At 38.1% G+C, this 576,716-nt stretch overlaps 1 protein-coding gene and 1 long non-coding RNA gene across 2 annotated transcripts; one reads left to right on the top strand and one right to left on the bottom strand.

Moving 5' to 3' along the window:
* Positions 1-94,692: 94,692 nt before the first annotated feature.
* Positions 94,693-96,674, bottom strand: LOC133767632 (uncharacterized). The gene is made up of 3 exons (XR_009866902.1): positions 96,618-96,674; positions 95,161-95,540; positions 94,693-94,865 (listed from the first exon to the last, which is right to left on the bottom strand). It is a non-coding gene; the product is annotated as an uncharacterized LOC133767632 (long non-coding RNA).
* Positions 96,025-525,154, top strand: TRHDE (thyrotropin releasing hormone degrading enzyme). The gene is made up of 19 exons (XM_062202069.1): positions 96,025-96,932; positions 109,253-109,526; positions 215,101-215,227; positions 317,835-317,989; positions 321,095-321,208; positions 350,199-350,336; positions 391,457-391,522; positions 415,175-415,240; positions 415,860-416,047; positions 422,237-422,325; positions 431,293-431,426; positions 431,526-431,581; positions 483,091-483,238; positions 486,078-486,175; positions 486,625-486,732; positions 512,853-513,020; positions 513,373-513,513; positions 517,895-517,976; positions 522,746-525,154. The coding sequence occupies exons 1-19, from the start codon at positions 96,025-96,027 to the stop codon at positions 522,887-522,889; spliced, it is 3,204 nt and encodes a 1,067-aa protein (XP_062058053.1). The 3' UTR covers positions 522,890-525,154.
* The last annotated feature ends 51,562 nt before the right edge of the window (positions 525,155-576,716 follow it).

Below are 576,716 nucleotides of genomic sequence, written 5' to 3'. Positions count from 1 at the left end.
TCCAGATTGGCTTCTAGCTATTTCTCATCATAGAGTCTCTTTGACACATCTACTTAGCTGAGGTTGTGGACTTGGCTTCTGTGAGTCAATGCTGTGGTGTTGAAGTCATATCCTGCCATGAGGGGATTCGATATCTGGGGTCTAGATACAAATGAATTGTGATGAATATGATATGCAGTATGTTGCCTTTGCTCATCTCTGTAACAGGTGGCTGCTCAGCCAGCTGGGGTCTTCTTGAGGACACTCTTCCAGGCCTCGCTGTGACCATATGCACTCCAGTCCAGATGGCGACATGGCTCCCCAGAGTCCTGAATCAACTTAACAGGAGATGACAGGGCTATGCTGATTTTTGCCTAGGGTCTAATATAAGCATAGAGTTTATTTTATTTTCTAATTCAGAAGAAATGAGCAAACCTTATATGAAAAGCATGTTCACAATGTGGTTTCAAATTTGCTCATAGGAAGTCTAACTTTGTGTGATTAAATTAGTATTCATAAATGCCATGGCAAGAAGGTAAATGAATTTGTTTTTACCATTGGAAGAAAATGAAAATGACTTTGGATCATCTAGTGTATTTGTCTATTTACTTCACCTCTGTGATATCCCTTTGTAAAGATTCCTGCTACATTAAAATAGGGGCAAACATTTATTCTGTTAATATGTATTGGCTACAGGTTCTGCTTGGTAAGAAGTGGAGGCAAGTTGCTTTCACCTAAGGTTAAAATGACTTTACATTCTGGAACTAACCTACTTTCAAGCAAATTATGGCTTACAAGGACAGTACATATTTGCTTAAAGTTATCTCTGTGTATACTGTGTGTTTTCTGGTGCATTTATGCAAGTGTTGATTGAATCCTTCATGTTGCTCAAATGCTTATTATCACTGAATTGTTGGTGAAGGAAATCAGGGGAAAATGTTCAAAGACTAAGGCATAGCACTTTTTAGGCTTGAAAAGAATAAAAATAGCTTGGCCTTAAGAATGGTTAAGAAATTCTATGACTGCAAAGGGAAGAATTTATGGACTTTTTCAGTTAATTTTAAAATCTTAACTATTAAATTTTCAATATTACTATTTTAAAATGAGCTTAGAATCACAATGATACTAACTTCTTGAAAATAAATTTAAAACTTATATGAATCTGGTACCAGCATTGTGGTGTAGAGTGTTAAGCTATAGCCTGCAGCACTGGTAAACAATATGGGCACTGGTTCAAGTCCCAACTGTTCCACTTCTGATCCAACTCCTTGCTTATGTGGCTGAAAAAGCAGTGGAGGATGACCCAAGTCCCTGGTGCCCTACACCCACATGGGAGAAGTTCCTGGCTCCTGGCCTTGGCCTGGCATATTCCCAATTGATGTGGCCATTTGGGGAGTGAACCAGCAGATAGAAAATCTCTCTCTCTCTCTCTCTCTCTCTCTCTCTCTCTCTCTCTCTTTCTCTCTCTCTCCTTCTCTCTGTAACTGTCTTTAAAATACATAAATAAATCTTTTAAGAAAATTATATAACATATGTTATATGAATTTTACATATTAATATGGCATGCATTCCTGTGTGTACCTTTGGTCTATAACATTAAAAGCTTCTATAACATTCTTTCTGATGAGATGGCTTCCTACTGACTTGACATAATTCTGAGAGTGCTCTCTGTTATTTCCCTTGTATTTCATCTGTGTTCAGTGTGTTTGCCATTGCCCATTTCTCACTTTAGAGATTAAGTTGAGTAAAGAAGAAAGAAAGACTGGGAAAAGCGGAAGGGAGGAAAAGAAATAAAGACAGAAAAATCATGGCAGCAGCAATATTATTGCCCAAATAATGTTCAACATTTGTGTTGAAGGGTAATATTTTCAAAAAGATAAAATCATGAATTGAATACAAATATAAAATGAACATGTATTAAATAATTTATTTAGTCCCTTTGGGACTGGCTTAATTCACTCAGCATGATGTTTTCCAGATTCCTCCATCTTGTTGCAAATAACTGGGTTTCATTGTTTTTGACTGCTGTATAGTATTCTTTAGAGTACATGTCCCATAATTTCTTTATCTAGTCTACTATTGATGGGCATTGGGTTGATTCCAGGTCTTAGCTATTGTGAACTGAGCTGCAATAAACATTAAGGTACAGACAGCTCTTTTATTTGCAAATTTAATTTCCTTTGGGTAAATTCCAAGGAGTGGGATGGCTGGGTTGTATGGTAGAGTTATATTCAGGTTTCTGAGGAATCTCCAGACTGACTTCCATAGTGGCTTTACCAGTTTGCATTCCCACCAATGGGGGGTTAGTGTCCCTTTTTCCCCACATCCTCTCCAGCATCTATTGTTGGTAGATTTCTGAATGTGAGCCATTCTCACCGGGGTGAGGTGAAACCTCATTGTGGTTTTGATTTGCATTTCCCTGATTGCTAGTGATCTTGAACATTTTTTCATGTGTCTGTTGGCCATTTGGATTTCCTCTTTCGAAAAATGTCTATTGAGGTCCTTGGCCCATCTCGTAAGTGGGTTGTTTGTTTTGATGTTGTGGAGTTTCTTGATCTCTTTGGAGATTCTGGTTATTAACCCTTTATCTGTTGCATAGTTTGCAAATATTTTTTCCCATTCTGTTGGTTGCCTCTTCACTTTCCTGACTGTTTCTTTTGAAGTACAGAAACTTCTCAATTTGATGAAATACCAATAGTTAATTTTGGCTTTGACTGCCTGTGCTTCTGGGGTCTTTTCCAAGAAGTCTTTGCCTGTGCCTATATCTTGCAGGGTTTCTCCGATGTTCTCTAATAATTTGATGGTGTCGGGTCATAGATTTAGGTCTTTAATCCATGTTGAGTGGATTTTTGTGTAAGGTGAAAGGTAGGGGTCTTGCATCATGCTTCTGCACGTGGAAATCCAATTTTCCCAGCACTATTTATTGAATAGACTGTCCTTAGTCCAGGGATTGGTTTTGGATCCTTGATAAAATATAAGTTGGCTGTACATGTTTGGATTGATTTCTGGCATTTCTATTCCGTTTCATTGGTGTATCCATCTTTTTCTGTACCAGTACCATGCTGTTTTGATTACAACTGCCATGTAGTATGTCCTGAAATCTGGTATTGTGATGCCACCAGCTTTGTTTTTGTAATACAAGATTGCTTTAGCTATTCGAGGTCTCCTGTGTCTCCATATGAATTTCAGCATCATTTATTTCCAGGTCTGAGAAGAATGTCTTTGGTATCTTGATTGGTATTGCATTGAATGTATAAATTGCTTTTGGGAGAATAGACATTTTGATGATATTGATTCTTCCAATCCATGAGCATGGAAAATTTCTCCATTTTTTGGTATCCTCATCTATTTCTTTCTTTAAGGTTTTGTAGTTTTCATCATAGAGATATTTAACGTCCTTGTTAAGTTTATTCCAAGGTATTTGATTGTTTTTGTAGCTATTGTGAATGGGATTGATCTTAGAAGTTCTTCCTCAGCCGTGGCATTGCCTGTGTATACAAAGGCTGTTGATTTTTGTGTATTGATTCTATATCCTGCTACTTTTCCAAACTCTTCTATGAGTTCCAATAGTCTCTTAGTAGAGTTCTTTGAGTCCCCTAAATAATCATATCATCTGCAAAGGGGATAGTTTGAGTTCTTCCTTCCCAATTTGTATCCCTTTAATTTCTTTTTCTTGCCTAATGGCTCTGGCTAACACTTTCAGAACTATATTGAATAGCAGTGGTGAGAGTGAGCATCCCTGTCTGGTACCAGATCTCAGTGGAAATGCTTCCAACATTTCCCCATTCAATAGGATGTTGGCCGTGGGTTTTTCATATATTGCTTTGATTGTATTGAGGAATGTTCCTTCTATACCCAGTTTGCTTAGAATTTTCATTATGAAAGGGTGTTGTATTTATCAAATGCTTTCTCTGCATCTATTGAGATAATCATATGGTTTTTCTTCTGCAGTCTGTTAATGTGGTGCATCACATTGATTGATTTATGAACATTGAACCATCCCTGCATACCAGGGATAAATCCCACTTGGTCTGGGTGGATGATCTTTCTGATGTGTTGTTGCATTCTATTGGCCAGAATTTTATTGAGGATTTTTGCGTGTATGTTCATCAGGGATATTGGTCTGTAATTCTCTTTCAATGCTGCATCTTTCTCCGGCTTAGGAATTAAGGTGATGGTGGCCTCATAGAAAGAATTTGGGAGGATCTCCTCTTTTTCATTTGTTCTGAATAGTTTGAGGAGAATTGGAGTTAGTTCTTCTTTAAATGTCTGGTAGAATTCAGCAGTGAATCCATCTGCTCCTGGGCTTTTCTTTGTTGGGAGGGCCTTAATTACTGTTTCAATTTCTGTCTCAGTTATGGGTCTGTTTAGGTTTTCTATGTCTTCCTGGTTCAATTTAGGTAGTTGCTTGTGTCTAGGAATCTATCCATTTCTGATAGATTTCCCTGTGAGCTGGCATACAAATCCTTGTAGTAATTTCTGATGATTCTTTCCATTTCTGTGGTGTCTGTTGTTACGTTTCCTATTTAATCTCTGAATTTATTGATTTGGGTCTTTTCTCTTCTTTTTTTAGTTAGTTGGGCCAATGGGGTGTCAATTTTGTTTATTTTTTCAAAAAAAACAGCTCCTTGTTTGGCTGATTTTTTGTAATTTTTGTTTTTGGATTCAATCATGTTGATTTCTTCTCTGATTTTAGTTATTTCTCTTCTCCTACTAGATTTGGGTCTGGTTTGCTGCAGATTTTCTAGATCCTTGAGATGAATTAAAATCTCATTTATTTGGTGCCTTTCCAATTTCTTGATGCAGGCACCTATTGATATAAACTTTCCTCTTAACACTGCTTTTGCTGTATCCAATAAGTTTTGATATGTTATGTTGTTATTCTCATTTACTTCCAGAAAGTTTTTGATTTCTCTTTTGATTTCTTCTATGACCCATTGTTCATTCAGGAGCATGTTGTTCAATCTCCATGTATTTGCATATGCTCTAGGGATTCCTGAGTTGTTAATTTCCAACTTCATTCCCCTATGGTCTGAGAAGCTGCATCCTATGATCCTAATTCTTTTGAATTTGCTGAGACTTGCTTTATGGCCTAGTGTGTGGTCAATCCTTGAGAAGGTTCCATGTACTGCTGAGAAGAATGTAAATTCTTTAAGTGTAGGATGAAAAGTTCTGTAGATATCTGTTAGGTCCATTTGGGCTATAGTGTCGTTTAAATCTGCTGTTTCCTTGTTGATCTTCTGTCTGGTGATCTGTCTATTTCTGAGAGTGGAGTATTGAAGTCCCCCAGTACTATTGTATTGGAGTTTAAGTCTCCCTTTAAGTCCCTTAACATATCTTTTAAATAAACCGGTGCCATGTAATTAGGTGCATATACACTGATAATCGTTATATCTTCCTGTTGAATTGATCCCTTAGTCATTATATGGTGCCCCTCTTTGTCTCTCTTAACAATTTTTGTGTTAAAGTTTATTTTGTCTGATATTAAGATGGCTACGCCCACTCTTTTTTCATTTCTATTGGCATGGTATATCTTTTTTCCAGCCTTTCACTTTCAGTCTGCATGCATCTTTGTTGGAAAGATGTGTTTCTTGTAAACTGCAAATAGATCGGTTTTGTTCCTTAATCCATTCAGTCAGTCTGTGTCTTTTAACTGGAGAGTTGAGGCCATTAATGTTCAATGTGACTATTGATAAGTAGTAACTTTGCCCTGCCATTTTCCCAAAAATATTTTCTAATATATGCTTTGAACTTCTTGTGATCTTTTGCTATGAGGTTTCCTTCCTATACCTTCTTTCATATTGATGACCATGTTTCTGTGTTTCTCTGTGTAACACATCTTTAAGCATCTTTTGTAGGGCTGGACGAGTGGTGACAAATTCTCTCAATTTCTGTTTGCTATGAAAGTTCTTTATTTCACCTTCATTCACAAATGAGAGCTTTGCAGGATATAATATTCTGGGCTGGCAGTTTTTCTCTTTTAGTACCTGGGCTATATCTCACCATTCTCTCCTAGCTTGTAGGGTTTCTGATGAGAAGTCTGCTGTGAGTCTAATTGGAGATCCTCTGAGAGTAATCTGGCATTTCTCTCTTGCACATTTTAGGATCTTTTCTTTATGTTTCACTGTGGTGAGTTTAATTACGACGTGTCGTGGTGAGGATCTCTTTTGGTCATGTTTATTAGGGGTTCTATGAGCTTCCTGTACTAGGATGTCTCTGTCCTTCTCCAGACCCAGGAAGTTCTCTGCTAGTATCTCACTAAAAAGGCCTTCTAATCCTTTCTCTCTCTCCATGCCTTCAGGAACTCCTAGAACCCAAATGTTGGGGTTTTAATAGTATCCTGTAGATTCCCAACAATATTTTTTAGATTTCTAATCTCCTCTTCTTTTCTTTGGTTTGACTGTATACTTTCCTGTGCTCTGTCTTCTAAGTCCTATATTCTCTCTTCTGCTTCACTGACTCTGTTTTTAAGGCTAATGTGTTTGTCATTTGATCTATTGAGTTCTTCATTTCATTTTGATTTCTCTTCACTATCACCGTTTCTTGTTCTACTAGTTGTTTCATTTCATTTTGATTCCTCCTTAAGAATTCTTTTTCATGAGAGAGATTTTCTATCCTGTCCAATAAGGATTTCTGTAGTTCAAGAATTTGGTTTTGAAAACATCTAAATGTTCTTATCATAAGTTTTTGAAATCCATATCTTGCATTTCTTCTATTTCATCATCTTCATAATCTTAGCTTGGGGTGTCTTGTTCATTTGTGGGTGTCATAATCTCTTCCTTGTTCTTGTTTCCTCGGTTTCTGCGTTTGTTGCTTGGCATTGTGGAGATATTCTTTGGATTCTTCCCTCGCTGTGGTGTTTTTTCTTGTTATACTCTGACTGTATTAAGTGGATTGTCTGCTTTTGATGGAGTCTTAGAGTCCTGAGATGGGTGTGGCCAGAGAGCTCTGTTTGGTTCCTCCGAGTTAAGGGTGTGCCAAAGGTGACACCAGGTTAGGCATGGTAAATCTCTCTCTCTCTTTTGTTTTTGATTCAGAAGGGGCATAGTTCTGCACAGCTGAGTGGAATTGAAGGTAGTCAGCTTCCGATCTCTGGCTCCTGTGGGCATAACATTTGTCTGCTCTTTCCCAAGGATCACACAAAGAATCTGTGTTGCCCTCAGTGTGGGCTCAAATTCCCCTGCAGTCTCCCACCAGGTTACCAAGGTTACTGAGTTGAATTGTAGCATCTCTGGAGAGTACTCACATAACTCGTGAGTTGTGTCACCCACCATCTCTTTTTTCACAGTCTCAGTTCATTAGCTCTACACATTCACTAGGTCCTAACCTCCTGTTATTTCATGCCCCCAGAGTCAGGTTTTTCTGCTTAGCTGATGGCGGGCACCACTTTACGTATGTCCAAAATGGCGCCTGATCTTTATCTTTGCTTGCCTTTGAGAGGTGAGCGTAGAGAGAGAGACTCGTGTCTGTACCGGTCTCTCTCTCTCTTTTTTTTTTTCCACTCTCATCTAGTTAGCCTGGTGAACTTTCCCCCATGGGGATTCAAGCCTCATTCCCTCTAGGCTCCTCCTTCCGCTTTCCTGCCAGTGTCTTGGGCTACTGAGGTTTCGGCTCACCTCCTATTCCAGCGCTGGTGCATAGATTCCTCGGCTGGCGTCCCGAGCTGTGGGCGCCCGTGCCGTCCACGCAGGTCCACCATGAATCACTAGTTCTAGAAGAGTTTCCTCTGCTGTTTCTTCCCCAACTCTTCCTTGAACCTGCAGTATTTCCACTTTTATTAAACTGTCTTTTCCCGGACTATCAGTGTGCTCCCTTTCTATTCCACCGTCTTGCCGGACCTCTCATTCTTTCTTTAAAGTTATTTTAAAGCCATTCATAATCTTCACAGATGCTTAGAAGCATAATCCCTAATATCCAAAAACAGTATTGTTTTCATCCAAAATGAATGAAATTGTGGAAACATAGCAGCTAGCTGACCAAGTCACGGGAGCTGACAAATTGATGTCAGCCTTCCCCGGCCCCCATTTCTGTAGCATTTATCTCCTCCTGTGGAAAGCGGGGGCTGTGGATCAGGTTAGCACCATGAAAACAAGCCTCCTCCCTGCTGCCCACTTCTGGAGACAGCTGTGCCTGTTGGATTTGTTCAGCATCTTCTTTTCTTGTCCTCGTCCACATTCCCCTCTTCATTTCCCAACTCCTCTACCCTCTAACAACTTTTCCTCTCCTCAGCATCTAAGCAGAAGAGAGTTTCTAAGTTATATCATAATAGTGAGCTTTCCTGACTTTTAAATTCATTTGAGAAGGGGGCCAGAGTTGTGGCACAGCAGGTTCAGTAATTTTCTGCAACACCAGCATCCTGTATGAATTTGGTTGTAAAAACCAGTGGAAGATGACCCAAGTGCTTAGGGCCCTATACCCACGTGGGAGACCTGGATGGAGTCCCAGGCTCCTGGCTTGGGCCTGGCCCAGCCCTGGTCATTGTGGCCATTTGGGGAGTAAACCAGCAGATGGAAGATCTCTATCTCTGTGATGTAGCCTCTTAAATACATAACTAATTCCTTAAAAAATTTATTTGAGAAGCAAAGTGACACAGAGAGAGAGTCAAAAGAGATAGGTTGAGAGTTCCCATCTGATGCAAATGCCTGCAACGGTGGATGCTGGGCCAGGCTGAAGCCAGGAGCTGAGAACACCATCCAGGTCTCCCATGTGAGTGGTAGGAGCACAATTACTTGAGCCACCACTGTTGCCTCCCAAAGTTTATATCAGCAAGAAGCTGGAATCGAGCTTATAGCCTTGAATAGAGCCCAAGCATTTAAAAGTGAGATACCAGTGTCCTAACCTCTAGGGTAAATACCTGCTCTTTCACTTGCCTTGTAATCTGGTTGCTGTGAAAAAAGAGAAATAAAGGAAATCCAAGATTAATTGCTTCGTTTACTTCTTACTGAAGTTTGAGGGTCCACCCCCAAACAGATCTGAGAGTAGCACTGTCCTAGGCAAATGTCAGTCATAGTGGTTCTGACCCTATCTCGAGTACAAACTAAAGCTATTATTATTGTTCTTTTTTAGAAAAAAGATTGGTTTATTTATTTTGAAAATCAGGGTTACACAGAGAGAGGTAGAGGCAGAGAGAGAGAAATCTTCGACCCACTGGTTCACTCCCTAGATGGCTGCACAGCCAGCACTGGGCTAGGATGCGACCAGGAGCCAGGACCTTCATCCAGGTCTCCCCTATGGGTAGCAGAGCCCCAAACACTTGGCCGCCTTCTTCTGCTTTTCCCATGCCATTAACAGGGAACTGTATTGGAAGTGGAGTGGCTGGGATGGGAACCAGCCCATGTGTGATGCTGGCATTTCAGGTTGCCACTTTTCCTGCTGTGCCACAGTGTTGGCCTCTTATTTCTGTTTTTAAACATTTCATATTTCTTTTGGTACTTGCCTGAAGAAAACAGATCTTGAGACTTTTGTCTCTAGACTTTTTTTTTTTTTAAAGTCTCTTTAGCTCTTTCCTTACAAGAGGATTTTGGAATCTTATAACGTGCTCTTCCCTGAAAATCTTGACTAATAGAAATTCTTGTAATACTTACAAAACAAAACAAAACAATCAAAAAACCCATCCTAATGGGAGTGGCAGACTAAGGGGATCAGTGGACTGTAAATAGTAATTTAACTGGTGAAAATGATTTTTTTAAAAAGCAGCAATCGGGGGCCAGCGCCATGGCTCAGTTGGTTAATCCTCTGCCTGAGGCGCCTGGCATCCCATATGGGTGCCGGGTTCTAGCCCTGGTTGCTCCTTTTCCAGTCCAGCTCTCTGCTGTGGCCTGGGAAGGCATTGGAGGATGGCCCAAGTGATTGGGCCCTGCACCCACAGGGGAGACCAGGAGGAATCACCTGGCTCCTGGCTTCGGATTGGCATAGTTCTGGCTGCAGTGGCCATTTTGGGGGTGAACCAACGGAAGGAAGACCTTTCTCTCTCTCACCATCTAACTCTATCTGTCAAATAAAAAAAAATTAAAGTCTCTGGAAATTATCCTGAGGGTATACAGCAAGTTGAGACATATACATTCAGGAACATCTACTAAACCTTAGTAAGAATAGCTAGTGGTGTTTCAGCCATAAACTATTTTATTACAATCCTCACACTGAGATGCTCTACCTGGTGAGTTCCAATTTGACTAGGTATGGCCAAGGAAATGGGAACGACTTTTTCTCCCAGACCCCAGAAGGTGAAGGTTTTCAGTGGTCCTTAACCTGGGTGCAGCTCTATCCCAGGTAGGCAAGTCCAAGACGACCAGGCTTCCCCTGTAACTTCCAGCCCCTATTTGTACAGTGGAAACTCTCTTAGGCATGTCTGGTTGTAAATCCTGAGGCCCTCTCCATCTTCTTCTCAGCTCTTTGAGATAATACAGTTTTGACAAAAAGAGTGCCAGCACAGAAGACAAGAGACTGCCATTCCCAGTTGGGGTTCTGCCCAGGAAGAAAGGGAGCCCATGATGAAATATGTAGAAAAATACATATCACACCGATAGCAAACATGAAAGAGCTGCAGCCTTTAAAACAAAGAAGTTAGGAAAGATAAAATGTCATTTTATAAAGATAAAAGACTCTACAGTTATAAGGATACATTAAAAACATTTGATTATTTAATCAAAGAACAGCAATATGTCACTTCTAAAGGTTCAGGGTGTTGATAATATGTATTCATTCCAACAATTACAGAATACTCTGAAAGGCCAAAAATTGTTACAGGATGTAGATAACTACTCTTAAAGAGACATAAACATTTTTTTTTAATTTGTAAATATTTATTTTATTTATTTGAAAGAACTACAGAGAGAGAGGTCTTCCATCTGCTGGTTCACTCCCCAAATGGCCCTAACAGCCAGAGCTGAGTGATCTGAAATCAGGAGCCAGGAGCTTCTTCCAGGTCTCCCATGTGCGTGAAGGGGCCCAAGGACTTGGGCCATCCTCCTCTGCTTTCCCAGGCACATTAGCAGGGAGCTAGATTGGAAGTCAAGCAGCCGGAACTAGAACCAGTGCCCGTAGAGTATACTGGCACTGCAGGCTGAGTCTTTAACCTGCTGTGCCACAACGCTGGCCCTAACATAAGTTTTAAAAAATACTAACTTACCAGTTTAATATAATAGAATTGTAAGAAAATTATTTACATAAGGTGAACAAAGTTCATGTATTTCTTATATACAGATTTAGGAGCATAGTAAAACTTCCTACCCTATAGTCACTCCCGCCCACACTCCCACCCTTCCTCCTCCTTCCTCTCTTATTTTTTCTCTTAATGTTTACAATGGCATATGTTCAGTTAATTTTATAATCACAACCTTAACCCTCCACTTAAAAAATTATTCAACAAGTAAGTATAAAAACCACTATTCATCACAAGTAGAAATGAGGGCTGTAAATATTAATCAAAACTCATATACATTCCATTTTTTTAGTACTCTGCATGTTAATTACCACAAATCAGGGAAAACATGATATTTGTCTTTTTGGGATTGACTTATTTCACTAGCATCAGTTCCCAGTTGCATAATGTGATAGAACTTTTTAATTTAATTTTATTATTTAAAAAAAAATTTTGGAGGTAAAATAGCAAGGTTTATTAGGGAAGGGACATATTTTTAAATATTTTTAAGATAAGCAGATTTCATATGTGCAGATTTAGAGGCATATGGTATTTCTCACCCTATCCTCCCTCTTGCCCATGCTCCTACCATCCTTCCTCTCTCCTTTCTTACTCTTTTTAAAAATTTTGACAATGTCATACTTTCAATTTATTTTATACTCATAAGATTAACCTTGAACTAAGTAGATAAGTAACAAAGAGTAAAGAAAAAAAACATTGTTCCTCAACAATAGAGACAAGGGCTATAAACAATTATGAATTCTCAAAATGTCAATTTCACTTATATACATTACTTTTTTTTACTCTATTAGTTACTATAGATCAGGAAAAATATATGGAATTTGCCTTTTGGGACTGGCTTATTTCACTAAGTGTAATGGTTTCCAGTCACATTTATTTTATTCCGAATGATAGGTTTTCATTAAAATTTTTATGGCTGAGTAGTGTTTCATAGTGTATATATACCACACTTACTTTATCCAGTCATTGGTTGATGGACATCTGGGTTGATTCCATATTTTAGCTGTTGTGAATTGAGCTGCAATAAACATTAAGGTACTGATATCTCTTTCATATGCTGATCTCCTCTGTCTCCCTTTGCTAGTCCCATTCTCCATTAAGATTCATTTAAAAAAAAAAAGATTTATTTATTTATTTATTTGAAAGTCAGAGTTACACAGAGAGAGAAGGAGAGGCAGAGAGAGAAAGGCAGAGGGTCTTAAAGTTCACTCCTCAGTTGACCACAATAGCTGGAGCTGCACTGATCCAAAGACAGGAGCCAGGAGCTTCTTCCCATTCCTGCACTTGGGTGCAGGGGCCCAATGGCTTGGGCCATCTTCTAATGCTTTCTCAGGCCATAGCAGAGAGCTGGATCAGAAGTGGAACAACCAGGACTTTAACCGGCACCCATATGGGATGCCAGCACTGCAGGCGGCAACTTAACCCACTATGCCACAGCGCTGGTCCCAAGATTCATTTTCAATTAACTTTGTACACAAAAGACCAACTCTATACTAAGTAAAGATTTCAAATTTCTTAGAAATCTCCATACTGTCTTCCACAATGGCTGTACTAGTATACATTCCCACCAACAATGGATTAGGGTATCTTTTTCCCTAATCCTTGCCAGCATTTATTGTTTGTTGATTTCTATATGAAAGCCATTCTAACTGGGGTGAGGTGAAACCACAGTGTGGTTTTAATTTTCATTTCCATGATGGCTAGTGATCCTGAGTGTTTTTTCTTGTGTCTGTTGGCCATTTGAATTTTCTATTTTGAAAAATGCCTGTTCAGGTCCTTTGCCCATTTTAACTGGATTGTTTGGTTGGTTATTGTTGAGTTTCTTGACCTCTTTATATATTCTGGATATTAATTCATTATCAGTTTCATAGTTTGCAAATATTTCTCCCATTCTGTCAGTTGCCTCTTCATTTTTCTGAGTATTTCCTTTGCATTGCAGAAGCTTCTGAGCTGGATGCAATCCCATTTGTCTATTTTGCTTTGATTTCCTATGCTTCTGAAGTCTTTACCAAGAAGTCTGCCTGTGCTGATTTCTTATAGTTTCCCCACTATTCTCTTCCAGTAATTTGATGGTGTCAGGTCATACATTTAGATCCTTTATCCATTTTGAGTTGATTCTTTTATAAGTTGCATGGTAGGGGTCTTGTTTTATACTTCTGTATGTAGTGATCCAATTTTTCCAACACCATTTGTTGAAGAGACTGGCTTTGCTTTAGGAATTGATTTTAGCTCCTTTGTCAAATATTATTTGGTTATAGATGTGTGGACTCATTTCTGGGGTTTCTATGTCTGATCTACGTGTCTATTTTTGTGCCAGTACCAGACTGTTTTGATTATAGCTGCCTAGTAGTATGTCTTGAAATCATGTATTGTGGTGCATCTGTCTTGTTTTCATTGTATAAGATTGCTCTAGCTATCTGGTGTCTCTGTGTTTCTTTTCTTTTTTTAAAGATTTATTTATTTATTTGAAAGGCAGAGTTACAGAGGGGCAGAGGCAGAGGCATAGTAAGAGAGGTCTTCCATCTAGACTGAGCTGAAGTCAGGAGCCTGGAGCTTCTTCTGCATCTCCCACATGGGTGCAACAGCCCAAGTACTCAGGCCATCTTCTATTGCTTTCCCAGGCATATTAGCAAGGAACTGGACTGGAAGTGGAGTATCCAGGACTCAAAGCAGCACCCATATGTGATGGGGGCACTGCAGGAGGTGGCTTTATATGCTATGTCACAGTGCTGGCCCCTCTCTTGTGTTTCTATATAAATTTTAGCATTATTTTTTCTAGATCTGTGAAGAATGCCATTGGTATTTTAACTGGGATCATATTGAATCTATAAATTGCTTTCTGTAATGTGAACATTTTGATGTTAATTCTTCTAATTCACCTGCTCAGTTTAGCTTTCCATTAGCATGGAATATCTTTTTCCATCCATTTTGATATTAGAGATTATTATTGATAATTACACTTTGGCCCTCCCTGCAATCTGTCTGTAAATATTCCTATTCTTTGCTTTGGATTTTCATTGTACTTTTACCAGGATATTTTCTGCCTTCAGATTCTTTCATAATGATGACCATGTTTCTGTGTGTAGCACATCCTTAAGCATCATTTGTGGGGCTGGATGAGTGGTGACAAATTGTTTCAATTTCTGTTTGTTATGAAAGTTCTTTATTTCACCTTCATTCATAAATGAAAGCTTTACAGGGTGCAGTATGCTGGGTTGATGGTTTTCTTTTTCTTTTAAGACTTGAACAATGTCTCTCCATTCTATCCTAGCTGGTATCGTTTCTGATGAGAAATCTTTGTCAGTCCAATTGGAGATCATCTGAAAGTAATCTGGCATATCTCTCATGCACATTTTAGAATCTTTTCTTTGTTTTACTTTTGAAAGTTTGATTACATTGTGTCAATTTTAAATATCTTTTCTGGTCACATCTATTAGGAGTACTATATTATACTTCCTGTATTTGGATGTCCCTGTCTTATCTAAATTAGGAAAGCTCTCTCTTATTATCTCAATGAATAGGTCTTCTAATCCATTCTCTCTTTCTATATGTTTAGGAACTCCTGAGACCCATATGTTGGGTCATTTGATAGTATTTCATAAATCTTCAACACTGTTTTTAATATATCTAAATTCTTCTCCTTTTCTTTTGGTCTTACTGATATTTCCAAAGGTTTGTTTTCTAGGTTGGATGTTCTTTCTTTTGCCTCACCAAATATGTTAAGGATTTCCACTGTATTTTTTTGACATATTGAATTCTTCATTTCTAATATTTTGGTTTAATTTCTTTTTGAAATCTATCTCACAGGAAAATTTTCCATCCATGTCATGCATGGATTTCTTTAACTCATGAATTTGCTCCTCATTGCTTCTGAGTTATCCTATGATCATTCTTTTGAATTCCTTCTGAGATATTTCATCAATCTCTTCTTCTTTACATTTCATCAACCTCCTCTTCTTTACATTCTAATGTTGAAGAGTTGTATTCCTTTGCAAGAGTCATGCTGTCTTCCTTATTCTTGTTTCTCATGTTTCTGCATCTATTTTTAGGCTTTTGTGGAAATACTTGTTGTTTTTCTTCTCTGATAGGTTTTATCTTCAAACTATATATCTGTGGCTTTGAAGAGTAACTGCTCCTTCAGTAAATACATGGAGGTATGTGCTAGGTGGGACCAAGGAACTCTGATCAGTCCTCAAGGGTGGGGTGAGAATCTAGGGTGACACCTAGGTTGGGCATGATGGATCTCCTCTATTGTCAGCAGTGGGGACAGTATGATCATGCCTTTTGGCTTAATCACAACCTCAGCTCCTCTCTTCCAAAGTGATCAATGACCAGGGGTATAGCCCCCATCCACGCTGGCACATGAACTACACATTGGATCTGTGTGGTCCTCAGTGTGATCAAGGAACCCTCTGCAAAGAATCACTTCAGGCCATCAGTGAGTGATCTGTGAGCCTCTATGCCAGACACAGAAATTGCCCAGATACCCAGCTAGACCCTGTACCCTATTTTGCAGTCACAGAATTTCCACAGTCACAGCATACAAGGCTCCTATATCATGGGGTACAGATGCTCAGCCACGAGCCTGCTCCATCCAGAGAGAGGGAGCCACGAGCCTGCTCCATCCATAGAGAGAGCATAGATGTTCCCAGAGCCAGCTGCCTATTGCTGCAATGCCTTGGCAGCTTGAGCACTGTGGCCTGTGATGTGTAGAGAGGATGGAGCCACCTCACAGTTATACCTGGATGCTCAGCCACCTGTCAACCCTCCCAGTAAGACTCAAAGTCAGTGGGGGACATAGATTTTTCCCTCTGATAAAATTCCCTAGTTTCATGGGTGCATGAGAGCTGCTGCAGCCTCTACTGGCATCAGGATGGCGCCTTCTCCCTGCTAGTTGCCAGGCACCCTTGTGGGCAAATGGGAGAAAGTTCTTTTCTTTCTCTGCCCTCATCTAGGGCTGCAGGCTGAACTCAAAGTCAGTGTGTTCTGCAAGGTTCTCCCTTAGGCAATATCACTAGTGGCACAGGCTACTGCAGTGTTTTCTCACCTGTGTCTCAGTAACTGTCATCCCCTCCATCTCCCGACTACAAGAATCATGTGTGGTGTTCCCGCTCACTGCTGTACATCCTCACCTTCCACACTGCTCCACCATGTCCCTCTTTCTTCTGTAGAATTTCCAATGCAACTACAACTCCCCCTTGGGAATGTACCTCCTCCACTTTTCTACTGCTATTTTCCCCTTGTCAAAAACAGCACGTGTTTTTTCCTATTTGAGCCATCCTGGAATCCTTGATAGAACTTTTGCAGAGTATTTGAAGAAAGCATCTTAACAAAATGACTGATTAATTCAACAATAATACAATGTTAATTCACTCTATCAATAATATAAATATTTTATTTTGTTATTTCTTTTTTCTTTTCTTTTCTTTTTTTTTTTTTTTTTTTTTTGACAGGCAGAGTGGATAGTGAGAAAGAGAGACAGAGAGAAAGGTCTTCCTTTTGCCGTTAGTTCACCCTCCAATGGCCGCCGCGGCTGGCGCTGCGACCTGCGCATCGCGCTGATCCGATGGCAGGAGCCAGGTGCTTATCCTGGTCTCCCATGGGGTGCAGGGCCCAAGGACTTGGGCCATCCTCCACTGCACTCCCTGGCCACGCAGAGAGCTGGCCTATTTGGTTTTATTCCGTTGGAAAACTTAAGGTGTTGAAAAGCCAAGAGTGTGGCCAGCGCTGCGGCTCACTAGGCTAATCCTCTGCCTGCGGCACTGGTACTCTGGGTTTCTAGTCCCGGTTGGGGTGCCAGTTCTGTCCTGGTTGTTCCTCTTCCAGGCCAGCTCTCTGCTGTGGCCTGGGAAGGCAGTGGAGGATGGCCCAAGTCCTTGGGGCCTGCACCCGTATGGGAGACCAGGATGAAGCTCCTGGCTCCTGGCTTCGGATCAGCTCAGTGTGCCGGCCATAGTGGCCACTGGAGGAGTGAACCAAAGAGAGAAGACCTTTTTCTCTGTCTCTCTCTCTCTCACTGTCCACTCTGCCTGTCAAAAAAAAAAAAAGGAAAAAAAAAAAAAGAAAAAAAAAAAAGAAAAGAAAAGCCAAGAGTGAAAATCTGACATGCAAATCTGTTCATAGTCTATAAAAGGTAAAAATCATCCTACAAAAGTATGTGCACTATGTGATCCTACCAAAGTATATGCATGTATACACAAAATATAAAACACACATGAGGAGAATAGGGCTTGGAAGCACATAAACCAGGTTGCTAAAAGTAGTTATTTGGGAATAAATAAAATTGTGGGTATTTTTTCATTCCTTTTTGCATACTATTTTCTGAGTTTTCTCTAATGAACATGTATTGCCTTGGACATATTAAATTGACAAAACAATTGGACTCCTACAGTGCAACATAAATGGATTAACTCAAAATGGATCATAGACCTAAATGTAAGAGATAATTCCCTTAGAAGACAAGAGTCAATATTTATGACCTTGAGATAGGCAAACTTTTTTTTTAGCTACACTATCAAAAGCACAAACAACAAAAGAGGAACAAAATACATAAACCAAACTTCATTAAAATGAAAACACTGTATTATAAATGGTAATATCAACAAAAAGAAAACTCACACAATGGAAGAGAATATTAGTAAACCATATGTCTGGTAAGGAACCTCTGTTCAGAACATGTAGCAGTCTTTTACAACTTGGGATGAGTGTTTGGTACAAGATCCCACTTGGAATGCCTGCGTCTAATATCAAAATACCTGGGTTCAAATCCCACCTTCTCTCCTGACTCCAGCTTCTTCCAACTGATTCTAACTTCTCCAGCAGGAAGGCAGCCAGTGATGACTCAACTAATTGGATCCCTGCTGCCCATGTAGAAAACCTGGATGGAATTCTAGGCTCCTGGTGTAAGCCTGGCTCAGCCCTGGCTGTTGTGGATATTAGGAGAGTAAAGAACTGCATAGAAGGTTCTGTTTCTCTCTCTCTCTTTCTCCCTCTCTCTCTCTTTCGTCTTACAAATAAATAAATAAATAAAACATTTAAGATCTCTTACAACTCAATAATACAATGACAAATCACCCAATTTAAAAATGGGGAAAGTGTTAAGCATTTCTCCCAAGAAGTTATAGAAGTGACTATTAAGCACATGAAAAACGTTCAACATCATCAGTCATTTGGGAAATGTAAATTAAACCATGAGGAGATATCATTGACATCCACTAAATTGACTACAATAAATAAGGCAGACAGTAACAAGTGTTGGTAAAGATGTGAAGAAACTAATGTCTTTATAAATTTCTGCGAACTGAAAAAAATGCCCCTTTGTAAAACAGTTGCCAGTTAGTGTTGAAGGGAGTTATTGTAGAATGCAGCAGTCACACTCCTAGGTGTATACTCAAGAGAAATAAAAAACATAGCTCCACAAAGAAACTTGCACGTGAGTGCTCTTAGCAACATGATTCATAATAACAAAAACATTTTAAAAACTCAAGTGTCTATTACCTGGTAAGTAAACTGTAGTATATCCATACAATGGGATACAAGGGTACTTCAAAGATTCATGGAAAAATTGAGTCCAAAGATGTTTGTTCTGGTACAAAAAAATTTTGAAATCCATGCATAGTTTTTCAAAAAAAGATATTTTCTATGAATATTTTGAAGATGCCTCATATTATTTGACAATAAAAGGAATGAAGTAGTGATACATGCTACAATATGGATAAGTCTCATAAACATTCTACTAAGTAAAAGAAGATAGTTATGAAAGATTGTATATTATGTAATTTGGTTTATATAAATGTCCAGAATAGAAAATCTATAGAGATAGCAAGTATACTAGTGGTTGCGTAGAGATGGGGATAGGAGAAAGAGGGTGAATTGAGAATGACTTTTTGGGAGGAGGTCTAATATGCTCTAAATGTAGATGGTAATGATTATTGCACAATCCTGTGAATATACTAAAAACATTTAATTGCTACTTTAAATGGATAAATTATATGGTGTGTGAACTACATCTTGGGAAAGCTGTCAAACGTATCATATTACTTTCAGAATGCTTTACAGTTTCCTAAATATTTCTCTTAAGTATCTTAATAACCTTTGTTGCTGTTTCTTAATAATAGGTATCTCTTTTTACCAGATTTTGAAGAGAGAGTACAGAGGTTCAAAGAGATGTAGTGACTTGTCCAAAGCCACATTAGCAAAGCTATCTTTCTGAGACAGAGATACTGGCCTTTCTGAATTGAAATTTCCAACTCTTTCCACTGTACCATGTCCCTGGTTAAATTACATAAACAATCATCAAATTCTAATATTTTTCACTGTATTTATCTAACGTATGCACCCGAATGGGTACCACAATGCCATAAAAACCAGAAATAAATTGTTTGGTGTTATTTACATATCACAATACAGAATTGAATTTGTTTAAATTTCTATGCAGTTGGGAGAATTACATTTGAGTTGAATAAAATAATGAATTTTATTGTGATAGAATTCATGTCACATGGACCATCTAACTGGGAACTGACGGAGCAAAAATGTCTCATATAGCTGATATTCTTGCTCTTCTTTACATCTGTGTGCATATTTAATATGCTAAAATTCTAGCTGTAAAAACTGTCACCAACTGGAAAGTGAATGAAATCAATAACAGTTCTTTGTTTTTGTTTTTTTATTTTAATGCTATCACAAAATCCTAATCTCTGCTATTCAGACAGATATTTTGTAAAATGCTTATATATTTGAAATTATTACTATTTGAGATTTATTATTTATTCAGAAGTAAGAGTAGTAGAGAGGTGTCTTCCAACCATTAGTTTATTTCCAAAATGACAGCAACATCTGAGGCTGGGCCAGGCTGAAGTCAAGAGCCAGGAACTCCACTGGGCTCTCCCATGTAGGTGGGGGGACCCATGTATTGAGCCATCCCAGGGTGCACATCAGCAGGAAGCTGGATGGGAAGTGGAGATGCGAGGACTCCAAAGCTGCCACTCCAATACAGGATGCAGAAGTTCCAAGCAGTACAAGTGGTGTCTTAACCTGCTGTGCCACAATGCCATCCTGTTTTTAAAAATTTATTTGAAGGCAGGAGAGTGAGAATGAGACAGGGAGAACACACAAGAGAAAGCAAGCTCTGCCATCCACTGATTCACTCCCCATTGCCTAGAACCGCTGGGGCTGGGTCAGGCCCAGTCAGAAGCCAGAATATGATGCAGATATCCCACTTGGGTTGCAGATATCTAACTACTTGAGCCGTTACTGCTGCATCTCAGAGTCTGTGTTGGTGAGAAGCCGCAGGCAGGAGGCAGAGCCAGGAAGCTAACACAAGCACTCTGATGTGGGACATGTACATCTCAATTTTAGACTACACACTCGCTTCATGATCACCCTTTTAATCCTTGGTTATGGATATATAGCCAGATTATGTATTTTTAGGTAGATAAAAATGTGGTACATTTCACTCAATACAAATAAACAACAAATAAACTGCCCTGCTCATTTTATTGTCAGAAAGTGCCTGACTGACAGTGAGGGGTTAATGCACTGAATAATCTGTCTCATATTTTGTGCAGAGGGCGCACAACCTTCCTGATTTTTTGCTGCAATTCTCTTTATAGAATACTGCATCATGAATACTGAAGCACAACACTTTCTGGAATGTAAAATGAAACCATTAGTTCTCTTTGACCCTATTCCAGGATAATTTGACTAGAAATTAATAACTGTCAACAGAAAATATTTTGCTGGCACTAAGGCAAAATGATGCGTGATTCCTCCTCCAGGTTACTCACATTGCACTCCACATTTTCAACTGAAGATTAAGTTACTGGCTGGAGTGAGGAAATGGATTTTAATTTGCAAAACAATTATTGCTTTTTCTGAGGTCATGAATTTGGTTTTCTAGATGTTTTAAACTGCTGCTTCACTCAATTGCTGAGTAACAAGCAAAGCTAATGATATGGTTTCAATGACTTTGTAATAAAGTAGTTGGAGTTTTACATTTGAACTGGGTCTTTACAAAGCATTGGAAACAAAATTATCCCATGACTATGATCTAAAATAATAAAAACAAATGAAAAATCAATGACACATAATGTTTACCTAATGGTGAATACACTGGCATTTTGAAAAAGCACTTATCCTGTAAGACAAAATTTAAATTGTGAAGTTCATAATTAACTATACTTTTTCTCCTCTCAGATAATTTGTTTTCAACTTATCTGGCCAAAGAAATGAAATACTTTCTCTTCTTTATATACATTCTTCTGAGCTGTAGCAGCAAGAGTCAGGAATCTCTGAGAGGTCTAGAGACATTGTTAGAGAGGAAGAGTTGTCTTTCACTTTTTGGTCCCACTTCAAATGATTTTGTGAGTGCCTTCTTTGTGTCAGGTGCTTCCTGTATGTGACCTAATTACTAGTATTGAGAAATACAAAAGTTAATGCCAGCTCTGATTCCTAATTCTTGCGTACTTTCCTACCATCCCATTCTACAAATATTCGCTCATCTAACCGTCATGGCGATAGGATAGTTTGGTATTCCACAGCTAGATTAAAAGGGCCCATGACGATTCAGATTAATTCGGGCTCCTAAGGTAGCTTTGTTTTGCATCTTCACTGGGTGGTAGCAGTGACAGCTGTCAGTCTGGAAGCTAAGCAACTGCCTTTGAATATGGACGTGAATTGTAGTTGTGTTTATATTTCATTTCTGAATCTTCTACTCCAGTTGCATATTAGCCAGGATGAGAATTTGGATGGGCTATAGATTTATCTGGAAAAATGTTTGGGTATTGTGCCAAGGCATACCTTGGTTTGTATCTCATTTATGCTATTATTGCTGAATGATAGTAGGCAGGTTAGTCAATGTGACACTTTAAGTTCATTTGTAAAATTTGGATAATCTATTTCTTTGGAATTATTCCGGAGATTACATTAGATTATATTAAAGCCTAGATAATTGTATATTCATTCAGAGGATGTTGACAAGCTTCACAATTTTAAAAAACCAGTAAGAAAAGTAAAAAACCAGTAAGAAAAGACTGCCTGATTGGTATATTTTGCATTTTATTCCGTAAGAATTCCAGATTTGCAGTCTGGAACACACATGTAGCTACCAAAGCATGCCAGTCAGTCCATAGTGTTTTATTATTATTATTATTATTATTATTATTATTTGACAGGTAGAGTTATAGACAGAGAGAGAGACAGAAAGGTCTTCCTTCCGTTGGTTCACCCCCCAAATGGCTGCTATGGCCGTGCACTGCGCTGATCCGAAGCCAGGATTTCCCGGTGGGTGCAGGGGCCCAAGCACTTGGGCCATCCTCCACTGCCCTCCTGGGCCACAGCAGAGAGCAGGACTGGAAGAGGAGCAACCAGGTCTAGAACTCGGCGCCCAGATGGGATGCCGATGCCACAGGCGGAGGATTAACCAAGTGAGCTATCGCGCCAGCCCAGTGTTTTGTAAGTTATCAAGCATATTCAACACATCATTTTGATTTATTCTTATGAAACCCTTTTGGTTTGTGCAGGGCCAACACTTTAGCTGTACACTATTTAAACTCCATTTATTTTTCCCAATCTTTTTTACTTATACAAGGTAAACAAATTTCATATATACAGATTTAAGAGTATAGTGATACTAAAGCTTCCCAGACTACATTGAATAGCAATGGTGAAAGTGGGCATCCTTGTCTGGTTCTGGATTTTAGTGGGAATGCTTCCAACATTTCCCCATTAACTAGCATGCTGGCCATGTGTTTGTCATAAATTGCCTTGATTGTGTTGAGGAATGTTCCTTCTGTACCCAATATGCTTAAGGTTTATGTCATGAAAGGATACTGTATTTTATCAAATGTTTTCTCTGCCTCTAATGAGATAATCATGTGATTTTTATTCTTCAATTTGTTAATGCAATGTATCACATTTATTGATTTGCATATGACTCACTACCTCTGCATAATGGGGATAAATTCCACTTGGTGCAGGTGAATGATCTTTCTGATGTGTTCTTGGATTTGATTAGTTAGTATTTTTCTGAGGATTTTGGGATCTGTGTTCATCAGGAATATTGGCCTATAGTTTTATTTTCTTGCTGTATCTTTTTCTGGTTTTGGAATTAAAGTGATTCTGACCTCATAGAAGAAATTTGGTGACATTCACTCCCTTTCAATTATTTTGAATAGCTTAAGAATTAGAATTAGTTCTTTAAAAGTCTAGTAGAATTCATCAGTGAAGCCATCCGGTACTGGGCTTATCTTTGTTGGGAGGGTCTTTATTACTGATTCAGTCTCCATCTTGGTTATTGGTTTGTTTAGATTTTCTGTGTCTTCATGTCTCAATTTTGGTAGATGGAGCGTGTTCAGCAATCTATCTCATTCTTCTAGATTTTCCAATTTGTTGGCATAAAGCTGTTTTTAGTAATTCATGGTGATTCTTTTTATTTCTGTGCTATCCATTGTTACATATACTTTTTCGTCTGTGATTTCCTTAATTTGGGTCTTCTCCCTTTTTTTTTGGTTATTGAGCCAGTGGTGTATCAAATTGTTTTATTTCTTTTAAAAACAGCTCTTAATTTCACTGATCTTTTGTGTTGTTGTTTTGGTTTCAATTTTCATTATTTCTTCCCTCCTACTACTTTTGGATTTGGTTTGTTATTTTTCTTTTTCTTTTTTTTTTTTTTAATTTTTTGACAGGTAGAGTTAGACAGAGAGAGAGAGATAGTGAGTTATAGACAGAGAGAGAGAGAGAGAGAGAGAGAGAGAGAGAGAGAGAGAGAGAGAGAGAAAGGCCTTCTTTATGTTGGTTCACTCTGAACCCAAATGGCCACCACAGCCGGCGCTGCGCTGATCTGAAGCCAGGAGTTGGGTGCCTCCTCCCAGGGTGCCGGCGCCGCAGGTGGAGGATTAGCCAAGTGAGCTACAGCACCAGCCTGGTTTGTTGTTTTTCTAAGTCCTTGAGATACATTGACATCTCATTTATTTGATGCCTTTCCAATTCCTTGATTTTGGCACTAATTGCTATAAACTTCTCTCTTTAACACTGATTTTGCTGTATTCCATAAATCTTGATATGTTTCATTGTCATCTTAATTCATTTTGAGAAATTTTTTGATTTCTTTTTTGATTTTTTCTGTGACCCACTGTTCTATATATTCTAGAGATTCTTAACTTTTTTATTTCAGCTTCATTCCATTGTTGTCAGAAAAGATACATGGTATGATTGCAGTTATTTTGAATTTTCTGAGACTTGTTTTATGACCTAGCATATGATCTATCCTATAGAAACTTCCATGTATTGATGAAAAAAAACATGTATTCTGAAGCTGTAGGATGAAAGGTTCTGTAGATATCAGTTAGGTCCATTTGGCCCATACTGTAGATTAGCTTTGTTGTTTCTTTGTTTATTTTCTATCTAGTTGATTTGTTCATTGGTGAAAGTAGGGTGTTGAAGTCCCCCATCACTAGTGTATTGGAGTCTATGTCTCCCTTTAGATCCATTAACATTGGTTTCAAATAGCCAGGTGCCCTGGCATTGGGTGAATATGATATGATACAATATAATATAATATAATATAATATATAATAGTATAGTTTAGTATAGTATATATAATATATTTATATATAATATATAGTATAATGTAATAGTACATCTTCTTATTGAATTGATCCTTTAATCATTACATAGTGCCATTCTTTGTCTCTTTTAACAGTTGTTGTGTTAAATTCTATTTTTGTTTAATGTTAAGATGGCAAAACCTGCTCATTTTTACTACCTGTTAGCATGGAGTTTTTTTTTTCATCCTTTTACTCTCAGGATGTGTGTAACTTTCTTGGAAGCATTAATAGATAGGTCTTATTTTTTAATACATTAAGCCAGTCTTATCTTTTAATTGGAGAATTTAGGCCATTTACACTCAGTGTGACTATTGAATAGTATCAATTTGGCTCTGCAAGTTTTTTTGTAAATTTTCCTATTATTTCTTTTGAATGTCCACTGTACTTTTACTAGGAGATTTTATGCCTTCCCCTTCTTTCATAATGATGACTATGTTTATATATTTCTTTGTGTAGCACATCTTTAAGCATCATTTGTAAGCCTAGATGAATGTTGAAAAATCTCACAATGTCTGTTTGCTGTGGAAGGTCTTCATTTCACCTTAATTCATAAATGAGAGCTTTTCAGGGTAAAGTGTTCTGGGTTGACATTTTTTTTCTTTTTAATACTTGGACTATATCTTTCCATTTTCTGCTAGCCTGTAGATTTTCTGATGAGAAATCATCTGTCAGTCTAATTGCAGAACCTCTGAAGGTAATCTGCTGTTTCTCTCATGTACATCTCAGCACCTTTTCTTTATGTTTAGGGTTGACTATAATGTGTTGTTGTTGAGATCTTTTCTGGTCATGTCTATTTGGGAACTTATGTGCTTCCTGTACTTGGTTGACCCTTTCTTTCTACAGATTAGGGAAGTTTTCTGTTACTATTTCACCGAATATGCCTTTAAATCCATTCTTTTTTCCCCACACCTTCAGGAACTCCTAAGACCCATACGTTGGATCATTTGATAGTAACCCATCAATCTAGAAGACCGTTTTTAATTTTCCTAATTTCTTATTTTCTTGGTCTGATTGAGATATTTCCAAAGATTTGTCTTCTAGCTCAGATAGTCTTTTTTCTGATTCACTAAGTCTCTTGTTAAGGTTTTCCACTGTATTTTTTATTTGACATATTAAATTCTTCATTTCTAATATTTCAATTTGATTTCTCTTCAAAAGAGTCATGCTGTCAGGGCCAGTGCTGTGGCACAGCAAGTTAAAGCCCTAGCCTGAAGTGCGGGCATCCCACTTGGATGCTGGTTCTAGTCCCGACTGCTCCTCTTCTGAACTAGCTCTCTGCTATAGCCTGGGAAAGCAGTAGAAGATGACTCAAGTCCTTGGGCCCCTGCACCCTTGTGGGAGACCTTGAGGAAGCTCCTGGCTCCTATCTTCAGATTGACACAGCTCCTGCCTTCAGATTGGTACAGCTCTGGCCATTGTGGCCATCTGGGGTGTGAACCAGCAGATGGAAGACCTCTCTCTCTGTCTCTACCTCTCTCTGTAACTCTGTATTTCAAATAAATAAAATAAATCTTTTTAAAAAAGAGTCGTGTTATTTTCCTCAACATTCTAAAAGAATCATGTTGTCTTCCTCATTCTTATTTTTTGTATTTCTGCATTTAATTTTGGCATTTGTGAAAATACTTGTTAGTTGTTTCCAGTGATATGTTTTATCTTTGAACTATTCCTTTCTAGCTTATGGAGTGTCTGTTTCTTCAGTGAATACCCAGAGGTTTGATCTGGGTGTGGCTAAAGAGCTGTGGTCAGTGCTCAAGTTTGAGTTGAGAATCCTGGGGGACACCCTTGTTAGGAGTGGGAGGTCTCTATTGTGAGCAGGGGAGTGTCTGTTTACACCTGTTGGCACAATCAGAATCTCACCTCATGTCTTCCAAGGTGATCAACGCCTGGGATTAGCCCACGGTGGGTACAACCCATGCCCATGCTGGCATATGAACTGCACATAGGAGCTGTCCAGTCCTCAGTGTGAGTTTGGAGTCCTTTGTATTGACACACCCCAGGCAGTCAGGGAACACTGAGTCTCTGGTGTCAGACAGTAATTTCCCCCAGACAAAGCCACATCCCATGCTCTATCTTGGAGTCACAGAATTCCCACAGTCACTGTGTGCAAGGCTCCCACAGTCACAGGGTGCAGAGGATCCTGCTCTCAGCCCTGTAAACCTGTCCTGGCCACAGAAAGAGAGGGCCATTTACAGGGCCATCTGCTAGTAGGTGCTCCACTTGGCAGTTTGTGCCCCAGAGCCTGTGAAAGGCTGAGAGGATGTAAGCACCACACAATCCTAAGTGGGTGCCCAGCCCCCTGTCAAATTAACCCTCCCAGCAGACTGAAAGTTGGTGAGAAACTAGAATTTTCCCCTCTGGTATAATGCTCTGGTCATATGCTTGAGAGAGCCACCACAGCCTCTACTGATGTCAAGATGGCCTCTTCTCCCTGCTGGTTGCTAGACACCCTTGTGGGGGGTGGGGAGAGACAAATATGCTTTTCCCTTGCTGGATTATTGTGGGTACCCTGCCACCCTCTACGGTTCCAGGCTGGACTCAAAGTTACTGTGACCCTCAAGGTGCTCCCTCATACAACATGGCCAGAGGCATGGGCTGCCACAGTCTGCCCTCATTTCATCTGTTCTTTCCATTTGCTCCATGGCATCCCTCTTCTTTCTGAAGAATTCCACTGCAGATGTCTCTCCAACTCTCCCCTGAGTATACACTTCCTCCACTTTTCTTCTGCTATCTTCCCCTGGTCAAAATCAGCATGACTTTTTGCCTATTCAGCCATCTGAGAGTCTCCTGAACTCCATTTAATACAGATGAGGAGACTGGTGCTCAGAGAGGTCACATGACTTATCCAAAGTCACAGAGTTGTCAGGAAGGAAAGCCTGGATAATTGCTAGGTCTTCTGCTCTGCCTTTAGCAGCATCTTCATTAGGATCCTCTCCTGAGATGAGGGAACATGGTGTTGCTTCAGGATCATGACCTTCAGATTGCCTTGAGTCCATGATTACCACTTCTCTTAATCTCCTGTGAAATATAAGCCTTAAATAGAAAAGTGTATCTTTTAATGGGCAATTCAGAACATATTTTAGTTCTATTTTTGTATGCCAGACAATGTATGCTGATTGCTTATTGTGTCAGCAAGACATATATAATTTTTTTTCTTTTAAAAGTTGTTTGTTTATTTGAAAGGCAGAGAGAGAAAGAGATCTCCCATCCACTGGTTTACTCCACAAGTGGCTGCAATGGCTGGTGCTGGGCAAGGCTGAAGTCAGGAGCCAGGAACTCCACCTCAATTTCCTACATGGATGGTAGGGACCCAAGCTCTTGGACCATCTTCCATTGCTTTCCCAGGTACATTAGCAGGGAGTTGGAAGAGAAGTGGAGCAGCTGGCACTTGAACTAGTGCTCTGTTATGGGATGCCTTTGTCACAGGAGGCAGTTTAATCTGCTGTGCCACAACATTGACCCCAATAAATACATTTTCTATATTTTCAATTATCATTTCAATTTCCACTAAGATTTTAAATCAGTCTAGTTATCTAATGGATTAAACTTGCATTTATTTTACTTCAGACAGGTTGAAAGAATTTCCTATTATAAATAATTTAACAAAAAATTTACATAAGTTGAATCCAGGCATATTATTCTAATGGTATTGGCCATAAAAATTGAAGCGCAACTTAACTTGATGGCTTTTTTCTTGGCATTTGTCAGTAATAGAATATTAAGGTAATGTTATTTTTTAAGAAATAAGATTATAGTGGCCAGAGTTGTGGCTTAGTGAATTAAGGCATTGCCTATGATACCATCATCCCATATGGTCCCCAGTTCAAGCCCCCACTGCTCCACTTCTGATCCAGCTCCTGCCTAATATGCCTGGGGAGGCAGTGGAAGATGGCTCAAGCACTTGTGTCCCTGCACCTGCATAGGAGATCCAGATGTAACTACTGGCTGCTGGTTTCAGCATGGCCCAGCCCTGGATGTTGCAGCCATTTGGGGAGTGAAAGAGCAGGTGAAAGATCTCTTTCCCTGGCTCACTCTGTAACTCTATCTTTCTAATAAAAAATACCTTTAAAAAGAGAAATATTATAATACAGTTCTATTTCATTTTGCATATCATAAATGGTTTCCTTGGAGTGTCTGTTAGTCTATATTGCTGCTTTAAGAAAAGAAAATAGGAAAGGATAATGTTTTTTGATAAGAAATGTTAAAAGTAAAGAGCAGAAAAAAAGATGTAAGGAAGATATTCATATACACAGTATCTCTACTATTTTCCACTCATGAAATCAGGCCTTGTAATGAACTTTGATTGTTCCATTCAATTTCAGCTAGTGGCCATAATGAATCAAGTTACTCTATAACCTCATTAATACTAAATCGTTCTTTCTAGCCTTTTGGTTTCCTAAATAACTCTCCATCCACATCTTGGTTAAGGACTTTCCCTAGTGCCCTTAGTTATTAATGGATGGTGGCATTTCTCAACAGCTTCTTAAAAAGCCAAAGATCATTTACTCTATTTGGAAAATTTTAATGGATATCTGACAGGATACGAGAGTTCTTTGCATCTGTCAATCTCTCTTTGGTCATCAATGTGCAGCGTGTCAGTTAGCTAGTCTCAGTAGGAGGAAGTAAGTCTTACTAATCTCTATAAGCCCCAGAAATTGCTGCTCCATCATTCCAACTTAATGGCTGATTTTTATGCTGGAAGAGGAGTGCATATACATTTAAAGTAGCAAGATCTCTGCAGATTCAACAGAATGCTAAGTGAAACAGAGTTGCTTTCGTTGCACAATATAATGAAAAAGAAACATGAGAAACATTAAAATTTTAAAACATAAGCCTAAATGTCAGATTCCAGAACAATAACAACTCAACTATTTTTACTATGTTTGATGGGAAACCATTAGAATAAAATATGGGACTTACCTTGCAGAATTCCAGAGTCATATATGTACATTGTTTCCAGGTATTATTAAAATAAATTTTAAAATAAGTTTTAAGATTTCCTTTATCTTCAACAGGGAATGTGTGTTAGATCATCTAATATACACTTTAATTGCAAAAAGTAGCCTGCATGTGTAACCCTGAATTTCCCTTTCATTTCTCGATCATGCATTTATTTTAATATCTACGTAGCTCTTTATTCACGGGTCATTCATTTATTTTAATAGATATATTACTATTTACTATATAACTATTAAAATAAAGATACTAATGTGAGATACAGATAACTATAGGCACAGGAAAAATGTGAAGTTACTTTTTATATGATCATGATTTTTTATCAATGAGAATTTTAAAGCAAGTAATAGAAATTTTACCATTGTGGTTTCTGGATTTTTGTCATTATGGTATAAATTTAGTCAAATAAGTTTTAATAAAATATAATTTATGGCTATAGATGATGTCCAACTCTTAACTAAAGGGAATGTAGTGTTGTGAATATTACCACTTTGATAACTCCTCTAGCATGAAATACCAAAGGCAATGGCCTGTCTCAAACTACAAATTTGTGTAATACATTTTCATGATGCTGTTTTTTGTTAATCTCCAAAATAAAAACATCCAGTATTAGTTTATATCTTAACAAAGTAGAACTAATTAGATGGGCAGAACAACAAAGGTCTATTCTTTCACACTTCTAGAAGCTGGACGTTTGTGATCAAGAAGGTTTTCTTCTAGAGTCTTTAAGGGGAATATATTCCAAGTCTCTATAAGTAACTTCTGGTGAATTCAGAATATCACTGGTGATCCTTAGCTTATAGCTGCATAACTCCAAACGTTTCTTTCTCTTCCCACCTGTGACTCTATCTCAAATCTCCCTCTGTCTTTTTCTGTTATTGGATTTAGGGGCCATACCAAATTCAGGATCTCATTTTGATATCTAATGTAATTTTATCTGCGAAGACACTTTTTTTTTTTGACAATTCACAAGTATGGTTTTTTTTTTTTTTTGACAGGCAGAGTGGACAGTGAGAGAGAGACAGAGAGAAAGGTCTTCCTTTTGCCATTGGTTCACCCTCCAATGGCCGCCGCGGTAGGCGCGCTGCGGCCGGTGCACTGTGCTGATCCGATGGCAGGAGCCAGGTGCTTCTCCTGGTCTCCCATGGGGTGCAGGGCCCAAGCACTTGGGCCATCCTCCACTGCACTCCCTGGCCACAGCAGAGAGCTGGCCTGGAAGAGGGGCAACCGGGACAGGATCGGTGCCCCGACCGGGACTAGAACCCGGTGTGCCTGTGCCGCAAGGCGGAGGATTAGCCTAGTGAGCCGCGGCGCCGGCCAAGTATGTTTTTTTTTAACTTTTTTAAAATAAATATAAATTTCCAAAGTACAGCTTATGGATTACAGTGGCTCCCCCCCCCCATAACTTCCCTCCCATCCGCAACCCCCCCATCTCCCACTCCCTCTCCCATTTCATTCACATCAAGATTCATTTTCAATTCTCTTTATATACAGAAGATCAAAAAAATCACAGTCATGGATACTGAGGGCTAAGACTTGGACATATGTTATTGGAGGCCACTATTCAACCCACTGTATCACCTTAAGCTCTAGTTCCAATTTGTTCAAGTACAACCATTTACCCAGATAACAGAGGAATAAGAGAATCAGTGACAACAAAGTGAATTTTCATGAAGTCAAATGAATTAAATATAGAGAACGATACCTTATTCTGAAATTTGTCATTCCTAGTTTCTTATTAAAATGTGATGGCAGTAGTAGATAGCAATTTTATTTATTTTTTTAATGACAGGCAGAGTAGAAAGTGTGAGAGAGAGAGACAGAGAGAAAGGTCTTCTTTCCATTGGTTCACCCCCTAAATGGCCGCTATGGCCGGCACGCTGCACCAGTCCGAAGCCAGGAGCCCGGTGCTTCCTCCTGGTCTCCCATGCGGGTGCAGGGCCCAAGCACTTGGGCCATCCTCCACTGCCTTCCCGGACCACAGCAGAGAGTGGGACTGGAAGAGGAGCAACCCGGACAGAATCTGATGCCCCAACTGGGTCTAGAACCCGGGGTGCCAGCGCCGCAAGCAGAGGATTAGCCAAGTGAGCCACGGCCGTAGATAACAACTTTTAAAAAGCATTTGTTGATTTTTTTTCTTGGGTGCATTTTGGTAAGGACTATAAATGCAATGAAGCTCCTAAACTGATTTTTGTATCTATCGATTAGGAATTTTATTTACTAGGTAGCAAAACCCCAATGGTGTCTGACAATATAGCTGCTGCAAGCTCTGGATTCATTCATCTGACATGTACGATTTTTAGTGTTGCATGCCTGTCACTATGCTGCTATAAATAATACTGAACATGCCTTGTTCTGACAAAGCCCACATTGTTATGACTCCCATTTTTGAAACTGATCACCAAAAGGTAAGGAATCTTCTCCGTAACTATAGTGAAAGTCATTTTCAGGAAAAGATTCCAATGGATGAAGCCTGGATTAAGTACTTTCCCACCCTTGAACCAATCACTATCCCAACTTGGGTCCAGACACAGCCCTGAGAGCCACATGGTAGGCCTATTGCTGGAGGGAGGCAAGAGAAACTGCTCAGATAAAACCAGAAGATGCTGATGATCCTTTGCTACTGAGCATTGTTAGAGGTCGTTCTAAAATTGCTGTGTTTTTGTGTTCTCTAAATGTGTATTATTCAGTCTTAGGCCTCTCTGTTACTCCATCGTCCTTTTGTCCGTCTTGGCATTGATTTCATGATTTCATTCATGTGGACAGCCAGCCTGAGATGTTATTCTTGAGGTTGGAAATATAAATAAGACACAGGCCCTTCCCACAAATAATTCATGACTTGCTGACAAAAGCAATTTTTATAATTTAAGTAAATTGTAACATGGTAACTACCCTTATGAACCCTCAGAGAAGTGCTGTTTGCAGAGGTGAAAAAAGTATTAACTGTGCCTGTGATAAATTAAGATTCATAAATGAAAGGTAAAATGTGGAGTGGACCATTTAGGCAGAGATCTAAAATAGGGTATGAAAAGTTGTGAGTGGGGCTGGCCTTGCGGTGTAGTGGGTCAGCTGCCTCCTGTGATGCCAGCATCTCATATGAGCACTGGCTTGTGTTTGAGCTGCTCTGCTTCCAAACCAGCTCCCTGCTAGGGGTCTGAGAGGGGCGGCAGTGGATGGCCCAGGTGCTTTGGTGCCTGCTTACCTACATGTGAGACCTGGAAGAAGCTCCTGGCTCCTGCCTCCCTAATGACCATCTGAGGAATGAACCAATGGATGCAAGATTCTCTCACTCTCGCTCTTTCTTTCCTTTCTTTTCTTTCTTTTCCCTTCCTTCCTTCCTTCCTTCCTTCCTTCCTTCCTTCCTTCCTTCCTTCCTTCCTCTCTCTCTCTCTCTCTCTCCCCCTTCCCTCCCTCCCTCCCTCCCTCCCTCCCTTGTAGCTCTGATTTTCAGATAAAAAATTAAATCTTTAAAAAGAGAAAAGGCAAGGGTGTTTGAAAGGATTGGCACACATGCGTGCTATTAGTTTGGGGCAGTTAGATCAGTTCAGGATGTATGGTGATGGCAGAGAGCCATATGGCTGGCAACTACAGAGCAGAAGCCGCATATGATGTGTACTGCATCTTCTGAAAACCTCCTACATGCCTCTGTGGTCTGCAGGTTCTCCATTCTTCAATCCTGAGAATTATCACAATTTTCTTAAAATTTGCTTTTGTCAGATCATCTTTCTGTTGACAACTTGATATAAGCATCTGTGACTTCCATGTAGCCTAAGCTTGTGGCTGTGTTTTAAAGGTACTACAAGTAAAGCATTTGGGAAAATGTGTGGCACACAGCAAATTCCCCTTCAGTATTAAGTAAGTTTGCTTTTTGTGTGATTATCCTGACATTCTTGTACTCTCTCTGTCTTCTAAGTTTTTCTATCATTGCTTTTCACTCCACCCAAATCAGATGACTCACTATTCCCCAAATTATGTTTTGTTTCTTTTCGATCTTATTGACCTTTATTGTCTTCTTGGTCTGAAATCTTACCCATCCTTCAAATTCCACCTCAAAATTCTTCTACCACAGTTATTTATGCAATTATTTATGGGCTCTAACTTTCTACATCATCAATGTGACTCTAATTTGGGACATTTTTGGCATGCTTTCTCTTCCATCAACTACATCTACTACTATATATTTTTGAGGTGGATCTTCTTGTTGCTTTTACTTATTGTGAAAGCTAGTTATGGATGGAGTTATCTCAAACAGGATTTTAAAGAAATATATGTCTATTTTTATTTTTAAAACTGTACAGCTGTTAATTAGTTTTTTTCTGAAATCTTCAGGCAATCAACAAGATAGATAATGAGGTGAAGTATACGTGCTGCAAAGGGGCACTGGCCTTATGGCGCAGCAGGTAAAGCTGCTACCTGCAGTGCCAGCGTCCCATATAGGCACTGCTTTGTCTCCTGGCTGCTCCACTTCCCATCTAGCTGCCTGCTAATGCAGCTGGGAAAGCAGAGGAAGATGGTCTAGGTACTTGGGGCCTTGTACCCATGTGGAAGACCCAGATGAAGCTCCCGGCTCCTGTCTTCGGCCTGACCCAGCTCTGGCCTTTGCAGCCATTTGGGGAGTGAACCAGCAGATGGAAGATCTCTTTGTTTCTGCCTCTTCCTCTGTCTCTCTGTAACTCTGTCTTTCAAATAAATAAAGAAATTCTTAAAAATATTGGAAAGAAGGCAATGTAATTGTTATTAGTTGCAGAAGCTATGAATATCTACTTGGAAACAAACTTTCTCTAGTTAATTTATGATAATAAACTGAAAAGATATTAAAATTATTTAGAGAGTTTAGCAAGGTAGACATCAATAGACAATACCTTTGCAGTTTGCCTGTTAAAAGATATGTATGCACGTGTTTACAGAAAGGATAATGGAATCTAATAGCTCTAGCTACAGAAATAGAAAATACATGAGAATAAATTTACTGAGAAATGCTCAAGTATGTGTTGTGGAATAACATGAAAGAAGGCTTAACTGTGTGGAGAAATATATGAAATTCTTTAGGGCATCTTAATATTAAAGCAAGCTAATCAATTTAAAACAAACTCAAATGAAATTCCAAAGGTTTTTTGTTATTTATTTACCTTTAGTCATTGAAAATGTTTCTAAAATTAATCCAGAAGTCCAAAAACAACATTTTAAAAAAAGCAATTCAGGATAGGAAATGTGATACTCAGCATTAAACTGTACTACACCGCCATATCCCAAATAGCATAGAAAAGGTGCGGAACCAGGAAGAAAGATCTGGTGTTTGGAGAACAAGTCTGTAAGTAGACTTAAGAGTATAAAACCATTTAATATATTGTTGTGTTTAACAAACAAAGAAAAGGGGGGTTATTTCATAAATGGCACGAGGATGACTGACCACCTTTGGAAAAATGCATGATTGTACTACTAGAACACCACACACTGAACTGCCCTCTATTAGTGGCTGGAAACAATAATACCAATTTTATTATCACACACAGTGACTGTGGGTTGGAAATTTGTGAAGGCCCTAGATTGCTGGGTTGTTGGGTGTGGTGCATATTTTCTCAGGTGGTTGCAATCAAATGGTGATGACTGGAGCTGGAAGCAGCTGAGTTCTGGACCAGCTTCTTTCTCGATGTGAAGTCCCAGGTCTTCTTCATATGGTTTCTTCTTATGGGCTAGTTTGAGCTTCCTCACAGCATGGATGCCTCAGGGATGTGGATTTCTTCACTGGTGGTTGAAGGGTTTAAGAGCAAGCATTTCAGCAAGCAAGGCAGGAACTAAATAACCCTTTGCAGTTTAGCTAAGGAACTAATGCTGCATCATTTCTGCTACATTCTATTGGTCAACACAGGAAGACAACTCTGTTCAGAATGAAGGGTAAGGAACACTCTTTTCCTGATGAAAGGCTTGTCAATATCGTGGTAAGAAGAGCAGGTGGAATGATTCATGTTGTTCTAGCCCTCTTCAGAAAATAGAATCTGCTGCTCCGTGTCGTTTGCTTCTGCCTGGTACCTCTTGGTAACGCTGAAGGCAAGTTTCTGCATCTCTTTATCCTGATTGTCAACATCATTTATCAATGATTTTCAAACTTTAGCTTGTGTTAGGATCACCTGAAGGGCTTCTTAAAGAAAGATTTCTGACCCTACCCCAGGATTTCTGATTTATTACATTGGAGGTAGGAGGGTGAGAATTTGCACTTCTAGTACGCTCCACTGTGATGCTGGTGCTACTGCACTGAGGACATTTTTGAAAGTCATGATTCTGGACCACAACATTGGTTATTTTTTGCTTACTACTATCCTTCAGGTGGGTGTGATGGGCCAAGGAGAAAGTGAGCCTTTTCCATGTGTGTTAAACCTTTTTCAGACTTGTTCCAGACTCCCATCTGCATTGATGGGTTGCACAGGGAAATCAGCAGGCTGAAGAGAACAGAAAAGATTTTCAGGTTTTGTAAGTCTTGATATGTTGGGCTGTTCCCAAGTGTCTTGGAGTGGCAAGAATACTTGAATTTTGGGAAAGGAATGCTACAAAAGTCACTTGTTGCTTTTTAACCACTTTGAACGAACTCAACCTCCAGTTCCAGTGGTGAAGCTTCTTTTACTTTCCACCAAGGAGCTGCTAGGGAGCTATGACAAATTCTATCTGTATAGTGTCGTAGTGATGGAAAACTCACCCTCTTATTCCTAAATGAAACAGCTGCTACTCTACTAAAAGCTCCCCACCAAGGCAGTTTAGTGACCAGAGAATCAAATTAGAAGAGGCAATATAAGAGCTCAGTAAATTTGTATATTTTTAAATCCCTTTTCATGGCTTAAAAATTTCACAGAGAACTAAACCATGTGGGAGGACTTCAGTTTAGCTATAAAATCAGGAAATAATGAGAGACTGTACGATTTAGTATCCTGGGATTTGAATTAATTTGGTGAGGGCATCATGGAACTCAATTTCCAGAGAACATTCTGGAATATAAGATTAGCAACTTTGAGCTAATAATATCCTGGTAGAAACCAGGATATTCTGATAGGTAAAACTTCTTCATAATTCACTTAAAAGTTTCAGCCGAGCAAAGCAAACATAGAGGAACATGTTTTACCATTATTGCTCAAGGACTACTTTAAATATAGGATTTTGATCCTTATTCATATTATATTATGAAAATGTCTAACTGGACAAAAAATGTTGCTTGTTTTTTTTTAAATGAATAAAATTTTAAAAAATTTTATTTGAAAGGCAGCACAAGAGAAGAAGGGATAGAGAGAGATCTTCCATGGGCTGGTTCACTTCCAAAATGCCTGCAATAGCCAATGGTGGGCCAGGCTGAAGCCAGGAGCAGGAAATTCAATTCCAGTCTCCCACATGGGTTGCAGGAAACCCAAGTACTTAAGCCATCACCTGATGCCTCCCAGGGTGTGCATTAGCAAGAAACTGAATCGGTAGTGAATTAGCCAGGACTGGAATCAGGAACCTGTATTTGGGATCTGGATGTCCCATGCAGAAACTGAACCACTGATCCAAACAGACACTGTAGGATGAATGATTTTTAACTTCAAATCATAGACATATTAATTTAGTAGACTTTATTTCTGCCTTCCTCCTATATATATATATATATATATATATATATAGCTAAAATATATAAACAGTGAGATATAGATTAAAAGATCTTCATTTTTCTACAATAATTGACTTCAAATGTATTCAGCAAAATTGCCTTTTTCACCCTTTACCTGTAATTTGATGAATCTCATTGATTCGTAGTCCCTTATAGGTATGCAAAAGTCAGCTTAAAATTCTGTCTGATAACTAATTCAAAGTACTGCCTATGTACTAAGTAGCCCTTACCAGGCATAGATTCTTGTTAGAGAAGGGGATAACACCTATCCTTTTCCCTCTCCTCTTTTCTGGGCTATTGGATCACTGGGGTATTGAGGTAAACAAGAGAGAGCGGTTAGAGGAAATGTTTCCTACTTAAATCACTCTGCCATAGTCCTCCCTTTATATTAATGATTTCTGCACAAGAGGTGCCCAAAGCCTGCCCCTCTTATAAGATGGGGATGTATGTTCTTTAGGAGCCCCACGACAGAATCATTCTTGTGTCATCCCTGAAACGTTACTTCAAGACCTCTTCCTAGTGCTATCAAACATGGACCTCAGTTCCACACCTCATACCGCTCACTGCCAGTGCCTCCTTGCCTGTCAGGCAGCTACTGTGGTTATCTTCTGTGGTACATGCTCCTACGAAACGCCAGGATCCCTAAGTACTTCAAATGGTAGAGTACAGCCTAGCTCACAGTCCCCTCTCCCACCATCCCACCATTGCACTGTACTTTCTTTCTCCCTGTCCCCTGGACACAGGGCATAGATCAACTAATAACCTGCCTAATGGATATCCAGTCATGAAATGAACTGCTAGTCTATTTCCCCTGTAAACACTCCCCATCTGTACAAGTGTCCTTCAACTCTCTTCGGATAATAAATACTTTGTATTGCTTCCTTTTTTATCATGAAATAAGATTCAGAGATAATAAAAATACCACAAAAGGACACATTTTAATTTTAAAAGAACATCATTTTAGAAAGGACAATATATTGCTCCTACTATAAAATAAAGGAAAAAGAAAACAACGCAGTTTAAAATAAAAACATGCAGTGCATATTAATAGGTAAGTGCTCAGAAATGATTACATTAGAGAAACATAATGAAATAGTCAAATGCTTGAGGCTACTTATGATGAATACTTGGATTTAAAATAACAACAATAACAAAAAAGCTGGAAGCCATTCTTTACATAGGAAGAAAAATTAAAGAGAGAGGAGTGGGTGGGCACTAATTAAAACTAGTGGAATGATAAGTAATAATAACCTGACCTATATGTAAATGATAAGAGAAAAAGGAAAGACCCTTCATCAAAGTAGGGATCACATGCCATGACAAATTGCAAACTGCCAAATGGGGAAAATTAAGAATTAGCAGCAAGTTCATCTTATTTGTAAATATGAAAATAATTTCTATTAGATGATATAGGGCAGCCTATGTCATGGATGATATAACAGAAAATATGTTTCCCTTTGTAAAAACCTACTACATATCAAAGCATGTTTTTAGTATATGAATGTATGGTAGAAAATTCTGAAGTTATGGAACTATGAAACAGCTCTTCGTTGGGTAAGATTCACACAAAGCAGGATGTCTCATACTCCTGGCTCCTCCTCAACAAATGATGATAATGCCTTCCACACGTGACAAGAGCAACAAAACCTCAGAATTTCCAAAATGGGGCTGGAGTTGTGGTGCAATGGGTTAAGGCGCCGCCTGTGACGCCAACATCCCATATGGGTGCCGGTTCAAGTCCCAGCTACTCCACTTCGGATTCAGCTCACTACTAATGTGTCTGAGAAAGCAGCAGAGGGTGACACAAGTACTTGGGCTCCTGCACCCACACGGGAGACCTGATGAAGCTCCAGGCTTCTGGCTTCAGCCTGGCCCAGCTTGGGCTATTGCAGCCATCTGGGGGAGTGAACCAATGGATTCTCTCTCTCTAACTCTCTCCCTCTCTCTCTCTCTCCCTCTTTCTCTCTTCTTCCCTCCCTCCCTCCCTCCCTCCCTCCATTCTCTCTCTCTCTCTCTGTAACTCTGCCTTTCAAATAAGTAAAATAAGTCTTTAAATTTTTTTTTTAAAAAAGAAGAATGTCCAAAACACCCTGGAGTGGTTCCTCCCTTTTTGGAAAGAATGTATCTTATTATTTACTTAAGTCAGATCATTTCATTGGTACAGTTCAGTGAGTTAAATTTTAGTATAATATCATTAGTTTTTCCTAAAACTTCACACTATATTTTCTACAAATGTAATATTTAAGAACATTTGTGCATCACATAGGTCCTTTCTATGTAATTAATGGGATATATTTATTTCTGACTGAATAAAGGATAACCCAGTGTCTTCTAAGCCTTGCTTACTTTGAGTCACATGTTTAATCATGGTGGCTTCTTTGCATTGGGTACCTGAAAGCTTAGAGTCTAATTTCTGACCTGTGTTCAGCAGTAGAAATAAATTGTATGTATTAACCTCATTCTTGTTTTAATCGTTATCTCTGCTCTCCTTTCCTACTTGCTTCCATCACTTCATGTACAGGCACAAAACTGACACAATATATTTAATTGTTTTCCCCTCTCAGGATAAAATAATGCCATGCTTTTAGTTTTAAGACTGTAGACGGGACCCATGCTTGTAATCTCCCCACCTGACTGGGCCAAAATCTGTGAGGATGGAAAGCCACTAAAAAAATCTTTTTTTTTTTCCTTAATTTGAAATAAGAGTTATAGAGAGGAGGGAAGACAGAGAGAGAGAGGAAGATCTTCTATCTGTTGGATCACTCTGCAAATGGCCACAATGGCCAGGGCTGAGCCAAGCTGAAGCCAAGAGCCAGGAGCTTCATCAGGGTCTCCTGTGTTGGTAATAGGGGCCGAAGCACTTGCACTATCTTCTGCTTCTTTTCCCATGCCTACCTGGGATGCCAGAATCACAGGCAATAACTTTACCTGCTAGGGCACAATGCTGGCCCCATGAACCTTGGATCTTTTGTAGGTGATGTCTACCCAAAAAATGTCCTTGGGATATGGGGCTGGGGTTCATGGGCATGTAGGATGAGAAAAGCAGCTTGTCAAATTGGTCAATGTCATATCATGTTCATATTCCCTTGCCCCATATCACCAACTATACTTTGGTAACTGCAAAATGCAAATTTTTACCTGGAATATGATTATGAGAACATCAGACCACATGGTTTCCCAGTGGAGAGTAGTGCCAAAAGATGACTTTTTAGCTGTGGTAGTAAGTTCTGTGTCCTTAGGAAAGAGTTGGGTTCTCTCCAGGTGTTCACCATATAGATGCTTCCCCTAGATCGCCATCATGAGCTATTTAGACAAAAATAGCAATCAACAAATTATCCTTCAACAACAAAATTAATGGCTAGGATTCAGCTTCATGCTAAAGAATATTTTGGATTGTATGTTTTTTATAAGCTGCATTACAATATTAAAATAAGTTATTAACATTATAAGTAGTGTGATTATTAGTCATGCCTTTAAATATGTTAAGTCATCTCCTGTGGTACCTCCCGCCCACCCTGCCACCACTTCTCTTTTTAGGATCCTTGTTATCTTACTGTACATTTCACATTTTAATTCTGTTTGCTCTATTTTATTTAGTTATACTAGGTGCAAGTAATTTTAGGTTTATTTTGATGGTACAGCACAAACTCCATTTACATCAAAGTGAAGTCAACATTCCTGTACTTGAAGTATTGTTGCCTCCTGATTCTGTGAGAAGTTCTTCAGGGAAATCCACCACTTACTAGCATGTAATAATACATGCTATAGTATGCTGTCTGTTATATACTAAAATGATGCAATTGACCGGCTGTCAGGAAATGTTCTCTGAAAAGTTCTTTCAGGGATCATGCTGAATTACTCTGCTGGCTATAGTTAGAGATGCAGCCTTATAGAAAGATTTTTTTTCTATATGAACTTAATTGGCTCAGAAAAAGAATGAATGCAGAATATCAATCTCATACACAGCCTATCTTCTAACCAACTGAATTGTTTGAATAATATTTATTGCTATTACATATAAGAATATATTGTTTATTAAAAGCCTGATACTATGTACTTTCTACATAGCATTATTTCGTCTTCAGCTAACTTCAAATTTAGGGAAAAGACAATGGAGAGAGCAAAGAGATCTAGGAAACAGGAATAGGTGATGGATAACAGGATGAAATGTCAGTTTTAAAGGCAGGCACTGAAATTGATTCAAAAGTTTTTCATCCTGAATTAGAAATGACAGTCATATTGGTTTCCTTTTACAAAAGGTGAGTTATGAAGCAGTTAATGAAGTGGTATAAGAAAAGTCTCTTGTATTATTTCTTTTCCTCTGTTTATGAGAATATATAATAATAAATAAGAAGCACACAATTCTCCTAGATCACTTACTGTATACCGAAGGAAACCAGGAAAATGAAGTTTCATTAATGATGCTGAGGTTTGAAACTTGGCTGTTTGATTGTCTGATATGATGTGCTTTGAAAAAAAGCAGCAGGGAAATGAAGGCTGAGTTTTCCCACTACTATCACCACTGGAGGTTGAAGAAATGAAGGTTTGACATTTTAGGGAATAGTATAATTACTCAGAGAAGATAGTACCATGGGCTGATTCTTCCTTTGGATGGTGGAGACCAGGGGGTCACCAGGAAGTAGGCTCTCAGACATGTCACAACCCCCAAATGATATTTGTGGGAGTGTCAGGGAGGGGTGTGCACTCAGAGTGATCACATGTGGGCCACAGATGAGCTGAGCTGTGATGTTATGGGTGCTACCTGCTGAGCAGTCTACCTTTGCATGATGAGCACCTGTGCTGTGACAAGACTCTTTCTTTCATTTCTTCAAGATTTTGTAAACTCAGGGGTCTTCCTGAACCAGTTAGAGGGAAGCGAGCCTTTTAGAATGGCAGGCATTGCTGACCATGGCAAGTTGGTGTCCAGAAGTAAATTTGATTTGATATAATGAGGAGAAGCACTGTTCTTAGCACTTTCTGTATGAGGAGAAAATGATTACATTACATGCACAACTTCCTGTTTCACTCCTGGGAATTTCTGAAGGAATTAGTGTTATTCCTTGTTGTTCAAAGCCTCATTTCTTTTAAACTTCCATTATACAAAAGTGTGGGAAATATCTTTTTATTTTGTGGGATATTTACAAAGGACCAATTGATTTTAACTGCAGTGTATTTGAATTGAAATAAGTATATTGTCTTAGGATAAAAATTGCTTCAGATTAATTCAAGTTATAATCTTTAACTTATCATGTAAAATAAACAGACTGCAAGCCTCATTGCTGATTTGTGAATTTCTAAAGGCCAAGTAGTAATTATTTGACTTACTGTTATGAAGAATGAACGAAAGTGACAAAAAGAATCATAATCTAAATATGCTGAGGCTGGCGTAATTGAATATGTCATGGAGTTGGTATAAATTATTTAAAAGTACTCTAAAATGAGCAACAGACAAACTTAACATCTGATTGGATTAGCACAGTATTCAGAAATTGCAGATTTTTCTTATGGTTCTACCAGGGAATAATTAGTTAAAAAGATGAGAATGGTACCTAAGATTGATGATAACATCAATAAGCTATTTGAACTCAATAGGCTAAAAATGAATACACGGAACATAGCAATTAAGCACATTTGGTTTAAATAAAGCACCCTTAGCTGCCAGGAAAATTACCCACTGTGTTTATGTTTTCATTGGGAAATATTTCTTGGGATTGGAGCAACCAAGGCATTTCAAAAACAGTGGGAAAATAAACAAGTTAAAAATACTTTAGAAAGAAAGAAAGAAAAAAAGCCCCTCTGGCCATTATTATCTTAAATTCTTAGTAAAATAACAGAGTAGATATTAAGACAAAAAGTATTATATATGCATCAGGAGGATAGTGAAGGCTTGCATGATAAACAACATGGGCTTACACAGAACAGATCGTGCCAGGCATATACAATTGTATTCCTTTGATCGAACTGCAAGGGGATGAAGGAAATTCAGTAGATGTAATATATCTGGACTTTACTAAATCATTTGCTTTATGCTTTATGAAAGCTTGCTCAATATTTTAATTAAAGCTAGCTTAGCTATTTACACTGACACATATCCTGAAATAAACTCATAAATAAAAAAGAGGGTTGAGATTTAGCAGCAATATATGAGCTAGGAACCAGGGGTTAGAAAGCTCCCAAATGGGCACTGAAGGAACCATTGGTCTCTAAAGACAGTGAGAACTGCTGAAAGAGAAGTCAGGTGGGATGCAATACAGTATTCCAGAATAGAATAGACTTCTCAAATATAATAACTCAGTATTCATTTTAAGGGATGCGGAACAGATGGATATTTTTGCAATATCAGAAACGACACCAATGTCGTCAGCTTGCAGAGGTGCTTGCAAGGTCTTTGGTCTGCCACTGGAGATTGCTTTTGCTGATTACAAAAACTCTGAGAGTTTTGTTCCTAGAAAACCTTGAGATCAAATGTTATATAATAAAAACTATTGTGTCTGTGAGAGAAAAAAATAGGGTCTTGGGTCCTACAGAGTGTAGAAAAATGTCAGGAATAAAATTGTATTCCCATCTAGGTTTCAGGTCATTAATACAGGTCCTTGTTTTCTTATCACCATTAACCATACCATTAGCATGGTACCATACATTCTTTTCAGCTTTATTATCTCTACTGTGATAAAGAAAGCAGTTGTTGTAACAGTTGCTTCAATTTTATTTCTTTTTTTTTTAAAAAAATGGTTTTATTTATTGAGGTTTAAAAAGATTTCTTAGTGTCAAAGACCTCCATTTAGAGTGGCATGGAGAGGGTCTTCCAAGAGAGGAAAAACCCAAAGGACCCCATGGCAATGGGGATTTTAAGTACAATTTTGAGGAAGAAACTGTCAATTAATAAGGTCAGTCAACAGAAGACCTGATTTACAATCCTTTATCCTATCTGACTTGTTCACAATAAAACAAAAACCATCTAGAAGGGTGGGATAGGTAACTTGTTTTCACAATCTACTCAGCTCAGGATGAAATCACTCCCTTGCTATTTTCATAGTAAATTTGGAGATTCCTAAGGATGGAGGGTGGGCATTTTGTTCTTGCTAAGGATAACCTTGTGGGAGGAAGCAAGCATTCTATACCTCAATTCCACTGGGACCATCCTGACTGCCTATTAACTCATCTCACTCCTCACATTCCTCCCTCAACAAGAGTGGACTCTAACATCTGTTAGGAGGACTGGGCGATGATCGCTCTGGCTGCTTCATGTTGAAAAGGGGCGTCACTGGGACGGGCAGTCAAGGCAGGGTTCCAGCATGAGGTAGCTTCTCAGAAGGGGTGGCTTCACCTATTTACCTATTTATTTATTTATCTGAAAGACCCAGTGACGGGGGCAGAGGGAGGCTGAGAGATTGAGAGGTCTTCCATTGACTGGTTCACTCTCCAAATGGCTGCAATGGCCCAGGCTGGGCCAGACCAACCTAGGAGCCTGGAACTCCATCTGAGTCTCTTCATGGGTAGTAGGGGACCACATACTTAGGCCACCTTCTGCTGCCTTCCCAGGCACATTAGCAAGGAGTTAGATGGGAAGCGAGCAGCTAGGTTTTGAACCAGGTATCCCATATGGGACGCCAGCATCACAAGCAGCTGTATAACCCATTGCACCACACCAGCCTCTCAATTTTATTTTTTACATGAATGCATTGGCAATCCAACTTGATCTCAATATAACCAATAATATGTGTTTTGCAAAGCATGGTTTTAAATTTATTAATCATGTAATATCCAAAGCTGCATACAGAGATAAGTTTTCAACCTGATGATATATTTCATTCAAGGCAACTTGCTAAAACTTGCAGCAACTTCCATTATCTGATGAAATCCTATGATGGTATAGTGTACCAGTATTTTAACAAATTCTGGAGCTTCCCACTCAGAGCCCTAAGCTGACTTAAGTGTTCCTGACTGATTGCAAAATCTCTAGGGCACCCTACCAGAAAGACCCATTGACCTGTTGGGACAGGGAGAGGCATTTTCCCTCAACTCTCCTAACCATAAAATTCTACACTCCTCCCCCCAAATATGCTTATAAACATTGTTAGTACCTTATAAGTTACAAACTCATAAACCAGAAAATAATGTCTATGTAGTCTTTTCTCTCCAATAGCACAAACCTCTTCTTTTTTTAAAAAAAAAAAAGATTTATTTTATTTATCTGCAAGTCAGAGTTACACAGAGAAGAGAGAGAGAGAGAGAGCTTGCGAGCGCGAGAGCGAGCTAGAAAGGTCTTCCATCCACTGGTTCACTCCCCAATTGGCCACAACGGCCAGAGCTGCACTGATTGGAAGCCAAGAGCCAGGAGCTTCTTCCAGGTCTCCCACGTGGGTGCAGGGGCCCTGGGACTTGGGCCATCTTCTACTGTTTTCCCAGGCCATAGCAGAGAGCTGGATCTGAAGTAGAGCAACCGGGACTTGAACTGGTGCCCATATGGGATGCCAGCACTTCAGGCCAGGGTGTTAACCCGCTGCGCCACAGCGCCAGCCCCTCCAACCTCTTCTTAAAGCAAGAAGTTACCATGAATCATGATTCTGCTTTCATCACTCTATAGAAATATAATTGAAAAAATAATACATCAGGATTATTTTAATATAAAGGAGGAACATAAACTTTAATGAAAAGGAAATGAGTAACAGAAATGATATTGTCATTTTTGGAATTCTGACATTTATCAACACTTGAAAATCAGAACTATGTGATTCTCATAGAATTAATTCACATTCTAAGTAGAAATATAGCTACTTAAGAGTTATACCTGTCACTTGAGAAAAGTACATAATACTATATCATATGGCAACTTGGAACAAGCATTAAAACTTAAAAGAAACACACACACACACACATACACACACCACATATACAGATAAAATATTTTCATTTCCTTGGTCATTGAGGTGGTTTCAGTAACCAAGACAAGATTTTCTTGTGTTTTAAGCATGTATTTAAGTTTTACTGAAATCCTGCAACCAAATGTGTGCAAGGTTGTAAAATATATTATGCAGTATTTACAAATTTTACTTGTCTAAGAAATTCCCATATCCCACCCACTTTTGGAGGGACTTTCAATTAGAAGAGAATTCTGTCGTACACAATTTAGGAAGCTCAACTCATTAAGTTCCCAGCCAGAGTTTAGTGTGGCCCATGAGGCCATTCCTGCCTTTGCTACTTTTGTCTTATGTAAGATGAAAATAATATAAAAGTGAGAAACAAGGCTATTATTTCGTGTTATTCTCAGTACTTCCTTGATGATGTTCTCAGTGCATTTCACTGATAAATAAGAAACACAAAGCCTCAGCATAAAATTTCATAGTTTGTAAGTCAATAGGGCAAGAACATGTACAATAATGCAGCAGCATTTAGATAAATAAAAACACTGCTATTGTTCCTAACTGCTTGGCAAAGTTATTCTCCTTTACACATTTTCAAGATTCCACTTTGGAGATATTTTTTCTAGTCAATGTAATAGTAGTTTTGTCACCTAATTTTTCAATCACCTACTTCTAGCTGATAATAAAAGAAGTGAATAATATCCTGAATGTATGCTGAGTTCTGTATGTGTATTACCAATGGTAGAAAGTACTTGTATATGATAATAGCAGACTATTTATCTAAACTGAGGATAATTTATTTTTTCACTTCTGACATGACACGTCTATTGTAGACCTATGAATCAAGAAAGCACTGAATTTTATTGTAAAGTTTTCTGAAGAGATACAGCATACTTCAAACATATTTTAGTATAAGTGAACAAATATTTCTCCATATGATACAGAGAAAATATTTAAATTTTGAATAAAGCCTTGTAATTTTTATGTTCACAGCTTTGTCAAAAATATGTTATCTTCCCAGTACCATCATGTTATCAAAGATGCAAACCTTAAATCAACAGCTGTTATACCTCCAGCAAACTATGCATTTTTCCTGATTTATAGCAATCATGCTTTTTATTTCTTTTCTCAGTCAAGCAGGGAAATTAAGGTTATTTTCATGTAAGAGAAATACACATTGTGGCTTAGTATTTCACATAATCCACATCTCTTAGCTTTTGAATTAAATTGATATTTAAATGAATGTGATCTGAGAGCTACTCTTGATTAATAGAAATGTTGTTAGTAAATAGAGGATGGAGAACAAATTATTTACATAAAAATAGAAGAGAAGAAAATATAGACAAAATAACATTTTTATGATTTGCATGACTTGAATTATACTGATACAACAGACCAAAATTAAAATAAAAGATCAAAGTGGTATATGATCGCAGAGGGAAGAAATTCTATATTATTTTTGTTGTTATAGGTGCTCTTTAAGATATCTAACAACTAAATCAATGAAGGCTATCTTTTGATGAATTCAGGTTAGCAATACTTTGAAATTAAAACTACCTCTAATGTAAAAGTGATCTGGTAGTTAAATCTTTTGCCCAAAGTAAAGATACCATGTGCTAGTTGTAATGGGTTATGTATTGCAGTGAAATGCTTTCTGGAGAGCACCAGCCATCATGTGGGTAACTGCAGAGCTAACTGCTGTTGGAGTTCCTGTTTTACAGAGGAGGATATTGAAGCCCAGTGACTAATGCAGTGAAACAGGAATTCACACACAGTCAAGTCTTTTGAGTCATCAGTAGAAAATCAACATGTGGCATTCTCACACTGTATGAAGTTGATTCCTAATTGTAGGGAAGTCTGTCTTCTGGAGAATCAGGCACCCTGGGGCAGAAGCAACCAAAACAAAAATCTTATGTGCTGAGGCTGGTGCTGTGGTACAGTAGGTTAATCTTCCGCTTGTGGCATTGCCATCCTGTATGGACACTGGTTCTAGTCCCGGCTGCTCCTCTTCCAATCCAGCTCTCTGCTGTGGCCTGGAAAAGCAGTAAAAGATGGCCCAAGTGCTTGGACCCCTGTACCCATGTAGGAGACCCAGAAGAAGCTCCTGGCTCCTGGCTTCAGATCAGCTCAGCTCTGGATGTTGAGTCCATTTGGGGAGTGAACAAGTGGATGGAAGGCCTTTCTCTCTGTCTCTCTCTCCCATTGTCTGTAACTCTACCTCTGAAAAAATAAATAAATAAATCTTTAAAAAAGAAGAAATCATAATAGGGTTAATAGGGCTTATTTTATTTATGTAATACATACTATTATGGAGGCTATTCTATGTCAGACCCTGTCCAAAGCACTGTATTGATACTAGCTGAGATAGGTACTAATACCATTGTATAAATGAGAAAACTGAGACATGGTTTATAAATTGTGCAAGGAAACACAGCTAACAAAGTGTAGAGATTTGATGTACAAGTCTTAATCCCACTGTATACTAAGTCTTCCTGGCTGTATCATCCAGTTAGGGCTTTAACACATCATTTCCAAACTCAGTGACTTACAGTAGGCATGCAGTTTTCTTACACGGAGGTTTTCATGTTAATGGTTTGGTCTAGAAAGGACTCAGCTGGATGTGCCCACTCCCACCTGTGGGTCAGCTGGCTTTCATGCACAATGAAGATTAAAGTCAAATAAGCAAGGCTTGGGCTTTTTTGAGGGACTTAGGCTTGGGGAGAGCACCACACACAAGTCCCAACTGCACACAAGTTTGAGGTTTCCACTCACAAGACATTTGCTCACATATCATGAGCCAATGAACATCATCAGTGATACAGGAAGTATATATTTCCTGGGAGGCAAGACAGGAGTGAATATTTCCTGAACAGTTATACAAATCACACTCTCTCCTGGGCTACCACTGTGTAATAATATAAAATGAAGCCTGGATCTGAGAATTGGCCAAGTAGACAAAGCAGTTAGGTCACATAAGTGAAACTTAACCTAACTTGACTTTTGAATCCAAGTGAAACCTTAATTAGATTATTTATTGCTACTGCCTTTGATAATCATAACAAATGAATCACAAACTGATGAAATTTAAGCCACTTTTCAAAACTGATTTCAGATGATAAATTTTAACCAATCCCTTGCCATGTGGAAATCCCCTCTGCAAAAAGCATTCATTGTAAAGGTTGAACAACTTCTTCACTTTTACTGTATAAACTATGCTGTAACCAGCTTTCTACCATTTTGGTGTGAGTTCTTCTGTATTTTCTGCATGACAATAAACTTTAGTCTCACTTTATTTTTGACACTATTGAGTCAGACTTAGAAGGAGGGGTTACATATTAATTAAGGTTTTTTTAGCTACTGAATTAGGTAATTTCTAAACTTTCAAGTGCTTAACCTAATAGTACTTTATATCTCATATTAATGGCATTTGGGCAGCGTTCCACTTGTTCATTCATAGACGCAGTCAGATCCTGATGTATGCCACTCTGCCTTCTTCTAGCTCCTTGGAGACCTCTCATTCAGCCAGCAGACACAGAACAATGGTGGAGTAGACACAAAAGCTTCTTTTGGACCAAGTCTGGAAGTGGTTTCTGTTACTTCTCCGCATTCCATCAATTAGAACAGAGACACATGGTCACTCCTAACTCCAAGAGATGCTAGGAAGTGAAGTGGGTTTCTGAGCTCAGAGACTTGGGTTAGAACATCTAGTCTGTCTTTTCATGTATGGCCAAGGACTTTTGAAAAAGTAAAGGCATTCAGATGAGTATACGACAAAGTAGGACAAGTTGACCTTGGGTCTTGTGTTACTGCAGTGTAACCCGAAGCAGAAAGACAGCTATATTCAGTCTGTTCTAAAATGAAGATAAAAACCTTAGTGTGGAATCACTGCTTTGTGATAATGGAAGTAATAAGATGTTGGCTTTTGGTGACTTTTGGTCATAGAAGAGTGGAAAGCCAGATATACTGCTTCCTACATATGTCTCCTTTTGCAAAAGCAAACTTGGAACACAGAGTCCAAAATTTCCACAAGAGTAAGGGAGTCAATATGCACATTATGAATCTTTTGAGAAAATATTTTGTGATGGCATGATTTTCTCAGAACTATTTGGAATACATATTTCTCTCTTTAGTTTTATGAAAGCATACTGACTTTTCTCAGTACACTTTTCTTTCAGAAAATTCACGTCTTCCAAGATGAATTTTTACTGCTTTTGTTGGCCATGAACAGTCAGGATTCTGCATCATTACTTATCCTTATCATTTTCCTTTTTTTATGTATTTCAAATATACAATTATTCATAAATGACATAGGGAAGATATACAATTAAATCTATTTTTCTATAATGCCAAATCGAACCTAAATTTGAAGCAGAGTTGGAGTGAGAGTATGAAAACAAGTATTGAATTAAAGATGTTATTCATGGTATGACTCACCAATTACTAATACAATTATTATTATGCATGCTGAAATGAGTAGAAATTCAAATACATTACAGCAGCATTACTGTGAAATACAAAAGTGGTCTTTTTTACCTTTTTATTTGTAGAAGCCAGAAGCATGTAAATAGCCACTTGAAGCTGTCAGTTCTCAATCATTATTTATGTCAGATGCATTATTGACTGATGAAAGCTAGGAATTCCTTGTACTACTTAAAAGACGTAGATTAGTTGCTTCCATATCTCACATTTTTGACAGGTACTTTCTGTGTCAAAAACATATTATGTCATAGCATAAATTACTGGCATGCATGATTTTCTAAATGGAGATAAAATCTATCAGGTTCTTTAAAGTGAAAATCTTGTAAAACAAGACAAATGCATCCCACCACTGCTGCATACTTTCATACTATTTTAGTTCAATTTATACATTTGCTTTCTTTTTTTTATTAAACTTTTATTTAATGAATATAAATTTCCAAAGTATAGCTTATGGGTTACAATGGCTTCCCCCCTCCCATAACTTCCCTCCCGCCCGCAACCCTCCCCTTTCCCGCTCCCTTTCCCCTTCCATTCATGTAAAGATTCATTTTCAATTCTCTTTGTATACAGAAGATCAGTTTAGTATATATTAGGTAAAGATTTCAACATTTTGCCCATATAGCAACATAAAGTGAAAAAACTACTATTGGATTACTAATTATAGCATTAAATAGCAATGTACAGCACATTAAAGACAGAGATCCTACATAATTTTTTTTAAAATTAATTAATTTTCTATGCCATTTCCATTTTAACACCAGGTTGTTTTTTTTTTTTTCATTTCCAATTCTCTTTATATACAGAAGATCACTTCAGTATATAATTAGTAAAGACCTCATCAGTTTGTGCCCACACAGAAACGCAAAGTATAAAAATACTGTTTCAGTACTAGTTATAGCATCACTTGGCTTTAGACGACACATTAGGGACAGATCCCACATGGGGTGTAAGTACACAGTGACTCCTGTTGCTGATTTAACAATTTGACACTCCTGTTCATGGCGTCAGTAATCTCCCTAGGCTCTAGTCATGAGTTGCCAGGGCTATGGAAGCCTTTAGAGTTCGCTGACTTAGATCCAACATGGGAAGTGGGATACACAGCAGACTCATAGGATGGCAGATGTCCTAAACAACACTCTGGCCTCAGAATCAGCCCTCAAAGCATTCAGATCTGGCTGAAGAGCCCATGAGAGTATAGCAGGCATGGAAAGCCAAGATATCATGGGAAAAAAAAAAAAGACCTAAATGAATGATCTCTGTGAGTGAGATCCCAGTGGAAAGAACGGGGCCATCAAAGAAGGAGGTACCCTTCTCCGAAGGGAGGAGAGAACTTCCACTTTGACTATGACCCTATCGGAATATACATTTGCTTTCTACTAGTTATGAAGCAAATTTAATTGAAGATGAAGATGAAGCATTTTTGTGCCAAAAAATATAATAATGACAACTCTAATTATAAGAATTTGTGTTTTCATTTATTTTATTATTTTCACAGTATTTTTTAAGACTTTATTTATTTATTTGAGAGGCAGAGTTACACAGAGAGAGGGAGAGACAGAGAGAAAGGTTTTCCACCCACTGGTTCACTCCCCAAGTGTCCTCAATGGCCGGAGGCTGGGCTGATTCAGAGCCAGGAGCCAGGAGCTTCTGCTGAGTCTCCCGCATGGGTACAGGGGCCCAGGCACTTGTGACATCTTCCACTGTTTTCCCAGACCATCAGCAGGGAGTTGGATCAGAAGCCGGGACATGAACCAGGGTCCATATGGGATGCCAGGGCTGCAGGTAGAGGCTTAGAATACTAATCCACAGCGCTGGGCCCCACACAGTATTTTCTGTTTCTTGTACCTTAACCAAAAATAAGATCTTTTTTTGGGGGGGGGGGGGGTTATTGTTTGTTTATTTAGTTTTGGTGGCCCTGAGAAATTCTTATTTTCTGATTCTCTCCTCTTTTAAGTAAAATTGTTGGCTTATGGAAAGAACTATTCCCTAGAGTTAAAGCAGCTGGTGTCTCAGTATCCATATTTTTAAGCATAGTAAGATCATTGTGGGCAGAAAAGAAGGAAATAAATCAGCTTGTGAGATATTATCATTCACTTTATGTCCTGAGAAACAAATACAGCTGTCGTATCCTAACATTCACTACAGATAAACTGAAAAATGTATGTCATTATTTAACACAGTGGAAAAAAGAGGAAGAGAGTATCTCTAACTAAGGAATTGCAGTATTTTGGTCATATGTCTTATTAAAGCAAAGCAAATTGGCTCCTGGTAGTAAAATTGTGAAAAGCTTATTAAAGCTTTTCTTTTCTTTTTTTTTTTTTTGACAGGCAGAGTGGATAGTGAGAGAGAGAGAGAGACAGAGAGAAAGGTTTTCCTTTTGCCGTTGGTTCACCATTCAATGGCCGCTGCGGCCAGCACATCTCGCTGATTCGAAGCCAGGAGCCAGGTGCTTCTCCTGGTCTCCCATGCGGGTGCAGGGCCCAAGGACTTGGGCCATCCTCCACTGCCTTCCCGGGCCATAGCAGAGAGCTGGCCTGGAAGAGGGGCAACCAGGACAGGATCGGTGCCCCGACTGGGACTAGAACCCGGTGTGCTGGCGCCGCAAGGCGGAGGATTAGCCTGTTAAGCCACGGCGCCGGCCAAACGTAAGCCCAAAATCTTTTCTAATGTATAGAAAACAACCATACACATTTCAGACTGAACAACATATCAGAGTTTATTAATCTCTAGAATTAGGTATAACTGGGTGGAGCATGTTAAAAATCTAAAGAGGCTTTGAAGTAAACTTTTTTTTTTTTTTTTTAATTCTCTCAGCTCTTCTCATTTCTTTTAGGGAAAGGACTCAGTTCCTCTCAAGAACTTCTCTCTCCTTCTCTCCTATTGATGGGGGGATAATTGTTGATATTTTGTGACAGGGATTTTGTACTTCCACCCATAGCAGCTGTTTTGGAAAAGATAGGAGACTCTCTTTCCCAAACTGAGCCAATCACGGTGTCTTTTCTCTTCCCTTTCTATAGTAGATGCACTTCAAGCAGGGGCCATAAGAGTCAGGCCTTTTCTTTCTCTCTCTCTCTCTCTCTCTTTTTTTTTTTTTTTTTTAGATTATTTCCAAAAGCTGGGAAGAAAAACTTCTTGAAATAGGAAACAATGAAAATGTAAAAAGCAGAAAAGATGGCAGAAAGAATCAAGATTTGTACCTGAATTCTCATGGTCTAGGCCCTGAAATCCCAGAGCTTCTGTACAAAGGTTTAGTCCTTTGACATTTCCTTTGGGTCTGTGAGACTCCTTGGTGTCCATGGTATCCTTCTGATAAACAGTGCTCATTTTCTTCCTTTTACAATTTTTTTTGACTACAGAAGTTAATTTTCTATCACTTGAAACCAAAGTAATCCTTGTGTATCTACACAGAGCACTTAAAGAGCTCATAGAAATGGAATTAAAAGATGTTTATGTAATTTTTAAAATATAAGTGCAGATACATGTATTTTATTTTGTGTATAGATTTGCTTATAAATATATATATATTTTTATCCAAAATATATATAGTTTAAATATATATATATATATATATATCCGTGTACATATTTGAGAGGAGACAGATAAACAGAGTGAGCTCCCAATTACTGGTTTACCACCCAAATGCCTGCAACAGCTAGGGTTTGGGCCAGGCCAAATTTGGGAGACTGTAACCTGATACAAGACCCAACTACTTTATTACCTGCCAACTACCAGGGTCTGCATTAGCAGGAAGCTAAAATCCAGAGCTACAGTCAGTACTTAAATCCAGGAACTCTAATGTAGAACATGGGTATTTTTACTATATCTTAGCAGCTAGGCCAAACTACAGTCCCAGAAGATGATTATTTTGATGCAAAAAAATTTGAAATCCATACATAGCTTTTTCATAATATGTGTTTTCCATGAACCTTTTGAAGATCCCTCTATACATGTTTTTTTTTTGTTTTTTTTTTTTGTTTTTTTTTTTTTGACAGGCAGAGTGGACACTGAGAGAGAGAGACAGAGAGAAAGGTCTTCCTTTGCCATTGGTTCACCCTCCAATGGCCGCTGCGACCAGCGCACCGCGCTGATCAGAAAGCAGGAGCCAGGTGCTTCTCCTGGTCTCCCATGGAGTGCAGGGCCCAAGCACTTAGGCCATCCTCCACTGCACTCCTGGGCCACAGCAGAGAGCTGGCCTGGAAGAGGGGCAACCGGGACAGAATCCAGAGCCCTGACCAGGACTAGAACCCGGGGTGCCGGCGCCGCAAGGTGGAGGATTAGCCTAGTGAGCCACGGCGCCGGCCTATACATGGTTTTTTTAAAAAAAAATTTTGCACCCAAAATAAATTTATCTTTTATTTTCCATTGATTTTTTGAAGCCTCCTCAAATACTTATTATTGTGTATGTTTATGAAAATGCTTATTTGAGTCAAGAAAGTATTTAAAACTCCAACATCTTTTAACAATAGATTGAATAATTTTAATTAGATAATAAGGCATTTTAGATTATATGGCTTTCAAATAGCACTTCATGAAATATCTATCTTCAAAATCTCCAAAGATAAATGTTTTATGTTGCTTCATCTTGATAGCCAGTGAGAAAATACATTTCTAGGCCCTTCCTCATGCATTAATTCAACAATGAACACTTACTGAGAACTGCTTTGTGCTAGATACTGTTCCAGGTGCTGGGGACATGGTCTTGAAAACGAAACAGGCAAGAGGTCTGCCTTCACGGCACTTACACTGTAGTGGCAGAATATACGCAATAAGGTGTCATAAGAAAGTGTTTAATGAAGTGTATAAGGAGATGAAAAGAGCCATTGGGTCACAGAAAGCAAAACTGGGAAGGAAAGCAGAGCTATGCGACAAATCAGTTGGTCAGTGAGTTCTCAGTGAGTTGGTGAGACTGAGCAGACTTGAAAGAGCTGAGGCCGAGTTATGAGCAGATGGCCATAGACTTTATCACTGCAACTGGGACACCTGAAAGATTTTGCATATGATGCTAGGACAGCAGGCACAAAGGAGGACTCTCAGGCAAATAGGGATGTGTGGTCACCCTGTTTTGTAGGAGTCTGAAAGAATTTTGAGAAAAAAGCTAGTGCAAAGCTCTCTGGGGCAGGAGTGAGCCTGCTTGAGACAAGGTCCCGCGATACCACTGTGGTTGGAGCCGGTGGTGAGGGAGAGAGCAGGAGGAAGACAAGAAGGCTGGGCATGTCTTAGGGACCCTGAAGGCCATGGGAGTGCCATTAACATTTACTCTGAACAAAATGGATAGTCCTGGGAGGATGTTATCAGAAGTGACATGACTTGACCTCTGTTTTAACAGGATAGTAGACTGCAGGTGGCCTAAAATAGAAATAGGGCTGTCCCTAAAGGATTTTTAAGAAAGCAGATAAGAAAAAAAAAAAAAAAAGGTGAATGACATTGGGTATGTGTGGAAACAGCAGCAGTGGTGAAAAATGGTCAGATTCTTGATATATTTAAAGAGAAAAATCAACCGTATTTGCTGATGGATTTTAATATGGAGTGTGGGAGGGCCAGCACCGTGGCTCACTTGGCTAATCCTCCTCCTGCGGTGCTGGCACCTGGGTTCTAGTCCTGTTTGGGGTGCCGGTACTAGTTCCAGTTGCTCCTCTTCCAGTCCAGCTCTCTGCTGTGCCCTGGGAGGGCAGAGGAGGATGGCCCAAGTGCTTGGGCCCTGCACCTGCATGGGAGACCAGGAGGAAGCACCTGGCTCCTGGCTTTGGATCAGCGCAGCGCCGGCCGTAGTGGCCACTGGGGGAGTAAACCAATGGAGGGAAGACCTTTCTCTCTGTCTCTCTCTCACTGTCTATAACTTTCTCTCTGTCTCTCTCTTAAAAAAAAAATATGGAGTGTGGGAAAGAGAGTGCGGAGACAAGAATAACTCTAAGATGTTTGCCCTGAAAAATGGAAAGATGCAATTGCTGTTTTATATGATAATAAAGATACTAGATCAAATAAGTTTTATCAGAAAAGACGAATTAATTACTGGATATGTTAAGGCATGTTTATGAACATAAGAAATCTACTAAATAGCCAAAATAGTCCCTCAAAATAAAATCAATGTACTAGCATGAGAAAGAGAAAAAAAAAATGTTTCATAGGTCGAGCCTGAGAACATTGCAACTATTACCTATAGGAACTCTGTCTAGAAAAAGAAATGAGTTTGTCATGACATATTTTTAGTGAGCTGAGATCCTAATAGTACTTCTTCCATTCTCTAAGTCAATGTTTGCAATAATTAGGCATAGAGTTTTGCCATAGTTTTCAGAATATGACTGTTTTTTTGGAAGATTAGAAATACTTTTGTATGCCTTTGATTCTCTGAAAGTTTTTGCAGTGTTCTTGGGTGTATTTAATTGTAAATCAATACATTCTTTGAAAAAAAATCATCTAATTCAGTTTCTATTACCTTAGTTTCTTTCACTTAAAAATTTTTAAATCTTTTATTTTTTCTTTTAAAAGTAATATTGTGAAAGGTAAACTATTTAGAAATACATATGAACAAACCTGGTAAATGCCACTCTTAGGATCATTGGTTACTATCTTCTGTCTTTTATGACCTTGTCTAAATATGAGCAGAGTCGGCAAACTTGGAAGGCTTCCATAGCCTTGGCAACTCATGACGACAGCCTAGGGTGGTTACTGGCACCATAAACTAGAGTGTCAATTTGTTGGGTCAACAACAGGAGCCACTGTGTACTTGCTCCTCATGTGGGATCTCTGTCCTTAATGTGCTGTACATTTTGATTTAATGCTATAACTAGTACTCAAACAGTATGTTTCACTTTGTGTTTCTATGTGGGTGCAAACTCTTGCAATCTTTATATTAAATTGATCTTCTGTATATAAAGAGAATTGAAAATGAATCTTGATGTGAATGGAAGGAGAGAGGGAGCGGGAGAGGGGAGGGTTGCGGGTGTGAGGGAAGTTATGGGAGGGGGAAGCCATTGTAATCCATAAGCTGTACACTGGAAATTTATATTCATTAAATAAAAGTTAAAAATAAAAAAAATAAAAAAAGACCTTAAAAAATACGTAGGAACAGTAAGATTAAAATCTTCAAAAAATAAAAACTACTCACATTTCAGAGTATCCCTCTTTTCTCTTTTCCTCTTTAAATGTGTGTGGATGCATGTACATATTTATATGAAATATTTAAGTCAAATGGAATTATGTAAGTATTATACATTTTGTTTTTGTAACTTACCAATTTCATTTATATAAGGTCATTGGGACACATACAATGAAGGAATGACAATTAGAGTTCCTTGTTCTTTCTGTCATCTGTTAACCTTATACCATCTGCCCTCAGCAGAGGGCTTATTGCTTCCTTTTTTTTTTTTTTTCTCCAAATAACAAAACAAAAAAATCAAATTTATTTGGTTATTATTTTTCATATATCTCAATTCAATCTGGAATTTAGCCATTGCTGCTATTTCAAACAGATCTAAGCCACTTTCTTACATGCATTAGTACTTGGTTCTATGATCTTGGTTATATATGAACTTGGTTATATTAATCAGTGCTGATTGTGAATTGAACACCCATTCCCTATTTCATTCTAAAAGGACTTCTATTTGACTTAATTATCTCTATCCCCACCTTCAGCTTACCTCTATACATGTAGCCATGTGCCTAAAAAATTGATTTTTAAAATTGACATACAATTGAATTGATGTTTGGTGTACAGTGCCACACATTTTTTTTAAAAGGATGATTTATTTAAAAGACAAGAGAATGAGAGCAAGAGAGAGAGGGAGAATCTCCCATCTGCCTATTTACTCCCAAATTACTGCAATGGCCAGGGCTGGGCCAGGCTGAAGCCAGGAGCCTGGAACTCTGTCCAGGTCTCCCACATGGGTGACAGGGACCCAAGTATTTGGGCAGTCTTCTCCTGCTTTCCTAGGCACATTAGCAGGGACCTGGGTCAGAAACAGAGCAGCTGGGAATAGAACTGGTACCCATATGCGATGCCAGCATCACAGGCGACAGGTAGCTTAACCTGTTGTGCCACAATGCTGGCCCCCAGTACCACACATTGTAACACACATGTAGATTCACTCCACTTCACTCAGGATGAGTAACAGTCCTGTTACCTTGGAATACTTCATTTTGCTCACTCGAACTCCTAACTTCTGGCAACCACTGATCCTGTCTCTATTACTGTAATTTTCTCTTTTTTGAGGCTATCTTATAAATGGAATCATACAGTGTGCTACCATTTGAAACTAGCTTCTTTTACTAAGCCTTATGCCTCTGAAACTCATCCAAGCTGTTGTGTGTATCAATACTTTTTTATTCTTGCTAAGTAGTATTTTATTATGACTATTATCATAGTTTGCTTATTCATATATTATTTGTTCACCTGTTGAAGGATATCTGGCTTATTTTTCATTTTGAGCAATTATGAGTAGAGTTGGAGTAACCACTTGTGTGTTCATTTTGTGTATACATTTCTCTAGGGTAAATAGTAGTGGGATTGTGAGTCATATAGCAAATAAGTATTTAGCTTTATAGGAAATAGTCAGTTTCCCAAAGTGGCTGAATTATTTTGCACTGCTATCAGCAATTTCTGAGAGCATATGTCATTTACATCTTTACCTATTCATGGTGAGATCTGTCATTTTTATTTTACCCATTCATATAGGTATGTTCTAGTATCTTATTGTGGTTTTCATTTGAATTTCCTCAGTGTCTGCTGATGCTGAACCTATTTCATGTGCTTATTTGCTTTTCATAGATCCTCTTTGGTGGAGAGGCTACTTAAGTCTCTTGCCAGTTTTTAATTGAATTATTGTACTGTTGAGTTATGATGATTCTTCATATATAATGGATATAATACCTTTGTCAGATATATAATTTAAAAACACTTTCCTTCAGGAGTTGGTGTAGACAGACAGATCTCGAAAATTCCTGCAGTTCGAGCTCAAAGAGCAGGAGACTTGCTGGCAACTGGCACAGCAGCAGGAGCCCACGGGCTCGGAAAACTCCGAGGAAGAGCAGCTTTCCTCTCTGATCAGAGAAGGTGTGGGCCCAAAAAGGCAGCAAGAACCTCCGCTGATTTTTTTCTCTCTGTGACCTCCTAACACTTGGCCATGGGCTTGGCGATGTGGCTAAGTAGGGAACCATAAAGTCATAGGGAGATGCTGGAAAGTAAGGAGCTCAAGATGCCAACTTTGAACTGAAAGACATTTTTTATGGCCTGACGTCAGGCAACGGGGTATTAGATGAAAACCAAAGCTATGAGGGCACTTCAAAAAGTCTGTGGAAAAAATGGAATGAGAGGATAAATACACTTGGTGCAAAAAGAATTTCAAATCCTATATACTGAGTATCTTCAAAAATTCATGGAAAATGTATATTATGAAAAGCTATGCATGGATTTTGATACTTTTTCCACATCAAAATCTTTTAATTTTATATTTCTATGAACTTTTAGACATATCTCCATATAATTCAGATAAAGGAAAAAGGATCAATTGACTTTATTAATTGTATTTTCAAATTTTCTCTATGAAAGACAAGCTACAGACTTGAAACTGAAGGGAAAAAGAGAAGATAAACTCACAACTGGCTCAGGGGTCATTTAAATTCTAGCCTCCTCCCCAAATCTGCCTGCTAATATTCACTTTTAAGCAGATACTTGCACTTTGTTTCATGTATTTTGTTCAGGTTTTATTACTGTATCCCATGGGAGAAACAGATTTTCGAGTGCCTAGGTCATCTTACTCAGAATTGTAACTCTCCAGATCCACTCCACCATAGCAGTTGGTAATGGAATGGCAATGGGATATAGTCAATACAATAGGAAAGGAATTCTGCCATGGGCAGTCTCAGCAGAGTTTTCTCACTGCTGATAGAGACATACACAAAGTGATGCTTGCTTTCTTTCTTTCTTTCTTTTTTTTTTTTTAAGATTTTATTAATTAGTGTTGATGCTGTAGTGCAATGGGTTAAAGCACTGGCCTGCAGTGCTGGCATCCCTTATGGTTGCCAGTTCGAGTCCCAGCTGCTCCACTTCTTCTTCTTCTTCTTCTTTTTTTTTTTTTTGTTATTAAACTTTTATTTAATGAATATAAATTTCCAAAGTATAGCTTATGGGTTACAATGGCTTCCCCCCTCCCAAAACTTCCCTCCCACCCACAACCCTCCCCTTTCCCGCTCCCTCTCCCTTTCCAATCACATCAAGATTCATTTTCAATTCTCTTTATATACAGAAGATCAGTTTAGTATATATTAGGTAAAGATTTCAACAGTTTGCCCCCATATAGCAACACACAGTGAAAAAAAATACTGTTGGGGTACTAGTTATAGCATTAAATAACAGTGTACAGCACATTAAAGACAGAGATCCTACATAATATTTTTTTAAAAAAAATAATTAATTTTCTATGCCATTTCCAATTTAACACCAGGTTGTTTTTTTTCATTTCCAGTTATCTTTATATACAGAAGATCGATTCAGTATATAATTAGTAAAGATCTCATCAGTTTGTACCCATGCAGAAACACAAAGTGTAAAAATACTGTTTCAGTACCAGTTTTAGCATCACTGCACATTAGACAACACATTAAGGACAGATCCCACATGGGATGTAAGTACACAGTGACTTCTGTTGCTGACTTAACAATTTGACACTCTTGTTCATGGCGTCAGTAATCTCCCTAGGCTCTAGTCATGAGTTGCCAGGGCTATGGAAGCCTTTAGAGTTCGCTGACTTTGGTCTTATTCCGATAGGGTCATAGTGAAAGTGGAAGTTCTCTCCTCCCTTCAGAGAAAGGTACCTCCTTCTTTGATGGCCCCATTCTTTCCACTGGGATCTCACTCGCAGAGATCTTTCATTTAGGTCTTCTTCTTCTTTTTTTTTTTTTTTTTTTCTTTTCCATGGTATCTTGGCTTTCCATGCCTACAATACTCTCATGGGCTCTTCAGCTAGATCCAGCTGCTCCACTTCTAATAAAGTTCCCTGCTAATGTGTCTGGGAAAGCAGCAGAAGATGGCCCAAGTCCTTGGGCCCCTGAACCCACTTGGGAGATCAGGAAGAAGCCCCTGGCTCCTGGCTTCAGATAGTTCAGCTATGGCTGTTGCAGCCATCTGGAGAGTGAACCAGTGAATAGAAGACTTCTTTATTTCTGTCTCAAGATTTCACTTATTTGAGAGGCAGAGTTACAGAGAAAGAGAGAGAGACAGAGAGAAAGGTCTACCCACTGGTTCACTTCCTGAATGGCCTAATGGCTGGAGTTGGGCTGATCCAAAGCCAGGAGCTAGGAGGTTCTTCCGGGTCTCCCACATGGGCATGGGGGCCCAAGCAATTGGGCCATCTTTTGCTGCTTTCCCAGGCCACAAGCAGAGAGTTGGATTGGAAGAGGAGCAGCCGGGACATGAACTGGTACCCATATGGGATCCTGGTGCCACAGGAAGAGTCTTAACCTACTACTCACAGTGCTGGCCCTGGTGCTCTCTTCTGTCTACATTGGAAGCTGTTGTATCAAGATGCAACATATGCGACTAGCGTTGCCGAGGTACCATCCTCAGGATAAAGGGGACACAGATGGCAGCATAAAAACAGCTGAGTCCTTGAAGCCATAGTTGAGTGTGCCCCCTTTCAGGACTTCTTGCAATGGTCATTACTTGATTTCCCCTATACGCTTCTTTGCAGCTTGGGGTTTGAGGCTTTTACTTGTTGCCTGATGTCTTAAAGTACAGAAGCTTTTTTTTTTCTTTTTTTAAATTTCAAACTTCAGAGAATTCCCTTAATTGCCATCTATTTTCCTTAAATCTGTGCTGTCTAAGAAGATTGCCACCTGTCATATATGGCTATTGAATACTTATGATTTGGCTGTCCTGAATTGAAATGTGCTATGAAGTGCAAAATATATACCAGATTTTGAAGAACTTAAAAATTACTTGTTAATAATTTTTATATTTATTGCATGTTGAAATGATAATGTTTTAGACATGTTGGTTTAATAATAGTTATTAAAATAAAGTCACGCTTGTCTTTTACCTTTTAAAGGTGTAGCTGCAAGAAAATTAAAAATTACATATGGGCTTGCATTATATTTCTGTTGAACAGCACTGCTTTAGATAATTCATTCTTCATGGGAATAGTTATATCATCAGATTTAAGAGCTTACCAACCATCTGTAAAATTTTCATTTACTTATTTGTACTTGAAGGGGGAGAGAGTGAGTGAATGAAAGAGAGAGAGAGAGAGAGAGAGACTAATTAATTCCATCTTCGAGTTCACTTCCCAAATGCCTGTGGTTGCTGTGCTGGGCTATGCTGAAACTTAAAGCCAGGAACTCAATCCAGGTTTCCCATATGGGTGGCAGGAACCTAGGTACTTGAACCATGACCTCCTTTCTCTGCTCAGAGGAAGCTGGAATCAGGAATAGAACCCAACATCAAATCCAAGAAATCTAACCAAATAGTGTCTTAACTGCTATGCTTAACTCCTTTGCCTCAACCATCTGATCTATCTTTAATTTTAAATACTTCATTACTATCATTTTTTCTTTGAAACTTTTGCATCCTCTTTTCTAAGCACTGTTCTCAAACATGATAGGCCTTATATCTGGAATTACTGTATAAAAAGTTTTTAGCCCCATCTACAGAATAATTAGGTCATAGGCAGAGCCCAGGCTTCTCCTATTTTTACCTGTTCATTCACTTAACAGGCGTATAAGGTATGTGTGACACGTAATCCTAGGCCATGTTCCTTCTAATATTCTGTTAGTTTGGACTGCATCGTTTTCTGGCACCTCACTTAATTTACTTAACCATGGTGTTCAGTATGAGGCTCTATTTATTGTCCTGTGTTATTAGATTTTTGTTTTATCCATGTTTGCACATTGGCTTATAGATATCTGAGACTATGATATTGCTAATCCTCTCCCTAGTCACTTTCTCATGTGGCCTATTGTATTGTCCCCATCATTTTATGTCATCCTGACATAGCCTTTGGCAGTGATCTTAGAACCAGGACACATGTAACACTGGGGGTAAATGAGATTTTTCCAAAGGATATTGTATTAGAGTTGGGTGATTTAATGGAAATGGACTGTGAGTTCTATTAGAAATAATGCATTAAACAATACCATTTCCAAGTGTAGCTCCTAATGATGGCCTAATATCTCTTCTTTGGATTGTAAGAACACTATTATTTCAATGAGATAAATTCCCAATAACCTTTTACTTTTATGTTTTCTAATTTAAATACTTTACGTATTTAATTATATTTTGATTGATTGGTAACTTTAATGATAATTCAATCCAAAAGAAGTATTACCATACGTAATGGTTTCATAAAATTTTTAAATTAAATTTATATACATATGGTATTGTTGGCAATTTGATGAGTTGATCAACAAAGTCTTGGAAACACAATAATATATTGCGCTTAGCTTATGATTCTTGAGAATTGGGCCATGAAAGTATGAGTTTAGAGAGAAAAAAAGCAACCATGTAAACTTATGATTGCCAAAGAAATTGTTCATATGCTCTTTAAATTACTCTTCTGTTTAGATTCATTTCACTCATATTAAGTATTATAAAATTCTATTTTAGAATGTCATTATTTAAAGTATACAAAATTTTTCTTCTTTGCAACTATATATTACTTATATTCAGTTTTTTAGATGTTAATCCAAGAATGTGAAAGGGATGTCAATAATTTCAAAAATTCTTTTATTAGGTACAATTAAAATTACTGCTCTAGAGTAAAATTGTTGAATTTTTTTCTGGCTACTTTTTTTCCATCCACATATTCTAGTCAACATATTGGGCTTGCAAAGTTAGAAAATATGTGCCAATAATTGTACAAATTATGTGACATGAACACAAATTGAGTCCATGCCATCCATTTGGGAGACCTGGAAGGAGTTCCTATGCCCATGGTTTGGAAATCCAAATGCCAATCTTTGATTATATATCTTTGATTATATATCTATATATGCAGATAGATGGAGAGATAGAGAAACCTATATGAAGATACCTGTGGTCCCTCTCCTCTCCACCCTCACCTCTCCTGCTATTCATTTCACTCATGCTACTTTTCCTTTCAAAATCTCTACCTTGCAATGAATGACTCCATTCTCCCACAGTCCTATAAGGCTTCAAATCCTTTGGTTTTCATCTTCAATGATTTCATAGTCCCTCTAGAAGTTTCTCAAGTCTCATCTGTGTGAGTTTCTTATTCTCTGATTCCTCTCAAGTATAGTAGCTTTGTTTTCAGAAGGTCCACCATTGCTCATATGAGTATTTTTATTCCTATGGAATGGATAATTTAATTTTAAGTTGTAACATTTCAAAATATACAGGTATCTAGTTGAAGAGAATTAAGTAGTATATGCGTATATATACAAAGGTACCTCCAAAAGTTCATGAAAAATGAAAATAAAATGTAAGTTTATTTTGGTGTGAAAAAGCTTTGAAACTATATAAACAAGGAGTCTAAAAAGTTTGTTGAAGATGTGTATTATGAAAAACTATGCACTGATTTCAAATTTTTTGTATGTATGTTATGAGTATATATTATTATATTCAATACTTTTGACCACTTTAGATTACCTTACCCAGGAAATTATTCAAAAAAATTTTGAGCACATATACCTATTTAGTTAATATATTTGTATGATATAGGATAGCATATATTCTATTGATTCATCTCATTCTTTTTAAAATATTTATTTTTGTTTATTTGGAAGGCAGAGTAGTGGAGAGAAATAGAGATGACAGAACAAGAGAAGAGACATCTTCCATCCACTGATTCACTCCACAAATGCCCTCAACAGTTATGGCGTGGCCAGGCAGAAGCCAAGAGGCCAGAACTCCCATGTATTGTATTACTTGAGCCATCATCTGCTGCCTCTCAGGACGTGCATTAGAAGGAAGCTGGGTTGCAAGTAGAGTAGCCAGTACTTGAACCAGGCACTCTGTTATGGGAGGTGGGCATCCCATCTGTGCCCTGTCTTCTTTTTTTTTTGACAGGCAGAGTTCCTTTTCTGTTGGTTCACCCCCCAGGGGGCCGCTATGGCCTGTGCACTGTGGCTGGCGCGCTGCGCCAATCTGAAGCCAGGAGCCAGGTGCTTCCTCCTGGTCTACCATGTGGGTGCAGGGCCCAAGCACTTGGGCCATCCTCCACTGCACTCCCGGGCCACAGCAGAGAGCTGGACTGGAAGAAGAGCAACCGGGACAGAATCCGGTGCCCCAACTGGGACTAGAACCTGGGGTGCTGGTGCCGCAGGCAGAGGATTAGCCTAGTAAGCCGCGGCGCTGTCCAGTCTTATTATTCTTAACTACAACAAAGTGAATGTTACCATGTCCAGGTGGATGGCCAGGCAGGTGGCTTTCAACCTTAGTCTCAACAACAAACAATGCTGTGAAGAAAACACTTGTGTATATAAATCAGCACATGTTTGATTATTCTTCCAGGATCAGTTTCTTTAAGCATGATGATTTTGTCAGTGACTACATATTTTCACTTTTGACATTGTCTTCCAAAAAACGTGTGCCATTTTACATTCAGATACAATAGAAGAAATATATGTATCCTCATACCTTCATCAAAATGCATACAGTCAACTTTTATAACAATTGCCTATCGGATAGGCTGATAATGAGTTATTGTGGATGGTCTGATTTGCTAGCTCACTTCTGGTGCATTAACTCTGTGAGAAGTGACAGACACTTAATTTGAGTTTCAGTAATGCTGAGTAACTTTTTTTCTCCTCTAGGCCATATTTATCTGTTCAGTATTATTTGGATATGCTTTTGATTCCTCTCTGACCCCTAAAAACATACTTTCAGTTTTCTTTTTGGATCATTTCCTCTTTGCTGTTTTTGTTTTAATCTTTGTCCATAGGGAGGTCTTCCCCAGGCCTGGTCGCTGTCACCTCAAGCTGCTGATTCATTTAACCTAATTAGCAGGATATTGCTTCTGGCAGGAACACACACTGAGCACACTCCCTGAAGGGCTGAAGAAATTATCACCCCACCCTCCCTTCTTCTTGCTTTTTGTTATATGGTGTTGGAAAAGATATTTTTTTATATTAAGATGTTGTTTTTGAAACTTTTCCACCAAATTGGTCCTATAAGCACAGAAGAGTGAACTTGCAAATAATGATTTGTCTTTCTTATTCCAAACTGCTGAGTAAAATGAAAGGTACAGAAATGCATATTGTTTTCTTCTGTCAGTTTTTTAATCTGTGACACAGACTATATGGTGGTTAACAAACATTGCATTAAATTAGATAAAGATCAAAATCATGATCAATTCAGTTCAATTTAACAAAATGTATATATTCCATGTTTAGTGATTACATGGAAAATTGATAGAAAGTTTTGACTTTTTGACATCATAGAGCCCCTAAAAGGAAAATAGGCACCACTGTTTGTCTCCATCTATCTGTCTCTGTATGTATGCATACATACATGTGCTAACCAATGGAATCGAATATTTAAAACAAATATTGAAATGCTTTTTCATGTTTTCACATACTTATGTAAAAAATGAATGTGTATTACAAGATGCTTTTCTTTTCTTTTTTCTTTTTTTGACAGGCAGAGTGGACAGTGAGAGAGAGAGAGAGAGAGAGAGAGACAGAGAGAAAGGTCTTCTTTCCAGTGGTTCACCCCCGAAATGGCCGTCACTGCCAGTGCATTGTGCCAATCTGAAGCCAGGAGCCAGGTGCTTCCTCCTGGTCTCCCATGCAGGTGCAGGGCCCAAGCACTTGGGTCATCCTCCACTGCCTTCCCGGGCCACAGCAGAGAGCTGGCCTGGAAGAGGAGCAATCGGGACAGAATCCAGTGCCCCAACCGGGACTAAAACCCGGTGTGCTGGCACTGCAGGTGGAGGATTAGTCTAGTGAGCCGTGGTGCCGGCCACAAGATGTCCTATTTCAGAAGCCAAATTACTGGAAATACATTAAGGTGATGGGAAAGAGAAATGAGAGTAAGACGTTCCTAAATGTGTAATAGTTTTCCTAATTCTTTTTTTTAAAGATTTATTATTTATTTTAAAAGCCAAGTTACAGAGAGAGGAAGAGAGACAGAGAGTGATCTTCCATCCACTGATTTACTCCCCAAATGGCCACAATGGCTAGGGCTGGGCCAGACCAAAGTCAGAAGCCAGGAGCTTCTTCTGGGTCTCACATGGGTGCGGGAGCCCAAACACTTTGCCTATCTTCAGCTGCTTTCCCAGGCATGGAGCTGGATTGGAAGTGGAACTGCTGGGACTCGAATTGGTGCCTACGTCAAAGGCAGCAGCTTTACTCAGTATGCCACAATGCTTATCCCAAATGGATATTCTTGTTAATGCTTTTGCTGTGGTACACATGAAATTTTGCTAAAAACCTAAGCAGTTTAATGTTAATTTTTATTTATTTATTTCATTGTTGTTGATTCCTTGGATATTATAATAAAATGCAGAATTGCTAATTAATTCAATATAATTAAGTTTAATATTAACGAAGACAGAAAGAGGGAGTTGAGTTCTGGCTTTTATTTTGTTTAAATCAAAAGAAAATTAATGCATCATAGACTTAAAAAGATGAAACTATAATATCTAAGACAAAAACAGGTGAAAATATTCATAATTTTGTGGTAGACAAAAATTTCATAGACAAGACACAAAGTACTAACCATGGAATTTTGTTAAATGATAAATTGGGTCTTATTAAAAAATAAAACTTCTGATCTTCAAAGACATTCTTAAGTAAAACAAAAAGTATGCCAGAGATTGGGAGACAGTATTCACAATATGTGTACCTGATGAAGGATTTTTGCTATAATACACAAACTCAATAATAAGAAGAAACACCCAATTAAAACGTGAATAAAAGATTTGAAAAGACACTTCAAAAAAGAAGATCTATGAAGGCTAATAAGCACATACAAACATTTGCAGTATTATTAGTCATTAGGGAAATGCAATTTAGAACCATGATACAGCACTAAACACAGCTGTTAGAATGACTAAAATGAAAAAGAATAAGCAAGTGTTATCAAGAATGCAACTGGAGCTCTCATATGTTGCTGTGGGAATATTAAATATGAAAGTAGTTCAAAAAATTTATGGAAAATGGAATTAAAAGTTGAGTCTGTTTTGGTGCAAAACTTTTTTGAAATCCAAGAACAGGAACTGGTATTGTGGTACAGCAGGTCAAGCTGTTAGCAACATCAGCATTCCATATTGAAGTGCTGGTTTGGGTTCTGACTGCTCTGCTTCCAATCCAGCTTCCTACAAATTTGCCTGGGAAAACAGCAGAAGATGGTCCAAGTACTTGGGACCCTACCACCTACGTGGGAGACAAGGATGGAATTCCTGGCTCCAGCCTGGCCCTGCCCCAATGTTTGTGGCCATTTGGGGAGTGACCAAAGCAGATGGAACATCGCTTTTTCTCTGTCTTCCTTTGTTTGTCACTCTGTCTTTCAAATAAATAAATAAATCTTTAAAAAAAAAAGAAAACCAGAAATAGTTTTCTCATAATGGACATTTTCATGTACTTTTTAGTCCTTTTGTATACATAGGTTTCAAAAATTTGTTTTGAAAATTTATCGATTTATTGGAAATTCACAACTAAAATAAACTTAAATCTTTCCCATGAACTTTTTGAAGTCCCCTTATGGTTTGACAGTACCTTATAAATTTGAATAAATACATGCCTGCCAATAGATATAGCCATTCCAACCCTAAGTATTTACCCTAGAGATATGAAAACATAGGACCCCACACAAAGACCTCTAAAGGAATATTCACAGCAGCTTTATTTATAACAGCCCCAAACTACAATGACACAAATGTCCATGAATAGGTTAATGGATAGGAGCCTGAGTTGTGGTGTAGGGTGTAAAGCTGCTGCCTCTAATGCCACATCCCATTTGGGTGCTCCACTTCCCATCCAGCTCCCTGCTAATGGCCTGGGAAAAGTGGCAGAAGATGGCCCAAGTGTTTGGGTCCCTGCGACCTATGTGATAGACCCAGATGAAGCTCCTGGCTCCTGGCTTTGGCCTGGCCCTGTGGAGTGAGTCAGTGGATAGAAGATATCCCTCTATGTCTCTCCCTCTCTCTGTAACTCTGCCTCTCATATAAATAAGAAATAAAAAATAGGTGAGTGGATAAGGAAACCATAATGTTACTTATATAACTTACACAACAAAATGGAATACTACTGAGAAAAAATTGTATAAATATAAAAACATTATTCTGAGTTATAGAAGCCAAAGGAAAAAGAATACATACTCATACCTCTATTTAAGTACATTCTAGAACAGCTGAAACTACTCTATAGAGATGCAAAGCGAAATACTGGTTGTCTGAGGCTGGGGACTGAAGAAGGTGGCAAAGGGTAATGGAAATGTTCTATGATATAAGATGATGGTCACAAGGGGTGAATTATTTGTCAACATTCATTAAACTTCACTAAAATTAGTGCTTTTATTGCATATACATTTGCTTCCATTTTAAAATAAACACATTAGTATAGGTTACAATTGTTATAGAATTCTAGAGATGAGGAAATCATTATGGGCTGGCAGTTTCAAATGTAGAAATGCCAGTTCTGTCTAACTGCTATGAAAAGCAGCTGAAGACACAGGAAGATCATGGTGGTCAGGAGTCAGATAATCCAGCTTTGAGGATGCTTCTCATCCAGATTTTATTACAGATTGCAAGGGACTAAAACATGTTACTCTGCTATGTTAAAGGTCAAAGAGTAACGGGTAATGAGATAAAAAAGTAACTCATGTTTAGGTCAGAAGTCAACTTAAACATTCTATTAAACTGAAAGCAGACTCCTGATGGATGCTCAAAGAATATTTGACACTAAACTGCTTTACAAAGCTCTTAGAAGCTTCTCACTCTAAGGAAAGCTTCAAAGTGAATTTGAAGATTTCTTTCCTTTTGACCAGAGGAAAGACCTGAGGTAGTCTAAAAGGCTAGCATTAAAGCTAAAAGGATATGCTGCTGTTTTTAGTTTTTTGAGAGGCAGAGAGACAAATATAGATAAAGGAAGCTCCCAAGCATTGGTTCACTCTCTGAAATGGCCAGGAGCTGGCCAGGTATCCACTTAGGTAGTAGAGATGCAACTACATGAGCCATCACTTGCCAGCTCCCAGGGTGCACATTAGCAGGAAGCTGGAATTGGGAGCAGAGCTGGTACACAAACCAGTTACTCTGATATGGATGTGAATGTTCCAGCCAGTGGCTTCATCACTGTGCCAAAAGCCCACCTGAAGTGTCTTTTTAAATATAATTTTCAAATGTATAATTTTATTTTATTACACTTTCCCTGTTTAAAGTGTGAGATTACTCAAATTATCTCAGGTCTTCACAGAAAAGCTGCTCACGTCTCTTTCACTTATTTATTTATCTATTTATCTATCTCACTTGTTATTTAGAAACAATTAGTATCCACTTGCAATTATAAGAAATAATACAGGAGATCCTATATGTCTATTACTCAGTTTCTCCCAGTGTGAACATCTTGGGTAACATAATATTGCATATTGAACAGAACAATATTACAATGGCAAAATTGAAATTGATTATAATCCATTAATCTTATTCAGCTTTCTCCATTTTACATGTTTTGAGTGTATTCATGTGTGTGTGTATTTAGTTTCATGTATTTTTTTTTTTGGACAGGCAGAGTGGACAGTGAGAGAGAGAGAGAGAAAGGTCTTCCTTTTCCGTTGGTTCATCCCCCAATGACCGCTGCCGCTGGCACACCGTGCTGATCAGAAGCCAGGAGCCAGGTGCTTCTCCTGGTCTCCCATGTTGGTTTAGGGCCCAAGCACTTGGGCCATCCTCCACTGCACTTCCGGGCCACAGCAGAGAGCTGGCCTGGAAAAGGGGCAACTGGGACAGAATCCGGTGCCCCAACTGGGACTAGAACCTGGGGTGCTGGCGCCGCAGGCAGAGGATTAGCCTATTGAGCTGCGGCGCCAGCCTAGTTTCATGTATTTTTACCATATATATAGATTCACATGCCCAGCAACAATCAAGATACAGAGCAGCCCCATCACAACAACACTCCTTTCTGTTGCCCTTATGTAACATTATTCCCTTCTGTTTCCCTTTACCGCTGTATACATCCTTGGAAACTGCTAATGAGTTCCTCTTTTCTATAATTTTATTATTTCATGATCTTGTAGAAATAGAATCACTTGGTATGCAATCTCTTGGGATTGGCTCTTTTTTACTCAACTTAATTCTTTAGAGATTCATTCAAGTTGTTATGTGTATCAATAGTTCATTTATTTTATTGCTGACCTAATTCTATTTCATTGTGTGTGTGTGTTTAACCTTTCACCCAGTGTAAGACATGTAGATTATTTCCATTTTTTTGGCTATTGTGTATAACACTATTATGAACATTCATATGTAGCTTTTTATGTAAACATAAATTTCCATCTCTCTGGAGAATAGTGTTGCTGACTAGTATAGTAATGTATTAGTTTTTAAAGAAAATTTCTAACCTATTTTCCAGTATGGCTGTACCACTTTTTATTCCCACCAGCACTGCATGTGTGATTCAATGTCTATATATCTTTGCTAATATTCAACGTCTACAAGGTTTCTTAGTCTTGGCTATTCTGTTAGGAATGTAGTGATAGGTAATCTTGGTTTAATTCGTATTTCCCTAATGGCTAATGCAACCAAAAATCTTTTAACATGTTTGTCATCTGTCTATCCTCTTCAGTTACATGTATGTTCATATATATTATTGAATTCAATTATTGTTTTGCTGTTTCATATTCAAAATTTTATATATTCTAGATATTAGACCTTTGTCAGGTATGTGGCTTGCAAATATTTCCTTTCAGCCTATAGCTTGAATTTTTATCCTCTTTACAAGTATTTTGCATAAAAATGTTTTTAATTTTGATTAGCTCCAACCCATCAACTTTCTCTTTTATGAGTTATGCTTTTGATAGCAAGTCTAAGAATTGTCTGCTCAGCCCTAGATTCTATTTTCTCTTTCTGAAATATTACAGCACTTCAAAACACTCATGAAAAATTAAAGTTAGGTTTATTTTGATTAAAAAATTGAAATTCATGCATAGTTTTTTCATAATATGCATTTCCATGAGCTTTCTGAAGACATTTTGTATACACATTGTTGTATATTTTATATTTACATTCATTACTCATTTTGAGCTAATTTTTGTGTAAGATATGCGGTTAAGGTTGATGTTGTCTTTCTTTTGCCTATATATGCTCACTGCTCCGGAATCATTTATTGAAAAGGCAGTTCTCCCTCCATTGAATTACTTTCACACCTTTGTCAAAAACCAGTTGGAAAACAATCAGTTGAAAACTGGGTTGATTAGTCATTTTTCTCTTTTGTTCTATAAATCTCTGAATCTATCTCTCTTCTGATGGTACACAGTCTTGATTACTGCTGTTCTATAGTAAAACCTTAATATCAAGTAGAGTGGTTCCTCCCACTTTCTTCTTCTCTTTTGGATGTCTTAATTATTCTAGGGTTTGTCATGTTCATATGCATTTTATAATAAGCTTACTTATTCCTCTAAAAATAGTTGTTTGAATTTTAATAGGAATTGCATTAAGCCTATTGATCATTTTGGTGCAGACTGACGTCTTTGGTATATTGAATCTTTTAATATATGATTCTGGCATGTCTGTTTATTTAGGCCATTTTTTACTTCTCTCATCAGCTTTTGCACTTTCAGTATATAGATAATGTACATGTATTGTTAAGTTTACATAAGTACTTAATTTTCTTTGTATGGGTTGTAAATGTCTTAATTTTTGTTTTCATTTGCTCATTGTTATTGTATAGAAATAACATTGATTTTGTGTTAATCTTGTATTCTGAAACCTTGCTGAAGCCACTTTTTTACTTTCTCCGAGTTTTATTTTTGTCAAATCTATGGAATTTAGGTAATCATATCATCAGCAAGTAGGGGAAGTTCTATTTCTTCCTTTTAAATTTATCTTTTATTTGTTTTTCTTGACTTACTGCAGTGGCTAGAACTTCCAGTACTATGTTGACTAGAAATGGTGAGAACTTAGTCCTCGCATTGTCCTCTATTTGAGGTGAAAATACCCACTATTAAGGATGACGACTGTATATTTATTAAAGTACTGCATTTTTAGAGCAGTTTTAAACTCACAGAAAAAATGAGTGCACAGAAAATTCACACATAGCCCTTTTCTTTTTTTTTAGAAAAAGATTTATTTACTTACTTGAAAGTCAGAGTTACAGAGAGAGAGAAGGAGAAGCAGAAAGAGAGAGGTCTTCAATCCACTGGTTCACTCCCTAATTGGCCCCAATGGCTGGAGCTGTGTTGAGCTGAGCTGAATCCGGAGCCAGGAGCCAGGAGCTTCTTCCTGGCCTCTCACATGGGTGTAGGGACCCAAGGACTTGGACCATCTTCCACTGCTTTCCCAGGCCATAACAGAGAGCTGAATTGAAAGTGGAACAGGCTGGCGCCACAGCTCAACAGGCTAATCCTCTGCCTGCGGCGCCAGCACACCGGGTTCTAGTCCCAGTCGGAGCGCCGGATTCTGTCCCAGTTGCCCCTCTTTCAGGCCAGCTCTCTGTTGTGGCCCGGGAGTGCAGTGGAGGATGGCCCAAGTGCTTGGGCCCTGCACCAGCATGGAAGACCAGGAGAAGCACCTGGCTGCTGGCTGTGGATCAGCGTGGTGCGCAGGCCGCATTGTGCCGGCTGCAGTGGCCATTGGAGGGTGAGCCAACGGAAAAAGGAAGACCTCTCTCTCTCTCTCTCACTGTCTACTCTGCCTGTGGAAAAAAAAAAGTGGAACAGCTGGGACTTGAACTGTTGCCCATATGAGATGCCGGTACTGCAGGCAGCAGCTTTACCCACTATACCACAGCACTGGCCCCACATAGCCCTTTTCTGTACATGTATATCACCTTCCCCATTACCATGATCACATTAATATGGTACATTTGTTACAATTGATGGAAACACTTTGATTTTTCAAAAAAATATATTCTTTATCAAGTCGGGGTAGTTCCTGTCCATTTCTAACTTGCTGAAAGTTTTTTTTTTAATATTTTTTTATTTATTTACTTGACAGGTAGAGTTACTGTGAGAGGGAGAGACAGAGAGAAAGGTCTTCCTTCCATTGGTTCACCCCCCAAATGGCTGCTATGGCTGCTGCGCTGTGCCGATCCGAAGCCAGGAGCCAGGTGCCTCTTCCTGGTCTCCCACTTAGGTGCAGGGCCCAAGCAGTTGGGCCATCTTCCACTGCCCTCCTGGGCCACAGCAGAGAACTGGACTGGAAGAGGAGCAACCGGGACTAGAACCCAAGCCCATATGGGATTCTGGTGCCGCAGGCGGAGGATTAGCCAAGTGAGCCACACGCCAGCCCCTTGCTGAAAGTTTTTAATTACGAATGAGCCTTGGATTTTGTCAAATGCATTGGTATAATCATACCTTCCAATTCTTCCTCATCTTATAAATGTGTGCTTATGATGATTATTTTTCTATGAAAATGGAATCTTGGTAGAAATCCAGATGTACTGTCTTGGAGTACTAGAAGAAAATAAAGTTCAAAGAAATCAAGTCGTAAGAGTGCAGGAATTCCCTGCTGTCCCTAAAGTCAAGTGGCAGTGAAATTATGGATGATTCTTAATAAATCATAGTAAAAGGAGGCTACATTTGGGTTTTGCAGCACAGAGGACTGTATTATCTGTTGATATAGAAAAGCCATTGCTTTTTCTGATTCACTGTATCTTAAGGCAGTGATCTCATTTCAATGACTGGCATTCAGCAGTAATTCTTCTTCGCAAGGACCCATGACCTATGCATTCTACCTCATTTTCACTGTCTTACACTCCACCTCCTCATGGCCTTGCTTTCCTTCCTTTCCAGTTTTGATTCCATGATACAGCTTTACAATTGCTTTCTTGACAATAGCTTTTATCTCTGTGTCCCATTCTCTCTCTTTTGTAGCTTCTTGACTGTCAAGCCTATTAAATCCAACTTGTTTTCAACTAGGATAGCCAGAGGGTTACTCTAGAATCACTTAAAATGCGTTAGTACTAAAATCATGCGGACATTGAGGATCAATGATTCTAAGACCTAACATTTTAATTTTCTGCTTTTTACTTACTCATCCTCTAATTACTGTATCATTTTCATTTTTTCCTCAAACCTCTAAGACCTTCTTCCCTACCTTCACTCTGGTGATGGTCTTACTTCCTATTCCATTGAGAAAATAGCAACAATTGGGACAGAATATTCATGAGCATCCACTATCACAGGTACCCACACAACCATCAACCTACTAGTTCCTAGAGATGAACTGTCTATACTCAAACCACTCATCCCTTCTAGAACCCATCCCCCTCACACTTATTCTAGGACAAGATTCCAAAAATATTCCCTTACTTTCCTGCATCATCAAGATTTTCTTCCTGACCAGATCATTCCCATTAGCAAATGGCATACTATAATTAACTACCCCCAAGCCCCCTTTTAAATCCTACATCCTCCTATAGGTGATGCCTCATTGAAAGCCGGTGAAGAGATTTGTATGTACTCAGTACCTACTACTGCTCTTTTCCCATCCATTCTTGAACTCTCCAGTTAGCATTTTTTTCCTCCACTGAGCTTGTTTATGTGAAGGTTATTAATGGCTTCCACGTGCCAAATATCATGGTCAATTCTTGGAACACATAGTCTTGACTGTCCACAATATGCATATGGAAATCTTGATATTTTTTCCACTCAAAACTGCCCCTCACCATTGGTGTTACAGCACAGCTGCTTAAGCTGCTACCTGTGATGCCAGTATCTTATATCAGAGTGCTGGTTCAAATCCTGGATGCTTTGCTTTCCATCCAGTTCCCTGCTACTGCACTCTGCCAACCTCACGGGAGACTTGGATGCAGTACCAGTCACCAGCTCTGACCTTCACAGTCACTTGGGGAGTGAACCAGTGCATAGAAGATTTCTTTGTCTCTATTTCTCCCTCTCTCTGTCCCTTTGCTTTTCACATAAATGCAATAAATCTTTTTTAAAAAAAGACTGCCCTTCCACAAGCTTTTGCCATGTTAATAAATCGTGAAGCATGTTCACTATGAAACAATCCCGAGTGAAGCATCCCACTGTGGGACAGAAGAGATCATCACTATGCCAACCAGCAGGAATAGCGTTGCATGCTTCCACACACTACATCCTGGGCTACAAGATTACCAATGCCCAAGTCTCATGAGAGAGAGAACACATTCACACAAAGTTATATGAAACTGGCTTATTACTTACACATAGGCAGCAGGGAACAGAAGTCCAGGATCCATTGTGAGCTGGTTCTCCAAGGCTCAAGAAAGCTGCCTGGGAATAGTCTGCATGTGCCTGACTTGCATTGCAGCTGAGGGGCCCTGAAAGTGGGCCTGACCTCATTTGTATGCCTCAGGGTCTGGGTGACTCACTGGATAATGTTTGGAAGGACATCCTTCTTCCAGAGGACAGAGTAATGAAGCCCAGGTGGTTTGAGCAGTTCCTACCTAAATGAAGATGCTACATTCTTAGCAGAGCCAAAAAACAAGACCTGGGATATTTCAGGCAGTTCCTCTCTATCCTAGGACATTGCATTCCCAATGTATTCTATAGTTATTTTTGAGAACCACAAGTCATACAGGGAGAACTGGGTCGGCCCAAAGCCATTTGGAGAATTGTCCTACAACAAATGTCAACTCCCTCCTTCTAGACGCTCTGAGTGAACATCCTGGCAACCAATTTTGAGGTCTCTAACATGTACCCCATGTCTAATCCTTCAGCAAAACCCAATAAATTCTAACTATTCCTTGTGCTACCACTTCAGTCCAACCTTGCATAGATTATTTCAGTTGCCTCAAAACTTTTTTATCTTTCAGTGAATTCTCATCAAACCCGCCAAAAAGACTTTTCTAAAACTCATGACAGATCATGTCATTGTTCAGCTCAAAAGCCTCTTGTGGTTTTCATCACTCTTAATAATAGCCAGTCTTTGTAATAGCCTACAAAACCTAATCTTGACTCTCATTATTTTCTGACCCCACCTCCCTTTCCTTTCTCCTTGATTTGTTCTACTTTGGCCATATAATTTTTTCAAATTTCAGAAATTTCATAACAGGTATATTTAATATTATAATCCAGGGTGTTGTGGTACAGTGGGTTAAGGTGCTGCTTGGGACACCTGTATCCCATAATCGAGTGCCTTGGTTTAAGTTCTGACACTTTTCCTCCTCTAGCTTCCTAGGAATATGAATATGCATCCTAGGAAATAGTAGGTGATGGCTCAAGTACTTGGGTCCTTGCCACCTATGTGGGAGACAAAGATGGAGTTCTGAGCTCCTGGCTTTGGCCTGGCCCAGCCTCAGCTGCTGTAGGCACTCACGGAGTCAACAGTGGATGGAATATATTCTCTCCCCCCCCCTCTTGCTTTGCCTTTCAAATAAAAATAAAACTTCAAACAAAAATTTAAAAATAAAATGTTATAAAAATGATAATATTGTAATCTTTTTCTGGAGCTAGCACTCCCTATCTTTTATTTTACCATTTATTTTACCTTTTTTTATATAAAATGTGTACCTTAGGGGCTGGTGTTCTGGCACAGTGGGTTAATGCCCTGGCCTGAAGTGCTGGCATTCCATAGAGGCGCTGGTTCAAGACCCGGCTGCTCCACTTCCTGTCCATCTCTCTGCTATGGCCCGGGAAAGCTGTAGAGGATGGCCCAAGTCCTTGGGCCTCTGCACCCACGTGGGAGGCGCAGAAGAACCTCCTGGCTTCGAATTGGCACAGCTCTGGCCATTGCGGACAACTGGGGAGTGAACCAGTGGATGGAAGACCTCTCTCTCTCTCTCTCTCTGCCTCTCCTCTTTCTGTGTAACTCTGACTTTCAAACAAGTAAATAAATCTTTTTTAAAAAAAGTGCACCTTAATTGGAGTGCATGTTCCATAAGTTCAGGAACAGTATCTTGTTGCTTAAAAAACATTTGTTGAATAAATGGGTGAATGAATGAGAGAATGGATAATAAACTCCAGGATGATAATCTTGGGGCAGGTTTCATAAGAGAGGCCTTGTGATCTCACTACTGGCCATGCTGAAAAGAGAATGATGTAAGTTGGGGAACATAGTCCAGGCTCCTCATTATAGTAACAAGAAAACCTCAGTCCTTTGAGAAGTGTGGGGTAGATGCTAGTCCACAAGAACAGTAGTGGGGTCCTTATCAGCCCAGAGACGCAGCTTACTGAGACCAGCACCACTGGATGAAGTCAAACACCACACCTACCAGCTATGCCTAAATACTGACGCGTGGGAAATGGCCAGTAACCATGGAATGCAGTTCAGGTTGCAATGGTTCTTGATTATGGAGAACTTAAAGGGAATGAAATATTGCTGATAGTTTTACTAAGATGACAGATATTCATTAGAGTGAGCACTGCCTCTACAAATAAAACAAGGTTGAAAGGGAAGGAGAAAAGGGAAAGATAAAAGTAATTATGGAAGGTATTCTCAAGATATCTTTTGTTATGGTTAAAATGGGCACATGGGCTACTTGAAATGAAAAATGTGAATAGGAAAAAAAAAGATTCCAGGAGAGCAGATAAAATCCAGAAAGTACAATGTGTTTTGAAACAAAGGTTGGTTGATAACACATCATTATTTCATTGTCTTTTCCACTTTATTAATGCTTTGTTACTAGTTTCCAACTCATGTTCTTTTCCTGGCTTGTGTAACATTAGAACTGCACAATTGAGGGCTTTTTAAAACTACTAAAGAGCATGGAATTTTTTTTTCCTTTTAATGTTTTATTTTTAAAATAATTTCAAAACTACAGAAAAGTTGCATAAAAGGTATAGTGAATTCTTGCATGCACTTCTCCCAAAGCCATGATTCAAGTTTTGCCAGCTGTTCTAATAAAGTCCTTATAGCAAAACGTTCCATTTCAGGATCGTACATTACACTCATTTGTCATGTCTTCCGATCCTCCATTAATCTGGAAGAGTTCCTCAACCTCTGCTTGATTTTCATGACCTTGACATTTTAAAGGCCAGTTATTTCATGAAAGTCTCTAAATTTCTATCAACTGATGTTTCCTATTGAATATAGTTAGGTCATGATTTTTTTGGCTGAATATTAGAGAAGTGATGTTGTATTCTCTTCACCTTCCATTATGTTGCAAATGATATCCATTTGTTCCATTACTGAAAGTGTTAACTTTGATCACATGGTATCTGTTAAGTTTATCCAATATAAAATTAAATTTTCTTTCCTTTGCAATTAATAAACATTTTGTAGAAAGATCCTTGAGACTATGTAAAATTTTGTTCCTTGTCTCACTATTGCCCGCTAATTTTAGTGCAGATTGATGTCTTGCCTGAATTCCTTTTGTATTTTCCAGTCACCATTCTAACCTAAGAAAGCATTTTCTCTTCTTCCCATTTATCAGTTTATCTGTTTTTATAAGTGTGGATTCATGAGACCCCGTTTCATTCAGTGGGCTAAACTCAATACTCTCAGTCCTTAATTTTTGCTCAAATTGTTCTAGATTTGGTCAGTGGGCACTCCTGATAAGGTGGTTACAATGTTCTCTGGACATGTTCTTATTATTCTGCTTTGAATTATTTTCTTACTTTTCAGCCCGTCAATATGTTCAAGGCTCATTTTATTCTTTCCCTGCCCCATCTTCATAATCTCCAGAGAGCTCTGGTGAAGGGATGTATTTAGAAACAAGTGGTGTTGCTCCCATACCCTCCTAATGGAGACATATACTTAAAATAGTATTTATATACAGATAATCTTTGATTTGCCATGAGGTTACATCCTAATAAATCCATTATAAATTGAAAATATCTTAAGGAGAAAAAGCATTTAATACACCAGCCTACCAAGCATGGCAATGACTCACGGTATACTGTCGAGTACAGTCCTTTACCCTTAGGACCATGTGGGCCCTGGGAGTTGTGACTCACGGGTGCTGCCCAGCATCTCGATAAAGCATCCAACCACATACATATTTACAGACTGGGAAAAGATCAAAATTCAAAAAAGTACAGTTTTTGATGAATACATATTGCCTTCTCACTATTGGAATGAAAAAAACCATAAGCTGAACCATTGTAAGTGGGGCATGGTCTCTTTCTATGTAAGCGTGTGTTTACAACTACTCTTGTAATTCTAATCCAACATCACAGGGTTCATCTGAACCTTTTTCTTTTCCAGATCTGTGCTTTTTTTTTTTTAGCACAGAGAAGCTAGACTGCCTATGTGTGGCCAATCATCTGATCCTGCCAGGCCTCTGTACTGTTCTAAATCCCTCTCTTCTTGAGTCCTGACTACTGCCAAACTGCCTTCAATCTACTTTAATGCCAACTTTGTGTGTCCCTGACACCAATTAGGCTACAGATTTGCTGGAAAGAAAGGAAGCTAGACAATGCCATCATTTTTTTTAACTGAACATTCTGCATTGGCTGGCTATTTAAGCAGAAGATACACATGTAGTAAATTGGTGACAGTGTTTTTACAACATCAATCATAGCATATGAGTATTTTATTTACTCAAATTCAATTTAAAATATTAAAAATATTATAAGTCCTGTACATACATTGTATTTGAATCTATGGCCACTTATTTCTATATAGGTACTGATGCACAAAGCCATGGTTTACTGCTTTTTCTAAGAGCATTAGAGAATTTTTCCCTAGGGCAAATGTGACCATAGGTAGTTGTTACCTTATATGCTAACTCAGAATCTAATTCTCTGCAAAGTTTGACTCTAATGTATGGCCTAGATTGTGTCAGCATCCCATTAAATTCTCCCTCCAGGAAAACCATATCATTTTGGTTTCCAAACTTTAAGCAGAGAGGATCAGATACAGAACTAACTACTGGCCTACTCAGGGAAGTGATGTAGTTTTGTTTTATTAGATAAAAATATTTCCTGTTAATACTCCAGTGCCAAGTTTCTAGGCCAGAGCCTAGAGTAGGGTCTTGGCTAGAGGACCAACTCCTAGAGTGGATCACTGTAGCAATTCACAGGAGGCCAACCTAATGAGCATCCTAGAGGAACATTTATTCTAGTAGGGGAGAGTCATGCCAACAATTAAGAAACTATGTCTTGAAAGTTGAGACATTTTTTAGATGATGACTTTTGATAGCTGATGCTAAATTAATTTCCATAGGGTTAAACCAATTTATAGAGTTGTAAAGCTATTTCTAAATACTACTTTTAAACCCCTTTCACACATTCTTATGTGTTTGAAGGATATGGGGTTTTTTGTTTATTTGTTTAAGATTTATTTTATTTATTTGAAAAAGTTACAGAGAGATGTAGAGACAGAGGCAGAGAGAGAGAGGGAGGGAGAGAGGGAGGGAGGGAGGGAGATAGATCTTTCATCCATTGGTTCATTCCCCAAATGGCCACGACAGCTGGAGCTGAGCCCATCTTAAGCCAGGAGCTTCTTTTGGATCTTGCATGTGGGTGCAGGGCTCTGAGCACATAGATCATCTTCTACTGCCTTCCCAGGCCATAGAAGAGAGCTGTATAAGAAAAGGAACAGCCAGCTCTTGAACTGGCACCCAATGGGATGCTGGCACTGCAGGCCAGGGCTTTAACCTGCTGTGCCACAGTGCTGGCCCCAAAAGACATGGTTTTAAAAAAAGATTTAGACAAAAATTTTAATACTATGTAGTTTTATTTTTCCCCAGTTTTTCCTTCCCTATTTTTGAGTCATTAAATAATTATCAAGAAAGTAAGTAGATTACAGTTTTCTGAGAAAGTCATAAGTGCCTACTGGCAGTATTTCTCTAGATCTTGATGGTACTGGACTGAACACCAAAGGGTATGGAAATTGTCTTTCAGTTAAAGCACTTTTGTTATTTTACTTAGTGTTCATGAACTGTAGAGTTTGGGGAAGGCTATCAGGTAAATGATTGTTATTCTTAGTAAACTGTCTGGGCTTTCCAGAATCAGGGGTCATTTCTTAATAAACTTCTCTGCCAGAGCTTACCTTGTTGGCAAGCAAAAACCTATTTGAAAATTTGGAGGAAATTAGGTTATTTTTAGGTGATTATAAATAAATAATAACATCTATGATATCTGCCTTCTGCAGAATTTTGGCTTTTAAATATGGGATTGAGCTGCTTTCCCTTTATTTTTAGGTACTTTATTTTTAGGTGAGACTCTTGTGGGCCCTCTTCTGTTGGTGACATGCTTTCAATTCTGGAGTCTGTGGACAAAAAGGTGTTAGAAAAGCAAGTACACCATGATTGTATTCTGTATGCTCCTTTTGCAAATAATTCCTTGGGCAAGAACTCAAGTCTAATAAATGAGAGCACATGGATAATTTACAGTGGTTTTCTTTTCTTAGATCTAACTGCCTGGGAATTGAGGGATTTGAAGTGCTTTTTTTGTCATTTTATTTTTGAATAAGTTTTCTGAAAGATTTTATTTCTCTACTTGAGGGCAGAGAGAGAGAGAGAGAGAGAGAGAGAGAGAGAGAGAGAGGTCTTCCATCCACTGGTTCACTCCCTAAATGGCTGGAGCTGGATTGATCCAAAGCCAGGGGCCAGGAGCATCTTCCGGTTCTCCCACGCAGATGCAGGGGCCCAAGCTCTTGGACCATCTTCCATTGCTTTCCCAGGCCATAGCAGAGAGCTGCATCGAAAGTGGAGCAGCAGGGACTAGAACCAGTGCCCATATGGGATGCCGGTGCTGCAGGTGGAGGCTTAGCCCACTACACCACAGCACTGGCCCGTGAATCAATTTTTTTCAAAAATTACTCACTTCATTTAGGCTTGGTACTATGTCTCTTCATTGCACACTTGGGAAAGAATTAGAAAATCCTGAACTTTGGGAAAAATTTAATAAAGCCAGTTGACAATGGAACAGTAGGAGTTAAGGTTCCTCGGGGCTGATTGTTTTCAGAAGTGTAGGAATAAACAGGAGAGGAAAATTGGCCACTGGTGTCCCTGTGCAGAGCAGAAGCTCCCCTCTCAGGCACGCAGCAGCACCCAGCAAAGACTGGTACGTCACGACTGAGATCCAGGCCACAATTCAGTCTTGTTTTAACGCAATTTCCACTAGCTAATACCTACAAGGTGTTTCAGTAGCATTAACATTGTGAGCCTTAGGCAATCAGATCTGAGGGCTCATTCTGTTCGATTCATAATGCAGATTATATTTTATAACATTGCAAAGATTTGATTATTTGCACATCCTAGAAGATATAACTCCTGCTCTGAACATTTAAGAGAACTGCTATATGGAAGGTAGTACATTAAACAGAGAGCTCCTGTAAGTAAATCTCAAAGAAATAAAGAAATGATCCCATAACCATGGTGATAGAATTATATATTTGGATGATTATCACATCAGCTGTTTGACTACCTTGGCAAGCACTGAAAATGAAGGAGTGACACAAGGAACTATTTGTGCATTTTATAACACTTGAAGCTTAGTGTAGTAGCAAGTAGTACACTTTGATTCAGACCATAAAAATGTATGTCTCATCTATTTGTATATTTTTTAGATAGATACAGATAAAGACACACAGGACACAATGATCACAGCATGAGTTTGTAAACATTAATGTTAACTTGTGGACATTCATTGATTTTAAACACATCCTTTACTATTAATAGCTTTGATTTCCTGTCTAGAAGACAAAAGGGAACATTAATAGCTGTCACTTATGAAGTTTACCTAGTTGAATATTAGTGCTTCTAAAAATGAATTAATATTCATTACTTTTCCACATTGGAAGATTAAAGAAAATAAACGATAATTTGAAACCAAAAACAAAATTCTCAGAAAATATTTTGTGCAGTATCACTGTAAGAGGAACAGAAAAGAGATCATAAAAGTCTTTTGACATTAAAGGAAAAGACTTGGAATATCATGTAGCCCAATTAATTAGGATCTGCTTAATTTTGAATCTGTAACAGGGTAAAGATAAAATATGTCTTATTACTTGAATTTATTTTTAAAACCCCATATATTTAATAAGAAGATAATACAAACAAGAGAGTAAAACTCGTTCCTGGTGTTGTGTATTGTATGGTGGTATCACTTATCTGTGTACAGTCCAGTACCTCATCCCCAACAGGTACACACATGTTCAAGGCATTTTCAGGAGGTCACTATGCAGTTTATTCAGCTTAAACTGAAAGAAATCACATATTTACTATTAAAGCTGAAGTTGAAGTATTAGGGGAAAATGATTAAAACATTTTATTGTCCTCAGGTGAGAAAGCCCTTTCCCTAGTTTTTAGTTATTTACGTAAATGTTAAACTCTAAGAATAAGAATTTGTTCAATGATAGCCATTCAAAGGTTAAACGGAGGACTATAGATTTAACATTGTCTTTCTGGGAATCTTTTTATTTGCTCCTGAACCAAGTCTGTGGGAAACTGGATCTGTGTCAGAATGTCAGGGAAAGACTCAAATATCAAAGGTTTAAGAAATCTAACAATTAAAATGCATCCCCTAAATTGGAAAACATGATACATTATGTTTAGAGACTGAACATAAGGCTTGTTCAAGTTAAAAGTGACCAGGGGAATTAAATTCTAAGGTCTTTGCAGCATTACTGGTGGTATTTGACTGCCTTGGTTCTATAATCAGATTTTAGCAAGCTTATAAAACTGCTTAAGTTTTTTTTTTTCATTGTTGGTGGTGTGCTTCCAGCATAGATAACAGATAGCTTGTGACATTCAGGTTACAGGTCAAATCTGAGGCCTTATTGCACATCTAGGGAAAATTACTTTTTGAATAACACATGGTACAACCTTCAACTCTTAATATTGCAGGAGTGGTTCACATAAGAACACTTACACATTCATAGTGACCAGATTTCATATGGGTTCCACTTGTTTTGAAACGACTCCACAAATTTATTTCTCCACCCTAACACAAAAATATTGCAATAAATTCTAACATGTTCAAGAAAAGCTATGACTTTTTGTCTGGTGATTCAAAACATTATAATAGCACCTCTCTCTCTCTCTTTCTCTCTCTCTCTTTTTTTTTTTTTTTTTTTTTTTTTGGACAGGCAGAGTTAGACAGTGAGAGAGAGACAGAGAGAAAGGTCTTCCTTTTTCCGTTGGTTCACCCCCCAAGTGGCCGCTATGGCCAGCGTGATGTGGCCGGTGCGCTGTGCTGATCCGAAGCCAGGAGCCAGGTGCTTCCTCCTGGTCTCTGGTGCAGTTGCAGGGCCCAAGGACCTGGGCCATCCTCAACTGTACTCCAGGGCCATAGCAGAGAGCTGGCCTGGAAGAGGAGCAACTGGGACAGAATCCAGTGCCCCAACCAGGACCCAACCCGGGGTGCTGGCGCCGCACGTGGAGGATTAGCCTAGTGAGCTGCGGCACCGGCCAATAGCATTTCTAATACAGGGAAAATGGTAAGGGAACATCTTACACATGTGCTGTGTGTCTCAATTAAAAAAGACATTTAAATACACTGTACTGACAATCTCCTTATAACAGTAGCATCATTTAAAAATAAACTAAGGTAACTCAATGCAAATTCTATCTGATGTACAGAATTAAACTTCATATAAGACTACATCAGATATGGGAGCTTTTCTTTAAACAGGATTAAGCAGAATTTCAAATCACCTGGAGTCAATTCTCAAGGGACGCTGTTGTAGAAATGATACCGAGTGAAGAAAACATTTTTCTTGTGGAAAAAAAAATCACAAGTCAGAGCTTGCCACTTACATTATCCAAGATAAGTTTGGTGATTATCCTGTAAATGAACATCGATTTTTGTGTAGACTCCAATATTTCCAATCTCTGAAAAATTGTCCTGGTGTCTGGAATGGCCAGTTGCAGAATTACGGCAAATATCTTCTGGTGAAGTGGTTGCTTCTCTGAGAAAACAAAGAAATTACCTCATATCTGAGCTTTACCACACTACTTTCTAAGACTAGTTTTAACATAGCAGAGGAAAAGAAAACCAAAATACTCAAAACTATATAGTACATTTATTGTTGCTGGCTAACCCACAAGGTGGCACTAAAGAGAAAAGTGACAAAAGTGAAGTTCACAGGCAAGTTCCATAGTAAATCAAGTCTATGATGATCATTAAACCTATTTCATGAAATGATCATCCAAATTTTAATAATGCTAATAACTCAAAACACTTATCTTCAGGCTCATTGCTTTTTTTTACCCCCACAGACTGCTGGAAAGCAAAGTTTCATTCAACCAAACTATTGGCTATTTTCAAGTTAGTCATTTTTCATTTTATTTGAAAGCTAGAGAGATGGGTGAGGAGGGGAGAGAGAAAGAGAAAGCGATAGAGAGAGAGAAAGAAATCTTTCAGTCACTGATTTACTCCCCAAATGCCTGCATAAGCAGGGTTGGGCCAAGTTGAAGCCAGGAGCCAGGAACTCCTTCCAGGTCACCCATGAGGGTGGCAGGGAACCAAGTACTTGAGCCGTCACCTGCTGCCTCCTGAGGTATGCATTTGCAGAAATTTGATTTTGTGTGTGTGTGTGTGTACATGTAGTAATTTTATAGGGAAGCCCTCTCCCTCCCCACCAGGGACAAACTTCATGACCATTTTTTGGTTATAAATCACGACCATGTCTCTTTTATACATTGCATAGTGTCTAGCATTTAATGTTCTTAATATAGATACAAAGAAAGACTCATTATGATTAATTTTATAATTATAGTACAGTAGTGTATTTACATTTTAATATATTTAGTAGTAGCATTTAAATAACTTTTTTAAATGGTTAAGAAAATGGCATTTTGGCCAACATGTTTGAAATTAAATGATTCCTGGAACTGTGGACACATATTTCACTATTTCACCTAACTTTCAAGGCACCTGGAGAATATCTTCAGAATCTGTGTAAGGATGTAAAAGAGGAAATCCTTTTTTTAAATTTTTTAAATTTATTTGAAAGAGTTACAGAGAGAGGCCTTCTATCTGCTGGTTTACCCCCCAGATGGCTGCGACAGCCAGAGCAGCGCCAATCCAAAGCCAGGAGCCAGGAGCTTCTTCCAGGTCTCCCACGTGGGTGTAGGAGCCCAAGGACTTGGGCCATCTTCTACTGCTTTCCCAGGCCATAGCAGAGAGCTGGACGGGAAGTGGAGCAGCCAGGTCTCGAACCAGCGCCCATATTGAATGCCGGCGCTTCAGGCCAGGGCTTTAACCTGCTGTGCCACAATGCTGGCCCAAGAGGAAACACTTAGAAAAACTTGTGCAAAGGAAGAAGAAATGGTATGATATTGGCACAGCCTTGACACCAAACCTTGAAATTAGGGAGGTGTGGCCCCTGCACCCCTGTGGGAGACCCGGAAGAAGCTCCTGGCTCCTGGCTTCGGATTAGCACAGCTCTGGCTTTGTGGCCAATTGGGGAGTGAACATGCAGATGAGGACCTCTCTCTCTGCCTCCCCTTTTCTCTCTGTGTAACTTTGACTTTCAAATAAAATAAACATTTTATTTTTATTTATTTTTATTTTATTATTATTATTATTTTTTTATTTTTTGACAGGCAGAGTGGACAGTGAGAGAGAGAGACAGAGAGAAAGGTCTTCCTTTTGCCGTTGGTTCACCCTCCAATGGCCACCGCGGTAGGCGCGCTGTGGCCGGCGCACCACCCTGATCCGATGGCAGGAGCCAGGTGCTTATCCTGGTCTCCCATGGGGTGCAGGGCCCAAGCACTTGGGCCATCCTCCACTGCACTCCCTGGCCACAGCAGAGAGCTGGCCTGGAAGAGGGGCATCCGGGACAGGACAGGTGCCCCGACCGGGACTAGAACCTGGTGTGCCGGCGCCGCAAGGTGGAGGATTAGCCTAGTGAGCCGTGGCGCCGGCAAAATAAACCTTTTTAAAAAATATTATGTCTTGTTGCTGTTTCAAAGTAAGGATTCAGTGAGGTATAAAATCAATGCTATTTTGCTTATTGTGTATTAAATACATATGGGTTGTGTACATGTATCTTATGAAATATCATCTGTGTATATATATCTGCATATATCCTATGAAATATTTTCTACCAGAAGGCTTGTTTTTCATTTGGAAATGACTGCAACTTTGACAAGAATACTGAGTCAGCAAACATGTATGTTACACTTTCTTAAAAGAAACCATTGAAATTTAAAAGCAGCTTTGAAAAACGCACATACAGGTAGATGGCCTAATATTAGCGAGATTTAATCATCTAAGGGGAAGAAATTTCCCATATTTCTCTTTATTGATATACTTAGTGATTATTTGCTACTCAAATTTTTAAAAAATTTAAAGACCTAAATTGATAGATACTTATATAGCAAGCATTTCTCTGCAGTAAGTGAAGGTTTTAACAGATAAATATATTTTGCTAATAAATAAAAGATGAGGGGAAAATGATTTGAAAGCAGGGCAGATGAGAAGGGTGGATTAGAAGACACATGTGGAAGAATTAAAACAATTCTTATGTCTTTATGTGACTTTACGTTAATATCTAAGCATGCCTTTGAAGCAGATATTTTTCCTGGTTTGAAAGAGGTGAGGCACCATTCAAATCATGTAATTTTCAGCTGTCAAATAAGCCTAGGTTAAATATGTATTTTTTTATGCATTCAAGAGGTAGGCTTTCTAAGGCATGTAAACTGCTTGTTCTGCAGTATGAAAATAAGCTATAGTCAACTCTTTCAACTTAGTTCTCAATCCAGGGTGAATAATGTCCTTTTTTCTTTATCATTACCTTACAAAATTACTACTCTGCTCAGGGTCATATTACATTATTATTAATTATTCATTTTGTTTAATAAACACTCAGAGCTGATCACGTCCCAGGCACTGTCCCCTCCTCTCCAGTAAGGATAGAGACCAGGATTGTTTGGTTCAGTATCATACTCCTAGCACAGTCCCTGGCACTCACTTCATCATTTATGTAGCAAATATCTCTTATGCAATTGGATAGTTTACACTTGGCTTACCTTTCAGGAAGTATTGAGATAATGGTTAAGAGCAGATGATGGAGTAACACTGCTTGGTTTTGAATTCCAGCTGTGCTACCTACTAATTAAATGACTGTGGGTAAGATATTTAATTCTCTCTGAGCCTCCTTTTCTTACTTGTCAGATAGGAGGAATAATAGCATTGACCTCACGGTTATTTTCACGATTAAATAAGATAACATAAAATGTTTAGACAAATATCTAGTGGAAGTTAAGCTCTTGAAAAACCTTAGCTGTTATCATTAGTTCTTCCTGCATATTTACCTAGAAACATGGATCTGAGCAACTTAAGTGGTAACTACTACATCAGTATATTTACTATTTTCATTTCTTTAGCTTCTATACAACTTGACTAGTTCAATAGAAACATCTCTGGAAAGTCATCCAATTTCTATTCTGTTGGTAGACGCTGGTGTATATTATGCTTGCAGGTTTCATGAATAAACTATAAACATTTCCATGATACATACTTTGCCTTTTATAGGGCTTTCTTACATAGATCATAAACTAGAGAGCCCTGAGTGAACATTGAAGTTTTAACCTAGCATATAATCCCCCAAATAAAAATATAACATTCTCAGGATCTTAGTTTTTTCTTTTCTGGATGCAACATTTAATGCTGGAGTTGAGAATGACACTTCGAATTACTTGGCCATGCTTTTTTCTTATGTCTGCCATTTAGAGAGGCCCTTTTTAAATTATGAGACTTGTATGGTTTTGGTGTAAGTGTAATTATAAGATTTTCCTAGGATTGATAACATGTAACATATTAGTAGGTTAGGGAACTAAATAAGTTAAAAGTGTCACAGATTTTTATGTAAGATAAAAGACAATCAAATGTGTATGTATACTCCAATCAATTTTTTAGATAAACAAGTTAGACAACTGACAGTTAATCAAGGTGTTAATTGTAGTTGGAAAAAGACACATGAAATTTCACTATTGGTTATGGCTAATTTTAGTTTTTAAAGAAATTATTTTCATTTTATTTGAAATGCAGAGAGACAGAGAGCAATCTTCAATTTACTGGTTCACTCCCCAAAATCTGAAAGCCAGGGCTCTATCAGACAGAATCCAGGAGCCAAGAACTCAATTCAGGTCTCCCTCTTGGGTGGCAGGGACTCAAGTACTTGAATCATCCTTTCCGGCCTCTCAGGGTGTGCATCAGCAGGAAGCTGAGTAGTTAGGACTCAGCCAGGCACTGTATTATGGGATGCTGGGGTCCCAAGGGTGAACTTAGGCTGTTGCAATTGATAGCGAGTTTTAAACAATCCTTTTTCTATTTTCCAAGCCTTGAGTACTGTTCTGTCAGGAAGGATGTTTTTTCTATGAAACCTTTCTTTTTCTTTTTTTTTTTTTTTTCTGACAGGCAGAGTGGACAGTGAGAGAGAGAGGCAGAGAGAAAGGTCTTCCTTTTGCCGTTGGTTCACCCTCCAATGGCTGCCGTGGCCAGTGCACCGTGCTGATCGGAAGGCAGGAGCCAGGTGCTTCTCCTGGTCTCCCATGGGGTGCAGGGCCCAAGCACTTGGGCCATCCTCCACTGCACTCCCGGGTCACAGCAGAGAGCTGGCCTGGAAGAGGGGCAACCGGGACAGAATCCGGTGCCCCGACCAGGACTAGAACCCTGTGTGCGGGCACCGCTAGGCGGAGGATTAGCCTATTGAGCCACAGCGCTGGCCTGTCTATGAAACCTTTCATTGTCAAATGACAGATACAGTGAGGTCATATGTTATGAGATTTTGAAATTTACATGTAAAATATTAATAAAGTTTGCAGGAATGTGAATTTTCCTAAATATTTAGTGAAAATATCACTATCTCAAATTGTAAACTGCTTTTTGGCTGTTGCCATCTGGTGGTACCACTTTAGCTGGTCAACAGGCAGTCCTGCCATTCACTGTTAGCCTTGGTTGTGTGAAGTCTTCAGAAATAGATTCCTCCCATAAAATTCATCAGCTCTGTTTTGACTGCCAGGGAAATAAGGCTCTTTTGTTTTCCTCTTGCTTTTGTTGGTATGGTGTGTTTTATAAAGTCTCCTTATCCATTAAAATTTTAATTTTTAATTGAATATTTTGTTTCTCATGGGGAAGATTAAGATTTCTTGGAAGCATGCAGAGGACAGTGGACTAGCTTCTGAATCGCTTATAGAACCTACGAGATGGAAGAGACTTGGTGCAGGTGGAACAGGAGCTAGCTCTTAATCTTGAGCCAAGTTGTCACTGGGTGTGAAGTGCTGATCACATTTGAAGGCACCAGGAACACAAGGATGCTTTAAGTTGTGCTTGCACCTACAAACCAGTGTGTGTGGGGGGGGAGCACTTCGAGAATGTTTTTTTAAACACAGTGAAGACTCTGAAACTACCATACTTAAGATAGTCCATTTGATTATTTACAGGACCAAGATGTAGACTGAAGAAAAAACAGCTGTTTGGGTTCAAGACAACTTTTACTCTGTTTGGATGGGTGAGGGTGGAGTAGGTCAAGTCCCTGAATTAAACATGAGCATGAATGACTTTAAAGGCTTTTAACTAAGGAAAATAATCTTAGTATTCTCTCCAAAAATAAAAATTTCTGAGAAGCATTAAGCATTTGGATAATTCTTACTTCCATGTGCAGAGTGTGTGATTCTGGCACCTGCAAAGCCAAATCTCTTTGTTGTAGCCATTACTATAACACTGAAAGCAAATTTTTTTTAAAAGATTTTATTTATTTGAAAGTTAGAGTTACAGACAGTGAGGAGGAGAGACAGAGAAAGGTTTTCCGTCCACTGGTTCACTCCCCAAATGGCTGCAACGGCCAGAGCTGTGCCAATCCGAAGCCAGGAGCCAGGAGCTTCCTCTGGGTCTCCCACACTGGTGCAGGGGCCCAAGCACTTGGTCCATCTTCTACTGCTATCCCAGGCCACAGCAGAGAGCTGGATTGGAAGAGGAGCAGCCGGGACTACAACCGGTGTCCATATGAGACGCTGGCATTGGCATCACAGGTGGAGGATTAACTTAGTGCGCCACAGTGTCGATCCCCTAAAGCAACTTTTAAGGGGGGTACTAGCGAATCATGTCTTCAGTATTTTCTTAGATACTCAATCTGAAATTTTGCTCTCCCTCCTCCTTTTTCTGGTTTGAAGAATGAACATTCTCCAGAAAAATAATGCTGTTGTTGCATCTCAAGGCAACAGTGCCACATAGTTTCAGAATTATAAAACACTCCCTGGGATCCTATAAAGGGATATTGTAAAGATATAGGTAGGAGAGGAAGAAATATTCACTCCATTGACCTTGATACTGGGTTTATTGGGTAGTTACATGTAAGGAATCAATGAAGTAAAAAAAAAGTGCCACCCTATGCTAATAAACTTGTATCCACAACACCTGGGCCTCCAAAACAGTCCATTCACCAATTTAATCAGCCAGTAGAGACTTTATTGTTAGATGTATTATTTAATTCTGAGGTATTTGAGAATTTCATTGTGGTAGTTTTCAGAAGTACATAAATGGATTGAGGCAATACAAAGATGAATAGAAGAAAAAATCTTTGAATCTTGAGTAGCATCATTTTAGAGAGAAAAAGTTCTTAAAATCCCCTAGTAGGTAACCTCTTCACTAATGCAGTGGTTCTCAAATTCCTGGGAGTGGTTTCAGAAGTCTGTGATAACCAAATACACTGACTCCATGGTCATTATTTTACTAATCCTGAATTACCAGATGAGGACCCTGGAGTGAAAGAAATCTGGTGACTTGCTGAGGGACACAGGGCTCTTTTGCTTGCCTGCATTGCACTTCCTGATTCTGTGACACACAGCTCTTCAACTCTTAGAATGAATACAGCCAGATACATATGGACAGCAAGAGTATAGGCATTGAAAACAGAGCAGAAAAAGTAACTTGAACAGAATGTGGCATTTCCCGTGGTCTGTTGCTAACGGCCCACATGCAACATGCTTTTAAAAAAAAAAACACTCTAGCACGTATTTCACCATGGTTTAAAAATGATTCAAAGGGACATTTAGATTACATGGTACTGAGCCTGTGAGCATGCAACCCATCTGGGGACAAATGCAAAAGAGCTTCCTAGAGAGGGCTGTGTTTTCAAGCTAAAACTGGTGTGCATTTGGTCTTTTCTTTGGTCATGCTTTTAAAGCCAAACACAGTATTTTAATTATATTTTTTTCAGTACTCTAAAGCCAGTAGTAAAAAAAATTCCTTTCTGCAAGGAAAATAATTATGGGCATGGCTTCTAAATGCCCAAGGATTTGAAAATGTGAAAGAAACAGCTGAAATGGAATCACCTCATTTTCTTTATATTATGCACTTTATTTTTTATCAACTCTGATGTCAATCACACTGTTTATTAAATGCTAGAAACTTCTGCCTCTTAGCTGTTACCTTTTGAGTGGCTCTTTTCTTAAGAGTTCTTTGCACAGACTCCGAGGGCTGGGTACCCCCTATACCCATACACTCTTCACTCTAATTTGAAACTCCAATAAACTCAGCAGGGTCCACAACGAGCCAATAGGCTATGAATTTGGTTTGATGCTTACTGCTGTCAGCAAACGCTTCGCAGTGATAAGTATTCTAAGAAAGTTTACGCAATTTTCGTGATAGCACTGGAAGGCTACCAAAAAAAAACAACAAAAACAAACAAACAAACAAAAAAAAAACAACAACATTGTGGCTAGGTGAAGCAAGAAGTGACCAATCCTGGGATGTGTCTGTTGGCTCTCCTAGTAAATCTAAAGCCACAGGCTCCTATGCCCAGCTTCTGTCAGTCTTAGGTACTTTTTTGGTCCTGTGGGCATTATATTTTAATCATTTCCCCAGTCTAAAAATAGAAATGATCCTACAAGGGAACAGCCTCCTTTCTTTAGCCATTATTTCCTGAGAATTCTAAGTCCTCGTGGCTAACCTTTTTAAATCCCCCCAGTACTGCACACCTGGTCGCACCTCCCAGTATAATATAATAAACGTAGTCAGGCTTCGGAGAATTTATTTCAATTTACATACAATCCTGCGAACCCATCCGGCGAGCTGGATGGGAAATCTGACCCAGCACGATCTTCCTCGGCTCTCCACGTTAACAACCCCAGGCTCCAGCAGTCCCTCCGGGGAGCCGCAGCGGGGTTCAGGAGTCGGCAAGAGGGGTGACTGCGGGGCTCGTTGCGCGGAAGATTTACAATGTACTTCTGGCAGGCGGCTCAGCAACCCCCTCTGTGGCTGTGGGTGTCTGGTGTGACAGAGCGGAGAAAAGCTCTCTAATCTCCCCGCGCCGGCCTCCGCCGCTCACCCGCTCCCCTCCCTCCCGCCGGGCTGGCCTGCCTCCCCGCGCGCGCTCTCGCTCGCTCCTTCGCCTTTCTCGGGGAGTTCCAGTCCCCGAATGCAGCTGGAGTAGCCTTGGCACTCTGGCCCCGGAGCCTGTGTACACACACGCGCGCGCACACACACACACACGCACACGCGCGCACACGCGTACTCCGGCTCCCCCCCCCCCCCGGGGGGAGACGGAGCAGCCCTTCATCTACCTGAAGTGGATGGCCGGGCCGGACACTTCTTCCTCACTTGTCATCTCTGGAGGGCAGAGCAACACCGGAACGAGGGAGGCCCGCTGCCGCCGCCGCCGTCCGGGCTCGCCACCTCACGCCGCCGCCGCCGCTGCTGAAAGTGTCCGGGGTGGAGGAGAAGGCTCCTCCAGGCTCCAGGACAGCTCCCCGGCGTAGCTCCGCGGCCCTGGGACCGGCCGCCGGCTGATTCCCTCCAGTCTCTCCCTCCAGCACTCCCGGCCAGCCTCTCCTCTCCTCTCCTCTCCGGCTGCGGGGTGCATGGCTCGGGCGCCTCCCGTGCTGCCGCCGCTGCTACCGCCGCCGCCGCCGCGAGCACATCCCACCCGGAGGACTGCGCGCCGCTGGAGTGGGGGGAGAAAGCGGAAGCCCTAACTTCCCTCCCCACCGCGCCCGGTCCTTCTCCTCAGCCCCAGGGCCCGCGGGAAGCCGGGCGAGCGCGCGGCGGCGGGGGCAGAGCCGCGAGCCGCGGGCGCGCCGCCGGGGCGGGGGCAGCACGTGCCCGGGCGCCCGGGGCTCGGCCGCCGGAGAAGTAGCGCGCGCTGAGGCGAGCGAGCCGCTTCCCAAGTTGGGCGCGCCCCGGAGCCCCGCGCGTCGGCCGCCGCGGTCCGGAGAGGGCGGGGCTGATGGGGGGCGCCCCGGCTGCCGTCGCCTGCGGCCGGAGCCCGTCTTAAACAGCACCCCGGTCAGACTCCTCAGGGTCCCGGGCGGCGTGGCACCCTCGGCCCGCGCGCGCTCTCTCATGCCCGCTCTGGCGGCGGCCCGGGTGGCCCGCCCGCGGGGGGTGCTGGAGGGGGCGGGGGAGGAGGAGGAGGAGGAGGCGGTGTGATGGCCCTGGACGGCGAGCGGGGGGAGCAGGAGGAGGAGAAGAAAAAGAAGAAGAAGAAAAAGAAGAGGAAGAAGAAGAAGGAGGAGGAGGAGGAGGAGGGGGCCGGGAAGAGCAGCTCAGCCTTCGCGGCCGCGATGGGCGACGACGACGCCGCGCTCCGGGCAGGCGGCAGGGGGCTCTCGGACCCGTGGGCGGACTCGGTGGGAGTGCGACCCCGCACCACCGAGCGCCACATCGCGGTGCACAAGCGGCTCGTGCTGGCCTTCGCTGTGTCCATCGTGGCCCTGCTCGCGGTCACCATGCTCGCCGTGCTGCTCAGCCTGCGCTTCGACGAGTGCGGGGCGAGCGCCGACGGCGGCCTCGCGGGCTTCCCCGAGCGCGGCGGCAACGCGAGCCTCCCGGGACCGGCCCGGCGCAACCACCACGCGGGCGGGGACTCCTCCTCGCAGCCCGAGGCGGGCCGGGTGGCCACCCCGGGGACCCCTTCCGCCCAGCCGCCGTCGGAGGAAGAGCGCGAGCAGCAGCAGCAGCCGTGGACGCAGCTGCGCCTGTCGGGCCGCCTCAAGCCGCTGCACTACAATCTGATGCTCACCGCCTTCATGGAGAACTTCACCTTCGCCGGGGAGGTCAACGTGGAGATCGCGTGCCGGAACGCCACCCGCTACGTCGTGCTGCACGCCTCCCGGGTGGCGGTGGAGAAGGTGCAGGTGGCCGAGGACCGCGCGGCCGGCGCTGTTCCGGTGGCTGGCTTTTTCCTCTACCCGCAAACCCAGGTCTTGGTGGTGGTGCTGAACAGAACCCTGGAGGCGCAGAGGAATTACAACCTGAAGATCATCTACAACGCCCTGATCGAGAACGAACTCCTGGGCTTCTTCCGCAGCTCCTACGTGCTCCACGGGGAGAGAAGGTACGGAGGGGAGGGAGGCGGTGCCCCGCGCCGCCCCACCCCGCCAGGCGGCTCGAATCGCGGGGCGGCCGGCGACCCCAGGGACCCGGCTGGTTTCCCACGCCCGGGAAGCCGGGGCGGTGGCGGGAGGGAGCCAAGCAGGGCAGGACGCTCACCCCGCACTCACTCGCGCCGGGGCTCGCCCTGCGGCCAGCTCCGAAAACTCACTCACCTGTGCCAAAAGCCGAATGCTGCTCCCTCCTCTAGTGCGGAGCTCCCCCCTTCCCGGGTCGAAGTTCCTAAGCCCTCGGCTTTCTCTGATGGAGCGCGGAAGCTGAGCGAAGCCCGAGTGACCTCCAGAGCTCGCCAAGTTCCCGTCGAGGGAAAACGCGGCGAACCCCAAAGGCCAGGGCAGCGGCGCACCCCGCGTAGGGTGGTGGAACGGGCCAGACACCCCGCATCCCTAAACACGCTCACTTCCTCTGCCTAGGAGGAGCCCCTCCCGGCAAGTGCAGCGGTAGAGGGTGGGCTTCGGCTGCGTAAAGTTTTCCCAAACTGTAAGTTGGGATTCGGAGCGGAAAGAGCGGTCCCCAGTGGGGTGGGGAGTGCCCGTGTGACCTAGCCCGAGCTGCCAGCTCTCTGCGGACGCTGGGTTACCTCAGTTGTTGGTGCGTGCGGTGCTGCCTCTGGGAATGACTGCAGTGGCTAAGGGTGGGAGAGGCAGCGTTCAATCTCAAATGCCCAGTGAGTGAGTGCCTTTGAAGTGCTTTAGGTCTGAGCGGTGCTCCACTTTGTAGTTTTTGAGAGGCTGCGGTTTTTTTTTTTTTTTTTTTTCCTTCCCATGACTTGTTTAAAGCCCAGACTTTGGAATCCAACTGCCCCGGGTTCGAATCACCGCTGAGGTGGTTTGAGAAAGGTACTATACCCACCTCTAGTGTTCATTATGTTCAGGAACCCGATCCCACAGGAAGCCTCTGGGTAGATAACTATTATCAGCATTCTCTGTTTTACAGCTGAGGCAATGGAGGAGGCACAGACAAATCTCGTAACTTGACCCAGATCACAGTGAGCTGACAAAGCAGGGATTTAGAAACAGGTAGTTTGGCTCCAGAGCCCAAACTTTGAATTCTAACCTGGGGATAATACTGCCTGTTAGAGGATTTGTGCAGATGTTGGTGATCAAAGCATTTAACCCTGTGCCCGGCTGGGGTTGGTGAGTTTTCTATAACAGTAGGTTCTGAAATACATTGTGCATTGAGTGACACTTTCTCTTTCCTCTTGCCCATTGCATTTAAAATAACTTCGATTAATTAAATGCTGACAACCAAAGTGGGCTTAAAAATGAAACCACCAACTTTAGCAGAGGAGACAACGTGGAGGTTACTAAGGAGGCAAGAACTCTTCTTTTCTCAGGTGCTTCTCATAATAGCAAAAAAAAAAAAAAAAAAAAAAAAAAATCAGGGCTCAGAGCAGCCAGGGGCACTTAAGGTCTTCAGGGTTGTCATTAGAGAGCTAGGTTTTCACCTTTGGTTCTCTAATCCCTGGACGAGGGCTCAGGATGTTGTGCAAGAGGCTAGGAAATTTTAAATTTTCCTACAAAAAGTTATTTATAAATGCTGTGAAGTAACCTCATATAAATAAACAACTCAGTGCGTTAGTAGTTGCTTGAGAGTTAAGGCCTCCTATAAATGAGTGTGTAGATTATTCAATTTCTACCTCTTCTGATCAGGTACACATAATTTAAACCTCTTTCCATCACTTTCAACATGCTGTAAAGAATACAGATTAAAAGTACTTTTTAAACCCACAATCATGTCAAACATGGGAGAAAGGCATAAAAGGCACATTTGCATGTTATGTTTAGAAACAAGTTTGTTACCTCTGAATGTCAGTGGTGGGAGTTGCATATCATTACTGATAAATTTTGCTGTGATGAAATAAATAGGTCCAGCAAATCCTGTTTTTGAGCTATGCCAAAATACATTTGGCAGAGCTGAGCTTGTTTTGGTCAGTGCTTTCAAATTAACAGAACCCTTAAAACGACCAGCTGTTTCTGCTTGACCCATAACTGATTTCTTGTACCCTAGTGCCTATTTGTATTCAAACTTTATCCTTCAGTTTTCTCCAAAGATGTAAATAAATTGGTTGAAAGTTTAACCTAGTGTACATGTATGGTTAAAACGTGCATCCCAATAGGACACCCCAGAATGGCTTTGTTTCTAAGAGAAAGTCCTTATTCTGCCTTCTACCCTTCCCCCCCTTCTTCGACACCACAGTGAATCTGATCATTTCTTGGATGTTTCTACTAGGATTGATAAAGCAAAATAAATCTAACAAACCATTTCACAGTATGTCAGCATTCCATTTTTAAACTTCTTCCTTGTTGTTTCTGAGGCTACTTGAAGCTTTTCTAAGCAGACCGATTTCAGGAACTGAGCCAGAGTTGAACTTTATTGGTATTGATTTTGTCCTCAAAATGCAATGTAAATTGGCATTTTAAAACCCACTTTCCAAAAGGACACAGATGCAAACTCTGAATTTTCATTTGATTAATGATTAAATATCTTGGTGTTCAGTTAGTCATAATTTTTGCCAATTAAATTATAGAATTAGTTCCATAATGAAAATATTTAATGTGCCAAAGGGCAACAATGAATTACTTGAAATACTTAAAAAAAAAGTAATCCTACAATTCAGTTCACTTTATTTAGCCTACATAAAAACAATAATTCATTGATATCCTAACAGTATGATTCTTCAACTCACTCCTCAGAGATATGAGAGGGAGAATTTTGGTAAGGGCAGGAGATTAGGTTCTACCATGTGCCGCATGCCTTTGGCCTCTGAAGGGTCTGATCTGCCACTCATTGTTTTTGTGCTACAGGAAGACTTACTTTTTCTGGTTCCCATACTATGGTGAATAAGGGTTAGAAGACAGATGCCCCTTGGAAGCCCAAAATTCCCCAACGTGAGGCCAGTCAGTCTCCTAGTCTTAGGTCATCGTTCGTCACAGAGAGAACATTCGTCACTTGTTGAGTACAGAAAGTATGTACTCTTAAAATTGGAATGTTTATATACAAGTAGTAAATTATCTCCACTAGGCAGAACACATACACTCACCTTTTCCTCAAGTAGGTGTGCAGCATGCAGATAAAAGGGGTGTACATCTATGCCATCTTTTCTTAGAATTTGTTTGCCTAGAATTAGGTAAAATGTTCATTTACCTGAAATAATCATTGCTTTTCGGTAGCCAGATGGTGAGCACACCTATGTTCAAAGTAGGCTACCTTAATTTAGATCCAGATGGTCCGCTTGAAAGAGGAAATTTACCCTAAGTAAGTGAACATTTTAGATATTTTCAAAGGGGAGACTGTCTCTTTTTGACAGAATTTGATTGGGCCTAGAAAATGCCAAAGTGACAGGAGACAGCATAAAAATAGAAGGTCTTATTCTGTAAAGGATTGTTTAGAGAGAAACTGTGATCTTCAAGTAAAATGAGAAAATAATAATTGTAATTTTCAAAGAAAATTGGAACCATGCTTTTGCAAAAATCTTGAAAGTATGGAAGATTTTGTCTTTTAGTAGACATGTGTTCTTTTGTAGTTTAGTGTGCATAGTTTGATGCTGTGTTTTTCTGGAATGAACTAATAATGATATTTAATAAAAACAAGAAAACTACCTCATTGTTTTTATGCTGAAAGCATCTCCATTTGTCCTACTCAATTTGGAAAGCAGATTTCCATGAACAAGGAGGAGCTCCCAGATTTTTGCCCCTGGATAGAAGTCTATGAACTGAAACAATTTTGAGAACCATTTGTTTCTGTGAAAACTTTTTAAATGGTTCCTTAATGGACATACTTCATTGTTTTCCTATCAGGTGCACATAACCTCATGGCTAAACTGAGTCTAGTGTACACTTTGATCATAATTCAAAATGCCACCAATAAGTCTAACAAATGTATATATATGAATATGTATGTAAATATCTATATACACACACACACAGAAACTCTGGCCATCTAAACTTATGCAGGAAAACTCATAAAATTTGTGTTTGTCTTCCATGTTTTTCTATGGTGCCATCTGATTTGCTCACCCTGGACTATAGTAATAAAACATAGTTTCTCTGACAGAGTTAAATTAGTTTGCCTGTCTGCTCTGAATATTTTTTTCAAACAAAAATGGATCTGCTACTAGCTTTCCCAGTATTTATTTGGTATGTACAACATGTTTTCCCCTCATTTTTGTCACCGTGTTTGGTTATGGGCTTGGGACAAGAGGATAGGGCAGTAGTTTAATTTGCTTGGGAATAATGACATTAGGTCAATATGATTTTAAGACTCACATCTTTATGCATGACTTCAAAGAATAATACAAAAACAGTGAGGAAGAGTTATTTTACCTTTAAAAAGATAAGTATGTTACAGTCTGTAAGGACGAGCATCCCTCTTTTACTCCTGTGCTCATCTTCCCTCTTCACAGCAAGGATAATCATCATCCTGTTCTGCTGCTTCTCACCAGCACCACCAGTCATCACCACCATCACTCTTGTCGTCATCACCATCATCATCCTCTTAGTTCTTGACATCCTCACAGGGGTACAGCAGTTTCCCGTAGTTTTTCAAAGTCCCATGCTCCCCTATCTCCTAGACTTAGTGGAAGCCCTCTCCTGCAGACAATTTTAGTATGCAGTGTTTGAGAATGTTGTAAAATGAGGAAGTATTTTCTGCTCTTACCTGTGTGTCCAGTTGCACAGCTTGATGATGCTGGTGGGACCGTGAGGCAAAGTGGTGTGGGGCTGAATTGTGGTGAAGGGCACAGGCTCCCTGCCCTCTGCCTCCAGGCCTCTGGGTACCCAGGAGGGCCTGATGTTAAAGGGGCTCTGACACAAACTGTGCAGATATCAGCTAAATTGGTCCCTCCCAGTGTACACCCATGTTGAATTGCAGGATGAAGTTTTTAATTATTGAGATCTCTTTCTTCATTATTGTACAACTGAAGAAAACCAAATCAGATGATGGACAAAGAAGTTTACAAACCACCATTATTTTGATCTCTTTTTGAGAATAGATTCAAGACTTTTTGGTTGTGCTAGAAGATGGGAAAGGGTGTGTTTAATGTGTTGATTCTCCTCCTGGGCATTGATGCTCGAACCAGACTGCGTGTCTTCATGTCTGACTTTGCAACTTTAACTTTATGACCTCAGCCAAGTTTCCAGGTTATGCTCTGTGGTCCTTATCTGGAAAACGGAAATAAAATGATAACTGTTTCACGGAATTTCTGTAAGGATTCCATAAAGCACCTCGAACAGTGTCTGACAATTGGTCAGCACTTCAGACAGTATTAAATATTATATTTTTACATGGCTGGAAGTCTACTATTTTTGCTGGTACAAAGTCTCATAGGACCAGTGTTCTTGTTTGGAATTTCCCCTGGCTCCTTAAATGATGGGGCGGTGGTCACTGTGGGCAATCTTTTGGTTGCTTTTGCCCCCAAAACAGAATGCAGAAGATGAACAGGCAGAGAGTGGAAGGGAGAGAAGACCCAGAGTGCTGTCATCAGGAAGAGGTAGGCAGAGGGCAGGCTGTGATTTCATGGTGAGAGAAATCCCGAGCTTGGATCAAACACCAGGAGGTGGAGAGGGTTGAGGGAGTGGAAAGATGGGGGCAACAGAAGAAACACACAGCCCTCTGATTTTAGAGAGCTCTGTCTGCCAGTTGTGAAAATAGCAGGAAACAGCAAAGGGTCAGGATGGTGTCATTTCACATGGAGGAAAACCCACAGCACCAAGGAAAGAAGGATCTGTCTGGCTGGCTAGACTTTATGTGCATTTCGATAGTAGTAGTACTTTATAATATTCACATAATGTTTTGCCTCTTTCCACTATAAAACAAATGAACCTCAGACACTAATTTTATTTATTCTTATGAAAACCTAATGTTATGACTCGGGAAAGCAATTTTAGTGCATTCCTAATACTTTTCATCAATGGTGATCAAGTACTCTGTACTCACTTTTGATGAGTATTTAGTACTACATAAATGGGGAAACAATTATGAATAGTATGCTCTGTTTTTAAAACACGATTATTCACATATGCAGCACTTCCTACATACATATTGCTGGCATTATTGCATTATGTTTTTAGTTTACTAGAATGGTTATTTAAAAAAACAGACTACACACTTGCTTGTATCGTTGAATATTCAGCAGGAGTACTTCTCTTTTGAAATGGCAGAGGTTTAATGACTCATTGAAGTACATAAAAATACACACAGTCTAAACAAGGACCCATTTGAGCTTAAAATGTTTTGTCATCGAGTAACAATTTGCATTTTGATTAACAACCTTATGTGACTTCCATGACCTTGTAACTTGGTTCATTTTAAATGGGACAGATGTCACTCCCATGACCTTGTAACAGTCTGTTTACTGCAATCAATTGAATAGTAACTAGATGGTCCTTGGAACTTTTCATTTGGTCTTGGGACTTTTTATTACCAATCTTAAACTATTATAACACTAGGCAAATTATAATTGCCTGGAGAAAACACTGCTAAGATCAGAGGGCTGTGTGTTTATTTTGTTGCCCCTGTCTTTCCATTCCCTCAAAGGTCATTTTTCATTGTGTAGTGAATGTGGTATGTAGAGATGTGGCCCAAACAGAAATCTTGCAAATATCCCTTGCTTGTGAGATTCTCTTGGTTTTGGTGGATGCTACAGTCAAAAGCCATGAATTCATCTGAATACTAACAGTGTTATGTAAATCATTGTTTCCTTTGCATATCTTTACCTTTATGAAAAATCAAACTGAAAAATAATGGAGCAGAAATTGTTTTGTATCACATACACGTAATTTGTTGGCAATATCAACCAGCGTTAATGCATTACTTCTGCTGAATGTTATCATAATGACTTGACACAAGTAGCTTGCCTAGTGAACTTCCGCAGAAGTATGAAGAAATCAATTCTCTATATCCTTCAGAGGCAACACAGAGCTTTAAGCCCTCCTTCTTAGCTCAACTAAAATGTCAAATGGACAAGTTAAGAAAATCAGGTAATTTATTTTAGATAGATGAGAATTAAAATACTTGTGTGTTTTCACATTTTTCTAAGTATGCTAGAGTGACATTCTTCGAGTGACACTTCCAGAATGTCACATTGGAAGTGAAATTTTTGATGGTAACAAAGGGCTTCATTAAAAGATAAGAATTATTTTATTTAAGAAAGCAAGAGAAAAACACAACACAATACTTTTTCCCCATTACTTTCTAACTCCTTTTGTTGTATGTTACTTTTTGCTATATTTCCATGATATATTTCATATATACACTGTATATTTCAGTTTTTAATTAATTTTGTTCTTATTAGAGGTGGTGTCCTATAAATACCTCATTCCTGAAATTAACTCAGAAATCCACTATTTTCTTGTCTAAATCACTCTTTCTACAGGGCTATTTGATGTTTTTAATGACACTAACCAGAAAAGTCTCCCTTCCACCAATTGAAGGCAATCATAAAATCTATTATGGTGAGAGCAATATGTATTTTTGAAATTCTGTAGGCTCTGTTGCCAGTTGAGGGTACTGAGCTGAAACTGGCACTCTTTTAGAGAAGTGAATATCAAGGGTGAGAGGTGTTAGAGAGGGACTTGTGATACTGTGTAGTGAAGCCAGACATGACAGCACATGGGAACTCCATATGTGTGTCAAAGCTTTTTAGAAGGGTTCTGTGTTACTCGTAGTTACCCACTCATTTTTCCATCCAACTTTGACCTTTAAATATCTACCCAGGTTTCAAGACTGATTCTTGGTTTCCTTCACCATAAAACCTTCTTTAAGTTCTTTAGACTGTAGCTTCTTCAGTGGGGCGGTTTTGCTCTCAAGGGAGCATGTGGATGGTGTAGAGACATTTTGAGTCATTGTAACTAGGGAGCAGTTATGCTACTAGTGTCTATTGTGTAGAGGCCAGGGGTTCTGCTAAAATCTTACAGTGCATAGGATGGCTCCTCACATTGAGTCGCTATCCAGTCTCAGAGGCCACGCTGGAGAAGCTCTGCTTTAGGAAGTGCAATTTCGTTATCTGTTTTCCTTCTTTATCATGACTTTTTGCATGATATCCATTTAGGTATATGGTACTTCAGAAAGTTCATGGAAAATGGAATTACAAGATAAATTATTTTGGTGCAAAAATTTTTGAAATTCATATATAAACATTGAAAAGCTTTTCATTTATATGTATTTTCCATGAACTTTTTGAAAACCTCTCATGTTTATTTTCCTAGAGTGTAAACTCCTTGCAGGAGGGTGTACGTTTATACTTTTCTCCTTGGTGCTGCACACTCAAAAATGAAATTAAGAGGAGCAAATGCACCATAGAATTTGTAGTAAAAAGCCATTTAGTGGTAGTGTAATTTAAGTTTTTAAATGAATCTCATTACACTGGGGGATATGTATTTATGGTAGGGTCTGGAGCCCGGGAGGGGCCTTAAATATAATCTAGTCCAACTGCTCTTCTATACCGAGGGACTCCTTTTGATTTTCTAAATACTGAATTGAAATTCAGTTGTAATCACCCTCAGGTGCCAGACTGTGAAATTGGTATTTCCCCATTTAGACATTATCAGAATATATGGTGGCCCTCTGTGCATAGATATATACTATGTGTATGAATTCATTAAGGATACGAATTACAGAAAAAGCCATGCGATTATCTTGATTGTTGTTTTCAACCCTGAGGATGAGTGGTTTAAATTGGTGTGTTCCCTAACATGTGTACTCACTAAGTAAGGCAAAAGGAGACTGCATGCTATGTTTTCTCTGCATAAATATTTGGCTTATGAATTTCTCATTAGCCCAGTGGTGTTTACATCATCTACATCTAATAAATTCCTGTTCATTTATTAATTAATGTCAAAGACACTTTTGATTTTTACTTAAAGACGGATGTATTCTAATTAACAACCTCTATTGAACTTTGGGAGAACTTTTCCCATAGTATAATTAGTTGTCTTGTGCATGTCTTGAGTACATATAGGTAAACACACATGCACAAACATTGGCATTTTTTCTATTTGTACTGCAAAGAACTTAAAGACAAAATTGGTTATATCTTTAAAAAATAAAAATCCCAGCAAGTGCCTAATATGGTGAAAAGCTCGCACACACCTTACCGTGTTGTTATTCAGTGATTGGAATTGGAATTCTCAGATCCTTGAAAATTAAAAGGGAGCCCTTTTCCTCATTTGTGAAATTCCATGGATATCTTTTAAATAGACTCTGTAGAGAAATATCAAGCTCAGTGGACATTTTAATTAGTAAGTTGAAAGATAAGATTCGTGAGTAATATGTAAGATAAAAGCAAAGGACGATAAAATTGTAAGTGGGTGCATTTTAACTAAAAGCTGCTGACATTTCATTAAGCAAAAACGTAATATTACCAGCAGAAAATAACAAAAAAAAAATATTACTGTGATTCTGGCAATTTGGAAAGAAGAGCTGTTGTCATCTACAGCTGAAGTAAAACATTGTTTATAAATTATAGGTAAAAATTTTACTCTTTTCTTTAAAGATTTATTTATTTATTTGAAAGAGTTAGAGACAGAGATAGCAAGAGAGAGATCTTTTATCTGCTGGTTCACTTCCCAAATGGGGCAGTTTGAAGCCAGAAGCTAGGAGCTTCTATGTAGGTGCAGGGCCCAAGCACTTGGGTCATCTGCTACTTTCCCAAGCACATTAGCAGGGAGCTGGGTTGGAAGCCAAGCAGTTGGGTCTGGAAGCAGCACCCGTATGGGATACTGGCATTGCAGAAGGCGGCTTTACTGGCTACACAACAACACGGGCCCTAATTTTACTGTTTTTGAAATATAATTTGCTTTTAATCATAGACACAAAGTGTGTGTTCTAGTCTCAGCTTTGTGTTAATTGCTAATGTAACTTTAGACAAGTTAACCCTACTGGATCTACTTTTTCATTTCAGAAATTCATGAGTGGCACAATTTGTTTCTAATATTACTTCTAGCTTCAACCTTATATACATATAAAGATTTATAGTTAAAGGCTCTTTCTCCTGTATTATCTCGTTTTATCATTTTGACATTTTTGAAAGAAAGACCTAGAAAACACGATTACTATTCTTCTACCAATGAAAAAATAGGCTAAGGCAGTTAAGTCACTTAGCTAAGCCTGGTGTGTAGTAGACCAGTGCAGTTTAAAAGATAACTCTCAAAAACTTTCTTATAAGGTAAGTACACAATTAATCTTTAAGATTTCTTGTTTCTCTGTTTCAAAATGCAACTTTTAGAAAGCAGACACTCAGAGATGAATGTGAACTCCATCATTTTTAAATGGAGTGGATTTACACTTCCTGGTGTGAGCCAGGGTGGCCACTGAGATTCTACATGCACATCAACCTGTATTGATTGGTGATAGCTGCCTCAAGTCCTGTGCTGAGAATAACTTAATAATTTTGATGCCAAGTTCAGCCTCAGTGGGAAAATATGCTGTGATAGATTAGCCATGTGAAACTTGGGTGGTGGGAAGGGGAGTGATGGCAGAGCTACTCACAGAGGAAAGAGCCTTTCAGAGAAATTACTTTAGAATTCAGTAATGGCTTACAAAGTGCCTGACGCTGACTTGCCTTGCATTAAGTTTTGTAACTAGTATCATTCAAAAAAACTGACTTTTGCCATGAATGTTTTCTTGTTTAGAACAGCATCTTACTTAAAATGCTTAATTTGAATGTCTTCACTTGTAACCAGTAAGCCGGGACTTGAACCAGTGCCCGTATGGGATGCCGGCACTGCAGACTGTAGCTTTACCCACTACACCACAGTGCCAGCCCCACTCACTGCTGTATTTTATGTAGACATTTATTATGTTAATATATTGACAGGTAATGCATATATTATATGTAGTAAAAAAAAAATTAAAAGAAGAGACTTTGGACTTTTCGGTATAGAAGGTATGTTACTGTCCTTCAAGAAAGGTTGAAGATAATGGGACTAACATTGGAGCATGCCATGTTGGTGTACTAGTTCTGAGTACTGGCTCCTCGACGTCTGATCCAGCTTGCTGTAAATGAACGCAGGAAGGCAACAGATTAACCCATGTGGGAGGCGAGGATGGAGTTCCAGGCTCCTGGCTTCAGCCTGGCCCCGGCCTGGCTGTTGTGGCCATTTGGGGAGTGATTCTTCAGATAGAAGATCTATCATACTCCTCCTCCTCATCATCTCCCTCTCCCTCTCCCTCTGCCTTTCAAATAAATAAGACTTTTAAAAAGATTGAAGACAGTGTGACTCAAGCATTGCAGTTTATTAACAGCTGCTGCTTACTATTTAGAGATAGACACTTTACATATTTTTCCTCTAAGCTTTACAATATAAGTTAGAGTTGATTATTTCTTTTTTAACTTAAAAAACATTTATTCTAAAGGCAGAGAGAGACATAGAGATATCCTATCTAATGGTTCACATCCCAAATTCCCCAAATATCCAGAGTTAGGAGCTGGGAACTCACTTGGAGTCTCCCATGTGGTTGGCAGTGACTACTTGAGCCTTTACTGCTGCATCTCGGGTTATACATTATCAGGAAGATGGAATCAAGAGAGGATCTAGAACTGAAACCCAAGCTCTCTGATATATATGGGATGTGGGCATTCCAAGCAGTGTCTTAACCCCTGTGCCAAACGCCTGTTCTATTATGTGCCTTTTAAGAAGTGAACAACCATATGTCAAGAAAGTTCAGTAATTGCTGAAGATAAGGTTAAGCTGTGGATACAGAATTCAGACCAAGATTTACCAGATTTCAAAGTCTTTTCACAAAACCAGGCAAATCTTGTAATTTGAGGCCACAGATATTTCCCAGTGATTGTGTTCTCTCTCTCTCTCTCTCTCTCTCTCTCTCTCTATATATATATATATATATATATATATATTTGAATTTGTTTTGAATTTGTCACATTGTCTTTACATCTTATGTATCATCAACTTCAGGAAGGAGCATGAAATACCATAAGAGAATCATTATTTTCCAATCTTTGCCAATATGATTGTCAATGAAATGTTTTTCTGTGGAGTATAATGTTTCACCAAGTAAGCACCTCTGTGGGTTTAGAGAATTTACTTTAATTGAGACAGAAGCTTCCCTGGAGAACTTTTATTGTTGGGAACGTAGATTATATATGAATTGTGCTTTCATGCTTTTCACGCACTAAAGTTCAGTTTAGAAAAAAAATTGCAATTTGGCAAAATATATTATCAGCACAAGCGTATAATGTGGCTATAATTTAACTCAAGCCATAAATGTAATTAAGAATGTCTTTTTATTTTTTTATTTTTTCAGATTCCTTGGTGTTACTCAGTTTTCACCTATACATGCCAGAAAGGCATTTCCTTGTTTCGATGAGCCAATCTACAAGGCCACTTTCAAAATCAGCATCAAGCATCAAGCAACCTATTTATCTTTATCCAATATGCCAGTGGAAACTTCTGTGTTTGAGGAAGATGGATGGGTTACGGATCACTTTTCACAGACCCCTCTCATGTCCACATATTATTTAGCCTGGGCAATTTGCAACTTCACATTCAAAGAAACTACCACCAAGAGTGGGGTCGTAGTAAGTATTCTCAAATTAATGATGTTTTTGGTTAATGCATACTCTTTGAACTAACTTGATTTCTGGATTAGCATTGAATCATTTCTAACCTCTTCATAACTGAATCCTTTCCTTAACCCCTGGGGGCCAAATTATCTTCCTGGTTTCAGAGTCAGATAAGCTGCCTCTTCTATACCCAGCCCTCCTGTTCCTTTAACCGCCTCCACTTGCCATCCCCAGCATCCTGGTATTTGGAACCCAGTTCCTGGGTGTCTGTAGAATAGCTGCTGTCTCTTTTGGGAAATTGCCTAGTTCTGTTTGTGTGGCTGGGAAAGCTGCTGCTTTTTATTATAAAATATTTCAAATGCACATAAAATGTGGCACATAATATAAAAACTCCATATACCTAGTAGCCAGATTTATAGAATCTAGACATTTTACCACATTTTACTGTCTTTGCCTCAGTGTAATTGAACTGTTGAGAAATAAAACATAGTGGGTAGAGTTGAAGCCCTCGATGTGACCCTTCCTGATCTCATTGCCTGGCCCCATACTATTGACCCAAATTTAGTATTTGACATTTCCTTGCATATTATTGTCTAATTACTAGTTATTTGCAAATATCTATTTATAGCATATATCAGGCTTTAAAATTGCATGCAAATTTAATGATTTAATATTATAGATAAATTTTTAATGATTTATATTATAGATAACATTCTGCAACTGATTTTCAATTCATTTTATTTTTGTAGGAAAGCTTAGATATAAGGAGCACTATCTGCGTTCAATTTATAATAAAAAGTGGACTGTTTTTGGTCACTGTCCTTTGTGACACTATAGTGTCTTAAGAATTTTTCACATACTACTGCACTGCATGAGTCTTGGCTAGGCCATGCTAAGTTAACAATTTCTTCCTCATTTCAGTGGTTTATGTGATATGATAAATATGCATCTATTTTAATTTTCATATTGACCCTAAAGCAAGGTATTATGATTCCACTTTTTCTAAATGAGCAAATTGAGGTTTAAAGGGATTAAGTAATTATCCCAGGGGCAAAAAGTAAGCAAATGGTAAAGCTGCAAGTCAAATCTCTGTTGGTTTGATCCCAAGTTTTGGGCTTTGCTCTGTGCCCCAGGAATTCTGTGATTCACCATTTCTCCTGTGTGTCTCTAAGGGAAGTCATGATGTGCTTTGCTCATCCAATGCTTATTCTATTCAATATATCTTGAACAGAATAGAATCTATATTTTTAATCTGTAGGATGTTCATAACTCTATAATAACCTAAATTAAAAAAAAAACAGTTTTGGGTAAGAAAAAGTTCCTCACTGTGTAAATTTTAATGTAAATCATTGTAAAACCTACTTAAAAATAAGTTGCATACAAAATTAATTACATTACTGAAGAACTGCAAATACTGAATTTATCTAAGCAGTCATTAAAATAATGTTTTCAATGCTGACCATACAGGTCAAATGCCTTTTTAATCTTCGGGGGCTTCTAGCCCTTTATATGTGGAATTCCTCTGATGTCTATTAATGCTTTTTGTGGACATTTTGGTCTGTACTCCTTGGGCCATACACAGAAAAGGAAAAAGACATCTCGTTTCCTTTCGCATCTTCAAAAGTTAATGATTGAGTTGCTATGGGTCAGCTAGCACAGGGTACACTGGAAGTGCTTTTTCCTAGTATGTTTTCTTAAAAATATCTTAAGTGTTCTCAGTCCTACACTATTACGCTTGTTGCTAAGTGACCCATTTTTAAAGCCAGATACACTCTAATTATTTAGATGTGATTCTTTATTAGAGTTAAGAATCTCTAAGTAATTAGTAAACATTTTAAAATTCCTACTTAATGATTTTTATGTAGGAAAGGAGAAAACATGGTACCAGAGAACATTGAAAGGTCAACTGAAATAAAAATTTTAGATTATATAATCTAATAATACTAACATCAATAAGAGGGAACACAAAAGTGCCATCGCGGCTCTTATTTATCAACTGTGGAAACACAGTTTGAAACTTGACTCTCTTTTTCAGTCACCCCTTGGAAATCCAATCTATTTTCTTTTCATTGCTTTTTTTCCTCTTTATTACTGGGAGCACATAAGAATGACATTTCTCAACCCTTAGCAGCTGGAAGGAGTGGAAATTTAGCTTTAGAGCCTAGGATGTGGAATAGTCACGTGAATTCCAGGGGGTGGTTTCAGGTCAGAAACCAAAGCAATTTTCTTTGAGAGAAGAGAGAGGAGCTTGAGTAGCATAGTAATAGTGCTCAATTGAATTGTAGCAGTGCCCTGAGTGTGAATATGTGAGGCATCATCATCTCCATCATCACTTGTTTATCAACTCACCTCTCCTTTGTGACACTATTCCAAGTAATTAGAAAGATAAAGAAAATGCAGCCTTCAAACAGAATCCACACTTGCAGACATGTTTTGTTTACCATCCTCAACAGGGCTTGATATTTTTCTAATTAGTTGTCAACATTTAGAAATTGAGAGGTTGTGCATAAATTATTTATTTCTGGCTTTTTGTCAAAAATCGAAAGATCTTGTAACAGTGGGCTCGTATTCCCCACTTGGCAACATTTGTTCCTTCATTTATTCTTTCAGTAGTTTTTGAATGAATGTTGGATGTTGTTTGAGGCTGTAGTGATAAAGCAGCAAACCAAGCAGAAAAGGTTCCTGCTCTCAAGGAGTTTACATTCTACTGGGGTGGGAGAGGTGATAAATTAACAAAAAGTACAGTATGGCAGGTGGTGGTGTGTGCTGTGGCTGACTCATTTACAAGGGTATTTGTTTTACAGTGTAAATTAATCCAGATCACTTTTGTTCCTCCGTACCCAGTCTACCTCACCATTGTGTATTACCTGTTTAATTCTATGGTCATTTGGATTTTCAACCCTTCTCTAGAGGTACAATTCAGCAGGGTTTCCAAGAAATATGCATGTGAAAAGCACTCAGTTCACTAGATGTGAATAAGTGATGCTGGTATTCACTAATTGTAAAATGGACATTGGACATTATAGAAAATAAATTAACAGCAGTTTAGAAGAGAGCAAAATTGTGAGAGTCTAGGGACATGTTTCATGGAGCAGATAAGAGTTAGTATGATCCTGAATACTGGTGTTTGTCTCTGAGAAGCAAATATCATATTCATATAATCCTTGGCAAGGGAAATGTTATTAAGACAATACCTAAAGGCAGATAGGTATATCTCCATGGAATGTGGTATAATATTATGGTAATAAAAATGGGTTTTAGAATCAGATGGGTCTGTTTCAGAATTTTTGCTTTGTGTTCCTGTGACCTTGGTCAATTACTTAATTTCTCTTTATACTGATTTCATATTTGAAAGCTGAAAGTATGAATTTTTCCTTTACAATATTGTTCTGATTACTTTTGTGTCATAATCACTGTTAGAACTGAGTTGTATAAAGCAAGCATTTTATTCTGCTGAAAGTTTTTGTGGGTCAGGAATTTGAAAGGGCACAGTCAGGGCACTTTGCAATTTTTAGTGATGTCTGGGGCTTCGTTTGGGGAGATGTGTTGAATGGGAGCCACAGTCATTTGGGATAGTCTCTCTCTGGTGATTGTCCTGTCAGTCAGCTGGGGATACTGGCCATGCCATCTGTGTGTAGCCTGTCCATGTTACCTGGGTTTGCTCAAAGTATGATGGTTTCAGGTGGCTGGACTTCTTACTTGATAGTTAAAAGTTCCAAAGTTGAGTGCCTAGTGAGAGCTATATGGTCTTTTTTGAATTGTCTTCAGAAGTCACACTGTATCACTTCTGCTACATTTGATTAGTTACAAATGAGTCACTAAAGTCCTAATTTAACAGAAGGAAGAATAGACCTTAGGTTTTGATGGGAAGAGTGCCAAAATATTGTGGATATTTTTGAAAACTTACACAGTCTGTTCCCATATACAATATCTGCTTGTCAATGGGTCTCATCTTACTACAACATTGGACTCAAGTCTGAGGTCAAAGATCTCACCATTTTTTTAAAGATTATTTATTTGGAATCCAGAGGATATTGATTGATTTCACTTCTCAAATAGCTGAAATGGTCAGGGTGAGGCCAGGCTGAAGCTAGGAGCTTCTTCCAGCTCTTACATGTTGAGTGCAGGGGCCTAAGGATGAGTACCATCTTCTGCTGCTTTCTCAGACATATTAGCAGGGAGCTGGATCGGAACTGAAGCAACTAGGACTTGAACCGGTGCCCATTAGATTTCTGAAGACCTGTTACTTAAAGAGAAAAGCTGTCTATCTCTCCTGTTCCAGACAATGAAGAAATGGGAATACAATTATTGAAATAGCGTTCTGTTTGAGAATGGAGGAAATAGGAAGATTCAGTGGTCAATGGTCCATAACAATTCTGAAATCCAGCTGGTCATGTGTTAACAGTTCTTTTTGCGTATTGATAATCCCTGTGGGTTGTTTTTCTTGGCATCTGACCCTAGTCTTTGGACTCTTACTTTTGCCTTCTAAGGAATTCTTTCTTTCACAGGTAAGAAGTACTTTGTGTTTGCAATTAAATAATAATTAAATAAAAGTAGTTTGTGTTTGCAATCAACTTGAAGAACCCTGGATTTCCACAAGTAAAAAGTTGGAGGTCCAGAGGTCTGTTTTTCTTTTGTGTTGGCTCTGTTATTTAAGTCCAGGCAAGACTACCTATATATATATATTTTTAAAAAAAAGCCATTTGCTTTTGATGTATCAAGCTATGTCCTCTCCATCAGCCAGAACTATACCCACACCCACAGATCTCTTTTAGTTGAACCTTTGTTTTGCTATGTGGAATAAAGGTTACTAAATGCTCATTATTGAAAAGAGAATTCTTTGACATGCCCTTAACATTTTTGTAAAGGCTTTTGCGTTTTTGAAGCAGTTATGGGGAATCATGAGTTTTGGCTGTCTTAAGTCATCATCTTGGCTTCATCTTTGATTATGTTTTCCTGATAGTGACCTACATATTGTTTTTTTCTGAAACTTTTTCCTACATTGAGAATCTGCCATGTGTGGGCACTGGGAAGGTGAATTTTAATTTCAAACTCAGAAAATCTGACTGTTTTGTATTTCCTCTAAGTTTTGCTTGAAAACTGGACAGGTTGTTCTTAAGCTCATCCCCCCCCCCCCCTTTTTTTTTAAAAATAAAATTCATGGCCAATGAGAAGAAATGTGGTGGTACCATCAGTGTTCTATATGGGAATCTCCTTAACTAGAAAATATAACTCAGTAGTTAGATTTTTCATTTTCCTTAGTACTGTAGGTAACAGGGCTTATCGTCTCCTTCCTTTCATATTCCAATGACATTTACCCTAATGTCCTTTAAGTCCGTAAGCTTCTGCTAAAATCCCTTCCTGGCCCCTGAGTTTCTGTCCACAGTCTAGTACCAAAACCAGTGCTACACATTTCTAGGTTTTTGTTGTAGCTGAGTTCTTCCAAAATGGTTCCACTTCAGTATTGTGAAAAAAAAAAAAATCCTAACATTAGCTGAAAAAATCACATTTTTTATGCTTGTCGATTCTGTAGATCATGAGTTTGGACAGTACAAAGAAAGGAATGAACTCAGCTGTGCCACATGATGTCTGAAGCCTCAGCTGGCAGTGACTCAATAGCTGGAGTCAGAAACGTCTGATGGCATCTTTGCTAAGTGTCTTCCCTTGATGTTGGCTGCCTTGTGAGACCTCATTTGGGGTTTTCATCTGGGTCACATTTGAGTGATCCCTCCATGTAGGTTGAGTTTCACTGTTCACTGTCTTGGTGATGAGATTTTGTGTATATAACTTAAAAATGGCACTATTTCTCTGTAGTTTCCTACTGAAAACAAAAATGAGTCTCAAGAGAGAATTGAGAGGTTTCGATTAATGTACTCTGAGCATATATTCTAGCTTTTAAAAAAATCTTTAATAATGAGTCTTGCTCTTCTCACTGCTTGATAATGGCCCATAGAGAAAGAAAAAAAAATACTAACAAGAGTTGGATTATAATCTATATAAGATTATAAATAGGGACTTCCTGCTTACTCCCAGAAAGTTAATTTCCCTCTTTCTTTCTACTCATGGACTGCTTTGTACACATATTTTCTTATAGCCATTATCTTTCTGTTCAAGGTTTTTTCTGGCTGGTTTCTTTGCTCCTTTAGACTGTGCACTCTTTGAAGGCAGGTGTCATATCTTATTTTAGCAAGATCAGTAGTCTGCATTATGTGTAGAAAATGGTAGGTATTCAAAGTAATTCTACTGGATCTCTGAGTGAATTCCCTTCAGAGAAATCACAATGTTGGCAGTTTCCAGAACCTTTTGGTTAGGTTAATATGTGGGGAATGAAAATTTATGAGAAGTAATTTTAAAATATAAATAGCAGTTGTAATAATACAGATACTATTGCTTTAAGGAATTCTGCAAGAAGATATAGGAGAAAAGAGTTCCTAAAGAGTTTGATGCTGAGGAGCAAAATTTTATTGCCAATCAGGGAATTGAATCCTATGCAAGGTCTAGGCTCTGGAGGACCCTATATATAGGGGAGATGAAATTGGTTGTTTCTTACAAATGCAAAGATCAACAGTTGTTTCTTTTTCTATTAGGAAAGCAAAGTCTCTGAACAGTGTTGATTAGTAGGTAATACCTGAGTTGACTTGATGGTCTGCTGCCATGTAGCTGCCAGTTTTGGGATTATGATGTCTAGGTTATCTCTTCTGTATGAGATACACCTGAACTAGGCTTGGCTCATTCAATCAAGTCTGAAATAACACTGGAAGGCCACATTTCTTGCTTGGGGGAGGTTATTAAAGTCAAGGAGCTTGAGAACATAAAAAGCAAAAAATTAATGAACCACCAGCAATTTCATTAATGCAGTAGAATCTGAGCTGATAGGTTCTGTTAAGGAGTGAGTGTAAAGTGAAGAAATCGATGACTGACTCTAGACTGTATTTTTAAGAGTGTTAGTTCAGGGAAGGAATGAGAGAACGTATTTATGCAGAGTCTATTGCAAGTGGCTTTTAGACAATTGATGAGCTGAATCTATAAGAAAAGAACAATAAAGGTTCCAGACAGCAACCAAGGGCTACCTGATGCTTAATGACTTGTGGTTGTAAGAGAAATATCAAAGTTCTTTAATGCCTTTATGCAAGCTTTAAGAAACTATGAATAAGAATTGAGATAGCAAATGTAGGGAGATTGAACCTGTGAAACTGACAAGGCATATATGGCCAGCAGTGAGGAGGGTAAAACAGCTAGAGAGTGACAAATAAGGTTGAAATCATTGTTTGTGGCATCTAGAGAGCCAGGAAGGTCAGTGAACCCATAATGGGAGTGATATTCATGAAAAAAATGGGTTGGGAAGGATGAAGAATAGAAGTTACTATGAGACTACAAAGTAGGCATGGAGAGAGATTAAGTGGAAGAGGCAGAAATACAGCCTCTGATAGGGAGGAGGGTTTCAGGATGAGTTGGAGGAATTTTAAGCAAAGTTGAACAGATAAAGGGGTCCAATGGTAGAATTGTAAGTGAGTAGGAGTAGGGTTAACGGGGAGGTACTATTGGAACCAACATCAGTAATGTGTAGGGAGATCCTTGAGAATGTTGGCAGGCAGTTGTAACCCAGGTTTCAGACTGAAGAAGTGTGAGTCCCTGTGAAAGGCTTAGATGGGGAGGAGGATTAGGGAAAGTCATGAACCCCCAAAACATAGTTTTTTCATGAAAATGGAGGAAACATAGTATGAACAAGCATTTGTGGGAGCTGGGGAAGTACTCATCCCTGTTTATGGCTCCAAGGGTAGATGAGAGCATATCCATGTTAAGGATGAGGATGTGGGCAGAAGTGGTAGGAGTCAGGTATTTATTTAAAAGATGGAGTTGTTGAAAAAAAGGATTTGGGGGGCCGGCGCCATGGCTCACTTGGTTAATCCTCCGCCTGTGGCGCCGGCATCCCATATGGGCGTTGGGTTCTAGTCCCCGTTGCTCCTCTTCCAGTCCAGCTCTCTGCTGTGGCCCGGGAGGGCAGTGGAGGATGGCCCAGGTGCTTGGGCCCTGCACCCGCATGGAAGATTAGGAAGAAGCACCTGGCTCCTGGCTTTGGATCGGCGCAGTGCCAGCCGTGGCAGCCATTTGGGGAGTGAACCAACGGATGGAAGACCTTTCTCTCTGTCTCTCTCTCTCACTGTCTATAATTCTACCTGTCAAATAAAAAAAATTCTTAAAAAAATAAAAACAAGGATTACTTGCATAATGGACAGGATGGTACAATGGAGGGACATGATAAAAACAGAAGACAGGGAGAAGGTAGCAGGCTACATTTAGTTAATGTAGCTACATAACAGATCTACCCCAGCCCAAAGGTTTCCATTGGGATGCTGGTAAAATGGAGTGTGCCTCAGCAAATCTCCTTCCCCTGGTGGCTAGCTTAAGCTTATGGTGGATTCAGTGATAAATGATAATGGGTTTTGTAATATAATCCACAATTTATCAACTGCCTTGAATTTTCACAGTCTATATATTGAAGAGGCTAAGAGAACTAAGAAAAAAAAGCTTGATGTAAAAAAATAATGAACCTACAAAGCAGAACTGGTTGATCTTTGTAGAGTTCTCATGGTTGTAGTATGTATTTTACGTTATCTTCTTTGATAGGGAGGAGGGCAGTAGGGAAGCAGAGAGAGAACATGAGTGTTACCATCCACTGGTTCACTCCCCAGTTGCCCCAACAAATGGGACTGGCACAGGCTGAATCTGGGAATTGGGAACTTAATCTGAGTCTCCCACATAGGTGTCAGGGCTCTGACTAGCTGAGCCATCATCTTCTGCCTCCCACGGTGTACACTATCAGGAAGCTGGAGTCAGGATCTGGAGCCAGGAATCAAACCCAGGCACTCTGATGTGGGATGCAGGTTTCTCTAGTGACATCTTAACCACTACACCAAATGTCTGCCCATGTGGTATGTTTATACTTGATGATGTGTGTGAGAGATTGCATGGTGCTTAGTCAGGTCTGTTTCTGTCTTGGACAGAAGGGAGTCTGGCTGTGGTCATTCTTTCCTTAGTCTTCCTGGTAGGATTTGGATGATCACCAAGGAAATTGCCGGTTTAGCTGTCTCCTCACCATGGTCCTGGCATCTCTAGAGTAAAGCAGTGGCATAAAGTATGATAGTGTAAAAAGGTCTGCCTCTTTCTTCGCTGCTTTTTTCCTTCTGACTTCAGATTTTATTATTATTTTACTTTCCCTCTTCTTCCCCCCCCCCCCTTAGATTTTTAGGATTTTTATTTTAAACAATAAAGTCTTGTCAAGCCTTTATAATCTGAGAAGTAGATTATAAAGTGTTGTGTAATGTCGAGGAGTGATGAGGATAGAGATTGATGGGGGAGGGGAGCCAGATCATAAAGGGATTTGTATGTCATGCTAAGGAGTTTTGATTTCTGTTAGGCAGAGGGGAACCATTAAAGGATTTGAGCTTGGGAGGGCTTCAGATTATTTCAGGAGCTTTCTCCTGGGGATAACACGGAAAGTCTTGTCTGTGCCAGAAGACTCCCAGTTCCTTTTCTCCATTATTTACTTGACCGGAATCTGTTTTCCTGTTGGATTAAGGCTGCCATGCTGATCTAGTTTGACTTTCCTGAGGATTAGGGAACAGATACCAAAGTGGCTATACAGGCAAGCAAACAAGTGTAAACTGTTTAAATTGCAGCTGGCATGAAAAAGTAGCCAAACTTTTGCATCTGGTTTCAGAAACAAAATGGGCTCTAGTACAGAAAAAGTGCTCCGAGAAACCAGGATATTAAAACAAATGATGAGGCAAAATCACCCTGTGAAGGTTGATGTTACTCAGGTTCAAATGTTTCCTACAGTTTTTCATGTCAGATTTCAGAAAGACTAACCACAATATTTGGTTGAGATATGTCAATATTTCTGCAGGTGGTACTTGCAGGAAACAAAAAGAAAAATTCTTTGCTGAAGAATCCTGTATTATTACTGGAAGGCCTTTATATTCTGATGGGCATATAAAGCTGAAGAGTCAGAGTGGTGGAATCGTCAAAAAGTACTAATAGTACTGTCTGTCCTCAGCTACTGCCACCTACTAATGTTTCTTGACTTCCTTATCAGGCCAGATGGCAGGATGAAACTCGCTGGGTCTGTGAGAGGCTGCTTTTTTCTGATGAGGTTTAATTTGCAAAGGAACTGATGAATGCCTAAACCCAGTGATTATCCATATGTATTGTTCATATAGCACTAAAAACTGCTTATTTTGTAAAACTATAGAAAGCCATTTCTCTATTCATGTAGAAAAAAAAATATATATATATACATACATACACACACACACATATATATATCACAATGGTGTTTAATAGTAAACTTATAAAGTGTGGAAAATTTTGGCATAATTAATGTCAAAGAGAGAACAGATTGGACAAAACTCATAAGAAACTCACCTAGATGTGGGAGTAAGAATGATAGGGGCTGGAAAATATCCTGAACTTTACTGATGAACTTTAATCAGCTGATTAAGAAGATACTGGGGTGGAGGCGGTGCTATGGTGTAGTGGATAAAGGCACCACCTGCATCCCATATGGGTGCCGGTTTGAGTACCGACTCCTTCTCTTCTGATCCAGTTCTCTGCTAATGCCTGGGAAAGCAGCAGCAGAAGAAGGCCCAAGTGCTTGGACCTCTGCACCTGTATGGGAGACCCAGAAGAAGCTCCTGACTTCAGATTGGCCCAGCTCCGGCTGTTGTGGCCATTTGAGGAGTGGATCGAAGATGGAGGACCTCTCTCTCTGTTTCTTTCTCTCTGCCTTTGTGTAACTCTGCCTTTCAAATAAATAAATGTTTTTAAAAAAAATGAAGATGAAGATACTAGGTATCTTCTCTGGAGTTGGCATCCTGCTATATATACTGTGTATAAACGTGTGAGGCTTAGATTTTGTCTTCGAGGAATTTAGGAGCCAGTTTATATGATAAATAACACTGGATGGTATGATGCACTATATATAAAAGAAAGGTTGGTTCAGGGGTATGTCCAATGTTAGAAAAGAACAGAGAAGGATACAGATGGAAGCATAGATAGTTGCTGAGAAGTATTGGATTTTGAGGGTTGTGTGGATAGGGGTACACGGGAGGCAGGTAAGAGAGCATTTCTTGTGGGCAGAAGTGTGCAACAAATCTGTGCCTGTTGGATTTGCTTCATAGTTAGAAGATTACTTATCAATTAGTTGTTTGCAAATGTCTTAAAGGCACTCAAGAAAAATTACAAAAGAGAAATTCAATAATAAGGTCCTAGGAAGCACTTATAAATGAAGAACTAAACCTGATGCTCCTATCTTGGGCAAGACTGCCTTGAGGATCCATAGAGTAGACATCAATGAACAGTAGTCTTTTTATTTTTTAAAAATATTTATTTATTTGAGAGGTGGAGTTACAGACAGTGAGAGGGAGAGAGAGAGAGAAAGGTTTTCCTTCTGTTGGTTCACTCCCCAGATGGCCACAATGGCCGGAGCTGCGTCGTTCCAAAGCCAGGAGCCAAGTGCTTCTTCCTGGTCCCTGACATAGGTGCAGGGGCTCAAGTACTTGTGCCTTCTTCTGCTGCTTTCCCAGGCTATAGCAGAGAGCTGGATTGGAAGAGGGGCAGCTGGGACTAGGACTGGTGCTCATATGGGATGCTGGCGCTGCAGGCAGAGGACAGTCTTTGTAAGAACTGTTACCAGATTTTCTGAGAGTGCGAGCATTGTTGCTGTTTCTGTTCTGAAAGAGAGTATGAGCATTATTGTTGTTTTTGTTTTGTTTCACTTTGCCTGAATTGTATGCCCTTATAAAAGGATGGTATGCTTGCTGAGGTTTACCACCACACCCAGCAAGGACAGATGACATTTGGTATGAGTAGTTTTTCAAAAGAAAAATGGTATGACATTAACAAGAATGGGGGTAGTGTGTTTGTAAGCAAAATATTGGGATTAGGAATTTGACTTAGCCCATAAGATGCTACTCCAGACGCCTGCCTGCATCCTATGTCAGAAAGACTGGGTTCAAGTCCAGCCTCCAGCTCCTGAGTCCACCTTCCTGATAATGCAGACCTCAGGAAGCAGCATTGATGGCCCAAATAACTGACTTCCTGTTTCCCTGTGGGAGACCTTGATTGAGTGCCCAGCTCCTAGCTTCAGCTCTGCCCAGTCCTGGCTGTGGCAGAAATTTCGGAAGTGAACCAGTGGATGGGAACTCAACCTGCCAATCTTTTTGTCTGTTTACTTCTTAAATAACAATAATAAAAATATCAGTTTATAAATAGAATAAAATAGAAAAAAACAGAATAAAAATATCAGTATATGTATCACTTCTTAGTTGTTAGGTATGTTCGAAATATCGTTTCTTGGAACACTTCGGGGCAGGAACTGTGGTCCTTATTTTCTAGAGTAGGAGAGAGAGGGAATGCTTGACTTGCTTATGATTCTGTGGCTCACAGCTGACAGAGCTGGCATTCATATCTCAACAGTGGACCTGGGGTTGTCCTCTTAATTGTGTGGCCCCCAGAGGAAAGTGTTGGATGGGGAGTTGCAGGAAGTAAAATGGGGTCAGAGAGAAAAGCTTAGGTTGGAAATGGAGAGAAAGGAGGGTCCCAAAAGGCTAAGGGAATGTGATGATTGAAGTGAGATTTAAGAAATATTCAACTCGAAGAAGTGTGCTGGATACTTTGGAGGGGACAAAGTCTGAGGTCCTGAATACGCATGGACAAGTCATGACGTGACGTGGATAGCAGGATGCGGACCTGGCAAAGGCAGATTCCCTCACTGACTGTACACCATTCTCTCGTGGAAATAGTTTTCTTCTTTTCTTTTTCTATCTTTTTTAAACATAGCTCGATGGGGTCTCAGTTACTGAATTCAGATTTTAAAAGCTGTTTGTCTGATCTTCTGTATATAAAGAGAATTGAAAATGAATCTTGATGTGAATGGAAGGGGAGAGGGAGCAGGAAAGGGGAGGGTTGTGGGTGGGAGGGAGGTTATGGGGGGGGGCATTGTAATCCATAAGCTATACTTTGGAAATTTATATTCATTAAATAAAAGTTTAAAAAAAAAGCTGTTTGTATAAAAAGTAAGAATTGCCCTAGCACAAGAATGTAACTTCTTCGAGGAAGTTTTTTGGTTTCCATCCCTACAGGAAGCCTTGCCGTAGCTAAGACTTTCCCTTCTTTGAACAGGACTGGACCTTCAATTAGAATTCTCTTTGGATTATTGTCCTTGAAAATTCATATTGTTTTCTTCACATCTTTTCTAATTTACTGATTGTAAGATTCTTAAGGACAAGAACTATTTCCAGAGTAAAACACACATTTATATATATGATACATACAATTGCAAACATATACTCTTGTCTCTCTATATAACACATATATAGCTATATATCATATATGTATACATGTGTATATATAATCATATATGTGTACAGCATTTATATCTGCAAAAATACTCCAAAATTTCATGGAAAATAGAATTAAAATGGAAGTTTATTTTGGTATAAATAGTTTGAAATTCATTTATACAAGGGGTCTTTAGAAACTTCATGGAACATTAATATTATTAAAAACAACTGTGTGAATTTCAAAATACTTTTCACCAAAATAAACTTGCCTTTTTAATTTATACCCTGTGACATGGCATAGGTCCTTGCCCATAGCAGTCACTCACTGCATTTACAAAGCATGGGTGATGTAAGATGCATTTTGAAAGAAAACTTAGTAAGTCTTACTGAGTGCCTTGATTTGGGTTAAAATGAATAAAAATTGATCAAGGAAAACCTCAAAGATTTAGCTTGCTTGACTGGTACTTTAGCTCTGGAGTTTTTCTCTTTCCTTTCCCTTCCTCTCTTTCTTTCCCCCACTTTTCTTCATGCTGGCTAGAGTGAGGCATTTCACTGCCTTTACTCCCCTGAAACTTAATACCACACAACCCTGGCATATGAGGGTGAGAAAATGAAGAAATACAGAGTACTTTTTTAAAAAAATACGGCACGTTTATTATATGTGCCTCTCTGATGAAATGTAAATTAAATGGCCAGTCAGGCTGAAAGTTAGGCTATCTCTACACATGCTTAGAGTTAATGCAGGAGTATCTCATCAGTTCAGATAGGGAAAAATAATCCTTTGAAACAGGATCACTTTCTCTGGAGAGCATTTTTTTTTTTTTCCTCCTCTTCAGTGATTCCTTAGACGCTGAGAAATTCTATCAGAAGAGGCTCTTGGGGGATGTAAGAGATGCTTATGGTAGAAGCAGTCCTTTTACCTTCCCTCCCCCTAGGGAGAGGTAGTGTGAACAATGAGTGAAGTAGCCCTGTGTAAAAGGATCAGCTGAGAGGATAGGGATTCTCTTAAGTGATCTCTTTCCTAGGAGAGTGTGGAGGAGTCAAGTACTGGCCAGGCAGAGAAAGTTCGTGGAAATAGCTGTGATACTTGGCCAGTGGAGGTTGGATTTTAGATCCCAGCACTTATCAGGAGCGGGTTTCTTAACGGAAGTCATAACCCCTTACATACAACAGGAATAACAATGTATGCTTTGAGAAACTTAAGAGAGACAATGGACGTGAAGTGCCAAAGTGCACAACATATAAGGGTGCTCAGTGCTTGTCAGCTACACAGACAAGAGTAAGTTTATGTCTCACTAGTGAGCAAGCTAGGACTGTAGGTGGGGTGGGAAGAAAATGAGCACAGGTGGCTAAACTGGAGCCTTTTAACCATCAGTGTGCAAAGGGCAGGATGGCATTGCTGAAGGGATGAAGACACGAAATACTGCCATTTCATCTGGACATCCCCCATCATGCCACTGTGAAAAGCATTGCAAAAATCTCATGTTTGTTTTCTCCATAGTTAGTGGACGTGAGAGATGTGTGAGGTATGTTTTTCTATTGCTCTGATATACGCAGGAAGAAGGAATTTTCTTAGGTTTATGGAAAAGGGAGAAATTTGGGAGAGAAAAGTGTTTGAAGAGAGAAGGAGGTTAAAAGAGTAGTGGAAAGTTGTCTATACCTGTTACCTATATCCACCTATTAAAAAATAAAGTTAAATCCTGCCAGTTATCAAGATATATGATTAATGGTAGAGTGGAGGAAAAGGACATACTCGTTAAAGGATGAGAGAATCTCCACCTTACTGGAACTACACAGAAATCATTCATCCAATTATTTTTGCTCATGATTTTATTTTAAAATAACCTCTTATTAGTCACTTATTATATGTTGGGTACTGTTCTAAGAATTTCATGTGGGTTATTTAATTTAGTCTTCATAATTATATGAAGCAGTTTCTGTTGCAATATATTCTATGGATAAGGAAAGGTAGGCTCAGAGAGGCCACCACTTGTCCATTGTAAATGCTGGAGCTGGGGCTCAGTTTCAGGTGGTCTCATGGCAGAACACTCTGCTGCTTCACTGTACTACTTAGCGGTGGTAAGGCTGAGTGTATACAGGGCAGACACAGGAGTGAACATGACAAACATGGGATCTCTCTTCATGGGGCTTACTTTCTGGCTAGAAAGTGAAACACTTCTCAGGGAATGTGTTTTTGAACATTCAAACTACAAATCTCTTGGGGTAGTGTTCATGTAACACCCTTTCGTATGGGATTGCTTAGTTTCTACACTGTTGATATGTTGGACTAGATACGTTTTTGTCTTAGAAGTTTGTCCTGTGCATTGCAGGATGTCCATCAGCATCCCTGGTCTCTACTCACTAGATGCATTGCCACTGTGACAGCTGAAAAACCTCCAAATGTTGCCAATTGTGCTCTGGCAAAATCACTCATGGTTCAGGACCACTGCCTTGGAAGAATGTCTTCAGTAGCTGAGGATTCTATATGGAAAGGTGTGGAGGTGGCTTCATCTGGAGGCGTGTGGCTGATCAGGAGCATGTATTCACAAGGTGACAGAGGACTCACTGGTATTTACTTTTTTTTTTTTTTTTTGACAGGCAGAATGGACAGGGAGAGACAGAGACAGAGAGAAAGATCTTCCTTTTACCGTTGGTTTACCCTCCAATGGCCACTGCGGCTGGCGCGCTGCAGCCGGCGCACTGCACTGATCCGAAGCCAGGAGCCAGGTGCTTCTCCTGGTCTCCCATGCAGGTGCAGGGCCCAAGCACTTGGGCCATCCTCCACTGCACTCCCAGGCCACAGCAGAGAGCTGGCCTGGAAGAGGGGCAATTGGGACAGAATCCGGCGCCCCGACCGGGACTAGAACCTGGTGTGCAGGTGCTGCAGGCAGAGGATTAGCCTATTGAGCCGTGGCGCCGGCCAGTGGTATTTACTTCTGCAGACAAACATGGGCACAAAGGCAATGAGAAAAAAAATCTAAAAATACATCACGGGTAAGTTTAGGAATGGAAAAGAGAAGGAATAAGAGACAAACGTTTCCCTATTTTTCTGTGATGTTACTATAATGAAGAGCTAATGAAAGAAGATAGTTTCTTATGTGGGGAAAACAAAAGAGAAAGGTACTTTTTATACTATGTTATATGGTCAGAGGTTGTTGACTGTTTTAGGGGTAGTCGGAATGTTCAGTTTGCAGTGTTTCCAGCGTGCAGTTTGAACAGTGTTCATTTACTCGTCATATCCAGGTATGTGAGAGTTGGAGGCCCCACAGTGATGGTTCATAAGCTCTTCGTGTGCATGTTAGATTCTTTTTTAAGATTATGCTTATGACTCTCCTCTAGGCTGATTGAACCTGAACCTTCAGATACGGGCCTCAGCTTTAGAGTTTATGAAAAGTCTGTGGTGTGTGCTCATGAGTGAGGCAGGGACTGAAACTTGTCTTCCTGTGTTCTCTATCTAGATTGATCTTTTGTGACTCCACTTCTTCCTTTTAAGGGGCTATCCCAAAAGTCACAGAGCATTTCTTTTTAGTTCTTATTGGCCATATCTTTGTCTCATGCTAAACCTAGTTGCCAGGGATGTTGGTAAATATAGTTTTTATTCTATAAAGCCATATGTCAAGCTAAAAGTAAGGGATTCTAAAGGAACAAGGGGAAATGGATGTTGGTGGTCAATTAGCAATCTGTGTCACAGATTGTTTTTAAAACCCAATAACTTTTCACACTTACATTGAATATTAAACATGTGCCAGGATCAAGAGAAAGCAACCATGTGTTCCTGCTATCATTATCTTTGTTTTATACATAAGAGAATGGAATCAGAAGGGATGGCATTTGATCATTGTAACATAGTGGATGTTAGAGCCAAGGTATTAAACAGGATTTACCTGATTCTACAAAACATTTTTCATGAGATAATCTAATTCCACTAGCTCAGTTTTTCCAAGTAATCTACTTGTTTAAGTTTGTAGAGCCTTTAGATTTAGTTATAAAACATAGTTGGCTGTTGGTGGTAACGGTAATGTCAAAAGTCTCATATCCTTCAGATCTTGTTAGACTTTTACTGCTGTATATTTTGAATATGTACTTTATTAGTTCTAAGTGATGATAAGAAATATACATTAAGCTGCAGAAAGAGCTTGATGTTTTTCATGAATTTGGCAAGATTTTCAACTTACGGTGCTCAGTAATCTAAAGAATCACACATAATTATCAGGGCATTTTTGGAACTAACTTGATTCTGGGAGATCAGATTGGTAGGAAGTCTGAGTTGGATTTATATAAATATGTAGGGTCTCCCCATGATAGCCAGTTCATGAATCAAGTAGAAAAATACTTGGCTAAGCTTATCTATCATCTTAAGATGACACAGTGAACAGTCTCTTGTAAGTTTTACAGCAAAGTCTTTCTAATCCAGAGGACATTTGATAATGAGTCCTCTCGGCTGAATCCATCTAGAGACTTTCCTTAGACATTTTTTGACATCCAGTATCAATGAGGCAGGTGGTATACATAAATAAACCAGTGATGTTTTAGAAAATTATTAATATAGGGAATATTTTTTTCCAAGTCCATGACTGACCTTTTAAATAGCAAGTAATTCAGAGCATACTGGTTTATTTAGGGAGATATTTCCTCTGTAAGCAGATTTTTTGAGGTTGTAGATAAGCAGAAACCAGTCTTACTGTTTCATTTGTCTATCATCTTATCCTGTGGTTAGATGAAGATTTGGAGAGAGAAAGAGAAGGAGAAAGGGGAAAGGATAGAGATGAGACTGACTTTTATATTAGAACATTCTGCTAGATAAAAAGGATCCCAATAAAATTTCAATAATAAAAGCCCTTAATTCTGGGAGGTAGTTATAAAAGTGTTATTCAATGTTCTTTTTTGTATTTTTTATTAAAAACTATCAAAATCCCAACAATAGCCACAAAACAACTCTGACAAAGATAAAAAGGTTACATGTGACATGCTTAGCAGAAAAGAATAAATGCTAGTCTATAAAGTAGACTAAATCATTTTCCACAGTTAATCCTTTCTGAAAAAGGGGTTACTCAATCCCACTGCAAGATTCAAAGCAAAGTAGTTATGGGCAGTCACAGAAGATGATGGTGGAACCTGGTTGTTGCCCATGGTATGAATTCTGCATAAAATCAGAGTCATAAATTGCCACTGGTGATAAGTAATTAGTCACCTAATGGTGACTATAAATCCAGGAGAATTTGGGTTACAAGAATCGCTTGCCTCCTAATATGTTCAATAGGATTCACTTGAGAACAGTTGTATCAGGATGTATCTCCAGGTATCTAGTTTAATACATAAGATGAAGTCATTCCCAAACCAAACCTGGTTCCTCCCTTAAAAAAAAGTCAAGATATTTTATTGTTGGATATGCCAGATTTATCTAAATGACTAGATGCAGTCAGATAAGAGTGGCTAATTTTGTTTAGTAATTTTATGGGTACTATATCCTGTGTGCCTAAAACTTTTATTTTCCTCAAACTTGCCTATGTTATCCTTCCACACACTCCAAATGTTGGGAAGACACTCTGAGATTTCTCTTTAGGTGTTCTGCCTCTTTCTTCCTTGCTGTTATGACTGTTTAGCCTGTTTGGAGTTCATATCTAAGGCTAAAACAGTACTCTGTCTTTATGGGGTTATTTTTATTTTAATTTTATTATTTTAAATTTTATTTATTTTAATTTTTTTTTGACAGGCAGAGTGGACAGTGAGAGAGAGACAGAGAGAAAGGTCTTCCTTCTGCCGTTGGTTCACCCTTCAATGGCCGCCGCGGTAGGCGCGCTGCGGCCGGCGCACCGCGCTGATCCGATGGCAGGAGCCAGGTGCTTCTCCTGGTCTCCCATGGGGTGCAGGGCCCAAGCACTTGGGCCATCCTCCACTGCACTCCCGGGCCACAGCAGAGAGCTGGCCTGGAAGAGGGGCAACTGGGACAGGATCGGTGCCCCGACCGGGATTAGAACCCGGTGTGCCGGCGCCGCAAGGCTGAGGATTAGCCTAGTGAGCTGCGGCGCCGGCTATTTATTTTAATTTTAATTTTATTTTTAATTTTTATTTGACAGGTAGAGTTATAGATAGACAGTGAGAGACAGAGAGACAGAGAGAAAGGTCTTCCTTCTGTTGGTTCATTCCCCAAATGGCTGCTACGACGGGTGCTGTGCCAATCTGAAGCCAGGAGCCAGGTGCTTCTCCCTGGTCTCCCATGTAGGTGCAGGGGCACCCATATGGGATGCCAGTGCCACAGGCAGAGGATTAACCAAGTGAGCCACAGTGCCGGTCCAAGAACTCTTTAATCCACTGCAGATGACTGCAATAGCTGGAGCTGTACTGATCCGAAGCCAGGAGCTAGGAGCTTCTGCCTGGTCTCCCACACAGGTGCTGGAGCCCAAGGACTTGGGCCATCTTCTACTGCTTTCCCAGGCCATAGCAGAGAGCTGGATCAGAAGTGTAGCAGCTGGGACTCGAACAGGCACCCACATGGGATGCCAGCATCATAGGTGGCAACTCTACCCGCTATGCCACAGTGCCGGCCTCTTTGTGGGGTTATTGCTAGTAATAAACACCAGCTCCAACGACAGGTCCCATGCAGTGTGAGTTGTTTATCAACTTGCTTTCCCTCCATCTCCCTCATGACTGAGAATGTGTTCTGCCGGTGGGTATCCAATTGAAATTGTCTTTAAGTTTTCTTTGAAAAAATCTTGAGATTAGATAAAATCTTAATAGTTTGCAAGAGGGACTAGTAAGATTTAGATACATCTATTTCATATGAATGTTTTTGATATCTGTAGTTTATACTTAGGACAAACAGTACGGTAGTCATTAATTCTCCCATAAGATTTTGATTCCATTTCAAAGAGTAGTTATGAGCTAAGCGTACTATCTCTGTAAATATCAAACTAGTAAATACTTTTTGAAAATCTGCATAATACTAACATTGTTAAATCAGGAAGGGTAGAGATCATTTACACAAATTTCATTTCTCTGCCACTTAAAGTAGAATTTCACTCTAATTTCTCATTTATTTTACACATGAATAATTGTACAATAGTATTACAGGAAATAGATGTCGATGCTTCAGTTGTAGAAAATATGAAAATAGGCATTCTTCTCTGTGTAGACACCATGATTTTATTAATTGTCATAATACAAGAAGGTTCACTCAACATATACTTGAATTTTCACGTTTTAGACAATAGGGACACAGCAATGAATAAAACTGAACTTCACAGAGCTTCAATTCTATTCCAGAGGGGCAAAGCTGACAAAATATTAGGATGCATAATATGTTAGATGATGTGCTAAGGAGGAAAACAAAACAGAGAAAAAGAGTGGTGTGACTTAACATAGGAAAGGGCTTTCTGAAAATGAATTTTGGAGCAAAGACTGAATTGAAGAGGTGAGCCTTGGGATGTCTGGGTGAAGAGAATTTATGGTTGAAGGAAGAGCCAGTGCAAAGACCTTGAGGCAGAGCAATGCCTAGAGTGTTGTGGGTGTTGAAAGAAAAGAGCTGTGGGGTTAAGAAGGGAATGGTAGATGATGAGGCCAGATGTGTGTGTACTTGGGTGTGTACACATGTCAGTAGAGCCTTGTAGGTGATTATGGCAACTTTTCCCTTCAATACTGTTTCAAGCCAATGAGTGAAATATCAGGCTCATATTCTCTGGCCATGGTGTAGGCTTTTCTGTAATGGGGTAAGAGTGGAAGCAGAAAGACTATCTAGATGGTTATGCAACACGTAGGCAATGGAGTATAGAGAAGTGGTGGCAGTTGAGATCTATTTTGTAAGTAGGGCTGCTAGGAGTCATGATGTAATGGATATGGCTTGTGAGGAAATGAGAGAACTTGAGGAACATTCAGGTTGCTTTATGCTGATGAGATAATTAAAATTTCTAGGTTACACAGGGAACACCTGAGCTAGTTCCTCACTGTTGTCAGAAAGAATAATTCTGAGTTGGCTCAACTAAAGCCAAAATTGAAATATTTCCATTGTCCAAATGGATAACACTAAATAACTCCACAGAGCAAAGTAGTTAATTGAGTTTTGAGAATGAATTTTGCAATGAACACATTTTATATGCACCTTTGTGCAAGCATTTTTTTAAATTTAAAAATCAGATTTTTTTTTATGAAGATACTCTTTTTTCATACCTGTCTGTTCCATATTATATGTAAACTATTTGGAGTTTATCCAGTAACTTCCTGAAGGCATCAGTAAAATCTCAACAGCATATTCTTTTTGCTTTCTTGAAGGTCGTCCCCTGGTTCATGTCGTATGGGCTCTCAGAGTGGAGCAACTCTGACTCTTGCCTTTCTTGGTGGCAAAAGCAGATTCATTTTTCCTCCAGCCCCACAGATTATTGGCACTCCATGCACACATCAGTGAACATAAGGACGGATTGCCTGTGACCCAGCATTTGGCAATGACTTCTTCAGACAATTGATACCTGAGAAATCATTTAATGGGCATGCTGACAGTCCACTTGTTTATGTCAGTGCATGTGCCTGGCATAGAGGGAGGATTTTAAAGCTTGATGCATTCTCAGTCTGATTCTACTTCTATGCATTAGCTGTGCTATTTTACCACTTTAAGTAAGTAATCTCATTTCATCTAGCATGCATAATAAAAGCTTGTTAGATGAAATAAGATTATACATGCAAAGTCCCTGGCACGGGGAAGATGATTTTTCTTCAGTACTTACCTGTTTCTGCAGTGTATTATATTGACAGAAAATAACAAGTCCAATCCAGGCTGTATCAATGGCTATAGAAATTCTTTCACTGAGTAATAATTTAATGTTACACTCTCATTTTTAAAAATAGAAGGTGATATATAAAATGTCTAATTAAATATTATTTCTGTATCTTTCAAAGATGTTACATTACCCAAAATCTCATTTCTAAAGTTTAGGTGAAACATTCCTCATTGAATTACCATATTACGAAGAAATTCTCTAATCCAGAATTATTCCCATTCTGATGTGGTGAAAAGGAAACTCATGTATCAAAGCCTAGTTGCATAGTTTATCTTATTTTACCTTTTCATAACTCTAGTCTACTTACTTTTAGTTTGTTTCTTTGCTCATATTAAATATAAGAACTTTTGTTACAGTGAGTATATTTAATTTTATTGGGCTAAATTTATGTATGATAAGTAGAATTCTTAAAATTGATAGGGTTTTGACAGATATGAAACCACTCCCATGATTAACATACAGATCATTCTCATCTCCTCCAAAAGCTTCCCTGTACCTTTCCCTCTATCTGCAGTTCTGGGAAACTACTATACTGAGTTTAATCCTGCAAACCTCTGCATTGTCATTTTACAGGCAAGTGACACTAGTTTGAGAAGGAAAGAGTGTGAGTACCTGCTCTTCAAAGGATTTGTGGGCAGAAAGTCTGAGTGTTAGTCATACAGAAAATAAAGAAGGAATTTTAAAACTACAAAAGAATTTTAGCAAAAAGCCATTAATTTTTTAAGATTGATTTGTTTGAAAGGCAGAGTTAGAGTCAGAATAAGAGATCTTCCATCTATTGGTTCACTCCCTGAACGGTCTCAACAGCCAGGGTGGACCAGGTAGAAGCCAGGAGCCTGGAATTCTGTCTGGGTCTGCCTTGTGGGTGGTAGGAACCTAAGTACTTGGGCCATCTGCTGCTGCTGTCTCAGGCACATCATCAAGGAGTTGAATTGGAAGTATAGCAGTCAGGATTTGAATTGGCTCTCCTATGGGATGCTGGCATTGCAGGCAGTGGCTTACCTGGCCTTAAAAGCTGAGTTTTAAAGGCTGCTAGAAAGACAGAGATCCATGAAAAAAGAGGTCCCAAAGGAGATGAGAAGGACTTAGGTAAAACATCAAATTGAGGGGATAACTGGAAACAGGAGAAAAACAAATTTTCCTTAAAAAATGGAGTTGGGGTGGCATGAAGATGAAGCAGATAAGAGGCCTGTTTATACTATACTTGGAGGTAGAGCTGCAGAGTTTATATTTGATAGTTCAGTTTCCTTGGTCAGGTGCAAGAAAAGTTCATCTGTGGAGTTACAGAGAGGACAAAAGATGCCTGAGAAAAATAGGAACAAAATGATGCTGTGGGATAGCAGCTGTGGGGAAGTGGGACCACAAGGTTATTTTTTTTTTCCCCTGGCAAGGACTGTTGATGGTCCTTGGATAAAGGACAGTGGACACTGGATATCAAGGGAACCTATCACATGGTGTATTTAAGATTTTTTTTTTCTATTTCCAGTTGCTCTTTGTGACCTGCATATAGCAGTAAAAGAAGGAGAAAATGGATATTTCAGAGTTGAGGAGTAGTTTCACAGAGGGTACAGAGGAAGAACAGAAAAATCAAAAAGTTGAATGCATTTCATAGAGTGATTGACACTGTGTGCCATGGAGTTTAAATGTGTTAGGAAACTAGAGTTAGGAGTTAGGATACGAAACATTTAATTCTGTTTCAGAAATGAAGCCTTATTCTGCAACATAGAGTGAAATACTGATCTTTCTAATGTGTTACTTGTTAGTGCAGTTTCTATGAACACAAATGTGGAAAGTGTGCACTTGATTAGAGGGTGCCTTATGCCCAGGGCAGGAGTAGTAAAAGATGCTGTGACACACAACAGTTGACGGTGCTGAGCCAAGGGATCTGGAGCCATGTTAACTGTGTGTGAGTTCCGGCCCCTTAATTTTCCGGTGGGGTGACCTTGGATAAGTTACTTAGCCTCCCTGTGTTTGAATTTTCTCACCTGTTAAAGAAGACAATAATAGTATCCACCTCATGGAGCTATGAAAATTGAGAGCTTTAACATGTGTAGGTGGCTAAGCCTAGCTGTTAGAATTCCAAAAGCCTGATTTCAAGTCTCATGTCTAAATTCTGGACCTTGGGTCTGCAACCATGAGCAAATCTTTACCCATACTGATTGCTTTGTACTTAGCTCTTCTGTGAAACAGGAATAATAATTTTTAGTATGCATATTTTAATGACAATGATAATATACAATAAAAGTGCTCTGTAATTTTGAAACACTGTAAACCCACATAAAATATTGTGCTAATTACATTCTGTTTACATAGAAATTATATGAAGTAATGAATGTGAACATGCTATGAAATATGAAGTGTTTACATAAATGTAGAACATTTGGAAATTTTTTCAGTTTTTATCAGAATTTTGATCATATATTTATATAATTATATATTTAACCTGTAACTCTGATGGAAAAATTTAATGGTGGGAAGGAAGCCATTTAAATTCCTAATTAAAATGAAAGATTTGCTTTCCTTGTGGATCTTATTTCCTTCCTTTGCCTTCGCATGTGGAGTTGAAATTTGACAGTACCTAATCAATACCAATTTCAGCTGATTCTGACCTCTAATGGTATTGAATCCAAGAATTTATTCATGTATAGAATGTTTCAAGTTCTCTTAAAGATTTGTGACACCTCTGTGTTTTAGCTTTGTGGAGTATTATTGGATGAAAAATTATAGCACTGATACCACTATTTTCTTTTCCCCTTTCCACTTAATTTTTATTAAAGCAAGTTACTAGTGCATAAGTTATATACAGTAATATTCACCTTTTCTAGGTTCATATTTCTGTAGATTTTGACAAATGCATGTAGCTGCTAATGCTGCTGCAATCAAGGTAGAGAACATTTCTGGTATTCCTAGAAGTTCCTTTATGCTTCTTAAAGGTCAGTCCTTGCCTTGACCTCCACCTGTAGACAACCCTGGCCTTTTTTTTCCCGTTACCGATTTTGTATTTTAATAATATCACATGCCAGTTAGCCATTTTTAAACAGGTTCTGAAAACTTGTTACTGGGCTTCCTTATGAATAATAACACTCAAATTATTCATCATCTGGCCTGTGGAAAGGTAGTGTCTGTGTTCATGGTTGGCTATGGGCAGCTGAGTAAAGGGGGTGCTGAGTCTACAGGTGCAGGCTTGGTTCGTAACACAAAGCATCTAGGGCTAGTGGTGCAGTCTTTGCTGATGGGATCAGCACATTAGCATTGCTGAAAATCCAGCAAAAGGAAAAGATTGTCGTTCTCAGTTGCCACTCAGTAAATATTGCTGACTGTTCATCAAATAAATGATACTTTAATGGAACACTAACTAAATAGCTTTACCTACTGCCAGGGAGAAACTAAGTTAATCTAGGTGATAAGAATGATGATAATGACAGCATTAATCCCATTTTGCCCATTATACCGGCCCATTTGGAGTGCCATAGTTGAGTCAGTACATTTTGGTAGGTGTTTGGTAATATAGAAACAGGAGAAAATGAAATTGACTGCAAAATGGTCAATTGAAGGGGCAATATAAATTCTTTCCATAAGATATGGGGGAGAATGAAACTCATTATTTAACTATCTGCTGTGATAGCTTCAAACTCTTTAACACCTTTCTTTCAGAAGTGTTTTGTTTTTTAGTATTCTTCCTTTTTTCTTCATTAAGACTGTTAAAGGCATTTTGATGTCTGGACTGCAATATTAGCATAAATGTAGATAGATGCAGAAGCAAATTGAAACAACATTTCTTGAGTTTCTGCCGCATGTATGAAAGATACTTTAAATTTATTTTAAAGTTTTATTTATTTGTCAAGAAGAGTGACAGAAGGAAAGGGGGAGACAGAGAGAAAGGTAACTCTTCCACCTGCTGGTTCTCTGCAAAAGCTAGATATGTACCAGGCCAAAGTCAGAAGCCGGGAACTCTGTCTGGGTCTCCCACATGAGTGACAGAGGCTGAAGCACTTGGGCCATCATCTGCTGCCTTTGCAGGTGCATTGGCAGGAAGCTGGATCAGAAGTAGAGCAGTAGGAACTCAAGCTGGCACTTGGATATGGGGTTCCAGCATCATAATCGGTGGCCTAACTTGCTGCACCCCTACGCTGGCCCAGACACTTCAAATATACTTGTTTGAGCCTCATAATAACCTGAAGAAGTATATACTGTTTTCACTGTTTTACAGATAAGTACCCTGAAAGGGAGTTTGTCTAGGGTCACATGGGCAGGAAAATCGAAGGCCACAGTCTCTCATGTCCCCTGCCTTGCTGCTTGTCATTCTGCCTGGTGACTTTCCATTGTTACCCGTAGGTCCCATGTGTCTCCTGGATAAATGCATTGACACGGCTCAGAGACCATCAACTTTATGACCATGCACTGTTGGTTCAACAAATAACAGGAATTGCTGTTGATTTTCTATATTTAGGAGGCCAGAACAACTTATGATAAATATATGACCTGTAGGTCAGACATTTCCTGTAAAGTAATGACCAGACATTCTCCAGCCTGCTATTAATTATGGTCCAAGAGCACTCAGCCATTGTTTTAAAAATAATATAAAAATAACTAGCACGAGAAATGCTACTTTGGTTAGTATGTAATGATGTGGAGGGTGTTGAAAAGGCAATATTGGTGGCCTCCAACTGTTTCCCGCTACTCCACTCTCAGAGAAGATGAACACATTTTCCCGTAGGCCACAAATTTACCAGATTTCATTGGGCTGTGTTATCCTCTCAAACCTTAATAAAATTTCATGAACGTTATAATTCTTTGAACTTTTTAAGGCTATGCCACTTTTAAAAGTGAGATAAACATCACTGCTCAGGTAATGAAAAGATGTGTGGTCCAGGAGTTTTATAGGTAATCATGTAGCATACCTCTGCTGTTACTCTCCTCCCCTACTCTGTGTTCCTGCTTCTCTCAAGGAACAAATCTGCATTTATTTATCAAGGTCTGCAAGGTAAAATTCTTAAAAAATGTTTTTGACTTTGAAATTTCATCTCCCCTTTTGTTATTGTTTTTTTTTTTTTTGAAGATTTTATTTAGTTATTTGAGAGGCAGAGTTACAACAGACAGAAAGGGAAAGACGGAAAGGTTCACTCCCCAAGTGGCAGCAATGGCCAGAGCTGGGCTGATTTGAAGCCAGGATCTGGGAGCTTCCTCTGGGTTTTCTACATGGGTACAGAGGCCCAAGCACCCTTGTCCCTATTTTTATTCTTGTGATATGTACAAACCTTTAGATTGTCTTTGACTAGATTAAAATATGACTTCATTATGGTCGTCAGTATTTACAGTTTCAAACATGTGGGGCACATAGCAAGATAATTTCTCTGCTCTTTCTAAAAAACAAAACAAGGGACTGGCATTGTGACCCAGTGGGTTAGGCAGCTGCCTGCAATGCTGGCATCACATATGAGTTCTGGTTTGAGTCCTGGCTGCTCCATTTGTGATCCAGCTCCCTGCTATTACCTGTAAAAGCAACAGAAGATGTCCTGAATGTGTGGACACCTGCTATCCACGTGGAGCAACTGGATAGAGTTCCAGACTCCTGGCTTTGGCCTGGCCCAGATCCAGTTATTGCATTTGGGAAGTAAATCGGTGGATGGAAGATATCTCTCTGTTTCTCCCTCTTTCTACCCCCTCTCTGTAATTCTTTGAAATAAATAAAAATAAATTTTTTAAAAAACAAAAAGAAAACTCAGAATCTTTGTCTATTCATTATATTGACTGATTTAAAAAACTGTAGATTTATTGACATTGTGGAGCATGATAGATCATTTATTAATACAAGTCTATCATTTTTATGTTTTAATTTCCTTTTGATTTTCTTCTATTAAAACACACAAACTGTAGTACTTGTTAAATGCTGAAATGAGTGTTTTTAAAAGAGGTTGTTGTACGTAAATAAGATATAATTGTGGTAGTGTTAGATATTTCTTACACTTAAATTAATTACATCATCAAAGGAGCATTTATTTCTTTCTGCTTGCCAATGTCAAACTCTCCAGTTTTATCATGGAAAAAATGTTCTCCTAAAACAGATATACATCTGTATTTTAGACAAAGTACAAGAATGTTTTAGATAAATAATAAAGTATGCAGCATATAACATAAACGTTTTGGAAGACAATGCTCCCTGTAATTTTTTTTTTACAAGTCTTGTGTCAGCTTTTGTCCTGAACTATCTTTTCATAGCAAATAGCATCGAAAGCTAGAGATACTGTCTCCCTCTGAGTCAGAAGGTGGATTTGACAAACTTCCTCAGGGACACAGGTTAGGCAGGATTGCTCAGTTCTCTTGGTAAGAATGGAGATTTCCCCAAGCCTGGGACTCTGTAGAACCACATGTGTGAGTGCCCAGCATCCTTCTCAGCTGGCTGGTCTGCATGGTCCTCCTAAGACTTGATAGTGAGGGGAAGTTAGAGGGAAGGAAGCACAGGCTGCCTGCTCTTCTGTGGGGAAGAAAATTTTTTTCTTGAGCCCAGGGGTCTTACATACTTGCTAGTCTCAGTGAAACTCTTAGCTTGGAAATGAGCTAACATCTTAGCAATTCTTAACAAAACCCTGTGTTATTGTATGTGAGCTGAATTGAATACACCAGAGCACCAGCTGTTTCCTTAAAAAAGAGAAACAAAGAAAGGAGGTATGATAATGCTTTATACATTGCAAACTTGGTATCTGCTACTCTGAGTTTCTGATTGGCTTTGCAAATTAAATGCACTAGAATGAAACTTTCACACAGAATGTTTGGCTTATAAAACATCTACTATGGCAACACTTACTGTGGACACAGTCTATGGATAGGAAATTAATTTTATTTGCATACAGTTGCTACTGTTTCAAATGAATGTCACTGAAGGAAAAGTGTAATACTGAAATGGCAAGTTTGGGTTTGATATATATGCAGTTTGCAGTTCTGAGAAGTTCAATCCTTTGGACATATCAAGAGTTGCAGGTGAAGCTTGTGTCTCATTTGTAGCAAGTGCATAAAAAACATTTCAGAGTTTTAAAAAACAAAGGTGCTTCAACGACGGTAATTTAAATGTTTTGCTCTTGGAAGTATGTCTTCACCAACCCTTCCAACCTAGCTCCATTGATTAAATGCTGGAATTAGGAATTGAAATTTGTATATGTGGTTACAATTTTAAAAGCTTAGGAAACATTGCGTTTAAAACATGTTTTAAAAAACAAAACTGGGGCGGCATTGTAGCACGGCGGAGTAAAGCCCTGGCTTGTAGGGCCAGCATCCCATATGGGTGCTGATTCAAGTCCTGGCTGCTCCATTTGTGATTCAGCTCTCTGCTATGGGCTAGAAAGGCAGTAGAAGATGACCCAGGTCCTTGGGCCCCTGCACCTGCGTGGGAGACCCGGAAGAAGCTCCTGGCTCCTAGCTTTGGATCAGCTCAGCTCTGGCTGTTGTGTTCATTGGGGAGTGAACTAGCGGATAGAAGACCTCTCTGGCTCTGCCTCTCTCTGTAACTCTGTCTTTCAAATAAGTAAAAATAAATCTTAAAAAAAAAGAATTTAGGGTTAGTGTTCACATAGTAAGTTGCACTCACAGAACCATAAATACATCTTTATATAACTTGCACTTTCATTGCAAATTTATCAGATCGCCGGCGCCGCGGCTCAGTAGGCTAATCCTCCGCCTTGCGGCGCCGGCACACCGGGTTCTAGTCCCGGTCGGGGCACCGATCCTGTCCCGGTTGCCCCTCTTCCAGGCCAGCTCTCTGCTGTGGCCAGGGAGTGCAGTGGAGGATGGCCCAAGTTCTTGGGCCCTGCACCCGCATGGGAGACCAGGAGAAGCACCTGGCTCCTGCCATCGGATCAGCGCGGTGCGCCAGCCGCAGCGCGCTACCGCGGCGGCCATTGGAGGGTGAACCAACGGCAAAAGGAAGACCTTTCTCTCTGTCTCTCTCTCTCACTGTCCACTCTGCCTGTCAAAAATTAAAAAAAAAAAAAAATTATCAGATTAACTTGGTGCTACCTAAAGTTGTTTAAGACAGTTGTATCTGCATAATATGCATTAGGATGATGTTTTAAAGTTTAGAGCATTTTAATCCTTAGAATTTTGAAAGAATCTTTTTCTTTCCACTTGAAATAAAAATGTTATTTTTTAAAAAAGAAATTGAGTTGTTTAAAGGTGTTCTCAGCTGCACGCCCTAAGACCTTTTATTTGCATAACCTATGTGAGGAGGATAAACTTTTCCCATAAATTTTGATGCAGTTAGGAAGTATTTCAAAGTGATAGCTAAGGATTGCTTTCTACTAATTTTTGTAAGAAAAAAATAAACAAACTGATAGGTCTTATACAAATCCCTCAAGGTTGCAATAATTTATGGATTAAGTAGTTTAGATTTTGTAAAGTCCATATATACTTTAGTTTTTTTTCAAGCAGCCATCTGTGCCATAACTCCAGAATTCTTGCGCATTTTAATCAGTATCTAGTTATGCATAGCTCCAGCCTTACTGCCATCTAAATACTTAAAACAGTAAAGCACTACAGGATATTAGGGGCACATAACTGTGAAATTATGGTGTGTACTTTCTGTACCTGAGCAGATGATCTGCAAATCAAGGCCTCTCAGAGGCACATCTGCAGAGGTGCCGGGTGGAGAATGTGCTGGCCACAGGAGCCCAGGACTCACGTGTGAGGCTGCCAGGGGCTGACCTTGTTATTCAGCCTTGGGTCTTCCAGTAAGGGAGGATGACCCATGACCTCCTGCCTCCTGCTTGCTCCAACCAGTCTCTCTGTGTTGATGGAAAAGGGGAGTTGGCAGTGCAGCATAATTGCCATGTAGCTTGATTTTCTGTGGCACTTAATTGTATTGTGTGTCCTTGGAATTATGGTTACTTTAAATGGATATGCAATGATTTTTTCCCTCTTTATGTGTAATTTAGCCAGGGGGAAAATGCAACTAAATTTTATTTCAAACAGAAATGCATTGCGCCAGCTGTGGATTGAGGGTTGGCCTTGATTTGCAAATTTTCACGGATTCAGAGGCTGTTCTGCCAGCAGCCAGCTTAATAGCTGGGATATGGCCAAAGAGCAGCTTTTCATTGAATATATTCTATTCCAGCTTCCGAGTGCACAAATCCAAGGAACTTTTTCCTTGAGAAGACACTGATATATTTACTTGGAATAGCATTATATACACATAAATCAAGAGCTCTGGCAAGAAAATCAGTACTTGCAGGTTTTAGTTCTGAGTCATGGATTTGTTTTATGAGTTTGGGTAGTTACTTATGCTGCCGCACCCTTCTTACTTTAAAAAAAAGATTCCAGTGCCTGTGAACAGGTATCTCTGGGGGGCCTGGAAGCCACCATGGGGTTTGGGGTTTGGCTAATGCTTATGGCTACCACATTTTTTTTGTTTTAAATAATAAAGTTTTTTTTTAATTGTAATATACTTACAGAAAGAGCTCAAGTCATTTAAAAATGATTTTTTTTTAATTTCAAAAGCAGAGTGACAAAGAGGGAGGGAGAGACAAAAAAATCTTTGATCTGCTGATTCACTTTCCAAATGGCTGCGATGGTTGAGGCTGAGCCTGGCCAAAGCCAAGAGTCTGTAACTCTATGTGGATCTCCCACATGGGTGTCAGGGGCCTGAGCACTTGGGCTACCTTCTACCTACTTCCCAGGCCAGATCAGGAGCAGAGCAGCTGGAACTCAAGCCAGCACTCTAGTATGAGATACCAGTATCACAGGCAGCAGCTTAACCTGCTTAGGCCATGTCACCGGTCTCTATCACTGAATTTTTAAGAGGTAAAGACGCCAGATGGCCTCCACCTGGATAAAACCTGGAGAATCGGCGGTATCCACCACCAAGGCCTTCTCAGACTCTCCTCAGTCGCTAACTCCGGTCTCCTTTCCAAAGCAATGTGCTAACCTGCTTTCTCACACGATGCAGCAGTTTTTGTCTGATTTTTAATCTTGCGTGAGTGGAATCATCTGTATATATTCTTTAGTTTCTGACTTGTGTCATTCACTGATATGTCTATAGAATTGATTCATATTGACACATGTTGAAGTTCCATGATAACACATCATGATTTGTCTATTTAAAAATAAGAGTACACAGGTTGAAGTAATTCTGCAGTCTCTTCAGGGTCTGGAGCTTTTTTTTTTTTTTTTTTAAGATTTATTTATTTATTCATTTAGAGAGGCAGAGTTACAGACAGAGAGAAGGAGAGCCAGAGAACTCTTCCATCTGCTGATTCACTCCCCAAATGGCTGCAACAGCCAGAGCTGGGCTGATCTGAAGCCAGGAGCCAGGAGCCTCTTCTGGGTCTCCCACGTGGGTGCAGGGGCCCAAGCACTTGGGCCATCTTCCACTGCTTTTCCAGGCCATAGCAGAGAGCTGGATCAAAGAGGAGCAGCTAGGACACAAATTGGCACTCCTATGGGATGCTAGCACTGTGCACAGAGGCTTAACCTACTATGCCACAGTGCTGGCACCTTGGGTCTGAGGTTTATCATTGAATAATTGTTCTGAGAAACATGATGTGTAAATTGCATGGTTTTTGTGTGTTGTCTCATAGGATAGCAGTTAATACAAACTCTGGAGAAAGTAGGATATCTACTTTTTTAAAGAAAAAGTAATATTTTAAAGATGGTGGTGTTTTAGCATGATACTAATCAAAATAAAAATTGTGTATTTTGTTATGGCCTGTACTATTAAATTTATTAAACAAATATTGAGGGGGCTGGCGCTGTGGCGTAGAGGGTGAAGCCGCTGCCTGCAGTGCCCGCATCCCATATGGGTGCCGGTTTGAGACCCAGCTGCTCCACTTCCGACCCAGCTCTCTGCTGTGGCCTGGAAAAACAGTGGAAGATGGCCCAAGTCCTTGGGCCCCTGCACCTGTGCAGGAGACCTCGATGAAGCTCCTGGCTCCTGGTTTCATTCAGTTTGGCCATTTAGGGAGTGATCCAGCAGATGGAATACTAAAACAACCAAAAAAAAAATATTGAGTATGAGAGCCTATACACTTCCCTTTTGGTTCTCACAACAGCTATCTAGAGGGTACTGTAATTCTGTTCTTTATAGGAAAGCAAGTCTCAGAAAATTAAAGTTAGTTGCCCATTTATATACAACTTCTAAAGGGAAATTCCTGAGGGTTTGGAGCTTGTGTTCTGTTGGAGGCTGGAGATGCAAGTGGACGAAGCAGATAAATTGAGAATTTTAACACAGTAAACACAAGTTGTAATATAAGTGTCTTAGTCTGTTTCTCTGTTATAATAAATTTCCACAGACTGGGTAATTTATTAACAGTAGAAATGTATTTCTCACAGTTTGGGAGATTGAGTCTAAGAGCACTGTGCTAGTAAATTTGGAGTCTGAGGAAGGCTTTTCCTTCTTCTGGGACGGCACCTTGTTGCTGTGCTCTCAGAATGGAGAAATGTCAACTGCCATGCCCACACCTGGCAGGTGGGCCAAAGTGCCAAACAGCCTCTCCCAAGCCCTTTTACAAGGGCACTGACCCCATTCATTAGGAGAGGCTCACTTCCAAAGGCTCTGCCTCCTAGCACATTTGCATCAGGGACTAAATTTCAAAATGAATTTTGGAGGGGTACAAACATTCAAATCACAGCAGCACCTATGGGAATCATAGGTACTTGGAGGAGAAATACCAATGTTAGTCTATAAAATAAGGAAAGGGTCTTAAAAGCAGTGGGGGTTGTATGACGGGATGGGCAGAGAATGTTCAACATAGAAACAGCAGCATGAGCGAAGGTCTAGAATACCTGGGAGCATTGCTGTAATAAGATGTTCTGTGTGGGTGGCAGGGATGGCGAGGTGGAAGGAAAGGTGTGGTGGCAGGAATGAGGCTGAGGATAGAAGCATAGATAACATCATGGAGGACTAGGTTTTTCTCCTCATGAGCTGTCTTAGCCAGGTAGACGATTTGTAGCTGTCAAATTGTCTCCAGCTTTCATCCTGGAGAGATCATGATTAGAGGCCATACAAAAGAGGCGTGGCGGTGTCTTTCACCAGTTGAAAAAGCTTTAATTGTTCAAGTTGGAGTTGTTGCTTATTCTAACAAGGGAAAATCCACAGTTTTGGGGAATAGAGGGGGTGTCTTAGTAACAGCATGTTAGGACTGACTGGATTTAGGTTGTTGTCAGGGGATTTTGGGGAGGGATCCAAAGAACCAGGGATTCATTTTGGATTAGTATGTGTCAGAAAACAGGGATGATTCTATTATTTGGTACCTTAATGTGTTTTATCTAGAGGAAAGGCAGAAATGAGTAGGTTTAAGCCTATAATCGGTAAAGAATCATGGGAGAGGGGAGTATTTGATTTTTTTTTTTCATTTGCGCAGTAACCTGTTTGTGTATGTGCTCAGACAGTATTGTGAAGTAGTCTTGATGTTGGCTTCACTTCATCCCCATCACACTGACCTTGGCTAATGTTGGAGTTTTCTGAGGTTGTTTCTCCTAATAACAGAACATCATGGCCTAGAAGTGAGCATCAGGCCAGCTTTCAGATGTCAAGGGCTGCTTTTTCTCTTTTGTAGTGGTTAGGGGTTCAGTGTATGAGTTCTGACTATGGATCCATCTCATGGCCTGTCTCCATTTTTTTCCTAACTGAGTAACTTTTGAATGATATCTATTTCCTTTGTACCTCAATTTCTTGATCTGAAAATAGAATGTCTTCAAAGAGTTATGAGGAACACATGTAGAGAACTTAAGAGAACCTGACTTGTGGCAAAGACTTAATCAATAAACACTTATTATTTTGGAATGATTAGCAGAGTGGGAGAGGGTAGACATCAGGAAGGAAGGCAGGGAAATTGCTGGGAGGATCATTAAAGAAGGTAGATGAGAGGTAAGTTCCGTCCTGAACCAGGTCAGTGGAAGTAGGCATAGAGAGAGGACACCGACTCTCTGTGAGAGCCATGGGAAGAAGAAGAAAGAATCCCTGTGATTCTGGGGTAGATGAAAGGGTAGGAAGTGAGGTCCCCATTAGAGACTGGGGATACAGGGATACAAGCCACGTTTCAGGGCAGAGAGTGCAGCCAGATGGAGACCTGGAACAGGCTGCTGAGGAAGCAGGAATGAAGCCCAGGGGAGAGGTCAAGTGCTGCAGCTTTTGTTGCCTTCTGATCTCTTGTAGAGAAGCCAGCTGTCTAGGAGAGAAGTGCCACTGTCCTTGGCCTCAGGTCTTCCCTTGGCTTTTCTCTCTGGGACTGTGGGAGAGGGTTTCTGTTATTTTATATGCGGCGTTAAACCCAGGTCCACCTCAGAGGCTGTCAAAGGTTCTGGATTTGTCTTTAGTCAACAACATGGGACGTTTTCATGAAAAGGTCTTGTCAGAAATGTTGAAACTCAAACTCTTCTCTGCTCAATACTTAATCAAAACGTGGTTGGGGAAAATGATATGTGTGGAATGTCAATGTATGCTGCTTCTAGATACTATCTTAGATGATGATTTTACCTCTGTCATTCATCACCCATCATCTATCTCCTTTTATTAATCTGGCCCTCCGATTTGCTGATTACCTGGACTACACCACGTTGGCTCTTAGCAGGATAGCTTTTCTTGTTCTGTGATTTGATAGTATGCCATTAGCCTGCACAGAGCGATATGAGAACAATGGCTTATTTATTTACTTATTTATTTTTTAAAGATTTATTTGTCTATTTGAAACAATATTTATTGTTCATTTATTTTTTAAATTTTTATTTGTTTGTTTGAAAGTCAGAGTTACAGAGAGAGGGAGAGAGAGGGAGAGAGAGGGGGAGAGAGAACGAGGGAGAGGAAGGTAAAGAGAGCGCTTCCATCTGCTGGTTCCTATTTGATCCCAAAATGGCAGTAACGGCCAGAGCTGTGCCAGGCTGAAACCAGCAGCTTTACCCTGTTATCCCATGTGGGTGGCAGGGACCCAAGAACTTGGGTCATCCTCCCCTGGTTTTCTCAGGCCATTGACAAGGAGCTGGATTACGAGTGGAGCACCAGGATTCCAACTGGTGCCCATATGGGATGCCAGCGTCGCATGCAGCGGCTTTATCTGCTACACCACAGTGCCAGCCCCTTTCGTCTCATTTTGATAGAGGCACTAATAAAAGAAATATTTTACTTATCTTATTTTTGTGGTAGGAAAATGACAACTAATACAGTGTGAGGGATAATATGAGTATAATGATCTTTAAAAAATGTACCGAAAGGAAATTATCTTTTAATTTCATTATCCATGAACTTTTTGAAGTACCCTTGGAGGAAATGGGAGAAACTGAGGCTCATGAGAGGGGAGGTGTGCCCTTTACAGGAAGCAGCTCCTATTCAGTGCAGGCTCATGGTTTCCAGGAAAGAATTAGGGATGAGGTACACAGGTGAATTTTCTCGAGAAACAGAAAATCAGATTTTTTTTGTAAATCATTCTAATTTATAACTTTTGACCATTCCAAATTTTAAAATGCATCTACTGGATTAACACTACCAGGTGTAAACTACCTAATAGTTGACTTCAGACTGCTTCTTCACCATCACTGCCCTGGGAAGGTTTTGCAACTCACCTGTGTTTGAAGTGACATAGATCCAAGGAAACACAAAATTGTAAGTTGTTTTTAGGAAATACATGTGCGTTTATTTTACTGTTTTAAAGCCCTTTCTCCAGTGAATATTCATGAAAATATATACGCTTTATTCTGAATATATTCAGTTTTGTTACCAAAACACATTTTTTTACTGTGAATGCATTGTCTAAGTATACATTAAAATTCAAAGTTAATATAGTTGTATAGTAAAAAAGTGGCGATATTTATAAATAATTATTTGTAAATAATGTACAATTTTGCCTAGTGTTGATGCTGCCTGTCTAGTTGAGGATAACATTCTTTTTTTTTTTTTTTAATTTTTAATAGGCAGAGTGGACAGTGAGAGAGACAGAGAGAAAGGTCTTCCTTTTTCTGTTGGTTCACCCCCCAGTGGCCACTGCGGCCAGCGCACCATGCTGATCCGAAGGCAGGAGCCAGGTGCTTCTCCTGGTCTCCCATGCAGGTACAGGGCCCAAGGACCTGGGCCATCCTCCACTGGGCCACAGCAGAGAGCTGGACTGGAAGGGGAGCAACCAGGACAGAATCTGGTGCCCCGACCAGGACTAGAACCCGGTGTGCTGGCGCCGTAGGCAGAGGATCAGCCTGTTGAGCTGCGGTGCTGGCCAAGGATAACATTCTGATACAAAAACAAAACCCTGGTAGCCCTGGAGCCTGTATTCCACTAACTCCAAAAGAGCTGTTGGTAGCTTCTTTTATTTATTGTGTGAGCTCTAATGGGTAGGAGATCACAAAACATCAGAGATAAAACCAGTTTAATTTCTCAGACTATATACAAATACTGTCAGTCCTTATTTGGAGATTCCTTATTTGCAAATTCTCATTTGCCAAAATTTGTGACCACAGAATCAATATTTGCGGTGCTTTCTTGGTCATTTGTAGACAGGCACAGTCTGGGAAAAATTTGAGTTCACCTGATGTGAGTGCTTCCAGGTGAGGTTGAACGAGGTGATCCTCTGCTTGATTCAGCCTGCTACTATAATAAAGAAGTGTACTTCTTTCGGCCTATTTAATGCCACTTTTTTCTTCCATTTTGGGAGGCTTTCTGTTGGTGATTTTGTTATGTAAAATGGTCCCAAGTATAATGCTAAAGTGTCAACCTTGTTTTCCTAAATGGAAGCAAGCTACTACAGGTTTGACAGTGGAAATATGTGTATTCGGTAAACATTGTTCAGATATGAGTTACACTGCTGTTGACCATGAGTTCAACATTAATGAATAAATAATATATATTAACTAAACCATATTTAACAGAAATAAACATAAAATGAAGTTATAATATTGATGGATTGACCAAAATACTGTAAACAGAGGATTGTAAGGGACTTAGTCTAGTTTCTCCTTGGGGCAAGGGTCCAGTATTTGCTAATTTATAGAATGTAACTACTGTGATTAGTGATATAGGCTATGAAAACATTGAGGTAATTGATTTATTTTCAGTAGTATATACAAATACAGCTTCTACCTCAGTTTTGAAAGACCTATCTGACAAATTCAGTGATTGCTATAGGATAAATTGCAAATATCTTTTTAGAGCTTGAGTTGTATACTTTGGTGTATCAATCAACAAAGGAAACTGGGGATTCAGGAGCACTGTCTGGGATCTTAGCCTTTCTGGATTCTTGTCTCAGTCTTGTTACTGATGACACTATAGTGGACTCTTCTCATCTTACAATCGAGAAGAGTGAAGAATTCTAAAGTTCTTTCTCTCTATATAGGTACATACAGATAATATGTGTATATGTGCATACATATGTATATGAATTTATATATGAAAGTATTAATTTAACATGTATTTAGTTTCTCATCTTAGGGAGGAGGGGAAAGAGAAAGGTTACAAAGTTATGTCGGGCCGGCGCAGCCGCTCAATAGGCTAATCCTCCGCCTGCGGCACTGGCACACCAGGTTCTAGTCCCGGTCAGGGCGCCGGATTCTGTCCTGGTCGCTCCTCTTCCTGTCCAGCTCTCTGCTGTGGCCCGGGAGTGCAGTGGAGGATGGCCCAGGTTCTTGGGCCCTGCACCCGCATGGGAGACCAGGAGAAGCACCGGACTCCTGGCTTTGGATCAGTGCGGTGCGCCGGCCACAGCGCGCCAGCCGCAGCGGCCACTGGTGGGTGAACCAACAGAAAAAGGAAGACCTTTCTCTCTGTCTCTCTCTCTCACTGTCCACTCTGCCTGTCCAAAAAAAAAAAAAATTATGTCTGTATAAAGCTTTGTGCTTACAAATAAAATCCCAACCAATCTGGGAAAACATAAAAATTGAAACACAGGAGGGATCAGCATTGTGGTACAGTGGGCTAAGCCACTGTCTGCTGTGCCAGCATCCTGTATGAGTCCCAGCTGGAGTCCGGGTTTCTCCACTTCTGTTTTGGCTCCCTGCTAATGTACATGGGAAGATGACACAAGATGGCCCAACTGTTTGGGCACTTGCCACCCACATGGGAGGCCCAGAGAGGGTTCCAGGCTGCTGGCACTGGCCTGACCCTATTGAGGATTGTGGCCATTTGGGAAGTGAACCAGTGGATGGAAGATCTCCCTCTGTAAATCTGCCTTTCAAATAAATGATAAAATAAATCTTAAAGAGAATTGAAAAAGAGTGCAATTTAGATACAAACTGGATCCTATTGACCAACGGTTTTTAAACCTGAATATGGATGGTAGGGGGTGGCTTATTAGAATCTTCTGACTGGGAGCAGAATTTTTCAAATTAGCTATAAATGGCTCTCTTACACACTTTGTGCTGTCCCTTAGAATGTGTTTTAATTGAAAAAAACATCAAAGCTCTTGGTGAGAAACATATGAATGTTAAGAAAAGGACAAGCATCTACTTGCTTACATTCTCAGGGTGGGTCCTTCACACAGCTGCACAAAGTGGTCTTCACTCCAGAGGGGCTGCTTTTTTTGCAGGCATGCCTGTTCCAGGAGATCCTGACCCTTCCCTTTCATTGCAGTTCCACCAATGACTGGATTATATTAGGGCACCCAGTGCTAAAGAAGCCAATCCGTAGGCCATGAATGACAGATGCCATGACTTGGTGCAGAGAAGATGAACTGTGTCAATCATATGTCCTGTTAACAAATTTGGACTAGGAGATAGTCAAAGAATGAGGCACTTGTGGGAATTGGAGTTGAAAGCCAGCTGTGCTGTATAGAGAGGCTGTGTTGGTTATGATGGATCTCTTGTACAATGAAGTTATAGGGAGAGGGGTTGGGGAGAGAAAAAGAAGAAAGAGAAGTAGACACAAAACTATTTGAGTGATGGTAATGGCAGGATTTCCATTGAAAAACCCAAGTCTCAGTTTGATACGCAGGTTTTTGCTGACCAAGATGAAAACTTACTGCCTTTCCCACTCTTCTTGGTAGCAGATTGTTCAACAGTTTCTTTGTGTGTTTATCCTTACAGCAGCCTATTTGGTTATATCAACTCCTTGATTCATTTCTCTTTCTTAGAATTGAAGATTCTAACAAAATTGAGCAATGAATCTATAGTAATCAAAATAGTCTGTTTAGTGAGTACCCACTAAATACTTCTTTTTGTTGACATCACTTTAAAACTGACAAGAATCTCAGAGGCATCTCCATCCTGGAGGGGTTGGATGACAGATGCTAGATAAATGTGTCAAATTAGGCTTAGGACCTACGTATGCTTGATGACATCGACTTTGATCTTTATATACTGCCTCCTTGACAGTAGGAAAGCTTCATGGAGGAGGTGGGCATGCTGGTGATAGAGAGCATTTACAGCCAATGAGAGCTGGGACTTTCACATCAAGGTAAAGATACTGCGAAAAATATAAAAGGAGTTGATAGTGGGGGAGAAATCAGGGAAAAAGTCACACATGAACTGAATATTTCTGTGGTTCAGTATGGTCTACAGGAGTCACTGTTGAAAGGCTTAAGAGTTAGGCAGGGAAGTTCAGTCTCCATGGATACAAGGGGACCACACCCATCGGTGACCTGGTAGAAGGTGAGGTGGATCTGTGGAGAGCTAGGGAAGGTTTCTGTGCAATGAAGAACTTTTACTGAGGCTGACTTCCTCCTGGGAGAGTAGAATATTCCTCTCCTCTCCCCTCTTCCCTCTCTCCCTTCCCTCCCCTCCCCTCCCCCTCCCTCTCCTCTTCCCTTCTCCTTTCCTTCTCCTTTCCCCTTCTCTCTCTCTCTTTTTTTTTAAAAGATTGATTTATTTATTTGGAAATGAGAGTGCCTGAGCTTGGGTCTCTTCCTCTTCTATGAAAGCCCACTAATCCCCAGGGACCTCAGCTAACACTGTCTCACAAAGGCCCCCATCTCCAAATATCATTAACATTTTAATTGGGGGGGTGGATATGTTGAAACCCTAGCAGTGGGTAACTATACTTAAGTGATGTTCTCTCACCTTCTGTTTTAAACATTCTGGACCTCAGGTTTGGCTTGAGATTTCAGGAATACATGTGATAATAATGCTTGTATATAGTAGGTTGTGATTCTGGAGTGTTCATCATCAATTGGGAGCTTTCAAGCTAAAATATTCCTTTCATAGTGCAGAAAGGAGCACTTTTTTTTTGAAGCAAAATGAAAAAGAGTTAAATGAGAAAGACAAAACTCAGTGGAACTCTTTTGATACAAATCATTGCCTATGGCCATTTGCTCAATTTTTAATCTTATTTTTTGTTATATAGACATAACATTGTTATTTTAAAAAGGGCTTAGTTCTAAATTTAATTCTGTGTTCTTTAGTTTAAGCCCATACCCCCAGTTTTGTTTACCTATAGTAACCATTCCTCTCTTAATAATTCTTCCTGGATTTTAAAGCATTGCCCACTAAAGAGATTTAGATTTCATCTTCAAAGATTTATGTGTTTTTACATGTTTATTCAAATCCCAGAAAGGGAAAACCTAGGGATTGAAAGCCAGTAAAACAAATGAACAATTCTGTTTGCCAAACAGCATTGTATAAAGGAAGCCTAAAATTATGATTTTGTTGTTGTAACCAGAATTTGATGCTTTAGGAGTAAAGAAGCTATGCAAATATAACCACCACAAAATATGGGAGGTTTTATTTCCCTTTGGAAAAAAAAAAGGTTTAGAAAAAACGGTACTGGCCTTTTAAGATTCAGCAATAATTTACATGTATCTGTGAATTTCTATTATATTTAGTCTTTCAGATTAAAAAATATTTTGTTTTTAATTGACATATAATTATATAGTTTTGGGGCTAGTGTTATGCTGTAATGGGTTAAGTTGCCAGTTGCAATGCTGGCATCTCAGATGAGGGACCAGTTTGAGTCCCAGGTACTCCGTCCAATCCAGCTGGGAAAGCAAGGAAGGATGGCCCAAGTCCTGTGCTCCTGCATCCATGTGAAAGACCCCCAATGAAGCCTTTGGCTCTGAGCTTCAGCCTGGCCCCGTCCCAGATGTTGCATCCATTTGAGAGACTGAACCAGTGGATTAAAGGTCTCTCTGTCTCTCCCTCTCTCTGTAATTCTTCTTTTCAAATAAGTAAAATAATTTTAAAAAAAGATACATTTTATGGGGTGTAATGTATTTTGATATATGTGAACATTTAATAATCAAAACAAGGTATTTCAGATATCCATCACCTCATACATGTTTCATTTGTAGTAAGATCACTCAAAGTCCTTTCTTACAGCCATTTTGAGATATTCAGAACAATATTGGTAAGCATAATCACCCTAATGTGCAATAGAACATTTGAGCTTATTCCTCCTAACTATAACTTTATTCCTAACTGGAACTCTGTCTCCCCTACTTTGTACTTTCTCAAGCCTCTGGTAACCAGCATTCATTTTACTTTCTAGTTATATGAGATCAACTTTTTATATTTTACGTTTAAGTGAGATCTTGTCACTTTGCATCTGACTTACTTCACTTTACATAATGTCCTCCAGATTCATCCATTTGTTGCGAATGACAGGATGTCATCCTTTTGAAAAATGTTTTATTGTTGAATAGTATGCCATCCTGTACATATACCACCTTTTCTTTATTCATTCATTTGTTGTTGGATGCTTTTAGTAAGTAGTTATTAAGCCTATTTTCTTTCTATATGAAGTATCCGCTGTGAAACCTTGCTGTTGAAAGGCTAAGTTTAATTACTTTAAAATGAGGTGCTATTTAGTGAAACTGACAACACAGCCAAGCCAGTTCCTTTTTAATAACAGGTTTGGGACTTTTTACTTAAATTAACTGGATAATTATCTGTTGCCCAATTTACTTCTACAGAGAGTTTGATGTTTTTGGGATTTGATGTTTATGGGACTATAATCCAAGCACTTGATGTAGTGGATTCAATCAAATGACTTGTCAATTGTTTGGGAAAAAAGTCTTTTTATTATAGACCTCTCAAAATGATTATCAATCCAGTTCTCCAGGTCAATGGCATTATTGGCAAACCACACAGAGACAATTAGCATATTTGGAATGTCTCTGCTTTCTTCTTAACCACCAACTGTTTGATATTCATGAGGAAAAAGATTTTTTTAAATTATTGTTTTTAAAGGACACTTACACAATCCAAAACCAAATAGCTGGAAGTCAAAAGAGACTAATCCTGTGCCATTCTGGCCCTTGGAGGCCCTGAAACTGTGTTCTAGTTTCTTTATCTCACCAGGCTTCATCTATAAAGACACAAGCATTTGGATTAAATAAAATTTCTAAGCTCAGGAAAAATCATTTAACTGAAAAATTAAAATGTCTATAAATATATATTTGGATCAACATAGATTTTCAAACTTTTAATTTGTTAAATAATCATTATTATCTCAACTCATTCGTTTAAAGAAATTGTATTTTAGCATGAATACAGTAGGAAGTACACTCTTGGAGTAACAGGTAATCCTCACTTCGAACCAATTGAGCTTTGTCAAAACTTGCTACATTGCCCTTATTTTCTCATTTTGTCTTAAAAGGTTAACAATTTGATAAGGAGAGGCAGCAATCTGGGACCCCAACTTGGCAACTTCTGGGCTAGAAGATAATTTGTCTCCATCTTTAGTTGTATATCTATTCCCACAAGCTCTAAAATTCTTTGATTTTGTTTCTTCCTTTAAGCACACAATTCTGCAAGGTATAAAGAGAAATAAAGTCTATTATCAGATTTTGACATTTTTTGCATATGAATTCTTGTGAGGACATTTTATTTATATCTTTCATGAAATCAAACATTTCAGAAAATGATTTGAAATGACATGTCCAGTGAGACTTCTACTGATATAACGACTTCCACTGATTATGTGAGGCATAGGCATAACTGTGGTGTGGGAAGTGATGAAAGTATGGTATAAATTTCCCAAGGTAGTAAACATTGGTTGAGAGAATAAGTGAATACATGAATCAATGTCTTTCCTTATGTCAGGAAGTCTTCTTCTTAATTAAAATACTTACATTTATGATATTCTAAAACTATGTGTATTTGAGCAGTCATTACAGTTTAATGGATCATCTAATAGAACATGTTGAATCACTGGACTGACCACAGAGATTGCTTTTCAGAATTAAGCACTGTATTCATAGTGACACGGCCAATAGGGGAACTTGCTCTGAGACCCCAATTAAGGGATGTTGTCTATCATTTTAGGGAATTTTTTTCCCACTTGTAGGCCTGAACAGTTTTTGCTTTTCTTTTGAAGCTCCTTAAATCCCAGATGAAACCAGTTCTTAGCAGTTTTCTCTTTTATGGGATTAATTGAAAAGAAAAGAAAAAAAAAAAAGATGGAGTGTAAAATGAGCACCTAAGCTCTTTGATTACCTATCAGATGTAAATGTAAAAGAACTAGCTTTGGCTTTCAAAGATGGTTTTGGGAATCTGTTTTTCTCAGCCCTCTTTTTGCCACTTGTCTCTCACTTCCATGGTTCCTCATCAGTTTTCTTAGTAGGAGTGTATGCAGAGCAAGCAGCCCAGGTTACTAGTTGTCCTTGCTTGGCTTTTGCCTAATTAACACCAGTTGCTCGGATTTTTGCATACTGACAAGCACTATAAATGGCCTAGGGGCAACAGAAGGAGAAACCTGGATTGTTAGGTTTAAACAAAGTCTGGTTATAAGTTATGTCAACCAAAGTTGGAATACTGAAAGCTGAGGCCCAAAAAGTCCATTTTGAATTTGCTCCTAGTTTGGATTATCTTCATTTTGTTATGTATTGACGTACTAAAATTAGGTTTCTATGAAGAGTAGTGTAGGGTAGGCCCTCACGGACAGTTAACTGGAGCTGAATGTTATGGACACTTTGTAAATAATTGCCTGATTTAGAATTTCTTTCTTTGTGCTAGGTCACCTTACTACAATTTAATGGATCAAATTTAAATTTGATCAATATTCTTTTCAGAAACAACATTTACAATTTTATTGGCTTTCCTTTTAAAAGTTTGTGCATAAGCCTGGAATGTAGTCACAGGGATCTTTTTTTACATTTACTTTGGATTATTAATGATTTAATCCATCATGCTCTTAGAAAGATAAAATAGGAAAGTAATGTGTGCTATGATAATTTGGTAGCCTTGGTGAGGACATTCAAGTCATCTTTATTCTAGACACTTGTACATTTTAGTACATTTCTACCATGTTATGTTTTAGAGAAACTTTACAACACTGGCTGGAAAAAATTTTGGTGAAATAGTTCAATGTGACAGGATTTAATTTATGTGGGGTAAAAAAATTTGATACATAGAAAAATTTCATTGTTGGTAGCTTTTTCTAATATTATTAATTTTCTAGTGGTATAATTTCAAGATATGTTTCCTAATTAGCATAATCCTGTTTGAGTAAATAGTTATTTGCTTTAGCTTACTCCATGAAGACTGCTTTATTTTAACAGCTAAATCATATAAACTTCTCTGTTTAATAACATTTCTAATTATGTGGTTCCATTTCTTTGATGTCATTGAAAATATGTGTTAAAATACAAAAATTTTCCCAAGTTTTATGAAGTTCTTGTTTATCACAAACATATATTTAGAGAATTTGCCATGATATTGTGTTTGGACAGACTGTTGGTTTACAGTTGGTGCTTCCCAGCTCTTAGTTGACTGATTTGAGACAGATTAAAAAAAAATCAGTGGTTATGATACACTATTTGCTAATTAAGTGAAACAGAGGAAATTATAGGAGAGTTAAAATCATGTTTTTACTTTGCTTTTTTTTTTTTTTTTTTGACAGAGTGGACAGTGAGAGACAGAGACAGAGAGAAAGGTCTTCCTTTTTGCTGTTGGTTCACCCTCCAATGGCCGCCGCGGCCGGCGCACTGCTGCCGGTGCACTGCACTGATCCGAAGGCAGGAGCCAGGTGTTTATCCTGGTCTCCCATGGGGTGCAGGGCGCTGGCCTGGAAGAGGGACAACCGGAACAGAATCCGGCGCCCCGACCGGGACTAAAACCCGGTGTGCCGCTAGGTGGAGGATTAGCCTGTTGAGCCACGGCGCCCGCCATGTTCTTACTTTGGTATATTAAATGAAGAATTGGGGGAAGGAGAGGGAAGAGTTTATAACTTATGGATAATCCTTAAAATTGTAAATAGCAGAAAATAGACTATGTGTAATTATAAAAATTATTATAGTTATAAAAAATTTAGGCTCAGTAAAATCCCATTTGATTTGGAAGTATGAATTAGATAAATACGAATAGATCTAGGGAAGTTACTGTCATAATAAATGCATTGTAAACTCATTTTTTCCCTCCATGTTGGTAAAACTGTTTCTAAGTCTTTGAAATAGGTGTTGTATATTTTAAAATAATGCAAATAGAACTTATTAAAGAATGTTGATTTCTTTGGTTTTTGAGGAAATTTCAAATTCATTCTGATTTTGCATTGTTACCACATGACAGATTATATTATCAGCGGTAGAACCACATCTTTATTTTAAGGAAGTTGTGGAAGTAGAGCATTTTCATTGATTATTGTTTGTCACATTTGGGTGGGAAAAAGAGGTTCTCTTGCAGTTTACAGGGTAAAATGATGTGAAATGATGGCTTATTTATTGCATGCCAATTTGGGCAGACAGGAAAAAGATGTCTTGGGGCTTGATACCTGAAGGAATCACTCCTCCTGGAGTTCTCCAGCTGATTTTCATCCAAATTCAAGAACAAGAACACTTGAGTGACAGGAGGTGTGGGAGAAAAGAACCAAAAGGAAACCATGAGAAATGAGAGATGAAAGTGGGTCTCCAGAATAAGATAAATGGTTTCGCTGTCAGAGCAATGTAATGAAAATGAAATCAGTGTAGGCTGTGCCCATTTCCCTCTCATGCCTAGCCCCAAACACTGCTTTAAATACAACATATTTCTTTTACTTCCCATTTCTTGCTTGCTAACTTAAAGATAAATGACTTGCTTGCAAGTGTAGTGAAAAGGAAATAAAATCAGTAACAGGCACTGCCCAAAATGCCCCAGCTGCTTAACAGTCTCGCCTTGAGCAAAGCAGTTTTTATGGAAAAGTTTTACTGTTCTGCTGTTAAGGAAACAAAAGCATCTCTCCCCACCCCCTACCACTAATTTTCAAAAAAATAAAACAAAAGCAAAGGAAAATCGAAAACTAAAATCAAAGTTTAAAAAAAAAAAAAAAGAGCAATCCAGAATCAGGCATGCAGTTGGTTCATGTGGCCACGGTGACATTAACTGTGTGAGAATTATCAAGACTGGAGCTATGTGAGCAGCATTCAGCCTGGGTTGCTGCACTCACAGGCAATGGCAGAGCTCTGCTCTTGCAGTCAGGGGTCAGCTGCTGGTAATTAGACCCACGGGTGTTTCTAGGTAGGCAATTGGATAAGCAATTAAATACTTGGTGAGCAGCAGTTTGGGGCACTCTCAAAAGGTTGGCAGTTAGGCAGCTCTGTAACTGAAGCTACTAGTAGGATGTTCGATACACAAGGCATGGCTTTTTAGTGTTTGGAAATAGGGAAAATGTACTTTCAGGAAAAAAATCATTTTCTGTTAAGAATGATAGAAATACTTAGTGGGTATCCCCTCTTGAGTGTAGCAATAAGCTTAAGTGGTTTGCATGTCTACTTTTTTAATCTTTACAAAATGCATCTCAAACTTTAGAATGCATCAGAGTCTCTAGGAAGACTTATGGAAAAAGATTGCTGGTTCCTATTCCCAGAGTTCTAATTCAAGAAGTCTGTGGACAGCCCCAGGAATGCACATTTCTAAGTGTCCAGTTGCTGCAGTGTTTCTGAGGACTGCATTTTGAGAACTGCTGCCTACATTAAAATCCACTGTGCTGGTGGTAACAAAAGCACACTTTGAGCTCTGCCATATACCAGGCACTTTGTTAAGCAGTTCACAGTTATTATCTCATGAAATCTTTGTAAAACTTTATTGGGCATATTGCATATTAGCTATAAATGCAGAGTTTGGGCTTTCACAAGTCAAAGGTTTTTCCCAAAGCCATAGATGTCACAAGTGATGGAGCTAGGGTTTGAAGCCACATGTTGCTCTCTAAAACCTATGGTCTAAACACTGTATCACAGCTCTTGTGTCTTGTCTTTGCATAAAGTTGGCTATTTTTGAGATTTGTCAAAAATATCCCAAGAGACAAATGGAGAAAGCTACTGAAGAAGATTAATTCACTTACTTAGCAGGGACCATGCTGATGCAAGATAGTGAACTCTCAGTGAATTTTACCTTGACAGAAAGACATTTCATTACTGTGCCTCCAAATAGGCTAATTATCCTTACTGTGGAGTTGCTCACTTGTCATTTTGTTTACTTCCAAGGCTAAAACAGAACTGTGAGATACAGACTTCTTGTGAAGGTATCAGGTATGACTGGGGAAGCAGTGCAAACCTTCATGGGAGAGGTGGGACTTGAACTCAGTGGGGTGGCAGACCCAAGTTTATGAAGGAAAATCAACAACATTTATGGTATTTTGGAAATGCATTTATGTATGTGAAGTGAGAAAAAAATGACCTGCCTTGAAGGAAGGTGCTTAGGGAGAAAGAGGAGAATAGGGATATTGAGTCAAGGTGGACAGGATGAAAAATTGAGTTTAGAAATGATTTGACCAATTGTATGTAAGAGAAAGTTAAGATCACTTCACTACTTCCATATATTCTTTTTTTTTTTCTTAAAGAGTGATTTGTTTATTTGAGAAGCAGAGTTACAGAGAGAGGGAGAGACAGAAAGATCTTTGAACTGCTGGTTCACTCCCCAAATGGCCACAATGGCTGGAGTTGAGCTGATGCGAAGCTAGGAGCCAGGAACTTCTATGTCTCCCACGTGGGTTCAGGGGCCCAAGCACTTGAACCATCTTCCACTGCTTTCCCAGGCCATTAGCAGGGAGCTGGATCAAAAGAGGAGTAGCTGGGACTCAAACTGGCACCCGTATGGGATGCTGGCGCTGCAGGCAGAAGCTTAATCTACTACACCACAGAGCCTTGCCCTATATTCTTTACTTCTTTGTGTCTCTTCCACAAGCAATTATTCATTCCTAAACTATTTACTGGGCATTTACTACATACTAACCAGAGAGACCTTACAGTATAGCTCCTTGGTATTCAATGATGTGGCAGTATCACCATTAAGTATCATTTGGGAATTTGTTAGAAATGTAGAATCTCATGTCCAGCCTGGACTACGGAATTGGAATCTGCATTTAAACAAGATTCCATGGAAATTTATGTGGACATTAATGTTTGAGAATTCCCTAGACATTTCAGCTTTTGACACTTTACTCTCCTCTTTCACTAACGTTATTGTGAAGAACAGCCCGCGTTAGGAAGTGCGTACATTGCCTAGAATGAGCAAAAGTAAAGAGGAATTTACAAAGATACGAACGAAATGCAATTTGTGACTAACAGTTGTCAGACCCTCGATTGAACGCCTCCAGCACTAGGGAGCATGTGCTTTACTTTGTATCTCTCCTGCAGCTCTGAATTCAGGGCAGAGAACAATGGTGTTGCCCAGGAAGACGGACACGTTGTTCACATGGTGGGGAAACTAGTACAAATGAAGTCAGAAAACACAGGTTGTCCTGAGTATTTACCAAGATGTATTGATGTCTCACTATATGATTTAAAGTTTGGATGAAAACAGTAAAGGAAGATACTGTAGGAGATTTGAAGGTTGTGCGATTTGGGGAATGTTAAAAATTCTGAATTTGGAATAGAAGAGAGTAATAATCCAAGTGAATATTATACCCTTTATCAACTGCAGTACAAAAATATTAAACAGAAAATTCCAAAAAAACAAAAAATTCCTGTTTTAAATTGTATGCCATTGTGAGTAGCATGATGCAATCTCATGCATTCCTGCTCCATTCTTCCCAGGGCGTGGATTATCTCTCTCTCTACTATATCTATGTTCTGTATACTGCATGCCTATCTCAGCTATCAACTGACTGTTGCAATAGTACAGTGCTTGTGTTCAGTTAATCTACATTTGACTTAACAGTGGTCCCAAGTACAAGAGTAGTGTTGCTTACAATTCCAATATGTCAAAAAGAAGCAATAATGTTCTTCAACTGAAAAAGTGGAACTTCTTGATGTCTAAGGAAATAAAGTGGCAGGTGTTTGGCCTAAAGGTTAAGGTGCTATTTGGAATGTCCAACAACCTTGTAAGAGCCTGGTTTTAGTCCAATCTCAGCTCTTGGATTCCAGCTTCCTGCTAATGTTCACTCTGTGAGACAGCAGCTGATGGCTCCAGTAGATGGTTCCTTGCCACCCAGATGGGAGATCTGGATTGAGTTTCTGGCTCTCAGTTTCAGCCTTGCCCAAACCTGGCTATTGAGGGCTTTTGGGAAGTGAACTGGCAGATGGATGGATTTCTCTCTCTTGCTCTTTCTCTCCCCGCCCCCCTTTTTCCCCTACCAACTTTTAAATAAATAAGTAAAAATAAAATTTAAAAAATAAGAACAAAAATCAGTTGCTGAGGTTTCTAGGATCTATATTAGGTTTTTGTTGTTAATCTCATACTATGCCTAATTTATAAATTAAACTACATTGTAGGTATATATGAGTAGTAAATATATAGTGTGTGTGTGTGTGTATATATATGTATATATATGTATATATATATATATATATATATATATATATATATATATATATATGAGGGTTTGGTACTAGCTGAGGTTTTAGGCATGTACTGGAGATACTGGAATGTGCCCCTTTGGGCATTAGGAGGCTCTACTCTGTTTTCAACCTTGATCACCTCATATTTTTCTTCTAGGAGTATCTGGACTTCCTACAGGAAATCCTGTTGCTCATGAAACATAGGCTTTCTATAAAAGCATTATTACACTGCATAATTCAAATTTAAGTGACAGTGCAAGGAGAGAAGTGATGTTTTATGGTCAAACTACTTGGGGTTAAAGTCAATCTTCTGATTCTCTATAGGTCGTGGAATGAGTATAACTTTAGGTTTATTGGGAGTCCTTTGAATGTCTTTCCCAATTACTCCCTCTTCTTTTAGTTCTTTTAAAGTGGAGAGAGGAGCAGTAGTGGTTCCATGACTAGAATTGTATTTCAAGGGGCATAGGATAAAATAATAACATTGCAGTGCTCATGGAGAGTAAAAATCTCTGTGTAATATATTGTTCAGCAAATCATTCATCATCATAATTGCTATAGTCAACACTTTGCTCATTTGTAGATTTTTCCTTTCTTGCCAGAATTTTTCTTCAGTAAAAATGATTCAAAGAGTAGCTACAGGGTTCAATCCATTTCTTCATGATGGAAAGAGACAAGAACCATGTATTTTCCAAATCCATTCACACTCAAACCCTAGTTTATTGTGAGTACAGATTCCTTATGAGTTTGCCCTTAACAGAGCAGTTTCTTTATATTCTTTTAGGGGCGAATTCTAGATTCTGGCAAGAGATTTTAAGGAACGCATCCAGTTTGCTTATTGCAGAGACTTAAATGGCATTTTTTGTTTACAAGTACAGATGAACCACTGGGCACACATATTTGTATGTGATATTAGAAATTACTTTGGCTTTTATGCATCTTTTTTTCAGTTCTTTCTGTGATAGGCCCAAGAGATAAAAAAAGATAGAGACCAAAACAGAAGATTTGGCACCAAATAGCAGATTATGCTTGGGTGGTTGTATGCCAAACAGGCTTTCTCCTGCCACCTATTTCCCTGCATACACACAAACCCACCACCAGAGTATGAAAAAGTTGAGGGCAGGGGCAATGCCATGACTATGTAGGCTTGCCCCATAGAGCCTACAAATAGGAATTTTAAAGAAAATAATTGACATTATTGAGTAAAAATTTAGTAAAATATTTCCCTGAAACTGTGGCAGCAATTCAAAATATTCTATTTTATATCTTTGGTGTCCACAATTTTTAAGCCAAAAAAATTGGAGATGATTGTTTGATGAGTAGGCAGAATATTTGAAATCAGAGCTGTCTTGAACAATCCGGGGTGCATGATTGCCATATCTGTGTTTTTGTTAAAGTTCATGAGAACCTGTTTTAAAAATGTTTAGTGAGTAAGTGGAATGAAACAGTTAAAACATTTTCAAGAAAGTAGAAAAATTTGTAAATTTAATGTGATTTTTCCATAGACATAAGCACATTCAAGTAGTCAGAAATGGAAGTTAATAAGTAGGATTGGGGGAAAAGGGTTTATGGCAAGGCTTGAGATGCAGTTTATTTTAGGTGCCAGTAAAAAGGGAAAACAGTTTAACATTTGTTAGCAACTTAGATTTGTTATCCCTTCCAAAACCCCAGAGACAGGTTTTATTATACCTGTTTTACCACTGGGAACCTGAAGCAATGAGAGGTTACCTGATTCCAAAGCCATTTCTGTTCCACACTGTCTTACATTAAAACACTGTAAAAACAGGCTTTTGGTGCAGCAGCTGAGCTGCTGCTGGAGATGTCCGTCTCCCGTACCACAGTGCCTGGCTCTGCTGCTCTTTTCTAGCCTCCTGCAATTGTGCATCTTGGGAAGCATCAGTGATGACTTTACTACTTGGGTCCCTGCCACCCACCTGGTAGACCCAGATTACGTTTTGGGCTCCTGGCTTCTGCCTGGCCCTTGTCTGGGTGTTAAAGGTATTTGGGGAGTGAACCAGCAGGTGCAAGATCTCCAACTGTCTTTCCTGTCCGTATCTCCCTCTCTGCATTACAAATAAATAAAAAAAAGTAAATTTTTTAAAAAAAATTCTAAATACATAGGCCAAGAAAATCATCAACTGTTAGGACCCTCCCCTTTTTATGCCTTTTAATTGTTTAATTTTTAATTAGTTTTTAACACATTCAATGTGATTTATAGATACAATTCTAAGAACCTAATGAACCGTTCCTCTCTCTCACCCTTTTTCTTTCTTTCTCTCTTTTTTTACTTTTTGAGATAGCATATTTTAAAATTACATTAGAGAAAAAGGCTTAATACTTCACCAAATAAGTTTGACAAGTCAAAATACTCTAGTTTACTGGAAATAGACAACAGCTATAAACAATAATTGGAAAAATGATCATTTTACCAATATACAGTAAATTTTAAAGTAACACAGATCATTAAAGCTATAGTAGTATAATTAATTAATTTATTTATTTGAAAGGCAGAAATAGGAAGACAGAGAGATGTTCCATCTGCTGGTTCACTCCCCACATGGCTGGAGCTGGGCCAAGCAGAAGTCAGGAGCTAGGATCTTCTTCTGGGTTCTCATGTAGGTACAGGGGCCTAAGTGCTTGGACCATCTTCTGCTGTCTTCTTAGGCACATTAGCAGAGAGCTAGATCAGAAGAGGAGCAGCTGGGACTTGAACCAGCCTCTCTGTTGGATGCAGGCACTGTAGGCAGAGGTATAACTTTGTAAACTACAGCACTGGCCACAGATAATATACTTAACTGCTGGTTTGACAAAGGTATAAAACAAAGTTTTACAAAAGTATATTTGCAGCAGACATTTCTTTTTTCTCTCTCTCTCTTTTTTTTTAATTTTAGCTGCTACAGTTGAGGGAGAACATGAGGCAGTTGTCTCTCTGGGTTTGTCTTATTTCACACAACATGATGTCCTTCAGTTGTGTCCATTTTGCTGCAAATGGTAGAATTTTATTTTTTATAGCTGAATAATATTCCACATTTATTCCACATATATTCCAGTGCTGTGGTGTACAAAATTATGCCTCTGCCTACAGTGCCTGCATCCAACAGAGAGGCTGATTCAAGTCCCAGGTGCTCCACTTCTGATCTAGCTCTCTGCTAATGGGCCTGAGAAGACAGCAGAAGAAGGTCCAAGCACTTGGGCCCCTGTACCTACGTGAGAACCCAGAAGAAGATCCTAGCTCCTGACTTCTGCTTGGCCCAGCTCCATTTGTTGTCCATTTGTCTTATGATGGACATATTGATTGGTTCCAGATTTTGGCTATTGTGAACAGTGCTGCTATAGACATGGTAGTGCAGGTTTCTTTTTGATATATCAAGTTCAAGTCTTTTGGCTCTATGCCTACTAGTGGGATTACTGGATCATATAGCAAGTCTATTTCTAGTTTTTAAAGAAATCTCCACACTGTTTTCCTTAGTGGCTGCACTAATTTGCATTCTCACCAACAGTATCCACATCCTCACTTGCAATTGTTTTGCCTTGTGTTTGGATTTCAGCCATTCTGAAAGGGGTGAGGTGATATATGCCATCGTGATTTTGATTTGATTTCCCTGATGGCTAGTGTTATTGAGCATTTTTTTGGTATATGTGTTGCCTATTTGTACTTCTTCTTTTGAGAACTGTCTATTAAAGTCCTTTGCCCATTTCTCAACTGGATTGGTTGAGTTTTTAAGTTTCTGTTATATTCTGGATAGTAATCCTTTGTCAAGTGGATTGCAAATATTTTTTCCCATTCTGTCAGGTGTCTCTTTACTCTATTGTTTCCTTTGCTGTGCAGAAGCTTCTGAGTTTTACATACTCCCATTTCTTTTAGTTTCTCTTTTGTTGCCTGTGCTTTGGCGGGGGGGGGGGGGGGGGTCTTTCCAAGAAATCGTCCTGTATACCAATGTCTTGGAGTGTTTCACCTACGTTTTCTTCCAGCAGCTTCCTAGTCTCAGGTCTTAATTGTAGGTCTTTGATCCATCTAGAATTGATTTCTGTATATGGTGAGAGAGATAAATCTAAGTTCATTCTTTTACATATATCATCCAATTTTTCCAGTACAATTTGTTGAAGAGATTATTCTTAGTCTACAGTATGGTCTGAACACTTGTGTCAAAACTTAGTTGGCTGTATATACATGGATTAATTTCTGGGCTCCCTATTCTGTTCCATTGATCTATGTATTGTTTTTCATGTGAGTACCAAGCTTTTCTAATTACTAGTGCTTTGTAGTATGCTTTGAAATCAGGTATTGTGATGCCCTCAGCTTGGTTTTTCTTGCTCAGGATTGTTTTGGCTATCTGGGGTCTTTTGTGATTCCATATGAATTTTAGGATTATTTTTTCTAATTCTGTAAAGAATGCCATTGGTATTTTGGTAGGGATTGTATTGAATCTATAAATTGCTTTTGGTAGTATAGACATTTTGATGATATTGATTCTTCTAATCTGTGAGCAAGGAGTATCTTTCCATTTTTTTGTGTACTTGATTTCTTTCATCAATGTTTGATAATTTTTGAGATCTTCCCCTTCTTTGGTTAAATTTATTTCTGAATATTTGATTTTTTTGTGTGTGTGTAGCTATTGTGAATGGGGTTTCTTTCTTGCTTTCTCTTTTTGTGAGTTCATCATTATCATACATAAAAGTTACTAATTTTGAATGTTCATTTTGTAATCTGCAACTTTACTGAGTTGGTTTATCAGTTCTAACAGTTTCTTGGTGGAGTTTTTAGGTTTTTCCATGTACAACATAATGTCATCTGTAAACATGGATAGTTTTGTTACCAGAATTTGGGGTGCCATATGATATCACCATATGCTTATTAATAAGTACCCAATATTAATAAGCCCGTGTAGGTTCTTGCTTAATATTCAGAGAAGAATTCTGATTACCAGCATAAATGAATGAGGCAGCATGGTACATTTTAAGCTTTTATTCAGTGTGAAAGATGCATAGGAGAGTGAAGGCTTTATCTAAAAGAGAGGGATAAATCTGGATTCATACCAAGTACCAGGAACCAGCCACGTGGAGGAACATCTAGGCCAGGAAACATGCAGCCAGCCCCATACTGGCAAGAGGCCAAGGAAAGAAAAAAAAAAAAAAAAAAAAAAAAAAAAAAAAAAAAAAAAAGGGCAGACACACTGTTCCAGGCTTTTAATCCACTTTCAAAGGGGAGTGGTTAATTAACCTGATTGGCTGGTGGGTACACAGGTGTGGCCAGGTAGGATCATGTCACACAGGGGCGTGGTGAAGGCGTGGTCTTCCAGCTCACAAACCTAATCAATTTAACTTGTATGCCTGCCTATTTCAGATTGATTTCCTCTTCCAATTTTGATAGAGTCTTTCCTAATCCCCAAATTATCCACATTAATTATCAGTGAAAATAATATGGGGATTTCCTGGGTATTTTTGTTGGTATTTAACTGTAATAATATCTTTTATTTTAATATTTATTTGAAAGAGGGAGGGAGAAGGAGAAATAGAGAGACATCTTCCGTCCTATGGTTCACTCCCCAGATGTCCCCAAAGGCCAGGGCTGGGCCAGGCTGAAGCAGGAGCTAGGAGCTAGGAGCTTCTTCCAGGTCTCCCACATGGGTTCAGGGGCCCATGGGCTTGGGCCATCTTCCATTGCTTTCCCAGGTACATTAGCAGGGAGCTCGATTGGAAATGGAGCAGCCAGGACTTGAACCAGCGCCCATGTGGGATGCTGGCACTGCAGGCAGCAGCTTTACCCACTACACCACAATGCTGCCGTAGTGCTGGCCCCAATAATATATTTTTAGGCTCACCTCAAGGAGGATCCTCTCCAGGAACCTTGCTTCCTCTATGCCTTTCAGGCTGTATTAGCTGCCTGTGCCGTATGAACATGTTACATTTAGTTATCCCTCTCTGTCTGTCTCCCTTAAGGGACCCTGAACTCCTGGCCCCTTACTGCTCAAAGCATGATGCACAGCCTGGCAACATCAGTCTCCCTTGTGAGTATGCTAGAAACACAGCCCTCCAGACTTTACCCCAGCCCTACTGAATCAGAATCTGCATTGCAAGGAAGCTGCTGGGTGATCTTTCTGCACTTGGATTGAGCAGCACTGTTTTAGCACATGATAAGCATTTTTGGAGCAAATAGATGTAACAATAAGTGATAATAAAATGCACATAGTGCAGGGTTTTTTTTTTTTTTTTTTTTTTTCCTTTTAGGAGAGTGTGGCTGCTCTGACTCTCTGGAGTGGCAGATCCAGGTCCCAGGAGTGTTGACTCACAGAGGCTTCATCCATCTGCTCCTATACAGTTACTCTTTGCAGGCATGTGTGAGCTGCATGGCTGGAGGGAAAGGGAGATAGTCTGTCTCCTCACGCAGGCCAGAACAGCTACAGGCACCTACCTGTTGGAAGATTTGTCCCAGTATATCCCAGGCAGGAGCAAACGACTCTGAATAAAAACGTGTTTTGATGCCAAGAAGAAAAGAAGGGAGAAGTAAATCTAAAACTTCATTTTTAGACCTCTCTCAGAGACAACCAATAGTTCTCCTCCTTAATTATTTATAGTGTTACCTTGGTGGTATTTATAGATTATGATCAGCTTCCCTCCTTGAAGCTCATTCTCTAGACTGTATAAATTTAGTTTCCCCGAGTGTGTCTCGTATGTCTTTTCCTCTGAGCCAAGCCTGAAATGCATTCTACTCCCCCTTGCTTGCTCTGTGATTTATCTGCATTAGTCCTAAACTGCTCCAGTCAGAGGAGTTCCTGCTGAAGGCCTTTGGCTGGTTTAGATTCACTGCTGCCTTCTCGGTTTGCATGCTGCTCCTAATGTGCATATCTGAACACTATACTAGAATGATTATTTTTTTATTGTTAGCCCAGTGCAAAAATTTAAATACAGTAGAGTGGACACAATGTTTCCCTGTTGCACCTGCTTGGCAGCAGTTAAACATGACACTGATAACCTGTGTATGTAGGAACTTCAGGTCTGTGAGAACCTCTCAACAAAATCAAGGAAATTCTTGAGCAGGTCCTGGAAAAAAAAAGTAACTTGGATAAATTTTGGATCTGCAAGAATTTTATACTAATTGGAACTCAAAAATATGTTTCAGATGACTTTTTGAACAAGTGTCGCTGTGCCTGCTTATGTTTTCACACAGAATGTTGGAAAGAAATGCTTTTTCTCTTTCTTGGCTATACTTATTTATTAGATTGATGCCAAGCTTTCCCTCTGAAGCTTTGTATTGCCAATTTGAGGCTTTATGCCATCATCCCACCTCAGGCAAAAATTCTGTTGTTTTCTAACTAAGGATAGTGATTGCTTTTCTGCTTGGTGGTTGCGCCAGTGGTCAGAGTTGATTATGGAAATAGAACACGGCCTCCTTATTTATGATTTCCCTACTTCCAGCACTTACCTGGGAAATTTTAAAAAATTCAAAGAAGATAAAGAAATAGATGCAGTAGAAAAATTGACCTTCAGAAGTTAGAATTAGTGATAACAGAGAAAAGTATGTTTTTGTGTATCAGTATATAGTATAAGGGAGAAAGAAGTAGTTTGCCGGGATGAGTTAGAGAGTCTGGGTTCCAGCTTTGGGCCTGCTGTGTTTTTGTTCTTGGCCTTTCCCAAGCCACTTGTTTATACTGAAGATAAGTTTGTTTCACTTCACAAGTTTACACAGAGGGTCACTGGCTAATGTGTGGAAAGCCTGCTGCCAACAGTATGTGCTATAAATACATCAAGTAGCAGGTGGTGATGAAGAGGTCGAAGCTGCTTATAGGTTTATAGTAATGTAATTTATACCCGATGAAGAAAATTCTAAATAAAATCTGAGTGGATTTTGTAAGCCTATACCATATCTTTAGAAGGGAATACCGGGCCGGCACCGCGGCTCACTAGGCTAATCCTCCGCCTTGCGGCGCCGGCACACCGGGTTCTAGTCCTGGTCGGGGCACCGGATCCTGTCCCAGTTGCCCCTCTTCCAGGCCAGCTCTCTGCTGTGGCCAGGGAGTGCAGTGGAGGATGGCCCAAGTGCTTGGGCCCTGCACCCCATGGGAGACCAGGAGAAGCACCTGGCTCCTGCCATCGGATCAGCGCGGTGCGCCAGCTGCAGCGTGCCTACCGCGGCAGCCATTGGAGGGTGAACCAACGGCAAAAGGAAGACCTTTCTCTCTGTCTCTCTCTCACTGTCCACTCTGCCTGTCAAAAAAAAAAAAAAAAAAAAAAAGGGAATACCAAAAAAAGGAGGCTAATAACATATAAAGTGTTTTGGCCAGCACCGCTGCTCACTAGGCTAATCCTCCGCCTGTGGCACCGGCACACCAGGTTCTAGTCCTGGTCGGGGTGCCAGCTTCTGTCCCGGTTGCTCCCCTTCCAGGCCAGTTCTCTGCTGTGGCCCAGGAAGGCAGTGGAGGATGGCCCAAGTCCTTGGGCCCTGCACCCCATGGGAGACCAGGAGGAAGCACCGGGCTCCCGGCTTCGGATTGGCGCAGTAGCTGTAGTGGCCATTTGGGGGTGAACCAATCGAAGGAAGACCTTTCTCTCTGTCTCCCTCTCACTGTCTAACTCTGCCTGTCAAAACAAAACAAAACAAAACAAAACAAAACAAAACAAAACATATAAAGTGTTTTCTCCAAGAATTCTAAGATCTCACAATCAGCATAGTTTGAATTCTCTAAAGGAAAATCCTTTAAACTTTTTCCTGTTTTAAAACTATGTCTCAACAACTGAAAAAGGAAGGAAGAAAACAAGAAGGAGAAGTGAAGATCATTATATTCATAGAATTGAATCTGTTCTCTGTATTAATATCATATTAACACAAAAAATTAAATTATCAGAAAATAAATGAAAATCTGTCCTCATGTAGGAGGAAAGTATCATATTAAAGGAAACAAATCAGTATGTTTTCAGTAGAAGAATGATTTTGAAATAAAAATTTTAGAAGTAACTGTCTTTTAAGCATAAAATATGGAGACTTGGAGTGTGGCAGATAATTACTATTTCACTTTAACTCAATCTCTAGCATGGATGAACAATCCTTGTCTAAAAGTCACCTTTTTCACATTTCTTGATTTCTTGAGATACTCTTATAATGTTCTTTGTTGTTCTTTTTTTTTTTTTTTTGTAAAAGTGTACTCTGCTGAAGCTCTTAATCTACTTTTATTCAAATTCTGTTAATTATCTTTACCCCCATACTATAGCAAACTTGGAAACTTTTATTTTTAAATTCTTCCTTTAGATTTCCACTTAAATACTCTGATTCAGAACTACCTTTATTTACTGCTAGCACTACAAATGAGGTTATCTTCAAGACTGTCTTTCTTTATATACGCTTCAACTCTCATGCCTATTGACTATGTTACTGGGCGTGTACCTTGGCAAGGCTATTCATCTTCTTTGGAGGTCCTCATTAACCTCATCTCTAAGTAATGCTAGCCTAGAGCTGATAGGATCCTACAACTGTGTTTTCCAATCTCTAGGAAGATTTTGCTTCCAAAGTTAACTCTTTTACAAACATCTTCTATTTTTCCTTTATTGATTTTATCCCCTCTGCTTGAAAACAGTCATCTTTGTTCGTTTGTCTAATTTTTCACCATTGTATCCATCCAAAACAAAATACTCCATTTTTTAGGCAATGCACATTTACAAAGGAACAAGACACAGTTCCTGACTGTAGAGGATACCGTGGTGCTCACCCACCGCTCATTTGCTGGGGCTCTCTGCTGCTACAGGATCTTAGGTGTGTCCCCCACTGGAAATTGCTCTTGGATACCAGCATCTTTGTCACCAAGTGTTAACTACCTGCTAGGGAAAGAGTATGGGGGAAATAAATGATTGGTTGATGGAAAGATCTTAAGGGCTGTCCTTATGATCTATACCAACCCTGGAGCTTCCCTTAGGGTTGGCAGGAACTTCACTGCAACCGCACTGCAGCTCAGCAACTCGTCTTACCCAGCCCTTCAGCCTTCACTTCCTTACAGACGTGTCTTCCAAGAATATACCCCAGTGGATTTTTTAAATTTGCACATCCCCCTCTGAAAGTTGGTTTTCAGAGAAACCAATCTAAGATGCTACCTATGAGTTCATAGTTTATTTAATGTAGGAAAGATAGAAGCAAACCAGTCATCAAATGTAAATATAGAAATACCTGGTGGGACTTCAGGGTCTTGTAAGAACCTGAAGGAAAGGTTGAAAAAAAAAGCCCATCTTGGAGTCTGGAACTCAGCAAATGATAGGATGTTGTTACTGATGACTTGACACTTAGTACATGCAGGAATTAGCTATTCAGATGAAGGGAGAGGGAAGCAATAAACAGACCAAGGTATTTATTAAGAGAATTTGATACATTTGGACAAACCTATATAGAAGAAACTCTGCATAAAATTAGAGAAGAGATAGATGAAGTTGATCATGAGAGGCTACATGTAGGGAGTAGCTGTTTTTTATTTTCCTGTCTAGCATCTATTTTTTTAAAGTTTATTTATTTGGAAGATGGAGTTTACAGAGAGAAAAGGAGAGACAGAGAGAGAGAGAGAAATCTCCATTTTTTGATTCACTTCCCAGTTGGCCACAACAGTTGAAGCTTGATTTGACTGAAGCTAGGAGCCACCAGCTTCTTCTGGGTTGCCTATGTGGGTGCAGAAGCCGAAGGATTTGGACCATCATCCTCTGTTTTCCCAGATATACTAGCAAAGAGCTAGATCAGAAGTGAGTAGCTGGAACTTGAACTAGTGTCTGCATGTGATGCCAGCATTGCAGGCAGTAGCCCTACCCACCTCATCACATGCCACCCACTAACATCTATTACTTTTACATTTCTACCAGTATTAACATAGTTTGCTATGAGGAACTGTTTTAGTTCAGATTAGATTGATCTCCAAATAATGCAAACCCAACAGGTAATAGATGGCTTAAACTAGAAATGGGTCTGTTCTCTCTCACATAAAAGGCGTATAATAGTAGTTGGTCTGCTGGCGCTGCAGCTCAATAGGCTAATCCTCCGCCTGTGGCGCCGGCACCCAGGATTCTAGTCCCAGTCGGGGCGTCGGATTCTGTCTAGGTTGCTCCTCTTCCAGTCCAGCTCTCTGCTGTGTCCCGGGAGTGCAGTGGAGGATGGCCCAAGTGCTTGGGCCCTGCACCCGCATGGGAGACCAGGAGAAGCACCTGGCTCCTGGCTTTGGATCTGCGCGATGTGCCGGCAACGGCGGCCATTGGAGGGTGGACCAATGGTAATGGAAGACCTTTCTCTGTCTCTCTGTCTCTCTCTCTCTCTCTCTCTCACTGTCCACTCTGCCTGTCAAAAAAGAAAAAGAGTAGTTGGTCTAGTATTTCATGCTATTGAGGACCTGTTTCTTTGCCCTTATTCTGCCATAGATGTCTTCCATTCTCAAAAGCATCTGATATGCAATGTGAGCGCTGGACCCATTGATTCTTCCTGCATGCCAGCCAGAAAGGAGGAGAAGGAGGAGAAAAAAGCACGCCCTCTAGCTTTAAGGATATTTCCCAGAACTGCACACAACAACTCCCTTAAGCTCCATAGGCCAGGTCTTTGTCACATAGTCATACCGTTATAAAATAGAAATATAGCCTGCATTTTAAGAGACCATATATGAAGTTAAAAATATGATGAAGTGACCGAATACTGTGAATTATCAAGCAGTATCTTCCATAGACGCTGTCACCTTGTGTTGGAGCAGTCTTGTTAGATATGCTGGCCAGCAGCAACAACCCAGCTAACCACGTGCTCTTTCCGTGGTGTTGCCCATTTGCCAAAGGAATAGGGTAAGAAAGATGGAAGGATTGGCATAGTTGGTGTTCTGAAGAGATCGTTCATGCATTTCTGCAACCTGGAACACCCTTTTTAACACAGCTTATTTCACCAGTCTTTAACTTATGAACCACCCTGTGTTCTTCCTTAATTTTGCAGTTGTTTCTGTAACATAGAAATAATTATTTGGCAATTATTATTCTTATCTGACTAAACAAGCTTTACAGAAGAATCATATATAATCTCCTTTATATATTGTTTGTATTTCTTATAATTTGTTAGCACTGGACTCACTAGTATTTGCCTTTCAAGTACAATACTTACTGAACATATGGCCAAATTAAAGATGAGCTGCTTCTTTATTAATATTTCAATAACAGTTTTGTGGAAATTTCTTGAAAATTAAACAGTGACCCAAATATATTGTTGCTTTTATAAGTGTAGGTGAGAAACTATTATTTGAATCCTATTATGTACCTCAACTTCTGCATTTCTTTTTAAGCTTTAGTTCCTGTGTTTCTAAAGTAGGCATAATACTAGTACCTATCTCCTAGAGTTACAGTATAGGAGAATTAAAATGAGATTATCTTGGACCATCATCTATTGCCTTCCAGGTGCTTTAATAGGAAGCTGGAGCAGAAGCAGCATAGCTGGACTGGAACCAGCACTGCAGGATGTGATGTGCATATCCAAGCAGTGCTTTAATCCATCTGTGTGGATTTCTAGGCTCCTGGCTTTGGCCTAGCCTAGCCCAGGCTGTCGCAGACACTTAGGGAATGAACCAAACCAACTGAAGGAAGATCCGTATCTCTCTCTCACTGTCTCTCTCTCTCTCTTTCCCTTACTCTCTCTTTTCCTTACTCTTGCTCCCTTCTCCCTCTCTCCCCTCTTCCCCCCTACTTCTTCCTCTTTATCTCTCCCTCTGTCACTTTGTCATTCCAATAAATAAATAAACAAATCTTAATAAAATGAGGTAATCTGTGTGTAACTCCAAAAACAATGTCTGGTAAATAAGTGTTTAATAAATGTAGCTTCTATAATGATCACATGTATTATTTAATCCTCACAAAAAGGACACAAAAGTACGTTCATTTACACTAAGCAAATTAAAACTTGAAGTGCTTAAATGTGTTGTTGATTGACTCATAGCTTATGTTGTCTGGAATTCCTAAAATTCATTTATTCTTTCATTAAAACCAAACTTTTGAGTTGTATGTGGCAGTTCTGACTTGGGTTCTCATGGTAGGACGATGAAAATAAGAGGGCATCTAAGCAGGTGAGCAGCATCAGTGACCGATTAATGAAAACTGATTAATGTGGTAAGTGTGGAGTTTTGCACATTAGTCTGGTGCAGAAGGCAAACCTATTAGAGTGGGATGGGACCAATACTGCCTCTATGCCAAACACTCATCCCTGAGCTACTGTCAACCCTACTGTTTTCCTGTCCTGGCTTGGTCAAATACTGGAGGGACACTTTACTTATGGCTAACTCCCTGGCTGCAAATATGTCCTCTCAGGGTGCATCCTCAGATAGCATGGCCCATGCATGTGTAGAAGGATTATAGGAAAAGCTCACATTAGTGCTGGAAATGGACTCTGAACCTACTGAAGTGCTGGTCATTGTTTAACAACTAGCTTCTTATAATTCCTAGATGTACAGTTGGTCAACATTTGTCTTTGTGTTGATGAGTAAGTGCAAGTGAAACAACCAAGCACAGTCACTCATCAGTGATGCGTTTGACTTCTTTGCTTAACCACATTGTAGTTTTCCAAGAGAATGGACAGATATCTCCCAAATTTTGTACTTCCATGTGATGGCTACACACATGACAAATTTTAAAGTTTAATCTTCTTAACATTTTCTCTACTGTATTTTCATGCCTGGGCAATCAATAAAATAAGCTAAGCCCTGATTTATTACATTTGTATTTATAGCAGTGTGCCAAATTGAGGTTGCTAACACGATGACATTGGAGGCAGAGTTGGAAGGAAATATGCAACGGGACACTATTTCCATAATGCAGATGCCCTGGGCATAAATAGCAAGGACATGGATAATAGTAATTAAAATAGTTTTATATTAAATGAAATCGTTTTTAACATTTATTGTCTTTGTTTCCAATATAACTTATATAAGGTTATACATTTATTGCTAATAAAGGTCATGTTTAACATCCAGGTTACAAAATCTCTGAAAATTTAACAATGGGGTTTTTAAAAGGATTTAATTTATTTTATTTGAAAGTCAACATGACAGAGGGAAAGACAAAGGGAGGGAGAGAGAGCGAGATATATATCTACTGGTTCACTTTCCAAATGGCCACAGAAGCTGGAGCTGAGGCCAGGAGGCTAGAATTGCATCCAGGTCTCCCACATGGGTTGGCAGGGGCCCAAGCGCTTGTGACATCTTCTGCTGCTTTCCCAGGCACATTACAGAGATTTGAATCAGAAGTGGAGCAGTGAGGACTTGAACTGGCACTCAGAGATGGTATGCCATCATCATAGGCAATGGCTTAACCTCTTGTACCACAATGTCAGTCCCAAAACGAGTTTTTGTGAATTGGTAGGAGCCTTTCCATAACACCACCTTCTGGGCTATTTGGTTGTAGAATTCAGGTTCTTAGGTCACCTGAGCATTGTCTAATGGGTGTGGAATGTGTGAGCCTTCTGTTTCCTAGGAATTCTTGTCCCCTGGAGAAGATGTGGCTGGAGAAGAGACAGAGGTCTTCCAAGCCACAGGCAGTTATCAGGGCCCTGGTGCCGCTGAGCAGATGACAGTTTTGAGGCAAGATCAGGAAGTGTCTTTTAGTCTGCCTCTATACTTCTCAAACAACAACAGATACTCCTTTGTTGAGTGAAACTATATAAGGATAATACGTTTTGATACAGCATCAGTTTTACTTCGTTATTTGAGAGGAAAATCCATTATTTTTCTATTAAGATAAAAATGAGTGTTCTCTGGAGTGGTATGTAAAACTTGTGTTGATTTTTCCAGAATGTGCCATCCACATCAGGAATTTTATGCTTCAGTGGGTTTATTTCAGGATACCTGTGCAAGAGTCTACCCTTCTCTGCTCTTTTGGGTCAGCCAGTGGACATTTAGATGTATGGTCAGGGCCACTTTTGGCAAACCATTGTCCAGGCTGTTTGAGCATAGAATTCTGGATTTTTTTGTTATCCTTAACCAAGAATTAACAGGGTACCTTAATGGAATTTAAGATTTTTAAGGCTATTTAGTAGATGTGGAGACCTTTCATCAGATCTGTCATTAATGACTATGCAACTTTTGCTCTCACAAAAGCAGCCAGACAACAGGGTGAAAATGCAGACCTAAATCCAGCAGGCATATTATTACCAACTTTGCTTAGATAGATAGAACAGTTTGATTCCTCTACCCTTGTGGAGTAGTTTGTTTTTTCATCTGAGGAGTGTATTCATGTTAACTCATCCTCCACAAGGGGGTATCATTTTACAATTTGCCTGGAGGTGGCCCCCTTGTCCAAACACAAAGACACTTCATGTACTAGCTGGATAGTGTGTGCCACAGCTGTAATTCTTGTTTACTGCTGAATGTTCAGTGTCAAGAGCTTGGCGTGGAAGAGCCTTCTGTTGCATGAATGAATGAATGGGGCCATGACATAGTGAAATTCATATTTTAAATAAATTTCTTCTGGTTAACTGTGTGGAAAATGATGTATCAGTTTGCTGGAGCTATTGTAACAAAATGCCACCAACTGAATGTCCTGAATAGTATAAATTTATTGTCTTGGAGTTTTGAAGGCTAGAAGTCCCAGATCACAGTGTCAGCAAAGCTTCGCATCCTCTGATGACTCCAGGGAAGAGTCTGCTGCATGCTTCTGTCCTGCCCTTCAGTAGCTGTTTGACTTGTGGCTGTCGTACCTGATGTTCTTCCCGTGTGTGCTCCTGGGTCCACATTGTCCCTTTGCCTAAAGAAACAAGTCATGTTAAATTGGGGGCCAGTCTTATGCCATTATAACACTCAAGCTAACTAATCACTTCTGTGCTGACCTCCAGGTCTCATTCTGGGGCTTAGGACATCAACAAAAGAGTTTTTGAATGCCTCACACTACTGAAAGGTAGATTCAGAGGGGACGAAACTAGAAGCAAGGAGACAAGTCTATTTGAGAGACACTGAGGTGCTGGAATTGAGTAATAAAAGTTGGGGTAGAGGCAAGCATCTTATTCTAAAATCAGTAATGTATTTATTCATAGATGGGACCATTAATTAGGTTATTTTTTTATTGAATATTGTATGGTATCTGCTATACCGTGTAACTAGTTACTGAGAAAATGTGGTGGTATAAGACAACATGCACTATCATGGCTTCTGTGGTTAGCAGTCTGATCAGAGTTTAGCTGGCTCCCCTGGCTCAGCATTTCTCATGAGGCTGCAGACAAGGTGTGAGCAGGGACTGTGCTCATCCCAGGGCTCTGCTGGTGGAGCAGCTAATTTCAAGTTACTCATGTGGCTGTTGGCAGCAATCTGGTCCTCATGGATTGTTGGACTGAGAGCTTCATTTCTTTTTTAGCTGGCAATGACTGGGACTGCCCTCAGTTCCTTGCCCTGTGGGCATGTCTGCAGGGCAACTCAGAAATAACAACTGACTTCCTGAGTGTGAACAAGCTGGAAGAACCTTGGCAGAATGCAAGATGGAAATTGTAGTCTTTTGTAGCCAACCTCAGGATGGGCAACCCATTACCTTTGTTCTATTTGTTAGAAGCATTTGGCCAGCTCAGTCAAGACTGGAGAGGAGAACTCAGGAATGCCAATAGGCGGGGAATCACTGGAGCTGACTTACAAAGGCTGTCTACACACATGCTTAATTGTTTCTGTGAATAAAGAATTGCACTTGATGAGTTGCTCAACTTTCAAGAAAATTACTGTAATTGACAGACATATTTACTTATGGTATACAGCATGATATTTTGATATAGAAATAGACATGATATACATAGATACATATATATACACGATACGTATAGTATATACATACAGAATATATATAGATATTTATATGTAGAATAGCCATTTAAACTATTTAACATGTGTCACCTAAATACTTACTTTTTATGATACAAACAAAATTTACTTCTAACAACTTTTAAATATATCTGTCATGTTGGAATGTATTTCTTTAATCCCATTAAAGCAGCAGAAAGCCTCTGTGTTCTGCTTTATTCTGAGTATGTACATGCCATTCCATGTCTTTTCTGCTTCGCCTGGACCAATGGTGAGGCCATTTATCTGTTTGATTCCTGACAGTCGCCTTGATGGTTTTCATTTGGAGTCTTGCTATATGAACAACTCTAACTGATTCAGGCCATCTGTATGTGAAATACATGCTTTTAAAGATTTAATTATTTATTTGAAAGTCAGAGCTACAGCCAGAAAGGAGAGGCAGACCAAAAGAGTTCTTCTATCCTCTGGTTAACTCCCCAGATGGCCTCAGTTGCCAGCGCTGGCCCAGGCTGAAGCCAGGAGTCAGAAGCTTCACCTGGGTGTCCCACATGGGTGACAGAGGTCCAAACATTTGGGCCATCTTCCACTGCTTTTCTCAGGCCATTAGCAGGGACCTGGATCAGAAGTGGAGTAACCAGGACACAAACCAACACCCATATGGGATGCTGAATTTGCAGTGCCAGTCTCTATATATGATTCAATGTGACTATAATAAGTTTTAGCAAATGTAAGTATATCTTTTCCAGACTAGATGTTGTTTGGAGTTATTCATAATGTAAACAAAAACTTTGAACACCTCACATCAAATATGTAGTAGCAAATATTATACTTTACTAAATTAAAAAAGACTCATTTAAGTGTCTTCCAGCCAACACACATTCTTTTGAGATCTGTACACCCAGAGAAGTATGTTGGAACTTTGCTGGATATGTGTTGGCAAAATAATCACCATATAAATATTCTGGAATTTTTCAAAGACTTTAAATCATATATTTTAATTTTTTGAGGCAGAAACGTTTTATTTATTAGAGGTCTTTTTTGATAATAGATTTTTTTCCCAGTAAGATATGGTATATGGAAAGTTTGATTTTTTTTGTTTCCCTATTTCGTGGTTAATGGATTTTGCTTTTTGAAGCTGAATTGTATGTCTTTCCTCTCTGATATGTTTCTTGCTTCAGGGAATCTAGTCCCCTCTGGTCCATTAATATTAGCAATTGTCAGTGATGTAATCTTGTTTCATTTCTACTATGGATTTTATACCATAGTTATAATTTCTCATACATAAAGTTGAGTTAGCTAAGCATGAATTTCTACCATTTTTCCTATGAATATCTTTACATTCCTCAAAATATTAACCATATATATCAGAAATTCATTTACTCATAGAAATATTCTGAATCATCATAGAAATATGTAGTTTTATTGCTCATTTGCTTGGCTTTATTTTATTGTCTTTGTTAGACAAATAGGCATTCTTTATGCTTCTAAAATATATGGCAATCTTGAAAGGATGTTGTTAGAGTACCTTTATTTAATGGCTGAAAATGGTGAATGTGAACTTGATTTGGCTTTTCTTTTATTTTCATAAGAAGATTTCCTTAAAAGGTCATTGTTTTGCTTTTTGATGCCTTTGGCTTGTAGATGAATACATAGCCCTACAGTTTTCTGAGCAACAGTCCCTGCTTACTTTGCATGTTATGTACAAATATCTATTTATAATGAGGATATTGTTTTGTGACTGTAACTGCATATGAGCCCTGGTCAAAGCAGATGGAGCTGTATGACCTTGCAATTGACTGTGCTATAGGAAAAAGAGCATGGATTTTGAGGAAACCTGGTGAAGTATTGTCCTGTGGTTTCCTAGGTATACGTTTGTAAATTAGTCTGCTTTGAGACTTGATTGCCTCATCCGTAAAATGGAAAGAGCCATCATGCATAGTTATTAGTTATAAAACCACATGTGCTTTGTTTTGCATAGACTTAAAGATAATAAAATAACACATACTGGATTCAGGTCTGTGCTATAATTTTTATTCAATTGGTGGCACATACCAATTTATATACTATTTTCCATATTCTATATACTTTTTTTGGAACTATGACTTCCTTTTTCCTTTAACCTACTACATCAATAAATACAAGAACATCATTTTACCCCTCCTCTCTCTCTCTCTCTTCCCCTCTCATATATTCTTGCAGAACTTACTAATTACTTAACTATGTTATTAATTGCTATATAACTTATTTGGTATTGCGTCTTTCCATTTGCTAGGGGCCAGCAGATTATTGGCACATTTCCTTCTCAAGCATCTCTTCTTCTGTGGTAGATGTCTCTACATGTGCAAAAGCAGGAAATAAAGCACTGATGGCGATGATGGTTCCTACATGTCTCCCAGTTGTAAGCACTTTAAATATTATGTGTCTCCATATATTATAAGTTGCAAAATAATTAGAAGATAATATAATATTACAGTATACTAAGGCTCAGGCAGGTTAGATAAGTTGTCCAAGGGCATATATTTAATAAAAAGTGTTAGAATATCAAATTTATAGCAAAGTCAACACTTCACGTTTTAGTATTATTTTTACCTGTGAGGCAAAGAGAGACAGAGAGAGACAGAGAAACAGGCAGACTGACAGAAAGAATGTCTATCTGCTCTTTCACATCCCAAATACCTGTAACAACCATCTAGTCTCAAATGCTGGACTAGATTGAAGCAGAGAAATGAGAATTCAATCCAAGTTTTCCATATGGATGACAGGGACCCAGCTACTTGAGCTATCACCAGCTGCCTTCCTGGGGAATATGTTAGCAGGAAAACTGGAATCAGGAACTGGGTACAGGAATTGAATACAGGCACTCTAATATGGGATATGGGCAATCCAATCAGCAGCACAAAGCCTGCCTCTGAAGTCAACATTTTAATCAACTTCTGCCTGTGCTGATACATGAGCCTAGAGTTCTAAAATATGGTTGGGACGACTATTTCTATTGGACCAAGTTTCTGTTTTCTAGGTACCAGTCCTCTTTCCTGGGATTGCCTATGAGAAATAAGTCTTGAAAGAAGAAAATGGTAGTATGTATGTTCTAAAAATTAAAACTGGATGTGATTTTAGACTATGTGAATGAATTTTAACAAATAAATCTGATGGTCTAGTTGGAAGAAGATGTAGCAAAACCTCAAAACAGTGCTGATAAATTTGACTTTGCAGGATAGATATTCATTTTAAAATAATGACATTGACATCTTTTCATTTGATTATTGGTTATAACTCTTTATTTTATTTATTTATTTATTTATTTTTGACAGGCAGAGTTAGACAGTGAGAGAGAGAGAGACAGAGAAAAAGGTCTTCCTTTTTCCATTGGTTCACCCCACAAAGTGGCCGCTATGGCTGGTGCTTTACCGCCGGTGTGCTGCGCCGATCCAAAGCCAGAAACCAGGTGCTTTCTCCTGGTCTTCATGCAGGTGCAGGGCCCAAGCACTTGGGCCATCCTCCACTATACTCTTGGGCCACAGCAGAGAGCTGGACTGAAAGAGGAGCATCTGGGACAGAATCCGGTGACCCAACCGAGACTAGAAACCAGGGTGCTGGCGCCGCAGGCGGAGGATTAGCCTAGTGAGCTGCGGCACTGGCCTGTTATAACTCTTACATTCTTGCTGAACTATCGCCCTTTTACTTGTTGAACCTTTTAGTTAATGGAGAATTAATGTTATCTTAAAAAGACGAAAAGAAAATAAAGTGCCACAAAGGTGAAATTACTCTGAAATTACTCTGAAAAAACACTGTGGTCAGTGTTTCTATGAGCACACATAAGAAAAGGATCCAAACCTAGCCATGCAGAACTAGCTGTTTACATACAATTGAATGTGGGCTTGAAGGAAAAATTATAGCAAGACCTTTAAATGTGTTTGTATTTCTGTCATGCACACTCTGTTAAACTAATAGCAGATCCAAAGGAAAAAGGTTGGAACATTTTCTAAATTTCTGTGGGTTTTGCAGATAATGTATTTCATAAACTGGAACAAATCCTTGGAAAAGAATGAACCCTGGGAAGTAAGCATCCTATGTGTGATAATCAGATGTCCTGATGAAGCAAGTGAAGTTAACAGCATTGAAAATAACTGATATCCCACAGGGTTAAATAGGATCAGATGTTGGTCTACAAAATTAGTTCTGCCATGTTTCAGGAGAGTAACTTACAAAATATCTACAACCAAAAGTGTTCTTGTATTGTAAATGGTGCTGAGAAAGTTTCTTGCATGGATACATGGAAAATTCTTCCTGGATATCCAAACAGTTGCGGGAGAGCAGTACCTTCTTAACCTGCAGGGATGTGAGCAACTAGCAGCCATAATAGAGAAAGAAGTACAATGCCTGGAAAGATTCATAGAGAAATTACAAAAGAGACTTTCGTTGCGTCTGTTCTTACCCATCCTGTCCTATTGATTTTGCCTGCTCAATATCTCTACAGTCCCTGTACCTCTCTTTATCTCCTTCACTACCACCACAGCCCAAGCTACTACTGTCTCTCAAGTGGACTATGGCAACGTCTTTATAATTGGTTTCCATTCTTGCTGTATCCCCAATTCATTCTCTAAATTAGAGCTTCCCTTCTTAAAGCCTGTCAATAGCTTCCTTTTTCACTTAAAAAAAAAAATTTAAGATAGCCAAATAGCAGGCACATCTAGACAGCATCTTTTCTCCCTGCTTTATCTTGCAGCTCCTTTATTTCATCCTTCCTAGCTGTAGTCGTGGAGTCACTGCACTCTATTGCAACGTAGGGTTTTGAACAAACTATTCTCCCTGCCTCATTTGTTCACCAGCTTAACTCATTATTTTCCTACAGATACAAGCTCAGGAAGATTTTCTTGATCTTCCAGACTAGGTCAGATTCTTTTATTATAGATGTTTGTGGTAACATTGACCATGAGCCTATCCTTCGGGGTAACTTCATCTCTGTGTAATTTTATTTTTTAGTTAGTTCCTTTTAACTCCTAGACAGAGGGAAAGGGCCAGAGCTCTCATCCTTGGTTTGCTCCCTAAATGCTGCAATGTCTGGGGCCTGACCTGGCTGAATTCAGGAGATGGTGACTCAGTCTAGATCACCATGTAGGCAGCAGGACCCACATACCTGAGCTATCGCCACTGTCTCCTGAGGTGTGCATTAGCAGGAAGCTGGAATCAGAAGTGGAGCTCAGACTTGAACCCATGCACTTTAATATAGGATCTGAGGCCGGCGCCGCGGCTCAGTAGGCTAATCCTCCACCTTGCGGTGCTGGCACACCGGGTTCTAGTCCCGGTCAGGGCGCCGGATTCTGTCCCGGTTGCCCTTCTTCCAGGCCAGCTCTCTGCTGTGGCCCGGGAGTGCAGTGGAGGATGGCCCAAGTGCTTGGGCCCTGCACCCGCATGGGAGACCAGGAGAAGCACCTGGCTCCTGGCTTCGGATCAGCACGGTGCGCCAGCCACAGCGCGCCAGCTGCGGCGGCCATTGGAGGGTGAACCAACGGCAAAGGAAGACCTTTCTCTCTGTCTCTCTTTCTCTCTCACTGTCCACTCTGCCTGTCAAAATATATATATCCTAAGCAGAGTCTTAATCATAAACTAAATGCCTTTTCCAACCTCTGTGTGATTTAAAATGCATTTGTCTCCTCTGCTAATCCAGGACCACAAAGATAGTTGTAAGTTTTGGCTCATTATTGTTAAGTCCAGAATCTGAGACATGTTCATGAACAATGAATTAAATGACTCACTAAACAAATCTGCATATCAGCTTTGAAATTTTTCGGAAAAAAACAGTGACTTGGCCAACTTTTCTCAGTTGCGTCTGTTTTACTTAGTAAGAATATTACTAGATGTTAGAAACAAGTTATTGTTCATGAGAATTCCTTCTCTGTCTGTGTGAGTTCTTATCTGGATTACCTAACCTTGTTATTTTACCAAAACAACAGCAACAAAGTCAGATATTAGAAAATCACCCGAACACTCTTTGGGAATGGCGGTGGTTGGTCATTTTTTTGTTATTTTAGCTGTGGCCTCCCAATTTTTGCATAAATTATACTTTTTTCAATATAGAGACAGTTTGTTTTTGAATGATATTTTTTAATAAGTGCTTAAAATATTTAAAAATGAGAGGCTTCCTATGTGGGCAGGGGCTGAGCAGTTTGTATACCACTATGTTATTGACTTCTTTGTTGTTCTGAGTTACTTGGGAAATGTTCACAAACGTTATGATTCTAGACATAGATTTTCTTGGAACACTATCTCTTTTTAATAGTGATAAGTAATTTGGTAATCTTGCAGAAGACACAAATATTTTAGCAGCCCATTTTAGGGGCTGTTCTAGTTGAATAGTGAATTTGAAATTGAGACAAAGTACTTGTCTCCAAGAAGATTAGACAAAATCCATAGTTTTTGTATACTGTCTAATTTTTAAAATTATCTAGTAACAACCATGCAAATATTTTTTTCAGTGTGGAGTGAATAGGTTATTTTGGCTTATAATTGTGGGTTTGTATGTTGACATAGAAAACTGGAATATAAATTAAATTTTATTTACAATCTATTGGCCTGATTAAAATACATTGATATTCAAAATTTTGTTCATAATATGGCCCAATGAGACAGTGAGCTGAAAGAGTAAACAGTGAAAGTTCTATAAAACAAAACTGGAATGTTTAATTTCTGATCATTCATTCACATCATTTACAGATATTTTTAGGGGATTGATATTCAGAAAATTTAAGAAGCTTGTGTTAAACAGAAAGATATGTATGTAAATACAGAGAAAACATGGTTGAGGGTTTAAATGGAAAATTTACAGAAGAGGAAACTTGAATGAGAAAGAATGGTAAATAATGATACCAAATGATAATAATAGCCAATATTTATTCAGCATTTTTTGTGCCAGATTTTGTTTTTTGTTGGTTAATTTTTTTAACCCCTTAATTTCAAGTGAGAGAAATATTATTGCTATCCTACTTTCTAGATGAGTCACCTGAGTCACAGAGCAGTTAATATAACCATGAGCACTTGGATGAAAGTGGGGATCTGGCTTAAGAACCTCTTATAGGAAGCTGTTAGAATCCATCTCCCTAGTTACCATAGATATATTAAAATAATAAAACACCAAAATCAGGTATTTGACAGTGTGAGGTTCTGATAAAGTCAAATGCTGGTGGGAAGAGGGAGATGAAGGGAGTTCTCTTCAACTACTGGTGGACATGTAATTGAGTCTGATAATCCAGTTGTCATGGCCATTTTACTCCTGGGCATGTGCAAGACAAACTTTCAAGCCCACAGATATAGAGACAGACACTAGGGTGCTTACTGCATTGATGTTGTTATGTGAGGAGTTGAAATGCCATAAGTGTCCATTTCTAAAGGAATGGGTACCTTGGAGTATCTGTAAGATGACACACTATAGAATGCCCAGAAGAAATGAACTAGATTTAATATTTAGAAACCTGGGTAGATCTCAGAATTAGTTGAATGAACAAATTAGTTAAATTAAAAAGACAATGAGAGGGGGCTGGCAACGTGGGGCAGTGGGTTAAAACCCCTTCCTGAAGTGCTGCCATCCCCTATGGGCTCCAGGTCAAGTCCCTCCTGCTCCACTCTGATCCAGCTCCCTGCTAATGCACCTGGGAAAGCAGTGGACCCCTGCACCCATGTGGAAGACCTGGAAGATGCTCCTGGATCCTGGCTTTGGATAGGCTCAGGTCTGGCCATTGCAGCCATTTGGGGAGTGACCCAGTGGATGGAAGACATCTCTCTCTCTCTCTCTCTCTGTCTCTCCCTCTCTGTGTGACTCTGTCTTTCAAATATAAAGCAAATATTAAAAAAAGACAATGAGACTAAGTCATAATGCTATTTATAAAAGAAACCCTGATTACACACATAATACAATAGATTTTCTTGGATATTCTTACATGTGAAAATAGTTATGTCAAGTGGATTGAAAGTACAAAGGAGTAGTTACCATTAAGGAGCAAGGAATTGTCTTGAGAAAAGGTAACAAAGGGGAGAGCAATAACAAAAAGTGTAAAACAGAAAAGGAGACTTTCATAAACGGCTTATGAAAGCATGACATAAAATAAGCGTCATATGGGCAAAAATTTAGTGTTTTGTTTGTTGGTATATCCCAGGTGTCTAAGCCTGGGGCATAGGTGGCATGCTGATTGGTAAAATGGGAATGAATAATTTGTGCATAAATTAATCATAATTATGAGATCAGTTTCATGTACCTGGGATCCAATTGACCCTCTCCCCAAATTTCTTGTTTTATAATTATATCTGTACATCACATTGTACTAGTTCATTGTCTAGTTGAAGACACAGAGAATCAAGTATATTTTCTGGCTTCTGAGGGACAATAATTTATTTGAGGAGATGGAGTGGAAAAGTGTTGGGTTGAATGGTGTAAGTACTGTAAGGTAGGAATTTGCCATGACCTGTGAAAGCACAGGGAAGGAATGCCTAAACATTCATTTGTTTTTTGCTTTTGTTGTTCCTTTTGACCAATACTGTTGAGTTCCTGATTCATGTGAAATCCTCTTCTAAATGGAGGGGATGCCATTAAAATCTTTTATGGAACTTTGTTTCCCAGGACAACTGACACTAGTCAGTTAATCGCTCAGCGACATGGAAGGTGGAAAATTGCTACTGCGTGTCGTCTACCCTTTGAGAATTTAAGGGAAAAAATGAAATATAGATTCCATGGATGAATTCCATGAAGAAGGGATGGAAAGTATGAAGGATTGGTAAAAGTTAATTAGGAAGTGGAGGATTGTGGTGGAGAATAGTAGTTGCAGAAGAAACCCAGGATAAGTGGTATATGCAAAGCTTGTTAGAAGCTAACCAAACATTGAAGACCTTTTTCCTCATAGGAAATGAAGGGTTTAAAGTGGAAGTTATATGATCGATTTTGTGTTTTATAAAGAACCTTCCAGCTATGTTCTGAAAAATAGATGTATCAGAGAAGGAGGGGATGTGAGAAGTCATGACATTATTGGAGTTATTACCATGGTCTAAGTGAGAGATAGGACCTACCTTTTGGTGGTAGAAATGAAGAGAAGAAATGGGTTAAAAAATCTATTGAAGAGGTAAAATCCAAAGGGCTTGGAGATGGATTGGATTTGGAATAGTAGAATTAGGAGGAGGAGACATCAAGAATGGCCTGAGCAGGGTGAGTAAAAACAAAGCTACAACTGGAAAATACAAAGTGAAACTACAAAATACTAACAACAGAAATAAAACCTTAAAAGCAGGTAGAGTTTTGTTAGATGTATTCTACTGTGGTTGCATAAGAAAGTATCCATATTTTAAAATGCATATGGTATAAGAAAAAATAAAATAATCTCTGATTTCCTTTAAAACACTTGAAGAAAACAATATAGACACATATTCTTGACAGTTGAATCCAGAGATGATTATTGAGGGATTCATTATTCTCTATGATTTTGTTAATTTAAAACTTTTCATATTTTGGGGTTGGCATTGTGGCATAGCAGTTAAGCTGCTGCTTGCAACCCTGGCATCCCATAGGGGAGCTGGCTCAAGTCTCGGCTGCACAACTTCCAATCCAATTCTCTACTAATTTTCTTGGGGAAGCAGTGGAAGATGGCCCAAATACTTTGGATCCTGCATCATGTGGGAGACCTGGATGAAACTCTTGCCTTCTGGCTTTGGCCTGGTCCAGTCGCAGCCACTGCAGCCATTTGAGTAGTGAAATCAGTGGATGTAAGATATTTCTATCTCTGCTTTTGTCTCTTCTTCCTTTTCTCTCTCTGCTTTTCAGATAAATAAAATCAATCTTAAAAAATCATCATATTTAAAGAAATAACCCAGATAGCAAAGGAAGATTACCTGTTAGTGGAAGAATAATAGGTAGATTTCGTACCAGTGAGAACAGAGTCCCTAGATGGTGTAATGTGTACTTTCAAAGTGTTGGGAGGTAGTGAACGTCATGGCTCACCTAGGCTTCCACACTCTCAAATTATCAGTTATTCATGAAGGCAAAATTCAGACATTTCAGACAAAGGGGAACTGAGGTAGTTTTCTGTTTTTGCCCATTGTGGGAATCAAATGGCTATAGAACATTACCCCCTAAAAACAAAATTTAACGTAGAAAGAAAAAAGCTATAGAGAAGTAAGAATTTAAGATGTTCATAAATTTAAATAAGCATTATTTATTAAATAGTATTTATCTCCTTTAAAAATCTGTTACAGTAGTATCATAGGAAAATAAAAATTCATAACAGCTAACACCTATGCTGGGCATTTCTCAAGCTTTGCCATATGTAGTGACTCATAATTCATAAGAAATTATTATCTTTTTATTATGTTCATTTTTCATATGAGGGGGCTGATGCAAAGAGATGGTCAGTAACTTACTCATTCACTGTTAGTAAGAGGTAGAGCCAGGATCCAAATCTAGGTAGTCTAGCCAGTCTTACTCACTTGACTGACTGCCCTCACTGAACGTTCACCTTATTTAGGTCATTTTATGTGGTGTTCTCAAGGCAAACAGAGATCTGAATTGACAGTAAACTTTGCAAAATCATTATATATTTACATTTAATTGTATAACTGAAATAATAGAAATAGAAAATTGAAATTTAACTGAAAAGTGATCCCTGTTAAATATGAGAGTGGGAATAAGAGAGGGAGGAGATGTACATTTTGGGACATGCTCAATCAGACTTGCCCCAAATGGTGGAGTTAGAAATGTGCCAGGGGATTCCAATACAATCCCACCAAGGTGGCATGTACCAATGCCATCTCACTAGTCCAAGTGATCAATTTCAGTTCACAATTGATCACACTGACAGGTCTAAGAGTCAAAGGGATCACACAAACAAGACTAGTGTCTGCTAATACTAACTGATAGAATCAAAAAGGGAGAGAAGGATCCAACATGGGAAGTGGGATACACAGCAGACTCATAGAATGGCAGACGTCCTAAACAACACTCTGGCCTCAGAATCAGCCCTTAAGGCATTCGGATCTGGCTGAAGAGCCCATGAGAATATTGTAGGCATGGAAAGCCAAGACACTCTGGGAAAAAAAAAAAAAACACACCTGAATGAAAGATCTCTGTGAGTGAGATCCCAGTAGAAAGAATGGGCCATCAAAGGAGGGGGTACCTTTCTCTGAAGGGAGGAGGGAACTTCTACTTTGACTATGACCTTGTCTAAATAAGATCAAAGTCAGTGAACTCAAGAGGTTTCCATAGCCTTGGCAACTCATGACTAGAGCCTAGGGAGATTACTGACGACATAAACAAGAGTGTCAAATTGTTAAGTCAACAACAGGAGTCACTGTGTACTTACTCCTCATGTGGGATCTCTGTCCTTAATGTGTTGTCCAATGTGAATTAATGCTATAATTAGTACTCAAACAGTATTTTACACTTTATGTTTTGTGTGGGTGCAAACTGATGAAATCTTTACTTAATATATACTAAATCGATCTTTGGTATATAAAGATAATTGAAAATAAATCTTTTTTTTAAACTTTTATTTAATGAATATAAATTTTCAGTGTATAGTTTATGGATTACAATGGCTTCCCCTTCCCACAAGTTCCCTCCCACCCACAACCCTCCCCTCTCCCGCTCCCTCTCCCCTTCCATTCACATCAAGATTCATTTTCAATTCTCTTTATATACAGAAGATCAATTTAGTATAAAGATTTCAACAGTTTGCACCCACATAGAAACACAAAGTGAAACATACTGTTTGAGTACTAGTTATAGCATTAAATCAAAATGGACAGCACATTAAGGACAGAGATCCCACATGAGGAGCAAGTGCACAGTGGCTCCTGTTGTTGACCTAACAAATTGACACTCTAGTTTATGGCGCCAGTAACCACCCTAGGCTGTCATCATGAGTTGCCAAGGCTATGGAAGCCTTCCACGTTTGCCGACTCTGATCATATTTAGACAAGGTCATAAAAGACAGAGTGAGGATAGTAACCAATGATCCTAAGAGTGGCATTTACCAGGTTTGAACAATTATACAGCATTAAGCGGGGAAGAGGACCATCAGTACACACAGGTTGGGAGTAGAGCCATAGGTGGTAGAGTAGAGGTTATGATTACAAAGGAATGAGGCCCAAGTGCACCCAGACAGGGTCTAGAACAAAGGACAGAGTCATTATTAGAGGAGCTAAGAAAGGTGCTGTCTAAGCAACAATTAAGTTTTCAGATTGAGAGGCAAATAGAACCTGATAGAAGGGGCTTGATAATAATCTGGTGGGCTTTAGGCCTTGTAAGTTAAGAGGCCCAGACCTATCTATCTCTTCACATGGGGTATATCCTAAGGGAGGTGTGAACCTCCTAGGGGAAGGCACTCTGTTGACTTTCATTACTTAGCTGGCCTGGGAGGAGAGCTGGCCAGGTAAAAGCAGGGGGCATCTCTAACAAGAAATTTACAGTTCTGCCTGCAATGTTGCTGACCCTACTTGACCATCCCCTCAGCTGCAGTGGTCACTTTGGAAGTTGGGCTGAGTGAAGGGCTTTTCAGCTTAGAGCCAATAAGATCTGTGGCTCTGACCTGGGCATCCTTCGACTCCAGGGCAGGTCCATTTCCAGTGATCCAACTCTTGGCAGAGCTGCCAGGGCTCTTCACAAGCTGACTTCTGCTGAAGCCCAGGCTTACCACATTGAAAGCCACTGCAGTGGACTGGCCTGCTGGGTCTCCTTGAGGGCAGATCACTGTACAGATCAGCCATTAATAGGCCTGCCACCCATTGCTTCTGATGCCGAGCTTTCTTTTCCTCCTGGTTTGTGTTAAAGCAGACCAGAGGATGCAAGTCAAGGGAGTGCCCGTGTCCCATCTCTAATCTTCGGTGGCCTGAACTACAAGTCTATAGTCACAGGCATGTTCTGTAGTAGTTTTTCTAAGGTAGACAATGCCCATGAGGAAAATTATATTCTCACTTTAAAACTTTCTTTCCCTTTGGTCTGAAAGGGAGTTTTTTTTAATAGCTTTTAAAATCTTTAACTCTTTTTGTAGATTGCCAAGTGATTTGAATTGCTTTTTCTTTTTAGTAACCTCAGTTAACCATACTTTCTCTCAGTTGGTACTGTTAATACATTATTTGCTTCAGCTGTTTACAGAGCCATCCCAAAGTACTGAATACAATAGAAGGGGCTGGGAAAAGTCCATAGGAACCTATAGGAGGACAGCTAAACACAGAACCAACAACGCATTAGTTTTATGAGCAGCAAATCATATATAACTGTGGATGACAAAAGACTTTAAGTCGCCATGTTTAAAATTATAAACTCATCAACCAACAAGAGGCACTTGCTTACTTCACAGTATTTTTGAAAGCACCTGTAGGATTTTACAAGTATTTAACCCTTTAAGCCTCTGGGGCTTTCTCATTAAGATAACTATCATGTCTAGTAACACAAGATCATTAGACTTTTTAATTCTCAAACATTTGTATTAATAGCATTTTCCATTATAGAAACTTATATCTTGACAGTCCTTCTAATATAATCCAAATAGCCTGATTAGTTGGTGTCTCTATAAGATGAGAGACATAGGTCCTTTGATTTTTTCAGTTGGGCCCAAACTGGAAAAACCAAAGTCCAGGATTTACTGGGAATTTTAGAGTCCAGATTGTTTGAAACTTTGATTTTTTGAATGCCTGTCAAGAATGCCAAGAAGGCTCAAAATCCAAAATATCTGGTTGAAATAAGATTCCTTAAAATCATGACATAACATAGACCAAATTTGATCATTATGACACGGTGATTATTCAAATCTTTGAAAAGAAGCACATATTTAAATAACCCATAGCTCTGAATAAAAATTCAGCTGTTTTTGAACAATTAGAATTTAACAGACATCAAGAGAACATAATAGATTATTTTAACACATTGCTTTAACAGAGCATCAGAGTTTAATTCTATGTCAAAGAGAAATTGAGCTTCCTGTGATCTTTTGCTGTGAGGTTTCCTTCCTATACCTTCTTTCATATTGGTGACCATGTTTCTGTGTTTCTGTGTGTAACACATCTTTAAGCATCTTTTGCAGGGCTGGATGAGTGGCAACAAATTCTTTCAGTTTCTGTTTGCTATGAAAAGTCTTAATTTCACCTTCATTCACAAATGAGAGCTTTGCAGGATATAATATTCTGGGCTGGCAGTTTTTCTCTCTTAATACCTGGGCTATGTCTCGCCATTCTCTCCTAGCTTGTAGGGATTCTGATGAGAAGTCAGCTGTGAGTCTAATTGGAGATCCTCTGAGAGTAATCTGACGTTTCTCTCTTGCACATTTTAGGATCTTTATGTTTCACTGTGGTGAGTTTGATTACGACGTGTCGTGGTGAGGATCTCTTTTGATCATGTTTATTAGGGGTTCTATGAGCTTCCTGTACTAGGATGTCTCTGTCCTTCGCCAAACCTGGGAAATTTTCTGCTAGTATCTCACTGAAAATGCCTTCTAATCCTTTCTCCCTCTCCATGCCTTCAGGAACTCCTAGAACCCGAATGTTGGTTTTTTTAATAGTATCCTGTAGATTCCCGACAATAATTTTTAGATTTCTAATTTCTTCTTCTTTTCTTTGGTTTGCCTGTTTCCTTTCCTGTTCTCTGTCTTCTAAGTCTGATATTCTCTCTTCTGCTTCGCCCATTCTGTTTTTAAGGCTCTCTAATGTGTTTGTCATTTGATCTATTGAGTTCTTTATTTCATTGTGGTTTTTTGTCACTATCTCAGTTTCATGTTCTACTAGTTGTTTCATTTCATTTTGATTCCTCCTTAATATTTCATTTTCACGAGAGAGATTTTCTATCTTGTCCATTAAGGATTTCTGTAGTTCAAGAATTTGTTTTTGAGAACTTCTTAATGTTCTTCTCAATTTTTTGAGATCTGCTTCTTGCATTTCTTCTATCTCATCATCTTCATAATCTTGAATTGGGGTGTCTTTTTCATTTGGGGGCGTCATCGTGTCTTCCTTGTTCTTGTTACCTCGGTTTTTGCGTTTGTTGTTTGGCATGTTGGAGATATTTGGTTTCTTCACTGTGGTGTTTTTTCTTGTCACACTATGGCTCTAGATTAAGTGGACTGTCTGCTTTCGGTGGAGCCTTAGAGGCTTGAGATGAGTGTGGACTGAGAGCTGTGTTTGTTCCTCAGGGTTGAGGGCATGTCAAAGATGACACTCCCAGATTAGGTGTGGTAAATCTCTTTCTTTCTTTTTTTGATTTAAAAGGGAAGTAATTCCGCACAGCTGAACGTAATTGGAGGTAGTTAGCAGGCAAATGATATACCCACAGGAGCCAGAGATCAGAAGCTCTTTCCCAAGGACCAGACAGGGAATCTCTGCTGCCCTCGGTGTGGGCTCAAATTCTCCTGCAGTGTCCCACTGGGTTGCCAAGTTAGATCCTAATCTCCTGTTATTTCACCCCTCCCCACAGAGTCAGGTTTTTCTGCTAGGCTCAGGGCTGGTGCAGACCTGAGGTCGCCCTGCTTATGACGTATGTCCAAAATGGCGCCTGCTCTTTGTCTTGTTCGCCTTTAAGAGGTGAGGGGAGAGAGAGAAACTCGTGTCCGTCACTTTTTTTTTTTTCCTCTCTCTCTTCTAGTTAGCCTGGTGAACTTTTCCCCACGGAGTTTCAAGCCTCGTTCCCTCTAGTCTCCTCTTTCCGCTTGCCCGCTGGTGTCTCGGGCTATTGAGGTTCGGCTGACCTTGCGTTCCAGCGCTGGTGCGTCGAGTCTGCCGCTGGTGTCCCGAACTTGGGCTCCCACGCTCTCCACACAGGTCCACTGTGAATCACTAGTTCTGGAAGAGTTTCCTCTGCTGTTTCTTCCCCTACTCTTCCTTGACCCTGCAGTATCTCCACTTTTATTAAAGTGTCTCTCCCCTGGACTAATAGTGTGCTCCCTTCCTATTCCGCCATCTTGCTGCTCTGTTTGATAATTGAAAATAAAATCTTGATGTGAATGGAATGGGAGAGAGAGCGGGAGATGGGAGGGGTGCGGGTGAGAGGGAAGTTATAGGGGGGAAATAGCCATTGTAATTCATAAACCGTACTTTTGGAAAATTATATTTACTAAATAAAAGTTTAAAAAAATAAAAAAAAATGCACACGAGTAAAAGGACAAAAATGGAGTAAAGAAAATCTGATAACTCTGACAGAAAGCAGGCAAGGGGAGAAAATGAAGCAAGAGGAAATAGATAGAAAACATTTCATAAAAGAGTGGAACAAATTACAGAGGCTGGCGCTGTGGCACAGCAGGTTAAATCCCTGGCCTGATGCGCCGGCATCTCATATGGGCACCAGTTCTAGTCGCGGCTGCTCCTCTTCCGATCCGACTCTCTGCTGTGGCCTGGGAAAACAGTGGAAGATGGCCCAAATCCTTGGGCCCCTGCACCCACGTGGGAGACCTGGAAGAGGCTTCTGGCTCCTGGTTTCGGATCAGTGCAGCTCTGGCCATTGCGGCCATCTGGGGCGTGAACCATTGGATGGAAGAACACTCTCTCTGCCTCTCCTCTCTCTGTGTAACTCTGACTTTTAAATAAATAAATAAATATTTTTTAAAAAAAGGAGTGGAACAAATTACAAACATCTCTATTTATACCAAATTTGTAAAATAGATGAGTTGGATTGAGAAATAAATCTAATAACTCTATGCTATTAACAAGTGCTGTGTCTTCAAGCCCAAATTTTCATGTAAAAAGGAGAAAGCTAATGTAATTTGATGAAATAGACTTTAAGGCTTTAGCAATGATGAGGGTAGGGATTATAAAAGGTTTTCACCAGGAAGATATGAACCTGTATGCACCTAGTAATATTGGCTTAAAATATGTGAGGCAGAAATTGGCAGAACTACAGCTGAAAAAGTCCAAATTAATGGGTGTGGAAGATTTTAACTTGTTTTTTCAAAAACATAAAAACATAATAGATATTTAGAAGCTATAAACAACATAATAGTCATCTAGCTAATAGGTTGGACATATCCCAAAAATTAGAGGTTTAACATTGTTTTCAGGGACCTATCGGTATTATTTTTCAACTTCAGTAATTACTAAGCAATAAAGTTAGACAGCAGTAGTATAAGATAATAATCACATATGGATGTTATAAACATACTTCAAAATAACTCAGGTCAAATAGATTATGAAATATGTAGAAATTGAGGGAAATGAGAACACTGATTATTAAATTTTGCAAGGTGCAATTAAAGTGATTCTTAGAAGGGATTTATTCTTTTTGAAGATATAATGCAAGCAGTCATTTTAAAAAATTGATTAGATGATCATTTTGTTGAAGAACTTTGAGAAATATCAGAGTGTGATGAAGGAAAGAATAACACAATAATAAAGATAGGTTGAGAAATTTATGAAATAAACAGTTAGAAAAAAAATCTCGACCAAACTAAAAGGAAGTTCTTGAAAAGACCCTGATACCTTATCTTACAATCTTAAAAATAAAAAAAAAAGTTTTGCAATGCAGGCATCCCATGTCAGAGGGCTAGTTCTATGCCCGACTGTTCTGATTCTGATCAGTTCCCTGCTAATGTGCCTGGTAAGGCAGTGGAAGATGGCCCAAGTACTGGGGCCTTTGCTGCCCAAATGGGAGACTAGGATGCACCTCCGGGTCTCGGATTTGTCCTGGCCCAGCCCAATCCATTACAACCATCTGGGGCGTAAATGTGGTGTATCTCTGTCTCTCTCCTTCCCTTTCTCTATTACTTCACCTTTCAGACTTTCAGATAAAGATAAATCAATCTTAAAAAAAAAAAAAACAAACAACAAAAGGGGATAGACTACAAATCTTATTAGAATTGAGAATATATGAGGAAGAGATTTTATAAGTTGATAATATTGGAAAGAATTTTACAGTCATGCTTTTAAAAATTAGAATGTATAGATTTCTAGAAAAATATGAATTATCAATAACTTTAATGAATTCAGTAAAAAAAAAATCTAACCTCAGCTATCCCTCAGACAGCACGCACAGTTTTATGGACATGGTTAGGTATGTTTCACTAACTCTCTGGGAAATGTTAAGTTCCATCTTAAACAAAAGAAATGTGTCCCAACATGGCTAAGTAGCTCCTCATTCTCCTCAGGAGAGCAATCATTTGAACACTTGAAAAATTGTTACTGTAATGTCTCACCTTAACAGAGCATAGGGGCTGGCGCCGTGGCTCACTAGGCTAATCCTCCGCCTTGTGGCGCCGGCACACTGGTTCTAGTCCTGGTCGGGGCGCCGGATTCCATCCCAGTTGCCCCTCTTCCAGGCCAGCTCTCTGCTGTGGCCCAGGAGTGCAGTGGAGGATGGCCCAAGTGCTTGGGCCCTGCACCCCATGGGAGACCAGGAGAAGCACCTGGCTCCTGGCTTTGGATCAGCTTGGTGCGCTAGCCGTTGGAAGGTGAACCAATGGTAATGGAAGACCTTTCTCTCTGTCTCTCTCTTTCACTGTCTACTCTGCCTGTCAAAAAGAAAAACAAAAACAAAACAAAAAGAACAGAACATAGGAAGAATTACTGCAAGTCATAAGAAAAAGATAAATAATCCAATGGTAGAATAGGCAAAGGAGTAAGAGAGTTTGCAAAAGGGAATCAAAGCAGCCAATAAACACATGAAAGGATGCTCCACTTCTACCATCAAGAAGATGCAGATTTTAACTAGCTAGCAAGGAGATACTGTTTAATTTTCACTGGTTATCAAAAATTTTAAAAGAGTAAAACAAAGACATGAATGGGAAATATTGTGTATAATTGATTGTGGAGCTGGTACTTAACATTCATGGTTAATTTCAGAGGAGGAGGGATTAGATGAAGAGGGCATGTTGCCTTGGGGAATTGTCATGTTTTACACATTTGAAAAATATCTGAAGCACATGTGGATAAAATATTTTCATTATTTGAAGGCATTGGGAGTATAGAGGTAATGTTAGACTGTAGTTTTCTATATGATAGAAATACTTTATAATTTTTTTATTAAACTTTTATTTAATGAATATAAATTTCCAAAGTACAGCTTATGGGTTACAATGGCTCCCCCCTCCCAAAACTTCCCTCCCACCCACAACCCTCCGCTTTCCTGCTCCCTCTCCCCTTCCAATCACATCATGATTCGTTTTCAATTCTCTTTATATGCAGAAGATCAGTTTAGTATATATTAGGTAACGATTTCAACAGCTTGCCCCCATATAGCAACACAAAGTGAAAAGAAATACTGTTGGAGTACTAGTTATAGCATTAAATAAGAGTGTACAGCACATTAAAGACAGAGATCCTACATAATTTTTTTAAAAAATTAATTTTCTATGCCATTTCCAATTTAACACCAGGTTTTTTTTTTTCATTTCCAATTATCTTTATATACAGAAGATCGATTCAGTTTATAATTAGTAAAGATCTCATCAGTTTGTACCCACGCAGAAACACAAAGTATAAAAATACTGTTTCAGTACTAGTTATAGCATCACTGCACATTAGACAACACATTAAGGACATATCTCACACGGGATGTAAGTACACAGTGACTTCTGTTGCTGACTTAACAATTTGACACTCTTGTTTATGGCGTCAGTAATCTCCCTAGGCTCTAGTCATGAGTTGCCAGGGCTATGGAAGCCTTTAGAGTTTGCTGATCTTATTCCGATTGGGTCATAGTCAAAGTGGAAGTTCTCTCCTCCCTTCAGAGAAAGGTACCTCCTTCTTTGATGGCCCCGTTCTTTCCACTGGGATCTCACTCACAGAGATCTTTCATTTAGGTCTTCTTTTTTTTTTTTTTTTTCTTTTCCATGGTATCTTGGCTTTCCATGCCTACAATACTCTCATGGGCTCTTCAGCCAGATCCGAATGCCTTAAGGGCTGATTCTGAGGCCAGAGTGTTGTTTAGGACGTCTGCCATTCTATGAGTCTGCTGTGTATCCCACTTCCCATGTTGGATCCTTCTCTCCCTTTTTGATTCTATCAGTTAGTATTAGCAGACACTAGTCTTGTTTGTGTGATCCCTTTGACTCTTAGACCTATCAGAGCCATCAATTGTGAACTGAAATTGATCACTTGGACTAGTGAGATGGCATTGGTACATGCCACCTTGGTGGGATTGTATTGGAATCCCCTGGCACATTTCTAACTCCACCATTTGGGGCAAGTCTGATTGAGCATGTCCCAAATTGTACATCTCCTCCCTCTCTTTTTCCACTCTTAAATTTAACAGGGATCTTTCTCTAAAGAAAAGGTTGAATGGAGAAGCTTGAAGACAGAAACATTGAGGGTCTTAACGACACTGATAAGTGGGTATTTCTGGAATGCATTCCCCACAGAAATCTATATCCACATTACTCACCTCCTCACTTGCTTCATATTTTTCCACAGAGGTCACCTTCTTGGAGAGAGTTTTCCAGACCTTCAACATTTCTGAACCTCTTTCCATGATTTATTTTTTTTAACTACTCTTATTTTAACATAGTGTATTATTCGCATTTACCTTGCTTATTGCCTGTCTTTCCTATATAAGCTGATCATCTGAAGTTCTGACCCAGGGGCAGAAGGGTACTAGCATCTTAAAAGATACGGAAAGGGGGAAAGCATTGGCACAGCAGATGAAGCAATGCTTGAGGGCACCTTGTCCCTATTTGGAGTGCCTGAATTTTAGTCCTGGCTCCACTCTCTAGTCCAGCTTCCCACTAATGTGTTCCTGTGAGAGGCAGCAGCTGGTGGCACAAGTACTTGTGTTCCTGCCACCCACATGGAAGACCTGGATTAGGTTCTGACTTCTGGCTTTGGCCTTGCCTAGCCCCAGCTGTTGTGGGCATTTGAGAAGTGAACCAGCAAATGGAAGATCTGTCTCATTTTCTCTATCTCTGCCTCCCTCCCTCCTTCCCTTCTTCCTCTTCGCTCTCTCCCTCTCAAAAAAAAAATTAAAAAAAAAAAAGATACAGAAAAGTTGATAGATGCAAACGGGTTGCTGGGTGGGGATTTAGGAGAGGGAGGATGAGGTACAAGACAGTAGGATCAGTGAGCATTTGGTAATTAGGGATTAAAAGGACAGACAGCCCCAGTTAGACTGAATTGTACTGAGCACTGTCTTTACAAATAGACATCCTTGGCCATCAGTCTTGCTGAACAAATGTGACCAGGCATAAAATAGATAGCTTAATAAAGAAATTCTCTAAATTTATTTTCCCTTACCTTAAAAATCAAACCAAAATAAAAACTGCCATTCAGTGTACTACAAAAGAGAGACTATCTCAAAAAAGGATTAAATGCTGCTGTTTTATCTATGGACTGTGACAGAATTAAGCCACTTTTTCTGGTTCACAAACATTAGATCTGACTCAACTGTTGTTTATTGTTTATTGTGCTGGGGAAAGAAAGATTAGTTCTTAGAGTTAAAAATAATAACAGCCATGTTGAATGCATCTTCATTGAAGACTCTCGATGGTGAATGAGATGCCAGGAATAACCTTGTATTTCCCCTATGTGTTAGGCTTTAGTTAACCGTATCTGTCTAGGAGGTTTACTTGCTGTGGGACTGAATGAACAAAATACTGCAATGGACTCCAGACCCATAGCTTTTTAACTTTAATATGGATTTGATTTCAGCTGGTGACTTTAAAAAATGCAGATTTTAGGGCCCCACCTGCCAGAGATAATTTAGAACTTCTGGTGGGAGAAGGAATCTGAATGCTAAACAGTTGTTGCAGATGATTGTTACATGTGGGGTGTGGAACAGTTCTTGGAGAAAAATCCTTGTAGATGACTCTCTTACTCCATTTTTAAAAACTTCATTTATGTATTTATTTGAAAGACTTAGAGTGACACACGCACACACACACATACACACATAGACACACACAGATCCTGCATCCATTGGTTCACTCCCCCAAATGATTGCAATGGAACAGGGCTGTGTCAGGCCAAAGCCAGGAGCCCAGAGCTCCACGTGAGTCTCCCACATGAGTGGCAGAGCCCAGGTACTTAAGCCATCTCCTGTTGCTTTCCCACATGCATTAGCAGGGAGCTGGATTGGAAGTGGAACAATAAGGGCTCTAGCTGGCAGTCACATGGAATGTCGACATCACAGGTTGCGGATCAACCTGCTGTGCCACAGCGCATTTCACTTTTTGTGTGTGTACCAATTACGTATATGAAGGAATGATGTGCGTGGTAACAATACAGGTGAGTAATATAGGTCTGCTAAAGTTAGTAGCTTGCAAGCTGTAAAGAATTATACCTGCAATAGAAAGAGGCACACGTACAGAATATGTGCTTTCACAAGAAGTGGAAAATCGAATCTAAAGTGGAACATTAGCTGACAAGATAAAACAAGTTATAATGTATTAGTTTCCTATAGCAGCTGTAATAAATTACCACCAATTCAGTAGCTTCACATGACATACATTTATTCTCCTGCTGTTCTGGAGGTCAGCAATCCTGAGTGAGTTCTTCAGGGCTAAAGCTGAACAGTCTGCAGGAATGGTTTCTTTTGGATGATTCGATTCCTTGCTTTTCCAGCTTCTGTAGCTTTGTCTTTTGCATTTTTGCTCATAGTTCCTTTCTCTATCTTTGCAGCTTCAAATGTTTGTAAATGTTTTTTTTTTCATTATTTATTTGAGAGGAATAAAAATAAAGAAGGAAGACAGAGAAAGAGAGGGGGAGGGGGGGAGGAAAAGAGAGAGAGACCGAGACAGAGAGAGAGAGACAGAGAAATCAGTATTCCCTTTGCTAGTTCACTCCCCAAATACAACAGGTAGGCCTGGGTAAGGCTGAAACATGGAGCTGGGAATTCAGTCCAGGTAGCAGGAACTCAGTTTCTTGAGCCAGTATCATTGCATTAGCAGGAAGGTGGAGTCAGGAGCCAGAGTCAAGACTGAAACCTAAGCACTCTTAGAAGGGTTGCAGGCATCCTAAGTGACTTGTTAGCCACAACACCAAACATCTTCCCCCACCTTCCTCTTAATAAGGACACTTCTGATTACTTTTAGAACACATGGCTAATGTGGGATAATCTCTCCATCTCAAGATTCTTAAATCACATCTGCAAAGTCCCTTTTGCCAAAAAGGGTAACATTTACAGGTTCCAGGGATTGACATTTTGCTATCTTTGTAGTCATTATTCAGTATACTCCTTTTGTATTTTGAAAAAGGTAACAGAAATGTGGCTATGCCCAAGCCCTGTACTTTCCTTAAAGTTCCTATAAGTAACTGAAACCCAAAGATTCCACAGTAAACAGGGAAGTACCATGGTTAATAAATGTGAGGTGAGTTATAATAAGAGACTGTACCGTTGGCCACAGTGCTATTTTTTCCTTGCTGGGAGCAAAATGCAGCTAGAAATATAATCAATCTATTGTAGCAGCATTTTACTACTAGAGTGGACAAGGAGTCAGCAACGTGTCAGTCCCTAGTGGATGCAAGAAACCTACCAAGGTAGACAATTTCATGGAAAATGGAACTGAAAGTTAACTTATTTTGATACGAGAAACTTTAAGGTAAATGTGTAGTTTATATTCATTGTATGCATTTTACATGAATTTTTTAAAGACATCTCATAAATGCGATTTAAGTACACGATGAAAACCTTAAACAAATTGAGTATAGAAGGAACATTCCGCAATACAATCAAGGCAATTTATGACAAACCCATGGCCAGCACATTATCGAATGGAAAAAAGTTGGAAATATTCCCACTAAGGTCCAGAACCACACAAGGTTATCCACTCTCACCATTTCTATTCAATACAGTTCTGGAAATTTTAGCTAGAGCCATTAGGCAAGAAAAAGAAAGCAAAGGAATATAAATTGGAAAGGAGGAAGTCAAAATATCCCTATTTGCAGATGACATGATTCTATATATATATATAGGGGATCCAATAGATATCACTGAGAGACTATTGGAACTCATAAAAGAGTTTGGTAAAGTGGCAGTATACCAAAAAAATTAAGCTTTTTTTAATAAATACAAATTTCATAGGTTCAGCTTTAAGAATATAGCAGTTCTTCTCCCCTTACCCAAACTCCCACCCCCATTCCCATCCCACCTCCTACTCCCTCTTCCATCCCATTCTTCATTAAGATTAATTTTTAATTATTTTTATATACAGAAGACCAGTTCTCTACTAAGTAAAGATTTAAACAGTTTGCACCCACACAGACACAAAAAGTATAAAGTACAGTTTGAAGACTAGTTTTATCATTAATTCTCTTAGTACAGTTCATTAAGGACAAAGGTCCTACATGGGGAGTAAGTGCACAGACACTCCTGTTGTTGATTTAACAACTGACATTCTTATTTATTACATCAATGATCACCCGAGGCTCTTGTCATGAGCTGCCAAGGCTATTTAGAAAGGGCTATAGGCTAAGTGGAAGTTCTCTCCTCCCTTCAGACAAAAGCACCTCCTTCTTTGATGGCCCCTTCTTACCACTGGAATCCCACTCACAGAGATCTTTCATTTTGATCATTTTTTTTTTGCCACAGTATCTTGTCTTTCCATGTTTTCACTATAATTCCCCTGTAGTATGTTTTGAAGTCTGTTATTGTGATGTCTCTGGCTTTGTTTTTGTTATGTGAGATTGCTTTAGCTATTCAAGATCTCCTGTGTTTCCAAATGAATTTCAACATCATTTTGTCTAGATATGTGAAGAATGTCTTTGGTATTTTGATTGGTATCACATTGAATCTGTAAATTGCTTTTGGAAGAATGGACATTTTGATGATATTGATTCTTCCAATCCATAAACATGGAAGAGTTTTCCATTTTTTTGTATCTTCTTCTATTTCTTTCTTTAATGTTTTGTAATTCTTGTTGTAGAGATCTTGTAACATCCTTGGTTAAATTTATTCCAGGGTATTTGATTGTTTTTGTAGCTACTGCGAATGGGATTGATCATAGAAGTTCTTTCTCAGCTGTGGCATTGTCTGTGTATACAAAGACTGTTGATTTTTCTGTATTTACTTTATATCCTGCTACTTTACCAAACTCTTCTATGAATTCCAGTAGTCTCTTAGTGGAGTTTTTTGGAGCCCCTATATATAGAATCATGTTACGAATGTCTAAAATGGCACACGCTTTATCGGCTTGTCACAGGATGCCATTGTAAAGTGATCAGGGAGAGAGAAACATGTCTATCCCAACCCCTCCCCCCGCAACCTTTTTTTTCCCTTTTCTTTAGTTTGGCTGGTACACTCTCCCTCACCCACCAGGCTCCAAGCAGAGTTCCCTCTAGGCTCTTACTGCAACTTTTTTGTTGTAGCTTGGGCTGCTGCGGTCTGGTCTCACCTTACTTTCCAGGGTTGGTGTGGAGGCTCTCGGCTGCTGGAGTCCTGAGTTGTAGACTCCCACATTCCATGTGGGTCCACTGTGTCTCTCTAATTTCAGTAGAGTTTCTTCTGCCATTTTCTCCCTAATTCTTCCCTGAGACTATATTCGCTCTACTTTTTTAAAATCAAAATTGACACACAAAAATCAATAGCCTTTTTGTACACAGACAATGCCATGGCTGAGAAAGAAGTTCTAAGATCAATCTCATTCACAGTAGCTACAAAAGAAATTAAATACATTGGAATAAATTTAACCAAGGATGTCAAAGATTTCTATAATGAAAATTACAAATCATTAAAGAAATAGAGAAAGACACAAAAATAGAAAAATCTTCCATGTTCATGGATTGGAAGAATCAATATAATCAAAATGTCCATACTACCAAAAGCAATTTACATATTCAATGTAATCCCAATCAAAATACTAACACTCTTCTCAGATCTGGAAAAATGATGCTAAAATTCATTGGAAACACAAAAGTTTCTTAATAGCTAAAGTGATCTTCTACAACAAAAACAAAGCTGGAGGCTTCATAATACCGGATTTCAAGACATACTACAGGGCAGTTATAGTCAAGACATCCTGGTGCTGGCACAAAAATAGATATGTAGACCAATGGAACAGAATAGAAATTCTAGAAGTCAATCCACACATCTACAACCAACTTATCTTTGACAAAGGAGCTAAAATCAATCCCTGGAGCAAGGATAGTCTCTTCAACAAATGGTGCTGGTAAATTGGATCTCCATGTGAGCAAGACACCTACCTTACACCTTATACAGAAATCTGCCTAAAATAGATCAAAGATCTAAAGCTATGACCTGATACCCTCAAATTACTAAAGAACATTGGGGAAACTGCAAAACATTGGCATAGGCAACGACTTTTCAGAAAAGACCCCAGATACACAGGCAGTCAAAGCTAAAATTGATGAATGAGCTGAAAAACTTCTGCACTGCAGAAAAAAGTCTCAGCCAAGTGAAGAGGCAACCAACAGAATGGGAGAAAATATTTGCAAACTATGCAACTGATAATGTGTTGATATCCACAAGTTATAAAGAGGTCAAGAATCTCAACAACAACAAAACAAATCCAGTTAAGAAATGGGCAGATAGGCCGGCGCCGTGGCTTAACAGGCTAATCCTCTGCCTTGCGGCGCCGGCACACCGGGTTCTAGTCCCGGTCGGGGCACCGATCCTGTCCCGGTTGCCCCTCTTCCAGGCCAGCTCTCTGCTGTGGCCAGGGAGTGCAGTGGAGGATGGCCCAAGTTCTTGGGCCCTGCACCCCATGGGAGACCAGGAGAAGCACCTGGCTCCTGCCATCGGATCAGCGCGGTGCGCCGGCCGCAGCGTGCCTACCGTGGTGGCCATCGGAGGGTGAACCAACGGCAAAAAGGAAGACCTTTCTCTCTGTCTCCCTCTACTGTCCACTTTGCCTGTCAGGAAAAAAAAAAAAAAAGAAATGGGCAGATAACTTGAAGAGGCATTTTTCAAGAGAAGAAATGCAAATGGCAACAGACACTTGAAAAAATGCACAGGATCACTAGCCATCAGGGAAATGCAAATAAAAGCCACAATGAGGTTTTTACCCCAATTACCCCAATTAGAATGACTCTCACACAGAAATCAACAAAGAGCAAATGCTGGCAAAGATGTGGGGAAAAAGGTATCCTAATACCCTGTTGGTGGGAATGTAAACTAGTGCGGCTACTGTGGAAGACAGTATTAGAAATCTTAATATAGACCTACCATATCATCTAGCCATTCCACTCCTGGGAATTTACCCAAATAAAAAGAAATCAGCATTTGAAAAAGTGATCTGTACCCCTATGTTCATTGCAGCACAATTTACAGTAGTAAGATATGGAATCAACCCAAATGTCCATCAACTGATGCCTGGATAAAGAAATTATGATATATGTATATATATATATATCATAAGTATATATATACAATGTATATATATATACACACACACACACACAAACTATGGCGTACTACTCAGCAGTTAAAAAAATAAAATCCTGTCTTTTGCAACAAAATGAATGCAACTGGAAACCATTATACTTAGTGAAATAAGCCAGTCCTAAAAAGATAGATACCATATATTTTCCCTGATCTGGGATAACTAATAGAGTACCTAAAATGTAATGCATTAGATTGAAATGGACATTTTGAGAATTGATTATTTACATCCTTTGTTTCTTCTGTTTAGGAACAGTTTTTTTAATACTATTTATTGAACTCTTTACTTAGTGTACTGTTAACCTTAGGAGTATTAAGTAAATTGTAAATAGATCTTTGTAAAAATTAAGAGTGGTAATGCATGAGGGAGGGAGGAAGAAGGGTTGGAGCATGGGCAGGCAGGAGTAGGATGGGAAGTATCACTATGTTCCTAAATCTATCTACATGAAATACATGAAACTTGTATAACTTTTTAATTCCACGTTCCATGAACTTTTGAAGTATTCTCGTATTAGACATATAAGGAGTAAAAAGATGGATCCAATGTCTAATGAGCTTACAGTCCTTTAGAAAGAGGAGACCAACCAACACACTTTAAATAGAGACATCTTGTAAACCTAGAGAATAAGGGTCCTCTGGTCCAAAAGAAACCTCATAGACACCTGTGTCAGTTCATAGCAGTTTTCACATTAATACTGAACAAAATTCTGTAAAGGAGGAGAGAACATCAGTCAGCTAAAGGCTGTAGATCAACATTAACAGTGATAGTAATCTGGATTCTACTTGTAACAGTGCTTAATATGTAGTAATATTTAAGACTGGTTTTAGACTTCACCAAAGATGTGTAGGTAATTGTTCTAAAAAATGTTTATTACTGGGGCAGAAATTTGGCTCAGAGGTTTAAGTCTGCTCGAGATGCTCATATCCCATGTCAGAGTTTCTGTTTTAAGTTTCCAATGCTCCACTTCCAATCCAACTTCTTACTAATGCATACCCTTGGATGTAGCATTGACGCTTCAACTGCTCGGGTCCCTGCCATCCACATGGAAGACCCAAAATGGAGTGTTGGGCTCCTAGACTTGTTGTGATCCAGCTTTGGCTGTTGTAAGCATTTGGGGAGTGAAGCAAAGTACAGTAATTTCTTGATTGCTCTCTCTCTGCCTTTGGAATAAAAAATGAAAACAAAGTAGAAAAACACATCTATCACATGAATCTGTGACATGGATTCCAAGGTGAGACCCACTGAGATGTTCCTATATTTCCTTTGGTAAAAATTTTTTGTTAGAATGATGTATTTTGAGGTGGTGGTAGCTCTGATGTCAACATACACCTCACTTTTGGCATTGAGTTTTTCTCCTCATCTATCCCAGATTCTAAGTTATCTTCTTTCATGGACTGAGTTCTTTGACTATGGTGATGGAGGCTGCCCATCACTGGTTATTCTTACTATACAAAGCGCTGAACAGATTTTTCACTTGTTATATGCTTTCCTATTCACTGACCTCCTGTCTCAATACATCTTAGATTCTGCTGTCTAAATAATTTCCCTTTGTCATTTTCAATCATGTTACTCTACTTCATACTCTTAAGTTTCTCAAAGCAGCACATCCGGACTGCTCACTTGGTTCCTGTCACCTGGGTGCCCACCACCTGCTCCAGTGAAGCCAGCTCCTTTGCCATCCCCCTACCAACCTCCTCTTCATATTCATTAGCCCCTACATATGGGCATTTGTTCCCTCTTTCTGTCAGAGGGAAAATTTATTTATTTCCCTTTTCTTATAAAAGTAGTTATCTTCTGAATTTTAAATAAATATTCCTGGGCTTTTGTCATAACATCTTTCTTTTGTGTCAATATGTTTGTCTTCTACTTAGAGCCAAAAGTACCTGTTCCTTTTTCTCTGGCTTGTTCTGTTTTACTGATTTGTAGGAAAAACCTTCAAATCAAGCCATATTCACATAGGTGAATGAATTTTGTTCTTTATTGGCTCAGAATTTAGTGATTTAGTGACAACACATTTTTTTGCAATTATTAAGGAAAGGTGAGAGGAAAAGCAAACATTTTTATTATAGTGGTATTTTAAAGCCATGAATGAAATAATTATTGTGTCTTCTAAAGTTCCTAGTGTGCACTTGCAGTGTAAGATTTTCTGAGAAGAGCTCTGGCAAGCCAGAAGGTTTATTTAACTTAAAGTACCAAATTACAGACGTCAAATCGGAGAAAGTGTTATTCAGATCTTTAACAGGTGCACCACTGTTGTAAATGGTTTTTCTTTTTGTTGGCTATATGGCAGAGCTATATGCTGTTTCATCTAATTATGTAGTAACTACTACAATTCATTTTTAGCACAACAAGTAATTAAAACAAGCTAGAAGATAGGCTTTAGAGAGATTTAGTTTCATTGTCCTTTTAACATGACACAATGACTATGGAAAACCTTCTCTCCCAATTCTTCACCTATAGAGTCAGAATTTATTGCTAGCTTCATATCTGTTTTATAGATATTTTGTGAAGATAAATTTTTAAACATCTGAAATAGTTTAAATTATTCAATGATAATTTCTAAAATTATTTAGTGAAAGATTTCATAGTATTTTTGACAACTGTGTTTCTTCACATTTCTTGCTTTATTTTCAATTATATGCCTTTCTTTTGAAATCTTTTTGTACCCTGAAAGGCAGAGCTTTATATGGAAGAGTCAGCTGATTGTTCATATTTTCTTCTCTAGTGCTTTACCTCTGTTCCACTGAGTCAGCGTCTCTCTGGAGAGGACTCTCCTGGACAGCCGGTGTAAATTGGATTTACTTTGTTATTCTAAATTATAAGCATGGTTGTCTTATCTACCCCAGTGGTCATCAAGCACCTTGAAAGGAAAGACCTTGTCTCTCTTGCCTCCTTTTTTACATAAACAGTGATCTGAGGATGAACAGACACTTGTTAAGTATTAATAAAATGTCCTGTTGATGAACTTCTTAAGCAGTGTGTGATGTTCTTATTTTAAAGTGCACAGCTTTGAAAGTCAGAATCAATGAGAATCTACCTAAGTTCTCTTTCTTTCTGACTGCCTTCCAAAGAACATTCTCTCCTAATAGTGGGAAATGGGCCTATCTAGCTGCAGTGTTACCTCTCTGACCCTTAAGTACATAGCTGGCCTTTCCAGGCAGGACATTTGCTCCTGCCCAGTTCTGTTGTGATCTCAGAAAACTCTTCTAGGAGTAGCTATTTTGCAGTTTCCAGGAAAGCTGAAACTTTATAACCATTTTCTGTTTTTTTTTTTTTAAAGTAAAGACTGAACACATTGAAGATATTTCTCTTTAGCATTTTTCCCTTTTAATGATTGAAATAATTTAAATCCTATAAAGAAGTTGAAACAAGCTTACTTTAAACATAAAGAGTTTGTGAACCGCTGGGTCCAACAGAAAACTCCCTTTTGTTCTAAGGAATTAAAACTATATAGTTCCTCTACTAAAGCTAATTGCTATAATACATGAGGGTCCTTCAAAACGCTCATAGAAAATGGAGTTGAAAGATATATTTATTTTGGTGTAAAACATTAAAAACCATGTATATGAGGGTTTTCCAAAAGTTCATGAGAAATGCATATCATAGAAAAAGTGTGTATGCATTTCAAATGTTTTTTGTCCCCAAATTAACTTCTCTCTTAATTGCATTTTTCCATATACTTTTTGAAGTCTGCTTATATTACCACAAAGATGGGGTACCATAGGAATATTTTCCCAAAATCATATCTTTCATTCCATATTGGTAACTACTGTTATTTCTGAAAAAAATGTAAAGAAATTATACTAAATATAGTAAAGTCTTTTCTCATTATGCTCTTCCCCAAGTAAGTTGTGGACTTGGTGAGAATAATTCAGGCAAATTAGCCCGACACACTAATTTCTCAGGGATAATGTAATATAATATGATATGATATGATAATGAGAGCTGTTATACCCAGAAGGAACTTTGAGCTGAGTCCTAGAGAAGTTAACTGTCTCTCATGAGGCAGGGGGAGATGGAGCAGTTAGTGATAAATTTGAACCTGAAATTCAGGTGCCAGTCCTGGTGTTAGGTACTTTGCACTGGACTAAATGTTCCTAGAGTTTGGTTCATAATAGTTTTAGGAAGGAGCTATGCAGTAGGAGAGATAAAGCCTGGTTAGTCATTTACTGTTACAGAACTGGGCTCTTATCGTGGTGTGTCAGAGAATGCAAATAAGCAGCCATAATAAAATTATATTTCATTGCTTTTGAGTGATACCTATGTTTAGGAAGATTTAGTTTTTGTGTTTGATGAAGTATAACCTGGCTACTTTTAAGGAATAAAACATTATTTTTTCTCCCACAACAAACGGTGAATTATTTTACCAAATTCACATGAGAATTACTCACTTTGTGAAATATTGGGTTTTTCCCTTACTTCTTCATCTGGGTTTCACTTGTTCCAATAGGGCACTGGAGTGAGATGCTGCAGTACCGATAAGGTGAATGATTGCTTTTCAGTGAGAATATGACTACAGTTGGCCTTACTTGGTAGCTAAAGTCCTTGTTTGACAGAGTATTAGGACCAATTGAATATATTTCTCCATTTCTCTGCATCTCTACTGCCATCTCTCCAGCCCACGCCACTGTCATCTTTCAACTGAGCTACAGCCATCTAATTCATTTTCTTTTATTTGTTCCTATTTCCTCCCAATCCATCATCTTCACTGTAACCAATGTAATCTGCTAACACATAACGCTGATCATGTCATTCTGTGGCTTAAAACTTTTAAATGACTTGCCTGGGCCTACAGTATTAAATTCATATTTTTCAATTTAGTATATAGACACTTCTGTGATATGGCTTGCAATTTCTCTTCACTTCTCCAACCACTGTATATCGCTTCAATTTTCTAATTTGTCTCTTTGCCTGCAGTCTTAACAAGCAAACCCTTATATCTCAGTTTACCTGGTGGTGTTGTGATCTTTTGGAAATGCAAAACTAATTTTATCTCTTTCTGGCTTAATATCACCCCATGAATTCTTACATCTATAATGATAAAGCTCTAATATTTAGTAATCGATTTAAAATCATTTACTATGTGGTCAGTGCCATTGCCTTAATAGTTATGTTTACATTAGTCTCTATATCATCCTCTACTTGGTACCTTCCTATATCAAGCTTCATCTTCAAGGTCCAGCTGAAATATCTCCTTCTTAATTGGGTTTTTATTATGTAGTTCCTTAGGACCTGTGCATTCCCGTGAGATTAATTTATTTGCTCATTTATTCATCAAATTTTGTACACCAGGTATTAGGCAAATTGAATGAAATATTTTTACCTACAAAAATGACATTTTTATATGATTAGTCTCAATAGATAAAAGAATTTTCCCTCATGCAACTTACATTCTTTGGGGAAAAAGGCAGCAAGAAGCCAAGTAGATTAATAAAACATCTTTTATTAAATGATGAGTGTTTCAGGAAATGAAAAAACAAGGAAGGAGAATAGAGAGTCCTAGGATAGGAGCGGAGAGTTCTAAGAGAAGATATTTGGACAAGTATCTAAAGAGGACAGAGAAATGAACCATGGAGGCATCTAAAGGGAAACTGAAAAGCCTTGATGGAGAATCTCTTGGTTTGTGTGAGGAGTAGCAAGGGAGCCAGTGTGTGAGTGAACTGAAGTTACTCTGGAACAAAGTAGGAGGCAAAAGAGGACAAGATTTGTATAGGAATTTGGGGGCCCTTGTGCAAATCTGGGCTTTTACCCTGAATGAGATAGGAAGGTGCTAGAAGGGGAAAAGAGGAGTAACATGATCTGGTATTCTTTTTAACAGGGAAACCTTAGTTATCGTGGAGAGAACACCCTAGAAGGAGTAGGCAGATGAATCATCAGTAGGAAAATGCAGCAATCACACAAGCAAGAAATGGAGGAAGTTTGTACCAGGGTGGTATTAGTGGATTTGTGAAAAGTGGTTGAATTTAGCATTGTGTTTTTAAGGTAGAGCCAACAGGATTTTCTGACCACCTGAACATGATGTGTATGTAAACAAGGTAAAATAATGATGATTCTGAGGCCAGCGCCGTGGCTCAATAGGCTAATCCTCTGTCTGTGGCGCCGGCACACCAGGTTCTAGTCCCAGTGGTCGGGGCACTGGATTATGTCCTGGTTGCCCCTCTTCCAGTCCAGCTCTCTGCTGTGGTCCTGGAGTGCAGTGGAGGATGGCCCGAGTGCTTGGGCCCTGCACCCGCATGGGAGACCAGGAGAAGCACCTGGCTCCTGGCTTCAGATCAGCGCAGTGCGCCTGCCACAGCGGCCATTGGGGGGTGAACCAATGGAAGGAAGACCTTTCTCTCTGTCTCTCTGTCTCTCTCTCTCTCTCTCACTGTCCACTCTGCCTGTCAGAAACAAAACAAAACAAACAAACAAAAAAAGAATGATGATTCTGAGACTTTGGACCTAGACAGCTAGATGGAATGATGGAATTGCTACTAACTGAAACAGGAAAGGCTTTAAGAGGAGCAGGTGGTGGGGTGAAGGAGATAGAGGGAGGGAAGAAGTGTGTGTGTGTTTGTGTGTGTGTGTGGAGAGAGAGAGAGAGATTGATCAGATGCTTATTAGATATCCAAATGGAGATATCAAGTGTGTAGTTGTGTTAATGAGTCTGGAAGTCTTGAATTATAGAGTAAATCTTTGGCATTTAAATGATATTTACAGCCATGAGACTTGATAATATCACCAAGGTACTGAGTATAGTCAGAGAAATGAAGAGGTCTATTGGTTGAAACATAGAACCTCCAGCAAAGCACATGATTAGGATAAGGATAGGGAGGAGCCAGCCAGGAGACTGAGAAATGGTTAATGATAAAGAAGAAAAGGTAAGAGAAGTCAAGTGAAGAATATGTTCCAAGGATGGGAAATGATCATGTGTGCAAATGCTACTGGCAGGTTCAGCATGAGGAGGACTGGGAACTGAGTGGTAGTTTTGGCATCTTTAAGTTATTAGTAATTTTTTTCCTTTTTAAAATTTTTTTTTTTATTAAACTTTTATTTAATGAATATAAATTTCCAAAGTATAGCTTATGGGTTACAATGGTTTCCCCCCTCCCATAACTTCCCTCCCGCCCGCAACCCTCCCCCCTCCCGCTCCCTCTCCCCTTCCATTCATGTAAAGATTCATTTTCAATTCTCTTTGTATACAGAAGATCAGTTTAGTATATACTAGGTAAAGATTTCAACATTTTGCCCATATAGCAGCATCAAGTGAAAAAACTACCATTGGATTATTAATTATAGCATTAAATAGCAATGTACAGCACATTAAAGACAGAGATCCTACATAATTTTTTTTTTCAAAATAATTAATTTTCTATGCCATTTCCATTTTAACACCAGGTTGTTTTTTTTTTTTTTTTCATTTCCAATTTCATGATCTTGATGAGTGCACTGATGGAATCGTGGAGATACAAGCCTTGGTGCAGTGAGTTCAAGGGAGACTATGAAAGGGAGAATAAAGAGTTCCTACCTAGATCTGTTGTCTCAGGTTGTAAGTGCTCCCTTTCATTCTCAAATGTGTTCTGGTTTAGGGAATAATTTATGTGTTCAACTTAACTATATGAAAAGTCACTCAAGGAGTATAGGGGACTTGTAGTAATGAAAGATTTATTTTAAGCATAGAAAACAATATAGAGGATTTGTTTGCTGATGAGAATGATCCAGTATGAAATTATACATTGGTGATGTGGGGGATAAAATAGAGAATTTGGGGAATTGTCTTTGAAGAGGCAGAAGGGGAGAGAATGTGGAGGGCTGAAGCTTTGTGCATCCTTCACAATGGGGAGGAAGCCAGAGTGCACTGTTAGATTTCTCCCAGTGTATTTTTGTTGTTGATTTATGTGTTTGTTTTCCACATATTGTGAACCTCTTAAGAGCAGTAAGTATAAATGTCTTGTTCATTTTGTGATAGCAATTTTATTGTTCTATTTCTAGTCCCTGGTACAATGCCTGGCACACAGCAGGTGACCAATAAATGTTTGAGCAAATGAAGACACTACGCCTAGTATGTGTATGTTTTATATTCTCACATTGGATCATTTCCATCAAATCTTGACAATCAGACTGATTTGATTGTGTTTCTCCTGTCTGGCTAACTAGTAGTGTTGATTGATAGGAGTGGCTGTGTTTGTACCAAAATCGATGGTGCTTCCGCAGAGTAAAGTCACTGACCCTTACTGCACCATTTTGTAGTAGTGTTGGTTATGGTTTTAACATGACTTTCCAATAACCTTTAACTTTCTGAAAACTTGTTATTCCTTCAGTATCTACTTACCATTCATATGGCCAGCATTATTATCTTATTCACAAGCCTATTCATAAATGAGATGCTCTTCAAGAATGGTGGTGACATCTTCATTGCTTTTTATGACAATAATACATTGCCTCTCCTTTGGTTAAAGAACATATCCTCTTCATTGCTAAATTAAAAATGTTCAGTCCCGGCCCTGTTACAAAGAAGTTGCATGTAAATTTTTGCTGAAAGAAGAATGAAAAAATAAATCCTTACTGCTTATGGTGGACACCGGCGGTACTTATACGAGATCCCTTTTTGTGTTTGATGTGCCCATTTCCTAGATGCCTCTACTTTGCTCCTAAAAGCTCTTAGCTGATACCTTCTCTGAAGGACCATCCTTGGCCATGACACCCTGCATCACTGAGATGTTCCAAGAACCGGAAGTGTCTGGGATTTTTTGTCTTTGTCTCACTGACAGTAGCCAGTTACTGGCGTGCGTGTGTATGATTCTCTTGCCTCAAGGCAGCAGAAACTCAGCAGTGTAATCCACACTTTGAGCTCACTGTGGGTCAGGCGGTGTCCAGGACTTCACCTGAAATTGCACTCTGGCTTGCTTGTTATCCTTCTTTGTCCTCTCTATCTACTGTTTTCTAAGTTCTTCCTGAGAGCATTTCTTTATGAAATCACTTGTACATTCATACTTTTCTTAAAGTTTGCTTCTTGGGAACTTAAGGCATGGTGTGTGTGTGTGTGTATATATATATATATTTTTTTTTTAAAGATTTATTAATTTGAAAGAGTTACAGAGAGGTAGAGACAGAAAGAGAAGGGTCTTCCATTCTGCTGGTTCACTCCCCAGATGGCCGCAATGGCTGGAGCTGTCTCAATCTGAAGCCAGGAGCCAGGAGATTCCTCCGGGTCTCCCACGTGGGTGCAGGGGCCCAAAGACTTGGGCCATCTTCTACTGCTATCCCAGGCCATAGCAGAGAGCTCGATTGGAAAAGGAGCAGCCGGGATTAGAACCAGTGCCCATGCAGGCCAGGGCTTTAACCTGCTGTGCCACAGTGCAGGCCCCCAAGACACTGTATATTTTTAAACAGTTGATGTTAAGGACAGGCAATCCTAGTCACTGCCTAAGTGACAGGTTCTGCTGTCACAGGCGGTCTCTCAGATTTGGGCCTGGTCCTACTACCCACCAAAATTGTTGGGGACCATCAACTACTTTCAGTGTTTCATTTAGTTGTTATGAGGGATGTGGCTTCACAATTTCAGTGAATAGTTATTACTGATTTAGTAAATACCTTATTAATGTAAGGTCAGACTGTGTTTTCCTTGACTTTCTATACTTTTTGATTATACACATTCTCTCTCTCCTTCCCCCACCGTAGACATAGATAATGGACAATTAATTGGATAATGATTTTATGTTATAATTGAATATAACTTTCTTTTATTTTCCTGTTGCATATAAATATCCATTGTTGTATACTGAGTAAACCATTTATTTTTCTAGTGATTTAAAAAGAACACAAACTCCCTTATCTGTAAAATGGAATTAGAAATAATGTGTTTTAGACCTGAAAAGCACTTTAGCAACCAGCTGGTGGCCAACACCTTCCTTATATAAGTGAGAATATTTGAGACCTAAAGAAGTTAAGTAATTTGTTCAAAATCACCCAGCTTGGTTAGTGGCAAAGCAGGACTAAACTCTGAGTCCCAAGCTGCTGTGCTGTGCTCGCTACTGCTCCACAAAATACATATTCCTTATTCACAGAATTGATATGAGGATTAGGGACCACATCTGTGAAAAATAGATTTAGCCTTTGGAAAGAAAGATGCTGGATAGCTTTATGAAAGCTTTATGAAAACTAATCTCATTTTAACTTTCTGTACAGTTGTTAGTTTTGTTCAGTTTTATGTCTCTTGCTTTAGGTTTTAGTTGGTCAAGGACTAGATAATTTATGATACATGCTTTAAAATCAATATTAAGTATCTGGATGAGGTTAGAAATGTGAATAGCTTCAGCTGGATTTGAAGCTGGGAGTAGTTGCAGAAGCCTGCCAGAATGACAGTTGCTTATGTACATGAAAAATTTTCTATCCCTACTTTGCATATTGGGAATAAGGATAGTTTATTCCAAAGCAAAGAAGAAAGCATAAATTATATATATTTTCTCAATCTGGTAATACTTCCAAAGCTTGGTACATCGTGTCTTTAACAAACCATGAATTTTCTCTCCTGCCAAGCCACGGTATACTGCTTACTTTCAGCATAGTCAGAGACCCATTATACTAATCCACCATTCCTTCATATCTCTAGAAAGCACATGTAAGTGATAACTTTGAATATTTATTTTCATGCAAGGTGTATAAATCTTCTCAATGTCATCTTTCAGGGTGAGGAAATTGTGAGTTGCTCAACTTGGTTACTTCAATTGTTTAAGTTTGGTTCTTTCATCCACATCATGCTTTGATATATGAACAAGAATCCTGTTTAATTTTTGTAGGATCCAAAGTGATTTATGTAGGCTCATATTTACAGGGAAGACAAAACTCAAGTACCAAAATGCTAAAGTAACTTTTATATATATTTTTAATTAGGTACGATTATATGCAAGACCTGATGCTATCAGAAGAGGATCCGGGGACTATGCTCTCCATATAACAAAGAGATTAATAGAATTTTATGAAGACTACTTTAAAGTGCCCTATTCCTTGCCAAAACTAGGTAAGATTTTTCTGGGTTATTTTGTTGGAAAGCTTCTTAGACGTGGAATTTCTTCTTAATATTTTTACTTTACTTATTTTTACTTTACATTAAGAAGCATGAATAGTCAGAGATTTATAATTTTTAGAGAAGATGAGCCTGAAAAATAATTTCCTTTGAAGCAGTTAAAAAAAAAGATTTAATATTTTACATTTTGTCATTGTGGGAATTAAGAAAGACATTATGTATGTCTAGGATTCAAAAGATAACCCAAATATCTATACGTTGTTTAATTCCCACTGTGGAATTGTATTTGCCTATATGATATTTAATCACCACAGCTACAATATGGGTAAGTACAGCTAGACCATTTTCTTTCTAAGGCAATTGAGACCAGGGAGTTTTCCTTTTATTTAGATAGCCAGCAGGAAGTGAAGGAGCTGGGACTTCGCAATAGGTCTTGATGACTCCTATAACCATATTTTAGATGGAAAAGGCACTCATTGATTAGTTTCTCCTTCTAAATTCTTATATATAAGACCTCAATGGATTTGGTTATCCTTTAGGTTATTTTTGTTCCATTATATTTCTCAAACACAGTTATAGTAAATAGAATAAAAAGAAAGAAATTTGGTAACAGTAGAGATTGTGTTCTCTGTAAATGTTCCTGCATTTCTGCCTTCCAGGAGAATGTGTTCAGTAATTGTTGGTCAAGTGAATAAATGGATTAATTTGTTGTAATGTGAAGGAGGCTGTTGGTTTTGCTAGGAAGTGAAGGGTTGATACATGCATTAGAAACGTTGAATTTATTTTTACTTCTCAGAAAACCTGTTCCAAGATATTACATCATGACCTCCTCCTCCCTCCCCCCCACCCCTTCTTCCCATGAGTATTTTGGATCAGGATTCACATAAGAGGTATTTCTTATTGGGAAGAATAAAGTGTTCACTTGATCAAAAAGTGTTAGCGTTTGAACCACAGGTTCTCCTCCCTGGAGAACTGGGCCTATTTCATTAAAGTACCCACCTGCTGTGTAGCTTTATTGGTCTTACAATGAGTAGTTAGTTCAGAAAGTAGACAGAATAGATGATATGGCAAACAATTTTAATGAGTGATATTATAAAATGCTAAGGTCATTGAAATGTGCACTCTAAGAATCCATAGGCAAAGTTTCATTTTGAATAGGATCTATGTGTTTGTTTTGTTCTGTGTTCTTTCTCTCTTTGCTCTATATCAACTTCCCCAGCAGACTCCTTCACATTGAAATCTCCCTGATAGTCACCCAAGGCAGAAAGGAATACCTGACCTGATTTGTATGGGGATGGGGGGTGACACTGTTACCTATTCCACGTAAAACTGGCTGGAAACTTCCCAGCTTGACCCTAATGTAAAATTCACAAGTGCTTATGTTGCAAGTTCAGCAAGAGAAATAAAATGTGGATCTTTTCTCTGTCCCCTTCAGACCAATAATTAGCAGACAAACTCAATTTATAACTTCAGGGGGCTCCATGTAACTGTCAGCTTGCAGCAGGATACATTTCTGTTCCCTTGTTTCACTCACAGTTGAACCATGCCGGCTTTCATTGGTGGAAGAGCTTTGTTCACCATTACTATTACTTGTTAAGCTACCTTATGGTGTCTATAATTGAATGATTTGACTTACCACAGCATATTTCTTTTTATATATCTAGGGGAGCTACCACAGCCCATGGTGCTTTGTAAAATTTCTCTTAAAGTTCTTCTTACTTCATACATCTATAGACATTTAGATCTATACATTAATGGATTTGTAAGTATGTTTTCTAAATACCCCCTACAGAAAATCCCTAAGTACAGAAGCATTTTTACAAATCTTCCTTTTCATTGTACATTCCAAATTTATATTTTAAATAAAGTCTATGGATACCAACTTATTCCTGTTAATGATACATGTGGATGTATCCCAGATATCAGCTGTGACTGTCCTCTTTCTTCTAACCTATGATGGTTTCCAGGATCGAGCCTACCCCTCACCTTGTATTGTATTCTGTAAGCATTTCTTGAGTGTGCCTCCTTTGTGAATCTTTCTATATGATAAAGATAGAGTGGCGAATAAAAAACGCAATAAAAAAGCCCACTCCCTGCTGGGCTTACATTCTATTAGGTGGAGCCAATTAGGAACATGGGGAGTGTACCACATAGTGATAAATATACTTAGAATGGGGGGATCGGGAGCATGTGGAGAAGATGGGGCATGGAAAAGGGGCTGACATTTTAAAATGAGCAATCATGGAAGGCTTCATTGGGAAGGTGACTTTAAAAAAAAAAAGATTTTATTCGAAAGGCAGAGTGACAGAAGGAGAGACAGAAAGATCTTCCATTTGCTGGTTCATTCCCCAAATGGCCACAATGACTGGGGCTGCTCTAGGCCAAAGCCAGGAGCCAGGAACTCCATTTGAGTATCCCAAGAGGGTGGCAGGGGGCTAAATACTTAGGCCATTTTCTGCTGCTTTCCTAGGAAGCAGAGCAGCTGAGACTTGAACCAGTAATACAATGTGGGAAGTAGGCATCACAAGCAGTGGCTTGACCTGCTGTGCCATCATGCTGGCCCCCTATATAAGGTTGAGTTTTGAGTGAAAAACTTAAGGGAGTGAAGGAGCAAACCCAGTGGATATCATGGGACAAGGACTGTTGGCGGAGAGAACAAAGTGCCTAGACTCTGGAGTGAGTGCTTTCATGGTGTATTTGAAGAACAGCAAAAAGGTTAGTGTGATTGGAGCAAAGAAGAGTGGTAAGTAGGTGGTAATGTCAAGGAGAATGGATTGGTGGTAGATCATGGAAAGCCAACAGGCTATGGTAAGGACTTTCTTTTCCTTACTTCTCCTCTCCCCTCCTTCCCTCCCCTCCCCTGCCTTCCTTCTCCCTTACTCTCCCCTCCCTTTCTATTCTCCTCCCCTCCCCTCCCCTGCCTTCCTTCTTCCTTCCTCTCCCCTCCCTTTTCACTCTCCTCCCTTCCCTTCTCCTCCCCTTCCATCCCTCCCTTCCTTCTCCTATCCCCTCCCCCTCCCTTCCCTCTTCTTTTCCCTCTTGTCTTCCTTATCTCTCTGATATAAAAGTCTATTGGTCAGTTTTGAACAGAGGCATTATATAATTGTCCTTATATTATAAAGGGTCAAACTTGAAGCTAGGTTGATAATACACTGGGGTAGGCATTGTGGTGCCATGGGTTAAACCACTGGTTATGATACTTGTGTCTCATATCAGAATCCTGGTTCAAGTCCATTCTGCACTTTTGATTCAGCTTCCATATGTCTGGGAGGCAGTGAATAATGGCTGAAGTACTTAAGTTCCTGCCACCTACTGAGGAGATTTGGATGGGATTCTGGCTCCTGGCTTTAGCCTGGCCCAGACCTGGTTGTTGCAGCCATTTAGGAAGTGAACCAGTGGATGGAAGTGCGTGCCCTCTCTCTCTCACTCTCATTCTCACTCTGCCTTTTTTAAAGAGTTACTTATTTTAAACTCAGAGATAGTCCATCTCTGGTTCACTTCCCAGATGGCTGCTGAAGCCAAGAGCCTGGAACTCCATCTGGATTTCCGATGTGAGTGGCAATAGTCCAAGCAGTTGCGCGATCTTCTACTGTAAGTTGAGCAGCTAGGACTCAAACTAGGGCTCATATAGGATGGCAGTTATGTCCTGGGTTGCAGCTAAACCTGCTGTGCCAAAATGCTGGACCCTACTTTACCTTTGGAATGAATAAATCAATAAATCTTTCTTCATAGTTTAAAATGGATCATTTGTCAAAACTTATTAGGGCATAGGATGTGTTCTGACATTGAGTGGCTTGAGGCCAGGTATGCTGTCATACCTCCTGCAGTGTGTGGGACAGACCCACAACAAGGAGTTGTGCAGCCCAATATGTCAGTGATGCCTGAGTGAGAGACTCTGATATATATTGGGAAAGAATAGAGGCATGAAAACCGTTAAGGAGCTGAGCAAAATTCAGGTGAAGTACAGTGTTGCTTGGACTAGGATGGTAACAGTGAGGTAGTCATAAGTGATCCAGTTCTAGATATATCCTGAAAATAGATCCAGCAGGACTTACTGATGAGCAGGATGCAGAATGCAAGAGAAAGAGAAACATCCAGGGCAATTTCAAGGTTTTACTGAGAAGTAGAGAGGTTGTTTAGAAGTTTTGAATTGCCACTTACTGAGATGAAGAATGAAATGAAGAAGGAAATACTTTTTGCCACTATATGTATTTTAAACGATAAGCTGACACCTTGATATCTGTAAGAAATTCAGACAGTTGAATTTGTAAATATGGGGTTTGGGCAATTAATCTGACTAGAGATTTATATTTGCTAGGAGGTTGGATGGAATTACCAAGGCTGTGAATTAGATGAAAGGAACAAAGGGGAAAGGCCTTTGGTGTAGCGGTTAGGATGCCAGTTGTTACACCTACATCCTACATAGGAGTCCCTGTGTTCAAGTCCTAGCTCCACTGCCAGTTCTAGCTTCCTGCTAATGCCCACTCTGGGAGGGGGCAGGTGATGGCCTACGTATTTGAGTCCCTGCCACCCACTTGGGAGACCCAAATTGAGTTCCAAGTTCCTGTCTTCGGCATAACCACCTCAGGCTCTTTGGAGTATCTGGGGCATAAAGCAGCAAATGGCACTGCTCACTCTTGCTCCCCTACCCTCTCTCTTTGTTTGTATGTGTGTTTGTGTCTGCTTTTCAAATATAAAAGTAAAGAAAATCCAATAGGAATAAAGAGGCAATGATTTAATATTTAGTGTTTAGAGATGAGGAGCCAGTAGTATCTATTGAGAAGAAGCAGCTGTTTAAGTCACGAAGGAAAACAGGTGTTTGTGGTGTCCCCAGCAAACACTGCTTGTGAAGAAAGCGTTGCAAGCAACAGGAGAGTAGGCCATGGAATGGCATTTCTAAGAGTTCAGATCGAGCAAGGTTCTGGGATGAGGAGGAAAAGGAGACAGACTCGTGTTCCCAGGATAGGAACTGAAGCGATGGCATTGTATAGGTTGTCCCTGGTCCCAAACTGTATCCATGAGTGTAAAATGTGCCTTCTTTATTTGTGTTATAAAATCAAAAACAAATAATAAATAAAACTCTCTGTGAGTTGATTGTATTATATATAATAAATATGTAATATAGTAAATATATAACAACCTTAATATATGAGTGAAATTGACATCTCAGGATTTGATTATTATTGATAGCGCTGTCTATTCCTGCTCAACAGTAGGCTTTTTACTTTTTATTGGTTGAACTATTTTTTTTTTTTAAGATTTATTTATTGATTGGGAAGGTGGAGTTACAAAGAGAGAGGTATTCCATCTTCTGGTTCACTCCCTAAATGGCCACAGCAGGCAGAGCTGGGCTGATCTGAAACCAGGAACCTGTAGCCTCTTCCAGGTCTCCCATGTGAGTACAGAGGCTTAAAGCACTTGGGCCAACTTCCACTGCTTTCCCAGGCCTTAGCAGAGAGCTGGATAGGAAGTGGAGCAGCTGCTAAACCTGTGCCCATACGGGATGCCGGCACTGCTGGCAGTGACTTTACCCAATAAGCCACAGCACCAGCCCCTTGATTGGACTCTTTATTTAGTGGGGCATTAAACCTGTGATTATAAAGCAAATTAAAAATATGTCATCAAAAAATGAAAAATAAGAGAAAGAGGTAGAGAAAGGAGGTATCATATTCTTAGAATGTATCTATAAAACTACTTGAAGTCTGTTTTCTATTTTTTTTTTTTTTTTTTTTTGGACAGGCAGAGTGGACAGTGAGAGAGAGAGACAGAAAGGTCTTCCTTTACCATTGGTTCACTCTCCAGTGGCCGCTGCGGCCGGCGCAACTGCGCTGATCCAAAGCCAGGAGCCAGGTCTCCCATGTGGGTGCAGAGCCCAAACACTTGGACCATCCTCCACTGCACTCCCGGCCCACAGCAGAGAACTGGACTAGAAGAGGGGCAACCGGGACTAGAACCCAGGGTGCCAGCGCCGCAGGCGGAGGATTAGCCTAGTGAGCCGTGGTGCCGGCCTGTTTTCTATGTTAAAAAATTCAATAAAATATGAATGTCAGGCTGTTAATTGTAAAAAAAAAAAAAAAAACAACCTTACAATCTAATGTTGGATTCTTTTTTTCAAAAAATTTTTTTTTCTGTCCTGACTTAAGTTCTGCAATATTGTTTCTCTTCTGTCTTCCTCAGTTCCTGTTCATTTCTAGGGCTGAGTGGTTTAACTTTATTGTTACCTCATCTCATACCAGCTCATCTCTAAGGATTTGGGTTTCCATCATAAGCAATTTATCAGGATAGTTCCCTAAGAGGTATTCTGATGCTTGCTGTTAGGATAATAATTTGTCTTCATTACACAAAGATATTCCTTTATCATTAAGATAAAATAGGCAACCAGTGTAAACTCTGTGAAGATTTGCTTTTAAATCTCCAAATTAGCTAATTAAAACTATTTGTATGGGCTTTGCAGGACTTTTTCTATTTCTTGGTGTTGTAATGATACCGATAGAGTCTCTTGATATAACACACCAAGCCTTTCTTTATCTGTGTCCTGTTTTCAGGAGAACTGTCATAGGTGAGGAGTACTACTTGAATAGAAAGTTGTGGCAGACATTTAAAGAATTGGTTGTCTTTCCTCTTATCCTAAAAGCATATTGACAACAGCATTAACAATGATGACTGTTTGTATTTACTGAATGTGAACCACCATTAAGGGCTTTGTACATACTAACCCATTTAATCTTCATCATGGCCTTTTGATGTGGTACCTGTTATTTTCTCATTTTCCAGGTGAGAAATTTAGGCACTCAGCACAAAGTAGTGTGCCCAGATCACACAGCAGGAATTAGTGGGTTTGAATTTCAAAGCCCAGGCTGTCTGGCTCCAGAGTCTTGGGGTTCTGCTAAAGACAATTCCAGAGATTTTTGTGACTTCAGGGATTACAAATATAGGTTACTTAATAAACTAGATAATATGATTGCTACAGGAATAATAGGTATTTTTGTTAATTTCTTACTGCTGTTAAAAATAATACATGATCTTGTAGAAATTTTGGAAAATTAAAATGATGACATGCATGACTTGTAACTCCTGATTTCAGCAACCAGAAGATATATCTCAGTATGGCAAATACGTTTTCATTGTAGATGTTTTTATAAATTAATTAGATGGCAGATAAAATGATAAATATTTTGTTACCCTATTTAGATTTCAATTAATTATGGCAGATAGTGTTCAGTTTCCTTTTGCTCTTACTCTGTAATTTGTAAATCAATGTTTTGCAAAAGAGTTTGCTTGATTGCTTCTTTTCAAGACAATGTGTTTTTATGAAGAATTCATTACCTGCCTGGCACGTTGCTGTGACTGTAGAGGTAGCACAGGTGTTTATAACAAAAATTTCTGCCCTCAAGGAGATTGTGGTTTTGTTGAAGAGAGAATGCAATTTTACAGGAATGAATGAACTAGAGACTCACATAATATAGAATATAATCAAACACTAAAATTTTGCAGGGTAAATATTTAGTGCCGTGTTCAGTTCAGAGTGTAGGGTGGTTTTACAATGCTGCAGGCATGAAATGCACATAAAGAGAAGTCTGTATTTACTTGTGTCCTGACAAAGAGAAAAGAATTTAATTGGAGGTAGAGAGAAAGGAAGAAGAGGTCATGTTGAGAACTGTGCAGCCCACTGATACCTTGTGCTCTGTGTTTCAAATTAATGGGGTGGAGGGGAGATGGTTTTCTATAATGGAGTAGATAAGCTGCACAATAAATCTCACTACTGAAGTTCATGAGGAGGAGAGGCTAGCTTGAATGATCAGCTTTTGTTTAGCTGTCATGGGCACCACCATTTTTTTTGTTGTGATGGTGGTGGTGGTGATGATGATGAGTTGCCACTTACAAGTAGTAAAGCTTTTCATAAAATATTGGTGTTGATTACTAAACACTTTACCTTTAGTGGTTATGTTTTTTCTTTAGTTAGTGAATATACTTGTTGTTTTCAAATTTGGTAGCAATTATATAATACTCCTTCCATCTTAATTGTGCATTTCATAGTTGAGTTATTTGAGAGTTAATGTTTTTTAAAGTATGACTTTTCTTGCCTTGCCTTTGACCATGAAAATGTAACCTATGCACAAGGGAACTTTTAAAGTTCATGGACATCATGTTGAGTGAAATAAGCCAGATCCAGAAAGACAAATGCCACATTATCTCCCTTATATATGGGAGCTAATATTAAAAAAAAAAAAAAGGGAGACGTCTGCATATCAGTATTGCTACAAATATAGTTTTTATAAACCTTTGTTTTACACCTTTGTCAAATGAATTGTTAATAGTAGTATACTATTACACTTTTAGTGATCTGTGGTTACTTTAAAACTTACTGTATGTGGTTGAAATGGTCATTTTTCCATTCAATTGTTGTTTATAGACATTGTCTATATTCTCACTAAACTACAGGGTCTTTTTGCCTTTTTTTTAAAAAAGATTTTATTTATTTATTTGAGAGGTGGAATTACAAACAGAGAGAGGTAGAGACAAAGAGAAAGATCTTCCTTCCGCTGGTTCACTGCTCAAATGGCCACAACTGCAGGAGCTGAGCCAATCCAAAGCCAGGAGCCAGGAGCTTCTCCTGGGTCTTCCATGCAGGCGCAAGAGACCAAGAACTTGGGCCATCTTCCACTGCTTCTCCAGGTCATAGGTAGAGAGCTGGATCAGAAGAGGAGCAGCTGGGATATGAACCAGCGCCCATATGGGATGCTGGCACTGAAGGAGGAGGCTTAGCCTACCAGGCCACAATGCTGGCCCCCTTTTTGCATTTTTACTTGTTAAATTTCGTGTTCAGTGAAGTATTAAGCCTTTTTACTGTAGTGTAAACTTAAAATATTTTATCTCAAAACTAAAAAAAAAAAAAAAAAAAAATGGAGCCGGCACCGCGGCTCACTAGGCTAATCCTCCGCCTTGCGGCGCCGGCACACCGGGTTCTAGTCCCGGTCGGGGCACCGATCCTGTCCCGGTTGCCCCTCTTCCAGGCCAGCTCTCTGCAATGGCTCGGGAGTGCAGTGGAGGATGGCCCACGTGCTTGGGCCCTGTACCCCATGGGAGACCAGGATAAGCACCTGGCTCCTGCCATCGGATCAGCGCGGTGCGCCGGCCGCAGCGCGCCTACCGCGGCGGCCATTGGAGGGTGAACCAACGGAAAAGGAAGACCTTTCTCTCTGTCTCTCTCTCACTGTCCACTCTGCCTGTCAAAAAAAAAAAAAAAAAATGGAAAGAGGGTGGGAGGGAGAGAGGAAGGAATTATTATATTTTAGAATTGTATCTATAAACCACACTGAATCTGTTAAAAAATAGTGAAAAAATCAACATTAAAAATTTTAGAAGTTCATTAAAAATGGAACAGAAAGTTTATTTTGGTACAAAATGCTTGGGAGTCTGTGTATAGTTTTCCTATAATGTGCATTTCCCATGAACTTTTTGAAGACTCCCTCATATGTTTTGTCAATGGCTTCAAGTAATAGTAAGATAAAATCTCTAGTAACCATTGAAATAGGTATAGTTCTGTATAATTCCCTTCCAAAATACTCCTTCGACCAGAACTCCTGAAAATATTTGACATGACAGTGGAGCTATTTAATGGTATGTTTTCTTGACAAAAATCAACTTAAAGATCTCCCTTTGGCTTAATGTTGTTCGTGCCTTCTTTGGGAATTAGTTGAGGCAGTGTTTTTTCTTCTAGTTTACTGTAAATTTCTGTAAGTGGTTATTCTTTCCCCCCTCTTTGGAATCAAATATTGTGTCTCCTTATTTTATTTTATTTTTTATTATTTCTTTCCTTTTACTAACTTGTGGCTTGGTTTGTTTTTCTTTCTTTTTTTTAAAAGATTTATTTATTTATTTGAAAGAGTTACATAGAGAGAGAAGGAGAGGCAGAGAGAGAGAAAGGTCTTCCATCTGCTGGTTCACTCCCCAGTTGGCCCTAATGGCTAGAACTGTGCCAATCTGAAGCTGGGAGCCAGGAGCTTCTTCGGGATCTCCCATGTGGGTGCAGGGGCCCAAGAGCTTGAGCCATCTCCTACTGCTTTCCCAGGCCATAGCAGAGAGCTGGATCGGAAGTGGAGCAGCCGGTCCTTGAACTGGGGCCCATATGGGATGCAGGAGCTTCAGGGCATTAACCCACTATGCCACAGTGCCAGCCCCGTCTCCCTATTTTATAAAGACAATTATTTCTGAAAATCTTCATAACGTGATTTTCTCACAAACCAAAAGAAACATTATCATTTTTCCCAATGGGAAATATTTTATGCATTTCTAACTCTCACCCTGACAACCATTTGTGCTAAACTAATGTTAACTTCTATTAAAATTTACAGTTATTTTAATATTTGATAATTATTTAACAAAATTTAACAAGGCATTTTGTTTCCTTGTTAATTATTCTGTAATATTGCCATTTAACTGTTCTTTGTAAGCTATTTTGCAGCTATTATGTGCAGTGCTTCAAAGACCATACCAATAAAATATACATGATACTCTGTTTATGCCATTTAGCCATTAATGCAAAGAAAGAAAGGAACAGAAGAGTAAAGACAAATGAAAATTATGATTTTAGTGAGAATGATTCATGAGATTGTTACTGCTATAAATAAGGAAACCACAGTGAATACAGTGGGGAATTTAAAAAAAATATAGAATTGAATTTAATTAAACTAGCATTTATTGAATAGTTACTAGGTACATGGTATTCAGTATTGGTTATAAGTGGTGCATTTTCCACTAAAGTCTGAAAATCCAGTCGAAAAGTTTTATCATTTCAGTAGCTTGACAGTATTGTTATGTATTCACTTTGCCTACTTTGTTCCTGTCCAGTTGTTTAGTTTTAAGAGTTCCAGACCATTGCAACTTTGGATTTACTCGTAGGCACATCCCTACGTAGTCAATCAGGCTTTAACTTAGCAGTTTTTACTTATAATGAGGCCTCCAAAGCATTGTTTTACATATTCTAACGGAGGTTTTTGGCCCTCATAGCTATGCCTGTAAGCAAGGAAATAACTATTTCCTACATTTTCATATTCCTCAGCGCGTGAGCCTTGTGGCATATACTCTTCCTTTCCTAATACTGCAGGTCAGCTGGTGTTGCTCAAGCGTCAGACAACCCTTCCTCCTGCATTCTGCATCCTGCTTCCCTCACCTGCTCATGGAAATCCCGCCAGCAATTCACCCTGAATCGTTAATTTCTCTTCTTTTTTGGGATGTACCCTATCAGAATGAAGAATCTGGTGCTATTTGTCAGAAGCACCCCTGTGCTTGCTCCCTCCAGCTTCTGAACCATTTCTGTCCTTGCTTTTATAGCTGAACTGCTTGAAGGGGTGTCGAAGTACACGGGCTGCAATTTCTCTTTCCCTCCTTTCTTGAATGTGCACTACTTCTCTTTCAATAATGCCTCCCCATGGGTAAACCCAGTGGTCAGTCTTCTTGTGTCATCAATATCTGACACACTTGTTCTTGAGCCCTAAAACACACATTTCCTTCTCTAGCAGGGCAACTCCCTGTCCTGTTTGTTTCCATCTTGCACATGGGCCCTTCCAAATATTTTTCTTTCTTTCTCTTTACTCTCTTCCCTTCCCTTTTTACTTTCTTCCCCTTATCTCCCTTTTTTCTTATTAGTTTCTCTCTTTTCCTTTTCGCCTTTCTAGCTGCTTAGTACTTGAGTTTTGGGACCTCTTTGCTACTTAAATTGGTGGTAACTTCATCATCCAGCCTTTTGGGCAGATGGTTCTGATTCCTAAGTTTCTATCTGCAGTTTGGTTCTTTCTCCTTTAACCACAAGTCTACATTCTGCTGACACCTGCATTTGGAAAACTAGTGAGAATATCAAATTAACATGTTCAAATTTGAGCTCCAGATTTTTTTTTTTATTTATTTGACCGATAGAGTTAGAGAGAAAGTTTTCCTTCTGTTGGTTCACCCCACAAATGGCTGCTACAGCTGGAGCTATGCCGACCCGAAGCCAGGAGCCAGGTGCTTCCTCCTGGTCTCCCATGCGGGTGCAGAGGCCCAGACACCTGGTCTATCCTCCACTGCCTTCCCGGGCCACAGCAGAGAGTTGGACTGGAAGAGGAGCAACCAGGACAGAACCCAGCACCCATATGGGATGCTGGCACTGCAGGCGGATGATTAACCAGTTGAGCCACAGTGCCAGCCCCTGAGCTCCAGATTTTAAACCACTGCTTTTGTCTTTCTTATCTCCAGAAAGGGCCACTTCATTCCTTTAAAAGTAATTAAGGTAAAAATTCTTGGACTTATACTTTTTTTTTTTGATCTTTTATGATACATCTTAATTATCAACAGATCCCTATGGCTCAACATTTTAAATATATCCATAATCTAATCACTATTTACTAATTCGCTTGTCACAACTCTCATTCCAGCCAGTATACTCTCTCTCTTGCATCCAGAGTTCAATCTAAATGAAACTTGAAGTTTAAAGTGATATGAACATAAGATACTTGATTTTATATATAGTACCCAACTTAACAATGTTTCATTTTGGATTTTTCAACTTTATGATGCTGCAAAAGTGATGCACTTTTAGTAGAAGCTGTACTTTGAGTTTTGAATTTAGATTTTTTTCTGGGCTCCTGATACACAGTATGTCTTATAAGAACCTGTCATGTCTGGGCCCTCACTGCCACCATTCACCTCTCTTCTGTTCACTATTTCAGCTGCACTGCCTTCTTTGCTGTTTCTTTAACACATTAAACATGGTTGTTCATGTTCTTTCCTAGCCTGAAATACCTTTACTTGAGATACTTGCATGTCAGACAGCACCTTCTTCAGTCAGGGATTAGCTGATAGCCCCCCCCCCCATGCCTACCATTTAAATTGTAGCCATGCTTATCACTTGCCATCTCTCTTCCCCGACTTGGTTTTCCATAGCACTTTTTGTTACAGCCCATAGCATATATTTTGTTTATGTATTATTCATTTTCTTTAATTTGTCTTACCCCTTCCTCTCTGCAAATAGCAGCTCTACCAGAGCATAGGTTTTTGTCTGTTTACTGCTTTAATTTCCTTGGCCTAGAACTCTGTATGGGCCAAGGTAGTGTGTCAAAGGACAAAATAAAAGACTTTTTTTTTAAAAAAGATTTATTTGTTTATTTGAGAGATAGAGTCACACACACACACACACACACACAGAGGTTTCCACCTGCTGATTCACTCCTCAGATGGTTGCAATGGCCAGAGCTGGTTCAGTCTGGAGCCAGGAGTTTCATCTATGTCTCCCACATGGGTGCAGAGGTCAAAGCACTTGGGCCATCCTCCACTGCTTTTCCAGGCCATTAGCAGAGAGCTGTATGAGAAGAGGAGCAGAAGGGACAGGACATGAGCCCATATGGGAAGCCCGCGCTGCAGGCAGAGGCTTAGCCTGCTACGCCACAGTACCGGTCTCCAATGCTTGTCTGTATTTTCAGTGCAAGAATTGGGCACTACTTTATTCCATATGATAGAGTAAGTGTTCAGATGGGCTCAGCTGAGCAGGTTGGTTTTAAATAGGGAGAGAAGGGCTGAAAAAAGCTGAAACAAAGAAACAGCAGATTAGTCATTTCAGAGTTGTTTTCCTTATAAAGCAGAGTGGGTGGAGGGAGGCAGGGCAAGCTGATTGGTTTATTTCAGGTTATTTTTTAAGAATGAAAGGATTACAGGATATGAGGATTAAAGCAGAAGGAACTTCATTAGAAAGCCAGTTGGCTTGTCTGGGGAATTTGGCTGTTATTTTCCTGGTTTCTCAGGATATCAATGCATTTAATTTCAGGTTGGTGACCTGGAACTTTAACATGGGTGACTGTTTTGATTTTTAGTCTGGTCTGTTAGGGCCCAGTGCAGAAGCTTAGTCATAAACAATGGCCTCCTACAACTGTTATTTCACGGTAGACACCCCATAAGTTTTTGTTCAATGAATGAGTAAGCCTCAATTTCTTCCTGTTTTAATGATTTCTACCACATGGGGAAGAAGAAAGGTGAGCTTTAGAAGTTTTATAAATCAAATAGAACACAACTTATTTTTAGCAGAATAAATAAGCAAATAATGATGATATACCTTATCAGCAGCCCAGGAAACTCCTTTTTGGTAAATGCAAATGGAAGGGATGAAAAATTGACTTAGCTCCTGTTGCAACTACTTTCTTGTAAAGAATCAATATAAAGGGAGTTGTTGGTAGAAGTTTGTTCCTGGAAGAAGGAGTGTACTTTTGGTTTATTGTTGGAGTAATATCATGGTGATGCTATATAAGAAACTGTGCTTTGTACCTGTGTGGGTTTTGTATTTTGAAGGTGAACTAAGTGGCTCCTTGTCTGTCAGCTCTTTTCCCTGTTGTCCTCTTTGGGATGAGAACAACATTTATTCATGGGTTTGACAAGCATTAATTGAATATCTATTTACTAGAGACTGTTCTACTAGGTACTGGAAAAACCACAGTTGACAAGAGACAGCAATCCCTTTCTTCATGGAGTTATATATTAACGAATGAGAAAGGCAGACAAATATGCATACATGATTATAGTGAGAAAGTGTTAACTGTTATGGAAAAAAAGAAACAGAGAAGAAAGTGTTAGAAATGGTGATGGTGGGGAGGGGTTTGCAGTTTCAAACAGATTGGATGGTTAGAGAATGCCTTGCAGAATGGAGGCCCTTGAATGTGTTGATCAAAGTGAGACACTTGTAAGAGTGAAAAATATCATTGTTTCAAGAAACACAGACCTAGTTAACTTAAAATTTGTGTTCCAAAGAAGGCAGGGAAGGTAGGAGTTCATATGGTCAAGTAGGGTTGTTTTATTCCAAAGCAGTACAAATCCTTTTGCAGAGAAATTTCTGATGGAGTGGAGAACCAGAACTGTGAGACAGGGGCCACGTAACAAATAGAAGATAAAAGAATGTATATACTCATTAAAAGTGCACATAAAACAAGAATCTGGTAATCTCTTGATAAGCATCTTGAGTCTCTAACACAATGTAATTATGTTTCTGGTGCCTGCATTTGAAGGATGAAGGTAACCAAAATTCATGTTTTTAGGCAGCAGCTTGAATTGTGTGTCATAAGTCCTGTTCCCCTAATGGCCTCCCAATCTATTTTGAAAGCTCTTTTGATATGGCTTTCATCATAATTTTTCCTTTCATTTTCCTTTCTGAATGAGTGAAGGAACCCTACAGAAGAGGATGGCTGCCTTCTTAGAGAAATAGCAAGGAGACCAGTGTGCCTGGCGACAGATTAGGCATGACATCTAGGCCGTGGTGCCAGATGCAGAAGGATCTTTGTGGCTGGCCACTAAAAGAAATCGTTTCATTTTGAGAAGCAGTGGCATTGTCTGATTTGTTTGACCTGCCATAACAAAATACCGGAGCCTTGGTGGCTTAAACAACAGACAGTTGTATTTTCATAGCTCTAGAGTCTGACAATCCCAGATCAGGGTGCCAGCATGGATGGCTTCTTGTGAAGGCTGTCTTCCTGGCTAGCAGACTTCAGCCTTCTAGCAGTTTCTAACATGTTGATGAGAAAAAGAGAGTTCTCTGTATCTCTTCTGATAAGGGTCTTAATCTCATTATGAGGGCCTGCTCTTATGACCTCATCTACATACAGTTACCTCTCAAGACTGCATCTCCACATGCCATGATCTTTGGCTTAAGACTTCAACATATGAATTTGGTGGTTGGGGGGTGGCACAGTGCAGTTCATAGCAAGTGTGATCTGATGGGACTCACATTTTTAAGAGATCAAGTAGCACAGGCTGACTGAGGGGATGAGAACAGAGGCCAAGGCAGAGAGAAGCTACTTCCTTAATTCAAGAAATGATTGTTGGATCAGACTGGTAGCAGTGGAGGTGGCAAAAAGTTGGCAGATGTTGGATATGTTTGGAACGGACTAGCAGAACAATTTGCTGTAATATAGCAGGACTTGAAAAGAAGGCCTGATGTTGGCTCCTTACAATGATAGTTTAAGAAGACTGACAAGCTTGAAACACTATCAGCTTTCTTTTCTTTTCTGATTGTTTTTTCTTTTTTGCTTACTTTCATATGTAGCTGCAATGCAAGGGAGAAATCTTTTCATGCTTCTTTCTCTTTTCCTTGGCTTTTTGAAATTAACATAGTGATTTAAATAATTTGTATTTCAGTATTTTCTCAACCGTACAGCTGTATTTAGAACAAAATGATAGTTGTAATACTCCTTTTCTTGAAGTGAATTGCTTCCTTCACTGGCCATTGGTCAATCTGGAGTTAATTATAGCCAAATAGCAATCCAAAACCCCAGAGAAAGGGAAGAACATTTCATTAAAGTCTAGCTAGGGATTACTGCTGACAGAGGCACTGCCAATCAGGCAGTTTTTAAAAGAGAGGTGACCATCCCCATAAACTTTAGAACTAAAATAGCTTCTATTGAGATCAGAAGGTTTTTCAAATTAGCTTCATTTCAAGAAACTGAGACTGAGGGATAGTTATGTAAATGAAGGTTAAGCCTCTAATAAACCATTAAAGGAAAATGCTCTATAAGAGAGAAATGGTTAAAATGCATCTTTTTTTTTTTCCTGTGTCATTGTGAGTTTTCTAATGTTCCCATTGTAAAGATGCTGTGATGACTTATTGATTGATTGTCATTTCTAAGGTTTAGGAACATGAGTGATTATCATAACGAGGGCTTCATCTCTTTACCTTCCGCATTAAGGTCTTGTGATCTTATCAGATAATGAAGGGTAATACAAATAGCTGTGTTAACTCTGGAATTTCTGCTTGTAATTGCTTTAGGTGAGAAGCTGGGGTGCTCTTGTAACCTGTGTGAGTGGTATTAATTTTGTTCACTCACTAAGGCAGGGTACCGGTCCTCAGCAAATCATGTAAAATGCTACTTGGGTGCATGTTGAGAGATTATTCAAAGAAAAAAAGAATCTTAGAAAAGTCTTGCCAGCTAATATAAAAGTGATATAATTTTGAGAATGGATTATTTTTATAAAAGTAGCAATTTTTAAGTTTCAAATTTAGTGATTTTATTCATGTGGCAACTGGGGGAGATCTATGATTTAGATGGAAAGGTTTCAAGAGATTTCCAATGGAAAATGTACCCCTAGTCCACCTTTTAGTCCAAATGCCTTTCATTACTGTTTTTGAGAATTTTGATACTGCTGGTTATGTGCTTTGAAATGTAAAACAGGCCAAAGTGTAAAACAAACTTTAGCTTGTGAGGGAGGTTGCAGTACACAAGCAGAGCAAATCCAATATGGTAGTTGTAAATGAAGCCTTTAGGGCATTTCTGGAGCTCTTTACAGGGTAATTTTGAAAGAGAGGGTGAGTCCCAAATGCCATTTTTCATCTGGAGGAATTTTAATGGTTTATAACTTAGATTTATTCTTTATTGGCTTTATTTTTTTTTATCCTTATGAGTTCTGTCTTCATATGGGAAATGATTCATGAATGACCTAGAAAATGTTTCCAACATATAAATTGTTTTTTTTTTTTTTTAGCTTTTAAATTGTTTAGCAATTCTTTTTATTTTACAAACTAAGACCTAAAATCATTGGTAGGGTGATAATGTTAAGGATCATTTAGCTTCTAAAATACACTGAAATCTATCTTGTCACTTTTTATTAATAATAATAAAGGTAACTGTAAGCAATATTAAATTAGGTAAACCAAAGTTCTCTAGAGGATAAAACCAATACACTATGTCAGTAGCAGAAATGCATGTTTAAAGGCTTGTACCTACTGAATTGGACCAAACTGTAGGCCTCCAGCATTCCTATGTGAATCCCTTGCATAACTGTATTTGGAAATAGATGTTAAGTGAGAGAGAACTAAGAGGTAGTTATATGCAAATGAGATCATTAGGGTAGGGACCTAATTGGTAGGATTTGTGATTCTGTAAAAAAGGGTTGATATCTTTGTCTTTCTCTGTCTCTCTGCATTGTGAGGTTAGAGCAAGAAGGTAGTAGTCCACAGCCAGGAACAGAGTTCTCACCAGAATTTGGATATGCTGACACCATGACTAAGAATTCTAGCCTTCAGAACCCTGAGAAAACACATTTCTGTTGTTTAAACCACTCAGTCTATGGTGTTTTATCAAATTGGCCCTAGCTAACATACCTGTGTATGGGCTTGGGTCATTTTCTGTACTGCTTGCTAAGATTCGTGGTGGGGATGCCAGTGAGGATGTGGCCGAAACAAAGGTTATGGAAATTACTCCCAGGTTTCAGGCCATAACAACACAATTTCATCTTTGTGAAATTGCTTTGATCATTTGAGAAGCAATTATCAATTTACCTTTTTTAATGTCTTTTGCTGTCTACCATCCTTACTTCTAATCTAGTGAAAATGTCCTGTGATTGGAAATAATTTTCATCATGTAAAGAAATCACCATAATCAATATCAAAGGGATCAACAAGGTTACTCTGTAAAGGGCCAGATAGAAAAATTTTCAGCTTTGTGAACTCTACTATTTGGGTTACAATGATTCAACTTGTAATTTAGCAAGAAAGCAGCCACAAACAACATATAAATGAATAAATGTGGCTGTGTTCCAATATGCTTTTATTGACAAAAACAGATGGCTGGCCAGATTTGGCCCATGGGCTATGGTTTGCTGAACCCTGCATTACTCTGTAAGTTCTTTAGTTCAACAATATAAAAATTACAAATGCCTCAGAGGCCCTTATTAGGTTTTTATTTTTGCCAGATTTTTATATATGCTTCAGAATCAAACTCAACTGTTATATTGAAAATAACCAGTCCACTTTATTCCTAAGAGTTTGCATTTGCTAACAAATATATGCAGAATACATACATTAGTGAAGTTTACATTTATAGTAACAAATAATGCTTTTATATACTATTATATACATATATATATTAATAGATACATTTTCAGTGATATACTATATATTTATATATGATTGGGGCCGGCACCGTGGCACACTAAGTTAACCTCTGCCTGTGGCACCAGCATCCCATATGGGCGCTGGTTTTAGTCCCGGTTGCTGTGTTTCCAGGCCAGCTCTCTGCTGTGGCCCAGAAAAGCAGTAGACGATGGCCCAAGTGCTTGGGTCCCTGCACCCACATGGGAGACCATTAAGAAGCACCTGGCCCCTGGCTTCAGGTCGGCACAGTTCCAGCCCTTATGGCCATTTGGGGAGTGAACCAATGGAAGGAAGATCTTTCTCTCTGTCTCTCTCTCTCTCAATGTCTGTAACTCTACCTGCCAAATAAATAAATGAAAATCTTTAAAAAATATTTATATATGATTTATTTATACTGGTTGCATAGTCATGTTTCATATACTATATATTCATATCTTGTGTTACATATCCTTGGTCAGGCTTTCATGTTAACCTCTCGCATAATGTATTTCACATTTTCACCTAAAATGAATAATGTCTGGAAATGTTGATTTTTTTCCTGTCACTATTAACACATCCTTTTTTCTTTGTAACCCCTAAAAATGTCCTCCAATAAGAAAAAATGTAGTTGAGCGTATGACTGATCATTGAGATAGTTGTATCAGTCATCTAGATTAAATCTCAGCTCTATATATCTAACGATAGCAGGTGTTATTTTTATTGACACTGTGTGTCTTCTCAAAGTAGAGTTCAGCAATACTCATGTACAGCCTGTTTTAGAGCTTGAACCCGGAAAGTAGCACTCACATGGAGATAGAGTTACCCCTGAGAGGTGCAGGGGTGGGAGGTGAAGGCGAGCATGGGAATGCATAAACAAACAGTTAATCTCAGGGAATGCATGATGTATTTCAGAATATGTCACATTTTTAAATCTAGTAAATGGCAAAATTGAGACTCTGTAACCACAGTGTCAGATTTTGTATATCTGTTGTCAAATGTATTAGGCACTGAAGATCCAAGATGAAGACAACTACAAATAAATGATCACAAAAAAAAAATACGTTGATTGTCATTCTTGGATGGCAGTTGATTTATTTTGATTGAACAATGCTGTGCAGTAGTTGACGTGTTTTCTTACACTGAGCCTAGAGACTGGATCTTAGAATGCTGAGCTTAGATGTGAAGTTTGTCACAAGTATCACAAAGATGTTTCTATGAATTTTGTCACAGAATTAAGGCTTATTCCTTTTTTTTTTTGTTAAGAAGTAATTCTTTTATTTCATTTTTTTCCCTTCTAAAATACAGTGGAATCATGGGTATGTATCAGTACAACTCACATGCATTTGCTTTCTGCAATGCTGTTTTGGGAAGGAATGAATGAATTGGAATTATAGTTAGTAGTTTTGAATGTGCATTCCTGGCTAATGTGAGCATGCTCATATATACATTACCAATGTGTGCACTAGTTTAGACTGGCGCCGTGGCTCCCTAGGCTAATCCTCTGCCTGCGGCACAGGCATTCTAGGTTCTAGTCCCGGTTCGGGTGCCAGTTCTGTCCCGGTTGCTCCTTGCTCCTCTTCCAGTCCAGCTCTCTGCTGTGGCCCGGGAAGGCAGTGGAGGATGGTCCAAGTGCTTGGGCCCTGCACCCGCATGGGAGACTAGGAGAAGCACCTCGCTCCTAGCTTCGGATCGGCACAGCCAGATGCTCCTTCCTGGTCTCCCATGCGGGTGCAGGGCCCAAGCACTTGGGCCATCCTCCACTGCACTCCCGAGCCACAGCAGAGAACTAGACTGCAAGAGGAGCAACCGGGACAGAATCCAGCACCCCAACTGGGACTAGAACCCGGAGTACCAGCACTAAAGGCAGAGGATTAGCCTTGTGAGCCACGGTGCTGGCCAAAAAATGCAATATATTATTATTAACTCTACTCACTGTGTTGTATAATGAATCTCTTGGGGGCTGGTGCTGTGGTGTAGCAGGTACAGCTGCCACCTGCAATGGCAGCATCCCATATGAGCACCAGTTCATCTCCCAGCTTCTCCATTTCCAATCCAGCTCCCTGCTACTAGTGGGAAAAGCAGCAGAGGATGGCCCAAGTGTTTGGGACTTTGCTACCTAAATGAATGACTGAGTGAATAAATCTGAAAAAAAAAAAAAAAAAAAAAAAAAAAAAAAAAAAAAGATCTCTTGAACTTATTCCTCCCATCTAAGTGAAAGTTTGTGTTTTTCTACCAACATCTCTCCCAGCCACCCTCCAAATGATGTTCTATTGATGAATCACTGATTTTTACTTCTCTGTCAATTTTACCGGTGGCTCCCGTGTTAATGTTGAGGATCCCTCCAACACCCTTGGGAGGCGTTAATATCCTTAGTCCTATTGATAGTTTTCATTGGCTCATACAGTCCTTGGGCATACCCTGGGCCCTGTCATTTCCACTAACTATGTCACCTTGAAATATCTTTATTTTAAGCATCCAATTCCTGCTCTGTGGTCCAGCTTCCTATCTTCAAACCTTTTTCTTCCATTTTTTCTGTTCCAATGCTTCTTTGCCCTTCTCCTCCCTGGGATTCCTAACCTACTGAACTTGTCCATTTTCATCATAGTAACTCCCCTCATATCCTCCATCTCATTTCATCCAGGCTAGATGATGTATCTTTGATTCACTGTTTTGCTTTCATCTTCTACCTATGCCCTTCTCTCCATCATTCTCACTTGAGAAAACCTGTACACTTGTTAAAGCCTCTCTGTGCCTAATCTGTGCTTGCACTGAACTGAACATGGTATTCTTTGTAAATTTATGACCACACAATTAAGTAATCCCTCAATGCCATGAAACAGTCTTTCTAAATTCTTGTAATTATTTTGCTTCCCTCCTGTCCAAGCCCACAATCTTATCTTCTTTCCCCTTCTCAAACCTCTAGTACATCTTTTCCCTCCTCAATTGCAGCTGGTGGTCTGTAAACTTTCTTCCTTTTTTCCTCTTTAACAGAGCAATAAAAAGTGAAGTTCCTTCTCTCATCTACCTATATTTTATATATTTTGCATTTCCTTTTGGTACAGTGTATGAATTTTCTGTTAACCTAGATGAGATCAACTTCTCCACTAATGATCTTGATCTTATACTCTGGCTTCTTTTAGGGCTTTTCTCAATCATGCGTCATTTGGTTTTCTCTCCCCTTCTTATTAGATTTTGTTAAACAAGTAGGTTTCAATGCACCCTCTCTTAAACAAACAAAAATTTACAGATCTTGATTCCTCTTCTGGCTATGTTATACTTACAGCAAAATTTTTCAGAGTCCTCATTATTTTTAATTTTTGTTTATTTGAAAGGTAGAAGATAGAGAGTGCGAGAGCACCCCTATCCACTGCTTCACCCCCTAAAGGCCTCTAACAGCCAGGGCTGGATCAGGCTAAAGCCTTGAGCCCAGAACTCCATCTGGGTCTCCCATACAGGTGACAGAAACCCAATTATTTGAGCCATCACCTGCTGCCTCTCAGAGTGCTTATTAGCAGGAATCTGGAATCAGGGGTGGATCTGAGACTTGAACCCAGCACTCCGATAGGAGTGCAGGTGTCCTAAGCAGCATCTTAGTCACTATGCCAGATGGCCACCCAAGTCTTCATTCTTTATTTCCTGTTTTGCTCTCATTGTCCTTTGAGCCCACTTGAGTCAGACTTTGAGTATCACCAGCTTCACTTCACCTGTGTTGATGTCATCTCTTCTAAGCTCTGTGGACTCAAGCTTCGTATTCGACATCCCTGATGTTGAATACAGCTGCAAACATCCCAAGGGCAAAACTCTTATTTCTCCCAAGCAGTCTATTCTTTCTTCCAACTTCTTCATTTTCGTGAATGGCAACTCCATATATCAGAACGCTCGGTTAAAGCTGCAGAGTCAGCCCTGATTTCTGTGTTCTCCTTGCTCTTTGTGCAACCTGGCAGCAAGTCCTTTAGGCTTCTACTGTCAAGTATCTCCTGTTTTTACTATGTTTTACTAATTCTTCCCATTTCCATGGCTATTCTGAATCATTGAGTGACCATCTTCTAGCTGTATCATTGAAACTGCCTCCGAATTACTCTGTGTACTTACATTTTTGCAACTTCTCTTGCCCGTTCTGTTGTCCAAACACTAAGGAAGGGTAGCTTTTGAAATCATAAATTACCATACCCTGGTGTCTTCCTTGAGTTTTTCCCATTACATTTAGGAGTTCTTACTTTAGCCTATAAGGTCCTCCGTGATCTGCTCCCAGTTTCCTTTCTCACCTGACTCCACCTTTCTCTTTGTGCTCCGTGTCCTCTCTGTAGGATCCTTTCATGTTTATTTGAAAAAGCTTTCTCATGTCCCTCTTAGCTGCTTCACTTTGGTGTTCCTTCACTTTGAAATGCTTTTCACTAGAACCCTATTTCAGGAATATGTTCCAGTGCTACTCTGTTGGAGAGGATGGGTGGTTGTTAGACCTTATCCGATTGTCCTTTATTTTTTTCTGATAGCATTTATTATGCACCTTTTGTCTTATGTAATTTCTCATTTATATAGCAGTGTCTACTTATTCAGTTGAAAGTTTCATGAAGATAGGAGTTTTATCGTGTTGATCATGTACAATGTTAATATTTTCAATAGTGCCTGACGTAAGGTAGATGATTAATAATATGTATTAGCTAAGTGAATTGCTGAAACACAGTTTTTTATTCCAAATTACCTCTAGTTTGCATTTCTTTTTCTTTCTGAAAATTTGACACCATTATTTTATATTAGTAGAACCCAATTAAAAATAAATTTTATATAAAAGCCCAATATAGATAATAAATACAAGTAGATTTTTTTTTTCTTGGTTCATGGTGGTGCAAACAGAATATTGCATGCTTCAAGTTCATAGAAACAGTTTTCCTAGAAAAGCCTGAGATGTTTCCAAATTCATAGCAAAATTAAAATTCTAAGTATTACCTGAAAGTCAGTGTTAGAAAAATTTTCAGAGTGGCTTAGAAGAATTTCCTAAACATTAGATCATAAAATTGAGTTTTTGTTTGGAGAATATCTAATTTTTAAAAAGATTTATTTTATTTATTTGAAAGGCAGAGATATATATAGAGAGAAGAGACAACATTCTTCCATCTGCTGGTTCATGCCCCAAGTGGCTGCAATGGCCGGAGTTGGGTGAGTGCATTGTCAGGGGCCAGGAACTCGTGCTGCCCTCCACCCCTGGCCCAGCCTGGCCCCTAAAGTGTGTGCAGGGACCAAAGCACTTGGGCCATTGTCTGCTGCATTCTCAGGCCACCAGCTGGGAGCTGGATCAGAAGTAGAGCAGCCAGGATTCAAACTGGTGCCCATATTGGGTGCCCTTGCTGCAGGCGGTGGCTTTGCTCACTATGCCAGAGCACTTGTCCTAGGAATATCTATTTCTTACTTGGAAAAATACCATTTTATCTTTCAAATGGGCCATTTTATACTTCTTGGAATAATATGATCTGCAACTTGATATTTTAAAATTTAATAATTATGAACATCCTCTTGAGCTGCTTATAAATGCTTAGGAGATAAAAACTATTTATTTATTGTGTTATTCACATAAGAATATAAACACCAATGTTGTGAGTTAAATTTCTCACCACCAAGAAACAGTTTTTCAATGTTGAAAAACTGTAGTTCTTGGCAAATGCTAAAATATGTATGCAGAAAGATCAAATTAAACCAAATTTGTCATTGATGAGACATATCAATTGCAAAAATAACTTCTTTTCACTAGATTTTAGGTGACTCTTGCACAAACATAATTAAAATTGTTTCTTCTTTATTAAAATGTAGTCATTCTTGTGACTTTATAGAAAGAAAATTACAGCAAACTTTCAATGTTGAATGACTGGCAGATTTCTAGGTTCTTTATTGCCTCTGTATCTCAATTGTCTGTAGTCTATTTTAAAGTGTAGATGAATAGTTTATCAAGGGAGAAAATGAAGTGCAATGATTTCAGTTTTAATTTCCCACTCTGCCACTAACTCACTATTTAATCTTAGGCAAAAATCTCTCTGGACCTCAGTTTCTTAATCTAATAAATGGGGATCTTAAAATTCATTATATTCATTTTATCCCAGTTGACTGGTGGGTATCCTGCCTCCTGAAACAGAAAATGACTTGTTGGGTGAATACAGATTGGATACCTGTGTTAAATTCTTCCTTCTCATTGGGCAAATGTGTCTTCTTGTGTATCATAAAATGAATTATTTCTGTTGTGAAAATTCACTTATAGAACACAGAAGCAGAAGGTATTTTATAAGTGTTCAGTTTATTTGTATGGAAATTATTCCCTTGTTTTTGTGAATTTTTTTATGGTAATATTTAAAACTAGGCATTGTTATCAACCATTACCAGTAAGAACAATTATTTTGCTCAGAGGAGATTCATCTTTGTCTACACATACATTTGTTTAGCATGAAGGTATAAGCAAAATCAGACTTCTCATACTGGCAAGTAAAAAATTCTCAGTGTAAACTGAGGGTTTGTATGCACATTGACAGCCATGCACTTGCTAAACACTTCCATTTGACAAGTATTGTATATTCTCAGAACCCGGGAGAGCAGTGAGGACTCTGCAGAGAGATCAGCAGAAACCAATGCTTTTCAAGGTACTACCCTATCTTTATAAGCAACAAATAAACAGCACCCTACCACTTGTAATTTATGGGAAAGATTTTTAAACTATTAGAACCAAATAATAGGCTGCAAATGTTGTTAAAGCATATATTTGATTTCAGTGTATAGTGTATGCAATTGAGATTTGAGAAAAAAGTTGTCTTAATTAAGGAAGCTATGAATACTAAAACACATTTCATGCTGAGAAATATTCTCTTCAATTTTGTTCTTTATCCTTACTCTGAACACTTTACTTCTTTATTTGAAAAACGTGAATTTTAATTATAAAAGAAGACCATTAATAGAGTTGAATCTTTTCTTTCTTGAATTGTAATATTTCATAGACAGTTAAGATAGATGCACTTTAATCTCTTGAGAATATTTAGGCAATTTTAAAATAAAATATTTTAGAAAGGCCCTACTCAGCAAATTTCATCTTTTGTTCTATACCTAACACTGTGTTTTAAAGCCTTACTTGATTTATAAGTGAGTTATACTACAGAAAAATGTGAAAACGAGGGAATGCATTTTAGCTGTTTATTTTATTTTTATGTGATGTTGGCTTGGGAATATTTGTATTTTGAAAAAATAAGCTCTCATGATAGTTTCTGTTTTTCCAATTTCTCATTAGGAAATGAGGACCTACCTTTTTTTTTTTATTAAAAACTTTCATTTAATGAATATAAATTTCCAAAGTACAGCTTATGAATTACATTGGCTTCCCTCCTCCCATAACTTCCCTCCCACCCGCAACCCTCCCCTTTCCGGCTCCCTCTTCCCTTCCATTCACATCAAGATTCATTTTCAATTCTCTTTATATACAGAGGATCGGTTCAGTATATATTAAGTAAAGATTTCAACAGTTTGCCCCCACATAGCAACACAAAGTGAAAAAATACTGTTGGAATACTAGTTATAGCATTAAATAACAGTGTACAGCATATTAAAGAACGAGATCCTACATGATATTTTTAAAATATTAATTAATTTTCTATGCCATTTCCAATTTAACACCAGGTTTTTTTTTTTTATTTCCAGTTATCTTTATATACAGAAGATCGATTCTGCATATACTTAGTAAAGATTTCATCAGTTTGCACCCACACAGAAACACAAAGTGTAAAAATACTGTTTCAGTACTAGTTATAGCATCTCTGCACATTAGAAAACACATTAAGGACAGATCCCACATGAGATGTCAGTACACAGTGACTCCTGTTGCTGACTTAACAATTTGACACTCCTGTTCATGGCGTCAGTAATCTCCCTAGGCTCTAGTCATGAGTTGCCAAGGCTATGGAAGCCTTTAGAGTTCGCCGAATTTGATCTTATTCCCATAGGGTCATAGTCAAAGTGGAAGTTCTCTCCTCCCTTCAGAGAAAGGTACCTCCATCTTTGATGGCCCCGTTCTTTCCACTGGGATCTCACTCGCAGAGATCTTTCATTTAGGTCTTCTTCTTTTTTTTTTTTCTTTTCCATGGTGCCTTGGCTTTCCATGCCTACAATACTCTCATGGGCTCTTCAGCCAGATCCGAATGCTTTAAGGGCTGATTCTGAGGCCAGAGTGCTGTTTAGGACATCTGCCATTCTATGAGTCTGCTGTGTATCCCGCTTCCCATGTTGGATCCTTCTCTCCCTTTTTGATTCTATCAGTTAGCATTAGCAGACACTAGTCTTGTTTGTGTGATCCCTTTGATTCTTAGACCTATCAGAGCCATCAATTGTGAACTGAAATTGATCACTTGGACTAGCGAGATGGCATTGGTACATGCCACCTTGATGGGATTGTATTGGAATCCCCTGGCACATTTCTAACTCCATCATTTGGGTCAAGTCTGATTGAGTATGTCTCAAACTGTACATCTCCTCCCTCTCTTTTTCCACTCTTAAATTTAACAGGGATCACTTTTCAGTTAAAATTTAAACACCTAAGAATAATTGTGTGTTAATTACAGAGTTCAACCACTAGTACTAGAACAACAACAACAACACCAAAATACTAAAAATACCTTATACAAATAGCAACAATGGTAGTTAATGCTCACCAAAATCTTTCTATGTACAGGACATGTGCTAACTATTTTATAGCCATTGTCTCACTTAATTCTGACATGCTTATATATTAAGTACTAAGATAAGAGGTCTTCAAAGTTTATGGAAGATAAGTATATAATGAAAAAAACTACTTATGGATTTCAAAATGTTTTTATACCAAAATAAACATTAATTTCATTTTGCCATGGACTTTTGGAAATTTCCTTATATTCTTCTCATTTTAAAAAAAAAGATTTATTTTTTCATTTTTTTTTATTCGAAAGGTTACTGACAGGGAGAGGGGAGACAGAGAGAAGATCTTGTATCTGCTGGTTTACTGCCCTAATGGCAGAAACAACTGGAGCTAGGCTGATCTGAACCCAGGAGCCAGGAGATTCTTCCAGGTCTTCCCACACAGGTGCAGGTGCCCAAGGACTTGGGCCATCTTCTGCTGTTTTCCCAGGCAATCGTACAGAGTTGGATGGAAAAGGAGTAGCCAGGACTTGAACTGGTGTCCATATGGGATGGCAGTGCCGCAGGCAGAGACTTAGCCCACTATACCACTGCACCAGCCTCTATTATCCTCATTATACAGAGCCTTAGTGAGGTTGAGTGACTTTCCTTGAATCCCCCTTGAAACACAAAGAAAAGTTGGTGTTTGTACCCAAGCCATGTGCTCCAGAGCTGGCAATTGAAAATTACACAAATGCGGAAATTTGTATTTTCATACTAGCCACTGACAAAAAATCTAATGAAAAATGTACTGGAAGTGATCAGATTCACATTAAAAATATTTTGCAGAATACTTAGGGATATCATTGTTCAGAAATATTTGAACCTTATATTCATTGTCAATTAAAAGTGTATGTGAAAGAATTTATATATTATAGTGTAGAATTTAGCAGAATGATCTTAAAGTTTGGTTTAAATGATCTTAAAGTTTGGAAGAATAGAAACAGATGAGCAAGATTGGTTCATGAATGTTTGGAAAGAAAATAGTAATGGCAGGGCCTGCAGAGTACTTGCCATTCCAGATGTAAATAAGCTGGTAGATGGACTTGTTGGACTGGGATGGGTAACATCCTTTTCTCTGTTTCAATATTTTGAACATGTAAAGATATTACTGGTAGTGGATTTGAATTAAGTTTAATTTCTGATTTAAACCATGAATAGAAATTGAAATGTTAATGAGATTAATTTGGCTTACAGTTGACTCTGTGCTCTTTACAACTAAGCACAACATATATAAGCACATGTCTCTGTGTTTCTATATGATTAGCATTCAGAGTATTACATTAGCTTGAGCCAGACTACTTGTGTTAAAAGTCCTAGTTTTACCAGTTCCCAGATATGTGGTCACAGGTAAGTTAGTTGCTTCTATTTTCCTGTCTGTAAAATGAGGATAATAGTAATACCTACGTATAAAGCATACAGCCTAGTACATGGTGTATAATAACTTTGCAATTAACTGTAGTCATCAGTCTTGATTAGCTAAGATAAATTACTCAAGGAGTTTACAATGTTAAAAAATTAAAGTACAATTAGCAATCTTTTATTGAGTGCCCACTATGTTTCATTCATGCACTAGGGGATTTTAGGAGTTATTTCACTTAATCTTCATTTTTTTTTACAAAAGACAAAAATAAGACAATAATATGAGTACCATCCAAGGACACCGTAACAGCTCCGTTTGGCTGTGAGTGGAGGAGCAGGTTGTAGATGGCCTCATGAAGCAGATGATTTTTTTTATTTTTGACAGGCAGAGTAGATAGTGAGAGAGAGAGACAGAGAGAAAGGTCTTCCTTTGCCGTTGGTTCACCCTCCAATGGCCGCCGCGGCTGGCGTGCTGCAGCTGGCGCACTGCACTGATCCAAAGGCAGGAGCCAGGTGCTTCTCCTGGGCCATCCTCCACTGCACTCCCGAGCCATTGCAGAGAGCTGGCCTGGAAGAGGGGCAACCGGGACAGAATCCGGTGCCCCGACCGAGACTAGAACCCGGTGTGCCAGCGCCGCAAGGTGGAGGATTAGCCTATTGAGCCATGGTGCCGGCCCCAGATGATGTTTTTGATCTCTTGACTTGCAGAGTATTATATGCAGTTTGCCTGCTTTTGTTTATTTAAATTGATCTCCATAAATCACTGCAATAGCTATGTTTGTGATATCTTCACTCTCTTCAGTGCTTCTCTATCATGATTACATGTAGTTCTCTAGCTTTTCATTGGTATACCAGGTCTTTAATATTGGCTAATTCCTAATTATCCTCATCTCCAAAGTTAGCATATCTCATTGAAAGCTTCTGTTATCCTCTTATTTGCTGTCCAAAGTCTTTTTTCACATCTGTTCATCAAGTGCTTGGACCACAAAAGGAAAAATTTAAAACCAAAATAAACAAAAAATCACTTGGCTAATTCTGAGAGGTTTTATGTAGATTGATTTACAGCAGAACATAAAGTCCTTTGTGATATTTCTAAAGAGGTGAATGCTTGGTCAGTGTAAAGGAAAACATAACATTCATGAGGATTATATTTGCAAGCAAATTGGCAGTGTCACAAGCATGGAACCGTTACTGAGCACAAAGTTCTGGGGGTGTTAATATCACATAGATGGCCAGTGTCCCTCTCTTCAATTCATATCACTATGGTTTTTGCACAAACCTTTGCTTTGTAGAGCTTTCCAAATGAAACAGCTCTTTCTCTGTCTCATTAACTCCCTTTAATATTCAAATATTTCTTTGCTCACTAGCCCATAGGACTTTTACTTCTCTCCTGCCTTGAAAAAAAAAAAAAAAGCAGCTTAAGTAACTTGGCTGTTTCAGTGGAAAGCATCCAGGAATTCAGGACTCCAAAGGCTTTTATATAAAATAATGTGTTATATCACTTCAAATACTGTGTTTACAGAGCTCATACTGCTAAGGATTAAAGGAATGTGCTGTGACAAATCTGATTCTGAGCAAGTTTGCCTTCCCTAAGACAGATCAGTTGTATTCAAGTAGAACTTTTGATTTATGAGAATTAGGGCTTCTGAGGGCATTGTATGGTGCTCTATATAATGTCAACAGATTATTGTTTCCACTGAGACTCCCAGTGGGAATCTAGCAAGGTCTGGCAAAGATCTCCTGGCTTGTAATACCACTGCTTCTGAACAGAGGTCAACATATTCGGGCTTTTCTTCATGTAAGAGGCACTTAGCTTTTCGAAGACATAAGATTTTTACTAGTTGGTGTTGGTAATTTTAATAGGAAGTGAGTGGAGATGTAACTGGGTGTTTTTGGTGAAGGAGGTTTTTAATTTTTTCTGCTTGCAAAGGAAGATTTAAGTATTGTTGAAATATATTCCAATCTTTTAGAATTCTTTGCAGCTGCCCTCCCTTGTTTATTTCTTTTTTGAGACACATATTTACTGCCTTTGTTTCTATCTCTAGAGGTTTTTCAAAGATCTGTTTACTTATTTTAGAGGCAGTGTTATAGAGAGACTGAGAGACAGAGGGAGAGAAAGAGATTTTGCATCTGCAGGTTCACTCTCCCAATGGCTGCAATGGCCAAGGCTGGTCCAGGCTGATGCCAGGAGCCCAGAACTGCATCTGGGTCTTGCATGTGAGTTGCAGGGGCCCAAGTACTTGGGCCACCTTCTACTGCCCTCCCAGGCTCATTAGCAGGAAGCTGGATTGGAGTAACAACAGCTGAGACTAGAGTTGGCACTCCAATAGGTAATGCCAGCATTGCAAACAGTTGCTCAAACCATTGTGCCACAATACTTAACCCATTGTGCCTCACTGCAGGCTCCATGGATGTTTTTGTAAATTAGCAACTATAAAGCAATTGTAAGCTTCCCCAAGCACATCAGTTTACTGTATCATGTAGTGGCAATTGTATCTTTTCAAATGATTATCATTAAGTAAACAGCGTAGGTAGACACCAATCTTCACCATAAACATCACACTATGGCTAAATATGGGGTTATAATAAAAACAACTTTTTATCATTTGATAAGTGATATCAAAGTATACAGAATGTCCCATTTTTTTAAAAACCAAGTTGATAAACTATAGATGGGAGGATACCAATTAAGAGCAGGGAAGTTCATTTAACATGTGAAAATTTGTAGAATGACAAGCTGTTCTTGGACACTTCAGCAAGATCAAGGCCAAAGGGTCTGTGGAGACTTGGGAGGATGAGTTACCAAACGGTTTCTTTTCATTGATGGATGGCACTCAGGTGAGTCTCCATCCTAGGATCTTTTTTTTTTTTTTTGACAGGCAGAGTGGACATTAGAGGGAGACAGAGAGAAAGGTCTTCCTTTTTGCCGTTGGTTCACCCTCCAATGGCCGCCACGGTAGGCGCACTGCGGCCGGCGCACCGCGCTGTTCCAATGGCAGGAGCCAGGTGCTTCTCCTGGTCTCCCATGGGGTACAGGGCCCAAGCACTTGGGCCATCCTCCACTGCACTCCCTGGCCCCAGCAGAGAGCTGGCCTGGAAGAGGGGCAACCGGGACAGGATCGGTGCCCCGACCGGGACTAGAACCCGGTGTGCCGGCGCCGCAAGGCGGAGGAGGATTAGCCTGTTAAGCCACGGCGCCGGCCTACATCCTAGGATCTTGAATGTCTGTCTTCTCCCCTTAGTGCTGCTGGGGGAGGGTTTTGGGGAGATGCCATAACCTTTCAATGTATTTTTGGAGGCCGGCACTGTGGTGTAGGAGGCTATGCAGTGCTGGCATCCAGTGTTCCATTTCCCATCCAGCTCCCTTCTGTGGCCTGAGAAAGCAGTGGAAGATGGCCCAAGTGCTTGGGCTACTGCACCCATGTGGAGACCCAGAAGAAGCTTCTGGCTCCTGGCTTCAGATCTGGGAAGTGAACCAGCAGATGGAAGACTTCTCTCTCTCTCTCTGCCTCTCCTTCTCTTTGTAACTCTACCTCTCAGATAAATAAAATCTTAAAAAAAAGACGCTTAAAGAAATAAAAATATGTACTCTAAAAATATTCTAACAGATTTTAAGGATAAAATAAAAAATTTTACAAGTGAGAAATTAAAAAATTGAAAGCAAAATCTCAGTGAATAAGCTAAATAATTATCCAGAATGTTACAGTGATGGCAGAATGTAGCATAAAGATGCAAAGAGAGACTTTAAAAGTGGAGAACAGATAAAGAAGCTGTAATCAATGAGTTTTAATTATGTATAATAGGAATTCCAAATGAAAAGAGAAGAATGGGTCAGAAGAAATATTGGCTGCAAATTTTCCTGAGCAGAGAATCAATACCAATTTGTGAATTCAAGATGTCCAAACAACACCAATTATGATACATAGAAAAAAAAAAAAAACCCTGGATATTTCATACCGAAACTGCAATGCATCAAATACTGGTTACAATTTAAAAGAAGCCAAAGGTAACAGAGTTATCTTTAAGTAATAATAGACTCACAGCTAACTTCTTAGTAATAATGATGGGGTCAGAAGAAAATGATGTATCATCACTGTACTGAAAGGAAAAATACTTACAAACTTGTAACCCCTTAGATGATGTATTTTAAGAATGTCAATAAAATATTTTTTTCCAGAAAAATTCTGAGTTTTTCAATAGCCACTATCTAATGGAAATACCAAAGCATAGTAGACTAGATCTTATTAATGTCAGCTTTTCTGTCTCCTTCTATTTTGGATCACATGTCCAATGACATCACATTGATTGTACCTCTTTGTAAGTCAACACAGTGTGAACAGAAATTCCATGTGACACTTATAAGCAGTTTTAAAACTGGTTTTCTCACCAAGACAGAGGTATAGTTGATCCACCCTGGACTTAAATGTAATAAAAAATGAATCTTTGTTTTTGTAAGCCAGTAAGATTTTAGTCTCATCTGTTATTTCAGTATTATCTGGATGCATACCATTCACACTGAAGGAAAATAAACCCAGACGGGAGATCTGGAAAGCAAGATAAATTGATTGATAAATAAGTAAATAAATAAGTTTACCAGTTTAGGAAGCTTTGATGTTATTTAGTGAAGATGAAAGTACGCCTACACTAGGACCTAGCAAGTTCATTCCTAAATATATTTTTGAGATACTCATGGAATGTGCTTCTTCAGGATATATAGATAAGGATGTTCATAACACAGTTGTTCACAGTAGTCAAACACTAGACACAAGTCAGATGTAAGCTAATAGAATGATTTAATCACACAATGAACTTGTCCAGCCAAGAAAATGAATAAACTATATCCAAAATATGTATGAATCTTACAAAGATAGTTTTAAGCAGATGTTGCAATTCTCAAAATAATAAATACTACATATACATACTACATGCATCCATTTACATAAAATTACATAGTGAATGAGAATTATACATTGAGTGTTGCACACCTTGTGGATGGATCTAAAGAAATGTACAGAAATGATTATCATACAAATCAGGATTATATTTGCCTTGAGGGAGGAAGAAATGTGTGTTAACCTGAGCCTTACACACTTTGGGGTGTTTGGTTTCGAAGTGGTTGGCTAAATTCTGTTTTTCAACTTGGATGAAGGTTAAATGGGGGTTTCTAATATATTAAGTATTGCATGTTTGTATTTATTTCGGCATGCTATTTCACCATTAATAATCTTAAAATGACCCAATTAGGCTGTAAAATCCAAGAATGTCAATGCTACTTTGGGTCAAGACAATTCTAAAGCACAATGCTATTTTGATTCTTTTCAACCTGTGTTTGTTTTATAAACCACGGAATGGTAGCTTCCTAGACTTTTATGGTAGAAAAGAACATAGCATTATCTAGAGCTATACTCTCTCTCTCTCTCTTTTTTTTTAAAGATTCTATTTATCCGTTTGAGAGGAAGAGTTACAGACAGTGAGAGGGAGAGACAGAGAGAAAGGTCTTCCGGCTGTTGGTTCATTCCCCAAATGGCTGCAATGGCCAGAGCTGTGCTGATCCGAAGCCAGGAGCCAGGTGCTTCTTTCTGGTCTCCCATGTGGGTGCAGGGACCCGAGCACTTGGGCCATCTTTTACTGCCCTCCCAGGCCACAGCAGAGACCTGGATTGGAAAAGGAGCAGCCAGGGCTAGAACCAGTGCCCATATGGAATGCAGCAACACAGGCAGAGGATTAACCTACTGCTCCACGGCACCGGCCCGAGAGCTATACTCTCTAGTGTGGTAGCCATTAACTACAAGTGACTGTTGAGTTTTTAAAATTTGCCTAATTCAAATGTGTTATACATCTAAAATAATCACTGAATCTGTAAGATTTATATATCATAAAATAGAATATAAAATATCTCACTAATTTTATGCAGATTATGTTGAAATGATGTTTAAGATGCATTACACACATGCACATATTTATAAACATATAGTTAAATGTTATTAAAATTCAGTTAACCTGTTTTATTTTACTTTTTAAATATTGCTATTAGAAAATTTTGTATATGTGACTCATTTTATTTCTCATGGGCAGTGTTGGTCTAGGTCATTTTACAGATAATAAAATGAATACCAAATATATTAAATTATTCTTCCCAAATTTGCCTACCATAACTAACACACATAGAAAAACCTCAAAATTTCTGGATTTTTCTTGAGTTCAGGAAAGGATAATGAGCACAGCCCTCTTCCAATTGTAAACTGTCATATGACTGTTGTAAAGCACAACAGTGTTGCCTAGTACAACTTGGTCTCGGTCCCAGTGACACAATTAATGGCTATGTCACCTTCATCAAGTTATTTAATCAGGTATTCATTTGTCTATAAAATTGTATAATATTAATGTACTGCACAATTGCAACAGTAAGGTGAGATAAGCTACATGCCAGTTCCCAGCAAGGTGACTCTTATACAATAAATCTTTGAAGAATTATTTTCCTTTAACATTTATATGGGCAGAATTTTTCATTTGCTTGTATCTTGTCTTAGAGTTGAGTCCTGTTATTTTTGTTTTCATTTTACTTCTTCAAATGTATTCCAGAGCAGATCTGGAGGTAAATGCTAAAGGAAAGTATCTAAATATGGAAAAATATTTAAGTGTCCAGGAGCAAATTTTACCATCTATGCATTATAACATGTGTGCTTTTGAAGACTCTAATTTTTATAATTACCACACTAATTCTTCAGCCTTTGGGGGAACAGATTGTATTGTGCTTAATCAGGCTGCATGGGCTTGGTAGGAACTGGCATTTTCTTACATGATTATGTTGCTTGGTGTGATATTTTATACATCATGGTTATGTTACTTTGTGTGATATTTTATACATAGGGAAATGAATAATTGCATGATTTTTGAGTAGGTTTCTAACAAGTCAGTAACAAAGCATTGCTCTAATTTACTTTTAGGCATTTTTAAGGGAGGAATGAAGCTGGTTACTTCATAACTTAGTGTTTGTGAGAGGAAACATTAGAGGTGGAGGCACACTTTTCGATAAGTTTGAAAGTCAATGAAATAGCTGTGTTGCAGTACTAACTCCATATTACTTACTAGCTACTAGAGTTCATTGCTCATTTGCATATAATTATAAGAAAGAACAAAGATAGGTTAAAAAGACTTTCATGGAATTTAGTTTTAAATCGTGAGCTTAGGATGGCAGGGTTTCTCAGTAACTTCCCTGTGTCTCAAAGCCTAGAATTAAGAATGGAGTGTGGTAATTGAATAAGGTCAAGAAGTGACTTAATTTGCAGTTATGTAAACAGTACAGACCAACATCTTGGCAGGATGGTTGTTAATCACTATGAAAATGTACTAGAAATGGAGAGCTATAAAACTGCTTTCCCTCAAAGTCTATGTAGTGTTTCATTTTGGTAGAGAAATGGGGATGTATCAATTGATCTCTGCCTACTATCTTCTGGGGTGGGGATGTGATCATAATTTATTCATTTACTGCTCTCTGCTGATCTCTTTACATACATTAAACATTTACTCATTTCAACAGCCCTGTGAAAGCAGTGTTAATATGCTTTTATTTTTTAATGAAGGAATCGAGACTCAGAAAATGTAATTGTCTAAAGTCATACAATTAATAAGGATCTGAACAAAGACTGAATTTACTTATATTTAGCTGATTCTGAGCCCTGTGCAGCTCCTAGTTCCTGAATCTGTATTACAATATTAAGTAGAGGAGCCTTTGTATAAATTTATACAAACGAGAGCTCTGTATGTAATACAGTACTGCTTCACATTGCCCAGCCCTTCAATAACTCACTTGGAGACCCATTGCTACAGTTCATTAATTTGTTATTTAGTTTTTAATTCTTTTGGTTCTGCCACTAACCTGTAAATGGCAAGTGTAGTAACCACAAAGAGGCTGGACCATGACTTTGATAGTCTTAAATTTCAATTGTGTTTTCACAATAGACATGTAATTAGAATCAGTGGGAGTTCAGGCTTGGTGGAGACTAACCACTGGACTCTTTTTATTGTTGCAATTTCACATCAGCTTTGCCTTATTTGATTACCCTGGCTTTCTTGCATGCCCTGTGCCACGTTTGCCAAGCCAGGACTTCACTGAGTCTCTGTGAAACAACTCTGCTTTTCATTTGGTGTTATTTTGAGCCGCTGATTTCATCTGTGCTAAGTATAGTGTTGACAATTTTGAATTTGGAGACTTTTTTTTTCTAGAGAAAGTAATATACCAGAGAGATGGTGTTTTAGTATTGCTCTTTACTGGATTTATTTATGTTAGGGCATGTGGTGGACGTTTACAATTTGTTTCCAAAATCACACACTAGGGTGTGATTGAATTTTATTTGCTACCTACAGTTTATGTTGTTACTAAAGGTTTTCCTGATTTGATACCTCAGTTTGCTAGATAACACAGCTCTTTCTGCATCTAATAACCTAAATGAGCCTTAAATACTTCTAGAACATGATAAAAGTAATTTGCTGCCTACAAGTATTAATATTTTTATTTCTTTTAAGTCTACTAACCAATTTTTATTAATATTTCTCATAGATTTAATTTGTCATTCTCAATTACATGGGCAAATTCAGTGTGTTTATTGTTTATCAAATGGAGTGGAAAACACATACTTCATATATATATATATATATAATATGTCTGGAAGTAGAATTATGAACTAAATAAGGTGTCTCATGTTATCAAGTGTTCTATATATTATTTTTCAATTAAAATTGTTTTTAATATGATAAATATAATAATTATATAACAATAAAATATTTTAATAATAAGAAAGAAAAGAGAAGAGATGGAGATCTTCCCTGTGTTGATTCACTCTTCAAATACCTGCAACATCAGGTGCTGTGCCAGGTGAAAACAAGTAGCCAGGAGCTCAGTTCAGTATGTTATATAGGTAGTAAGGACTCAATTACTTGAGCCATTATCTCGCTTCCTCCTTGGTTCTGCAGTAGCAGGAAGCTGGATCAGAAGCTAGGTAGTCAGGACTTGAATCAGGCACTCCAATATGAGATGCAGGCGTTCCAACCAAAGACTTAACCACTGTGCTAAATGCTTACCCCTATAATTCCTCTTGCTGTCAGAAATAGCTAGCAGAGAGAATCTGCTACTTATTTCTTTGAGACATAAAGATGTGAATTAATACTACTTCTCAAGAATAACTTTTAATTCCCACATTTATCCAGGCATGAGTCAAAGTTTTCGTGACTTCAACATTTCTCTTCTTGTATTCTGTTTTTGTAGGGGGAGGAGTTGAAGGTAAGATAAATGTTTTCATGGAAAATTCAAAATATATGGTATTTACTATAAAATTCTTATTTAGTTTTGTAGGTAAATACATATGTAAAATATTTAAAAGCTTTGATTTGCATGCAAACCTAATGTGCTTCATTGTTCTGATAACACACAAATCAAAATCATTGAATATTTTGCTATGCGAATTTCTTTGTTCTTCAGTTATGGTACAAAAAGTGAGTAAAGGCCGGCGCCGTGGCTTAACAGGCTAATCCTCCGCCTTGCGGCGCCGGCACACCGGGTTCTAGTCCCGGTCGGGGCACCGGATTCTATCCCGGTTGCCCCTCTTCCAGGCCAGCTCTCTGCTATGGCCCGGGAAGGCAGTGGAGGATGGCCCAAGTCCTTGGGCTCTGCACCCGAATGGGAGACCAGGAGAAGCACCTGGCTCCTGGCTTCGGATCAGCGCGATGTGCCGGCCGCAGCGGCCATTGGAGGGTGAACCAGCGGCAAAAAGGAAGACCTTTCTCTCTGTCTCTCTCTCTCACTATCCACTCTGCCTGTCAAAAAAAAAAAAAAAAAAAAAGTGAGTAAAAAGTCTTTAAAAATAACTTTACTTAGAGATTGATGAATTAATTTCTCCATCTTTTGAGGTGCAATCAGAGAGACAATCGAGCACCTTGCATAGAAGGCTCTAAGAATGTTTTGCAAAGGTTGTCTCATTAATCCTCATACCAGCAATTGTAAAACATTGTTGTCCCTGTGTTTCAGGTGCAGAAAAGAAAGTATCAAGAGGTCTTATTGCTTCAAATCATGTATTGAGTGCAGAGATCAAGTCTGTAATAGAATTTTGTATTTTCTTTCTGCCACCAAGGAACATTGCTGTGTCCTGTGCATTTCCATGGTAAAGAAGGCAGGGCTTCAGAGACTCTGTTGTCAGAATGTCATCAAGGAGGGCATCCATTTGGCCTAGTGGTTGAGATGTGGATGCTGCTTGGGATGCTGACCATCTGTATCAGAGTGTGTGTGCTAGAGTCCTAGCTCCTCTCCTGAGTCCAAGTTCCTGATAATTCAGGCACCGAGAGACAGCAGGGGATGGCTTAAGTAGTTGGGTCCTTGCCATCCATGTGGGAGACCCAGATTGTGTTTCAGACTCCCAACTTTGGCATCACCAAAGCTATTGTAGGCATTTGGGTGCTGAAACAGCAGATGAGAGATCTCTCCCTTTCTCTGTCTCTCCACCTTTTAAATAAATAAGTAATTAATGAAATTTTAAAGATATATAAGTTGGGGTTAGTGTTGTGATGCATCAGGTTACATCACTGCTTGTGACACCAGTATCCCATATTAGACTGCCTGTTTGAGTCTCAGCTCTCCACTTCCAAAACAGCTTCTTGCTAATGTGTCTAGTATGGCTGAAGAAGGCAGCCAAGGTACTGAGGCCCCTGCTGCACATGTGGGAGACCAGGATGGAACACCTCACATCAGCCTGGCCCAGACATGGCTATTGTAACCATTGAGGAGTGAACCAGCAAATGAAAGATTCTCTCTCTCTCTCTCTCACTGTCTCTGTCTCTCTCTCTCTCTCTCCTTTCCAAATAAATAAACTTTAAAACACAAAAACAATAGAAAACAAGGAAATGCAAGAATAATTCTGAGAAGCAGAAGTTACTTCTTTTCTTGGAAGATTGAGTAAGTAAAAGAACTGCTACTGTGCAGTCTGGCCAAGGAAGCACAAAATTCTAAGGGGATAGAGTAGAAGGCTACTCTAGGAAGAAACAGCTCTGTTACCCAAAAGTTAAGTGGGGAAGAGCTGTTTGAACATATCACAATTTAAAATTATTAGAGGAAAAAATGCAGAATTCTTTTGATGGAGACTTAAGAATGAGTATCTAGATTAAGAGAAATAGAAAATAACTCCAAATAAAATTCCAACAGTATAATTAGTGTTTAAATAAAATGATATGTTTATTGGGAAGTTCCTTGACAAATGTGTTAGGGAAGATATAAAACATAGTGTACCGGCCAGCGCCGCGGCTCACTAGGCTAATCCTCCGCCTGCAGCGCCAGCACACCGGGTTCTAGTCCCGGTTGGGGCACCGGATTCTGTCCCGGTTGCCCCTCTTCCAGGCCAGCTCTCTGCTGTGGCCCGGGAGTGCAGTGGAAGATGGCCCAAGTCCTTGGGCCCTGCACCGCATGGGAGACCAGGAGAAGCACCTGGCTCCTGGTTTCGGATCAGCGCAGTGCGCCGGCCACAGTGCACCGGCCACGGTGGCCATTGGAGGGTGAACCAATGGCAAAGGAAGACATTTCTCTGTCTCTCTCTCTCTCACTGTCCACTCTGCCTGTCAAAAAAACACAAAAAACAAACAAACAAAAAAAAAACACCATAGTGTACAAAAAGGTGGAAGGGGAGATGGATGGCCAAAAATGACAATAGAAATAACATTTTCTGAGAGACAACAGCCACCCTTTGAGAAATCACATAGCACACTGTAAGCAGCATACTATTATTATTTCCATTTTAGAGATAAGACAGCTAAACTTCAGAGGCTGAGCAAGTTGCCACAGGTAATATATAAATGTTAGAGAGACATGGGCCTGTATGAACCAGCTCTAATATATAAAATGCACAGCTAAGTGAAGTTTTTTAGTGGAAAAATTCCTGATGTGATTCAAAAGGACAAATGATATTTGGGAGAAGAAAATAAAGGGAGTGGCTTACTCCTTGGGACAGATGGCAGAAAGAGGAGACGTTTCTTAACTGATTCTTCTTCTGTGGGAGGTAAAGTGATCCTGAAACCTAAGAAAGAAATATTTATAAGAAAAAATAGAAATCTAGGATTTAGGAGACTGTACAAGGTAAATTGCTACCCCAAATAAGTTAAACTTCCTGGCAATGGGGTATTATAGATGACACAGGGGCTTTGCAGTCAGTCAGATGTAGATTGGAATAGTACTGCTGCATTGGAACTTGAGCTAGTTATTTAATTACTCTAAGTTTCAGGTTTTTTTTTTTTTTAACATGATATATTCGAGTTCTCCAGAGAAACACACACACACACACACACACAAACTACATTGACTCTGTTTACCTAAGAGATTTACCGTATGATATATGTGCATGTGATTATGGAAGCTGAGAAGTCCCAGGATGCCCACTACAAGCTGGAAACCCAGGGTAGTTTGAAGGCAGTGATGGTGTAGATTCTCGTTGGAGTCTGAAGGACCGAGGACCAGGAGTATGGAGGGCAGGGGAAGACTGATATTCCAGCTCAAGCAGTCAGAGTGGGAGACAGAGGAGGTGGAGAGGGAGAGAAGGAGGGAGGGAGACAGAGAGAGAGATGTAGACATCCCTTCCTCCAGCTGTTTTTTTGTTCAGGCTCTGAAATGATGGCAGATGCTCACCCAAGTTGAGGCCAGGCTATCCACTTTATTCAGTCTCCTGCTTTAAATTCTAATCTTCTAGAAACACCCTAATGGGAACACCCAGAAATAGTTTTTAACCAGATTCCTGGGCATCCCATGATCTAATCCAGTTGACATGTCAAATTAGCTGTCATTCCTGGTGGTTCGAAAAACACACCTCCCTCCCAGAAAATAGTAGATAAAAGGAGATAATGTAAGTAAAGTGTCTAATTATTTGTGATAATATGAGAAAATGGTTGTTATATTTTTCCTTCCAGACTTTGATGAATTGTGTATCATGGAATTGCAGACAATTCTGATATATTACTATAGATAATCTTTAAAGAATCATTGAAAATAAGGGCAGAAATAGAGAAATGTCCCATTGTCCAAAGAATAAGAAAAATTAGTGAATTCACAGCCAGCAAATAAACCAAGAAGCCTAGATACTGTTCCAGAATGCATTATTTTGGAGATTACCACAATAAACCGTCTAAGGGAGCAATCACTTCTGTTAAGGAAAGACTTTTACCTGGCCTCTGTGTTCTACATCCTACAGCTTGTGTGACTTGACCGCATCTATGGGAGTAAGGTTCAGCTTGTATCTCCATGTTCAAGTTTGAAATTAGGTTGAGTGTAATTGATGAATTTCTGTTTAGAATACTGACAGGATGTAGGTAACCATCCAGCTCTAATTTTGGGAACTGATCCCTGTCTTGTTTCATGCTCTTGATTCTGCATACATTATCCATCATGCACATTATCCATTGTTCTTTGTATTGGCTGTGTTCTTTATCATAGGTAGGAGAATCTGAATGACTTCTGGGAGCTGAGTTCATCTTGGGGGCTGTGGAAAGCTAGGCGATGACTAGATAGATTGATTTGATTGACCAGAGATTAAGGCTTTAAGGCTTTGAGTTGCAGTGGTAAGGCACACAGAAGATAACTAGGGAGGCTCTAGATCAATCACCTTTGGACATCAATATGGGAAGTAGATCCTTATGTGTTGTGGGGAAATAATGGCTAATAAACTCTCAAGCTAGATTCTTAGGCTTGGTGTAAGGCTGGACATGGCTCTGAGCCTGTAGATGATAGAATTAAGTACCAAGTGGCATGATTCCTAAACACTGGAATATTTCCCATGTATTGGATTTCTTTCTTTACAGACTGGTTTTGGTATCGGTGTAGTTTTTATACCAAATATGAAGTTGGCTGAATCTTCTCCTTCTCATCTTGTGTAAGCCATCCACTCAGTTTGTGGTGTCACACACTGGCCCTTTTATTGTGCTCACAGATCTTCTGTATCTGTGAAGTGAGCCCAGGGTGGGGGGTGGAATTGAAGGCTGAGCTCAGCTGTGATGACAAGAGTACATACATGTGGTTCTGCTTCTTACAGCATAATGACAGGTTCTGTGATGTCTTGCCTGAGAAGGAGTATGCATGTAGAAAGAGCTTTTTGAGAGTTCAAGGCAGGAGCTGCAGAGTTTATTCTCACCTGGTCTCTGAAGTCATGCAGCATTGTTTTTACTGCATTCTACTGGTTACAACAGAGTCTTTCACAACCAGTTTAGATTCAAAGGCAGGGGAGTTTGCAAAACCATGTTCTGGAAGGTGCTTGTGGGATGGGAGAGATTGTTGTGGATAATTTTTGAAAAAATACCATCTGCCACGCTGTGCCAGTTTTGATTAGCTTGGTTGATTCACTTTTGTTTTCTTTGGACAATGACTAAGGTGCAAAAATACAGGCATACCTATAAGTATATTTCTTGCTATTCACCCCAGCTTTTTTACAGTTGTAATGACAGTTAATTATGACTTTTAAAATCTACATTGCTTCAGGATATTTTTGTAAAAGCTGTGATGTGTATACCCTCAAAGAGCCTGTGAAATAGAAATGTTGTATAAATCATAATGCAAAATATTTTCTGGTACAAAGACAATAGAAATATATGTCCACTTTTATTCCTCAATATTGACGTGGATTTATTGTTATAAAGAGTCTGTGTCTTTTTCATAGCTACAGTGATTCATTATCTTTCATCCCAAAAGTATTGTTTTAAAATGTTCTGAGGCTGTTGATGATCATCACTCATATTACAGAGCATTTTTATCTGCAGAAATAGTTTTTTTTTTCAGTTGGAATTTTATGGTTCCTAGAAGTAGTGACAAGAATATGAAAATCTTACAAATTTTGTGGTGTACCTTAAAACTATAGCAAATAATTGAAAATTGGTTAACCAGAAGTTAGCATCATGTTGAAATGGAACTGGGTAACATTTATTGCAACTCTTTACTGTTTAATCTTTGCATTCTCTATACAACCCTTCATGTCTGTATTCATTAGCAGTGAGAGAAAAGATACTGTGTTCTGGTTATATGCAGTGTCAAGTGATTGAAATGTTTTGATTAGCAATCTATCTTTTCAATTCTAGCCACTGATTTATTCTTGAAAAGAACTGGATTAAGATAGGAATAGTAATTTTTATATGGCTTCATAACTGAACACAAAATGATATTATTTCATTGATATATTTCCAAAGACTGTAGAATGTTTTTGCTTTGCTCTTCCTGGTACAGTTTCTTTCTGGAGAGCAAGCAAATGTGCACAAGTAATAGGTGACTCTATTTCTATAATGTCTTTGGTTTTTTGATTCTCCAAGGGGAGTTAAAGTTTGGCTTTCTGCTGTGGGATAAATGTATGCCCCAGAATTCAAATATTGGGTAACTAAATTCTCAAGGCAACAGTGTTGAGAGGTGAGGCACGGTAGGAAGTATTTAGATCATGAGGGCAGAGCTTTTGTGAATAGATTAATACCACTTTTATTAGTATATTTTTTACTGCTGTGACATAATACCTAACACATTAATAAATAACAAATATATTAGCTCATGATCCTGGAAGCTAGGACATCTAAGACCAGGTGGCCAGAATTGGCTAAGGGCCTCTTTTATCCTTTAGCCCATGGCTGAAGGTAGACAGGAATGAGAGAGTGAGAGCAAGTGAGAGACTGAACACAGCCTTTATACAGATCCCACTACCATGATAGGAAATTCAGCCCCACAATAATAACATAAATCAATTCAAGAGGACAAAGCCCTTATAGGCTTTTTAATGTCCTTTTAAACATTCCACCTCATAATATTGTTAAAATGACAATTAAGCTTCAGTATAAATTTAGGAGAGAGAAACGTTCGAACCATGGCACCATTATAAAAAGGGATCACAAGAGTGGATTTGCTTTCTTGTGCGCTTGCCCTTCCATCTTCTGACATGTCTTGATGTAGCAGGACAACCTCCCCAGACACTGGCCCCTTGATCTTGTACTTCTTAGCCTCCAGAACTGTGAGTCAGTACGATTCTGTTCTTTATAAATTACCCAATCTCAGTTACTCTGTTATAGTTAGTGTTATATACTCTGTATAGTATATACAAAGTTGACTAAGAGATCTTCAGCATTCTTTAGACTGTGTTCCTGTCCTTATTTCTAAACTTGTATTCATTTATACATATAAATCTCCTTTAGAGTATCTTGCACCGTGGTAAAGTTAAATTATTTGCATTTTCATGAACAGAGTATTTACTTTCCTTTTCCTGTACGTAGGCTCCAAGTGTTCTACTTGAGATGCTGTCTTTTGTCAAGATCACCTTGGTTTTTCAGTCAAAAATCCTGTTCCACTTTCAGATGGTGCAGGTTTTCTGATCCCCACTGAGAATATAGCAACTGAGGCTTAAAAATCTGCATTTTTAATAAACACCAAAATGATTCTGATGTAGGTACTCTAAGTGTACCACACTTGGATGATCTCTGCATGATGAGTTGTAGAAAGGATTGTATTCTCCCAAAGATATCTTCATCCTTCTCTCAGGAACCCATGGATATGAAATGTTAGAAACGGAAATTAGGGTTGCAGATAGAATAAGGTGGCTAGTCTGTTGGTCTTTAAATGGGGAATGCTCACGCTTTCCTGGATTATCTGAGTGGGTTGTACGGAATCACAGGTGTCTTTAATATTGTCAGAGGGAAGCGTGAGGGCAGTGAGTCAGACAGGGAGATGTGACCTTGGAAGCAGAACTCAAAGTGATAAGTGAGAAGGACTCAACCTGCCCTTGCTGACTTTGAAGATGGAGGAAGAGGACCCTGAGACAGGGAGGGGAGTGCAGGTGCATCGGCAAGCTGAACAGAGGGAACAAGGAAAGCCCTCTGCATGAGGTTCACAGGGGTCCTATAACCAAGTGCCATGCACTGGGGAGCTGAACACAGAGGAATACATGTGGGGACTGACAATCCAAAACCAGGGTATCGGGGGCCATGTTGGCTCTGAGACCCTGGGTGCAGTCTTCCCCTGACTTCCTGGATTCTGGCGGTGGCCACAGCTCTTTGGTATTCTTTGGCTTACAGCTGCATTGCTCCAGTTTCTGCCTCTTTCATCCCTTGACTTTGTTCCCGTGTTTCTTTTCTTTTTTTTTTTTTTTCTTTTTTTTTTTTTAAAAGACTATTTGAAAGTCAGAGTTACAGAGAGAGAGGGAGACAGAAAGACAGAAATCTTCCATCTGCTGGTTCACTCCCAGAAGGCTGAAACAGCTTGGCCTGGGCCAGGCTGAAGCCAGGAGCCACGAGCTTCTTCCAGATCTCCCACATGGGTGTAAGGGCTTAAGGATTTGGGTCATCTGCTGCTGCTTTCCCAGGAGTGTTAGCAGGGAACTGGTTTGGAAGTGGAGCAACTAGGACAAGAATTGGCACCTATATGGGATGCTGGCACCACAGGTAATGGCTTTAGTGCTGTGCCTCAGCACCAGCTTCTGTGTCTCTATCTTCCCTTCCCTTCCCTTCCCTTCCCTTCCCTTCCCTTCCCTCCCCTCCCCTCCCCTCCCCTCCCCTCCCCTTCCCTTCCCTTCCCTTTTTCATTCATTCATTCATTCATTCATTCATTTTTCCTAATGATCCCTCAGCAGCTGTAGAAAACTAAGTCCTGAACCGAAATGCTGTCTCCTCTCTGAAGTCTCTTATCTCCAATAAATTCCATTTACGTTCTCAGCACTAATTTGTTTGTACTTCTCTGATTAACTATTAAACACTCATCAGCCCCTTATGCTTTTCGTACATTTTTATCCCTAAACTACTAAAATTCTTGAAGGGGGGACAGTTTATTTTGTATCTCTTGGAGTAACTAGCAATCAATAGCCATTCAATAACTAGGGAAAGAATGTTAAATTTTCATCCAGAATATAATTCCGTTGTCACAGTGTCATGTAATTCTCTTGCAATAACTACTTTGAAACTAAAATAAAACAGAAGTTTAAAAAATATGTATGTATAGTAAATATATAGTAACTTGTAAAGTTACTATAAAAACTTTATTTTTATGAGGGAAATGAAAGCAATATCAGCCCATGTTTTATATTAAAGCTTATTGTGGGTTTAGGATATCTTGACATAAAGAGCAATTGCACACATGTTTTGTTGTGGAAACCTTTGAAACTGTAGCATAGAAGGTGTTTGCATCCCACTGCCAGTGAAAGATGTTTTCTCTTGAAAAGTTGTAATGGATAAGTTTTTGTTTTTCTGTTTAGTTCAGTATCTGAAGCTAATGCCACCTGTGTGTTCCTAAGTAAATATGCCTACAAGGTACAGTTAATATCAATCTTTGTTTTGTTGTTGTGAACTGTTCCATAATACATTTAGCCATTTTAAACTTCTTACTTATAGAGGAATTTGAAAGAAACCTGTTAACTGGATCGTTTATTCATATGTGTGTTGGTTCTGTTTAGTTTAGCAATTGTACTTTATCAAATCAATTGAGTTTCTTTGTCTTCGGTTAAGATCCTCACATCATGGCAGCTGATGGAAAGCTCCTAAAATTTTTTGTTACAAAACAATATTGAAAATAAATGAAAAAACTATGTTTATTTTGTCTCAATTTTAAACAATAGTTTAAGATTTTGACATTTCTGTGCCATCCTTCTGTTTCCAGCACCTGTTGAAAGGAACCATTTTATAATGAAAGTCTTGAGATTGCTTTATTTTATTGATGGGGTCTATTTGTTTTTTTAATATAGGCCTATGACTAATAAACCATACTCGGTGTTGTGGTTAACAAGCAATGGTAGTGGCTATAATGACAGTCATATATTTTCACCGAAGAAATAGAAAAGGTCTGGAACCATGGGAATTGCCAAAACTCATACATACGTAAAAATCACAGAGGGTTCAAAGGAAAAGCAAGACATCAAGTGTTTACACCAATCAGCATTGTGGACTGAAACAGTTGAGATGGTGGCAGAAATGATGTTAACATTCTTTTTTTAACTTTTATTTAGTAAATATAAATTTCCAAAGTACAGCTTATGGATTACAATGGCTTTTTACCCCCCATAACTTCCCTCCCACCCGCACCCCTTGAGTTACAGACGTAGGGAGAGACAGGTCTTCCATCCACTGGTTCACTCCTCAAGTAGCTGCAATGGCCAGAGGTGAGCCAACCCAAATCTAGGAGCTTCTTCAGGGTCTTCCATGCATGTGCAGGGGCCCAAGTACTTGGGCCATCTTCCACTGCTTTCCCAGGCCATAGCAGAGAGCTGGCTTGGAAGAAGGGCAGCCAGGACACAAACTGGCACTCAAATGGGATGCCAGCACCACGGGTGGAGGCTCCACCCACTTTACCACAGCGTTGGGCCAGATGCTAACATTCTTAAGAAATCATTCACTATGGTGTGTAGTAAATGGAATTATGCACACGGTATTTTAAATCTATCCATGATATTTTGTGCAGTCATCAAGGAACCAGAATAGCATCTTACTCTCTTAGATTAGGTCATGTGTGTCACAGTTCATATTATTTTCATTGATGGAAAAAATATTCAGTAGATAAATCTGAATTCATGTAGAAGTGAATATAGTGTGAATTACATCTCAATGATTCAAGATAGTTTTGTTTTTTAATAGTAAGGTAAAATATTATTGGAGATGTCCAAATAAATATGTTTGATTAACTGAAGAAATAATCATAGGGATACACACATTTTCTCATTGTTGAATATAATAAAATTGTTAAATCATTTTAATGAGTAAAATGTCTTCCTAGGAATATACATATATAATGTATTGGGATACGTCACTCTGCAGATTTTATTTTTCAAGATTTATTTATTATATGAAAGAGTGACAGTTTGAGAGGTAGAGAAAGAGACTGATCTTCCATTGATTGGTTCGTGCTCCAAATGCCTGCAACAGCCAGGTCCAGGCCTGGCTAAAGCTAGGAGCCAGGGACTCTATCTGGGTCTCCCACTTGGGAGTATATCTGGTACCTCCCAGATAGACTGGCGGGAGACTGGATCTGAAATATGGTCTAGCCAAGATTTGATCCTAGGAAATCCAGTATGCAATGTGGCTGTCCCAAGTGGCAGCTGAACCCAATGTGTCACAAGGCCATGCCAACTACAGGTTTATACATTATAAACTTTAGTTTCTGTGAAAGAGACTGAAGAGGATAGTTTCAAAATTTCTGAGAATAACACTTTCAATGGTTCCATAATATAGTGTCATTAAACCTTTTCAGAAAATAACAATAAGCATATTGTGCAAGACACTCTTATAATCTCCATATATCAACTCCATTGACCCTAACAGAAACCCAAGAGGTAGGAACTCTTGTTTTGCTCATTTTCTAGGTAAGGAACCTGAGGAATGCAAACATTAGATGGCCTGCCAGAGGACACCCAGCTTGTAAGTGGTGGAGACCAGGTCAATAGCTATTTACTGAGTGGCTTTATGAGTTAGGCACAATTAAAGGTGCGGATAGAGCAGCAACTTAAAAAATTATCCCAGTTCTTGCGTAATTTACTTCTTGTGACTTCTGTTTCTTAGGGAAGGTGATCAGTTGTCAGGAAGTCAAACATATCCTTTAGTGAGATGCTAAGAAAATACCATTAATACTCTGTTGTTGTTTTTTTGCCTCCCATGTTTTAATCATGGCTAAACCTCTTTCCCCATGGGAAGGAAATGAATCGTCCTCTTAATCATTCCACTTAATGACCAGATATTATCCAAATGTAGTCCTGACCCTTTGATGGCTCAGGAAACTGAAAGGGAGTCTTCAGTCATTCAGACTCTATTACAAACTGGCAAATTGTATTATCCAGGCCCTGGAGCCGTGCTGTATTTGAAGCTTTGTGGACCACACAGTCTCTTGGAATTTCTCAGCTCTGTTTGCCCTTGCAGCCTGAAGATAGCTGAGGAAGACATGTAAATGAATGGGTGTCTCCAGATTTAACCTTGCAGGGTGTGATTTGCTAATTCCTGATCTAGAGGGTGGGATCACCTGGAAGATACTCCTTTTTTGGATTTGCATAAGGATGCCATAATGCCTGAGCTAGAAATGGCCTTGTTTATGAACTTCATCTTCTCTACTTGGAGCCTCTCCACAGCCCTTTAACATCTTTCCCAAGGCCCAGCCTCCCCTCCTTAGCTTCTGGGTGGAGCTGTAAATCTTTTCCTTCTACTGTATTTCACACAGTATAGGATGATTTTCTGTTAGCACAGCTCATGGAAGATGCGCTGGAAGATTCATTGTCTTTTCATTCTTCATTTAGTTTCAGTATCAACTCCCTCTCTGGGTTGTGTATGTGTGTGAGCAGGGAGGGTTGGTTTTAGGAAAAATATCTTTCCATAAGCTATTTCATACTCTTTTTTACATTGACTTAATATACCATTACTGCAATGCAGGTAAGTCATTTCAAATGCAGAACTAGCATTAAATATGTAGTGTTTAATGTATTTAGATAGCATAAAATAACATACTAACAAATAGTGATCCCTAAGAGTCTGCCATCTGAGGTTTAGAGATTTTTTTCCATTAGCTATTCATGCATATATTGGAACTCATGTTAGGTGTGGAGGTAATTATTTTATTAGCACATAAATTAGTTAGACTATTGGCTTCTAAATCCCATAGCTTTGCCAGAATGGCTATATCAGAATGACCTGAACAACTTAGGAAAAACTTAAATTTTTAAGTCATACTTCCCGTGGTATAGGCATAGTAGGTTTATGGTGGGGTTGTGAATTTTTTTTTAATATATGAATCTCTGCACCATTGCTAGACATTTAGAAAGCATAAAAAATTAATGAAATAAGAAATATTAACAGCAATGACAACAGCCAGAAATATTCCTGTTGAAATTTTAGTTTCTGTTGTTTCATATGTGTGTAACTTTGCAAAGCTTGAATCAGTCTACATTGTGTGTATCCTTATAAAATTTATTCTAAAAATATACAGAACTGAGAGTAAATTTCCAAGTAAATGCAATCTGATGGTCTTTTGTGATAAGCAGAATGTGTCATAGGATTTGGATGTATTATCTAATTGATTCTATAATTTGTTATTTGTAAAGAAAGTGACAGTGTCTGTGTATACTATAGATCTTCAAAAAATTCTTGACAAATGTGTTATGAAAACGCTATGCATGGATTTCAAAAAAAGTTTTATACCCAGATTACCTTATCTTTTCATTCCATTTTCCATTATCATTTTGAAGTGCCATTGTATTTGTGTTTGTTAACTGTTTTTTGTCAGCAATAAGTATTGCATAAAAAAGGATCAAGCATGGAAAAAATTTTTCTTTATTTTTATTTTATTTGAATGGCAAGGAGACAGAGATAAGGAGGAAGACAATACACACACACATACACAGAGAGAAAGAGAGGTGGATTAGTATCTGGTTCATTCCCCAATTCCTGCAACAGCCAGCGCAGTATCAGGCTGAAGCCAAGAACTGGGAACGCAACCTAGGTCTACTACATGGATTGCGGAGACCTAAGAACTTGAACCATCATCTGCTACCTTTCCAGGTACACATTAGCAGGAAATGGATTGGAAACTTAGCTTGGACTCTAACTAGTCACTCCAGTGCGAAACTGCATGGAATTCAAGGCTTCTGGCTTTAGCTTGGCCCAGATTTGTCTGTTGTAGCCATTTGGGAAATTGAAGCAGGATATGGAAAATCTCTTTCTTTTCTCTCTGTCATTCTGCCTTTCCAAGAAGTAAAATGAATCTTTTAAGAAAAACTTTTGTTTTTGTTTCTTATTTAATAGAAGAAAGGAATGCATACAGAGGCAACTGAAAAATATCTAAACAGGTCTCCCATATAAAATGTGGAATCAAATGATTCTTTATGTAGTCATAGCATTGTACAACCATTACTAACACAATCAATTTAAGAACATTTTTGCAATCCCCAAACAAACTCTGTGTCTTTCATCACCCATGACTACAAATCTAGGGAACTAGTAATCTACTTTCTATTTGTGCAGATTTACCTATTTATATAATTAGAATCATACAGCACATAGTTTTGTGGTTGACTTCTTTCACTTAACAGCTTATTTGCTTAATTTATTAGGGAATGCTGTTTTTGATGATATTGGTTAATTGATATTTGGTGGCCTTTTAGGTTGAAAGCTGCTTGTGTTGGGAAATTAGGCCAAAGTCCCTGGGATGGGATGAGAAGTTATTTTAGGATTGAGTGAGTCTCACTCAAGTTTCTTCAAATCAGATTCTTATGTTTGACAAAAATATGGAAACAAATTGTGTAAATTTATGATATGAACATTATCCTGCCTTTTATTGTTAAATCATTCATAATGCTCCCAATTCAATTTTTGTCTACATACTTGAATGAAAATGGAGTGAAGGTTGGTTATTTTTTTGTGGTCCAAATTTCCCCAAACCACTATTGCATCGTGTTTGCTCTGAATGAAGGGGTTAATAGGCATTTTTCATAGTTCTTTGGGGATGCAGTGTAAGAATTTATTATTATTGGCTGTTACATGAGAAACATATAATTCTGAACTAATGACCTGATAGGTAAAGAAATAAATAGCTGCAATATAAAAACCAGTTCCCAAGGACATAATTATGTTATTAGTAGCAAACAGAGTTTCTGGTTCATTAAGTAGGGAAAGGCAAAAAAATGTAAATGATAAAGGAGAAAATTTATTTTTTTCACTTGCTCACCTTTGTTCCCTCCAGACCAATAAAAACAAGAGGGAGGTTTTATGCACTAAATGAAGATATAAACGATGAAGCCTTTCTTAAATCCAGGGCCATGTGTCTGTCCTCAAGTGTTTTATGATGTGGAGTTTGACCTTTATTTAAAGAGCATCTCTGTTCAATGATAATTGATGATGCTTTGAGTGAGAGTTTATGACAGCACCTCTACTTATTAAAATATTTTCTTGAAGGTGAAGATGGTTCTTTTTAACTTTTGTCCTAGCTTAACCTTTGGAAATACCATGTCAGTTTAGTTGCATTTATAGATTTAATTAACATGTTATAGACTCTTTTCAGGTCATTAATAAATATATGGGGTATGACCAGACTTATTTCTAATTCTGATAATTCACTAGCTTGTTTAACTTAATTAATCATTCATTCTTCTTTTTGCCCTGTTGTTTTTCAGTCTGGTTTGATGATCATAACTCAAACTCATTAAAATTTTAAAATGTTCTTTATATAAAGACATTATCTTAATTACTTCACTGGGATTGCTTTGAAGTATTACTGCAAAACAATGGTGTTTTGTTTGTTTACTCAAGAATATTCCATCTGTTGGGTTTCATAGGGTTGTTATGAGGTCAAGCCCATTGTTGAGACATGGCCTGTGTACAATAGTTTATACTTCCTTTAATAATATCCCAAGAGAATCAGCCAAACATGCCTGCCAGAGTTAAGGATGCTTTAAAGTTCAGCAGGGTTGAGGTTTGAAAAGCAGTTACTTTTCTAAATACTCCTCTGTTGTTTCTAGAAGTCCATTATGTTAGGTATTATCAGGAAGCATCTGGACAGGTGAAATGCAGTGTGAACTCCTTTCTGAGTATCATAATCAAGCATTCCTGTGAGCCTTGTAGATCTTACAATAGTAAAGCAAAATTTAAGCATGCAACCACGTATCACCTATTGAGTTTATATTAATATATATGATTGACTGAATATGCCTTGAAGCACATCATCTCTTATTTACTTAGACATATTTATAATTTTGTATATGAATGAGTCAGGCTCACTTCTGACATCACTTTATGTTTAAAGGCTACAGTAAAATACAATGAATAAAAGCCAGATTGAACACAGTTCTTGCCTTTACTAATCACTGGCCATAGTATGACCTTAGACATGTTAATGAACCTCTATGTTTCCCTATATGTGAAATAAGAATAATAGAAAAAATTCATATTAACTAGGTTTTCTGTGAAGGTTACACAATTTAATGTGAATAAAGCAGTTAAATATCAATTGACAGATAATTAGCACTTTATTAAAGTAATTATTATTCTTCCTCCTTCTAACCTTCTCTTCTTCCTAAGTCAAGTCAAAGTTCATCATCCTCTACCTGCGCCCACCAGTTCCTCAGCTCTATCTCTGAAAATCCAATTAGTTCCTGCCATATTTCAGGCTGTTGAATGGTGCTTATTGCCCCCATTACAAGTCACAGATGAGTCTTGAGCTACTATTATCATTTTCGGCTTATTATATGGTTTGATAATTTTTACAGAATCATGGCATGGTAGGACTCTTTACAAGTCCATTTTTCATTCATCTTTATACCAAGGAAAAACTGATTCTGTCCCATTTTTATATATCCATGTTAAGAATAAGCTGATGTCTATAATGACTTGATTTTCAAAAGCATTTGTTTATTTACTTGAATGGCAGAGGGATGAGGTGAAGAGGGGAGGGAGAAACAAATGAAGAAGAAGAAGAAGAAGGAGAGAGAGAGAGAACGAGTGCTAGAGAGCACACTCTTCTGATGGTTTACAATAGCCAAGGTAGGCCAGGCAGTAGCCAGGAGCCAGTAACTCCATTCAGCTCACCCGCATGTATGGCAGAGACCTAAATGCTTTGACCACTTTCTCAGGCACAATAGCAGGAAGCTGGATCAGAAATGGAGCATCCATGACTTCAACTGGCACATTGATATGATGTAATGCTGGTGTTGCAAGGACAGCAGCTTAACATAGGGCCCTGACTTGATTCTTTGGTGAATGTTTTCTGTTTTATAGAGAGATCAGAAATATTTTTACCATTTTAGATTTGTTTATGTAATGCTAACTAAGACTATTAAGGATGTATTACACACCAGGACATTTATTGACATTGAAGCTTCATAACTGTTTTGTGATATAGGTGTATATGGTATCATAGTTTGAAAAAACAAAGGAACTGAGGTTCAAAAATATTAAGCAAGTCAGTAAATGGTAAATTCAAAATTCAGTTCTAAGCAGTCTCTATCAGGATCTGAAGTCTAAATCTTTTCTCTGTATTCTTAGTGGGAGGTAGAGTGTGTCTAGAACATCTGAGTAGATCTCACCCTAGCCAAGGGTCTGTCACAGGGCAATGCTTAAGATTTGTCAATAAGAACAACTAGGACTTGAATTATTGGAATTTAGATGATATCACACTTTCGCTATGACTGCACATGGTAGAAACATGAACATAAAAAATGGATTTTTATCAAAGAGCTAGGAACAAATGACTCAAACAATACACATATGGTGATTAGGGGGTGGATTGTATCCATGTATATTATGACTTTATGAAATGAGGAAAATCAGAGAGAATCAAAATATAATTTTTATTGAGTTCCACATTATTCTTTTAGATTTTAGCACCATGTAAGGTGGTAAGCGTTTGAAGAAAATAAATCCTTAGATGAATGTTAACTACTTCCAGCTCAGAGTGACGGTGTTGTAACAGATTGTTTCATTTTTGTGGTTGTTTTTTGACCATCACTTTGCCCTCCTCTTAGATAAAGCTTTCTCTTTTTACTATTGAAGTTAAGTCCTCATTTGCAAGGAGAAAATATAATTTGTTATTTGGCTGATGCAGTAATAAAATTGCCTGATAATAATTTCCCACTTTTATTTTTCCTGCTTCCATCTTTTCTGTCCCCATGATGGCTGACTTGCTCGTTTTGCTGGAGCCTCCAGTGATGAGTATCTCTGGTGAGGCAGTCCATCATTGCTGCACACAAGGTGGTTGATATCGAGTTAGAGAGGCAGGGAAGAGAAAAGGATAGGAGGTGTGGGAAATGAAATGTATGTGTTTCTATTAATCTTCTTGGAGAATCTCTTAAAATCCCCTAAAGTGGTTTACTGTTGCAGGGAGAATCATAAAACATTAGTAACATCAGGTTTGAGTTTAATGAAGAGAGCTGTTACAGGTGCATTCTCAATTCTAGAGAACTAGAAACTGTCCTATTCTTGTTGGTACTGTTAGACCAAATGTATCACATCCATGTTGGATTTCATCCCCCAAATTCAGGGATAAACAAGATAATAAAGCCAATGTTTGTAAAAAAAAATAGGAAAGAACAGTAATATTTCAGCAGCAAGACTTGAAATATTAAAAAAATCTAGATAAGTTGATGTAGATAAGAATCCTCCCTTTTCTGCCACTTGTTTTCCTTGAGTAAGCTTGGAGACAACAGACAGGAGTCTCATGGACACTGGCTGGAAATATTATGCAAAGGTGGTGGCCAAACTGGAATCATAGTCTCTATTTTCTTAATAGTGCTTGAGTTTTTTGTGGAATAACACTTCACCTTGCAAGGAGGATAGGAGGGTGTAGTCCCCAAATGATGCTGGGGCTATTTCAGGTTTATGGATTGACATACTGCCTCATCATGCTACATCCTTCCATAGAAAAGTTATTAATATATTTGGTTATTATTACTTAAAAGACCTTTTAAATGTGATTAAAGCTTTTCATTCTATTTGAAGAATGAAAATACCTTGGGTACAGGTAGTCATTAATGTATAATAAAATACAAAGGAGATTTCTACTCCACAAAGATAGGGCAAAGATACTTAGGCAAGTCGCAGTCTTCCACATGGTTTTGCAATCTCTGGAAGATTCGCTGCTGTTACTCCTTTTCTTCTAAGTCACTCCTTAGCCTGTAGGGTCTGACGGTTATCCTCTTTAGTTCATTGAAACTAACTGACAAATATAGCCACCAAACCTAGTAAACACTCCTTCACCCCTTCTCCCACTGCATCTCCTTGCTGCATTTGGTATTATTGATCTTTCTTTCCTTCTTGGAACTCAATGTCCCCTGATAGCACTCTCTCCTATACCACTTTCACAGATGCTTGCTGGATTTCCCCTCATAGGTTATGACTCATATTTTTGCAACAGATACAAGCAGATTGCAGCTTTGTCTGCTTCCCATTTAGCACCTCAGCCAGTGCTGCTTTTCTCATGTATTTCAGTCATTGGCACTCTCATGTAAGGAGTTGACCTGACAGCCATAAACATAAGAAGAGCCTCCATGGGTTCCTCTACTTTTCTGCCATCCTATCATTCATCTGAATTTATATCTTAAATATTTTACCTCTATGTACTCTTTCTCAATCCTGTTAAAACTGTGTAACATAGGACTATTGTCATTTCTACTTCAGAGCCATCTTTCTAACTCAAAAAGGGGAAGTTTGGCCACAGTATTCACCTGTGCCATCCAATGGCTTCCCATTGTCCCTGCAATAAAATCCAAGCGCTTAGCATGACATATAAAGTTCTCCATGATTTAGCCACTGACTGCCATGCCAGTTTCATTTCCCCATACCCTACATTCAACTGCATATTAAATAATGTTCTAGGGGCTGGCACCGTGGCTCACTTGGCTAATACTTCGCCTGTGGCACCGGCATCCCAGGTGGGTGCCAGGTTCTAGTCCTGGTTGCTCTTTGTCCAGTCCAGCTCTCTGCTGTGGCCCGGGAAGGCAGTGGAGGATGGCCCAAATGCTTGGGCACCTGCACCCACATGGGTGCCTGGCTCCTGGCTTCGTAGCTCCGGCCATAGCAGCCATTTGGGGGGTGAACCAACGGAAGGAAGACCTTTCTCTCTGTCTCTCCCTCTCACTCTCTGTAACTCTACCTGTCAAATAGATAAATAAATCTTAAAAAAATAATGTTCTATAGTTCATTTCTCACGCACACTATGCTCCTTCATGCCCATGTGTCTTTCTACTGTTCCCTCTGCTTAGGATGTCCTGTGCTCTCTTTTTCTTCATGTTCTACTCAAACATCATGATTTTACAAAGCTTTCCTTGGACTTCGTGATAGACTTAGCTGTTCTCTTTTTGTATTTTTCTTAGTGTCTTTGATATTTTGCACTTAATTTTTTAAGCTATGTGCTTTATATTTTTGAGTCCTAAGAGGCAAAAATTTAAATTGGATATTACTCATTTCTGTTTCCCTAGGATTTAGCAAAATAGCTGAGTATGAACATTGCTGAGCTAATGAAATAAACTAGTAACATAAAGGAAAGCTTTTTGAATATTGTGAGCAAAATTGAAGAACACATCTATGGGGACATTTTGCATTAAACTACATAAATAGTTATGGATTTAGTACTCACAAGTAGATAATTGAGCTACTTACTATACATGAGTGAGGCTGTTTTAGAAAGAAAATGGACCCAAAGTGAACAATGGTCCTAGTGAAACTTGTGATCAGGATTTAATGTGATTTGCATATTAATTCATTCAAATATTTCACAGAAATGAGATAATTTTTCAATTAAAGGAGCCATAAAAATCTTCTAATTCATCTCTAATTTATCTGATTGGGGATTTTTCCAAGCATAGAGCTTGACAGATATTAGGCAGATATTTAATAATAAATTAAATGTTAATTTCTTTGTTCCTTTCTTTTGCATATAAGAAAATAGTGGTAGCAGTTTAAAGCAAAGAAAGCAAGGTAGCTTGACAGTGGGTCACAAGGTTTCTTGCAGGCAAAGTTCAAAAATAGTGTTTCTGATTTGATTTTCAGTGCATTTATCTTTTTTTGTTTTTTATTTTTATTTTTTTAAACTTTTATTTAATGAATATAAATTTCCAAAGTACAGCTTATGGATTATAATGGCTCCCCCCCCACCATAACTTCCCTCCCACCCGCAACCCTCCCCTTTCCCGCTCCCTCTGCCCTTCCATTCACATCAAGATTCATTTTCAATTCTCTTTATATACAGAAGATCAGTTTAGTATATATTAAGTAAAGATTTCAACAGTTTGCACCATAGCAACATAAAGTGAAAAATACTGTTGGAGTACTAGTTATAGCATTAAATCACAATGTACAGCACATTAAGGACAGAGATCCTACATGATATTTTTAAAAAATTGATTAATTTTCCATGCAATTTCCAATTTAAAACCAAGTTTATCTTTTATGTTTCTATTTCAACATTTTAAAATAATTCCTGGGGTGGACAGTTGACCTAGCAGTTCAGATGACTGTTGGAATGCCTGCATCTGAGTACATGGATTTGAGTTCTGACTCTGTTCCCAGTTGTAGCCTTTTACTCATGTGCACCCTGGGAGGCAGCAGATGATGACTCAAGAAACTGGGTCCCTGCCACCCATATGGGAGATCTATATGTAGTTAATGGCTCCCAGCTTCGGCCTCTGCCCAGCCCTGGCTGCTGCTTGCTTTAGAGGGTGAACCAACAGATGGGAGCCCATTATTTCAGTCTTTTCATCTGCCTGTCTGTCTCATAAATTTAAATGATAGTTTTAAAAGATTTCATGTATTTGAAAGCAGAATTAGAGACAGAGGGAGACACTGGAGAAATCTTCCATCTGCTTGTTCACTCCCCGCAATGGCTGGAGCTGGGCCAGGCTAAAGCCAGGAGCCAGGAGATTCATCTCAGTCTCAGATGTGAATGCCGGGTCCCAAAGACTTGAGCCATTCTCTGCTGCTTTCCAGGCACAGCAGCAGGAAGTTGGATTGGAAGTGGAGCAGCCAGGAGTGGACCAGTGCCCATATGTTGCCCAGTATGCAACAACCCTGAGCTCCTATATAAATATTTTAAAGTTACCCAGAGTAGAAACTTTCTTTCATATAAATATGGACTACAGAGAATATTTCTGCTTGTAATCCCTAATATTGGTAGACTCAACTTCATGTTTACTTATTTTAGCAGTGATGCAAAAAGCTAACTTATTCTGCAAATATGTCACTTATTGTGCCATATTCATTTTAAGATGTTTCTTGCTTTTTAATCAAATATATTTTCCTTAGTTGAATGTTATTCACATACACAATATTTTTTAAAAAGAGGTTAATCACAGAATACAGGAAGAGACAGTAGTGACATTCTCAAATATTGACCCAAAAAAAGCATCCTGTTAAATTTTGGTTTATTATTCTAGTGGCCATAAACTGGCATATTTATCAGGACATAGTGAGAACACAGAAAAGTATCTGTTGTCCTAATTATGGGCCTAATTGAAGAGACTTACAAGTGAGAGATGGTATTTAATAATTTAATAGGATTAAAGCTAGCCTGTATTGTGAACACCATTTATCACAGACAAAGTAAGATGTGCTAGGGAACCTGAGAGAGAGCCATTTGTTCTTGTAGAGTTAAAGATCACACAGCGAAAGTAGTATGTTAGGAAGGACAGGTGGTTAGAGGAAACTGTTTTTTTTTCCTCCGTCTTTTCTATTCCATCCCCATGTCTTTTGTGAAACTTTGCTTGTTTACTGGTACTCTAGCAGAGTAATAAGCAGTTTTCATGACTTTTCTATTCTCTTTTCTCCCACTCTGCTATAATATTTGACTTTCATGATTTTCTTCAACCTGCTTAGCTGTTTGCTCTGTGTTTTCCTAGTCTTATGTGACCTTTCTGAAAAACACCTTCTTGTTATTCTCCACATAGCTTCTAGGATGTCTTTAACAAGTGATTATATGAGGATTTAAAGAAAATTATTCAATGACCAAGAAATCATTAAAATGTTGTACATTGAGCTTATTGTGTGCCTCAGTTGGAAATAGTTTTCACTGCTTCTTAAAGGAAATGCTATGATTCAATGCTATTAAATATAAATGAAGAGGAGCTATGGAACTGAAGTTGTTTTCACCATGTCTTCCTTATTAAGTGATAATAAATTCTACATAGATAATACTCTATCTTCCAGAAAGACAGCGATTTTGCAGAATCCTCAGGTTTATTTATCAGTAAACACAGTCGAATGCCTCCTCCCTTCTCATTTGGGATTGATTACTTCACATCTCGTGTGCTTCACAAGGCACTGCTGAGCTTTTTAAGAACCTCTCTTGCTTCGCACCTTCTCACTGCATGTTTTTTCTTCCATAACTCGCATTTCAAAGCTTCCCTGTCTAACGTTTATTTCTGTTGCTTTCTGAGTTCATGTCAGGCAGAAATGTGCCCCATGAAAAATAATTAACTGTTACCAAATATATCATTTATCTTAAGCTTTTCAAGGAAGTGTTCTGAAGGGGCCTTCAAGTGATTCATTTCAAACTGTAACTGAATTAATAATTGACTCTAGATTGGAGGTCACATGTGGCCAAACTACAGAGCAAATATGTCACACAGATATATTTTATTTGATCTCAAAGCTGTAATGAAACCTTTGAATTAATTGCCAATATTTTACTGTAGAGAAATTTCACATGAAGATCCAGATATTCAGTTTTCTTTCTAGCTTTTGTCCCCCTAGCTTTCTTGAAATATTAGAGAATCGGACAACACTGAACCTGTATGTGCAAATGGGCAGTGGTTGGTAAGAGCTGAAGGTTTTTGAATAGGAGTTCTCTGGTTGCAGTAGCTCCCCCACCCCCTTCCATAGGGAATACTTCCAAGAACTTCATGGATGTCTGAAACTGTATATAGCATTAACTCATACACACACACAAATACACACACACATAATCTTTCCTGTGCCTGCATACTTATGCTAGTTTAATTTATAATTTGCACATCATAAGATATTAACAACAATAACATACTGTAGATCCTAATAATATCAGTAGACAGGTTGATTCTTTCCTTATTAAATCAAGAACATTGGCTTTTTCACTTAGAGGAAGGATTTTTATGGCTTCTCTTTGACATATCTGAATTTGCCAGCATCACTGTTCTTGCCCTTTGGGATCACTATTAAATTAAATCAGGATTAGTTGAACACAAGCACTGCAATACAGCTACAGTCAATGTGAAAGTTGAGAGGGTAACTATGTGACCAGTGGGTAGGCAGCATACAGTGGTGGGCAAAGGGATGAATCACATCTTGGGTGGGTGGGGCCAAGTGGGATGGCATATTTCATCCCACTATTGAGAATGGCACATGACTGAAACTGATAAAATTATTCATTTCTAGGATTTTCCATTTAATATTTTCAGAACTTGGGTAACTGAAACTAGAGAATGAAACTAAGGAAAAAGGAGGACGGGCAGGATGCTATATTTAGAGGCCCCATCATATACATATATGTTCCCATATATGTTCATCCTGTCTCTGTAGACTTTTTAATTGGTCTGTGTTCTAGACTAGTGCTTCTCAAATTGTAATTTGTCAATATGAATTACTGGGAGGATTTTGTAAAACCTCAGTGGTTATTCAGTGGTGGGTAAGGAATGATTCCAGGCCTGTCCATGCCAATGTTGCCATCTCAGGACATTTTGAGCAGTAAGGTTCCAGACCAGTACTTCTTAATGGGTTAGTGAGACAGACACACACTCACACACAGAGAATGCTCCCATTCACTGGTTCACTCACTCTTCAAACCCCACAACAGCCATAGCAGCTGGGGCTGGACCCAGACTGAAGCTGGGAGCCAGGAACTGAATCTACATCTCACTGCTGCCTCCCAGGGTTTGCATTAACAGGAAGCTGGAGTTAGGAGCTGGAGGTGGATGTTAAACCAAATTTGACATGCTCCTAGGGCTGTCAACGTTGTTATCCCAGGACAACATTAGTAGTAAGGTTCTAGATCAGTGTTTTTATTTCCTTTTAAAGATTTCTTTCTTGATTTGAAAGGCAGAATGACAGAGAGAGAGGGAAAGAGAAAGAGAAACACGTACTGTCTGTGGTACAGTGCATTAAGCCACTGCTTGTGATACTGGCATCTGAGGGCAGATTCAAGTCCTGGCTGCTCCACTTCAGATCCACCTCCCTGATAATGTGCCTGGAAAAGCAGCATATGATATCCCCAGTACTTGGGCTTCTGGATTTAGCCTGACCCACTACTGGCCATTGTAGCCATTTGGGGAAGTAACCAGAGGTTGGTCAGGATGTCTCTCTCTTTCCCTCTTTCTCTATTACTCTTTCAAGTTAACGTGAAAATATATTTTTTTAAAGTCTTCTGGTTCACTCTCCAAATGCCTATAACAGCCAGGACAAGACCAGACCAAAACCAGGAGCCAGGAACTCAATCCCGGTCTCCCACATGGAGACCCTGTACTTGAGGGTTCTAAGTACTTGAGCCATCATTTGCTGCCACTCAGGTACATTAACAGGAAGCTGGATTGGAAGCGCGGAGTAGCTTTGACTTGAAAAGGCACTCCATTATACAATGTGAATATCCAAAGCAGTAGCATGACCTGCTGCATCACAGTGCCTACCCCTGGATCAATGGTTCTTAAGTTGTGATTTTTGAATTTTTTATTTGAAAGGCAGAGAGACAGAGTGACAGAGACAGCTCCCTGGCTTCAGGAACTGGAGCAGGGCATCAAGCCCAGATGATCCAACATAGGATGCAGGCATCTTTTTTTTAAATTTTTATTTATTTATTTATTTATTTATTTTTATTTTTTGACAGGCAGAGTGGATAGTGAGAGAGAGAGAGACAGAGAGAAAGGTCTTCCTTTGCCATTGGTTCACCCTCCAACGGCCGCCGCGGCTGGCGCACTGCGGCCGGTGCACCGTGCCAATCCGATGGCAGACCCCAGGTGCTTCTCCTGGTCTCCCATGGGGTGCAGGGCCCAGGCACCTGGGCCATCCTCCACTGCACTCCCTGGCCACAGCAGAGAGCTGGGGATGCAGGCATCTTAACGGGTGTTTTAACCTCTAGGCTAAATGCCCCCTCCTCTCTATGATTCTTAGCAACAAGCATTGGTACCTACTGAACCCTGAACTGGAATTGGTGCCTAGCAGTCTGCTTTATGAAGCCCTCCTGGTGATTGGGATGCATACTAACATTTGAGTCGCCTCCTTAGCCATCACCTGAGTGGGAGGCTTTGAACTTTGGCTCCACATTAGAAATCACATAGAGGGACCAGTGTGTGGTGTTGCAGGTAAAAGCTGCCATCTACAGTGCTGGCATCCCATATTGGCAACTGTTTCAGTCCCAGATGCTCCTCTTCCTACCCAGCTCTCTGCTGCGCCCTAGGAAAGCCATATGGCAAAAGTCCATTGACCTCTCTGCTCACATGGGAGACCTGGAAGAAGCTCCTGCCCTCTGGCTTCAGATAGGCCCAGCTCTGGTCATGGTGACCATTTGGGGAGTGAATAAGCACATGGAAAACTTCTCTCTCTTTCTCTCTGTCTCTGTTTCTCTATAACTTTGCCTTTCAAATAAATAAATAACAATAAAAGAACATCTGATATCTTTGTTGAAGAGACAAGTATTTAAAAAAAGAAAAAAAAGAAATCACATAGAGAACTTTCCAAAATGGTTGATACTTGTGTCCCACAGTCCTACCTGTGGAAACTCACAGAGAACTGGTCTGGAGTGGGGTCTAATCATCAGTAATTCTTTAACTTCTCAGTTGATTCTAATGTTTGGCAAACAATGATGCTCATTACAGAGACATCCTTGGCACATTACCTAAATGTTCAATAGCTCTGTTGTCAGGAAAATTTTATGACTGTAACACTGCTAACTTAAGTCCATGTGTTTATTGCTATATACTTTGTAAAGCAAAGAGTAGATGATGTCCATCATGTTCTTGATGATTTCTGGATCCTTTGATTAAATACAATGTTTCATAAATCATCTCTTCACAAGTGTATTTGTTATTTTGAAAGCCTGTCTCCCTATCTCTTTGCAGACTGCATTAGACTTCTGTGCTTTATGGATTAGGAAACATGTCTTGTTAATTCTGTTGACACAACCTAATAGATTAAGTTGTGCAATGCATAAGTCTAGAAGGACACTGTTCATGTTTGTAGCCATAATCGATCTGTGTATTTATTATGACAGTTTTCTGGCAGGTATCATTAACTGTGACTTGAATAAGAGGTAGGCTATGTTTGGTTTAGCTAAGGTTATATTTAGTTTAGTAAATTAAAGCCTTTATAAATTCATGTTGAAACATACTTACCTCAATTGAAAAATATATTAAGTAAGCAACTGTTTGGCAGATAAACTCAAGCTGTTAATGCTTATATGCTTTAGTTAGCCAGTGTACTCATATTGATAAACTTAATGGTGGTAGTGATCCAATAAAAATAATTTGAAGACTAGGTATTAATATATAATTCATTTGATTGTTTTAGACTAATTTATAAAAGTTGTGTACCTTTCATACAGTGTTCTAAATTCTGGCATAATTAAGAAATAATAGTATCTTTGAACTGTATTGGAATATGTACACTGCTATTATAGGTTAGCTCAATGATTTGAACTGAAACATTATAGAAGACAGTTTAGGAAAGAAAAACAAGAAAGAAAAAGACATTATCACTGATTGGTTTTTATTTGTTGGAGGTAATGGAAATTTTGTATTTTTCCTTTTTTCCATGGTATGTTTAGGGGAGGAACAGTAATTTAAGCTGACTCTGCAAGTAGAATGGATCCTTTGCCTTTGGGCTTAAAGTGTAAGTGACTGACTTGTAAAGCCACTTTACCACCTGCTGTGGGTTGGAAATGAAACATTTGTATATTGTAGCAGTTGGGCTGTGCCATACATATTTTCTTAATTTGAGAATGTCAGCAGAGTGTGGTTTTCCTCTGATCTAATTCCTTTTTTCCTCTAAGATTTAGAATTCTCCTGGTCTTGTTAAAAAGTGTTTCTGTTTGGGGGAACACATTTTGAAGTTGCTCATTAACCTGAGATAATAAACTATATTAAAGAATGCAGGATCTCAGTAGCCTTCTGTGTAAAATGGATATCTACTAAATTTTTACATGAATCAGCACTTAAGCAGAGGATTTTAGAGCAAGCTTCCTCAGAATCTTATCTTTTATAATACAAATCATTTTTTAGTAAGAAGATTATTTTATTTGAAACGTAGAGTGACAGAGAAAGAGATCTTCCATCTGCTGGTTCACTCCCCAAATGACTGCAGTGAAACCAGGAGCCTGGAGCTCCATCTGGGTCTCCCTTGTGTGTGGCAGGGGCCCAAGCATTTAGGCCATCCTCCTCTGCTTTCCCAAACACATTATCTGGGAATTGCATTGGAAGTAGAGCAGCCAGGACTCAAACCCCTGCTCCAGTTTGGGATGTCAGTGTCCCAGGTGGTGGCTTTACCTTCTAGTACCACAATGATGGCCCTTATACAATTCATTAAGAGGGGACTGAATCTGTAGAAATCACCCCTAGTATAGTAATCTGTGATAATCCTGAAAACACTGGTTGCTTCCTGTCTTCCTGGTTCTAAAAGAAGTCCATTTGATGTGAAACTTCAATTTTTTTGTAGTATTGCAGACACACTGCCTTTGTTATTTTTTTTTTCTTCAAAAAGCTCCTTAAAACAATAGACTTTGGTTCAGACTGTATTATCAGGAATAAAAAGATAGGGTTAGACATAATCTTTTTACTATCTTTTAACATTGGATGCTAGTCCCTACTGATTTTGACTTATTGTTTGACCTTTAATTAAGTCTCTTTTCCACCAGTGTAAAAACTAGAACAGGAGGCAGCATAGAGCAGAGATTATGAATGTGGACTCTGAAGCCAGGCAACCTAGTTTGTAATTGTTAGAAACAATTGAAATACATATGTGGTTTTATAGGAAGAAATTATTGTTAACACTTTATTTAACATTAATAGCAAACATGCCAACTTTTTCAGGGTAACAATATGAATGTGTTTTTTCTATATACAACGTAAAGCTATTTTTGCTTTCCTTCCCTCATCTTCCCTTTCTCTGTTTTGTCCTTCCATTGATTCATAATCTTTGTTAATGAAATACAATGGTCTCATTCATTCTCATTCATTTAACTAAGTAGCAGGGTCTACAGCTTCTTGGTTGGCTTATGATCTTCCATGAATAATTACAAGACTTGCCCATTTCCATCTGTGAAATATGTCAGTGTTTTACTTAGAATTCTATGATCTCTTTGCTGGACTACTATAATAGTCTTTGAACCAATCTTTTTGCTCCTATTCTCCATTTTAAGTAGTGATGAGCAATCCGTAGTGTACTTCAGGGACACTTAAAGAATAACAGTGCTGAGGTCCAATCATAGAATAATTAACTCATTTTCTGTGAGTGAACAAAATCAATTTTTGTTGATTAATTTTAATTCTCAAATGAAAGTTATATATATCTATCATGTATAACATGATGTTTTGAAATATGTATACATTGTGAAATACCTAAACTGAACTAACATAATATTACCTCAAATACTTATTTTTTGTGATGGAAAAACCTAAAATATACTCTCTTAGTAATTTTCTTTTTAAAAAATTTTTTTTATAAATTATAATAGAATCATGTATTTCATATATATGGATTTGGAACATAGAGAGGGAATACCCTCCCTCAACCAATGCTCTGGCACTACTTCCTCCTCCCTCTCTTATTCCCACTCTTAATTTTCACAAAGATCTATTTTCAGTTTACATAATATAATAAAGTTAACCCTAAGTAAAAGAGTTCAACAAATAGAATGAAGAGAAAAACACTGTTTCTCAACATAAGAGACAAAGGATATAAATAATCAATTCTTATAATGTCCATTTCATTCTAAAACATTACATTTTAGGAACTCTGTTATCCCAGATCAGGGAAAACATATGGCATTTGCCTTTTTTGGGATTATCCTATTTCACTAAATATAATGATTACTACTTGTATCCACTTTGTTGCAAATGACAGGGTTTCTTTTTATTTTTTCTTTTACAGCCAAGTAGTACTCCATAGTGTATATACCATTATTTATCCAATCAATAGTTGATGAACATCTGTGTTGATTCCATATCTTAGCCATTGTGAATTGTGCTGCAGTAAGCATGGAGGTACAGATAACTCTTTCATATGCTAATTTCTTTTGATTTTAGTAAATTCCCAGGAGTGGGATGGCTGGAGCTTATGATAGGACTGTATTCAGATTTCTGAGGTATCTACATACTGTCTTCCATAGTGACTACACCAGTTTACATTCTCACCAACAGTGGATTAGGGTACTATCCTCGCTAGCATTTGTTGTTTGTTGATTTCTGTATGAGAGCCATTCTAACTGGAGTCAGGTGAAAGCATATTGTGGTTTTGATTTTCATTTCCCTGCTGGCTAGTGATCTTAAGCATTTTTTCAAGTGTCTGTTGGCCATTTGAATTTCCTCTGTTGAAAAATTCCTGTTCAAGTCCTTTGCCCATTGATTCACTGAATCATTTGTTTTGCTGTTGTTGAGTTTCTTGACCTCTTTATAGATTCTAGATATTAACCATTTATCAGTTGTATAATTTGAAAATATTTTCTCCCATTCGGTTGGTTGCCTCTTCACTTTTCTGAGTGTTTCTTTTGCAGTGAAGAAACTTCTCAGGTTGATGTAATCCCATTTGTCAATTTTGGCTTTCATTGCCTGTGCTTCTGGGGTCTTTTCTAAGAAGTCTTTGCCTAAGCCAATACCTTGCAGTTTTCCCAGTGTTCTCTAAAAATTTGATTGTATCATGTCATAGATTTAGGTCTTTGATATATTTTGAGTGAATTTTTGTATAAGTTCTGAGGTGGTGGTCTAGTTTCATACTTCTGCTCCTGGAGATCCAGTTTTCCCAGGACCATTTGTTGACAAGATTGTCCTTGCTCCAGGGATTTTATGTAGCTCCTTTGTCAAACATATGTTGCTTGTAGAGATGTATGGGTTGATTTCTTAAGTTTCTAATATGTTCCATTGGTTTACAAGTCTGTTTTTTTTTTATTAAACTTTTATTTAATGAATATAAATTTCCAAAGTATAGCTTATGGGTTACAATGGCTTCCCCCATCCCATAACTTCCCTCCCGCCCACAACCCTCCCCTTTCCCGCTCCCTTTCCCCTTCCATTCAAGTAAAGATTCATTTTCAATTCTCTTTGTATACAGAAGATCAGTTTAGTATATATTAGGTAAAGATTTCAACATTTTGCCCATATAGCAACATAAAGTGAAAAAACTACCATTGGATTATTAATTATAGCATTAAATAGCAATGTACAGCACATTAAAGACAGAGATCCTACATAATATTTTTTTCAAATTAATTAATTTTCTATGCCATTTCCATTTTAACACCAGGTTGTTTTTTTTTCATTTCCAATTCTCTTTATATACAGAAGATCAATTCAGTATATAATTAGTAAAGACCTCATCAGTTTGTGCCCACACAGAAACGCAAAGTATAAAAATACTGTTTCAGTACTAGTTATAGCATCACTTCGCTTTAGACGACACATTAGGGACAGATCCCACATGGGGTGTAAGTACACAGTGACTCCTGTTGCTGATTTAACAATTTGACACTCCTGTTCATGGCGTCAGTAATCTCCCTAGGCTCTAGTCATGAGTTGCCAGGGCTATGGAAGCCTTTAGAGTTCGCTGACTTTGATCTTATTCCGATAGGGTCATAGTCAAAGTGGAAGTTCTCTCCTCCCTTCGGAGAAGGGTACCTCCTTCTTTGATGGCCCCGTTCTTTCCACTGGGATCTCACTCACAGAGATCATTCATTTAGGTCTTTTTTTTTTTTTCCATGATATCTTGGCTTTCCATGCCTGCTATACTCTCATGGGCTGTTCCGCCAGATCCGAATACCTTAAGGGCTGATTCTGAGGCCAGAGTGTTGTTTAGGACATCTGCCATTCTATGAGTCTGCTGTGTATCCCGCTTCCCATGTTGGATCTTTCTCTCCCTTTTTGATTCTATCAGTTAGTATTAGCAGATACTTGTCTTGTTTGTGTGATCTCTTTGACTCTTAGACCTATCAGAGCTATCAATTGTGAGCTGAAATTGATCACTTGGACTAGTGCGATGGCATTGGTACATGCCATCTTGATGGGATTGTGTTGGAATCCCCTGGCACATTTCTAACTCCACCATTTGCGGCCAGTCCTATTGAGCATGTTCCAAATTGTTCATCTCCTCCCTCTCTTTTTCCACTCTTAGATTTAACAGGGATCACTTTTCAGTTAAAATTTAAACACCTAGAATAATTGTGTGTTAATTACTGAGTTCAACCAATAGTACTAGAACAACAACAACAACAACAAATACTAAAAAGATAAAGTATTACATTGTACCTCTAAAGTCAGGACAGGAGCTGATCAGTTCATTGTTGCTTATAGTGTCCATTTCACTTAACAGGTTTCCCCTTTGGTGCTCAGTTGTCACCGATCAGGGAAAACAAATGATATTTGTCTTTTTGGGACTGGCTTAATTCACTCAGGCATGGAATTTTCTGTGTATAGAGAGGCTATTGATTTTTGAGTGTTGATTTTATATCTTGCCACTTTACCAAACTCTTTTATGAGTTCCAATAGTCTCTCAGTGGAGTCTTTTGGATCCCCTATATATAGATTCACGTCATCTGCAAATAGTTAATAGTTTTACTTCCTCCTTTCCAATTTCTATCTCTTTGATTTCTTTTTCTTGCCTGATGGCTCTGGCTAAAACTTCCAGGACTATAATGAAGTCTTTGCATGTGCCTATATCTGGACTTCCTGGAAAATACTCCAACAGCACAGGCAGTCAAAACCAAAATTAACATTTGGGATTGCATCAAATTGAGAAGTTTCTGTACTTCAAAAGAAACAGTCAGGAAAGTGAAGAGAGAACCAACAGAATGGGAAAAAATATTCGCAAACTATACTACAGATAAAGGATTGATAACCAGAATCTACAAAGAAATCAAGAAAATCCACAACAACAAAACAAACAACCCACTTAAGAGATGGGCCAAGGACCTCAATAGACATTTTTCGAAAGAGGAAATCCAAATGGCCAACAGACACATGAAAAAATGTTCAAGATCACTAGCAATCAGAGAAATGCAAATCAAAACCACAATGAGGTTCTATCTCACCCCGGTGAGAATGGCCCACATTCAGAAATCTACCAACAACAGATGCTGGAGAGGATGTGGGGAAAAAGGGACACTAACCCACTGTTGGTGGGAATGCAAACTGGTTAAGCCACTATGGAAGTCTGTCTGGAGATTCCTCAGAAACCTGAACATAACCCTACCATACAACCCAGCCACCCCACTCCTTGGAATTTACCCAAAGGAAATTAATTTGGCAAATAAAAAAGCCATCTGCACATTAATGTTTATTGCAGCTCAATTCACAATAGCTAAGACCTGGAACCAACCCAAATGCCCATCAACAGTAGACTGGATAAAGAAATTATGGGACATGTACTCCATAGAATACTATACAGCAGTAAGAAACAACGAAACCCAGTCGTTTGCAACAAGATGGAGCAATCTGGAAAACATCATGCTGAGTGAATTAAGCCAGTCCCAAAAAGACAAATATCATTTGTTTTCCCTGATCGGTGACAACTGAGCACCAAAGGGGAAACCTGTTAAGTGAAATGGACACTATAAGCAACAATGAACTGATCAGCTCGTGTCCTGACTTTAGATGTACAATGTAATACTTTATCCTTTTTAGTATTTGTTGTTGTTGTTGTTTTTGTTCTAGTACTAGTGGTTGAACTCTGTAATTAACACACAATTATTCTAGGTGTTTAAATTTTAACTGAAAAGTGATCCCTGTTAAATCTAAGAGTGGAAAAAGAGAGGGAGGAGATGAACAATTTGGAACATGCTCAATAGGACTGGCCGCAAATGGTGGAGTTAGAAATGTGCCAGGGGATTCCAACACAATCCCATCAAGATGGCATGTACCAATGCCATCACACTAGTCCAGGTGATCAATTTCAGCTCACAATTGATAGCTCTGATAGGTCTAAGAGTCAAAGAGATCACACAAACAAGACAAGTATCTGCTAATACTAACTGATAGAATCAAAAAGGGAGAGAAAGATCCAACATGGGAAGCGGGATACACAGCAGACTCATAGAATGGCAGATGTCCTAAACAACACTCTGGCCTCAGAATCAGCCCTTAAGGTATTCGGATCTGGCGGAACAGCCCATGAGAGTATAGCAGGCATGGAAAGCCAAGATATCATGGAAAAAAAAAAAAGACCTAAATGAATGATCTCTGTGAGTGAGATCCCAGTGGAAAGAACGGGGCCATCAAAGAAGGAGGTACCCTTCTCCGAAGGGAGGAGAGAACTTCCACTTTGACTATGACCCTATCGGAATAAGATCAAAGTCAGCGAACTCTAAAGGCTTCCATAGCCCTGGCAACTCATGACTAGAGCCTAGGGAGATTACTGACGCCATGAACAGGAGTGTCAAATTGTTAAATCAGCAACAGGAGTCACTGTGTACTTACACCCCATGTGGGATCTGTCCCTAATGTGTCGTCTAAAGCGAAGTGATGCTATAACTAGTACTGAAACAGTATTTTTATACTTTGTGTTTCTGTGTGGGCACAAACTGATGAGGTCTTTACTAATTATATACTGAATTGATCTTCTGTATATAAAGAGAATTGGAAATGAAAAAAAAACAACCTGGTGTTAAAATGGAAATGGCATAGAAAATTAATTAATTTGAAAAAATATTATGTAGGATCTCTGTCTTTAATGTGCTGTACATTGCTATTTAATGCTATAATTAATAATCCAATGGTAGTTTTTTCACTTTATGTTGCTATATGGGCAAAATGTTGAAATCTTTACCTAATATATACTAAACTGATCTTCTGTATACAAAGAGAATTGAAAATGAATCTTTACTTGAATGGAAGGGGAAAGGGAGCAGGAAAGGGGAGGGTTGTGGGCGGGAGGGAAGTTTTGGGATGGGGAAGCCATTGTAACCCATAAGCTATACTTTGGAAATTTATATTCATTAAATAAAAGTTTAATAAAAAAAAAGACACACACACACACACACAAAACTTCCAGGACTATAATGAATAGTAAGGTGAGAGTGGGCATCCTTATCTGGCCCAAGTTAAAAAAAAAAAGAAAAACAAAAACAAAACAAACAAACACAAACAAACAAAAAAAAAAACTAAGCATTTTCTCCATTCAATAGGATGGTGGCTGTGGGTTTGTCATCAATTATTTGATTTTGTTGAGGGATATGCCTTCTATACCCAATTTGTTTAAGGTTTTCATCATGAAAGGATGTTGTGTTTTATCAAATGCTTTCTCAGCATCTATTGAGATAATCATATGATTTTTATTCTTCAGTGATGTTTCATACTGATTGATTTGTGAATGTTGAACCATCCCTGTATACCAGGGATAACTCTTACTTGGTCTGGGTGAATGATCCTTGATGTTGTTGGATTCAATTAGATAATATTTTGCTGAGGATTTTTGCATCTATGTTCATTGGTGATATTGATCTATAGTTCTCTTTCTCTGTTGTATCTTTTTCAGTTGTTTTGAGTAGCTTAAGAGAATTGGAATTAGTTCTTTAAATGTTTGAAATAATTCAGTAGTGAAGCCGTCTGGTCCTGAGCTTTTATTTGTTGGGAGGGTCTTTATTACTGATTCAATTTCTGTCTTGGATATTGGTCTGTTTAGTTTTTCTATGTCTTCATGACTCAATTGTGGTAGATTATATGTGTCCAGGAATCTATCCAATTCCTCTAAGTTTCCCAATAGGTTGGCATATATCTCTTTGTAGTGGTTCCTTTTTATTTCTGTGGTATCTGTTGTTAACATTTCCTTTTTCATTTCTGATTTTATTTATTTCAGTCTTCTCCCACTTTTGTTAGGCCAGGGGTGTATCAGTTTAGTTTAGTTTTTTTTTTTTTAAACAGTTCTTCATTTCATGATCATTTGCATTATTTTTTGTTTTCATTTTGCTTATTCTCTAATTATTTATTTCTTCCTCCTAATTTTGGGTTTGGGTTGTTGTTCTAGGTCTTTGAGATGCATTGATAGCTCATCTATTTGGTGTCTTTTCAATTTTATTATTTAGGCACAATTTGCTATAAACTTTTCTCTCTTAACACTGCTTTTGCTGTATCCCCTAAGTTTGATATAATGTATTGTCTTCTTCATTTGTTTCCAGAATTTTTTTAATTTCTCTTTTGATTTCTTCTATGACTGGCTGTTCATTCAGGAGCATGTTGTTCAGTCTCCATGTGTTTGCATATGATCTAGAAATTCTTTTTTTTTTTTTTATTTTTGACAGGCAGAGTGGACAGTGAGAGAGAGACAGAGAGAAAGGTCTTCCTTTTGCCGTTGGTTCACCCTCCAGTGGCCGCCGCAGTAGCGCGCTGCGGCCGGCGCACCGCGCTGTTCCGATGGCAGGAGCCAGGTGCTTATCCTGGTCTCCCATGGGATGCAGGGCCCAAGCACTTGGGCCATCCTCCACTGCACTCCCTGGCCACAGCAGAGAGCTGGCCTGGAAGAGGGGCAACCGGGACAGGATCGGTGCCCCGACTGGGACTAGAACCCGGTGTGCCGGCGCCGCAAGGCGGAGGATTAGCCTGTTGAGCCATGGCGCCGGGATTCTTAATTGTTGATTTCCAGCTTCATTCCATTGTGGTCAGAGAGGATGCAAGGTATGATTTCAATTTTTTTTTTTAATTTGCTAAGAATTTGCTTTATGGCCTAGAATATGGCCTATCCTATAGAAAGTTTCATGCACTAGGAGAAGAATGTATATTCTGTAACTATAGGGTGAAAAGTTCTGTAGATATCAGTTAGGTCCATTTGGTCCTATTAGCTCTGTTGTTTCTCTGTTAATTTTATGTCTAGTTGATCTGTCAATTGAAGAAAATGGGGTATTGAAGTCCCCCGTTACTATTGTATTGGAGTCTATGTCTCCCTTTAGATCCATTAACATTTCTTTTAAGTAGCCAGGTGCCCTGTAATTTGGTACATATATATTTACTATAGTCACATCTTTCTGTAGAATTGATCTCTTAATCATTACATGGTTTGTTTCAACAGTTTTTGTGTTAAAGTCTATTATGTCTGATATTGGGATGACTACACCTGCCCTTTTTTGCTTTCCATTAGCATGGAACATCTTTTTCCATCCTTTCACTTTCAGTTTGCATGTATCTTTGTTGGTTGGATGTGTTTCTTGAAGGCAGTAAATAGATGGGTCTTATTTTTTAATACATTCAACCGGTCTGTATCTTTTAACTAGACTGAGGCCATTTACATTCAAGGTGACTATTGATAAGTAATGACTTGGCCATGCTATTTTCCCATAAATACTCCTATTGTTTTCTTTAGATATCCTTTGTACTTTTACTGGGAGATTTCTTTTTTTTTTCTTTTCCTTTCTTTTCTTTTTCTTTTTCTTTTTCTTTTTTTTTTCTTTCTTTCTTTTTTTTTTTTTTTTTTGGACAAGCAGAGTGGTCAGTGAAAGAGAGAGAGAAAGAGAGAAAGGTCTTCCTTTTTCCGTTGGTTCACCCCCCAATGGCCGCTGTGGCCAGCGCACTGTGGCAGTACACCACGCTGATTTACTGGGAGATTTCTGCCTTCTCATTCTTTCATGATATTGGCTTTCTTTCTATGTTTCTGCATGTATGACATCCTTAAGCATCTTTTTTAAGGCTGGATGAGTGGTGGCAAATTCTTTAAATTTCTGTTTGCTATGGAAGGTCTTTGTTTCATCTTCATTCATAAATGGGAGCTTTGCAGGGTACAGTATTCTGGGTTGACAGTTTCTTTCTCTTAACACTTGGACTATTTCTCTCCATTGTCTATTAGTCTGTAGAGTTTCTGATGAGAAGTCAGCTGAATCAAATTGGAGATCCTCTGAAGGAATCTGTCATTTCTCTTGTGCACATTTTAGAGTCTTTTGTTTATGTTTTACTGTGGAAACTTTGACTACAATGTGTCATGGTGAAAATCCTTTCGGGTCATGTCTATTAGGAGTTCTGTGTGCTTCCTGTACATGGACTTCCGTTTCTTTCTTCAAATTGTGGAACTTTTCTGTGATTATTTCATTAAATAGGCCTTCTAGTCCAAACTCTGTTTCCACACCTTTGAGAATTTCTAAAACCCGTATGTTGGGTCATTTGATAGTATCCCATAAGTCTCCAACACTGCTTTTAAGTTTCTTTTTCCTCCTCCTTCTTTATTCTGGCTGAAAAATTTCCAGATTTGTCTTCTAGCTTGGATATTCTTTCTTGTGCCTATTCAAGTCTGTTGTTAATGCTTTCTACTACATTTTTATTTGATCTATTGAATTCTTCATTTCCAGTACGTCATTTTAATTTTCTTCAAAAATCTCAATTTCATGGGAAAATTTTTCATTTATGTCATGTATAGTTTTCTTTAGTTTGTGCATTTGCTTTGATTGCATTTGAGTAATCCTGTGATTAGTCTTTTGATTTCTGTTTCCAGCATTTCCTCAGTCTCTTCATTAATATTCTTTTTTTTAAAACTTTTATTTACTGAATATAGATTTCCAAAGTACAGCTTATGGATTACAATGGCTTCCCCTCCCCCCCCACCATAACTTCCCTCCCACCCACAACCCTCCCCTTTCCCGCTCCCTCTCCCCTTCCATTCACATCAAGATTCATTTTCAATTCTCTTTATATACAGAAGATCAGTTTAGTTTATAATAAGTAAAGATTTCAACAGTTTGCCCTCACATAGCAACACCAAGTGAAAAATACTGTTGGAGTACTAGTTATAGCATTAAATCACAATGTACAGCACATTAAGGACAGAGATCCTACATGATATTTTAAAAAAATTGATTAATTTTCTATGCCATGTCCAATTTAAAACCAAGTTTTTTGTTTTTTGTTTTTTTTCCCCGTTTTCAATTATCTTTATGTACGGAAGATCGATTCAGTATATACTAAGTAAAGATTTCATCAGTTTGCACCCACACAGAAACACAAAGTATAAAAATACTGTTTCAGTACTAGTTATAGCATTACTTCACATTGGACAACACATTAAGGACAGATCCCACATGAGATGTAAGTACACAGTGACTCCTGTTGTTGACTTAACAATTTGACACTCTTGTTTATGGCGTCAGTAATCTCCCTAGGCTCTAGTCATGAGTTGCCAAGGCTATGGAAGCCTTTGGGGTTCGCCGACTTTGATCTTATTCTGACAGGGTCATAGTCAAAGTGGAAGTTCTCTCCTCCCTTCAGAGAAAGGTACCTCCTTCTTTGATGGCCCCATTCTTTCCACTGGGATCTCACTTGCAGAGATCTTTCATTTAGGTCTTCTTCTTGTTGTTGTTTTTTTCCCCAAAGTGTCTTGGCTTTCCATGCCTACAATACTCTCATGGGCTCTTCAGCCAGATCTGAATGCCTTAAGGGCTGATTCTGAGGCCAGAGTGCTATTTAGGACATCTGCCATTCTATGAGACAGCTGTGTTTCCCGCTTCCCATGTTGGATCCTTCTCTCCCTTTTTGATTCTATCAGTTAGTATTAGCAGACATTAGTCTTGTTTGTGTGATCCCTTTGACTGTTAGACCTATCAGTGTTATCAATTGTGAACTGAAGTTGATCACTTGGACTAGTGAGATGGCATTGGTACATGCAATCTTGATGGGATTGTATTGGAATCCCCTGGCACATTTCTAACTACACCATTCTAATATTGAAATTTTGTTGTGTTCCTTTGGGAGGGGGTTATAATGTCTTCCTTATTCTTGTTTTGTGAATTTCTGCATTTGTTTTTATGCATTTGGGGAGTTTCTTATTGTTGTTGTTGTTTTCCTCTGATGGCTTTTATCTTTGTACTGTGCCCCTGTGGCTTAGTGGAATATCTGTTCTTTCAGTGAATACCAAGTAGTGTATGCTGTGTCTGGCCTGGGAGCTGTGGTATGCGCTCATGCGTAGGACAAATATTCAGGGGATAGTAGATCTCCTCTTGTTAACAGAAGGTGGGAAATGGTCACCTCTGTTGTTTTATCACCCCCTCCCCTCCCCTCCTCCAACTGAGCCATGCCTGTTTGCTGTCCCCTTGTGGCTTCAACATTCATTCATGCCACCATATGAACTGCACAAATGATTTGTGCAGTCCTCTCTGTGAGCATGATTCCCACTGCAATGACCTGCCGCAGGCAACCAACGAGTTCCAAACTTGTGAAGCTGTACCCAGTGATTTCCCAGAGACCCACCTATTCCTTGCACTCTCTTGTGTAGCCACCAAGTCCCCACAGTCTCAGCACACAAGACTCCCACAGTTGCTGTGTGCAGAGGTTCCACTCTGCCCTGCCTATCAAGTCAGCAGAGAGATAGATGTTTCCCCAACCCAGCTCCACCTAGGCTGCTTGATCCTTGGAGCCTGTGCTGTGTTGGGAGGCTGAGGGCACCTTACAGTCTCACATGGGTGCCCCGCCACCTTCAGTTCTCCCAGCCAGGCTCAAAGTCAGTGGGGACTATGGATTTTTTTCCCTCTGCTACAATCTCTGGAATGTACACACATAAAAGAACCACTGAGTAAATGTTGCCGTCTTTCCTGCCATGCTGCCAGTACTGCTGAGAAGAGGGCCTCCTGTCTCAGCCAGTTGTTGTTCATGTGCACAAAGGCTTCCAAAGCCACTGCCCGAGCCCAGAATGGTGCCCACCTTTTCAGAGCCAGGCAACAGGCACCATTGTGGGGAAGATAAACATGCTCCTTTTACTTCCAGTGGGTCAGTGGTAACCATTAGTAACTGCCAGCCCTTTGGGCTCTAGTCTGACTCATGCCATGCTCTCTGTCTGCCTATTTCACCACAGGTTGCTACAGTCTGGTCTCACCTCTGTCTCCAAGCTGCTGCCCTCTCCTGTTTTCAGCTGCTGCAGCTGTGTGTTGCATCCATGTTCATGCTGTATGTCCACACCTTCCACACAGGTCCATAGCATTCCTCTTCCTTTTATAGACTTTCTAGTGTGGTTTTCTCACTAATTCTTTCCTGAGAGTATAGTTCCTAATTTGTGTGTGTGTGTGTGTGTGTGTCTGTGGCCTAGTGCAGTACCTCATTCTCTATTCCACCAACTTGGAATCTCCTTTCTTAGTAATTTTCAATGTAATGTGTTATTAATATAGCTGACATACTCTACAATAGAGCTCTTGAACTTATCCTCACACTTAACTGAAATTTTGTATACTTTTACCAATATCTTCCTAATTTTTTCCCCTATCTTCTAGTAACTACCATTTATCCTATCCTTTAAACTTTTAGGTTCTGTATGTGTGTGAGATCATACAGTATTTGTCTTTCTGTACCTGGCTCATTTCACTTAACATCATATCTTACAATTAATCCATGTTGCCAGAAATGACAGAATTTCTTTCTTTTTGAAGCCTGAATAGTAGTCCATCATGTATATGCACCATGTTTTGTTTACCCATTTATTCAGTTGATGGACATTTGAGTCAATTAAATATCTTCACTATTGTCAGTAATGCTGCAGTAAACATGGAAGTACTGATCTCTCTTCAGCATAATGCTTTCATTTCCCTTGTATATTAACCAAGGGGTGAGGTTCCTAGATTGTATAGTAGTTCGGTTTCTGATGTTTTGAGGAAACTTTATACTGTTTTCTGTTAGTGGCTGTGTTTATTTATATTCCTGTCAACAGTGTGTTCAGGGAGGGATTTCTGTTTCTTCACATCCTTGCCAGCATATTTTTTTAATAATAGTCATTCTAAACAGGTTCAAGGTGATCCCTCATTTTGGCTTTAATTTGCACTCTTGATTTTTATTGATGCTGAACATTTTTTCATACACCTATTGGCCATTTGCATGTCTTATTTTGAGAAATGTCTATGCAGATATTTTCCTCAATTTTTTTTAACTTTTATTTAATGAATATAAATTTCCAGTGTACAGCTTATGGATTACAATGGCTTCCCCCTCCCATAACTTCCCTCCCACCTGCAACCCTCCCCTCTCCCGCTCCCTCTCCCCTTCCGTTTGCATCAAGATTCATTTTCAATTCTCTTTATATACAGAAGATCAATTTAGTATAAAGATTTCAACAGTTTGCACCCACATAGAAACACAAAGTGAAACATACTGTTTGAGTACTAGTTATAGCATTAAATCAAAATGTACAGCACATTAAGGACAGAGATCCCACATGAGGAGCAAGTGCACAGTGGCTCCTGTTGTTGACCCAACAAATTGACACTCTAGTTTATGGCGCCAGTAACCATCCTAGGCTGTCATCATGAGTTGCCAAGGCTATGGAAGCCTTCCAAGTTTGCCGACTCTGATCATATTTAGACAAGGTCATAAAAGACAGAGTGAGGATAGTAACCAATGATCCTAAGAGTGGCATTTACCAGGTTTGAACAATTATACAGCATTAAGTGGGGAAGAGGACCATCAGTACACACAGGTTGGGAGTAGAGCCATTGGTGGTAGAGTAGAGGTTATGATTACAAAGGAATGCAGCCCAAGTACGCTAGACAGGGTCTAGAACAAAGGACAGAGTCATTATTAGAGGAGCCTAGAAAGGTGCTGTCTAAGCTACAATTAAGTTTTCTGATTGAGAGGCAAATAGAACCTGATGGAAGGGGCTTGATAATAATCTGGTGGGCCAGCATTATGGCATAGCTGGTAGAGCTGCTGCCTATGTCGCTGACATCCTATGTGGATGCTGCTTCGAATCCCTACTCTACTTTCGAGTCCCTACTCTACTGCTTTACTTTCTATCCAGCTCCCCACTGGTGTGCCTGGGAAGGCACTGGAGGCTGACTGAAGTTCTTGGGCCCCCACAGCCCATGTGTGAGACTAGGGAGAAGCTCCTGGCTCCTGGATTTGGTCCAGCAAAGCCCTGGCCATTGCATCCATTTGGTGAGTGAGCCAGTAGATGAGAGCCAGCCTTTCTCTCTCTCCCTCTCTCTCTCCACCCCTCTCTCTGACTGTGCCTTTCAAATATATAAAACAAATCATTACAAAAAAATAGAAATCAGTTTTTTCTCTTGCTGTTGAGTTCATCATATATTTTGGATAATAACTCCTTATCAGATGTTTGGTTTAAAAATATTTTTTCTCATCCTAAGGGTTGTCTCTTCCCTCTGTTGGTTGTTTTCTTTGCTTTGTAGAAGCTTTTTAGTTTGATGTAATTGCATTTGTCTGTTTTAGAATTTGTTGCCTGTACTTTTGAAGTCATAGCGAAAAATCATTCCCAGAGCCAACTAATGTAGCTTTCCTATTTTAGATACTATGTTAAATCTTTACTCCATTTCAGGTTAATTTTTATATGAGATGAGATTCCAGTTTCATTCTTCTTTATGTGAATATCCAGTTTCCTGTTGCCACCATTTTTCAAAAATTAATTGTCTGTAAATATGTGGGTTTATTTCTGAGCTCTCTGATTTTGCTCCCTTGATCTATGTATCTGTTTTTATGCCTGTACCATGCTGTTTTTATTATTATAACTTTTTATTATACTTTCAAATCATGTATTTTAATGCATCTGGTTTTTCTCTTTTTGTTCAAGATTGCTATTTGGAAACCTTTCTGGTTTAATTTGAATTTATTTATTTTTTTTAGTCTTGTGAAAAAAATCATTGAATTTTGATCAGAATTTCATGTAGTATGTGGATTGTTTTGGATATTATGGGCATTTTAACAATATTGATTCTTCCAATCCATGGACATAGGATATGTTTCCATTTCTTTGTGCCAGTTAAATTTCTCCTTTTGATTATTTATTGCTGCCCAGATTTTATTGAATTGTTTCAATGCATTTTCTTTCTTTTTTTTTCTTTTTTTTTTTTTTTTTTTTTGGACAGGTAGCATTAGACAGTGAGAGAGAAAAAGACAGAGAGGAAGGTCTTCCTTTTTCCGTTGGTTCACCCCCCAAGTGGCCGCCACGGCTGGCACGCAGTGGCTGGCGCACTGTGCCAATCCAAAGCCAGGAGCCAGGAGCTTCCTCCTGGTCTACCATGTGGGTTCAGGGCCCAAGGTCCTGGGTCATCCTCCACTGCATTCTCGGGCCACAGCAGAGAGCTGGACTGGAAGAGGAACAACCGGGACAGAATCTGGCGCCCTGACCCAGACTAGAACCCGGTGTGCCGGCGCTGCAGGCGGAGGATTAGCCTAGTGTGCTGTGGTGCCGGCCTCAATGTATTTTCTAAAAGTTTGCTGAACTTCTTATCACAACTGTTTTGAATTCTTTATCAGGTAATTCATAAATCTCTGTTCCTTCAGGGTTAGTTACTGGTGTTTTATTTTGTTCCTTTGATAGTATCATGTTCCCTGACATTAATCATTGGCTGTGCATTTGTGTCTGCATATTTGAAGAAGTGGGGACTTATTCCAGTATTTGCAGACTTGCCATGTTGGGGAAAAAATGTTTCACTATTTAGCCTGTGCAGAGATATGGACAGACTGTCTTGCATAGTCAGTGGGCAAGCTTGCTGTTGGAGTTCTCACACAGGCCGGTCTGGTGCCTGGGGCAGCTGGTAGGCAGTGCTGGTGCTGAAAGTGTGGAATTGGGCCTGGAGCTGTGCTTTGAGTGGACCTCTTAATTGGGTCTGAAGGGCTGGGCCTAGAGCCAAAGTCCATGAAGGCAGGTTGACCTGCAGCCAAAGTCTAGAGGGGCTAACTTGGAGCTGGAATAGGTCTTACCTGAGTCTGTCAGGGCTGGCCAGGGGCTGGGATAGGTCTGGCACCTGCTTCCACTGGAATAGGCCTGAAAACTGAGTATGTAAGGGCTGGCCTTGCACCAGTGAGTCTGAAGATTGACTCTGAAGCATAGGCTTAGAAGATTTGAGCCTCTGAAATCGCTCTTAGCTTGATGTGCCCAAAGCCCTGATGCAGGAGCTGGTCTAGGGGTCAGGTTCGGTGGGGTTGGCCTGTTGGTGAGGGAGGCCTGGAGGCTCATTCTACAGATAATGGCTTGGATTTGGATCCCTGGGACCTGCTTAATGCTAATTTTTACTGAGGTGGGCATGGCATTTAGATCCAAGGCAAAGTCCTTCCCGATTGTGGAGGGATCTCTCTCCCTGCTGTGCTACCTGGAGTTGGGCTAAGGGAGATATGGACAGTCTCAGCTAGATTCATGGGCGGTAATCTTACGTGGTTTCCGTAGTTCTTGTGAAAGTCTTTTGTGTGTGCATGATTGTTTACATTGATGTTTATTTTGGACAGTGGTCTCTGGGAAGTCCTATTTTGTTATCTTGCTAATGTCTGAATTTCATAAAATCTAGGCATCAATTTTTTTCTTAAGTTTCTGAAGTCATTCAAATGTTCAGTAGTGTTTGAGGACCTCTGTTGTAGACTCTCCTTTTCTGACAGTGATGCTCGAAGGTGATCCCAAGACCAGCAACCTGGAAACTTGTTGGAAGTGCGAATTCTTAGGCCCCAGATCTATGGAATTAGAAATTCTTGGCTTTGCATCCAGAAATATATCTGCAGTGAGTCCTCCAGGTGACTCCAATGTCCGCTCAAATTTGAGAACAGCAGCAGTTTCGCCACTCTCTCTCTTTCACTCCCTCTCTCTGGTTTTGAGGTATACCAAAATGTTTTGAACACATTCATTTCTAATTAGCTATGATTCAGTAATTTTGAAGTAGTATACATAGCAGATAATTTTATAAGCTACATTTCATGATAAAATAATGCATTTAGAGTAGAGGCCAGTGTTAGAATGGATATAAATAAATAGGGTAAGTATTGTTGGTGATAAATTTGAGGGATGTTTTTCTTGTATATAATTAAATTTTCTTTTTACCTTATAATGAAAATAGAAGAGAGTAACTCTTGTAGTGACTGGAAGGTTTAAGCCAGGTTACAAGGAGCATATCACATCCCAGCCAATACCAAAGTAGCCTGGGCAGTTTTCTTACTTTCTCTGTGCATCAATTCCATATGTACAAAGTGGACCTACTAATAGTGTCTTTCTCACAGAAATATTATAACTAACTTGGTTAATTCCCAGAAGTTACTTAGAAAGTTCCTGGTCATTTGTAGGTAGCCCAAAACACTTTAGTATTTTTACTAAGAATTTGAAAGATTCAGCTTTGCTCTTTTCTTGTTTATTCATTTATTTTGGTGTCTTTGTGTTAGTATTAATCTAAGACTATTATGTTTTTTACAGGGATATTTTAAAACCGTGTATTTATTTTCTGGCTGGCGCCGTGGCTCAACAGGCTAATCCTCTGCCTTGCGGCGCCGGCACACCGGGTTCTAGTCCTGGTTGGGGCACCGGATCCTGTCCCGGTTGCCCCTCTTCCAGGCCAGCTCTCTGCAATGGGCCGGGAGTGCAGAGGAGGATGGCCCAAGTGCTTGGGCCCTGCACCCGCATGGGAGACCAGGAGAAGCTCCTGGCTCCTGGCTTCGGATCAGCGTGATGCGCCGGCTGCAGCGGCCATTGGAGGGTGAACCAACGGCAAAAAGGAAGACCTTTCTCTCTGTCTCTCTCTCTCTCACTATCCACTCTGCCAGTCAACAAACAAACAAACAAACAACACATGTATTTATTTTCTGAGCGATGGTTTAAAGTACATTATATAATTCTTAATCAGGTGCATAGGTGCTGCCATATGTCCTAGTCTATTGAATGAAGACTAAGGAGAAATGCAGTGCTGTTATGTTGTCAATGGAACTACTACTTTCTAATCAATGTCCTTAATACTTGGAGCAAGAGAAATTACCTTTATCAAATTTTGCGCTGTATATTGGAAAAGCTTATTTCTTACTGCACCAGATGAAAATAAATGCAAATAAAGGCTCTAATTTACTTTTCTATCTTCATTGATGGTCTTATATAACCCTGGGGAAAGTAGCAGATACCATGAAACATTTGCTGTAGGTCAGTGCTTCTCAAACTTTAATGTACATATGGATCACTGGAGGATCTTGTTAAAATGCACATTCTGATTCAGCAAGTCTGGAGCTTGTTCTGAGGTTCTGAATTTCTAATAAATTCCCAGGCAATGCCAATGCTATGGATTCCTGAACTACACTTTGGAATAACCATGCCGGTATGACAATTTTCTGTCTTAACCCAAATTGTTCATTATCCTTTGTCGCTTGTATAAAATCCCGTAAAGCCATACAGTATCCTTCTGTATTTATTTACTTCCATCCTCACTGTCCCTGCCTTTTCCATTCATGTATTTTATGCTTCAGGACACCAAGAGCTCTTCCTGATTTAGTGAACACAATAATCATTTATGCTTCTAGGGGCTTATAAAACTAGATAAGAAGGCTAGGAAGGGCAAAGGGAGAGATGACCATTTAAGAGTGTCTCAAGGTCAGTGATCTCAAATTTTAAAACTTATTATCTTTCAAGATTGCCAAGTTTTTCTCAATAAATGGTCAGAACAGTAAATTAAAAAAAAATCCTGGATACTTGTTGCTTCCTCATAATGTGGCGTGTTCTTCTAAAATAATGGTAACATTAAACTATCATATGATCCAAAAATCTAAAGGCTTTGTACATGTGTTTAATAACTTTAAAGATTCTTTCAGAAGCCAAGGCTGAAGATTCTGCAAAGTACTTTATTAAGGGTAAATATAGACCTTTTTGCTATTTAATACATATCATAAAATTATATTATGTAGGAATATATATTTTCATGAAATATTATATTTTTAGAACTGAGTGCCACTGTTTTAATGGATGTATTTGTGTTTCTAGTAACAATTTAAAGTTTGGGACTAGCAATTACATTAAATATGAGAGTATACCTTGTTGTCAACAATTGGTAAAATTTTGAGTGATATAGAACAGTAAGTTAGGAATAAAATAAGCTGAAATGTTAGAAATGTCAAAAGTAAAAACAAAGTGTTGTATTTATTTAGTTAGCTTGGAGACTTTGCAAATAATTTTTTCAAAGTTATTCTAAGCTATTATTGTTAAACTTAAGCCCTTGGGACAAAACCTCTAAGTATGGCTTGGTTTTAATCCCTCCATCTACCTGAAGTTACCTAGAACTAGAGTAGTTTACTTCCAGCATGCTTTTAGTCCAATTAGTTTACCAAAGTTCAACTAATTCCAGTCTTATATTATATAGCATACACAAGCACGCATGATCTTCAGTGTTTATATATATAGACATATGTAAAATTATATAGTATATGCAATATTTATATTCATATATACCCTTTATATAGAGGTATATTCTACCTGTTGTATCTATATGATATATGCTTATATACATGTATATGAACATACCTATGTGGAACTGTTACATACAAACATATTTTATGTGTATACACATATGCATATAAGGGTACTTCAGAGAGTTCATGAAGTAGTAAGCATTTAGCTTTGTAATTAGGACCCTGGTTAAATGCCCACAGCCCATGTTAGACTACCTGGGTTTAGTGCCTGGCTCTGGAGCCTTACTCCAGCTTCCTGCTAATGCAGACCCTGTGAAGCAATAGTGATGGCTTACTAACTGGGTTCCTGTCACCCACGTAGGAGACCTGGATTGAGTTCCTAGAACTTAGCTATAGCCTGGCCCAGTTCCAGCTGTTGTGAACACTGAGGGAGTAAGCTAGTGGACGGAAGCTCTCTCTCCACCTCTCCCCCTCTCTCCTTCCCTCTTTCAAAATAACTTTGAAAAAATTTTTTTTAGAAAAAATGTTAGTAATGTTAGTAGAAATAGAGATTTAAACAGTAATGCACATTTTCCATGGACTTCATGAAGGTTCCAGTGTGTGTATATGCATGTGTGCATGCATATGTATATTGAGACTCTGCAGAGTGGACACATGTTCCTTGAGGTAGGTAGTTCTTAGAACATTGTAAATACTTTGTAGCATTCCCAGGCCCCTCTGGAAGGTTGGAAGCATGGTGAGGCTATAAAGGGTGCCATGCCTCACCCAGGCCTGGGATATTCAAACGCTGGTGCAAAACATGAACAGATACTTTAATGCTCTTGGACCATTGCATTTTAGTGCAGCACTAGCTATTGCATTTCTATTAGGATACTGGTTTTCATTTTAACAAATATTCAAACAGATTCTGAATATGAAAATAAAAAAATGTACAGTGTATTAGAATGGCATGGAAATACATATAATGAGAAAGGTGCTACCATGTTTTTCATGGTAGTCTTCCTGCTGCAAGTGTACGGTGATCAGTTACATGTCGTTTTGAGCAATAGAACTCTCATGCTCTATTAACTGTGGTGTTAGGAAAATGGCTTCTGGCAATTTTCCATCATGTCAATTCCCTGAGTATTTACATTAGGAGCAACATTTTTTTTTATGATGGGTACAAAAAAAATCTCCTCTTCTCAGCATTTCCCCATTATGGGCACAAAATGTTTTCCTTCCTATAAAATACACTTTAGGAGTATAACTTAGTGATGCACATTAGATACTGGAGCTTGGAGAGGTAAAGGGTTCAGTTCAATCTCTGGCTCATTATTACTTCTTTCTGTATTTCATTTCTTGATCTGATGTAAATTGAACTAGGGAATATTTGGAACACTAGTAATGGGTTTTGAAAAAAAAACATTGAATAGAAGCTCTCAGAAACTCTTCTGGGGGAAAATTTGGACAAGGCAGTTTCTTTATGCTCTCAAGAAGAGATTTATAACAAAGCATCAAGTACTTTTCAGTAATGAAAGACGTTGTTCATGTTTTGATCAATACCTCCTAGCTGATACATAATCAGCCTGAACAGGGCGTGACATGAATTTTTCTTCATGACATTTGCGTGACTTGATGTTATTTTAAATGATAAATCTATAGGTTTGGATGATAAAAGAGTAGTATGCAGACCAAAAACTAATTGATAAATATCTCTTTTAGTTCTCTGAAAGGCAGTTTGGCTTCATGATCTTGTCAAAATTTAGTAAAGTAACACAATTTCACCATGTTTTCTGTTTCTATAATTGCAGTTTTTGAAGTCTATTTCCTTCTTTTTGCTCTCTGCCTTCATTACCCCACTCTCAGACATTCCCTTAAACTTCACAGTGAATTTTAGTATCTTCTACTAACTCTCTGAAAATCCATCCATTGTTAGGTGCTAGTTAATATTAGATGATACTTTGTATGGCAACAAGAACTGGTTAAAAAGGTCATTAAGTAACCACTGGTGGTGTCAGTGATTTTTTTTCCCCCCCTCAGGAACTTCAACACGTATTTGACTTTATTAGAAATTAAGGCTTTCAGGTTTTAGACTAAAAACCCAAGATTGGTTCTTTTGTGTTAGGTTTGCATTTTTTAATTGAATATTGTGTGTACCACGAGTACAGTTTATGCTAAGAGGAACCAGCCCTAGGGCACAATGAATTTTTGTTTCCACTTTACTAAAGCTACATAAATTATTTCTTTTAGAGGTAACCACATTGTACCCAGACTGTCTGAATTACATATGAATTTGAAAATACATTTCACTGACAACACCACATTTCAGAAGTTAGGAATTCTCATGTATAAATAGTACTATTTTCATACTGTGTTCTGCTGCAGATTTGAACCTGTCAATTAAAGAATGTCAAAGAACTTCCAAACCTCTGTATCGGCTTCCAGCTACTTCAGACTTTTAAAACACAAACACCCGAGTTCCCAGCCATCTGAGCCCACTGATGCTCGTTAAAGGGCTGATGAATGGGTGCTTCTGCTAGTACAATAGTGCCCCCTGCCCTGCCAACCCAATTTGAAGATGTGACTTTTGCAGTTTCCATTACCCATGGTCAAACCTGATAGAGAAGTATTAAATGGGGGCTGGTGCTGTGGCTTAGTGGGTAAAGCCGCCGCCTGTAGTGCCGGCATCCCATATGGGGTCTTTGTAGCCAACTGGGGAGTGAAGCAGCAGATGGAAGACCTCTCTCTCTGCCTCTCTTCTCTCTGTGTAACTCTGACTTTCAAATAAATAAATACATCTTTAATAAAAATGAAAAAAATATTAAATGTAAAATTTCAGAAAAAGGTGATCATAAGTTTTTTTTTCATTTATTTTTTATTTTTATTTTTATTTTTTATTTTTGACAGGCAGAGTGGACAGTGAGAGAGAGAGAGAGAGACAGAGAGAAAGGTCTTCCTTTGCCATTGGTTCACCCTCCAATGGCCACCATGGCCAGCACACTGCGGCCGGCGCACCGCGCTGATCCGATGGTAGGAGCCAGGTGCTTCTCCTGGTCTCCCATGGGGTGCAGGGCCCAAGCACTTGGGCCATCCTCCTCTGCACTCCCAGGCCACAGCAGAGAGCTGGCCTGGAAGAGGGGCAACTGGGACAGAATCCAGCGCCCCGACTGGGACTAGAACCCGGTGTGTCGGCGCCGCAAGGTGGAGGATTAGCCTGTTGAGCCACGGTGCCGGCGTAAGTTTTAAGTTGTGTTCATTTTGGTGGCATGTTGAAATCTCACACCTCACCCTGGACAAGAGTGATCCCTTTGTGCAGTGTACCCACATGTGAACATTTCTCCAGGAGACAGTTACTAGCCTTCTCAGTTGTCCGATCTACAGTAGCGTATTGCAGTGCCTGTGGTAGCCTAAAGCCACGTTGTAATGTCTACATCATTCACTCCATGCCATCTCTACATTGTAGGCCTTGTATCATATCACATCATCCCAAGAAAGGTGTGCACAGAACCAAGAGAGATTTGGAGAGAGAAAGGAACAGAAAGATCACATTCATATATCATTTATTACAGTATGTTGTTTTAATTGTTCTATCATTCTATCATTTGTTTTTCTTGTTCATCTCTTATTGTGTCTAATTTTTCAGCTAAACTCTATCATAGGTATGTATTTATAGGAAAAAATAGTATATGTAGGGTTTCCTAGTATCTGTAGTCTCAGGCATCCACTGTGTTTTGAACATATCTCCTGTGGGGAGGAGGGGAGTGCTGTATTATATTTTCCCCTTTCAAGTGATGGGACTATTATGTGTGATTAAACGGGGTTTTATATATGTGTAAAAAATGTATAGCACATTTTGAGAATCTACTTAGAATGATATAAAAAAATAAACTAGTACTCTTTGAAAGCATTGATTCAAGCTTAACTACTTGTTTATATATACTTACTTGTATAATCCATATTTTGTAAATACACCTAAGAGACTCATCAACATTGTCAACTCTCCCCTCCTCTTGGGTGGACTGCCACTCTTGGCTGATGTGATGTCACACTTTCCTGGTTTACTGTGCTGCTCATAGGTCAGCATCTTGTCAGTACCCTTTATGCTCCTTCCTCTGCCTGTCTCTTCAGTGTCAAGGCCCTTCAGACATCTGGCTTAGCCCTCTTCTCCACTCAGCATTGGTCATAATCTCTTCTCATCTCTACTTGTTGAGGACTTCTTAAATCAGCTCCCTATGCAAAACTCTCCTCAGTGCATTAGATTTCTGTATTTTACTTCTTATTAGATGTCTTTAAGTGGCTGTTATAGGAGCAATTCAAACTGAACCTATGGGCAGCAGGATGCTTTGTTTTAAGCTTATTGATCTTTTTGTTTGTTTAGAGAAAGTTCTATGTTTCGTCTTAATTTTCTGAATGTACTTCTCCTATAGCCTTAAATATTCTTTCCCTTTGCTCCCTCCTATTCTTTCAACAGATCTCTTAAATGACTTATTCTCAGATGCCTGTCAGCATCAGGGATTTCTTTTACATAGTTAATGTGATAATCATAAAGGTAATATGACAATTATCACTGTTTTGCTTTCAATGGATGTTGTTACAAATTAGGACATAGTTAGTGGCTTAACACAACACAGTTTATTATCTTACAGCTATGTAGATTGGAGGCTGACACTGTTCTTATTGGAAGCTCTAGGGGAGACTAAATTTTCCTGACCACTCCAGTTTCTAGAGACCACCTGCATTCCTTGGATCATATTTCCCATGTTCAAAGCAAGCAACATCTGGTAAAGTCTTCCTCACATCACATCTCTTTCTCTGACTCCTGATTTCACTTTTCAGAATCCTTGTGATTGTATTGGGCTGACCTGAATAATCTGGGATATTCTTCCCATCAATACATCTGCTGATTAGAAACCTTGGTTCTGTTTCCAACCTTTTGCCGTGGGACTTAATATATTCATAGATTCTGGGAATGAAGACGTGGACATCTTTGGGAAGCCATTCTGTGTCTATCATAATAGCTCACAGTTATTGACAACTTCCCACTTGCTGGCCACTGTCCTAAGCAGCTCGCATGCATTCAGTTGTAGTGAACTATGATGAGCCTTGGGTGTTACCTTATACTCTGTGCAACTTTAATAAGTCTGTCTGCCATTGTTCCCTGAATGCTGGTAGTAGGTATGAAACTCCTTGATCAGAAACAAAAGATTTAATTGTTCCAGCTATAGCAGTAGCCAGAGTGTCAGCATTTTTTCTGCCAGTTCCCTAAGTCACAATTGCTGAGAATGACACAAAGAAGTCTGGGTGATATCTGTACATCCAATTGGATGATATTACAGCTGAGTAGCGCTGAGCCTGGGGAATCTGATTCTTTTACAAGTGATGGTACATATGCCTGCCTTTTGCTCTGGAGAGGACATTATCTCTGTTTTTGAAATACAAATGTTCTTTAAAAGACAGTGTGGAATGGAAAGGAAGCAGTGTTTGTGCTCACAAGACATTCAGAAATGTGAGACCCTTGAGAATTGTGTTCCAACAGCAGTTCTCATAGTGTTCCTGTGAAGTAGTTGCAATTACATTCATCTCCATTTTATAGGTAAGGAAATTGAAAGGCAGGGAGGATCAGTAATGTGCCCCATTAAGTAGCAGAATTGAGTTCATGTTCTTAATCTCTGCTTTAAGCTGCATCCATTACACCATGCACTCATCATAGCATGTGCATTGTTCTGTAATTGCCTTCATGTGTTTCTATGATATATATGCTTTTGAACTTGTTTGTAACAGTTTTTAAGCTTCATGAGAGTTTAGGGTGACTGTGTCTTTATCACTCAAGGTTTACAATTCCAGTGCCCAGGTCAGTGTGGCCTATACTAGGTTTTGATAAGTATTTTTAGAATAAATGAAAATACATTCTAAATGGAGGGATTTTTATATTGAACCTGTATTCTTTTATATTTTTTAAAATTTTTTTTAAACTTTTATTTAATGAATATAAATTTCCAAAGTACAGTTTATGGATTACAATGGCTTCCCCTCCCCCCCCACCATAACTTCCCTCCCACCCACAACCCTCCCCTTTCCCACTCCCTCTCCCCTTCCATTCATATCAAGATTCATTTTCAATTCTCTTTATATACAGAAGATCAGTTTAGTATATATTAAGTAAAGATTTCAGCAGTTTGCACCCACATAGCAACACAAAGTGAAAAATACTGTTGGAGTACTAGTTATAGCATTAAATCACAATGTACAGCACATTAAGGACAGGATCCTACATGATATTTTTTAAAAATTGATTAATTTTCTATGCAATGTCCAATTCAAAACCAAGATATTTTTTTTGTTTTTTTTTTTTTTGTTTTTTTCATTTTCAATTATCTTTAGATAACAGCAGATGTTTGTTAGTCAACTTGGATTTTTAACAACTAATGGAGATAGGGCTTATTTAGTGCATTTTTTTTTCTGTTTTCATGCCTAATCATGTTTGCTTTTAGCAGCAAAGATTGTTTCAATTATTTATTTATTTGCTTATTTGAGAAGGATAGAGAGAGGGAGAGCTCTCATCTGCTGTTTCTGTCCTCAAATGCCCACAATAGCCGGGGCTGAACTGGAGCTAAAGCCAGGGAGCCAAGAACTCAATTCAAGTCTCCCATGTGGTGGCAGGGACCCAAATGCTTTAGCCATCATGCACTGCTTCTGAGGACCTGTATAAGCAGGAAGTCAGATCCAGGAATTAAACCCACGTCCTCTGGTATGAGATACTGATATCTTAACTGCTTAGAAAAATGCCTGCCTGGGATCTTGAGTTTTTTAATTATTGTTTTTAAGATTTATTTATTTATTTGAAACAGCTACAGAGAGAGAGGGCTATATTGAAAGTGGAACAGCCATGACGTGAACTGGCATCCATATGGGATTATGGCTTGCAAGCAGCAGCTTTATCAGCTATGCCACAAAACTGGCCCCTGGATAGTGAGTTTTGAAAGTACTGGATACACAATAAATAACATGCACAATATGATGATGAAAATTAAAGTAAGGCTAATTTTAAAAATTACAAGGGTGAGAAACTAACAAATATTCCCCACACATATGGGGTAAGCCCTTAGCATAGAAATTCTTTTACAAGGAAAAAGGAAATCAAGCACACATGAAAAGTGTTCTTCCTTTGCAACTGACAGTAATCAGTAAGTGTTGAGGAAATGTGATTGCAGAAATGAAAAGAATATATGTATCATTTGAGTGTGTAGCAGGAGTATCAGCAAAAACATTGACTACATATTATGCCCTAATGCTAATTCAGGAGGATGCTGGGAGTTTGAGAACTCAAAAGCTCGGATTGTGAATACAAGTAGTGCTGATGAAAATTCGGTTACAGGCCAAAATGTGGAGCTGAAACTGGTGTATTTTGAACAAAAGATATCCAAATAGAAAGTCCAGCAGGAAGAAAGTGTATTTTGTTTTAAAGCTTTGAAGGACCGACTGGCTTTTAAATTTGGTGGGAAGATATCCAAGAATAGCAAAGTATAAATTCTTCCTTGTCAATTGATCTTAAAAATCCCACTGTATGAGCATAAAAAATACACAGAACATGGCCGTGAAAGGAAGAAAAGGGAAGATTGTTCTCATGTTGTAAGTATCAGTAATGGGTAATGACTATTATTTTTATCTGATCAATATTACTGTTGCAAATGAATTTATGTTCTTAACCATATGAACAAGAAGCCACAAAGATTTGTGGAAAACTCAATCGAAGATATTGTTTACTTCTTATGAATTTTTTAAGCTCTTGTATGTTGATTTTCAGAGCAAGGAATTTTTTTCTTTTTCTATACCTATACATAATACATATACATATACATAAATGCATATGTAGATACTGTCTGGAAAAATCTCTAGTAATGCATAAGCAAAATATAGCTTTGTAATTTCTTTTTTACCTGATATACCTTTAAAATGTTATTTAGTATCCCTAAATACTACTATGGGCAAGTCCTATGATGACTTTTGTCTCATTTTTAGGTAGATCCTATATTGCTTTAAATTATGATATTCAATTGAGAAATTACAATCTATAATGCAATTTTTCCCAATATTTATTAATTTCATCTACTTGAAATGCAGAATGACTGGGGCTGGCATTGTGGCATAATGGGTTAAGCCTCTGCCTGGAATGCTGGCATACTATTTCGGGGCTGATTCAAGTTATGGCTGCTCCACTTCTGATCCAGGTCTCTGCTGATGAGCCTGGGAAAGCAGTGGAGGATGGCCCAAATCCTGGACTTCTGCACTCGCGTGGAAGATCTGGATGAAACTTCTGGCGCTTGATATTAGCATGGCCCAACTCTGGCCATTGAAGCCATTTGGGAAGTAAACCAATGGATCGAAGATCTCTCTCATCTCTCCCTCTCTTTCTCTGTAACTCTGCGTTTCAAATAAATAAAATAGGTCTATAAAAAGAAAGGCAGAATGACATACAGAGAGAAACAGAGAAAGAGAAAGAGAGATCCTCCATCCTCTGGTTATTTCCCAAATGCCTGTTCAGCAGAACTTCATCTTGTTGTAAGGATAAGACGCCTCCTCTTCTAGCTAGGCCTGTGATGTATGCAATTCTTCAAGGTGGTGATGAAATAGATCCCAAATAGTGATAACATTGGTTGTAATGTTTTGTGCTTAAGACTAAGAGGTTTATATAGTTTAATTCATTTAATCTTTATAGCAACTTGCAAGGTAGATATTATTAATGTCCTCATTTTTCTCATTTTATCAATGAGGAGATGAAAACTGAGAGAGGTTGGATAAATTTCATCAGGTCTCACAGGTAGTAAATGCTAGACAGTATGGGATCTAAAACGTGAACCTTTAGCCATTATGTCTACTGCTTTCTGCTAAGAAAGCCTTGACAGCAGAATTGGAGAAATAATGTGGATTGTTTTAGATGCTGCAAGGAAGCAATGTTGAAAACAGTATTACAGGAGACATTGTAACTTGTATTTATTTTCATTTGATTTGCAAAGGAGAGACAGAGAGAGGCAAAGGGACAGACCTTTCATCTGTGTATCCATTCCCTAAATGCCTGTAACAGCCAGAACTAGTTCCAGGCAATGCCAGGAGTCTAGAACTCAATCCAGATCTCTCACTTGGGGTAGCAGGAACCCAATCACTTGAGCCATCATTTGGAGGGTGAGAATTAGCAGGAAGCTGAATGGATTGTGGAGTTGCTGGGGCTCAAATTAGGCATTCTGATATGGGATGTGATATCTCAAGTAAGAGCTTAGGTACTGAGTAAAATGCCTGTCCCTTAAGGGTGAAATGAGGCAGGAAACAGAAGAGGTATGTCAGAAGCCTGGGGATTTGGGAACAAGATGTAGTTGGGGTAGAAGGATCAGGGCAAAGAGTTTGTAACCTAAGTATCTGAAGGGAGTGCAACTAGATAATTAGCCTAGGATTACCAAGGGATTTTAAAGAAGCAGCAGGGCACTTCATACAGCAAAAAGCACAACCAGTACACTGATAGAGCTATAGAATTGATAGATGGGTTTTAGTAAGGGCTATATATCTGTTTGGCTTATAATCTCAAGCAAAACAAGTTGTAAACTGTATTTGGCATGATGTCATTATCACAGAAAACATTTATTCGGCAATTATGTTTTGGATGTCACCCATGTACATGGCTCTGTGTTTGGCCCTGGAAGTACAGCCATTGAGATAGAACCCACCTAATCTTGCCTTCCTAGATTGGATTAATGTTTCAGCTTCACTATCAATTTCTCAGAAGAATTTTCTCTGACCACTCAATCTAAAATATCCTCCCATTAATCCTGTAAGTCTTTAACATATTCCTATGTTACTTTCATTTTTGTTCCAATTACAATTGTGTGTTTCTTTTGTTAGCTTATTTAACTATTTGTATATTATTTGGCTCCCCTGCCTCGTTCAACTCTCTTCACCTCCCCAAAGCTCACAGAGTGATGACTCTAAAATTTGAGTGAATATACAAATGAATGAAAGATCAAAAGTGTAGAGATAGGAAAAGTCAGAAAGATCAGTTGTTTTCATGAAAAATATCTGTGGGATTTTCTTGTTGTGAAACCCAAACTCTAGTATTAACAATGGCACTTCAGGTTTTCTGAGCGGATCTCACCCAGCTAGGGCCTAGAGATTTTTGGAAGGAGAAGGTCACATCCTGTGATCAGAGTTTGGCATCAAGCTTGTTCTCTGCCCAAGTATGGAGGGGTAGGGTGCTTTTGAATCACTAGGGATATCCTTTCCTTCTTTATTTCTTTTTTAAATATTTTATTTATTTATTTGAATTAATAAGTAAGAAAGAGAGGGAAACATGAGAGAAAGAGAGATCTTCCATCTCCTGTTTCATTCCCCAAGTAACCACAAGAGCCAGGTCCAGGCAAGGCTGATGCCAGGAGCCAGGAGTTTCTTCCAGGTCTCTCATAGGGTGTCAAGGACAGAAACTCTTGGGACACATTCTTGTGTGTTTCCCAGGCCGTTAATAGGGAGCTGGATCAGAAGTGGAGCAACTAAACACAAACTGGCACCCATTTGGGATGCAGCATCGCAGGTGGTGTCTTTACCTGCTATGCTTAATGGTGGTCCTGGGGATGGTATTTCTTTCCTTGTCATGGGACCTTTTGTCTTCTTTTTAAAAAATTTATTTATTTATTTGAAAGGCAGAGTTACAGTGAGGCAGAGGGAGAAGGGGATGGAGTTAGGGAGGGAGGTCTTCCGCTGGTTCACTCTCCAGATATCAGCAACAGCTGGAGTTGCACTGATCTAAAACCAGGAGCCAGGAGCTTCTTCCAAGACTCCTACATGGATGCAGGGACCCAAGAACTTGGGACATCTTCTACTGCTTTCCCAGGCCATAGCAGAGAGCGGGATCAGAGTGGAGCAGCTGGGACTTGAACTGGCACCCATATGGGATGCCAGCACTGCAGGTGGCGCCTTTACCCACTGTGCTACAGCACTAGCTAGGGGACCTTTTGTCTTCTAGGACTTTCTGCCATGTTTTAAGTTCAAGGTTTTGAAGTCTGGGGTATTGGAGCTTCCATCTTCTTAGAAACTCTTCTCTCTTTTTGATTTATTTATTTATTTGAAAGGCAGAGTTATGGAGAGAGGGAGAACAGAGACAGAGATATCTTCCATCTTCTGATTCACTCCTCAAATGGCAGCAACAGCCACAGTTTGGCTGGGCCAAATCCAGGAGCAAGAAGCTTCATCCAGGTCTCCCATGTGGGTACAGGGACCTGAGTACTTGGGCCGTCTTCCACTTCTTTCCCAGGCACATTAACAGAGAGCTGGATGGGAAGTGGACCACTAGAGACTTGAACTGGCTCCTATGTAGGATACTGACATTGCAGGGGGCAACTTAACCCACTTTGCCACAACATTGGCCTCAGGATTCTTTTACTGATCTCAAAAAATCTTTAGATAAAGGAATAGTTGACCAATCTAGAGTGAATTGACAGGTTTGAATGTGAGTGACCAGACAGCAGAAATTGACTGCTGATGTCAGTCACCAAGGAAGGAAAGCCAGTACTCTGGAGAATGTGGCTTAGGCAGAAAGGAAAGTGTTGAGAGAGAGCAGAGCAGTTGACAAGAATCTAAGTCATGTATCAAATAGTTTCCTTGTACTCTTCTCTCTCGTGGGGAAACGAAGTGTGAGCTTAATCATGAGGCAGAGCCTATCCGAGCTGGAAGATGCCCGACTCTTTGTCACACTTGAGTCAGGGCTTGGCTAAGCCCCCAGCTGGTGGCATCTTATTCTAGGCTGACTATCCATGATGACCTGTGAGCTTAGAATCTGACTGTGGCAGAGAAGAGAGGCTTGATATTGCGCATGTCTTTCGTTAGTGGTTATTTAGCAATGTAGAATATCCTAGAGTGTATTTCTAGCTCACAGAGGTAGACATCAGAAGGGTAAATGTAGTAACACAGGCACTGATGCTGGAGACTGATTTTGATTTATGTGTACCATGAGGTTCCACTTTGTGAGTCTGTGGACCTTTCCGTGTGGTTGCAGGGTTCTCCTAGCAGGACTTTCTCAGGGTAGTGGGATATTTTTCTTGGTGGATGACTTTCTCCAGAGTGAAAAAGAGGAAGTTACAGACTTAGAATAAATTTTAAGCCTCATTAAATGGGAGAAACCTACTCAAGAAGGCATAGTTGATGGTTTAACAAATAACTTTTAACAAATAACTGTTTACTACAAGATGCTCAGATATTTTCATCTCAAGCTCTCTGGGCATGTAGGTGGTAATGAATGACATTGGAATGAGTGAGAACACTCAAAGGGATCAGTAATAGTATCTTAATCTGTACTGCTATAACAAACCTGAGCCTGATACTCTATAAATATGGAAATTTGTTTCTTATAGTTCCCAAGGCTGGAAGCCTGTGCTCAAGGTACTGGCAGGTGGTGGTGTGAGGTGAAGGCTGCTCTCTGCTGCCTGAGTGGCGTCTTGTTGCCACGTCCTCCAGAGTACCTGCTGTGTCCTCATGTGGCAGAAGGCACACAGGAGGTGAATTCACCTGCTCAACCCCTTCTATAAGGCACAAATCCAATTGTGATCACAGTCTTCATGACCTAATCACACACCCAGAGGCCTCCCATCACTTAATAGCAGCACAATGGAGATTAAGTTTCATCATGAATTTTGGAGGTGATGCATTCAAACCACAGCAGTAAAATTTAATCAAAACAAAACTGGAAACCACAGACAGAAATCCTGGGAACTGTGGTTTTTCAAATGTCAAAGAATAACAAGATATTAAAAAATAAAAAAAAAAGTGAAACACACACAGAAGGGCTAATCTGAGAATGGATATCCTGTTAGATACTAGGAAACTGTAATAATTCTCAGTACTACTAAAGATAAAAATTTGGAAGTATCCATGAGAATTTTTAATTTAGTTATTCAAAGCTGCTTCAATCTAGTATTAGGTAGAAGGAAAACTGTATTGTACTGAAGATGGATAGAAGGGGAGCAAGGAAAGTCAGATTTTCATATTAAGGTCGGCTATCACACCCACTAGTATTGTATGGATTATTTATGATCTTTCTACTTCTTAGATTGTATTAATTAATTGGAAAATGAATACCATGCATAATTTTATCTATGATTTTCTTTGAATTTCTAAATAACACAGATTTTTCCAAATCTAATTTTTCTTTTGTTTTCAAGGCATATTAAAAAGTTCTGATTGCACATTTTAATGTATGTAGTCTCACAACAAATATATTTTGTAAAAATTAAAATAATTTAGTTCATTGTAAATAAATGTTGTCTATTTCAAATAAGCAAAATACTTCAGCTACTGATACAGGAATTTTATTCACGGGCTTCATTCAGCTAAACTGACAGACAATAAATTGCTTATACTTAAAATATTCGATTTGATAACTTTTAACATGAATGCACTCATAAAATCATCACCACAAAGAACATATCTACTACTCCCAAAAGGGCTGTGTTGTAATCTCTTCCGTTTTTGTCCCCAGGAAACCACTGATATATTCCTTTTCACTACAGATTAGTTTGCCTTTTCCGGAATTTTATATGAAAGGCATAGAGTGATATGTGTGTGTGTGTGTATGTATGTATATATGCATTCTTCTTTGTTACTCAGTATAACTTCTTTGCAATACACTGATGTTGTAGCCTGTATCTATAGTTCATTTCTTCTTATTGCTGAGTAGTGTATATTTTGTTATATATATGCCATTCACCTTTTAATGGACATTTGGGCTGTGTCCAGTTTTTTTTTTTTTTTTTGCTGTTGGAAATAACTGTTTGTGAACATTTATGTACATATCTTTGTGTGGATTTATGCTTGATGCAAGTGTACTTATAAAACCATTATATGAGATTTCTTAAGTTTTGAAGTTTAGAGAAGAAATACTATTAAAATGTCTCTTCATAGTATTTGAAAAAATCCAAGTTTCTGCTGTAGTTTAATGATTTTATTACTCTTAGAATTTGTATGAGTGAACATCTTTTTATTTGATGTTTCTGTAAAGCACTTGCCAATTTTCCTGCTCAACTATGGTAATTTTATTTTTAGTTGTGGAACTCTTTATTTAGTGGAACCAATAAGCCTTTGACTATAATGTAAATAAAAATATGTTATCTCAAAATATTATAAACTATTAAGTTGGAAAAATCCCTAGTTTATTCAATATTTTGTTGTAGGATTATTATAAATATTATAGCATCATCTAGGTATTTTTATCTTCTCTGTTTTTCTACCCCTCTCTCCATAAATATGGTTCCTATGTTTATTATAAAGCCTATATCTAAGAAGCTACCCCGTAGGACTGGTCCCCCTGTGTTTGACTATGTCTTCCAACCATTTTATCTTAATCTGGGTCTGTGTATTGAAGAGTACTTGTGTAGTTGATCTATACATTTCTTACCCAGGCCTGTGTTCTGTGCTTTCATACTTGTGAATACCAATGTGGAACCATCTGCCTGCTTAGGTCACAAGTTCCTGATATCTTTGGTATAAACCTTCAGCTGCCCATCACTGTGCTTGCTCATGCTGCTCATCAGGCTTTTGCTATGTGGTAACTGCTCTTAGCACACCCTCCTCTTTATTGCAAACTCCCAGCCTGCATCTTGGTGCAGTCTTCTCTCTGTATCATTTGAAAGAACCCAACTCTCAGTGTGCAGCTTGATTTTCTTACCTGGTCTTGGGGACCTGATTGTTCTTGGCTTTTGGAGGTCTGTAGCTTATAGAATTGCCTCTGTTTTGCCACAGGCTTGGTTTCCAAAGAATGTTCCTAAGTCCACATGTGGCACCAGTCCTTCTGCAATTGCTATTGCCATCTACTGATGACAAAGTCTATCCACCATGGTACTGTTGTCTAATTTGTTCATATTTAGGCAACGTCTTAAGTTAAAATCTTAAGTGGAAGAACATCTACTTGTTATGGACTTGGAATTGGTATCAATTCTCTGAGCTAGATATCCTACTTTGTATGTGTCAGTCACACCATTATCTTCTTTCTGTCCAATGTTCTTACCCCATTTCTACCTTCCAACCTGTGTGATTTTAGTCTGCTCTTCTTAAAATATACTTAAAAAGACCTTTCATAAGCTAATTTCTATCATCATCCACTTCACAGGTGAAGTCAGGAATAAATGAAAATAAAATAAAATAAATGAAAATGTCATTATAAGCAGGTGGTTTACTATTTTATTCTTCGTGTTATTATGAGACATTTAAAGCATAGAAAATGAATCAATAACATTATAATCAGTATTGCCAATTCTCATCACCAGTGTAAAAAATTAATACTAAAGGTTAATGTTAAATTAATGATGTTAACATTAAATCCCTTACACGACTTTCCCTCATCTATTTCCCCATCTTTGTTCCCTGAAGCAATCGTGATCTTTAGTTTAGTGTTTGTCATCGAGATACTTGCGTGTTTATGTGTCCTTTTACTGCTACTATCTGCCGATGTGTTTTATGTGTGAGTATCCATTTTTTCAACACAAAGCATAAACCTGCTTGGTTTTAAGTGGTATATGGTATGGGTCATTTTATACTTTGGTTCCTTAATATTATGTTTTTCTCTCTGTATTGATATGCATAGTATTAGATTAGTAGTGAGATCACTTATTTTGATTACTGTGTGATGTTTTTATAACTATTGCAGTTTCTTCATGCATTATCTTGCTCAGAGGCATTTGATTTTCCCTTTTCACTCTTACAAATAATACTACAGGGAACAATTTTTGTGCAATTTTCCCATGACATCCTGGAGAGCTACTGGAGGGTGCATACTGGCAAGTGGTAGTTTTAGACCAGAGACTATGAACATTTTACCATTGTCTTTAAGGGCACAGCATCAGACCAGGTGGCTGGGTATAAATCCTTCCCTGGCTACTTACTAGCTTTCCCAGGTTGCAGCAAATATCAGCTATTTTTGGTTTCTTTTCCTGACCATGCGTGCCCTACCTCAACCCTTTGCTTCAAGTAGTCAGCTTGGCTTAGGTCCTCTTGGCCCTGGTGACTCCCGCCTGGCCAATTCCCAGCTGTCACTGCCTGCTTCTGGAGCCAGCACTCAGCAGGCCAGAGGCTTCACACGCAATCACCACTTTGCATTTCTGTACCGTTTCTGATCCATGGAGAGGTTTATTTTTGAACCTGGTGATGTTTTGTAGTCTTCTCTTTTAATATTTTATTTATCATCACTATGTGTCTGAAGCAGAGGGAGTTCATCAAAGCATGAACTTTTTGTGTCACAATAACCAGAAGTTGATAATAACTCTGCAACCTTTTAAAATAAGCACAAATTTTAGAATCATCTAATCATAGAGTTTTAGAGCTGGAAGACATTTTGGAGATAAGGCCAGTAACCTTATTTTATAGGTGAAGGAATTGTGATCTCAGAAATTAAGTGATTTACCAATGTCACATATTTAGTTAATGATGGCATGGCCGGATCAAAGCCCATGGGTCCCCTTGATAGTCCTTTCGCCACTTTATTCACTATCACAGATTTCTGTGTAAGTTATATTTGCATGTAACATTTTATTTTTAACCAAAGTGAAAAAAATATGCTAGAATTTAAGCAACTAGAAAAATGACACTGCATTTTAAAACCAATATAATTTTTCCCTGGAAAATATTGATATGAAAATAAGAGTAGTTACTGCATTGATCTGAGTACATTTTTCATTACAAGGCACAATGCTTTGGACTCTGAAATTTTGCTGCCTTTGGTTTCCTTGACTTTCTGAAACCTTCTAGGGGGAGCCCATAGATAATGGTGCCAACACCTCCAGTTAGAGTGCTAGGTCTGAAAATGAACTGTGGTGAATGGATATGATCAGCATTTACAGTGATAGCCTAGATTTCTTCAAATGGCTGGTAGTTTAATTTACAAAAACAGTTACTAAACAGGGCAAGTATTTCTTCTAATTAGGATTTCTGGTCTCCTTTAAAATATGATGTGTTTGTTAAATCCCTTGGAATTGTTTTATTCTATTTCTAGATCTTTTAGCTGTGCCTAAGCATCCATATGCTGCTATGGAGAACTGGGGACTTAGTATTTTTGTGGAACAAAGAATACTGCTGGATCCCAGTGTTTCATCTATTTCTTATTTGCTGGATGTCACCATGGTCATTGTTCATGAGATATGTCACCAGGTATGAGAAAAAGGATCAAGTGTAAGTATACCGCACAAACTATTGATAATATAGAATGATTACAGACACCTAAATTAGGAACTACATTATTCTCTTACACAATTAAGTTTTAATTTTATATGGAGCACTGTGTAGCTTCTTTTAGAAGATACATCATTTGTCTCCGTTGACTGTACAAAGAAAAACAAACACACTAATCATAATGAATAAGTGACTGTCACTCAGTTTAGTTGAGTAGTGTGATAGCATGGCCACAAAGCAGCCTCTTTGGAGCCCCTATCTGGGTGCCATGCCTTACCAACCTGGCTTTATTTTCTTGTGATTATTAGTGTGTATATATGGTAAGCACAGTGATTGCAGTGATTTATTGCATTGCTGTAAGATGCAGCTGAGTTTGTGTATGCGTCAAAATTTGCTTTCACTAAAATCAATTTATTATCCCCCTTTTCCCATCACATAGACACTTAGGAAGTCTTTCACTAACTCAGCCGTAGTCTCTCTTTGTTCTAAAATGATTGATATTTTTTCTTGGCATGTTTAGAAATTCATATGCAAATTAGCCAACTTTGTAGTGAAGCTAAGATAAAATTAATTTCATTTGATTTTATGTACTTTCTTACAGTGAATGAAAGGTATTAGAGAAATTTTGTAATGCTTATCTGAATCTTGAATTTAGCAAAAAAGTCACTGAAAATAGATGTCCATGCTGATAGAAAGTAGTATCTACCATGAGTAATTTTAAATAAAATAACGGGAAACATGTCGTGATGCTGTAGGACTTTAATATATTATAAACCCAATACACTTTCAAAAGATGGAAAAACTGAAGAGTGATGTGGCAAATGCCATCAGTGAAAGGAGAGTTGTTAATGATTAGTGAATGAACGCTGACTTAATGATAGGTTGTCCATGACTATGTCCTGAATTGCCAGTCTTGTGCAGTGCACCTGTAAGATGGCCAAGCTGGGCACCTGTTCGTACTTCAGATATTTAAAGGGACTCATTGCAGAGATAGCCATGGCTCTCCCCAGCTAAGGGAAATCATTTCCGCCTAAAGCTAGAACTCTTTGAGGCAAAAGCCTTTTCCTTTTTGAACATTCCTATACATGACAGGTTAGATGTACAGTTCTGTTGAAATGAGAGCACATTGATCATTTCATAATTGTTCAGAGACTGAATTTCATTTGTTACATGTGCTATGTTTCTTCTTATAGTTTATGGTAGGCCACTTATATGACGAATGAACCAGAAGTAAGCAGAATACTTCTAATCATGTCAGCTATCATTGCCCCATTGATTTCTATGTTACCCTCCCTCCTCATCCATTTATTGTCACAATTCTGAAGACAGGTTTTCAATTTAAAAGAGAAACATGTTTTAGATAAAGAATTAAAAATGTGCAATATGTTTTGTGACCATCAGCATATGTAGATCTATCTTTTTTTGTATTTCAATGAGAGACCCTCTTGAGGAAGTGATTGTTATTATTAATATGGAGATGCTCAGTCTGCAGGGTCTTTACTGAGGGTCCTGAAGCCATACGTGATCTGCACTTGTCTGCCTTTCAGGACTTTCTCACACACTTCTCCTCCTTCCAGCCACACAAGTTTTTCCTTTCACTTTTGTAGTACCCATTCCCATGCTTGGGTCTTCCTGCCAAAGTCTGTTTACCTCTGTCTGGAACCCTCTTGCCTATGGCTTTCTCATGACTGGTTCCTAATCGTGAAAATCTGAGTAGAGTGTCACCTGCTTAGAGGGAATATTTTTACTTTTACAACCCAAAGCAGTTACACCCTCATGGCTGTAACACTTTATTAGGATTTCAAATTGTGTTTCTCATTTGCTTAATTTTTTTACTGTCAACCTCACCACATCTCTCCTGCCTCTACAGTAAATTACCAGCTGCATCAGACAGAACATGATCTAACTTTTTTAAGACAAGATTTATTTATTTGAAAGGTAGAGTTACAAGGAGAGAGAGAGAGAGAGAGAGAGAGAGAGAGAATGAATTTCTACCCATTGGTTCACTCCCTAAATGGCTGCGATGGCCAGAGCTAAGCTGGTCAGGGTCCAGGATCTTCTTCCAGGTCTCCCATGTGAGTACAGGGGCCCAAGGATTTGGGCCATCTTTCTCTGCTTTACCAGGCACATTAGCAGGGAACTGGGTTGGAAGTGGCACAGCTGGGGCTCAAACCGGTTCCCATATGGGATGCTGGGGTCTCAGGTGGTGGTTTTACCCACTGCCCCACAACACCAGCCCACCATGATCTAACTTTTGTTTGTTGAATTTCAAGTCTTTAGAAAAAGCTCCTGGTATGTAAGGTGCTTTTATTTTTAAATGATAATAATAAAAGAATTCCTTTGATATTTCGCTAAACTAAGCAATTCTTCAGAGTAATGTATCATGATCTAATCAAAACACTGATTAAAAATGTCAACAATTTTCGTGAAGTAATCTTCGAGGGATTTTTTTTTTCTTTTTTTGGCCCTGCACATCATTGTAGAATTATGGAACATCAGAAACGGAGAGTCTTAAAAAACCTTTATTTGTCTTACTAGCCAGTGTCTCCTCTGCATTGCCTCTGCTACCAGAGGACACTTCTTCAATACCTGATTAGTTGCTTGATATCTGTTAAGGTAGTATTTTCCATCTTTGGCCATCTCAGTTTGTTGGATGGTTTTATATATTATCAGTAGATATTTATCGACTCTAATTTTCATTCATTAGTCCCTATTTTGCCGTTATAGGGACATAAAACCGAGGCTTTTTTCCTAGTACATTAACAGTCCTTCCATACTGAAGACAGCTCTCATCAGGTTTTTTTCTCCAGAGTCCTTTCTTCTCCAAGTTAAATATGCATATTCTCTTTGTGTTCCTTGATCCTTTTTTTTTTCATTCTTCCCTGAATGCATTTATAAAAACTGGTGTCACCCAAGTAGTCAAATAAATCAATACAGTCTTTCCACAATGCATTTTAAGATAACAAAATCAATTGGGGAATGAATTCCAGCTATGGTAATCATAGGCAATACTTATAATTATAGATACAATCATTGTGAGACAGATTTAATTTTTTCTGATGCCCATTCATTTTGATTCTGCAGTGGTTTGGTGACCTTGTGACTCCTGTGTGGTGGGAAGATGTGTGGCTGAAGGAAGGTTTTGCTCACTACTTTGAATTTGTTGGTACAGACTACCTCTACCCTGGCTGGAATATGGTAAGTGCACTCATTCATTCATCATTTGGAGCTCCCATTAAAGGTAGATCTGGTATTACATTAGGTTTATATTGTCCCTAAAGATGAGTGAAAATACCAACTGTTGCATGAAAAATAGTCAACTTCCCAATAGGTAAAAAAATAATAAAAAATTTAAATGTTAATATTTAAAGAGATTTATATTTTACTTAATAGGAGCTAAATAGAATGTGGCTTACTACATATTTACCTCAAAATGCTATACTTTTTCTGAATGGAAATATTTTTAGATTGTGGCATTTTATAATACCAAGCAAACTATCCTTTCAGATAGAGAAGTCAAGAGTAATAAATAATATTTTAAATATACAGGATATTTCAATGCAAGGATACTTCAAAAAGATCTGGAAAATGGAATTTCAAGATAAGTTTATTTTGTTGCCAAAAAATTGGAAATCCATATTTATATGGGGGCTCAAAAAGTTCATTGCAATGAAATAAATATTAATTCAATTTTATGCAAACTTTTTGAAGCACTCAAATACATAGGAAAGATAGAACTTAATGTTTCTTCCATGAGATGAAACACAAAAATTAACTGAAACATTTGATGTGTTATTGTTGCAGATGTACGCATTTTAGGATTGAGTGACTTACCTAGAGGTCATTAGCTTTACTTTGTACATTATGCCTACTCTTTAAGAACATGTCTGTACATCTGAACCTGAACTAGGCTTTGTTGTCCTTAGGTTATGATGCTATAAGGCATCCTGGAAGATAAAATGAAGGGAGGATATGGTTTTTTTCTTCCTTTTCAAATAGGTCCCTCAATTTATAGTGGTATTGAGATAAGTTGACATACAATGAACTGTCGTATTCAAAGTATACAATTTGGTGAGTTTTGACATATGTGAAAGTAGAGGAGCATGAGATGGAGGAAGGTAATATCTTTATGTTCTTATAATTGTATCTATAAATTATATTGAATCTTAAAAAACCTAAAAATTAAAATAAAAAGTATAAAATTAAAAGAATTCATTAATCAATGGGACTACTATATTATTAAATAGAGGCCACGTAATATGTGGCTTCAAATTTTAAATCAAATTTTAAATTTAGTCAAGTGAAACTTAAAACATACTGACCTTTATCAATTTCCAGAAGCTCTAATCTAACTTTTGAGGACTATATCGAAGGGTGATTTTATATAAGGACTCCTTCAAAAGTTCATGGAAAAGGAAACCAAAAGATAATATGCACATCCATAAACATTTTTAAGACTATTATATGTATTTTAATACATTTATTGAGGTCTGATTGACATACAAAAGGCTGTATGTTATCTTTAGTCACCATACTGTGTGATGGAACCCCTGAGCCTTTTATTCCTGTATAGCTATAACTTAGTATGTGTTAATCAACATTTCCCCATCCCTCCTTCTCCCTTTCTTTTCTCAGCCTTTAGTAACCACCATTAAACTTTTTTTAATTTTTGATTTTTTAAAAGATTTTATTTATTCATTTGAGAGGTAAATTTACAGACAGTGAGAGGGAGAGACAGAGAGAAAGGTCTTCCTTCCATTGGTTCACTCCCCAAATGGCCACAAAGGCCGGAGCTGCACCGATCTGAAGCCAGGAGCCAGTAGCTTCTTCCCAGTCTCCCACGTGGATGCAGGGCCCCAAGCACTTGGGCCATCTTACACCGCTTTCCCAGGCCATAGCAGAGAGCTGGATTGGAAGTGGAGCAGCCGGGACTAGAACCGGCACCCATATGGAATGCTGGCGCCACAGGCAGAGGATTAACCTATTGTGCCATGGTGTTGGCGACCCACTATTAAACATCAATGGGCTGGCACTGCGGCTCACTAGGCTAATCCTCCACCTGTGGCACTGGCACCCCAGGTTCTAGCCCGGTTGGGGCGCTGGTTCTGTCCCGGTTGCCTCTCTTCCAGTCCAGCTCTCTGGTGTTGCCCAGGAAGGCAATGGAGGATGGCCCATATGCTTGGGCCCTGCTCCGCATGAGAGACCAGGAGGAGGCCCCTGGCTCCTGGCTCCTGGCTTCTGATTGGCGCAGTGCGCTGGTCATAGTGGCCATTTTGTGGGTGAATCAATGGAAGAAAGACCTTTCTCTCTAAGAAAAAAAAAAAAAAAAAAAAAAAAGCTATGAGCTCATCATTTTTTGGATTCCAGATATGAGGGACATCATGTAGTATTTTACTATATAGTAGACTGACTATAAATAATGTTAGCTTACTGTATAATTTTCTATAAAAGAAAAAAATCCTCAGAAGGTAGGATTTTGGGATGTTTTAACAATAAAGAAATAATAAAAGTTTGAGGCAATAGAGGTATTTACCCAGACTGGACATTCTACAATGTTCACATATATTGGAATATCACATGGTACTCCATAACTATGTATAATTTTTATATGCCTGTCGAAATAGTACATATAAAAATTAATTAAAACAAAATGCTTTTAAGGAAAATAAAACCTCTACATATTTACTGTGTTCAACTTCTTGAGTTTGAAGATTCATATACACACATGAAACCATCACTATCACCATCACCCATGTTGAAGCCTGTCTATCACTTCTAGAGGTTTTCTTTCACCATATTCATTAATTATTATGATTTTATGATTAAAACAAACTTAAGGCTGGTGCCGCGGCTCAATAGGCTAATCCTCTGCCTGCGACGCCAGCACACCGGGTTCTAGTCCCGGTCAGGGCACCGGATTCTGTCCCGGTTGCCCCTCTTCCAGGCCAGCTCTCTACTGTGTCCTGGGAGTACAGTGGAGGATGGCCCAAGTGCTTGGGCCCTGCACCCGGTGAGAGACCAGGATAAGCACCTGGCTCCTGCCTTCGGATCAGCGCGGTGCGCTGCCATTGGAGGGTGAACCAACGGCAAAGGAAGACCTTTCTCTCTGTCTCTCTCACTGTCCACTCTGCCTGTCAAAAACAAACAAACAAAAAAACACTTAATATAAGTGCTACTTCCTAGTGCATTTTTAAAGGCAACAAGCAGTTTTGCAGACTACAGGTACTATGCTCTATGTTGATCTTTGGAACTTATTCATCATCCATAACTGAAACCTCATAGCCTCCGTCTACTACTTCCTCCTTTCCTCCTACCTCCAGCCTCTGGCAACTACGGTTTTACTCTTTGCTTTTATGAATTTTGCTATTTATTGTGAAATAAATATAAGTGATTTTTCATATAAATGAAATTATATAGTATTTTTCCTGCTGTGTGTGGCTTATTTCACTCACGTACTCCAGGTTCACCCATCTTGTCACAAATGACACAGTATCTGTCTTTTTAGGGATGAAAAATGTTCCATTGTCTATATAAGTATTTGCCACATTTTCTTTATTCATTCATTACTCAGTAGATGGATTGCCTCCATGCTTCCATATATTTTCATACTCTTCTTGTTTGATGTTCTAAATTATTAATAATGGGTGACTGTTTAATTGTAATCATTCCAAGTATCTTGAAGAACATGTAAACCAATGTGAAATATGAAGGCATGTATAAGTCATCATATAACTTTTCAATCATAAATTTAACTGAGCGCTGCTCAATAAAAAAGTGAATTTATTATTTTCATAAAAGAAATATTTCAGTATAAGTGCTAAATCAGTATGTCTTAATTATGTTCATTGAAGTTTGTCAATATTTAATAAAGGCAATGTAATTCATTTGCATAGATGTATAAGATAACATTTATTAGGCTTACATACCTAGGTCTGAGTGTATGTATGATGAAAATTTAAAAATATTACTTGAAGCATTGATTATGAATTGATATTTATATTAAAATGCTTTAATAGAACTTTGAAGAAAAATGATTAGAACAGTGTAATAATATTTGAAGCATACTTTAATAATTATCAAATTTGAAAGTCTTAATTTTTTATATCACTTTTCACAAGTATTTTGGCTTTTAGATGACTTTTAACCAACTTTGTTTAAAGTTTTCACTTAATTTTGATTATGCTCTGGATAGCAACTGATTTATGATTTCATGATGTCCAATACTGAAAGATGTTCTTATTACAAATGACATGTTATACACACTGGTAAGTTATTCTTAGCACATTCAGCTACTTGTGATAACAGCTTTTGTATTCATCATTATGAAAAATATATATTAGTTTAAAAAGTAATAAAGAAGATTAAATGTGTGAGGTGAAAACTGACAGCTTCTGCTGGTTTTAGCATGGCAGTGTATCCTCCTTTTCAATATTCTTATACTGGATTTAGTCTTTGTAGAATTTTTATAATTTTTATAATTGTATCAATTACTATATAAATAATGGATATGCTGGAGAAGATTTTTTAAGAGGTATTGAAAATGAACTTAGAGTTTAAATAATATACCTGAGAATTTCTTTTTTACTAGACCATGTACTGGAAATATAAAAAATCTTGAGTATGATTAAGAAATACTATTTTAATTTATTAAAGATCTATACTTAATAATTAAGAATTTGATGTTTAGACCAAAATTCAATTGACACAAAGGACTCCCCTCATCAAGCTAATAAGTTAAAAATAAACTCCATTAGAATTAATTAGATAACTAATAATGAGGATAAACATGTTGTAGTATTTTATTTTCAGATTATAATGATTATAAATGCTTTCTTAAGTTTCATTTTGCTTTTCAGTAACTCTCTGGAGTTCCCACTAAAATAATAGGGGAGCTGGGTATGGTTCATTAATTGTGACAAATGCAGTAGTATGAGATTTTTTTGAATATTCATTTTATGTATTTGAAAGAGTTACAGAAAGAGGAAGAGCTGGAGAGAGAGAAACAGAGGGAGGGAGAGAGAAAGGTCTTCCATTTGCTGGTTCATTCCCCAGATGACCGCAATGGCCAGAGCTGTGCTGATCTAAAGCTAGGAGACAGGAGCTTCTTCCAGGTCTCCCATGTGGGTGTAGGGGTCCAAGGACTTGGGCCATCTTCTACTGCTTTCCCAGGCCATAACAGAGAGCTAAATGGGAAGTGGAGCAGCCAGAACTCAAACCGGCACTCATATGTGCTGTTGGTACTGCAGGCTAGGGCTTTAGCCTGCTGCGCCACAGCGCTGGCCCCAAATATGAGATGTTAATAATAGGACATATTGGGTGAGAGGGATATAGAGACTCTTTGTGTTACTGACATTTTTGTTTTCTAAACTTAAAACTATTCAGAAATAAAATATTAGTAAATAGATAAAACTAAATGTATAAAGTCTATATGAAGGAACTCCATAAACAAATTACTCTTCCATATTGTTAGTATCTTCTTTGCAAACAAAATTTTAAGAGTAAGGTAGCACATAAATAAGAGATGTTACATGCCTGTACAGCTGTGTCAGCACTATTTTTCATAATAGCCTCCACAAAAGAGTGAAAGAAATAAAAAGAATAGGAGTGATGGCTGTGTCAGCAGTAACTCATACTATTGTGATATGCACAAAAGCTTGTAGGAGTATATGATTTGGGTTTCACTAGAACTGAGCCTAAAATAGAAACACCAGAAATCAGGCTCATGTCGGGAGTGAAGAAATTCCAGAGGTTGACCTCCTTTGCTTCTAATCTCAAAAACAGTGCTTTTATTGTTTGTAGACACCAGGGCACAAGCACTGAAATACAATTTCAATTTTCTAGGGAGATAACTATGACGATCTAACTTCCATGGACTGCAATAAAGAAGTCCAGAACTACATAGTAATCTAAAGAAAGCTCTTGTTTTGATTTAGGCCAATATACTTACTTTGCTTAACTGTTAATAAAATCTAAGACTTTTTTTTTGAATGGTTGTGAATGTGTGTATTTTAGAGCTAGTTTATGATATAGAAGTAATCGGTTTTTACCCTAGGAATATTTACTGAAATAAAAATGTGATTTTTTTTTCCCCAACAAACTAATCAGTTTTGCCATTTTATAGGTATGGAACTCTACAGGTATCATGATTAAGGTTGAGGATTGGGTTGAAAACAGACATTCAGATTCTAAGAAAGGCATTTCACCTCCCTAACTATCATTTGAAAATGGGGGTGGTTGTAGTGACTTATAAGTTCACATGATTTTTGTGAGGTTTTTGAAGCCACTCTTAAAAATGTAAGTAAGCATAATGGATGTGGAAAATCAATGTGCCATTATAATGTGCATTGATTTTATGTATAGATATTCTCACAGTTTCAATCCTAGTAATCCATCTTGACATGTAGACTCAGATCAATTAAATATAGATTGAAAAATAATTTCAATAAACTTAGTGTTTAGTTTTTGCCTCACCAGATCAATTCTTATCTGTACTGCCAATGTGGACTATTCTGTAGGAACATATACCTTAGATAATGTGCCATTCATCAAACGGAGTGTCAAGATTATTAGAAGAAACTTCCTTAGTTTAGGGCAAAGGACCCATTTCATGGGGCATGTTGTGTTTTTGCTTGATGTTATTTTATCAAAGGTGGCTACTAGTCACATTATTGAATGGATCAGGTTATAATATATGATTGATGGCAGTTGTATTGAATCTTACTGCATTTTCTCTAAAAGGATAAAAAGAAAGACTACCAATATATGTAGTATTTTTGAACAACTTTTGGTGATTGTAATTAGAAAAAAACCTTATGAATTGTATAGTGATCAATCTATACATTGTTATGTGTCAGTCAAAAATAAAATGAAAGGAGCTAGCATTGTGGCACAGCCAGCCAGTTAAACTTCTGATTGTAACACCAGCATCTCATATTAGAGCATTAGCTCAAGTCCCAATGTCTCTGCTTCCAGTTCAGCTCCCTGCTACTGCACCTGGGAGGCAATAGGAGATAGGCCAAGTTCTTAGGCCCCTGCCATCCATGTGGGAGACCCAGATGGAGTTCCTGGCTCCTGCTGTTGTCTTGGCACAGCTCTGGCTCGTATGACGATTTGGGGAGTTAACCAGCAGAAGGAAAATTTTTCTCTCTGTCCTCTGTTGCTGTGTCTTTCAAATAAATAAATAAATGCTAAAAAAGTGGGAAAATACCTAAAATAATAGTAAAAGAGATTATGATAAACTAATTTTAATACAGCAAAGGAATGCATAGTAAAATGCTGCTGTGAAGAACTCCATTTTAAAGATCTAAAGCTGATAAAGATCAAATCAAATCTCTGAGCATTTTGTATAGGTTTCCTTTGTAACTTGGATCATCTGTATTGGAGATATCTCTTTCAGTCTCCTGAATGTAATATTCCATGGAAGTGCTTCTATAATGAGAATCATTAAACATGAGTGAATGTTCTTTTACCAAAAAGATTAGGATGCTACAGACCATCACGTAGCATTGAAAGAGTCAAAAGTTATGAATTCTCAGTAAATCCTTGTAATCCCATGTACCTGCCGTAAAGACAGCTGTTAATGAAGAATCATGTAACTAAAGTTCATTATGCTAAATATTTAGGATATTTAGAATATTTCAAAGTGTACTGCTCAAAACTTTAACATATGTTCTCAACTGTCTCTAAAAAAAGCAGGAGTAAAATAATAAAAGTCAATTCTGCCATTGGACCAGCATCATTTTAGTGTGTTCCAACAAAAATTGTTAAAATGTATCAGGCATTGGAATAAAATATTCACCTTTGTGTTTATCTTATTTTTTAAAAGATTTATTGATTGATTGGTTGGTTGATTTTGAAACACAGAGTGACAGAAACAGAGAGAGAGGCATGGAGAGAGATCTTCCATCCTCTGGTTTACTCCATAAATGCTTGGGTACCTGGCAACAGCTGGAGTTGGGCTAGGCTAAAGCCTGGAAGCCAAGAGTCCCATCCAGATCTCCCACATGGGTGCCAGGGACCCAAGTACTTGGTCTATCATCTGCTGCCTTCCTAGGTGCAATAGCAGGAAGCTAAATTGAAAGCCAAGTAGCCAGGACACCTACAGTTACTCCAGTGTGCCATGGCTTACCCCACTATGCTACAGTGCCCAGCCCTGTGTGTGTGCACTTATTTACTTTTTAAAATTTTACTTAATGTATAAAAGTTTCATATATTTCATATATACAGATTAAGGAACATAGTGATACTTCCTATGCTATTCCTCCTTCCCACCCACACTGCAAACTTTCTTCCTCCTCACTCTCCTATTCCCACTCTTAATTTTTAGAAACATCTATTTTCAGTATAAGTTTTACTCATAAAGTTAACTCTACACTAAGTAAAGAGTTCAACAAATAGTATGAAGAATAAAACACTGTTTCTCAACAGGAGAGACAAGGGCTGTAAATGATCACGGAATCTCAGGATGTCAATTTTACTCCAGTACCTCACATTTTTGGTACTCTATTAGTTAACCCAGATCAGGGGAAGCAGATGATATCTGTCTTTTTGGGACTGGCTTATTTCATTAAGTATAATAGTTTCCGGTCGCATCCAATTTGTAGCAAAAGGCAGGGTTTATTTTTTTTAACTGACACATAAAAATTACACATTTATGGAGCACCCCATGATGTTTCATTTATGTGGACATTGTGTAATGTTAAAATCATTGTAGATGTAACTACCTACTCAAACATCTATCACATTTATTTTTTCCTTGTAATGAAAACATTCAGAATCCTTTCTTCAATTTTTTTTTGGAAATAGTAAATTATTGTTATTTATACTCACTTTAGTTTGTATACTCACCTTTTAAATTATTTTGTATTCTAAATGAAGTTGAGAAATCACTGATTACCTGAAATACAGGATTTAGAGTTCAATTTTTTTACAGTTTAACACTAAAAATATCCTGCTTATTCATCATAAACAATAACAAACACTGTGCTATTCTGAGAGGGGAAACAGAAAAGTAGAGAGAAAAAATTCAGTTTAATATGGTACTTGTTCAGTGCACCCTTGATTCAATATCTGCAGGGAAAAATACTTTCTCATAATTTTGAAAGTTACATAATGTTCATTGCAACAATATTTAGTGCATTTGTGATATTATTATTTGTCAGCATCAAAATGTGTTTGCACAGTTGTGCTGTGGGATCAGAGATAGACCATTTGTAAATTAAATATTTAATTTACAATCTTAGCTTTTAAATATTGAATGCCAAAGAAGTATGTATACATGCTTTTGATTTTCTGTATAGTTTTAATAGGATCAAAGTCTGATTGCAATATTCAGTTACTCAGAAGGTGCAGATGAGAAGGTGATTCAATTGTTTTCAACTGTTCATTGATATTTTATCCTCAAATGACTCTCACCTTATTGAATGTGAAAAAAGTAAAGGCTTCTCAAGGGTAGTCCCAAGGGTCTGTGGTCTTTTTGATCGTGTTCAGTGGCTTCAAAGTGACATTTACGAGCCTGCCTGGGTCTCCTGGGGTCCCAGTCTGCAAAATGGATCACTCCTTTGACCTCCTTTCCCTTCTACTCTACCTTCCCTCCTCCACACTCTGCAAGCAAGTTTTTTTTTTTCTTGCTGAAAACAGGGTTTTTTTCTTTTCTTTTCTTTTTTTTTTTAAAGAAAGAAAACTACCCTTTCAATTAGAGTGGGATCTGGGGAGCTATAGTTCGCTATCCTAGGAGAAAGGGTTGCTTTTCCCTATCCTTAGTTGTCAGAGCCATTTTTGGCATTGGTGTATAATGGACCTGTATCAAAGACAAAGAAAGTACACAGAGGGAGTTAAGAGCTGCAGTGGGAACAGCTAAAGCCACTACAGCAGAGTGTCTCATGTGTCATGTCTGCACTCTGAGCAACACGCAGGAGGAATCCTAATATGCATATGCCCCATGTGCTGAGGATTAGACTAAAACCAAAATGAGTGCACAAATTAGGATAAGCCAGAAACAGTGTGAATGGTAAGCAGGCCTGGCACTCAGATTTTTAGCCAGTGGTAATGGAGGAGATACTAAATTGTTATTCCTTGCTAAAGCAGGGATTGTGCCTCTTTTAATTCACTGTACCTGTTAACATGGCACGGAATGAGACTAATACACTAATAAATTGCATTCACATTTTCCACCACTTTGAAGCTTTTTTTTTTTTTTTTTACAAAATATCACCTTGTGCTAGCAGTCATTTAAGGACATCTGTTAGAAGAAAAAAAAGCTGGACAACCATTGATTAATTATTGAAGTATATTAATTTATTTAGAAACTGTATACGACAAATATATTTTAAATATGAAACTGTAGAATATATAAAGTGTTCATACTCTTGTTTACACTTATCTTTTTTAATAAAAACCAAGACTTTGGCTTCATAGTTGTTTGAGAATTGGAAGCTTTTTAAGAGGTTTAACGTTATCAAGGTGTGCTAAGTTGCAGGCATGGAAACCTGCCTCATTTAGTGCTTCAAAAAGAAGACCAGCTTTTACCAAGTAAGGTATTTTTAGAAAAGACAAAGGGGGCATAATTAAGTATTATTCATGCATATGCACATATATTTCCATTTGGGTAGTATTTGGGAAGTTTTGGGGTTGCTTTTTTTGGTCACATTACCTCACGTTTTATCTTACACTGATTTTTAAAATTTAAAGTAAGACTGCAAATGCAAATTTTCAGACATGGCCTTAAAAGGTGATTTTTTTAAAAAAAATCAGTCATTTTTATTAGAAAGACATTGTTTCAGGTTTTATATATTTCTACCTAGAGATAAAAGATAAATGGGCATCCCCTATGGAAAAAAGAATTTCTCCGGAGCCCAGTGCTGTGACCTATAGACTGAGCCTCTTCCTGTGGTGCTGGCATTCCTCATGGAGCCCCGTTCGAGACCTGGTTGCTCTAGTTCTAATCCAGCTCCCTGCTGATGGCCTGGGAAAACAGTGGAAGATGACCCAAGTGTTTGGGACCCTGCATGCATATGGCAGACTCAGAGGAAGCTCCTGGCTCCTGGTTTCAGATCAGCTCAGCTCTGGCCGTTGTGGCCATTTGGGAAGTGAACCTACAGATGGAAAACTTCTCTCTCTGTCTCTTCCTCTATATGTTTGTAACTCTGTCTCTCTAATAAATGAATAAAATCCTAAAAAAAAATTCTCCCGAAAACTGTTTTCAGCTTTGCATGGTGTCAAGGACCTTCTATCTTTCCTTAGGAATTACAAACCAGCCAATCAATTTATGGGATTTAGCACATTTTTGAAAAAAATACTTGTACTGAACCCGAGCCTAACAATAATGTGAGACTGCTCTATTTTGTAGGGGAAATTAGCCTGTTCACTCATTTTCCAAGGAAGAGAAATTTATAGGCAGTATATTCCACCTTGCTAAAAATTTTTTAGATATATTTCATAAACTACAGAAAATGATAAGGCAAAAATATATGCCAAAATGATATAATGTTCTTTTAGGCATCTTTGTTCTCAAATAAATATTGTCCATAGCAGATTATAGCACTACTTTTATGTCCATTTCACCACCCCTGATAACGGTGTTATCTTCATGTAAGACATGAATTGTTCAACATCTGATATTAGTCAAGTTTTTCCCAGGTAAAAAAAAATTTGCAATGTGTGTAACACGAGCAAAACCAAAGCTGAGGACTCAGAGGGCAACCACAGAATAATTCATTAATTTTCTAATTATTAATCATGTTTAACCAGACAGCTATATGTTTGAAAAGACATTGGGGCACAGCTCATTTTTAAGCATAGAGCGACTGTCTCAGTCCATAACACTTTATGGGCTTTTTCCCCCCTTTTCATCAAGGTTACCTTAATACTGTTCTGGTGTTACAAGGATGCCAGAAATGAAAGAAGTGAGTTCAAGTGATCAAATGAAAAAACGTAAAAGAGCTTCCTGTGAAGACAAAGCAATGAAAAAAGCAATAATAGCATTTGAGGTTGATGAGGACTTTGCCCCAGTGGTGCCTGCATCAGTTGTAATAATAAATCTTTTTTTTTTTATTTTATTTTTTATTTATTTATTTATTTTTTGACAGGCAGAGTGGACAGTGAGAGAGAGACAGAGAGAAAGGTCTTCCTTTGCCGTTGGTTCACCCTCCAATGGCCGCCGCGGCCAGCACGCTGCGGCCGGCGCACCGCGCTGATCCGATGGCAGGAGCCAGGTGCTTAACCTGGTCTCCCATGGGGTGCAGGGCCCAAGCACTTGGGCCATCCTCCACTGCACTCCCGGGCCACAGCAGAGAGCTGGCCTGGAAGAGAGGCAACCGGGACAGAATCCGGCACCCCGACCGGGACTAGAACCCGGTGTGCCGGCGCCGCAAGGCGGAGGATTAGCCTAGTGAGCCGTGGCGCCGGCCAATAATAAATCTTTACGTAGCATTTGCTGTGTTCCACTAAACACTTTGCATGTGTTAATTCACTGTGGAATAGAGTAAGTCTTGTGCTAAGTATCTTGAGAATGGATATCCTCTCTACTATTTGTTTTTTCTTCAGAGTTCAAAGAGTATCATTTTGGCTAGATTACTAATCAGTCTACCATTCAGGTGGTTCTCCCTAGCCATGTATCTGAAAAGGTTTTTAGTAAAACATGTTTTAGCAATGAGGTGAATAACCTCCCTAGATCATTCACAAATTTATGTAAGCCCCTTTTGAAAGTTTTTGTATCTTCCTGGGGCTGGTGAAATAACATTCTAGTGATTAGAGTCTTATTTTGGTCATTTTGTGTCATATTTTTCTTTAAAATATGTGGAAATGCATTTTTCTTTTGGAACCTACTTCAGAAACACCTGTGTCCAATTAATTCCTTTAATCATTTTATTTTCGCTTCTCCAGATTTTATTTATAGTCAGTGATGCTGTTTTTTTATATATGTAATTTATTTGACAGAGTTATAGACAGTGAGAGAGAGAGAGACAGAGACAGAGAGAAAGGTCTTCCTTCTGTTGGTTCACCCTCCAAATGTCCGCCACGGCTGGCACTGCGCTGATCCGAAGCCAGGAGCCAGGTGCTTCCTCCTGGTCTCCCATGCGGGTGCAGGGGCCCAAGCACTTGGGCCATCCTCCACTGACCTCTCGGGCCACAGCAGAGAGCTGGACTAGAAGAGGAGGAACTGGGACTAGAACCCGGTGCCCATATGGGGTGCCGGCATCACAGGCGGAGGATTAACCAAGTGAGCCATGGTGTCGGCTCCAGTGATGCTGCTCTTAATCAGTATTGATGATATATTAGCTCAATAATTTTATGTAAACTAGTTTGGTATATTGCTGTCACTTTTTTACGATTCCAATCATTCATACATTTCATTCATTCTAATTATTTCAATCATAGAGTTGCCAAGAACCTAAAATGAGCTATTCACTATGCTAATTTCTATGCAATAAATATCATGGTAATATTAGTATGAACTACTATGTATCTGTTTGTTATATAAACTGTATTTTACCTTTAGTATGATGATTTCCATTAGAAATTATAAATAAATTTAGGATTTATTTTTTTAGTCTATGCTGACCAACCACACTCCTATTAGCATTTGCTTTGTGGAGTATCTCTGAAACTCAGAGGCATACCTGAATTATACTGTGCATATTCATAGATATGAATGCTTTTGGAAAACATAATTTGGCACCATATGAGGATTAGTTAAGTCACAGGACAATAAGGACAATTAGCTTTCTACTATTTTTATATGTCTCAAACATCGGCTCTAATATTTGCTCAGATTGCTAGTTACAATGGCCTTTTCCTTTTTAGATTATGTGTATCTTTCTGCTCAGATAAGTTCTGCTTTTGGTTCTGATTGTTTCTCTAAACTTCACAGCTTTGCTTGGAAGATAAGTGTGTATTTAAAAAAGAAGATTTTTTTTTTATTATAGTGGTAAAATTATGGGGGATTTTACATAAATATTATTTTCTAAGTTGTCTAATTAAAGGCAAGTTTAGATCGATTACAATACAATGTCTGCCCTTATTGCTCTATTTTTAAGACAACAAGGAGCTTTTCTTGAAATCTTTTACTTTTAGGAGCTGAAAGGTCATAGCATTTATCAGGTCTGAAAATAATTTGGCTCCTCACAACAAGATGATGTTTTTACATTTGGTGTTAAGTATTTTGCTAGCATATTTTGGCCCCTGATTATTTATTTGAAAGGCGGAGAAAGAGACAGAGAGCAAGCTAGATAATGAAAACTAGAGAGAGAGAGAGTGCGCGCGCGCGCGCGAGAGAGCGGTGGTTCACTCCCCAAATGGCCACAGTGGCCAGAGCTGGGCTAATTTGAAGCCAGGATCTTCTTCTGGATCTTTCACATGGGTGCAGGTGCCCCAAAACTTGGGCCTTGTTCTGCTCTTTCCCTGGCACATTAGCAGGGACTTGAACTGGAGCTCATGTGGGATGTTGACATTGCAGGCGGCAGCTTTACCAGCTATGCCGTAGCGCTAGCCCCTGCAAGGATTACTATGTATTGACTTGGTCACTTTTGTATTATTATATAACAAGCATGCAATGGATCCTTTTTTTTCTCCTAATTTCTCTTTTAGGGATCAGGAATACTCATATACATATGAATTCTTTAGTCCCCTAAGGTTCAGGAAACTGTTTTACCAATTTATTTAGATTAATTTTTTAGCTGAAACTGCTTTGCAGCTCCGAGAATCATGTTTGTTCTTTTTTACCCATTCCATGGGGTGGATTTCTGGCTTTGTGCTAACTAAATAGCTGTGTCTTCTTGTTTCTCCATAAGCATAATGATAGAGGAAGAGTGTCTTACTGCCAAACTGGAGTTAGGATTATTAAAAAGATGAAAAAGGTATTACCACTCAGAGATTTGAAATCTACAGACAGGGTCCTGAAGAGAAACTCTAGAAGAACAGGGATACATTTGTGTTAACTAATAAAGAACAGGAATTGTGTCTGCCCTCATTAGCCAATATACTTTGTCAGATTGGGAATTTACAATAATTTCTCAGTATTTAACCAAAAGTATGCCATATGTGAAGTTTTTATTAATAGAAGTCTGGCCAAAAACTAACAAAAATTATGAAGTATAGGTCAACATATCATTTATGAAATATTATGACAGCTTCTATGTCAGCATTAGGAACACCTTCACTGAACCTAAAAAGGAATATTGAGGTAAAAAGAAATAATTAAAACTATATTTGGATAAGAATTTGAAGGAAAGAAAAGGGAAAGGTGTCAAGGCATCCTCAAAAATAATGGGAAGTTAAATGACATGCATGTTTTAAGGGGATTATATGGTAGGACATGGCATATGGAGATTAGTCATGGTGATTTTTTTAGGCCAGTAGAATCAGAATGAGCTATGTAATTAGACAACCTGTTCATAATTAGTACTGTGATTGACATTATTTGAAGCATGTTCAACAATTGTTCTGTAGCATCGAGGCTCATCATAATGAATGAAGCAGTAAATGGCTGATTGATGGTAATTTTTGCTGTATCAATGTTGTACCTTTAGGTTCTTGAGTAACTCTTCAGAATGGACAGAATTTGCTTGAATATAATGCAGTGCATTTTGTGCTCCATCTTAACATTTTCCCTTAGCTGCATCACATAGTGAATAATATGCGACATGACACACTGAGCTTGGATTTTAAAAAACAAAACATAAGGCAACTGAAGGATGTTGTCACCAAAGAGACTTACAATTTAACCCACTTTCTTTGTGTTAGTCGTGTTTGGGAGTGTAGCAGCTCATAAAAACATGTGCAGGGGTTATCTGGGATTACGAGAGGCTTAGGAAATCATCCAAGATATTCTTATGGAAATATAATTGCCTTTTTCATTTATTCATTGATTAAGGCATCTTAAGAGAATTTGTGACTTGGCAGTGGATGAAATGTAGCTTATGGAAGAAATAAGAACATATGGAACACATTATTTCCGTGGTTTCAGTTGTAAGGCTTATGTGAAACCATGGAATAATGTTGTATCAGTGGAGATCTGCCTGAAGTCTTTTGTTCATTTGCCACTTTCTGCAAAAGGTTATGTAAACAAATATACAAGTAAATCTTTTAGTAGAGTGCTTATTTCATTTTGTTGATGATGCTGATTATTTTTAAATGATTCTTCAATGTCTGCCTTTTATATAAGTATTTATACAGGGTATCTTTAATATAAATGGACTGCTTTTAACAAGTTGCATGTGAAAATGATTAGTTACATTTTGGATGTTTATTTTTAACCCGCCAGTCCCAGGATTTTAATTCTGTGACTATTTCAATTAAATTGACACAAGTATATTAAAATAGACTTGAAAAAATAATTGAGAAATTATGTATCTTTATTATCAGTAAGAATGAATATATAGATTATCTTATAAATACAATACTGTGACAATATAGTGTCTTTTACACACACACACACACACACATATTTTTCCCATCCTGTAAATAAGACACTGGACAAATATTTGTACAAATATATCCTTTCATATATTAAATAATATACAAATAAGTGACTTTCATGACCTTTCCAACAATTATTTTTGGTGAAAGGAGCAAAAACACTTTAAGCAAAGCATTACATTTTTGACAATGTTGTGGGTTTCACATGAAGTGGCTTGTTTTGATATTGTTTTTCTTGCCATTTGCAAATAATACATTTTCTCCTGTCAAATCTGTTATCATCTTGGACAGCAGTATGGCTGTGAGTATCATGATTTCTTCCTCCTGATGGTTTCTCCTTGCATCATTTTAGGTATGCTAAGCAGATGTCTTTGCTAACATAAAATATATAAAACATGTTATTACTGCCTTCAGTAAATCTGCTCCACAGGCTCATCTGCTCTCAATGAGTGCTTGCACTACAATAGTGAGTATGAGAACTATTTAGGGAAAATACAAAAACACAGGTCCCAATTTGTCAGCAAATAACCGCAAGTAGCAACATGTAGGAGTTTGTCAAGCAGCAGTGTGATAGACAACACAATGCTATGCAGTATACATGGGCCCAGTGTCCCATTTATAAGACAGCTATTCTCAAACATTGATAATTTTAAATACAGTGCATTCATTGAAGTGACAACCTAGGTCTAGAAAATACAGTCATGAATGCATTTCTTATATTACATATCAGTTACGTTATGCAATCTTTTGTTCAATTGAACATTTAGTAAAAGTGATTTTTGTAGTACAGTTTATGCTATATTCACATTGAATTTTAAAAAAAATTCAAGTGCTCTAAACGTTCAGCTATGACTATTATCAAAATAATAGAATTCTGGGGCCAGCATTGTGGCATAGTGAGTAAAGCCGCCACCTGTAGTGCCAGCATCCCATATGGGTGCCGGTTCGAGTCCAGGCTGCTCCACCTCTGATCTGGCTCTCTGTTATGGCCTTGGGAAGCAGTATAAGGTGGCCCAAGTGCTTGGGCCTCTGTACCCACCTGGGAGACCGGAAGGAAGCTCCTGGCTCCTGGCTCTTGGCTTCGGAAAAGCTCAGCTCATGGCCTTCTAGGTAGTGGGCCAGGATGGAAGATCTCTTTCTCTTTCTGCCTCTGTCTCTCTGTAGTTCTGCCTTTCAAATAAATAAATAAAAAATCTTAAAAATATAGAATGCTAAAACATAGTACTTATTTCAAATTACCGTAAGTGGTATATTTATAACTCAATTTAAGTTTTTACAGATATTCTGTATACAGGACACTGGGAGGTAGTATGTGAAACCTAAGATTTTGAAATGTTAATTTTCAAGGTGCTTTTTTTTTTTTTTGAAACCTTTTATTTAATGAGTATAAATTTTATGAGTACATCTTTAGGAATACAGTGATTCTACCTGCTCTCCCACCTCTACTCCCTCCCCTCTTCCTCCTTCCTCTCCCATTCCCTGGCCTATTCTCCATTAAGATTCATTTTTAATTAACTTTATATACAGAAGACCAACTCTATAGTAAGTAAATATTTCAACTATTTGCACATGCCAAATATAAGAAACTGAGAACAAGTTTTACAGTTGAATCTTATAGTACAACTCATTTAGGACAGAGGTCCTGCATGGGGAGTAAGTGCACAGTGACTCCTGCTGTTAATTAATTAATTAATTTATTTATTTATTTTTACAGAAGATCAGTTTAGTATATATTAGGTAAAGTATTAGGTAAAGATTTCAACATTTTGCCCATATAGCAACATAAAGTGAAAAAACTACCATTGGATTACTAATTATAGCATTAAATAGCAATGTACAGCACATTAAAGACAGAGATCCTACATAATTTTTTTTTTCAAATTAATTAATTTTCTATGCCATTTCCATTTTAACACCAGGTTGTTTTTTTTTTTTTTTCATTTCCAATTCTCTTTATATACAGAAGATCACTTCAGTATGTAATTAGTAAAGACCTCATCAGTTTGTGCCCACACAGAAACGCAAAGTATAAAAATACTGTTTCAGTACTAGTTATAGCATCACTTGGCTTTAGACGACACATTAGGGACAGATCCCACATGGGGTGTAAGTACACAGTGACTCCTGTTGCTGATTTAACAATTTGACACTCCTGTTCATGGCGTCAGTAATCTCCCTAGGCTCTAGTCATGAGTTGCCAGGGCTATGGAAGCCTTTAGAGTTCGCTGACTTTGATCTTATTCCAATAGGGTCATAGTCAAAGTGGAAGTTCTCTCCTCCCTTCGGAGAAGGGTACCTCCTTCTTTGATGGCCCCGTTCTTTCCACTGGGATCTCACTCACAGAGATCATTCATTTAGGTCTTTTTTTTTTTTTTTCCATGATATCTTGGCTTTCCATGCCTGCTATACTCTCATGGGCTCTTCAGCCAGATCTGAATGCCTTGAGGGCTGATTCTGAGGCCAGAGTGTTGTTTAGGACATCTGCCATCCTATGAGTCTGCTGTGTATCCCACTTCCCATGTTGGATCTTTCTCTCCCTTTTTGATTCTATCAGTTAGTATTAGCAGATACTTGTCTTGTTTGTGTGATCTCTTTGACTCTTAGACCTATCAGAGCTATCAATTGTGAGCTGAAATTGATCACTTGGACTAGTGCGATGGCATTGGTACATGCCATCTTGATGGGATTGTATTGGAATCCCCTGGCACATTTCTAACTCAACCATTTGCGGCCAGTCCGAGGGATCACTTTTCAGTTAAAATTTAAACACCTAAGAATTTTCAAGGTGCTTTGCTCTATAGAAGTAATATTTATTTTCATTAGCTTTTTACATTTCATCTATCAATGATTTAGCTATGTATAAAATATTTACTAGTCAAGTAAATGATGACATAATTTTGTTTAAAGGAAAGTTCTTTTATTTTTTAAAGATTTTTTATTTATTTATTTGATAGGCAGAGTTTCAGACAGTGAGAGAGAGAGAGAGAGAGAGAAAGGTCTTCCTTCCATTGGTTCACTCCCCAAGTGGTTGCAATGGCTGGAGCTATGCCGATCTGAAGCCAGGAGCCAGGTGCTCCTCCTCCTCCTGGTCTCCCATGCGGGTGCAGAGCCCAAGCACTTGGGCCATCCTCCACTGCCCTCCCGGGCCACAGCAGAGAGCTGGACTGGAATGGAGCAACTGGGACTAGAACCCGCTCCCATATGGGATGTAGGCACCGCAGGCGGAGGATTAACTTAGTGTGCCAAGGTGCCGGCCCCAAATAATGATATAATTTTTCGCAAGTAAATTTAGCTAGTTTTCAAGTGGTAAAGCTTAAAAGTTTTTTGGACATTTTAGAGCTTCATACAATTCATGGTGACAATATAAAATTTTCAAAGTAAAGTTATTTTAATAGGAACATTGGAGTCCAAATAATTTCTAAGTTTCACAATTATGACCTAGTGTTATATGTTTACAAGCAATGCAAATTGCAAATTTACAGTGTTATCATTCATTTCACCTACATAAAACCTGATGGATACTTTTCCCTAATGTATTTAGTTTTCTTCCAATCCTGATAACATTCTACTGCTTCAAGTTTTGTCATGATTTGAATAAATCTAACAAAACAAGAGTAAAAAAATCCAACTTTGCAATGCTGGGTATACCTGTATTCCTCAAACTAGTTTTATGTCAACAAAATATTTAGTTTTGTAATGATTCATATAGCATGTTTAACCTAGGGAATCCTCAATGTTTGTATCACATAGCAGTATACATTTTCAGAGGTAAAATAGAAATGATATATATTATTTCTTCTCTTTTTAACAGATTAATTGAGGTAGAATCAACATATTCAAAGACACTGAAAGTATTTTCTCCCTTTGTTTTCTACTCCCACAGTACTTTGTGTTCCCAAACCTGTACCCATCACATGGTGTTGATAGACTGTACATGCATTTGTCTTCCATATCCTGATAGGAATTACTAAGAGGCAGAATTATGCCCCAGTTGTGTTCCCAACCTCTAACATAGGAGATCAGTCAGTTAAATGTAAGTGGAATTAGATCACATTGTTGAAATAATTTTATTCAGACGTCCTTACTGATTTAATGCTAAACTCGAAAAAAAAATGCCTTTGTATCTAACAGGGTATTATGACCATTAAAACTGGAATAAGGTATTGCTTTACATAAACAAGTGAAAATATTTTAAAACGAAATACTTATATCAATTTGGATATCTATGTTTATTTGCATTATACATCTGTGTCTATATTTCTGTTTGAATCTATATTTTATTCATATATTTTAGAATTCCAAAGTAAATCCTTTATTTGGCCAGTATTGGTCATCACAAAATTGAACAAAATTTTGAAGAAACAATTTGTACAATATTTTTGTGATCACAAGTGTAAACTCAAATTGCAGTATTGCAATTATTCAGATAACTCTGAATAAATAATGGGAAAGCAAACTGAACATATGAGCAACTGGAAAGAGAAATATTTATTCAGTTATCTCCTAAATGTAGGTCTGATAATGTTACTAGCTTCCTGTCTTGGTAGGGAGCGTCTTCGTTGGTTTTGTTGTTTTCTGCCTCTCTGAGCTCAAAACTATAATTTACCATGTTATATTCCTTGCCTTTTGCCACTCAAGACTCTAATCTTCTGAACAAACCATGCTGTTTCAGGTCTTCATGAATTTTCCACACATTCCTTTCTGTCCACAATGTCCTTTTCTGCAGGTTCCTCCTAGGAGATTTAAACTGCCCTTCAAGATTCAATTAATGCTGTCACCACAGAAACATTTCCTGCCCTTGCTTGGGAGAATAGCACAGACCTCTGCGTGTGGTTGAACTGCGTCCTGAACCTACTTTCATTTTCTCATGTGATAGATTGTGTGTGTGTGTGTGCACGCACTTTAAGGTTTTATTTATTTTTTTGAGTGGTAGATTTGCAGGCTGTGAGAGGGAAAGACAGAAAAAAATCATATCTGCTGGTTCACTCCCTAAATGGCTGCAATGGCCAGAGCTGAGCCAATCCAAATCCAAGAGCCAGGAGCTTCTTCTGGGTCTCCCACACAGGTAAAGAGGCCCATGTGCTTGGGCCATCTCCTACTGCTTTCCCAGGTCATACATAGTAGAGAGCTGGATCGGAAGTGGAGCAGCTGGGACTAGAACTGACGCCCATATAGGATGCCGGCACCACAGGTGGAAGATTAACTTGCGCTACAGTGCCAGCCCCAGGTTGTGTTTTAATATTTGATTTTGTGTTTACCTTTCCTTCTACTACTATAAAGTATATAGGATCTGTATCTTTGTATCTCCCTATCCCCAGGACCAGGTAGACCATCTGGGGTATAATGGGTGATTAAGAAGTATGTGTAGAACTCATTCACTTACTTAATCTCCACAACCACATATGTTCATAAATGAGGATGCCAGTGTCTAAAACATTTGAGTAACTTGCTCAAGGCCCTACAGATAATGAATGACAGGTATTTTTATTCCAGTCTATAGCTCTTTCATCAACTTTACAGCAGTATTCCTGTCTTCTCTCCTAGATTGCCAAAAGAGCCATTTATGTCCAGACCCATCCTAGATACTATTACTTCTCTGTCTTTTTTTTTATTATTATTTTTTATTTTTTGACAGAGTGGACAGTGAGTGAGAGAGACAGAGAGAAAGGTCTTCCTTTTCCATTGGTTCACCCCCCCAATGTCAGCTACGGCCGGCGCGCTACGGCCGGCGTGCAGTGCTGATCCGAAGCCAGGAGCCAGGTGCTTCTCCTGGTCTCCCATGGGGTGCAGAGCCCAAGCACTTGGGCCATCCTCCACTGCACTCCCTGGCCACAGCAGAGAGCTGGCCTGGAAGAGGGGCAACCAGGACAGAATCCGGCACCCCGACCGGGACTAGAACCTGGAGTGCTGGCACCGCAGGTGGAGGATTAGCCTAGTGAGCCATGGCACCGGCGTACTGCTTTGTTTTGATGCTGGTTTCTGCCTTGGCCATATCTTCCTTATCCTAATGTGATCTATCTGAGTTTCTCTGATCTCAGTTCAGGGCATTCTCTAATTTATTTTTCCTTTCCTGGTGGTAGAAAGTATTTGCTTGTTCTTGCTCTTTCCTGAAATTAGTCAGCCTTCCTCTGAGAACTTGTTGACATCTTTACCCTCCCTTCCTTTTTTCCCACCCATCATGACTGTGACAAGAGCAGCCATACAGTGTGCTAAGCCCTCAGCCTTTGACATAATCTGATGGCAGAAACCACTTTGAGACATCAAGGAATGTCATTTATTGGATGTATTTACTGCTGTAGTAATAATTCCTATGTCCCTTTAAATATGCTATTGAATTTAATATATGAAGTGCTATTGTTAAAAGAAATAATTTTTAATGTGCATATTCTTTTTTAGGCTTCATTCATATTTTTAAACAAATTCCATATTGACAAGTGATGTGTAACACTTATTCCTTTTCATAGACATAGGCTTTCCTCTCAGTTGCCCATTGCACATCTCTTAAATGTTCACTGTCACTTTTCATGTAATTTGTCTACAATTGATCTTTTTAGCCTCTCCTCCAAACCAAACTCTTTTCACCTTCACCATTTCTGTCAATAGTTTCCTTTCTCCAGCCATTTTTTATATTCGATCAAATCTGAAACTGTGCAATTATCTCAGAGTATTTCCTCTCCATCATGCCAAGACATCAAGGAACCAAAATTGGTTGATTGTTCAAAATATCTTTCACGTCCAACTATCCTTCAAGCCACACTTCTTAGGATGTGTCATCACTTAACCCCTCTTAGTCTAATAGTTACTTCCTGTCTCCTGGCTCTGCAAACATCAAGCTTCCCCAACATCACCGAGAAGCTGTTTTTCCCAAGAAAATTATGTCATTGTACCTACCCCTGCCTGTTTATTAAGATCATACTTTTTAACCTGCTAGTTGAAGATCCAAGCAGAGCAGCTTTTTTGCATGTCTCCTCTGCCCTGGAATTGCCCTTATTTTAGTGGTTTCCTCCATTCATCTGAGTAATCCCTCATCCTTCAACCACCCACTTTAATGCCACCACCTCTGGGAAGCCTTTTGTGAACTAATGATCCTCTCATCCTCTGTGATCTATTGCATACCTCTTATTATAATACTCTTTACTTGTTTTTCTCTTAGGCTTTCTCTTCTGCTCTTGAATTCTTTAAGGTAGAAACTAGGTTTTATTCATCTGTTTGTTCCCAGTTGTAGCACATTATCTGGCATTGAGTAGGAATTTATTATATGTATTTTAAAGGAATGAATGAATAGGTAAAGTAATGGGAGCTTTCTTTTTCCGCTATGTTCTTTGTCAACTGTGTGCACTTACCCATATTTTCTTTTCTGAAATGCCTTTGCAGTGTTCTCCAAAATTTCAGGTGTAATCTGTTTTGAAATAGTTGAAAATGAAGTGACAATAATATATCTCTTTAAATGTACGTATGTATGCATCAACTCTCTGTAGTGTCTATGTGAAGGTGGTAGGATTTATGACTACTGTTAACTTTGAGCTTCTTTCAAACAAATGCTAAAGAGACCCTTTTTGCCTCATTGTGCTACTTTCTGAAAGTGGTAGGTGGATAGTAACTGTAAGACATGTAAAATGGCATAGAGCTTTGGAATATTCACTGCAAATATATTATCCCCTGCATATGTGCGTGTGTGAGTGTACATGCATGCACGTGACACACAGACACACAAAAAACTATAAAGTTCCTTCAAGGTACAAATCAGATTATATGTCTTCTGTTAAAGTTTCTATAAATAACTCTATTTTACAGTATTGTTTCTCTCAAAATTCCTAATTTAGTACACCTAGTATGTATTCTAATGTGTAAGAAAACACAATTTTTCATTACTATGTTCAAATATTTTATCTTATTCACATTAGAGCTAGAATTTCTTTTATTGTATTTTTAAACTTTCGCAGTTCCTGGTAAACATGAGACAGTTAACCAATTGTTACTAATTTTTGTTGATCTCGACCTGATGTCCTGACCAGGGACTGATAAGCTAAGATATTTTATTTTATTTTAGGATAGATCTTTATGAAAAATTTGTATCTTTTCTTCTGGAAACTCTTTGTAGTTTTGTTACATTTTCTATTTTGCCCTTCAATTTAAGGTATTTTCACTTCTGGGCTATTTGTGTTGTCTTGCTAGTTTTCTCTCTCTCCTCCCCTCTCTCTATCTCTCTCCCATCCCTCCCTCCTCCCTCTCTTTTTCCTTCCATCCCTATCTCTCGTTAACCTTATATATATCAGCCTTTTGTCTCATAATTATATACCCTTCTTCCCAGAAAGATGGTAGATGAATCTTTAGCTGTTGAATTTAAACATTATTTATTGAAATTCTGTGGAATAGGCAACGTTTGCTTATATGTTTTTCCCTAGAAGCATGAGGCAATATGTCATATATAATTTATATTTCCTTTAACAAGAAAGTTTCCTCTTTGAAATTTAGTTTATATTGTACTTTTAAGATTTCTTACCAATTATGTTACAGTATTTTTAAAAAATCCCATTTCTAGCAAACCAAGATATGTTTAGTAAGTTTTAATATTGGTCTCTGTGTACTTATTATTGCTAAAAATTGAGATTCAAATAAAACATAATTTTAAGTTCATTCTTACATTTTTTTTAAAAGATTTTATTTATGTATTTGAAAGTCAGAGTTACAGAGAGAAGCAAAGAGAGATCTTCCATCCCCTGGTTCCCTCCCCAAATGGCCACAATGGCTAGAGCTGGACTGATCTGAAGCTAGGAGCCTAGAGCTGCTTCCAGTTCTCCCACATGGCTGCAGTGGCCCAAGCGCTTAGGCCATCTTTCACTGCTTTCTCAGGCCATAGCAGAGAGCTGGATCAGAAGTGGAGCATCTGGGACCCAAACCTACGCCCATATAGGTTGCTGGCACTGCAGGTATTGGCTTTACCCACTACATCATAGCACTGGCCCCTACATGTGGTTTTAGATCAGGTGTTTGAGTGACTTGTAATGGAGCAGGCATCACTATTTGAAAAGCTGAATTATATTCAGAATGGAATCACATCTTCAATTGGTACTTTTTATAAATAAGCATTCATTGATCAAATGAAGGTATAATTAAGCATTATTTCTTGCTTTAATTCTGGTAGCTTTAATATGCATTATAAAATTGAATGAGTACTAGCGTTGGATAGCTGCTTAAATTACTTACTAGGGCCGGCGCCATGGCTCACTTGGTTAATCCTCCACCTGCGGTGCTGGCATCCCATATGGGCACCGGGTTCTAGTCCCACTTGCTCCTCTTCCAGTCCAACTCTCTGCTGTGGCCCGGGAAAGCAGTGGAGGATGGCCCAAGTGCTTGGGCCCTGCACCCACATGGGAGACCAGGAGGAAGCACCTGGCTCCTGGCTTCGGATCAGCAAAGCGCCGGCTGTAGCGGCCATTTGGGGAGTGAACCAATGGAAGGAAGACCTCTGTTTCTGTCTCTCTCTCTCTCTCACTGTCTGTAACTCTACCTGTCAAATGAATAAAAATAAAAATAAATTTTAAAAAATTACTAATATTTTAAATTTCAAATATTCTAATGGTTTTTCTTGTTCTCTAAGTCTTGGCCATTTGTTGAGATCTTAATGATTTTTATTTTTTTATTTCCTTTGGTTTTTTTTTTATATATTTTTTTAGCTTTTATTTAATGCATTTAAATTTCCAAAGTACAGCTTATGGATTACAATGGCTTTCCCCCCATAACTTCCCTCCCTTCCGCACCCCTCCCCTTTCCCACTCTCCCCTTCCTTTCACATCAAGATTCATTTTCAATTCTCTTTATATACAAAAATCAGTTTAGTATATACTAAGTAAAGATTTCAACAGTTTGCACCCACATAGAAACAGAAAGTGAAACATACTGTTTGAGTACTAGTTATAGCATTAAATCACAATGTACTTCACATTAAGGACAGAGATCCCACATGAGGAACAAGTGCACAGTGACTCCTGTTGTTGACCCAACAAATTTACACTCTAGTTTATGGCATCAGTAAACACTCTAGGCTCTTGTCATGAGCTGCCAAAGCTATGGAAGCCTTTTGAGTTCACCGACTCTTATCATATTTAGAAAAGGTCATAGTCAAAATGGAAGTTCTCTCCTCCCTTCAGAGAAAGGTACCTCCTTCTTTAATGGCCCGTTCTTTCCACTGGGATCTAACTCGCAGAGATCTTTCATTTAGGTCATTTTTTTTTGCCAGAGTGTCTTGGCTTTCCATGCCTGAAATACCCTAATGGGCTTTTCAGCCGGATCCAAATGCCGTAGGGGCTGATTCTGAGGCCAGAGTGCTGTTTAGGACATTCGCCATTCTGTGAGTCTGCTGTGTGTCTCGCTTCCCATGTTGGATCGTTCTCTCCCTTTTTGATTCTATCAGTTAGTATTTGCAGCCACTAGTCTTGTTTATGTGATCCCTTTGACTTTTAGTCCTATCATTATGATCAATTGTGAACAGAAATTGATCACTTGGACTAGTGAGATGGCATTGGTACATACAACCTTGATGGGATTGAATTGGAATCCCCTGGTAAGTTTCTAACTCTACCATTTGGGGCAAGTCTGATTGAGCATGTCCCAAAATGTACATCTCCTCCCTCTCTTATTCCCACTCTTATATTTAACAGGGATCACTTTTTAGTTAAGTTTCAACACTTAAGAATAACTGTGTATTAATTACAGAATTAAACCAATAGTATTAAATAGAACAGACATGGACACTATGAGAAACGGTGACTTGATCAGCCCTTGCCCTTACTGTTGATGAACAACCTAATACGTTATCCCTCTGAGTATTTTTTTGTCTGTTCTACTTAATACTATTGGTTTAATTCTGTAATTAATACACAGTTATTCTTAAGTGTTGAGATCTTAATTTTGCTTTTTAGTGGGCTTTAAATGAAGAATGTAAATATGAATCTCCTTGAACTTTAAATCCTAAGATTCAATTCCTCTTTCCCTAATTCATTGTGAATAAAGAAATTCACTTGCAAATACAATATATGTCATATTTGTTGCTTAATTAAATCTAACTTTGAACTACTCATCTGTGACCATTTAGAGTCTGGAGCTGCACTCTAGCACTGAGGGTGTTGTTACTCTTTGTTACAACATTGACTACTGCTGTGAAATTCTTAGAACAAAAGAGGACTATAAAACAATAAGCTATTAGAAAATAAGCCTTGGGGCTGGCATCGTGGCATAGTAGGTAAAGTCACCGCTATGGTGCTGGAGTCCCATATGGGTGCCTTTTTGTGTCTCAACTGCTCCACTTCTGATCCAGCTCCCTGCTAATGGCCTGGGAAAAGCAGTGGAAGATGGCCCAAGTGTTTGGGCCCTTGTACCCATGGGTGAGGCCTGGACGAAGCTCCTTGCTGCTGCTTTTCCCCTCACCCAATCCTGGGAGCAAACCAGCAGATGGAAGGTTCCTCTAACTCTCTCTCTCTCTCTCTCTCTCTCTCTCTCTAACTCTTTCAAATAAATAAATAAATCTTAAAAATAAGTAAAATAAGCCTTACAGTATGTAGATGGTTGATTAAATTATTAATTAAACATACTGAATTATTGAGCAAATGAGGATGCACAGATAAGTTTCTTTAAAGTCACACACACACACACACGTGCCAGTTAACTATTCTTTTCTAAACATATGTCTTCTCCATTTCTGTTTCTTTAAATCTAGGATTGGTGTACTCTCAGCTTGAAATTACAACTCACTAGAAATAGCATGCTGTTTATCTGCTGTCTAAAAACTAGGAGGCTTCTGGAGTGAGTTCAGAATTAGGTAGAGCCATTTAAGCATTGCAGTCTTTAATCTCTATAATGATACTCCTCAGGTCCCAACTATCCAGGGGCTATTTAGTCCTTGTTATCTCTGGCAACTACTTTTTCATTTCCCTCTTCTTTCACTGAAGGCAGGAGGCAGGAGGACTAATATCTGCCAGCATTTTTGTTAACAAAACCCAGGCTTATAGTGTTTTTTTTTTTTTTTTAGCAGCCTTTCTTAAAACAAAAACAACAAAGTACTTTTTCTTTACAGTTTGCTTCCCATGTAACCAGTCAGCTTTTACAAGAGCAAATGCTAATGTGTCCTCATGCAGAGATTAGAATGTTTTTATTTTATTTGTTTTGGCTACTTCATAGTAATACATTATTAATACTGATTAGTCTCAATATTTGTCCATAACTGAATGTAGATGTATATCACATCCATTTGATGTCTGTAGTGCTTTCTAGTATGCATTGTGGGCTCATAAAATCATTTCAGAAAATTATCTGAATGTGGTTGGACAGAAAGACAAGAAAGAATGAGCTATTAAAATGGTACTAGACACCAGTGATATAAATAGCAAAACAGTGTTCTTGAACTGATCTAAAATGGTTATATGGGATCGCTATCATAGTCTTGATCCTATAGAAGGCGCAAAACTAAGCCATCATCTTCTTTGTTATGTCTACTGTCCAGTGTTTCTTTAACCACTGTTAGAGTACAGACTCCCTTGTTTTATCCTTTTAGATCCTATTGCATTACATTGTTTTTCATTTCATGTAATGGCCAAATGCTTTTGTTTTAGAGTAACTTAGGGCATTTTATTTCCTGGGTTCTTTTGAGAGTTGGGTCTGTGTGTTTAAGATGATGAGAATACCAGTAAGCAGCACACATTGTACTCATGTTGTCGCACGCACTCTGCCAGAACCATGAGTCACTTGTGGTGTTATCCCATCTACTGTGTTGCAGGAAAAGCAAAGGTTTCTGACGGACGTTCTGCACGAAGTGATGCTGCTGGATGGTCTGGCCAGTTCTCATCCAGTATCCCAAGAAGTACTACGGGCTACAGATATTGACAGGGTGTTTGACTGGATCGCATATAAAAAGGTGGGAATAGATAAAACCCAAGTGCCAAGTGGGTATTTCATTATCAGGGTAGCCAAAATATTTTATGCTAGATATTATATTCCTCTCTTATTCTTAGAAAATAGAAATGGACTGTGAGTTGGAAAATATAGAGTCATAGACTCATGTCATTTTCTGAATTAATGCTTTGTTTTATAAATCAGTATAATGGAGATGAATATTTGCCAAATACTGTCTAGGAGTATTGGAATAATTAATGAATAAATGTTTGGAGTCTTATATGGAATTTCTGTACAAATGGTCTTACGTAAACATTAGTTTATTATTATTATTAAAAAGAGTGCTGACCTATATAGTGACTTTTTTTTTTTAAACCAATTCCTCTTAAATACTTACTTTGATTGGCTGATCCAATCGTATATATGCAGTAACATGAACGTGCATTTTCTAAAGATTAGGGAGGTTTGGGGAATTAAGCATATCTTCTTGATAGAAAATATTAAAAAATGGAGTATTAAGACTAGGCTTTGAATGGCAAGAAGAATTTTGAGCAGTGATTAGACATAAAAAGTAGGTACAGTATAAATTTTATTCCATTGTTACATGGATTGTGATTTTTCCTTATACAGCAACCCCTTGGTTCTAATTTTAACATTAGAGTATAAGTCTTCTTGTTTATCACTTTCTAGTCACTTAATAATGGATAAAATATGGTTGAAGTCTACCATGATATTTAATGTATATTGAATTTCACTTACTAGAATTTATATGTACTTTTGATTGACTTAATAATGTTTTAAGATTTTTAAGAAGCATTGCTAACATTTTCTTTGTAAAGTGTGTTTGTATTTAATAGCTGGAGGTCAATGATGCATCAGAGGTCCTTGGAATGGTAAATGGATATTTAGATTTGTACTCAGGCAGTGACTACCTCAGCAATTAGTCACTAGTACTGTGTGCTATAGTTTGTGCTCATCATGATACAAATTGTATTACCAGAAAATGTCTTTTTCAGTCACTAATTATTGCATTGACTCAAAAAAGGCTGTATTTTGATATTTTATTTTAAAAATTGAAGTGAATCCTGATTTTTTTCATAATTATATATGTAACATTATTTTTATATGTAAGTTTTTTACAATATTTTGTAGGATTTACATTCAGTTCATATAACTATTGCTTCTTTAAATATAACGCAGAAATTCATTTATTAAGGTAGCTTGGCATGTGTTTGGAGACATGTCTGTAGTTCTTTCCTCTCTACGTCCAATTCTAGTAGACTGTAAATATGATTCAGTTTAGCATGAATAAAATAATGTAAATACTATTTTGATTATACTATAAAGTGCTTTTCAAATATAAATAATATCTATTCTAGATTTTGTTTAGGTAATTTTGAATTTATTCAAGAAGGTGAAAATCAAAACAATAGAAAACAGTGAACATAAAATGACTGTTATTTTACTCTCTACATTTCAGTGCAAAGACTTGGCAGTTTACATGTGTGAAAAGTGATCAAACTGTCAGAATGCTCAGGACCATCATTGTAATGGATTATGACTTACTAATATTTAAAACTACTGGAAATATAGTTGTTACTTTGTGTTGCTTGTGGTGAGAAGATCCAGTCATTTCCATTGAAGTATCTCAAGTAGAAAACTGTTTTCTGTCTTTTTTTTATAACAGTTGTATTGAGGTAAAATTGAACTACAACAAATTGTGTGTGCTAAAGTGTACAATCTGATGTGATGTTTATACACAATGAAAACATCACCACAATCAAGTTAGGAACATTTTTTTCCCTGTGAAAAATTTCATTTTTAATCTTTCCTCTGACCCATCTTCCCTCCTCCATTAATGTTTTACAGTATAGATTATTTGCATTTTCCAAAGTTGGATATTAATGGAATCATACAGTATACACTCCCATTTTGCTTGCTTTCTTTAACTCAACGTAGTTATTTTGAGATACATACATATTGTAGGATTTATAAATGTAAAATTTGTTAATTCATTTACCTAGACATTTGAGTTATATCTAGTTGTTGGCTACTGCTTATAATGCTGCTGTAAATATTCACACACACCTGTTTGTATGTAAATCTGTTTCTATTTCTCGTGGATATATACCTAACAGTAGAATACCCAAATCATAAGCTAGGTATGTTTAATATTTTAAGACACTGCAAAACTGTTTTCCAACAGTTTTGCCACTGTGCCATTGTATATGCCCACCAGCAGTATACTGGAATTCTAGTTTCAACACATCTTCAATTTAGGTATAATTAAATCTTTCACATCAACTAGGTATAAGCATGTCTTTTACTAGAGATTGTCTAATGATGTTACTTTGTGGTTATCAGTTACATTTCTCTAAGAACTAATATTACTGACATTTTTTTCAGTTGTGTATTTCCCCTCATGTCTTCCTTGGTCAAAGGTCATTTCATTTTCTTTGCCATTTAAAAAATTAACATTATTTTTTACTGGGTTTTGATATTTTTAATATACTCTGAATACAGGAACTTTGTCAAATATATGATTTACAAGTAATTTTCCCAATTTGTAGCCCAGATATTATTTTCATAACAATGTCTTTATAAAAGTAAAAGGCTTTAATTTTGATGAAATCTACTTTATCATGTCTTAATTAAATTGAAAGTGCTGCTGGTGTTTTATCTAAGAAATCTTGAAATAACTGATGATCTTCCTTGAACACTTTATTTTTTTTTCTTCTAGAAATTTTATAATTTTATAATTTCAGACTTATGTTTAGATCCATAACACATTTTTTAGTTATCTTTTATATTGCCATGAGGTTTGGATTGATTTTTTTTCCCTCAGAGGTATAGATTTTTTATCCTATTTCTCCTTTTAGTTTATTGAAAATGACATTTTTAAATTTTCATTTTTTTTTGCTCTTTATTGAATACAATTCATTTTTGTATATTTATCTAGTACAATGTTAAATAGATGCAGTGAAAGCAGGCATCCTTCTCCTGTTTTTTCAATGGGGATTATAGTATCCATTTTATTGTATTTTAAGAATTTATTTATTTGAGAGGCAGACTTGGAGGAGAGAGAGAGGGAGAGGGAGAGACAGGGGAATTTCTGTCTTCTGGTTCACTCCTCAAATTGCTGCAAAGGCCGTGCTAGGCAGGGCTAAAGCCAAAAATTCCATCTGGGGCTCCCACATGGGTACAGGACTCAAGGATTTAGGCCATCTTCTACTGCTTTCCCAGGCACATTAAGAGGAGCTGGATCAGAAGTGGAACTGCTGAGACTTGAACCACTGCCCATATGGGGTGATGACATGGGAGGCTGCAGCTTAACTTGCTGCTCTACAATGCTGGTCCAGTCCTGTTTTTTATTTTAGGGGCAAGATATTCAATCTTTAACCATTGGGTATGTTGTTTCTATAACATAAATAGCCTTTGTCAGGTTGAAGAGGTTGCAATCCATTCTCACATTGCTCTAGATAGAACTGGATATTGATTGGATCATATGATTATTCTGCCTCTATCAATTTTTTTTAGTAATTTTTTTTATTTGAGAGAGATGGAGAAAGAGATAGATAGATAGATAGATCAATCAATCCCATGCATTGATTCACTCTCCAAATACTTCTTGGGCAGGGGCTGGGCTGTGTTGAAGATGGGGGCTGGCAATTCAACCAGCTCTCCCACATGGGTGTCATGAACACAGTTTTTTGAGCCATCACCTGCACTAGCAGGAATCTGGAATTAGGTGCCAAAGTCAGAAAATGAACCCAGGCATCCTGAAGTGGGAAATGGGCATCTTAATCACAGGATTAAAAGCCTACCTTGAATCATTTTTTAATATTAGAATCTTTGCATTACTGAGACCATCCTCATTTTTTAAAAAAATGATTCAATTTGATAAAATATTTTGAAAATTTTCATTTGTGTTTATTAGAGATATTATAGTTTTCATTCTTGTAATATCTTCTACTTTGTTAGCACTATAATGTTAACACCACATAGTTTAACCTACTATCTCTTTTTCAATTTTCTGGAAGAATTTGTGCAAGAATTATGTTATTTCTTTATTAAGTGTTTGGTAGAATTTTCCAAAACAATAGTATAGACCCAGAATTTCCTTCATGGGTAGGATTTAAACTAATGATTTAATTGCATTCATATAATGGATGGGTTATTCAGGTTATTTATTTCTTCTTGAGTGAGCTTTTGGGTTTGTTTCCTTTTTCAATGATTTGGCCCATTTCATCTGAGATATTTAAGTTACTGACTTAAATTAGTCTATGATGTATTCCCTTGTTATTCCTTTAATAATGATAGAATCTACTGGTATAACCTCTTTCAGAAATTGATAGTTTGTGTGTTACCCCCTTTTCCTGATTTGTTAGCTAGGAGTTTATCAATTTTACTCATCTTCTCAAGGGAACATCTTTGTTGTCATTATTTGTCTATCTTGTTTTCTATTTCATAGGTTACCTTTTTAAATTTTTCAGTTTAAATATTCATGCCTTTTTAAAAAAAGATTTATTTATTTATTTATTTGAAAGAAAGAGTTACAGAGAGGCAGAGAGAGAGAGAGAGAGAGGTCCTCCATCCACTGGTTCACTCCCAAAATGGCTGCTATGGCCAGAGCTGCGCCGATTCAAAGCTAGCAGCCAGGAGCTTCTTCTGGGTCTCCCACGTGGGTGCAGGGTCCCAAGCAGTTGGGCTATCCTCCACTGCTTTCCCAGGCCACAACAGAGAGCTGGATTGGATGTGGAGCAGGTGGCACTCGAACTAGCGCCCATATGGGATGCTGACATGGCAGGCAGTCCCACACGTTACGCCATAGCACTGGCCCCTCATAGGTTACCTTTCTAATTATGATCATTTCAATTTAAGTTTAAGGGTTATGTTGTTTTTAGTTTCTTGAGATACAAGCTAATGGCATTACTTGAGAACTTTTTTATATTTAAATTCAGTCACTTATGATATAAACTTCCTACTAAGTTTACTACCTATAGAATCATCAAATCTTTGAATATATTATGTATTTATTTTCATTCATTTTAAGATGCTTTATAATTTTCCATTTGATTAGTAAATTGCCACATGAATTATTCCTAGTCAATTATTTTTAAATATTTGAACATTTTCCAGAAAATCTTGTTATTAATTGCTTATTCACTTCTACTGTAGTTGGTGAATATGCTCTCGATTACTTGAAACTTCTTAGATTTATCAAGGCTTGTTTTATGGCCTATAAATTTTTATCTGTTGGTAAGTGTACTGTTTGTACTTCAATGGACATATATTCCACTGGTGTTGGCTGGCATATTCTATAAATTCCAGTTAGGTCAGTTGGTTGATAGAGTCATTCAAGTCTTTTATATCCGTATTGATTTTCTGTCTCCTTGTTTGTCATGCTTTCCTGATAAGCATTCGTTATTTAGATTCACCCACATTGCATTTAACCAAACATCTATGCGTATAGAGAAAAACAGTGGTCCAGTTACCCTCTGGGATATCTGAGAAATTATATTCAATTATTAATGTGGAAAATTAGAAATTTCCTTTGAAATCTCAGGGACTTCATTTTGATAATATCAAGCCTTCCTGTTTATTCAGTGCTTTGTAGTTCTCCAATCTGACTTGCCTCAGACTTCCTGTCAGAAAGCTAGAATGTAAGTGATGTGCAATAACCAATTTAAATTTGTAAGTGGAATGGGTAAGCTGTGAAATTCTGGAATGGATGACAGGTAATACAGATGAATGTGTAGTAATAAATAAAAAACTGCTTACATTTATTGAATTCTTACTCTATGCTGGACATTGTGCCAAAATTTTGCATTTATTATTTAATTTAACTTTATTCATTTTATGGGGATTTTTATTTTTTATTTCATCATAATGACTCATTTTAAAGATAAGCATATTAGCTCATGGTCTAGCAGAGGATATATTTACCGGGCAATCAGGCTTCAAAATCACATTCTTAATTACCATGTTTGGTCAATCAGCTTGGCTCTAGTGTTTATTCTAAAATATTATCTATGTATTTTGTAAGCACCCTTCTTATATTATAAAAATAATATAATAAAATATATAATATATAATAAAAATTATCTATATCTATTCCTTCTGTTCTAGACCCTATATTCTGAGTGTGAGGGATATAACAATCAATGAGACCCATAATAGAGGTATCATATAAACAGTGCAATAATACGTGAATATTACCGGAAATAATTTAGATGTTGACACCTAACTGAAATCATCTTAAGCAACAACAACAAAAAAACCCACAAAAAGTGGTTGACTAAATAATGCTAAGTCAGAGATCTAGTATTAATTTTAGGAAAGAGTGAATCAGATGTTATAACAGTATCACTAGAAATCTACCTTTCATTGTTTTGTTGGCTCTCCTTGCCTCTAGCTGACCTAATTTCCACTTGATTCTTAGATAGATGCCCCAACAGGTTGCAGCTAATAGGATCTTCAATATTGTAATCTTATTGAGCTCAGAGAAAAAGTAAATTGCCTTCCTCTCAACAGAATCTGTATCTGTTCCCCAAAAAGCCATGCTTTGTTCTGAGTAGGTAATAGATACTACTCTTCAATCCTTAATCTGTATGCATTGAATATTCTTACTGGCCATGCGACTGACAGGGCACATAATTGGTGGGCATCTGGAGATCATTCAGAATAGGAGAATAACAATTTTCCAAAAAATATGATCTCTGGAAAAAAGTTATGGATGTCAACTTTAGAATCCTAGGAAATGTGGTAGACATATTTGCAAGATACAGTCACAGGATGGGGTTGCCATAGAGACAGGAAACACACAAGGGCAGAAAAACTGTTCTGTAGAGGAGGCTCAAATAAAGAACACTGTAGAGATGAAGTAAAACTTGAAGGATTTCTCTGTGGCCACTGAACATAAGATCTGGGGTAGCAGACAGGCTGGGAGGCTATGTGGGGGAGAACTTGGAGGATCTTTTCTGACATAGGAAGAAGCTTGTGCTTTATTCAACAAGTCGAGAGGAATCAAGAACGTGTTTAAAGTAGAAGAGTAACATCATTGCAATTTAGTTCTAGAAAAAATATTCCTGTAAGTGTGGTAGAGACAGACTTAGTAGAATAGATCTGTACAACTCAGAAAAGATTTTAGAGATTAGAGTTGTAGAATGTAGAACTTGGGTGTTTTTTGTGCCTTGTATGGTACTTAATAAAACTTCTTGCCAGGACCCTTCTCTGCCTGTCTCCCTGAGAATCTCTGTTAAGAGTCAATGTCAACCTCTAACAGCAGCCAACACCTTATTGCATCAGTACTTTGCTAGCTTATCATCTCTTGTAATTATTGCCTTAATAATCATCCTAATTATTCCCACTTCTGTTTCTGTTTTTCTTCCTCAGTACTTGCGTTAAACTTTAAATAACTTTTTATAGACAAATATATTACAAGGATACAGAAAATTACATAGAAGTAAATTGTAGGAATTAGTAGACCAGATACTAATTGTTGTTTATTTGAATTTAAAAGCTGATTTGTCTTTGAAGAAATATTAAGTGATAATATAAAAGATGCAAATTTTATGATTTACCTGTTATATTACCAAGCTAGTAATAAAAGAAAAAATACTTCTAAAATTACATACATATTTTTATAACAGAAAAAGAAAAACATTAAGTACTACCCTATAAAAAATATAGTTCAGTGAAGTAACAAGTTTTTCGTTAATAGATAGAAAATAGAGACACTTGGACTCTAATAGTGCAATGGAAATGGGAAAATACTGTCCACAGACAGGAAAGACTGGGGAAGGTGGATTGAGATAGTCTCTTTGTTCTAAATGCTCACAGGGAATTCAGAATCAATGACCCAGTGACCTGGATGATGAAAGTGAGCAGATGCTCATTAAATTTACATATGATGCCAAAGCAGAGATTTCTACGAGTTTGGAAGAGAACATATTTTAAAATGACTCCAGCAATTTTGAAGAAGATCTTGCAAACACAGGAACACTTTTCAGCAGTTGTTATATAACGGTTTATATGTTTTGGAGACCAAACAAAATTACAAGGAGTAAAAGGAAATAGTTGGCAAGTAGAGAATAATCTGTTAAGTGTTCACTGTGAACACAATATTTTAAGAAGTGGGTGATGGGAGAAATTCAGTTGCAGTCATTTGCCTATATATCCCACACATAAAATTTGAAAACCTTTGTTTGACTATTGGAGGCAAATGTGTACAATTTCTGTCATCCTTAGAAATGAATAAAAATGGTAATGATAGCATTTGCATCTACTGCCCCTTGGGATACCAGGCTACCTATCCACAGAATTATGGCAGCTAAACCATGCTTCATACACAGAGCACATTCTAATTCTTCTTACAGGATGCCTGATTTCTGTAGGAAATAAAAACAAAGCAATGTCTTTAGTCAACATTGTAACCCAGTAATAAGCATATAACTAATGAAATATAGATAGTATTATACAAAGGATAACTATAAAACATACCTATCATTTACTGAGTCCTTACTATGCCCAAGGCATTTTGTGAAATGCTTTGAATGTATTGCCCATTTCTTTGGACATAATCCATTTTACTTTAAATCAAGTCTAGTGATGAGGCAAGCCAGGATTTGACATCAGATCTCTCTAAATCCAGACTCTGGGCTCTTATTTGCAAGACCTTCCACAAATATATTTCAAGGCAAGATATAATGCAAAGTATCCAGTTAAAGTGAACCGCTTGACTCATTTCCTTTATTTTGATCCACTTAGTGCTTTTGTCCCATGGCACTGATCTTCATCTAATCTATTATACAATTTATCCAATATTTATTATGTTGTTGATGTCGCATATCCTCCATTGAATGTGAGCTTCATAAAGGGAGAGATTTATGTCTACAGTTTTCACTAATGTATCTCTAGAAACTATTATACTGCCGATATGTAGTAGGCACTTAATAAATATTTATTGACTTGAATTAAAATAAATATCAGAAAAACAATAGAAGCACAGCATTAAGGTGTTACAGAGGAAAAAATTCCATCTGCTTTAGGAATTAGGAAAAAGAGTTGGCACTTGAAGTAGCATTAAGGAGTTTCTGGTATAATTCATATGAATTCCAATGGATAGAAGGAAGATTATGTTGCCCAGTCATTCTGCACTCTAATGGGTTCCATCAGATGTGGCCTGACCTCTGACCTTGTGCCTCGTGCCGCCCCACTTTGCCATCCCAGCTCTTTTCCTGTTGCCCCCTCACTGTCCCACCCCAGGTACAATCAGCCTCCTGTTCTGTGGGTCTTTACAGTTCCTAATTCTTCTGAACAGGTCCTACCTCTTTGCCTTTACCGTCTCTGATCACAGTCAACTATATCTACACTGTCAAGTGAACACAGTTAATCAGTTATGTCTTCTGACACATTTGTGCATATTTTGCAGCATCTGATATATATTGATTGACTATAGTACTTATGCTCATTTCTGTAAAATGAACAATAGACTTTTATTGAAGTATGTGATGGCAATAATAATATCCACTGTTCTCTGAAGGTCTGTTTTGCCTGTGGACATCTACTTATTATGTCCTTTAGTTTTTCGCACCCCTGTAAGATACATTACTATCTTCAACTCACACAGAGTAAACAGAGGCAATGGAGTTTAGTGATGTATTCAGGCTCCTAAATGCAAGAGTAGAAATTCACATCTTCTGGTTTCTATCTCACACTCTTTGCACTCTACCAGCATTCTTACTTATTACACAATAGGAAATACGATTTCACTTACATTTTTTGGACATATACTAAGGCAAGGGATTTTCCATGAATGAAAAATTATAATATTTTTAAATATGTAATATAATTGCATGAAAATAAAAAAATAAAGTTATACCATTGGAGAAATAATCACAATTTGGATTCATCTTGTAAATTAAATGAATAAGTTTACGAGATTGAGTAGGCAGGGGAGAGAGAAAAGGAGGAGACTGGGAGGGTGGGACAGAGAGAGAGAGAGAGAGAGAGAGAGAGAGAGAGAGAATAGAGATTGATTTCAAAACATTTGAAGATAAAGCCTGCAATGAAAAAGCTAAAGAACTTATGTATGCCCACTCTGGAGGATAGAAGGCTAAGAGGTGACTTAATAATTGGCTCTAATATATAAATGGTCATTACTGAAACCTGCTCACCACTTCTTGTCAACATCAAGGTTATGGTAAGATAAATGGCCTCAGATTGCAGGAAAAATTTCAGCTAATAAGAACTTTGACATAAAAGGCAATTAAACATTTCAGGAAGAACTATCAAATATAAAATCTTCATTTATTGGTATTAGTTAAAAATAAAATAGATCTACTCCTAAATTCAGTTTCTTGATGGAGGATTACTGAAAATATTCCTACTGGATCTTGACTTTATGGTAAATAGTAGTCAGATAATATAAATGTCATAATTTATTAGATTTTTATTTTGTATTCATACTTATGTTTGTGTTAGTTTCTCCCTCTGTTGTAAATGTGGAAATATGAATGCAAAAAGAAACAAGATACTTGCTTCTTAGGAAAAACTCTGAAAATGCATGGATAATTCCATCTCTGAAAACTGTTGATTATTTGTGAGTAATCATTGGAAGAATTTCCAGAAACAACATACTTTAGACTCTCTTTGATACCATGAGTTTTGTCTTTATCTTTAGACTTGAATCTCCATAACACTGGGTCAGAGGCAACATGATGTAGAACAACTCCCTTTTTGCCCCTGTAAAGAAAATATGCATTGTGGGAGGAGATAATTGTGTTGACATTTCTGTGATAAATGCCTTTACTACTTACTGTTAAATTATTAATTTGTGCATTTTGCTGATGGAGACAAGCTTTCTTTTGTATATGTGTTTGACTGATTCATCACAATTTTAATGGTTTTTTTTTTTTTCTCACATAAACCTTAATAGTTAAGACAGCTTGCTTTTTTTCTTTCTAGGCCACACTTCTCACCATTATATGTTCCTCTCTGATTTTTCATGTGTTTAATAAGTCTGAAAGAAAAAATATTTTTAATAAAAATAGAGAGACATGCAACACTGTAATGGATGGATTAACCACGTTGGGAGGAATCTTGTTGCTTTACACTCTGGAATTATTTTATTGTTGACTAATGGTTTATATACCTACTTTTGAATTCTCCTCTTACATGGTGTTTGTCCTTTTACCAGGCTAAAATGCTTAAAACGGTGCAGTGTATTCTTCTGCTTTTTTTTTTCATTTTAATGATCAAATTAGGATAATTGGCATCTATCACTTCATATGTTCAATATTGCTTTGTAGTGTGCTGTTTTTTATGTTGCATTTGTAAAAGCCAGAGGGGTGATCACAGGAGACAAGAGACTTAGGGCAGAGCTGTGTAACTCTTTCTTGAAGAACTTGGCTACAGTGAGATGCTGCATCTACAGCTTTCTAAATACTTTCACAGACCCAGTTCTTGGTATTTTGCTTATGTAAAATGCTTAATTCTAATGACTTTCACAATGATTCCCTCATGCTAGAATTAATCAATAGTCATAATTAAGCATAAAATGTTACTATTTCAGTCAGTATAAATGGAAATATAAAGAGCATTCTATTCCTGTAACACATTCACTCTGCAACTATATGTAAGTGGCTCCAGTTCCATTAGACTTGGAGGCAGCTACCATACATCTAAGAATGAAATGGGGCTTCAGTTAATTGCACAAGGTCATTCAGTTAGGAGGCCTACATATCTTAAAGTTTTTTTTATACAGGATGTGCAGTGAAGAATAGCAATTAAAATAAAAACTTAAAAAGCAATGTAAATAACCAGTGTATACTCACAGTCCCATAGCATGCACTCAGGAAATAGGATTGTATTGTTTTTGTATAGAGTTTCCATAATGACATGATTCTGCAGTACTTATGACAATTAATATTATCAATAAATAAGATTTAAAAGGTGAAAAAGCAAAACACCTGAAATTAAGGATTGGCATTTTGATAAGTGAAATGAATAAAGGAGGATTAGGAGAATAGAGATAAATTTTTATGACAAGAATGTAGAAAATTCAGAATAATGATATTCATATTTTTAAGTTTTTGTACATATAATGCTGGGATAGATTGGAAGAAATTTAACTAAATTTAATTTTCTTGTAAAATAATAATGAATGGGTTTTATAGTAGCATCTGTTAGATTATTCTTAATAAACAAACTGCACACCCAAATTTTAATCAACCACGCTATGTATATTGATGCAATACAAACATTTTCAAAAGTCTTATTTGGTTCAATGTCTATTATAAAGTTTCAAAGTTCAAAATTGTTAACCTCCAATGGTTTTATCACTATGGGTCCCTTTTATTACTATTTCTTTTCTAAAATGTATTTATTTACACTGGCAAGACAGACAGATACACACACACACACACACACAGAGATCTCATTCACCTACTAGGTCATTCCCCAAATCATAGAGCTTAGCCTAGCCTAAGCCAGGAGCTAAGAACTCCCAGGCACATTAGCAGGAAGCTGGCTCAGAAATGGGATAGCTGGGACTCAGACCAGCTCTCCAAAAACGATGTAGATGTTTCAAGCAGTGATTTCACCCATTGGATCACAATGCCTACTCCGTTATTGCTATTTCTTTTTCATGTGGACCCAAATATTATCTTTTTATTAAAAAGAATTTTGCTTATGAAGTATTAAAAATTCCCATCTTTTTGTGCATATAAATTTTATTTTTAATAATACAAAGAGGGGGCCGGTGCTATGGTGCAGCAGGTTAAAGCACTGGCCTGAAGTACTGGCATCCCATATGGGCTCTGGTTCGAGTCTTGGCTTCTCCTCTTCTGATCCAGCTCTCTGCTATTGCCTGGGATAGCAGTAGAAGATGGCCCAAGTCCTTGGGCCCCTGCATCCATGTGGGAGACGTGGAAGAAGCTCCTGGCTCCTGGCTTTGGAACGGCTCCAGCCTTTGCAGCCATCTGAGGAGTGAATCAGTGGATGGAAAATCTCTCTCTCTGTCTCTACCTCTCTCTGTAACTTTGTCTTTAAAAAAATACAAAGAGAATAGGTTTCATGTATTTCATAGGTACAATTTTAAGAAAATAACCATACTTCCCTCCCTCCCCCAGTCCCCTTATCTTCCTTCCCTTCTTTACTTTTCATTAATTTTTACAGATACATAATTTATAATCACAGGCTTAATTCACCACTAACCATAATATTCACCAAGGAAAAAGTATAAAGACCACAGTTCAACAGAAGTGTAAACAAGGGCTAAAAATAACATTCATAAGACAACTTCTCCATTTCATAGCTCTACTTTTTTGTATTCTGTATCAACTGCCACATATCAGAGAAAGCATATGATGTTTGTCTTTTGTGGACCGGCTTATTTCACTACGCTTCAATATGAAATCCTGTCTTTCACAACAATAAATAAATGGCCAACAGACACAAGAAAAAATGCTCAGGATCACTAGCCATCAGGGAAATGCATATAAAAACCATAATGAGGATTCACTTAACCTCAGTTAGAATGACTATTGTAAAAGACAGAATTTCATTCTATTTTATGTCTGAGTAATATTCCAAAGTGTGTATGTGTATGTGTATGTGTGTATGTATGAATGTACTTATGTATGTGTGGGCGTGTATATATGTATATATATGTGTGTGGGTGTATATATATCACATTTTCTTTATCCAGTCATCAGTTGAGGCACATCTGACTTGATTCCAAATGTTAGCCACTGTGATTTGAGCTGCAGTAAACATGGGGAATTGAGCTGCAGTAAACAGATAACTTTCATATGCTGATTTCATTTCATTTGGGTAAATTCCTAGGAGTTGGATGGCTGGGTCATATGGTAGATATATTTTCAGATTTCTGAGGAATCTCCATACTGTCTTATATAATGGTTGTACTAGTTTACATTCCCACCAACAGTGTATTAGGGTACCTTTTTTTTTTGCCATATCCTTACCAGCATTTATTGTTTTTTGATTTTTGGATGATAGTCATTCTAACTGGGGTGAGGTGAAACTTCGTTGTGGTTTTTATATACATTTCACTGATGGTTAGTGATCCTGAGGATTTTTTCACATGTCTATGGCCATTTATTTATTTATTCTTAATTTATATAAGGTGAAGTATTCCAAGTATTTCATATATACAGATTTAGGAGAATAGGGATACTTCCTACTCTACCCTCTCTCTCACCTATGCTCCGACCTTCCTTCCTCCTTCCTTTCTTATTCTTTTAACTTTTACAATGACATACTTCTAGTTTATTTTATAATCATAATCATAACCCTCCACTAAGTAAAGTATTCAACAAATTCTAAGAAGAAAGAACACTTCCTCAACAATAGAGACAAGGGCTCTATCTATTCTCAAAATGTTAACTTCACTTATACACATTACATTTTTTGTATTCTATCTGTTACCACAGATTGGAAAAATGTATAGTATTTGTCTTTTAGTCACTGGCTTATTTCTCTAAGTATAATGGTTTCCAGTTGCATCCATTTTGTTGTGAAAGACAAGATCTCATTTTTTTTATGGATGAATAGTATTATATAGTGTATATATTCTATGTTTTCCTTATGGAATCATTGGTTGATGGTCATCTGGATTGGTTTCAAGTCTTAGCTGTTATGAATTGAGCTGCAATAAACATGGGGGTACAGATAACTCTTTTATACACTGATTTCATTTCATTTGGGTGAATTCCCAAGTGTGGAAAGCTTGGGTTCTATTGCAGATCTATCTTCAGATTTCTGAGAAATCTCCATAAAGTCTTACACAATGGCAGTACTAGTTTACCTTCCCACAGTGGATTAGGGTATGTTTTTCCTCATATCCTTACCAGCATTTATTGTTTGTTGGTTTCTGCATTTTTAATGTCTTCTTCCATTTCTTTATTTTTTTTTAATTTTTTTTTTTGACAGGCAGAGTGGACAGTGAGAGAGAGAGAGACAGAGAGAAAGGTCTTCCTTTTTGCCGTTGGTTCACCCTCCAATGGCCACTGCGGCTGGCACATCTCACTGATCCGAAGCCAGGAGCCAGGAGCCAGGTGCTTCTCCTGGTCTCCCATGGGGTGCAGGGCCCAAGCACTTGGACCATCCTCCACTGCACTCCCGGGCCACAGCAGAGAGCTGGCCTGGAAGAGGGGCAACCGGGACAGGACTGGCGCCCCGACTGGGACTAGAACCCGGTGTGCCGGCGCCGCAAGGCGGAGGATTAGCCTAGTGAGCCACGGCGCCGGCCTCCATTTCTTTTTTTAATGTCTATAATTTTCATCATAGAGATTTTGAACCTCCTTGGTTAAATTTATTCCAAAGTATTCAAGTTTTTTGAAGCTATTGTGAATGGCACTAATCTTAGAAATATTTTCTTAGCAATGGCATTATCTGTGTACACATAGGCTATGGATTTTTTTAAAAGATTTATTTATTTATTTGAAAGTCAGAGTTACACATAGAGAGAAGGAGAAGTGTAGAGAGAGAGAGAGGTTTTCCATCCACTGGTTCACTTGCCAGTTGGCCGCAACAGCCGGAGCTGTGCTGATCTGAAGCCAGGAGCCAGGAGCTTCCTCCAGGTCTCCCATGTGATGCAGGGGCCCAAGGACTTGGGCCATCTTCCACTGCTTTCCCAGGCCATAGCAGAGTGCTGTATCAGAAGAGGGGCATCCAGGATTGAACTGGCACCCATATGAGATGCCAGCACTGCAGACAGCAGCTTTACCCGCTATGCCAGAGCACCGGCCCTGGCTATTGAGTTTTGTGTGTTGATTTTATATCCTGCAACTTCGCCAGCTCTCTTATGAGATCCAATAGTCTCTAGTGGATTCTTTTGGACCCCTTATACGTAGCATCATGTTGTCTACAGTCAGGGATAATTTGCTTCCTCCTTTTCCAATGTATATTCCTTTAATTTCTTTTTCTTGCCTAAGGGCTCTGGCTAAACCTTCCAGAAGAATATTGAATAGCAATGAGCAGAGTGGGCATCCTTGACTGGCTCTGGATCTTAGAGGAAATGCTTCTATTTTTTAAACTTTTATTTAATGAATATAAATTTCCAAAGTACAACTTATGAATTACAATGGCTTTCCCCCCACCCCATAACTTCCCTCCCACCTGCACCCCTCCCCTCTCCCGCTCCCTCTCCGTTTCCATTCACATCAAGATTCATTGTCAGTTATCTTTATATACAGGAGATCAATTTAGCATATATTAAGTAAAGCTTTCAACAGTTTGCACCCACACCAAAACACAAAGTGAAAAATACTGTTTGAGTACTAGTTATAGCATTAAATCACAATGTACAGCACATAAAGGACAGAGATCCTACATGAGGAGTAAGTGCACAGTGATTCCTGTTGTTGACTTAACAAATTGACACTCTTGTTTATGGCATCAGTAATCATCCTAGGCTCTTGTCATGAGTTGCCAAGGCTATGGAGGCCTTTTGAGTTCGCCGACTCTGATCATATTTAGACAAGATCATAGTCAAAGTGGAAGTTCTTTCCTCCCTTCAGAGAAAGGTACCTACTTCTTTGATGACCTGTTCTTTCCACTGGGATCTCACTCGCAGAGATCTTTCATTTAGGTCATTTTTCTTTTCTTTTTTTGCCAGAGTTTCTTGGCTTTCCATGCCTGAAATACTCTAATGGGCTTTTCAGCTGAATCCGAATGTCATAAAGGCTGATTCTGAGGCCAGAGTGCTGTTTAGGACATCAGCCATTCTGTGAGTCTGCTGTGTATCTCGCTTCCCATGTTGGATCGTTCTCTCCCTTTTTGATTCTATCAGTTAGTATTAGCAGACACTAGTCTTGTTTATGTGATCCCTTTGACTCTTAGTGCTATCATTATGATCAATTGTGAACAGAAATTGATCACTTGGACTAGTGAGATGCCATCAGTACATGCCACCTTGATGGGCTTGAATTGGAATCCCCTGGTACATTTCTAACTCTATCTTTTGGGGCAAGTCAGCTTGAGCATGTTCCAAATTGTACATCTCCTCCCTCTCTTATTCCCACTCTTATATTTAACAGGGATCACTTTTCAGTTAACTTTCAATACTTAAGAATAATTGTGTATTAATTACAGAGTTCAACCAATAGTATTAAGTAGAACAAAAAAAATATACTAGAAGGGACAAAGTATTAAGTTGTTCATCAACAGTCAGGGCAAGGGCTGATCAAGTCACCATTTCTCATAGTGTCCATTTCTCTTCAACAGGTTTCCTTTTTGGTGCTCGGTTAGTTGTCACTGATCAGGGAGAACATATGATATTAGTCCCTTTGGGACTGGATTATTTCACTCAGCATGATGTTTTCCAGGTGAAGAAATGCTTCTAACATTTCCCCATTCACTAATATTCTGGCTGTGGGTTTGTCATTCATGGCCTTGATTGTGTTGAGGAACATTCATTTTTAAGCCAATTTGCTTAAGTTTCTTTTTTTATCATGAAAGGATGTTGTGTTTTATCACATGATTCCTCTGCATTATTGAGATAATCATATGGTTTGTATTCTTCAATTTGTTAATGTGATGTATCACATTTATTGATTTGCATGTGTTGAAACATCCTTACATACCAAGGATAAATCCTACTTGTGCCAGGTGAATGATCTTCCTTATTTATTATTGGATTTGATTAGATTATATTTGTTGATGTTTTTTGCGTCTGTGTTCATCAGGGATATTGGTCTATAGATCTCTTTCATGGTGGTGTCTTTTTCTGGTTTTGGAATTAAGGTGAGGCTGGCCTCATAGAAGGAGTTTGAGAGGATTACCTCACTTTCAATTGTTTTGAATAACTTGAGAAGAATTGGAATTGGTTTATCTTTAAAGGTTTGATAGAATTCAGCAGTGAGGCCATCTGGCTCTGAGCTGGGACAGTCCTTTTGTTGATTCTATCTCTGTCTTGGTTATGTTTTTGGTCTATTTATGTTTTCTGAGTCTTCATGATTCAATTTCGATAGATTGTATGTGTCCAGAAATACATCCGCTTCTTCTAGATTTTCAAATTTCGTGGCATATAGTTGCTTGTAGTAATTCCGGATGATTCTTTTATTTCTGTGGTATTCATGTTAGTGCTTCTCTTTTTGTCTCTGATTTTATTAATTTAGTTCTTCTTTTTTGTTTTTGTTAGTTGAACCAATGGTGTATCAATTTTGTTAATTTTTTTCAAAAATCTTGCTCTTCAATTCACTGACACTTTGTATTTTGTTTTCAGTTTTATTTCTTCTATAATTTAAATAAATATAAAAAACAAATGAAGATGACAGCACGGCATATCAAAACTTATGGCATGCAGCAAAAGCAGTGTTAGGAGGGAAGTTCATAGCAATTAATGCCTACATCAAGAAATTGGAAATGCATCAAAAGATGATCTGACAATGCATCTCAACGACCTAGAAAAATAAGAACAAACCAAATTCCCAGTTAGTAGGAGGAAACAATTTCCACCTTTAGTAATCAAACATATGTAAGTCTTAGAGTTTCTGTTCCAAGTACGTCAAATGATTATTATATGGGATTGATGCAATTCTAGTCAAACAAAAACCTTTCTGTTTGGCTCAAGTAGGTTTTTTCAAAGTGAATGTGCTTTTTCCTTAGAAATAATGAAAATTTCAGACAGACTTTCACAGAGATTTCTATAGAATCTTTCAGGGGAGACAAAGGACCGTTTTAAGACCTACTGAGAAAATTAGGGGCTAGATGTTTTTTATGTCCATTATTACTCATACTGTTGTGAATTTTCTAGTAGCACTAAAATCAAGTTGTTGATTTTTCTTGTTTTAGAAATGCAGTATCTTTTATCTCTTTTTTTTAGTTGCCTTTAAATTAGTATTAGAAGGCTTAACTATGATCTCACACACCATGTCCTTTCCTTTAAAACATAGAGACTTTTTGAGAATTGCCAAAGCTAGCTTTTGTCTTAAAAGCACTTTCTCAAGCAAAGTAATTTGAGCAGTTTTCAAGGTTTTGCAGAGTTAGGAAAAGAAGACAGAGTGCAAGGTGAGAAGTTTAATGAGAGGCCGCTCTGAAAGCCATGACCTTAAAAGAGCTGTGCTTAAGCACACACATGGTACAAACCTGCATCCATCCTCAGGGAACTACAGAGAAATTGCATATTACAAAGTTTGGCAGCAAGTGAAGAGGGAAAGAAAAATTCCTCCTAAAAATTTGCAAATATAAACAACCCTTGATTGGCATTGAATCCCACATGAAAACTACCTTGGTACACTGGAAACCTCAACTCAGGATATAATTAAAAATGGTTGGTTCTAGATTAGAATTCTCCCCAGACACCAAACATAAACTAAGACAAATACTTTATATAAAAACTCTTGTCTCAAAAGATTTCCACAGATAAATCACAAGTAAAAAAACTGTTTAAAAACATCAGCAATCACACAAGGAAACATGTTTCTATGAACACAGGACAGCAGACACAATTAAGAGCAAAATCAGTTGTGCATGTGAATAAATACTGAACATTTTAGATAGAGTATAAAGCAATATTTTAATTTGAGAAAATAAGAGTCCTTGAGATATAAGCAGAGCATAAGATATTTTAAAGAAAAACTGATGAAGATTCCTAGAAATGAAAATGTAAGAAATACATTTAAAAATACAGTAAATAAAATAGATTTATTACAGATATAATAAGACCTAAAGAGAGAGTTGTAAATTAGAACTTAAAACTGAAAATACTATTCAGAACTCAGCACAAATAGACAAAGAGAAGAGAACTATGAAGAAATATAAAGATATATAGGAGGAGAGAGAATGGGTAGCACACAGACTCAAGGCTCAACTTCATGAATTTAACTCTGAATATGATTTAAGATTTTCTTGGCCGGCGCCTCGGCTCAACAGGCTAATCCTCCACCTTGCAGTGCCAGCACTCCGGGTTCTAGTCCTGGTCGGGGCTCCGATCCTGTCCCGGTTGCCCCTCTTCCAGGCCAGCTCTCTGCTGTGGCCCGGGAGTGCAGTGGAGGATGGCCCAAGTGCTTGGGCCCTGCACCCCATGGGAGACCAGGATAAGCACCTGGCTCCTGGCTTCAGATCAGCGCGATGTGCCAGCTGCAGCGCGCTGGCAGCGGCGGCCATTGGAGGGTGAACCAACAGCAAAAGAAGACCTTTCTCTCTGTCTCTCTCTCACTGTCCACTCTGCCTGTCAAAAAATCAAAAAATAAATTAAAAAAAAAGATTTTCTTTACCTTAAAGTAATGAATTTTACCTACCAACAAAACTGTTTTGTCATCTTTATTCTCTTTTAATGCCATGTTAAATGCATAAGCATGATAAAATAATTTTAAAAGCATTGTGCTTTTATATTAGTAGTTATTTATTTATTTATCTATTTTTTTGACAGGCAGAGTGGATAGTGAGAGAGAGACAGAGAGAAAGGTCTTCCTTTTTGCCGTTGGTTCACTCTCCAATGGCCACTGCGGCTGGCACATCTCGCTGATCCGAAGCCAGGAGCCAGGAGCCAGGTGCTTCTCCTGGTCTCCCAAGCGGGTGCAGGGCCCAAACATTGGGCCATCCTCCACTGCACTCCCGGGCCATAGCAGAGAGCTGGCCTGGAAGAGGGGCAACCGGGATAGAATTCGGCGCCCCGACCGGGACTAGAATCTGGTGTGCCGGCGCCACAAGGCAGAGGATTAGCCTGTTAAGCCACGGCGCCAGCCAGTAGTTATTATTTATTGAATTCTTACTGTGTTCCTGAAATTTTACCGGACTTCATCCCTTTTGAACATTACATAAATCTGAAGCCTAAGACAGTTAACATTTTTTGACCCAAGTTCATGTAGCTCAGAAGTAGCAGGACCAACATTTCAAGCTAGCCTCCCTCAGTCCAAATTCCACCTTCTTGTGTGACTGCTTGATCGCAAAGTCAAATACACGTTGACTTTCAAGTGGAGGTTATACATTTGTTCAAACAACTTTGCCTTTCGTCTGACCATTTTCCTTCTTTCTTTTGAAGCAGCCTTAGGTATAATTTTGTTCCTATGTAAGAAAGCCAGTCTTACCATTTTTAATTTGCTGAAGAGTCTACCTTGTTCATATTCTTGGAGCTGCTTTGTGCTCTCTTCTCATTAATCCCCATTTTACAACATTTAGCTTTTTTTCTGTCTTACTCTCCCCTGCGTTTGATCCAACAGCCTCCAGATCCTTAGAAAGATGCTATTCCAAGCCTGCCTTGCAGCTGAGACCTTGCAGAGAAATGCACATGGGCTCCAGAGGAGCTGTGTGGGTCAGTGATTCTGAGAAGCACCGTCCGGCTTCTGCACAGTGGAGCTATCCCAGAGCAAACCAGCCAGTGCCTTGCTGCTGTCATTTCACAATAGGATGCAGTTATCTCAGTGCCATAAAAATATCTGGCACAAAGTAGAGAATTTTGGATATGTATCCCCTGCTGAGTACTATATGCCCAAGCAAAAACAATGAGCAAGTAGTTCAGTGTTTGTATTTTGCTTACGTATTCCCCAAACTATTTTCTAGCTCCACAATGTTAGGATGAAATGTGTAAACATTTATTGCCATATAATTTTCCTTCGGGAAGGGCATGCATCACAGCAGTGACTGAGTTGGAGAAGTTAAAATTATCTGAGTCGTTACATTCATTAAAAGTAAAAGCAAGGGTTTAAGTGTTATCTAATGTCTAAGTGTTTTCTCGTTCCCATTTATAGTGTGTATAGTGGTAGTGCTGGGAAAAGTTAGCATGTTAAAAGTTATTTATGTCTGAGATAATAAACCAAGTAACATTTGAATAGTGCTGTATACCAGATACTTTGTATAAATTCTGTGTATATTCTAAATAATTTAGTCCTTACTACAATTATATGATATAGTTTCTCTTCCCAGCTTCATTTCACAGATTAGGAAACTGAAGCAGGAAATTATCCAGTGTCACTGAGTAACTGGTGTGGATAGGTTTCATACACTGGCAGTTTTGTGCTTGTAGTCAACTATGTTAGACTCCTTATCCTTTGATTTTGTGTTTAGAGATCACATTGCATATAAAACATCAGAAGACTTTTCATTTCTGCTGGAGCCTTTGTCTTTTGTAGTTATTTGTGTATATCTGTTAGCAGTCCTTTTAAAACGAAAGCCTTAGGAATATCCTAGTTATCACCTAGTACAGTAACTTACAGATAGTGAGAAAAGATAAGGACTGTGGTTTCAATGAGTTTAACAGTGATTAATTCTGCCCTGCAAACCCTCAAAAGCTTTAAGGTAGTGGTGCAAATTTAATTTATAGGTGGTTCAGATTCCCAATATGTGGTGAGACTTGAGAATTCTTTTTTTTTTTTTATTTTGAACATTTAGCGTGAAAAAGAGAAGTGCATGTGGCTCTGTACTATTAAGCAAAGTCATGCCTTATTAAATGCTCCCATTACTTTTTAAAGAGTTCTTTCATTTGAATGATTCACATCTTTCCTGAAAAATAAACTGCAGAGTAAAACTTCTCTTGCTTGTCTTAAATTACTTTCCTCAAACACCAAGTGATGCTCTCTACTTCTGGTGTCCTGTGATTCCTTAGATAAACCTGAGAGAGAAGTTAGGAATGTTCAGAGCATACCCCTCACCTCTGAAATGAAGGTCCGGGAAAGCAACAAGTCTCTTAGCATCACTTGAAGCCTTTGTCGGACAACTCACACTCTGACAACTCTCACTGATCTGCCCCTTTATGGCATTTTTGTTCCTAATTCCATTCTTGTTTATTTTAAGAGGAAAATCTTTCACTATTTCCTGCTGCTTCTTTAGAAAACATTTTTATAGCTTTGGGACCAATTTGGTTTTTTTTATCACTTCATTTCAATGTCTCTTTCGGTGACCCTGTTGCAGGCTGAAGCCATGATATTGTTGATCGAATACATGAGAAATTTGCTGTGAGTGAAATGAACACTTTTTATTTTCCCCAAGAAATAAGGACAGAAGAGTAGCTTGCTTTTTCCCTGTTCCATTTGTTCTATGTTAAATCATAAGAAAGTTCAGTTGACCTTAGTTGTTTTAAAATGAAACCTTGCTGGTTCACCAGGAATTAGGATCTTGTCTTTCTCCTAGGCATCTCATGGTAGCAGCAGTCAGTTTGTGTGTGTGTGTGTGTGTTTGTGTTTCATATTGGCTTAGGGTAAAAATAATGGAGGAAATGAGAAAATCTAGAGGTAGAAATGTACTACCCATCAAGAAACTAAAGTTTGGAGAAATGATAACTAGACTAATGATGTAGATGTTTGCTTCAGAGTGTCTGAGGCTTCCTTGTGGGTTCTGGGTAGAAAGGGTGTTGCTCTTTTTTGGTATGTGTCTTGAGAAGTACTGTCTTAGAAAGGTGATGCTTCCCAAGGTGTGACTTGCGGTATGCCAGTTCTACAATATGTTTTTCTAAAATTTATTCCCTTTAACTCAGATACTGAAATTTTAGATTTTACCACTTTATGTTAATGGCATTACACGAAACTGTAAACAATTAATTTGTCATATAAGCTTCCTGAAGCCACTCTGATAAGAGTGTATTTGTTCTTCATGTGAAAACTTGGGTTGACTCTTTCTTCTCCTGATACAGCACTGTCAGAATTGTTTGCGTCATGACAAATGGCTTGCTGCTTTAGTTCCCTGGACAATATGTTTTTGAGATTTGAAGCTCTGCAGGGACAGAATGCATCTGTCCTTTGCCATACTAAAGGCAAAAATCAAAAGCTACGGATGGAAACTGTCCCTCTCTTTTACCAGCAGGGCTGTTTATAAACATTTGAACATTTTCTTCAATGACTGACTTCTACAAATTATTGAATCCTCACTACTAAACCTGCTGCCATTATTACACTCTGTTGTACAAAAGTATATACTAAATTGATCTTTTGTATATAAAGATAATTGAAAATGAATCTTGATGTGAATGGGATGGGAAAGGGAGTGGGAGGTGGGATAGTTGCAGGTGGGAGGGAGGTTATGGGGGAAAAAAGCCGCTATAATCCAAAAGTTGTACTTTGGAAATTTATATTTCTTAAATAAAAGTTTAAAAAGAGAGTATCACTTATGAAATCATACTTTGTAAGGACTTGTTATTTCTAAAACCAGTGGCCTAATAAAAGCATGCAGTAACCTAAAAAAAAAGCATCCAGACTACAGTTATGACTTCTGTCTGTCTAGTAAAAAACCAAGACAAGAAGTAATATATTTATCAATAAGACAAACTAGTTAATTTTCTTGAGAAGGTAGCTTGATGAAACTTTAATGTGGTCATTTTTTTCTTTCTGTAAACTTTCCCTGAAGTCAGAATAGCAGAAAAGCAGATCTAGAAAACCTGAGTCAAGCAATTATTTCCCTTATCTTGCAAATATCGATACTGAAAAATAATTTCCTTACCTTCCAAGAAATCAATCATGTCATGTATGAATGAACCCGAGAATGAAGATTAAAAGATGTCACCCACGTATCAAGCCTATGCTGTAGAGAAGGCATTTTTTTTTCTTTTCTTCATATATATATTTGTGTTGAAACAAAGTGTTGGTCTCAACTGGCCCATTCCTTTATGGATTAATTACAGTGGCCAAAATATTAGTTTTGCTGCTATTACTTGTAACACCTCTTTTATTTATTATGCAGCTAGGAAGATGATAAATTCAGTTTTATAGATGAGTGGAGTTTGAGGAGCATGGCTTTATTCAATACTGTTCTTGAACTCAGCGATGGCCCATCTGTGTAAATAATCTCATCAGCCTCTTGTGTGAGCCCATCCTTGAAGATTTCCTCATATGGCTGCTTAATGAAAAAATATACTATGCTTTTGTCCTTGTCAGGGTGTCAGAACATATGAGATGTTCAGCACAACTGCTAAATAAAACTTGTGCTGTAAGAGGAAGCCCAGCAACATTTTATCTGAACAAGTAAGCAGCTTATGCATGCTGGTTTTCATGGAAAAAAGACAATCCTGAACACATATGAAGGACAAAGTTATTTATGGTTATGTCTACTGGATCTTATTCGTGTGGAAAGTGTGCCTAAATTTTCAGAGAACTGACCTCCAAGTTTCAAGTCTTCTTCACTTGAGTTTCCTTAATTTTTCATGGAGTCTTTTATCTGTCTCCAGTGATAACGTTTGTTTCCCCAGAAAAAATCTATACTAAGGTGTATTTGAATCTGAATGTTTACACAGAATGTTCTGTGAATATAGTGTGCTCTGATTTATTTCGTTTTAATGTCATTTAGAAAAAAGTTCACTTGAATATGTGTATGTTTTAGGAAAATAAGTTTTGAAAGTCTACAATCTCTTTTTAAAATAAGAAAAAATCACTTTGCCTTTAAGTATGCACAATATTTTTAAGTTGAAAAATATTCTATTCTTAAACCCAGTTGTTTTAAATTTTTCTTAAGGTTAACTCATTTCTAAAATTATCAACTCTTTAAAATTAAATAATGATGCAGTATAATGAAATATTCAAGTACCAATTAATTTAATTATGCAATTAGGAATAAAATGAAGGAGTCTATGTGATGTACCTTGGGATGATGTTACTGAAATTTAGATTTGGATTTGTTTGCTACATGTAATCACCTAGAATCTTGAGACACTATCTAGGCCTCTCCTGTTCCTCAGTGGGTATGTTTTCTTAATTTTTATTTATTTAGTTATTTTAGAGGTGAAAAGAGAGAGGAAAGGAGGAATGGAGGGAGAGAAAGAGACAAGTTGGCAATTTTTAGCTCATAGACTTCTTCCAGAGCAATGCTTGTGAACTATCAGAAAGATTTTAGAGCTCTAGCTATGCCAGTGGGTAGCTCAATTGGATGGATGAAAAATGAAGAAAAAATATTCCAGTTTGGAGACAGGCTAAACAAGAGTCCATACAGAGCTGTTTGGAAAAATATAGAGAATATTCTGCTTTCTAGAAGATTAATACTTAAAGTGTCAATAGAAAAAGAAAATACACTTTATTCAAACTACCCTTTGAAAGATAGCTTAAGTGTTTCACTGTTGCTTTCATAATGCAAATAGTAAGGTCTCTGTGGTTAAATTATAATCTCTTCCTTTCAATGATCTTTTTTAGTCATTTTTATTCCTGTGGTTGCTATTTAACTCCCAGTGGAGTTGAAAATCAACTGACCACATCTACTTTATATAAAACTCTCCTGTGTTTGAAAATTATTCTATCTTTTCTAGGAAAAGTAATCTTTGTGTCTAGATAACAAAAAGTCTTGCTCCTGAATTTTCATAGACGTCCATCTAAAATTTTTATTTAGATTTGCAACACATAGTCATTTCAAAGCATGGCCAATATAATGTACTTTCCTGCCTGTTATGTTATATCCCAATATCATGCCAATTCTGAAAAAAGTGCTTATGAATCTTCAAAAGCAATAATATGCATTCTTTTGCTGACTTTGTCTGGATTGGTTTCTTCAAGCTTTTTTTCCCCATAATTTATTTGTGAAATCCTCTTTTGGGGGCCAGCATTGTAGCTCAGTAAGTTAGTCTACTGCCTGTGATGCAGTATCCCATATCAGAGTGCCAGCAGGAGTTTTGGCTGTTTTGCTTTCTGTTAAGGCACCTGGAAAGGCAGTGGAAGATGGCTCATGTGCTCGGGCTCCTGCCACGTATGTGGGAAACCTGGGTGGAGTTATCAGCTCCTGGCTTTGTGCTGGCTGAACCCTGGATGTTACAGTCATTTGGGGAGTAACTAACAGATTGAAGACATTTTCTCTGTCTCTCTTCTCTGTTGCTGTGCCTTTCAAAGGATGAATGAATGAATAAATAATTAAGCAAAAGAAGCTATTTATAAAAATTAAAATAAAAAATCCTCCTAGAAACTTACATTATAGCAGTTGCTTCCTTTCTGTCAGCTTTCGGAATAAGTTAGAGATATTACCTGAAGACTCAAGCCTCTTTTGGCTTGTTTATTAAGCTTGTAATTGATATTTTATATGGCTGGGATGATTGTACCTTCTAAATGTTCTATTGATGACATGTAATAATTCAAAATTATTTGTAAAAAATGAATAAGCACAGACATTTTCTCAAGTAGCATAAAATCAGTTTTTCATAACCCACAAACAAATGTTCTTTGACAACATGAAGATTACACAGACGTGCCTGTCCTCTGATACAGTTCATCCTCCAAATGTCACTCTCAGTGTGTTATGCTTGGTGGTGCTACAGCTTGAGACAGAAGGAGAAAGGTGTCTGCATCTGGATTTTGGAGTCTTGCATATTTCTGACTTCAACAGAAATAAGAAAAGGACCTTTTATAAGCAAGAGTTATAGTTTGGTGATTAAATGAATGAGATTAATCATGAATATATCTTAAAGGTATTAGGCAAAATATAGAAAAGAAAATTGTGTGTTAAGGTATAAGAAAAGAGAAGAATCAATATAAATGAAAAACAAAGTCTGTATTTAGGTTTATATAATTTTTTTTGTCTCAACAATCTCACCATTGTTTGGCATCTGGGAAAGAGGAGAAATATTCCAAAGTTAAGCTTTTGTCCCAAGTCGCACTGCTGTTTTACTTATTTGCTGTCATCTTCCCCTCTGTTGTTTCTTGATAATATTTCACAATCATTGCAATGATTCAGTTACCGTATATATGAGATATGTATTGAATGTCTAATAATGCATCAAAAACATGAGTTTCTCAGAACATGGCTCCTCCTTTCCAGATTCCTAGTCATGTATGTGGCAAATGTATGTTAAATTTAAATTCTCCAAAAAGATAGACAGTGCTGTATGCTGGGATAGATGTGAAAAACAAGTGCTAGGGGACAATTTGAGAACAATTTTAATTCTGACTTGAATTGGGAAAAAAATTCTTAGAAAATTATGATACTAGAATTACGCCCCATTAAGTTATGATTTTGATTCAAGATGGCTGTGACCTTGAGAAATGGAGAACTTGTACAGAAACAGAGGTAACGAGAAGTAAAGGTCTACTTCAGGGACCAGAAGAAATGACCATCAGAGGCAGGGAATCCTGACAGATGTTTCTTTTCATCCTCTGTCAAAAGGCAGTTTAGGTCAGAATCCGGAAAAAGGATTCATATGAGAAGACAAATTCACAAAAATATTTTTCTTCAAAGTCACCTGTCATTGATTTTTTTAATTTCAATATGTCAATTAAAATATGAAGGATGGGCAGCAAGTGGTACAACGGTTGAAGCTGTCTCTTTCAAGTCCACACTGCTCCACTTCAGATCCAGCTCCCTGCTGATGCACATGTGAAGGAAACAGAAGATGGCCCAAGGTCTTGGGCCCCTGCCACCCATGTGGGAAACCTGAATGGAGTTCCTGGCTCGTGTCTTAGGGCCATTTGAGGAATGAGCCAGTGGATGACTCTCCTTTTTCTCTTAGTTACTCTACCTTTCAAATAAATAAATCTTAAAAATATGAAGGCAATAACATGTTGGATATATTTAATAAACACCAATATTATATATGTGAATATACATAATAAAAAATTAATAACAGTAAAATTGGAAGGGAAGCTTTAACTGAATCATTTAATTAGATGTGCTTATAAGCTATTTTATGCATAACTGAAATGTTTGAGCATTTGGTACTTTATTAGTTGCAAAAGTAAAGGTTTGAATTATTCAGAACATATGCAGCTTAATAATTTATTAGAGAGAAGGGTTATATTCTAATTTTCAGACAAAATATCTGATAGTAAAACTTCATTACACCAATGAATATTATTCTTTGCATAATAAAACATATTTCCTTAAGTTATTTTGTTGTTTTTTAAATACTTATTTATTTGAAAAGTAGAGTTACAGAGAGAGCAAGGAAGGAAAACAGAATCTTTCTTCTGTTCATTCACTCCCCAGATGGCCTCAATAGCCTGGCTGGGAAATGCTGTAGCCAGGAGCCTGAAATTCCATCCATGTCTCCCATGTAGGTGGCAAGGTCCAAGGACTTGGACCATCTTCCTCCACTTTCCCAGGAACATCAGCTGGGAGGTGGACCAGGATCATAGTAGCCAGGACTGGAACTGGAGCCCATATGGGATGCTGACATGCGGGTGGTGGCTTAACCTGCTGCGCCATAACACCGGTCCCTTCTTAAATTAATTTCATTCGGGTACTGTCTCTGTAAGAAGAACCATGCCACCTTTTATATTAGCATTTTATATCCAAAATATATGTAAAATCTAATTTGTAATGATCCTGTTAAGAATTTAACTTACAAAGTTGCTGATAGGGTATTATGCAAGCATCTTTTTAAAGTCATGTTTATATAGCATGTTTGACATGCCTTGTTCACTAACATGAATTCATGTTGTATTTTTAATATGCTAAATTTCATAAACGTTTCTAGCTGTGGTAGTATTAGATAAGAAACAGTTGTTCTACAATAAGTGACAGGAATATCATTTGTTGACTAATAATCAAAACACACAAATTATGTTGACCTCTTTGTGCCATTGTTTTACAGATTCTTCATCTCAAATTCTAAAAAAATTTGGGATCGAGCATATTCAAATTGTGTGTGTGTGTGCGCGCATGTGTACAGAATGCCTTTTTCTTTTCTTCTCCATGTGATTCGGAAGTACTATGAATCCTCTATTTTCTATTTTACGTATCAAAAGAAGCACTTTTATTAGCATTCTTCATTTGCACATTTGTAATTGACCTATAAAAATGAGATTATTTCCTCCCTTGTCATCGAACCAGGCAAAAGTAATAGATTGTGATGGGCATTTGGCCTGACATTCAAGATGTTAGTTGGGATACCCACATCCTACATTGGAGTGCAAAAGTTCGAATCTGGGTTCCCCTCACAGTTCCAGCTTCCTGGCAACATGCATCCTGGGAAGCAGCAGGGTATGATTCAAGTGGTTCCAGTGGTTGAGGTTATGTCAACCAGATGAAAGACCTGAATTGAATTCCAGGCAGCCTAGACTCTGTGGGCATTTGGTAAGTGAACCAACAGGTGGGAACTCTTTCTCTCTCACTCTCTGTATCTCAAAAAAAGAAGTCAGTCTCCATAGAGTACAATTAAAACATGGTCATAGTTTTACAAACAATTTTTTTTAAATATTGTAAGCAAATTCAGTTAGTTTTACTCATTTAACACTATTATTCGTTTGGAATGTTTCAACTTCCCGATGGATCCAGAAATGAACAAAACAAATATTTATAATTTATTATTGCATACAACTGTTTTTACTGATATCGTCATAGTTTAATGAGGATTATAATATATTCACTAGTAATTTTATTTTTCAAGCAAAAATTTATAATATCTTAATTGTTTAAAGGGTTATATCAAGTGGTCAGCTAATGCAACTGAACTTATTTTTACTCTATTAAATAAGTTAAATTTTAAAAAAGCAAACTGTAAAACCGAAATACTCCTATTAGACTCTGTAAGGAGATCATGGAACATAAAGGAAATAAGAAGCATATATAAAACAAGGGAGCCTGGACTAGATGTTATTAATTACAAGATTTTTTTGGTGGGTTAACAGTTTTCTAACAGACATGTATTTGTTATTTTTAAATCTCAAGAAAGCAAATTTTCAGGCAAACAATGTTATAAGATTTTACATACATTTAAAACCCCGATTCAACAAATACTATTATTTTGCTTGGTAAATTTACATATTATTTGTTTCAAAGAAAGTTGAAGACCCTTGATCCTCATCTCATGTCCCTCCTTTTCTCAGAGATCATCCTTAAACAGAGATAATTTTATTTATCCTATATTTTTATACTCGGGCTTCTGTGATTTATCTTCACTGCTAAGCAGCATGAGTAAAGTACAATTTATAAATCCACTCCCCTATTCCTAATGTGTTTGTTTTCCGTTTTTACCTGTTAGAGACTGTAGGCATTACAGTTAGAAACCAGAAATGATGATGCAAAAAACATCTATCTGTGTTGTGTTCTTGTGGGAGTGTTGGCTCAGTGTGCATATACCTGCTGGAGAAATTGCTGGCATGAATGATACTGCATCTACATTTCCTGAGCCAATTTATCATTCTTGCAGACAACTAATATTTTTTTTTTCTTTCCTTAGTGTTCATTCTTGTTTATCCCTCCTCACACTCATCTGATAACTTTGCTTTTATTTCACTAAAAGAGAAGCAATAAACAAATCACTATTCTCCCCCTTCCAGGCCTACCTTTGTACATCCCACTCGTCAGTTCCTATAGACTCTGCTTTTCTTGGCTGTTTCAGTGGTGAATGTCTGTGTTATGATGTAGGGAGGAGGCCTCGCTGCATATTGGACCCGTCCCTTCTTGCTTGCTTGAGGAGTTTGTTGAGGCAGAGCTGACTTCTTGCCTCTAAGTCATCCATTTCCCCTCTTGACTCAATTACATATATCTGCATGAAATTTTTAATATTTTTATCTTAGTAAAAATTCCTTTAGCTTGCATTCATCCAGACTCCTTGTATCGTAAACCCAGTTTCAGTACAAAATCCCAATTCTTTTTCCCCTTCTCTTTTAAAAGCATTGTAATTATGCTTTCATTCTTACCACTTGACCAAACCTTTCTTGTCTAATCAAAAATCTATTCCATATTATAAAATCCAATTAATCTTCAACTCAGTGACTTGCTTTCTGAAGCATATTTTACAGTGATGTCATTCTCCCTTTTAAATACTTTCTTAATTTTTTTCATAGAAGCCATTTTTTTCATATTTATTTAGGTTCTAAATCATTGGCCATTTCTTCTCCATGTCTTCTGTTGAACTTGATTACTTTTCTTAACCTCGAATTATTAAAGTGGCCAGGACTCATTTCTTGGCCTTTGACACCTCCATCTACATTTGCTTACTGTGGGAGACTGAGTCTTCTAGCCTCAGTGTCTCTTCTGAATTCTAGATTTCAAACTCCAGCTGTGTTTTTTTTTTTCTGGAATGCTGTGAAATTCTGGAATGCTCTTAGTCTGTTGCCAGCATAGCCTGGTTTTTCATTTGATCACTGCATTTACTTTGATGTGAACTTATTATAGAAATTTTCCCTGATCATCTGTGCAGAGTCCCCTCCTCCAGCACTCCCTATCTCCTTTCCCTGCTTCATTTTTCTTCCTAGCCATAATCAATAGTAGGTGTTTTTATATTAAATTGTTTCTTTGTTTATTAACTGCTTTTTCTGTCTAGAACTCCATGCTAGTTTTATTTAGGTTGTTTCCACAACATTTCAGGCCCAATAGCAGTGCCTGGCAGAGTGCATTCAAAAATATTTATTAGGGGACTCCACTCTTGTATACCAGGTAAAGCCGCAGTCTGTAGCTCCATCATTCCATTTAGGCACTGGTTTGAGTCCCAGCGGCTCCACTTCTGAGCCAGCTCCCTGTAATGCACCTGGGAAAACAGTAGAAGATGGCCCAAGTGCTAGGGCCTCTGCACCCATGTCTGGGAAGAAGCTCCTGGGTCCTGGCTTCATATTGGACCCACTCCAGCCATTGCCATTGTGGCCATTTGGGGAGAGAACTAGCATATGAAAGATCCCTCTCTCTCTCTGTCTCTCCCTCTTCTCTCTCTAACTCTGCCTTAGAAATAAATAAATATTTTAAAAATTATTTATTACTTGCACAAATAAATCAATATTAAACTTTACATGCTGTTTTCTTCCAAAGTTTTTGTACCAATGCATGCTACCACTACCATGTTCAAGAAGATCCATTTTCTTCATTTCTCCATTTGTGCTTGATATTATAGTCTCAGATTGTTTACTTGATTAATATCTGTGAAATGCTATCTTATTTAATTTGTATATCTTGTTTATTAGTGGAAGTATGTATGGCCTTTTTGGTTCATATTTTGATTTTTCTATTTACACTCATTGCACATTTTTCAGTGGGGTCTTTGTTTTTAAATTTTTGCTTATTTGCTTTACTAATTACTAAGTAAGGTTTTTAAACCTGGATATTTATCTTTGGTGTCTAATATATCTATAGTTTATCTTTATTTTCAATTATTTTTGTTATAAGAAAGAAAGAACAAACTCTTCTATCCATAGGTTCTCTCCCCAAATGCCTGCAACAGTTGTAGCAGAGCCAGATTAAAACCAGAAGCCAGGAATTCAATCCAGGTCTCCCATGTAGGTGGCAGAAATCCAAGTACTTGAGCTATCATCTGTCATCCTCTACTTCACGGGATGTTCATTTGCAGGAAGCTGGAATCAGGAGCACCGTTTGGGAGTCAAATCCAGGCACTCTGATATGGGATCCATTAGTCTTAATCTATGCCAAATACCTGTTTCTTATTCTGTTCTGGTCAATATGTTTATTTCTGCTCCAACCTTATGGACTGTTATGAAAACTGGTGATTCCTACTATCTTGTATTTCATGATTGCTTTAATGTTTTTGCTAATCCATGTGAATTTTCAGACCAAGACAGTTTCTGAAGTCTAAAAAAACTATTTTAAAGAGTTTATAGATGAATTTTTTTAATATTTGACCTGAAACTCTGAAAAACTGAAATTTTTCTTATTTTGATTTTGTTATATTTGTATTCCTTTTAAAAGTGAGACCCCTTACAAAATAATTATTTAAATGAGCTCTTAGTTATACATCTCAACTCTATCTTTTATTTATTGATGTTGTGTTAAGCAACCAGAACTCTTTTTTATTATTTTATAGATCAGTACTTTTTCAATTTTTTAATTATTTTATTTGAGAACCAAAGAATGAGAGCAAGAGAGAGAGAGCAAGAAGAGGAAGTAGAGAGAATGAGAGAGAGAATGAGAGAGAGCTCTTGTCTGCTGATTTGTTTCTTAAATGCCTGTAATGGTCTGGACTGGGCAAGGACTGAACCCAGGAGTCCGGAAGTCAATCCAGGTCTCCTATGTGAGTGGCAGGAACCCAATTACTGGATCCATTTTTTCTTCTCAGGGTTTGCATTGGCAAGAAGCTGGCATCAGGAGCTAGACCTCAGAATTGAACCCAGGCATTAGGATAGGTGATTTTATTATTTATTTTCATTTTATTTGAAAGACAGGTGGGGGGTGGGGATAGAGGAGGGGGAGGGGGTATGATAGGGGGAGGGAGAGAAAAAGAAATCTTCCCTGTAGTTGTTCAATACACAAATGCTTGCAACAGCTAGGGCTTGGCCAAGAAGTCGAAGCCAGGATCCTGGGACTCAAACTAGCTCTCCCACACAGATGATAAGGACCCAACTACTTGAGCGAACACCTGCTGCTTCCCAGAATGTGAATTAGCAAGAAGCTGGAGTAGGAAGCAGAGCCAAGACACTAACCAGGCACTCTGGTATGGGATGAAGGCATCCCAGGCAGTGTCTTAACCATTGTGCCAAATACTTGCTCTAACCAGTCAGCAATTTTTTTAAAAAAAGATCAGTCATGAAAGACAAATGAGGAAACGTTCCTGATTACAGAAAATAAACAGGCATGAAAACTAAATGCAATAGCTGATCCTAGACTGGATCCTGTCTTCAAGGAGATAAAGAAATCTTTTTTTTTTTTTTAATTTTTTTTTTTTTTTTTTTTTTGACAGGCAGAGTGGCCAGTGAGAGAGAGACAGAGAGAAAGGTCTTCCTTTTGCCGTTGGTTCACCCTCCAATGGCTGCCGCGGTAGCGTGCTGCGGCCGGCCAGGTGCTTCTCCTGGTCTCCCATGGGGTGCAGGGCCCAAGCACTTGGGCCATCCTCCACTGCACTCCCTGGCCACAGCAGAAAGCTGGCCTGGAAGAGGGGCAACCAGGACAGGATCGGTGCCCCGACTGGGACTAGAACCCGGTGTGCCGGCGCCGCAAGGCAGAGGATTAGCCTGTTGAGCCATGGCGCCAGCGTGATAAAGAAATCTTATAATGGACACTATGAGAACAATTGACAGAGTTAGAATATAGATGACAAAATTAGATAAAAGTAAATGTTTTATCTTTGTTAAAAGATAAATGGTCATAAATTGATTCTGTGATTATCTAAGATTTCCTTGCTCTTGGAAGACAAAATGTGGGGCAGCGCTGTGGCACAGTGGGTTAAGCCACCGCCTACAGCACCAACGTCCCATATGGGCTCCGGTTTGAGTCCTGGCTGCTCCATTTCCAATCTAACTTCCTGCTAATGCACCTGGGAAAGCAGTGGAAAATGACCCAAATACTCAGGCCCCTGCACCCATGTAGGAGACCTGTGTGAGGCCCCTGGCTCCTGGCTCCTGGCTTCAGCCTGGCCCAGGTCTAGCTGTTGCTGCTGTTTGGGGAATGAATCAGCAGTTGGAATACTTTTCTAGCTCTCTGTCTCTTTCTGCCTCTCTTTCTGTTTCTGTACCTCTGCCTTCCAAATAAAGAAGTAAATTAAAAAAAAAAAAGATGTAAAATGTAAAATGTTAAGCAGTAAAATAGCATCATGTATGAGGGGCCTTAAAAAAGTTCATGAAGAGGCCGGCGCTGTGGCACAGCAGGTTAAAGCCCTGGACTGAAGCACCAGCATCCCATATGGGTGCCGGTTCTAGCTTTGGCTGCTCATCTTCCAATCCAGCTCTCTGCTATGGCCTTGGAAAGCAGTAGAAGATGGCCCAAGTCCTTGGGCCCCTGTACCCACATGGGTACCTGGAAGAAGCTCCTGGCTCCTGACTTTGGATAGGCTCAGCTCTGATTGTTGCAGCCATATGGGGAGTAATTCAGTGAATGGAAGACCTCTCTCTCTTTGTCTCTACCTCTCTTTGTAACTCTTTCAAACAAATAAAATTAAATCTAAAAAAAAAAATGAAAGAAGGAATTAAAAGATAAGTTTATTTTGGTACAAAAACTTTTTGAAATCCATACATAATTTTTTCAGTATATGAATTTCCATGGACTTTTTTTTAAGATTTATTTATTTATTTGAAAGTCAGAGTTACACAAAGAGAAGAGAGGCAGAGAGAAAGAGAGAGAGAGAGAGAGAGAGAGAAAGCGAGAGGTCTTCCATCTGATGGTTCACTCCCCAATTGGCTGCAACGGCCAGAGCTGTGTCAATCTGAAGCCAGGAGCCAGGAGATTCTTCCAGGTCTCCCACATGGATGCAGGGGCCCAAGGACTTGGAATATTTTTTACTGCTTTCCCAGGCCTTACCAGAGAGCTGGATTGGAAGAGGAGCAGCCGGGACTAGAATCGGCACCCACATTGGATGCTGGAGCTTCAGGCCAGGGCTTTAACCTGCTGCACCATAGCACCGGGCCTGGACTTTTTAAGATTCCATATATGCAATGTATTCTCAAATTGTTCAGAAAAACATATAGTAGTAATGTGTGTATGATAATATATGCATGTAGTTATAATTTATATTGTTGATTAGTACTTATTAATTGTATCATCTTAATATGATTTGTATAAAATTTTGTAGAGAGTGATAAAACAAGTGCAACAAAATACTAATAATTAATGAGCTTGGATAAAAGATGTGTGGGAGTTCTCTGTAGTATTCTGATTTTTTGTCTTTGATCTAATTTTTTTAAAAAATTTTATTTCCTTAAGGTAAACCAATTTCATGTATTTCATATATATAGGTTTAGGAACATAGTGATACTTCCCACCCCACCACTCCCTCCCACCCACACTACCACCTTTCCTTCTTCTCCCTCTCCTATTCTCTCTTAATTTTTACAATGATCTACTTTCAGTTTATTTTATTTTCATAAAATTAACCCTACACTAAGTAAAAAAATCAACAGATAGAAGGAAAAAACACTGTTCTGTCACCAGTAGAGACAGGGCTATAAACAATCATTGAATCTCAAAATGTCAGTTTCACTCCTACACATTACATTTTTGGTATTCTGCTAGTTAGCACAGATCAGGGATACACATATGGTATTTGTCCTTTTGGGACTGGCTTATTTCACTAAGTATAATGGTCCCCAGTTACATCTATTTTTTTGCAAAAGGCAGGGTTATATAAATTCTTTTGCATTTCTGTGAGGACTTCACATCATCTCTGATGCTAATTTATCGCTTGTTTCCTTTTGCTTCATATAGCTTTTCTTTGTTCATTTGTTTTATTATAGTATTGTTTGTAGGTATTAGCAATGCATTCTTATTTTCATGTATAAGGAGACTGCAGTAGTGAAATAATGTTTCACTACTGAGTGTGTTTTTGGAAAATTGCCTTTATCATGTTAATGTACCCTCTCTGTTTCTATTTCATTAAGATATAATTTTTGAATGAATGCCATAATTTCAAATGTTCTTATTCTTAAGGATGATGAAATCATTTGCCTTCTGTAAACTATTAAAATGATGAAATATATTAATATAATTTTTCTATTGTTTACTTTCAAGCATAAACTACTATATTTGCATATAATATAAACAGTATACACACAAAGTTTATATTATTTTATTATATATTATGTACCCAAATATGGAATATATATTTTTCCTTGTTCAGTTTTCATATCAGTTAAACATGCACAATAATAAGAACTACAAAGCTTTTACTCTTCTCCAGTTCCTTTATAGTACTTTCATAAGAGGAGGGTAAACATGTTGCAGAGTGTGCTTATAAACTGACTTGCATGTAAAACTGACCTAGGTTTGTGTGTGTGTGTGTATGTGGTTTTCTTTTGTTTTCCATGTTTTTTTTTAATAACACCAACTAGTCTGTCTACTTTTTTGGTTATATTTGGTTAAACATATTTAATAAAATTTTCTGAGATTTCAAATGTATTAGCCTAAATTTTTATGTATTGTATTTTTTCTTCTTACTTTTATTCATTCAAAAAGCAGAGTGATAGAGAGAGACATACACCTAGAGAGAAAGAGAGAGGGAGAATGAGAGAGAATGAAAATATTTTTAATTTGCTTGATTAATTTCCCCCAAAAGCCTATAGCCAGAGCTTGTTAAGTCCAAAGCCAAGAGCCCGAATCTCCTCCATCTGTGTATCACACTAATATGGCAGGTACTCAAATCCTTGAAACATCACCTGCTGCCTCCCAGAGTGTGCATTAAAATGAAGCTGAATTGAAAGCAGGAGTATTACTTGGTCTCAAGCATTCTGATATGGGATACTGGGTGTCCCAAGCAGTGGCTCAACTTGCTGTGCCATATTTGCTATTTTAATTTTGTGTTGTCAACCATTTCTTTGTCTCCTATTTTGTAAATTTTTTTGCTCTTAGATTCTATCCTTCCATGTGCACACATTTCAGTGGACAGTATTGTTATGTTTGAAATTACCTGGGTTGAATGCTTTCATCTCAGTGCTGTTTTAGGCACTCTTGGAATTCCTTGTTTTCTTTTTGCTGGCATCTGTGACTTTCTCTTCGAATAGTTTTTTAGTATTTTGAATATAAACTGATATTTGAATGCTGTTGTCTGAGAGTACTGAAAAAAAATGGCCCCAATGAATGGTATGTGTGAGTTTCATGGCAGAGGAGATTGAGCACCTGGGTGTTAGCTGCAATCTCATGGTCTGAATTGCTGATTTGAACTGGAAAGGAGCTGGTGCTTACCTCTCCCAGCTAGGATCATGTTTTGCTAGCAATGGAAAAATAAAGGCTTCAATAGTAATAGGAAATAGGGAAAGAGTGGTGTCGTACCACAATTTTCCTTTGGAGTATTTTTTTAATCTCTGTGATTGATATGCATTCAAATGATTATATTGTAAAAAAAAAATTGGTGGGAACTTATATGAAAAATGCATTCCAAATATAAAAATATAAAAATTCCTAAATAATGAATGAGTTTATAAGAATACTTTCGAAGAATATTCATTATGAATCTTTTAAAAATTAATTATCCTAGAATCTCCCAGAATCTTAGTCTAGAAAACACATTGATAATTTTCTTGAATATTTCCTCAAGTTTTCAAAAACCTTGGGGAATAATATATTTACTTCCTGAGTACAGTGACTCAGGCTGCCTTATTATCTAGTTTGTGTGATTGGGGCTAGAATTATAAATCACAACTGTGTATATGTTATTATATTATAAAGAAGATTTATTTAATGAACACATGTTTTAGGTGTATAATGAAAGATGATTTGCTATTTTCTTTTTATGAAAAAAGTTTATAATGAGCAATGCCTATATTAAGAGGTATGATCTTTGTTATAATCCATACATAGTAGGTACTTAGTATATGTTGGCTAAGTGATGACAGGTGGAGAGCCCATCAGTCTATGAAGTTCTATAAAAGAGGAATTTTTAAAGTTTAGCTTTGGAAAGAAAGCTAGTTAAATATAGAAGAATGTAAGCTACTCCAGAGGACATTAAATTGCTCAAGTGGGCATCATAGACATATCTTTAAAAGTTAATAGAATTATACATTATAATCATAATACAGAGTTAAGTAATATCGTATAACTTTGATTGCATTTCTGTATTTCATTTCCTGTTAGCACTCTTTTCTAGCTTACCTGAGACAGAAAAACCAGGCCCTTCTTTATGGTTAGATATGATTCTTTTGTCATTAGACCATGCTAAATTGATTGTTTTCATAGTCTGACAGGAGACCAAGTCATCATTACCTAGAGGGAAACACTTAGATCATACAAAGTTGGTGATTCTGTTCAGAAGGAGAGTTTGAGTTGACTGCTTGAGGTTCTGAGTCCTCCTCCCCAGGTAGCATAGGTTAGTTTTGTTGAAGAATTGACAGTTTCCTCCCTCAGGGTGGGTAGATTTGATTGGGAAATGTTTAAAAGGAGAGCTTGTCAAGAAAATTGAAGCAGCAGAGCTGATAGGTCCTGAAGGGAATTTTAACCTGGTCCCCAGATTGAATCATAAATGTTTATGTTTTATGGACTTATACAAGTATATGGAAGATAAAGACAAAGAAGCAAAATAAAACCCAGGAGTAGAAAATGTGGTAGAAAAAATATCATAAGAGGCATGAAATGTTGTGATTTTCTGGTTCATTATTTATTAAGATGAGAATAATATATTGATTTGAGGGCATTTTTTGGTAGCAATTGACATTTTTAGACACTTTACTAATGGTGATTAATTCATGGAGCCTGAGTAGTAGTGCATAAAGTCCCAGAATTATCAGAAACAATTTTAGTATCCCACAACAGAAATTCATTACTGTGTTTCTGGGCTGACTGCAGCAGTCCAGTCCCAAACTGATGACTCTATATGTGATTCTTATAATTCTCCTGTATAAAGAGACACTTCGTAGGAAAAGATTCATTGCAGTGTGTACATTTGCAATGGAGCAGGTATCGTAATGAAAGGATTTTGTCTCTTAAAAAGCAAGCTATCGCTTATATTTAAACATTTGCTGCTTATAATCCGCTGCACATGGTTAAAACAATTTCATGTGAATTAAAGTATCTTCTTAAAGGCTTAGCTTATTTATATTTTACACGCATAGTTGTGATCATCCAGGCTTATCCATCATTACTTGGAATATTTCAGATTGATTGCATGCCTACCTTTCTGCACTGACATTGGTCTACCATATTATAATAATGGTTCTCAATGTGAGATTAGTGGTTTCTTCTATTATTCTAAATACTTATATTGATCACATGTTTTACATGTAAATCAAGCTTCTAAAACAGCACAGAAAAATAATTAGCTGTTTTGAAGCAGTGCTAATATCTAACATTCCTACAGTACTTACTGTTTTTATGACCTAGTTTGAAGTGCTTTACATATATTCATTTAAGCCTCAGAACCACATGAAATAGGTCTATTATTATCTCTATATTACAATGGATATGAGAGAGAAGCAGAGAGGTTAGGTGATTTTCCTGAGTGAAGAGGTTGAATCAGTGGCAGAGCTTGGTTTTCTTTGCTTTCCACTTCTACAACTAAACTATTTTTTGACTGAATCAAGGATAGGATAAGTGCCTGTGTTACCCCATGTTGACATAGGTATTATTCCCCTACCAGATAATGAGCTTGTAAGTGGAAGTATTTTATCAACTTTGTCATATATAGTGTTGAATAAAATGTTTATTACTGCCTAAATACAGCTTATCATGGCCCTGAGATATTCTGTCAAAGAGACAATTTTGCAGTTGTAGATTTTAAATCTACAGAACTTTTTGATGTGTAAAGGAAATAATGTAACGGCTTTCTCTAAATGAAGTGTTGTTTTCACGATTCTCTTGGTCTTAAATATTTTTGAATATAGAATGGCATAAATGAAGCAGATCATTTTTGAGTAAGACAGTTTTAAAATCAATATACTTGATTAAAATTATTTTCCTTTTAACATTCTTTCCTAGGGTGCTGCTTTAATTAGAATGCTGGCTAATTTTATGGGCCATTCAGTTTTTCAGAGGGGTTTGCAAGTAAGTAAAATGCTTTCTATTTTTGCTTTCATTTTCTCTTATCAATATATGTTTCAAGATTGTATCAGAGTTTGTGAAGCTGCTAATAAAAAGTTGCTGAATTTGATGGAAAACTTTAAGATGTGTAAGGTAAGCAATATCTTTTTGTATGATAAATTAAAGTTCTGGATTGGGATAAACACTGTATCAACTATTAGACAATTTAGAATCTGCTTAATTTTCATTTTTAGATTGAAGTAAAGATCAACGATGTCACAGCCTAAATAATATAAATAAGACTTTCAGAAAATGCCGTCTTTTTATTCCATTTAAAAGTTTATATAGGGCAATAATAAAATATGTTAAGCTTACTACACTTAAGTATTTGAGAAATTCTTAAGGCTATTTCTGCATATGTACTATTTATGTTGTTATTTATTGATGACATATACTTGTTGTTCTCTGTCCCAAAGATACTCAAGTGTTATTTAAAGTAGAAAAATGTTGGGTTTTTTTTTAAAGGAAGGAAAAAAAAACAGTTTTATCATCTTATTTATCGAATATACAATATGGATCTAAGAATGGCTTTTTAGATAAGGAAAACTTTTTAAACACCTTAAGTAGGCACAAAGATAGAAGAATAGAACTTTTATTCCACTGAATCTGCTGAAGTAAATCATGTTCCTAGTAGCTGTGATTGATGAATTATTTATGATGCATTCCGCTACTTAGAAGTGTCCTTTAAAGTAAATTGATGTTCACCTGAAATACAATTATGCTAAGACAGAGAGAGCAATCAATCTTATCTGTTCTTAGTAAGCTTTTCATTTTGAAATTTAAATAAACTACATCTGGGATCAGGTCATATTTTAATAGTATAATTCTCTCTTTACCTAAAATAAACTGATAGATAAAACAAAGCAAGAGTTAAGGATGTTATGACAAACTATAGATGCTTAATGCAACAAAGAAAACATATAAATTTCTTGAAGAATAATTTCCCCTGGAAAATATTTTTATAGATTCGTTTCAGCAGGGGTTGAGATTTCCTTTAATCAGCTCTTTCCATTAGGGACACCTTCAGAATAGCTGAATCCATTGAACCTATTTGCTGGTGCAAAAGGCTCTATTCTGATCACATAGTTGGGAAAATCTTTTTTTGTAGGGAGTGCTCTGCATGAATATAAACTATCTGGAGGAATGTCCTTCCTTATCCCCACTCCTTTGTTTTTCCCCATTGAAGTTGTAGCATGACAAAATGAGAAAATAGCTAAGCTTTCATACAGGCAACAAAAATTGAATTTGATTTTTTGGTATCAAGTTGATGTGAAATCATTTTCTGTATACAATTTTTATTGTTTTTCATCATCTGTGTATTTACATTTGCTCAGCAGATTGAATAACTATAGTTTTATTATTTGGAAAGGATTATTGTTTCATGACATTTTCCTTTATCCTGTCTTAGTTTCTGTGGTATGCAAAAATTATCCATTTTTAATGCATCCTTTTCCATTGACCCAATTTGTTTGGTTTTATTTCAAATATATACCCTCTGACTCTCATCATAGTAAACATTCACTTGAAGCTTGTATTAATGTGTGCCTTTGTGCTCAGATAGTTGATTTGCTTAATTTTCAATGGAGGGACTCTGTTTGTCAACATTGCATTTCATTTGCCTTGTGACACCTCATTGATCAGATAGATCTGTATCCTTCAGTACTGGGCTTGCAGCTTTATTTATACTCATCACTCAAACTGATTTAGTGTATCATCAGCAGTTTGGATTAGTTTACAGTAGATCCCTATGTCTAGGTGATAAATTATCATCTCTTGTGCATGAAGATATATGGGATGCGTTTTGGAGATGACCTCCTGAACAGACACTTCATGTCATGGTGAGGAGTGGTCACAAAGTTGATATTAATATGTTTTCCAACCACGAGGCTCTGGGGAGTCTTGGTTTGCTCGTTGTTGAAAGAGCTAATCTGGGCTGTCAGCATTACCTCTGCTGGAAAATCTATTAATTGTTTTTACATTAACCATAGCTATTTCTGTGTTGACAAATGGAAGTTTATTATTTGCAAACAGTCCTGAGATTAGATTTACAGGTAAAGGCAATCCCAAATTTTGACTATTAGGTTTTTCATATACCTTATTCTTTCTTCTTCCTCCTTCCCTCCCTTTTTCTCCCTCTTGTCTTTGTTTCCTTTCTTTTTTCTTTTTCATTTCCTTTTTCCTTTGCTCATACTTTATGCACAAGAATAATGTCATAATGACTATTTCTTTTTTTTTTTTAATTCACAGGCTTTTATTGGGGTTCCGCTCCCGGGCGAGGTTCCCTGGTCCCAACAGAGCAACAGAGCAGGGGCTGGGGAAGTTGCCAAATGGCTATTTCATCTTGATTTCTTATCTACCTAATATTTGCTTCCTCTTGTAATTTTATGAATCCTTATGATTCATTTAATCTATTTTGTGAACAAAGAAAGCATTTTATACAAACACATACATATGTAGTATAGAAAGAGTAGGCTTCTGGGTCAGTTTGTATATTCATCTTTAACTGATAAAATATCTTCATATAGATTAAACTACATTTTCTATCTTGTATAATATTTTAGGTGGGTAAGTACACATATGTTTTAAATTTCAACCTAAGCATACATTTCAGTAGGAAGATACTACAGACTTTTTGAGGAAAGTTTTGTTTCTAATATTCTTAAAGCACATTGGATTAATTATAAGAAACTCTAGAAAATAGTTTCATTTTAAATAGTCACAATTTTCTTTGATATGGTGTTTGTGGTACATTTTCTCAAATTCACCTTATTTTTTAATTTTTTTTCTGATACTTAATTGTGCAGTATTGTTTTAAAATAACTTATCACAATTCTTTTGTAAATAAACACAATATACATACATAAAATTATTCCTTGATACCACTGATACATTGGCTTCAGTTTCAATGTTTGGACAGAAAATTAAACTTACAGTGAATCACACCTGAACCCTTCTGGTTTTAGATCATAGGTGTCACTTGTAAGTAATATATTGATTTTATTTTAATTTTTAATTAATTAATGTATTTTTAAGGAACACACATTTAATATGTGCAACTTTAGGAATATAGTTATTCTTTCCACCAAAAACCCCTCTTCCCACCCATACTCTCCCCCCTTTCCCAGTGCCATTCTCCACTAAGATTCATTTCCAATTAACTTTGTACACAAAAGACCAACAATATACTAAGTAAAGATTTCAACAATTTCCACACGCATGCACAATCACGAAACTGAGAACAAGTATCCCAGTTAACTCTCTTAATGCAACTCATTGAGGACAGAGGTCCTGCATGGGGAGTTAGTGCACAGTGACTCCTATTGTTAATTTAACAATTAACACATACATAAGTAAGATTCTTATGTATGATGTCAGTGACCACCTGAAGCTCTTGACATGAGCTGCCTAGGCTATGGAAGCCTTTTGAATCCACAAACTCCATCAGTATTTAGACAAGGCCATAAGCAAAGTGGAAGTTCTCTCCTCCCTTTAGAGAAAAGTACATCCTTCTTTGATGGCCACTTCTTTCCATTAGGATCTCACTCACAGGGATCCTTCATGTAGAATATTTTTAGCCACAGTGTCTTGAGTATTTCAGGCATAATTAATATATTTTTAAAATGTAGAAGTGTTTATTTTTGCAAAGCCTGCATATCTACTGCTCTGTATAACTGACTTTCCAACTAATAGCAGGCATATTTGGTGAAGCTTCAGGCAGTGGAATAAATAGTGAGAAGTGAGTCTTATTTTTACCTCTAATTAGTGGTGGACATTCTACAACTCACTGAACTTCATCTGACCTCTCATCTGACAGATATAAAATGCAAGAGTTGAACTAAATACTCTTTAGATTCTTTCTGTCTTGCATATTCTCTGACAATAAGGTTTATTTAATTCAGTTTACTAGTTAGACAATTTGAGTTTACATCTTTAGTTTGAGACAACTTTCTGAAATAGGAAAATTTGTAAACTGCCCATGCAAGAGTGATTAATCCCCTGTTCTTAAGTCTCCTGTTAATGATGTGAATATTAAGTCTATATGGTTATCAATGTATATAGTACTATAACTATACTTAAAGCAGACTATCACTTTTAATTACAGAGAGTTTTTCTGGTGCTATGTTTTGTTTTTCCAATATTAGGAAACAACTGCTTTTTGACCTTTTTAGATATGTGTTCATGTTCATATTTTGCTCTAAATACTTTCTATTTGGGAGACTAAGCTACAGTTGTCTGAGATAGTATTTGCTAAGGACTTTTTGCTATTTCATGGAGATTTTTAGAATATATTCAGTCTTTTCTAAGATCACAATTTCTTTTGCTTGTCTTCCTGAAATATACTGGAATCAGCTCCACTTATCGGTCTGAGGCAGTGGGGTATATTTATTGGAGGTTGGTTTTGAGGAGAATGAGCATCCCCCTTGATGAATGCAATTACTGAGGACTGAAATGGAGGGGAAATTTGCTTTTTAAAAAATATTTACTTATTTGTTCAAAACGTAGTGTGACAGAAAGGGAGCAACAGAGATAGAGGACAAGATCTTTCCATTCACTGGTTCACTCCACACAGGGTGCAGAAGCCAGGGCTGGGCTAGCCCAAAGCCGGGCATGAGGAACTCCATCCAGGTCTCCTATGTGGCTGGCAGGGACCCAAGTACTTGGTACTTTAGGAGCACATTAACAGAAAGATAGATAGAAGCAGAGTAGCTGGATTCAAACTTGTACTCCAACATGGGATGAAGACTAGGCAAGTGGTGGCTTAACCCACTGAGAGACAATGCTGGCCTCGAAATTGTCTTTCTCAGAGACATGAAGAATTGCTTCTGATGCCAAGGCAGCCTCAGTAGTATTTAGACTTTTAAAGCCTACATTTCAATTCTCATTACACTACTCTTTCCAATCAATAATTTAACATTCACATAAAAGAACTAATAAGGCCATGAAATTTACTTGAGTTGTAATCTTGCTACCCAGAATGTCAAACAATAATATAGTTGTCAGATATATTGATTCTAAGACTATCAGAGGCACAAGAGCCTTTTTAGCACAGTCAGAATATCTCTGAATCCCTCCCCATACCTTTGGCTGAGAATGTAAAGCATCAAGACTGTTGTTTTGGTTTTGTTTTTATTTTGTAATCTCTCCAGTCTAGTGAGAAAAAGCCAGTCCTTCTCAAAGACTTTAGTTCTCTATCCTACCGTAATGTCATTGAAACAATGATTTGTTTTCCCAAAACCTATGTTACCAGAGAAAGCAAGGGTTCTTGTCTTCGTGCAAGATTCTGACTTTCTACCTAACACCTATTCTTCATTTTAGGAAGCTGCAGATGATAATTTAAGGAACTTTTGGCTCTGAAAACCATGAATTTGTCAAATCACCCACTATCAGTGCCATTGTCCACTTTAAAGTTAATCAAGACAGGCAGACCATTGTAGATAACCCTCTTTGAAAGTCTGGACCTACTTCTGGTATGTAAGTCAGTAGAAAAACCATAAGCATTCCTGGAATTTCAAGCAGAAAGGGGATTAAGTAAAATTGGGTATGTGAATTTCCTAACACTCTTGAGAGGGCTTCTGGAGTGATCATCAGCAAAGCCACTGTGAGCCTTCAGAAAGTCAAGAAATGTGGGTGTCACAATGGACTGACGCCCATCTTTTCAGCTACTTACAATATGCCTGTAATCCACTAACATGATCTTCCCTCTGTCCCTGACAAAGCTCCCATGTCTGCTCTGTGCTACCTGAACTACAAAGGCCCCCTGCTTTTTGAGTATCTTTCATATCTTTTATGAATGTTTTTAATTTTGAAGAATTTGAACTTGTACCTAACTAGCAACAAGTTTTAAGAAATTACAACTTCCGGCCGGCGCCTTGGGTCAACAGGCTAATCCTCCGCCTTGCGGCGCCGGCACACCGGGTTCTAGTCCCGGTCGGGGCACCGATCCTGTCCCGGTTGCCCCTCTTCCAGGCCAGCTCTCTGCTGTGGCCAGGGAGTGCAGTGGAGGATGGCCCAAGTGCTTGGGTCCTGCACCCCATGGGAGACCAGGAGAAGCACCTGGCTCCTGCCATCGGAACAGCGCGGTGCGCCGGCCGCAGCGTGCCTACCGCGGCGGCCATTGGAGGGTGAACCAACGGCAAAAGGAAGACCTTTCTCTCTGTCTCTCTCTCACTGTCCACTCTGCCTGTCAAAAAAAAAAAAAAAAAAAAAGAAATTACAACTTCCAGGCTTCCAGCTCATACAGTGCATAAGAACAAAGGGAATGACAGTGAATTGCTAACAGACACTCTGATATACTTACTCTATACATGTCTTTGTTCTTCTGATTAAATATATGTATTACTTCTGTAAGTTGTAATATTACCATATGAATAAAGATTTAAAATAGTAATTCTTGTATCTCTTTCTTAATATTTGTAGTAAGATCATGTGATAGTTCTCTAGCAGGAACAGAATATTTTCCATTGATTTCAATATAATATATGTCCCTTGTAAGGATATATGATGGCAGAAGTTAGAAAAATCAAACTGACAATGTGCTCATTCAATTCACTTCGTAACTTCATAGTCTGTCGGCTTGTGGTGTGTCTCTCCCATCTCTTTTTTGAGTGAGCTGGTTAGTTATTCCATGGTGAATTGGTACTAGTAATATATCTAAAGTTTTTAAATCATAAAGTTACTACTCTTAATATAATGAGTTAGAGAAAAGACAAGATCTTACTAATGTGAATAATTATTTTCATTTTTATTAAATTAAAAACTTCAAACTTTCAATAACCAAGACTGTTGGCTCCTCATTCTACCTCCCCAGCAGGATCAATCCTGGGATATAGTAAGTATAGGAAGAAGCAGCAGTTGGACTAAATTGCTTTGATTTAAGATCATCTCTACATAAAACATCTGGAAAGTAAGCTTATGCATTTCCTCAGCCCAAGATTTTCTCCTAGCAATGATTCCAGTGAGTAATGACTAAGAAAACAACTGAATTATACATACCATTGGGACTTAAACAGTCAGTAAGAAAGGCAATTGACAGGCTAACAGTAACCAGAAACATTCTTGCACACAGGATCAAGTTTTTTATATGTAATGCAATTGTACCATTAGCAACTCATATTTGTCTGTGGTATAAACGTCTCCAAATTCCCCCCAAGATTGTCTTCCAAGGATAAGCTACCAGGATCACTCAGAGACTCCATAACTATTTAGATTTGTACTATTTAAATGTGATTTTCTCATTGTAACACCAGAAGCATAAGTAGAGTCCTCTCTGGTGGGATGCTGGAGTGAAATTCATGAAGTGTAATTTCATTTCTATCTTCTTTTCCACCTAGACAAACTTCAGTGCCCAATGTAGCTGTTGACTTTCCTTTTGTTTGTGGTACCTGGAATGTACATATATGACAATTTTCCCCCTTCTTATTTTTTCCTGCGTTTCTAGAAGTTCTTGGTGATTTTCTATACCCTGAAATATCTCTTGTTCCTAGAAATAAATGCTTCTCCTCCAATAAACTTTGTCAATCTCAGCATCTTTTAGCAATTCTTGCACCTTTTACTTACTAAGATTCTTATTAGGTGCATATATACTAATTTTCACCTAAATGTAACAATGTTTATGAAAAATAAATGATAAAGATGTACATGTGATAATAGCTTACATTAAAAGTCAGCAATTTAGATAACGATGCTTTTAGATAGAATTTTTTTGTGTGACTTGGCCCTTCCCTATTTCATTTACTTGTTTTAATATCTATAATTACATTTTTCTTTATTCTCTGATTTTTCTGGAAGTAAAAATAAAGCTGTAATTATAAAATTTTCAGATAACATTGAGTGGCTCAGAGCTATTAAAAATAATTAGTACATAGTAGTATAGCTTTTTCTTTTCAAAGAAAACAGTATTGTTTTAATGATTTGAGTCCAGCAACATCCAGGGAATTGAAATTGTGAAGGAAGATCATTGTTAAGCATGATATGAACTCAAACTCTACAATCCCTGTCAGAAAGTGAGTCACCTTTCTGCTCAACCAGTGAGGATAATTCAACATCATCTAAAATATGGTTGAATAAAGAAATATTTCTCTTGATTAGTACTTAACTGCTCTTTTCCATAAGGTAACCTGCAACAAGATGTTTGGCTCCAATTATCAGGGTGGAAATTGCTTATGCAAATCAATGTAAGGCAATGAGGTGTGGATAAAAAGCAAAAAGGAAATATCATTATTATTGGTTTGTGCTCATAAAATGCTGATAGCCTGAAGGTAATGACAGGCTCAGAGCCATGGGGATTATTAGCAGCAACAACATACTTGCCAGCCTGCGTTCCAACGAGGTGTTATATGTTAACATGTGCATGCAGGGTTTTTATTTGAAAACTGTAGGCTTATGTTTGTGAGAGAGCATTTGCTCCCTTGCATGTAGGTTTTCAGTTGAATGAAGAATAAGAAAATAATAGAGGAGCAGAGACAATGTGTCAAAGTTAATTTCCTTTCTGAAGGGATAGTATTGTGTTTTTATCCAGATGGTAGCTGAATCTTGCTCAATCTAAAATGATTGGCTATAGAAAATTTTGCTCAGATGTCTCCATTTTTTACTTAAAATGCTGGACAATTTTAGATGCAGTATAGGTACAAAGCTTTATAATTATTCATTCTGATCATTCAATACCATATGATAACAGTGTTATCATTACTGGTTTTTTAGTCTTTGGATTTGAGTTGATTAGCATTTAATTGATTAAAGACCTAATTACAAAGCAAAAATGGATGAATATACCATAGAGAACAAAAGAATACTTAGTTTAAAGAAGATTCTATGGATTTGAGAATCAATTCCAAAACAAGTACTTTTAAAAATTAAATTATACAAAAAAAAAAAAAAAAGAATCTTAAAGGGCTGGCACCACGGCTCAATAGGCTAATCCTCCGCCTGCGGTGCTGGCACCCCGGGTTCAAGTCCCACTCGGGGCTTCGGATTCTGTCCCGGTTGCTCCTCTTCCAGGCCAGCTCTCTGCTGTGACCCGGGAGTGCAGTGGAGGATGGCCCAAGTCCTTGGGCCCTGCACCCCATGGGAGACCAGGAGAAGCACCTGGCTCCTGGCTCCAGATCAGCATGATGCGCTGGCCGCAGCAACCACTGCGGGGTGAACCAACGGGAAAAAGGAAGACCTTTCTGTCTCTCTCTCTTACTGTCCACTCTGCCTGTCAAAAATAAATAAATAAATAAATAAATAAGTAAATAAATGATACTATTTATTTATATTCCTGAATCAGAGAGGAATAACTTCTTCTGTTCATCAGTTTTGACTTCTTTTAATATACAGCCACTTACTAAATCCTTATTTTTTGCCTCTGATTTGGGTAGTGTTAATTGACCACTGTGACTATATAGCATTAACTAAAAAGCTTTTCTTATTATAGACATATATCTCTATTTGATCATCCTGCAGGCATTTACCCAGCTCAGTGGGAAGACTTATAAATTTATATTTATTAGATATCTTATATTACTTAAGGACTCAGTATTTATTACACATGTTAGCTAATCAGGTTAATATTATAAAATGATATTTCTGATCACTTTATTTAAAGCGTATCTTTGATTTTTAGGCACATTTGGTTGATGGATGAGTGTACTCATGTATGTATGTGGATGTGTGTGCAATTGCATGCTGATCAGCTAATATATACACACTTGGATACATTTTCCTAAAAACTGTCTCTGACGGTAGACATTACCATTTGGTTAGATTGCTAGTTCAGAAGTACAATAAACTTGCCTCGGAGGCATTTTCTATAACCTATTTAGCTCCTGCATCAGCAGTTTTTTTTTTTTTCTTTTTCCTTTTTTATTTTTCTTCTTATTTTCTATTCTCCTTTTGAAACTATGTAGCTGGCAATATTACAAATTTGGCTCCTAAAAATATCCCTCCTAAGTTGTGAATACTTTTCTCCTCATTACTTATATTTTCATAGTTGTTTGATGGTACTATTCTATAGTTTAATATAGGTTTTTTGAAAGATTTTATTTATCTGAAAGACAGAGTTACAGAGAGAAGTAGAGACACAGAGAGACAGAGAGGTATTCTTCCATCTGCTGTTTCACTCCCCTAATGGCTTCAACGGCCGGAGCTGAGCCAATCTGAAGCCAGGAGCGTCTTCCAAGTCTTCCACGTGGGTGCAGAGACCCAGTGTCTTGGGCCATCCTCTGCTACTTTCTCAGGCACATTAGCAGGGAGCTGGATCAGAAGTAGAGCAGCCGGGATTTGAACGGGCACCCACGTGGGATGCTGGCACTACAAGCCAGGGCTTTTAACTGCTGTGCCACAGCGCCAGCCCCTATTCGATAGTTTAATGCTGATAATATACAGATGTATCATGTAATTTTGTTTTGTGAGATCTTTGTGGCTTTCCACTTTTTGCATAATAGCACTCTAATAATCTTTCTTATTTATTTATTTAGAAAGTCAAAGTTAGAAAGAGAGACAGAGATCTTCCATTCACTGGTTCACTCCCCAGATGTCTGCAACAGCCAGAGCTGGGCCAGGCCAAGGCCAGGAGCTTTTCTTGGTATCCCACATGGGTAACAGGGGCCAGAACACTTGGACCATCTTCCACTAATTTTCCCAAGCCAATTGAAGGGGGCTGGATTGAAAGTGGAGCAACCAAGACTTGAACTGGCACCCATATGGGATGCTGGCATTGCAGGCGGTAACTTTACCCAGTATGCCACAATGTGGGTTCCTTTAATATTCTTTGAATTAAGGATTTTCTCCATGGATATTTGATTGTCACTTCATATATTTCAAGAAGCATGTCATTTTTCCTCCATAAGATTAAAACACTATTTAATTCTAGAAATAATTTTGAAAGTTTTCTTTTATTATGCACTAAGTAAATATCAGGTCTTATAGGTGTTCAAAATCAGTTTTGTAGTCATTTAGGAAGTAAATATGCCATTCTTATTTTAATATATATACTTTTATCAGAAAGAAATTTGAAAATTTTATGTACTTTCAATTTGTATTTTATTTTATTGTTTTATAATATTTTTTTGTTTTACTCATTTGAAATTGAAGTCTTATTCTTCTTTATAATGTGTAAATAGATGTAAAATAAAAATGAGACATGTTTTTACTACAAACTTTTTTTTAAAGATTTGTTTATTTATTTGAAAATCAGAGTTACACAGAGAGAGAAGGGGAGGCAGAGAGAGAGAGAGGTCTTCCATCTTCTGGTTCACTCTCCAATTGGCCGCACTGGCTGGAGCTGTGCTGATCCAAAGCCAGGAGCCAGGAGCTTCTTCCCAGTCTCCCACATGGGTACAGGGGCCCAAGGACTTGGGTCATCCTCTATTGCTTTCCCAGGCCATAGCAGAGAGCTGGATCAGAAGTGGAGCAGCGGGGACTCAAACCAGTGCCCATATGGGATGCCAGCACTGCAGGCTTTACCCACTATGCCACAGTGCCAGACCTTACAAACTCTTTTTTCTGTGATAACTAGTACCTACTAATATTTTTGTGAAAACTCAAATGTTATAAAATAGTGGCTTTAGAGTAGTGTTTCAAAGACCTATCCTATTTTAAGTATTTGGAACCTGACTTACAAAAGTTTCAGAAACAGTCAAATTTTGGTACTGAACCTGATTTCCTTTTGCAATTAGTCTCCTACACTCATCCTCACTTTTCTGCTCAAGGTCTCTCCCTGTAAAAATAGTTCTACTTCGGCTGATGCTGCGGCATAGCAGGTAAAGCCGCTGCCTGCTATGCCAGTATCCCATTTGGGTGCCAGTTTGAGTTCTGGCTGCTCCACTTCTGATCCAGCTCCGTGCTAATGCTTCTGGGAGAGCATCATGAGATGGCCCAAGTGCTTGAGGCCCTGCACCCACATGGGAGACCCGGAATAAGTTGCTGGTTCCTGGCTTCAGATTGGCTCAGCTCTGGTTTTCATGGCATTTAGAGAGTGAATCAGCGGATAGGAGATTTTCTCTTGGCCTCTGCTTCTCCTTCTGTGTAACTCTTTCAAGTAAATAATTTTACTTGAAAAAATAATTTTAAAAAAATTTTATAAATAATATTTATAAATAGACCATAATTCTATAAATAATAATTTTATATATATAGTTGTTGAATTATTATTAAATCATTATTAAATTATTATTACTTGAAAAAATAATTTTAAAAACTAATTTTATAAATCATTTTCTTTCCATTGGATAATAATATCATGTTTTACTGTTAAAGTTATTTCTGAATGCATTGTGTTAATAAAGTCTTCCTACACCAGCTTTCCTTAGTTTTTTTCTGAAGTCCACGTTGTTCATTCAACAAACTTGTTAATTCATTAATTTATTCCACATATACTTACCATGCACCTGCCTATTTCAGATACATGATAAGTTCAAAATATTTAGGGCATGCTGTACATAGTAAATGTTGCCCCTGATCTCATGATTTCTATAATATGATGCTGAAGACACAAAATACATAGGAAAAATTAGTACATGTTTGCTAAATATGATCGGTACTAGGAGGGACAAAACAAAATGCTGTGAGACCATGAGTGGGTGGGTTGGAGCAACTTAGATGAGGTAATAAGAGAATCCATCAGGACAAGGCAGCATATGTGCTGAGGTCCGAAGGAAAAGAAAGAAGTGTGAAGGAAGGGAGATTCGTGGAAGATGGGGGGGGGGGGGGGGGGCATGTGTAAAGGGATGAGGAACAGAACCAAGCCTGCCAAAAGGAACAAATTGGTGTGGATGAGCTGAGCGTGTAGTGAGGACAAGAGGTGAGACAGGGTAAGTGAGCAGGAGCCAGCTATCTGATCAGCCTCTGCTGAGTAGGGTGGAATGTATCCTGAGTGCAGTGGAATATTACCAAACAGTTTTAAACTGAATGCGACATAGCTTTTTTCATATTTAAAATAAATCTCTGGCTAAATATAATAACTCACTGGAATTGGGGAAGTCCAAGAGATAAATTGGGTAAATAAATAAGAATTAAAAAAAAAATTCAGGTGAAACATTATTGAGGCTTAGATAGTTAGCAAACAGATAGAAAAACTTGGGTGGATTACAATTGTGCTTTGAGGTAGAATTAAATGGATTTAGGGTTGGACTGGGTGAAGAGTGTGTGTGAGTTGAGGAACAGAAAGGAATCAGATTCAGTGAAAGATTCTGAGGAATGCTGAGGACCTGAAAGGCTATTGCAATTGGAGGTGGAGAGATGAGAAGGCCCCTGCCTAGGAGAATGAGCTGGAACAGCTGAAGAGGCAAGTCAAGCACCCAGAGCCAATAGGAAAGCTGATCTGAAGAATAGGAAAATGGCCATCTAGGTTCAGTATAACAATGAGGTGGCGGCCTGCTCTGTGAGGCAGCAGGTTAACGCCCTGGCCTGAAGTGTCGGCATCCCATATGTGTGCTGGTTCTAGTCCCAGCTGCTCCTCTTCCCGATCCAGCTCTCTGCTATGGCCTGGGAAAGCAGTAGAAGATGGCCTAAAGCCCTGGGCCCCTGCACCCGCAAGGGAGACCCGGAGGAAGCTCCTGGCTCCTGGCTTTGGATCGGCACAGCTCCGGCTGTTGCGGCCATTTGGGGAGCAAACCAGTGGATGGAAGACCTTTCTCTTTGTCTCTACCTCTCTCTGTAACTTTTTCAAATAAATAAAATAAATCCTTTTTAAAAAATTAAAAAAAAAAATGAGGTGGAGTAGGGTAAAGACCGAAAGGTGTTGCTTTTGTAGACTGCAGCTTTGCTGGGTTCAGTGGGAGGAGTTACACTGTAGATAGGAATGTGAATGTGGAGACAGAGAATGTAGAAAAATGTAAGCAAGGAAATAAATCAGAGAAATGGGGTGAGTATGGGAGGTTTTTGTTTTGTTTTTATAAATGTGAAATGGCTGTTCTGATTTTAGGCTAGCAGAGACAATGAGGGAGAGGATGAGGCTGATGATGCAGGAGAAGCGAGGTAGCCTTGGGACATTGGCCCTTGAAGGGGAGAAAGGACTCGTTAGTAGCAGACACAGTACCACTACATCGGGAGACCTGGGAGAGGGGAAATGAGGGAAGTCTTTCCTAATGACTTCGGTTTTTTCAGTGTTTTTGTTTTGTTTTGTTTTGTTTTTGTTTTTGAGGTGATCAGTAGCTGAATGAAAGTGAGGTGGGGTGGAAGGTGGAGAAGTTTGAAGATTGAGTATTGAAAAGAGTTGCAAGATACAACCTGAGAGCTTTGAGTGCCTATTGGAGTATGGTGATTATGCATATACAATAAAATTAAGCTGTTCAATTGTATGATTTTATCCTGTGACTCAATTGTATGCATGATGGTTTGGATTCAAATAGGATTCTTTTTTTTTTTTTTTTTTCCAACCTAGTAGCAGTGAAGGACTGAGCTGCGAAAGAGATAATGGCTTTTCCAGGAATTGGTTAAGATGAACTTGAAGTCTAAACTTCCACTGATTAGGGAAGTAAGGACAGGAGGGGTCCGATAGATAAGTGTGAAACTATAATAATTGACCAGTATACTATGTCAGCAGTGATTTTAACAAAGCACAAAAGAATCCCCTTCACTTTTGAGCATACGGGGAATATAAACTGCCCTAATGGGATTCCTCCTATGTCATGCCCATTAATGTGAAAGTATCCAAGGAACATTTTCAGTTCAGAATATGTGGTAAAGATCCGTCTGCTGTCACCCACACTGATATGCAATCTGATTCATGGAATGCACTGCTGATGGGAAAGAGGTAGCGAGCATCCGTGTTTCTTGAGTTCAGTGTATATTTCTTGAGCCTTCCTACTCTCTTGAAGGTTAGTAGAGTTCTGCTTCATTATCAGCTTGGTTAAGTCTGTTCCATGCTGCTGCGTTTAATTGTTTAATTAGTGCTCCCGTTCTGGGGGCGTCCATCAGTGGTCTTGTCCCCGTTATACAACTCAGAAAAACAGGTGCTCCATCCCTCAGCTTGAGGACCTTTCCCAGACTTAGGGAGTTTTCTCCAAGAAACTTTGGTGTCAGTTTTTCTCTTGCTCATCTTCTCCTTCTCGTCTAAGCTCACAGTTTCTTCTACTTGTCTTCCTGAAATACACTAGAATCAACTCCACTTACAGGTCTGAGGCAATGAGATGTAGTGGAAGTTGCTCTCCTCACCCTCTTTCTCCTCCTCCTCATCTTCCACCTCCTCCTCCTCCTCTACCTCTTCTTCCTCCTCCTATATTTCCCTCTCTCAGTATTTTAATCCTTACAATTAGCCCATATACTTTTCCTATTGACTTTGTAGAATACATTGGCTGTTGGATGTAGACTTTCATCTTTTCCATTGAGTTTGCTATTAAAGTGACAAAAATTACGTGGGTGTTTTGTATACAGGCATTTTTCTCTGTGGGGCTGACAGTTTTCTAAGTGCTCTGTTGTATGTCATTTTCTGTGCAATTCTGCTTTTTTTGTTAATAAATAACTTATTTTTAAAAGATTTATTTCATTTGAAAGAATTACAGAGAGAGGTAGAGACTGAGGTCTTCCACCCGCTGATTTACTCCCCAAATGTCCGCAACTGCTGGAGCCGAGGCGATCTAAAGCCAGAAGCTTCTTCCAGGTCTCCCACGTGGGTGCAGTGACCCAAGGACTTAGGTCATCCTCCACTGCTTTCCCAGGAGCATTAGTGGGGAGCTGGAATGGCAGAGGAGCGACCGGGATATGAACTGGTGGCCACATGGGATGCAGACCCTGCAGCCTGGGGCTTTAACCCACTGTGCCGCAGCACTGGCCTCTCCTGTACAATTCTTACCAGATATACAGTCTATTATTTGACTGTTTCAGTTGAAGAAATTAAGGTTTAGAGAAAATAGATACCTCATCCAGTATCACATCACTGGTAATGATCAGGCTGAATTTTTATCTGGTTCTTCTGAATCTATATGCTACTTCTTTCTCAACTAAATTACAGTTCCTTCTCAACTACTCATGACAATCAGGGCTGAGCCAAAAAAGGGGGCGTGAGAGGGAAGCTCCTTGTACATTTCTACAATCTAAAATCTTGATTTACAAGATTTTTACTAGCCAGCATAGAATTTATCTATTTTTGTGGGCTTATAGTGGTTAAAGCCCTTTATCAGGGCTTTCAGAAAAAGCAATTCAGAAACTTCAGTTTTACCAATACATTCACTTTATGTCTGAGAAATATTTCAGCCTAGCAGCAAAAGTGAGAGGTGGGGATATTTTAGTACCCAGAACACCCCGTAAGCTATAACATTGCTGCTATTTCACTGACAGGTGTAGTCGAGTTGTTCTGGAATGGGGAACAAAGCAAATAGTGGTAATGTTGTAACCCTGGCAATGTGCCTGCATGTTGTGTCAATGGCTTGATCTATAATTAGTATATAAGAGACAATTGAAAACAAATGTCATATGATAATATGCCATTGCCTGTAATTTCAAACAATAACCAAAATCCTTTCATGTGCTGGAAGGTTGTTTTGATTGGAAACTTTGATTTTCCATTATATTTAGTAATCTCTTACAAAAGTATACTGATTTTTATAAAATTTACATTCATTAAGTGGAGTAATGGATTTTTAAAACATGTAAAATGGCTTTTCTTAGAGAAACATTGGCATTCTCTCATTTAAACAAGTCACTCCTAAAGGTAAATTTAGGGTAAACACACATTGAAAAGATCAGAATTGGAATGGCATGCAAACAGTGCTAATTTACTTTTCAGCTATTGTTCTTTTATACCTTTAAATAGCTTTCTTTCCTAAATGTCACCTTTTTGATTTAATTGTGTCTGGTCCCTTGTAACTGCTGCACCTTGAAAAGTTTGGTAATGGCTTCTATTACTCTGAGTTTCCTTCTTGGAAACCTATTATATTTTGATAATAAAACAGTGTTTTCATAATTATACCTTTGTATCTTTAATTCTTATCTAATGGAATGAAGTGTAAATATTACAGCTTTTATTTTTGTATAAGTTTCCTTCAGTGTATTTTTGCTCATTTTTACTAAATCTCATAATTTCCAACCTGCCTCCAGGTATTAACCAAAATAAATATCTTGGTCTGTAGTCCAGCGTTTTTAGGTGCTGGTTGGTTATCTGTCACTATTTCAGTCTCCTTGCTTCTGTTTCTCAAGGTCACAAAAACGTAAAACCATTCTGTGAAGCACATGGGCCATACTTCAAATGAATGTTATACAACTCTTGTGTGACATCACTGTGATGCGACACTTTTAATCTGCTTTTGCTGTTGTTCATGGATTTTTTTAACAACAACTTACTCTAAAAATGTATATACCTGGAAGTGTTTAAGTTCAGAGTATTTTTCCCCCAGTTTAAAAGCCCTCTTTTGGAAGTTTTGTGCAAATTGTTTAAGTTTTGCTCTTGTTTATGCTGTCATTCCTTGTCTACCCGTCCATGACATTTTCTTCATTCCATTTCAGTGTTAACCTCTTTGTCCAGTCTTCTTGGCTGGCTCTTTTTTTTTTTTAGTTTAAATATACATCTCTCCCCCAACTCATACCTGCTATTCATAATACAATGAAAATCTAATAGATTTACAAAATAGAACTTGATTTTTTTTTATCTTTTCTTTCTTCAAATACTTATTTAATAGTGATACTTTTAAAAATGTAAAAGTTTTATTTTGATTACATTAGTTATATATTTATATGTTATGTGACATTTCAGTACAGATTTGCAGTGTGTACTAGTCAAGCACATTTCCCTTTCTCTGTCATTGCTTTATGACTGGAGACTTGGATCACCTTTTCTATTTGGTTAGAAAATATCTTATAGTTTTATGAACTGTGCCAATTTTGAGAATTAGCTATTGTTTTTCTTTCTGATGATCACAAGTGTTATAAAGGTATTCTTGTTTTGTAGCTATCATCCGCTGGAATTGTATGAGTCAGAGTCCAGGGTTGTAAGCAACAGAAACAAACTCTGGCTAACTTAAACACAAACAAGTTCGTTGGAAGGATGAAGCATAGCCCATAGAATCCTTTGGAAAGCTGATGAGCCAGAATTACAAAGCAGTGAGAACTAAGAATTAAGAAATCAAGAAAGCTAATCAAGGTCATACCGAAAAAGTGACTGGTTCTGTGCTACCATTAGCTTGCCTACCCCTGCACCCTCAGTGCAAGGGTTAATGTATCATCTTCTGGTTTTTTACATGACTTCACAGTTGTAAAATGTCAGAGGGAGGCCAGGGCACTTGCTTAAGCTGTGAGGGTAAATGGAGAGTTTTGGTGTTTTGTTCCTTCCACTTCAGTAGTGGGAAGCAGAGCCCTTGTCTTCTCCCAAGATTCCATAGTGAGTTATTGCTTCCACACAAAAGCGGTGTGTAAATGCTGGAAAGGCAAAAAATGACAAATGTTCACTACAAATTTTTTGAGGTACAATTATTCTTGATAGAAAGCAACCATATTTCAAACCCTGACCGCAGCCTTCTTGTCACATGGAAAAATCAGAGCTTGAATTTACCTAGTATTTAACAGACTGTTCTTACCCATGGAAGGCATCCTACTTGTCAGTGTCACTGTGGCTCAGTCATGTCAGAACACATCAGTGGCCTACCCATAGCTCGTCACCCCTTCTTTCTTGTTACTGGATTTTGTTTAAGTTCCAACACTCTTCAAGGGCTGTATGCTTCAGAGGTCTGTGTGCTCCCTTGGGTAAAACTTCAAACACTGCTACCTTAAACTGGAGCAGTAAGTGTTGGCTGGAGCACAGGCTACAGTTTTGACGAATAGGATATGAGGGAGTTTGCTGTAGGTGGTAAGGAGAAAGTTCCCTGAATTTTAAAAAGAGGTTCTCAGGAAGAAATTCTGTCTCCTCTGTACAAAGTGGTGTCTGAATGTGATGCTTGAGATTGCTACCACCACAAAACTGAGATGAAGCTAAAACGTAGGTAAAGGGGATGGTGGGATATAATAATTTCAGAGACAAATGACTGTAACTCTGTCCTACTACTTAAAATGGAAAAGAATAAATATTGCCATTTAAAAAGATATTTTACCGTGGACTTTTTTTGTACTTCCAGCTAACCACATATACACAAATCCATACAGTTCATATTGACCATTTATGTGGTTGATCCTCTGTCAAGCATGTTGAAGGCCCAATTAAATGAAGGAAAGTGTACTGTATTATTTCCATATAAATATTTGAAGAGAATAGCGTTTATGTCTTAGGTCTCTCTTTTTACTTTCCCCTTGTCTTTATTAGTCCCATTGGCTTATGTACATGGAATATTATGAGCCATGTCACTTGTTATCCAAGGAATAAAACAAAAATGGTCTCATTTACAATAGTTTACAATACCTTGATCATGTCATATGGAATTCTATATCCTGGTTCAGGTTTTATCTGTGCCAAATATACACAGATATAATGAATTGTGCCCCATATTATATCTAAATAAGACATTTGGGGGGAGTCTGATGGATATAAAAAAATCTGAATAGCCAGTTATTAAAAGAAAGGAATGTTGCAAAAAGAAAGGTAAATCATACACATGTACTGAATAGCTACTTGGTTCTAGAGTAGGCACGAAGATAGTGGGTGAACAGTGATCTAGTGACTGGTTCCTTACTCTCTTGGAGTTCACAGGCTGCATGAGCAGTCTAATAAACAGGCAATTATAACACAATATGCTATAAAATTCTTTTATATGGTACAATGCATGAGCGTTAACAGAGATTAAACTTAGAACTAGAAAAGAAGTTGCAACAGGCAGAAAGGATTCCTTAAGGAAATGCATCAAACTTGAGCCCTGAAGAGTCAATTGGATTTAGGTAGGCAAAGAGGAATAGCAAATATTAAGAATTATGTGTGCACAGAACTAGATAAGTGTGAAAATTTGAATTGAATCATGGAGCAATGAGTTAACAGATCAAAGTGGAGATGAGCAAAGGGGCCAGATCATGAGAGACGTTTTAAGTGGCATTAAAGTGTTTGGACTATAATCTGAATATATCAGGTGTTCATGTGTGTATGTGAGCAAAGGTAACCTGACTTCATTGTACACATTAGATTTGAAAGGGATGGAGCGGAAGTGGCTGTTGCATTCTTCCAGGTTAGGGACCAAAAAGTGATTATAAAAAAGCAAGGGAGCAGGGACTCTCAGAGGAATCTTTAGCTCATGGATCATTATTTGAATGTGGTGGAAAGGGAGAGAGAGGGATCAAGAGGACTCACTTGAGATGCATGGAGAAGTCATCACAGGGGAAGGGCTGTAAATGGAGCTGACATAGGCAAGGACCTTGGGTTCAGTATTAAAGTGACTCTTAGTTATCTGTCCAGCATCACTGGATTTCTGGATTTAAGTAGGCAGTTTTTTGCATGGTTATGGCACTTGGATATGGACCTATCTCTGAGGTCCAGTGTACTTATTTATTAAACGATAATAACATCTATTCATAATGTTGTTGTAGGGATTGAATGAGATAAACTATACAGCAATTTATATAATACAAAAATCAAATATTATTTTCATGTCTGCATTCTTTATTATTATTAATGATACTTTTCCTTCTGTTACTCAGTATTCCTACCTATAGCCTGGGATGAATTGAGTTTACAGCTAATGTCTACTGACTACTCTTGAGGTACTAGGTACTCTTTATTCTTCTAGAAGTGCACTAAATTAAAATATTTACTTCTCAGAAAAATTATATGCAATACTTCTTGTATTATCTTCATTTATATATGTGAGGGCAAGCCCAAGGAATTTTTTTTTTTTTGACAGGCAGAGTGGACAGTGAGAGAGACAGAAAAAGGTCTTTCTTTTCCATTGGTTTACCCCTCAATGGCCGCTGCGGCCAGCACACCATGCTGATCCAAAGCCAGGAGCCAGGTGCTTCTCCTGGTCTCCCATGTGGGTGCAGGGCCTAAGGACTTGGGCCATCCTCCATGACACTCCCGGGCCACAGCAGAGAGCTGGACAGGAAGAGGAGCAACCGGGACAGAATCCAGCGCCCCAACCGGGAATAGAACCCCGGGGTGCCAGCGCTGCAGGTGGAGGATTAGCCTGTTGAGCCGTGGCACCACTGGCAAAGCCCAAGGAATTTAAAAAGCTTACAAAGGATCATAAATTTGTGAGCGTTAGAACAGTATTTGAACTGAGACAGTCAGACTGCCACTGTTGCATTTTAAAGCACCGTGCTATGCTGCCTTTCCCAGAGGTAGATGTGTCTAAATACACCCCTGCATAATGTGCTTTTAGCTTTTCATCTGTCTATGTTATTTGTTATGTTCTCTAAGACTATTCTAGTGGCTGTTTTTGATTTATTCCTTTAAATAATTCTACTAGTTCTGAAATACCTACCATAGAGAACACACAATTCCTTTTAGTTAATATTAAAACATTCTTTATTTCATATTTTATTTGTCAAATCTAATATTGATTGACTTTCACACACACAAATGTTTACATAGATTTCTATTTCAGATTCATGTCTCTAAGAATTTCATATTCATTGACCTATAGATTTTAAAGAAACTTAAGTTCTTCTTACTCAGTTACATACCAAATATTTGAACTCATCTTTCCAACTGGTAGTCATCATGCCATGATTTCTACAGTTTCAGACAGAGAACTCATCTTACACAGATTGTATCTCAGTGCTTATGTTGTTCTTAGTAACCTTTTCTTCACCACAGTTTCCCTAGCACCAAGAGGTTGCCTGGCACGTGCTAGCTAATTCATACATTTTGTTGAATGAATGAGTAAATGAGTGATTATCTTTTAAAAATATAGTTACTAGACTGTCCTCTAAGTTATTTATAATTTTGAAAGTCACAGCAAGATTTCCTTAATTCAAAATACAAATATTTTTTGTGCGAGGATAAGGCTAAAATTACTAAGGAATCATTTTTTAAAAGGAGTTCATAGATGAAAAATACAGGGAAGTATTTGAATACCATGTAAATATGAGGCTGCTGGGAATCCAGGTAGGCAAGATAACTTCCCTGAATACTGAGATCTGCAGTTGGGAGTTGCTTGTATAATCACCATTTCAGCCTGTGTGAAGTGGAAATCTGAACCTTATTCTAGATGGTGGAGAGAACCAGGCACTCAGCTGATGATCAGTATTGGGACAAGGTCAACTCATGTAATGAATAACTAGACTTACATATAGCAGATTCTACAGTTGTACATTGGAACTCATACTGTCCCTTTGTTTTCCCTTTCTTATTATCGTACCTACCAGCACTGTCCATAAACAGAACCCAATAGTAAATAGTTCTAATTTCAGTTATTTTTATTATATCTAACTAAAATAATATACAAATGTATATTTCGTAAATTCCGTTGCTGCCTGATTTATTCATATAAGTGCTAAAATACAAAAAGAACAAATTAGAAAGCTAAATATGAAATAATCTATTTAAATTCTGGTCCCTGGGTTCATGTTGAAAAAGCCTCATGTGGCATATTAAAGCCAAATTGATTCGGAGTGGTTATGAAGATACTATTTTTGTCAACAACATATGATGATGATGATGATGATGATGATGATGATGATAACGATAACTTAACGGTTGCTAAGACAGTGTTGGGCATTGCAATCCCCAGGCATCTGATTCAGTGGGAGCTGCTATTTGCTGCGATGTGAGTTGCCAAGAAAAGCTGAATCTGTCACAGGTGCCACAATTTGTATTTCAGAAAATTTGCTATCCTGACTTTAATTATCCCCAAAGTACCCCACTCTGTAAAGTACTAAAAAGAGTCAGCACTTTTTTCTTCAGTTTCAGTTCTTTGATGTAAATTAGGATTTTGTCTACTACCTACATGTTTTAGAGATAATAGAATTTCAAATGAAGGAGTGGGCCCTTTGTTTTACATCATAAAACACTATTTTCCATTCATTTTTCCACTTTGAAATTAGAAAAAGAACACCAGGTAACTATGAATGAGTAACACATTAACTGTGAGACAAACTACACTTAGGAGGGAACAAGGCATGAATCAGAAAATGTGTATTTTAAACAGTAATGGTTGAAACTTAGGAAGTACTAAGCTCAAAAATTAAAATTAGGATTTACTTTTTCTTACTAAATGCTAATGTGTGCTTTGGACTCATGGAAACAAGTATTTGTCATTTTTATAATAGACAGCCTTTCCTTTGCAAAAAGACTAGGAAACTGGAGACAGATTGTGGAGAAAGTAAACTTTTGGCAAAGTAATCCCTTCTAACATCAGTATTTATCAGCCAGCCAATTTTTTCTTTTTCTTATTCTTCCATAAAAGAATATATTTTTCAATACTTTAAAATAAAAAATTGATGGGAAAATTTCCTCTATGTCTTTCACTGTAGAGATGGTTTCTTCAAAATTGGCTGAGCTTGACTTGTTCAATTAGATCTTTGACCCTGGAAATCCTTAAGACATGACTTTGGCCATAAAATCATTTTTAAGATATTAATATTGTTTGATTATTTGATTAGGAAGGCTACTATAGTTAAATGTGTGTGGAATATTTTTAAATGAGATTTTTCATCTTTTTGCATGTTTTTTTCTTTGTATTAATACAATTCCAAAACATGGAATTTGTAAATTAAATTGAAAAATAAATGTGCTTACTGGTAATTGCTTAACCTTTGAATTGTAATTACTACTCTATATTCTTTTAGGATTATTTAACCATTCATAAGTATGGCAATGCAGCCAGAAATGATCTCTGGAATACATTGTCAGAGGTAAAGTATAGAAAACTCACATAGCAAACTTCTACTTGACTATTTCATTTGAGTTTCTAAAACATTCGTAACTTTTGTTGAGACTGACAGTTTCCTTTTACTATTTATGTTCCCCAGTTCCTCATATTTTCTTTCCTGTTCTTTGATTTGATACATTATAAATAATGGGGCTTAAATTTGTTAAACTGTGAATGCTAATAAAAATATCTTGTCTACTTTCAAGAATAACAGTACTTCTGAAATATAATTTTAGTAGGGTATAATTCATGTAAAAGAGAATATTGAAATATGACAAGACATGCTGGTGATACTTAATGATGCTGTTATTACTTGCTTTAACAATAAAGTATATTTAATTACCTGTTATGTGTAAACTTTAATGTTAATAAAACTTTCATGTCTCTATATTTATATATACATATGGGAAATATATACATATAAATATTCATGAAGCTTAAGGCAAGAAGATAGTTTCACTGGTACATTGTGTTAACTTCACTGATTTTGAATGCTTTCATATTTAGATAAACTTTAAAGGTAAAAATGAAAATGCCTTAGTGTTAATTATGTTTATAATGCATGTTTATAAAAACTAATTTATACAATTTTGCTTGTAAAGGCTTTAAAAAGAAATGGAAAATATGTCAATATACAAGAGGTAATGGATCAGTGGACACTCCAGATGGGCTATCCTGTCATCACCATCTTGGGAAATACAACAGCAGAAAATAGAATAATAATTACCCAACAGCACTTTATTTATGACATCAGCGCTAAAACTAAAGCACTTGAACTTCACAATAACAGGTACAATACTCTTTAATTACATGCCAGATATAGTTTTTGTGTTTCCTTGTTTATATTTAACATTTAAAAAGCATTGATAGCATGGTTATATGGGAAATATAGTTTTAATTTTTTCTTTATTGATATTTCATTTTGATTATTCTTTTACTCCTGTTCCCTATGCATTTTAACCCTTAGCATGATAACACACCAAAGTTATTTATTTCAGAAGATTAAATTTTAAATTATCTCGGTAATTTAAAAATAAATAAAATGTGATTTTTCACTTTTCTCCATATACATTTCTTTCTTTTTTTAAAGATTTATTTTATTTATTTGAAAGATGGAGTTACAGAGAGAGGTAGATCCAGAGAGAGAGAGGTCTTCCATTCTGCTGGTTCACCCCCCAGATGGCTGTAATGGCAGAGCTAAGCTGATGCAAAGCCAGGAGGCAGGAGCTTCTTCCAGGTCTCCCACGTGGGTTCAGGGGCCCAAGGATTTGGGCCATCTTCTACTGCTTTCCCAGACATAGCAGAGAGCTGGATCAGAAGAGGAGCAGCTGGGACTGGTAGGAGGGCTAATATGGGATACTGGCACTGCAGGCTGTGACTTTAACCCACTATGCCACAATGCAGGTCTCCAGATAAAACATTTCTTGAATTAAATTCAAGAATATTTGATGTTCTTTTGTTAATTAAATGAGCAAACAGATTTAAAAAACAAATGAGAAGACAAACTAGCAATCCAGGAAATCTAATTAAAAGAAACAAAAATCTAAACTAAATACTCTCTGAGTCAAGAGAACTCAAAATAGATGCCTAAAAATGGTCTAAATATCAGTCACACTAAGTATCAAATAGGCTCACTTTTCCCCGTTTTTAGTATTTACTAACACTAAATAGGCTGTGTGTGCATGTCTCTGTTGTTACTTTTTCTCTTAAAACACTTATTTAATTACTGATAATTCAGATTGTAGGGTTTCTTTCTTTTTTTCTATTTTGTGTCTCATTAAAGGTTGAGCCAAGGAAGGATAGTAAAACTTAAATCTACCAGTTTCGCTTTTTTATAAAATATGCTCTAAGAGGCTGGGGAAGATGGGGCGGGGGAGAGGTTAAAATTAATAAATATAAAGAGAAGTGATGGGGCTAGTCATAAAACTACACTTGAATCTGATTTAGGAAAGTAGCACCCTCTCGCTCGCTCGCTCTTTTTCTCCTCTGTGTGTGTGTGTTCGCATGTGTTGACCTTCAAGACATTGTCCTTTGCAATTTAACTGTTTGGACTTGTGGAATATGGTATTTATTGCCATGCCACATTGTCGCTGCTGTCAGGATCTGACTCTGTCAGTGCTTCTCCACCCAGGCTGCGTTTCCCACAGCTGCCAAGTGCTGCTTCATATCGTCTACCGTCTGGCCCCGGGCTAAACATGCGTAGGCATGAACCCGGCCTTGCCAAGAAGTACATAAAAACTACTGACTGTGGCAAAGTTAGAGAGATTCAGGCCAGGCCTTTGAGAATGCTCAGTCTGACACAAGCATCACTGATGCAGAAAAACATAAAGGACATGCAGATGACAGAACAAATTTTGAACAAAAATACTCTGTCAACCTATAAGGCATTTCAGATGTCTAGCCACAAGTCTGGCTCTTTAAGGGAAGCGTCCCTTGCAGTCAGTGTAAGCATGGGTAACGTCTAGGCAGCTTTGGTTTTGCTGGAGTGAAAAAATCATACAGACGACTTTGAACCCTGAGAACGGGCATATAAAATATGAAGTGTAAGGTAATATACAGCCTCTCATTAGTCTAAAAATGATTCTCTACCTATTTGGAATGAATGGAGCTTATTGGTGACAATGCAGTATTCCATTTTTTTTTTCATTATTGATAATTTAATTCACCATAGCATTCTGGACAAAGCTTCAGGACCAATTCTATCTGGCCTTTGTATACAACTTTCATGGATCTTTGTTACACAATGCAAACAGTTGACATAGTAAAACCTGTCTCCCACCGATGCCAGAAAACCTGTGAGTTGTGGATATTTTCTGAGCCAGGATCATCAATTCTTTATCTTCACTCTTCTAGCAGACATAAGAACATCATTATAACTTGCCTTAGAACATTTTTAATGTGTCCAGTAATTGTCAATTTCAAATGTGATATTTATATTTCAGCACAGAAAGATCTTTCCATAATTGATACTTGCATCAAGTTAGTTGACATGTAGTAGAGTTGAAATTATGCGCTAGAGTTTGGGTAGTTGGAAAGCTAGGACTTTGTGTAGCCTCTTTTTTCTTTATAAAGTTAACGTATTGCAATGTTAATGTCTCCTCCTACACTGAGGAGTCTCTCAGAGTTCTATGCCACAGGGAATTATATTCACCTCCACAATTTTATTTTCCTTTCCTTACTGACCTGATGACAGCTGTCTCTGCACTAATCCTTTATTAATATCAACACCATTTTAATAAAGACTTTTCACTCCAGCCAAAATATGTACCTGTTATTTTCTGCCTTAATAAAGTCAGTAGACTAAATATTGCTTTATCTAAAAATGCAAACTACTAATGAATGGAGGTAGTTCCAGAGATTAATAAAGAAAAAAATCCTACATTTCTTTGTTCTTACCTTTATTTTAGAGCTTAAAATAGAATGGCTGAAACTCCAGTTAAACTTAAGTGGCTGGAACCCAATCTGACTTTCTAAGTTTTTTTTCTTGTCTCTTTTTAAGTTAACTCTGCAGTCTCATATTTCTTTCCATCATACCCTATAGCACTCTTCTTTCAGTTGTGTCTTGTGTCTTCTCATCTTTTAAGTTGTCATCACAAAACAACACACTTATCACACTTTCTCTTAAATTAAAATGAAATTTATGAAAATATCAAATGTGCATTATGTGGAAAATTGTGAAAAATAACTCATGCAGTATCACCAGTATGCAACTCAGAAGTGAAAACAGATCTCAAATATGCTTGGTAACTTTTAACTTCTGACTTGTCCCTGTAATAATTGATAGATTTATAATAGAGTACAAAAACTTTTTTAGGAAAAATAGAGAAATCTAGGTTGAAAATATAATGAAATGCATCAGTGCTAAAACTTTATAGTTAACTTCTTTTTCCATCTGAAGAGCTGTGTGGCCGGCGCCGCGGCTCACTAGGCTAATCCTCTGCCTTGCGGCGCCGGCACACCGGGTTCTAGTCCCGGTCGGGGCACCGATCCTGTCCCGGTTGCCCCTCTTCCAGGCCAGCTCTCTGCTGTGGCCAGGGAGTGCAGTGGAGGATGGCCCAAGTGCTTGGGCCCTGCACCCCATGGGAGACCAGGAGAAGCACCTGGCTCCTGCCATCGGATCGGCGCGCTGCGCTGGCCGCAGCGTGCCTACCGCGGCGGCCATTGGAGGGTGAACCAACGGCAAAAGGAAGACCTTTCTCTCTGTCTCTCTCTCACTGTCCACTCTGCCTGTCAAAAATAAAAAAAAAAAATAAAAAAATAAAAATAAAAATGAAGAGCTGTGTGACACAATCTTTCCTGTATGTGAGAATGATCATCAGCAACATGTAGCATTTATCTGAATCTCATTTTCCTGTACAGTGGGGATATTTTTCTCTTAAACTCAAGTACTAAAACATACCAGTTTTTATCATAATCTACAGTTATTTGGAAGAATACAGTTTTACATGCATGTAAAATATTTGTGTTTGTATAAGGGGAAAGCTAAGACGAAAGCAATTTTTTACAAACATCTTATGACCATGTTACAAATGAGACACACTTAATCTATGAAGACTTTTTAAGCATCATCAATTTTATATATTCCTTGTTCCTTTTAATTAATACTTATTTGACTTCACATTTCAGTTGATACAACTTGATGTAGTAGTGAAATCCTAAAAAGTCAATTTCATAATGTTAATCTCTGTCTTACCTCTCGGCCAATTTGATCTCCTTTATTTTATGTTAATTTAAGCCAATTCAATCCAATTCAGTGGCAATTAATAAAATGCCTCCTTATTTCTGAACTTCTCCAGATCTTTGAAAATCAGACCCTTAGTGGGGCATTTTTGTCTCTTAATTTTCCCAATTACCCAAAAAGAGATTAATTCTTTCTAGAAAATAGCAGTTAAAGAAAGAATTCTCTTTACTATTTTGTCAAAGATTTATTTGTTTGAAAGCAGACTTGGAGACAGGGAGGGAGGTAGTTAGATCTTCATTCCCCTGAAAAGGCGCAGCACCCAGGGCTGGGCCAGACCTAGACCAGGGCCAGGAGCTCCATCCGAGTCTCCCACATGGATGCAGGGTCCTAAGGACTTGGGCCATCTTCTACTGGTTTCCTAGGTGCATTAGCAGGGAACTGGATAAGAGTGGAGCAGCTGGAACTTGCACTGGGGCCTGTACGTGCTGCCAATGTGGTGGCTTAATTCATGCCACAACACCGGCCCTTCTCTGTGTTTGTTTCACCGTAAAGCTATCAGTAAGTTTTCGTGGTACATTTTCAGTCCTATGTTAAAAGCATGGGAAAAAACATTAAGAGTTTACCTGAGTTGTTCACTTAATAGTACCTAAAGAACCAATACAGATTTGGCTACTGTAAATTACTAACTTCCTGATTGTGCTGTAACCACTGGAGCATAGTGCAGTGTTTGCACATAGTTGGCAGTCAGAAAGGTTTCTTCCATTAAGCACTGTATATTTTTAAAATTTAGAATCTTACGTGTATTCTTTTGATATTCCATGGGAGATAGCAGTTGAAATTATGAATTTCTTTCAGGCTTCCATTTGAACTCTGCTATTACTGAATTCTGTTGATCATAAATGAAAACATGAAATGATAAAATAATAAACTGCACACAGCAGATTCAGAGGAGATGCCACTCTCCCCCACCTCCAGACGACAGGTTCCTGTGTACTGTTTATCACCCCAGGCATGTTCCCGCAGATTTTCAGTTCTCTGTGCACTCTCAGAGCTCATGAGCTCATCCAGTATCTCTTCTGACATCTCGAAAATAAAAACAGTGTTTCTCCCATGCTGAAGTTATTGGCTATACCTGTTGCTAATGGTGCACTGAGAGAGCGAATAGTCTGTGTACACTCCAAGGAAGGTAACAAAGTATAGTCACTGGACTTTTGTAAGACCATCCAGAAGCTGGCGCCATGGCTCAATAGGCTAATCCTCTGCCTTGTAGCGCCAGCACACCAGGTTCTAGTCCTGGTGGGGGCGCCGGATTCTGTCCCGGTTGCCCCTCTTCCAGCCCAGCTCTCTGCTGTGGCCTGGGAGTGCAGTGGAGGATGGCCCAAGTGCTCGGGCCCTGCACCCCATGGGAGACCAGGAGAAGCACCTGGCTCCTGGCTTCGGATCAGCGCGATGCGCCGGTTGCAGTGGCCATTGGAGGGTGAACCAATGGCAAAGGAAGACCTTTCTCTCTGTCTCTCTCTCTCACTGTCCACTCTGCCTGTCAAAAACAAACAAACAAACAAAAAACCTCCCTGGCTATGTGTTTGCTACATTTACACAGCATTCATGTACAAATGGAAGACTTGATTTCTGTCTTTTTAAAAAGGTAAATGTAATAATTTAATAGCTGAAATTCTTGACTGATTCCTGCATGTTGGGGATATTTTAACATATCAATTTGGAAATTCCACTTCAGCAAACAGAATATTGAGTCCCACAGTGTCTGCATTCCTAAAATGGAGGACCTGGTTAGTTTTGCTTTTCTTCTCCCTACTGAATATCTCTTGATGTACCATATTAACCTTTTTGTAAAATACGTTAATAGTGTCTCCCAGAATCCATAGACAATAAATAAGGAGAGCATTGAAATGTAAATGCATGAAACCCTGCAGTGTGTATTAATCTAAGATTGGAAAAATGTAGAAGGGAATTATTTTTAGGCTTTAATCAATATATGGTATAGCTCAGATTTATAGATTTTAGTTACTTTTTATTTCTAATGCAAAAATAAAGTCTACTTTTTTTCTAAGATTAATTGTTTTGTTGACAGTTCTCCTGCATTAAAATTAAAACTTTGAGAAGCAAAGTCCTCTTAACAGCGTTGAAAGAATGAATTCAGTTTTTTTGGAGGGTGAGGTCTGGGAAGTTTTTGTTACTTTCTAAAAAGAGCATAGTAAAAATCACACAGAGGGGGTAATTCAGTTGTTCTTGTTTAGAGGTAGGTCTGTTTATTCTTAAAGCTTCTTTTTTACTTTGCAGTTACCTGTGGCAGATTCCATTAACTATTGTGGTAGGAAATAGAAGCCATGTGTCTTCAGAAGCAATTATTTGGGTGTCTAACAAATCAGGTAAAATATATATTCTTCTCTGAAGAGCCATTTGGTTTCAGATAATTGTCTAGTAACTTAACCTCTGGTTTCATCTGAAATAAAATATGGATAAAGACAAATGATAAAGAATATATAGAGGAGTGATAATCCTTTCTACCATACCAGGTATGGTACAGTATAGTATTGTTTCTAAACAGTCTAATTTCAGTCTGTTTATATAATTATTGCATTTGTTTCTTTGATGATAAAGATGAAATTTAAAATGCATATTTGTTATACTGATCTTAGCTATTTTAAACTGCATTATTCCAAAGGCAATTAAAGTAATTTAATAATCTCAAATGTAATCGTAACTCTCAGTAAAGTAATACATCAAATACTGAAGTCCTGGCCTCATTGTTAGTCTCATTTTCATGCAGTGTTCTCTTTTACAAGACCAGCTTGTCTCTTTAAGGAATGAGAGAAGCAATATTCTGCATGGAATTGGATAATTGTAGGGTCAGAGGGAGGGGCTTAGGTCATGAAACCATCCCTTGGGTAGTGTCAAGCCTCAAGGTGCAGAGAGAGATGAGATTTTATTTTCTTTCTGAACATCTTCAAATGAGATGGTGACCTGTTTCAGTTCACTGTCAAGGAACTATTTCTTGAATCCAATCTATCTCCTTCATGTTAGAGTACAAAACAGGTCCCTTTTATTTCTGTTTTCCACTAGCTGGAGAAAAAGTCAATTATCATCTTTTATATAACATTCCATTTAGATTTTGATGATCAAGTATGTCCATATTTTTGTTTTTCTTACTCTTTTCTCATATGTTATTAATTGATGTTACCTTTTTAGTTTGTAAGCATCGTTTTAAAGTCATATTTTTTTTATTTTAATAGGGTAAGGTGTAAATAAACAAATACTATTTCTTCTAATCAGTGTTAGTATTGTAAGGGAGATATAAATGCTCTCTCCATTTTTATTCAATAAAAAGTTTTTATAACAAATCTAATCTGATTACTTGAAGTATAAACACTGAAAGTTCAGATGTATTTTTTTTTTCAGAACTTCAGGTTGCTGTATTTTTAACACATAATGGCATATTATGAAAATATATACTTTACCTACATTCATTTTATGTAAAGCATTCATATTCAGTGTAGCAGTGCATTGAAATGCTTGCTTCAAACTTTATTGATGTTTCTCCTTTTAAATTGTTTATTCTAACCAATTCTTTTCATTTCTTGGAGTTATTATTTCCTCCTTGATTCTGAATTGATTGCACCATGTTATTTGTCTTTATATTTCTGTTTTCCTATCATGCAGTTCTTTTGTTTACATAATTTCTTATGAAATGATGACAACAAAGACTAGTTATTGTAATGATCCAACTATTAGAAAGAAGCCTCCCTTCAGTAGGAGTACTAGGATCATGAAATAGAGCAGCATTCAGAAATAAAGTAAGATATTTAACTTTGGAAGGTAGAATGGAACTTCGAAAATTAGGAAAGTGTGAAGATACTGATCAAACTAGCCCAAACTTAACTTTTAGGCAGTGTGGGATTCAGGGCAAGTCTGACTCTTCAGTACCTTTTTCAACCCATTTCCTCTAATTCCTCTAACATCTGTAATTCATGATAGTCTCTTAACCCACATAGTGTGGAGAAAAGAGCCTCAGCTTTCCTTGACCAATAATTACTGGTTGTTGTGTTCAACGCATTCTTTCTCTATATCCTTTCATTATCATTAAGAAACAATAACGATGTATTGATCCAAACTGTTTTCCTAAAATATTACCTTTGTTGGTGTGTATAGTAATTATATGCAGCTGCACAGTTTGTAGAGTACATAATTGTAGAAGATACTATTTGCATAGATTATGGTATGAATGGTACACTTCCTCACCCCAAAGTTGTGCAATGTGCAACCTGTACAGTGTAATGTGTCATTTTCCATGAAATCACAGCAGGATCTCCTGTTTGATATAAACACCATCACAATTGAAATGTAAAGGCTTTGGGGAAGATGACCATACTAATACTGCCTGGAATGTTTTTTTGACAATTTTATAAAGATAAAATTCTGGAAGAAAGTTTCCAAGAAGGACCTAAAAAGATTACCCTCCTGTGTTGCCTTCTCAGTCCCATTAATGGTATTTTGTCTGGAGGTCCTTTTTATAAAATACTAACACGAGGCAAAAATTAAAACAAAAGATTATTAAATCCTACATTCCTTTGTAGGTTGTCATTTTCCTTCTTTGTAAAATATAGCCAACTATTGTCAGTGAAAATTGCTTCTCCATGTAAATATGAAGGAAATTTTCTGGTCAATTCGTATCAGCATAAGTTAAATTAATCTACATTAAAAATTTAAAAAGCAATATAAATGCTTTTGTAATTTTTGTTGTCAGTTGTCATAGTAATTTGATCCCTCAAAATATTAAGCTAAAGTCATTGGACTAATATAAAATATATTTGATTCAAAACATCATATATTCTTTATGGTTAAATATTTTAGCACCTTGGGTGACTTTAATTCTAAAATAGATATTTTAGATAAATTAACTTCAAATCAATTTTTAAGTCATTGAAAGCAGAAGTATTTATGTTTTTCATTGTTACTATGAAAATATCAAGAATGTAGACATTTGTAATGTAGTAGCTTGCCAAGCTAAAGCCAAGGAGCCTGAAACTCTATTGCAGTTCTCACAAGGGTGGCAAAATCCCAGATATTTGAGCTATCTTCTATTGCCTTCTCAGGTGCATTAGCAAGGAGCTGGACTGGAAGTGGAGCAGACAAACTTCAAAGTGTCTGCCTGTATAGGATGCAGGTGGTGGGTTAACTTGCTGTGCCACAACATTGGCATTATGGTTGATTTTTTTTTTAAATACTAATGCTTCTGCAGAAAACAAATATTGGGTAGACATGACTAATTCCTTTTTATTCCCAAATAAAGTATAAAATATAAAAATCTTATAAAATACCAACTACTCTATTCTTCAGTGTATTCTGTCTTGTGCCATTTGTGGTTCATTTGAAATATAATTTTAATCATTATTGCCAACACTCAAAACATATCTTCCGTACTTTTTATTGTGGTACTCAAGTACCATAACTCATTAGGCCATTGGAAATTATCTCTTTAAAATTCATTGCTAGCCATTAGTTAATCTGAAGAACATTCTAAGGATATAATTAATTATAGCCAAAGAGATATTTAAAAATCTATTATAGTATCTTTCAGGAATCATTTCTCCAAAGATCTCATTTGTAGCAAAGGCATAAAAATATTAATGAACAGTAATAACCTTTAGGTTTTAGCTATAAATTTGAAAACAGTAGATGCCTACATCTGGTCAGATGATATAGAAATCATAAGAATTATTTGCCTGTTTTAATATAAATATTACTTTCAATTTTACTTATAAGTTTGAATTGAGTGAATTTAGAAATTAAAGTTAAGGGGCCGGTGCTGTGGCTCAGTGGGTTAACGCCCTGGCCTGAAGCGCTGGCATCTCATATGAGCCCTGATTCAAGTCCCAGCTGTTCTACTTCTGATCCAGCTCTCTGCTATGGCCTGGGAAAGCAGTAGAAGATGGTCTAAGGGCTTGGGCCCCTGCACCCAAGTGGGAGACCCAGAGGAAGCTCCTGGCTCCTGTCTTCAGATTAGCGCAACTCCGGCCATTATGGCCAATTGGGGAGTGAACCATCGGATGGAAAACCTCTCTGCCTCTCTCTCCGTATAACTCTGACTTTCTAATAAGTAAATAAATCTTTTGAAAAAAAGAAATTGAAGTGAATCACATGGAATTAAATTAAACCAGCTATCCAAATGGTGAACATAAGGTTTAATATTACAGAAATCTCAGTCATGAAACTTTATACTTTAACCCATTAAGTTCCAAAATTTTCAATGAAATTGACACAGTATATTAAAATAGGTTGAAAATCATATTCTAGGGCTTAAGTATCCTTTAATATCACTAAGAATGAAGTATAGATGATCCTATATACAGGACAAGTATAGACTCTTTGTCATAAATATGCCATTTTATTAGTAGGACACTGAGCAAATATGAAATCATTTCACACATTATACAATCTACAAAGAAGTGACCTTTAGGACCTGTTTAACAACAATTATTTTTTGCAGAAATCTAGGAATTTTTTTGAAATCCAACAAATTTATGAGGCCTTCCTCTCTTTGTACACAAATTTGTGAATAATCCATGCATTTGGGGCTGATGCTGTTGGGTAGCCAGAAAAACCACCACCTGAGGTGCCAGCATCCCATATAGGTGTGGGTTCAAGTTCCAGCTGCTCTTCTTCTGATCCACCTCCCTGCTAATGTGCCAGGGAAAGCAGTGGAAGATGACCCAAGTCCTTGGGCCCATGCACCCACGTGGGAGGCCTGGAGGAAGCTCCTGGCTCCTGACTTTGGACTGACCCAGCTCCAACCATCACAACCATTCAAGGGGTGAAGCAGAGGATCAAAGTTCCCTCTTTCTCTCTGCCTCTGCTTCTCCCTCTCTCTAACTCCACATTTCAAGTAAAAAAAAAACTCTTTAAAAGATTTTAAAAAGTAAAATAATCCATTTTTAACCTCTGACAAAAGTGGAATATTTAGAAATTAACTAATCATATTTATACACATCATCATTGAAGTTGTTATAGATACCCAGTATGTTTGGTTGAGGCACATTGGCTTAACTCTTTATTTTTTCCAACATTGAACTTTGTCATGTAGTTCAGCTGTATCACACTTCATTTTGACAGTGACACATTTATTATCTAAATATTTTATAATGAAAACTCATTATTTTAGTCAAATCTGTAGCCACACTACCCTCTTGTTTGTTTCTTTTTAATCATGTTGTCATTTTCAAAAGTCATTTGTTTGGTATGTTTTCTTTCATTGTGCTTGTAACTTGGAATCTAGTATTTTAGAAGTGTACCAACAGGCTGGTGCCGTGGTTCACTAGGCTAATCCTCCGCCTGCGGCGCCAGCACACTGGGTTCTAGTCCCGGTCAGGGCGCCAGATTCTGTCCCAGTTGCCCCTCTCCCAGCCCAGCTCTCTGCTATGGCCCGGGAGTGCAGTGGAGGATGGCCCAAGTGCTTGGGTCCTGCACCCCATGGGAGACCAGGAGAAGCATCTGGCTCCTGACTTCGGATCAGCGCAGTGGGCCAGCTGCAGCGCGACAGCCGCAGTGGCCATTGGAGGATGAACCAATGGTAAAGGAAGACCTTTCTCTCTGTCTCTCTCTCTGTCACTGTCCACTCTGCCTGTCCAAAAAAAAAAAAAAAAAAAGTACCAACAAGTCATAACCAGTAAATATATTATCATAAAATACAGTGTCATTGTAGATTTACTGTCACTTCAAGCATTTATATAAATACCTTACTCCAAAGCACGTAAGTCACAACTTTTCAACAAATAACCCTAACTAGCAACTCGAAGAGTTTGGTAGGCAACAGTGTAGAGAAATACTGTGCATTCTTCAAAATTAAATTGCAATCTAGTTCTGGAGCATATTTTCATGAATGCATGTGTTGTATTACATACCAGTTATATATATAATTATATTCAGTTGCACAAAAGTGTTAAAAGTAGCTAATACAGTGAAGTTTATGCCATTTTCACAATTCATTTAAAAATATTTTCAAATGCTGTAATCACTAACTTATTACTTTTTCCAAAGTAATAGAATTTATGTAACATTTATTTCAAAGCTAAGTGGTGTGTTTGTTCAATTTAAGTGTTTTTTTGTTTTGTTTTGTTTTGTTTTGTTTTTTGATAGGCAGAGTGGATAGTGAGAGAGAGACAGAGAGAAAGGTCTTCCTTTTTTGCCGTTGGTTCACCCTCCAATGGCCACTGCAGCTGGCACATCGTGCTGATCTGAAGCCAGGAGCCAGGCGCTTCTCCCAGTCTCCCATGTGGGTGCAGGGCCCAAGCACTTGGGCCATCCTCCACTGCCTTCCCGGGCCATAGCAGAGAGCTGGCCTGGAAGAGGGGCAACCGGGATAGAATCCGGCGCCCCAACCGAGACTAGAAGCCCGTGTGCCGGCGCCACAAGGCGGAGGATTAGCCTGTTAAGCCATGGTGCCGGCTTCAATTTAAGTTTTTATAGAGGTGCTATATAAAGGGAAATTGGGAAATAATGTGTAAATATTTAACTTACAAACTTCTTAGATAAAAATCATGAAATTTTCTCTTATCTCAAGTGAATTCAATTAGAGTTTTGACATTGTTATAAAAATTTTTCTGTACTTGAAGACAGATATACTCAAGAGAAATAATACCTAAAGTATTTATATTTGATTTTTTTCTTCACTGAATTTATATGACTCATTAAAATCTCTTATAAGATGATTTTGGTTTCTTAAAATGATGTATTTCCTTTTTTTACAAAAGGATTTATCTCTTTATTTGAAAGGCAGAGTGACAGGAATAGAGGGAGAGACAGAGCTTGCTTCTCCATTTGTTAGTTCACTCCCCAAATGGCCACAAAGATTGGAACAGGTCCTGGTCAAAGCCAGGAGCTTCATTTGGGTCTCCGACGTCGGTGCAGGGGACCAGGTAGTTCAGTTATCCTCTGCTGCTTTTCATGAGCACATTAGCAGGGAGCTAAATCAGAAGTGGAGCATCCGGGACAGGAACCAGTGCCCATGTGGAATACTGGCATTGGAGGCAGCTGCCTAATCTGCTCCACCATCCTGGCACCAGAATGCCATTATTTTCTTGTGAGTGATACCTGTTTTCATTTTTACATCTGTAAGGGTGACATTCTAAAACTTCTTCAAAGCAAGTAGATGGATAAACACATTAATATTTTGAAAAACATGATTATAAAGTTTCTTCAAAGCAAGTAGATGGATAAACACATTAATATTTTGAAAAACATGAATATAAGGTTTCTGAAACTTGAGAAATAATTTGTATTTTAGAAAAATGTATGGAAGATTTATTTTCTCAGTTACTATGAATTAAGCTAAGTAAATTCTCTTAGAAAAATAGTCCATTTTTCTATTGAAGAACTCCAATTCTTCTGTAGAACTGGAGTGAACCTTAACAGTCATTGTTTGTCTTTTAAGTTACATTAAAGAAAATTGAGAACCAGAAACCATCACCTATCTGTATTCAGACATGTATGTGTAGCAAAATAGAAATGAGAATCCAGCTTAATACACTATTTAAATTCTTTTTCCTATCTCCTTTACGCCCTTTTAAAATGTATATTATCCTTCAGTAAAGGTGTTATACCGTCTGTATCAATGCATATAGCGAAGTCAGGAGACCTGTCAAGATTTCCAGTCTTCTAGGACAATTCAATCAACCTGTTCCAGGAGACACAATTAATAAAGCTGGCAAGAAGTTGAAGTTGCATTGTGCATACTTTTTGATTTAAGTCCATTAAGTTTTACTGCTGATGTTTGAAAATTAGTAATCTGTAACATGCATTGGGTTAATTTCCCATTCTGTGCCAGACCAGAAAAATGAATGTTCATTATTTCTGCCCAGTAATTTTTGTGGCATAACCTCTTCTTTTGTGGCCTGTACTTGAGAGAGTACTTTGTAAGTTCTGTCCTTCAAAGACAAAAATGGGAAAAACTGTATTTCCTGCTCTGGAGTGTTATTTATAAATAACTTAATAATAAAATAAGGGCAGAAGTAGGTTCCCTACTCAGACATGAGGCATATGGTCTCTATGATGCATTTTATAGTTTTCAGTTATTGTTGCAGTTAGAACAGATCAGTTTGATTTTGGTCATTTCATTTTGGATATCAGACTATATGTATTCTGTAAATTTTAAGTAAATTCATCAAGTGATTTTTATGAAGTATGAGTCCTAAAGATCGACAGCAAAGTTATTCTAATTGTGAGCTGTGATTTTTTTTAAAGGTTTATTTATTTACTTGAAAGGCAGGGTTACAGAGAGGCAAAGGCACAGAGAGAGGAGAGAGAGAGAGAGTCTTCCATCCACTGGTTCACTCCCCAACTGGCTGCAGCGGCTGGAGCTGTGCCTTTCTGAAGCCAGGAGCCAGGAGCTTCTTCCAGGTCTCGAGTGTGGGTGCAGGGGCCCAAGGGCTTAGGCCATCTTCTACTGCTTTCCCAGGCCATAGCAGAGAGCAGGATCAGAAGTGGAGCAGCTGGGTCTCGAACCGGCGCTCATATGGAATGCCAGCACTTCAGGCTAGGGCATTAACCCACTGCTGCCACAGCGCCAGCCCCGATGAGCTATGATTTTGTGAAGTCAATAGAGGCTAACTTTACATGGGAACATACTTCCCTCTATTTACCATATTTCAAGGAGTTAAATATGAAGAAGTTATGCTGTTGTTTTAACTGGTTTCTAATAATTGAATTAAGTGACTATTTTCTGAAGTGACTTCAATAAGCAGAATTTATTATCTTTGTTTCTAATTCTATGTGCGAGTATTAGAGTCTTGAACAAATGACTTTCCTTTTTCTAGTATTCTTTATGATGTTGAAAAGTCTGTTATTTATTAGTACTCCCGAAAAAGCACAAGAAAAAAGACAAGAAACAAGTGACTTTTAAGTTAATGAGCTCTATTGCTTTAATTTCTTTCTTCCAAATCAAATAAATAGAATATGTGTCTAAAGCCTTTTCTTTTATTCTAGCTGCATATCTGTACACCATCTAATTAAAAGCTGCATGAATACAGTGATAGATTTCTAGGTTACATTTGTTTTGAGAAAGAACATTACACAGAGGTAATAGAATTTTGTCAAGAACAAAAATATTCATTATAAGAAAACATTTAATTGAGATAATAAAGACCAACCAACTGAAAATTTTTCTAGCAAATTCTCCATGCAAGTAACTAATTAAATAATGAGTTCCAATTAGATATTTAGGATGCCATTCTCTCTTAATTATTGGCTGTTATATCTGGTATTAGGGAAGTATGCTCCATTTTTCATTCCACTTTAACTCTTAAAATTTTAACTCTATTTGCTCCCAAAAATGCTATTTTCAGAGCACCACAGAATAACTTATTTGGACAAAGGAAGCTGGCTTCTGGGGAACATCAATCAAACCGGCTACTTTAGAGTCAACTATGACCTGAGGAACTGGAGGTTATTAATTGATCAGTTAATCAGGAACCATGAGGTATACTTTAGATTTGCTCATCAATGATATGCTTTGATATGTGAACACCTGTCGTTTGAATCTTAAATTATTCCTTTTTTTTTCTGATTACCCTCATAGGTTTTCTCTGTCAGTAACCGAGCAGGTTTGATCGACGATGCCTTCAGCCTAGCCAGGTACATTTTCCTGTGGATCTCTACAGTAAAAACTTGCGCCTGTAGTATCTCTTCTGTTAAGCTGTATTGTGTATATGTTTTGAACTTAAGAAATTTTAAAAAGCAATTTCTATCTCACTATCTTTGTGTTAGATATGAATTATAAGCAGTGTCCCAAACTCTTGATCAATAAATAGCCGTAGGTTATTTTCAAGACAGGAAGAGCTTGATCAATTTTGCTGCAAGTTCAATTTAACACTCTGGAGATTAATAATCTCTTCCCAATTTCATTAATATAAACTCTACAAAATAACCATTGTGCCATATTTAATTTTTGATACCTTCAAGCATCAGCAATTTTTTCCCTGACATATACCAGTGTTATATTTTTTAAATTTTTTTTGAATGTGATTCATTATGAAAAGCTTGTGCAAGAAAATGAAATAAATATTCCACAGGGTAAGACTGTTCAGGACAAAGTATATATCAATCTTATAGCATCTTATAGCAATCTTTAGTTATTGTAGTATTTGTGTTATTTATAGCAATCTTTAGTTGTATTAGTTATTGTAGTATTTGTGTTATTTTCATATATAGATTTATAATATTAAAATCAGTTATTTCTTTGAATAACTGAGTCATTAAATGAAGCAATGCTGATAATAATTCAAGGTGTTTATTCAGGTTTGAGACTAAATAGTAAAATTGAGTTGATCTTTTTTATGATTTTTATTTTTCACATCCAAGTACAGTGTAATTTTAATGACCTAATTTACAAGTTATAGCATAGGACACGAATGATCCTCTGTACTTATCTGGTTATCATGATTTAGCATATTTTCTCCAAAATAGTTGTCTGAAACTGGTTGGTTATGTTTGTACTGATATGAACATCTGACTTATTTTTATAATAAGCATTGTTTCATATGTGGAGCCTGGATCCATTTTATAGTTTATGTATTCAATCAGATTTCAATTTCTTCCATATGTTAAAAAGCTTATCACACCATGTAGCAGTCTAATCCATCAAAGTTAATAAGCTTACATATGGAAGGCTTGTTAATTTGATAGAAACAAAGCTAAGGTTGGGACCCGGTTAGAGTTTTGTGTGTGTGTGTGTGTGTGTGTGTGTGTTTTTTTGTAGAAATAGTAATGTAAAGTGGAGAATACATAAAGAAAGATAAAGAAGAAATTTCAAGTGCTATTCTACTTACAAAACAAAGAATACTTTGGCTTTTGCTCTTCTTGTTGGTATTGAAGAGTCCAAGAACCATTAATATTTTATATTATTCACTGAATGATGTTGTGTTAGTTCCTCATTCTCACCAGGCAGGTACATTTCCAGGCACAAAATGGCTTACTAAGTGAGTGGCAAATCTAAGGTCAAAATATCAGCAAGGAATTTTCTAATGAAATTGGACCATGAATGCAGTCATTTAATGAGAACTGTGGGTCACCCCCAGGAAAGGTAAATGAGGTCTCTGCTGTGTCAAGACGGCATCTTCTGGGAAAAACTTTAGAAATCACTTCTGAGATGGCACTGGGCGGGCATGAACACTAACATGTAGTTTTGGCTCTGCAGTAAAACAGGAAGATTTGAAGCAAATTATTAAGTACCTCAAAAAGTATTTTGACACATAAGGCTACCAGAAATTCAGAAAGAGTGTGCTTCATGTAAGATTGCACTGAAAGAGAGGCAGGAGAAAAAGGATGGGAGATGTTAAATGCCACAAGGAAAGGGTTAGGAACTCGAGGAGAATACCAGCAGGTAGTAGTTGTTAAACACTTGAAAAGAAGCAGACACTGCTCTTTCACATACAATACAGTTGTCCCTCAGTGCCTCTGGGTTGTGGGTCCAGGACCCTTCCTGTCTACTGAAATCCAGGGATGCTCAAATCTCTTCCAAACGTAGCATAGTATTTGTATGTAATCTATGCACAACCTGCCACATAGTTTTAACTAATTCTAGATCACTTATAATGCATGTAGATGCTGTGTTAATTGTTGTTATACTGTATGGTTTAGGAATGATGACATGAAAATCAAGTCTGTGCATGTTCAGTACAGACATGATCTTCTTCGAAATATTTTTGATCCATAGTTGGATGACTCCACAGATATGGAATCCATGGATACAGAGAACTGATTCGAATTCAGTTAATTGTTATAACCTAATAAGATGTGTAGGTACTTACTGTTTTCATTTGATAGGTGAGGAAGTGGAGGCTCATAGAGGTCATGTACCTTTTCTAAAGTCACACAGTCAATAATTGGCAGAGCCAAGGCCTGGATCTGGTTGATCTAGCTGCAGAGGTCATGCCATTGTCCAGAGCACTTTACTGCTTCTTCTTGTAATATTGTTTAATAAAAGAGCCAGGCAGCATAGATATGCTGAAGTACTATGAAGCAGTTGTTCATTTGAACCATGTGGGTTGGAAATGATGGTGAGAAAATAAGTAATACTGTCTTAAAGACAGAGCACATTTGAAAATTTAAAGGGGAGGGTCTTTTGACTCACCTACATTAAATATTAGATCTTATTTTAAAGTTGAAGATTTTATTTGATTTTAGTTGATGAATATATATTCAAAAATTGCATCCTTTGCTTATGTAGGTGAAATTTTTTTCAATATGCAAATATTATCAGATATATATTTATTAGTTTTACTGCTTATGAGATGAGAATAAATAAAAACAAAATTGGTTTATTCAGGCATGTACTCTGTTCTTACTTGGTGTTAGGGGTTATTCCTATTTCATTGTATTATAGTAGATACTCCATAGTTTACTTCGCTTAGTTTGCACAGATTTTCACTGAGGGGCGAGGGATACAACTCTAAGCAGAAGTAAAGCCTCCTGAGTCCATGACTTGGCCCATTACATGAAATCCCTTTCAATTCCCGTCTATTTTGTCTTGTCCCTCCCTTCAAGAATATTATCATTCACACAAAAAGGAAATATATTTGGCTCACCCTCCCTCATTAAAGACTTACTTGTCCTTTGCAGCAAGAGTAAGGTGATGTTCCACTGAGCTATTTTATAGCAGTTGTCATCTCATTGCTCTTCTGTGTTCCTGATAATTCTTTGACGTTCTGGGGAAGAAGGTGTTGTCTTTTCCTTGGATGACTGTTGACTAACCTTGTATTACTACTGCCGGTAAAAGTTGGTGGCATACATGATAGTCATTAATTTTTCAAACCATTAACTTCTATGCCACACTTTTTTGTGCAATTAAGTAAACATCCTCCAAAAATTTTAAACATATAAAACGTATTATATATTCTGACTATAAAAGATTAAAACAAAACAAAATATACCATGTGAGGTCTTTCACTCCTTCCACCCTTTGTCATCACTTTATCCCCCTCACAAGTAAATTTTTTAAATAATTGATATGTATTGATCTAGTTATTGCTTCTTTACATTTCTGTTTAGTGTATTTTTACATGAACAGTTAAGTATTTTGTTCTGATTCAATTTTAAAAATCTGGGGAGCTTTTCATTGTTTCTAATTTCTCACTTCTAATAATCAAGGCTACAGTGAGCATCCTTGAATGTTCTTTTGTTGTGCATGTGTGTATTTTTATAGGACCAAATCCTCTAAGTGGAATTTGGGGTTCAAGGAATATACTTTTGATAAATATTGGAAATTTTTTTGCAATTGTTTTGCAAAGGTTTTCGTAGTTCAACCCTTCATAAATCATGTATGACAGGTTCCAGTGCCTGCAAATCCTCCATTACACTGAATACTATATATATTTCACATTTCAGACAACTTGGTAACAGATTGAATTTTTTTGAAGATTCATTTTATTTATTTGAAAGGCAGAATTACAGAGAGAGAGGAATAGAGAAATAGGGAGATCTTCTATCCATTGATCCACTCCCCAAACGGCTGCAGTGGCCAGGGCTGGGCCAGGAGGAAGCCAAAGCCAGCAGTTTTCTTCTGGATCTCCCACATGGATGCAGAGGACCAAAAACCTGAACCATCTTCCACTGCTTTCTCAAGCATATTATCAGGGAACTGGATCAAAAATAGAGTAGCCAGGATGCAAAAACAAAAATAATTTCAAAAATTGTATTTTCTGCAGGTTAAATGAAGTTGTGCATTGTTTCATATGCATTTACTTTTTGCACTTTTTTTCTTCTGTAAATTGTCACCTGGATTTATAAAATAATAAAAATCTAATATAAATTGGGGAAAGGCATTTTTCCTACTATATCTTTCTATATCTTTTGGGTACTTGGTGATAATAATAGTTCTATAGATCCATTTTACAGTGTTTTTTCTTAGCCTTATACCTTTTTAATTTGTAGAGTATTTCATCATTCAAAGACTTTTTTATGAAATTATTATTTATTAATACAAATAACATTAAATGATTAAGGATCATTCATTATTTTAACTGTATAGATCAAATATTAATCAAAGAACTTGAAAGTTATTAAACTTGTTTTTATACAAATATACTGGATTAAGAAAGAGTAACAAGTTTAGAAAGTTCAAAAAGTCTTAGGAAACTTAAAATTTAACTCATTATAAACTCAAGTATTATAACACAATTTAAATTCTAAGTATCAGTAGACATGCAGCAAAAGCTCTCCTTGGATGTCACCAATTCCAACTGAAAGACTGACATATATTACTAGTGCTGAATTAACACACAAGAAATACAAATAGCGCATAAGTATTAGCACATCTGATTCTCACATATAAAGTTGATATTTTTCTTAATACATATCTTTTAATTTTTAAAAATTTTAATGAACATAAATCATACATAATTTGGGTTACTAGGTGGTGTTTCATCACATGTATACATCATGCAATGTCCAATCAAGATAAATATATTCTTTTAAGCATTTAGCAATTCTTTACCATGAAAACATCCAAAATCCTATCTTGTAGTTTTTGTTTTTGAAGAGAAATATATAGTACATTAGCATTATCTGTAGCAACCCTGGTGTGCAACTAAAACCCTAGAACATCTTAGATCCTATCTAGCCATAACCTAGTTCCTATAAATTAAACTCTCTCCATCCTTCCTTCTCTACCTTCCTCCCCAGCATCTGGTAACCTCCATTATATTTTTAATTTATATCAAATCATCTTTTTTAGATTCAACATATGAGTGAGATCATTTGATTTATTTCACTTAATATAATGACCTCCAGGTCCATCCATGTTGTTGCAAATGACAAGATCCTTTTTTATGGTGAGTGATAGTCGATTGTGTATATATAGGCACCACATTTTTTCTCCATTCATCATTAATGGAAGCCTGCACTGCTCACATTTATTGGTTATTGTGAATAGAGTTACAGTAAACATAGACTGCAAATATCTTCTCAACAGTTGGATTTTGTTTCTCTTGGATGCAGACTTAGAAGTGAGATTGCTGCTTCATATGGTAATACTATTTTTAGTCTTTTAGGAACCTCCTTACTGTTTTTTACAATGGCTGTGCCAAAACACATTCCCAGAAACGTTGTTCAAGACTTGCCTTTTCTCCACATTCTTGCCAACATTTGTTATCTTTCATCCAGTTGTTGGTAGCCAGTCTACCTGGGGTAAGGTGTTATCTACTTGTGGTTTTGATTTGCATGTCTGTGATGATTAGTAGTGTTGTTTTCATATACCTGCTGGCCATCTGTATTGTCTTCCTTTGAGAAATGTCTGTTTAGACCTACTACCTACCCCATTTTAAATTGGTTTATTTGGAGATATTTTTGTCATTGACTTGGTTGAGTTCCTTATATATTCTGGATATTCATCCTTTGTCAGACATACGGCTGCAAATATTTTCTCCCGTTCTGTAGGTTGTCTCTACACCGTTGATCATTTCCTTTGTTAGGCAGAGACAATTTACTTTCCTGAAATATCATTTGTCTATTTTTGCTTTCATTTCCTGTCCCTTTGATGCAGAAAATCCTTGCCCATTGCAATGGACTTCAATGTTTTCCCTATATTTTCTTATAGCACTTTCAATGTATCAAAACCCACATTCAGGTTTTTTCACCCATTTTCCACTGATTGTAATACACAATGAGAGATAGTTTCATTTGTTTACATGCAGATATTCAATTTTCCCATGACCATTTATTTAAAAAGACTCCTTTTTCCCAATGCATGTTCTTAACGTCTTTGTCAATGATGAGTTTGCTGTCAGTTAGTGAGTTTACTTCTGTATCATTGGTCTTTGGGCCCATTTTTTTTAAGGTTTATTTTATTTATTTGAAAGACAAGAGTTACAGAGAGAGGTAGAGACAGAGCGAGAGGTTTTCCATCTGTTGGTTCACTCCCCAGATGGCTACAACAACCAGAGCTGAGCTGATCCGAAGCCAGGAGCCAGGAGCCTCCTCAAAGTTTCCTACGTGGGTGCAGGGGCCCAATGACTTGGGCCATCTTGTACTGCTTTGCCAGGCCATAGCAGAGAGTTGGATCTGAAGAGGAGCAGCCAGGACTAGAACTAATGCCCATATGGGATGCTAGCGCTTCACGCCAGGGCTTTAATCCACTGTACCACAGCGCCTTGTGGGCCCATTTTTAATGCCAATACCATGCTGTTTTCAGTATTGTAGCTTTTTAATATACTTTATTTTATATTTAAAGATTTTTTAAAAATTTATTTAAAAGGCAGTGTTGCAGAGAGAGAGAGAGAGAGGAAGAGAGAGAAAGAGAGAGATCGAACTTCTATCTGCCAGCTCACAGCCCAGATGGGCTAAATGATATCAGAGTTGGGCCAGGCTGAAGCCAGGATTCTGGAACTCCATTTGTATCTCCCATGAAGGTGGCAGGGTCCTAAGTACTTGGGACATCTTTTGCTGCTTTCCCAGGGCATTAGCAGTGAGCTGGATTGGAAGTGGAACAGCCAGGACTCAAAACCGTGCCTATCTGGCATGCTGGCATGACAGGCAGCAGCTTTACCTGCTAGGCCTCAACCCCGGCAACCCTATAATCAATATTTTTATATAGAAAGTGTTAGGTACCTAATTTTCTTTAATGTTGATACATTTATTACTAATTATTCCATCCTATTTATTTAACATCATTTTTCATTGATTTGAAATGGTAGCTTTATCTTAATGCAAACACTTATATTTTAGTAAATTAATTTTATTTCATTTTTCCCTGTTCTTTTCTACACTGGGACCAGATTGATTTAATAGTTTAGATGTATATGTTCTTACAGTAGATAAAACTTTTCTTGATCTTAATGAAAATGTTGTGTATTTTTTGACTATAAATTTTAGAATAAATTTGACAAGTCCATGTAAAAATCCTTCATGGTTATGACTAGATATGCATTGAATTTATCAATTGCTTTAGAGTATCAACATCTTTTCAAATTTGAGCTTTCCAATGACAGAACATGTTGTTTCTCTCAATTTACTTAGGCCCCTAATCCAAGCCCTCTGATTTTTTTTTTATAAATAAATCTGGTGATAGTTTTATATCCTCATTTTTTGGAGGTAAATGCTGTCAAAGGAAATGGCACTGTTTCCATACTTACATATTATAAATTTCATAGCTTGTGTATAGGAAATCAGTCAGTTGTCTTGCAAGTTTCATTGTGTTATATCTTGGACTTTGACATTCCCAAAATTACCTAGATATTTTCATTGTTTGATGTTTATGCTATGGTTTGTGTTTGAGTTTTGTTAAAGCATTGTTGGATTGGGAAATATAAGAATGAAAAAAATATTCATTGTTTTCAATGAATTCACTATCTAATACAGAAGATATATACTAGTGAGTTAACTATATTTAGCATAAAAGAACTATGAATAAAATATTATAAAAGTCTTGATGAGTAAAAGATTAAAATGGCCTAGGAAGATTTTAGAAAAACATTCAAAGTCTGGCCTTGCGGCCACCTCCTGCAATGCCAGCATCCCATATGGATTCCAGTTCAACTCCTGGTTGCTCCACTTCTTACCTAGCTCCCTACTAATGCATCAGGAAAGCAGCAGATGGCCCAAGCACTTGGACCCCTGCCACCCATATGGGAGTCCCAAGTGAAGCTTCTGGCTGCTGCCCAATCCAGCCCAGCCATTGTGGCCATTTGGGGAGTGAACCAGTGAATGAAGCAATCTCTGTTTCCCACCTTTCTCTGTAACTATGCCTTTCAAAAAATAGTAGATCTTAATACAATTTATCAAAATTAACATCAGGGGTGAAAGTTTATTATAAATATCCATTAAAATATAGGAGAATGAGAACAGAATAAAAATTGTGGATTAGAGGGTGGAATTACAGAAGTAGAACTATTATAGTAGCAATGACATGGCACAAGTTGGGCAAAACAGAGATTCAAAATTTCTCAGGAATGGAATTATCACCTAGTTAGGTAAAAATTCTTGTTGAAATTATATATTAGTTTCATATATGGTAGATATTCAAAATTCTGATGATTTAAAATAGGAAATATCGTCACTAAATTGGATATTTAAAGCTATTGACATATTCCAAAACAGGTATTAAAATCCATGAAAGTGAATGTCATTTGGGTATTTATGGGACATTTTATGTCAAAATACATAATTATTTGGAAATTTACTCATGGTTCAAAGAATTTCAGTGATCGTCATTATCAACTCATGATCATCATCATCTCTGCTTTTTGCAATTACAAAGTTCATTTTTATATTTAGTCACCAGTTTTCTGGGAAATTCAGTTATGCAGAATACCTGCCAATTTGCTCTGTTATTAATATTACAATATACATTTTTAGCCTATGTAGCATTTTTTGAATTATTATAAGTTATTCTGTTAAGGATCCATTTAAAAAGCCTAAACAATGTCAAGTTGTCACAATTAAGTTTGCAAACTTTATTTAAAAAGACTTCTCTGTAGTATATTAGTGTTATTAATCAGCATAAAGATTCATGTGTAGGCACTGTATATGTCCCTTTTGGAAATACTCTAAGTGTTGATGAGCAGTAGTCACAAATGTGTAATACATGTATGATTAATGTATAAATTAAGACATTAATAATTACACTTTTATTGACAGGTTTCACAACTTGTAAATCTGAGATATATTGGGAAAACTAGAAATTCAGACCAGAAGTCATTGAAAAAATAATAGCTCATGAAAAAGAAAATTAGGAGAAAATTTTAGAATTAGCATTTTTCCATTCATTCCCTATGTTTAGGAATGGTAAGAACATATTTAACATTATTGTTTAAGGTTTTTTAACACAGTTTACAATCTGAGTAGTAATAATCTGCTCTTTTGGGACTTCTTCCAATATGACTTATTTTTTACTTATTTATTTGAAAGAGTTACAGTGAGGTATAAGCAGAGAGAGAGAGAGAGAGAGAGAGAGAGAGAGAAGTCTTCCATCTGCCTGTTCATTCCTCCAAATGGCCATGGTGACCGGTGCTGGGCTGATGGGAAGCAAGGAGCCAGGAGCTTCTTCCTGGTCTCCAACATGGATGCAGGAACCCAAGCACTTGGGCCAACTTCCGCTGCTTTCCCAGGCACCTTGGCAAGGAGCTGGATCAGAAGTGGAGCAGTTGGGACTGGAACTGGCACCCATATGGGATGCTGGCACTGCAGGCCGCAGCTTCACCCACTCTTGTACCTTGTTTACGGTTTCTCTTGCAAAGTGTGTGGATCATTTTTTTACTAATGCAGGAAATAAAAGCAAGATGTGCCATGAAGGCTTGAACCCAACAAGAAAAGGAGTTGTTGTTTTTCTTTAATAATTGGTTGTTTATAAATGTCCACTGCACTAACCTTTCATAAGTGAAATTGAGAAAGGATGACTTAGAAACCTTTTGCAAGAAATGTGTTGGCAGACTGGACTTTTTGTCTTGTTTTCTCCACTGTGTTATGGAATAGCAAGACTACTTTATTTCAACTGAACATTGCTATAAAAAAAAACCTGATTAAAGAGGGCTGATCCTTTGCTTTCATCTACTCCTTTATAAATTCTGATTTTATGAAGGATGTTTGGTTTCAGAATTCCTTCTTGAATCTCCATCCTTATTTCTTAAAAGTACTACATACACTCATCACACTTTTCTCTCTTAGTTGTTACAAAATAATGGAAACATGAGTCATTAATAATAATAAAACATTGATTTAAATGTCTAGCTAATTTTACCCACTGGACAGAGGGAAAAGATGACCCAGAGCTGTTTGTATTAAACTCATTGGGAGAAGTGACCATGAATGATGGACTCTTAGTTTTTTTGTTAAGTGTTATGTGCAAAAGGATTAAACTTAAATATTTATGAAGTCCTACAAGTAATAAAATTGTTTATTGCCAAATAATGTTCATTGTTGGCTGTATGCCTCCAATGCTCTGGCACTGATCAAAAGCTTTTTAATTTAGCCTATTCTCCTCCAGCCTTTCTACACACTACAGGCTGTTACATGCTATGAGGCCTGACTCAGAAAGGTCATGGCTATCCCCAGAAGATGGGATTTCTCACATTTCTGAGACTGGAGACTCTAATTCTCCATTTGCTATCACCAGTAAATGCTCATCTTGAGACATCCACCAGGTCACCTTGAAACCCTCTCATTTTATACCTTTCTGCATGCAATTATTTAAAACTTCATATCCCAAAGACCTCTAAATTAGTCTCAGTTTTTGCAACAGTTTGCCATGGATAAATGTTAAAAATAGTCTGAAAGCATTTTCAGGACGTGTAGCCATAATGAGCTCAAAGTCCTCAGCTTCCTTCTGTTGTAACCCACTGAAAACCTAGAGTAGATTTCTGGATTTCCTGGTTACACTGTTCCTGAAGGCATGTTCTGTTTTGCGCAAGGTTAGTGAGTTAACACTTTCCTTTGAGCTGTCCTTAGAAATCTGCTGAGGGTGGAGTCACAGATGTTGTCCTTGGGATAAGGATTTATAAGGAGCTACTGTACTAGGAGCTTCTGAGAAGTACAAACCTCCTGAGGCATTTAGGGCAGGCCTCTGGCTCTTGTGGATGACAACTTTCTGAAAGACTTTTAAATTGTGCTGCATTAAATCAAAAGCAAATTTGTAATCTTCTGGTGCCAAATTTGTGTTTCAGCCTCGTGGGAGAAAATGTTTTAATACTAATGCTTAATATCTGAGAGTGCTGAGCGGAAAGTAGAAGAGAGCTATTCTGACATCATTTGGTAGTTTTGATCCATTTTTGTAGCAAACAGCCTGTACTCTTGAGTTACAAAACTGTGGGTGATGTTTGTAGGTTGCATGGATTTGCATGAGCCATTCCTTTTTTGAGAATAAATAGTCTAAGTTTCTAAATAAAAGTGAAATGTATTGGAATAAGTACATATTTGTGTTCTTTATACCACCTCATAGAATTAAAGTAATTCTGTAATTTACACCATAGCCTGGTTATATATAGCACAAATTGTGATGTTTTTCATTCTCTAATTCTTTTTTGAAGCCTAAACCTGAAATTTCATAGGAATTTGCTCTGAAATGCCCCAAAATTTAAAAAAATTTAAAAGGCTTGCCTGTTCACAAATGATTTATTTAGACTGAGCCTGCTCCAAAATGCCCTTTTTTTTTTTTTTTTTTTTTTTTTTTTTTTTTAGACAGGCAGATTTAGACAGTGAGAGAGACAGAGAGAAAGGTCTTCCTTCCGTTGGTTAACTCCCCAAATGGCCGCTATGGCCGGCATGCTGCACCAATCCGAAGCCAGGAGCCAGGTGCTTCCTCCTGGTCTCCCATGCAGGTGCAGGGCCCAAGCACTTGGGCCATCCTCCACTGCACTCCCAGGTCACATCAGAGAGCTGGACTGGAAGAGGAGCGACCGGGACAGAATCCGGCACCCCAACCGGGACTAGAACCCGGGGTGCTGGTGACGCAGGCGGAGGATTAGCCAAGTGAGCCTCGGCGCTGGCCTCAAAATACCCATTTTTACCACCAAGTTTCCTTGTTTAGACTTTCAAGAAGTACTTTTAACATAAAGACCCAATTATGCCTCTGCCGTTAGACCTGGGTGAGAATAGTTTTGTCTTAGTGTTTCTCCTTTCATAGATTTGAGTTATCCTCCATGCTGCTTCCTGGAAATCTTTTACATATTCAGATCCTGTGCTCCTTTGAGTCTGTCCTGAGAGGCCACCTGTGTCAGAATCACATGGGATGTTTTATTAAATATTGCACATGTCTGGGCCAACATTGTGGTAAAGTGGGTTAAGCCACTGCTTGGGCGCCAGCATCCCATATCAGAGTGCTGGTTCAAGTTCTAGCAGCCCAGATTCCAATCCATGTTCCTGCTGATGTGCCTGGGAAAGCAGCAGCAGATGGCCTGAGCATTTAGGCCCCTGCCACCTGTTTGGGATGGAGTTCCTGGATCTTGACTTCTCCCTGGCTTAGACCTGGCTGTTTCAACCATTTGGGGAGTGAATCAGAAGACGAAAGATCCTTCTCCTGGTCTCTCCCTCCGTTTCCATAGCTCTCTGCCTTTCAAATAAATAGATAAATCATTTAAAAATTCGCATGTTCTGAGATGTACCTGAGAATCTTTATTTTCTTAAACATTTCATAAGACTATGAATTCTGATGCAGCATTGTGGAAACCACTGCTTTTGAAGCACAAGATGGCATTTGTGGTATAAGATGAGACAGATACTCGCTGGCGCCGTGGCTCAACAGGCTAATCCTCCACCTAGCGGCGCCGGCACACCAGGTTCTAGTCCCTGTCGGGGTGCCGGATTCTGTCCCGGTTGCCCCTCTTCCAGGCCAGCTCTCTGGTATGGCCCAGGAGTGCAGTGGAGGATGGCCCAAGTGCTTGGGCCCTGCACCCCATGGGAGACCAGGAGAAGCACCTGGCTCCTGCCTTCGGATCAGTGCCGTGCACCAGCCGCAGTGCGCCGGCCGCAGCAGCCATTGGAGGGCAAACCAACGGCAAAGGAAGACCTTTCTCTCTGTCTCTCTCTCTGTCACTGTCCACTCTGCCTGTCAAAAAAGAAAAAAAAAAAAGATGAGACAGAAGACAGATAGGTGCTCTTCTCAAGCTAGAAGACTTTGGAATAGGTAGTAAGCATGACCTTTGTGTCTCAGAGTCATGAAGTATCTGGTCTTTCAACAGCCAGATAATCAAAGGCATCAGTTACTATTCGAAAAAAAAAATAGTTATATTTTAAAAAATTATTTTATTTGAAAGAGAGAGACAAAGATATTTCTCATCTTCTGATTCCCTCCTCAAATGCCCACAACTATTAGGGCTGAACCAGAATCAAAGCTTTGAGCCAGAAACTGAATCTGGGATCCAAGAACTTGAACCATCACCACCTGCCTCCTAGGATGTGCGTTAGCAGAAAACAGAATTGGAAGTGGAAGATCTGGGACTCATACCAAACAGCCTAAATGACAACTTAACCATTGTACCTGTCCCTGAAAACAATTTTCTTAAATTCTCATTCTTTCACATTTTAAAATCTCAAATACTGGGGCTGTCACTGTGGTGCAATAGGTTAATCCTCCCCCTGCACCGGCATCCCATATCAGCACCAGTTCTAGTTCCAGCTGCTCCTTTTCTGATCCAGCTCTCTGCTATGGCCTGGCAAAGCAGTACAAGATGGCCCAAGTCCTTGGGCCCCTGACCCACATGGGAGATTAGGAGGAAGCTCCCGGCTCCTGACTTCGGATTGGCCCAGCTCTGGCACTTGTGGCTAGATGGGGAGTGAATCAGTGGATTGAAGACATTCCTCTCTGTCTCTCCTTCTCACTGCCTGTAACTCTTCCTCTCAAATAAACAAACATCTCTTTTAAAAAAATCTCAAATATTCCATTTGAAAGCTATAAACTAAACTCATAACCCAGGTATTTCAGATATTTTTCCAAGCATGGTTCTTATATTCAAATGAACATATTGGCTCACATCAACCACACACATGAGCCTAAATTGTTCAGTTCTTTGCCCTGATGGAAGACATGGCAGTGTTTTTCTACAGGTTCACCTGGCTTTGAAACCTACGATAATCTGCAAAACTACTGGTAATACAAATAGCCAATGCCAATCTTGCTATATACAGCAAGTAATAACTGAGGAAAGAATTCATGTTGAGGCTTTTTGGCTGTTCTGTATTGTTCCTTGAGGAAATCAGGAACTTTAAAAGATGGAGGAGACAAAGAATAAGTAAATTGTTTCTGCAAGGAATGTTTGATAAAAACATGATTGAAAGACAATTCTGATCATTTTGAACCCTACAATTTCACAATTTGCCACCTTTTCCACAGCTGTTCAAAGCTTTATTAAGAATTGATTGGACTAATTTTTTCTAAGAAATGTTGGTTCTTTTGCTATCTGCTCAGAGACATTGTCACTGAATTGTGTTAGGTTTCCTGGGTTTCTTTGAAATTTATAGGAGTGTGATCCTAAGTAATTTCTAATTTCACATACCATCATAGACCTTTCCTAGATATTCATATTCATTATGAATTCATATCACATTGTAAAGTTATATACATCTTTTTTCTGCAACACTTCCTTGATCTGAATGTGACATAATCATATCTTCTAATTGAGTTGCAGAAAATTATAATTCTTTAGTGATATGGAATTAACCCAAGCACAATCTTTGCTTAGCTCTGTTAAATAGAATAATAAATTCTACGGTATCTTTTTAAAAAATGTATATTAAAATATTTATTTATTTTTTTGAAAGATGGACTCAGAGTGATGGGGGGAGAGAGGGAGAGAAAGAGGTAGCAATGGCTGGGGCTGGGCCAGGCCCAAAGTAAGAAGCCAGGAGCTCCATCTAACTCTCCCAAGTGGGTGGCAGAGGCCCAAATACTTGGGCCATCCTCTGCTGTTTTCCCAGGTGCATTAGCAAGAAGCAGGATCGAAAGTGGAAGAGCTGGGACTTGAAGTGGTACTCATAGGATGCTGGTGTCACAAGCACCACAAGGCTGGCCCCCAGGATGAATACTTGAGCTCCATTATTCTCTATTATTTTGCTTACATCCTTGTTGGAAGCAATGTTGTGAGATTATCCTTTAAGTTAAATATGACAGAACCCTGCGTATGTTTAGTAGATTAAATAATAAACGGAACTATAGTTGGCACATTAGAGAAAAAAACGTATGGTTTATATATAAAAGAGAAGCCAAGAAATCAGCTATTTGCCAGTCATAGTAACACTAGCTTTAAGATAACATCATATAGCTCCTCTGTCCTCTAAGAATGTAGTCAAAGTAGAGACTTCCTGCTGACAAAACCTGATCCATTTGCCACAGTCTGTTATGAAAACTTCTTGGGGCCCAGCGCTGTGGCTTAGAGGATAAAGCTGCTGCCTGCAGTGCCGGCATTTCATATGGGTTCCGATTAGAGACCCGGCTGCTCCACTTCTTAGCCAGCTCTCTGCTGTGGCCTGGGAAGGCAGTAGAAGATGGCCCAGTGCTTGGGCTCCTGCAACTGTGCAGGAGATTCAAAAGAAGCTCCTTGCTCCTGGCTTCTGATCAAAACGGCCCCAGCCGTTGTGGCCAATTGGGGCGTGAATCAGTTGATGGAAGACCTCTCTCTCTGCCTCTCCTTCCCTCTCTGTGTGGCTCTTAAATAAATCTTAAAAAAAAAAAAAAGAAAAGAAAAGGAAATAACCTTCTTGGCAATGTCCTGTACGTGTCTGGTTTAGAACATTTTAAATTTATTTTTAAGATTTATTTTACGGGGCCGGCATCCCATATGGCCTCCGGGTTCTAGTCCCGGTTGCTCCTCTTCCAGTCCAGCTCTCTGCTGTGGCCCAGGAGGGCAGTGGAAAATGGTCCAGGTGCTTGGGCCCTGCACCCGCATGGAAGACCAGGAGGAAGCACCTGGCTCCTGGCTTCGGATCGGCGCAGCGCGCTGGCTGCAGTGGCCATTGGAGGGTGAACCAATGGAAAAGGAAGACCTTTCTCTCTGTCTCTCACTGTCTAACTCTATCTGTCAAATAAAAAAAGAAAGAAAATTAAAAAAAGATTTATTTCACTTATTTGACAGGCAGTGACAGACAGAGAGAGAGAGAGAGAGAGAGAGAGAGAGGAAAATAGAGAGAGGAAGAGATCTTCCATCTTCTAACTCACTCTGCAAATGGCCACAGTGGCCAGAGCTGTATCAGGCTGAAGCCTTGAGCCTGGAATTCCATCTGGGTCTCCCAAATGGGTGGCAGGGGCCCACATTTTAGGACCATCCCCCCCTGACTTCTCAGGTGAGTTAGTGGGAGATAGATCAAAAGCAGAGTGACTGTAACTCTAAGTGGTGCTCCAGTATAAGATGCCAGTATCATAGGCAGTGGGTTAACCTGCTGTGCCACAATATAGGCCCCTGGTTTCAGACAGTTAACTGCTGCCATCTATATATATCTGGATATGACTAATCAGCACCCCCAGGATACAAGACTGTGGCTAGTATTTGCTTGGAACTCTAGCTATCTTAAGACTATAGTTTCTGAAATGATTTTCTGTCTTCTTCTTGGGTTTTTAATGCATTTTTATTTTTTAAGGTGAACAAAATTCATGTATTTTATATACACAGATATAGGAGCATAATAATACTTCTCACACTACCCTCCCACCCAATCACACTCCTACTCTTCCTCCTGCTTCCTTTCTCATCCTGCCTTTAATTTTTACAATGATCTACTCTAAATTCACTTTAAACTCATATGATTAACCCTATATTAAAAATTCAACAATACTAAAAAGAAAAAACACTGTTCCTCAACAGTGTGCACAATCACTGAGTCTCAAAATGTCAATTTTACTCATATACACTACATTTTTTGGCACTCTTCGTTACCAAAGATCAGGAAAAATATATGGTATTTATCTTATGGAGATGGTCTTATTTCATAATGTATAATAGTTTCCAGCTAACAAATAGGATTATATCAAACTGAGAAGCTTCTGTGCTACAAAAGGAACACTCAGCAAGTTGAAGAATCAACAGACAGAATGGGAGAAAATATTTGCAAACTATACAACTGAAAAATGGTTAATATCCAGAATCTATAAAGAGCTCAAGAAATTCAACAACAACAAAGCAAACAGTCCAGTTAAGAAATGGGTAAAAGACTTGAACAGGTCTTTTCCTTTCTTTTTTTTTTTTAAGATTTATTTATTAATTTGAAAGGCAGAGTTACAGAGTAGCTGACACAGAGAGAGTAAGGCCTTCCATCCACTGGTTCACTCTCCAGATGGCCGCAATGGCTGGAGTTGCACTGATCTGAAGCCAGGAGCCAGAAGCTTCTTCTGGGGTTCCCATACAGGTACAGGGGCCCAAGAACTTGGGCCATCTTCTAGTGCTTTCCCAGGCCATAACAGAGAGCTGGATCAGAAGTGGAGCAGCTGGGACTTGAACCTGCACCTATATGGGATGCCGACACTGCAGGCAGCATTACCCACAATGCCACAGCTCCAGCCTTGAACATGTATTTTTCAAGAGAAGAAATTCAAATGGCCAACAGACACTTGAAAAAATGCTCAGGATCACTAGCCATCATGCAATCAATCAATACAATTCAAAACCTCACTCCATTTAGAATGGCTCTCATATAGAAATCAGAAAATGACAAATGCTGGTGAGGATACGGGGAGAAAGGTACTCTGATCCACTGTTCATGGGAATGTAAACTGGTGCAGCCACTGTGGAAGACAGTATGGAGATACCTCAGAAATCTGAACATAGACCTACCAAATGATCCAGCCATCACACTCCTGGGAATTTGTTCGAACCAAAAGAAATCAGTTTATGAAAAAGTTATCTGTACCCCCATGTTCTTTGCAGTACCATTCGCAATAGCTAAGATGTGGAATCAACCCAGATGTCCATCAACTGTTGACTGGATAAAGAAATTATGGTATATATACATTATGGAAAACTACTCAGCTGTAAAAAAAAAAAAAAAGTCCTGTCTTTTGCAACAAGATAGACATATCTGAAACCATTACACTTAGTGAAAGAAGCCAACCCCAAAAAGACAGGTATCAATTGGTTTCACTGATCTGAGGAAACTAATAGAGTACCAGAAATGTAATGTATTGTAGTGAAATAGACATTTTGAGATTCAGTAATTCCTAAGACATTTTGAGATTCAGTAATTTCTAACAAGTAAGCTTCTTGCCTGTCAAAATAGATTCGGAATTTTCACTCCATGATTTACTAACAGTTTGGAGGTTTTATGAAGATTAAAATAGATCGCATATGTACTGCCATAGCACAGCACTAAAGGAGTCCTCAATAAATGTTGTTTCTCAGTGCCTTTCTTACCTTCACAGCAAAGGCTTACTGGCACTTCAGATTAACTAGTCATTGTGGTTATTCTGTGCCTACCAATTAACAATCCGCTGGTGTCCTTCTATACCGACCATGTTCCTGACATACCCCAGCCTAATGCCAACTCTAAGTGGAAACATGGTATGGCTAAAATGTAGCTGTTTTTCCTTCTAGCAAACAGAATGGCAGTATCTTGGCTTTTGGTTGACTGGGGAAGTCTGAGATGGACCCAGTCAGTGGACACTCTTGTCTCCCAGGGAAGAAAATGAGAGTTTGAGGCAGATACAGTTTATGGGAAAATGGAAGAGAATCCTTTTGTCATTTGACCTGTCAATGTAAAAGCCTAATTTCATGAACTCTGTTTGCTTTGGTTTTCAAAAAGCCTCCTTTTATTTTTATTATGACAAACTGTAAAGAAATATTAAATGTGTGGACTATATGGATATGGTATTAATATAGGCTTTTCTTACAGTAATTTTACTATTACTTTGTCTTCTAACGATATTTTCTCCCCTCTGAAAAGAGAGTCAGAGAGTCCTTTCTGATAATCACCTTTCTCAATAAGCATGGCAATTAGCCAGCGATAAAGAGCTGCTCATATGTTTTTCCTAGAGCTCCTAAAATCTATTTTTCACTTCAGTTGTTAGTTAGAGAAGCAGTGTGATTTTGGAAGCTAGAATAAAAATAATTGAAAATAGGTATTTTACATGATTTTCTGATTGCTATGAAAATATAGAAGATCCCATGTTTTTTACAAATGAAGCTGTCATAATTTGGGGAAGATGGAAAAGGAAAGGAGATTACATTGTAAGATTTTGTATGAAGAAAACACACACTTTCTACTATGTGACAGATCTTAAAACGTTGGGAGATTTTGAAATACATGATTTCATGTGATTTGAACTATTCTGTGTGGGATGCTTCAAATGTCCTTACGTGGAATGGAGTACCAGTGCTGAGTCCTTCACTATTTTGGATGTAAGAAAACTTGACTCTGTTGCAACTATACCACAGCCTACATAATGTTATGTAAAGATAGGGATTCAGGCCAGCCAGGAAGCTAAATAGTAGTACTGGGCTCTATGGAGTCCTACTGTATTTGAATGACAAATTGGATTCCTTCTTAAACTTGGCATGGCTGGAATGTTGTAGATACATGCCACTCAAGAGAGGCCAGCAGAGGCTTCCAGTTACTTCACCTAGTTAGCCTGAGGATTAAGCAGGACTTCAATATCAACTCTCAAAAGTCACCAGGTGGTAGTGGTAATCCAAACGGGAAAAAGAATTTCCAATAGGGATGACACTGCTGTCAGTCTAGAGGTTTATAGTTGACAAATTCATGTAAGGTGAGCAGACCCTAAAGAGAAAAATGATTGAAAATCACAGAGTTATATGTGAATGTTAACTTAAACACTAAATTAGTAGAGAGCTTTTAAAATACTACCAGAGGTGTCAAAATAGATAAACTCCAGGTGAAAATTGATTTTGCATTCCAAGTGTGCAAATATATTTGAAGTTAACTGTGTAAGATGAGGGCCCTGTCATCGATTTTTTTTTTTCCTTGTCATATCAAGGAAAATGCTACTTATCCTTTCAACCAATAGGAAAAGTTAAATGATGGTATATAGTTAGTGTGCAGAGAAGCTATCCCTCTGGCCTCATATGTTACTATACTTTTAAATTTCCATCTTTGTAGAATTTCTTGTTTCCAGTTTTTAAATGTTACTAATTCTGTTGAATTTTGGCATTGGTAGACTGTAAGTTATTTCTTAGAAGTGTGGAGAGTTGGAAAATCCATATGAAAATTTGAATTTTGATAGAAGAAATGTAATATGTAGGGTATTTCAATAAATTATATATACAGTGTGGACAGTAATGAAGTTGTTGGCAAGTAGATAGAAAGAAATAGATGAACCCTTCTGAAGGTAGATGGATAACAAAGACAGGGTCATGATACTTATTCCATGCTTTCATGAAATCACTATATTTGGCCCAAGAAAGATTATTTTGTTATACTGTCAGATGAGAAAAGCAATACAGAATTTTTAAATTAGAGTATCATAGACGATGCTTAATTAAAATAAATTCAAGTTATTTTACCATAGAAAGAAGATATTATTGAGATAAAAGCATTTAATACATGTGAATTATATACTAAATAATTATCACATGTAACAATACAGGATAACATAGCTGATGCAGAAATTTTCACATTCACTTCTTTCAAAGATATACCATATTAAAAGGTAGAAATGTGTGTTCTTTGTCTTTAAAAAATCATTATAAACATGCACAGAAGCTCATAATAAAATCTTTCAATATTTACTCAATTTGTGTGTGCTGTCATCATCCAACATCTATCTTTCACTGCAGATAAATTAATCAATTTCCAAAGTGTATATACATGACATTAAAATGAACTATGTTCTCTGCTTATCTTCAGATAAGGGATATGAGAGCTTTTTTTCATAAACAGACAAAATGAAAATAATGAGAAGCACTTCACAGTGCTTTTAATGAATTAAGATTCTTATTTTAATTTTTGAGGCTTATTAGTAAGAACAATTCACAAATGGAGTATTCTGTATTAAAAAGTAAGCAGTATCTTCCTGTTACATTATAACAGCTTTGTACATTTGGAAACACTTGGGCATTAAAAATATATGTTGAAATAGAAATGGTGATCCAAAATATCCTGTCCACAATGTGACAGTTCATTTACTCAGCAAATATTTAATAAAGTTCTGTACAACAGGCCATTTAATAGGCACTAGAGTGAATAGCAGAGCCAAAGTCCTTGCCTGCATAGATAACATGACAGTGGACAGTGATTACAGTAAGATTGTCAAGCAAATAGTTAAAGGTATGTCAAATGGTGAGGCTTGTAGAATAAAAAATAAGACAAGGTAAATACTGGCAGTATTTGGAAATGGGATTGCCTGGGATTGATACCTGGTTCTGGATTCTGCTTCCAGTATTCTGCTTATAAGATCCTGGGAGGCGGCAGTGAAGGCCCTTGTAACTGGGTCCCTGCCACTCATGTCGGGGACCAGGATTGAGTTCCCAGCCTAACTTCAGCCTTCCAGCCAATATGAGCATTTGGAGAGCTTGCTCTCCTTCTCTTGCTCTCTCTTTGATGTTCTCTTTCTATCTTTCAAATAAATACATTAATTAATTTTTAAAAAGATATGCTACAAGGAAATAAGGGCAATCAGGACTAACTCCCTAAAGAAATATGTTGAAGACTACACTGTGCCTAATTACTTGAAGAGGTAAGAGATCCCCCAGAGGGCCAGGGTCGCCTGTTGAGTGTCAGAGGTTCACATAACACAATTACAGACCCTATGCAGACATTTTCCTGGAAAGGAGTTACTCATGCAGTAATAGCAACAGCAAAAATATGGGCACTTATATCCTTTCAGCAGCATGGGCGTGTCACACGATTTTGCTCATTTTCTCTTCCCAACAGTCCAGTATGAGTATTATTGTCATTTACTTTTGTTGGTTGTTTTTGTCTTTGGAAACTATACCTAACTCTTTGTTGATGCAATCTTTCCATTAAGGGGTTACTCAGGTGTAATCAGATAGACTGATTTATATCTAAATGTGTAACTAACGCTGCAATCAGAATCTTCTACAGGTTCCTTACCCAAAAGTTTCCTCGTGACTATTTATAGTTCCTCCCCCCCTTCTGACTCTGGGCAAAAACTAATTCAGTTTTGCTATCGTTATTTTTTTTCCTTTTCCCAAATTTGGCATAAATGGATAGACAGAGTAGGGAATCATTTATGCTTGACTTCTTTAACGTAGCACAAGTTTTTGAGATTCATACATATTGTTGCACATATTAATGCATTGTTCCTTGTTAATATTATGGGTATGGCCGGCCCTGTGGCTCAATAGGCTAATCCTCTGCCTGCGGCGCCGGCACACCGGGTTCTAGTCCTGGTCGGGGCGCTGGATTCTGTCCAGGTTGCTCCTCTTCCTGTCCAGCTCTCTGCTGTGGCCCGGGAGTGCAGTGGAGGATGGCCCACGTGCTTGGGCCCTGCACCCGCATGGGAGACCAGGAGGAAGCACCTGGCTCCTGGCTTCGGATCAGCACGATATGCTGGCCGCAGCGGCCATTGGGGAGTGAACCAATGGAAAAGGAAGACCTTTCTCTCTGTCTCTGTCTCTCACTGTTCACTCTGCCTGTCAAAAAAAAATATTATGGGTATACTATAATTCATTTTACTGTTCATGGTTGATGGACATTTGTGTTGCTTTGAGTTTTCAACTCATGAATAATGACTGCTATAAACATTTGCATAAGCATTTCTATTCGGATGCAGGTTCTCCTTTCTTTTAGTGGCCTGGCTGGGTCATATGGTAAACTTACAAAGTTCACTTTGTAAGGTGTTGTCATACTGTTTTACAGAGTGATTGTAGCACTTCCCATAGAGCAATTGATGACATCCCGATTCTTTTACATTCTTGTCAACACTTAGTGTTGTCAGTCGTTTTATCAGTCATTATATTGGGTGAAGTGTATACTTTACTGTAACTGATAAAATTTACATTTCTTGTTGATCTGTGATGTTGAGACTATTTTCATGTGCTTATTTGCTAGCTGTATGTCCTTTTGTGATTTTCTTTATTTTCAAATTGGCGATTTTTAATATTGAGGAGATTCATTTTATCAATTTTTCTTTATAGTTTGTGCTTTTCATATTCTTTTTAAAGGATATCTATACCAAAGCCAATATTACAAAGTTTGTCTCCTATGCTTTCTGCCAGAAGACTAATTACTTTAACTCTTTTGTGTAAATATGTAACCCAAGTTTATTTAATATTTGTATATGAAGTAGGGTAAGCATTAAGATAAATTTGTTTCATTTGAACATTCATATGTTTCAGTGCCCTTTGCTGAAAAGTGTCTTTTCTTATTGGCTTTCTTTGTCAACTTCATAAAAATCAGAGAGCTATACAAGTTGGGAAATCCATTTTTATTGTACTCTGTAGTCTGTTCCATTGATCTATATATCTTTTATTATGCTAACACCACAGTGTCATGATTACAGTAACTTTATAGAAAGTCATTAGGATTTGGGTTGAGATGCTAAGAATCTATAAACAAATTTTAAAAATTATCATCTTAAAAATACCCTTGTATTTGGCACATTTCATTATTTATTTTGGCCTTTTTAGGTTTCTTTTTCAATGCTTGGTAGTTTTCAGTATGCATATTTTAAACATCTCTTATCTTCCAGTGTGCTTTATTTGATGTTATTGTAAACAAGTTATTTTTAAATTTTCTCTTTGACTAGTTTCTTGCCTACAAATCTCAGGTTGAAACCATAGTATACAGACTGGCCACCCGTTTTTGTCAATAAAGTTTTATTGGATCACAGTTATATTTACTTATTTATATAATGTCTGTGATGACTTCGATGCTACAAAAATGGAGCTAAGAATTTGCAACAGAGACCTTGTGCTCTACATGCCTGAGATATGGCTCTGTGTCCTCTAAGATAAAATATGCTAGCTCCTTATATATAAAAATCCATGAGTTTTCTGTGTTGAGCCTATATCCTAATACTGTTAAGCTCATCTGTTTATTGTATTATATTTTCATTAAAGTTTTCTATAAGCTTTGAAATGTTGTCTGGAAATAACAAGAGTTTTATTCATTTTATTTCAACTTGAGTGCATTTGTTTCCCTTTCTTGCTTTGCATACTGGCTTCAACCTCCAGGACCATGTTATAAATAGAAGCAGGGATAGCTGAGATCATTTCTGTGTTTGGAATCTTCAGTAGAAAGTATTGAGCCTTTCACTATTGAAAATCATACTGGCTTGTTTTTAACAGATTCAGGAAGTCCTCTCATTTTCATTTGTTGAGAGTTTCTGTGATGAATGGATGTTCAATTTCATCAAATGCTTTTTAAATTTTTTATAGAATTTATTTATTTATTTTGAGAGGTAGAGTTATGACAGTGAGAGGAAGAGATGGAAAGAAAGGTCTTCCATCTGTTGGTTCACTCACCAAATGGCCGCAATGGCCAGCAGTGAGCCAATCCAAAGCCAGGAGCCAGGAGCTTCTTCCCAGCCTCCCATGTGGGTTCAGGGGCCCAAGGGCTTGGGCCATCTTCTACCGATTTCCCAGGCCATAGCAGAAAGCTGGATTGGAAGAGGAGCAGCTGGGACTAGAACCGGCTCCCATATGTGTTACTGGTGCAGCAGGCAGAGCATTAACCTCCTGTGCCACAGTATGGGCCCCTCATCAAATGCTTTTAATAAATCTTTTAAAATAATGATATAACTTTTTTACATGTAGTGAATTAGAGTTACTGCTTTTGGCTTGTTAAATCGATTTTGCATTCCCAAGATAGTGGTGTTAAAATAAACTTTTAACTGTCGTTGAAGTTTACTCGTTAACTTTATTATTAAAAGTTGCACATGTGTGTTCATGAGGAATAATGGTTTTTATTTCTCGTTGAAAAATGATCTTTCTTCTCTGTTTTCTGAAAGAGTTTGTGTAAGATTGGTGTCACAGCTATCTGACATATTTGATAGAGTTTGCCAGAGATGCCTTCTGAGCCTGACATTTGCAGTATTCTTTATCAAAGAATTCAGTTTTTCTCATTGTGATACTTGTTAAAGTTTTCTCTTCATCTTAAATCTCTTTTGGTAATTTGTCTAGTTCAACTAGGTTATTAAGGGTATTGGTTTAGAGTTATATATGATATTTCCTTAATATGCTTTTAATGTCTAGGGCTGCTGTGGTGATGTGTCTGTCTCATTTATGGTTATTGATAATTTTTGCTTTCTGTTATTTTTCATGATCCTTTTGAATATAAATTTTCTTTACTAAAGGTTGCCAAAAACATTCTTGGAAAAGTTAATCTAAAATGTTTATATATTTTGTTGCAAAAAGTTTTGAAATCCATGTATAGTTTTTTTTTTTTAAACTACATTTTCCATAAACATTTTAAAGACCACCTCATCACTCATTTGCGGGGATTGCATTTTTGTAAAAAGTATTTATTGACTTGAGAGGAAGGGAGAAGGGAAAAGAGAGGAGAGAGGGAGACTGAGACCACGTTAGCAGATTAACTCCCCCAAATACACAAAGTAGTGGGAATTAGGCCAGGCCAAAGAGGAGGCTTGGAAGTCAATCTGTGTGTCCCATATGTGTGACAGGAGTCCAGTTTCCTGAGTCGTTGTCATTTTCTCTCAGGTCTACACTGGCAGGAAACAGGAGTCAGGAATCATAGGTGGAAATCAAAGTCAATACTCTGTTTGGGAGGTGAGCATCTTAACTGCTAAGCTGTATACCCATCCCCTCACTAAGCTTATCTTTTAATTCTCCTTTCAGTGAACTTTTTGAAGTACCCTTGTATACATTTTTGATTGTGTTATCTCCCCAATTAATTGACATTTTTGTCATGGTTAATCATCTAACCTTAACTTTCATGAAATCTGTTTTATCTTGCATTAGCATAGTCACTCGGCCTTCTTAATTCTGAATTTCTTCTCAGCATGACTGTTTTAATCTATTTGCTTGGAATACCTCTGTGTCTTTATTCTAAATACATTTTTTACAGGCAGCTTATAATTTTAAGAGCTTCATTTATAATATTTCTACCTCTTAATTGGAATGTTTGGGTTTTTAATATTTAGTATATTTGTTGATCCAATTGAGCTTGGGTCTAACCATTTTGTTGTTATTGTTCTATACTTTTCTTGATGGTTATTTTCTTCTCCAGTTACCTCTTTCCCAACTTTTTATTAGCTGTGTATTTTCAGAGTTCTGTTTCTATTTGCTGTTGGATTTTTTGCGCTGGTTTCTGCAGCATTTTTATCCATGGCCCTGCATACTATAATAAACATCTTTAGCTTTTCAGCTAATTTACAGTTAATAATTTATCACACCAAATGAAACAGAAATCCTTCAACTTTACCATCCCATATACTACTAACTTTCTGCCTTGATATTATAAATATATATTTATATATTCCAGACATTACAAATCCCAAAATAAAATAACTTTTTTAGATATTTACATACTTATAAAGAAAGGGAAAAGGGCATAGAGAAAAATAATTTTGTACATACTATGATATTTTCCAGTTTTGATTTTTAATTTTTAATTTTAATTCAGCTTTTAATTTTCAAGGACCTGAACTTCTGTTGTCATTTCATTTTTTTAAGTTATTTATTTATTTGACAGGTAGAGTTATAGACAGTGAGAGAGAAAGAGACAGATGAGAGAGAGACAGAGAGAGAGACAGAGAGACACTCCCCAGATGGCTTCTATGGCCGGCGCTGCACTGATCCAAAGCCAGGAGTCAGGTGTTTCCTCCTGGTCTCCTATGTGGGTGCAGGGGCCAAAGTGCTTGGGCCATCCTCTACTGCTTTCCCAGGCTATAGCAGAGAGCTGGAATGGAAGAGAAGCAAATGGGACTAGAACCTGGCACCCATATGGGATGCCGGCGCCGTAGACGGAGGATTAACCAAGTGAGCCACAGCCTTGGCCCCATCATTTCTTGAACTGAAATTCTGCTACCAAAAATTCTCTCATTTGCTTTTATGTGAATGTTTTTTTTCACTTTATCTCTATGCTTGAAAAGTGTTTCATTATAGAATTCTGGTTTGGCAGGTTCATTCTTTCAATGCTTTAAAGATTTTACTTTTACTTTCTTCTGGCCTTCATAGTTTCTAACAAGAAATTTACCATTAATTGCCTATTGTTTCTACATGATATATATTTCCCTTCTGGCTATATTCAAAATTTGCTCTTTATTTTGAGTTTCAACAGCATAACTATAATGTGCCTTGGCCCAATATATGACATATGACAGGGACACAGTCACTTTAGCCATAACCTGCTGCCTCCCAAGATATGCTTTATCAAGAAGCTGGAATCAAGAATGGAGATGCAACTCAAACTCAGGCACTTGGGTATGGGATGTGGACCTCGAAAGCAGCATCCAAACAGCTGAACCTCATAGCCATCTCTAGGAGGAATGTTTTAAATTCTCATCCACACATGATGGGATACGGTCACCAGTCAGAGAAGTGAATAGAGTTGGGAAATGCTCTCTCTTTCTCTTTGCTTTTTGGGATCTATTACTGTCTTTCATGTTTGTGGTTGCAAGCTTTATTTTTGGGTCCCAGTCCAGAAAATCTGCATGTTTTCCCTGATGTATTTCTGCCACCACTATGCCACTACCACATGCTGCTGAGGTTGCACTTAGTTCCAGTCTGAATGTGAAATTTTAGCCCCAGTTAATGGATGAAGTGACTAAAGTACAGAGTATAACTATTTGCACAATTGCAAATCTGCTGCTAAAAGTAAGACCAGCCACAATAAAAGTGACTCCAAAACTCATGTTCTTTTATTGTCACTCTTGCAATGATTACCTTAGAAGCTCAATATCAGTGATAATATTTTTATTCTCATTGGGACAATAATATATGTTATGCAAATTTTTCATAATATAAACAAGCATAAAGTGAAAATAATATCATTTGCATAATCACACGTTCTATTCCTGTTTTGGACTAGGTCCCATTTGACTTTTTTTTTTCTTTTTTTTTCTTTTTTATTTTTTGACAGGCACAGTGGATAGTGAGAGAGAGAGAGACAGAGAGAAAGGTCTTCATTTGCCGTTGGTTCACCCTCCAGTGGCCGCCACGGCCGGCGCGCTGCAGCCAGCGCACCGCACTAATCCAAAGGCAGGAGCCAGGTGCTTCTCCTGGTCTCCCATGGAGTGCAGGGCCCAAGCACTTGGGCCATCCTCCTATGCACTCCTGGGCCACAGCAGAGAGCCGGCCTGGAAGAGGGGCAACCCGGACAGAATCTGGTGCCCCGACCGGGACTAGAACCCGGTGTGCCGGTGCCGCAAGGTGGAGGATTAACCTGTTGAGCCACGGCACTGGCCCCATTTGACTTTTTATTCCTTTAGTCTTCGAAATGCTTTGCTATTTTATTAAAGAATTCTTAATAAATTTTAAATGTTTTCTAACATTGCATTATATGGATGTATGTGCATAATTAAACATTTCCATATAATTAGAAATTTAGAACATTTCAGTTTTTCACTCAGGAATGATTCTGAAGAATATATAGGTGTGTGAAACATTTATTATTTATTAATTATCTACTAAAATATACCTGTGAAACTTTATTGAGCCTATAATTATAAACAATCTTAAAACTGATTGCCACTAAAGATAAGTAAATTTCTCTCAAGTAAAATAGAACAGTATTTTCCAACATTAGTTTCTGACTAATTTTAAACTTGATGTTATTTATTTCACTTTTCAGATTACTTTACACTAGGAAGTTTATGAAATATTTAAAAAAAATAATTGGTCCCTTTTCTTTAATTTTTAGCTGAAAGAATAATAGTGCTTAAGATTATTTACCCTGGAATTAGATATAATATTAGTTTTAGTTCCAACAAAAAATATGCTGGTGAACAAGTTACACTGTATCATTAGTATGGATATAAATAGTATCTACCTGAAAATATTATTTCGAATATGCAATAAGATAATGTAATTAAAACATTCTGTGTGTCCTCAGACCTAGTAATTACCCAGTCAATATTTTCTGTTACTGTAGTACATCAAAGTCGAGAATCTCAGTCATTAGCATTCAAGACGTAAATACTACAGAGCTGAGAATTCAAGGCTCAAAAAGTATTGAATCCAGGATATGCTCTTTTTGCCTTAGTTTCAATTCAGTTTAAAACAAATCTTTTAGGTTTAATTTCATTGGGCATCCACCCAAGTGTTTTTTTATTATTTGTTTTTATTGACACACAATAATTAAGTACATATTTATGTGATACAATGTAATATTTTGATACATGAATACATTTTAATGATCAAATTAGGATAATTGGCATCAATCACTTAACATATACAAGATTTACTTGTAGTGTAAATATTTATAAGCCTTTCTTCTAGCTATTTAATAATATACAATATGTCATTGTTAACTACTTTTACCCTACTGTGCAATAGAACACGAGAAGGTTTATTTTTACAATAAGGAAAAAAATACTTTTTAATTCAATAAAAGTAAACCTTTCTGAGGTTTAATTTATTTTATTTTTAAGCATTATTTTTGTGAGAAATTCAATTAACTTTAAAGAAGAACCCAAGAATGATACATCTTTTTTGAGCACTTAGACATAACTATAACTTATGAGACATAAGAATATTCTTCACTTAATACACTAAAATGAAATAGATCTTTGAGAACAAGTTTTACTGTTAACTCTCATAAAGCAACTCTTTGAGGACAGAGGTCCTACATGGGAAGTTAGTGCACAGTGACTCCTGTTGTTAACTGAACAATTAACATTCTTCTGTATGAAGTCAGTGATCACCTTAGGCTCATGACATGAGCTGCCTAGGCTATGAAAGTCTTTTTTTAAAATTATTTTAATGAATACAAATTTCATAAGTACAACTTCAGGAATATAGTTATTCTTTCCACCATACCTGCCTTCCCACCCACAATCCTGCACCCCCTCCTCTCCCTCTCCCCTTGCCAGTCCCATTCTCCATTAAGATTCATTTTCAATTAACTTTGTACACAGAAGACCAACTCTATACTAAGTAAAAATTTCAATAATTTGCATGCACACATACACACACACACATAAAACTTTGAAGATTATTTTTACAGTTAACTCTCATAATACAACTCATTGAAGACAGAGGTCCTGCATGGGGAGTTAGTGCACAGTGACTCCTGTCATTAATTTAACAATTTACACTCTGATGTATGACAGCAATGACCACCTAAGGATCTTGTCATGAACTGCCAACACTGTGGAAGCCTTTTGAGTTCACAAACCCTGTCAGTATTTGGACAAGGCCTTAAGGAAAGTGGAAGTTCTCTCCTCCCTTTTGAGAAAAGTACATCCTTTTCTGATGGCCACATCTTTCCGCTGGGGTCAGATTCACAGAGATATTCTTCATGTAGAACATTTTTTGCCACAGTATCTTGGCTTTCCATGCTGAAATGCTCTCCTGGGCTTTTCAGCCAGACAAGGAAGCCTTAAGGGCTGATTCTGAGGTCAGAGTATTACTTAAAGCAATTATTCTATGAGTTGGTTGTGTGGACTCCTTCCCATATTGGAAGATTCTCTCCTTTTTATTTCTATCTATTCTTATTACCAGGCACTTGATCCTATTTATTGGATCACTTTAACACTTAAAATGCTATTTTTACCACCCAGCTTAAGGGGATTTGGGGCAGGTATGAAACTCAGACACTTTGTTATCGGAAGAGGGAGTCTTAAGTGCTTGACCAAATGCCACTTACATTGCTTTTCTTATATTAAAAATCCTAGGAAATACTTTATTATGAAGTACAGGGAATAAATAGAGTTGATACCTACATTTTTTTAATAATTGAAATGCCAGTTTTTTGTATGTTTTATATTCTGCATCAGCAAACTTGTATTTCAAATGATACCTTCTATAGTTTTGTCTTTTGAATACAAACCAATCCTTTGCTCAATGTCTAGTATTTCACATATCTCTATAAAAGGTGTGGAAACCCAAGAATTAACAAATCAGTTGTCCCGCACATCATTTTAACTTGTGGGACAAGAAATCAAACCCATCACTCAAGATGAAAAAATGGCACACAAAAGCCTTTGTGAAGGACTCCTGGGGATAGACAGTTTCATGATTAGATTCTGGTCAAATTTTCATAATAATCTCTAGTTCCACCCTTTGAGAGATTCTGCCTTTTCCATATCCTCCATGGATGTAGACAAGGTGAGATTTAGGGCAGATACCTTCTTTGTTGGGACCCAGGCAGCTTTATCTTCCTTTATTTCCTGCCTGAAGAAATTAGGAAAAAGGGGTTCTTCCCACTCTTGTGTGGTCACACGGTCTTTCAGTTCAAGATTATAACTTGTTTGGTAGCAGAGCCATCTTAATAATTTTGTAATCTTCCTATACTATATCAGGAAATCCCAAGTGTGAGTATCCACTCCCACAATTATTTATAATCTTGGTTTTCAGACACTGTATATTTCTTTGACAAATTATTTTGAGTTCATTAGCCTTCAGCAGGAGAGCTGAGTTCTTAAGCTCTGCCCCTGAATTACATTATCTATTTTTAAGATTTAATGTCAATTAGACATCCTCCAAAATCCAGGGCTGTTACTTTTAGCAAGTTAGTCCCCTGGTCAACAGAGTGGGTGCTATTATAGCGAATCAGAAGGGACAGGACATGGGGAAACACAAGGGGTGTTAATATGCTGGTAAGGAAAAGATTCACATCACTTCTCACTTTCCTGTGCTAGAAATCAATTACACCTAATTTTGAGATAATTGAGAATCTTGGTTATGTCCTCAGGATTGAAAAAAAAGTCATTTGGTGATGAACAAACTTACTCAAATACTAATTGAATAAGTTGTCAGAAATACGTGAGAATGCTAGTTCAACCCAGCCTTCTCAGGAGCATATTTTGTTTATTCTATGTTTTTTTTAGTACATTAAGTTGATGAATGTGAATATATATATATATATATATATATATATATATATATATTTCTGTTTTCCTACTTCAACATTAACTGCCAACAACAACAAAATAGGAAGAAGATAGAAGAGAAGAAAAGGAAAGAAAGGAAAGGAAAGGAAAGGAAAGGAAAGGAAAGGAAAGGAAAGGAAAGGAAAGAGGGAGAGGGAGAGGGAGAGGGAGAGGGAGAGGGGAGAGGGAGAGGGGAGAAGGGCAGGGGAAGGTGAAGGGGAGGGAGAGGAGGGAAGGGAAGGGAAAGAGTTGGGGGCCAGAATTGTGGTGCAGCAGGTTGAGCTGTTGCCTGGGACACAAGCATCCCACAAAAGTGCTGGTTTCGGGTTTCAGTGCCAGATGATCTACTTTTTATCAAGCTCCCTGCTGGTGCACCTAGAAAAGTAGAGGAAAATGACCAGAGGATTTGGGCCCCTGCACCCATGTGGAAGACCTGCATGGAGTTTCTGGTTCCTGACTTCAGGCCCAGCCTTGGCTGTTGCAGCCATACGGGGAATGAACCAGGGATGGAGGATCTGGCTTTCCCCACTCCCAGCCCCTGTATTTCTGCCTTTCACATAAACAAATAGGTTTGTTTGTTTGTTTATTTATTTATTTAAAGAAGAGATTAATGCTCTATATGTCGGTGTGTGTGTGTTCTTGCGCATGAGAGAGAAACATCTAGTGACTAACAAAACTCCAAATTAAAAAAAATAAAGAATGACTAAGAAACCTTTCAAATTATGGACTATAACACAGAAGAAGGGAGGACATTTGTCCTAACAGTTTAGATGCCTGCATCCCATATTGGAATGATTGGATTTGGTTCCAAACTCAGGCTGCTGATTCCAGCTTCCTGCTAATGCGGACTCTATGAGACAACAGGTGATGACCCAAGTGTATGGGTTCCTGCCACCCATATTGGAGACCTGAATTGAGTTCTCAGATCCTGGCTTCAACCTGGACCAGCCAAAGTTGTTGCAAGTATTTGGGGAGTGAACTAATAGATAGGAGCTCTATCTGTCTATCTGTCTAGCTGTCATCCATGTATCTATCTATCTGCCTCTCAAATAAATTTTCAAAAGTTAATAAAAAAAACACAGAAGAATTCTGAGGATAGATGAAAACATTTATAGATTCTCTTTGAGGCATAGAAATCTACCAGAATGAAAAATACATCCCTGAAGACAGTGCTGCCTTTTCTGGAATAATGAAATCTAGAGTCATGATGGGGTACACTGTTGAATGTGTCTCCACATGGAAGACTAGGAAACAGATTCTGAGAAGACAAGCAAACCACCAGTTCTAGCAGGATCCAGGGGGCACAAGTGATGGGCTAAGTAATATATATTTCAGTTGGCTTGGCAACCATTAATTGAGACAGCTGGAAGAAACAATTAAATGCTAAATCACCACAATGAGAAGCTGCAATATACAGAGTTGAACTGTGAATCACACAGCTCTCCAGCATATTCTGAAATGGGACTGTGGAGCAGAAATATGCCCCTAAACAGATGGAACCACTGATTTGATTAGAACCAGGTCTGAAATAACAACCCTAGATGTAAACTGCTACTGTTAAAATCTCTTTACCATGATTACTCTTTTGCCGCAATCCACCAGCAACCACTTCTACTGGATAGGACTCTCCTCTTCAAATATTTATACATAAGCCACACCAAAACCCTTAGAACTGTGGGAAGATACCATTAAAATGAGAGTTAATGGTCACAAAGAAACCAGAACTCTAACACAGAGCAAAAATTAGTATGATGTAAAATGTGATATAAATTGTATGCTGGTTTCTTTGTCTTCCTCAACAAGGATGCAAAGGATATACATTAAATAACAGATTAACCCATGGGAAAAATTGTTTGCATATGCCATTTAATTTTTAATTTTTAATTGATACATAATTTTTTTGTAGTATAATGTGTCAATACAAAATATGTTGTGTAATATTCAAATCAGGGTAAGTTAACCTATCTCCTCAAATGCTTATCATCTCTTTATGCTGAAAATATTTTCTTTTTTAGGTATAGAGTACATTATTATTATCAGTAGTCACCCTACTGTTTAATAGAACACTAGAACTTCTGGCTCCTATCGATAACAATATTAATCAATCTCTCCTCATCAATCCTGCCTCTCTCCTGGCCTCTGGTACTACTGTTCTATTCTTACTTTCTAGTGGAATCCAAAACGTGCTTTTAAAATAGTTTGAGACAAAATTCCTTTTGAAATAAGAGAGTAGTAAGTATAAGTTTTTAAGAGTATTTTAGTCAAATGGAATATGAAATGTATCAGTTACCTGCCATTTTTCTAAAGCTATCAATTTTTTGAAAAGATTTATTTCTTTGTTATCTTTTCTCCTAAATATCTGCTTCTCAATATTAAACACACAGTTCTTATGAAAACTGTTGTACCACTATTTCATATCAAATAATAATGTTAAGAACTCATTCAATTAACATTCCAGATTTTTTAAAAAATTACTTATTTGGAAGGCAGGGAGAAAGAACGAATGAGAGAGAGCACTTCGATCTGCTGGTTTACTCCCCAAATGCCTAAAATATCCTGGGCCAGGGTAGGCCAAAGCCAGGAATGGGTACCAGGGCCCAAGTCCTTGACCCTCATTGCTCCCTCTCCTGACATACACTGGCAGGAAGTTGGATCAGAAATAGAGCAGCCAGGACAAATCCAGGCTCTGTGATGTGAGATGTGGGCATCCCAAGTGATTTATAATGCACCACCCACCCCAGTTTCCAGAATTTTCTACAACAGGAATTCTCTTAACTATTAAGAAATTCTTAACTTTTTCAATGTAATGTCTCTTTAGATTCAGTATCATTAAACTATGAGTGATTTTTATAGCAAAATATTTTATGTTAATTTGATTTTTGTAAAAAGATATTCTCTTTTTACACTGACATTTTGGAATAATTATAAATATACGAATTCTGAATTAACTAGCATGCTTTTGTTACTGTTTTGTAATTTTATTGATGCTTCACTTCAGAAAATTACTTCTTACTAGTGGTAATGAGGGGTACATTTTCAGACAGTGAGCAAGGACTTCACTATGGGAGTTATTAAAATTGATACACCACTATTAAAACATGGAAAATCTATACCATTAATGTCCTGTAATTGTTAGTCATCATTAAGGAGTTAGAACATCATTATCATTACATTTCAGGTTGTATTCAAATGTTATCAGCTTTAAAGAAAATTAAGGAACAATTAGTTTATGTTTCTGAGCTGGGGAATGCAGGATTAAATATTTCTATATAAATAGTGAATTTTGAATTTTGTGGCACTGAAAGTTGCAGCTAAATAGAGCTCTTTGAAGCAGCTACTTCCCCCATATTCTCTGCCCCTGGGGGTTTCTAAATTATTTACAAGTTACTGTACTAAAGCACAAAGGGTATTAGTCATTATGTAGTTATTAACTGATTTCAAAAGGGTTGCAATGTATTCCAAGAATTGAATCTTTCTAAAATAGATCTAAGACTCTATAGAGGGCCGGCGCCGTGGCTTAACAGGCTAATCCTCTGCCTTGCGGCGCCGGCACACCAGGTTCTAGTCCCGGTTGGGGTGCCGGATTCTATCCCGGTTGCCCCTCTTCCAGGCCAGCTCTCTGCTATGGCCCAGCAAGGCAGTGGAGGATGGCCCAAGTGCTTGGGCCCTGCACCCTCATGGGAGACCAGGAGACGTACCTGGCTCCTGGCTTCGGATCAGCGAGATGAGCCGGCCACAGCGGCCATTGGAGGGTGAACCAACGGAAAAAGGAAGACCTTTCTTTCTGTCTGTCTCTCTCTCACTATCCACTCTGCCTGTCAAAAAAAAAAAAAAAAAAAAAAAAACCTCTATAGAAACAAACTCTCAAATAAGTTGCTAGTGTCATTTCGATGCAATCACTTATTTTATATTCCTTATGGCTCAGCAAATTTGTTTAGCTTTGTTCCTTATTTCTTTGGGTTTTCATTTAGTACCCTTATGATGGAAAGCAAAAAAAAAACAAAAAAATGGACTAGCATACTTGCTTCCCCAGAGGTGATTTCAGTGGGTACAGGCATCTCTTTGGGGATGTTAATCCTTTTCCTATATAGAGAATTATACTTTGAAGTTCCATCTCATTGGTAATAAAAGGTATTTTTACTTTCCACATTTTATCTGCAGTGGCATTGAGTGGCTTTTACTTCTCATTTGGAATAGAGCATAATATTCTGAGAGGCAGGACAGTACTTCCTTAAATCATATAGAATTAGATTATATATTTCATTTCTCTATGAGTAAAGATGAATATTTTCTAAGATTAGAGAAGGAAAAAAGTGCATGGCTCACAAAATTTGTGTTGGTTTGTATCTCTTTTCTATTATTCACTTAACTTGAAAGCATTCGTTTGACATTCTTGCATGTCTGCTAACAGCTATCATTGAATTCAAGAGAAACATGGATTATTGTCTATTCTTATTACTGAATTTTTTAAAAATTTGCTTTTTTCTTTGATACAATAGAGAAAATGTTTAAAGAAAAGCAAGTGAAATATTTTTCACATTTTGTACCATCTCCATGAGACAGATGATGGGATATTTCTCTAACTGACGGCAGAGTAAATCACCTCGTTTTCATTGTTTTCACAGTGTTGACCAACATGCTGCCTGCCCAGCTTCCCACTTCTGATTTAAACCCATGATTCAGAATGACTTTGGAGGGTTGTGATACTCATGGATTTATAGGGCACTTGGATGTGGGATTCTCATCACTGTACAGCAACCCTGTCATTTCTGTGACAGAGCCTGTTTGACTGGTTTGGGATTTATGATGGAAATAATTCAGAACAGAGTAATAATTTTCCCTTGGCAATTACACTACCATTTGGTACTTTGTCCCTAAGGGGAAAATGAATGTGCCGAGATCTATACATGAGTTTAGTAGCTCAATGTAAGGAACAAATCAAGGTCAGAATACAGACGCAAAACACATGGTTGCTGAGTTGTGATTGTGGTTCCTCAGTCTTACAGTTGTCTGCATCTGTGTGGCACTTTACAGTTTAAAAAATTCTCTTCCACTTCTTGTCTTTTAACTGTCACAATGACCCTGGAAATAAATACCACTTTACCATTTTAATTAATTAATGGAGAAGACAGAGTGACAGAGAGAAAGTGAGAGACACAGAGAGAAAGATATTCCATCCGCTGTTCAATAACCGAATAGCTGCAATAGCCTCACTTGGGTCACGCCAGAGTTGGGATCCAGGAACTCCATCCTGGTTTTTCCACATGGTGGCAGAGACCCGAGCACTTGGGTCATCATCTTCTTTTTTCTGAGACACAGTAGTAGGAAGCCAGATCAGAAATGGAGCGACTAGAACTCAAACTGTCACTCCTATGGGGTGCGGGTGTCATAAGCAGCAGTTTAACTTGCTGCATCGTGCTACTAGCCTCTCTGTCATTTTATAATGATGGAGGGGGTCAATTGACAATACTGCCTTTGTAGTGGATTTTTTGGTAAAGTTTTTTTTTTTTTTATTTGAAAGGCAGAGTGGCAGGGAGAGAGAGAAGACAAGACAGAGAAGACAGAGGGGGACAGAGAGATTGAGATCTTCCATCCATTGGTTCACTCCCCAAATGACTGCAGGGGCCTGGGCTTGTCCAAATCAAATCCAGAAGCATGGAACTCCATCATGGTCTCCCATGTGGACTACAGGGACCCAAGTATTTAGGTCATCTTCCACTAATTTCCCAGGTGCATTAACAGGGAGCTGGATTGAAAGCAGAGAAGCTGGGACTAAAACAGGCACTCTTAGTGTAGGATGCCAGCATTGCAGGCAGCAGCTCAACCTACTATACCACAACACTGACCCAGTATTGCCTTTTTTGAAGCTTTTTATTCAGCAAATATTTTAAGCATATGCCTTATGAAGACCTCATGATACATACAGTGAATACAGGGATAGATAAGACTTAGTCTAGGGTTTTTCTTCTAAGTGTTTACTAGGAAGTATTTCAAATGTATACAAACTGTGACCAAACAGTGTAATTGAAGTTTCTGTATCCTCTGTACAATTGTATACTCACAGTCAGTCCTATTTCACTCACAGTCTCATCTATCTTAGTCTGTTTTCTGTTGCAGTAAAGCTATCATACCTGATACTGAGTAATTGATAAAGAAGTATGCTTTGTCTCAGAGTTCTAGAGGCTAGGAAATCCAAGAGCATAGTGCCAGCATCTTCCAGGCTTCTGGTGAAGGCCTTGTGCTGTTGCTTGCATGTATGGTGGGAAAGGTAGAAAAGGAGGAAGAGGAGAGAGGGTGCTGTGTGAGTGAGAAAAGGGAACCCAGCTGCCAAGATAGCCAACTCATTCCCGTAAGCCAGATATTCATCTACTCATGGTGATCCTTCCCTAAGATCCAGATACCTCCATCTACCAACAGTGCGATATTGAGGAATCAAAATTCCAATTCACAGATTTATGGGATTCTCTATAAGCATAGCATTGTCCAATTATTCATGTTATTTTAAAGCAAATTTTAGACACAAAATCAATTTCTTAAAATAATATCACAGGTATCTCTGAAAATGATTACTTTTAAGCATGGCTATCAAAAATTTAACATCTCCAGGCCGGCACATTGACTTAACAGGTAAAGCCACGCCCGGTATGCTGTCATCCCTTTGGTGTTTGTGTGATTCACGCTGCTCCACTTCTACCCAACACTCTGCTACTGCACCTGGGAAAGCAGTAGAAAATAGCCCAAGTACTTGGGCTCTGCACTCATGTAGGAGACCCAGATGAAGCTCCTGGCTTCAGCTTGGCCCAGCCCCACCCATTGTAGCCATCTGGGGAGTAAAGCAACAATGGAATATCTCTCTGTCTCCCTTTCTCTTCATAACTCTTACAAATTAAGAAAAAAAAACCTAAAGTTATTTGAATATTAACCAGTCACAGATCAATAACATCTGTGGATCCTGATTCAAATTGTAAAAAAAAAAAAAAAAAAAAAAAGACATTTCTGACACTTTTGGAACTGTAGACACTTCCTGAATGTTTGTTGTTATTGAGGAAAAGATAAATTTTTCTTCTACTTTTTAAAAAAGATTTATTTCTTTTTAAGATTATAGCAAGTGACAAGCAGAGACAAAGAGAGAGGCCTTCCATCTACTGGTTCACTCCCCAAACAACCAAAACAGCTAAGGCTGGGCCAGGCTGAAGTCAGGAGCTAGGAGCTTCTTCTAGGTCTCCCACATAGGTTTAGGGGCCCAAGAAAGTACTTGGGCCATCCTCCACTGCTTTCCCATGCACATTAGCAGCCAGGACATGAACCAGCACCCATATGGGATGCTGGTGCTACATGTGGCAGCTTAAACCAATAAACCACAATGCTGGCCCCCAAATTTCTTTTCAACTGTGTTTTTTCCCTTTCCCTCTTTAGCATTTCTTTCCAAATCATTTGGTGAAGAAAGCTGTTTTTTCTATATGATTTCCAACAGTCTGGACTTTACTGATTTCATCCCCACTGGGCACTTTTATGTGTTCTTCTGTCCTCCCTCTTACCTGTGAGTTGGTAATTGAGTCTGTAGACATGATCTGGTATAGTTGTAAATTACTGGAATGATTATGTAGAGTTGACACTCTGTTAACACATAAAATAAATTGTTCTCTCTTTTTATGTTACTTGTAATTATTGCTATTTAATGACTTTGCCATATAAGGCCCCAAAAATGACCAAAGGCTTAAAGGTTTATCTATGGTGAATCCACTAACACTCACATTTCAAGGTCACAGCCATGGATCAAAGTACTCCCTCCATGTCCACATCTTGTTTTCCTCATCAGGCCTCCAAGGATTGCTCCCATTTGATATCCTTCACAATCTTCTTCTCAATTTACATTTCCTAAAAGAGGTGAAGGGGAATAAAAAATTACTGTCAGAACTTTTCAGAATAATAGTAAGAATATCATGGGCTTAGTGCAAAAAACTGGGTTCAGAAACTAGCACCACCCTTATTTGCAAAATGAGCCTGAGGAGGTTTCAACCTCAGTTTTGATTATAAAATGGGACTAGTAATATTAAGTAATATTACCCACTTCAGAAGATAGTATTGAGGATTTAGTAACATGCATGAAAAGCATTGGCTTTGTAGAGACACACAGAGAGGACTAAATCAGTGTTGGGCATCACAATAAACTCTCATCTTCATAAAGTCCTCTGATTTCTTGGCTGGGACATGGTACTGTTTGATAAAGGCTGAAGACATTTGTTATAACCTTTAGTTCAATAATTCTAATACAGATATTCCATCAAAAGATAATTGGAACATTGTACATGACATTGCATATGTAAAAACATTGTACATGACAATGTTTTAGCCCTATCCTTATGATATGACAAGTGTATAACAACCGAAATCTTCCCAACAAAATAGTATTAAAATCAAAGGCAATTAGGAATAATTTTAACATGCAAAGTTATTGTAAGTTAATTCTGTAAACTTTTCTGTGAGGTATAATAAAAAACTATCTACAATTATAAAAAGCAAAACTTCTGACATAAACGTTAGACTGGCAGAGATAAACCTAGTTATTTTTAAATGATTTTCTTTGAGTAATACTTTTTTCTCTTTTCTAGTTTCTTGCTATTCACACATTTCTCTAAAAAGCAGCAATATAGGACGTTAAAGCTTCACTGATTTATGGGCCTTTAGGTTAATGATTTGATGTCTTGATGGCAGTAAACTCAACCTTTGCAAAATCTTGCTGGAATTTTTTTATTCCTTTTGCTCCCATGTGGCTCTTTAGATCATTAGAAAACTTCACTGCCGAATAAGCAGAATTCTCTACTAGTTTGAGAATTGTATTTTACATGGAAATCATAAGTTACTGGATAATTTTCCTATATTAAATTCAGGCTATTTTTATATTCAAATCTGTACTAACTCTGCCAATTAATCCAAATTTGAATATACAGTTTCTTGTACATAAAATATATATTCATTCATTGCAGAAATGATTGATCGGTGAATCGTTTCATACTAAGGCTGCTTTTGACAGTTAAAAAACAATAAATAATGTGTGGTTAAGCTGATGGAATTTTTTCTGATATTACCATAAAGAATTTTTCTAAAACTAATCTCATGCATGGCTTATGCTCAAAAATTTTGGTCCCTGCTCTTATGTCATCTATTTCACTTACTAGTGCATTTTTTTTTTTGTTATAAGCTTCCTTTGTCTAGTGAGAAAGGATCAACCAGGAAACCATATTTCAGTTCATTTTCATCATGAAAGACCACGTGGCACATTTGAGTTTTTTTACACAGCAATCAGAATCACGCCTTTAAAGCATAACTCATGTCATTTCCCAGCTCAAAAACTTGCAGTGCCTTCAATCATACATAGAAAAAAAAATCTGGGTTCCCAGTGTGCAATCAAACAACCCAAACACTTCCGTACGCCTCTGTTCACGTAGTTCCCAAAGACCTTGTGTGTTTCTGCTCTGTGTCGGTGCAGAAGCAGTAGTCATCTGCAGGACCACTGTCCCCACTAAGTTACCTTCAGATGAGAGGGAGGACATCAGCATGGTGTAGGGCATCCAAGTTTTGGAAGTGTGACAGAATAAAGGAATCCTCTCCATCTGTATTGAATTCTCAGGGGTACTCTGATATTTGTGTTGTCTCAGTTTCAGTTGAAGAACTGAAAAGAAGAGTAGCTGAGTGGCTTGCATTGGGAAAAGCAGATAATAAATCTGAAAATTAGAATGATTCAAGGGACTAGTACTGTGGCATAGTGGGCTAAGCTTCCGTCTGTGGTGCTGGCATCCCATAAGGACACCAGTTCTAGTCCCGGCTGCTCTTCTTCTGATCCAGCTCTCTGCTATGGCCTGAGAAAGCATTGGAAGATGACCCAAGTCTTTGGGCCCCTGTGCCATGTGGGAGACCTGGAAGAAACTCCTGGCTCCTGGCTTCAGATCAGCTCAGCTGTAGCTGTTGTGGCCATTTGGGGAGTGAACCAGCAGATGGAAGATCTTTCTCTCTGTCTCTCCCTCTCTCTGTAACTGTATCTCTCAAATAAATTTTAAAAAATCTTAAAAAAAAAAAGAATGATTCAAGCCAAGCAAAAGTCTGAACTGAGAAGGCTGCATGCCAATGAGCTGTTCTTTGAGAATGATGTTAAGTAAGGAAGTATATTCTATGGCTAAGCAGGTAGAAGAGAAAGGCACAGTGATTAAGAAGCAGGACACGCTTTATGAAGAGCACCTGGATAGACTGGTAGAGAGGTGTGGACTCCTTGGCACCTGGATAGACTGGTAGGGAGGTGTGGACTCCTGGGTACTTGGATACACTGGTAGAGAGGTGTGGACTCCTGGGCACCTGGATAGACTGGTAGGGAGGTGTGGACTCCTGGGCACCTGGATAGACTGGTAGAGAGGTGTGGACTCCTGGGCACCTGGATAGACTGGTAGGGAGGTGTGGACTCCTGGGCACCTGGATACACTGGTAGGGAAGTTTGGATTACTGGGCACCTGGATAGACTGGTAGAGAGGTGTGGACTCCTGGGCACCTGGATAGACTGGTAGAGAGGTGTGGACTCCTGGGCACCTGGATACACTGGTAGGGAGGTGTGGACTCCTGGAATCACCACTGAAATATTTGAAAGTGGCTCATAAGTTGGAAGTAAAGTGCAACTGGGATGAGTTTCACCTAGTCTGTGCTGATCTACAGGCCCAAATGCTCCAGTATTACTACCAGACTGTCAGCTCATCTGTGATCCATGAGTACATGCACTGTGTTCATCAAACCAAGTTGACCATGCATGAGAAGAATTCCAGAAGTGGAACTCTTTCTTTCCTAGTAATCAAATAACTAACTCCTCTAAGACCATTAAAGAGAAAAACTGGGATGGGCAGTATGGTGGAGAGGTTAAGATCCCACTTGAGATGCCGAATACTACATAGAAGTGCTAGGGTTCAAGTCTCCACTGTGTTTCTGATCCAGTTTGCTCCTAGTGCATACCCTGGGAGGTAGCAGGTGATGTCTCAAGTACCCAAATTCCTGCCTTCCCCATGGGGGACCCATACTGAGTGCTAGACTCCTGGCTTCAGTATGGCCCAGCTCTGGCTGCTGCAAGAATTTGTGCAATAAACTAGCAGATGGAAAATTCCTCTGTGTGTGTCTTTCTGGTTTTTTAAAATATGCAATGTTTATTTGTCAAACAGATAAGAATACCTACTTTTTATTCAAAAGTTTTGTTGAATATTGAGTGAAGATCCTATACACAGTGATGATTCAGTAATCACCACTGACTCCATTTTTGGACAAAAAGACATTTAATCTTCCTGTCTTTAGTAATTGCTGTTTTAATATACTTTGTGAGTGCTCCTAGACTTTTAAAAACATTTTATTAAAATATAGTATACACACTATGATGTGCATGTAAGTATAACTGTCAATGAGTTCTTTGGTCTTCTGAACATCCTCATAACCAATACCCAAATTAGGAACAAAGTATTAGCGGCCAGCACTGTGGCATAGCAGATAAAGCTACCTCCTGCAGTGCCGGCATTCCATATGGGCGCCGGTTCGGTTCAAGTCCTGGCTGCTCTGGTTCTGATCCAGCTCTCTGCTATGGCCTGGGAAAGCAGTGAAGATGGTCCAAGTCCTTGGGCCCCTGCACCTGCATGGGAGACCCAGAAGAAGCTCCTGGCTCCTGGCTTCAGATCAGTGCAGCTCTGGCGATTGCGACCATCTGGGGAATGGAAGACCTCTCTTTCACTCTCTCACTCTCTCCCTCTCTCTCTCTCCCTCTCTCCCCCTCCCTCCCTCCCTCCCTCCTTCCCTCCCTCTCTCCATCTGCCTCTCTGTAACTTTGCCTTTGCCTTTCAAATAAATAATCTTAAAAAAATGTATAACTAGTATCCCAAGAGTCCTCACTATTACTCCCCACCCATTTCTTTGTTTTAAAGAGTGAAATAAGACTTTACAGTCATTTACATGGTATGATTCAGTGAAACAATATTTATAACTATAGACGAATTCATCTGAAAGCCAAACAGTTTTTTTTTTATTTGACAGGTAGAGTTATAGACAGTGAGAGAGAGAGACAGAGAGAAAGGTCTTCCTTCCATTGGTTCACTTCCCAAATGGCCACTACAGCTGGTGCTGCGCCGATCCGAAGCCAGGAGCCAGGTGCTTTTTCCTGGTCTCCCATGCTAGTGCAGGGGCCCAAGGACTTGGGCCATCCTCCACTGCCCTCCCAGGCCATAGCAGAGAGCTAGACTGTAAGAGGAGCAACCAGGACTAGAACCCAGTGCCCATATGGGCTGCCGGCACCACAGGCAGAGGATTAACCAAGTGAGCCACGGCGCCAGCCCAGCCAAACAATTTTTATCTTCTTTCTTTTCATATATTAACTATCACAAATAAGAAAAAAAATATGATATTTTTCTTTTTGCATCTGGCTTATTGCACTTAGCATAACGATCTCCTGTTGTATCCAGTTTGTTACAAATTTCAGCATTTGATTCATTTTAATGGCTAGGTAACATTTTTTTCACCTAGTCATCAGTTAATGGACATATAGGTTGATTTCATACCTTACCTATTGTGAATCAAGGCCTGCTGTAAACATAGGAGGGCAGATAACTCTTTCATGTACTGTTTATATATCTTCGGATATACTCCCAGGAGTGGGATGGCTGGGTCATGTGATAGGCCTATTTTAAGTTTTCTGAGGAATCTTCCATAATGGTTGTACTAGATTATATTTCCCACCAACAGTGTATTAGGATATATTTCCTCCACATCTTTGCCAGCTTTTATTATTTTTCTATTTTTGGATGATAGCCATTCTAAGTGGGATAAGTGGGTACCTCATTGTGGTTTTTATTTTCATTTCCCTGATGGCTAGTGAGCCTGATCATTTTTTTCATGTGTCTGTTGATCATTTTCATTTTCTCCTTTGAAAAATACCTGTTCATATACCTTGCCCATTGTAACTGGGTTGTTTGTTTTGTTTGTGAGTTTCTTGAGCTCCTTATATATTCTGGAAATTAATCCTTTATTGGAGGCGTAGCTTGCAAATATTGTCTTCCATTCTGATTGTTGCTTCTTCACTTTGTTGACTGTTTCCCTTACTGTGCAGAACCTTCCTAGCTTGATGTAATCCCCATTGTCTATTGTTGCTTCTATTGCCTGTGCTTTTGGGGTCTTTTTTCTTTTTTTTTTTCTTTTTCTTTTTTGACAGGCAGAGTTAGCCAGTGAGAGAGAGAAAGAGGAACAGAAAGAAAGGTCTTCCTTCCATTGGTTCACCCCCTAAATGGCTACCACAGCTGGCACACTGTGCCGATCAGGAGCCAGGTGCTTCCTCCTGGTCTCCCATGCAGGTGCAGGGCCCAAGCACTTGGGCCATCCTCCACTGCCTTCCTGGGCCAGAGCAGAGAGCTGAACTGGAAGAGGAGCAACCCAGACAGAACCCAGGGCACCGGCGCTGCAGGCGGAGTATTAGCCAAGTGAGCCGCAGCACCGGCCTATTTTGGGGTCTTTCTCAAGAAAGCTTTCTCTAATTACTCTTGTGGAGTTTCTCCTATGTTTTCCTTTAGCAGTTTGAGAATTTCAGGTCTTAGATTTAGATTCTGGATCCACTGTGAATTGATTTTTGTATGGAGTGTAAGGTAAGCGTCTTTGTTCAAATTTTTGCATGTGGTACTCCAGTTTTCCCAATAACGTTTGTTCAAGATCTCCTTTTTCAGGAAATGATTTTAGTTCATTTGTCCAAGATTAGTTGGTTGTAGATGTGTGGATTAATTATATCTGGGGTTTCTCTTCTGTTCTACTGGTCTATATGTCTGTTTTTATGCCTGTATCAGGCTGTTTTCATTATAACAGCCCTGTAGTGTGTCTTGAAATCTGTTGTGATGCCCCCAGCTTTGTTTTTGTTGTTTAAGATTGCATTGATTATTCGTGGTCTTTTCTGTTTCTGCATGAGTTTTAGGATTGTTTTTTCTAGATCTGTGGTATATGTCTTTGATATTTTGATTGAGATCACATTGAATCTATAAATTGCCTTGGGTATTAGGGACATTTTGATGACATTAATTCTTCCAATCCTGAAACACAGAAGATTTTTCCACTTTTATTTGTCTTCTTTCATTAATGTTTTGTGATTTTCATTGTATAGATCATTCACATTCCTGGTTAAATTTGTCCCAAAGTATTTAAATTTTTTGTGAATGGGACTGATCTTACAAGTCCTTTCTCAGTAAGAGTATTGTTGGTATATTAGAATGCTAACCTGTTTTTTTGAGACTTATGACTAATTTATTTATTTTATTTTAGTTTAAAGAACACTTATTGAGCAAGTATTTTGTGCTTGGTTTTGAAGTAAGCTAGGAAGATAAAAGAGATTTATAAAACATACTTTATTTTCTCAAAGATCTAAGTCCTGTGAGTGACAAAGAAAACATTAAGATAAACCTACAACACATATCATAATAATTATTATGAATAGAGGTGTTGGGTCCAGTGAATATCTGCCTTAGTTGAGTAGAGACAGGATTCCTGGAAGAAAGGAAGCAACAAGAGACCATGAGAAGTCTTTCTGTGCAACTTTCCACATTCATAATTTTCTGGCACTACAGTATATAACTTACTTTTTAATCTCTGCAGACGATAGTTCACAATGCCCAAATCATATTTTTATCCCTCTTGCAACTGGCCAAATGGACCACTGGTTGAAAGAAATACCTTCCTCATTTTTTTTTCCTATATTACTCCAAGGACTATTGGGATTTCTAATCTTTGCTATAGGATCTTCCTATATGAGCATCTAAGAGTCTTTCAATAATGAGTAATGAAGAATTAAAGATAAAACCTAGTAAACTTCTTAATTAAGCATTTCAGCAAGTGCTTTAAAACCTATGCTCTAAGGGACAATGATAGTATCTTCTGCATATATTGTGAAATATACAGTAGCCTATTTACTGGCTTTAAATGAATATTCAGTTAATGAAGACTAGAGTCTGGTAGAACTAGAGTATGGAATGGACTGAAGAATCTGAGGATTGTGCTTCCCTACCTACCTAAGTTTCAAACATCCAGTAATTGATTGCTTTTAAAGAAAGCTCACAGAAAAATAGGTTAGTATTTATAATCCACTCAAATGAATAGATTCAAGAGCTAATATTCACAGTATTCAGTATGGCTTCTAAAAAACAGTTCTGGATCTTGGGTGAAAACAAAGTCAGCTACAATCAGCATTTCAGCATCAGCTAATATAGTCTTATTTTGGTTTTCTTCATATAAAAACACTGATATATGCCAAAAGCTATATTTCACTCAGGTAAATTGGAGAAGGAAAAGAAAAAGCAGGGAAGGCTATGTGTAAGAGAGGCAGGGATGGTAGGAACAGCTGTATAAATGCATTCGGAAATCTTTTGTTTCTTTAATAGTTTTCATTTCCTCTCTCATTTGATTCTTGAATCATTTCTTACTCCCATCCCCACCCTAACAGCAGAGAAGATAGATACCATTTACAACTCTTCCCAAAACATTAAGGCACACTTAATTATACATGAAATATTCTTTACATTTGCTCATTTTTTGGCCATTTTCTGAGCAACATTTCCCTGTGATGATGCAAATTTAGGGAAACTACTTTTCAGCATCAGGACCTAAATGGGCTCCCTACCGGGCTGATTACTTTGAACTAATGTAGTGTTCCATTCACTGGATTGCATGCACTTTCCCTATATTGATTACATTATCAGTAGTAGTAATCACAGATATCATTACCAGCCAATTACATAAACACATATCTAAGCTAGGTAACCAGTTCGCTAATATTTTCTCTAACAGTTCTTAGTTTTGTAATGAAGCTGATCACCATGCTCTTGTCAATTAAGTATAGCTACATATTTTGATTTAGTATACTTAAATACAAGCATATTGGATTATATAGTAGGTAATTACTTACAAATATTGGTAATTAAGTGAAATGAGGGCAATTTAAGTGTAGTCTGTTATTTGAGGATTGCATTAGAAAAGTTTAACTACATTAAAAAATTGACTCAAGCATGCATTAGGATAAAATGCAATCGAAATTATTTCTTGCTGACATGCAGTATTGGATATAGAAGTTATATTGGTCATTCAGTTATTTAGGAAGTCAGGTGGATTTTTGACATTTCTCATATAAGACTTCCAAGGTCTCCTGAAAGATTCATTTCAGGAAAAAATGAATTTAGAGTTGCTAATGGGAGGCTTCTGTAGGCTAACAGTAGGGCTTATTTATATTCTTGTGGTTGAATCTTGATCAAACAACCATGCTTAAATACCAGAAAGACTGGGAGTAATAGTCTATCCTAGGAAAAGAAGTAAGATACAGGTTCTGCCATTGTAGGAGTCACAACACAGAACTTGCTTCATTTCTCTATTTGAACAATACTTTCATTTTTTAGCAGTTTCTTTTGAGTGGTTTTTAAATTTTTGTTTGAGTGGCAGAGAGAGATAATGAGCACTCCAATGCACTGGTTCACACCAACATGCCTGCAAAGACTGGGAGCTGGGAACTCAGTTCAGGTTTCCCATATCAGTGGCAGGAATCCAACCACTTGGACAACCACTGCTGCCTCCCAGAGCCTGAACTAGTAGGAAACTGGAATCAGCAGCCAATGCCAACTGAGATGCAGGCATCCAAACTGGTGGCTTAACTCCTGGACTGAACACCCACCCCTTTTTCATGAATTACTTTCCTTTACTTGTCTTGTTATTACTTGAAATGTCTATCAGTATAGCTTTGCGTCTTTGTGTTCTTTACACCATAGCAGATATCGTAGGAGGCCTAGATCATGTCCTGTCTCTTAAACTTGTACATGCTAAGCAATTAAAGAATGAAGACTATAAAGTATTTTCAGGTTTTTAAACAAATAAATTATACTCATATGATTGTAATTATTTCTCAGAATATTTCATTTGTAGATATATAGTTTTTGAAGTACAAAGACTGTCTTCTGGCTCAGCCTTCTAATTTCATAGACAAGAAATATGAGGGCTGGAAAGATAAATCATTTGTCTAATTGTGCTAGCAGTGTTATTGTTATAGCGAGGTTCGGGATCTTTCTTCAGTTTTACTCTCTTTACTTTCATTATTTGTCATCTTTTTGCTTGTAGTCAGATTGCTCTGAAAGGATAAGTCATGAAATAATATCCATCCATGAATAGAAAAAAAATAAAACATAATAATTTGTGATTGACACAGGATTGTCATGTTTAAACCTATGGAAAAATAGATGCAAACAACTGTCCAGATTTTTCAAACATATTTGAAGATTTGCAAGATGTTAGCTGTTTATGAAGGTTTTTTTTTTTTCTAAATAAGTGTTACTTTTACTGTTTCTTCAACAAAATAACAGTAACTTCTAAATAAATCTTCAACTTTGATATGATATAATCCACGGCATGTTAGAGGAAGTAAATATAATCACTATGCTAAATAATATTTAGAATTAAATGTTTAGTGGAGACAAATCATAAAATACTGGAAGCTGTATTTCGTTTAAGAAAAACTGATCATTTTAAATTAAAAATTGCATTCTGGATCCAGCATTTTGGCGTGGTGGGTAAAGCCACTGACTGCAATGTCATCATCCCATATGGGCTCTGGTTCATGTTTGGGCTGCTCTGCTTCCAATCCAGTTCCCTTCTGATGGCCTAGGAATGGCAGCAGAAGATGGCCCAAATACTTGGGTGCCTGCCACCCATGCGGATACCAGATGAAGCTCCTGGCTCCTGGCTTCCTCCTGGCTCAGCCATGGTCATTGTGGCCACTTGAGTAGTAAACCAGCAGATGGATGACCTCTCCTTCTCTGTCTTTCCCTCTCTCTTTCTGTAATTCTTTCAAATAAATAAATAAATAAATAAATAAATCTTTTTTTAAAAAAAATTCATTCCTCTTTAGTGGGTAAGAAACCCATGAAAGGAAAATGACACTATTATTCAGATGCTGTACTAGGTAAGTGATAGCTGTTCATATAATTATTATTGCCAAAGACTAATTTATTGCTATTTCTACAAGGATGTAAATAGTGAAAAGTAGTACAAATCTAGATGTACTTCAAATCATTCAAACGTGAGGGAATTTTGAAATTATATGAAATGTGGGCTTATGTCTTCATTCTTATTTACATCAGATATTAACTATGGTTGATCTTGCAACCATGGTTGAATCAAAATCATTTCAGTGGCATGCATTCTTTTGTCTTAATTCAAAGAAAGCTAGAGCACAATCTTCAGAATTGGTTTTTTTATGAACATTATAAACACAGCTGTAAGCTAATATTCATTTGCAGAGTAATTTTTGCTTTTCACATTGAATAAGGACTAAATAATCAGGCAAACTTACTTTAAGTGAAAATGAGAAAATGCTTTGCTTCTTCCCTGTCCATCTTCCACCATGTGCAGATACTGTGTTTTACAATAGCATGAAATGCAGATAAGAGGGATATAAGCTTTGGTCACTGTTCCCTGTGTTAAAATCTGCATTCCATTAATTATTGTCTTAGTCTGTTTTGGGTGCCTTAACTAAATAGCTTAGAGTGGGTGATTTATAAATAGTAGTAATTTTGCTCATGGTTCTGGAAGCTGAGGAGACCAAGGTCAAGGTGCCAGATTGTGTCTATTTCAAGGTGGTATCTGTTGCTAGGACCTCACATGGCTCTGTGCAAAAGGAGTAGGGGAGTTCATGTGAGTCTCTTTGATAAAGGCACTGATCCCATTCATGAGGCTGGAGCCCTCATTGAGGACTTAAATCATTGCCCAAAGGCCCAACCTCTCAATAGTGTAATATTGGGTGTTAGGTCCTAATATATGAATTTAGGCTACACTAACACTCATACTGTGCAAGTATTAATGTAAAAAAACAGCAATATACATAGTCACTGTATGCAGCAGAAACATGAAGGCTAAACCATATTTTAAATGATTATATACATTGTCATTGAATATTACTTTTATAAGGATTTAAAATGTAATCTGCTGGAAAATAGAGAAATACAATATCTTTTGGCTCCTTTTATGGATATAGCCTTTAATTCGTAGACAATATGTATTCAGATAAATTTAAGACTACATCTTAACATTTTTGAAAAACACCTGATATTGGTCCCCATGGTGACATAACTCCTATGTTGAAGAAAAAAAAAAAAAGGCAGGTTTTTTTGTACTTTTTTATTTGGACTCTGAAAATCTGTGAACTTTAAAAAAAAAAGATTTCTAAAAATGCTTATATTGTAATCTAATATGGATACACGCCAAACTGTAAATTGACATTAATTTATTCATGATTTTGAAAACAACACGTAGTAAATGTCATTATACAGAGTTACATAAGAAGTAAAGAGAATACATTGAGAAACTGAAATTACATTTTAATAATCAATTGTTTTCAATTAATTATTTCTTCAAAAGAGCTTCTGTGAAAGAAAATACCTAGGGTTGGTTTTGTTCAAATTCCATAATTCTTTCCTTTTTACAAAATATGCATTCTGGTGTTTTTGTATCCATGCAAATTTTTTACTCTCCAAGTCTGTATACGTTAAGGGGCATTGACATCCTAAGTAGGGCTATATTTAAAAAGTGAGTAATTTTATTTTTCTGTACTACTGAGTATGCTTTCTTTACCGTGTGATGAATCTTGCTTTTTCTTTTGTTTGCATAAGTAAAATCTCCATTTTTGCATCATCATGTATCTTTTGTGCATATAATTAACATTAGCTTTTTTTAACTGCAGGGCTGGCTATTTGCCTCAGAATATTCCCCTGGAGATTATCAGATACTTGTCTGAAGAGAAGGATTTTCTTCCTTGGCACGCTGCCAGTCGAGCTCTTTATCCTCTGGATAAATTACTGGACCGCATGGAGAACTACAATGTCTTCAATGTAAAAAGATATAATTTCTTCTTTCTAATTTTCAGAAGCTAAGCTGTTTTCTCATTATCTGTTACATGCTACTGATCCTCAGTTACTTCCGTTCTCTCTTCTACTTTGTTATCATTTTTGTCCTGGTTTCTATGCAGCCTTGATGACAATTATCTGAAGAAGATGTTTAATACAAGCCACCTTTTGTTCTGGCCTAAAAGTGTCAATTAAGCTTAAACGCTTCAGAATTTAAGAACAAATATACATGGCAAATCCTTCAAGTTCAAACTTTCTTAGCAAGAGTTAAAGGGCTCTGTGTTCACAAAGGACTCCACCTGGGTAGAAGGATTCCAAAGATCTTAACAGAATAGAGAATATTTCGTAAAGATTCTTAGTCATTATTTCTATCCAAAAGGGCATGGTGAATTCAATTCACTTCCTTAATTAACAAGGATAAGATCAACATTGAGGCAAGAATCCCATTCATAATTGGGTCCTAGGGGATAGAGGAGAGCAAACAACAGATAATCCAAATGGGCATGAAGACATGACAAACATTCCAAAATGTTACCTGACCAGAGCTTCCAGGCTCGAAGTCCAATAAACCAAAATGGCACTGCTGACCTCACCTAATCTGATTTAATAATATTTTGAATAAGATTAAGATTAGATAGTACTGATAAACTTACCACATTGCTTTCTTCCACCTTTGTGCACTATTTATTTCTCCTCTGTTATTTTAAGACCCTTCCTTGTGTCTTTTTTTTTTTTTTTTTTTTTTTTATTTTTGACAGGCAGAGTGGACAGTGAGAGAGAGAGACAGAGAGAAAGGTCTTCCTTTTTGCCATTGGTTCACCCTCCAATGGCCGCCGCGGTAGCGCGCTGCGGCCGGCGCACCGCGCTGATCCGATGGCAGGAGCCAGGTGCTTCTCCTGGTCTCCCATGGGGTGCAGGGCCCAAGCACTTGGGCCATCCTCCACTGCACTCCCTGGCCACAGCAGAGAGCTGGCCTGGAAGAGGGGCAACCGGGACAGGATCGGTGCCCCAACCGGGACTAGAACCCGGTGTGCCGGCGCCGCAAGGCGGAGGATTAGCCTAGTGAGCCGCGGCGCCGGCCTTCCTTGTGTCTTGACCGTCACTCTATTTTTTTTTTTATTTTATTATTTTTTTTATTTTTTTGACAGGCAGAGTGGACAGTGAGAGAGAGACAGAGAGAAAGGTCTTCCTTTTTGCCATTGGTTCACCCTCCAATGGCCGCCGCAGTAGCGCGCTGCGGCCGGCGCACCGCGCTGATCCGATGGCAGGAGCCAGGTACTTATCCTGGTCTCCCATGGGGTGCAGGGCCCAAGCACTTGAGCCATCCTCCACTGCACTCCCTGGCCACAGCAGAGAGCTGGCCTGGAAGAGGGGCAACCGGGACAGGATCGGTGCCCTGACCGGGACTAGAACCCGGTGTGCCGGCGCCGCAAGGCGGAGGATTAGCCTAGTGAGCCGCGGCGCCGGCCGTCACTCTATTTTTTAATGAAATGTTGACTCTGGTAATTCACCTACAGGTTTGGGATTACTTAAAACTTGATTGCCATTCCATGAAATCTGTTTATTAGTGCCATCTAAGTTGTCTGAAAACCATCAGAGTTGTTTCATTTTTTAAAATATTATAATCCTGTAGTTAGTAACTCTGTTTAAATAGTTTAAAAGGGGCCAGCACTGTGGCATAGTAGGCTAAGCCTCTGCGGACATATGACCATGAGTTCCTGTCCCAGCTGCTCCTCTTCCAATCTAGCTCTTTGCTTGTGGCATGGGAAAGCAGTGGAAGATGGCAAAAGTGCCTGGGCCCCAGCACCACCATGGAAGATCTGTAAAAAACTCCTGGCTACTGGCTTCAGAGTGGCCCAGCTCTGGCTGTTGTGGGCATTTGAGGAATGAACCAGCAGGTGGAAGCCCTCTCTCTCTCTGTCTGTCCCTCTGTCTGTAACTCTACCTCTCAAATAAATAAATAAAATCTTTTAAAAATAATTTAAAAAGTAAAGGAAAAGTACAGGAAAGAAGGAAGGAAGGAAGGAAGGAAGGAAGGAAGGAAGGAAGGAAGGAAGGAAGGAAGGAAGGAAGATAATAAATGAATAAATAAATAATCCTGGCTTGATTGTTGATAGTTGTTAGTTTTGTTAAAGCCCTTACAACAGACTGGCAAAAAAATGAGTCACTACAATTATGATACAATTTTATCTGCTAGAGAAAGGCATGTTATACTTCTTTTTTCCCTAACATAGAGACAATATGATATAAAACTTCTCAAAAAATGAAATACATTTTTGTATATGTTTGCACTGTTGAATAGTGAATCATGTCAAACACCTCATTTTTGGTAGAAGTTAAGAATTGCTTTTACTGCAATTTCAGTGCTTTCATCCTTTCACACACTTCAAGAACCACATTAAAATAAGAAAAAGCATATCTTCTATGGGTACTGGTATTTAAGTATATCATTAGGTGTTTGAGTTGTTGACATTAAGTACCATATCATTACACATAAATGTTCTCTGTGCCTCAACTTCAACAATGCTAGACTATTGGATACTTCATTTTGTTACAAAATTTTCATCTAAAATGCTATATTGTGTAAATTACTTAATCATTTGGGAAGGAAAAAGAGTAATCTTACATTCCAATACTATTTTATACTTATTTTCTACGTTTAAAATACTAAATTGAATAAAATTACAGAACGCTTTACTGTGTCTATTACTGGTATTTAAAGGTAGATCTACTTTAATTTTTTTTTTTATTTTGTTATAGAACTTTGTCAGCATGGAGTAGTTTGAAAGTGATATTGTCTTTGTTTTATCCCTCCCCCATTTAGGAATATATTTTAAAGCAAGTTGCAACGACATACATCAAGCTTGGATGGCCAAAAAATAATTTTAATGGATCTCTTGTTCAAGCGTCCTATCAACATGAGTACTGTTTTATTTCCTTATTCTTTTCCTTTGCCCCAGAGCTATAAAATAACACTGCACTAGTACCATTGTGACTTTACCAGCAGGAGACAAACTCTTTGATTCTGCATCTTACCTTTCATTTTCCTGGGAGGACTGCTGCTGGGTGGCACAGTTTTATTGCTTGATAATGAGAACAAAGGCATTTCCTTGCAATGTTTCAATTTAAGATCTGCCTTTTTTGCTGATACTGAGATGGGAACCCATGCCCCTCACTGGATGCTATTTCTAGAGAAGACTGGGTATATTTAACTTGCACTCCGATAGTTGTCTTCACTCAGCAGCATGAGACTTCCAGGTCTAAAAAGTATTTTTGTGTCAATAACTTGCTTATTTGCTATTTTGCAATGAGTTACTCTTTTTGTGTATTAAATCTGCTTATTAATTTTTATCCTTTTTGATGATATCTAGAGAGCTACGTAGAGAAGTTATAATGCTGGCATGCAGTTTTGGCAATAAACACTGTCACCAGCAGGCATCAACACTTATTTCAGATTGGATTTCCAGCAACAGGAACAGGTAAGTTGAACCTAATCCCAAATTTCTGATTTTTTTTTTTTTCTGTAATACTGTACTCAGATGTCTCCATGGGTGCATCCACTTATCAGCTAGAGAAAACAAGAGTGGAAAAAAATACATCAAAACTTTGTTTTAGGCTCACAACTTACAAGGCAACAGCATGAAAGCCACAACATACTTTTCTTTGGAATGTTTCATTGAATTTAAGCTTTCTTAATCTAGGCACTTATTCTTTATATACTCACTTGAAATATCACCTTATTTCAAATTTTGATAGTTCTGCTATCCAAGCAGAAGAAAATAATTAAATTCAGTTCTAAAGTATTTAAGGTTCCTTACAAAGATTGTGGTATTTATTCATAAAAATTTACCAGTATATAATATTAACAAAGTAGCATAACAAATGTGAATATTAAAAACTAAAAGCAGAAAGGTTATGAAAAGAGATCTTTGACCATTCAGTGACCCTTGAAAATGACCTTAAGCTTTTATCTTGGAATTTTACATTACAGCATCTTAATGCATAATATGAGGTTAAAGTTATTCAATAGAATTATTTTGAGGGGAAAAACATTATACTAAATGTCACTTGTTAATAAAAGGAATATTGAACATTAAAATAAATTAGAGATCAGTGATCTTGTCACAGTGTTTAAACCTTCTTACAGTGTCTTTATATTTCCTAGGGATTTTATGCACCATTTCTTTTTGTACTTTGGGCAACTCATATCCGTTCCTCTTTCAACTCTGGTCTCCATGATTAACCAGATTTACATGGAAAGGAAGTGGAGCAAGGAGGCAATGTGTACTGATGGTGCTGTGTGCCACTATAGGCTTATCCCTGTTATGAGCCACAAAGAAAGAAGCTTGTTCTGAATAAATATAGAGAACCATACTCAGTATTACCTACTTAAGGAATAAATTGGTACTTGGCTTGTTAATAATGATGTAGGTTTATATTTAATATCTAAATTGTGCAATTCAAAGGATAGTTATTCTACTTCAAAGGGCGTTGTAGGAAATCTTTTATTGCATCTTCTGTTCAGTACTTTGTCATAATATTTTCTGGAGCATTTTCATGTTTACGTGAACATGAAGTATTTTTTTTGTTCCTGATCTTACATTAAGCTAAAAGGGAAATAATTTATCAGTATCATCTGCTGATTGATCCATCACATATTTGAAGACTGTGATAAAAGATGTCACCTGCCTCCTCTAGGACAAAAACATCATCATTTATTCAATTTTACTAATGATTGTCCTTGGCATGGTCATCTGAAAACCATTACATTAGACCTAAAATGTTATGCAAACATTTTTTCCTATTTTTATTACGTCCTTCAATTCTGCCAAATCCAATTAAGCCATGAAATCAAATATTAATGCAAAATAATCCAACATTTTATTAAAATATATAGCATATATACATTTGAAACAAGTTGAAGTATATTATGAAAGAATTTGTATTCTCTGCTTACCTTCCATTTTTCAATTATTTTGCTACAAACACATATCCTTTCTCAGAGCCAATAATTATTTTTAACCCTTGAATGACTTTACTAATGTAAATATCTTTTCTTAACTCTTTGTTAAAATTTGTCTTATACTATTATACTATTGCTTGGCATAATTTCTCTAGGTAACATTCAAGCATAATTACTTTGTACATTTTAAAAATATGGCTACTAAAGTAAGCATTTGCCACACTTGGAATGTCCACATCCCAGAGTGTCTGGGTTTTAAATGTGGGCTCTGCTTCCAATGACAGCTTCCTGCGAATGTACAGTCTAGGAGGTAGCAGGTGATGCTCAAGCATCTGGGCCCCTGCAACTCATGTGGAGGACCTGGTTTGATTCTGGGCTCCTGGCTTCTATCTGGATCGACCCCTGCTTGTGCTAGCATCTCAGGAACCAATGGGTAGAAGTCCTCTGTCTCTGCCTTTCAAACAGAATGAAACTATTTTCAAATAAAAATATGGCCATTGGGAAAATGCTCTTTTTAAAATAACTCATTTAGTTTACAAACTCTATGGAGTAACTCCCAATACCAGCTGGTAGCTAAAAAACAAAAAGAAGCGAATCACAAAATTAATAGAAAATACAGCTCTATGAACAGTACATCTGTTTTTAAGGAAGAACTAAACACAAGACAGGGTGTGAACACAAAGAAGGGAGAGAATACTATCTTGGAGGAGTGTCATCCTGACTCATGGAGGATGACTAAGATTTGTTAGGTGGACAGGGCCAGACCAGAGGAAGGGGTGGGTGTGTACAAATATGTAGGAATTCCAGGCAGAAGTAAACTAAGTGGGTTGTTCTCAGTTCAGTAAGCATAGTAATTTTTGACTTGTACACTTGAAAAATCCATCATTTCCATAATTCCTTTATAAGTGAAATTTTATATGTAAGATATCAGCTCATTTTGGTTTTAATAATTGCAATTTCTTAGCTAAAATGATTAAATTTGATCCAAACAGTGTAAAGCTCTTTAGTCATGCTCTTCATTATTTTTGTATTCTCTGCTTTCCTGTATTTTGTAGCTGGGCTAAGCCGAGCTAACAGAGTGTTTGTTAACTTGCTTAAGCATCCCATGACATGCCCCAGCTCACACAAGTGGCTTCCTGCAGCCACAGCGCATGATGCCTCTGAGTTACCTGTGAGTGAAGATCATAGGTTTAATCAATCTTTTTTGGTTGACAATTTAATAATACAATTATAATGCAATCCATTAGCAGCAAATGCTGTGTTTAACTTTCTTAAATTAAGTCAATGAAAGGAAGAAGACATTTCTTTTGAACTGAGCCTGTGGCAATAGACTAGTCAGTTTGTTGGTTAACTGGAACCTTAAAACAAGTGATTTGCATAAATCATCTAAGAAAAAGAATACCAGAGGTAATGTAGCAGTGTAGTTATAAAATGTTTTGGGAGTTGTATAGTTATGCTAATAAAGCTAAGGAACAATGAGTCATGGAAATAACAGGAATTGAAAATCTTTGGGGTACGGTACTGCTAAGCAGCTTAATTGTGATGTTTTGGGGACATGCATAAAATCAGTGAAGTTAGGATCAGGAAAATGGAATGGATGTGAAAGTTGGTATAGGGAGAGCTAATAGAACCAAAAGATGCAATGAATAGCTGGAAATGCTAGCACCGCAGAGAAAAAATCAAGAATCATACTGGAAGATAAATTGAATGCGTTGGTATTCTGATCCATGTTAAAATATTCAAATGCTACACTTGTTGAATTCTAATGGTGAGGTCATGCAGAAGAACCAATTGAACTACATTCTGGTCTTGTTAGGCTGCAATTTAGGTGCTAAGTGCAGCAGAATGCCACATTTTAGAGATAGACTTTCCAAGGAGAACAATACAAATGATCTAAAAATCTGGAAAACACAAACTCCAACAGCAGCTTGTGAGACCGGAAAATTTCACTTTAAAGAAGGAAAAGAATAAAATTGAGAGAGAGAGGAAGAGAGTGAGCATGAGGCAGATAGCCTTTTTATATGTATCAAAAAAATGTAGTAAAGGGGAAAGAAAATGGTCTCTTTCACTGGCTGATGCAAATAAAAAAGAAATAATGGGCCTACATTTCATTGAACAAAATATAGGGAACACATTACCATCTTTAAATGTCTGTATTAAAACACTATCAAGGTTGTACAAGTAACCATACAAAGTTCATAATATGGCACTTTGGAGTTTTCTCTAAGTAATAAATTGAACCTGAAATTAAATATGTGTCTGAAATAACATATTATTTTTCAAATACTGTTAAATGGTACAATTTAAAGCTATAAACCAAAACAGGGTAATGATTTTATGTACTTGATATCCATTCCCTAACATAGTCATTGAAAACTGGCATCTTCACCCTACTTAAATATTCCCTGAAACAACAAATTAGATTGAAATCAATTAGAAATTATTGTGAAAATTAAAAACAAATTAAGACCATTCTAGTAAAAATGATAATAGAGGAGCATCTCAGGAATATTGCCTTCTACCTAATACATAACTTTCACTACTCATGCAATTAATTATATTATTTATAGTATTGTCTATCATAGTGATCATAATCGAAACTATATATACTTTATTGAGTGTTGAGTACATTTTAGGCACTAAGTTTTTTTTGTGTGTATAATCTCATGATTTTTATTTTTAATAAAGACAAAATTTAAAAGCTTACAATAATAGCTGATGGAGTTAAGTTTCTCCCAGCACCACTACCACCAGCACCACCACCACCACCACCACCACCACCTCTGCTTGCCCACCCCATTCCTGCAGCAAGTGGCTCTGTAGTATATAAAATTACCGCAGACGTTTTTAGTAATACCTATTTGTTCAAAAATGGTAAATAAGTAAATAAACAAGTAAAAACTACCCAACAGACCCCAAATACTCTCTGCAGACATGTAAGCAACCATTTTATGCCCATGGGGTTACATGTCATAGCCAGTAGTTCTTCAACCTAAAGATTCATCAAAATTATCAGATAGACTTGTAAAAACAGTTCATTGGGCTCTACCCCCAGAGTTTCCTACTTAATAGGTAGATTGAGTTGCTTCAACCTGTATGTATAAGTTCCCAAGTAATGTTGATCACGCTGGCCCAGGGTCACACTCTGGGAACCACTGGTAAAGGCGAAGATGATTCTTTTCAGAGTCAGAGACACTTGTGATCAAATGGGAATTATTCCAGTAAACAATCTTGTGAAAGTCCCTTAGCTTCTTCATCTGAAAAAGTGGCAATCCTGTGACCGGCTGCAACAGGTGTGAGAGTTGTGTGAGAGTGCCTGGAGAACACCTCACCTTCACAGGAACTCACACATGAGCCTTCTGCAGAGTCACCTTGCCTTCCTTTGACTACCTGTGTGTAATGAACAGTGTGAATTTCAAATGGGGGAAGTAGGGATTTGAACATGTATTGAATTCTTCAGTGTCAGGCCTACCTTCTATTAAATTTTGAGAATTACAAAGATGTGACCTGAAACATCAAACACGGCACAAAATAGTACTGTAGCTGTTAGGAACAGGGGGCATTTTCCCTTTTAGGCTACTTTAGGAAATAGCACCTGTCTAGGCCTCCAGGTAAAAATTACTTTTCCTCCTTGCTCTTCTTATTCAGTTGCTGCTTATGTCATGTGTCCCTTCATGAGACATAGCTCCTTTCTTTAAAAAAAAATTATTTATTTGAAGGATGCTCTACAGAGAGACAGAGGCAGAGAGAGAGAGGGGTCTTCCATGCACTGGTTCACTCCCCAGATGGCTACAATGGCCAGAGCTATGCCAATTTGAAGCCAGGAGCCAGGAGCTTCTTCCGGGTCTCCCACATGGGTGCAGGGGCCCAAGCACTTGGGCCATCTGCCGCTGCTTTCCCAGGCCATAGCAGAGAGCTGGATCAGAAGTGGAGCAGCCGGGACTCGAACTGGCACTCGTATGGGATGCTGCCACTGCAGATGGCAGCTTTACCCGCTATGCCACAGCACTGGCCCCATTCATAGCTCTTTTTATTTCATCATATAAAGAACTCCAGATAAACCTGTGTCTTTTGTATCTTATCCTTATCCATCAGTGTTTTTCTTATTAGACAGTATCAAGCTGGAGGGACATAGGGCTCTTTTCACTGTGTTCTGTATATATTTAGTTAGGAAACCTCACTGTTGTCTCCCCAAAGGTATAAAGGCTAACTATTTACCCTGCTTTCGAGTTGTTCTGGTCCTTGTCTATCAGTTGTTTTATATTACTTTTTTCTCTTTTTACATAGTCTGTCCCACTCTAAATGTTCATAGGCTAAAGTTCTTATACCAGACAGACCTGCTGTTTTAGTGAACAATTACTAGCATAGGTATATATTTTTACCTTTTTATTTCAGAATAGTTTTAAATTTATAAAATAAAAGCTGTAGAGTTGTATAGAGTCCCCATATACCCTACACCTAGCTTCCCCTATCTTTTTTTTTTAACTTTTATTTAATGAAGATAAATTTCCAGTGTACAGCTTATGGATTACAATGGCTTCCCCCTCCCATAACTTCCCTCCCACCCACAACCCTCCCCTCTCCCGCTCCCTCTCCCCTTCCATTTGCATCAAGATTCATTTTCAATTCTCTTTATATACAGAAGATCAATTTAGTATAAAGATTTCAACAGTTTGCACCCACATAGAAACACAAAGTGAAACATACTGTTTGAGTACTAGTTATAGCATTAAATCACAATGGACAGCACATTAAGGACAGAGATCCCACATGAGGAGCAAGTGCACAGTGGCTCCTGTTGTTGACCTAACAAATTGACACTCTAGTTTATGGCGCCAGTAACCACCCTAGGCTGTCATCATGAGTTGCCAAGGCTATGGAAGCCTTCCAAGTTTGCCGACTCTGATCATATTTAGACAAGGTCATAAAAGACAGAGTGAGGATAGTAACCAATGATCCTAAGAGTGACATTTACCAGGTTTGAACAATTATACAGCATGAAGTGGGGAAGAGGACCATCAGTACACACAGGTTGGGAGTAGAGCCATTGGTGGTAGAGTAGAGGTTATGATTACAAAGGAATGAGGCCCAAGTGCACTAGACAGGGCCTAGAACAAAGGACAGAGTCATTATTAGAGGAGCTAAGAAAGGTGCTGTCTAAGCTACAATTAAGTTTTCTGATTGAGAGGCAAATAGAACCTGATAGAAGGGGCTTGATAATAATCTGGTGGGCTTTAGGCCTTGTAAGTTAAGAGGCCCAGACCTATCTATCTCTTCACATGGGGTATATCCTAAGGGAGGTGTGAACCTCCTAGGGGAAGGCACTCTGTTGACTTTCATTACGTGGCTGGCCTGGGAGGAGAGCTGGCCAGGTAAAAGCAGGGGACATCTCTAACAAGAAATTTACAGTTCTGCCTGCAATGTTGCTGACCCTACTTGACCATACCCTCAGCTGCAGTGGTCACTTTGGAAGTTGGGCTGAGTGAAGGGCTTTTCAGCTTAGAGCCAATAAGATCTGGTTTGCTAAGTATTCATGTGATATTGCTATTGTCAGCAAGCGATCTAGGACTTGCTCCCTCATTTCTCTATTCTAAGCCCAACTTGTTCTTTCATTTCTCTATTCTCTTCAAGGTAGAAAACTAATTCTATTATGAAGGAATCTGTAGGATGCACAATTTAATCTTTAGACCTTATAAAAGAGATGGCTAACATTTTTCTGTAATAGCATAGCCAAAATAAGAACTTAAATAATAATCCCATAGCTAGATTCACTTCACCATCAGCGAAGTATACAGTAAATAGAAAAAACCTCCCTTTCAGACAAAAGGGAAAGAAAGTTTTAAAGTGAGAATATAATTTTCCTCATGGGCATTGTCTACCTTAGAAAAACTACTACAGAACATGCCTGTGACTAGAGACTTGTAGTTCAGGCCACCGAAGACTAGAGATGGGACCTGGGCACTCCCTTGACTTGCATCCTCTGGTCTGCTTTAACACAAACCAGGAGGAAAAGAAAGCTAGGCATCAGAAGCAATGGGTGGCAGGCCTATTAATGGCTGATCTGTACAGTGATCTGCCCTCAAGGAGACCCAACAGGCCAGTCCACTGCAGTGGCTTTCAATGTGGTAAGCCTGGGCTTCAGCAGAAGTCAGCTTGTGAAGAGCACTGGCAGCTCTGCAAAGAGTTGGATCACTGGAAATGGACCTGCCCTGGAGTCGAAGGATGCCCAGGTCAGAGCCACAGATCTTATTGGCTCCCCTATCTTTTTTTTAAGATTTATTTTATTTATTTGAAAGATAAAGTTGCAGAGAGAGGTAGAGACAGAGAGGAAGGTCTTCCATCTGCTGGTTCACTCCCCAGATGGCCGCAATAGCTGGAGCTGAGCCGATCCAAAGCCAGGAGCCAGGAGCTTTCTACAGGTCTCCCACATGGGTGCAGGGACCCAAGCACTTGAGCCATCTTCTACTGCTTTCCTAAGCCACAGCAGAGAGCTGAATCGGAAGTGGAACATCCAGAACTAGAACCGGCACCCATATGAGATGCCGGTGCTTCAGGCCAGGGCTTTAACCCACTGTGCCACAGCGCCAGTCCCTCTTTTTAAAATCTAAACTAAATATAATATAACATTTTCCATAATCCATAATCCACAGCCAACTTCCCCATTTTTTAAATCTATAGTCCCTCCATATTCCCTACCCTTCCCAGCCTCTAGTAATCAATATTCTGTGTTCAGATTGAGATTTGTTGTTGTTGTTAGCTCCCTTTTACAAGGTTTGGAAGAATGAACTCATCAAGATGTTTGTATGAGTAATGAAAAGACAGGGCTGCCCAGGCTTCCAGGGAGTTGGGGTAAAGAATTAACTTTTGCTGCTACTGTTGTCATTAAACAGGTACTGTTTTAGATGATCAGTTAACATTTCAGAATCTCAAACATATTTCTAAATTAGAGAGATCGCCTCCAAATCTTCTGTGGTTATATAAGCTCTGACAATCCAAAATTTCATACTTATTCTGTGTTTAAGTAAATCATACAATTTCTGCATATAGATCTAATTTTGGTTCATTTTTCCTTATTTAGTCACATGGCATATGTGCCTTTATTCATGCATTCTGTAAATATGTATGTGTTGGACACTATGTTAGACACTTGGAATGTGTCATTTATTTACGCACCTAATGGTACCATGTGGTAAAAATGCAGTTTCTGCCCTTACACATCCTAAGTCTAAGAGGGTAGTGTAGAGTTAATAGAGACAAAAATTGTTGAAAATATTCACACAAAACTGAAACTCAGACAAGTGCAACAAAAGAGAGATCTGTGGGGTTCTGAGAGACCCTCATATGGGAATTCAATGAATGCAAGATCAGGAAAATGTCCAGACCTGAGAGCTGGTTGTGGAAATGAAAAGAGGATAAACTGAAAATAGATCTTTGTAAAAAAAAAAAAATAAGAATGGCAATAGGAGAGGGAGGAAGAAGAGTGGGAATGGGGCAGAAGGGAGGGTAGGTGGGAAGAATCACTATGTTACTAAAATTGTGTATATGAAAAGCATGAAGTTTGTATGTCTTAAATAAAAGTTTTCTAGGTAAAAAGAAAAAAAAGGTGTATGGTAATTTTGAATGCCACACTGGCATATATACCATAACTTTATTAAATTGTCCCACATTCCCATACAGCTGTGCTTAGTAGCTCCACTTAGCTGCAATCACTAGTGTATTTGTTACTTCCTTGAAAGTTATAGTAGCATTTTTCTAAGAAAAGACATTTTTCAGGTTTAAAGAATTGGCACTACCAATACAGATTATCTTCAAAGACAATAGTAAGATTTCTTGTGTCTAACTCGTATACATCTATCCTTCAGCCATTTGAAATTCCACAATTACACATTCTCCTTTCCAAAGTAATATCATTATTTTGCACTCTACCAAATATTTTTGAAGAAAACATATTAAAACTACTGATGAAGAATAACATTGTAGTTAAGTTTTAAACTGTATTTTGTGCAAAGTTCTGATGAGTACTAAGTAACAATATTTAAAAGTGAAAAAACAAAAGTAATAGAGATTTTAGCGCTATTAAGGAAGGAGTGACAACAATCAGTGCTTGTCTTGTTGAGTAAAACAAAGGCATCAAAAAGAGTTTTCTAGAATAATTCAATAGAACACAAACTGTTCCCATTTATAGCCATTAAAATACCATGTTTAAGTTAGCATTGAAAGTGCTCCATCATGCATTTTAAAAATTGCAAGGATTTGACTTTCATGTATTGTTAAAAGAATTTTTTAAGATTTATTTATTAATTTAAAGGCAGAGTTTGGAGAGAGTGGTAGAGATAGAGAGAGAGCTTAGTGTGTGTCAGGATGGCCGAGCGGTCTAAGGCACCAGACTCAAGAGATAGAGAGCTTCCATCTTCTGGTTCACTCCTCAAATGGCTGCAAGAGCAAAGAGCAGTCTCCCACATGGATGCAGGGGCCCAAGGATTTAGGCCATCCTCCAATGCTTTCCCACGTGCATTAGCAGGGAGCTGGATCAGAAGTGGTGCAGCCAGGACTCAAACTGGCACCCATATGGGATTCTAGTACTCCAGACAGGGCCACAGCACCAGGCTCTAAAAGAAATTTTAAAATAAAGCTCTTTACATATATTAAGTGAAATTAAAAGAATAACTATTTCTACTTACCATTAGCTACTTAAAAATGATTAAACTTTTAATAGTCACAGATTTTTATATAATTCTACTCAAAAATATTTGATGGATCACCCTATCATACTTCTCTACTGAAAGAAACACCCACACAAGTAAGTCATTATTTATGTCAACACAAAACCTGTGTTAATTTGTTTCTTAAATTGAATTATCATTGCAATAATTAATTTGATCACATCCCAACATAAAAATAGTTAAATATGAAAGAAAAAACATAGGCCCATATTTCTTTTTTTTTCTTTTTTTTTTTGACTGGCAGAGTGGATAGTGAGAGAGAGAGAGACAGAAAGGTCTTCCTTTTGGCCCTTGGTTCAACCTCCAATGGCCGCTGCGGCCTGCGCATCATGCTGATCCAAAGCCAGGAGCCAGCTGCTTCTCCTGGTCTCCCATGTGGGTGCAGGGCCCAAGCACTTGGGCCATCCTCCACTGCCTTTCCGGGCCATAGCAGAGAGCTGGCCTGGAAGAGGGGCAACCGGGATAGAATCCGGCACCCCAATCGGGAGTAGAACCCGGTGTGCCGGCGCCGCAAGGCGGAGGATTAGCCTGTTAAGCCACGGCGCCAGCCATTATTCTTTTTTTTTTTTTTTATGACAGGCAGAGTTAGACAGTGAGAGAGAGAGAAAGGTCTTGCATTTTCCATTGGTTCACCTCCCAAGTGGCCGCTACAGCCGGTGTGTTGCTGCTGGCGTGCTGCACCGATCTGAAGCCAGGAGCCAGGTGCTTCTCCTGGTCTCCCATGCGGGTGCAGGGCCCAAGGACCTGGGCCATCCTCCACTGCACTCCCGGGCCACAGCAGAGAACTGGACTGGAAGAGGAGCACCCGGGACAGAATCTGGCACCCTGACCGGGATTAGAACCCAGGGTGCCAGTGCTGCAGGTGGAGGATTAGCCTAGTGAGCCATGGCACCAGCCCATAGACCCATATTTCAATTAGGTTATATATTTATCAATAAATATTACATATTACTAGAAGGAAAAAAAGTCTCACTGTTAATTTTATTCCTATGTTTATGTTAAAGTGCTGAGAAATCCTGCACACAAAAATAAGTAAATGAGAATAGAGAGTTTTTAATAGCAATGTGACACAATTTTTCACAGTCTTCTCAAATTTTGTTCCAAACATCACACAATAATCTATTATAAAAGTCTAAATTTGTTTTTAACACCTTGATTAGGTCTTCTCCAAGTTTTGTGAAATTAACAAATTTTAAAGTTCAAAAACTCATTTCCTAAAAATCACTGATACTTGGAGGTTTGTCCTTGCTGCTATAGCACTCTTTACCATCACAAGATGGAAGATGATGAAAAAAATAAATAAATAAGTGTTTCTCCTAAAAAAAAAAAATGGGAGGAAATAGAAGGGCTTTCATTAAAAAAAAGCACACCTATATCAAAGCTTAGGATTTGGAAATAGTTCCCATAAGTCTGCCGGTATCCTTAGGTACTCCTTGGAAAGACTTCTGTTTTACCCAGAGAATTAACTCACTTTGAATGCCATTGCGCTAGAACAAGCATACATGAAAAAGGTTTAAATTAAAGTTAATTTTCTTTGGTAAAAATATTGAAATCCACAAATTATTTTTCTCATATATTTTCTGTAAAGTTTTTGAGCCTCATATGCATGAATTTAAAAACATTTTGCATTCAAATATATATACTTGAAATGCATTTCCCATGGGTTTTTGGAGTAACCTAGTGTGGGAGTAGAAATAGAGAGAATGAGGAGTAGAGGAGACAGCCCAAGCAGAGACTATGCTTAAAGAAGGGCTGAGACACAGAGAGTCGAGGAATGACAATGCTGAATAGCAAGTATATCCCAACATAACTTGTGGCTCTTGAGCCCTAACATTTGCAGGTTATGCTAATGTTTTATTTCTTTCATCATTTTTTATAAATATATTTTTATTTCATTTATTATTAATCCTTTTCACTGAGAATTCAAAGGCTTTTAACTATCTATTTAAAGACATACATACATCTGTAGATACAGATATGTGAATATGGAATACACTTCAAGGATTTATGCCTGGAATTTATTCTTACAGATGTCCCTAGAAACCTCATACAATTCTTAATTTCATTTTTATATATTTCCCCTTTAAATATGCAACTGCTTGCTCAATTTTGTATTATTAATTGGCAGTTTATATCTTTAGGTTCAAACTACTTTTTATGATTTTCCTACATGTGTTTAAATATTTTACTTAAAATACTATTTCACTAGTTAGCTAACACTGCTTTTATTAGTCAAGTAGTATATCTCTAAGCTTCCTACTGACACCTAGCATAGAAACTACCTTTTTTCATCACGATATCAAAAACTATTTAATTTTAATTTCTAAAGCTTTAGGGAAGATGCTATAAAAAAGTACTTATATTCTCAGTGGATGATGTTAAGTAGCTTAAAACTATTTGAGCTGTGTTTTTAGTCATTCATATGTTTTTTTCAGTATGAAGTAATTCAGCATCCTACATTATAATTTTGTTTGACTTCTTTCCTATTTCACACTGCACAAAACAGGATACTAATAATAGAGTTTTATGCACCCCTGCTTATTTTAACCCTGTGCAAATTCCATCCTAAACATTCTTCATTAACAACCTTTTGAGGTGAATATTTGTAATGTACATTTTAAAGTACTCTCGACTGGTTTTCTGCTATGCAAAATTTGAGGGTCTTTTTTTTTTTTTGGTCAACTTTTATTATATGTTTATGAAAAAAGCTTAAGGGGTAATTACCCTCCTTCCATTCCCTTTTGACCCTAGAAACTTGATGTTTCAGTGGTATGGCTGGTCATTTTGTTGTGAAGTGTTGCCTGCTTAACCCCAGCATGGACACTAAGCTTTTGGCCATGGGCATTTTTAAAGTAGAGAGTTCTGTGGCAACTTCTGACATTCCCAGTTATCATCAACATCATCTTCATTCTTGACAACTTATTATCCACTTATTTCTCCTTAGTCTCTAAGACTGAAAACAAAATCTTTAACAAGCTGCCTCCCTCAACGTGGCAGTTGCAGGGACAGGTTCATGTGTCTGTGTCTGGGTAATAGGATATCTTGTTAATAGTCAACTTGATTTTTTAGCTTTCACTCTGCTTCTAAAATATTGTGGCGTCTTTCTTCCTTGGTTATATGTCTACTTGTTTGTACAGTACTTGATTTAGATACTGAATATATACTAGTCTGATACATGTGTCCTTTGGGACATGCTAAATGGCACCAGGGAGTCAACAGTGAACAAAAGCACGTGGGTGGCATTGACCGATGCTAATTAGATGACATACAAATAATGTAAAAGTTTAACTTTGATGCACACTCTGACAAGGACAATGTAACCCATCAGTTCGATTGAATTCCTGCAGATTGACAACTGACCTGAGGTCTACAGGAAAGACCCACATTCACTAGGGCTAACAAGGAAAGGCAATGTTAAGTGCAAACAACAGTGTGTAAAAATGGTCTTCCTCCTCAATATCCTTTCTCAAGGTTAGATTTGTGGGACTTACAAAATTTTCAGCTGATTGAGCAGAATCTAAACCAACACAAGAACATCCTCTATATGATTTATAGTTTTTTTTTTAAAAAAAAAAAACAATTAATCAGTTTATTTTGTTTTTATTTGCTGAGAACAGCAGGAATCCCAGTTAACTGATTATACTCCTTCCTCAAAGGTTTAGGGGATCTCTATTCTAAGATTAGAGTACATTATCAAACAGACCTTCTGGAAAAGCTATGTAGACAAAGAGTAGTGTGTATTGTGAAATATTCATAGCCAGCAATAACCAACCTGAGTTGTGCACTTACTTGTGTAAGTGTAGGTCTTCTTTTAATAAAATGAGTTAAAAAGTGGCTATGCTTGAGTATAGAAAAGCACTTTTTAAGTCACCCTTTTCTGTAAATTCTCTGGAATCACCATGAATGTACTGCCTTCTCTTGTTATTTGGAGAATTCAATGTATGCTTAGTTCAGTCCATAATGGGATAAATATTTGACTGAATAATCTACTTTAGGAATTTACCAATCTGGTTCTATTTTTAATTTACTTTTTGGGATAGCAAGAACTTTAATTGTCCCTAGAGCTAATACCACTCTAGTAAGTACATATTTCTCTTCATTTTCTTATAGTCACATTTAGGTTTTAATTTAAACGCATTAATGATTTTATATTTAATTTAAAATGCAAAAATAACTATGCATTTATTTTCCTTGTCCCAACACTTTGGGCTTTATCCTGACATTTTTACCTTAAAAATTATATTATTACCATGCATGGAGGGAAATAGTCGATAGTATTCTTTCAAGGTATTTTAATTTTTACAGAGATATGCTTATTGAAAATAACTTGATTTAATTTAAATTTTTCTTTACAATGTAATTGGTTTTTCCTCTATTTATGCCAATATTCACTTTCTTATCATGAAAGTATTTTGCCTAGTATGATACCTATTTCAAGCATAATATTATTGAGCTTTTGTATCATCTTTCCAAAGATATGCCTATTGATTAGTTATAAAATAGTTCTATTTTAACAGCCTGTTTATCATAATACAAGTCCTAATTTAATAGAGATTTACATGGACAACTCAGGGAGCAATTCTAATTAAACTTGCAATAGTTATCATTATTAGTTACTAAGCCAGAGCTTATTAACCAACAAAAATACTTGCAGCTTCCAAAGCATTGTTACTTATTCACAATGATTAGATTATAGTGACAGGTTTAGATGAATTGACTATAAGGGTTATTGCATTGACTATCAATAACTATTAACAAAAATTCCCCCCCCCCCCACATTTTCTCAACATTGCTGTTGTCAGTGAGGAGAATTCTTCAACAATACCAACATTTTGTTTTTGTATATTTTCCTCCTTGTGATGAAGACTTGGGACTTTTTCTCTTCTATTAATTCTATCTCAGAGTAAAAATGAAAATAATTCATGTTACACTTCTTTCTAATGATAGTATTATAACACTTATTTAACAAGATGACAATTATGACAAAATATTCTCTAATCATTAAATTGTTTTATGGTATGTATATGTCAAAATATCTCAGAGGTGAGAAATGTAGATCTTTGATAACTTGTAATTTCTTGCCAATAGCAGGAATTTTAAAAACATAAGCACTTACTGCGATGGGTTGGATAGTAACTTCTAAAAGATACCTCCAGGGCCAGCATTGTGGCATAGCTGGCTCTGCCATCCTATGTGTATGCTGGTTTATGCCCTGGTTGCTCCGCTTCGGATCCAACTCCCTGCTAATGGCCTGGGGAAAGTGGCAGAGGATGGCCCAAGTGCTTGGGACCCTGCTATACATGTGGGAGACCTGGAAGAACCTCCTGGCTCCTGGCTTCAGCCTGGCCCAGCCCTAACTTATTGTAGCCGTATGGGGAGTGGGTCAGTGGATGGAAAATGGCTCGCTCTCTCTCAGTCTCTTTTTCTCTCTCTCTCTCCTGCATCTTTGTCTGCTCTCTCCTCTCTCTCTCTCTCCCCCTCTCTTATTTGTAACTCTTTCAATTACATAAGTAAATCTTCCAAAAAATAAATAAAAGATACTTCCAAATCCTAAACTCCGTGAATGAGACTGTATTTAGAAATAGGATCTTTGCAAATGTTACTCCCTCAGAGATCTCAAAGTGGGCTCATTTTGGATTTAGGAAAAGCTCTAAATATGATCACAAGTGTCCTTGAAAGATACAGAAAGGAGGCCCAGAGGGAAACAGGGATGAGCCACTAAAGACAGAGTGATGAATCTACAACCTAAGAACAACAAAGGTTGCTAAGGCATTTAACTTTAACAACAAAGGTGTGAAGCATTTAACTGATTTTCCCCATTCTCCAGAAGGAACCAGCCATGCTGACTCCTTGATGGCAGACTCCTGCCACCAGTTCTGTGGAGAATACATTTCCTTTTTAACCCATCACCTTCATGGTAATTCGTTGTGGCAGCCATAGGAGCAAACACATACCCAGAACCTGTGCTTTACATTCCATACTTGGTTGGTAGTCAGTAGTTTATATAATTTTTCTTTGATGAAATATCAAGGAGACACTGCAAGTAAAACTTCTAACTTTAGATAACTTCATCCTACTTGTACTACTGAAGATTTTCATTAAGGAAAGGAAGAATAAAAAATATAAAGCAGGTGACTCATTCCTGTTGCTCACAAAATTCAGTCAAAATTATAACCTTCTACTACCATAGCATTTTTTTTAATAGTGTAGGGGAAAAAAACACAGGAATAGTTTGTTGCGTGAAGACAGAATAATATAGAGAGATTTTCAGAGTTCACGGCAAAATACCTATACTCATTGTTTAGAATCTCTTTACTTCTAAGTATTTAGAGGTTCTTTCTTTTTTTCTTTCTGTTCTCTTTAAATTCTCTTTTATAATTAAAAAGTAAAATAAAATAATTGAAATTATTTCTAGTTTTAAAAATTATTTACTCTGGTTTTTATTTGAAAGGCTGAGAGAGATCTTCCATCTTCTGTATCATTCTCCCGAATGCTCACAACAACCAGGACTGGGCCAGGTCAAAGCCAAGAGCCCAGAATTCTATCCTGATATCCCAAGTGAATGTCAGGGATCCAAGTTCTTGAGCCATCACCTGTTGCTTTCCAGGGTGCACATCACAGAAAGCCAGATCAAAACAGAGGAGCCAGGATTTGAACTAGGAACTCTAATATGAGATATGGGTACGAAGGTTGCAACTCAATTGCTATGCCAAACATCCACTCCAGAATGATTTCTATTTAATTTTCATATATAAATAAACCATGCTTATTTTATCCTGAAATATGCAGTGTGGTAGCACTTAATGTACACATTGTTTTCTCGTTATTCTCAGAGGTATGTAGCACTGTCACTACTACCTGCCAGGCATATGTATATATGCATATAGATCAAATATTCTAACTATTTCACAAAGTAATAAACCTGAGTCCACTGTTTGGATGTATGTGTTTTGAATTATATCATGTCCCAATGCAAAATTTGCAATTTTTGCCTAATTTCCTCTTTTTCATGTACTCTTGCCCTTGTCTTTTTTCCAAAACCCTAGTTGTTTCAATTTTAATAATTTTATTATATGTTACACAGCTAGATTCTTCATAACTATTTTAGTGAGTATTCTTTCTCAAAATTTAATTATGTCAATCCATATTCCATAAATACACATGTATGACATTTATCATTCATTTTATGGTTTCACATAAAAGATAACAGGAAGGTCAAAGTATCTTTCAGTGAAGCCATGGAACATCTCAGATTTTAAGTGAATAAGAATACTTCCCTATCTTAAAAAAAAGTACGCCCTTTTTTAAATAGTAAACCCTTCAATCAAAATTATGAAAACCTGCAGAATTACATATTGGCCATTATACATATACACATATCTACCCATACATACAAATAGTAAAATTTACTTTGGCCAAAATAAAATCTATTTTGGGGTTGGGAAACTTTCTAGTGGGAGACTTACATTATCCATCACCTAGTCATAACATCTTAGTGGTTATGCCAAAAAAAAAATAACCGAATTATTATAGTCATAGTTTTTCTCAGGCTGGAGAATCACCCCTATTATCCTCAGTGATTTTGACAGTGCATAGGAGATAAAAATGAAACACATTTGTACCAATCCCTCATGTTTATGAAAGTAGTACTTTGTAGGATACAATAAACATGTATAATTTTTCAACCTTTGTGTGAAGAAAGCAAAAGGTGATGACTGTTGCTATAAATTATATATGGGCAACAAAAGTTATTTGTTGAGGTGAAGCTGAATATAATCCATCGGAGTTTTTATAGACACTTAGACCTGGCCCGTGATTTGAGTGAGAACAGTTGCATGTAAATTCACTTTTGTAACTAATGCGTCATTCTCATCATTCGTCTTTCAGCTTAACAGTTAAGCAAAACTACTGATTCCTAATTATTGTGATTCAGACAACACCATTTTAAAAAATAGGTGGACTTCATATCATAGCAGACACTTAGATTTATGGTGCCCTGACCAGAGCTGAGTGAAAATGCAGCCCAAATATTCACAGTCAGGGTGAGTTGAAATCCATGAATAATAGACAGGCAATTACCAGAAAACAATTTATCTCATTTGTTAGCAGAGGCATCTATAAATACAGCAGCTTGTCAGCCTTTTCAGAACTTCTACAACTGTATGCCTCTTAAGTTTTAAATTATGTTGTGCTCTTAGAGCTACTCAGATTAGCAGCCTGCTGCTCACTGTTTTAGTGTGAGTCATCGATACTTAACTTTTCTGCTTTTGTTACAAAGAATTTTTGAATTCTTATCAATATGAGTGATTTTAATGTGCAAGAAAGCTGTGTGTTTAAAGATGTGAAATATTAAATATCAGAGTTATAAGGTTTTCAGTACGATGAGCTTAAAATCCAGATAGAAGAGGAAGTTAAGACAAGTCACAATTTCTCCAGTAATGATTTGCTGGGTTTCCTTTGACTTTCTTGTAAATATTTGCCATTCTTTTCTTTGTCTTTTAATTTTCTCACTTGTATTCTTTCTGTGTTTTTAGCTTTCCTGTGATGTCTCCTTTTTGTCACTTTCCCTTTAATGCTTTAGGGGCCACTCACTTTCTTAGGCTTTTCTGCTTTAGCAATTATAAAGTCTTACAGTCCAAATACTTTAACCTTGATCATCCCTCACCCATGCTACCCAGTTGCATGGTGACTAGAAATTGCAACCACTTTATATATGGGATGAAATGCTTAAGATTAATTTCATCTATATTATGCCAAGTTAGATAGAGTGAATGTCCCTTTCAAGGTAAGTTCACTTTAATTTTAAAAGCCATTTAAAAGAGCATAGTCATTTTAAAACATAATCTTTGGATATATCCTGGATAAGAATGATCCCCTGCCAACAATTATTCTTTTCATATAGAAAGGGAAGCATATGCCACTTTTGCCATCATGCAAAATGGAAATATGAAGGTGTAGTACACATCATTTCAGAGAACATTCAGATACATACACTTTTTTTTCTTCTGTTCTCCAGATTTCTCCAATACTATTCCTTTGAGGTGCAGTGAGTCTTTACTAATTTCTCTGGAAAAACTATTCATTTTTGTTATATATAAGGTTTAGTGGGAAGGAAAAAATGCTGTTTAGACACAAGAAGACGAATCCCCTGGAAGTAGAACTGGCCTAGCACACAGTGAGAGGTGTCCAGCTAACAGCTGCATTGCCTGGTGACTTTTCCTCCGGTCACTGGCTGCACTTTGAAATTGAATTCTGTTCCCCCTTTGCTAGGACTGTTTTTGAGACACCTGGAATCGTTTATATGGATTCTGTGGCATCACTTTTGATTTATAAATATGCCAGTAAGTTTAGGTGTAATTATACAAATGTATTTTATTGTAACACTTTAAGTTTGAACGTATTGTTAGTCATGTATTTAATGAATTATTCTTTTACTTTCAGTGATATTGTTTAAACATTTTACTGCTGCTTATCAATTATTCTGTTAATCATTGAGAAAGATAGAAATATTGATTGAAACTTCATCTTAACAGTAATAGTAAGACAAAAGTGATTACTAGATATTGAGATAATTTTTGTGTACTCAGCTCTAGGCTGTGCACACCAGGTAGATAAAGACCATGCTAGGCCCTTGATGTGCACCAGGCACTGTGCTAAGCACTAGACAAGTATTATCTTATTTAATCATTATAATAACCCTAAGTGAATTCTTATTTCCATGAGGAAATTAACAGGTGTAAAATACCACATATTTTTTCTAAACACCTTTGTTTTACTTAAGATGACTTTCCTAGCAGCAGATGAAGCAGTAAAAAAAATGGGGTAAAAGACACACTGTGTACAAGGTCAACATTTATAAATGTAGGTTATTTTTGATTCTTTGAAGTCATGAATTGTCTGTCCTGGAAGAGATAAGAGTTACAAGCAGTTATAAGACAGAACAAGATTTAGAGTATTGGCAAAGAAACCTCAACTAAAGCTTTTAATTTTTAGGGTAGGCAAATAGTCTTTCAAACAAATTAATTAATTATAAATTAATTAAAAGTAATTAAATGTTAGGCCCTGCTCTATATCAGTGGCATGCCTAGAGCCACTGAAAAAAGGAGGTTGTCTTAAAGAAGCTAATGGCTTAAAATTTTTTATTGTCTTTGAGAACAATTAAATCCACATTTCAGTGTTAATACAATCACTAATGAAAAGAATATTGTATTAACAGAGCAAGAAGAGACTTTAGGATTCAAATACTTTAACCTTGTTCAATTAGGATAAAAAGTTAAGCCTGAAGCAATGACCTTGACTTACTGAGACTGAAAGGCAATAACTGGCCAAATTAGATCCACTGAGAACTTGCTTAGAAATAGACACGTCCAAATTTTTATTTCAATATCGTGGTTTTTTTCCTTTGTAAAGTATAATTTTCCTATGAAAGATATTGTCAATTTATCATCAGAATTATTTACATATATTATTCAGTAACATTTTTATATAATGAATGTGTTTCTACTGTAATTGTAACAGACTTTCTTTGTAAGTATAATTATATATTAATTTCCAAAGTAATTTTAAAAGTTATTAAATTATGAAATTTGAAATAAATGAGCTAAGCTACCTATGATGCCCTAATTCTGAGGCAAGCCTTGTTAATATTCTCTTATCTATTCTTTTAATCACTTTCCCTAAAAACATATACATTATTTGATTTTTAAAGTTCACACCATGCTATTATAAATTTACATGTTTTTCATATCAAAAAATGTTACATAATTAAATATTAGTCTGTAACATCACTTTCAATAGTAACTGTGTCATAACTTAGACACTTAATATTCATATTTTGGATGGAATGAGATGTTTTACCTTAAATAATACAGCAATGAGAATATTCATAGCAAACTTTCATAAATTAAGTATGTATCTTAATTTACACTTAATTGTCCACTTCACAATTTTCTACTTATTAATTAAAATGCCTTTTTATTATGTTTAGTTTACTTCTACTATTGTTATGGCTGAAATCTAGCTCCACAAATTTGTATGTTGAAATCTTAATTCCCAAATGTGATAGATATTAGCAGATGGGGTCTCTGGGAACTAGTTATTCTTGCAGGTGGAATGCTCACAAATAGGATCAATGCTCTTACAAGGAAGACATCGGAAAGCTCTTTAGCTCTTTTTGTCATGTGAAGATACAACAATAAAAATGTAAGAGAGGGCCTACAACTCCAGAGAAGGCCCTTATATTGCTACCCTGGACTCAAGACTTATAGCCTCCAGAAATGACAGAAATAAATTTCTGCTGTCTATAAGCCACTTAGTTAATGGTATTTTATGATAGCAGTCCAAACCAAGACAGCCATTATTATTATTTAACTCAATTAAAAAATTCCTAAAAGATTCATGTCTTATCTTTCCAGATAATTTTTAACATATGCATCCCTAATATTTAGTTTCAAGTATTTGCTGTTAGCAAAATAATTAAATTTCACTGAATGCGAAAATAAATCATTTTAAAAGGTTATATTGAACTTCTTTGCTTTCAAAACTGCTGTTATACAAGTGAACTCTGTCATAATCTAAATCAAAATGAAAATGTAATAAAAACCACAGTGCATGTTACACAAAATATGCATAATTTTTGAAATATTCTAACCTTTAAAGAAGATAAAGGCATTTCATTTTGGCTTTGAGTTTCCCATTCATCCTGTATGAAGGTAGCTGGGAGGGACTAGTGCACTGTTTGCGGATAGCATTATGTACCATACATAGAGAAAAACAGCACAGATTACCTTCCCAGATGATAAAATTCTATTAAAAGATTTACTTCTGAGCTAGCGTATAACAAGAAAATGACCATGGGGATATTCACAACTTCATAAACAATTTTCATGTTCACTAGGAGGGGCTCTCCCTATAATCCTGATATTGAGTGTCTCTCAGGACTCATTTGTACTGTTCATAACTATGGGTTCTATGGGTTTTTAGCTCATGCTTTCCAAACAAATGAGCTTTTTCATTTATTCCTAATGACTTTGGTTTATACACAAAGTTCTTAAATTGTCCCCAGAGCAATTATTTTGCTAAAATATTATTAGAACATCTTTACCAATTTAGCAAGAAAAAAGGGGTTTCATTAACAATGGAAATCATTGGGAATTGAGGGCCCCTGGCATATTCAGTGCTTAGCAATCTTGTTTTATTTTCAGTGATGAGTAGAAATGATCTTGTGAACTGTACATTGATTGTTTATCTGGTGGATGGCTAAGGAAGATGAGGAGTTGATAGGGTGAGTAGAAATGCTAGGAGAATCATAGCAATTTTCTTTGGCTAGTCAGTTTTGTCTTTGTTCTCCAAGGAGTTATATGAACAAATGCAATTGCACTGCCTATTGTTCACTAATAGATGTATTGCTTTCCTGAGATTTGGGGAGTCTGCAACTAAGACTGAGGATTAGTTTTCAATGGATCATCAACAATCTTGAGATTATATATGTAGACATATATATGTTTTGAGTTTTACAGTAACAAAGTTGATACATCCACTATGCAAGAAACCTGAAGTTCCTTATAAAGCATATCCAAATTATGCAGTATTTCTCATTTTGCAGCTGAAGATACAAACGTAGAACTTACACCTATAATAGACAGCTTTTTCTACAAGACCTCCACTGGTCTGGATAACTTGTGTTAGATTTCCTCGGAGCAGTCTCTAGTTTTTTCCTAAAAGTTTATTGCTGGATGCCCTTTCAAGATTTCTCCTTTGTTCTTGATGTGACCAGTTTGCTATACAGAAGGTCATTAAAGACACAGCTAACCTATGTACTTTTCAATCATGTAGAATTTTAACAAGTATCACTTCAAGCTGGTGAGCAGAATGGTCACTTGGAAATCCAGTCTTAGCGATATTAAGTATATCTCAAAGTTGACTGATAAAACTCTAAATTTAAAAAATAGAGATGGGTATTTTAGCATTGCAGTTAAGACATTACTTGGGATGTTCCTATCCTATATCAGAGTGCCTGAGTTTGAATCCCAGCTCTGCTTCTGATCCAGCTATTGGATCAGCTACACCTACCTTGGAAGGCAGCAGGTGATGGCTAAAGTGCCTGGGTATCTGCCACCCACATGAGAAACCTGAATTGAGTTCCATGCTCCAGGCTTTGACCTCGCTCAGCACTGGCTGTTGTGGGGATTTGGAGATTGAACCAATGGATAGAATGTCTCTATTTATTACCCTGGATCTTCTTTCTTCCCACAGCCATTGATTCAACAATGGTTCAGGGACAATTTCCCTCTGTGAGAAATCCAGAAACTATTGAAAGGCTTCTAAAAACAAGCTCATCAAGGCCAGTAGAGACATTTGAGACATACCTTCATCAGAATCTCCATCACCTGGCTGGTTATATGACAGGAGAGAATCCCTAACTCCAAGCATCTTCAAGAGAAGATAATAGGTTGGGTCATGCATCCAGCCTCCAACTTTTCTGAGATGGATTCCCAGAAAAGTAGGATCTGTCTTGCATGTTCTGGAGCTGTGAAGGATCCAGAACAGTTGAACGACCTGAGTGATAAGGGAGATGGCAGCTGTTGTCATTGTAAATTCTCCGCTAGTTCATCATGGAGTGAATGGATAAGAAACCCCAGTTATCAGCTGCCTCCTAGAAAGGCAAAAGTTTCACTCACACTTACAGTACCCCAACACATCTGGAATAACCCAGAGAAATAGTATATGCCTTGCCAATCATGGAACTCTGATAGGTCAACCACAGTTTAGCCGTGTGGGAGAGGGAAGAGAGAGACAACATTTGGACTAGTAGATGCCACAGGTTTTCTCTACTGCTCAGCACAGAGTAAATGGGAAGAAAACATCACAGCTCTTGGTTTCCCCTCTCAGAGGGAAGATGATCTGGGCATTCAGGGCTCCCACTTCTCTAGGGTTGCCCAAAGAGCTAGCCTGTGACTCTCCAGTCTCAGAGTTCTCATGAGTCTGGGGCGGTGTAGCCACCTAGAGGGAGAACAGAGACAGTTCCTTGGACTGCTGAATACTACAACTGTGCAAAACCCACAGCGATGAGTATCTTTGTCTACTTGATGAAGTCCCTTGAGGTTTCTTCACATTCTTTTGAACTTTTTCTTCTCTAGATGAATAATTTCCAATGTTGTATGTTTGAGTTTGCTGATTCTTCTGCATGATCTGGTATACTGTTAAAACCCCTACAGTAAAATTTGCAGTTCAATTGTGTTGTTCAGCTCCATAATCTGTTTGCTGTTTTTAGATATTTTCTATCTCTTGGTTGAAATTCTCAATTTACTCTTGCATTGATCTCCTGATTCTAGTGAGCTTCTTCTCTGTTTTGAATTCTCTATAGCCCTATTTTATTAAGGGAAATTTCTGGAGATTTGTCTTATTTCTGTGCATGAATCAGATTTGACTGTATTGAGATCTGCACATCAGTCACTTTTCCCTGTACACAGGCTTGCTTTGTATAGAAGACCTCCCCTATCCCTGCTCCCCCCAATTAGCCTGTCCAGAGACTGGAGGCCTCTATTAACCTTTTCCCTTACAACGAAAAGCTGAATTATGTTTTTAAATTATTCTTTTAGAATCTTTACTTAGTATATACTAAATTGATCTTCGGTATATAAAGATAATTGAAAATGAATCTTGATGTGAATGGGATGGGAGAGGGAGCAGGAGATGGGAAGGTTGTGGGTGGAAGGGAGGTTATGGGGGAAAAAAGCCACTGTAATTCAAGAGCTGTACTTTGGAAATTTATATTTATTAAATAAAAGTTTAAAATGCATGTGAAAGGTTTATTGTAAAATAAAAAGTCATAATTCATTAAAAATTATTCTTTTAGAGAATTTCTAGAAGTCAGTAAATAGAAAATATATACTGAAACATAAAGTAATAATAGTTAATAAAACAAATCACAATGGCAGTGTAGCTATGAAAAATTATAATTTGGGCTAAGTTTTGGTTAGCTGTTAAGATGCCAGTTAACACACCTACAAAATCCATATTTGAATTCCTGGATTTCAAGTTCCAACCCCACTCATTCCAACCTTCTACCAGTGTGCACTCTGGAAGGCAGCAGGTGAGTCTCAAGTAGTTGGATCTCTGCCACCCACATGGGAGACTTGGATTGAGTTTCATCATGGCCACTCTAGGCATTTGGGTAGTGAACCAGTGGAAGAGAACCCTTTATGTGTTGTCTATCTTTGTCTCTGTCACTTTACCTCCAAACTAACTAAATAAATAATTGAAACAGAAAATTTATAATTTATAAATAGCCAAGCCTAATCCACTAACAGTTTTCATAGTCATGTTTTAGCATATTTAATAGTAAACATATGGAAAAAGTATTTCCTACATTCTCATAATTTCCTCCTTATGTTTTTTTTACCTGTTTATTATCTCTATTTTTAGTCTTCTAGGTTCCACAATTTGAAGGATTTTGAAAAAATTCCTTTTAGAGAAAGTTATCCCAAAAAGTTAGAAAATATTTCTGTTTTATCCAAATTAGTTACTATCTTCAACCAATGTTTTCTTGTCATTTCTGAGTATAAAATTATGAAAACAAAATATTTGGATAATGAGTGTATTAATGTTGAAAATAGAAAGTGTCTTGTTTCTAATTGCTTTTTTTGAATATTTGATGTTCCTATGTTTGTTAAATATAATTTCTAGTAGAATCATAAATTATATTCAAAACTATCTTATTTTCAATAAAAGCATTGTTTTATTCATTCAGTCACAAATATTTTTGAGCACAATCATTACATAGTGTCATTCTCTTTCTGGCAAAATGTAATTAACAAAATCATCTTTCTAAGAACTTGAGACAGTATCTGTCTCTAACTCAAGTCTGTGAAGCTTTTAATTAACAGAAAACCACCATGGATTACTTCTTTAGAATACCGCTAAATGTTAGAGACATCGTCTACTGTACAGGAGTGTCACTGCTGGATGAGGATGTCTGGGAATTCATATGGATGAAATTCCACTCCACCACAGCAGTTTCAGAGAAGAAAATATTATTGGAAGCCTTAACTTGCAGTGATGACAGAAATTTGTTAAATAGGTGGGTCAATTATTTTTTAAATTAGCTTTTGTTACGGAAGTATTTTCTGATCATCAAACAACTCTGAAGTTCCTGTTATTTCCTTGGGTATTAGTTTGTTACTCTAAAATGTTCATGATAAAGAATTTTAAAGGAGAGTTTGTCTCAGCAAACCAAAATTGTGATTTCTATATCTAGAAGGTTTTTTTAGAGTTTAATTAATAATTAATTAAAGTACTGTTAATTTGATGATTGTCCCTTTATAAACAATAACTTGTTCTAATGTGATAAACTAGATCATGTAATTTTTGCAAATCTATAAAAATGTTTAAATTATTGGTCTAAAAATTTCTCTATAATTCCATCCTTATAGACTTCTCAATCTATCACTGAATTCTGAGGTGGTATTAGATCAAGATGCAATTGATGTCATAATCCACGTAGCTCGAAACCCACATGGCCGAGACCTTGCCTGGAAGTTTTTCAGAGATAAATGGAAGATACTAAATACCAGGTAATAACAAGCATTTAATCATCCATACTTGAGTAAATTAAAGCAGACATATGAAAAATAAAGGCCCTTGTGTCAGGGCTACTGTCAAACAATAGGATTAGATTTTAAAATAGTCACTCTAAATGGTTGTTGCCACTCCTGTGAAACTCAGATTTCTGTAATTCTTTTTTTTTTTTTTTTTTTTTGACAGGCAGAGTGGATAGTGAGGGAGACAGACAGAAAGAAAGGTCTTCCTTTTTGCCGTTGGTTCACCCTCCAATGGCCTCTGCGGCCAGCACATCGTGCTGATCCGAAGCCAGGAGCCAGGTACTTCTGGTCTCCCATGAGGGTGCAGGGCCCAAGGACTTGGGCCATCCTCCACTGCCTTCCCGGCCCACAGCAGAGAGCTGGCCTGGAAGAGGGGCAACTGGGATAGAACTGGTGCCCCAACTGGGATTAGACCTCGGAGTATTGGTGCCACAGGTGGAGGATTAGCCTGTTAAGCCACGGTGCCAGCCAGTTTTTGTAATTCTTTAACATTATTTACTTATTAAAGGATGATATGAGAGATTAATTATATGTGGAAATGTGAGAAAGGCAAAAAGTTTAGCAGAGCCAAAACTTGAAGATGCATCAAACTGTCCACAGTTGAAGAAACCATGTCATGAAAGTGCTGTGTCCTAAATTTTATGAGTATAGAAAAAATAAAACATAAAACAGATACAATGGTATTCTAATAAGAAATATCAATTAGTTCTGTAGAATGTTTTTTTCCCCAGAGGTTTATTTATTTGAAAAACAGGGTTACAGAAAGAACAGGAGAGGGAGAGGAAGAAGGGATGGGGGAGAGAGAGAGAGAGAGAGAAGGAAAGAGAAATCTTCCATCCACTGGTTCATTCCAAAAATGACTGCAACAGTGGGGTCTGGGCCAGACTGAAGCCAGGAAGCAGGAGCTTCATCTGGTCTCCCATGTGGGTGGCAAGGGCCAAAATTGGACCTCCTTCTTCTTCTTCCCTTAGGCCACTAGCAGGGAGCTCACTCACAGGTGCAGTAGCTGGTATGTGAACTGGCATCCATGTGGGATGCCGGCGTCATAGGCGGCAGCTTTCACTCACTACACCACAGTGCTGGCCCCTGTAGAATTTGTTTAAATTTTTTCAATATAAATATCATAAAATATCTGAAATAAAACTGTGATGGAGAGAAGAAACATTAATCATGTGAGTCATTGTATGATTCCAGTGGCACAGAATTCATTACTGGGATAGCTTGTCTCATGGTGAAAATTCTTCTTCCCCAATTTTAGAAAATATTTTATTATGTATTTAATATATTATAATACATGCTAATTTATTAATCTGGTAATCTTTATGGGATTCTATAATTAAATTTATTATGGAGCAAATTGATGTTGCATGTTCTTCCCAAACATAAATGTGTCAAGATAGTAAGCAGATCTACAGTCTTGTCTGTAGAAAACCGATGTATAAACTATTATATGTAAGCACAGATTTATCAGTTGCCCTGGTAAAATGAGTCATTTCAAATGGATAGGCCATATTAAGACATACTTCTAACTACATGTATTTCAGGAAGCACTGATATTCCAATAAGGCACATTAACCTTTTTTTTTTCATATTTTCAGTTCAGAATTTACAGTGATTTGAAGATTAGAATTTATTCTTCTGTCGTACATATTATAGAATGAGTAGTCAGATACGTAGGATGGAATTAATACATGCAAGCACTTCACTGTAAAGAATACACAGAATTTCTTCATAGGGTGACTTTGAAGGGTTACACATATGTTAGACATATATAGTTTGTTCCATACCAAAAAATATTTGGTTCCTGGTGTCCCTGTTTTTCCTCAGAATCCATGATTTCTATTTAAAAGATAGAAATATTGAGAGTTCAATGTGTCTGCAAATAAAATAGTGTTTATCTCGATACTACGTTAAATAAAGTAGTGTTCATCTTAAGTCATAGAGTGTCTTTCTCATCTGATCCTATTCCTGTCAATCTTTGAATTTTGGAGTTTATGAGGACTCTCTCCAAAATGCTCTTTTCTTCACAGGCTGCAGGTTCTTCCTCATTTTAGTTGTCATCTACTCTCAGAGTCTCAGTCACTCCCATATTGTTTCTCTAACTCTCTGGAGTCACTTAACCTTCACCTAATGATATAGGATAATTTGAGGTCCCTTGTGAAGTATGCTGTCAAAGCTCAATCTATCATTATCCCTTTGTCTTCCTTTTCTCAATAAATCTTTTAGCCATCCAGCCATTGCTCAAGCCAGAGACCTGGAAATCTACATAGGCTTCTCCCTTTCTTTTGCTATTTGTAAGAGTTAGGCTTGAGTCTTGTTAATATAACAATTCCTAGATGTTTAATTTTTGCACTGTTTTCTTACCCTCACTTCCTAAGTGTGAGTTCTTCTCTTTTGACCTTACTCTTATAATAGCCTCCATCTCCTGGCTCTGCAGTTGTCTTCATTAGTATTCATTCACAATGGCCCCTCCCTTTGTCCCAAAAATCTTTCTGAAAAGCAGAAGTGATATTTCTCTGCTGTAAAACCCTCAATAGTCCTGTGCAGTGCTTAAAATCTAAGCCTCTTAACGTGTCCTCGGCATAGCTTTGAGTCTTTTGATCTTCTATCCCTAGCCTCACAATTTTTCCCCCTTGATACTGAGCTGCTTGTAATTGTTGGCGTCTGCCATACTGTTTCATACCACCTTGCCCTTGCTTATGTTGGTCCTCTGCCTAAAATTACTTTCTTCCCTGTTCATAACTACTCCATTGAGATTCCTTCATCTCCCAGAAGCCAGTCCCCAAACCCCAAAACTCAGGCCACCTTCTCTAAGCACTACTTATAATTTTATCAGCAGTCCTACAGCCACACTAAGTACAAATTCTCTGTATACACATCCAGTTCTTAGATAACATAATACTTTCAGGAAAGACATTGTGCCCTATTCATGGTCACATGGTAGTCAACATAAGTAAAAGCAGAAGTCAGTCTCTTAGAGAAAGCTTACTTTTTCCCTAGAACATTGGCTGTTTCTTTAGCCACATATTGATTTTATTACAATTAAATACCTATTTGTCCGCATTCACTTAGCTTACTTTATTTCATGGAGCAATTCAATATTAAATTCAGAGCAGTTCATGGTGATCACCCAGTTTGGTTCCCTCTTTTACAGATGAGAAAACTAAGTTCTCCAGAAGCTAAATTAAGATCCTACAAGTTAGGACAGCATTAAAAAACCTCTTCCAACAGTGCTGTTCTTTTGCTTCCAAAATCCCATAGTCTTACTTTTTTGTCTGCTTATGCTGGTTTGAAGAGTATGATAGCCCATGGTAAGCATCCTTAGATAATAGAGACAATTGGTAAAATGAGAACTCTCCAGCTCAATGACCCAGTGGTTCCTTGCCTTGGATTCTAAGTCTAGTAAAATTGTGTTTGTGATACAAAGAATGTACAATTCAAATGCGCGGTTAGATATTGTAATATTTTTGGGAACATTTTTGCAAAGTTTGGTTTGCTTTTTAAGAGTGAAATCAGGGGCTGGCTCTGTGGCGCAGCAGGTTAAAGCCCCAGCCTGTAGTGCAGGAATCCCATATGGGCTCTGGTTCAAGTCCCAGCTGCGGCTGCTGCACTTCTGATCCAGCTACCTTCTCATGCACCTGGGAAAACAGTAGAAGACTGCCTAAGTGCTCGGGCCTCTGCACCCACGTGGGAGACAAGGAAGAAGCTCCTGGCTTCTGATCAGCTTAGCTCTGACTGTTGCAGCCATTTGGGGAATGAACCAGTAAATGGAAGACCTCTCTCTCTCTCTCTCTCTCTCTCTCTCTCTCTCTCTCTGTCTCCACTGCTCTCTGTGACTCTTTCAAACTAAATGAAATAAATCTTTTTTTTTTTAAAAAAAGAATGAAATCAAAGAACATCAACATCGCCCATGACTGACCAGACCCAGGAACCTGGGACATGACTGTTGTGCCCAGCTTGGTCCTGCAGTCCATCTTTTCTTTGTTGTGATCCTTTTCCTGTAAAGTGAACCAAGGCTGTTTTATAGCTGAGCATTGCTCCTCAGGCCTTGGCCTGGAAATATAAAAGTGATTCCTAAATCCAATTTTAGAGTACCCCCATTTTGAGAAAATTCACCACAGTTTAGACTTCTCTGAAGTACCATGGGACAAATCAGGTGGGATCTGCTGAAAATGCACAGCCTTACCTCTGTGCGCCTCCTTGACTCTACAGAAACGACCTTGTATGCTCAGAGATGCAGCAATCTTTGACACATTGATCAGATGCAACCCGTCAGATAGAGTCTAAAAAATCTTTATAGTAAGATTTCTTAAATTACTACCTATATTGATGTGAACATTTTTTCTCTTTTGAGGTATGGAGAAGCATTATTTATGAATTCTAAACTGATCAGTGGAGTTACAGAATTTCTTAATACTGAGGGTGAGCTCAAAGAGGTAAATATTTCAAGATGAGTTCTTTTTTTTTAAACACGTGAAGTTATATTTTATTTCTACCATTTCTTTCCAGCATACACCCATTCCTTGTACACACACACACACAAGTACAAAATATTTAACTCACTATTTGCCAGGTATATCTAATATAATAAGCATTGAATAGTTACAAAACATGTTTGAATGTAATGATGTTCAAACCTGGAGATGTAAAATTCTAGATAGAAATGTATGAAACAGTCATCTATCTAGATGATTCTGTCAACCCAGTTTTGGATCCACTAAATAACAAAACAATTACATTGATGATTCAGTATTTGTATAAAGAACTAAGGAATAGACCATGAGTTTCACTGCTCTGTGGGCAGTTGTCCTATTCAGACAATGGGTAACTAGACATGGTAATAAGGCTTTCTGCTATCCATTCTGTTGAATGGAATGAATTCATTTGTCTGCAAAGGAGCTTATATGGCAATACACATTGAAGTTAATAGTTTATTTTAAAACTCTGTGTACTGCAATTAAAAAATAAGTTTACTTAATGAAAACAAACATTTTTAATGGTCTACTATCCATGTTGTAGAATGTTTAAAATTTCATTTTTTCTGTGGTTTATTTCTCTGGAACTTTATAAAGTTCCAGATCAAATCATTTTAGTTTTGGTTTTTTTTTTGTTGTTGTTTTTAACCATTATATCTATAAAAGAGATTTGAAATGGAGAGGAGTATGTAGATAAGAAAAAGGAACAAAATATAGATTCTTTTGATTGGTTACAAAGAGTTGAGCATCACCCATTTATCACCCTTTCCTCTGCTATTCTGTCCGTCATAAAGTGTAGCTAATATTTAGCACTGAGAATCATGGCTCTTTCAGTTTTCACTGACAGAATGCTTGATGCTGCAACCCAGAACTAATCACAGTGACCAGCATTCTCCTAGAAGCACCCACCCTTGTAACTTGCTTAATATCATCTAATACTTCCCAGCTTCTTGGGATCATTTCCCATGACTAACTTGGATTCTTTCATACCGTGTAAGCTAAGTCTCTGATTGTAATGATTTGAAATTCTGTTTTTATCCCTGCCATGTGTGTTCCCAACCCTGAAGGATTTAGTTTTGAAAGCCCAAGAATATTTTTTACTATATTCATGTTTTTAATACAAGAAACTAAATGCAAAGAACGTTTTCATACCCAGAGGAAGCAGAAAGAACAATTAAATTAATGATTGCTTCCAATTTTCTCTATATTTAAATGCAGTATGTTTAGTGGCATGATTTTATATTCAACAATATGAGAGTGTAGTCATTTAAGTGAACACACAGTTAAAGCTTTCTCTCCCTTTTTCCTGTCCCTTTTTCTCTTTTGTGTTCCTTCTCCTCTTTTATCTTTTATCCCTTCTCCTTCCCACCTCCTCCTACCCTTTGTCCTTTCTTCCTCTATCTCCCTTTCCTCCAGCTGTCTTTTTATGTTGTCCTTGGTTTGGAAATACACAGGCCCTTGAAAAAATTCATTTAAAAGGACATACTGATCATTTTACATATGTCACTTACATATTTAAGTTTTTATATGTCATCAAATTACCATTTTAGATGTTACAATGGGTTCCTATCATGAACGGTGTAATTTCAAAACTGCAACTAAATTGTGGCTTTTATTCCATTATCTACAAAGCAGCTAACTTCACAATGCAGGCTCTCAGTGGAATGAATGATGAACCCCTTCACTACAGATTCCTTGCTCTTTCTAGTTTATCAGCTGCTGCCTGAGGCTTTTTCATACTTTTGTCATCTAATTGTTGTCTGTAGGACTGGGGAACACTATTTTTGGGTAAGGTGAGGGGTTATTGTATTGAAAATAACACCCACTCCCTTCCTTAATGAGAAAGGGCTGAAGACAATCTAGTCACATTCTCCCGCAGTCCCTGGGCTTCATAAGTAGAAAACCAATTGCTCCCTTTGGATAGGGCATACTCTTATTTCTAAGAGTTTGTGGATCAAAGGAATCAGCGTCTTTATGAATTCTGAGAACTTATTTGAGATTTTAATGATCCTCATTGGCTTTAAGGGCATTCACTAGAGAAACTCACCCTGTTCCATGGACCCATCCCCCAAATTACATTCTAGAGATCATGAAACTGGAGTTTCTTTTTAATTGCATGAGATCAGCCATTTGAACAATATTTATCTGTAAGTTAATCCATTATTTCTTTAATTTTCAATCCTGGAGGCACTTGCCATTTTTTCCACACAAATGTCATGCACCTGTTTTTCCTGTTTCTTGAACTCACTACACAACACAATTGAGGAGGAGCATAGATCCTATGCATCACTGACATCCTATTTACACTGTTTAATGTTGGATATATAAACCTTATTAAGGGCAATAGCTAATTCTATTCATTAATATATTTACTGAGTATATTATATTTTACCATTTATTTTAATAAGAACTAGTGATATTGGGGTCTAGAACACCCTGAAATAATGTGTTTTTTTTTAATTCCACTTTTTTAATAAAGAAACTAACAAAAATGCCTGACATGTTTATGCTAAGATTTGAAAGCACAAATAACATTGACATCTTACTAAAAATTGATTTATAAAAGTGTCAAATTTGCACCATTTTAAAATAAAAACTTGCAAATGGCATACATTTTAGGAAACACAATTTAAAAAGATCTACTAAGCAGCAGAAAGCTTACCAAAGAGCTAACAAAATAAGCAAAATAACTAAAAGGCACTGTGGCCATGCCCTAGGGCGGGCGACTGCTTCCATCTGGTGTCTGCTCTGTTGTGGAGGAATACAGGCTATAAGCTCAGTATATGGAACTGTGAAAGTGGACCAGATGTGTTCTGATGAACAGTGATTCTTTAGATGCATTCAGTGAGTCACCTCTGGCTCCCTGTACTCATGAGGCACATACTTAGTGCATTTAAGTCGTGATTTAAGAAATGAATCTCTCAAGACCTATTAGTTAAATTTCCTATTGAGTGTGCTCTTACACAATAAGATGATCTACCATGCTTGTGTCACCAACACATTCATATTCAAATCCATAGTTTTCCTTTAAAGAGGACCTAAGAGTTGTATTCGTGTGTTCAGGCTATTTTGTTGGCTCATCAATGGTGGAGAGCATTTGCCAGAGTTAAATTTGCCAGTGTCACTTATTGCTCTCTGGTGTATTCAGTGGCTGCCTAGGGAGAAAAACATAAAGATGTAGAACATATTTTAAGAAGAATAGTGTATATTTTTCATGATTTATATGTAATATGTAACTAATACAACTATAATGCCGTATTTTTAAATAAATTAAACCACAAGATTCAAAACAGATCAAAATGTAATATCAGTTGCTCTATGGGTAAAGACAGAATATAATACAATGTATTACGTGTTAATCAGATAAAGTTCAAACTGTGAATTCAAATGATTCAACTACTCCCATTAGACTTTTCATTTATGTGTGTATAAATGCTATATATGTAAGTGTCTGTGGCACAGTGCCTGAAATATTAGATAGCCTATAAATTCTAAGTCTTTCCCTTGTTTCTTTTTCCTTCATATATGTAATTTTTTTCAAATGTTAAATCAGCTTTAACAACATCACCAATAATCTTTGTTATGCATTGGATTTTTTAGGTTTGTTATAAAAGCACAGTGGTCCTGTGTAGGACACAGCTCTGAGATAGGATACCAATGCTACTGAGCACAGAGCTTTATAGAAAAGTAGGGTTAAACTTTGACAAAAATCCCATCAATATCAGATAATCAAATAACTGTGATAAGCTATCAATGAACTAATTTCTAAATTAATTCCAGAAAGTATATTTACTTGTAGTTTAAACACCCTCTGCACCTCATTTCTCCCTGCTCCTGAGTCAGTCTTGATGTACTGCGTTTCCTTCCTGGCATGTCCTCCATGTGGTGCCCACCATGTGGTGACTCACACCCCACACACTAATTATACCACGCAAAGTGTCTGTGTTGCAAGCTGATTTTTCACATTTGTCTATTAGCATCTCAATTGCTGGTTGGTTGCCAGTTTCTTAAGACATATCAAACAGAAAGAGAAACTGTTAGTATTTAACCTTGAAATAAAATCCCTGAATATATCCAGAGTATGTGAACTCTAAATAAAATCTTTTATCAATAAAAATATGACAAAGCATCCTACAACCATAACTTAAATGTTCAAATTCTGTATCTCAATGAGACTATATGTCTGTTTCATTTTTTCTCAAGCTAGTCACCGAGGTGAATGCAGTGTCATTAGTCATCCGGTCTTCACAGCACCATTTCTTTCTCTCCTACCCAATAACTTGTGGCAATCCCTTGACATCAAGGATAATGTCACGTCCTATATTGTGCATTTAGAAGAGATAGACTTTCTCTCTACAAATGAAAAATAAATATTCACTCTCCTATTCAGTATTGAATGCTATTTTATGCGTTGCTTATACCTTATAGTTATTACTAGTTTTTGCCACAATACCATCAACCTATTTTAAAAAGACAAAAACGTTTGTTTTAATACATACTCATGAACCAAGAAGTTGAATTTGGAGCTGTTCACATTGTGATGTCCAACCTTCCCTTTCAAGACCCAAACCTGTTACAATTCATTTCATTTCATAACCAAATTTGCTGCTTAATATTATATATAAAACATCTGCAGTGATTGTAGCACTTTATTTCAAATAGGTTCTTGTTTATACATATTAGACATTTTTAAACATGCACATTTACCATTTTAAAATTTGTATTTCCAGCTAAAGAACTTCATGAAGAGTTACGATGGGGTAGCTGCTGTTTCTTTCTCACGAGCTGTGGAAACCGTGGAAGCCAATGTGCGCTGGAAAATGCTTTATCAAGATGAGCTTTTCCAATGGTTAGGAAAAGCTCTGAGACACTAGTATGTGTCTCTTATAAACAACAACTCAACTTGGAATATTTTGAGACAACCTGATTTATGTTGAACTAGAAAAATGTGCTCTGTGGAAAATGGCCAGATTTTCAGTGTTAATGGATGGGAGGATTTTATTTTTATTTTATTTTTTGTTTTGGGATATTTTTTCTTTATTTCATTCATTCTGTTTTGTTTCTCTACTGGGTGTTCTGCTCTAAAGAAACTCTTGCAAGTGAAACTAGCCATGGTTGCTTCAGCTGTACATTTCTTTCTGTACAGGACCAAATATGATAGTGGTGCATGTCTATATTGCAGTCAGTTTGGAAAAAAATATTCATAATATGCTGTGCATGGATGTGTGGTCTTACCTGTGTTCAAGCATGCTTATTTAAAATGTCCAATGTTGTATGTGAATCTATGTTACATCTAGGATGGGCATTATGCAAAGCACAAAGATTATCTATGACAATCAGTGTTGCAATGAAAGAAAATCTAACAAAAAGGAGTTATATTCTCAGTCCTGGACAATGACAGAGGTAAAGAAACCCTTTAAGTGATCGGTGTCACTTATTTCAGCACTCGGATTGTATGACAATGATTACTGTGTTGCTAACTCAATTTCTTTGAGTTAAAGCTATATAGGCATATAGATAGTGTAAACATATGTGTATGTACATAGGGAAACCCCATATGTATATAGTATGTTGTACACTGCACATGTGCAAAGAATATCTTCAGATCAAAGAAAATTTATCTCTTTTTATAAACTTAAGGACACTGGGAACAGGTGTAAAAGAAGTTATCTCAACATTATTCTTTCTATTTATTAACTAAATTTCTTAACTGTCAAGATTTTTCATCTACTTTCTGATCAATGGTCTATTCTGCTGTATGAAGATGAGTTGAGACAAAATATGTGTATAAACTAACCACACTTCTAATTGTCCGAAGTGGCTGCCTCTCATAGATTCTGTCATCATTTTGGTCAAACTTACGATGGCATAAAACTATTGTGCAAACTTCTATTTATCAGTGCTGACAAAGTTTTTATTTTCTATCTTGTTTGTATTCCCATTTTGTGTTGAGTGATCCAGAGATTTAAAATTTCTCTGTGTATTGTTATTTGTCTGTGTCCATTAAGCAACCATACCTCAAGTAGGTCTGTTAGCATTTATGACCTTTTATGCTAGTTGTGCCATCCCTTAGGGTGAAAAGATACTTTTCTTCTGTCCAAAGTCTTTGTTCTGGCACTGACAACTCTGTTCTACCTGGGAATTTTGAAAGGAATGTTCATGGCTATGTGTTATGTAACACAAGAATTTTTTCCATGGTATTCTCACCCAGTAGGCCAGTTCTCCATGCATTACATAGATGTTTCAAAATTAATATTTTATGTTTACCATTATAAAATATGAATACAACTATTGTACATAAGCCAAATGTTTGTGGACAACTTCTATGTTCTTGAGGTTTTATGATCCCTAAAATCAGAAATAATCATTTCAAATACATGTGTTCTAATAGTCAATGAATACTAAAATACAACAACAACAAACTAGACACTTTAGAAAATGGAACAATAATGGAATTGAAGTTTATTGAAAGAAGAGCAATTTCCTAACCCATGGAATAAGTACCACCTGAAATTGAATTTTGTCAATTAAGCAATTATTATCTATTACTCATTTGTAACTTTTGCAGCACAACCTTGCATTAAAATGAGTTTTAAATATCCTAAGTGGAAGTATCAAGGCATGTAATGCTTAGTGTAAAATCTAAATGTAGGTAATCCAAAGTGATGAAATGCAATTCCTATGCATCACATTTATGAAATCTTTAATGGATAAGTTATGATACATCACAATAATAAGCATCACACTGCCATGTAGGTCTGAAACATGCATTATATCACCACTGAATTCATGTAATAGAGGAGACTAAAAAATAGAAATATCTGTCTTCTTTGCCGTGAACTACTGAAAATTTTTGGTAGTTGAGGCATTTTTCTGACAAATCATCCTTTTCCAGATATTAGTTAAAAGGGCTTTTATAGTTCTTTTTCCCTCCTTACTGTTAATAATCATAATATTTTTCAGTATTTTAGTGGCCTTGAGCAATTGTATAGCTATAATATCAAATCCTATGTGTATAATTATGTGGAATGTTCAATACCTCATCTAATATTGTTCAACAATATAGTGGTATCAATGACATTGAGGTGGCATTTTTGTTCTACATATTTTCAATAATTTATCCTTTTCAATGATGAAATTATATTGGGCTTTAACATTTTTAGTTTAAATAACTAATATTTTCAAAATAAAATAATGATATCTCTTGGAAAATTCTGTAAAATATAGTTATAAAATTCTATTTTCTATTGAGAGTTTTTATCTTTCCTCTCTTCTTTGATTAATAAATCACATATACGCATGAAATAACAAATTTTTTAACATGTCTGACATCTAATATTGAAAATGTACCAGGGCAATATATGTACAACAGCAAAATTTGGTTTCAGTTAGAAAGGACGAAATTATTTATCACACTATATATTAAATAATCTCAAATGATTTGTAACTAAGATTCCTCATTTTTACATATTTTATTTCTTAAAATATTCTTATAAGGTTTTGAAGTTGTAAAAATATATAATCTCAGATTTTAAAGCTGGTATCTATAATGATAGGTCCATTCCTGAGTTTCAATAATAGGTATTTTATCTGGGCCTTGAGTTCACTTTGGTTTATATTATGTCTGGGACACTTATAGCATAATACTGAGTTTTTATAGCAGAATAATTTACAAATATTAGAACTTTAATGTCTTACAAAGCTTTTTGATTATGCTATGTATTTATAAAATGCATTTTATTTTCAAAGAACTTTTCACTTCCACTTTATTTGAATCTTCAAAAAAACATGATAAATTTTATTAGTCCTAATGTTCTGAAGAGGAAACTGAGACTCAGAATAGCAATATCAACTATTTAAAATCATATAGTTATTTGGGGAACAGATAAAGTCATTTAAATCTCTCAACACACAACACAAAGTTCCTAGAACTGAAATATAAACATGTGTTTAAAATAACTCCTTTCCATTGCGTTAGTTGGAGGTTTTTCAATTTTGGAACAGTATCAAAATGCATAATTAAATTATTTTCTACTATGCTATGATTTAATTACTTTTAAAAACTGTGTATCTAATTTTCATGTTGTCCAACAACTGAATGACAAAGTTTATCGACATCTGTTTTTTTCAGTATAACTACTCAAAAAATGGAACAAATAATTTAGTTCATTGATTATACTTTCCATTTTGTGAATTTATAGAATATTGTTTAAATATAACCTTAAAATCAATAATTTGCTTTGCTTACCACATAAATTTTTCTAACACATTTATCTATAATAACCTGGTCAGAACACAGATAAAATGGTGTCCATTTAAATCAGTTTAAATAATATTTAGTAAAGTACTTATGAGTGTGTACAAAGTGGTGAATAAATAATTTTTGAGGAACTATAATCCTGGATTAGATGCAAAAAAGGTATTAATAAAGAAGTATATGATAATACACTTATTTAAAAATCTGTCAATTAAAATTTCAAGCAATTCTCTTCATTGATGTTGGAGAGGCTAAAATACCACAGTTATTCTCTCCTGAGCACTTGCAAGTGGTGAGCATATATATGTATTAAAGTAACAGAAGCACATAGAATGAGAAATTAGGATTCCCACACCTATTGTTTCCCTTTATCAGAGATCAGGGGTGAATTATCATTGACACTACTCATTATATATTGACATGATTCAATTTAATTAAAGCAGTATTCATTGAACACTTTTATTTCACAAGGGACTTAGTGAGACAAAGGAAAGAAGAGATGAATGAGACCTAAAGGAACTCACATCCCAGTAAATGAAGAAAAAAGTGAAAAGAAAAGAAATAATGATCTAATCAGAAGAAGGGCACCATGGAAACAATCACATGCTGCAGAAGATGAAGTAAATCCTTTTTAGGTATAGGTAATATTATCTGATGATTTTTGTACAGCCATCTAATTTTAAAACTGTTTGATTTCATAGCACCTAACTGTGTTTCACAGACATCTGGATCATTTTGAAATGATAAAAAATATTGTTTGTATTAATTAACATGTAAATTGGGATAGCATTTATCCTTAAAATTATTTAAGCAATTTAATAACATCAGCAATTTGTAAGATGCTTAATCCACTTATGAAAAAGTAACTCAAGTTTTCTAAAGTGGTTTAGCTTGTTTTATGTATATTTATAATGTGTTAAAGTTAGTCATATATTCTTTAAGGCAGATTCAACAATATTTATCCTGGGCAATAATTTATTTCATCAAATTAGTGGATGTCAAGTTGAGTGCAAAAATGTTCTTGAAAATTATTCTAGAATTTCAAGCTTTAATTATATAAAAATAGCCTTCTGTTCAATCTATTTGAATTAAAAAGTTTATTTTTAATATTTTGTGTAATGTGGTATAGGACAGGAAAAGTTTAACACACATGTACTTTCATAGCTTTTTTCAGTTAGATTGTTTGAAATTTTATTTTAAAGTTTATATAGGGGAAGTTTTTAATTGTCTCAATGTTTTTTAAAGTAATTGTTGAAAAGGTAGATTCTAATGTTAAGTATAATGCATATATAATGGGATGAATTTTATTTTTAAGATAAGTAGTTCACAAACTGGCCCTACTACTAGCAAACGGTATGATTTTTGCCAAATTTTGAAGAGTTCACTATATGGCTTTTTTTTAATATTTAATACTATAAGGATAGTAATTTAAAGTTATCTATCTTTTCGATATTTCCTAGTTCATGTACTAACGCATTGAGAAAAATGGCAATCGTTCTTCATTTTATTCTGAGTTAAATGTTTGTGTCGTATTAAATTTTAAATGAGTTAGGATATAGGAAAGTGAAAAAATTTGGTTTTCTACTAAATGCCAGACACTTGTTGAATATTATCTCACTTAACAATACTGTGAAATGTCAATAGTTTTAATTTACCAATGAATAAATGAGGCTAAGAGTTCTTATGAGTTTTCATAATTAACTGGTGGTATAAGCTGGCATTCAAAACTCTGCAAATCTAAGTCATTCTGGTTTACCTTTCATTTCTTAACAAGGTTACTTTACACATTCTATAAAAAACTTTTCATCAAAATGTTTTACATTAGTGTGTTGTGTAGTGGATTTTAAGCTATTATAGCTAATTAGCAAATATTCCGGCCAATGAGCCATGAAAAATCAGTGAAAAGAGAGGGTGGATTGCAAAACTCTTCACCAGGAGACCACAAAGATGAGGTTAAACCGATGTCTCTGCATGTGGAGGAAATGTGTTAGTCTACCAGACTTTCCTTTCGCCAAGCAGTGAGGTTCGAGAAGTGTTTCTCTTTCTCCTTAGAACTATAGATGGACTGCAACTGCTTGATTTACTAGAAGTTACATTTTCAATGAGCCTGCTATGCGTAGCTATAGTCTAAGATAACTGCTTTGACTTGCCTCCACACAGGTCAACCTGCTTCTAATGGCACACATTTTTCTTATGTCATGTAAGTAAATGAAAGAGTGAAATGTTTTATAGAAAATATGGCAGTGGAGTTAAGAACATCTGCCTAGAATGTGCAGTGCATTTATTTTCTAAGTTAATCTCTCGGTAGCTGTCCTTTTAACCTGTGCTGGGTTCACAGTATTTCATGCTTTTGTCCATAATTGTGTTCCCACCTTCACATAAGCTTATGACCTACTGGGTGAGAAATTCATTAGTAATTTTTTTTTGTTATTTTCATTTAAAATAGGCTAATTCACTGTCATTTCTCTAGTTCAAAACATTCTTTAAATGAATTTCTCCTCAAATGTTGTGTTCTGCCATTTAAAATATTGTATAATGGTAATCTCATATTATCCTTTTAATAGTTACCTCTTTAGTACCATATATGAACATATTTGCCACTTTTGTTGCTATATTTTAACCTCTTTGCATTTTTCGAATCTTTGAAAATAGATTAAGGCTATAAAACTAAAAGAGATTAGGACTTGGAATTCATGCATTGTCCGGTTACTTGAATAGTAGCAGAAATTTTGCTTTTGAGGTTTCATACTTGCTTTCTGGACACCACTGAATTTATCAGATATTCATTTAAACACAGTAGATGGGCCATTCCTAATGAACTTAAGTTTACTCAGTAACAAAGCATATTTTCCTAGTCATTCTCCAAATGAACAGACATTTAAAATATGCCAAATGAAAGCACTTTTTTTTTCCTTTTTACTATTTCATGATTTGGGAATTAAAATGTAGCTGTTTTAGTAAATACAAGTTACTAAAGCATTTACCAAATAAATAATCTTATGTTAGTTTGGCAGATAAATGTTTTTTATGATATGCTTTTAAAATTACTCAGTAAAAATTGAATCAATATGTATTCAACATGGAATTTTTATTCCATTCTGACCAAGCACTAACAAAATGAGTTTTTCTAAGTGAGAAAATTTCTCTTCTGTATTTTAAGCAGAAAAAATTTGAATTTTGCCTCTGATAATAAAATTTTGTACAGTAATGTGTAATTCATCACTGTCTTAATTTTCTGATATGTGCAGATAAGGCTAAGATAAATAATACCTCTGCTCTTTTATTATGCTTTTGTTTTTACTTGAGAATCCATTTTAAAAATTCTGAGTATATATACTGCTGATGGCCATGAATAGAGGAAGAAAGAATTGCTCTCTTTGACATGGACTTTTTTCAAAAAAATACACATGTTGAAGCTAAAGAAGTATGTATTTGTGCTATATTGTAAAAAAAAAAAATCCGATTCAGTCTCCTTTCTAATTATAGGCCTTAAGAATAAATGAAATGATCTGTACTTTGGTAAAATGATTTCACCTGAAATGAATTTCAGATTGCTTTTTAATAGGCTTTCTGCATTCGACATACTGTCAGAATCCCTGAATTTCAAGAACAGTTTTCAATAACAAGACTATAAAATATATATGATCATGACAACATAAGTAGTACTCAAATATATTCTCCAATGCCGCTGGGTTTTCTTCTTCCAAAGAATTGGCCAGAGAACATTAGAACTTGACTCTGCATAGCCACTCATTTGAGCCTTACACAATACTTTATAGGCTGCAGATAATCTGCTGCTGCTAGGAGCATGAAGGTATGAAATGAAAGAGCTTGTGAGCCAAAGTCAGGAATACTCCTATTAGTCAATAGAACTAGTGTCTATGCTTATGTGTGTATATGTAGCCTTTAATATGTAACACAAAAATATGCAATGTGTAATATTATATGTATATTATGTAAAAGTATACACACATGTATAATGCATGTGTGTGTGTATATATGTATGAAGGGTTTTCAAAAAGTTCACAAAAAGACTGCATGGACCTCAGAAATTTTTGCACAAAGACAAACTTAATGCATTCCATTTTCACAAACTTTTTGAAGTTTCTCATATATGTATTACATATATGTTATATATACACATAATTTATTTCACTATCCAAATGATAATTGTGCTGCAGAACAATCATGTAAGTCAGAAAATGAGCATTGAAAAATATATACTAAGGGAGTCAAGCATGAGTAGCATCTTTACCTGGAGAGCCTGACTAGTGATCCTTAAATTTTATCAGTGTGATAGCAGAGTTTCTCTAAGGATCACAAGAAAGCTAGCTGAGAAGCAGAGTCTACCCAGCCCCCAGCTCCATGTGATGTGGTCTTCTTTATTTTTAGCATATTGCAGGTGACTGTGTTCGAGGTGATCCATCTAGACTACATGTTAAGAAACATGCACCATGGGGCCAGTGCCGTGGCTCACTTGGTTAATCCTCCGCCTGCGGCACCGGCATCCCATATGGGCACTGGGTTCTAGTCCCTGTTGCTCCTCTTCCAGTTCAGCTCTATGCTGTGGCCCGGGAGAGCAGTGGAGAATGGCCCAAGTCCTTGGGCACCTGCACCTGCATGGGAGACCAGAAGGAAGCACCTGGCTCCTGGCTTCGGATCGGCATAGCTCTGGCCATAGTGGCCATTTGGGGAGTGAACCAACGGAAGGAAGACCTCTCTCTCTCTGTCTCTCTCTCTCACTGTCTAACTCTATCTGTAAACAAACAAAAGAAACATGCACCAGGTACAGTGGTTCTCTCCCAATCAACTCACCCAACTAGCTTTCAAAACACATTGATGCTGAAGCCATAATCTTATATCAATTAAAGAACTTGTAGGGGCAGTGAGGGGACAGATGCCAGCATTAGCACTTTTTTAAGCCACGCAGATTATTCCAATATAGAGTCAGGGTTAAAAACCACTAGGTAGAAGGTACCAAATCGAGCATGATGTCATTTAAGCACCAATTACAGAATGCTATCCAAAGAGATATCCAAACAGTTTCTAATGTTGTTTGACACTCTTCACCAACTACAGAAGTAAAAAATTTGTCCTCAGTTGGCTTAATGGTGAAAAGCAAAGAAGACGTCAAACAATTTACTTCCATGGCAGCGCTGTCACAGTGCAAAGCCAAGAGAGGTTCAGGTTCATCCATGTTGGTGCATCATCTTCCCTCTCTTCTGTCTCACATTCTCCTGTTGCTCGCTTGGTCTCATGACATTTCTTCTACAGTTTTATATGACTGTAAATATGTGTGATTACATTCACATCTATTATCAACACTAACAATTTTTCAGCTTTTATTTTCTTCTGAAATGCAAGAGAATGCCCATTAGGAGGGCTTTCCATTAAATGATGGCACCATGCTCAGCACGATTTCTTGTTCATTTTGCAAACTCTGGAAATTGGAGATCAGACATGACAACAAACCAGCAGAAACGATTGTTATACACCATTGTCATCAGAGATACTGTTCCTTCTTCTAGTTCTTCTCCATTGTTTGTACTTTACGCTCCCTTTTTCTATGACCTGTCAGCTGAGCACTGAGCCTTTTTCAGCAACAGACACTGTGTTTTTCACTTGACATTGCAGAAAGAATAGTCAAAGTTTTGAGCTCTTTCTATATCACTGTGCATAATAGAAAGTGACATGTGTTCCTGGGATTGTCAGACAAGACCCAAAGGGCATCTGGGTACATTAAAATTGCTTGGCTGTGCTCTTGAGTCCACGCGTTTGTCGATCCTTCAGTTCTGTCTTCCCAAGGACTTAAAATTTACTTCCCTTTCCTAAAATCTCTAGTTAATTAGACATTTCAGAATACAAACTAAGCCTATTCTTTTTTTCCATAAAAAGGGAAATACAAATATTGTCACATCTGGAATATTTTAGCAAGCTTTTGGAGAGTGAATCATTTAATTGCATAACTTTTGAGCCTTATCTGACCAAAAAAAAAACTAATCTTTCTGTCTTCTTGGTATTCTTTTCATCCCGTCTTCCACTGTATATGTTGTTGTCTACATAGGATTTAGTATTGAACCCATTTTCATACTGAATAGAAGTTTTGCTGTAGAGTAGGCACTTCTAAGTTAGGCACTTCTAAGTTGTTTATTTTTAAAGTATATTTATTTATAGAGAACAGATTTCGAGTATTTAATGTATATGTTTTTTTTAAGATTTGTTTATTAATTTGAAAGCTGGAGGTACTGATAGGCAGAGTCAGAGAGAAAGAGAGGTCTTCCATCTGCTGGTTCACACCCTAGATGGCCGCAATGGCTGGAATTGCGCTGAGCCGAAGCCAGGAGCAGGAACCAGGAGCTCCTTCTGGGTCTCCCACATGAATTCAGGGGCCAAAGGACTTGGGCCATCTTCCAGTGTGTTTTCAGCCCTAGCAGAGAGCTGGATTGGAAGTGGAACAGCTGGTCTCGAACCGGCACATATATGGAATGGTGGCCTTAGCCGCTACACCACAGTGCCAGCCCCAATATATACAGTTTTAAGAACATAGAGATACCTCCCACACTTCTCCCTACCCTCCTTTCTCCTTCCTTTCTTATTTTTCTTTTAATTTTGCAATGACATGCTTTCAATTTATTTATCATGACAAACCTCTACTAAATAAGGCACTCAACAAGTAGAAAGTAGAAAGGCCATAGTTCCTCAGGAGTATAGACTAAGGCTATAAACAATAATCAAATCTCAAGATGTCAATTCCACTGATATACAGTTTTTTGTTCCCTGTATATTAGCTAGCACAACTCAGTAGCATTTATTAAGTCATCAGAGTTCTTTTGCTGACTAGCTTCACTGAGACATTTATGACAAATTCAGCTCTAGCCTAAAACTCCAACTGCCTGCTGGGTAAACTGAAAGAAGGAAATGCTTAATGAGCACAGATCTATGTAGAAGTCCTAAAGCTAAATCTTAACAGGAGTGGCTCCATTCCAATATTACTAGGTAGACATACATCAAAATTTAGAGCAAAAAATGAATGAGAAGGTAAGTTCACAATATTAAAGATGGAGGCGGCCTTTAGCAGATAGAATGTGCAAAGATATGCCAGTGCATAACAGACTCCAGGCAGTTCAATTACATCACGAATCTATACTTCAAAATGTTCATGGAAAAAATGAACTAAGAATAAGTTTATATTGATGCAAAATGTTTTTGAAACCTGTGCACAGGTTTATCATAATATATATTTTGAATAAACTTTTTGATGTCCCATCATATTTTATGGTCAGCAGTAACTCTGGTGCTTGCTTTATCTAAATATCTTCCAGTGATATTTGAGTGAAATAATTGAATGAAATAAATGGAATGTTTCAGATGCTATGCCCAAGTTCCAAAGAAAAAATATTAATTTTACTCTTGTTCAAGTTGCTTATGAGGAGCCCGAGCTGCTGATGCTTATGAGGTACGTGTGTGTGTCTGTCTGTGTGTGTGTGTGTGTGTGTGTTGTTTTTGTCAAAAGTAGAAGGAGGGAAGAGGAAGAGGAAGGAAAAGTTAAGGACAGATAATACAACTTTATAAGAAATAGAAAAAGATCCCATCCATTGGTTCACTCACTCCCTGGGCTGGGCTGCACAGAAACTACATCAGTGGCAGAAACCCAGTTAGAGATATCACCGCTGCCTTTCAGGGTAGCATTTGCAGGAGGCTGGTATCAGGAGCTGGCGCCGGGTACTCCAATGAGGGGCCAAGTATCCTAACCAGCATTTTAACTGCTAGGCTAAAATGTACCTCAAACACAACTTTTAACAAAGCATATTTTCACATGGAAAATTTAAAATCTCATGTTACACATTAAAATAGTTTTAAATCTTTTAGAATTTATATTATTCACCAAATTTGCTTAATTTGCTATTTTGAGAATTCTCATCATCTTGTATCTGAGATATTACCAGTGATTTAGAGAAGAGTTTTAAAGTGGAATATTATTTTTGGTTCAATAGACAGTGTCATGAGTTTCTAGAACTGTCAAATAAGATTCAGTAGCTATCTAGGTACATAGGAACTTTTGAGTTGAAAAGGAAATATCAGAACTTGACTTTGAATAAATGAAGCTGAAAAAAATCAAGTTGTCCTTTCTGGTTAGTAACAAAATAGGGTTGCTGAAGTTAGAGGTGATATGTGACCATGCTTGATTTGTAACAAACATGTTTTAAAATAGGGTCCCCAAGTGTTAAATTTCTCATCACTTTCAATTTCTTAGATTAACTTGAGTGAAATCAAATGCTTTGCCTGAACCTTGTGCACAAATACTTCATTTGCAGTAACTAGAAATGTGTACCTTACCTATGTTGGATTTATCACTTGATACGTTTGATTTTGTAATACAGACTGCATAGGTTGGCCAAATTGCAAGAACTGAGTAAAGTATCACTCACTTTGCCCCAGGTCCCGTACTTCTAGCAATGCCTAAATTTGCAATTTTCTTATTGCCTTAACCCTCATAGATCTTAAACTCAATTAAAAGGCCAAAATATAAACTGTTACACCAAATTGCAGTTAAATATTGCCTGTTGCTTTACAACCAAACCAAAAAAATTAATATTTTATTCTCATTAAGCTTTTTCATGTGAGAATTTTGGAATCCCCATCCTGGATTCCACTGTAATAACCTTTATATACGTGCATACATACATACATGCATGCTTGCATGTGTATGTTCCACCATAGATTCTATTGAAATCATGAAATGAGATTACTTTTCTTCCCACAGACCATCGTGCCAACATACACATTCTGATGGTTTTTCACTTGGTTACATGTATAGATCCAGAATTTTAAATTTAGCCCCATATTTATATGGGGCTTCTTTGTGGGAGAATTTCTGTATACTTAAAGCCTATGCACTGCCTCCTTCAGGAAGGGAAAGGAACATGGAACCAGAACCCTACATTCTGTTTCTGACCCTATTACTCCAGTATCTCCAGAAAAAGAAATGGCAACTACCAATACAGCATTTGGCCAAAAAGTATTTTCTCTGTAATGTCTTGCCAAACTTTTTGAAGAGGGATGGTATAGAAATTTTTCCCTTTCAATATTTTAAAAAACAGTTGAGGGGCTGGTAGTGTGGTATAGTGGATAAAGCCACCACCTGTAGCAATGGCATCCCATATGGGAGCATCCCACATGGATGCATCCCATATGGGCACTGGCTGGAGACCTGGCCGTTCCACTTCCAATCCAGCTCTCTGCTATGGCCTGGGGAAGCAGTAGAAGATGACCTAAGTCCTTGGGCCTCTGCACCCACATGGGAGACCTGGAAGAAGCTCCTGGCTGCTGGCTCCTGGCTTCTGGCTTCATATCAGCCCAGCTCTGGTGGTTGTGTCCAATTGGGGAGTGAACCAGCAGATGGAAGACCTCTCTCTCCCTCTCTCTCTCTGCCTCTGCCTCTGTAACTTTGCCTTTCAAATAAATAAATATTTAAAAAAAGAAAAGAAAAAATAACAGTTGAATAAACCAATTAGAAATCATAAATTATAGTAGCCATTAGTTTACATTAGAAATTGGCTTTAATTTTTGTCAATTTGAACTCTTCCTTCTCTGAACAGATTCTGTTTTTTGTTGTGTATAGTCATTACTGACTATACCATTTATTTCACATTTGTTTGATATTTAATATCACTGCGTTTTCTTTCCCAGCTAGATTATATTTTTTGACAATGGAGATAGTATCTATTTCCACTTTTGGTCAGCAACTTCAAATATAATAAGTTCTCAATCACATTTTCTTCATTGAGAACAAGCTCAGTGCCAGTCTAAAAGCCAGTAGCTTTTCAGTATGAACAAAAGTAGCAGAAAGCAAGCAGGGTTTTAGGAATTTATAGGTATAACTTGAATAAAAAGCATTGATCACTTTAAAGTATTCCAAAGCTAATGCTTTAAAACTCATTCTATTCCTTTAATTTGTTCAAAAGCATCACTTTAGGGTAAGATTTCATATCGACTTTGACCCACTTGGCAGAGAAAGTAGAAGAAGTAGATAATAAGATGCTGTTCCATGGCACATACATTATAGTAATTCATTTACAGTATGAAACCTTTGCCAATGATAAATGCATGTTACTGTGCTACAATTATGAATGTACCTTGGCTTTTCAACAATAAAGCTGCCAAAGGTTGCAAAGTGCACATGGGAGAAAGAAATTTTAGTTCAAAAGCTGAACTTACCAAGAAGTATAGTTTTTTTTTTTCCTTAAGTGTCTATGTGACTTTTTAAAGGCATTTTTGTTCATTCTTAATGGAGATTATATGGGTTTTTTTAAGGCACACATTCCATTTAATATTCTTTTAGTTTTAAACATGATTTTGCATGCATGCCACCCTTTCAAATTATCTTCAGATAGAAAACATTCACAATGTCTCCCCTATTGCCACAAAATTTAAGTACATTTGAGAAAATGATGGTGCTTATGGCTTTGAAATTCTTTGCAAGATCTTGGATTGGACTTGTAAATTTCTCTTAAGCTTTGTTTCCTTGGTATTTTTAGAAATTATTTTTATTTTAAAGGCAAAGCAACAGCAAGAGAGATATCTTCCACCCCCTGAATCACTTTCCAAATGGGCACAATAGCCAGGTGTGGGCCAGGCCAACACCAGAAACCAGGAACTCCATCCAGGTGGATATTAGGGGACCAAGTATTTGAGCTATCAAGTCTTTCCTCCCTGGGTTCACAACAGGAAGCTGGCTTGGAAGCAAGACCAGAACTCAATCCCAGGCACTCTGGCATGAGGATGCAGGGTCCTAAGAGGCAGCTTAATCCACTGTGCCACAGTGTACACATGCACACACACGCATGCCTTGATATTTTAATATGCAATAGAGATCAGGTAGAATTAAATAATCTGGGTCTCATGCCACCGCTGTGCCTTTTAATGTTTATTAAATGGTACAAGCCCAGGCTCACTATGGAACTAATGAATGGAAAATCTTTGCAGACCTAGCTAGCTAGATGATATGCCAATGTGAATGAAAGTCATATAAAGCAGTTATCCAGAATATGCCTGTGCAAACAACAATTATAGGTTAACCAATATCATAAACGAGTATAAGGAAAACATTTGGTATATATTTTGAGGCTACAATTTAAAAAATCTGGGGAAAGTTTTGTGGAGTAAATGGATTTGACTGCTTCCTATGGTTTGGATAAGGCAAGAAATTGTAGGAACAGGTAAAGAAATATTTGATAATATAGCAAAATAATAAATTATAAAAGAACTTGATGATCTCTCTTATTCATCTTCATTCATCCAAGTTGGATAAAGGCTTTGGCTAACTTTAATTCTATCTGATCCAATGTGAAAAAAACTTATTTTGAAGACTATTTTTAAAAGATTTATTTTTTTACTTAAGAGGTAGGAGAGAGAAAGAGAGTGGTCTTCCATCCACTGGTTCACTCGCCAAATGGGCGCAGTGGCTGGAACTGGGCCAATCCAAAGCCAGGAGCCTCTTCCAGATCTCCCACATGAGCGCAGGGATCCAAGCACCTGGGGCATCTTCTGCTGCTTTTCCAGGCCATTAGAAGGGGACTGGATAGAAAATAGAGCAGCTGGGACTCAAACTAGCACCCATATGGTGGGATGGTGGTACCATAGGCAGAGGCTTAACCTACTATGCTATAGAATTGGCCTCTTGAAGACTATTTTTTGAAAGTACTAATTACTAGGGGAGGAATGTAAGATACAAGACAAATGTCTTCTAAAAGATCAGTGATACAAATAAATAATAAGAAAGAAAATATAACAGTGCTTCAAAATTTTTGTGAAAATGAAATTAAAATATAAGTTAATTTTGGTGCAAAACTTTTTTGAAATCCATGCAAAGCCTTTTCATAACACATTTTCAGTGAATTTTTTGAAAACTCATGTAATCAAGTTTTTATTTCATTTTTTGGCAATTATTTATATAATTTAGGTGCTTAATGTTGTATTTCTTTATGCTAAGAGAAAGGCCTGAGATTCTGCCCTGGATGTTACATGGAAGTCTTTAAGAAATAAATTCAGATGAATTATGCTTTAAATGCATTTGTTTCATGGATTAATATAGTATTCTTTAGAGAGGGCTGATTATATAAGAAGAGCCTTAACTCTGTATCTTTTTGGAGTTCCCTATGTTTATTTTGCTTTAAACCAATTTCTTCTCCATGCTTCTCATACTTTGGCCAGTTCAAACTTTCTGCAACCCAATTTGGATCATGCTTAATGATTCCCTTTGGTCTGTTGAAAAAAGTCCTTTGCCCTAACATTCAAGAGCTTTCACGATTTGCCTTTGATGTATTATTTATTTCTTGGTTTCCATTCCCTGTCATATACTCTGCTTTGGCCAAAGTGTTCTTGACTCCCTCCCAAGCTGTTTGTAGCAATGAGCATTTAGAAAGTTCTCATTTGCTGTAGGCTGGATATATGCTATCTACCAATCATAAAGTGTTTTTCCTTCAGTCCGCGCTCTAGCTGCTGCTGTTTTAGCAGCGTGCTGACACAGATAAGGCATGCTGGGTTCCTTTTCAACACTGGAATGTTGTGTGAGGACAGGTAATATGTAAAGTAGAGATGTGAGGGAGTGTCAAAGTAAGTGAGGGAATAGACTGTGTACGCCCAAAGATATAGAACACAGGAAACTGTAAGTCACTTGCAACTGGATATTGTAGAAAGGTGATTGACTCCTCCAGCCCCTCCTCACCAAACTAATCTTTGGCACATGTTCATGAGCAGTGTCCACTGACTGCAGGAATAAGGTGACCCAGTCTGGCACCAGCAAAACAGAATTGTTACTCAAAGCAGGGCCACAGAAAACCAGTAGCTGTGGGTTGTTTCCAAAATGAGCTCCCGTTGCTGAGTTCCCCTGGGAGTTCCCTGGGCAGTTTTCCCTTCAGGATACCTCTAGCCATTTAGAGGGACTTTCCTAGCAAAATAATCTCCTCTTTTGGAAACTTTATATGTCCCTTCTTCAATTTGGGAGCAATTTATCCTGCAGTTGAACTCAAGTCTATCTCCTCTCAAATTGCTCATCAGAAAGCCACTCCCATCTCATGGTGTAGAGGGAGAGTCCAGAGCTCCCCATGGAGATCAGATGGTGTATCCTCACCTTTCTGTCTCCTTGTTTCACTCAATTAGAGCTTTCATCTGCATACTTTTTCCTTTCAGCACTGCCTTCTCAATGCTATCTTTTAGGGCTCTGAGCACAAGTACTTAGAGCATAGTACTTGGGCCTTTCCTATCTCAGTCACCCAGGGTGCTTATTAGAAATGTATAAATCAGAATCTCTAGGGATCGTCCAGAGATCTAAATTTCAGTAAGCCCCCCAGGCATCTTTCATGAATACAGAATTTTGAGAAACATCATTCTGCTTAAATGCCATGAAGTCTTCCTCATTCCCTTCAAAAACCAATGTACTTTCTCTGTAATTTCTTTAAGAATATTTGCTCTTGTACCATTTTAATAGGGTTTACAATAGTCTGTCATAATTGATCATATCCTGATGGTCAATGCGCTTGTTTGTTTTACTCCCCCATGCAATAGCTATAGGCTCCTTGCCGCCTAGGCCTGTGTTTCTCCAGAGCATCTGGTGTGGAGCTTTGCTTCCAGCAGGAGCTCAGTTCTTATCTCTCAGAATGCATGAAATGTTACCTCCAGGCCTTCCCCCACCTCTTCTGTCAGTGCACTGTGAACATAAGCTACAGTGTAATTCCAAAACGCTTGTAACATATTAAAATAAATGAACTGCTTAGAAAACCTCTTGCTTGAACTAAGCTTAGTTCACAGAATTTGGTCCCAGATAAATAGTTGACTCAGACTTTTTTGTTCTCTGTAAATCTCCTTATATCAGCAGGAGGTTTATTTTTGAAACTCATGGCTCACTATAGTGAAAAGTAGCCACTTGAATCAAGAGCTACAGAACGATTCATGGTTCAGGTCATTAAAGTTACCTATATGTTTGCCATTGGTAAATCATTTATGATGTCCTTAGTGTAGTCTGAATTTTCAAAAGGGTAACTTTGGATGTGCATTTTTAGAGTGCCTGTGTGTGTGTTTGCTTGGAATATATCAAGCTACAAAAAAGGGCATTTTCTGAAAATACCGCTGTTTAATTTCTACAAAATCCAAGTGAGTGAAAAAAGTGCATTCAAATCAAAGATGAGAAACATGGCTTGAAGTTCAATTGTGTAGCTGCAATTACCATGGGACAGTTCCCTGGTATTTGGTTTTCCTGGAATCAGGATGTAACCTAACCACTTCAAACATGTGTTGCTATGGATTTAAGTGACCTGATGATTTGTTTGCTTTCTAATATTGAAAAGGCATAATGCTTTTTCTTATTTTTTTACAAGCTGGGTAATCAGACAAAACATACAAGCAAGGAGACACACAAAATGTAATAGAACTACAGATTTTTTTAAAAAGCAACTCACAGAGGATAAATTTCTCTAAGCCTATTATGAGTATTTCAGGAGCTTAACTAACACTCAATACCACATTTAAATAAGACACTAAATATTAGTGAAATTATATTAATTATACTAGAGTTGACATCTAAATAATTTTCATCTCAGAAGGAATATCAGAATCACTTTTACAGAGGAACAGGTATACTTGAATATTTTATAGATGTATGCCTTTTTCACATGATAGGAGAGGAAAACATTTTAGGCAAGAAAACTGCAAAAACAAGGTTCAAATAAAAGTTAAGCACAATATTTTAAAAGCAAAAGAAAAGTAACTCCATGTCCCATCAGAAGGAAAAATAGTTGCAGAAAAAGAAACTCAATTTTTAGCACAGGCATATTTCAGGAATATGTAATGTCTCCCCACAGTCGGGTATTTCCTAAGAAACCCCAAGAAGGCATAACTCTCTTAAGTCAACTCAGTTATTTTATCCCAAAGCCCAATGTTCTCTATCCAGCCTCTCCTAATCATTTGTATGTCCCAGGGCTACATCAGGTTCAGATTCCTGTGGCCCATTTTTAAGTGTATCATATTACTTATTATCTTCCTCCTGCCTCTCCTCTAACTTTAAGATTCCATCCTACCCACTTCTGCTAAAATGGTCCTTTGCAAACATTGTTTCCATCACCACTCCTCTACTTGAGGATTTACAATAACTTTCCATAACCTGTTACATAAACCTTAACCTGCCTTATAATAACATCTGTCCCCAGTTGGCTGATGTTTCCTCTCTATAACAAAGTAAATGATTTTTTTATGGCAGTTTGAAGAATTGGTTTTATGAAAATTAAGGCTTGTTTTATTTTTCTTTTTTATTATTTTTTTGACAGGCAGAGTGGGCAGTGAGAGAGAGAGACAGAGAGAAAGGTCTTCCTTTTTCTGTTGGTTCACCCCCCAGTGGCCGCTGTGGCGGGTGCGCTGCGGCACCACGCTGATCTGAAGCCAGGAGCCAGGTGCTTCTCCTGGTCTCCCATGCGGGTGCAGGGCCCAAGGACTTGGGCCATCCTCCACTGCCTTCCCGGACCATAGCAGATAGCTGGCCTGGAAGAGGAGCAACCGGGACAGAATCTGGTGCCCCAACCGGGACTAGAACCCGGAGTGCTGGCGCCACAGGTGGAAGATTAGCCTATTGAGCTGCGGCGCCGGCTGACAAGATTGTTCAATATACTTAGGGCAACAATCAACAAAATTTCCAATGAACACAATCTGCACTTCTGTGAACAAGAATCATATACATTACCAGTGATCATTCTACAACCAGCTTGGTGCTACTGTAGGCGCTGGAGATAGAGCAGTAATTACAGTCCCTGCTTTCTTGAAGTTTGCATTGTGTGTGTGTTTGTGTGTGCATGTATGCACATAGCAGAGGTAAAATCAGGTATGAAACAAATAAGTATATTCATATCCTATATCCTTTAAAGACATGTACTATCTTAAAAAACCACAATATAGGCTAGTGATGCTAAGTCATGTAGGGTAAAGGAGAATCCTAGTTTCTACAAAGTTATTAGGAAAGGCGTCTCTGCTAAAGTGATATGCACACAGAAATGTGATGGAAGAAAGGGAGCGAATCATGAACCTATGGGGGTGAAGGGAAAGAGAATCTCAGATACAGGGAACACTGAGTACAAAAGCCCCGAGGCAGGAGCATCAGCACTGAAAGGGGGCCTGTTGTAGGAGAGAAGAAATGAGTCCCAGAGAGAGGAGTTCTGAGAAATCGCCCCGGGGTGGATTAGGAGCAGGCTGATGTGGGCAGATCATGATGAACTTTTCAAGCTCTTTTGGGACTTTGATTTTTGTTTTTACTTCAAGGGAAATGGGGCATGACCCAAGAGTTTGGACAGGGGTATAGCATGGTTTGAGTGGGAAACGTTCTGCATGATGTGATGTGATCACTCTAAAGGAATCAAAGGTAAAAGCGGGGCAGCTGCTTGGGAGATTGCTTGGTTTGAGTTGTGTCCCCCAAAAGATATCCTGATGTCCTCACTCCCTCACGTGCGAAGGTGAGCTGGTTTGGAAATAGTCTTTGCAGATATAATTGAGTTAGCATGAGGTCATACTGGATTAGGGTGGTCCCTAATCTGAGGATTAGCATCCTTACAAAAAGGAGAGAAATTTGGGCCAGAAATATGGAGAGAAAGCCTCGCAAAGGCAGAGGCAGAGACAAAGGGTATGCTGCCAAGCTTCAAGGAATGCCAGAGGCTCACTGGTAAACACAAGAAGCTTGGGAAAGAGTGAAGGTCTAAATCCTCCCAGAGAGCCTTCAGACAGAGCCTGGCCCTGTATGTCTTCTGTTTCAGAGTTATAGCCTCCAGCATATGAGAAAATGAATTTCTTATTTTTCTTTTAGATTTATTTCATTTATTTGAAAGGTGGAGTGCCAGAGAGAGAGGGAGATACGGAGAAAGAAGGAGATCTTCCATCTACTTTTTCACTCCGCTCAAAGGCCTGCAACAGCTGGAGCTGGGCCAGGCCAAAGCCAAGAGGCAGGATTCCATAAGGGTCTTCACATGAATGGCAGGTGCACAAATCCTTGATCCATCTCCCACTGCCTTTCCAGGTTCTTTAGAAGGGAGCTGGATTGGAAGCAGAACATTCCGAACCTGTGCTCCCATACGGACTCTGGCTAACCCACTAAACCACAGCATCAGTCCCAGTTTCTGATGTTTTAAGCAATGGGAGTTTGTGGCACTTTTTTATGGAAGCCCTCATAAGCTCAAGACTATCTTAATAATTTATGTAAGAGACAATGGTGACTTTGCCAATTTGGTACTAATCAAGGGCATAAGGGAAATTTGATGCAGAGTACTTTATCAAAAGTATTTGTTTATGTATGTGTAGTGCCATAGAGAAGAGTTAGAGTAATTCAAGAAACTGTGCAACCTTTTAAGAATTGAACTCGGGGAAAATTTGAGAGCTGTATTTCTAACCATGACAGATATCTAGGAAATGTTTACTGTAAATGCAATGGAAGTCAGACTTAGCAGGATCAATTATCATGAGAGCTGTCCATTCTGGATCTCATTTTGTGTACTGGGCTTTTAATATACATGTAGCATTTAATCCTCCCTAGACTCCTGTGACAGAAGCATTATTACTTTCATTTTACAAGTAGGAACCATTTCCTGGAAGATGTTTTATATACACCCAAGGAAGTATTAGAGGAAAGAATGCAACCAGATTTTCCTGATGTCAGTGCCATCTTTCAGGAAGTAAATAAAACTTTTGAAAGTAAAACAGTGCTTCTGAGAAACTTGGATTCTAAATAAAATATTTCCTCTTTCGTTTGCTACTTATTTTTTTTAAAGATTTATTTAATTATTTGAAAGGCAGAATTACAGAGAAAGAGGAAGAGATGGAGAGACAGAGAGTGCTTCCATCCACTAGTTCACTCCCCAAATGACTGCAATGCCCAGAGCTATACCAGACTGAAACCAGGAGCCTGGAGCTTCTGTTTCCCACATTGATGAGGGGTCTCCTACTGTCTGCTACTGAATACCAAATAATCCTAAAACTTAGAGGCTTAATAAGACAATCTAGATAGTGTTTAATGAATTCTTATGTTTCTGGAAGCTGCCTGGGCAGAGGTGGTACTTGCTCAAGGTTTTTTACACATTTACGGTCATATAGTAGCTGGGTCCAGAGTTAAAAAAAACAATTTCTTCACCTCCGTGATTAGCATTGATATTGACTATGGTCCTGCTTAAGTTGTGGATTTGAACCAGTGACACACAGCCTTTCCCAGTGACCTGGGCTTCCTGTACATGGAGTTTGAATTCCAATAGAAACCATCTAAGTTATAAGAAATAAATCAGACAGTATCTTAAGGGACAGACCTGGACACTGGTTATCATATCAATCTCTACTGAATTCTGTTGGCCAGATACAGAGTCTAGATACAAGGGGAGGAACAGAAACTGCACTTTTCAATGTAAGGAATGCCAAATAACTTTAGAATCACACTTAAAACCACCAAAAGAGGAAAAATTCAGTTGTTTGTATTTTACACTGAACAAGTTGGAAGTGGAGAAATTATAAATCCTATTGCCATTAAGGGCCACAGGTTTGATTAACACCAAATCCTCCTTACTGTGGTATACTCTGTGTCGTTAGAAAAAAGTAGAACAGGCCGGTGCTGCGGCTCAATAGGCTAATCCTCCACCTGTGGCACCAGCACCCTGGGTTCTAGTCCTGGTCGGGGCGCCAGATTCTGTCCCAGTCGCTCCTCTTCCAATCCAGCTCTCTGCTGTGGCCCAGGAGGGCAGTGGAGGATGGCCCAAGTGCTTGGGCCCTGCACCCCATGGGAGACCAGGAGAAGCACCTGGCTCCTGGCTTCAGATCAGCGCAGTGCGCCAGCCGCAGCGGCCATTGGGGGGTGAACCAACGGAAAAGGAAGACCTTTCTCTCTGTCTCTCTCTCACTGTCCACTCTGCCTGACAATAAAAAAAAAAAAAAAACAGAGTCTTGAAAACTTAGTAGTGTTTGGGGTCAAATTGTCTAAATGTGAATTTTGCTTTTCTACTTTCCAGGTTTGTGAGCTCAAAAAAAGTAATTTCATTTCTCTTGGAGTTAGTTTACTCTTCTGTGAAATGAGTTAATAATAATATGTAATGTAAAGAATTGAGAAAGTGAACTGACTCATACCATAACTCAGAACAATATCTAGCCTATAGTAAACAACCAATAAGGATTTCTTATTGTGTGTTTCACAGCAGCCTAGTAGAATTTAAGAAGGAATCTGGTGATTTTGTGTTATAAATTTATACATGTTAAGCATGGATGGACAGTTTCTGTGGTAAATGACAGGAGTTTACAATGAGATGTGATGTCTGCTTTGCCAAGTTATTGACCTTTTTCATTGTGCTTTTACTCCACTGTCTAGTATTTCAGTTATTATACTTTCCACCTTGCATTGGAGTGATTGGTTTGTCTATTTGTCTCCCTACTAGAATATTAGCTCTAGGAGATCTAGACTATCCTTGAGAGCTTGTTTGGAGGTTCCAGGAGGGAATGTGAATATTCACATTCTCTTAACCAAAGAACCGTCCTCTTTTAGGAAGGTCATCTCCTTCCAACGAGTGTGCTGCTTTGGGAGAGATGCATATGGAGTGGTGAGGAAGGAAAGGGACACCCGCCTCTCCAGCCAGATCAGCGGCTGAAAGGAATCTCAGGCAGATCATCCTCACATTCTAGACCATTCCTATTCACCTTTGTAGCTTAGTGGCCTGTATAGAATATAGTGGATAGTAGGAGTGTAATGCCTTGCAGAAATAAATACGTAGCAGGCCAGTAAGGAAAGCAAGGGTGTGGCCTTCTGTGAGGGTTTTCCTTTGTTGACTTGTAAGCTGTTCATGTGAGATTTTTGAAGGGACAAATGAAGAAAATACAGACTGGGATAATAACCAAACAACTCAATTACTTCAATGTTTATTTTCATTCATCATCCACAAAGGGATGAGTTTTTCTTTAGAGCCTTAGAAAAGAATAATAGTTTTTAATTATTTTATTTTTGAAGTAATGTGTTAAACATTATGCCCTCAGTCATTCTGGATTAGATAGGACCCAACAGTATGTCCTCAAAAGGAAGCACCTTACCTTTTGAATTTATTATTAAGTCTCACTCATAAACATTAGAAGTGACAGCCATGATTTAAACACTAAGAGAACTAAAGGAACTCCTCTGTTCTAAGTACTGTATGAGTGGAATTTAATTTTCACTTTGATTTATAATAACCTTTATCTTTTCCATGATGATGTTATTCCTTTGAGAGATGACAGAATGATTTTGAATTCTATTCCCTGGAGTCACCATGAGGAAAAAATCATGATAAATCTCTACAGTTCCTCAGATTGGTAATTGAACGAATGTGATTTTGTTGTTATGAGAAGTTCCTGACACATTTCATTCCTCCCCTTCTTGCAATGTATGGGAGAGTACTGCCTTCTTGCATGTCACATAGGTGGCCATTAATGTGGATTATCTTTCAAATATAAGAGGCAGAGATTAATGCATAGATGCATTAAATAAGCTTGATGAAACAGCTCACATATAGATCTAGCATAAATATGAATAATTGCAAAGTGATTATTGAATGACACATTTTAGGAATAGGAGTTTGGCACAAAAATATTGTAGAGAAAAAGTTTTCTAGGACTTTAAGCAATTTTTGGCAATTTGGTTTGGGGTATAAACACTGAAAATGGTTGTACGGGTATTTTCTTAGTGTTTTTTTGAGTTTCCACCAACTTTTTTGTCTGAACTCAACAAGTTATAGATCATAGTTATGAGACAAAAATTAAGAAAATATCTTTACCTCTGGCACTTTTCTATTACCTACTTCTTTGCACTCCACTCCTGTTGAAAATACAAGGAAAGTTTGATGCTAAGGAAATGTTCTTCTTGCTTTAGTTCAGTTTAGAGTTTTCTTTCCTTCTGTGAGTAAATACTTGGTCCTCAAGGGAACTAAAATCTCTCATAAGAAAAATTATTCAACCAGTGAATCAGTTAACATTATTACAAGGAGGGCATTGACCAGCTGTTCTCCTTTGGGGACAGAATTGGAAGAAGAAAAGACTTACATAGGAAATGGAAAGTTATAAGGAAGGGAACTCCCCTGATGACAAGGTTGATAGAAGCCTAGAAAGTTGAAGTTTTCTCCCAAAACTAAGTGGGACCAAGTGGATGAGAGTTAGCCTATAACCTCCACGTTTCTTGCCAAGTCCCTTGCCTTTGTTTAATCAACTGTATGGGGGATGAGTGATAATATTTAATGCCTAGAGTTGTTGTGTGGATTTTAAAGTGATTTATATGAAGCTTTTAGAACATAATTGGCAGCCAGTAAATGGTAGCAGTGATTATTATCACTACCACTGACATAGAGACTTGTTATCTCACATCAGTTCAAGGTGATTTGAGTGGCAATGATTTGCTCAGTCTTCATTTGGAGGAAAGGAAGCTTGGCAAATAATACACAAAGTGATTCTTAAAAAAACCATAAATGATAACGATTATTTTCCCTTGAATAACAGGAGTGAGAATTCTCAATGTTTCCTGGAGGAGGAAACCCATTTTTCTCTAATGGCATCTTATAATGTGCTGCTGCCCATATCCCTGCCATTCTAATTTACAATAATAATATGCTAATTTTATGCTTGTAATCTCAGATTGGAACAAGTGCCAGAGTTTTAGAGAAATAAATGACTAACTATATTTCTTTTGGAATACATTTATATAGAAACTTTAATACTTCCAGTGACCCAATGATTGCATTTAAAATGCACATCCAAAACTTAACTCCAGCTTGCTATACTTTGTCTTTTTACATGCACTTTTGATGATAATATGTGGATGAATAAATGAAAGGATTTTGATTTATTTTAATTATTATATTTTTAGGAAAAACATTAAAAAAATCCTTAGTTTTTTTTAAAACTTCTCACCTCCTTCCTTTGTTTAATCCTGAGGTTGTAAATAATTTTATTCTTTAAGGTTTATTGTATAGATTTTCTGCAAATTTATAATTATATCAGCATATATTAGGAACAGAACCTATATATATATATATATATATATTATATGTATATATTGATATTGACATAAACTGTGTATAAACCATGGTAAAATAAAAAACCATAAGTTAATCTAAGAAAGAATCTAATGACTTCCACTGGCTTTTCCTACAAGATGAAAACTGCTGTGGGCTTCTTATTGCAGGGTATTCTTCTCTAAACTGTGTATTCAGTACGTTTTAGAAATAAAGGAAGGAAAGCATATTCTCCACCCCCTGAGTAGAAACTGATGTTGATTTGCCCCTATTTTCTTGTTTGTAGCATGGTCTCACTTTTCTTTTAGAGGAGTTAAATGGAGTGTGTTTTATATCACCCTTGTTGGTAATATTTAATCACTTAAGAAGTATTTACAATGTGCTCTGTACTGTGATGAGTACTCAAGAGATTAATACAGTAGGAAAAGATACAATTGCCAATGACATACTTTATGAAATATTTCTTAAAAAGGCAGGATTTATTCATTAGTGGTAAGTTGAAGACAACCATTTCTTTATCTCTCTTCATTTTTTCCACTCCTTCTATCATTCCTGCATCAAAATTTAATTGAAATTTCCCATCTTCTAGAAATGTATTGAGTTTAAGGGTTATAATGGAGAAAATAAATGGTTCTTTCCCTTGAAGACAATGTAGTAATGATTATGAAGTAAATACAAAGAAAGAACAATGGGCATACAGAAGAAAGAATGCCCAATTCCAAGTATTTTTGATGGAATCCTTAAGAGTTGATTTATTTTTAAACTGACTCTTGAAAGGTGACTTGGAAATCACTAGAGAGATTACAGTCAACCAGTGAATAAGACTGTGAGGTTAAGGGACTTGTTATCTGGGTTAGAATGAATGGACAAGCAATGAACTATGAAGCAGAACAGCATATTTGGAAATCAACAGAGTTTAATGTTGCAGGGGGCTACGGTCGAAGCAAGTGGTAGAAGATGGGACTACACTGAGAGTTAAGATGTTGTCTGTGTGATGAAAGATCTTAAATTTTCTGCTAAGGAATTTATCTTCCAGGAAATGGAAAGTAATGGAAGGATGTTATCAAGTGGAGTGTTAAGATCCTAGTTGAGTTTTATATAGATGATACTAGTGGTAATATGAAAGGTGGAGCAGAAAGGATAAGGGTGGAGGCTCTGGTTTCAGTGGGTAAACAGCCTGCTGCATTTGTCCATGACAGATGTGATGAGCTTCTGAATGGAAGCACAGTGGTGGAGGTGAAGCAAAGGCAATGTCCTTGAGAACTTTTAGGAGAAACTCCAAAGGCAGCCGCATTAAATGTGATAGCTATGCAATAGGAAACAGTGTCTGAGTACAAGTAGCTTTACAATTTTGGAGACTGGGTATTTCGTATTAATAAGCCAAACTTTGAGCAGATGGCATGGCGCAGAAATGGGAAGAAATATAGAGTATGATCCACATGTGGATCTTAAGGATTCTATAGAATGAATGTATTCAGAGAAATGAGTAACTTCTCCAGGAAGGAGGACCAGGTTTGGGAGCATCTGACTATTTTTAGGAGGACCTTGAGTCTTTTTCACATTGGTAAACCTTCTTTAATAAAGTTATTTCAAAACTGCAGGCACAACAGGTTCCCTCCTAGGTTTTGCAAGAGTCCTTGGTCTATTTTCTGTTGCATTACTGAATATCTGAGACTCGGTAATTTATAACAAATATACGTTTGTTTCTACTCATAGTTCTAGAGGCTGGGGATACTAGAGCGTGGCTGCACATGTGCCTCACTTCTGGAAAGGCCTCGTGCTGCTTCAATTTATGGTGGAAAGTAAAAGGGTCATGGGTGCCTGTGGACAGTCCAAACAAGGAGCCTGCCTCACTTTATAACAACCTGCTGTCGTGAGACCTAACCCTGTCCTGTGAGAGTGAGAATTCACTGACACTCTAAAGGCATGAATCCATCCATGAGGCTTCTGACTCTGTGATGAAAATGCCTTCCATTACACCCCTTCCCCCAACAGTGTTGCATCAGGGACAAAGTATCAACATGAGTTTTGGTGGGGACCAGCCACATTAAAACAGTAGCAATCCTATATTGTGAGAGTTCTCAATAAATAAATAGTTCTTTCCCTTGAAGAAAATGTAGCAATGATTAGGAAGGAAATACAAAGAAAGAACAATGGGCATGCCAAAGAATGAATGCCTAAGTCCAAGTAGTTTTTGAAGGAATCCTTAATAGAGTTGATTTATTTTTAAACTGACTCTTGAAGCTTCATTATCTTCATGACTTCACTCTGCAGAGTTTTATATCTCTGTCATTTATATTCCCACCTCTACACACATGTGCATGTGCTCACACAAGCCCTCCCACATCTATTCTGCTTCCCCTACTCATCCTCTCCATTGTAGAATTTTGTGGACCTTTCCTAAAATTTCATTTTACTTTGACATCTTATAGGGTCATCAAGCCCCTTATGAGAAGCCAGTATATCACTTTAGACTTTAACACAAAATATTGGATTAATCTGCTCCACAAATATTTATATTTATTATTTCAAAAAAGAGGCTTTATTAACAGCAATATTCAGTGTTTTTTAACTAAGCACTATATAGCAGATGGACATAGCAACTTACTTGATTGTCATATACATACACACACATACACACACACAATTTTGTAGTAGGTTTCCTTCCCCTTCCTAACTTGTAGATGAGAAAGTGAGTCACGGAGGGGTTAAATAACTTCTAAAACTGTAAGTAGTTGTCCAATGTCAAGGCCAAGGCTTGGACCACAGCAATCTGGCTACTAAACCTGTGCTCTTAACTGTTTTGTTTTTGTGTCACTTCTTATGAATGCATTCACGTTGTGACTTTGTTCATGTGATAGATGCCAAGCACAAAGACCTTCACTGGTCTTCCCTGGTGCAGACAAAATGCCCAAACTGATGCAGTTTCTTGATTTTGAGTCAGCCGTCCTATTTCAGGCCCATTCAATCTCAGTTCCTCCTCCCCTTTTCCCATAGCTTAAGTCATATCCTTGTCTTTGTGAAATCAGACAGAAAGAGGCAGAACAGCAAACTCTCAGAGACATCCGCATCATAATCTCTCCAATATGGTGGCTGTGGTGGTACTTTGCTGGGGAACACAGTTAGGGCCTTAAAGAGATTATCCTGATTCCTCTGGGTGGGCTTGTTGTAATTACTTGAGCTTTGAAAGCAGAGAATTATCTATAGCTGGAATAAGCAGAAAGGAAGGCAGAGAGAATCAAAGCTAAGAGGAAATTGATGCCTCACTGCTAATGTGAAGATGGGAGGCAGCAAGGAAGCAGATCCTTATCCCTACAATCACAAGGAACTGGAATCTGATCTTGAATGAAGAAAAGGATTGTCCCCACAGCCTCTAACAGATTGCAAGCTTGCTGTCTCTGCTCTCTTCATCGAGAAACTCTAAGCAGGGAATCAGGTAGACTACACTGTGCCTAGACTTTGTTCCACAGAAATTATTTTATATTGTTTGGAAGGCAGACATGCACCGGGGCGGGGGGGGGAGGAGAAGGAGAAGGGAGATGGCAAGAGAAGCAGAGCTCCCATCTGCAGGTTTATGCCTCAAATTCTGGGAGCAGCCAGGGCTGAGCCAGGTTGAAGCCAGGATCCCAGAACTCAATCCAGGTCTATCCAAAAGGGTGGTGGAGACGAACTTGAATGAGCATCATTGCCTTCTAGGGCTCACATTAGCAAGAATCAGGTATCAGGAATGGAGCCAGGACTGGAATCCAGGTACTCCAACATAGATGTGGGTATCCCAATTATTTTGTTTTAAAAAATTTAAAGATGTATTTTATTTATTCGAAAGACAAAATGTGTGTGTGTGTGTGTGAGAGAGAGAGAGAGAGAGAGAGAGAGAGAGAGAGAGAGAGAATATCTTTCATTCTCTGATTTATTCCTCTTCAAATGACTGTAACAGCCACATCTGGGCTAGGCTAGGCCAAATTCAAGGACCAGTAACTCCCTCTGGGTCTCCCATGTGAGTGGAGGGGGCCTAAGCACTTGGTCCATCCTCTGTAGCCTTCCCAGGCACATTAACAGGGAATTTGATCAGAAGTAGAGAACCTGGGACTTGAACTGGGGTGCTCTAATATGGGATGCCCGTGTTGTAAGTGGTGGCTTAACTTGCTGCACCACCACAACAGCCCCTCGATTTTCTTAATAAACATCTGCCCTGGCCCAACAGAAAGTTTGATGAAAAACAATGATATTTGAAATTAGGGTTTTGGTTTTTTTTTTTTTTGCAACTTGTTAAAGCACAAAGAGAATACTAATACCTCCATAAGATATTATGTAGTATTATTTTTGCAGTTCCCACCCCTTTTTTTAATCATACAAGGTGACATTTCAGACTTCAGCTGCATATTACTGAAATTAATTAATTTCTGCTGGCCCCTCAGGGAAAATTAGAAGAAGGGAAGCTCTATTCCCTAGGCTAGCAGGAAACCTACAACACTGGATATTGATTCTGAAGTTTCCTCTATATATTAATGATGGTTGTGGCCAGTTTTTCTCCTGAATTATGTCAAAATAAACACTAAGGAGAAATCTTGTTTTTTTTTTTTCTGATTGCACATTTTGTTTAATGCTATGCATTCTTCTTTATTTTCTCATTTAATTCTTCAATATTGGCAAGAATTATTTTTAATAGATGATGGAACTTGCTGAAGATTCTAGTAACAAATAATGTGGTGGCATTCAAATGCAAGTCTTTTGGGTATTAGCAATGGTGAGAAGAGGGTGGCTTACTTCCCTGGAAGGCCCTAGAAAGCTGAAATGAGGCAGAACTCAATCTTTTCCATCCTTTCATTGAGACACAATAGCTCACTGCCTTTCTGTATAACCCTTTTACATTTTCATAAGAAAGTGCTTCCACCCTAGTGTCTGTAACTAGATTTCTCACTGTCAATTGAAAATTTGGTGCATCTGAACCCTTGCATAATTTCTGTAGGGTGTTTGGTATTTTATTAAAGTGTGTATAATTTGAAAGTCATGCACTAATCTTATTTGGAGCAAAGTGTGTTGATGTATTTCCATAGAATATTATCTAATGGTACTAGGAAACTGAGCAGCTCTATCAGTTCCTGCCACTCCAACCCAAGTTTCCAGTGTTTTGTGATTCCAAGTCAACATTTTTATGCCTTTAGACTGGAAAGCTTATCTTAGTGAGGTCACTGTATTTCTCTCACTGGTTTTTAAGCTTCCAAGGCAAAGTCCAGTGCATCTCTTAGAGGACCTCCTGGAATATTTATAGTAGAACTCAGTAATACTTGTAGAAGTAAATGATAAAATCCCACCATTAAAAACAATAGAATAATAAATACTAATTTTATTGTGAAGGACTCTTACTCTGAATATAACCCACTTGACAACATTATTTTTTTGTTTTTTGTTTGTTTGTTTGTTCTATGGAAAAGTAGCTTTCAGGAATCCTAAGTTGTATTCAACCTGGTATCCACTATTCATTTTTTTCCAATTTAGGGCTCATTTCTTTTATTGTTCGTGGTGGTACTTTGTTTTGCAACAGTTTCTGTGTGTTTTTTTTTAAATATATGGTTTTTTAAAAAGATTTATTTTTTATTTATTTGAAAGGCACAAATACAAGGAGAGAGAAGGAGAGAGACAGAATCTTCCATACATCAGTTCACTCCCCAAATGGCCAGGGCTATGTCAGGCTGAAGCCAGGAGCCAGGAGCTTCTTCCAGATCTCCCACTTGGGTAGGGGCCCAAGCAGTTGTGCCATCTTCCTCTGATTTCCCAGGTGCTTTAGCAGGGAGCTGGATCAGAAGTGGAAAAGCTGGGACTCAAATGGTTGCCCATGTGGGATGTCAGCACTTCAGGCTGAGGTTAACCTTCTGCACCACAGTGCTAACCTCTTCTGTGTATTTTTGTATGTTATTGCTTGGTTGAGGACAGGCTGTCACAGTTTACAGAAAGGAAATATGATTAAAATTAATAAAGGAGACAAATGAAAGCTTGACTATTCAATCCAAGCCCAAAGCTCCATGACCCTAGATAGGTGAATTGGAAAAACAACACGTCCCTTGGGCACATGAGACCTAAAGAGGCAGCCTCCACTTACATCTGCTGTAACTTTTATGTACTATAAGAGGTGAACAACAGCACAAGGTGGTCTGCCTAGTTAGATGCTCTCACAAACAGCACCAAACACTTATTTGGGGAAATTTCCTAACATTTTCATTGGCTTTTCTGTCCCAATTCTCTTTTTCTTATATTCATTCTCTAGCTTTAGACTTCTGTTTTCCATTCTCTCTGAGGTATGTAGGTGGTTCTGTGGATCACCTCGTTATTTTAAATTGAAATATTTTTGCTATTTTTTTTTTACTTTATTCACTTTGGTATCCATGAGTTTGATATGGGAGACAGGGATTCCCAACTATGGTGTTGGCCCAGTAGAATCCATATGTCCATCTAGTAGCAAGCCTACCCCACTGCCTTATGGGACAGGAGGGAACTAGGCTAACTTCAATTCTTTCAAGTAATTTAAGTGAATATCTTAAAGAACAACTTGGAATAACCATACAGAAGCAATAAGCAAATACAGAGTCAATGTAATGTTCTAAATGGCCACAGGAACCTAATTGCATAAGCTATATGGCAAATTGATTGGTTTTGGAAGAAAAATGCGTTGAAGTGACTGAAAAGAACAAATGATCACATCATAAAAACTTTCATTATGGGAATGGTAACTTTGTCTTCCAGACCTAGCTCTTAAGTGTATATTATATGAAAAATGATCAGTATGGATCATTCTGGTTGTACAAATTAGGTGCAGGTAAGCCAGTGTGTCAAAGTACCCATCACACTTATACCATCATAGTCCTTAAAATACTCAGGGAGAAGCATTTGCTATTTTTTAAAGATTTATTTATTTATTTGAAAAGCAGAATTACAGAGAGGCAGAGAGAGAGAGAGAGAGAGCAAGTTTCCATCCACTGGTTCACTCTCCAAATGGTTGCCATGGCCAGAGCTGGGCCAATCCAAAGCCAGGAGCCAGGAGCTTCTTTGGGGTCTCCCATGTGGGTGCAGGGGCCCATGGACATGGGCCATCTTCTGCTTTCCCAGGCCATAGCAAATAGCTGGATCAGAAGTGAAGCAGCTGGGACTTGAACTGGCAACCATATGGGATAACAGCACTTCAGGCAGAAGCTTTACCCACTAAGCCACAGCTCTAGCCCCAGGAATTGTTATTAATAATCATTATTCCTTTAATATTTGCCCACAGAAGGTTGTTATTTCTTAAGACATTATGATGAAAAAGGAATGAAATATTTAAGGAACAAAGACTATTCCTTCCAGTTCTGACCAGAATTGCCAGAGCCTCCTAAAATAATGCAAATAGCTGTTCCCAAACATTGCCATCTCCAGAAATTCTCTTTCCACCATCCATCACTGTCATGATGTTTTCATCAGCTACCTCTAATGATTTTGTTGCTGCTTCTGACTTGAAATTTTGAGATGAGTGAATTGATAAATGGATGAATGAACGCTTGCTAACTTAGAACTGCCTTGTTCTGAATGGATGGAAGTCAGTCAGATAGCACTGATGGGGGATGTGGGCGAGGAGAGTGTTCTTTGCCCATATTAATGAAGCTCTGTCATGTTATAACCCAATGATTCCACCAACTGAAGGGAGACAGACGGCTGCAGGGAACAGTGAAGAATTTTAAAACAGTCCACATCTCAAGCTGCATGATGAGAGCATGTAGGGAAGGGCATTTGGCTTTTTATAACCATGAATTCATTTTCCCTGTAAATATATTTTTTAATTGACATAAATAAAATACATGGAATGACAAACCCTTAAAATTGAAATTTTCCATTTCTAATCCAGATTCTTGACCCACAGTGTCACTCCCTGATGAGAACCTCATGAGCAATCTTACATGTATCTTTCTAAAATATTCAGAAACACAAACAAACATTTTTATGTGTGTGTGTTCATTCTTTTTACTTCCACTAATGGCATTGTCTTCTATAAAGATTTTTATACTTTGTTTTTATAAGTTACAATGTATTTTAGGAATTATCTTATATAAGCAAATCAAGATTTATTCTTTATGCAAATGTGCTTTGATCATATTCAAATTAAATTTTACCTGTTTCTTCACTCAGACCTAGAAGCAGCTATTTTAAAAATTAATTTTGTGTTAAATTCCCTTGATTGCTAATTTCTTTTTAAATTTACTTATTTGTTTGAAAGTCAGAGCCACACAAAGAGAGGGAGAGAGGAAATCTTCCATCTGCTAGTTCCATGTCAAAGTCAGCCAAGAGATGCAGCTGGGTCTCCCATGTGGGTAGCAAGGGACAAGGTATTGGGGTCATCTTCTGCAACTTTTCCCAGGCCATTATCAGGGACTTGGATTGAAAGCAGAGCTGCCAGGAGTGGAATCAATACCTATATGGGGTGCTGACATGGCAGGTGGAGGCTTTACCCACTATGCCATGATGCCAGCCTGTGGTAGTTACTTTTAAAATAATAAGTCCTTTGTTTCAGACCTTCAAGAGAAGTTTTTCTATTTACATCCAAAAAGCCCTTTGTTCCAAGAGGAGCAGAGGTGGGGAAGCAAGACCCATCTCCTTAAAAACCCCTAGCCTCAACTGGACTGTGCGCTCAGCTCTCTGCATCTTTGCTGAGCTGCCCGCCTGGCCTGGTCAGGTGTAATCTCTCCACTCAACATGTAACCTCCCTCCTTCCTCCTCCCCAGTCTCTCAGGCTCTGTCTGGAGCGGTGTCCATCCATCCTTACAGATGTCCCTTCCTAATAAACCTTGCTATTTTACCTCCCACTAAAATAATAATAATAATAATATGGGTAAATCATTCTTATGACTAAACTTTTACTACATTTAAATAATACTACTGACTACATTTTATGAAACATGGGCATTTAGCTTGCTTACATTAATTCTTCCCTTCCTCTTTTTTCTATTTTTGAGTTAATTTATTATAATTCTGAAAAATGAATCTGCAACTATTTCTTGATAATGAATTTTAATTAGTATCTGGTATCCCTTTCAGTTTTCTTACCTTCTGAGAGAGAAACTACATCAAAATCCATTTTCCTTTTCTTCCATAGAAAAGCAACTTTAGTTGGGCTGTGAATGCCCAGATAAAGACTACAGTTTCCATACAGCCTTATTGCTACGTGTGCTCAGGCAACACAAATCTTGCTCACAGAGCATCATGTCGACATGAGGTCTATGAGCTTCAGAATACTTAAGTGGAAACAACTACCTTCTACTTCCGTTCCTTTCCCCAATCCTTGGAGGAAAAAGGTATGTTTAGTGTGGCCTAGGAAGGCTCACATTGTGTATTGGGTAACTGCCATGCTTGGACTCTGCAATTTTGCACGAAGGAGAAATCGTTATTGACCAGGTCTTTGAATATAACATGAGCTAAAAATGAGCTGCTGTCTTTTTTTGAGCTGTAGTATTTTAGAGAGTGCATTTGTTACAATTTAATTGAGATTTTAACTCTGAAATGTAAGATCTCTCTGTCTTTGCCCATCTGTTTCTTACTTTCCATCCTCTCTATGGTATGTAGCATATGCAGTTGATGTCCTGCAGTCACTGTGCTGAACAAACCACCAATCATTTATGCAATCCCTGCCATTCTTGGACTCAAGGCTTTCTCTTAGCTCACGTCTTGAAGTTCCAGGAAGTTCACACCTAAAAAGTAGTTTGTAGCCAATGATGGATTAAAATTTGGAGACTAATACCTCAGACTTCCTGGCCTTGGGAAAGATCATTTCTGAGGCATGTTTTACTCTGTCTGCAAGGTTTCCAGCAAGATAGCATTTTAGTTGCTCACATCAGTAACTTGATTGATAATATACTCTTAATTTAGCTTCCTAGCCTTGTCCTATGTCTTCTTTTGCCTGCTCGTACTTCTTGGGAGCAACTCTCAGATAAACTGCTTTTGCTCAGATATTTTTTGGGGTATGCTTGTTGAAGAACTTGAGGTAGTATGAAAAACTGAGTAGGAAACTTCTTGTTGACATGCGATTCTGGAATTGAGACAAACTAATTCTGAGATAAACTCCTGGGAAGTGGTACACAGCTTGGTGACTGATGAATGTGTATCTTTTTTTTTTTTTTTTTGACAGGCAGAGTGGACAGTGAGAGAGAGACAGAGAGAAAGGTCTTCCCTTTGCCGTTGGTTCACCCTCCAATGGCCGCCGCGGTAGCGCGCTGCGGCCGGCGCACCGCGCTGATCCGATGGCAGGAGCCAGGTACTTATCCTGGTCTCCCATGGGGTGCAGGGCCCAAGTACTTGGGCCATCCTCCACTGCACTCCCTGGCCACAGCAGAGAGCTGGCCTGGAAGAGGGGCAACCGGGACAGGATCGGTGCCCCGACCGGGACCAGAACCCAGTGTATGTGTATCTTGGCATGCACAGAGTCACAGTTTCTAAGGCTCTCACTTGTGATGAATTGTGAGATATAGGTGAAAGGAGATATACTGGCTTATGCCAAAGCTCTGGCCCTTGAGACATGGGAGTAACATAATTATTGAATGAATCCTGGAGTTGAGTGGCTATTGTTAACTGCCATAGAAGTCACAAAGGAAGAAATAAAAGTCTCAGGTCATCTACCGATAAACTGGATAAAAGCCAGGAGATCTTCATGACAATAATAAAAATCACAAATCTTGTAGCTAAGGGGACATGATCCCCTTAGCAATAGCAATCAGAGACTTTAACTGTGATGAGATTACATAGGAGGTTGAATTCATAACTATGTTATAGCAAAATCAGGAACCTGAGAGGGAAGGAGTGGAACCCTTAGAGCCAGATGAAAACATTTGGGTGAATGGATGTGAGAAGCTTGAATTCCTGTATTTTCTCAGGTGTTCTATACCAAAAATCCCCCACCCACCACCAACACTTTTAAGGGGAGACAAACCTTGTTTGCATGTTTGCCTTCCTCAGTATCTACCCCTGCCTCCCTTCATTGCCTGCAGACCCATAAATAGAGTTCTTTCAGTATGCCCAAGTATTGTAACTATAAAAGAGGAAAGGGATGGCCTACCAAAAGAGCAGTAGAACCTGGTCCAAACACATTTGCAGCAGTTGGGAGAACATGTCTCTGAATGAATCTTGAAACACTATACCAGTTGTAGGGAATAAGAGTATTGAATGTAGAAGTAGAAACTGGACACTATGGAAATGGAGAGTAGGATATCATAACTCAAGAATAACATTTGGAAAATGTGAGCATAATCTCATCTTCTCATAATATTGGGATGACTCCTTGAAGTTTGAAATGATAGCCTACAGCTAATGAAGTAAACTTGCTAGAACTGCCTTAGCAAAATTTTATAGGAGTAAAGACCCAAAGAACTGAGAATATTAGAATGAATATATAATTAAATCTGAATAAAATGCCATCTGACTAGGTTCACTGGAAGGACCCAGAGGATACTTCTTTTACTAAAGTGGTAAGGAATTCACCACTGACAAATTTACCAACATGGATATGAAGCACGGTTGTGACTGTTCCTTTTAGCTATGTGTTAATGCTATAAAATACTCAAATAAAACTTGTTTTCTTAGAGACAATATGGCTAAAAAATAATGGGATATTGACCACCAGCAGGAAAGTATATATAACTGTAGTGATGGGCAGTAAGGTCTGAATGATGTGCAAGAGACCTACTTTTAGGGATTAATCTCAGTTAATAGGCCACCAAACTGGGGATGAGATAGATGGGCAGTCAATGACAAGTATCACTTGACCTGCATTGGGGTCAACAAACTATGGCCAGAATATGGTTTTTTGTTGGTGGAACACAGTCATGTCCATTTATTTACCTATTGTTTATGGCTGTTTTTGTACTACAGTGGCAAAGTTAAATAGGTGCAATAGAAACTAGGTGGCCTATAAAACCATAAACTATTTACTATCCAGCCCTTTTCAGGAGAAGTTTGCTGACCCCTGCCCTATGTAATCAAAGGAGGTCAAGAACAAGTAAGAAGAAGATTGATGTCAGTCTCCATAATGGAAAATCGCAATCCTTGTTCCAGGACCTTGGCCAGTTTTTAAACTAAGAGTTATTGATTAAGAGGAAGGACCCTGCAGAAGTAATATATATAGAAAGCACATTCAGTAGCATTCCCCCACTCCATTCCTTTTGCTTATTTTTTAAAGACTTTATTTATTTGAGAGGGAGAGTTACAGAGTTAGAGAGACAGAGACAGAGAGAGAGAAAGAGCTTCCATTTGCTTGTTCACTCCTCAAATGGCTGCAACAACTGGAGCTGGGCTGATCCAAAGCCAGGATCTTCTTCCGAGTCTCCCACATGTGTGCAGGGCTCCAAACACTTAGGCCATCTTTTATTGCTTTTCCAGGCCATAAGCAGAGAGCCTGATTGGAAGAGGAGCAGCTGAGACAGGAACCGGCACCACCGGCAGAAGCTTAGCCTACGATGCCAAAGCACCCGCCCCCATTCCATTAGCTTTAATCTAAGAATAACATATAGCGTGGAAAGAAGAGATGTTCACACCTTTTGAAAGAGCTTAGTCACATGTTCTGAGCTGATATTAACACCAGAAGAACACAGCATCAACATAGATACTTCTTTAAAGGAAGTCATACAGAATCAAGTGATAAATGAGGTCCTACTCCATATCCGCTTTAAAGATTCTCGGCGTAGTAGGAGGGCTCCAAGATGGCGGAATAGGGAGGGCGCTCACTGATAGTCCGGGAAAAGATAGTTTATAAAAGTGGAGCTACGGTAGTCTCAGGGAAGAGTTAGGGAAAAAACTGCAGAGGAAACTCTTCCGGAATTAGCGGGATACCGTGGACCTACGTGGAGGGCACAGGCGGCCACAGCTCGGGACTCCAGCTGCCGAGAGTCTCCGCTCCAGCGCTGGAAAGGGAGGTGAGGAGAAACCGCAGTAGCCTGAGACGCTGGCAGAAAGCGCCTAGAGGGACCGAGGCTGAAGCCCCATGGGGGAAAGTACACCAGCCTAACTAGAGGAGAGAAAAAATAAATAAAAGGGACCGGTACGGACAGGATTCTCTCTGCCCGCTCATCTTACAAAGGAGAGCAAGACAATAGAGAAGGTGCTATTTTGGACATACCTAACAGCTGTGCCAGCTCAGGGCCGCGCCCGCCCTCAGCCACATAAATGTAGTCATTTATGTGGTCCTGGAGGAAATATGGATAGTAGATACTTCAAACTGTTTCTTTCACAGACTCCTTGCTTATTGTTTGTTACAATGAACTTTCCCTAAACTCATAGATAATCCTCTTTGAGGGTTGCGTAGGACCAGCTGATGGAGATTCAAAATACCTGGGTCTGGATCACGGTGGGACTGCTTAACATGTTGGTGGAAGTGAAGAAAAATTTCTGCCACACTGTTATCACTTTTTAGAGTCCTAAAAGACAGCAGTGAGGGAAGGGTATCCCTCTGGGCGAAGCTTCATTCAGTAAACTTTGTCATCAACTTTATTTGAAGAAAGAAATGGTTTGAGACACAAAAAATTCTGGGAAATGTTGAGTAACTTGGCAAGTCATGGAGGGATCTGGAAGGTGTAGGAAGACCAGGGACAAGGGGAAATGAGGAAGAGGCATGCACGGATACCTGTGGGAGTGGCATAAAGATTCATGGATTTTTTTTTTGTTTTGTTTTGTTTCATGACAATTCTTACCAGAGTATCAATTTTTGGAAGGACCACTAAAATCAGGTTTACAGAGATACCCATTTGTGCATACCAGCCAGTTTCCATCCCTCTACCTTATTCGTGCATGAATTGCCCAGGAATGGAGAAGTCACAGTGGTAGGGATAGTGGTTCTCCGTAGGACCAGTAGCATGGGTTACTCTTCCTCAGCTGTATTCATGACTGAATGTCTGACCAGTCAGCCACAGAGTTTATCGCTAAATCTCAACGTGATATTACTGTCTGAGGAATCCAACCAGTCACTTGCAGAATGGTTGGTTCTATTGACAGTTTACCATTTTGATCACTGGTGTCTCCCTGTCTAAAGTGCCTTGGTTGATAGCACAGTCTGAGGATTCAGAGTATCTGATTTGTTTTTGAGATCTCCACACATTTCAGAAGTATGCTTCCATTATTGGGCTAAAGAGGTATAATAGAGAACAGGTGACCATGGATCCACAGGTCAGGAACTGTTGCTCATACTGAATGTTGGAAGGGGTCTAAAAAAGAACATTCAAGGTGTCACCTTGGGAAGACATCCTACAGTCTTACACACTGTCATTCAAGATGCATACATGCTTCAAACCGATGGCCACTTTACACAAGTGCCATATAAATAGCTAAAGTGTATAGGTATATGAAACACATGACGGGAGTAAAGTATCGCCAACTCACTGTGACTCCTTTTTATTAGGCAATTTTTGCTTCCAGTACCTGTGATATAGTCTCCACTTGACTAACTTGCTTAGTTTCTAAGTCCTCGACTGTAATGAAAATTAAAAATGTTATCTCAAAAACAGAAAAGGAGGGAAGGAAAAAAACCAGAAGGAAGGGAAGAGAGGAAAGGGTTATTAGTCTACGAATAGTATCTATGAGCTACATTGAATCTGTTCTCTTCGTATTTATCACATTAACAGGAAAAAAGGTGTCAGCTGGTAAGAAGAAATTGACTTGTATTACATCAATTTACTTTAAATGATCCACATTTGTTTTACATATTTAGCTTTTAAAACGCAAGGGGTTTTTCTTCTCCTGATGGAATTTCTTTTAATGTATATAAAAGTACTTTGAAAAGTTCATGGAAAATACATATTATGAAAAACTATGCATGGACTTATATTATTCTGCATTAAAAATAAATATTGAATGCCATTTGCCATGACTTCTATATGAATATATTAAAATATATACTTTTCTGAATACCATTCCATGTACTTTATCCACAATCATATGATAGAATAATGACAATTTTATTTTACACCTTTATTTTTTAATTTCCTTTTCCTGCCCCATTGAATGCCTACGACCTGTAGTATACTATTAAATAGGAGTGGAGATGATATGCAGAGGCAATCTTACCTCAATCTAGAATTCTAACAACAAAAAACCTCATTATTTTGCCACGTTTGAAAGAAGCTTTTTGTAAATGTGCATTTTCACTTGAAGTTTATTTCTATTGATAGCTAAACACTTAGATCATTAATAGGTATTTTTTGTCAAGAATTTTTGGTACATGTTAGTATCCCATTTTTCCTTATTCATCTGATTTTTTTGTTAAGCTAATCTTATATTCTAAAGGAAAAAATTAAATTTGTCTTGATTTAGTATCCTATATCGGTATTTGCGTTACTGGACTGTGTCTAGGTTTTCTTTCTGTTTGTTAGATATTAGTCTATAACACTCTTTTGTAGATCTTTGCCAGGTTTTGGTAAACAGCTTATGCTGTCCTTATAAGCCAATTGGGAAGTATAAGTTCTTTCACCACCCCATTTTCCCACCCCTGATAAATTTTAGATGAGGTTCACTTTGCTTATTTCTTCAATATTTGCATCGGTAAGTATTCTGTGTTGTAGAATTCTTTCTGTACAACAAAATGCATTTAAGCCTGCATTTTGTTGTAGGAAGATTCTGAATTAAGAATTGTGGGGCTCACCTGGGGTACGTGGTGGGCCAGCCAGCCCCTAACAGAAAGCAGTGGAAGCTTCCCAGCTCTGCCCAGGAAGGCAGCCCACCTGATTGGTGAGAAAATCCACCGGACTGCAAGAAAACAAAACTCAGCTGAGTTAGGAGAAAGCTGCCCAACCAATACAAGCTCCTCAAACTGCATCACCTGCGCAGAAGACACTCCCACTCTCTCGTCTTCTGCTCCCTTGCTATGTATTCAATGCACTTATATTTACTCACTCTACCTGTAGACCACTCTGAGTTCTTTCACTACCGGTGACATCTGTCCTAAATGGTCACTTCCTTTGACACAAATTCCATTCATAGATTTACATTTTTTGTAAGAATTGAATAATTTCATCGGGACTGACAAAATTTTTAATATAAAAATATCTGTAATATCTTGTCATCTGAGTACTTGTGAGATCTGTAATAATGTAACACCAGCGTTGTGGCATAGTGGGTTAAGCTGCCGCCTGCAGAGCTAGGGTCACATATGGGTACTTGTTTGAGTCCCGGCTGCTCCACTTCCAATCCAACTCCCTGCAAATGTGCCTGCGAAAGCATCAAAGAATGGCTCAAGTACTTGGTCTCTTGCCCCTACGTGGGAGACCCAGATGGAGTTCCAGGCCCCTGGCTTCAGCTTGACCTGGTCCTGGCCTTTGTGGCCAATTGGGGAGTAAACCAAAGGGTAGAAGATTTCTCTCTTCTTGTCTGTGACTCTGCTTTTCAAATAAATAAAAAATGAATGCTAATAACGTGATTCTTGTTTTAGTGCCTGTCTCTGTAGTGGTCTTGATTAGATTTTTATAAGGTTTTTTTGATTTTCAAATTACCAATATCTTTATTTGCATAAATATTTGCTTTTATCCTTGCTATTAACTTATCTTCATTTTTTTTAGTTTGCTGTTCTTTCCTCAAAGTTAGAAGAAGTATGTATAGCATTGTTTTTAGTTCTTATTTTCCATTTGGTTGTAAAGTTGTAACTTTTCTTAGAGCATAACTTAATCAGTTTCCTCAAGTTTTGTTATACTATATTTTCATGCTAATGAAATACATTTTAATGTATTCAAAATTTTCCCAGTGATAACTTCTCATGGTCTTATCGGTTATTGAAAAGTATACTTTTTTTTTTTAAGATTTACTTGAAAGAGTTAGAGGGAGAGAAGAGATAAAGGTTTTTGATTTGTTGGTTCACTCCCCAGATGACCTCAACAGCTGAACCTGGACCAGGCCAAAGCCAGGATCCAAGAACTTTGTCCATTGGGTGGCAGGAGCCCAGATAATTGGGCCATTTTCTGCTGCTTTTCCCAGACAGGCCATTTGCAAGGGGTTGGATCAGAAGTGGAGCAGCCCAGTGACAAATCGGTGCTCATATGGGATACTGGCATCACAGAGGAGGCTTTCCCCACTTTGCCACAATGCCATTCTCAAAAGTACACTGCTTTATACAGAGGTCCTTGGCTTCTACTTGGATTTTTTATAAAATTGAATTCTGACAATTTCATGTGGCTAACCAACAATCTGCATGATACCATTTTTTTAAACTGTTATATAGCCTAATTGATTATTTAGACAGCTTTTTCAGTTTTGATATATGTGCAATTGAAAAGAAAATGTTTTCTTAATTGCCGTATAAAAGTGTACTATACAACTACTACATGACATGTTAATTCCTTTGTTCAAATAACCTATATCTTCACTGTTTGTTTTTTTTTTGTTGTTGTTTAGTTTTGATTACCTTATTCTATCACTATCTGAGAGAAGTATGTTAAAATTTTCTAGTCTGATTACACATTACTCTTTCTTTTTCTCTTTATTTTTTTCAGTCTACATTAGTTGCAAACAAATCATTCTCAATTGTTGTATCTTCCTGGTAGTTTGTGCTTGAATAATATGGAAATTCCTTGTATATACAGTAATTGATATTTGTCTATTTATCATATTGATATAACTAATGCTATCTTCTTACCTTTTCATCCTTTGAATTTTTTCATCACTTTGAACATTTTGTGTTTTTATGTTTAAGTGGCATGTCTTAATGAGCTTCTGATTTTGCATGTTTTATAAAGTATGATAATTTTTCTTTTAATTAGTTCAAATTCATCATTTCACTGGTAGATACATACTGGAAGTTTGAGTCCTGACTAATCCACTTCTGATCTAGCTTCTTGTTAGTGTACCTGAGAAGGCAGTGGAAGATCATCCAAGTACTTGGCCCGTTTCTTCAAGTGGGAGACCAGAATGGATTTCCTGATTCCTGGCTTCAGCTTGGTCCGGACCTGGCTGTTGAGGCTATTTGGGGGGAGTACATCAGTGAATAGAAAGTCTCTCTCTCCCATCTCTGATCCCTCAACCCTCCTCTCTGTCATTGTGCCTTTGAAAATAAATCTGAAGAGGCCGGCATCTGTTGTGGCAGTTAAAATGCTGGTTGGGCTGTCTGCCTCTCATCTTGCAGTGTCTGGGTTTGAGTCCTGGCTTTGGCTCTTGACTGCAGCATCCTGTTTGATGCACTCTCTGAGAGGCAGTGGTAATGGCTCACTTGGTTGCATCCCTGCCACACATGTGGAAGACATGGACTGAGTCTTAGGTTCCCAGCCTCAGCCCCCACCTCCCGTGTCCTGGCTGTTACAGGTATTTGGGGAGTGCACCAGTAGATGGGAGATCTCTATCTCTATGGCTTGGAATATCTGCCTTTGTCTCTTTCTATATCTCAAATAAGTAAACATAAAAATAAGGAACTAGTTAAAGGAAGAATATGAAGAGATGATTGGGGAAAGGATGTTCTTTGTGAACAGTGCGTGCCAAGAAAAGAGAAGAGCTATGCAGTTTATAAATTCAAGGCCAGGGATGATAATGGAGATTGATAGTGACCTCAGGTTAGCTTAGGCCATGTTTTGAAAGACTTTTTAATCCATTGTCTGAGAACTTGATGGGAAATACAGGTCCAGATAGAATGAAGGGTTATAAACAGGATAGTGACATGACAATTGAATTGTTTCTTCTTGTTGTTGTTTTTTAAGATAATTAATTTAAAGGCAGTGTTACAGAGAGGCAGAAAGAGAAATCTTCCATTCACTGGTTCCTCCCCATATGGCCATAACTGCTGCAGCTCAGCTAATCGGAACCAGGAGCTTCTTCCAGATCCCCAACGCAGGTGCAGGGACCCAATGACTTGGCCATTTTCTGCTGCTTTCCCAGGCCATAGAAGAGAGCTGGATTGGAAGAGGAGCAGCTGGGACTCGAACTGGCGCCCATATGGGATGCCTGTACTGCAGGCAGCAGCTTCACTTGTGCTGTCCCCAACAATTGACTTTAAAGGAGATTACTTAAATGACAGAGACTGTATTGGACACAAACAAGATCAAAACCAAGGAAAAAAGAAAAGTGGCTATTAAACAAATTGAAGTGAAAAAAGATAAAAGACAAAGGAAGAAGGTATTGAAACATTTAGCCCACAATGAAATTGTAAGATTTATATTAATTCATGTCCCTGTCACTGTGTTGGGTGATGGAAGTGAGGGAGGAACTAGGAACAGTTTCTGGGTTTTGGATGAGATAAACTATATGCATAGATGTGACGTTGGATAGGATACAGAACACAGGAGAAAGAGCTGATTGTTTGACTCTCAAAAGGTTTGTGAGGACCTGGCCAAAGCAGTAGGATAAAACCAGAGAAGAATGTTGATGTAGAACCAAAGGAGGAGAAAATCAAAGAGAAAATGATGGGGGGGGCAGCACTGTAGAATAGTGGGCTAAGCCTCCACCTGCGCCAGCTGCTTCTCTTCTAATCCAGCTCTTTGTTGTGGCCTGGGAAAGCAGTGGAAGAAGGCCCAAGTGCTTGGGCCACTACACCTGCGTGGGAGACCCAGACGAAGCTTTTGGCTTCTGACTTGTCCAGCTCTGGCCATTGTCACTATTTGAGGAGTGGACCAGCAGATGGAAGACCTTTCTGTCTACTTCCCTTTCTCTGTCAGTAACTCTACCTCTCAAATAAAATCTTAGCCCTTCCCTACCAAAAAAAAAAAAAAAAGTCAATAGGGTTAAGTGCTTCAGAGTGGATGAAGTAGATAAGAACTATTAAGTACTGTTTATTATGTGGCTCCTTGAAATTCTGGCAAAGCATTTCCATGGTTGGTAGATTGAAATTGTAGTGGGCTGAACAGTAGAAGAGAAAGTACATTAGAAGTATTAGCACAGCTATAAATGAAGGGGGAAGGTCATGTTTCCAGTGAAGAAAGGGGAGGGAAATCTGAGCAAAAGTGACTACATGCCTTTTGCATATATTAGCTTTTAAGAACAAATAATTTTCAAGTAAAATGTTACCTCCTGTCAAGATCTAAGGAAAGAGAAAAACCTTATTTCCTTAAGTTGCTTTTTCCCTTTCTATCTTTAACTTTTATATAAAACTTGGTCTTCTGGCTGGCACCATGGCTCACTAGGCTAATCCTCCACCTGCGGCGCTGGCACCCTGGGTTCTAGTCCCGGTAGGGGTGCCGGATTCTGTCCTGGTTGCCCCTCTTCCAGGCCAGCTCTCTGCTGTGGAGATGCAGTGCAGTGGAGGATGGCCCAAGTGCTTGGTGATAAGTAGCATGAAGAAAATCCCAATGAGTATCTATCATCAATAAAGATTGAACATAAAGGATAAACTGTTTAGATAAGCTGAAAGAAACTGTATTCTTCTCTTGATTAGCCTCGTATAAATCGTTCTGTGGGTTATTGTCACAGATGTGTATTCGCAGGAGCTAAAATCCTTGAGTGCTCCTGCATTTTTTACATGGCTTGGACTATGCTAGTAGAAAAAGAAAAGGTATTTTAATATTAACATGAGAAATTTAATTAGCAGGATAAATCAGTTCCCTATATATTCTCAAGATAGTTACAAGTATATTTTTGCATTATTGATAAAAATGTTCTTTGTATGTATGTGTGTGTGTGTGTATCCTGTATGCTTACAATATCAGATGGTAGAAAATTTTATGAAGAGATTTGTCTAAGAGCATTGCTGGGTATATAGGCCATTTTTTTGTTTGTTTTTTGTTTGTTTTTGTCTGCTTCTCTTACAGAATTGTGTGACTTAAAAAATGTGGTTGAATCTCTCTGGTTCTCACTGTGCTTGTTGTAAATTTGACTCCAAGAATAACCAGAGTTTTGTCAACTACAAATTAGATGATGCATTCACAAAGTACTTCATGGTGCTCAAAACTTAGAGAATGAATAGATTAATTTTCATATGCCATGTTATTTCACAATGGCAGTATATTTCAGAAGCTTTCTCCATTGGGGAGTACCGACATGTTGCTTTTCAAAATGCCTCAGTGAGTTGGGCTCTAGAACCACAGGCTTTTTTTTTTTTTTTTTCAAAGCTCTGCCTCTTATCCATTATTCCGAGTCTTTTCTCTGTCTTGGTGACTAGTTTTCATACTGTTGTCTGATTCTCTAGTCTCCTTGGCCGCCTAGTCCTCCAGACCTGCTGATTTTTCTCTCTGAATATCATTCAGTATTCCCTCAGCTCATGTCTAGGACCACCATGTCAGCCTCATCATCAGTGTATTTCAATCCATTGCTTTGGACTGAGCTCCCAGCAGACCAGATCAAGCCAAAATGGTGTCACTTTTGCAACGGGCATGTAATCAAATTGAAAATTTAAAAAACAGGTAAGGTGCCAGTGTTTTGGTGCAGTGGGTAAAGTTGCCACCTATGATACCGGCATCCCATATGGGTGCTGGTTCATGTCCAAGCTGCTCTACTTCTTCTTACTGTTCTTTTATTTTTTTAACACTTCTTTATTTGAAAGAGACATGGTGAGATAGAGAAAAACAGAGGGGAGAGATCTTCCATCAGCTTGTTCACTTCTTAAGTGCCCCAATCACCAGGGCCAAGCCACGCTGAAACCAAGAGCCAGGAGTCTCATCCCAGACTCCCATATGGGTGCAGGGGCCCAAGCAAATTGGGCTGTCCTCTGGATTCTCAGGAACATTAGCAGGGAGTTGGATCAGAAGTAGAACATCTAGGACTTGAACCGGTGACCACATGGGATGCTGAAGCTGTAAGTGATGGTTTAACCCGCTACACCACAACACTGGCTCCATGTTCCACTTCCGATCCATTTCCCAGATAATGGGCTGGAAAAGCAATGAGGATTGCCCAGGTGTTTGTGCCCCTGCCACCAAAGGAGGGAATCCCAATGAAGCTCCTGATGTCGGCCTGGCCCAGCACTTGCTGTTGAAGCTGTTCTGGGAGTGAACCGGTAAATGTGAGATGCCTTTTCCTCTCTCTCTCCTACTCTCTGTAACACTGCCTCTTAAATTAAATCAAATCAATTAAATCTTAAAAAAAAAAAAAAGAAAAAAAAAAAAGATAAGACCTCAAATCAGCTTTCCCTAAAATGTAGATATTCACAGCAACCAAAGTTCAGTCTACCACATCAAGGTGCTAAGAGTCAAAACAGAGGGGACTTCCTTAAAAGAAACCTATTGCTAATCTATCAGCTTCTGAGTTTTACTGTTCTATTTCCTTGTCCTCATCTTAAAACCTACTTGCTACCATTGCCCAGTTGGCACTCTCAGTATATTTTATAGAATAAAGACTGTACTGATTCATGAATTATAAACAATAGCCAACTCATCTTTGAGCAGTTGGGTTATTTTTCTTGACAGTCCATAACCCGAAGTTAACACCACATCCCATTTTTACAGCAGGATAGTTTGGAGTGTTAGAAAGATGCTACAATTCAACTTCCACCTTTAAAAGTCTAATTGATTTAGCTTGCATAAATGAGTTTTTCAGAGATACTATATCTACTTATTGTACTCTTATCACCTCTACTGCTTTAGCCATGCCTCTCAGTACTATTCATGACCTAATGAGTAGGTGCTAGTTAATAGAGGAAACTTTAGGGAGGACATTTCATTGTACACTTGATGTTATACCAAGAGCACTGGGTATTTGTATATGGCTCTTAGTTCACACCAACTTATCTATGCTTTCCTCTGAACCACTAGAAGTTTTCAAATGATATTTTCCAGAGATTTTCTCTAGCAAAATTTTGTTGCAGTTTTGACAGAAGCATTGAACAGAAAGTAGACTGACAAAGGGAGAGAGACATTATTTTATGGCTGAAGCAGGGAGATACTAGTCAGATTTAAGAATTGAAGTCGGGGTAGATTTAGTAAAGGATGAGGAGGAGTGTACTAAGACTTCAGACAGTTAGAGACCAAATCATGTATGCAGGGCCTGGAGAGTATTGGTAATGACTTTGGATTGTGTTCACCATATTATGGGAAGCCAGTATAAGTTTTGGAGCAGAGGACTGATAACAATGTTTAGTGTGTTAATTGAAAATTGGTTGCTTTGTTGAAAATAACCTGTAGATATTGTTGGAATAAGAAAACTATTAAGAATAGTTTGGGGGCCGGTGCTGTGGCGCAGTGGATTAAAGCCCTGGCCTGAAGCGCTGGCATCCCATATGGGCACTGGTTCAAGTCCCAGCTGCTCCTCTTCTGATCCAGCTCTCTGCTATGGCCTGGGAAAGCAGTAGAAGATAGCCCAGGTCCTTTGGCTCCTGCACCCACGTGGGAGAACTGGAAGAAGCTCCTGGCTTCAATTAGGCACAGCTCCGGCTGTTGTGGCCATTTGGGGAGTGAACCATTGAATGGAAGACCTCTCTCTCTGTCTCTACCTCTCTCTGTAACTCTTTCAAATAAAATAAATCTTTTAAAAAATAGTTTGGTTTATCAGGCTAGGTCATAACACATGAAAAGTATGCTGTGGTTTGAGTCAGTTCTTCAGGCAGCACTACGGATTCCTTTATGGTACTGCTGTATCAACAGGTGCCGTAATTACTGAAGAAGGAAAATAGAGGTCTAGATACAGCAGTGTCAAGTACATGACCTTATTTGGAAGTGAAAAAACTGTACTGTGTATTTCATTTGCCAAGGCAAATCATATTGGCTATTTTTAAGTTCAAGTGGGTGGAAAAAAAACCTTCTCTAGGGCAAGCATAGTGGCACAACAGGTAGCACATAGTGGCACCCTGGGACACCTGCATTCCAGATGGTAGTGCCTGTGTTAATATGCTTCTGATGCAGTTCCCTTTTACTGCACATAGTAGGCAGCAGATGACTAAAGTACTTGGACCCCATCACCTATATGCAAGATCCAGTTGGAGCACCTAGAAATTGTTTCAGCCTGGGGTAGCACCAGCTGTTTAAGCCATTTGGGGTATAATCTAGAAGATGGGATCTCTCTTTTTTTATCTTGGTATTTCTCTTCCTCCTCCTTCTCCCCCACCCCCAACCTCCAACCTCTACTTTTAAAATGCATAGTTTTTTTAAAAAAATACTTTTTTGCACCTGCAAATACAGGAGAACCAAATGTGGGTTAACAAAAGCAAGGCCTTCCACAGGGGCTGTCTCTGTAGCCTTGGAGAAAGATAATGGCAGTCGAAATGGTCAGAGTATATGTATATGGAACACATTTTGAGAGTAGAATTTAAGGATGTGCTGCTGAGTTAGAGGTGGAATTGAGAGAAACAATAATTTAGAAGGACTACAGAACTCCAGACTAGAGTAATGTATGAATGGATTTGCATTCTGCTGTGATGAGGAATATTGCATGAGATATTCACAGTCAGGTCAGATTTGAGGTGACAAGCATTCAAGCAGGGATAGCATGAGTCTAGCCCTTGGGATAAGACTTGACATAAATTTTGGAACTGTAAGCATTATATGACATTAAACAAATAACCACAAATACATAAACCATAAGACCAGACCAAAAACTGGATTTTAGGCCGGCGCCGTGGCTCAGTAGGCTAATCCTCCGCCTTGTGGCGCCGGCACACCGGGTTCTAGTCCCGGTCGGGGCACCGATCCTGTCCTGGTTGCCCCTCTTCCAGGCCAGCTCTCTGCTGTGGCCCGGGAGTGCAGTGGAGGATGGCCCAAGTGCTTGGGCCCTGCACCCCATGGGAGACCAGGAGAAGCACCTGGCTCCTGCCATTGGATCAGCGCGGTGCGCCGGTCGCAGCACGCCTACCGCGGCGGCCATTGGAGGGTGAACCAACGGCAAAAAGGAAGACCTTTCTCTCTGTCTCCCTCTACTTTCCACTCTGCCTGTCAAAAAAACAAAACAAACAAACAAACAAACAAAAAAAACTGGATTTTAGAGATAATTGAAAAGGTGTTGTGAAGTGACAGGACTTCTGGTAGCTATCAGATAGTAAATAATACTTTAATTTATAAAATGGAAAAGGGTGGAAAGAGCTAACATAGGATTAAGTAAAAGCATTCAGGTTTGAGCATACTCAGAATGAGGTACCTTTTGATGCTGGTATCATAAATGAAAACAAATGACAAGGAATGAAGATGGAGTCTTTTAAAAAATCCACATTACAGAGGATGGAGATAAACGTTCATTGAGGCTGAAAAACAGTAAAAAGTTTCCATAGAAAGGAATGTAATGGAGAGCTTCATGAAGGGTGGTGGTTAACAGTGAGTGTCAATTGGAGCATACTTAGAAACGGAGGCCAAACATAGAGAATTTGGATTATCTGGTACCTTGTGAGTTTGAATTTTCTAGGTTTCCTTGCTGAACTCAGTTGACTTGAGCCTATCTCCAGTCAAGACATTCCCCTCTTTTCTGGAGACTTCTGTCATTCCCAGACTGCTCACTCAGAGAAGGAACAAAAATGTTTGTCTTCCTGCTAGTATAGAATGTATAATAATAAAAATGGCTAACATTCAGAGGTGTCTTATGCCAGTTTTGGGGAGAAGGTTCACTGCAAAGGTAGCCAACTTTTCTGAATGACCATACTAAACAACTTAGAAGCATATTACATATGGGAAGCAAAGGACGTAAGAAACGTAGGACTCACTGTGATCTGGTCACTTAATTCTCCAGAAGGCTGTGTGACAGAGGTAGAGCCTTGACTATGTGTGCCTCACTCCACTGCTAAGGGACCTAAAACACAGCTTGCCCAAGATAGAGAGCCCAATGGCCACATGGCTCATTGAGAATGTTTTGAAGGACGTCCCTTTCCAGATAAGGGAGGAACAAAGTCTGAGCTGACCTGGGAAAAGTCCTTCCCATTTCAGGATTTTGTATGCCCACGACAATTGGACAGTTATTCTGAGGGCTACCTCCAAGAAACTCATGTGGGCAAGGTCGGAGTAGGAGAGAGAGTTTAAGGCCACTCGGAGAAATGGTATGCAAGGCTGAATTCTATGTGCTTTATGTGTGTTGTTACAACCATGATGAACACATCATCTTTTCCTTTCCATGTTCTGACTAACAAGAGCTAACTGCTGATCTCATGGCTACTTAGAATGTTCAAATCAAGAGATAAATGTTTGCTTGATAATTCTAGAAGCTGTCCTTGAGAAAGCTGTTTGAGGATGCAAATTAGTCTGTCCCACCACAGTCAGTATAACCAGAGGATTGGACTTAGCACTGCGGGCTGAAAGCAGCCATTGTGCCTCCAGCCAGCCTCGCCCCACTAGAGGCCAATGTGTATGCAGCTGGCCCTATTCTTTGTTTCCCTCTTTCCTGAGTCCTCCTTTACACCCCCTGCCAAGCTGCTCCCCTCAAAAGCCCTCCTGCTAACTAGGGAACTGAGCAAATCAAGCACCTTTGAGACTGAACTTGTGTACTTTCTCCCCAAGATTGCTGATCTCTTGAATCAAGCTCTTTTCCCTGCATCAGTTCTCTATCGCAAATTGGCTGTCCAGTGTCCAGCAACCCACACCCAATGTTTCTGGCACAAAATGCTCTAATCCTTACCCTGTCAAGACCCTGTGTGATCTATGCCCTTCTCACCCACTCTCTCCTAGTTCTTGAAATTCACTTTCCACTACTTTTCCTGTCTTACTCTACTGCATCTCCATTGGTGTCTATAGTATTAATTGTACACACTGCAGAATTTTGGGTTAGGGCTTTCTACTTGCTATTCCATGCCTTGAACGGTATGTTTCCAGAACATCTACCTGGCTTGTCAGTTTATTTCCCTCAGATCCTGTCTTCTGAAATCTTCTCTGAACGCCTCTTCTATATTATTAACCAGCTCACAATTCCTTGACTTTATATTGTTTCGTCCTAATTTATTTTTGTTTTTATAAACTCTTTTCCACACATGAGTTCCAGGATGTCACAAATTAAACTTTATTACTGCCTTTTCCTTGGTGCCTGTAGTACCTAACACAAAGGTGCTTATGTTTATTGACTGATGAGACTCAAAGAGGCTAAGTGCCTTGCTCAGTTAATGAGAGGTAAAGCTATATCTCAAGTCCATATCTTTGAATCTAGAGTCCATGCTGTCATTCAGAGTGTTGAATATGCCTTCCAACCTTCTGTGTCTGCCTCCTATAATGCCTACTCTTTTTTATTTTTGTAATTTGTGTTACCTTCATGTCTCCTTATCATTTTAGTTTGGTTTTATTTATACAAATGCATTCATGGCAGCAAGAGGCACAGAGAGATGGTGACCCTTCCCCAGGAAACACTTCAGTCATTGCTGAGCAGAATTCCACAGTCTGAAGGGAAAGCTCTGCCACTAGCATCAGTAATTACGAGTTGGCAAAATTCCAAGAGCTCACAGGACAGATGCACTTTGTCAATTGGTTCTTAATAATGAGGAGTAACTAGATAATTGGAAACAACTGTGATGTATGATGGCATTTGTGACCTCAAGAGAAATAAATAGCAAAAAACTGGAAAAAACTGGCATATACCATCTTACTACTCTAGTTATAAGAATTCTGGGGAAGGGGAGTCACACAAAAAAACTAAAAATTGATGCAATTATTTATATTAAATCATCAATGTATTTAGCTATTTTTTTAACTGTTAAGCCAAATCTTGCTGAAATAATTTCATTAAACACTTGATTTTTATTTGTATCTACTTGGCAGGTTGATAAGTTATATGACAAATGACAACATACCTTAAGAAGTAAATATTATCTTTTTATATATATTTATAAATCAGATTAGTAAGCATGTCCAATTCATTATACAGCCAAGAAAAATGTCAAAAATTTTCTGTTTATGCAGTGAACAAAAATTCTATGCCATTTGGGTTTATATTTAAGTTCTACAAGTTGGTAAAATTAATGCCATGTGAATGAATGTGAAAACTTTTATACCTATCACTACTATGTATCCCTCTCATCCTATAATTTAATAAATACTTTTTTTTTAAAGATTTATTTATTTGAAAGTCAGAGTTACACAGAGAGAGGAGAGGCAGAGAGAGAGAAAGAGGTCTTTTTTCTGATGGTTCACTCCCCAATTGGCAGCAACAGCCAGAACTGTGCTGATCCAAAGCCAGGAGCCAAGAGCTTCCTCCAGGTCTCCCACATGGGTGCAGGGCCCCAAGGACTTGGGCCATCTTCTGCTGTTTTCCCAGGCCACAACAGAGAGCTGGATTTGGAGCAGAGCAGCTGGGTCTCGAACCGGCGCCCATATGGGATGCTGACGCTTTAGGCCAGGGCGTTAACCAGCTGTGCCACAGCGCCGGCCCCAATAAATGCTTTTTTTTTTTTTTTTTTTTTTTTTTTTTTTTTTGACAGGCAGAGTGGACAGTGAGAGAGAGACAGACAGAAAGGTCTTCCGTTTTTTTGCCATTGGTTCACCCTCCAATGGCCGCCGCGGTAGGCGCGCTGCGGCCGGCGCACCGCGCTGATCCGATGGCAGGAGCCAGGTGCTTCTCCTGGTCTCCCATGGGGTGCAGGGCCCAAGTACTTGGGCCATCCTCCACTGCACT

The sequence above is a fragment of the Lepus europaeus genome, chromosome 10 (genome assembly GCF_033115175.1).
Source record: "Lepus europaeus isolate LE1 chromosome 10, mLepTim1.pri, whole genome shotgun sequence".
Taxonomy (NCBI): domain Eukaryota; kingdom Metazoa; phylum Chordata; class Mammalia; order Lagomorpha; family Leporidae; genus Lepus; species Lepus europaeus.
Note: the sequence above shows the minus strand (reverse complement) of the source record. Positions and strands in the feature narration are given on the sequence as shown.

What these genes read in the sequence shown, in the direction of transcription:
- TRHDE (XM_062202069.1), top strand. Translation starts at nt 96,025, where the DNA reads ATGGCCCTGGACGGCGAGCGGGGGGAGCAGGAGGAGGAGAAGAAAAAG. An exon ending in ATTTCCAGCAACAGGAACAG is followed by an intron (nt 486,733 to 512,852) that starts GTAAGTTGAACC and finishes TTACTTCTTTAG; the next exon opens with AATACCGCTAAATGTTAGAG. An exon ending in GACAGAAATTTGTTAAATAG is followed by an intron (nt 513,021 to 513,372) that starts GTGGGTCAATTA and finishes CCATCCTTATAG; the next exon opens with ACTTCTCAATCTATCACTGA.